We start from the raw sequence: 452,443 nt of genomic DNA, 5'->3' as shown, positions 1-452,443 counted from the left end.
TTTGTTTGTTTTGTTTTTTGTTAGTATCAGCATAATAATTGCATTAGATTGTACTTAGTATAGTGTCACACACTACTTTCTGGTATTAACAGCTCTAAATCTCTCAGTTGTCATAGAATCTGTAGAAAAGAATTGTAGAATCATTTGGGTTGGAAAAGACCTCTAAAGATCAAGTCCAGCCATTAACCTACCTTTGCCAAGTCTTCCGCTAAACAATGTCACTAAACACCACTATACATCTTCTAAATACCTCCAGGGATGGTGACTCAAGTACTTCCCCCGAATGGCCTGTTCCAATGCTTCACAATCCTTTGAGTGAAGACTTTTTTTTTTTTTTTCCCCTAGTAACCAACCTAAACCTCCCTTGCACAACTTGAGGTTATTTCTGTTGCTTGTGAGAAGAGGCTGACCCCCACCTCAGTACAACTTCCTTTAAGGTAGATGTGAGCAATAGTCTCTCCCCTGAGCCTCCTTTTCTCTAGGCTAAATAACCCTAGTTTACATCAGCCGCTCCTCATACGACTTGTTCTCCAGACCCCTCACCAGCTTCGTTGCCCTTCTTTGGACACGCTCGAGCACCTGGATGTCTTTCTTCTAGTGAGGGGCCCAAAGCTGAACACGGTACTCGAGGTGTGGCCTCAGCAGACTTGAGTACAGAGGGACAATCACTTTCCTGGTCCTGCTGGCTAGACTGTTATACAAGCCAGGATGCTGTTTTTCTTAGCTGCCTGGGCTGGCTCATATTCAGCCAGCTGTCAACCAAAACCCTCAGGTCCTTTTCTGCCAGGCAGCTTTCCAGACACTCTTCCCCAAATCCTGTAGCATTGCATGGGGTTGTGACCCAAGTGCAGGGCCCAGTGATTGAATTAGGTTTTCCTGTCCCTGTTACAGAAGACAAGCAACGTCTTCCCCATGGTTTACAGGTCAGGAGCTGGGAGTTTGTGCAAAGTCTTGTGAAACTCAACTACGGACAGACTCCTTCTCTGACAGAGACAAGAATCTCATCTTCTCTGCTGTAATGTCAAACTGTTGTAAGTAACTGCAGTGCTGCACTATTACAGCTGAAATTCAGAACTAAGAAAGAAACTAAAGTATTCTAGGGCCAAGCGATTGGCCCACTGTATAATTATGAAGATCAGTAGAAGAGCAACTGTGGTGTGAGGGCTTCCTTACTAACAGGAAAAAGGGCTTGCTACAACTATGAAGTGGTAAGAATCAAAAACCCTGCCATGAAAGATCCCTCTACTCACTGTTACCTCTTGTATCTTTTGAACTGTACAGTCTTGCTTAATTGAATCGAGCCCATTATTAAAGTAATACTATTTTATTGTGAAAAGTGACTATTTTAAAAGCTGGATATCAAAATCATTAAGACAGAGTGAAGGGTTGGGGAATTAGGTCTGATCAAGTTGTCCAGCTCCCTCTGCTTTGTGTTCTAGGCAGAATAGTTTGCTTCCACATTACCATCAGTAATATAACAAAACAAAAAATACTCTCTTTTCCTGAGTGAGTTTCCATATGTGATTGACTGGAGTCCTGCAAACAATTTGTGTGATGATTCACAGGAAGGAATAGGCTTCAATTCTTTCTCTTTGAGCTGTGTTGATTCGGCAGGGAAATGTGAGCAAAACTGTGTGCTGGTCACATAATTGTGAGACCGGGCCTAGGAATCGTAGTCAGATGTTATGAGAAATGAGCTACCTTTAATATAAAAAGAAAGGTTTTCATAAAATTACATGTTTTAAAATACGGTTTAATAGAAACCGTGGCTAAATGTGATAATTACAGGGCTTTATATAACAACAACAAAATAATAATTTCATTAAATGTTATATTTTTGTCTTATACTGTATATACTTTTGATTCCTACAGTTTTGCCAGAAAACATTTTCCTTATGTATTCATAAAATAAAACGCTTATTGCATTTTGCTACAAAGAAAAGTAATTACAAGAGTACTAAAAAGCATTTCTGATATCAGTTATCTTCATCACTGCTAAACTTAAAAACAAAACAAAACAAAAAACCAATTAAAATAAAGTGGAGCTGGCCTTCCAAATCACAAGAGTACATTTTTGAAGGTGTTTTTTTGCCACCTGGTTTCTGATGCTCTAAGATGTGTTTAGGTCCTGTTTACAGTCTTCTCTCTGCAACAGAGAGTTATGAACTTCTTTCTGTTCTTCCAAAAGCTTAACATATTTCTTTTTGCATTTCTTCATTATATTGAAGTTTTAAACAAAGCCAGCTTTATCATAATTCTGCCACAGGTAGCTATGTATACATGAGGCATCTGTGACAAAGTCACTTGCTGAAGACATGAAAATGTTTGATTATTTTGCTGATGTAACTGCACTGCCCAGAGCCCCTAATAGGATGTAGTTACATATACTAAGCTTGCTGTTTTACCAGGATGATCTGCTTGTTTTGGAAATGTGGCTTTCCAACCCAAGTACAGCAAACAGTCTCTTTGTATCATCATTTTCTAGTGCAGGTCAAATTTTCTAGTATATGTATACCTTTGAAAAGAGATGATTTTTGCTACTTTTTCTGCAGTGGTTAAACTGCAGTTTGTACACACTTGAAACAATGCAATAGGCTTATATCAATTTGCTTCTTTTTCAAGTCATTATTGTTACTTGCCTGGTATTTCTTTGGCCTGGACCCCTTGTGCTATGTGGCACAAAATGCTGACTTCTCACTCAAAATTTTCTGAATAGGTTTAGGACAAGAGATAGCAGAGGCAGACAAGCAGGGACGTTAGGAAAGAGTGGGGCAATGCTGATTAATATGATACTCTGCATTTTAGCGCAATAGCCTAAAGATAAAGTTTTCTCTGGGTCTCATGATACACAAAACAGATTTTAAAGCTGGGGAGATTTTTGTGCAGATAAATAATTTTCATTTAAATGAAATAAATAGTAGAATAAATATTTTGTTGAAGTAATTAGAACTAAAAGGGGGATAAAGGTACACAACCAAAGAAAAAAAGGTACACGGGCAAAAAAAAAAAAAGAAGTGTTCTCATGCTTACAGTGCTCCAAACAGAAATAGTTGAATTCGCTTGGCATGTTTTTGACCATGGTCCTGCTTTCTCGGGTGTTAATGGTGGTCGATTTCCAAATGTAACAACAGGAAAGGAGAAAGAAGGGAAATGGAAATCAAACAGGACCACCGTGGGACAGGAACACAGTGGGAGACTGATCATTGATCAGAAGAGACCACCAAGAAAGAAACATAATAAAAGACCCCAAAGGACCCTTAGGACTTAATGGTGAAGATGTACTGTTACTTGTTGCTATGAGGAAGAGCCAGGCAGTGTCAGCAAAGCATGGAGATGCATGGTAAAACAGGCATTCAGCAAAATAGCTCGGTGGCCGCCTTCTAGATTGCTGTGAGCACAGCAGGCCAGCAAGAAGTTCAGAAGGCTGGGAGTTCAGAAATAGATGTGTTACAGGGAAGGAAGGGTAGCTGAAGCTGATTGAATGGATAGGAAAAGAGCAGCTATGTAGTGAACCAGACCAGCCAAAGGGTATGGTTCAAACTGACCTGCCCCAAGGCAAGTCTGGCAGGTGTAAGCAAATAAAGGCCTGGTACCAAGATGGGACTGCCTACTTTGGTGGCTGTGCCAGAGCATGCGTGGGGCCACAGCGTGTTGTCCGTGTACTGATGGGTCATGGAGCGTGCTTTGCAAATGAGGGAGGACTGTGAAGGGAAGGCAGAAAAGGGATGCATAGAGCCCCACAGAAAAATGGAAGCCATTTTAAAGTCAACTACCTGCGAGAGCGACTGAGAAAAAGCTGCAGAGGACGTCCCATTGCTGTTAAGCGAGTAATTTCCTTTCTGGGATGCTCTCTGGACAGTCAAACTGCTGTAAGCACTCCTGCGGTGCTGGGGCCGGCTCGTTCTGCAGCGGCTCAGCTACGCGGGGTGGAAGTCAAGTCCCCGAGGGGCTCCGAAGCGGCGTTTCCTGCGGGTCACGCCTGGCTGCGAGGGGCTGGCCGCGGGACCAGCGCCTCTCCCCCGGGCTGCGGCGCTGCAGGGCGGCTCCGACGGGGGCCACGGGGCACGGCGGGCGGGCGGCCGCTCCTCGGGGCTCCGCACCCCCGGCGCTGGGAAGGCGCCGGGCAAGCGGCTGCGGTCCCGGGGATGAGGCTGGCTGCTTCCAGGGGACGAGCCCGTCCCGTCCCGGACGGCGTCTACAAGTTCCCAGCCCGCCCTCGGAGCCGCACTGATTGCTGGCGGCCGGCCCTCCGCCTCCCCCCGCCTCCGCTTTTCCCTGGCGGCCGCCTGGAGTTTCCTTCCTCCGCTCCTCTGTTCAGGGGGCAGCCCGCCCCCGCCCCCGCAGGTCTTTTCTTCCGGCCATTGCCCCGCGTTCCCTCCTCCCCGGGCACGCACGGCCCGGAGCCAGAGACCGCCGATCCCTGCTGTGTTTTGTTCCCAACTCCGCCTCGGCCTTTCTCTCGCCTTCCTCTCCTTCCCCCCCCCACCCCCCGGCCAGCCCCCTCTCTAGCCCTGCTCCAGCCTCTACGTTAGACGGGAGTCCCCTCCCTCGGCCGCGTTCATTTCATACCAGCTCTCATTCCTCGCATTCCTCACTTCCTCGTTTCGAACTCCAGGGGAAATAAAAACCCTCCCTTTTCCTCCCAAACTCCTGCCCAGCCGCCGCACGGGCTTGCCGTCCCGCCAGCCGCTCCGAGCTCTCGAGGTGAGTTGGCAGCGCCGGCCCGGGCTGCGCCTGGGGCCGCTTCCCCCTCGCCCCCTGCTCGCCCCCCGGTCGCCCCCTGCCCGCCCCCGGTCGCCCCCCGGCAGCCCGCCCGGCGGCAGCGCCCAGCCCGGCTTTGTTCGCTCCGTCCCCGCTGTCGGGATGGGAAGGGGGAAGGGCCGGGAGCCCATCCCGGAGCCGCCCCGAGGGCAGCCGCGGCTCCCGGCAACTTTTTTCGCTCCGACTTGGCGGCGGCGGCACCGAGCGCGAAGCGGTTCCTCCCGCTCCGCCTTCCCCAGCCCCTGCCCTGAGCCCCGCGGGCTCGGGGGTGGGGATCAGGCGGGGGAGAGGGACGGACACATCCCGAATAACTCTCATCTGCTCTCTTGGCAGAAAGTCCTGGAGCAGAAGGAGGATTTGAAGCCGGTCCTCTCTGCCTTTGCGGAACAGCAGCTGCTCTTGCCTCGCTCAGGTCAGGACACGCTCTTTCGCGGTCGCTTTCCCGCGGGGTAAAGGGGACCGGGTGCCTGCCGGAGGAAGAGTGAAAGGAGGGATTGGAAGCTAGTCATGTGCGACGGAGGAGACACGGACGTACAAAGGAAGCGATCAGAAAATTCTCAATGGAGGCTGCTGGCGGCTTCCCCCGCTCCGTGCCTGCGCCGAGACTCTGGGGTCTCGGTGGCGTGGTGCCATCAGCAGAAAACTGCTAGCGCTTTTCATCGAAAAAATAGGTTTCTGTGCCTTTAGGAAAGATGTTTAGGGTATGGGGGGTAGAGAGGAGGATCAGCACTTTCTGTATTAAGGATATAAATTCTGGTGTAAATTACAAAAAATGTTTTTGGAAAAAAAAAAAAAGATAAGCAAAAACAACCGTGAGAAAGTATTTGGGCTGTTATAGGGCATTTAACAAAAGATGAGGGAATACTGTTTTCCTAGATGAGTTTCTCTGAAGTTGGAAGAGCGGAGTTTGGGTGGCGTGCCTCTGGAAATGACTTAAAAAAAAAAAGGGCAAATGAACATCCCTAAGTAATTTTTTGTCTTATGTATATAAATCCTTTTAAACAACTCCTTGTGTGGGATACTAAAGATATATATATATATATTTTTTTTTTTGTGGAAAGGGGGAAAACATGCAACTCCTTAAGATATTTTAAGGACTAATGCCGCCAAGTTTGTTCCGTTTTTATTTAACCTGAAGTTACACACATGTTACTTTCTAACCTTAAGAGCAGAGCTTTGCAGATCACCTATAAATAAACAACACAAAATACTTTTTAAAGACGGGAGGTAGGTAGCAAGGCAGTTTGTTTTTCTTCTTGCTTCTCTTTACTTGGAACAGATTGGTTTCCCTTAGACTTGATTCCACTGTCTGTGTGCAAACTGAGCGGAGCACTCATTCACCTGTCTGTCCATCTGCCCGTGTAGATGGAAAAGATCTTATTTTTCCTTTTACAGAAGGAGGTGGGCAGTACGATGGGGAATAAAGTAATGGGGAGGGAGGAGTAAGACGAACAGAACAAGGGGGAAAACAGACAGGGTTTCTCCAGGCTAGGGCCCTGTTGCAGCTGCTATACTATCACCGGTACGATTGAAAACTTTTGCTCGCGATAGATTTTTCTCACTACAGCAAAGAGGTTGAACTGTGCTGCAATGAACATAGAGGGGCTTCTTTATTAAGGCTGTTGGACGTGAGAGGCTCTTTGGCACTTTAATTCACAGACCAAAAGGCAGCCAGTCAGTGCGGTCACCTCGCAGGGTTTTCCTAAAACCTGGTCTGGATTTTTCAAACTCGAGCATGTGGCAAATTTATCATCTCTAAACTGGAGCATCAGCTCACTCTTCTTACCCCTCAGAGGTGATCTGGGAATGATGTAGTGTGCACAAGGGTTACTATTGAGAATGGGGGTTAGCATCTTCCCCACTCTCTTGGTTCCCACTGCATCTTTTAGATTTATTTTAAGTAAATTTTATTGACAGCTTTAAAGTATTTTAGGTTATTACTGTGGTAAGTGTTTTAACATTCCTATACTACGAAAATTTTTGTGGGAAAACTATATGAGAACAGCACTGCCAGGCTCTGAAGAGAAGGGCTCCATGGCACAGAATCTTCCCGTGGTTTAAAATAAAATAAGAGTTACTGGTGGTTCTTTTACTCGGATATTTGTTTCACAGAACTCAAAAACAGTAAGTACAGTTTTGAGGAGGTTGCTGAAAAGCACAATTTCCGATAGCTGCTGCTTGAGATTATCTCTGGAGTGGCGTTATACTCAATCACAGCTTTCCGTAGTACTGTTATTTTTTTTTTTCCTCCTCTGAATGTATCTTTTAACTCTTGGTTTCATCACAATAGAATTCAAGGTGCAGACCAACAAATTCTTTAGGCTGGCACTGCTGAAGACAGAACTTGTCTGCACAGACTGTCCCTTCCTGTACTTGTCTTACCTCTTTCCTTTGTCGATTCCATGGATATTTGTGCAGCCGTTTAGTGACTTGGGCCAGGGGAGGCTAACCAAAATGAAAAGTAACACTGTTCTATCAACTTGCTTTTCAGCCAGATGTGTTCCCCAGTCCAGTTAATTATATATTCATGCAAATAGTGCTGTGTTTGGAGAAGAGGGTGCAATGAGTAGGGGGTGGGGAGTAGGGGAAGAAGCAACATTGCCATCTTAGCAGCATTGCCATCTTATCCTGCCTTAAGTAGTTCTTTGGACCATGTTTACAGTTACAACTGTGGTAGTCAAAACAATTTGTCTTATCTGGCCACAAAACTGTATCTTAAGGAAGCAAAAATCAGTGTTACTTTTTTTTTTTTTAAAAAAAATACACCTTCCATATACCTCATATTCATCCTTTGTTGATTTATTTTTTTTTTCCTAAGTGCCATGCAGCATATCTTTTAGCAATTCTCTTGGGCAGCTTTTCCATAGCCCAGTGTTTTTTTTTAACATCAGTAGGGATTTCCAGAAATTTAGACTGATTTTTCTTAGTCTACCGCAACAGGTTTTGCCTTGGCATGTTTCAGTGAAATGATTGGTTTTCTTTCTCTTTTGCATTTACACCTAAGTTCTTACAGACTAGCAATGAGACTATTTTTTTTGTTGTTGTTTCTGCAAGATGTTGGAGGTAATTCATCTCTCTCTGTTGCCTGAAGTAATAACTGAGCATAGGCAGACAAAAGCTACAGTGGTCTTACAAAATTTTAGAAGTATTTGCTTTTTTCTTCTTTGAGGTTTCTTCAGTTTCTTGGCATTACTTTTTCCAGATACTCTAATCTGTGTCCCCTTAATCCCCTTCTCTTGTTTATTTATCAGCCATCCCTTTGAGTTGCCTATATCCACTGGTGTTTGTAAACTTCATTCTGTATTATCTGCAAGTTTCATTAACATTTCCTTTATTCATTTTTACATCATTAATTAAGATGTCAAAGAAAACTGGACTACCAAAGATCCCTGCAGCAAAACAGCAGGTGCCCCCTGTACCTGTTTGTCCCATTAGTATATACCATTACACTTAATTTTGAAGTGTTAGTTAATTTTCTAATAATATGAGCAGTGCTATACAAGCCAGTTTGATTTTTTTTTTCAATCTTTATTTCCTGAACTGAGTAGTAAATGCTTTTCTAAATCTTAACCTATCACATTGTGCACTTGTATTCTTTTCATTCTCTAGCTTCATGGTAATTCTGTCCTCCTTTGAAGAGCAATCAAGTTTATCAAGATTTACAGTAGTGTTTATGAAGCCATGGTCTTTGATTATGGTATGCTTCTTTCTCTGCTCCAACTTCTCCGTTATGCCCATCACCATGTTAAACGCCCAACACCTTACTTTGTGGAGCTGTGATCTAGTGAAGAGCCTTGTAAAAAGTTTGGAATTTGCATGCTTGGAGCTCATTACAAGGTCTGAGACTAGATTACTGGAGTTCTTTGGTTTTTGTTGGTGGTGAGTTTTTTTTGTTTTGCCCTGCCCGTTAGGTCCTCCTTTTTCTGGAGATGATGCAGTCACTCCCCTTTGTTTTTAACACCATATGAATTAGACGTTTTCCTGCTAGGGAGGGGCAGGTTTTCCAGTTCCCTGTGCCACTGACTGAGTCACTGGGTCTGTTTTTCTGTTCCATTGTAGGCTTATAATTACTGAGTCCTACTTTCATTAGAGTATGTTTGCTAAAAGGGAGGTGTTTTATTCTGCTGTACTGAGACATGAGTGCCAGTGGCTGGATGCAAGGCTTTGAAACATCTGCTTTGCTATTGCCAATGACAAAATAAATTAGCATGGTCCTCACTGTGCCTTCCTTGATACAATGGTAAACATTAATGATAGACCTCCAGTCAAAATCTAATCTCTTGTAACCAGGACTGCTGTGCTTTAACTAAAGGAAGAAAAGTCAAAAGAGCACTGAGCATGTGTATGCTGAAATGGAAGGGGAGGAAAGATTTGCTGGTATTCTTCTTACCTGATCATACATCAGTATAGCAGGTCCTTGAATCCAGCTCACTGATACTGAACTAGCAGGATTTAGACAGGTTCTCTTTGTGTGAAAATGTTGTCAGCTTAGGGGAAAAGAAGAGAGAGGTATTGAAGAGAGGGTTGCATAAGATGATTTTCTCCAAGTACACTTACTGCTTTAGTTTATTTTTTTTAACTAAATAATAGTATTTATTTCCCCTTCCCATTTCTTTGTGAAAGATCTACACAAACAGAAGAAAATTACTGTACAGGGGAAACAAAGTAATTTTGTTTTTTTCCCCACACGGTAAAATAACTGAGAAAGAGAGAAGAAGCATGGTCTTCCACACTGTTTTTGGTCACAAGTTTAATTTGTAAGAATGTGCTTTAAAAACTGGAGTTAAGTCTGTGGTTGTCTGTGTCCCTTTAAGAGTCTAGTTTTGCTTGGCTGGCTGCCCCTGTTCCTCCTGTAGATTAATCCAACAGAAGGTATATAACCTGTTGACCTTCCTGGGAAGAAGGGTCTGGAAGGGCGAAGAGATCAATCAAAAGGTTTGTGCTTTCCTGTAATATCCTGAAGCAAACTTAACCTGTGTTTTTCAGTTTTGCTCTTTCTGTTTCATCTTTCTATGCTTAGTGATTCCAGTTTGACTGTTGGACTTGTACTTACAGGTTCTCATGGTTTCACTTGCTTTCTATGAAATCACTGTATTTTCAACAGCTTGGAAATGACTGTTTACTGTCACAACTGAGAGAGAAGAGTTCTGACTAGTCTGAGTTGTGGACAGCTTTCTGCATTTTGTATCAAGCCAATGGGAGAACTGGAATCAGTCCAAAATGGCTGGAATCTCCTTGTCTGTTGGGAATTTTCAGACTTTTTTTTACAAAAAAACAGATCTGGTGAACTTTCCTGAGCGTTAGCCCTCAAGAAACAATCATCTTATCTGTAAGTAGGCAATATTCACCTGCTTCATGTTTCAGGTGGACTATGTACTACAAAACTGAGCTGTGATGGTTTCTGAATCCATGAAGAGAATGTGGTTTTGGTTCGCAGTGGTGAGCAGGGCTTATTCCTATGATTGCAGAATCATAGAAAGGTTTGTGTTGGAAGGTATCTTAAAGATCACCTAATCCCACAACCCCCTTGCCATGGGCAGAAATGCTACCTACTAGATTAGATTGCTCAAAGCCCCATCTAACCTGGCCTTGAACGCTTCCAGGGATGGGTCATCCACAACTTCTCTGGGCAACTTGTTCCAGTGCCTCACCACCCTCCGAGTAAAGAATTCCTTCCTAATATATCTAATCTAAATCTACTCTCTTTTAGTTTAAGACCACTACCCCTTGTCCTGTCAACACACTCACTTGATAAAGAGTCCTTCCCTGGTCTCTCTAGCAGCCCCCCTTTAAGCACTGGAATGTCGTTATAAGGTTTCCCCATAGCCTTCTTTTCTCCAAGCTAAATAACTCCAATTTAGCCTGTTTTCATAGGACAGGTGCTCCAGCCCTCTGAACATCCTTTGGACCTGCTCTAACAGATGGTGCAGATATTTCATGTTTGATCTTTACTTTGGCATTGGTGTATCAAAACACTTTTAAGCTCCTGTCTGACTCCTACTAAAATCAGGGCACATGCTTAAATAATTAATTAATGTTGACCGAACCGAGATCCCATTTAATATACCTGTTCTGCCTGTTTGTGGTTTGCTACTGTCTTAAGGATTTAGTAAAGGCCTTCTTTAGCCCTGACTGGAGAGGGAGACACACAGATGATGCCTGCAACACAGGACGCCTGAAAGCAACGAAAATGTGGAAATCTGACTGCTTGTGCATTGTGGTTAGTGCTTGTGTTTATTCTGTTCTAAGACTCTTAGCTCTGGTTCAGCTATTGCTTTCGTTAAAGACTGGCCATAGTTTTGGAGCTAAACACTTTCAGAGCTTTAGATGAGATTTGCAAACATTTGTTTCCTGTCTAAGTTCAAGTGAAATTCTGCCACTGGTGTTATGGGAACCGAAGTATGTAACAGTTGTGCTGTTTTGGGACATGTACCCCTGACTCCTAGAAAAGAATCATAGAATCATGAAAGATCCTGAGTTGAAAGGGACCCATGAGGATCATCAAGTCCAGCTCCTGACTCTAAATGAGGCAACTGAAGAGTTAAACCACATTTTTAAGAGTGTTGTCCAAACACTTCTTGAACACTGATAGGATTGGGGCCATGATCAGTTCCCTGGCCAGCCTTTCAGTGAAGAACTTTTTCCTAACATCCAATCCGAGTTTATATTGTCAGACCTTTAAGCAATTCCCTCATATCCTATCACCAGTTGAAAGAGGTGAGGCTGAGAGACATCCTTAACAGGAGGCAGGATTGAGAAATAAGAATTTAATTTGGATATCATAAAAAGACAGGACGCTATGAGTCCATCATTTTTATGGTACTTGACAGGAGACTCAAAAGATGCTCAATTTCCAGAAAATGTTAAACATCAGTCCTGAGAAAAGTGAGCCCCTCTGAAGTTAAAGCACCTGCGTTCACAAATCACTTTTAAAGTTCACCTTTCCTTGTGTTGACATTCTTGGCTGGATTTTGCCCTCAGTCTGATTTTCATCATTGGGTGATTCACTTAGGTAAGTCTTTGTGCTACATTTCTTTTCCATAGGTAAAATAGGGGCTTTTTTAGCCTGATGGTGAGATTTCTCAGAACAGTGAGTTTAGGAGTAAATATTTTTTAGGTTCCTCCTAAAGGTTCCATTTCATTTAATAATTAGGTGAAGAATACTCTGGGAAAATGGTAAGCACGACTTTCTTCTCCCTCAAATTTGATTTGGTAAAATCAAAGTCATTTTAATCAGTAAACCCTCTACATTTCTGTATACTCAAAGAGGCAGTTGTGTTAAATAACACTACTAAAAATTCTGTGATAGGAGGGGAACACAATTATTGGAGCTCTTCCTGGTTAATTCTTCTCTAATTAGCTTGGTGACTGTTGAAAGAAGGGCTATGGGTGACCACTGCTGCTAGTATAAGGGTGGCTAACCACCTTCACCCTACCACAACTTTTTTTTTTTTTTCCTGACTCCCCAGGAATTGTATAGTTCCGTTGAAGGCTGGAGTCCACCCAGTGTATGGCTCAATCCCAGGGCAACCTGGCAGTGTCAATCTCAGCTACCATTGCTGGCTCATTTTCTCTCCCAGCTGACATGTAAATGGTGTAGTTGTCACTTTCTCAGCCCAAAGTGCAGCCTGTGTTGCCATGTAGCCTGTGTTGGGGCTGTGAATGGGTTGCCTGTGGCTAGGGATTGAGCCACAAGTTGGCCACCCCTGGAACAGTGGGAGCACACCAAACCTTTGAGCCTGCATATGTTTTGTTGCTGTTGTTTGTTTTTGTTTGATATGGGTGGTTTTGTTTTTCTTCTTCCTCCTTTTAGGGCAGCAAGACTCTGTTCTGTTTTCTTTATCACAAATGTACCTGACTGGATAGCGTGCAAGGCCACACAAAGTCTTTTGTCATCACACCCTATCTGACTGCGTTATCCAGTGCTGCACTGATAGAAGTTCTCCTTTCTCCTTGTTTTGATTTATATCACTACATTGGACACTACATCCTCACTCTGTTTCAGCCAGAGGTCAGCTACTGCAATAATTTAAAAACATTGCTTTGCTTTGGTCATGAAGTCAGGTGCCTTTTGTACAGTAGTTGCTGCGGACAATTTCAGTGTAGCAAGCAAACCAAGCTTGATTTTGTGCCTAGCATGTAAGCATTCAGCTGGAGTTCAGTCTTATATGTTGAATATGATCCAAGGCCAGAAGTGCTTGTTCCTTTGTAAACCAGTCTTGCTCAGTGGAAGACAAAAGATGGAGACAAAAGTCTCACAGTGCAGTTTGTAGGTGTAATAATTATATTACCTCACACGACACACAGAGGGAAATCTCGATTCTCTTTTCTTCCTTGCCTGGTGCTGCTGCCTATTAAGAGCTTTTGCTTCACCTACTGCCTGTAACACCTATTTTAACTGGTTTTACTCTCAGGATTAGTCAGCAATACTCTGGTGTCCTGGGTGAATAGGGGCATTCAGAGGGGATAGCCAGCATTGCCCCAGGTTTGCAGAAGTCCAAGGGCAAAAGCCGAGGTTGTAGCCCATCTCAACAGTTGGATAAGTTGTAGAGTGAGTGGAGACCCTTCAAAGGCTCCGTGAACTGTTCTCACTTGCTTCCACCACTGCTGGACCTTCTGATGGAACTTAAAGTAGCACTGGCTCCAGGCCAATTTAATGACTAGATTGTAACACCTTTGGGAGCCTGAATAACTGGTGGCTAGGGTGCTGTGGAAGCGTTATACCCTACCAGTTAGTTTAGAGCTAGTTGGTAATGCTACAGTTGTATCTTTTTTTTTTCCTCTGTAGAGTCCTTGTAAACACATGTTAATGATTTCTGTCCTCGTTTGCCTGTAAACTTCAGACATCATTCAGTTATTGTTGTGTAACTGTTTTTCCACCTTTTCCCCTTCTAGTACTTTTTTTTTTTTTTCCCCCCCCTGCAGTCTCCAAGTTGTACTCACTTGGAGCTAGTCATCCACTGATTGCACTCATTCTTCTCTTTCAGAGGATCTGAGCTATTGTTATAGTAAGCTATAAAATTTCCCCACCATTTTCCTCTGGTAAGTTTCAATACTACGCTCCGTTATACCCTATGCAATACATTTCACAGTATTCCAAACTGTTACTTTTCTAAACCCAAATCTTGTATGACTGCATTGGCTAAGTTCATTTTTTAACATGTTCTGGGTGGAAGTAATCGGTCGTTGCTGTTTCCAGGTTTTCTTATTATACACTACTCCTATGAAGTTATAGCTTGAGTAGCAGGACATACTCCCTTCTGGCTGAACTCATTCTCATTTGAAGCCCTTTATTTTGCTGTTTCTGTGAATGAGACATGAAAATGAAGGAAGTAAGCCTTTCCTATGAAGAAAAGCTGAGAGAGCTGAGGATGTTCAGCCTGAAGAAGAGAAGGCTCTGGGGTGACTTTACTGGAGCTTTTCAATACTTAAAAGGGGCTTATTAAAAAGATGAAGAGGAACTTTTTGCTCAGGCAGACAATGACAGAACAAGGGGGAATGGTTTTAAACTAAAAGAGGGGAGATTTAAATTAGATGTCAGGAAGAAATTCTTCACTCAGAGGGTGGTGAGGCACTGGAACAAGTTGCCCAGGGAGGCTGTGGATGCCTCATCCCTGGAGGTGTTAGATCAGGTTGGATGAGGCCCTGGACAACCTAATCTAGTGGGTGGTGTCTGTGCCCATGGCAGGGGGTTTGGAATTAGATGATCTTAAAGTCCCTTCCAACTCGAGCCATTGTAAGGTTCTCTGAAAATGTTGTGGTTCAGATCCTTGATAGTAGCAGTATTTGACTCCTGTAACTTTGAAGAGAATGCCAGAGTTGCTCATTTTTTTTGCAATAACATCAAAGAAAACCTGTAATGAGAAACAGTCCCTGCCCCAACAGCTTGCGGTTCCATTGAACAAGACAAAGGTTGAAGAGACTTCCATGGTAAAGTGAATAGCTCAGAGCTCAGCCAGCTCAGAAGCAAGACTGGAACCACACTGTCAGATTTCACAAGGCTTTGCTGGCAAGCACTGCTGCCTGGGAGGAGTGAACAGGGACGTCTCTGGTTAGTGTGTTGTGCCTGATAATGATTTCAGCAGGGAAAGGGGGCAGATATATAGTAGGGGAAGTCTTACGGAAAGAGCAGCTCTAAGAAAACAGAATAACTGGAGATAGCTGGCAGCAATTTTTCATATAGAATCATAGAATGGTCTGGATTAGAAGGGACCTTAAAGATCCTCTAGTTCCAACCCCCCTGCCGTGGGCAGGGACACCTCCCACTAGACCAGGTTGCTCAAAACTCCATCCAACCTGGTCTTAAACACTTCCGGGGATGTGGCATCCACAACTTCTCTGGGCAGCCTGTTCCAGTGCCTCACCACCCTCACAGTAAAGAATTTGTTCCTTATATTTAGGCTAAATCTACCCACTTTGAGTTCAAAGCCATTACTCCATGTCTTATCAACATAATCCCTCTCCTGCCTTCTTGTAAGTCCCTTTAGGTACTGGAAGGTCACTATAAGGTCTCCCAAGAATCTTCTCCAGGCTGAACAACCCCAGCTCCCTCAGCCTGTCCTCATAGGAGAGGTATCCCAGCCCTTTGATCATCCTCATGTCCCTCCTCTGGACTCACTCTAATAGATCCATGTACTTCTTGTGCTGGGGTCCCCAGAGCTGAACGCATTACTTCTGGTATGGTCTCACAAGAGCAGAGCAGAGGGGGAGGTTCACCTTCCTCAGCCTGCTGGCCATGCTCCTTTTGATGCAGCCCAGGATATGGTTGGCTTTCTGGGCTGCAAGCACACATTGCTGGCTCATGTTGAGCTTGTTGTCAACGAACATCCCCCAGTCCTTCTTACCAGTGCTGCTCTCAATCCATTCTCCACCCAGCCTGTTTTTGTGCTTTGGATTGCCCTGGCCTCGTTGCAGGACCTTGCAGTTGGCCTTGTTGAACGTCATGAGGTTCTCACAGGCCCACCTCCCAAGCCTGTCCAGGTCCCTCTGGATGACATCCATTCTCTCCAGCATGTGAACCACACCATTAAGCTTGGTGTCATCTGAAAACTTCTCAAATATGATGAACAGTGACTTAGCAACTACATCTGCCAGTTCCCTCAGGATCCACAGATGCATCTCATCAATTCCCGTGGACTTGTATATCTTTAGCTTCCTTAGATGGTCTTGAACCTGATCTTCTCCTACAGTGTGTGGTTCTTCATTCTCCCAGTCCCTGCCTTTGCCTCTGGGGCTTGGGCTATGTGCTTGTAGCTCTCGATGGTGTAGACTGAGGCAAAAAAAAGTCATTGTCTTCTCCATATCTAGGTTTCCCATCTCCTTCTGGAGAAGGCCCACAATTTCTCAAGTTTTCATTTTATCACAGATGTACTTATAGATATCCTCAGTAAAGTGTTTTGTGTTGAACAGCTGCCAGAAACACTTGAAAGGGAACCGTTACCGACAGTAATGACTGCGGGACTGATATTAGAAAGTATATGTGTCAGACTATGGAGTTGGTAAAAGATGCACTCCCTGTCAATGAGACCTCACTGAAGGTTTCTTGGCAGTGCTCTGGCCTTGCAGGATCTCTGAATCTCAATGAGACGCCATGTGTGAAAGGAGAGAGTTAGCACTGAAATTGCCAACATCAGAACAATTAAACTGAAACTGCTGGAGGTGAAATATTTATGTGCTTTTTTCATGGCTTGGCTTTCCACTGACCCCAAAGCCTGTCTTTGTGATTTGTGTTAAGAGATGGGTCATGACAGAAATAAGAACAGAGACCAAGAGTGAATAAGAAACGGTGTTTGAACAGAGGGAAATGTAACAACGAAATAGAGATACTGTGGTGAGGAGGTGGAGGTGCTGTGAGGAGCCTGTGTGTCTTTTATCCTGGTGGAGAACGCATCACTGGAGACCACAAAGGAACGTAGTTAATCTCTCAGTAAAAGAATGGGTTCAGAATAAGAACAACTGTAAGGTACAAGACCAGAGATGTGAGAGTGGAGGAGTATAAGGTTCAAATTGGCGGAAACTGAAGAGAAAAAATGCCAAGCCTGGAACCTCTGGCAAAACTTGCTCTAATGAGAAAGGGTTAAAGTCAGATGTCCAAAATACATGTGCCTATCCAGGGGATTCAAAAGGGGAAGGAACAGGTTGAGCAGGCTTTGTTTCTCACCAATGTGAGCTAAAGCTGACAGATTCTGTCTCTGGTTTTGTGGACTTCCCTGAATACACAAGTGACATCTGCTGAAGTTAGTGCAACTCTTCTTTAGGGCTGAGAGAAGAGAGTCTTGGGAGTTGACACACAACTGAACAGAGTGTATTTTTTCTCCTCCACTTAATTCTGGAGCTTGGATCAGACTGGACTCAGAGCTTCCTCTGTCACTGAAAGTGCTTGGCGTAGATATGAAGCCTTGAACTGAATTCAAAATGCTTTTTGTGTTTATGTTGGCCATACATTCTTCAGGAGATGGCATTGTCTTACTTGTATGCATTGCTACGGAGGGGATTTGTCTTGAGCAAAGTGACTGGCTTTGGAAGTCATACAGCTGAGCAGTTAAGTGCATCTTTTCACTTGGTGTGGAGCCTGATGTCTGTTTGGAGACCTGCAGCTCCAAATGCAGGTTGTTCTATGAATACATTTACTATGTCAAACTTTTTTTTTTTTCCCTGAACCCTTCCATTTCTCAGTCTACCAGACTAAGTTAAAACTAGTCTGTGTCCTGTGTTTGTGGAGATTTTAATGTGCTTTAAATATGGAAAGTGTCAACAGCTACCAGGGAATGGGGATGACTGGGAAAATGTCAAAAGAACAGCTGAAAAAGATAGCTTTTGTTTCTATGTCAAGTCCCCATGTAGAAAGCTTACCTCTCTCCTCTGATTCCCCTGCAAGAGGTTCTCTTGAATTAACCACATATTTATTTATTTTTTTATTGAGCATCTGCCAATGAAAGGAGTTGTATTGGCAATAGTTGCTTGGTGAGGGAACCCACTATTACCTTTCATTTCAGGGCAACTTAAAGTCACACTGCCTGATTTAGTGCCATTCACAGTCTGCTCCTGATGTCTGTCCTACAGTTAGAGGCCAAATGTGAACTCTGTTTTTGCCCCCCTCACAGTTTTTTCTTCCTTCCCATGTTTATTACAGCTCTGAAAATCTGTAGTATGGGTTGAGAGAATTCAAGTAATCTAATGTAAGGATTGAAATGGATGGATGGAAAATGGTACACCATACCCGTGGTTCATATATTCCAAACATTCTAACAAAAATTAAATCTTATACTGGGTTTTCTAAACTTCCCTGTGAACCAGCAATGCTGTGACATGATGTAAGGAGTATACTGTGTCTAGAAATTATTCAAATGCCCAGTATTATATTTTTCCTGAGCTTTTGGTGGGCTATAGAGATGTAAACTAGGTATCTGCTGCTGTCCAATGACATTTAGGAGCACCAAAACCATCTGAGAGCTAGTGTTGTCAACTCTTTTTACAGCTTTACCTTTTGAAATGATAACATTGTCAAGAATTTCATCTTCTAGCTAAAAATAAAAAATAAAAAATCTAGTTATCATGGTTGTGGAGAAGATTTTTTAATCATGAAATCCAAAGAAAACAACAACAAAAAAAGGCTAAAAAGGAGTGTATCATGTAATGTTTTGGTAAGCTGATGTCAGGAAAGTTTCTGGAGACCTCAACCCTTACTTTTTGAACTTCTGAATTTGAATGAATAGGTCTGCTTTATGTTTGTTTTTTTTGGTTTGTTTATGTAATATATACATCATATGTATTTAGCCAACTAGGGCATGGCATATCCACACCTTCTTTTCTTCTTTTTTGTCTAGCTAGTTTTTGACATAGACTACATAGGCCATGCTCAAGTTTATCTTCAGTCCTCCTTTACTGTGGTATTTCTGAGCTTGTCTGACTTGGTGTGTCAGAGCGCTCTCCTCGTTCTCTGGTTTATTGTGGGTTTGATGATTGTTGCTTTTGATTAATTAAAAAAAAAAAAAGCCTTACTGTTATTTTCTTGCTACCCAGCTGAACATGACAGTACACAAAAATTTTGAACACTGTCATTTAACTGGGGAATCTCAGATGGCGGCTTGTGAACATTCTTTGTGGCTCAGATAATGAAACTATTAAAAAGGTAAACAGCTTTGGAATTAAGGCAGAGGAATGATCTTGTGTCCTTAGAAGACATTTGTCTTCTATATGGCTGACTGGAAGTGGCTGTATGATTTGAATTTGCTTTCTGAATGAAAGCTTTTACAGCTCCACTTAATTACTTCAGTCTCCACCGCTGGGGTTATAAGTAGACTGCAATTTATTGTAGTTTTCAAGAGCTAGCAGCTGTCTGTTTAGGTTCAATTGAAAAAATTTCTGCTCCTACCTAGTGGCAGTTTAATAGCCCAAGAATGGTTAAGGATGAAGGGGACAGAAAGGCACAGAGAACTGAAGGGATTTGCCCAAGGTTGTCCTGATGATCAGGAGTAGAAACTGTCCAAGCAACTGGGATTCATAACCTGCAACCTAGTGCCTTTATCCTTTTACTTTATCCTTTTACTCATGGTGCCTTTGGCTCCTGCCAGGATATAATTGCTGAGATTTGAGAGACATTGCATTAAACTGCCTGGCTTCAGGAACTGGTTTTTAGAAGTGCAGTTGATCCTTGAGAAGAAATGTCAGTGTTAAAAGTGGCACCAACTACTAACTCCAAAGCAATGAAACAGCATCTGAGAAAATTTCAGCTCCAATGCTCAGTAATGAATAGATAATGCATCACTGCTTTGCTTTGTGTAGTCTTTCATACAGACTGAATCACTGTATGCATGCTTCAGAAAGTTAAATAACGCTTTCAAAATTAATGACATCAGCAGGAGAAGGAAATTAGGAGATGAAGACACAGGCAAGAGGACAGTTTCTGAGGAGAATTGGAAAGTGATAGAGAGTTAATGAACCAAACAGAAACTGGAGCAGGCTATTGTTTCAGAAGCATTTGTAGAAAAGGTTTCTATCTCCAGCATTAGTAGAAATCAAGCACACGATCGATTCACCTTTTAAGATAAACTTGAAGTAAAACCCCTCCTCACTGGGTATTTTTTTTGTTTCTTTAGTATAGCCTCAGTTTTCTAGAGAGGAGGATTTCTAACTCATGGATGGGATATGTTTGTCAACACAGGTTCTGAGTCTGCTTCTCCACGTGGCACCTTGGAGCTTCTAGCTGGCACCATTACCTCCAACGAGTGGAGCTCTCCCACCTCCCCTGAGGGGAGCAACGACTCAGGGGGCAGCGAGGCCTTGGACAAACCAATTGACAATGATGCTGAGGGTGTATGGAGTCCGGACATTGAGCAGAGCTTCCAGGAAGCGCTAGCCATCTACCCACCATGCGGACGGCGGAAGATTATCTTGTCAGACGAAGGCAAGATGTATGGTAAGGAGAAAGAAAGGACACATCACAGCATTTCAGACAGCCTACCCCGTGCAAGTCAGTTCTACCACTCTATGTTCTGAATGAATTCTTTCTTCTCAATCTACCCCAAGTTGATGCAGTTGGTCACTTCAAGGTGTATTTAGGAAAATCCACAAAGATTTTAATTAGCGTAAGTTTTTAACATCCTGTACACATGTACATGTGCAAATCAGAAAGAATTAGAGGTTGGATGTCTTTTTCAGGGGAAAGTCAATAAGATAGGTCCCAGAGTTGGGCATGCTGCTGAACTAAATTTTGGGAAGATATGGCTCCATGATGTGACTAAGTCTATCTTTTAAGGTATCTCTCACTGCTGTCCCCAACATTCTTGTTATCCTAACAGGTAAAGGCTTGTGTGTCTGTTGCTATGAGACAGAAATTCAGCTCCTGAACCTCCCACTGACCCTGTTGGTGGTGTGCAAGCAGCTACAGTTAGTTTTTCTAGTTATACTTCTGAGATCTTAAGGACAGAAAACAGACTCTTTTGGATGCTCCCTTTCATTGCAGTTAGTCGTCTTTCAGTTCTGGCACGAATGTCTTTCACCTGTGAGTTGTTCTCAGCCAGCTAGCTAGTTACCCAGTCCTGAACACAGAAGCGCTGGCTTGCAGTTGCAGCGGAAGTCAACTTCTTAGGTAGTAGACGTGATTTTGAATCCATTTTTTTTCGACCTATTCCACAGTTAAACAATATTTCTTGATTTTTCTCCACAAAAAAGAAAGTCCAAGCTGCATTCTCTACCTCAGAGTTTTGGAAGGAGCCACCCGGTACTTCTATGACTAAAAAGCAATACTCGGGTTGAGAGTGCGTGGTTGTTTTTAGTTAAAAGTCCAAGGTTAAAACTGTGCGTTAGCAAGGATCTTATGTAAGACAGACCTCTCTCTGCCCAGTCAGTGTTTTCTTTTTTCCTTTACAATTGAATCTGTGTCTCTTTGCAGACACCACCATGGGAGTGCCCTGCCCTGAAGTTTCATATGGAACACTTCACAAGTCATTCTGCAGATTTCTGTCCACCCATCAGGCCATTGTTCTTTGAATTAGGGATTAGATTACCCTCATTAAGAGGGCATGGGTGGGATTTTGTTTACACAGCCTTATCTGCAATTTGTGTTTTTAGTGGTTACATGCATCATTGTATCTGTAACAGAGCAATGTATGTTGAGTAAGACTGATCACCCTAAATTGCAATGTGTCAATATTCTGATGTAGACATCCATTCCTGACCTAGGTTGGCACTACTACTGTTATGGTTATGCCATGGAACTGCCCAAGGAACTGATCCATAATAATAACACAAAGAAAAAGGGAGAAGAAGTGAACTTCAATTTGCATAGGACTGCTGATATGTTTCATTGCCCAGCCACACAATTGCTTGTGATGATATTTAGAGAAAGAATGAGGATCTATAATTAAGGTGAGGACAGGACTGCTGCTTTCAGAAGCAATGCCTCCTTAAAATGTTATTCAAACTAAAGTCTTACTTGAAAATCCATCCCATGGTGCTTTATGGTAATGAAACATAGATTAGAGACGTGTTCCTTGCTGCTGTAAGTCTGTGCTGCTTTTCATGACAGATGACTTTTAAAATTACTGGTGAAACAGTTGTGTTAAAAGACTGTCTTCATTCACTAATCATTCTGTGCATAGCCTTTGAACTACTTCAGCTTTGGGGTTAATATGTCAGAGCAGGGAGTGAAATGGACTGGAAAAGAAATGAGAGAGCAAAAGTAAAAGTGAAGTAGAATGAACTACAGAAGCAAATGAGAATAAGCTGGGGTTTGATCTAGCATGGACTGGCATTTTGTGGAAAGTCTCTAACTGCAGTTGTGAGTTGGAGAAGGTAAATAACCTACTTGCAGGGTAAAAAGTTTAGGCTCAGCTCTGGGAGATGAAATGAACAAATTTTCTCCAACCCCTCGCTCATTACTCCAAATAGGACAGTGTCCCTGCTTGCCTTCAGTGCACCTGTTCCCAGCATGGATAGTTAGTTCAATGAACTCCTGACAGACGCCTAGGCTCGGATTTATGCCCTCCTTTGCTTACTAGTCTCTAGGATCCATGCCAAGGAAGCAGGGCACAGCCTGGGATCTATAGAAAGATATGACCGGGCAGGGAGAACAAATATAGTCCCTGATTTCATCTTCTCAATGCTTGTGAGCCAGGTCACAGAACAGGACAAGCTGTAGGTGGAGAGGGACCTGCCTCCAAGGGAAGGTTGTTTAGCTGTCCCATGACTGATTTGCACATAACACTTCTCCCGTCTCATTCAGTGCGTTACAGAAAACTGCATATATGCGTTCTCCTTGAAAAATGGGAACAACAGGGTGATGGGATATCCCAAGTTGGAAGGATCTTAAAGTCCAAGTTCTGGCTCCACACAGACAAATCTTTTCATTGTTTCCCAGCAAGGACTGGCTTGTGTGGTACTATTCTGCATGACATTTCATTTCCAAGGATCACTTCTGTGTGTGATTTATATAGTTTTCACCTGGTGGGAGGCAATTTGTTATCAGTTTAAAATTAGTAGCTTTTACCAGTAAACACGTTGAGCAAGCTAAAGTGCACCAGGCCATTATGAAGAACTTGCACTGTTTTGTCTGAATACGTTTAAAATTGCACCAAAATGTGCATTTCAGCTTATACACTGGCCTTGTGGTCATGTTCCCTACCCTCTTCAGAGTTCACATGCTTTTTGTAGCTTTTCAGGTAACATTCCACTTATTGCTGCTGTATGGAATGCATCAAGTGGACATGACTCCTGCTTCACCTGCAAGTCAGTCAAGTTCTTGATGCTTTTGCCTTTTTCTTTTTCTTTCATTATTTTTTTTACCTCCTAGACATGTTGTATTATTATAGGCAGCATCCTGATTGGATAATCCTATACCACAGCAGTGCTCACAATGCAAGCACTCACTGTCTCTACCAATAGGCTCTGCTTACCACCTGCTTGAGGCATGAAAAGCTGCTTTGTCCTGTTTTGTCGTATATGGGATCCTGATATGTTGATCTTTCTATTGACATTAATACCAGTGAGGCCAAGACACCATTAACTGACTGATCTGGTGCCTTCTGGTACCACTAAGGTCTTGCAAAGACGATTCTCATATTAGTGTTTCCTACAAGAATAACATGGGAGTACAGTATTACAAATCTGGCTTTTACATTGTCCATCTATGTTTTTATGTGGGAGAAATAATACCTATATCATTTATACCAAATAAACAATCACATAGTTCAGTGTTAAGAGTCAGTATTTCCTGGTATCTTCAGTAAGGTCTCGAGAAAGAGGAGAGAAAAACCTTAGTACCTTTGTGTGATTGCATGGAGATCCTTAAGAGCGAAACTCTCCCAACACTAATGAGCATGGAGAAATAAAAAGTAACTAGCAAAGTGAGATTTAGTTTAACAAAACACTGCTGAGCTGGCTTAGCCAAACAAACTTCTGAACACTGAACAAACATCTGGCTTAGAGCACCTTTCTGTAACATGAGCTGGAATCGGTGGCTGTTCTGAAGGAAGCAGTAGTTCAGCAGATAGCTTTCAAATGGCTCAGTAACTTCTGTGCTGAGCAGGGTGGAGCAGATAGCTGAGGGCACTCATCTCTGTCTTGTGTCATCTGTTTGTTTGTTAAAGTCCTGATGTGGCAAAGAGAAAATACCTAAAGATGTCCAAAACTCAGAGTCTGCATGACAGGAGAAACATAGTTAACTGTGTTAATAGTTAAAACCTGTAAGAGGCGGTGAACTGCAAAGATTTGAACTTGCAATATGAAATAAGCTGCTATAAAAGGTCATTCTGATGCTGAAAACTACCATATCTCAGGTAGTTCTTCCTACCCCTGTTCTGAAGTGTCTAGGTAAAATTGTAGAATATAGTCTTCATTTCAAAGGAATATGTTATGAGTTAATATTTTTCCCAACCTCAAAAATTAAGCTAGTAAATCTGAAAAACAAACAAACACAAAGAAACATAAAACATATGCTGCCTGTCCCAGTTCATAAACACTTTTCCTCCATGAGTGGAAGGAGGAACATTACAGCAATTACAATTAATAAAATCTTCAAGACTTTTCATACTTTTGAGGTCTTAATACTTTCTTCTGTAGCTAGTTCAGCGTCTTGCTTGGTATTGTTTCAGTCAAAGCAATTGGAATATGCTGAGGATACACTCAGTTGCCACTGAACTGGCTGGCACAGGTAACCGCAAAATTTGGACTTGGTCTGTGATATCTCTCAGAGAAAGAAACTTCTGCAGTTCCTATTCCTACTGTGATTTTGACCTAATGAACCACAGAACGGTCCTTTATCCCACAGTTCTGGTAACAAAATGGAATCTCCCATTTTAAACACTAGAAGGTAAACAAAACGTAGATTCTGTCAGGATGCAGACTTTTCCATCTTGTTTTTTCTGGGGATAGATAGGTATGATGTTTTTGGGGTTGCTTAATAACAAAGCTTAGTTTCACTGAGTCAGTTTTCAACTTTGCTTATGTGTAGTTCTAGTTCTTTGTTGTTAACTAGGTGGAACCAGATTTCTGGAGACTTTTGCAACAAATTAAACTTCTGCTGGAGTTTGTCAAGTTTCTACTTCCATCTCCTTTCTAAGCAGAATTGTGTTTTCTTAATATTAAATTATATGTCAGTTTAACTGTTCATTTTTCCATGTGAACATAAAAACAACTATTTTTTTTCTATGAGTTCCAAGCGTTTCCTGAGTATTGAGATATTTACCACTTTTGAAATGCCTACCAACTAGGAAACTGCTTGCAATTGCAATTAAGAGAACTGATAACACCGTCTGTGGCATTTTTCCTTAACATGTTTGGTGAACAGAAATAAATTAGCAGTTTTATTGTGCCCTACATGTTGTCTGAATGACTGTGACTACTTTCTTTTTCTTCATTCTGCTGTTTAAACAATGGGCACATACCTTTTCATGTCCCTTTATGATTTTAGCAATTTTGTAGTCCTGTTTTTATATGTCAGGCCTAAAACTGAGTATGCTGTGTGGAATCAAGATTTTCTCAATATATCTGTCTGCAGCCACAGAGCTTTTCTCATGTTGATGTAACTTCCTTCATTAGCAACAGTGCACTGCTTTTTTTGGCTCTTCCTTTGGCTTTTTCATTTCTAAATTTCAAATGTTTAGTAATTTTCCAAGATAGAGCTGATCTGTAGCAGTTTACTGTCAACAGTGTAATTCTTCATGTTGTAAATTGCACAGAGTTTAATTCATTTCTAGTTTAGTAAGCCAGTCATATGCTTTGTAGTTGCATCCAATCCTTCTGTCTTGTTACCTGAGAGATGGTTTCAATTTCATTTGTCAGCCTTTTCCCTTGTTTCAAGTCATCATTTTATTTCTGCTGTACTTCTGGATAACTACATGTTTCCAGTTGTTTTCTGAAAAGTTTGGTAGAAAGCCCTAGTGTTTCATTCCATTTTTAAAAACACTATTCCTTCACAATTGAATCCAAATATTTGCTAGTATGCTCTTAAATAAATCTGCTTTTAAATAAAGAAAATATTTGTTTATAACTTCAGGTTGAATCCAAAACCTGGGAACAAAATCAGCCGTGGAAAATGAAAATTAATCAAGTCCAGTGGCTTGGGTTTCTTTTTGCCTGAAAACAAGAACATGTAAATCTCTTCTGGCCAGGCTTTTGCAAACACATTACCAGAAGGATCTCAAAAACATGGACTGAGTTCTAAGAAGAGCAATAAGCATACCAGACTTAACATTGAACTCTGGGAGTTGAAGGGACTGATTTAGGAGGAAAGATTAAAGTAGCTAAATATACATAGCTTGGCTAAGTGATGACTGAATGGTGGGGGGTGGGGTGGACACATAATAACAGTCTAAAAATATTTGAAGGGTGTTAACATTTAGGGGGGAGAGAGGGATTTTATGTGGAACATGTGAGCATGACTAGGATTAATGGTAGAGAAAGAAGGAATATAGGATGGATATCAGAAGAAGCTTCATGATAGCACGGTGCTCAGTACTGAGAGATCTCTTCCATGAGGAGTTAGAATAGAAAAGCTGTTATTTGAGATTTTTTAAATTGTATCAGATAAAACTAGTAAGGAATGTATTTGTAAAACTAGTGCTAAAGTATGCCCTGGTGTAGCAGAGTTTTGTATAAATGAGGCTTGGATTATAGATTGGATATAATTTTATACAGCATTTTAATGCAGGAAGTAGAAAACAGTGGCCATTAATTGGTGATGAAATATTGCTTTCCACTTTGAATATCTGTGGATTTTTTTCAAAATTGTTAGTACTATGTTACATACTGTTCGTGGCTTCATTTGAACCAAAAAAGTTAGTTAGACCAATGAAGGCACAGACTTCTCAAGTCTGCAACAGGAAAAGCAAGCTTCAAGATAAATACAAGGAATGCTTTCTCTGAATTTGTCTTAATTCTGTTGATTATTGAGGAGGATGATGGCATTTCTCAAGCAAGGGTTTGCATCTACAGAGAGCTGATGAGCATCAATGCACAGATTGCACGTGAAAAAATTAGCCTTTTTTCTTTTACAGTGCAAGTAAAGAAAATCTGTCACATGAATGAAGTCTCTCTTATAGGTGTGTCTTAGAGCTGGAGGGCAGGTGTGATGTAAAACTTAGCAAAGCCTTATGTCATATTGCATATCAAAACATCCCTGTACATTTGTTAAGCAAAATGAAGACAAGTCAACATAGACTTTCGAGGTTCCAGCGCCTTAAGGGGTGGCCCCAAAAGGAAGGAAAGATACTTGATCAGAAAAAGACTATTACAGCTATAAAATGAGGAAGCATTCTCATTTGTATAGGATCCAGATAATGAACACAGGAGAACTAGGACCGTGTGTTGGTTTTAACAGTTGCTCATTAGCTAATCCATAACAAACCCTGTATTGTCTGTGTACAGCAAAGATCTGGGCAGCAAAACTGTGAAGGCTGTGTGTAATTTGTACCCAAACAGATGGTCTCACAAGTCTATTGGTCACTGGCAGAGCAGACTTAAACCTCTGGCCTGGGTGCACCTGCTGCTGAAGGGTACGTAGCAGCTGTTCCTCATTTTTGTCACCTTGAACTTCTGACCCATCCTCTGGGTACTCCTTCAAATTCTCTGGAGCTCATTGCATGCACGCATGCAGACACAGTCTTGCTTTATCCCTAGCTTTTTGAACAGGAAATAATGCTGTTTTCATTGAAAACCTTCCACCTAAAATGTCTTTAAGAATCACTCTCTTCCCCAGAGCATGATTTGCACAGTAATCACAAATCCCTTTTCAGGAACTTGGTGTCTACAGACTGGAATGCCAGTCGTGTAACCAGCTCCTGATGAAAGAACACAATAGGAGTAACCCAAACTGTTGATTGCAAGTGCAGGGGGCATAGGCCTACTTCTAATCACAATGGTGTTACAGGGAAACACACGTATGAGTGTGTTATTTAGCACAATGGTATCTGGAACCTTCACTGGGGTTTCTAAGATTTTCTTCAATACGAACAGTGTGTCATCATCTTTACTTGCAGAACTATAAAAAACCTTCAAAGGTTATCTCCTCTGTTCCTGGGCACAGAGGCAGAGCCAGCTCTACTTAAGCTGTTCTTGTGTAGCCCAATATTTTTATGGCTAAAATTGGAGGAAAGTGATTCTAGGTACGGCAACCTTTGTCTACAAAATAAATGAAGCACCTAGATATTTGTGAATTTCCTTCTGGATCCACGTGCATTTTTGGGTATTCCTTGCAGGTTAAATAGATTTGTCAGCCTCCTGTTCCTGCTTTTGTGCCAGTGCCTGAATCCTGGTTGCCCAGCTATCAGGTTACATTATAAACTGTAAGAGAACATGTGTTTAAATAATGTAGAACAGAACTGCTCCAGTGTTAGGTGCAAAAAGAAAGAGGGGGAAAAATCACAAGCCACTGTAAAGAAATGTTATGAGCTTGGCAGAATTCAGCTATTATCCAGACAAGATCCTGGGTAGCTACCCAGAACAAAGCCTTCATTTCTGTGAAGCTTTTCTGTCCATGTTCTCTTATAACCAGCAATGATCAGTACTTAATTTTCACTTCTTAGAGAATGTATTGACCTGATCTATGGAATAATCTGGTGAGAGGGAGTTAAGGAAAAAGGCAAATGCTTTTTCAGCAGTAGTCAGCCATTCAGTTAAGCTCGGCTTCCCAAAACCTATAAACTGATGTCTTAAAGTAATCTTCCACGTACAAAGAACTGGATCCTGGTGTTCAGGTTAGTGAAGCAGCCAAAACATAAGAGCTAAGCTAGACCAGACCAAATGCCTTGAGAACTGAATAGTCCTGTGTTGGTCATGCAGCAACTGGCTGAACAGATCTCACAGATCCCTTTTAGCTCTGATTTCTGTCATGGCTGGAACTCTGAATATTTGATTAGCTTGCCATCTGGGCACATGCGCAAGATTAGCACTTGGGCAGAAATCTGCAAGAAACAGTGTACTGTTGGTGCCAACAAAGGCAGCTGAGTGCAAAAGGAGGAGGACGGGAGGTGCTGAAGTTTTGGTATCCTTTGAGGCAGTATCACCGAGGACTATTGAGAGTTGCTTTCAGATGCCCTTCAGCTATTGGAAGTTACTGAAACAGGCGGACAAAACGTTAATTGACCTAAAAGAGAGTTTAGCTGATGTCTGATTGTGTAATGTAGAACTTGGATTCATGGGAACTAGAGGATGTTGTTATAGTTAAGCATAGGTTTCAGTGCTACCCTCAATGGTAATGTTTTTCTAACAACATGGGCCTTAGTGAGGAAAATATTCTTGTGCCTGTACAACATTGTCATTCTCAGGTGGCCTATGAGACTGAAAGTTTGACATACCTTTCCATGCATGACTCTTATTGGCTCTTTCCTGTGTTACCTGATGCCACACTTTGTGGCATATTAAAGACTCATTACTGTATGTAGCTGCTTTGGTGTGATTTTGGGATTTCCCAGATAAAATCAGTCTAAACGATTTCTTTAAGGTTCTCATCAATCTTAGTTCCTGCCAACTTACTGGATTAGCTTACGTTTCTATGACCTGAGGTGATAATGTGGGAAAACAAAGCTGATGAGGCTGTTCAGCTGATGCACTGAAAAACACCGTACTCAAGGCTGACGGTTGGTACTGAACTGCATAGCCTGGAGCTTCCCATTAGGGTAATGGTGAGGGATTGCTACGTGCATGCATTGCTGCACTCCTTTCCAAGGAATAACCTCCTGTACCTTTGGGGTTTTAATTAGGAGGTACTTTAATTCTGTCTTTAAACAAATAAATAAAGTACAGGAAGAACATTACCCATTCTCTTACCAGTCTATGTTCTACATTTAGGTGGAATACAATTCCAAGCTAGTTTCTCTGCTGGCCAAAATTGTTTTAAGAAGTTCTACCCTGATGCTTACTCTATTCTCTCTGCTGTGCCAGCACGACTGGAAGGAAAAAACAAACAGACAAACAAAAAAAAAACAGCCCACAAAACCCATCCCCACCCCACCCCCCAAAAAAAAAACAACCCAACCCAAACAAACAAATAAAAAACAAACCTCACACACCTAATAAACAAAAACAACAAAATCCAAGGGGGGTGCTTATTTTTTAATTTTGGCAATTAGAGTAGTATACGTCTGCTCCCCCCTTCCATCCTCCTTATTCCAGAAATTTAGTTGGATTCACTGCACACAGGAGATAATGAAATATTTTATGGGCAGAAATGACCAGCTGAGGAAAGGGGAAGCTCTTCAAGTTGAATGAAGAATTTGTTGCTGTAACTACTCACGAGGTGACTGATTTTTCACCTATCTCCACTCATTGTTTGGAACCAATAAGAAGAACTCTGTAATTATTAACCCTCATTCATGTATCTTGCTTGAAACATCTTAAACTGGCCATCAAGGAAGAGCATTTTCTGAATGCAGTTAGCCGTTTTTGTGTTTCTAGGTGCGGATTTAATTTATACAGTGAAAAAGAGAATTGCATTCTCAGCAAAAAGACTTTTGATGTGACGCAGTTTCGTTTTTTAGATTGGTTATTAAATGAAACACTTGAGTTTTATGACCACAAGCAAATTTTCCCTTATATGAGGGGAAGAAATCATATTTTGTCATCTTTGCAAAGTACATTTAGATTCAGAGTTGAAAAGTGCAGCATCTTCTTTCTAAAAGAGTGTATGTCTAATGAAGAGATGATGGTCTAGCTTAACTAACATGTTCTGCCCCAGCAAATAAAGCTTTAACTTCTTTAAAAGTCTTCTTAACGGCTTTAAAAGTTCTTTAACCGGGTTGTTGCACTCAAAGAGTCAACAACTCAGTGTCTAGGTGGAGACAAGTGACAAACCTCAGGAGACAGTATTGGGAATGGCACTATTTAACATCTTTGTCAGTGATATGGACAATGAGATTGAGTGCACCCTCAAAAAGTTTGCCAATGTCACCATGCTGTGTGGTGTGGTTCACATGCTGGAGAGAATGGATGTCATCCAGAGGGACCTGGACAGGCTTGGGAGGTGGGCCTGTGAGAACCTCATGACGTTCAACAAGGCCAACTGCAAGGTCCTGCAACGAGGCCAGGGCAATCCAAAGCACAAAAACAGGCTGGGTGGAGAATGGATTGAGAGCAGCACTGATAAGAAGGACTTGGGGGGTGTTGGTTGACAACAAGATCAGCATGAGCCAGCAATGTGTGCTTGCAGCCCAGAAAGCCAACCATATCCTGGGCTGCATCAAAAGGAGCATGGCCAGCAGGTTGAGGAAGGTGAATTTCTTCCCCCTCTGCTCTGCTCTCGCGAGACCCTACCTGGAGTAATGCGTTCAGCTCTGGGGACCCCAACAAAAGAAGAATATGGACCTATTAGAGTGAGTCCAGAGGAGGGACATGAGGATGTTCAAAGGGCTAGAATACCTCTCCTTATTGAGACAGGCTGAGGGATTTGGGGTTGTTCAGCGTGGAGAAGAGAAGATTCTGGGAAGACGTTATAGTGACCTTCCAGTACCTAAAGAAGACCTACAAGAAGGCAGGAGAGGGACTTTATCAGGGAATGTTTTGCTATGACAAAGGGTAATGGCTTTGAACTAAAAGAAGGTAGATTTTGATTAGATCTAAGGAACAAATTCTTTACTGTGAGGGTGGTGAGGCACTGGAACAGGTTGCCCAGAGAAGCTGTGGATGCCACATTCCCGTAAGTGTTTAAGACCAGATTGGATGGAGTTTTGAGCAACCTGGTCTAGTGGGAGGTGTCCCTGCCCACAGTAGGGGGGGTTGGAACTGGATGGTCTTTAAGGTCCCTTCCAGCCCAAACCATTCAAAAATTCTATGATTCTGCTTCATTTCGGAGGACGAAGGAGCTGAGCAATTTGCACAGTCAAATAATGAAAACAGATACGTCAAGACAGAGCTGAAGATGTGGTAGTACTAAGCACTTCATAATCATGCTTGCATTGATATGATTGCTTTGATTTTTTTTTTCAGAAGGACTAGCTCAGCTTTTTTTCTTGAGTCTTCATCTCAAAATTTTATTGTAGGAACTGCAATGATCTCAGAGATTTTTCTCATGGAAGGTTAAAACAGAAAATTCAAGAATGGTAAGAGTGATGAAACTCCCATCTCACCGCTGAATATAAAGTTCTGTGGTATGTGTAACTGTGCTACAGGAACTCAAACTTGACTGCTAAGCACTGTAATTCTGCAGTGGCAGGGGAGAGATGTCTTCATAGTATAGACCAGTGCACTGCAGTAAGCTACTATGTGTTTTTCTATGGTCTGTTTCATGCAAAGGGATCCCAGTATGATGATCATAACTATATATTAAGTTTTTTTATTGCTTCCTGAGTATGTCTGGATTTAGTATAGAAGTTAGGAAGAAAAATACAGGTTGTTAAAAATTGTGAAAGAAATCTGATCAGAGTTAAGTTTGTTAATATATCATTTAAAGAGTTGTCTGCAACTCCTGTCTCAAAATGAATATGCCACTCTTGAGACTGTACACTGTTGTTGGGGCCAGTTGCCATATGGATTTGCCACAGTTGCAGTCCAGATTAATGGGAAGAACAAGACACCATGCTGCATTACTTGCTCAGTATATTTAATTTATAGTTACTGTTGAAGACTACAGAACAGTGACGAGCAAACATCAGAGTTTAGAGATTAATGGTTGGGAAGTGGAGGATGAAGGGTCCCAGGGAGGGGTGAATAGAGAGATGGTCATTGCATTTTTCTTTTTTTATTGACTTTGGGGATAGCCTCAACTCTGGTATTGAAAGTATGAGTAGAAGCGAGAGCGGAAGCAAAGGGGTGGTGGTGGTGAGGAATTGAGCCTTTCAAAGAGTCTGGGTGCTGAACGTCATCACTGTATTATATATGCGAAATACAAAGACAAAATTCAGAAAGAGGGTGAGAAGCAACTGCAGAAGAGATAGAGTTCAAAGTCTAAAACTTCATAGACAAGCTCACTAATTAGGAGATCTTAAGGTTGAAAACAAGCAAGCTAAGGAATCAAGAAAGATGCGACATTAATGATTGCCAGCAGTCAAGAAAGATAGGAAGGGTTGAAGGGAACCCAGGTCAGAAAAGGAAAGGTCACATACTGCATTTTGTCTAGCTTTGGACAAGTTAGGCTGGGAAACTGGGAAGCTAACAGAAGATTCTCACCAAGTCTTGGGTACGAAAAAATGATTTGTGTCAGAGGGATCTAATAAAGCCAGCATAAAAACTAATGTTAAGGATGATATCAGTAAGAATTGAGTGTTTGTGCATCTTGCTGAGAAGATGGTATTAGCCAACAGAAAGGTAAAAATGTGGTTTTAAAATATGCAGCCCTGTTTGTGTAAAGGCGATGCCCAGGAAGGCATTTAGTGTAGCTGGGAGGAGGAAGCAACGCACTGAGTGGCAGAAAATAAGGCTGTGCAAGGAGGTAGGGACCAGGGCAGAGGCCAGTGGCAGTTAATCCCATATTGTACATGCTCTCATGAACATAATATGATTTTGTCTTAAGTGTCATTCTGGAGTAACTTAAGACTTGCTGGGTGGTTAGTTTTGCTTCATATACATAGAATCACGGAATCATTGAATAGGCTGGGTTGGAAGGGACCTTAAAGTTCATCTAGTTCCAGCCCCGCCACCCCCCCCGCCTCCCCCCCCCCCCCAAGTCATGGGCAGGGATGCCACCCACTAGATCACGTTGCCCTGGGCCTCATCCAACCTGGTCTCGAACACCTCCAGGGATGGGGCATCCACAGCTTCTCTTGGCAAGCTGTTCCAGTGCCTCACCACCCCGAGAGAAGAATTTCCTCCTAACCTCTAATCTAAATCTCCCCTCTTTTAGTTTAAAGCCATTCCTTTTTGTCCTGTCATTGTCTGCCTGAGTAAAAAGTTGCTCTCCATCTTTTTTATAAGCCTCCTTTAAGTAATGAAAAGCTGCAATAAGGTTACCCAGAGCCTTCTCTTCTTCAGGCTGAACATCCCCAACTCTCTCAGCCTTTCTTCATAGGAGAGGCTCTCCAGCCCCTTGATCATCTTTGTGGCCTTACTCTGGACCTGTTCTAACAGATCCACATCCTTCTTGTGAAGTCTGAAATGATAGTTGAGGTGGTTTTCTTGACCTTGCTTTGATTAACCTTTCACTGGATACACCTGGATAGTTGCTTTTTTAGATCTCTTGTCTTTGCTCCACTTCACAGGTAGGTAGGTGTACACAGTAGCTTTGGGATCAGAATAGATATTGCTACCAAGAAGCAGATACTTTCATGCAGTTTCCTTCTGGAAGGATTTTGCAGAAATCATGATGGGTTCTTTGTTCTCATCCATCACAGAAGAGTGCTTTTAGTTCTTCTACCTGTCTTTGACAACAGATGTGCAACAAATATCAAAGCTTAAAGAGAAACATTTTCTGTCTCTTGTACAAGTGGTAATATACCAGTACTAGCAGAAAGCCAGCATGAAGCTTTGAGGGGGTTTGGAAGTGCTTTCTATCTGTGGAATTTCAGTGATTTTTTCCCCCTCTCCCTTGTAATTAGGCACTTCTCTCCTCTTACACTGAAAGGATCACAGGTGTAGAATGGAGAATCAAAAAGTCACTTTACTCACTTCTGTTAGCAGTGTCTTCCTGGTAGCTGCTGAAATGCAATTTCAGCAATTTTGCAATTCAGTGTGAGAGGGAGCGTGAGTTAAATTGATGCCATTAGAAATTTATTTGTGAGGAGTGTGAAATAAAGAACACGACAGAGTATCTCTTTACTTCTCTCTCTCTCTCTCTCTCTCTCTCTCTCTCTCTCTTTTTCATGTCATGCTTCCACGGGGAAGGCTTCGGGGAGGATAAAGAGCTTTTGGGTCCTGGGCTGCAGTTGGTATGTTGGCTAGAGCTTCATGAAACCCAATGCGTGGTTTCGACAGAGGAGGCACAACTGTTGGCAGGTTCTGGTGACCATGGCAGGCCTCAGCAAGAGTTATTCTAAGAACACAACATATGATCAGATTACTGAGGGACACTTTACACAGCTCTAAAAAATGAACCATCCAATGTTTTATGACAGCTCTGCCTGTTGTGGCCAAGTGAGGAGTGCTAGCCTTTGCTTACCCAACAGCCAGAGCTGTGAAACAAATAAAATGCTTGCCATAGGCTATGAGCCTTCAGACTTTCAGTAGAGTAGCACCTGCTTACATCTAACTTCTGATAAACAAAGGACACTTAGGACTTGTTTCTCTTGCAGTTTTGGTTCATGGTAATTTAATACATTCTTGCTGCAGAGATTACTGAGCTTGGCAATTTGCATAATTCCATCTTTAATAATCCCTGTGTTGCTAATGTCTTTGGGGGGGGTTGGTCTGTTCTTTTGCTACCAGTATCTTTATTTTCTTTACATACTTTGCCACCCTTCTTTTTTTCCTGGTTTTGTAGGGACACAATTCTGGAAGAGGAAGTCTTGTATGTTTATATGAAAGGTGGCAAGCAGGAAAGTGAATTCTAAATCTGGAAACTGGGGGATGCATATTTAAATGCTCTCTCTGTAAAGAATTTCTACACCAGCTTCTAATACGTATAATTTTTATAATAATTTCCCTTCCTCTCAATGTTCTCCAATGTAATGACATTGCCTGCTTTGCAATATTTGCTGATTTTGTCAAAGACAAAGAGTTAAATATACACTTTAGGAAACAATTTCCACTTCCAAAGGCTCAACTTCAATTTATTGCCTCTCCAACCCACTTTTCAGTCTCAGCTTCCCTAGTTTTATTCTCTGTATTTATTCACTTAGTCCCTCCTAGTTCCTTTGGTGATGTGGCAGATGGTGCAATTTTTTTCCTCCAGTGCTCCTTATTTCTTACTGTGCCTCTGCTCTTACATGGTTTCTCCTTGGCCTGCAGTTGTTTCAGAGTTGTCCCTGCTCTGGCATGAGTCCTCCATGGGCTGCAGTTGCCTCTGTAACCTCTCTGCCATGGAGCACCTCTTTCCAAAATTACTTTGCCAGCCTTATCCCCAAGAATATCTCCTTCTACATCTCATCCTTTTCTTCTTTTTTTTTTTTTTCTTTTTTTTCTTTCCTCCAAAAGTATCTTTTCACACGTCTCATTTTGCACATCCTCACACCTCCTTTTTGTGGTTCCTTTTGTCTGTCTCCTCTTGTGTCTCCTGCCTCTAGAGGCTATTGCCCTTTCTGAAATGTTTGAGCAAAGGTGGCATGTGGTTCTCTGACTGGTTGAGGTTTTGGCACATAAAGGGATGTTTTCATCCGTTTTGGAGATGGCTAGAATCAACTGTGACTGGCAGAGGGCTGTTGATGGCATTTTCTCACACAAATATAGCCTTGCAGCTCTCTACTATTGAAGCAGAGTAGTGCTCTGACAGACTGGTCAGTTTGTATAATTTATTGACTTCCATGGAATCACAACAAATCTAATCTTATTCTGTACCATCTATTATACCTGTCTGATAATCCGTTAAAATTTAGTTATGCAAGGATGACCCATACTTCAGTAGTGTCTGTAGTGTTTCTATGTGTTCAAATTGTAGTATAACCCAATGTGCATCCTTTTGAATTTGTCTGCATGAAATTCTTCACATCCACTTCTTCTCAAGGCTAGTTTTTCCTCTATCTTCCATTAAATCATTTTCCCTTGTCCCACAACAGGCCATCTTGATGTATATATTTTCCTTCTTGTTTCTTTGTAGATAATGTGTTTTGAGCACCTTGTTCTGCCTATTTCCCACATTTGAATTGTACCAAACCGTCCTGAAATTTTAGATATTCCAATATCTATGGGAGCAGCACCTCTTAACATCACTTCAGTAGTTACTTACCTTGCAACTTGGATCCATGTCCAACACATGGAGACTTTGAAGAACTATAAATATTATTCCGGGCACTAGAGAAAGATGGTCTGGATATTTGTCACTAGTAATGGGTATTAGCTTTGTAAAAATGGTTACATTGGTTGAAAAAACAGCCAGGTGAAATGTAGCAACAATAGCATCTCTTCCCATAAAACTCTCTTGGGCATGTCACTATGCTATGCTGAAACTGGGAACTGAAGAGGTCAGTGATTATATGCTGCGCATTGTGTATCTGGCATAAAAGCAGTTCTTAATTTGTGTATAGAGGAGCTTGAGCTGGTTTCTTGTCTCAGCTACAGACCTGATCCTTCCACAAGGAGAATAAGGAGAACTTTGGTGATAATACCATTAGAAAAAGATTAACTCTGTAAATGTAAAACACTTTCCCATCCCTACCTGTACTTCGGTGAACATGGCCTAAATGCAATCATGGAAATTTGCATTCTTTCTCTGAAATAGACGGAATTAGTAACATTTCCAGTCCTTCCCTAAAGTTTTGGCTGATGAATCTGTAGCACAGAATCCGTCCTTACATTCTTTTTTTTTTTTTTTTCTGTCTTGAGTTACACAAGGATTTAGAGTAAAACCAATGTTTTCAAGGAAGAGTAAACTCTCTGAATAAAAATCACATTTCTTATCACTGCTTGCTTTCTTGATGTCTGTGATGTCCTAATGTACAAGTTTTTCCCATACATTTTCCATAGAAAATAAAATCTTTTTAACAGTTATAAATAAGCTTCACAAGAGCTGTGGCTTTGCATCCCAGTTTATTCTTGTTCCATTCCTCAAACAGTTGCAGCCATATAAGACATTGCAGCCATATACCTCCCACTCCAAATTTTAACTGAGGTACTCTATCACTACTAGTGTGGTCACCACAGCTGTGTTATTTTGCAGAGCCTGCTCTTTCTGTCGTGTTTCCTGCCTTGAATCAGCCTAGAGTTCAGATGTGTAGCTACTGCTTTTCTATTTCTGCTTTTTATTCCTCCATCACACTCCTGCTCAAAAAAGAAAAAAAATAAAAGACAAAAAAATATGGATATTTGTTAAGAGCTGATACATGTGAGCCAGTTTATGGAACTGCATAGTCTGCCTTGTATCTTGGTGTCCATTCAGTTCTGTGGTGATAGCTGTGAATCAAGTCTAAACCTTATTCTCCTGTTCACTCCTGAAGTTGTCAGTAGCGCATCCTTCTGTTTCTCTTCCTGATTTTTAAATTCTGGATCTCATTCTTCTGCAGTTTCTTGCTGTCATTCCAAGCAATTTCAAATTCTGTACTTGTAACTCTGTAGCTTCATGTTTCATTGTGTTTTTCATTCATGTTGCTGATAATAAATACCATTTTCCTCATTTATCACTGTGACTGTCTTTTCTTTGTATCCCTGCACTGGCCTCTCATTTTCCTACACTGCTCATTCCCTTGGCCCTGAAGGACCTATTCTGCCTGTCTCAGCCTGCAATGGCTGTTTGTTCTATATTCAGACAAGGATTTCTTCACATCTTTCAGACAGTGCCCCACATTCCTGCTTATTGGAACTCCCCATAATCTTCCACAAAACTAAGCTTGCCTGTCTCTGTCTTCTCTGAAGAATTTACTGTATCATTTCACACTCCAAAATCCCATGTAACCATTTTCATATATTTACCTATTGTTTGTTTTCTTAGTCTTAGTTTCACAGAATGGCAGAATCATTTAGGTTGGAAGGGTTCTCTTGAGAGATTCCTCATTTACTACAGCAAATTGCCCAAGACTGTGTCCAGTTGGGTTTTGAGTATCTCCGAGGATGGATACTACACAACCTCCCTGGGCAACCTGTTCCAGTATTTGACCACCCTCACAGTAAATAACTGTTTTTTGTTGGTGTCCCCCCCCCCCCCCCCCCCCTTTTTTTCTTGTGTTCAGGTGGAATTTCATGTGTTTCATTTTGTGATCATTGTCTCTTGTCCTGTGCACTACTGAGAAGAGAGTGGGCCCTTCTTCATTCACTCCCATCAGGCATTTATAATCATTGGTAAAACTATCCAAGAGTCTTCTCTAGGCAGAGAACAAGCCCAGCACTCTCAGTCTTATGTGAAAGATGTTTTAGTCCATTAATCTTCTTTCTATCTATCTATCTATCTATCTATCTATCTATTTATTTATTTTTGATGGACCTTTGCTGGACTTAATCCAGTATGTCCATATCTTTCTTGTGCTGAGGAGCCTCAAACTGGACACAGTACTCCAGATATCTCCTCAGCAGCACTGAGAAGAGGGGAAGGATCACCTCCCTTGACCTGCTGGCAATGCTCTTCCTAATGCAGCCTGGGATGCTGTTGCCCTTCTTAGCTGTAGGGGCACATTCCTGCCTCACATTCAGTTTGTTTTCAGCCCAGGTCCTTTCCTTCAAAGCAACTTTCCAAATTGTCAGTTCCCAGAATATACTGATACTTAGAGTTATGCAGAATTTTGCATTTCCCTTTGTTGGACTCCATGAGATTCCTGTTGGCCCATTTCTCCAGTCAAGGTCCTTCTCCTGTCAAACTCTTTCTGAATAGCAGTGCTGCCAATCTGGTCTATCAGCAACTCCTCCCAGTTTTGTGTGAACTTTCTGTGGTATGTTATGTCCCATTGTCTAGGTCATTAATGAAGGTGCTGAACTGTATTGGCCCAGTACACCACTACAGACTTGCCTCTAACTGAACTTTGTGCCATTGATCAAAATCCTCTGGGTCTGGCTGTTCAGCCAGTTTTCAGCCCACCTTGTCTGCTTACCCAGCTCATGCTTCTTCAGCTTGTCAATGAGGATTTATGGGAGATAGTTTCAAATGCCATACTAAAGTTGAGGTACTCAATGTGTAGCGGTCTCCACTCATCCACCAAGTTAGTCATCTCATTGAAGAAGCTGTGTTGGGTAAGAATGATTTCCCGTTTGTAAATCCATGTGGACTACTTCCAATCACCTTCTTGTCCTTTGTGTGTCTGGAAATGCAGTATAAGGTGCCCCATCACTTCCAGGTATGGAGGTGTGGCTGTCTGGCCTGCTGTTTCCTGGTTCTTCCTCCTTGCCTTTCTGAATGATGGAGGGTGAATGGATTTTTTTTTTGGTTGGTTGGTTGGTTTTGTTTGTTTGTTTGTTTTTTCTGTTCATAGTGGCTATCTTGATCCATGCCTACAGAGTTTACACACTGTGGTAGTAAAATTATTAAGCAAAGTGTTTGATTCTCCTTTTTATCGATAAACTGTATTTTTATTGGTAAGCTATACAGATGCAAGCTGAGAAATAGCATTAGTAGCCCAAAGTTCTGCTTATACTCCTACCGTGTGAACTAATCAGTACCTTCCTAAAATCCCTGCACTAGCAATCTCTATAGAAATAAAAAGAAAAAAGGGGAAAAAAAAAACACAAAACAGTTTCTCTAAATTTTATTTGCATTATTTCTCTGTTTCAGGCCGAAATGAGCTGATTGCCCGCTATATTAAGCTGAGAACAGGGAAAACACGCACAAGGAAACAGGTAGGTGTAAAGTTTTGGGGTTCTTTTGGACCACTACACATATTGTAGGCTTATGAGAACAAATTCCTTGCTACTCGCTTGCTGTTAGTTTCTAGCTTTTGTGGAAATAGATGGTTGTGCTGAGCTGGTTAGTAACAATGGTGGTAAGAGTCAGCTCAGGCATTTGATAATAGGACTGTAGCACTCCCACCACCCATCCACATCCTGACCCACAATTCTCACCTCCCACCCACATTGTGACCCACAATTATTTCTGCTGTTAAACAGTGTGGGATTTTATTCGTTCATTCGTTCATTTCAGTGAACATCAGTGGAGGATTCTTTGTTCAGGAAGATTCTTTGTCACAAATAGACAGCAATGGTGATTTTGAAAACACATGGCACATGGGATGAAAAAGGCACCTCTGTGTTTTAGGAATGACAGTACAGGCTATGCTGGACAAAGCACAGAGCAACATGGACCTCCTTTGGGTAGGGGGTTTATAGCTGATCTCCAGAAGTTCCTTCTAACCTAAACTATTCTATGATGTGTTTCAGCCCAGATTCTGAGAGTCATTATATAGTAGCCAAGGGTATGTAACATGGGTTTCCCTTCTCCCAAGAGGACGCCAGGATGGGGAGTAAAGAGATTAGAACTCTTAATCCCCAGATTTATGGTTGGGTTGGGTTGTTCGGTTTTAGAAGAGGTCTCTGGTTTAATAAAGACATTTGAATTGGAAAAGGCTTTATATGGCTTGTCTCTGTTGATAACCCACCTTACTTCATGACAATTATGCTCAGAAAAACATTTCATTACTACCTCAACCCCCCCTTCCTCCACAAACCTAAATAACTCCCTATTGCATAAGATGCATAAAGTAAACTGTTTACTTCTGCAAGCAGCTACCAAATGCTCCTCTGGAATGAAGATGGATTTTGTCTTTCAATGCAGGTATCTAGTCACATCCAGGTCCTGGCAAGGCGGAAAGCCAGAGAGATCCAAGCCAAGCTCAAGGTATTATGGGTATCCTTTTAACATATCATACAAGCCCCCTGAGTCAGCCATTCCCTCATCCGTTCCCTCTTTGAATAGCCTCAGAAAAGGCTGAGATTAGGCACTGAATTGTGGTAAGCTGGAGAGGAAAAGGTACTTCCCAGGAAGTGTTGTGCAAACACTTGTATTGTTGGAGCTCTGTGACGTCTGAAGCAATTCTATTTAAAGAATAAAGAAACAATAACTTTAATTTTGATGTGTCTGATTTCTACCTCCGGTTTACGCTGCTGTCCTTCAAGTCTGAATGTCCCTTGGACTTGGGAGCATGGGAAGAGTGTTTACCTGAGAAGGAGGGTGTTATGGTCACAAATGTTGACCAGTAATCACTTCATAGTGTTTTGTGGGCCTTGGGAATGGGTAGCTTTACCGTTAGTGCTGTACTAGTTCTACCTTTACTAGTGGTAGTGACATGGAGTTGTCCCTGGGAAAGTATTCTGAGTTGGCAGAACTTGGGAGGAAGTTACAAAGCCACCTGGGATCTTCTCATGTAAAATGGTACCAGCTGAAGAGACTTTGCCCTTTGATTAATTCAGACCTGATTTGAAGAGGCCTGGGCCAATAAGGAAAATGGTTGACTTCTGTCTACTTGCCTGAGTAAATCTGTGTTTTCCTTTCTGTAGGAAGAGCTCTGAGATCAAGCTAATGAACTGATACCTCTTGATGTTTATTTCCACTCACATTTGAAGCAGGGAAATGGCTCAGACTGAATTGCCAGAAATATCAAGAAGGTCATGTTTATGGGTGACAATTGCACAAGAGCATGCCCGCATTAGAATGGGGCCTGCCCATTTTAGCCCATCCAGAAAGGGCCTGCTGAGCAGGATGTGAGGTCCAGTCCTTATTATAAATCATTCAGAAAGTCAGGAAAGGAAGGCCTTCCTGACTTGTTATGGCATGCTTTAGGTGATGATGACGGTCTTGATATCTCAGTCCAGCCCAGACTTTTAAGTGGAAATCTGTCATGTTATTTCTCTTGGCTGGCTGGGTAGCTCCTTCCTGAGCCACACAAGGTGTAGATTTTCTGTGAATGAAATGTTAGCACCTAGTCTTGACCAGTGCTGAAGTGCATGCATCTCTAGTGTGAGCAGTGATTGCCTCTAATGGTCGTGACTGTGCACCTCCCTCACCCCATTCCCAGGTCCATTTTAGAAACTGTGTTGTCTCTGTAATTTGCCTGTTGTGTTTCCAGCTGCTCTGATAAAGAGAAGGAGCCGCAAATTGCGACTATCTAATTCAGTGCTTCTAAGTAGGGCTGCCAAAGTTTGAAGCCTGTGGTGCTGTTAAGCAGTCAATTCAGGTGGAGGCCTGGTTGAGAGGCAAGTTAGAGCTAGTAGGAAACAGCAACTGCCTGGGGTGTTAAAAGATATACTGCTGCTTATATCTGTGACCTTGATTCTGTTCCTTGCATGTCACAGCTCTGGGATTTGGCGTGATTGAAAAGTCCGTCAGCCGAGCCTGTTTCTACTTAGTACACAAGAGCTGTCCGTTTTTGTTCTCAGGGAACGAAGGTGTCTTGGGGAGCTCCATGAAGCCATTGGTTGTTCTCCTTTTACACTAGCTCTGGCCATGCTGTGAGCTCTACCCGCTGCCTGCAGTGAACCATTCCCCACTACCAGACAGTTCCTTTCTGCCTGCAGAGGCGATTCTGTATCACTGATTCAATTCATTTACTGCTTTGCTTTCCCTAGTCATTTTCACAGAGCAAGGAAATGAAATCACATAAGTTACTGCCCTTCCTCTAAGTTCTTGCTGATAGCTGCGTGTTCTTCTATCGCTGTTCATTTTCCACACTGTGTATATGTTTTCGTATTTATATAGTAGAGTTCCAAGCAGCTACATGCTGACTTTTCAGAACATGTACTCTAATACTATTTTCTCCCACACAAACTGAGGTCTCTTCCTTAAGCTTGCACTGTTCCTATAGTAGACAGAGGTGAGGGCAGTAGAGTAAAGCTTGAAGAAAAGTCTGTCACCAGAAGGCAGTAGTTTTCTGTCTTGGGTGGCTAATTGTTACTATACTAAGGAAAAGAGGGACATTTTGTTTTTATTATTATTTATTCCAGTGTGTTTTGAAAATATAAAAAACAAAAGACAAAAATTGCTAATGTTTGGTAAAAGTTTTTGATGTCTTTTTTTTTTTTTTTTTTTGGAAGCACAAATATAAATGACTAGAGAATTGTTAGCTGAAAGAGCTGACAAATGTTTTTTCTAGAGAGAAAATGAAGAAAAAAAACACTCTTCTGCACTGACAACTTGAAATGTCATGGGAAAAATAAAGGAAAAAGGAATTCTTACCTTTATAATGTTGCATGTAATCCTTAAAGAATTACCCAAAGCATCATTTAAACTGCATTCTGAAAAATGTAATCTTCACTTTGGAGATACTTAGGAACTTCCTCCGTAATTAAAATACTTCCATACATTTTAATGGTACTAACTAGAGTCATAGATAACATAAAAAATGTTGTGCCCATTCGGATTATTTCACTTAAAAGTTATCATTTATTCTTGAGCTTTTGTTACACTTCCTCCAAATGTTTTTGCATTACACACATCAGTATCCCTGGGATTTGACCTTCAGAAAACCCTAGGAAGGGGGAGAGAGAATGGAGACCCAAGGGTGAGAACTTACTGCAGTTACTAAAATTAACGAATATCATAGTTTTGAGAATTCCTGAGGAGGACAAGAGCTTACCTCTTTCAGCAACTTCTCCAAGCCATCAATTCATCTGTGGCATTCCCATTATAATTATAATGCCACAGATAAATATGGCGTGTCTAAACAGTAAAGATAACTTTTTGGAGGGGTGTAGGAAGAATGTGGCAAAGTACTTTTGCTTGTCCATTATTTCTTGGTAGAAGAAATGAAGAATGCCCTTAGTTTTAACCATACTTTAGACCCCCTGTTTGTTGCACTGTTATTGCCTGTAAAGATGTGTACAATTCTACCGTGCTGCTAAAATACAAAACAGAATGTTCTTGTGTATGTGCCCTGGGAGGTTATTAAGATTTCCTGTTTCCCCAAGAATGGTAATAAAACGTTCAGTTCTACCTGGGAGTAATGCAGTCCTGAACTGAGATAGTCTTTTCGCAGTGATGAAGACAAACTCCTTTTGTGTTAACAATTAGCTTTTTTTTTTTTTTTAAAATTAAGGTTGTATTTTCTGTAACAAAACATTTTAACTGTGGGGCTTAAAAACCTTCAGACAGAAAGTACAAATGCTTAATAGTGTCTAAAACAGTTATCCCAATATTCCAGAAAGAAAGATTAGTCACATTGAAAATATAGTAATGGATAAGGGACTCAAGCTTTGAAGAGTTCTTAGGATAGTTATTGGCAAATCTGCTGCCCAGTTTCTTAGAGATACTTATTCCCTACGAAGAAGCTGGTGATAATCCTGTTTATGCAGCATTAGGCCAGGCAACAGGTTTATCATTATAATCATTCTGTTTTTTCTTTTTCTACTCTTGCCCTTAGGATCAGGCAGCTAAAGATAAAGCCATGCAGAGTATGGCTACAATGTCATCTGCCCAGATTATCTCTGCAACTGCCTTCCATAGTAAAATGGCTTTGCCTGGTCTCCCACGACCAGCCTACCCTGCTGTTTCTGGGGTGAGTGAATCATTGTCTTGGAGGAGTTGGATTGAAGACACTTGAATATTTGAAAGGGTGTTGGGACCTGCTCAGGAATATCCTGAGAACATTGGAAAGAATGGGCCAAAAGTCATTTTTTTTGTAGAGTAAATCTATTATATAGCTTCAAAAGTTTGAATCTGATTCTTTGCTCACACTGACGCAAAGTAATGGTGTTTTTATTTTATTTATTTTATTTTATTTTATTCTATTTTATGACACAAGTGAAAGAACAACCAAAGATCCTCTGGGTATTCACCTTCCTGAAATATTTTTAGGTGTCTGTACCCCTTTCTTAGTCCAGGATCTTGGATAAAACAATTTGGGCTACCCCAACCCTTTCCCAATCCCATCATTCCCAACCTAATTCTGAGTGCTTACATCACAAATTGATGGCCCTTACATAAAACCTTTAACAGAGGAGGCCTGTCTGCATCCCACATTTTTTTGTGTTGGACCTAGTGAGATTTGCTGAGCATTGATTTCTGCCAAAATACTTCTGTAAAGTTTTCCTGAAGAAAATGGTCCATCCAAGAGGGGGATCCCTCTGAAGATGGAGGTACAAGAATGCGTACATAGCATTTAACATTAAAAAACACCATTGTGTCAGTTTCTTGCATGTCACTACTGGAACATATAGAAAGAAAACCAAGACCAGTGAGCACCTCCACAAGTATTAAATCAAGAAAGTAGAATGAGTAAATCAAGAAGTGAATGAACGTAGCAAAGTCACATCTTTAAGTCTGTGAGCTTGCAGTTTCTTTCTTTAGACACTGGCAAGTCTGGCTTTTTAACTCTGTCCTAAGAGTGATGACCGTTGCCTGTATGTTGTTCTTTTGCAGTTTTGGCAAGGACCTTTGCCAGGCCAAGCTGGATCTTCTCAAGAGTGAGTATTCCTTCATCTGAGTGTCTAAAGCAGGTGCTTCCTTTATGCTCCTTGAGGAACACCATTAGCTATTTCAAGATTTATGAAATGCTAAGATAATGCTTTGTTCTCAGACAGATTCCATGACAGTGGATCTGAGACTTAAATTAAGGCCCATGGTTGAAGACAAACTGAGGGTCACAAGAGAGTCTTAAACAGATAAAACCCTATGTCTTCATAAACAAACAACACAGACAGACTCTCAGCATTTGTAGAAATACAAACAGCACCAACGGCCTCATCCTTTACCCATCTCTGGCTGATCAAGATAAAGGTGTTTGTAGGAAATAAACAAACGACATGGATCCATCCAGTAGCTGGGTGTATGCACTCTATCCAGAAGCTATCCGTGGATCCCTTGTCTGCCTTTTTGCTGGCACCCAAGCAAGTGAACCCCTGAGGCTGCAGCTCCACTCCATTTGCTGTTGCAGGCGCCTCACTCACACACACAAACACATGCATGTGCAAAAACACACACAGTGAATGTCTTTGGTAGCAGTGTTTAGATGCACAGTCCGCCCAGTAGCTGGGTCTGGGTCTTCGCTCTCCCTAGTTTGCCTCCCACAAAAATAAACACACACAGACGAACTAGACTTACAGTCACCCTCCAGGCTCCATAATTCATAATTCAGGTTGTTCTGCCTGCCATTGTTCTGTGCTACTTTTGAGTGTGTGGAGACAAATTTTTTATCACATAACTTAACAGGATAGGTTTCTGTGAGCAATTTAAGCCACCTTAAGGACAAGTGGCTGGAAGGTTCTATGTTCTTCGCCCTGGCTATGTGTTCTTGCTCTCTTCTGGTGCTGTTGTTGATGTTTGTGGGAACAGACAGACATAGAGAACAGATAGGAATAGATAGGCTATTAGTATCAGATACTAATAGGCTATTAATATGGGGAAAGGAGTTTGTAAAAGAATAGAAGCCATTCTGGGAGAAATGAAAAGTGTTTGATTTAATCATCTAATCTGTGTAAAAAGTTGATCAAGTGTCTTTTCCTTTTTTTTTCTTCTTTCTTTTTTTTTTGTTATTTTCTTGTTATTTTTAACCATCTCTCTGTGTATGTCTGTAGTGTGAAACCTTTTTCTCAACAACCATATGCTGTACAGCCTCCGCTGCCACTACCAGGTAGGTAAGAAAATACAGTCCTTGCTTTGAAATTGTGCTAACTTCAAAAATAGCTAACACTTAAAAAATGATGCAGTTATTTTTTTTAAAGTCTTTTTACCTACTGAAACATTTTAGTGAGTCCAATATTAATTTTATATGATTTCCCCTTATCACCATTTTCCATCCTTTTATTGAGAGAGCTGAAGCACTTTAATTTTGGTTTATTTAAATAAACACACACACACATTTTTTCCTGTTTTGGTTAGTTGTTTGGGTGTTTCTTTTCCTCCTAGCTAAACATAAAACGAAAGCTAATGTATCTCTGTTGTTCTTCCACCATGTTGGATGTACTAGAACAGTGTTTTCTGTCATAACATGATTGCCTTTCCAATTCCTTATTGAATTGAACAATAAATGTCTTTTTCTTCTCAACTTCCTCTGTTTGAGAAGTTAATAATCATGCTAATTGTATTGCTCCATTCTCTGATACTAAAGCAGCCTATTCCTCTGCTCATTTAAGGCCCAGTCCAGGTCCTGTTAAAGTTGCTGAACATGTTTTCTCTGGTGTCAAAACCAGGCAGATTGTCTTTTACAGTCATGACAACCCTGACATTACTGTCTTAGCAGAGGGTGACTGAAAAGCCGTTTAGAGCACATGTGGAGCGAGAAACCTGTGAATGATATTTCTGCATAATGAAGTTAGATGAAAATGTAATTAGTCAGCTTTGACAACAGGTGCTTTTCTGGAAAGTTATTACCAACTTGTCTATTTCTAAATTTTGATACATAAATCTTGTGTACTCAGGGTTTGAGTCTCCTGCTGGTCTCTCCCCTTCACCATCAGTACCAGCTTGGCAAGGACGAAGGGTTGCTAGCTCCAAACTTTGGATGTTAGAATTCTCTGCATTCTTGGAACAGCAGCAAGATCAAGATACAGTAAGATACACACCTGACTTCCACCCCTCATTTAATTTTGATATTCAGGTAGCTTCTGATCATTGTGGATGTGTTATACTACTATATGTACATGGAAATACTTGCTTCATTGCTCTACTGAGAATACACCTTCGGGAAACAACCCAGTTAAAATAGATCTTTCTCTTAGAGGACAGAATCGCTTATAGCAATATAGCCAGCTCTGTGCCATGTGCTTTTGGCCTTCCTTTACAGGGTCATGGTGATTCACATACCAGATCTCAAGGCACTGACATCATAAGCCGGTGGAACAGCCCCTGCAGGGCTATTCTAGTTATCCTTTTCAGACTTGGAGTACAGATCCAACACCAGATGATGCTAAGATAACATGGAGCCACATAGTCTCTCTGGTGTGCTGAGAACTTAAATCTGGGGGGCAACTGGGATTAACGTGAATCAGAGTGTTTCTGTGTTACCACCTATAAAATGGGAATAATAAGACTTGCTTGTCTCACTAAAGTCTTGTGATATTGCATATTGAGACACATTGGTGATGGGCCAGTTATACTTCCTGTCTCTGAGACAGGATAACTGCAGTTCAGAAACGATGGTAGTATTTGGCTGGCATCTTGCTGTGGGAATTTAGGCAGTTCTTCACAGGATAAGGAGCTTTGATGTTTATTGACTGAATGATTTGTGACAGGTAGCATTCTGCATCTCAAGTTATTTCATACTATATAACAGTGGCATGAGGCAACGGTTTAGGACTGAATATAAGAAAAAAAAGCACACAATGTTTCAGAAGAAGCGAGAAGCATGGATGTATTGATAAGAAAGAAATAACAACATGAGCTGGTATTAGCAGATATCTTTCTGCTAATTTTTCTGCTTTTTTAGAAAGTGCTATCAAATTTTCAGTGATTCCAGTAGTCAGGCTGTGTTTGCCTGTTACTTCTGGATAAAGATGAAAGAACAATTATTGTCACAGTTCTGGAGTGATGGTTTAGTGTGTAGTGTGGGGGTACAGAGCTTTCTGTGTAATCACTCATACAATTTTAGGCAGCACCCCCCTCTGTATACTGTTCCTACACCCTGAATAGATTGATAAGTGAACTGCGTGCTTGCTGAGCATGAGGATATTTTAAAATGATCTCATGAGCTTTTTGGTTTTCTGTGGTGGGATGGACTCTACCAGTTTGCTAAAGTGTCAGTTTTTCTCGCATGAAGAAATGTATGCTCAGAATGTACTGAACAATTTCCTAATTCCATATTTTTCCTCTTCTTGCAGTATAACAAACACCTGTTCGTGCACATTGGGCAATCAAGTCCCAGCTACAATGATCCCTATCTTGAGGCAGTGGATATCCGGCAGATCTATGACAAGTTCCCTGAGAAAAAAGGGGGCCTGAAGGAGCTGTTTGAAAGGGGGCCAGCTAATGCCTTCTTCCTTGTCAAGTTCTGGGTAAGGGAAGGGCCCTTTGTAGGGTACCCATTTACTCTGAAGTTCTTACTTTAAAGGTCACTAGCTCTTAGAAGACTATCAGCTCCCAACAAATTTACACTGTTCAGAAGACTTAATAGAGTCACAGCTGTCTTTGGGGATCTTTCCTTGATTGCACAAGGCCCTCTTTCCAGCCTGGAGCAGGACATATCTTTCACAGTGTCATTTGCAGAGTTCTTCTTAACTAGTGTCCATGGAGTTTGGTAATTTGAATTTATTTATTTATTATGTTTTGGAAAAAATTATTTATGTATAAGAGAAAAATTCAGAGAAAATTCTTTGTGTATTCATATGCATTCACTTCCCTCAGTGCTGAGTAAATTCTCAGTCAGAGACAACATTTTTCCTTCTCTTCTCTCATCTCATTAGCTGGATTTTGTGTTATCCAAGTACTAATGATTTACAGATATGTATTGACTGCAGGCATGAGGATAGACAAAAGATAAGAGAGACATACTATGAAATTGGATTATGTTGCTAATATACTACTGAATTTACTTATGGTAAGTTGGCAGAAATCAGCCTGGCAAAAAACTATGCACTCAATTTGGCCTGGATAGAATTTTCACGAGTTAGCTTAAATTTGCAAAAAGCTGTGCCATTGTGCTTCAGGATACAAATAAAATAGTTTTGATTATCAATATTATTACAGATATTACACAATTAAAAATAATAGGAGCTTGGGGCAGTTGCAAGCTAGATGGCTGAGGGAACGTGTAATGAGATTTGGAGCTTTTCATCTTGAACTTACCACTTATGATTCAACCCCAGGTCAGGAGTAAGATGATGAGAAATGATCTTCATATCTCATACTCTTCAAACAAACTGGAATAAGAAAGCCTGTTAACTAGTGCTTTCAGGAGAAAGAGGAGTTAATTTAAGTGCCTTGAGATGTGTATTCCCAGCTATTCCAAGCCTGGCCTTTCCAGAAATGAATTGGAGAACCGCTGGCTAGGAGTCTGCTGTTCAAGTGTCTGGTATTTTTCCTTGGAGACACATCATTTTACTGCCCTAGATTGTGTACTACTGAGCTGTATTGGTAATGGGATTAGCCTCGGTCAAAATACAACAAAGCCTGCTTGAGAAAGTTGAAATAAAAAGTAAAATACCAACCCTATTTCCCTGTGGATGGCAGATACCTGGGAGAGACAGCAGCATCTTGCTGGAAAGGGTCTCCTTTGACAAACGTCTGGGTAGTAAATGCCCTACTAAGAATCGTCTGAGAAAGGAAACAGAAGTCTGATGTGACAAAAGAAAGGAAAAGCTAAGATGGAATGGCTTCTAAGAAGAGGTCCTTGCAGAAGTAGGAGCAGCAACAAACAGCTGCTTAGGTGCTTTGTTCTGTAGGGATCCCATATAAGTGCTTGTGCCAAGGTGAATAGGACTGGCTCCTTTATGGTATCACTTGGAAGTGCTGTGGAAGTTTTCCAAGAACAATACAAAACAGGGAATCATAGAATCATAGAATAGGAGCTTAGAGGGAGGTGTTAACTAGACAGAATAAAACACTCTGAATTCCTTGACTTAAGGGGAGAAAAATCACAATGAACTTGTGATCTTGTGCAACTGCTATTTTATTTATCTAAACAGTTAGCATACTTTCGTGCTTGTGGGGTTGGCTTTGGAGATCTTGCTTCTTTTTAATAACAAGGGTAAATGTGGCCTACATACCATGTCAGACCAATTAGAATCAGGCTTTTAAGGATTTACATGTTGCAATGTCATTGAGTTGGCCCTCAGTGGGCCCACATGGGGTGTCTGGTGTTCAGAGGGTATCAACTCATTGAAACTTGGTTTGCATAAAGAGATGTGACATAGGATTTGAAGAATCTTTACTCCACTGTCAGTGGTACTATACATGGTCTCTGTATTTGTCTGCATTTAAACATGCATGGTCTCTGCATGGGTCTCTGCATTTGTACTCTTCACAACAGTGATGTTTCTGGATTTCTGGCTTAATATTTTGGCTTTCTCACTTGTTTTTTCGTACTTTTGCATTGTTGAGTCCTCTCTGGAGGTGACATCAGGTTTTATTGGTGGAAACACTGAAGGATGTTGCTTACAAGTAAGCTTACGAGAAAAGTCAGTGATTGAATAAAATCAAATAAGGTTTGTAAGGAGTAAATAATTCTGTCTTGTATTTGTTTCTCAGAGTAGACAGTAGTAGGGGATGAAAGCATGACGCCTGCTGCCATTATTCTGGATGAAAGAGGGTTGGGGAACTTTTATGATTTGTATTGTGTTTTACAGGTATGTTTACTTACGTTAATTCTGTTGTAAGATTTCAGCTAGGATCTCTAAGGTCAGAAGAAATTAAAAAAATTTTTGAAGTAATTTTGTTCTTTTTTTTTTTTTTTTAATCCAAAGCTTTTTATTGGAAAACTTTGAATTCAGTATTCCAATGTGCTTCATATGTTGTGGTAGTTCAGTCTTATACTTAATCAAAGCACATGAGCCATGACTGTAATGCACTGTGCCACATTTATAATGGGAATTTGTGAGTTTTATGTATTGCAATAGATGGTGCAACTCCAGCCCACAGGAGAGACCAGCTCATATAAAGTAGCAAAACCTGCAAATTCTGCATGATATTATGTTGGTATTTCCAAATATGGAAGTGTGGGCTTGACCAAATATTTTACAGGCTCTGGGTAAGAGCAAAAAGTGTTTGTGTTTTCAAAAGTTCTTTTTTGCCACACCTCACCCTCCCTAAACAAACACTTTTCGTGGATAAGGCAATGTAATTAAAAAAAAAAGTTTTTCAGAAAAGATGAGATTTCAGCTGAGATTTTTATATATCTCTGCATTTTTGTACCTCTGTAAACAGTATACAATAGAGTGTTTTTTCATTTTATTCCCTGATTACTCTGAAAAGCTGTATGAGTACACTGATGTCCCAAGGTGCTAGATAAAGCAATTGCTATACTATTGAATTCATAGTTTTGTTTGTTTGTTTGTTTGTTTGCTTTGTTAAGTTAAAAGTCTTATCTAAAAGCAACTTACTGATAATCTAAAATTGGATGGGTAATTAAATGTGTATTAAGGTATGTTTTGAGACATGAAGATAATGAATGTTTTTTTCAGAGGTTCTGAACTGAAGTGGTGGTTGCAGGTGGCAAAGATTTCCAAAAAAATATCAAGACATTGAATAAGTTGTTTTTGTATTTATGCAGTTTTACACCTGAAGAACCTGAGTCAGGAAACTGTCAGTACTGCACTATGAAGTGAATATATCCAATGATCTGTTGTGCACTGAAAGCCTAACTCCAAACACCGGGTCTGGGGTTTCTTGACATTTCACAGGAAACAGTAGAACTGAGAAATAGAGTTCACATTTATTCAGTGGTGCTTTAAATTATTTATACAATAGCTAAGTGTTAAAAGTTGACTAATTTGAAAGATAAGCAGTGTTTGCAATTCTTCCTTGATTTTGGCTTTGAAAGTCTGGTACAATGAACTAACTCTTTGACTTGGATTGGCAGGTTGTGTATGATATCTCAGTGACATTTCTCCGTGCTCCAACTGCATTCTAGCACACAACAATGAATGTGAGACATTTGCCTTCCAACACATAGGCAGTGGCAGCTCTGCTCTTTTCCAGCGTAATATTATCTCTACCACCTGTTACTTGTTTCTCCCCATGAACTCCTCCTAAATTCATCGTTATTAATAGTTTGGGGAAGAGGAGTTTTCAGGGCTTTGCACATTAGTAGAATGGTGCACTTGCATCTTAAAGCTTTCAGAAGTTGTGAAAATTACTAAAAGATAGAAGGAAGATGAGGAAAAAAAAAAAAGGAAGGAAGGAAGGAAGGAAGGAAGGAAGGAAGGAAGGAAGGAAGGAAGGAAGGAAGGAAGGAAGGAAGGAAGGAAGGAAAGAAAGAAAGAAAGAAAGAAAGAAAGAAAGAAAGAAAGAAAGAAAGAAAGAAAGAAAGAAAGAAAGAAAGAAAAAAATTCAGGGTAGGCAGTACTTTGTCCAGAGCAGACATCTGCATAGGGGTGTTATCAAGGGAATTGCTTAGGAGACCTTTCCTGTCAATGATGAAAACATGTAATAGTTTTCTCATCAGTGATAGGCAAGTTGAATCAGTCAAATCACTGTGTTGTTTCTTTCCATTAAATGAATTATACTTTAGTGGAAGGGGCTGGAGGGGTGGGCTAGAGTGCATGTCCTGCACTTGGCTTCTCTCCTCTCCCAGGCAAATCCAGTCAGGTCAGCAGCAGTGCAAATTCCCTTTGTCACCTTGTCCTGTCTGCTGTATGCCTTCCACCCTGATTTTTAAGATCTTTGCCTTTTTTTTTTTTTTTTTTGAGAACGGATCTGGATCTGACAGCACATTAATTTCACCTGCAGTCAACAGCAACACCTCCTAACAGTTGCTAGCTTATGTAAGGGATCTCTATGTCAATCAATGACACTTTTTTCACCAAAGTTATTCCCCAGAGTGTTCAACAGAATAGATATTGTTGGCAGCAAAAAGCAGATTGAATTGCTGAGGCAATCTGTCCGCTGGATGTTAAAATTACACAATCCTTGGTGGCTAGCTAAGTCGCAGCTAACCTTATTGTTGGTAAGACCTGCAATTTTTGTCTAGCTCTGGAACTGCCATCTTGCACCTTTCTTGGAGGTAGTGGCACACATTTTGAAACATTCTTAAAGAATTGCTTACCATATGCCTTTCCATTGACCGTGGGACATGCGTGCAAGCTATTGTCAAGCTATGGTTTCTCACAAGATTTACTACAACTTGGACTCTTGTCCAGTTACTGCTTTTCAAAGCCTCAGATAAGCTGAAGACTGATTCTCAAAGGTCACATTTCCCTTTGTGAACAGTTTCTGAGAAATTTTGATTCACGGTCTTATCCTAGCAGGAATGAGGCCTTTCTCAGTAATCAGTTGTGAAGCTCACTCCCACCAAAGATCTGACAAAAAACTTAGTGTTGTTAGGATACTGCACAATGCCAACTTTTCTGTAAGTGTTTCTTTCCTGGGGTTGCAGTTATTGAGTAATAAACACAGGCTCATCCAAGGCGTTTGCAGCAGAGCTGCTAAGAACTCAGACCACCAAGATGATTTTAAAAAAGAAAAAGAAAAAGTAATACTAGCCTTGTTCAGGATTACTATGCCTTTCCCCAAACAAATCCATTTTCTTCTGTCTAGATTTTTTTTGTTGTTGTTTTGCATTTAAGAAAATTTGCTTACTTCTCCTTAAAGGAGGAAATCTCAGATGTTAGCACCGAAACAGGCAGATCAACTCTCTTGAATGCAATCTGTAGATCTCTGAGACCTATTTCCACAGACACCTCAGTGACTGTAATTTCAGCATGTTTGAAACTCAACAGGCAAGCTGAAGACAAGTATGTCATCTGTGCTGAGCTTGCACAGTAAGTTGAATGCATTCCAGACACATCAGATTGTTGTTATGAGCTGGCTAAAGTGTGCACACCTTTTTGCATCTGGAGTTTCTTGGACAGAAGGCAAAAGCCCTGACATTGTCAGATAAAGTAGTATGGCCCTGTCAGTGGCTCATCAATCACCTTCAGCTTGTAATATGTCTCTTGTATTTATTCTTCTTCTTTGCCCTTGAAGAAAAGTGAACAGCTGTTTGAATGCTGACAGCATCCAACCAGCTTAAATGTTGCTTCTGCTCCTGCTGCAATGATTCCCTATTGCTAGCAGTGGCTGCTAGGAGCCTGGGGGACAAGGCAACTCATCCCATTGGGTGGGGGCTTTCCTAAATCCTGACTGTCTTTCCTTTGGCTGCCTAGGATGGGGTAAGGAATGTATTCAAGAGTTATCTCACTACTTGTTGGATATGCTAGTGTGTTTGCCACTGAGGAGCTCAGAGACCTAGGTTCTAGCCTCCAAGTCTGAATCACATTTAGTGTTACGTCTTCAAGAAGTCCGTGCATTCCCAGACTACAAAGTGAGGACTGGCCTTCCTACTTGATGAAGTGATGGGAAAATTAATTCACTCTAAGTTACAATTAATATTATTGCCTTGTATCTTTGAGGCATGGAATGTACTGGACAGAATAAAACAGACCTTCCTCTGCTTGGTTTCATACCTGGTACATTCTGGGCAGAGAGAAATGTAAGCAGGCACAGGATGAGGTGTGATTTGGCACAAACTTTTGTTTAGAGGAAGAAACACTGGAAGTGAAGAGAAAGGAAGAATCCTTTCCCCAAAGTGACAATATGGTTTTGAGTCCTGTTGATGAGGAGCTCATAAGAATCTAGGCATGGAGTCTGTATCATTTTCAGATGTTAAGTTAAAAGCAATATCTCTTTTGGTCATTAGAGATTCTATTATATGCAAAAAGATTTTGTCCTTGTGCAATCATGGGAAGTGTAACTGCATCCAATAGGGATTTACCTGACTGTCCAGTTGATACTTGGAGGTTAATTGGCTATGGCACATATCATTGTTTTATTTTTTCCCTCAATTGTCTCCCTTTGGAAGTAATAATCTCCATAGGAGGGAAAACTAGTGTATCGGGGTTCGACTCCTGAGCTGCTGCGGTTCTTTGGCCTTATATTTACATATAGCATCACAGAATGATTGAGGTTGGAAGGGACCTCCAGAGATCATCTAGTCCAACCCCCCTGCCAAGCAGGGTCACTTAGAACACATTGCACAGGATTGCGTCCAGGTGAGTTTTGAATATCTCCAGAGAAGGAGACTCCGCAGCCTCTATGGGCAACCTGTTCCAGTGCTCCCTCACCCTCACAGTAAAGAAGGTTTTCCTCATATGCAGATAGAACTTCCTGGCTTTCAGTTTGTACTCATTGCTTCTCATCCTATCGCTGGGCACTGCCAAAAGGAGTCTGTCCCCACTGTCTCGACACCCCTCTGTACAGGTATTTATACACATTGATAAAATCCCCTCTCAGCCTTCTCTTCTATAGGCTAAGCAGGCCCAGCTCTCTCATCCTTTCCTTATAAGAGAGTTGCTCCAGTCCCCTCATGATCTTAGTAGCCCTCTGCTGGACTTGCTCCAGTAGCTCCATGTCCCTCTTGTACCGGGGAGCCCAGAACTGGACGCAGAACTCCAGGTGTGGCCTCACCAGTGTTGAGCAGAGGGGGAGGGTCACCTCTCTCAACCTGCTGTCCACAGTCCTCTTGATGCAGGCTAGGATCCCATTGGCCTTCTTTGCCACAAGGGCACACTGCTGGCTTATGGTTAACTTGTTGTCCATGACGACCCCCAGGTCCCTGGCCACAGAGCTGCCAGTAGTATCCGTCTGAGGTGCTGCAGCTCCATTCTGCTACAAACATGAACCAAAGTCCTCAGCCAGCTGCTGCCCTCCTTCCCTGGAGATGCTGAGATTTCATGTATGGGTTTTTTCATTGTGTTTATCCCCCCCACCCTGAGATATAGCTGAACACTATTGTGAAGGACTCCTAGTCTGGTTCCTCTTTTGAGAAGAAAAAGAATTAATCTTTATTCAGACAGCTGGAGTATGGGTCAAATAAACCAAATAAGCAATACAGTTAGCTGCCTTGACATCTGGCCTGAAGGCCACACCCAGAGAGTGGTGGTCAATGGCCTATGTTCAGGTGGATGCTGGTCATGACTGGTGTCCCTCAGAGGTTCATCTTGGGACCAGTACTGTTTAATATCTTTATCAATTACACAGACGGTGGGATCGAGTACACCCTCAACAAGTTCACAGATGACACCAAGCTGAGTGGTGCAGTCAGTACAACCAAAGGAAGGGATGCCATCCAAAGGGACCTGGACAACCTTGAGAAGTGGGCCCATGTGAATCTAAGGAGGTTCAACAAGTCCAAGTGCAAGGTGCTGCACCTCAGTCGGGGCAATCCCAGACATGAGGACAGACTGGGAGAAGATCTCATTGAAAGCAGCCCTGCAGAGAAGGACTTGGGGGTTCTGGTCGATGGAAAGCTTGGCATGAACCGGCAGTGTTCACTTGCAGCCCAGAAGGCCAACAGCATCCTGGGCTGCATCAACAGAGGAGTGGTCAGCAGGTCGAGGGAGGTGATTGTCCCCCTCTGTTCTGCCGTTTTGAGGCCCCACCTGGAGTGCTGCATCGAGATTTGAGGCCCCCAGCACAAGGAAGATGTGGACCTGTTAGAGTGAGTCTGGAAGAGGGCCACAAAGCTGATTAGAGGGGTGGAGCACCTCTCCTATGAAGAAAGGCTGAGAGAGCTGGGGATGTTCAGCATGGAGAAGAGAAGGCTCTGGGATGACCTTATTGCAGCTTTTCAATATTTAAAGGAAGCTTATAAAAAAAATAGAGAGCAACTTTTTGCTTAGATAATGACAGGATGAGGGGCAATGGTTTTAAATTAAAGAGGGGAGATTTAGATTAGAGGTTAGGAGGAAATTCTTCTCTCAGAGGGTGGTGAGGCACTGGAACAGGTTGCCCAGAGAGGCTGTGGATGCCCAATTCCTGGAGGTGTTCAAGAGAAGGTTGGATGAGGCCCTGGGCAACGTGATTTAGTGGGTGGCATCCCTGCCCTTGACAGGGTCAGGGGGGAGGGAGGGTGCATTCTATGATTCTACAATAAATTAACATTGTGGTAACTCAATAAAAACCCAAGCCCGAAAAAAGTAACATTGCTTCTCTCTAATACATGTGTATTTGTAGTGCAAATGAGGTATCTGCATAAATACGGTGGGGAAAATTGGATAGCAATCACTTCTTTCTGAACTTAACAATTCACTAGGCAACCTGAATTATGATCAAGCCTGTAATGCTTGTGCCTTGCTCCTGTTAACACCTGTTCTACCAGGTAAAATTTAGCCTGGAATTGTCTACATATGCTGCTCAAGTTTTGACAGATCATGGAAGTGTAACACTGCATAAAATATTTGCTGGCTTTGTACAGCTATCACCTGGTAAATTAGAGGGTGTTCTTGGTATATGTGGCATGTAGGAGATGATGAGTTTAGGAAAACATAGAGGGTTGAGTGCATAGCTGGTGCAAACTGGTGTGAATGTGTTATATACAGGGCCAAGCAGGTTTACAATGGTTGAAGATTTGTCACTATTTCAGAGGGAGACATTCTGCTTAAAAGAGGGGGTTGGAGAGAGGGGGGGATTATAGAAAAAAAGCAAACCATTTTGACAAATGGATTTTCTTTCATCATAGTCTGTGGTGTGAATGACACAACTATTAAGGATAGTTGTATAAAACTGTGGACAACACCTTGTATTTTGAAGAGTGATTTGTGATCATGTATTTAAATACTGTGCTGTTATGCTCTCAATTAAGAAAACAAGCAGATTGAAAACTGTGTGTCCATCCCTAATGTTTCCAGCATTGACTCTAGAACATTAGACTATCCCGTCATCTTGCCTAGATTGAATCTTTGTATTGCTAGAATTATCTGGATGCTACAGCTGCTTTTCTATGAGATATTCCAGGAGATGCACTGCTCACTGTACTTTATGAAAAACCTGTCCAAAATCTGTCTTTCTGAGTTTGTACTTTACCAAAAATTCATGATAATTGGATTTTATTGGATTGTTGGCTTGGATTTTCTGTGATATCATTATCAAATTGAGATAGTAGTTCTTCTCTAGGTGGAAATATTCATGCACAAATGCAGAGTGGCAGCAATGTCCCAGTGTTGTGCTAAGTGGTAAATGGAACTGGATTTTCTGAAATAAATGAGGAGATGGTTTATTTTATTTCTTTTGCCGTCATCTCTTCGTCCTTCATATGCCTGAGGTGGTAAGTTAACAGCCAGGGGAATTGGACTGAAAGGAAATACTGCACGTTACTACAGGGCTGCTCTTCCTGTTAGTGCTTTTGTCATCACTACTGGCAATACTTCTGTGAGGTGGGAGCTGCTGGTGAGTGTTGTGGTACAGGAAAGTTTCAGCCTGATTGTGCAGAGCCAAAACTTAACTTGAAAGGAGTGGCAACAGAAAGGCTTCTAGCAGGTTTCTCGTTCCCGCTATAGTTGCTCAAACCCAGCATTTACCAGTAGAAGAAGACGTGCCTTCTGCTTTCCCCATTGCAGCCCATCCTCCCAACACGCATTGTCTGAATACGTACAAGTGCTTTTGAAACAGGTCAAGGAAGTGATCGATCCCATGAAGAGCTAGCTGAGTAATTCCTCAATGACTTTTGTACTACAACTACACAAACGTTTGTGCCAGTAAAAGAGGAACGAGAGGGCATGAGGTACTGAAGTACAGTTTCCCAAGAAGCAACCTGCATGTGTGTTGCTATCAAAATAGGCAGCCCTTAGTTTTCATGTACGCACACCTCTTCCAGACCCTATAGCTTTGTGAGGATCCAAATGAGCTTTCTTGTCTGACTGAAAACTATCCTACCAAAACCACAACAAAATTAAAAAACTGTTTTGGCTGGGATTAGCTTTCTCATCTGGCTTAATCACAGAGTCGTACAATTGCTAATGGTAGCACAATGGCAGCAGCAGGCTTGTGTTGCTGCAGATGGGGAGAAAGCTGGATTGGCAGTTTCTATCAGCAGCACAGATGTAGATTGACTTAAATCTTTTTTGAAATTACTACTTCAGAGAAATAAGTTAACAGAATTATCTCATAATAGAGAAGAAACAGGTATTGTTTATGGCACAGAAAAAGGACATTCGTTACTGAGATTCTCCGGTTCCAATGTTAGTGTTGCTTGTCCTAAGTCCTGCTCTAGCTCAGGTGAAAACAATCACCAATGACATCAGCTAAGAAAACCACACTAGAATCACATCAAATACAATCCTATTCATGCTGTATCCACTGTAGCAGGAATACAATTTCTACAGTTTCCTGTTTCCCTCAGTTCAGCAGGAAGAATAGAATAGGCTGAAATAGCCCATGGGGACTGATCATTGCTTTTCTGCTGAAGTAAGCTAGCACCTGGGCTCATAGAGTATAGAGGAGCTCTACCCTCTTAGTTTTGAAATGGAGGAAGCTGAACTGGATATTCCCACACACCCTTTGTGTTTTCAAAGTGTAAGTGAATGTCACTTCTTCTTTTCTTAAATGTAGTTTGAATGACCCCCAGTGGACTCTTCAGAGAACCATGATTTTAATGAGCTAGGTCCCAACATGAGGCTTCAGTTGGCCAAACTTAGGCACCCACATTTCAAAACTGTGGCTGCTAATAAAGATGGGTTTGTATTCAGGTGGAACTGGGCTGGATCCTTGAGCCACCTACATTCTTTATGTTGCATCCTATCTGATTACATTCTTCATATCACTGTACCTGAGCACAGCATGTGTGTGTGTACTCACACATTCCTTCTCCCCGTTCTGTCTCTTTCCATGCTTCTGTAGAGTGGAAGAACTTTATTCCAGTTCCTGTACCCTTATTTTTCCTCCTAAGTGAAGCAGCCCAGTCTAGCCAATCTGTTGCATTGCTCTGACTCTACAATGTCCTCCTGTCTGCTCTCCAAATGCTTTGTGTACCTCCATGTTGTTCTCTCACTGCCTTGTTATGGTAAATATCAGCTAAAGCAAGATGTCATGCCATATATTTTTGATGTTCAAATTTTAATGTTCATATTTCCCCAAACATGTACAAATTCCCACCAAGTTTTTCTGAAGAAGTTTTTGAAGTTCCCAACTGGATTTTACTGCATACTCTTCAAATTTCTCCTGCTTGCTTGATGCACATTGATCTGCTTTGGAGCTTTGGACAATCCTGGCTAAGCAAAATCTGTTCAGGTAATGGTAAAAAAACACCACAACAGGTACTTGATAATAATCTATTTTTCCTTTGTTTTTATTTTTTTTATTTTTGGCAGGCTGATTTGAACACCAACATTGAAGATGAATCCAGATCTTTCTATGGTGTTTCCAGCCAATATGAGAGCCCGGAAAACATGGTCATTACCTGTTCCACTAAAGTGTGTTCCTTTGGAAAGCAGGTGGTGGAGAAAGTGGAGGTAGGGAGCAGACCCCTGTGTGCAAGGTCCTCTGGCTGCTGTTCTGTCACTTCTAGTGTTTGCATGCTGCATATATCTAAAGGTGAAATATATCCCATGCTTCCCACCAGGGAGATGGATGCCATAGATTATTATTTCTGAGACATGCAGTTGTAAAATAGCTCCAGCCTGCAACACGGCATTTTCAGGACTTTATGGAAGGCCTCATAGCGCTTGATGCTTTTTCTTTAAATCTCAGTTTCTGAAGACTTGTGGATGTGTAAGACTTTCAGCTTTGGTGATTATCTGGATTTTCTGGAGACCAAAGAAAAGCTAGGAAACCTGGACTTTTGTTTTGTAGTCCTGAAAGGTGAAAACAGATCATAGACTACAGTAATTAGTAAATAGACTGTAATCATTTACAGACTATAGTCTTATGATTTTTTGAGGCTTATCTCAGTGCTTGCATACTTACAGCTCTAGCAACAGTGAAGCTGCATAATTATGTGTATAACTGCTGTCAAAGAAACGTTTTCTGACACCACTTTCAGCTGCTAAGAGAGCTGCTCTGACCTGCTTCCTGCTGCTGTCTTTCTCAAAGCAGCAGCCATGTGCAAAACACCAGATGTTCTGGTGTCAGCAGTCAGTTCAAGCTATGTTCTTTCCCAAGACTCATCTCTAGTCATATGATAGACATGCCTAGAGTCTGGTTGTAGATTTGCATGTTGGGGTATTTAGGTCAGGGAAAGGTTTTGTGGTGTATGGGAAAGGAAATCAAGCTCTTGAGGTGAAAGGAGGTAAAGGGCATCTAAGAGTCTGCTATGAAATTATACAAACAAGCATCAGTTTCTGTTCAAAGGAAGATGAAATATACAGGAGCTAAGATGTGTATGTAAACCAAAAAAATCCCTCTGTGTAAGGCTGTCCAGAAACTCTCATAAGGAGGAACCTTGAAAAAGTCATTGTGTTTTTTTCTGTTCTGAGTCCTTTTATGTGATTGTTATTGATGTGACATATGCCCCTTTTCTATTTTACATTGCAGACAGAGTATGCACGGTATGAAAATGGACACTATTCCTATCGCATTCACCGTTCCCCTCTTTGTGAATACATGATAAACTTCATTCATAAACTCAAGCACCTTCCTGAGAAGTATATGATGAACAGTGTGCTGGAGAACTTTACTATCTTACAGGTGGGACTTTGAACTGTTTTCGTTGGAGCTTGGAAACATGTAAGCCCCATGCAAGAGTTCACTGTTGTGAGTCAAAGCAGATTCCTTTTACAGCTCAGCATCTAATTGTAGTTAGTGTTTCTCATGTGTATTGCACCTCAAGACAGGAGCTCTAGAGATTGTAGCTCATGCAGAGAAGCAGTAGAATTTGAGAGGCCTGCATAACAGGGAAAAGAAAAGAAAGATAAAGGGAAAATTGATGAGGTAGAGACATACAGGAAGGAGAAAGATGTGAAGTCATAGTGAAGAAAGTACTCATTCCACTATTAGATGGACATTGAGGTCCTGTCTGTGCCCTGGTACTTTTTGCAAGTTAATAAAGCAAGAACACTGTTAAATGACCATATAATTTTGTCATGGGGAGAGTTCTTCACCCAGACCTGGTAGGAAAAAAAAAAAAATTGTTTCCTCAGTACCATCCTGAACCTTGAAAGAATATCAAGGCAAGTAAAGGAAGAGACATGTTAGGGGAAGCTCTATGACACATTCATGAATCGCTGCAACCTCTAGGTAGTGCAGTACTACAAGGCTACAGTAACTAGATTGCATTAGTGTCTGTATTATACCAGGAGTCTTTCCTGGCTCGGATGCAGCCTAAATTTGGGAAGAGGGCAAAGTCATCTTAGAAGGTGGATTATCCTAGTGGACTGTGAGTTCTGTGCTCGCCTCTACAAGATGTGTCGCAGATCTTTGCCCAGAAAACCTGAAGATGGGTAAGTGGAAGAGATTCTAGAGGCTGTAAAGAAGGGAAATCAAGTGGTGTTCATTCCATTCTCTGGAGGTGCTGTGGGACTTCAGGCAACTCATTGCTCTGATTTGTAGCTCATGTATCTTGGCTATAAAACAAAGTTAATAATATCATTATACATCCGAGGGTATGAGGTAAAGGAGGCCTTACTTTTCTATGTTTCTACTAAGCTCTTTAGCATCTGGAAGAAAAGATAAGTATAAATGCTAAAGGTTTTTTTAGATGAGCAAAGGCATGAAGTGGGCAGGGACAGAGAGACTGAAAGCATGTATGCTGTCATTCATACTGAGAAATGCTGTAACTGCTTTCTGCATGTGTCATTCCACATTTAGGCCAGTGCTTGCTGTAAATTTAATGAACAAAATTGTCATATATTTATACTTCATCTGGAGCTTTATGTTTTCAGTAATCTCATGTCCTTTTCTCACCTCCTGTCACAGAGAGGCATATCTCATGTGGGTGCTAGCACAGCCTTTTATATATTACCCTTATAGTCTTGCAGTCCTGCTTCCTGAACAGCATGCTGAGAATTTTCTACCCCTGACTGGGGAGCTGAAAAATGGTCACTCGTAATATCTCCTGTAAAATGAGATATACTCTCTAATTCTCATGTTCTGTGCCTACCACTGACAAGCAGGATCAGATGGTGGGAAAGAACTGTTCATGGCTGTGGTATACCATCACATGAGCAGGAGTGGATGTGCAACAGGAGATGGCCTCTCTAAACCCAACAAACAGAGCAAAAATACTTTTCTGCAGATCCCTTCTCTAATGAAATCTGTAACACCAGGGGGTGGGGAGTAGAGTGGACCTGCTTCCACTTGTGTGGTTGCTGCTTGGTCATAGCCTTCTATTCTCCTCAGTAGACTCTGCTCACCTCCCTGTCTCTTCACTGCATTGTAGTCCTGCTGCTGCAAAAGTGCTTTCCTTGGGGGTGTGTGCACATAGATTAGGGCATGTGGCGGCTGAGTTGTGCATCATTCCTATGGTTCTGTTCTTTGCTTATTAATGACTTTTTGCTCTATGTGTTGGAATATGTAAGCAGAGAAACAGCAGATGCCATCTCAGCTTCTGTCTTCTTCCTTTTCTGTCTAGGTTGTGACAAACAGGGACACACAGGAGACCCTGCTGTGCATAGCATATGTTTTTGAGGTGTCAGCTAGTGACCATGGTGCCCAGCATCACATCTACCGGCTGGTGAAGGACTAGAGACTTATCTGCCCTGAGTCATCCATGGGATGCATGCCTGAGGAAAAAGCCCATGCTTGAAAATCCCTTGTTCCCTCATACCAAACTGAAAAATAAACTGCAGATACTGTGTATTTTCAGAAAAGCACCTCTGAGCAGTTTTATGATTCGCAGTGTCAAATAAGTTTGTATCTCCAGGTTTGTGCAAATAGGAAAAAGGCTTGGAGTCAAAGAAGCAGGCAAATAACTTAATTTCACCCAAACAGTGTCCTCTGGAATGTATTCCTCACACTGGAAACCAGCCCTTAGAGCACACAGTAGGTGTGACTGAGCATATAGAAAGAGCAGTGTGCATGTTACACCTGGTCTGAGTGTGTGCACGCATGCATTCATTTGTAGATCAACACATGCACAGACATGCTTACCAAGCATTTGCATAGATGCATGTTCATTTAGACATGCATGGGAACATGCATGTGTGTTGAGATTTCACATAAAAACTACACATCTGCCTGGATAGCTGTCCACCTCAGTAGATGAACAGTTACAGGCTTATTCAGCCTTCCTCCTGTTAGAGGCTAGACATGGTTTCTATCTCTTCTGTGCATGATGATGAGAGACCAACCATTCTTTTGCCTTTAAAGCTGGCCTTTAAAATGCTGTTATGTTTAGAAAACTGTGTGTGTTAAACCACGTTGTCTTGCCCAGCAGATTTCCTCCATGCGTCAAGTCTCTTGTCTTGACTGACTAAAATAATTCTTGATGATTTTGCTTCAGTTTTCCCCATGTAGTTAGCACTGCTCAGTGAGCTAGAATCTGCTCTTTTCTTGTGCACCAGCAAAATAATTGTTTACAAAGATCAACTTGTTACACCTGTTGGTTGCAGACAGTAAGGTGCACAAGTATTACCAAGAATGCCATTTGGCCAGCAAATCACAGGAAAATTATGAGAGAGAACAGTGAAAAGAGGTTATCTTTCCACGTTTCAAAGGCAATCAAACCCACTCTCTCTACTTTATTTGTAAACAGAGATTGTTTACTCAGGAGGCACTGAAAGGCAATAGCCGTAGTCCCCACAATGCTGCTGATGGTGGGGAAGAGGCAGCCATTCGTGTTACTTTGAGGGAGGAGGTGGATGGTGTGATGATCTCTGGCAGACACTGAACAGGCAATTTATTGGGTGGCCAGGCACAGTCCCTTGGTACAGATTTGAATAGATAGTGTTACATCTGCTCTTTCCATAGTGCATCACAACACCACAGAAAACACCTCACATTTGTTTCAGATGTTTCCATCCTTGGATTTTTGGTATAGAGAAAAAGACTCACTGGTACTTGAGGCATTTGAGATACTGTCTGAAATAAAATGTTTTATTGGAATTCCAGAAGGTAAGGACTTCAGATACACACATATGAAATCTGACTTGCTTAAAGAACCCATAAGCTTATTGATACTCCTTTCTACAGCTCTCAGTGTGCTTGTTAAAAGGCTCTGTGGACTCCATGAAGATACTGTACAAATTTTCCCATAGCAAATGTAGATGCCTGCAGACCTGCATCTCCACTCCAGCTTCCAATCTGTCTTCCTGTCCTTTACAATGTTTAATTTGTGCATTTGAATTGTAAGTTGTAATCAGTTATGAGATAGTCCAGAAGTCTTCTCACACTTTGACAATTTTGTTTCCTGCACACTTAAATCTCAACTCCCTTCAGAGTTTAAATCTTTCACTGCTAGAGAATGTTCTTCTCATGCTTTACAGAGTATTTCAAAGTCTACGTCTTCACTGTTTTTTTCATAAGTGTTGCTGAATATTCCCCATCCTGTTGTTGAAATTCATGAGAAATGCTAGCCAGCCACCTTCCAGTGTGTCGTTAGCATCACTGCTACTTGGTATATTAGATTGGAGGTGGTGTGGAAGACTGCCATCCTTTAAAAAATATTATTATATTTTATAAACATAATCTGCTATTGTACTCAAATACCTCCTCAAAAATTTTCACTAAGCTCAGAGAAACCATGAGCATGTTGTAAGAACAGGTACTTTCATCACATCCTCTTCTTGTTTTTGATGGATACTTCTTTCACATCAACTCTCAGCTCTTTCACTTTCCAGGGGTTCTCAGGTTTTCCCCACAAGGTACTTTCAGGCAATCCGCTGCTCTAGATGTTTGTTTCAACAACCTATTTTTTCATCAGTTCTTCTTGTTTTTTCTCCTCGACTGTTTTACTAGTTGTGCATTCTCTTACACTACTTTAAACAAGGATAATGGTAGCTTCAGCCACTCCCTGCAATGTCTCTAAGGAGGAGCCTGTTGATGCCTTGGTATCAACATGGTTTTATTTTGAAGCTGCTACTAAGAGCAATTGCTACCTCATAAGAGTAGAGAAACATGTGGTGTTTTCTTCACTGACTCAAATCTTCACTATTCCTCTGTCTCTTTGCTGCCAATACTATAGAATTTCTTTCTCTGAACTGTTTTCTAAAGCCTGTGTAAAACTGATTCAAGACTATAATGCTGCCCCTAGGTTTGTAATACTTAGTTTATGAATTCAAATTGAAATGACAAATAATGAATTGAAATAATTGAATGCAATAATTTCTTACTCTCTGTTGAAGCTGAATGAGTTGATTCCTCCCAAAGAATTCATATCCAATCAACAGTAAGGAACAAACTACTAAAATTTAACTTATAAGTCAAATTATATAGACAAGTTACTCAACATTTTTTTTGTCTCAGTCTTCACCAACAATTGCCCCTTCTACACATCCCAAGTAAAAACATTTCAAGTCCGGGACTGGTGGAATGAAGTCTCACCCACTGTAAGAGAAGATCAGGTTCAAGTCTATCTGAAGAACTTGGATGTGCATAAGTCCATAGGATGCAATGAGATACACCCCAGGGTCCTGAGGGAACTAGTGGTCGAAGTTGCTAAGCCACTATCCAGGATACATCATAGGCTGGAAAAGACCTCCAAGATCATCTATTTCCAACCATCCACCTGCCACCAATATTACCCACTAAACTGTGTCCCCAAGTACAACATCCAACCTTTCCTTAAACACCCTCAGGGACGGTGGCTCCACCACATCTCCAGGCAACCCATTCCAATGCCTACTACTCTTTCTAAGAACAAATGTCACCTCATTTCTAACCTAAACCTCCCTTGGCACAACTTGAGGCCATTCCCTCTTGTCCTATCACTAGTCGTCTGCGAAAAGAGGCTGACCCTCAGCTCCCCACAACTTCCTTTCAGGTAACTGTAGAGAGCAATAAGGTCTCCCCTGAGTCTCCTCTTCTCCAGACTAAACAACCCCAGTTCCCTCAGTTGCTCCTCACAGGACTTGTGTTCCAGGCCCTTCACCAGCTTTCTAGCCCTTCTCTGGACACAGTCCAGGGCCTTGATGTCCTTCTTGTACTGAGGGCCCCAAACTGAACAAAGTACTTGACGTGTGACCTCATCAGAGCTGACTACAGGGGGACGATCACCTCCCTGGTCCTGCTGGCTACACTGTTCCTGATACAAGCCAGGATGCCATTGGCCTTCTTGGCCACCTGGGCACGCTGCTGGCTCATGCTCAGACAAGCATCGACCAGCACCCCCAGATCCTTTTCCTCTGCACAGCTTTCCAGCCACTCTGCCCCAAGCCTGTAGCCGTGTTAAACCTCATCCCATTGCCCTCTGCCCATCGATCCAACCTGTCCAGGTCCCTCTGCAGGGCCTTCTATCCTCCAGCAGATTGACACTTCCCCCCAACATCGTGTCATCTGCAAATGGCTTTGTTGCCCATTCTGCGTGCATTAGTGTAAATGCACTTCAGTTGCACCTTTTGCTCTCACTGCCAACCCTGGCATTTCTCCCCCAGGTTTATCTCTAATGACCCTCATTTCATCCATGTCCCCCTTTATAGCTAGTTTAAAGCCCTCTCAAAGAGCCACGCCATCTCCTGGTTTAGGATATTTGAGAAGTCATAGCAGTCTGGTGAAGTTCCAACTGACTGGAAAAGGGGAAATATACACATTTTCAAAAAGGGTTAAAAAGAAAAATCTGGGGAACTACAAACCAGCTAGCCTCACCTCTCTGCCTGGTAAGATCATGGCACAGATCCTCCTGGAAACCACGTTAAGGCATACAGAAGACAGAGTTGGTTGGAAACAGCCAATATAGATCCCCAAGCGTAAATTATGCCTGACTAGTCTGGTGACATTCTATGACAGAGTTACAGCATTGTTGGACAAGGGAAGAGCAACAGAAGTCATCTACCTTGAATTGTGTAAAGCTTTAGATACAGTCCCCCTCAACATCCTTGTCTCTAAATTGGAGGGACATGGATTTGATGGATGGATTGTTCAGCGGATAAAGAATTGGCTGGATGGCTGCATCCAAAACGTCATAGTCAATGGCTCAATGTCCAGGTGGAGACCACTGATGAGTGGTGTACCTCAGGGTTCTGTACTGGGAATTTTATTGTTTAATATCTTTATTAATGACATGGTGGGATTGTGTGCACCCTTAGCAAGTTTGTGGATGACACGAAGCTCAATGGTGAAGTTGAAACTTCAAAGTGAAGGAATGCCATCCAGAAGAATTGTGGCAGGCTTAAGGAGTGGTCCTATGTGAACCTTAGCAAGTTCAGCAAGGCCAAGTAAAAGGTCCAGCACCTGTGTTGAGACAATCCCCAATATCAACACAGACTGGGTGATGAATTGATGGAGAGCAGCCCTGCAGAGAAGGTCTTGAGTGTACTGGTGGATTAAGAATTGGACATGAGCCAGCAATGTGTGCCTGCAGCCCAGAAAGTCAATTGTATCCTTGACTACCTCAAAAGGGAGAGAGACTCTTTATCAGGGTGTGTAGTGACAGGAGATGGGGCAGTAGTTTTAAACTCAAAGAAGGTAGATTTAGTTTAGATATAAGGAAGGAATTATTTAGTATGAGGGTGGTTAGATGCTGGAAGAGGTTGCCCAGAGAAGTAGCAGATGTCCCATCATTGGAAGTGTTCAAACTTGTGTGGATGGGACTTTGAGCAACCTGGTCTTGTAGAAGGTATCCGTGCCCATGGCAGGGGGTTTGAATTAGATGATCTTTAAAGGCTCCTTCCAGCTCAAGCCATTCTGTGAATCTATGGTTCTAAGTTTAGCATGGGAAAATTTTGATATGGGTCCTCCTCCTCTCCCCCCCCCCCAATAAATAAATAAATATCTGAAGTATGTTTTCATGTTGATTTAGCTATGCACACTGGGCTTGAACTGGGAGAATGTACACTAGGCTTGAACTGGGATAATAAAATGGTAAGAATTATTTGAAATATAATTCAAAATGTCCTTGAGAAATAACAACAAACAAACAACAAGAGACAGATGGCAAGTGGAAGGTAAATTATCAGAAAGGTAATCAGTACCTGAGAGGGACTGAGAAATAAGAAGCTTTGTACACATGGCATGATCCAAAACTGGATAGCACAGAACACTGGAACTGCAAAAGGTCAGATGTACAAATACAAAACTTCAGTGACAGAACTGAATGCAGGAGCCAGAGTTGGATGAAAGTCTCACAGTGGTACTCACTCAGCAATATGGAGACATTCACTGGGGGATGAAGATTTCACTGCCTGTAGAAGAAGTGATGCAAGGTCCTACAAAGGGTCTTTTATTTGGCCTGGCACATGACTGGTCCTGAGGATTTTCATCTTCAGTTTTCAAACAGAAGACCAGAATATAGTTATGTGCAAAGTTCTACTGGGTATGCTTCATATGCAGATGCAATTTCTGTATTCAGGTAAGCACAAGCTGCACCAGGACTACCCTTACAACACACAGCTCTGCAGTCCCAGTGGGTGTGGACAATCATTTTGATGTGGAAGAGGGACTAATTGTTAACTAATGTTAACCCCATTAAATTATCGCATGCCAGTTACTCTGTTGTAACTGTCTTAAGTGCAGGTTCTTATCTGCATGAGAGAGGTCCGTCACAGAATGAGTCTTTACTAGACGTTACTGGGGAGCTGCTGACTTGATACCTCCTCCACTTTGGGGCTCGTGACCTGCATTTAAGACAGAATCATGCAAAAAAATGAAGAGGTGTGAATAAAGAGAATAGCAAAGATGATGCCATGAAGTCACAGCTGGGGAAAGATGGGTTTGTTCTCATTCTGGTAAGAGGGGTCCATTTTATTTATTTATTAATATAATGAAGATTTTCCCTCCTAATCTTGCAGACCCGGTACCCAGAAGAGACTGTTCCTAAGTACTGTGCAGGGCTAGTGCAGTTAATCTTCTCTATGCAAGTGGCTAGTAAAGGACAGCATCACTTTTTACACCCATTAAGCAACATCTGTACCTTTTTTCTGTGCATGAATTTCCTGCTGTGGCTACTGTCTCCAACAGAAATAATGCCTTCAATATGTGACTTCCAAACAGCAACAGAGCAAGCAGACTATTTTTTGGATCTAGTTGCAGTTGTCAAAATAACAGTATTCTCCATTGGACACTGCCAATACCTTTTCATAAGGTCTGGTGTGGCTGGTAATCAGAGTCAGTCAAGCCTGGATAAAGTCAAGCCAAGTCCTTTAAAGATCTAGAAAACAGAGTATCTCAAAATGTTTGCTGTTCTCTGCTGTACAGGAGAAATTCATGCAGACGCAGTCCCGCTCATTCTCATCAAGTGTTATTTCTAACCACAGAATGGTGGGAAATCAGCCAGGACCGAATTAATTACTTTTCTGCAACCCAAGAAGTTCCCATATTTGGCCAAATAGGTATGAACGGCACCAACTGACTATAGCTCACTACTGATGCATGCACCTGCCTATGCCAGCTCCATCTAGTTCCTTCCTGATTTTTGAACCAGGTGTGGGGCAGAAAACAAATCAAACCAACCTATCTAATGATAAAATGACTGACTCTGGGGAAAAGTATTTTTGGCAAACATAGACAATAAATATGTTTTGAAATTGAAACCTGTCCAGAGAAAGGGCAGTGCTTAGTTCCAAGCAAAGGAAAATTGCTTATGTGTATTAGAGCTCTTCTGCAAATATGAGCCTGGTGTCTTGCATGCATCCAGTGCAGTTTTATACCAGCACAACAGATGCCATGAAGGATTCCCAAAAGGAGATGAGGACTCTGCTTAGCCCCTTGTTTGATCATGAATAAAATCAAGTCAGAACATCTATAAGATGTTATCAAAGCAATGAATACAACTGAAGTGCATCTACACTAACGCATACAGCATGGGCAACAAAGAGGAGGAGCTGGAAGCCATTGTGCAGCAGGCAAACTACAACCTAGTCACCATCACTGAAAGGTGGTGGGACCTCTTCCATGACTGCAGTGCTGAAATGAATGACCGTAAGCTCTTCAGAAGGGATGGGCAACTAAGGAGGGGAGGTGGCATCGCTCTCTGTATTAGAGAGTGTTTTGAACAGCTCACCTCGAATGCAATCACACAGCATGTGCAAGACAACCAGGGGATCAAACCCAGCCAGCATGGGTTCATGAAAGGCAAGTCCTGCCTGACAAACCTCATCTCTTTCTATGACTGGGTGAGCTGCCTGGTGGATGAGGGAAAGGCTGTTGACGTAGTCTACCTAGACTTCAGCAAAGCCTCTGACATGGTCTCCCACAGTATTCTCCTGGACAAGCTGGAAGCTGGAAGCCCATGGCTTGGACAGGTACACTCTTTGTTGGATTAAAAACTGGCTGGACAGCCGGGCCCAGAGAGCAGTGGTGAACAGAGTGAAGCCCAGCTGGTGACCGGTCACGAGTAGTGTTCCCCAGGGGCTGGTGTTGGAGCCCATCCTCTTTAATATTTTTATTGATGATTTGGACAAAGGAATTGATGCACCCTCAGTGAATTTGAAGATGACACCAAGTTGGGGGGAAGTGTCGATCTGCCAGAGGGTAGGAAGGCCCTGCAGAGGGACCTGGACAGGTTGGGTCGATGGGCAGAGGCCAATGGGTTGACGTTCAACATGGCTAAATGCCGGGCCTTGCACTTTGGCCACAGACAGCCCCATGCAAACACTACAGGCTTGGGGCAGAGTGGCTGGAAAGCTGTGCAGAGGAAAAGGATCTGGGGGTGTTGATCAATGCTCGTCTGAACATGAGCCAGCAGTGTGCCCAGGAGGCCAAGAAGGCCAATGGCATCCTGTCTTGTATCAGGAACAGTGTAGCCAGCAGGACCAGGGAGGTGATCGTCCCCCTGTACTCAGCTCTGGTGAGGTCACACGTCAAGTACTTTGTTCAGTTTGGGGCCCTCAGTACAAGAAGGACATCGAGGCCCTGGACTGTGTCCAGAGAAGGGCTCTGAAGGTGGTGAAGGGCCTGGAACACAAGTCCTGTGAGGAGCAACTGAGGGAACTGGGGTTGTTTAGTCTGGAGAAGAGAAGGCTCAGGGGAGACCTTATTGCTCTCTACAGCTACCTGAAAGGAAGATGTGGGGAGCTGGGGGTTGGCCTCTTCTCACAGATAGCTAGTGATAGGACTAGAGGGAATGGCCTCAAGTTGCACCAGGGGAGGTTTAGATTGGAAATGAGGTGACATTTGTTCTTAGAAAGAGTAGTAGGCATTGGAATGGTTTGCCCAGGGAGATGTGGTGGAGCCACCGTCCCTGAGGGTGTTTAAGGAGAGGTTGGGCTTAATGCTTAGGGACACAGTTTTGTGAGTGACATTGGTAGTAGGGTGATGGTTGGACCAGATGATCTTGGAGGTCTTTTCCAACCTTGATAATTCTATGATTCTGTGATTCTATGATCTCCACTTCCAAGGCTCCCTTTCTTAGAAACTCACCAGAAGAAACCAGATAGTGTATCAGACTAAAAGCCAGCTGCAATTTTGCTGAAAACAGTGGAAAGTTGTGAGAATTAAAGTTGTGTTTTTGCAGTGGAAAATTCCACTAACCTTTTGTATTCAGAAGTGATTTTTCAGGCATAACAGTGGCGTAACAGTGGGGAGTATGTTAAGCAGATCAAGAGACAGTGGAAGGTCCCACTGTTCCAAAATAAGGAGGATGGCTAAGAAAAACAAGATAAGCAGTTGTGGAATCAGCAAAAAGAAAAAAACCACGGGCCCTTCCAGCCAAGAGAGAAGAAGAAAAAAGGGGAAAAGGAGATATTAAAGGTTGGTCAAATAAAATTGTGCATATATGGTATAGTAACAAGCATTGAGTAGGTTGTGAACAGCTAGTATTAAGCCAATAAGGAAACAGGGGAGGAATCAAGTGTCAGGTAATAGGGGATATAAGTTTATGATACACTTCTGCTGTGTGTTCCTGCTTGCAGGACTCCCACCATTGCAATCATGAATAAAAGTACTACTTCACTGATATCCTTGCCTGAACCTGTGTTATTTATTGGTTGTGGATTGTTCCTCACAAAGTAAACACCAAAAAGCAGCACATGTTAAAAATGAACTAGCCTAGTTTCAAAAGGAAAGTCTAAACTGAACTCTAACCAACCAAAAATAAATGAGGATATCAGTGTCTTACAAGTGTAATTTCTTTTGGGGCAGAAATAATAGAAAACACCACTAAACCTGTAACAACTTGCTGTAAAATCAAAGGGCAAGACAGCAAAAGCTGATTCCACTAATCACTGTACATCCACAACACTAGAGCATTAGATGATTAAGTGAAAACACAGGGATCTAAATGTCCATGGTGCAAAGCAGTTCAAAATTTTTCATTCAGCTATGGCTCCTTTCTTTTCTGACCCATATGCTTCCATTTACCAGCTTTCATTTCTGCAGCTACAACTGCTTGTGGAGTCATGTCAAACTCAATTACTGAACTGATTCCACTTAGAGATAGCCTTCTGAGATAAGATAAAATAAACCATGGGTCTGAGCAACACAGAACTCGGCAAGATAGGAGCCCCTCCCTTCAACTTCACTTCAAAGCAAAAAGAAACATTTCAGGTAAGATGAGTTCATTTGAATTCTTTCATTTATCTGTGATGAGGGGGTGGGAACTTCTTAAGTGGACATTGTCAATAAAGAAAACATGTAAGTAGGCTTAGAGACAGAGGTAGGGATTGAATTAAATCTCTTCCTACTTCTGTATCTAGACCCAATGATCATTTGTTCCTTGAGTATTACATACCAGCTTTAGCCTTTGGCATAATGGCTTCCCATTGACTTTTTCTTCTCTATTATTCAGCTCATTTTTCATTGGTTCTTGGACTAGATGAAGGGGATGAAGAACTTGAGTGGTGATGGCAAAGAATAAGAACTGATTCAGACAGAAGAGAATGCCCTCAAACTTGTGTGAAAGATATAGTAGAGGCAAAGAGAACATGTCCAGTGCTGCTAAGGAGTAATGCTGCTTCATCAGTCCTGCATCACCAGTCTGCAGCAATACCAATGGCAGCATCAACACCAAGATAACCAGGCTGATCACGTACCACCCCACTTCCCTCACTTCTCAGCACTATGGTAAGAACATTTGCTCATGAATATTGTCAAAGACCAGGTGCTGGGTTGCCAGGATGTAGTGAAACCCATTGTGGAACAGGGAAGCTTAACCATATATGAAATATTGCATGTCAAATCAAGCAGCTGCAAGTCCTCAGTGGGACTTCAGACTGGAATTGCTGCTGGATGGCAAACTCCCTGATCCTCAGGAATGCCTCCACCACTGTCTTCTTCCTCTGAGGACTGAGAGATTGACTTGCATTTTTGAGTTCCGAGTCTAGATTACGGTTATAGTATTGTGCACTGATTATTCAGAATTTGACCTGTTATGCAGAGGGTCCAGGTGACTAACAATCCTAGATGACTAAAAACTGCAGATAATAATAAAACCATGCTAATTACTAAAATTTATGTGTATAAATAACCTGCATTATTTACTAAAGAAAAAGTATAACAAGTTATGCTGATTGTTAATATTTTTATGGAATAATAAAGCTCTAGTTATAACCACAACCCTGTGGCCAGTCCTCTTTCTACCAAGGATCCCTAAAAAAACCTGCCTGTCCCTGTAGTGTTGCATGACAGACATTTTGCCTGTATTTCCATAATCTGATATAATGTTTCAGCAAGTAATCAAGACTCCAGATCCATGATCCAAGCCAGTTTGGGCCACCTAAATGAGTCACAAAGTACTGGTGCTCATTCTGAGGAAAACAAGCAGTGCCTCATCATGTCCTTCAAATGGGCAATATAGCAATAATGAGGGAAGAACCTGCTCTGAATATAACAATTCTAGAGGGTCTAGATGGATGATCTCTTTCTGCTAAAGACAAGACATTTTTATTTTCATCCTCCCTAATTTCCCCAGAGTATTCAGTACTGTTGCCATGCCAAAGGGGATATACCCTGTGAATCACGTCGGAAAGCTGTGTGTCCATGTCTAGATGCCTCAAATACAGCTACTCAAAGCTGCTTTCAAAAGCTGTATGCAATCTTTAGATTTCCTGGTCAGATGTCATAGATTCAAGTATATTGCTGATGAAGTGCAATTCTTTCTATTCCTCATTGTGTGCAAAATGTGTGAACACAACTAGAGAGCCCCAATGTTAGATTTGCTCACATTGGAAAGACAGCTAGTTGAAAATGAAACAAAAGTATAAAGAGATTATTTTACTAAATTTACTAGCATATCAAGAAGAGATCTGCAGCCTAGTGCAGTATCCTTGGTAGAATGTGATTCTGCAGTATCAGTCACTCCAGTCCCCAGTTTCAGTGATCCTCAAGTTCTTACAAAGTTCTGAAATAGCATCATTTTTTACCTTCTTTCCGTGATAGAGTTTTGAATGTTGACTTGTTCTCACCTATTCCTTTTTCACTTTAACTAGAACTATAGATATCCAGTACCTTTGGGTATAAAGCTGCTTGTACTAGCTGTCTCTGCTAAAGCAAAGAAATGAACAAAACAACAACAAAGAGCAAACAAAACCAAACTCAAACTTGTTCTCCCTTGCCAGTATTGGCTTCTTGTATTGTTCATTTTTGAGGAAGTGGTTCTTTATCTCCAAGGTACACCCTTATTTAAGCCTGAGTTATTTAAAGATTGAGAATAATTCTGGAATGAAGATCCTTCAGTTCTCAGGTATATTGGGAGTTAGTGCATTAGAGCTACAGCAGAAAGGAGATGGAGCTTTTCTGGAGCCTAGAAATAAAGAGCCAAATCAAATCCCCTTCACGGCTCTCTATCACATGTTGCATTGCAAAACAGATATCCTTCATTGCTTGCTGTAAGGCAAACACATAGAAACATTTGTGTACATTTGCACATAAATAAAGAACAGAACACTGCTGCACATGCCTCTCTCCTGGAGACAGGAGCAAACTTGGTAGTTGTATTGCTGGCAATATGATGACCAGGATGCTCAGAGACTGCTGCAACAAGCAGTGTGTAAAAATACGCAAAGAACAGAATGGAAAGTATGAGAGAATATATTGTGGTGAACATATCCTTGAACTGAGAAACATGACAACAATAGTGCCATCACGGAAGAAAGTAAGAGTACACAAGGGATTTAGGAATGTGAAACAGCTTTCTTCTGTGGTAGTACTTATAGAAGAGCCTTGAGTTGCTCTACACACACTGTAAAATATAGTACCCTTCAACAGCTTATCCTCTGTGCTAGAAGTCACAGCAATATTGACTGACACAGGCTTGGAGCAGCTAGCAGCTTAACTGTTCACGGCTTAGCATGGTTACTACCCCTGCCCTGCAGAAGGCAGTAGATGTTCAACTGCAGGCCCCTCAGGACAGTAGAGGCAGCTGAGGGAGGGAGACGGTAGGTGCCCCCCCAGCCTTCGAATGGGCAGACCTTGGTGCAGCCCCCTAAATCTGTGAGGGTCCAAAAGGGTGCTGCCCCTGGCATCCATTTTGGGGATGCCCCAGGGGTCTCCCGTGCCGGGCACCTCGGGCCAAGGGTGAGCAGATTCCAGGCAGAGCTCTCAGAAAGGGGATGTGGTGCGGGATAGCACCGAATTCAGCCAGGTCGGCTCCAGATGCGCGGCGCTGGCGGACCGAGCCCCGCTGGGGGACGGGGCCGGCGGAGCTCCCTCCCTTCCGCGGGGCTGGAGCCGGCCCCTGGGCAGCGCCCCCAGCTCCTCCCCGCTCTGTAGGGCCGGTCCGAGCCCCTCCTCCCGTTTCCGCTGGCAGGAGCTGGAGCCGTGTCCTGCCGTGCCTGTGCAGCTCCCTCAGGACTCGGCCCTATCCGGCTCGGCTCGGCCCGGCCCGGCCCGGCCCAGCCCAGCCCGGCCCAGCCCAGCCCAACGCGGTCCAGGGACGTGCGGGTGAGCCCCGGCGGCGCGGGGTGCAGGGAGCCGGAGGGAAAAGTTGCGGGCGCTTCCCGGCCTTGGGGGTGGGAAGAAGCGGGGCGGCGGGGGAGAAGCCGGTCGCGGGGGGTGCTGTGCGGTGCCGGAGTTCCGGCCTGGCGTTTAGAGGCGCTGGGGAGCGGCAGGGACGCAGCGGGCGGGTGGGGGCCGCCAGAGGGGTGAGGGTGGTTCGCAGGGGTAGGGAGCTGCGTGCTGAAAACAGTGACACCGACCCACCTCCCAGCGTCTGTGTGATTTCTTTTGCGGAAGCAGGAAAGTTAATGTAGAGGGACAAGACGAGCCCAGTGGCTTCTGTGTACACGGTCCTGATCTTAGCCAGGGAACTTGTAGTGCCCATCTTTCACCGGAGCAGATGGCTTCAGCCAGAGAGTTCTCCCTGCCACGGGGGGAAATATGCCTACAGCAGTGCTGCCCTGTATGAGGAGGGGAGGCGTGCTTTCTCTTCCCCTTGTACAGCCCCTAAGGCTGCAGCACGATGTGAAGATGCCGACCCGAGCTGAGCCTTGGGTCGGTGGGAGCAGGGAGAAGTCCCTGCAGGAGGCAGAGCACAGGTGAGATTGCCCGAGAGGTGAGATAGCACGGGGGGGGAAGCCCATGTTGCTGGAGGGAGAATACAGTTCAGGGAGAAAGCCGTGGCTGCTGGATGAGCTGACAGCTCTCAGAAGCTGCCATTGAGGTGCTTCCTGCCTCCCCCCTTTGTATGCAGAACTTGGCTCTAGCTTTGTCTTTTCCTGTTCAAGCTTTTGGAAACTTTTCTCCATGAACCTTGGGTGTTTACCTGTCACCCTGCTTCTGATGTGGGCTGGGAGCTCCGTGACCTCTGCCTCTCTTGAAAAGACCGTCAGATCAGGAGATTTCAGATGGGCAGAGAGGAGGACCTGTGGTATGGAGATGCTTTGTTGGGGAAAAACTAGAGTGCAAGGGTAAATAAAGCTGTATTTCCTTACTTAGTACTACTATCAACTCTTGTTCTGCTTTTACACTGTATAGTTTTGTGGTTTGAACAACAGAGCTGGGAATGTGAACATCTGAATTTCTTGCCTGACTGCACTGAACTTATTTTAAGACTTTTGGTGGGTCACTTGGGATTTGACTGGAAAAAGTTAGGTATTCTCCAGAAGAACCATGAAAGACAAATTGTGCAGCTTGTTTGTGCTGTAATTCCGATGGACTTAAACTTTACCTTCGCCATGTAGATGCAAACATTTGGCATATTATTGTAGCCAGTTCTACTATTGTTAGTAGCAGGTGCTATAGGTAGTTTTAAAGTATAATAATTACTGAAGAAGTGAATTAATATGACTTATGTCAGCACAGAATATGGGCCAATCTTAGAACTTAAAGTATTTAAAATGATTTCAAAAGATAATTTATCAATGTGGTATGTGTGTGGCTGATAACATCAAGGAAGTCACTTTTCATGCTTCTATGCCATTCGTTTCCATTTTGCATTTTACTGAGCTCCAGAAATGAAAACTGATGAAGCTAATATAGCTTCTGTCTCCAGATCTTTTCCTTTCCTTCTTTATTTTTAGACCGGTGCTGTTCATGTTGCAAATCCTCCAGACAAGGCCTTTTTTTCTAATGGGGCTGGAGAACTTTTGGCAAATTTCGTTTGGGGCACCTCTACTTTCTTTAAAACTGAATAATTCTAATTAATAAAATTGCATGAGAAGACTTCAGGGTCAGAATATAACTAAGGTAGCATCACTTGCATTATTCAGACAAAGCTCAGATGTGCAAGCGATCCTATTAATATCTCTTGAGGAGGGTAAAAGGGTAATTGTGAATGTTGATGTTATCTTAGATATCATGATTATTTTACCAGAAGATATTGATTAGAGATGTGTATTTCCAGTTCATAGTACTCAATGAGACAGATGCTGGGGATGGGATGGCAGACACTGCCAACCAAGAGTCTTGATTACCAGGCATGGTTGTGGTAATGAGGTAGGTCCGAGGTCAAGTTGGGAAGTGAATTTGCAGGTCAGGTTAAGGCCCAGTGATAGTAACCAGGGTCAGACACAGTCCAGTTATCATGGGGCAGGTCCATAGTGATGCGGCAGGTCTGAGGTCAAGCTAGGAAGTCGGTCTGTGGGTCAGAGTGTGGATCAAGTGGGTCCATGGCCAGACAAAGGCACAGCTGTGACAAAGCTGGATACAGACACACCTACAACATAGCTCAGGCAGGGCTATGAAGACCCAGAGGCTGAGCTGAAATGGATCCCATAGACCATTTGGCATAGCGGTTGTGGAGGCACTAGGTAAGGCTGATTCAGGTCTTTAAAGGCCTTTCAGTACTCTCAGGGCCCTAATACAGTACGAGGACCTGAGACTGAGAAATGGGCTTGTTCAGCCTTGAGAAGAGAATGCTTTGATGAAACCTAATAGTAGCCTTCCAGTACTTAAGAGAGAGTACTTATCAAGAAGACAGAACTACAGTCTTCTCAGCAGTGCATGATGGTATGATGAGAGACAACAAACATGTTGAAACAAGTCGTACAAGACAGATATAACAAAAAACTTTTCCGCTGTGAAGACAGTCAAGTGTTAGAACAAGTTGTGCAATGTCTGTCCTCACAGGCTTTTAAGACCTGAGTGGATAAAGCCCTGTACTGACTTATAGCGGACCATGTGTTGAGCATCATTTGGACTAGATGACCTCCTCATGTTTTCTCCAACGTGAGTTTCTGATCTTAACATAAAGCAGCTGTTAGTTCTGGGAAGGAAGGAGGTATTTGTATGTGAGACTATGGCAGTATTTGTAAGCACCAAAGATAAAGAATCATAGAACGGTTTGGGTTGGAAAGGACCTTAAAGATCATCTAATTTGACCCCCCCATGCCACACCTCCCACTAGACCAGGTTGCTCAAAGCCCCATCCAACCTGGCCTTGAACACTTCCAGGGATGGGACATCCACAGCTTCTCTGGGCAACCTGTCCCAGTGCCTCACCATCCTCACAGAAAAGAGTTTCTTCCTTAGATCTAATCAAAATCTACCTTCTTTTAGTTCAAAGCCTTGTCCTCAAAGCCTCCACGTCCTGTCAAAATACTCCCTGTTCCTCTCCTACCTTCTTGTAGGTATTGGAAGGCTGCTATAAGGTCTCCCCAGAACCTTCATTTCTCTACACTGAACAACCCCAACTCCCTTAGCCTGTCTTCATAGGAGAGGTATTCTAGCCCTTTGATCATCCTCATGTCCCTCCTCTGGACTCACTCTAATAGGTCCATATCCTTCTTTTGTTGGGGTCCCCAGAGCTGAACGCATGACTCCTGGTAGGGTCTCACGACAGCAGAGGGGGAGATTCACCTTCCTCAACCTGCTGGCCGTGCTTCTTTTGATGCAGCCCAGGATACGGTTTGCTTTCTGGGCTGCAAGCACACATTGCTGGCTCACGCTGAGCTTCTCGTCAACCAATACCCCCCAGTCCTTCTTATCAGTGCTGCTTTCAATCCAGCCTGTTTTTGTGCTTTGGATTGCCCTGGTTTCAGTGCAGGACCTTGCAGTTGGCCTTGTTGAATGTCATGAGGTTCTCACAGGCCCGCCTCTCAAGTCTGTCCAGGTCCCTCTGGATGACATCCATTCTCTCCAGCATGTAGACCACACCATGCAGCTTGGTGTCATCTGCAGACTTATCAAATACGATGAATAGTGATCCTTGAATAGTTGATGAATAGTGATCCCAGCTTCCCTGGGCCCCTCTTCCCTCCAGGGCTTTGTCCCATGGTACTCTACCAAGCAGATCACCAAAGAGACCAAAGTCTGCTCTCCCAAAGTCCAGTGTCGCAAGTTCCCTGTGCACCCTCCTTGCTGCTGTCAGGATCCTAAACTGCACCATTTCATGGTCACTGCAGCCAAGGCTGCCCTTGAGTTTCACATTCCTCACCAGCCCCTCCTTTTTGGTGAGAATGAGGTCCAGCATAGCCACTCTCCTCGTTGGCTTCTCTATGAGGAGAAAGAGAAAAAGCTTTTAGGATGGTGATATGTTGCTAAAAAACTTAATAAAGGAATTAAAAAAAAAAGTTAAACATTTTCCTCACTATGCTGAAGGCTTATGCTGGAAAGGTGTGTGTGTAATAGGGTTAAAGAATCTTTCTCTTTGAAAAAATTGCTTTCCTTTTGTGATTCCCAATGTCCAAAATGGCTTCTTTGCTTGTCATTACTTTAAGATACCTTTGGGAGATGGTCAAGCCCTGTTCTTTCAGAGTTCATGTAGGAAGTGTGATGACAGTACATCATGCTGCCAAGATTGGGAAAAGACAGCGCATGATCAGGGAAAATTTCCTGTCTGAGGACTGCCTTCTTTGACTCTAGAAAATGGAATAAATATGTCAGGATCAGCAGAGAACTTCCCCATTTGTGGGGTGGTTGTTATGGATCTTAGGGCAGAATCAGTCCTGGCAGGGCCAGCTTAGTGATACCCAGAGAATGTGAATGGGTCAGAGATGGGTCTTTGCCATTTCCACTCTGTGTAGTGGTGCAATTCTGATAAAGTAGGGAAGTGCCAATGGACTGCCTTCTCTTTCCTTACTATAATGCATGCTAGAACTTCATTGTGAATACAAATGATCACTGGGAAGCTGTAAAATTCTGTGTACTTTTGCTCACGTGTAACAAGATCCTCTGTTGGAGACGAACTATCACTCATGCATTCTGTCCTACCTCTCCCTCTCTCCAAGTCTCTTAAAATTGTCTTCCAGAAGCTGTTTCTGCTGCTTCTTGCAGTCTATCTCAGGTGAATCTTTCATTGCTGGATATAAATGCTATGTTTCCTGGGGAAAAAAAAAAAAAAAACAAAAAACCAAACATCACCTCAGTTGCATGGCTTACTTTCTTTGATTGAATAACATGCTTTCTGTCCTGTGTTTGTAATGATGCAGGAGACTATTCTTTGTTAAAGATGTTAGATGCTTTCCTTACTGCACAGGTGTTTGTGAGAAAGTCATGATGTATTTCTTGAGAAGTTGTCTATTAGTTATCTATTGCTACATTTGAAGGCATTGTTCTTAAACTGGCTTTTAACCCCTTTCTCACTTTTCCATCTCAGCCTGCTTTCAAAAACACTTCCTCTTCACGCTCTATTAAACTGCTTGTTACATTATTCCAAGCACTTCCAGTCCTTGCTGTCCAAAATAAACCTTTAGAGATAGAGTTGGCAGCATAGGGCATGGTCATGGGGCAAACCCCGCTGCCTTTGCCCTGACTGCGAAGTTAACCAGGATGCATCTAACCTCTATGCTTCGTACAGAAGAAAGGATAGTTAGGAAATAAGGCATCCCCAGGAGGCAAAGAACTGCATTTTCATGGCTGTTAAACTGCCTGCTGAGGACGTGTAAAAAATCGTATTGTTAAAGAGCTTTTAAGATTGAGAGTATAAAACAGGTAAGCATATTCTAGGGATAGCTCCAAGGAGATGAGGCAGACTAAATCATAAGCATATGCTCCAATAAATACTTAAATGGACAAAGGTATTCATTAAGCGTAGTGTTTCTTTGCAGTGATATGAATATGATTTTGTGATAACACTGAAGTGATAACATTATTTTAAAAGATTTGAAGTTTGAATCATAGAACCATAGAATATCCCGAGTTGGAGGGGACCCACAAGGATCATCCAGTCCAACTCTGGTACCACACAGGTCTACCCAAAAATTCAGACCATATGACTAAGAGCACAGTCCAAATACTTCTTAAACTCTGACAGGATTGGTGCCGTGACTACTTCCCTGGGGAGCCTGTTCCAGTGCATGACGACCCACTCAGTGAAGAACCTCTTCCTGAGATTCAGCCTGAACCTCCCCTGCTGCAGCTTGACTCCATTCCCTCGGGTCCTATCACTGATCACTAAAGAGAATAGAGCGGCGCCTTTCCCTCCACTCCCCGTTGTGAGGAAGCTGTAGACCGCGATGAGGTCTCCTCTCAGCCTCCTCTTTTCCAGGCTGAACAGGCCAAGTGACCTCAGCCGCTCCTCATACGTCTTTCCCTCTAGGCCCTTCACCATCTTAGTAGCTCTAAGTTTGCATTGATCTTTATTTCAAAATGTACAACGGGAAAGTTTTTAAGTTCTTTTGAAGGTTTTTCCCTTTGCTGTCAGAGTTCTCCATTATAATACAAACTCCGTTGTGCTACTCTAATGCCTGATATTTCTGAAGGTGGAAGTGACTAATAGCTAGGGTGTTTATTTCCATGATCCCTGTTGTAAAAAAAAGGAAGCACATCACATTAACTAGTGAAAAGCTGTTTGTATTTCTGAGGCCAAGTTACTGCATGTCTCTAGAATCCGCTGAACTGCATGAACTGATCTTTAGTTTCTATACTGATGTTAAAACGGAACTGTCTTTGCCGTGGACAGTCTTTACTGATTTGCGATTGCTTGGACTGATCTGTGTATTCTCATAAAAAGGATATGATGGCTTCCGTGAACCTCATGCAGTCATAGGACCATGAGAGTGGTGTTATCCTTATGTGGTGTGTCTGGGGAGAAAACAGAACTAGACTGGAGAAGAAACCCAAGGGGGGGAGTAAGTAAGAAGTCAGTAGGCTAAGGGAGAGGAAATCTGCAGCTGTCCATGGGGAGGAAGGACTGAAAAGAAAGGATGAGGTGGTACTGAAAAGAGAGGAACAGAAGAAAAGCTGAAATACCACACCCAGTGGGTTTGAAAGGGCTTTAGCTCAAAAGCTTGTAACTCTGTGCTAGAAAGCTGCTGATCAACTCAAATCATAGAGAGTAGAGGTCTTTGTGGATCTTGTGGTGTCATTCAGGTTTACTCCTAATTAAAGTCATTTGACCTGAAAGACTGAGGGAGGAAGCGCTTGAAGCTGAAGGAATCCTGAATTTAGGAGACTGGTGGGAAGGACTCAGGAAAAATAACGTGACAAAGCTAGGTAAGTATTTTCTGATTGGTAGAATTTTCATAGAATCACAGAATGGTTAAGGCTGGAAGGGACCTCTGGAGATCATCTAATCCAGCCCCCTTGCTTAAGCAGGATCACATAGAGCACATTGCACAGGATTACGAGCAGGTGAGTTTTGAATATCTTCAGAGAAGGAGACTCCACAACATCTCTGGGCAGCCTGTTCCAGTGATCTGTCACACCCACAGTAAAAAATATATTTTACTATATATTACCTCATATTCAGATGCAGTCTGTCCCTTCATCCAGGTCATAAACGAATAAATTGAATAGTACTGGACCCAGTACTGACCCCTGAGAGACACTGCTAGCCACAGGCCTCCAACTAGACTCCATGCCACTGATCACAACTCTCTGAGATCTGCCATCCAGCCAGTTCTCAATTCACCTCACTGTTCACTCATCTATCCCATGCTTCCTGAGCTTACCTATGAGGATGTTGTGGGAGACAGTGTCAGAAGCCTTGCTGAAGTCAAGGTTGACAACATCCATTGCTTTCCCCCCATCTACCCAACCAGTCATTCCATCACAGAAGGCTATCAGATTGGTTAAGCATGATTTTGCGTTGGTGAATCCATGCTGGCTAAGTCTGATCACCTTCTTCTCCTCCACATGCTTGGAGATGACCTCCAGGATGAGTTATTCCATCACCTTTCTATGGGTGGAGGTGAGGCTGACTGGCCTGCAGTTTCCTGGGTCCTCCTTCTTGACCTTTTTGAAGACCGGAGTGACACTTGTCGTTCTTCCAGTCCTCAGGCCCCTTCCTCCTGATCTCCATGACCTTTCAAAGATGATGGAGAGTGGTCTAGCAGTAACATCCTCCAGCTCTCTCAGCACTCATGGTGCATCCCATCTGGGCCCATGGATTTGTGGGTTTCAGGTTTGCCTAAATGATCTCTAACCTGATCCTCCTCGACCAAGGGAAAGTCTTCCTTTCTCCAGGTTTTCTCTCTTTTCTCTAGGGTCTGGGATTCCTGTGGGACTGGTCTTAGCAGTGAAGACTGAAGCAAAGAAGGCTTTCGGTAGCTCTTCCTTCTCTGTATCCTTTGTCACAAGGGCACCTACCCCATTCAGCAGTGGACCCACATTTTTCCTAGTCCTCCTTTTGCTACTGATGAGTTTGAAGAAGCCCTTCATGTTGTTCTTGATATCCCTTCCTAGATTTAAATCGAATTGGGCAATAGCCTTCCTTGTTGCATCCCTGCATGTTCTGACGACGTTCCTATATTCCTCCCATGTGGCTTGTCCCTTTTTCCACATTCCGTATACTTCCTTCTTCTGTTTGAGTTTTGCCAGGAACTGCTTGCTCATCCATGCAGGTCTCCTGCCCCCTTTGCTTTTATCTGTTTTCAGGGATTGCACTGCTCTGTATAACTTCTACACAATCATAATGAATTTCTAAATGAATATATCTACAGAGGGGCAAAGACTGAGGGACAGCCTTGTATACTATTACTAATCCAAATTCCTAGTCTTTTGCAATTTGGTAGTGAATGTGGCTTATGACAGTATGGTGATGAACAGTGTTTTCTGTGGTGATTGCAGCTGTACTCAGAATGCATGTTAAGCATAGGCAAGGAGATTTTCTATTTGGGTTTGCTCATTACTATAGGTTTAATAATTCACAAAAGTTTCTGAAAGCTTATTTTCTTTTCTCTGTGTCTGTTGCTGTTTTTTTATCCATTAACTCCAGTTGCAGTTCAGTGGGAGGTGGTTCTTCACAGTGTTCAGCTTTGTTTTGAATCATTCTATAATTTCTCAAATGTGTACTTATCCCCAAATCAGCTTTGGATTGCACTTTATGTTAAGAATCTAGCCTTATGTGAACGAAGGTTGTTGCCTTGCTTTGTTTGAAGAAAGCGCAGCTGAGGTTATGAAGGATCAAAGGCAACATCCTAAGAATGTATAGCATAGTTTCCTCATTGATTTGAGGATGATGTACAGACTATTGTTTGTATATATTTATATACACACGGGGAAAATACTGTCATTGAAATGGAATAATGGCTCTGATAATAGAAAAGACCTGTACTAACAAGCTGTCCAGAGCTTGTCTTCTTGTCAAGTAAAACTAAATGGTTGGCTTAAATGCCTGTAAAAGAAACTTTCCAAATATAAATTGCTTAAAGTAATTCTTTCTTACAGCAGAATACTTGGTATTCTGTACAGTGCTGCTGTACAAAGTTTTGCCAGGTAATGGTGTCTCTGAGTGCTAAAAAGTCTCTTGCTGATCTGTTTCCCAGCAGTGGAGAATGTGACAGAACAGGTGAGAATCCTGCGTTTCATAGTACTTGTGATGCTTGATAGCAGCAGAGGCAGCTAGAGAGAGCATATAAATTGCATAGATACCTATTGCCTAGCTATTTGGTATTGTAAAAGATGAACGGCAAAGGGGAAGAATTGCAGCTCTGGAAAAATTTGCAACTTACTCCCCTCAGAACCACTTGAGATGGAAGAGAGGCTGGATCTTATACTGTGAAGCTCTTCCTGTTTTAGGCGGTTAACAGGGAAGGAAAAGGACAGTATTTAGAATCATAGAATCGTAGAATATCTCGAGTTAGAAGGGACCCATAATGATCATCAAGTCCAACTCCTGGCTCCACACAGGTCTACCCAAAAATTCAGACCATATGACTAAGTACACGGTCCAAACGCTTCTTAAACTCCAGCAGGCTTGGTGCCATGACTATGTCCTTGGGGAGCCTGTTCCAGTGTGTGACAACCCTCTCAGAATTTAGGTGAATGTGGTCATAGATTAGGATAAGAAAGCCATGGTAAAAGTAATTGCTAGGACCGGTGTTCCACAGAGATGTGAAAGAGAGGAAGAGACTTCATTGTGAATAGGAGTTGTTTGGGAGAATTCTCTATTCTAAATATAAAAGGCCAAGTGAAAAGGACAGTGAAGCAGAAGGGATCTTCTGAGGAGAACCAGGAGGAGGAAATGAGAACAGATTCTTAAGTTCCCTCACCAACGGCACTTCATCTATGTGGCTTTCAGTTTTCCACATTCCTTATTGTTCCACCCTTTCTTGATGGGATGGTCACCACAGAATATCTCCTGAGAGTTCTTATAGCAATTGTCCCCTTTTCAGTCTCTTTTTTTTCTTTAAAAAAAGTTCTCAGGACATTATTTTTTAAGGCAGTAAGTTTTCCCTTATCACCTTCACTAGGTTCTTTCACTTTCTTGCTCTTAGGCTTTTATTTTCTTACTCTACTAGTTGCCAGGTATCTCCAGGCAATACCCATTATGCCTTGCTTTCTCTATTGTAAGCAGAAATCCTGTTACAGTCTCATTGTAACCTGGTTCTCCCAGCTAGCTTCCTAGTTCTCTCTATGTAGTTTTCATCTTCAGCTTCTTCTCATTCTCTAATTCATCAATTCCTCTTTGAAGAGCTGAGGAAGTTCATTCTGCGTAAGAACTGTGCATTCCGTTTTGGTGTGTGTAGTCTGTTTGTTCCCCCCTCTTCTTTTTACATTAAACCATATCAGGGGAAACAAAACTAGTTCAAGTCATTTAGATATCCAGCTGTTTTTTCTAAACTGCTTTTTTTAAGAACTTCAACTAAAGAGAAATGTTGCTGCATGTGGGAATCTCCACCTTTCTTCCTGCTTTAGTAAATAGTGTTTCTTTCCTTTGTTTTATAGACTTTTTTTAAGGCACTTGTCCTCTTTGGAGTTGCTAAGATATCCCTCTCCTTAACTCTTAAGATGGACTGACCTATTAAATTCTTTGATCCATGTTTCTCTGAAGTCAGTAGAAGATAGCTGTCAGACTTTCTGCTTGAATTACTACACAGCCCTGTTACTGTTTCAGAGATATTCAAGTTGTTAGTAATGTAGCCTTTATTTCAATTAATTAAACGAACTCATCCAGTGCTTCAGGTACAAAATGTCGCCACAGCAAACTTGAAACTGTCAGTGACAGCCAAAGTTGGTACTTACCCAATGGCAGTAGTCCAAGGCATTCATTAAAAAAGCAAACAGACTTTGCTTGCCCATGGGACACAATTTGAGGAACTGAAAGGCACATATGCTTTATTTCAGAGGACTGAGTATTGTGATATAGCAACGGTTATGAGGAGATAAATACCTACCAATCATTGAGCTTTCTAGAAGAGGAAGTTCTGTGTTTTCTTTTGTGGTTTGCTAACCCTCGTGTTTTAGGACATGAGGGTTAGTAAGGCAGCCCTGTCTCTTGGCCTCCTGCTGGGAACAATGGGTTGTACAGGTTGCCTGGCTGTTGAGTAGAGTTCCCCACACGTGTATGCAACCGGATGAAACATGCAAGTTTTTGAGGGACTCAGAATTTATCCATTCCTTGCATCATCATTTGTTGTAATAACCTGTACCTACGTGAGTCCTGTAGTAACTATTGGAGGGCGTGAATGAACTTTTCAGTTGCATGTGCCTGTGAATTGTCTTCTCACCAGTTCTGCTCTGTCAGAAGATTCATATTTCTTTGTTTGTTACCAACATTTATTTTGATCCACACCAAGAGCTCTTTCGTCTAATATTTTTATTGTAAGGTTTTTATTTTTCTTTCTTAATTTTACTGTAGAGACCTGGCTTACATCAAACCAAGCAGTGTACCTCTGATGTGGCTAGGACTGCTACCTGGCGCTGGATTACATGGCTCAAAGGACTCCTTTCAGACCATCTCTGACTTTGCTGCAGATCATGCTGCATTTGTAGCAGGCTTGATTCAGTAGTGAATAAAGTTCATCTTTTAAGATGTAGATGATAGTCTACTACTGCATGTGGCATGAGTTTGACTAGTCAGCTAATGTCTATGTCGTGGAACTGTGGGAAATGTGCATTGTTTCATTCTTTTTAAAATTAATTTTAAGTTTTGCTAAGCCAGATTTGACTTCAACAGGATTAATTCAGTTGCTGAAGTCTCTTTTGTCTCTAGAGAATTAACTGCATGTGCTTGACATACAATCTTAATGTCAGGGGTGAGCTTTATTTTCATATAGTATTAGTTGACATTATGGAAGGTATGTGTAACTGATGTGTATGATAAGTAGAGGTGCCCATGTGCTAGAGAAGGTATAGTAAATAGACTGTGTGAACTGTGAAGTCAATAAGACTTTCTCTTAGCATTGGGTGCAATGGTTAATTTGAGATAAATTAATTCTTAAACTTGAACGTGCAAAGATTTGAAGGTGAAGGCAACTAATCATGTCCATGTTCACTATTCTGAAAAGGGCAGTAGTCAGTTTTGAAAACACTGTTCACAAAATCAGATTTTTTTACTTTCAAAAATGCCTTATATTAGAGATCTGGAAACATTTAGAAATTAACTATTTTCTTATAGATATGCTTGAATACTTTTTGTGACTTCTAGTCTTTGGAAATAGTATTTCAGAATCATACATGATAAAGTGATGCAGGTTGAGGGAAAGCATTCATTTAAAAACAACAACAGCTATGTTATAATGGAGAAGTTTCTGTTGAGCTATTGAGTATTCTGTTGAGCAGTTTCCTATTTCTGCAGCACTCTTCTACCATTGCTGTGGTGCTGTTACAGCCATGATAGTACCAGTATGAATTGTAGAAAGTGGGGTGCTTTGTGTTGTTTTTTGTGTAATTTTTCATTACAGCAGTGGTCTATCATACTACAAGCAAAGATGGGACCAATCAGAAAGTGGGACTAGTACAGGAGACCTCAGCAGAAGTCTTGCTTAATCAGTTCTTGCTGTTGTAAACATGTATGTCATCGGGTATCTTGGTGGTGATGGGGGACCTAACTACAAAGGGGAAGGAGCACTGAATTTTTCTGACCAGTAGTTCTGATTTAACTTGACACACAAGGGTTTGCTTTTTCCCTTAATTTCTGCTTTCCCTTTGGTTTGTGTGAGTTTTCTTAATATTTTGTCTATTGCCAATATTTAAATTAATGTCTGGATGAAATCAGTGTGTTATAATATAGATACCAATGTTTAGACTTCTTTTGTTCAGAAGCAGATGGGATTTGATGTTCTGTTTGTTTTCTGTTTTTTCCTCAAGTCTTCTTTTCTGTCCTCTTGAGGAAATATGTTTGTGATATGAGGTGAGTCCACAAGGCAACAAGATTCACTTTGGTTTTCTTCATCTCTCCAGGTTTGTTTGGGGACCTTTCCATTGGCATACATCCAGTTGCCTCAAGTAAGAAAGATCTCTGGTGATGGATACTCAGAATCAGACAATGCAATCTTTAGTGCTGTTTAAGTTAATATTGAAGTTCTTCGTGAACTGCCCAAGTTAATATTGAAGGGAGATAAGTTGGGCCAACATTAAGCCCTTATGAAACTTTGTTGTAATCTGTTATTTTCTTTCCACAAATGCTGAGGGAGTTCAGAGTAAAGTGGTTGCTGGTGCAGTTGCTTCCGAGTGCTACTTTAGATACCAAATCAAGTGTAGTGGAGGAGGTCAGTAATTCTACTAATTATCTGCACACATTGGTTTTCATCACTTTTCTTACCTGTCTCTGCCATTTGGAGGGAAAGGAAGCAGGGAAGACCCTGGATTGCTACTGATACTAAGTCTACGGTCCACTTTCATAAATCCATATAAGCTTTGTCCTTTTGTACAAGTGTACATTTATAAACAGACTTGGAAAAATAATCTTATCTTTAAAGGACCTACTGTTACCCTTATGTTAGCTGTCCTATGGCAGCTGCAGGGTGAGCTGCAGAGCTATTGCTTTGTGTTTTTGTACTTTCTTCTTCAGGGATTTAGCCTTGGCTAACAAGTGAGAGGACAATGTAGTACTGCCTGCCTTTCATTGCATTTCTGACATAGTGAGCTCAGTGAAAGGCAGGCAGACAGACACTTCCTTTGTCAAATGGTCATGGGATCTGCCGAAGGCTGCAAGGGGTGCAGACCTAGCAATGGGACCAGCAGAAAGATAATACTTTGATTATACACTTGGCCTCCTAAGAATTATTGCATACCTTTGTGCTGCTCCACGGCTTCCCATAAAATGCGGTTCTTCACGAACTGCCCAGTATGGGTCCGTACCATGGGTGTCCATTCTTGAGGAATGGACTGCTTCAGCATGGGTCACCCAGGGGAACAGCAGCTCCCCCCAGACCTCCTTCTCCTGCGTGGGCTCCTCTCCACGGGCTGCAGCTCCGGCCCGGGGCCTGCTCCTGCGGGGGCTCTCCATGGGCCGCAGCCTCCTCCAGGCCACATCCACCTGCTCCACCGGGGGCTCCTCCACGGGCTGCAGCGTGGAGATCTGCTCCATGTGGGACCCATGGGCTGCAGGGGGACAGCCTGCTCCACCAGGGGCTCCTCCATGAGTTGCAGGGAAGCTTCTGCTATGGTGCCTGGAGCAAATCCTCCTGCTCCTCACTGACTTTAGTGTCTGCAGGATTCTTTCTCTCTGTTTCTCACTCCTCACTCCCAGCTGCTGTTGTGCAGCAGTTTTTTTTTTGTTTGTTTGTTTTTTTGCCTTTTTTCAGTGTGCTCTCCCACAGGCACAACCAGTGTCTCTCATTGTCTTGGCTGTAGCCAGTGGTGGGTCCCTTTGGAGCCGGATGGAACTGGCCCTTATCTAACATGGGGCAGCTTCTGGACTCTTCTCACAGAGGCCACTCCTGCAGTCCCCCCACTACCAAAACCTTGCTATGTAAACCCAATGCATTCCACCCCTCGCCTCAGTGAAAAATATATTTAAGAATTATCATTAAAATATATTTTCATCACATTCATCACAATGTTTACAAAGTTCATTTAAATCAGAAAAAGAATTCCCGAATTGATGTTTATGTTACCAAAGTCGACATAACATTATCACAACACTGGCAAAGTGGACAGTTTACACTGTCATGGGGCAGCTTCTGGACTCTTTTCACAGAGGCCAGTCTGGCGGCCCACCTGCTACCTAACCCTTGCCACGTAAACCCAGTATAGATGCTTGTATAAAACTAGTGAAGGCAACTGTAGGCAAACAACATGTGTTGTTGTACCTTTTGGGATGAGTGATTGGAGATTATGGTCTGTGAAGGAAAAACATCCCCTTCCTGCAATTGGAAAATGCAAATAATATGTTAGGTGAGGCTAAGAAAAAGAAATGCTGAAGCTTTCCTTACTCTTGTGTAAATCATCATTACAGGTGATGCCACACAATGGCTAGTGTTCTGTTCTTGAGGATATGGCACAGGTGCATTGACCTTGGGAAACTGTTTATATAAGGGAGAACTAAGAAGGATAATGTGTGGGATTTTTCTGTGTCAAAGCAGTAGTTGTGTTATTTAACTGCATGGAAAATCTCACTTGCGGGTTCTGTATGTTTCTGAGAAAAAATAATTAGTGTATTAATGAAGTGCACAACTAGTTTAAAATCTGTACTTTTACTGGGCAGGAATAGCTTCAGGAACTTTCTGTTGCAAGACAAAGAGCAAAGAGATAATTGGGCAGTTTTAGATGTTGATATAGGTAACATCTGTGTTTGTAGTAGATAAGACAGAATATTATAGTATATCAGATAAAGAACCTATGAATCTTTATGCTATAGCATTTAAGCCATTTGTAAAAAGCATTGATTTAGGCATAAAATATCTTTCCTGTAAGGCTACTGTGTGTTTACACCTTGTAATGATTCTTTGGTTTACTTTTTGTATGTGTGTCATGCTCTGAATGGTGTTCTGTTAATTCCTTTGTAGGGCTCTACTCTTGGGTGGTGGAGCACACCAGTGAAAACCTAGCTGGGGAAGACTGAAATGCTTGATTCTTGGCCCAGGAGTTTTCATTTTGTTTCTCCTTGTGCCACTTGACATGACTACAGTTTTGTGATCTTTCTTTTGCCTTGTTTCCACCCCTTTAAAATTTGATACTATGGAAATTAATGTACCATTAACTATTTTGCTTAAACTAGTTTATATTATGAAGATGAGAATTCCCACAGCAGCTTTAACTCTGACCCCAGAAAAGAAAGCACACCAAGTGAGTGTCCTAAGTTAGACAATTATGTATCAGTGGGCACTAGGATATACACTATATGTGGGAAATATTTCCATTGCAAATCTGTTCCAAGTCCGTAACAGTGTTGAAATGCTAACTATGCTAAATGATTGTATTACACTGGTAAATCAGTATAGACTTGATTCACAGAATGCTAATCTGTGAGTCATATCAAGGAGTGCAAAAGAATGCACACCCATCAAGAGAAAGAGAAGATAAATAAAGTTATTGAAACATTTTTCTTGCATGCACAGGAATATGCAGTTTTCTACCCTTTCCATTATGTTACTGAAATTATTTTCTCTGCATATTGAATATTTAGTATCCCTTGTCTAAAGCAGGCCTTGAAATTACATTAATTTCATTACTTTGATGATCAGTGTTAGCTGTGTTAGCTACGGGATTTCAAATACTCCCTTACTGTAATTCAAGGATTTTATTTTCAAAGATGTCCATTTCTGTTAAGAAGATAGGATTTTGTCAGAACGGGAAATGTGCTTTTTACTTTTTATGAAACATGCTTATATTTATGCATATTAAAAAGTTGAATTTCTAGTAACTGATCAATAAAGTTGTTGGTAACGTAACTGAATTTCTTGTTAGTGTGTGGTGTTAAAGTTGAATGAAATAGTTTGCATTTGAAATTAAATGCAGTGTATAGCAAAAGCTGTGGTAGGGAACTGTTCAATAAAGGAGTCAGACTTAGGCTGATTTTTTATTACGAAGAGGCTACCAAGAATGGTTGGTCCCAAAGACTACCACCCCTTCCTACTTTTTCAAGTAGGATCAAATGATGCTGTAACAAGGAAACAATATCAGAAAGGATTTTATGTCCCTTGGAAACATGTTGAAGGGATTGGGAGCACAAGTAGTGTTCTCCTCTGTCCTCCCAGTTGGTGACTGGGACCCAGGAAGAAGGAGATGAACGGGCCGAGTGAATGATTGGCTATGAGGCTGGTTTCATGCCAAAGGTTTTGGGTTCTACGACCTTGGATGCACTTTTGAGGGACTGGGCATGCTGATGCCAGATGGGTCACATCTGGCCAGGTGGGACAAGAATATTCTGGGCAGTAAGCTGGCTGGGCTTATCAGAAGGGCTTTAAACTAGATGCGGTGGGGGAAGGGGATGCAGCTCTGAGTGAAGAAAGCATACCTGAGAACACTATCACTCTAAGTACCAGCAGGGAAATACTTGTGAACTATCCCAATGCAGTCAGGAAGGGTTCTGGAAACGTGATATGACCGATTGCCCAGCTGAAGTGTCTCTACACCAAGGCACACAGCATGGGAAACAAGCAAGAGGAATTGGAAACCATGGTGCAATTAGACAAATATGACCTGATTGCTATCACAGAAACGTGGGATGGATCACATAACTGGAGCATTGGATTAGAGGGCTGCAAACTCTTCGGAAGGGGTAGACAGGGAAGAAAGGGAGGCGTTGTTGCCCTCTACATTAGGGAAGGGATTGATTGTGAAGAGTTGCCTTTGAGAAAAAGCCACAGACAAGTTGAGAGCTTGTGGGAGAGAGCTAAAGACAATGCCAATAAAGGACAGGTTGTAGTTGGGGCCTACTATAGGCTGCCCGATCAAGGGGAGCCAGTGGATGAGGCATTCAGGCTTCAACTACAAGAAGCGTGGTGCTCGCATGCTCTCATCCTGATGGGGGACTTCAACCTGCCAGATGTCTTCTGGGAAAACTAGACAGCAGGCTGTAAGCAATCCAGAAGATTCCTAGAGTACGCTGAGGACAACTTCCTGGTCCAGGTATTAGACAAACCAACCAGAGGGGAAGCATTACTTGACCTGGTGCTCACCAATGGAGAAGAGCTCATTAAAAAGGTCAAGATTGGAGGCAGTCTGGGCTGCAGTGACCCCACCCTGGTTGAGTTTGTGATCTCAAGGAATTAGGGCATGGCAAAGAGCAAAGTCAGGACCAGGAACTTCTGAAGAGCAAACTTCAAAGTATTTAAAGACCTAGCAGATGAGATCCCCTGGAACACCGTCCTTAGGGACAAAGGAGCTGAGCAGATCTGGCAACTCTTTAAGGATGTTTTCCTTAGAGCGCAAGAACTCTCCATCCCCTTGCGTAAAAAAATGGGCAGGAAGGGAAGACAACAGGGATGGCTGAGCAAGGCAGGAATTCTATAGGTACATTGCTCAGAGAAGAAAGGTCAAGGAGAGTGTTCCTCTTCTGATATCTCTTCTGATAAATGAGAAGGGTGAACTGGTACCGAAAGACATGGAGAAGGCTGAGGTACTCAGCAACTTTTTTGCCTCAGTCTTCGCTGCCAGTCAGGCTTCCCCAGTCTTTTGTTTCCCTGAACCCATAGATGGAGGCTGGGGGAGCAAAGTCCCTCCGACTGTAAGTGAAGAGCAGGTTCGAAACCACCTGATGAAACTAAAAAGTACAAGTAGGGCCTGATCTCATGCATTCCAGGGTCCTGAGGGAATTGGCTGATGTAGTTTCCAAGGCTCTCTCCATCATATTTGAAAAGTCCTGGCAGTCAGGTGAGATCCGTGGTGACTGGAAAAAAGGAAACATCACTCCCATTTTGAAAAAGAGTAGAAAGGAGGACCCGACCCAGGGAACTACAGACTGGTGAGCCTCACCTCTGTGCCTGGCAAGGTCATGGAAAAGGTCCTCCTGGAAGCAATGTCAAGGCACATTCAAGACAAAGAGGTGATCCAAGATAGCCAGCATGGCTTTCACTAAGGGTAAATCATGCCTGACCAATCTGGTGGCTTTCTATGACAAAGTGACTGCATCAGTTGACAAAGGAAGACTGACAAATGTCATCTACCTGGATTTCTGCAAGGCCTTTGACACAGTACCACATGACATCCTGATATCCAAATTGGAGAGATATGGATTTGGTGGGTGGACCATTCGGTGGATAAGGAGTTGGCTTGAAGGTCACACCCAGAGAGTGGTAGTCAATGGTGCTATGTCCAAGTGGAGACTGGTGGCAAGTCGTGTCCCTCAGGGGTCTGTCCTGGGACCAGTACTGTTTAATATATTGATGACATAGACAGTGGAATCGAGTGCACCCTCAGCAAGTTCACAGATGACACCAAGCTGAGTGGTGCAGTCAGTACAACCGAAGGAAGGGATGCCATCCAAAGGGACCTGGACAACCTTGAGAAGTGGGCCCATGTGAATCTAAGGAGGTTCAACAAGTCCAAGTGCAAGGTGCTGCACCTGGGTTGGAGCAATCCCAGACACGAGGACAGACTGGTAGAAGATCTCATTGAGAGCAGCCCTACAGAGAAGGACTTGGGGATTCTGGGGGATGGAAAGCTCGACGTGAGCCGGCAGTGTTCACTTGCAGCCAGAAGGCCAACAGCATCCTGGGCTGCATCAACAGAGGAGTGGCCAGCAGGTCGAGGGAGGTGATTGTCCCTCTCTGTTCTGCCCTTTTGAGGCCCCACCTGGAGTGCTGCATCGAGATTTGAGGCCCCCAGCACAAGGAAGATGTGGACCTGTTAGAGTGGGACCAGAGGAGGCCTACACAGATGATCAAGGGGCCGGAGTACCTCTCCTATGAAGAAAGGCTGAGAGAGCTGGGGATGTTCAGCATGGAGAAGAGAAGGCTCTGGGGTGACCTCGTTACGACCTTTCAGTACTTAAAGAGGACTTATAAAAAAAGATGGAGAGCAACTCTTCGCTCAGTCAGATAACGTCAGGACGAGGGGGAATGTTTTTAAACTAACAGAGGGGAGATTTAGATTAGATGTTAGGGGGAATTTCTTCACTCAGAGGGTGGTGAGGCACTGGAACAGGTTGCCCAGGCAGACTGTGGATGCCCCATCCCTGGAGGTGTTCAAGAGCAGGTTTGATGAGGCCCTGAGCAACCTGATCTAGTGGGTGGTGTCTCTCCCTATGGCAGGGGGGGTTGGAACTAGATGATCTTTCAAGGTCCCTTCCAATCCCTAGCATTCTGTGATCTTTGAGTTCCCTTCCAACCCAAGCCATTCTATGATTAGTCAAGATGGTCTTCTGTGAGATCTTAAACCCAACAATTCTTGTGTTCTGATTTTTTGAAATGCCTGTAAGGCACTGAGCACCCTGATTGTTCTCACTTGTGGAATGAAATCCAAATGGGTATAAGAGATGCTTTGTGATGGTATGTTTTTGGCGAGTAGCTATTTCAAATGAGATGGACATTTTAACATGTAGGATGTATTGAATAATGGGTTTTAATTGTTTGAGTTGCTGTTGTAAAGAGGTGAAGTGGCGCTATGCCTGACCAGTGTGGACTGTGGGTTCTCCTAGGGTAACCTTGGGTAACTGTTCAGGGCAGGCCTGTTTTTCATTTGTCTAGGGTTATTGCCCCCAAATTCTTTGTTCTGCGTCAAACAGAGTGAGATACCAGGAGGAACGCCTGAGAAATACTCTACAATTACAGGCTGTGGAGTTTAATACAATGAGAGCAGACAAGGAAGGTGGCAGACGTATGAGAGCAGATTCGTTAACTTATTTGACTGTTACAGAAATAACTTGATTACCTGGTTGTATAAGAGGTGTGTATTTATTAAAATGTATGTAAAGCACCTGGGTGTTCCACAGTCTAGCTAACATTTTGTTCATGTCTGATTTAAGTGAGTTCTTGACATAGGTCTGTATTCTTTGTCATATAAATAGCTTGTTCAATTAAATGGGTAATGGAATATCAGGTCTTCAGGCATGTTATTAAAAGTCCTGTTAAGGTAGTTTGAGGAAAAGAAAATTCCATTTGGCAACCGCCTTGGGATTGGCTTTTTGCAAGGTGATAGTAATTTCGCTTACAGGGGTCTCTGTTTCAAAATGCATTCTAAGGCCTCGAGGCAGAATTGTAAATGATCCCATCATGTAAGTTGCTAAGTAATACAATACAGTTAAGCTATAATATGCCATAATCTTGAATCTCCATGTAAGAGCACCCCACTGGCAAAAGGTAAATTAGTTATGGGGAAAGGAAAATGGTTTGTCCCAGAGGTATTGTTAATCACTGGTTCTCAGGTTGCTCGAACCTGGGATTTTTACTCCCATCATTAATTAACTTAGGAGGTGCTCTCTGGTGTCACCAAAGAAAACTATTTCACCAAGAAAACATGTTTTCTTATTACTTCTGATCCATTAGAATATCAGATTTGTGGCTCTCTACTACAGGTAGATTTTTTTTAAGCTTTTTGATGTGGAGAAACATTTTCACATGAGTCTTTAGTGACATACAAAACCAAATCTCCCGCTTAGGAAAGACTAAGTGAGACTCTCGCTCTTTGAGTAAGGCACAGAGGAAAGTGATTACTGATGGAGCATCATTCTCTGGTCTTCCTTAGTTTGTTTTCCTTGTTCCTTGTCACAAAGCTCCTGCAGAGCTGTGGTTCTTGGCTGCCTTCCATACAGCAGTTCTAAAGCACGTCTATCTTTGAAAACAATTGGGTGCTTCTCTCTGGTTTGAGCTTGTCTCTGCTATGTAGGTATTTTGCTAATTAACTCTTTCAGAAGGATCATAACAAATTTGTAAACTCACAGGTAACACTAAGCTGAGATGAAAGGGAACATGAACACTCAGAAGACCACTGAGATAACAAAAATGAACTGGGATACGAAAATTGGAACCTGAACTTACAATTTTAAGTCCATAATGAGAGACTGAAATAAACACTTCGAGTTACAGAAATGTCAAGTATTCAAGAAGGACTTTTTACTTCAGTGTGAGTTTCTGTAAGCGTCTCATGTTTTCAAAAGAGACATCACAAAGGATTCAAAAAACTACACTAAGCTACTCAAATCTTCTAGTTTTAATTACTTAGCCCAAGTGATCTCATCATCAGTTCAGGAGAATGCTCTTATTCCAAATATATTTAGTTTTAGATATGTGTATATATAATTATTATTTTCTTAAAAAACAGTTATAATTTAAAATAGGATAGAGAAAAAAATGAAGTTAAATACTGTTCACATTTGTGAGATGAAATGGGAAAGCCTCGTTTTTATCTGTGATGTGTATTGGTGTTCATCTGCTAGCTTATTGGACAGCTGTGAACTAAATATAATTTGTTAAAGCAGTAGTTTTCAGTCTTTCTATTTTCAGACAATAAACATATTCTACTGGAAGCTTTCTATATGGTCAATTCAAGCACACTTTGAACTCTGATTTTGAGCCGCTGTATTGAAGTTCCTGTCCCAGCTACTCATGTCTACTTGCACATCACTCTCATGCTGCTCAGCTCCAGAGGTACTTTGTATGGCTATATGTATTTATTTTAAGGAACCAATAAAATGAATTTATTAGAGTACCAAAAGTTTCATAATCAGTGGATTCTTTCTTTCTTTTTATTTTTATTTGTTTTCGTGTAAAACTATTGCTCTTATTATTCCTGAACATTTTCATTCAGTACAGGAGAGAAATTAGGTCATATAGCTGTGTCTTCATGTGGGCATAGGTGCATGTGTTTATTTTTTCCTTCTCTTCCAGGAATGAGCTTTAAAAGTCAGGTTTGATTATACATTGCTAGCAGTGGTAAGAATGATGGGAGGCACTGTGGGCATGGAGAATGAATTTAGCAAGGCTAAGAACAGAAATGGAATTCGGTGCCTGTGACTGTTGGCAGGACAGATGACACAGATTTGTGGGAAGCAGTTGAAAAAGCAGGACATCCCACCCTTACAGGAAAGTTAGTTTGAATTGTGGTAGAAAGTGAACTTGAAGCAGAACCAGACGTTGCAGGGGCTCTGCCTCTGTCATGGGAATGCACACAGTGTTGACAGTAGTTATTTTGCAATTGTTTCCAGCTCAAATAATCTATAAGTAATAGACTGGTCACAGTGCTGCTGAATGAAAATAAGCTAATACCAGTTACTTTGCAAATCTCATATCATGATGTTTATCTTTTTGTCCTCTTAATTTCTGTAATCTTTTAGAAGTTTTTGTGCAATATAAGGTGAAACTAGGTAGTTACAGATGCATTTTTTTTCAAGTGGCTTATATTTTAGAATGTATTTGCTTTTTTTTTTATATAAGAATACTTTTAAAATGGTAGCATACAACAATTAATTTATATTGTCTCCAGGGATTAATTTTTAGCTTTTGTCTTGTTTATCTATCTAAAGTACAGTTAAGTGACACATATTTCTCTGACACGATTTCCTACTTTTTTTCTTACATGCCTCATATATATTGCAAAGTTTAAAAAACAGTAAGGAAGAATTTAATGAAGACTGCTTGTTGTGATGTGTACATTTCATTCACTCTTTTGATGTTTATTTTTAATGGGTGCAACAGGATTTGAACATAAGGCATTATGTGTGTTTTTTTTTTTTTCCTCCTCCCATGGTTCTAACTCCTGTTCATCTACTAAAAAGTAAAAATTGTGCTAAGAGCTGATTTTTGTAGGGAGGCCTCACAGAAAACCTGTCAAACATGCTCTTTGTCCAGCCACACCTTTGATTCTTGCTGCTGTTAGAGTCTTTCCAGAGACATGCAAGACGGGAAGAGAATGCCAGGATTGAACTGAATATTGGTATTTTGCAGTCTTGAATAAGAAAATTAGTAGGCTAGCAAAGTTGGTATCCTTCCTTGTATTTTATTACTATAAACTTGTTACTTTAAAAAAAAAAAAAAGAATTTGTGTAAAGCTAATGAGCATGGCTGTATTCAAATATAAGCATGCTATTTATTACCTTTGGTGTGTATTGATATGTGTATTTGGTTTTAAAAGCTAATGGCTGAAATAAAAATCTTGGGAGCAGTGTTAAGTTTATTGTTAAGATTTCTTACAAGTCAAAAGTGTTGTCTGCTTTAGTCTACAGTTTGCCTTTTTTTTTTTTTTTCTTTAAGGCTGTGTACAGTGTCTTTATTTATTGGCATAATGCCGTATGCAATGGAGATCTCAGCAGGGAAAGAGCTGGTGCTAAGGGATGTACATTTTTTGTGTTTCCTGCTTTTGTATTTTCATGCAACTGCTTCCTTTGATAGCAGAATATAATAATGCATAGACTGAACTCTAAGTTTTGTTGTTGTTGTTGTTGCTTTTTTGTGTTGTTGTTTTTGTTTTATTTTTTAAACAGTTGTTACTTGTTCAGGAACAATGGATTACAGTTGACTAGTACCAGCCATCTACAAGTAGTGTATGAGGGTGCAGTTGAGAGAATCCAGCCACGCTCAGACAAATTTCTGTTTGTTAAAACATCCAGAGCTACCCAATTTGAAATGTATCAAATGAGGCTGATGAAGCTTAGGTGAATGAGGGGGATAATAGCACAATGTGGAAGTAAAGAGTAGAATGGACATGGGAATTCTTTCTTTTAAAGGTAGGGTATGTAAAGAGAGAAACAAAAAACTCACCTTCAACATTTTCATAGGTTTAGATACTGAAATTGTTCAGTGACTTTGTCCATTTTTAGTTCTCTGCTCTCAGTTTACAGAAAGTTGCAGATAAATGTATGTACCCGTGTTTCAAAATGTCTGTTAATTTACCTTATGCATTTTTATTTGCATAATTTCATGGACACCCAATCAGAACAAATGTGAAGTAAGTACTTAAAATTCAAAATATATACTATGACTATATGATTATATATGTTCTCTTATCTTACAGTTTAGTAGTCTTCCGAGGTTCTTAAAAGAAAGGTTTTGGTTTCTTTCTGTCATGGTACAAGAAGGGGAGGTTCACTGACGTGAAAAGGTGGGAAAAGCAATTAAAAAAGACTGTATGTATTACTTTTCATAGAGCATATCATCATTATAGATTGTAGAAGTCGTCATCAGGGTTTATGGTGGGGCTTTGAGATCAATGCATTTAAAAGAGTTCTGGAAGAATAGTTAGATAATGAATAGCCAAGTGTTATACTCAAGAAATCTTACTTGGAGAAGGATTTCAAATGTTTGGGTTTAGCTTTTCAATCTATACCCTACTAACTATGTTTAATTAAGGATTTTCAAGTGGGAACAACTTGCATGCGAGTCACTAGTAGACAACTAACATCTATTAAATTCTTGTCAGTTCCTGTGAGAATACAGCACTCAGCATTTCAAGACTGCACACAATCCCACCTTTTAAGTGAAGAGGCAGGCTGTGCACCACAGTGTGTTTGTTCTGATCTGACCAAGATGCCTGCACAATTCCTCTTGATGGACCAGTGAACTTCTGGTGTTGTAAGAGCATAGCACATGTGTGCTGCACCATGTGAAGGGAAGGTTGATGCATGTTTCCTATTCAGCAGAAATGGAGGCATTTTCCTCCTGTTTCAATAACTTTTGTTGTTATCTGTTCTAAACCATACTTATCTTTTCTCCTCCTAAATATTTAACTGTGCTTCAGAGAGCCAGGCTGCCTACTGTGATGCAATGCCTACTGCTGATAATGGTGTGAATAGTACTGATTTTTTTGACAGATTTCACAAAAATTCTGAACAATACTAGCTATGTAATGTGGGTGATTGTTTCTGTACGTGTAACTGAGAGTCATGGGTTCAAATCGAAGCCAAGTATTACATCAGACTGTGTTCCAGGCAGTGATTTGTGTTGGCCCTGCTGGGTTACTGCTATTCTGAGTTTGTGTCAGCAGCTCCATTCATGATTGACATGAAGTCTTCATCTAGATAATGACATTAAAGGTGGGCCCCTTCATTGACTGGTGTTGGCAGACACTTGACACTATTCAACTGGTAGCCTTCATGCTAATGATGGCTCTTATGGAGCAGATATGGAAGGATAATGGTACTATAGGGGGGATACAAAGGTCAAGGGTGACCATCTGCATCAAGGAACCTTTCAAAATATTTGCTTCCCAGACTGATTAACAGCTTGTGTATATATGACCTTATGTATCTTTGTACCCATATCAGTGCATTTGCATTAAAGGAAGCATAAGGAGGGAGTGGGGACACTGAATTAAATTTTCCTGAAACAAATGCTGCTAAGTAAAGTGCAAAAGCTGTGGTTGAGCAGCCCAAACATGCCTCAGTACTAAAAACATGTGGCAGCACTCCATGTAAATGCAGAACAGGAAACCCTGGTACAGGCATGTGTCAGCTGTAATGCCTTTTCAAGTACAATCTTAACAGCTTTTATGCATACTGTTGCTTCAAGGTGATAGCACCCAAAAATAAATAAATACTGATGTTCATAATGTTACTATTAGAAAGGGTATTGACTCCCTTGTGGTTAGGGTTATTGGGTGAGATGATATCTCCAGCTAATAGTTGGCACACTGACTATAACAGATTGATAACAAAATTGATAATAAATTGATAACAAGAGGGCAAATTGTGCCTGACCAATCCAGTGGCCTTCTAAGATGGAGTGACTGCATCAGTCGACAAAGGAAGATAGACCAATGTCATCTACCTGGACTTCTGTAAGGCCTTTGACACAGTCCCACGTGACATCCTAATCTCCAAATCAGTGAGAGTTGGATTTGAAGGGTGGACCATTCAGTGGATATGGAATTGGCTTGAAGGCCACATCCAGAGAGTAGTGGTCAATGGCTCTATGTCCAAGTGGAGGCTGGTGATAAGTGGTATCCCTCAGGGGTTCAGCTTGGGACTGGTACTGTTTAATATCTTTATCAATGATGTAGACAATGGTATCTCCAGCTAATAGTTGGCACATTGATTATAACAGATTGATAACAAAATTGATAATAAATTGATAACAAGAGGGCAAAATGTGCCCTTTTTTTACTGTGAGGGTTGTCAAACACTGGAGTGGGTTGCTCATAGAAGTGGAGTCTCCATCTTGGGAGATGCACAAAACCCAACTGGACACAGTCCTTTGCAACCTGCTGCAGCTGACCCTGCATGAGTAGGGTGGCTGGACTAGATGATCTCAAGAGGCTGCTTCCAAACACTATGATTCTGTGATTTCATTTTTTTTTTTCCAGGTACCGAAGTGAAGTAGACCAACTTATATTAGCCTGGATTTTCCTTTTTCCCTTTCTGAAGACACATGAATCATTTGCCATTCTCCAGTCATGACAGACCTACCATGTGATCTCTACAAGCTTTCAAACATGATAGTGAGCAGTCTTGCTATTATGTCAGCCTATTCTTTCAGCACCCTAGAATGCATCCCGTCTAGTCTCAGATACTTCTATAGGTTGAGTTTTTTTTAAGAGATCCCTGACTCAATCCTCTTGTGCTACTGACGTTTCTTTAGCACCTTGAGCTCTGTCTCTGTACATAGGGGCCTGAGGCCTTCCTCATGAAGACTGAGGCAAAGAAGACATTAAGAACCTCACCTTTATCTGTATCTGATGACAGTACACCATTTGCTCCCCAGCAGGCCTATGTTTATTCTTTTCCTGCTGAGGTAGCTTTTATTTTCACCTCTGATGTCCCTTGCCAGTTTCAAATTTAGTTGAGCTTTGGCTTTACTAGCAGCACTCTACATACTGGACAGGGTTTCTATATTCCTCCTTTCTACTCTGTCCTCATTTCTGTTTCTTGTGAATGTCCTCTTTGCATTAGAACTCAGTCCTAAGTTCCTTGATTTAGCCAAGCCATTTGCTTGTATATATAACTTTTCCTGAGTGGTAGAACAGACTGTTGTTGTGTTTTCTTATTTGTCATTTCTTATTCGTAATACGAAAATCCTCAGCTAATGCTCACTAAAGAAGTACACCTATGGTATCATGTACAGATGTTAACTAAGCCTGGAAAGCAGAGTGGCAATGTTAGTATTGTTACAACTGACCTAATCAGTCTTATCTGTCAGCCGGGTTAATCAGGTCAGGAACAGCACTGTCCTGATGCAATTACACTTCCACTGGTTCTACAGCAAACCTGGTTAGTACTTGTTCATAGATCTACATTTCGTGCTACAAACATACCTGTGAATAATGATTTCCAGGAAACATAGTGCATTATTATATCCAACTTCAGACTGGGCCCTGACTCCTCAGTCATAATGCTAGATGAATTTCATGTAGCAATCCAGATGTGGTGGTGATTTTTTTCCCTAGTAACTAAAACCTGATTTTTATTTTCCTTTCTTAGCCCACTAGATAGCTTATCTTGATAGCTTACCTGTTAAAAGTATTTCTCTTTCTTCTGTCAGCATCTAATATTCTCAGGTGTCTCACTTTTTGGAATGGTAACTTTATTCTTTATTTTGTTATTGGTGCACAGGAGTTCATTTAATTTGCTGATAAAGGACTTTATCCCCTTCAGAGAATGTTTCCCTCTGAGTTTTTCTGGTTCTGCATGCCAGCATGCTAGTTAAACTCAAGTTAAAATTCATATGTAGGGCTTGAGGAGGAAAATAAGATTTTTTCAGCAATGTTTTTATATAAAAAGGTTATTTTAAATATAGTGAATTTTAAAAGCTATAAAGTCTCAATAGTTCTTTAGTTTTAATGTTTGTTTATCTTACAGCTTGGGCTATGGAAATATATGATTAATTCTTTTCTCTTTTAAAATTCTAATAATTTCGTTCTTCAGCATCAAGCAGAGCTTTTCATTTGGCACTCTTTCAGTTTTCATAGAAAAATAGGGCTGAAGCTGAGAAAAAAAAACACAGAAAACTATCCATCATGACTTCGTTTAGTCAGCTGCTGCAGCACACAATCATACCTTACAGAGATGTGTTTGAAAACCTTCATTTTAAAGACAAAATTGGCCCAACACTTGTTTAAAAATTGAATTTTAATTTTTTTACCTTTAAAGTGGTTAATAATACACAATAATAAATAATTTCCTAATTCATGTGTCATTTCAGTCTTCATCTTGGCTAGTCTTTACATTAGTTTTAACACTAGATGGCAGTTGAAACACTTCAGTTCTGCCAGAAAGCGCACTTCAGGAGGGTAGCCTTCATTTTTCATTACCAGAAGAATGGAGGTTTGTTAACTGCCTACTATATAATGCTTATTTTTAGCAAATAATTTGCTTGTTTTCTTTCATTCCTTTTAAAATCTAAACAGCTAGCTTGTAACAGCACTTATGTATGTTTTTATAGCACTATCATGCAGTCTGTTTAGCAGTTAAGGAGGGAGAATAGTTTTTCATTTTAGCAGCTATGAAAACATACTGCTTGTATTTCCTGTATGATTACATGGATGTTTGAACACTCTTGTTTAAGAAACAAGGAGAGGTGTCAGAGATTGGAATGTATTAAAGGTCTATACTGTTAATTTTTTCCTCAAGCAGGCAAAAGCACTTCTGATTCTTTTTTTTTTTTTTGTATGTAATTCTAAATTTAATTCTAAAACACTTGAGTTAATCTTTCCTTATTCTGTGCATTGCTTCAAGGTTATTTTTTCCCAGTTGAACTTCAAAATGGCAACTTGTACTTCCAGATATTATTTTATCCTTTCAGCAATCAGAAAACATAGTCCAATATGAAGGCTTTAGAAAAGAAAGTTCTGAAAAGAAAAGAAGAAAAGAAGGCTTTTAGAGAAGAAAGTTCCAAATAAACTTGAGTTATTAAAATCCAAGTTAAACTTGATTATTTTCAAAGTTTGCATGAAAATTGCCACAAGATCTCTTCTTGTCTTAAACTTAATATTGGAAACATTACATATTCATATTATGAATGTGTGGTGAAAAACATGGTACTCTTTCCAAGTTGCTTCAATGGTGTATTGTCAGAGGTGTGATACTCATCTGTTCTGACTATCAAGTAAAAACCTGTTATAATTTACAAGTGAGTTGGTTGCTCATGTATATGTTCAGCTTTTACCTCGTCTCTTCTTTTTTTGAATCCATTAGACTTACTGAAATGTTGAACAATATTTGAATGAGTGAATATTTATTTGCACTTGAACTTTGAATGGTATTTGCAACAACAACAAAATACTATCAGTAAGACTTAAGGTAAGGAACTCTGTTTCTTATGATTAGTTTAAGAAAATGATCTCCTTTTTCCTTGTATTGATGTCAGATGATTTACTTCCATCTCTACAAATAATGTATTCTGAAAAGTAACCCATGCCTGTTTTAGGGATGTACTGTACCCTAGCAAATTTTTAGTGACAATCAGGGCATAGTATTTTCTCTTTCCAGCTAAGCTTCTGGAATTGTATAGTTATAAGGAAATACTGGCTTTCTCTATTTTTATCAAAAGCTTCTCTTTAGTTTCCAGAAAATACCTAAGCTATAGACACAAGCAGCAAAAGAAAAATAAATTGTATTATTAAAAACAAACAACAACAAAACAAACAAAAACAACAAAAAAAACTAAGCCTGGTTTCAGACAGCAGACTGCATGGTTTTGCTAGGGATGCTGAGACTGATGAAAAACTATAGATTGCAGTTTTGCAGGGTTTTAGATTGGTTTGGACTGTAATCATTGAGGATGGAATGGCTGTATTTCTTTTTGCTGTGATATCTTTAAATTGATGCAGGTTTTGTGTCCTTGGTTGTTTTCTGCTATAATTTTCTTTTTATATTGCAGAGAATACCTGTCAGTACACACTCAAATGGTGAGGCTGATGTAAAATAATAAGTTTCTGAAATACAAGTAAGTGAATCCTAATAAAAAGGTTTACCATGCACCTGGGTAGGTCCTGGACATCATTCAGGTGTAATTCATTAAGACTTCTAAGAGATGTGACAATAAGTCATTGTAGCAAGGAGGTATGTTTACTGTTGTAGAACAGGAAGATAATTTACGTCAGAGTAAAGCTGAAGTAAAAAGCCACTCCCATGGGAACTGAAGAGGCTAAGTGACATAGAGAAGAGGAGGAATGGCTACATGTTCTGAACTTTTTTTCATTGGAGCCAAGATTTTGACTGAAGTGACAATCTACTGTTCTTTCATTTGGTTAGGCCCAGTTAGAGACCCAGGAGAGAGACTTATGCAACTTTTCCCCCTCTCTAGTGTTATTCAGTATCTTTCAGCTAGTGGCTCTGTTGTGCAGCTGTGTAGACACTATGCTGCACGCTCATAAGCTTAGCAGCGCAGAATTTGCATCATCAGCCGGTAGAGCAATGGCCTACTGTGCCACCTGGTTTTAGTCAGTCAGGCCGCGTCTGCCGCCTTGCAGTCCCTCTAGGCATTAGTGCAACAGAGAGCCACGGGTCAGGGGTGGTGGTGATGGTGGCAGCAGCTGCTAGTCAGAATTAAGGTTAATGGGAGAGCAGAGTGAGTCGCTCTTTCTCCTTGTAAAACGTGGCAGGATGGATGCAGATGTCTTCTTCAGTCTCTTGCAATATGCCTTCCTGTCTCAGGCTTCTTTGGGTGTGTCTGCAGTTCTCCTTATAGATAGCACCCAGCAGTTAGCTGTGACCATTTTGTGGTTTTGCTGTGAGTTTGAACACTTTTGCTTGGTTGTGGCTCCCATAAGCCCTCTCTCCCTCCTTCTCATTGTATTTCAAATGCATGGATTCAGGCTCTTATTCTTCCCATGCCAGTTTTAATTGCATAGAGGAGAACATGAAGGCAAAATAGGTAACTTGCTCATTCTCACTGGAGTTATCACATGTGAAGCTGCCAGAAAGTTGGCAACTCTGTGTATTGCATATCCTAAGAGAGTTTGTAATTGAAGTGCCCAGTGTGTTTATTTTTTTAGGCATTTTAATACTCTTATCTCTTAGTGAACCAAACGAGATGCAAAAAAAAGGTGTATCAAAATGTTCCATGCTCTCTAGAGATGAGTACAAAATTATATGTGGATTTTTGCATAGTCAAGTTTCACAGATACAGAGTCATGTACTTGCTCATGCCTTCACACATGTGCATCCTCTGACACTTCCTTGGCCGCTTTGGACATAACACGATCATTCTCACCAGTCTGTGATGATTGATAGACAGATTTTTAAAATGGCTGATTCTGGCTTAATTTTTTTCATATGTGGTTCTATGAAGTACAGGGCTGCTTGGCTTTTAGGAAAAAAAAAAAAGCAGTATTAGAGCACTTTTTTTTATTCTTTTACTAGTTCTGGATTGCAAAAAGCAACCAATTAAAAATGAGTAAAGCGATAGGACTTTTGTCCTATTTTGTTCCTAACTGCCATCCTTGCAAGTTGATTGATTGTAGTAGGCTTTATTTATACTCATTACAAGAGACATTGCTGAGGTCCAAATTTTCTTCAAGTGATACTTAAGTGTTGGGTTGTGACAATGGCCTGAATTGTCATTGTGTGATCTCATTGTTTCTATTTGGATGGAAATGAAACCAGCAGAAATTTATTAAGTGATTTTTTGCTTACAGTCAATGGTAAACTTCTGCTTTCTCTCTCTGAACTGTGTTGTCTCCATGGGATAAAGAGGAGAGATAAACTTTCATTGTTATTTTTATCTATCCTTAATAGATGAAACTGGCTGTAAGTGAGGAATAGACCTAGAGAAATGTTCTGATGACATTTTCAAGGAGAGTGCATTTGAGCTTGACTGCTTATTAGGCCATCCCTCTTTGAATATGGCTCTTGTAAAATAAATCCCTTTGTAGTAGGCACACTATTTTAATATTAAAGTTTCATATTTAGAGACCCTGATAGGTAAATAAGGTTTGGTTCAATGTTTTCCCCTTACTCATCTTTTCTATTTATAACATGAGCGACTAGAAAACTTCCTTCTTTTAGTAGCTTGCCTCATTTTTTGCTGGGTTATGCAATGTCCTGGCAGCAGTTCTGTTGTGCTATCAGGAGAATAGTTCTTACAGAAGCTTTAGATTTTGATATTCCATTATAGCTTCCTCTAGTATGCAAGAATTTAAAGGAAATGGTGCTTTTCAAATAATAAAGTTTTGATGTTTTTGACATAGAAAACTGTGTTATCATTCTTTGCTTACACTATGGGCTTCTATTTTGATCTTGTTTGAGCTCTGCTCACAGAAGACCTTTATGTCACATGGCAGAAAGCAGACTAGACCAGAACAGCCAGAAGGAATGAAACATGTCAAGCTGATGAAAAGTCCTAAGGTGGCCATGAGTTTGTTCTTATCCACCTCACATCTCTTCTCTATTCATTATAAGGTAGATACTGGATATCTTCTGTGCTCCACTTCAGTCTGTCTGTGTGGTGTAGGGAGAAGCTGAGCGATAGCCATTTTCTACTACGTAGCACAGTGTGGTGTGGTTGTGTGTGAGGGAGACATAAAAGTGGAATACGTAGATTTTCCTCCATAATCCCACTATCTCTGGCAGATCAGCAGTTGAGAAACAGCTCTTGCTGGAAGAGTTTTGCAGCAGCAAAAAGGTACTGCTTGTTTACCTCTGTTCCTCTTTCTGTATAGAATGCATTGGACCGTCACCTGTAATAGCACCGCTCCATTGGTTTGACTGGTGATCAGAACAGATTAAATTTGTCTTGTACATTGGTTAAGTCTGTGAGGAACTAGCATAATGGTGTCTTCCTCCCTAGGAGTGTTAAATGCCTGAGAACAAACACGGAAGCATTATAAATAACAAAAGCCTCCTGTCTTGCTCCAGTTTCTTACAGCTTTCTGATAAAGAAGCATCTAGTACAGCCTTTAGTTGTCCTTTTACAGACAGGAAAACCTGATACATTATGAAGTGGCATAATATTACATTTCATTTTTAAAGAAGATTTTTGGGTGAGAAGAGGGCAATGCACAATAGGTTTATTTGTTGTACAGTAAAGTCATTCTCTAAAACTGAAGCAGAACTACAGTCATTTTCAAGCAGCTTTGACTTGTAGTTAGTTACTGCTTCCCACAACCAACCCTGTCATAATATCTTTTTTACGGTGGGTCAGATACAATGATTGTAACACACAGTAAAAACAAAAGCAAAAGCACAACACTAACAAAAAGAAATCTGTTTGCAGGAAGACTTCTTTTTGACATGAGTCATACAGCGCTTGAATTTCTTACAGATGAACTCAGTTGTGGTTGCTTAGTATACTTCCTGATCTAACACTGTGGGAATTGACAGTAACAATGTTGGTATCTAAACCACTCAGATATTACTTGTTTCTTGGTGACACAGAACACTGGATTACCACTTCTGCACTATGAGGTTCTGATCCTAAAAAAAAAATCCTATGGCTGCTTCCTTCTGTATAAGGCCACTTTTATGTTCTCGTTTGCTTAAAATCTGATCTGCATGTCTTATTTGTAGGAAAGACATTTGACTTTTAGAAATATCTGGGATATTTTTAGTTTCAGGTTATAAAACCAGAAGGAAATGGTGGGAAATGTTTTGAATTAGAAGAAAATAATTCATTTTTTAATACAGAAAGTTGTTTTCAATGGTTTCTAAATAGATGGTTTTAGAAGCTTTGAGTGTAGAAGCATTTGAAGATATTTTAAGAGATAGGTCATTGCACTTTGATAATGCACTTTAATTACATGTTTTTTAAAGAAACAAAACAGGGTTGGTGGTGGCACCTCTCTTTTTTAACAGGGTATGTAAGCTATATTTTATGTTGAAAGGTGACATCATGTTTTTATGTATAAACCAACAGATGTGTAAACAGTTTTGTGATTATTGGCATGTGTAGTGTATGATTTATTTGACTGGAGAAAAGGGAATATTGTACTGACTTTTAAAAAGAGAAATAAGGAGGACCCATGGAACTACTGACTAGTCAGCCACACCTCAGTGCCTGGTAAGATCATGGAACAGATCCTTCTGGAAGCTATATCATGCCTAATTCATCTAGTTGCATTTCACGATGGAGCGATTACAATAGTGGACAAGGGAAGAGCTATTGATATAATATACCTGGACTTCTGTAAGGCCTTTGATACAGTCCCTCAGAACATTCTTGCTGCTAAATCGGAGGGCTTTGAGTTTGGTGGATGGGCTGGCTGTTAGATGGCTAAAGAATTGGCTGGATATCTGTGTCCAAAGAGTTACAGTTAATGGCTCAAGTGGACAGTTAGTGTCCAAGTGGAAACCAGTAGAGAGTGATGTCCTTCAAGGGTCTGTGCTGGGAGCAATACTATTAAATATCTTCATCAGTGACACAGGGAGTGGGATTGATTTAGCAAATTTGTGGATGACACCAAGCTCAATGGTGAAGTTGAAACTTCAAAGGGATGCCATCCAGAAGGACCTTGGCAGGCTTGAGAAGTGGTCCTCTGTGAACCTTAGCAAGTTCAGCAAGGCCAAGTACAATGTCCAGCACCTGGGTTGAGACAATGGCCAATATCAACACAGACTGGGTGATGAGGTAACGGAGGGCAGCCCTGCAGAGAAAGACTTGGGGCTACTGGTGGATGTTAAATTGGACATGAGCCAGCAACATGCGCCTGCAGCCCAGAAAGTTAATTGCATCCTTGACTACCTCAAAAGAAATGTAACCAGCAGTTTGAGGGAGGTGATTCTCCCTCAGTATTCTCATGAGACCCCACCAGGAGTACTGCATCCAGTTCTGGGGTCCCCAGTACGAGAAAGTCATCGGCCTGTTAGAGCAGGTCCAGAGGAGGGCCATGAAAATGATCAGTGGGCTAGAGCACCTCTCCTATGAAGAAAGGTTGGAAGAGTTGTGTTTTTATTGTAGCCTGGAGAAGAGAAGGCTCTGGGGGGATCTTATTGTGGCCTTCTAATACATGAAGTGGGCCTACAAGAAAGATGGTGAGAGACTCTTTATCAGGGTGTGTAGTGACAGGAGATGGGGCAGTGGTTTTAAACTCAAAGAAGGTAGATTTAGGTTAGATATAAGGAGGGAATTATTTAGTACGAGGGTGGTTGGATGCTGGAAGAGGTTGCCCAGAGAAGTAGCAGATGTCTCATCATTGGAAGTGTTCAAAGTTGTCCTGGATGGGGCTTTGAGCAGCCTGGTCTTGTAGAAGGTGTCAGTGCCCATGGCAGAGAGGTTGGACTAGATGATCTTTAAAGGTCCTTTCCCACCCAAACTATTCTATGATTGTCAGGGAGGAACTACTAGGAGAAAACCTGTGCTCTCAGTTACTTAAGTGGTAAAGTGAGATGGTTAGAATGTCCACATGAATAAAAGTTTGTGGTTTTTTGTATTTTTTTTTTTGAACAGCAAAGTTGTATCTGTTGAAATGAAAGTCTGTAAGAGCATATTTTGTGATACAACAATAGAGCCAAATCTGAAATGTTTTATGAACAGATAGACCAAACCTTTACTATGTTTAGTTAGATGGAAGGAAGTTTAGAAACTTTGTATGTGTAAATGATGACCCAGGCCTGGAGGTGATAAGATAAGGTGAGGAACTCATGGTATGTATATGTCCTTAGACATGTAAATGACTTAGCTTAGCTTTGTATGCATGCCTAAATTGACTATCGACCTATTGAGGAACTCGACAAGCATAGGAAGAACAGGAAAGACAACCAGTAGAAACAAATGCGCATACTTACTTTAACGAGTTCCAGGAAACAATGTGGATATGTTGTTTTTCGTTTAATTTTTTTTTTTGAAAGCGAATGAATATATGTGTTTTGATTATATATAACCCCTGTAGCCTGGACAATTCAGCATGCACACTAGGTGGAGTAATCCCCTGCGCATCTGGCACAAAGAGAGTTTCTTTGACCAGCTTTTACGGTAACATAGATGTACAGCAGTAAGCTTCCTGCTGGAGTTGCAGTTTAAATCAATTCTTTAAATGGAAAGATGATACTGTGGCAAGTAGAATTTTGCTGATGTAATGATACAGTATAAATGTCCAGTCTAAGCAAATTTAAGGATGGGATTGAGGTGAATAGCACAGCTATACTAGTGAAATTGAAGCATAGAGAAATGACCCCAAGCCTTCACTGGCCTTCTGGTGGCAGTACTTGCTAAAGTAGTTGTGGTCAGTGTTGTACTCTGCCCATTCAGTCAGTTGTGGTTCTTAGAGCTCTAAGCCTTGCTTTAAACTTCTTTCATTTCCTTGTTTCTGTTCACATGCAGTAGACTGGATCTGCTATGCAGAATACAGCAGTAAGTGGTGATCCTTGAGGTGATAACAGAGATTGTAGCTGTTCAGACTGTTATGGGATGTGGCTTGGTTAAGTCCCTTTGGCACATACCAGCTACAGCCCACACAGCATCTCAATCCTGTGTTAAAATACACAGAGCTGTGTGGAAAAAGAAAAAGAAAAAAAAAAAACAACAAAAAAAAGTGCGTTGATACCAAGGGGTTCAAGATAGGCTTTATAAATGAGTTTTCTTTTGAACTGAAATCAGAAACCAGAACGGGACTGAGGCTCAATGGAGTTGAAGTAACACAAAAGAGTAGCCGCAGGATATATAAAAGTGGAGAAAGTGAAAATAAACACTCCAGCAGTCAACTGGGGGTGCTGTTAAAGCATATTAAATTTAAACTACACTGTTTCTCTTGCTTCTGCAAATCCTGTCCTCTGGACAAAAGGCTCAAATTTTCATAATCACTATGTGACTGGTTCTCCAACATATAGTGAACTTGTACGTCTCTGTTTTCATTGGCTCAAAATTTCCAACTGTTTGTCAGCAACAAAGATGTTGCTTTAGCTTCAGCTAAAGCTACAGCTGGAATATAGAATTGCCAAAACGTTCTTGAAGGAAAAAAGAATAAAGGCAATGAAAATATGGTGGTCAAACAGCTGAGAAGGATAATGAGCTTAAACCCTCATTTTTTTTCCTCCCCATTTTCAACTCTTTATTTACTCTTCCGTGTAAGCCCTAGACAGCTGAAGGATAGAAGCTTTAATGAACTGAAGATCCCAAAGTGTGTTATAAAGATGGATGTTTATTACTATTCCCCTTCCACATATGGTATCCTGAAGCATTGGTAGCACTAAGTGACCTGGCATAGCCTACTATGTGACAGCTGAGAGGAGAACCTGCAAATCTCCATCAGGCAATATGCCGTGCTTTTTTGCTTGAGCCATTAAACTATGTGCCTTCGTTTGAAGGTACAGCTTTTACATAAAAGCTTATTCACTATTCGCCTACCTACTGCTTGGCTTCCTTTTTTTTTGTTTGTTTGTTTGTTTTGTTTTTTTAGTAATAAAGTATGTGCAAGGCCTAGGCTATTGCTGCTTCCACCAAGAACTTTTCTAACACATAAGTACTAAATATTTGAAAGACAAGGCATTATTGTTGATGGATATTTCCTTTTATTGAATGTGCTTCACTGCATTTATTTGTCTGCTGTTGAGTGTCATCACATATTCCATAACTCAATGTTACTAGAATCAGAGCAAAACAGTGCATGCTGGGATGTTTTATCTGTTTGCAACAGCTCCATAAGACCACAGAGTAATGCTGCATCTCCATTTCAGGTAGGAAGGCAGTGGGGTTGAGAGAAAGTATTGCAGTCCTCTTATTTAATCCAATTCCCAGAAATGACAAAAGGCAGTATGCTATCTGATATATTTTATGCACAGTGGCCCTAACCACCAAGAACCTGGCCAATTGCCAGTGAGGATTTCAATATGTGCTTGTGGTGGTCATGAAGGTCAAGTTTCTGATGCCTCTTTGAAATGAGATTTAGTAACAGCTGCGCATTCCTATCCCGCTGCAGAACAGGAGTGGGATTCACGTTTTGATTTTGATTCATATTCATGTGCTAGAACGTGTTTCTGATTGCCTTCCAAATGGTGGTCAACTGACTCTCACTTTGGTGTCTTAAAAGCACCTCTTACCTCAGAACACTCCAGGAACTGGGAGTGAAGAAACAGGAAGAATAATGGTCAGCAGTCTTCAAAGAGCATTTTAGTAGGAGCCTGGGCTGATGAGGAGTGTCTTGGCTATATAAAGCATCTGTGACCCAGTGCAAAAGGATGTAACCAATGGAATGGGAAATTCTATTCCTGATTCTTTGACCTACTTCTTGATGTTGGTCCAGTAGTTTTATCAGTGTATGCTTCAGTATTTCCATCTGCCCAATGCAATGCTGCTTATAATGAACTCGACAAACTGAAATTCTCTCTCATGCAGCCAATAAGTATGGATGGTATTTTCTACTATAATTTGATGTAGCATGTACGCGGAAAAAGGATGTCCATACAAGACATAGAAGTACAAGAGTAACTTCAACATATTTTACTTTTGTTTCGTATAATTACATCATCACTACTATTTGTTTAACAAATTTTGATCAAGCTTCTGTTCCTACAAAAAAAAGATGCTGACTTGTGAGAATTCTTGTGAGAATTACTCTGTTTTATTCCCCCCACTTCTAAAACTTGTAATAACCTGCTGATTCAGAAAGAACTCTGTTTTTCTTTGCCTTGTGTTCTTTCTCTGTTCTATCAGACAACACCAAGTTGAGGGGAAGTGTCAATCTGCCAGAGGGTAGGAAGGCCCTGCAGAGGGACCTGGACAGGTTGGATCGATGGGCAGAGGCCAATGGGATGACGTTCAACGTGGCTACAGGCCGGGTCCTGCACTTTGGTCACAACAACCCCATGCAATGCTACAGGCTTGGGGCAGAGTGGCTGGAAAGCTGCGCAGAGGAAAAGGATCTGGGGGTGTTGATCAATGCTCGTCTGAACATGAGCCAGCAGTGTGCCCAGGAGGCCAAGAAGGCCAATGGCATCCTGGCTTGTATCAGGAATAGTGTAGCCAGCAGGACCAGGGAGGTGATCGTCCCCCTGTACTCGGCTCTGGTGAGGCCATACCTCGAGTACTTTGTTCAGTTTTGGACCCCTCACTACAAGAAGGACATTGAGGCCCTAGAGTGTGTCCAGAGAAGGGCTCTGAAGGTGGTGAAGGGTCTGGAACACAAGTCTTATGAGGAGTGGCTGAGGGAACTGGGGTTGTTTAGTCTGGAAAAGAGAAAGCTCAGGGGAGACCTCATTGCTCTGTACAACTACGTGAAAGGAAGTTGTGGGGAGCTGGGGGTTGGCCTCTTCTTGCAGATAACTAGTGATAGAATCACAGAATCCCAGAATGGTTGAGGTTGGAAGGAACATCCAGAGATCATCTACTCCAACCCCCCTACTCAAGCAGGGTCACCTAGAGCATGTTACACAGGATCGCATCCAGGTGGGTTTTGAATATCTCCAAAGAAGGAGACTCCACAACCTCTCTGGGCAGCCTGTTCCAGTGCTCTGTCACCCAAACTGTAAAGAGGTTCTTTCTCATATGGAGATGAAAGCTCCAGTTGTTCAATTTATACCCATTACACTTTGTCCTATCATGCCACCAATGAGAAGAGTTTGGCCCCATCGACTTTACATTGTCCCCTCAGGTATTTGTAGGTATTGATAAGATCGCCTCTCAATCTCCTCTTCTCTAGGCTAATCAGGCCCAGCTCGCTTAGTCTTTCCTCATAGGACAGGTGCTCCAGTCCCTTAATCATCTTTGTGGCTCTACGCTGGACCCTCTCTAGGTGTTCCACATCCCTCTTGTACTGGGGAGCCCAGAACTGGACACAGCATTCCAGGTGTGGCCTCACCAGTGATGAGTAGAGGGAGAGGACCACCTCTCTCAACATGCTGTCCACAGTCCTCTTGATGCAGGCTAAGATCTCATTGGCCTTCTTGGCCACAAGGGCACACTGCTGGCTCACGGTTAACTTGTTGTCCACCATGACCCCCAGGTCCCTTTCCGCAGAGCTGCTCTCCAGCAGGTCAGTCCCCAACCTGTACTGGTGCCTGGGGTTGTACCTCCCCAGGTGCAGGATCCTGCACTTGCCCTTGTTGAACCTCATGAGGTTCCTCTCATGTTCCTATATTCCTATAGTTCCTGTATTCCACCCAAGTGGTCTGTCCCTTCTTCCACATCATGTATGCTTTCTTCTTTTGTTTAAGGTTTTCCAAGAGCTCCTTGCCCATCCACACAGGTCTCCTGCCCCCCTTGCTTGACTTCTTTCTCATAGGGATGCACCGATCCTGAGCTTGGACGAAGTGGTGCTTGAATATTAGCCAACTCTCCAGGGCCACCTTTCTCTCTAGGGCCCTGGCCCAGGGGATTCCTCCAATTAGGTTCCTGAAGAGGTCAAAGTTAGCTCTCTTGAAATCCAGGGTTGCAGTCCTACTTTTTGCCCTGATTCCTCCTCGCAGGATCTTGAACTCCAACATCTCGTGATCACTGCAGCCGAGACTTCCCTCAACCTTCACTAGACCATCTCTTTGTGCCAGCCGCTGCTGGACCCCTCTCCTTGTTGGCTCACCTACCACCTGCGTCAAGACGTTACCTGCAGTGTTCTGCAGCAAGCTCCTGGACTGTTTGTTCTGAGCTATGTTGTCTTCATAGCAAATATCGGGGTGGTTAAAGTCCCCCATAAGAACTCAACCACCTCACCTTCCTGGTGTGTCTTTCCTAAGAAGCACAAAGCTGTCCATGGCCATATTCCAGTCATGAGAGTGTTGTCTGTAGGTTCATGCATGATGAGCCGCACCAATAAGCACACAGAGTCGGAATCCACATGAGGGTCTTTTAATAAAATATTTAATTATATAACTCTGCAGAATCAGGTGCTTTCACAAAGCAATCACATCTCTGACTCGAATCACTGTCATTTATACACATCAAATTTGTGAAAACTATCTCTTTGGCTACTTCTGATTGGCTGTTACAGCTCACCTAATTTATCTCAATTGAGTTTACACATGACAGAGGAACCGCGGGGGGGGAGGGGGGAGCACCACAGCACGACGGGACCAAATCCCACATTAGCATATGTTATCATTTTGATGGGTGTGATTTTTAATATGTTAATGACCCTTAATGAGCAGAAGGTTACTATAGGTCAGTCTGGAGCTGTTTTTCTCCTTCTTGTCTTTTTACCTTTTATCCCTTGTCTTCCTTGCTTCTGCTAGCTCAAGGCTATCTGTCTCTCTCTTTCCTTATTTTCTCAGCTAAAAGACTACACAAGCTATAGAAAAACTACACTAGTTACAGACCTCCCTATTTTCTTCAAGGTTTCCTTGTTTTTTTCCCAGCTTTGGGACTACAAGAGCTGTCCCACCATGTCTCAGTAATTGCAATGAGATCATAACCGTGCAACTGCATGCACATCTCCAGTTCCCCTTGTTTATTCCCCATGCTGTGTGCGTTTACATAGAGGCATTGGAGGTGGGCTCCCATTGTGTCTGCCTTTCTGGATGGCCAACTATAACTCGTCCATGTGGGCCTACGGTAGCTCTCCTGTTAAGCTCTGCTCCCTCTCTAGGCTCTGGGCATCCTTTGCTGGCTCTGGTGTTCAGCTGGTGTGAACGGGACGACGTGTCATCCTGTTACCTTATTGTCAGCATCCCTGATGGTATCCACATCCCCCATTGAATCAGTGAGATCATAGCTTTGTGATCGCATGCAGATCTCCAGTTCTTCCTGTTTGTTTCCCGTACGATGTGCATTAGTATACAAGCATTACAGGGAGCTGAAAGGCTTATTTCTCATGCTGCCTGTGTATGTATAGAAACATTTCAGATGCCTTTCATTCAACTCAGCCCCTCATGGGGCGGACTGAAGGGCCTCACCAGCATGCAGTTCCTCAATAATTGGCGTGCAGTCCCATAGCTTATCACTGGTGGGCCTGGTTTTGTCCCTTTCTCCCTTGAAATCTAGTTTAAAGCCTTGTCGATCAGCCCTGCTAATTCCTGGGCAAAAATCTGTTTCCCCCTCATAGAAAGGTGCTCCCCCTCAGGAGTCAGTAGGTTCGGTGTCATGTAAACCTTCCCATGATCAAGAAACCTGAAACTGTGTCGGTGGCACCAGCCTCAGAGCCACATATTGATCAGCTGGGTTCGCCTGTTCCTTTCAATATTAATCACCACTACTGGAAGGATGGAGGAAAACACTACCTGTGCACCTGATCCTTCAACCAATTGCCCCAAAGCCCTAAAGTCCCTTTTGATTGCTCTGGGGCTTCTCTTTGCCACCTCATCACTGCCAACTTGAAAAACCAATAAAGGGTAATAATCAGAGGGGGGAGTACCAGATGAGTGACTCTCTGAGTGACATCTCTTACCCGTGCCCCAGGGAGACAGAAGACTTCCCTATGGGTTGGGTCTGGATGGCAAATCGGGCCCTCCGTTCCCTTCAGAAGGGAGTCCCCTATGACTATAACCCTTCTTTTTTTCTTGGTGGGAGTTGTTGTGATGTGGGGCATAGGTTGACTTGCCCTGGGCAACTCCCCCAATGTGGATGGACCTTTGTCTATATCGTCATTGGCTTGCCCATTCAGTTCCAGAGCCTCATACCTGTTGTGTAGGGGCACCTGGGAAGGTGATGTAGGCAGTAGGGGTTTCGCCTGCTGCGCCAAATGGAAACCTGCTTCTACTCCCTCCTGTCTCTTAGATCCCCTCCCTCTGCCTTGTTTCGAGGGGGTAGGGGAACCTTCGTTTCTTGTGTAGTGGCTGTGGCTGGCTGAGGAGCCTGCCTCAGGGATGGCAGAGCTCTACCCCACCAGCTAATCTCCTTCTCTGATTCCCTGATGCTCCTCAGCCTGCCCACCTCCTCCTGAAGCTCTGCTACCTGGTGAAGCAGTTCTTCAACCTGGACACACCTCCCACAGCTGTGCTTGCTACTGCCGTCCTGTGCTGGTTTAAGAGTAGGGCACATCTGGCAACCCGACACCTCGGTGGCAGCATGTTCCTGCCGGAACTCTGTCTGGGTGGCTGCATCAGCTGTGGTGGGTGCCGAACTCCATGAGGCCACAGCTTTCTGCTGTGTGGTCATCATCGCTCCCAGGATGAGTTGGCCAACCTTCAGTGCTCTCTCTGCTTGCCTTGCCTGCGCAAACTGCTGTGCCACACCCTGACTGATGTCCCACACCCTGTTTGCCTGTTCTGTTCACTGTACTTGTGGTTGCTTGTGCTCCCCAGGGGCTGCCTTTTTACGGCACAGGAGGGGCTTCTGGCTCTGCCCGTGCCTCATCAGCCGCCCTCATGAAGGCTGCCGGGTCCCAGCGGCTTCCTCGGCTGTCTCAAGTGGCTTTGATGCAGGAAACCCTCTGCATGCTGCTATCCCCCGCTCCACTGCAGAATGCATCTACCGCGGAGCTGATCACCTTGGCGAGTGGACTAGGACTAGAGGGAATGGCCTCAAGTCGATAGTCCATTCCATAGGGACTGGACTAGTGGATAGGACTAGAGGAAATGACCTCAAGTTGCACCAGGGGAGGTTCAGGTTGGAAATCAGGAGACATTTCTTCTCAGAAAGAGCAGTCAGGCATTGGGACAGGTTGCCCAGGGAGGTGGTGGCGTCACCGTCCCTGGGGGTGTTCAAGGAAAGTTTGGACCTGGTGCTTAGGGGCCTGGTTTGGTGGATAATATTTGTGGTAGGGGTATGGTTGGACCAGATGATCTCTGAGGTCTTTTCCAACCTTAATGATTCTGTAATTTGCCTTCCTCAGGTCCTCAGCCCAGTCTAATAACTGTCAGTGCAACAGCTGCAGCTTCTGCACTGCAGAAATCCTCAATTACTTCTCTGTATCTGTCCATCTGAGTGAATTCCCCTCTCATATCCTGGCTCAGCCATTCCCTCATGCCTCTTGCTGTTGTCTTCGTTTATCTAATGACTTAAAGCATTTTGATGTACAGTTTGCATTAAAAAGAAAACAAAAACTGTCCCACCAAAAAAAAAAAACCAACCACCACCACCACCAGAAAAAACACAACCAAACAGGCACTGAACAAAACTGTATTGTGTGAGCCAATGTCTCATTGAAAACCTTATTTTGAGATTCTTAGACTGGGAAAACGAAATCACACTGTGCATCTTCATGTCTCACTGAACTCATTCCAGTGAGTTAGGCTCAGCTCTCTTTTCCTCCAACTCATTGTTTGATCAGGACCATGCAAGTGTCTGAGATGTATACAACACAAAGGGATGTTGTGTCTGTTCATGTAGCGTTAAAATGTACATGACAAGAGAGCATAGTCTGAAAATATAATTAAAAAAAAAAGTGATAAAAACAAACAATAAAAAACATGTATGCTTTACTCAAATAATGGTCCTTTCAGAACAAAGAAGTGTGGCTGCTAGTGTGGTTTGACTACACTGCTACTCCAATAGGTGCATTTTTTTCTTAGTCTAAAAGCATGTACGAGAAGAATCAATTCAATAAATAAATGTAATGTGTTTAAGGATGGCCTTCTTTAAGCTTGCTTTCTTTGCTCTTTCTTGATGCAGTGTAAAGCTCATGTCATAAACATAACGTGCAAATAAGGGATGGAGAAAAAAAACAAATATATATTTTTTTCTCTTGTACCATGTGAAGAATGTTTTTAAACATGTTTATTTCTTTTGTATATATTTTTTACTTTGGTTCATTCTTATACACTAGAAATTCAGGTGCACCAACAGTATGATGGAAGCAAGACTGGTGTTAGTTTGAAGTGAGGGAACTAGAGATGGGACATAAGGGGGAAAGGGGCATATTAAGGCTTTGTCCCATCCCTGTGACACTCATTTTATTTTAAAGCTGTTTTGTGTTTGTGTTATTTGCCATTAAACTTTTTCAAACTTATTTTTCACATGCCTATAGACCAGAAAATGTCTTCTCAGACCCCCCCCCCCCCCAGCTTCACAAGTATACACTGGAATTTAACAAAATATCTGCAATTCCAAAACATGCAGTACAATCGTAAAGGAAATAACCCTGGACATATGTACTGGTGTATCTAAGGAATTACACTCATTCCTTGTCACTACCTAGTGTTACGCACTTGACTTTATAGTAATAGCCATGCAGTTAATTCTTTAATCTTCTAACCTTTCCTAATTTCCTGCCGATAGATAGTGGCTTCCTCTGTTTGTACTTAAATACATTGTCAACTTGGCATGCTAGAAACACTTTGGAATTTGCAGCTGATGTGAGCATTTGAATTGTCTCCTTGTCAAAGTAAGAGCTGTTTTGTGGCTTTTGTTTTGACAAGGCAGGAAAAATAGAAACTTGCCACTTGCCTATGAGTTTGTAATGTCCGTGTCAGAACTGTAGGAATTTTCTGAACCCATAATAGTGCATGCTGTGCAGTGCATGTATTTGGGCTTCTTTTCGCTGCTTTCTGTATGCTATTCCTTTGCATCCCACAACGTGTTGCATACTCCTGGGCAGTAACTTCTGTAAGGTGACCCTGAGAGCCTCTTCAGTTGACTCATCTGATGGGCGTCACACCTGGGCAATGGTGTTGGTGGGACAGCCTGGGATGGGGAGAGGGAGACTCCACTTGCTGACGATTGATGGGGTACCCCTGCCTGCTGTTGTGCTCTGTGCATACGTTTGCATGCGTGTACATGCATGTAGATAAAAGCCTTTGAGGGGCTGATTGATCTCCTTTCATGGCCCTGGGAGTAACTTTTCAGTGTGTTACTGGTGTTCCCCCACTTGTCCTTGTCTTTCTGTGCTCTGTGTGTCAGAGTCACAGTCACCATCTACAGGAATGTGAATAAGTAGACCTCAACCTTTGGTACCAATTATTCCCCTAAAGAACTGATGACTTTTTTTTTTATCATTTCTGTTTTTGTATGACTCTTATTCTCTTATTCAAGAATTTTCAAATACTGGGTGGCTACAGAACTTCTTTGTGTAGGACGTGGTAGTGATTGATGCTTGGCTTTGTTTCTGGTCATTTTTGCATTTATTTTTTCTATTAAGAAATTTTCTGTACTGTTCATCATCAGTGTGTTTATATGAAGGAGATTCATGATGTGATGCATGATGACCTGACAGGGTTGATGAGAACAAGTGTAGGTCATTTATGCACTACTACTTTCTTTCCTATAGCTGGTAAAATATAATAGGTATGAAAATGGTGTGGGAGTTCCCAAGATATCTCTCATCTTGAGCTGTCGTGATCCAGCTGTTAGCTTGGCTCCAGACCTCCAATATCCCCACTCCTGTCTCTTTTCTCTCTTATTTTTTCCCACCCTCTAGTCTGCTGCAGCTGTTGGAATTTCATCACTGTCTCCAAATACCACATTTTACATTAATGTCACAGCCCCTTCTGTACTAAGGGGAATGACAGTCATGTGCCTTGCATATGTATTATTGTTAGATGATCTGTATCCAAAATGATCCTTATACCTTTGAATGTTGGAAAGCTGGATTCCTTGGTAAGAGGCACATACAACATGCGGAAATGTTGAATGGTGTGACTTGCAGACTAGCTGTCAGAAAGTTGTTAAGCTTTTTTGTTGCTATGATCTACTGATCAAATGCCTTTGCACTGTAGTTAGCCTTATCAATATTTGATTTAACACTGGATGTCAGCATACTTATTCCATTTGGCAGTTTTAGTGTGATGTCACTCATTGACTGCCATAGGTGTATCAGATATTGGATGTGTTATCCTAAAAAAATGGTTTTCAGGAATTCAGCCCCTGCCCATTTTAATGTTCTTGCTCATCTCTCCCTCCCCCCAGCTGATTTTAGGTTAGTGTAAATGTGTGTGTTGAATCAACTGCTTTTGTGAAGTTCCTTCTGCCTGATGTCTTCTTTTCTGCCTTGTCCCTGATGTACTTGCCTTCATGTGGTTCTTTTATATGGTTCTGCACTTTGCGTTCTACATTTTTCTCATTACTTGTTCAGCTCCTCTGCATGTCTTCCCATTTCCCATCCTGTAGCAAGTGCTTAAGTGCCTTTGATTGTCTCTCTGTGGGAGCACAGGTGGCAAGTCTAGAACAAGCACCTAACTTTTAGAACAAGTCTAGAACAAGCACCTAACTATTATGTGTGTATGTATGTGCCAAAAGAAATGATGTGGCCTTGGATGTATAAAATAAAGTGATGGAATGTATGTGATCCGTGATGCAGAACTTCTATGCTCTTCACACGCCTGATCATTGCAAATGTATGCTCAGTGTTACATGCCATTGTTTATTGGCTTATTTCAAGAATGGATGCACATTATGAATTCTGTTGTGCAAACATGACCTTACTTTGTGCAGTCTAAGACAGTTTAAAGTAAACTACTTCTCACTGGACTTGTCATCTTTTATTTTTCTCTCTCAGAAAGTAGCAACGGTATTTGCACAACTCTTGGATAGTTCTGGATCCTCCTTTACCAAAGTCACACTTGCTCTGTATTTTCTCACTGGTCACAGGGACCTGAGATTCCATGAGGTGAGTTTTACCAGTAAAGACCAAGGTGAAGAAAGCCCTGAATACCTTGGGTTTTTCTGTGTAACTTGTTTCCAGGTCCCCAGCACTAATCAGTAGTGGGCTCACATTTTCCCTACTTGTCTTTTTGCTGCTGCTATATTTTATTAATGTTGATTGTCACACTCCTACTGGCATATTCTTAGTGGTATTTATTCTTGCTGTGTATCCTTGATATAGTATTCTCTGACAAAGCAAGGGCCTAGCATGTTTTGGTGCCTTGAAAAAACAAAGAAAGTGAGCACAATGCCAGCAGTGCTGTTATAAACACAGAAGAGTAGTACTGTGAGTTGTACAGAATCCAACACAGTCAGAGGAATACTGCAGTGAAGCATTGGAAGCTGTATTACTTAATTGAGTAGATCAAGTCATGTGAATATCTCATTTGGCTGTCTTTAGGGTTAATGCATTATGATGGACAGATTGGAGAAGGGGTAGGTAATGACTGTTTGAAACGATGTAACTAAAGTCTTTGGAAAGAGGAGATCCTGTTTAGTATTAGGATAAAAGGAATTTTTCTGTGAATGACTGTTCAATCTTCACTAATGTGATAACTTCAGTTCTGGATAATTGTTGATTCTCAGCTGTGGATAGGCATTTATTCAGAAACTTCTCAGCATCACTGAAATAATTTTCTACTTTGTATCTTGCCACTGTTCTGCTTGCAGGTGCTAGTTCTCTCCTTGCTGCTGCTATAGATAACTAAGGTACTCCTGCCTTTTGCTTGGAAGACACAAGGAGACCAACACCCATATATTAATGAAGGCAAAAATTAGAAGTTGAGCAATATATGTGGAGAGATTTGAACCTTTGGGGGTTCCACAGAGATAGTCTGCAAGAAGCACAACAATCACCTCTGTTGCACATCTTTCTGAAAAAAGATGTTAATGAAGTGAATGTATTGTGGTGTCACTCAGTCTATAGGTTTAGTTACTTGTGTTGGTTAACAGCTGCTGGTCATTGGTTGAGAAGTCCATAGATACGTTAGCAGGTGTTGGCATGAATGCATGTCCCCTAACTGTGAGTTCTTTGCCAGAAAAGCTGGTACACATTCATGTCTCATCCTGTCTAGTAGTAATATCTAGTGTGAGATGCTGAAGGAGAGGTGAAGGAGAGGAAGTCATGATGGCAAATACAGCTTCATGAAATTCTTAATAACTTTGGTAGCTCAGAGTAAAAGCAGTATCTTGCTGGGTGACTTAAGCAGGATGAGTGTTTGTTGAATGCAGTATGGCTCCACTGCATGAAGCTTAAGCGAGTGCTCCTCTACTACACGGAGCTTGGAATTCCCCAGTGACGAGGACTGTATGTGTACATTCTGTGTATTAGTGCTTCAGAAAGGATGCACTGCACTACAGAGTGTTTGGTGATATGAAGGCAGAAGTGAATAATTGTGATGCTTACCTTTGATTCTTTAAGTCAAAGACATCCTAAATGGAAATCCTCATGAGACTCTAAGAAGTCCTGAGGACTGCAGGTGGTGTCTCCTAGTACACGAGTAATACTCAGCACATTTTGAGTTAAGGGGAATGCAATGACTTTGTGACCATCTTGGATGGATCTTTCTGTTTCTGACTTTTACTAGTCAGGAGAGATTTGCTTTCTTAAGCTGCCTGTGACTTATTGGCCTCATGATTTTGATGTGCTCCATTCAGGAGAGAATGCTCAGCCTTCTTCCACTTGGTGTTGAATGCCAGTGGTTGAAAGCTGCATCTGGTATGGCTGACATTCACGGAAAGCAATGCCAAAAGTGTGTTTTTACTTTGTGTTCCTTTTCACAGAGGCTATGATTGTTTAAATGCACTTTAAACAATGCATTTAAACTCTGCAAGTACTGATCTTCTGAAAACAAGTGTTGAAAACTGATTGCCAACTTGTGCAGGGGATGTGGAACACTTACCTGGTTTGTTCTGTTAACAGCTTTTTATGGACTTTTACAAGTCTTATCAAGTCCTGTCTGCTTTTTCCGGCTGACCAGTAATTTCCAAATCTGTTCCTTCAGTTTTATTATTTATAAATATATATTTATTTATTTTTTTCCCCCAGGAAGCCTAGACTGACTTACACGTGAGCTGCTTCCTGGCAGAAGCTCATTGCAGCTTCTGTATAGTGTGCTGTATTTGGCAGTGTTCCTTGAATAACCACTGGTACTCTGGAAAATCAACACTGAATAGTGATGTTCCTGACAGGTGTATAGGTTTCTTAAGAGAATAAAATAAAATAGCATGTCTTTGCTATGCACCAAGGAAGTAAGTTAATTCTGGACTTTACTGTACATTTCATTCTTAAACTGAACAATTAAATTTTTGGTTATTTGCAGGTTATGAAATGGATCTTCTGTAGAACCCCTTTGCATGTACCTTCCTAGTTGACGTTAGTAACTAGTAGTAAGTTCAACATTTAGACTTGCCTAAACATTCTGAATAATTGTTCATAAACAAACTGAATAAACATTTTGAATAATTTTATTTTAAAATTTGTTTGTTCTCATTTGTTTACCATGCATGTGTCTTTAACTTCTGCTCTGTTAACATCCTAATGGTAGAATTGCACACACAATCAGCAGCACCATTCCCAAAGAAGAAAAAGGAAGGAAATGCAGATCTTGTCCATGTCATTCACTTATGATTAGGTTTCTGCAGAATAATAAGGGGCTTCAGTGTTGCTGGCTTTTTTTTTTTTTCCCCTTGCCATGTAGTCATAGACTTCACACAAGTATAAGATCCCTCTAGCTGGGTATCTTTCTAGGAGAGGGCTGGATTATATTACATGTTTCTAGCTGCTGGCTCAAATTTCTGAAGTAGGATTTTTCTGATTACAAGCTAAAGTTTGAATTTCCAGCCCCACTGTATACCCTTCCAAATCTGCTGACTATAACAGGCGGACCGATATTCTAGTGGATTTGTCAATGTTCAAGCTGCATTCTTACCATTCTTTTCTCACAGGAAAATATCTGTAAATAACTGTCTAAAATTTCTTACTCTGCTGGGTTTCCTGTCACCCTCAGGAACTTCAGTGCCTTCTTTATTTTGAACGTTAGTGTACCTCTAAGAATAACCAACTCAGGGTATGATGATGGATCATTGCCATTTGGTTGAAGGAACATATGTTGACGTATTTCTTTCCTACCTCATTTTGTGTTCAGGAAATATTTTATTTCTAGTTTTTAATTTTAAGACAGCATTATTGCAGCCCTAGCTTCCTTTCTTTGTTTAATGCAAGAATCGTTAGTTCTATTAAGGTTTAGTGCTTGAATCTCACACAAAAGATTTTTTCCTCATTCCTAGTGTTTTCATCCGTTAAAGTTGGTGTCAAAATTTGTGTTACGTTTAGTGTACCTTGAAAAAAAAAGTTCAGCTTAAGTGGGAAAAAAATGCGGAACTGTTTATGAGTATTTAAGCTAGTTGTAAACTTTAGATTGAATTTAAAATTTGCTTTCACTTCAAGACAAATTGACAAATCTGTTTAGTCTTCAACTTTTTTTTTTTCTTATTCCAAAAGCTAATCCTCATAGTTCCTTTTGATTCAAAACAGGTGAGATAAGGGCCACCATCAATATAGTTATGTTTAGGCCAGCATTTTCAAACTTTTGTGCTTTTAAAATACAGACTTGAATATGTTTCCATCTTTTTTTATTAAAAGATTTTTTTAACAAGATTGTGGATAATTGACAGTTTTACAAATTGAGCTTAAATTTGTATTTCAGAACTTGAAGCAAACAAATTTCAAAAGTTAGTATTCTTAGCTTGGACCAGTAAGAATTAATCCAAGACCAGTAAGAATTAATCCAATCCTTGTTATGTTTGGGGTGTGAGGTTTCTATGTTTATCTGAAGAGTTCCTGCTTGACATTCTTAATGGTTGATTTCTTTCAAAAAATCACCCAAATAATCTGTTTGTTATTCAGTTTTGATAACTTCATAGAACACCTGAGAAATGCCAGATAGTTCACATTCATCATAGATACTATGATGATACTATACTGAATCTGATGTCTTTTTTCTTTTCTTTTCTTTTTTTTTTTTGGTGATCTCAGAGTTTTGAAAACAAGCAGCTAATTTACTATTCAGACTTTTCTCTGTAAGTAGATGACATCAAAACAGTTCCTGGAAGTTTTATCCTCTGCTACTTTGACTGTTATCTGCTTCCTCTTAATGGTTACCCTTGTAGGTTTTACAGGAATCCCGTCAGCAAAACAGCTAAGGTGAAATTTGGGCCCTGTTAAGGTTATTGTTGTCATTCACAAGATCACAGAGTCACAGAATGGTTGAGGTTGGAAGGGACCTCAGGAGGTTGTCTGGTACAACCCCCCTGCTCAAGCAGTTACCCAGGAATGTGTCCAGGTGGCTTTTGAAGATCTCTCTGGCCAACCTGTTCTAGTGCTCAGTCACTTGCACAGTTAAGAAATTCTCCCTGATATTTAGATGGAACCTCTCCTGTTGCAAGTTTCCAAGTAACTATTTCCCTAGTTAGTACAATGCTTGTAAGGATTGCTGTGTGAGACGGTCAGCAAATTAGCAAGGACCTGCTAGCACTGGGCTGGGGCAAGAACAAAATGGGATTATGTCTTGGTTTGACAGAGTGCTCTTGATGTGTCAGCTTTTAGCTATGTTGTAGCTGCATACTAAATTGTCTTAGGAGTGTAGCTGGAGTTTGGGTGTAGAAAGAGTTACATTATTTGTACTCTAAGGATATGAGGGTTCTTGTCTTTCTACACAGTTGAGTGCCTGAGTTGGATGAAAGCGTTTGCTCATGCCTCAGCCCTTGAGAGTGGAACTTTCTTCACTGAAAGGGTGGGATATCTGTAGCTGATGGGAAGTCCTAAGTCTGGAAATTCATGATGTTCTTATAAGCACCACCCTGGGAATTTCAGGATTTTTAGGTTTTCTAGTCTCTATATCAACCTTGAGGGTTAGATGCTTTATATGTAAAGATGAATGTATTGTAATTGTAAACTTATTGGAAGTGAGACTATAACACATAGGCAGGCATATTCAAGAAATATGACACAATATTAAGAGCTATGAGTGGTAGCTGTTTAATGCAAGATCCTTTTGCTCTGATTGGCTAGCAGTTTGGACTTAATTGGATCTTTTTTTTTATTATGATAATTTATATTGAATTTGATTGCATAGTGCTGGGTGATAGGAATCTTATAAATGTAATAAATCTTCTGCTGGGTACTTTATAATACAATACATTTTCTAGAGCTGTCAGGTTTTGTACAAGCTGCATTATCATGCAAAATATCTAGGAGCATATGAATTATGCCAAAGGTGTTGGAACATTGCATAAATTTAAGACTTTTATTCTGACTACCACATTTGCACACTAAAATGATTATAGGTTGCTGATGATGTAGCACCATTTAATAAAATGAATGACTGAATGTTACTTAAGTCTATTGTTTGAAGTGAAACTCTGCTACCATATTAAAAAAAAAAGACAAAACCTCGTACAAGTGGTTTAAATGCTGTCAAGTCACAGATCATAACACTGGAAATGGGAGTGGCCACATATGTGGGAAAATTCTATTGTTTTTACCAGCTTTTATTAACATATTCATCCATGATGGGAGAGGTCCATACAAATGCTGATATTTGGTGAGATCTCTGTTGCTGTTGACTTTTCATATTGACTATCTAAGGCTACGGGCAGTAGTTTAATATGAACTGACAGACTGTGAAAAACTTACTATAATTATTTGTACTCAATGTCAATGTATTCTTTATTTGGGGAAAAGAAATCATCAAAAAATAAATAAAAAGTCATGGTGCAGTGGCACTCAGAAGTACCAAAGCACTAGATCTTGTGTATATACATAGTACCATAAGTAGTATGCCTGATGGTTAGTGCGTCAGCGTGAGTACCCACCTACACCTTGCATTTGAACCCAAGACTGTTTGACTGCATCCTACTAACTACTCTTTCTGAGAAGAAATGTCTTCTGATTTCCAACCTAAACCTCCCTTGGCACAACTCGAGGCCATTCCCTCTCGTCCTGTTACTAGTTATCTATGAGAAGAGGCTGACCAAAGCAGTAGCCTCTGGAAAATATTGCTGCTATCAAAGAGGACATCCGTCAGTTAGACTCCCCACTTCATTTAACAGCAAAACTGGAATGCTTAAATATGTTTATATAATTGAAGATATTTTGTTAGCTTGGATTTTTTTAGATGTTAGAACTTGTCATAATTTGAATTTTTAGTAATTTACTTTTATATGAAAAATATGTCTTATACTAGCAGGTATATATGATTTATTTTTTTACTCACCTTGTTTACTGTGTGAAAAATGGCATAGCTTGTATTTAAAATGAAGCAATCACCCTCCAAGTTGTTCGCCCTATTTTAAGAATTCGTTTTCTTTCAGTTGCTTTGCACACCTTAGCTTTTTAATTTTTACATTAAAAAAATGTCTATATAAAGTCAATTATAATATTGATGTAGGTTTTTGCATTTGAAAGATGAATAAAGATTTGGGATACTGTTAATTTCTGCAAGATCGGTTGTGAAAATGCTGAACTATATTTTTAGCTGCTATGCAAGGCTTTTGGAGAGGCTAGTTTCCCATCAGGGTTTCAGTTTCAGAATGAAAAAGACACATGGAGCAAGCAGTCACTACATTGCCATGTTGCAGCAGAATCCCATGAAGTGAAGTATCTGTAATTCAAAACTTCAAGAGGGATCCAGCTGAAGCAATGAAGGTCCCTCTTTTGGCATTCTTACAGCAGCTGCCTGGGCATTGAGCCATTCATCAGATGCAACATACATTCCTTCTCAATCGTGCTGTGATTCCCTTCCCTCCCTCCTGTTTCAAATGCTTTAGGAGAACTATAAGCTGTGTGAACTTTCATCAGAGGAGGTGAAAGTGGTGTTGTTCATTCTGAACATACCGGGATTATTCTTCCAAGTTCATATCCCACTGAAGGTTTGTTACTGTGTTTCTCCTCGTGGTTGCTCCCTCATAGCCCTAAAGTTGGCTTGCATTTTGTTGTAATTACAAGAAAAAGAACCTTTTCCAAGCAAAGAAAATTAATGTCGTTTTACTCTGAACTGTACTGTTTTACCACTAATCCAGTTATATTCAATCCTTTGCAAATGTAGACCATAAAAAACAAGCAGCTTTGATCTGTCTCAGTTCCAATAGCCATGAGATCCCATCCTTGGAGTCAGTGCGGAATTTTTCACCGACAGGTGGTACAGCTGCTAAATGTGGAACTTAATTTTCATTGTTATATGTTAAAAAATGATGGTTGAGGAGATTTTTGTTACCTCATTTTGTGAGGAGCTATAGCTAAAAGCATATATGGCTCCTATCTGTCTTCTGGAAAAATAGAAATTAAAAAAAAAATTGTTATAATGAAATAAACCTCGGATCTCTGCACAGGAGCAGCTGTGAGAGGGAATACCTGATGGGTGGTCTCTCCATCATGGACTGTTTGTTGCTTTCTAATAAAAGCTTTGCTGATGTAAGAAGGCTGATGAACATTTAGATAAGGCCCTAAGGGATAAGAAGACCTTCCATTTTAATATATATTGTGATGCATTCATTTTGTTTAAAAGTTAATCCATTTGTGTCCTAAGTGGTCTTAGTGTCTATGTATTGAAGTAAGAAACTCTTGTGCTAAAATAGATGGAGAAGTAATGCTGACTAAGAGTAACCATAAATCTTAATGAATGAAAGAGCCTTTGTGGGTCACTTCTGCACAAGATGAGTTTCTATATACGGAAACTTGAAGGTAGTTCTCTGAATTGCTCTTAAACCTTTCAAGTTGTAGAGCATTGCAGCTTGATCTATCTTGCTAGCTGTGCTCCTTTGGCCTTTTCCCTTAAATCCATCCTTCCACTTTTTTTAAGGAAAAAATCAAGGAGGACAGATTACATGTATTTAATGATTTATAATAGTCTCTGTATATCTGTATTATTGGTTTGCACCCAGCCCAGGTTGGTAAGGTGTGAAATTGGTTGCCAACAGATAGTTTTCTGTGAAGCTGTGAGAAATGAGCTTCTGTCCAGTCTTTAGTGGGTAGGGGTTTCTGGTACAGAAAAGCAGTTTTGCTGCTTACTCCCTATTTGCAGTGTCAGCACAGATGCTGAGGCAGAGAAGTCCCAGGAGACTGAATTCCTTTGGATTTATGTTGCCATGATCATTTTGTCTTGGTGCAGAGAAAATGACTGCTGGTGTTGCAGGACAGACTGTATGGAAGAGATAGGCTACAAACAGACTCTGTACAAACACAACAAAATTGTTTTCACTTAACATGGTATTGGAACCAACAAAAAATAAAACGAGTAACAGGAATCCACTATACTGATTTTATATGCTAATGAGGAAACAAAGAGCACTACTGAGGTTGCAGAAGTTAAGCACAGACAAGAAGTAAGAAGCAAAGGAGGCTCATGGTAAGTGTTCTTAACACTGAGGAAAGGACAGACATTTAACTGTTTGACTGAAGAAGGTGCAGAATTTCCAGCCTTGGAGGCTTTTAGGAACATGTATTTTGCAAGCTACTCAGATGGAGAGTACAGCCCTGGACAGTAAGTAGATTTTTCTGCAATTTTTGTGAGGCTTGGCAGACATAAAATACTTCCCACAGTGCTGTGAGAAATAGTGTATTACTTCTGCTGGTCTGCTGGGGAGTAGTTACACGGCATCTCTCCTGTTTCCCAGCTGTGAATGTGGCATGCAACATCTGTCAGGGTTGGAACTGATATGCAGATTCCTGCTGAGCAGCTGTCTCTATCTGTTGATACTGCTTTCGGAGACAATTCATACTACATGAATTCTTGAGCCCTTTTCCTTGAGTCCGATTCTGTGAAAGTTAGGTCACTAATGGGCTTAGGGTAATCTGCATGACTTTGGTTCAGTTGCCTTATGTGGATGCATGGTGGTGTAACTTTTTAGTGGAATCACACCCAGCTGTTTACCTGCCTTCAGTGTAGTATTTTAACAGGCCGTTGTATTGATTGATTTTTCCAGAGGCTGGTGCATGATATGGGATGTGATATACCCACTCAATACCGTGCTCTTTGGCCCAAGTGTCTGTGAGGTTGTTTCGGAAATGAGTCCCATTGTCTGACTCAGTTCTCTCTGGGGTGCCATGTCTCCATAGGACTTGCTTTTCAAGGCCCAGGATAGTGTTCTGGGCAGTGTCATGGGGCACAGGCTATGTTTCTAAGCATGTGGTGGTTGCTTCTACTACTGTAAGCACGTGGTGCTTGCCACTGCGTGTTTGAGGGAGTGTGATATAATCAATCTGCCAGGCTTCCCCATATTTATATTTCAGCAATTGTCTTCCATACCAGAAAGGCTTTAACTGCTTGGCTTTCTTGATTGCAGCACGTTTCACAATCATGAATAACCTGTGCAGTAGTGTCCATGGTCAGGCCCACCCCTTGATCGTGAGCCCATCTTTATGTTGCATCTCTGCCTTGATGGCCTGAGGTGTCAAGGTCCCATTGAGCTATAAAAAATTCACCTTTATGTTGCCAGTCCAGATCCACCTGAGCCACTTCAATCTTAGCAGCCTGATTCACCTGCTGGTTGTTTTGATGTTCTTCAGTGGCCTGACTCTTGGGTATGTGAGCATCTACATAATGTACTTTTACAACCAGGTTCTCTCCCTAGACAGCAATAACTTGGGGTGCCCCAAGTGTGGCACCCCAGATGGGTTTGCCTCTGTGCTGCCAGTTGCTCTGCTTCCACTGTTGTAACCACCACCCCAGGGCATTTACTACCACCCATGAGTCAGTCTAGAGTTAGAGCACTGGCCACTTTTCCCATTCAGTAGTATCTAAAGCCAACTGGATGGCCTTCACTTCTGCAAATTGGCTTGGTTCACCTTCTCCTTCAGCAGTTTCTGCAAATTGTTTTGTAGTGCTCCATACAGCAGTTTTCCACTTCCAGTGCTTTCTCTTGATGCAACAGTACCCATTGGTGAAGAAGGCATATTCTCATTTTCTGGTATGTTATTATGCATCGGTGCTTCTTCAGCACGTGTCACCTCCTCCTCCTCTGGTGATATTCAAAAATCTTTGCCTTCTGGACAGTCCACAATCACTTCCAAGATTCCTGGGTAGCTGGGGTTTCCTATTTGAGCCTGCTGTGCAACGCGCTTACTCCGTGTAACATCAGTTGCATGATGTGTAGAGGGGACCCTCCCTTTGAACATCCAGCCCAGCACCATTAGTCAGGATGCCAGGAGGAGCTGTGTTTCAGTATCAACCACTTCTGAATCAGCTCAAACCCCTTCATACACTGTAACATCTTTTCAGTTGGAGTGTAGCAGGCTTTGGATCCTCTGTATTCCCAACTGTAAAACTCTAGGGGTTGACCTTGAGTCTCCCCTAGCTCTTTCTGCCAGAGGCTCCAGGTGGAGCCATTCTCCCCAGCTGTGGTGTAAAGCACATTTTTTACATCTTGTCCTGCTCAGATGGCCCAAGGGCTAGTGCACAAACTATCTCCCATTTAATTTGTTCAAAGGCTTTGTTCAAAGGCCACCAGTACCTTTTTGGATCTTTGAAGTACCCTCTCCTGAGGTAGTCTATGCCAAAGATGCACAGAGCCTCAGGGTCAGTCACAATGGGGTGCTTTTGACACTCATTCCCAGTTAGACTCACCTCAACCTCCAATACTGTTAACTGTTGGGATCCCCCTGGCACTCCAGAAATATAAATGAGTTTTGCCCCTTTATAGCTTGATGACATTACAGTACACTGTGCACCAGTGTCCACTAGAGCCTTATGCTTCTGTGTGATGTTCCCGGCCATTGAATCCACCCAGTCCAATTAACAGAGTTGTCCCTTTCCTCCCACTGGCTGGAGGCAGGGCCCTTCTAGTCCTGGTCACTGTTCCTTACTCTGCCTGTGGCTCTGCCTGCTGGAAACTGGAGCAGCAATTTTCTTATAAGCACCCCCTTTTGTGATTGCTTTTCCTTGCAACTCAGGTACCGGTGCCTCCAGGGTCAAGGTAGATTTTCCATCCCATTTTTGCATGTCCTCTCCATGGTCTTGCAGGTAAAACCACAGGGTGGCATGTGGTGTGTATCCACTATATCCCCTTTCTTGAGCAGAGGGATGCTTGTTCCTGATCACTTAGATACTGGTTTGTACAGGTGAGGAAGAAGATACATTCTCTTTAAGTTGGTGGACCTCTTGAGAAAGTTTCTCCATACCCAAGACGCAGGCCCGAAGGGAAGAAGAGAGGCTTTCATTACATTGTAATTTTTTGAGAGGTAGTTACAGGGCTTGATACCACTCTATTTACTTCTTGATCTCAAAGAGCTCCCCTCTCAGTAGTCAGTGTATTTCTGTTTCTCCTGGAGCTAAAACTTTGTATTCTGCCTGGTTCCCCGAACAACTTTCCTAAACAGATGGCCTCCTGTGAGAAGGAACTTCTTTATACTCGTGGCTTGTGTAGCAGATAGGCCTTTGCCTCATAACAGCCCTCAGACATTTGCAAATAAACAGTTTTTTTTTTTTAAAGCCATTCTGTTTCCTTACTGTTTGTTTTCCTTTTTCAACATCCCTGATAAGTTAGACCAATACATGACTGCTATAAATGTCCCGAGAGTAAAATTAGTCTTTGTTATTCCTAAACAAAAACAGGACTATTCTGGGTCCATCAGGCCATTGCTACTAATGCAGATAGAAAAGTAGGGACTGATGTATGCATCCTAACACAAATCTGTGAACTGAAATTCAGAACAAAAGCAATTGTTCAATGCACATTTCCTTCCTCTCTTTATGGCCAGGAGGCCAACACTGCTCTTTTATTTTTTATTTTCTGTTGCTATGGGAGTCACTGGCTTGTGCTGTGTACCAAAAAAGCATGACTTTTGAAATGTCCCCCAAACTCCTTTTCTTGTGCTCCATGAGGTCTGCTATTCATCTGTTTTATTAGCTACTGCCAAGTTTGTGCTTTAAACCTTTTCTGTGTGTGGTTCCACTGTTTAAATCATTACTGCTGCCAGTTCAATTGTTAATTTTTATCGATATGATGTGACACGTACTGTGCAGTTTGTTCTTAACTATTTTTGGCACTTTGTCTGACCTCCTGTTATGTGCCTTGGTCCTACCTTTCTTCTCTCTTGTTCTTCATGCTTTCACTGTGTACATTTTCTGCTCCTACTTTCAGTGCATGCAAACCTGTAGTTAACTAATACATGCCTCTTAAAATCCTTGCCATAATTTAGCCTCACTTTGTCTTGGTTTGTGATAGTGTGTGCATGTGAAAAAACAGACCATCTTCTCCGCTCTCCATTTCGCTTGCAGTATGGCCATTACTGAGAAATCTCTTTCCCAATGAAATATAAATAGTAACACAGTGTTTAAAAGCTCAGGCAAGGTAGGGTTTTATCTTGCTAGGCTTTTGCATACATATGAGAAGGTCTTCATTTTTGCATGTATTTACATACCCCTTTCTGACTTACTAAAATCTAAATCTTTTGAACTGACTGAAGTGCTACAACTGCTTGATCCTGTCTGCTATTGCCCTTTCTTCCTTTCTCTGCTGCTTTCCCTCAGGCATAGCAACAGTGTTTGTACCCTACTCTCTCACATTTCCTTCTTCTTTTCCCTCTGTTCTGTTGTTGCTTATTGACCAAGAGAAACTGGTTAAAAGCATGCAGAGGTTTATACAGATCTAGTGCAAATATAATGATTTGGTGTGTTAACATCAGCTTTTGCTGAATGTATCAGTTAAAAATCTGAATTTTCAGAGTGATTAGAAATCACAGAGTGGTTGAGGTTGAGAGGGACCTCTGGAAGCCATCTGGTCCAACCCCACTGCTCAAGCAGGAACACAGAGAGCACAGTGCCCAGCAGCGTGTCCATGTGGCTTTTGAAGAACTTGTAGGAAGGAGACTCCACAACCTCTCTGGGCAGCCTGTGCTAATGCTCTGTCACCTGCACAGTAAAGAAGTGTTCCCTGATGTTTAGACGGAACCTCCTGTGTTCCGGTTTGTGCTCATTGACTCTTGACTTGGCACTGGGCACCACCGGAAAGAGCATGGCTCCATCTTCATTGCACCCTTCCATCAGGTATTTACACACATTGCTGAGATCCGCTCTCAGGCTTCTCTTCTCCAGGATGAACAGTCCCAGCTCCCTCTACCTCTCCTCACAGGAGAGCTGCTCCAGTCCCCTCTTGGTGGCCCTCATCTGGACTCCTTCCGGTATGTCTAGGTCTCTCTTGTACTGGGGGGCCCAGAACTGGACAAAATACTCCAGGTGTAGCCTCACCAATTCTGAGTAGAGGGGAAGGATCACCTCCCTTGACCTGCTGGCAATACTTTGCCTAATGCAGCCCAGGATGCTGTTAGCCTTGTTTGGGTGGCCTCTAGCATGTATTTATTGGTGCCTTGAATTGTTCTTCCCCAGGTGCAGGACTTTGCACTTCCCCTTGTTGAACTTTGAGGTTCCTATCCTTGTTCCCTGGTGAGAGGACAAATAAGCTACATGGAAAAGGAGTGAAAAGGGTATAAAGTATGCCAGTGTGCTCTTGATGACCAGGATAAATAAATGTCTTTGCAGCAATTAAGAATAAATTCATACTATGCTTTAATGACAAATATGTAGCCAGAAATTCAAGGCAAGTGATTATTTCTGTTTCCTACTGCTCAGTTCTTGAGGGCACATCTGGAATGTTACATCCAGTGTTAGGTCTCCCAATACAAGAGAGCAAGAGAGATGCTGACAAGCAAATCCAGTTAAGGGTCACAAGGAAATTTTTAAGGAGCACATGATGTTTAGAAGTCCTAGGTAGCTGGATTTCATCCCTGAAAAAAAAGGCTAATTTACATAATCTTTATCTGCCTAGAGGACATTGTAGAGAAGACACACAGGTTCTTCTCAGAGATGCACAGAAAGGACAAGAGGCAGTGGTCACCGTGTGTTGCAGAGTAAGTCCCAAATGGAGACAAAGAAAAAAATATTGCCTGAGAGTGCTGCTGTGGGAAGAGATTATAGTAAGAAGCAGTGGAATCACCAGCCTTGAAAATTTTCCAAATGCAGTTGGACAAGGTCTTAAGTAACATGATACAGCTTTGAAGTTAGTCCTGCTTTGAGCATAGGGTTGGAAAAGGTGATCTCTCAAGGTCCCCTCCAACCTGAGTTATTCTGTGAGTCTAGGTAGTATTACTAACTGTTTTCTTGTAGAAAAAGCTTGACTTAAAATTTCTTTTAATATTAGTGATTAAGGCAGATGTGAGAAACAAGATTTTTTTTTCTCAACTCCACCACAAACTTTCCAGTTTAGTTTTAGCAAGCCTTTTTAGTGCTGCTATTGCATGACTATTGCTTTTATGAGATGGTAGCTAAAATGAAGTGTCAGTGTGAATGAAAAGTAGCAAGTATGGTGTTTACCTCTGAAAGGAAGGCAAGGTTTTCATATGAATTACTGTCCTAAAAGTATAATTGCTAGTAAAATAATGGACCTGATATTAAAAGGGATGCTAACTAAGTCTGCAAGGTGACAGAATTGTAAGCAGTAACATAAAAATAACATAAAATAAATCTCACCAGGCAATACGATTGCTTTTTTGGCAGAATTACAAAATTAATTGTTTTAGGGAATGAAAAGAGAAGTAGGTATACATGTTAGTTTTCTAACACAAAGATTAATTGAAATTGGTTTAGGTAGGAAGAGTATCAGATGGATTGAAAATTTGGTGAAAGATATTAAAAATTCGTTATCAACAGCAATGCATTAGTTATATGGGTTGTGATTTTGTTATATCAACAGCAGTGCATTAGTTGTGTGTTTGGTGTTATGTAACATCGTTAATGTTGTGGCAGAATTAGAGGAAAAGTACTCTTAACAAGCTTTGAAGATAAAGTGGGAATTATGAGCCTCAGAGCAGAAAATAACACAAAGGGAAGCAATGAAGTTAGATACATAAGGAGAAAATGAAATTTAATTTGTAGAACTGTTAAATAAGGAGCACATATGCTAAAAAGAAGTGAGGAGAGGGGTGTTCAGAAGAGGCATACAGATTTGTGGTGTTGAAGATGGTAGTTAGTGTCCTATAACCCTTTCTGAGCAGCGGACATGGTCTTGCTAATGCCACTGGGCAGGGCCACTTTAAAACAGTTTCCTATGCCATTGGGCTAGGACAATAGAGTAAACTGTTCTTAGGAAGTGGCTTAGAATAAATTTAGTCCTATCTGCATGAGTTAGTACACTCTCTATGAGCATTTTGGAGCTACAAAGATGAACTGTTGATAAAATTTGTTGTTTGGAAGTGCCTGTATTGCTTAGAATGAGATGGACTTGAAAATGACTGATGGGAAATGGTTGCACCCAGAACTGTTCAGATCATGGACTAAATGAACTTTTCCACACAGTTTGGGGACTATGGGGCTTAATATCATACTTTATTATGGAAGGCATGATAGAAAAAGGATACACAAGTGACTGTTTTGGTGGTAGGTCTTCTGAACTCCGCTTCTAAAGTAGTGTTCTTGGCATGTGTATTTTGTATGATGCATTGTGCTTTTTTCAGAAAGCTCTATTTGATCTCTGCAGTCCTCCACATCTCTGCAGACTCCACATAACTAACAAGGGACTGGATAACTTTTTTTGCCATTGTTACTTCAGCTTCGCTTTTATGAGCAATGGTGTAAGAGTAATGTAGAAGTACCAGATGCAAGGCTCGCTTTTTTTCAGTATGAATCGTGTACACCTGCTATGAATATGTTTGGACAATACCAGTTTAATTGATTATTTCTGGTATTTCAACCTTGGCTTAGAAACTACTTTGATGGGCTAAACTTAAGAGCTGTAAACCAAAGCAGATGAGGATCCCTGGCTCAAAGTTTAGTATAACTGTTACGGTAGCCCTCAAATTCTTTATCTCTATTCACAACTTTCCTTAGCCCTCTAGGATGCAGCGTGATTCAGTTCTACCATGCTAGATGTGAGCTGAGAGCTGGTAGTGAACTCTGTGAATTATTCTTGTTTCCATGAAAGGATGTAATCTGTACATTTGATCTCACTGCACTATCGGGGGTGGGGGGGGGAGGGGGGTGTAAAGATATGTGATAGTAAGCAAACCTCACATTCCTAATCTGAAAAGCTCATTTAACTCAAAATGTCTTAATTATTTATTTAGAGATAGTTAAGGATCAGGACAATACATAGACTTTTTTTTGGGGGTGGCAGAAGGGGAGGGAGGTGGTTGGGAGGTAAGGTATGATTTAGGTAAGAGTGATTTTTATGCTTGGAGGAGAAATTTTGGGGCTAATGTGCTGGTTAAATTAGCAATCACAGGGTTTTCAGGGAGGTAAGTTTCAATCAGAACATAAGTCTATGGAGAGATGCTTGTACGAATGTATTGCATGAGTACTGGATCCTAGTTGCAAGTCTGTGGTACATTCTTGAAGGCTTATTTTCTAGTTGAAATACAGAAGTAAGTTTACATGGGTGGATATTAATATGATTGTTTTTCTTCATAAATTTAATAGCTCGAACTATTACTAGTATTTCAGTCTTCAGTTTCATCTTAGCATTTATCTTGTGTTCTGGATGACTTCAAAACATTTTTCTCAGGCCTACAGTGACATTAGGGTATTGTTTATATTTCTTACTTGTTTTATGCCTATTGTAGAAAATGACTGTTGTAGTTAAAAATAACAATAACAACAAACCACCATTAAAAAAAAAGGACTATGAACATTGGAATGTTGTTGGTACTGGTCTATTTGAGCATTGCCTGAGAACTGCAAGAGCCCTTCATGAAACGTCTAAAATGTTTGAGTATTTTGGAATCTTTTTTCAATGATTACATGAGGACAGCCTTTAAAGTGATCTTCTGCCTAATCTTCTCCTAGCTATACTGCTTTGATTATTGCATTCATGTTGACGGCTGCTCAGATGATAACTTCAATCAAACTCCCTCTACTGTCATTAGTGACACACGCTGCTTCAGCTTCAGAGGTCTGACTCTCATATAAGGCCTCCCATTTCTTTTAGCTCCTGCTCCGGGTTATGATTCCATTCAGCAATGTGCCCTTGCTGCAATGAAGGCTAATGGTTTTCTGGGCTGCATTAGGCGAAGTATCGCCAGCAGATCTAGAGAGGTGATCCTTCCCCTCTACTCAGAATTGGTGAGGCTACACCTGGAGTATTTTGTCCAGTTCTGGGCCCCCCAGTACAAGAGAGACCTAGACATACCGGAAGGAGTCCAGATGAGGGCCACCAAGAGGGGACTGGAGCAGCTCTCCTGTGAGGAGAGGTAGAGGGAGCTGGGACTGTTCATCCTGGAGAAGAGAAGCCTGAGAGCGGATCTCAGCAATGTGTGTAAATACCTGATGGAAGGGTGCAATGAAGATGGAGCCGTGCTCTTTCCAGTGGTGCCCAGTGCCAAGTCAAGAGTCAATGAGCACAAACCGGAACACAGGAGGTTCCATCTAAACATCAGGGAACACTTCTTTACTGTGCAGGTGACAGAGCATTAGCACAGGCTGCCCAGAGAGGTTGTGGAGTCTCCTTCCTACAAGTTCTTCAAAAGCCACATGGACACGCTGCTGGGCACTGTGCTCTCTGTGTTCCTGCTTGAGCAGTGGGGTTGGACCAGATGGCTTCCAGAGGTCCCTTCCAACCTTAACTATTCAGTGATTCTGTGATAACTGCTCATAAGCATCAGGATCAGTTATTTGCAAAAAAAAGCAAAAAGTTTTTTCTTATTCCTGATAGGTGGAGAAATAAATTGTTCAGGTTAATACATGGAGATTCTGCCATCCAATCAAGTCATGGGCCCTTTATGGTGAGAGTCCCTAAATTCCCTTCCAGAATACCCTGCTCTCGGAAAGTCTTTTGCACATACCTATGATTCATGGATACAGGTATCAAACTACCATGACCTTACTCGTGAATATTCATTTTCTGTTTCTTTTCTGATGTGTACGTAAGGATACTACACACACTGTTAGTTTAGAGTGTGACCACACAACTGCAATTCTGTCTTATACCTTTCAAGATTCTGATGAAGCAGAATGAACGAGTCCTGATTTTGGACTTACGGCTGACGTCATTACAGTCTTATCCCTTTCTTCCTCACCTTCCAGCCACCCAGACTTAAGCTCTCCAGCTGTCTTGACATCCCCTATTTACTTCTAATTCAGCTCTTCAGGCCAATGGCACAGTGTAGAGTGCTAGTCTGGAGTCATGTGCATGCTCCTTTGTTGTGCAGACTCTGGGTGAGCCTTGCAGGCTATTCTGCCTTGCCCGAATAGCCTGATACGCCAGACACATGGTCTGATATGCCACTGATATGCAAGACACATGGTGCTGTGTATTGTGTTGTGTTGGGTTTCTAGGACTTCTATTACATTCTGCTTTCTCCCTTCTTTCAGATCTGATTTAGGATGTTAAAGCATTTAAAAATTACTGAAAATTCATGATAGATGGTCCTGTTGCATAAATCTTATTTCCCTAGAAATCCAGAATGAAAATAAGTCATGTGGTTTGAGTAAGAAACAGTGGTTAGAATCTGTTGCTAATGCCCTGCTGCAAACTTTGTTTGTAAGAAAGACATAGGTTTTGTGTTTGTTTGCTTGTTTTGTATGCTTTTTTTATGAAGTGCAGAGGAAAAGAGGCCACCAGAATAAACTAGAATTGGAGGTGCAGTCCCAGCTGATTTTCTGAAATGTGTCATGGACAAGTACCCTAGTAAGTTCTGGGGCCAGGTACAGCTTGAGATGGGCAGTAACTCTCAAGGCTTTGGAAGAGGGTAAAGAAACTTTCCAGAGAAATGTACAACAGTTTAGGCCACTCTACTAGAAAGCATGTAAACCAAAATAGTGCTATTACTTTATCACTGGGTGTATTTCTTTCAGAATTTACAAAGGAAGTTCAGCTAATCTGCATGTTCATCCCTTTCTTTGATTCTTATAACATGTTTAGATGTGTGCTTAGTTATACTGGAATGTTGAAATGAGCATTTTAAAATTCTTAGGGAGACATAATCCTGTTAGGAACAGAAGAATTGATAATTACTTTTTATATCTCTAGGATCTGTGCCATGGGTTTTTATTTTGGACTGTAATGAGTTGTTTTTCCTCCAAGTTATAGCAGGCAATGCTAGATTATCATAGAATATGATCACTTGCTAGGAGAAGAAACTGTTCTCAATTTGTGTGGCTACCCAGATTATCCTTAAAAAGACAAATCACATCAGGGAATGAAAAACCATTAGATTCTTTAACAATGAAAGGAACGTACAGCACTTTGAAGGTATGTGAGCAGGATTCTTTAGCTTGATCATCAAAATTGATTGTATTTTGTAGTGTGGAAGTTACGAAGTTAAAAAGACTTAAATTCTTTCAACAATTTCTTCACAATATTTCTTTATTATTATTAGCACCCAGGGAACTGTAGTGGGTTTATGTGGGTAGCAGGGGGCTGTGGGGGTGGCTTCTGTGAGAAGAATCCAGAAGCTGCCCCATGTTAGATAAGGGGCCTGCTGCTGGCCAGAGCTGAGCCAATAAGCGATGTCGTTTGCACATCTGTGAGAACATATTTAAGAAAGGGAAAAGAAGAAAAATCACTGCTGCACAACAGCAGCTGGGAGAGGAGTGAGAAACAGCCTTGCAGACCCCAAGGTCAGTGCAGCAGGAGGGCAGGAGGTGCTCTACGCATGCAGCAGAGGTTCCCCTGCAGCCTGTGGAGAGAGGCCCCTGGTGGAGCAGGCTGTCCCCCTGCAGCCCATGGGTCCCACACGGAGCAGATCTCCACGCTGCAGCCCGTGGAGGAGCCCCCGGTGGAGCAGGTGGATGTGGCCTGGAGGAGGCTGCGGCCCATGGAGAGCCCCCGCAGGAGCAGGCCCCGGGCCGGAGCTGCAGCCCGTGGAGAGGAGCCCACGCAGGAGCAGGGGGCCTGGGGGGAGCTGCCGCCCGTGGGGGACCCGTGCTGGAGCAGTTTGCTTCTTGGGGGATGGACCCCATGGTACAGAGCCATGTGGGAGTAAAACCACCACAGGAACAAAGTCAAGTTTACTTGTTTTCTGAATATTTTATGCTGCTTGTAATATAGGACAGTAAGCACAGAAAAAACTGCAGATAAATACTAAGTATTTATCTATCATAGATATATCTATGATATATCTATATCTATCATTTATCTATCATAGATAAATACTCAGTATTTATCTATGTATTTATACATATGTAATTATAGCTGTATGCTGGACATTTTGTCCAGAAGTATACTGTGAGAAACAGTATCGAAAGTTTTGCTGTAATCCAACAAGATTACATCAATTGACTTCCCTTGGTCAACTACCTGGGTGACCTTGTCATAAAAGGAAATTAAGTGTGTTAAACAGGACCTTCCCCTCGTGGACCCTTGTTGGCTGTGACCAATGACTGCATTGTCTTTCAGATGTTTTTCGGTAACTCCTAGAATAATCTTCTCCATAATTTTACCAGGCACTGAAGTGAGACTGACAGGCCTATAATTACCAGAGTCCTCCTTCTTGCCCTGCTTGAAAACTGGAAAGAAGTTTTCCAGCTTCCGGTCAAATGGGACCTCCCAAGCTTCCCAAGACCATTGAAAAATAGTTGAGAGAGGTCTTGTGATGACATCAGCCACCTCTCTGAGTCCCCTGGGATGAATCCCACAAGGCCCCCATAGGCTTGTAGGCATCCAGCTGGGGTAGCAAATCCCACACAAGTTACAGGTTGGCTGGAATTTTATTGTTACCACAGTCACAGTCCTCCAGCTCAGGGCTCTGACAGTCCCAGGGCCCATCATCAGTGTTGAAGACAGAGACGAAGAAGGCATTAAGCATCTCTGCTTCGTCTGCGTCCCTGTTTGTGAGGTGACCATCCTCAGCAAGTAACAGACCAATGTTTTCTCTGAGCTTCCTTTTGTTGTTAACATATTTTGAAAAGCCCTTTTTATTGTCCCCCGCAGTGCTGAGCAGATTCAACTCTAATTGAATTTTGGCCACACAATTTTTCTCTCTACAATGGCAAACAGCATCTTTATAGTCGTCCCACGTTGCCTGACCTTGCTTCTGGTGGCCGTACACTCTTCTTTTTCTGATTAAGCTCTAGAAGAAGATCCCTGGTCAGACAAGCTGGTCTTCTGCCTCTCCTGCTTGTCTTCCAACATTTTGGAATTGCCTGTTCCTGTGCTCTTAAGAGGTGGTACTTAAAAAGTGACTAGCACTGAAGGACCCCAATGCCTTCCAAGGCAGAAAGAAAGAAAAGAAAGAATTTTTCCAAGAAAGAAAAATGCTTGCAAGAAGAGAACAGTATGATAGGAAAGCTACAGCTACAGGGGGATTTGGAATAGAAGGCATATCTGAAGAAACTTTCAAGGCTGTTTGCAAAAACTGACATTTGTTTATGTTGGTAATACCCATTTAAGGCGTTGGGTGAACCTAAAACTGTATCGGCTTCTCAAATCAAAGTGTTTAAATAGCTTTCCACTGTCATGACATAGTGGTAACACTGAAAAAAATTCCAGCATCTCTGTGCTCAAATATCAAGGTTTCTTCTCCCATAAAAATAACTTCTGTTTGGAGTCTTTCAGAAAATTATAATTGAGGACAATAAAACAGCACTTCATCTGTGCAGCTGGTACATCTCTAAGGGCAGTTATATTTCCTTGACTGAAGCTTTTAAATAATTACTTATCTCTGTTTTTGCAGATGTTACATTACTTTCTTTGGGGAAGTTTCTGGATTCTATCAAATAAACTCTTGTATGGGCTTCACACTCTAGTGGGGTGGAAAAGATGCAGAATGTGGTGATGGGAAGGACTGGGATTTGTTGTGTCGTATCTTCTGTTAAATGTAGATTTCAACAACATGATAGTTACCAGATTAGAAAGGATAATTACCAAATTAATTCACACAAATCAGAGAGGAATTATGCTCTGCAAATACCTAGTTGATAGGATAAGGATGTTACTAATTTGTCAAATCTAGATACTTATGTTTCTCCTCATCAGAATGATAGTAATTTCAGTTTGCCAGTTTTTCAGTGCCTCCGATTTTACTTACACTGTAAGTAAGTGAATACTACTCTGTCCTTAGAGAGCTCTGAACCATGGAATTCAGTCTCAGTCTTTTACATCCTGGGGAGATTAGCTGTGGTAGGGAATCACACAGAGACTAACTCAAGTTTTTAATATTAGGGCAAAATGTTAAAATCATAGAAAATTTGGGTTGAAAGGACAAACTGGAGACTGTGTAGTCCAACCTTCTGTTGAAAGCAGAACCTTAGTTTAGGTTATCCAAGGGCCCTGACAAGCAGTCTTGAAATTCATTTCCAGTAAGGGAGATTCCACCATCTCTCCACACAATCTGTTACAATGGTTAATTGTTCTAACATTGAAGATTATTTTTTCCTTATATCCAGAACAAATTCTCCCCTGAAGCAACTTGTTTCTCTTGCTTGTCTTGTCACCTTACATCCTTGTGAACAAAGTAGTGTCATTTTCTGTAACTGCCTATTGGAAGACACTGATTATCCTTCCGGAAAGTGAGAGTATTTTAGGTATTATGCAGAACATCTGATCATGACCTTAGTGCCTACCTAAAGCCCTAATATTAATGTTCTGTGATCTGAAAGTTTTATTTCAAAATAGTGTATATCACCTCTTGAGGGCATCTTCATTTGGCATTCTCCCCTAAGCATGCATCTATCCTCTTCTAGAATAGAGGTCAAGACTTCAACGTTTCTCTGTATTGAGATGTGTGTGTCAATAATGTATATCTGGCTTTTCTTTTTGAATGGTCCTTGGTTACTTACAAAATGTGGTTTACAGAATGTGTGTACTGTCCGCCAGTGACTAGTTTGTGAGAGATTGTCTTGTTGACAGAACATTGCAGTAATAGTGTAGTGTACCATGCCCCGTTTTTTTCTTCTTTTTGTTGTTGTTGTTGTTTTCTTTTTGTTTTTGTTTGTTTGTTTGTTTTCCACTGCTTGAGAATGCAGGACACTATGTAGCAATCTGTTTTGGATTCTTTGAATTTTAAGTATTTATTCTTTATATTAAAAGAAAAAATAACTGAATGTTAAATATGGAGATAGATAGTTGAAAATGTATGAAGATAGTTCTGTGATAGACATTTAGAAGGCTTTGGTGCCTATGAACAATTAATTAAGGAGCAATTCATAGTGAAGAATTCATTAAACCCTTCCTCCTACACACCCATCCACCTACAGCTTTGACATAATCTTCCAGACTCAGAGATCACTGATATCTGAGAGAGCCATATAGGCTCTCTATGTAGAGAAGTATTACATCTGTACTGTACAGCAGATGTATTAGGTAGGGACAAAACTGAGAAATCAGTATAAATGAAGCTAAAAGCTCTGTTGCAAAATTGCGATAGATGCTCTTTGGGAGGCACTGAACTGGAATAAATATATATATATTTTGAAATGATCAAGATACTTTCTTAGTCTTTTTTACAGCATAATACAAAAAACTGGCATTGAATTATACGACAGGTGCAAAGCATCATTCTGTTTGGAAAAGTATTCTGTATAGAAAAAGAAATTACACTTTCCAATGCATCATTTTTGTTCTCTTTGTATGTCCATAGATCCATAGATCCCAATCTATTGATTAAACTTATACTGTTTTTTGTTTTCTTTTAACCTTCAGAGCTTCAGTGGTACATCTGTCAGGGAGTGAGAAGATTTTTATTTTCGTTTTAGGCCAGATTACTTAATATAGTTACAATTTCTGAATCTTTCTATTCTGTGTACAGGGTAGAAAGTATTCAAGTTGATTTAAAAGAAAAAATATTTGTATATAGGGAACTGATCTGACTTGATTTAGCTGTTCTTGGAATACAAGACACATGAGTTTTCAGAGTGCAATTTATACAATCAGTTTTTGGTTAGAATCATGTTTAAAGCTATGAGTATAATATTTCTTCAAAAGAAGAGATAGATATACAGAATCTTTTCCTAATTGTATCTGCCAAATTATCTTGCTGAGATTTCAGTAGGAGGGAGTAGACTCCTTACTGATAAATATCTAATATGATAGTTTCCATGCTGTTGGAATAGAAATATTAAGTACTATAAAAGTGTCCTATAATAAACCAACAGCACAGAAGGAGGTGGGGGAGGAGAAAATCAAGATACGGGCAATTTAGAACAGTTGGATTTCAGAAATGAGATAGAATGATGAGTTCTTAAAACTCTTACGAAAAATGTCTGGGTGGTCAAAAATAATTTTATGTTTCTTCTGGCCAGATGCTTGGCAGGAAAAGGACCTGAAAATATGAGAAAAATAACACAGAAGGATCCCATAGTCTGGATGAAATTCAGGGAGCAAAGCATCTCTTATATTAGCGTTCATGTCCAAACCTACATAGATCTGTTTTATAGACATTGAGATTAGAGGGTTGAAACAACAAAAGCAAGCATAACATTATCATGTGGATTACATCATTGCAGATTTACTGTTACAGATTACTATTAACTTGTTCCTCTGAAGGGAAGAGGTCTGGAAAGCCTTTTCAGTCAGGTTAGGCTTGAAACTGGGCTAGACTTGGACACTGAGGAGAGAAGAGAGAAAGGTTATATACATATTGACATTATGAGCATGAAATTTGGGTCCTGAAAGGCATACTTGTATCAAATTTAGCACCGTCTACCCTTATCTGATATTGCAGTTTGGAAGCTTTTAGTTTAATTCATGTTCTTTAAAGATCTGTTGTGATACACACCAGTAACACACATAAGCATTTACAGCCATTTATTTGATAGATTCCTGTGAACCAATGTGCAGAGCATATGCAGAGGGACCTGGACAGGTTGGATCGATGGGCAGAGGCCAATGGGATGACGTTCAACGTGGCTAAGTGCCAGGTCCTGCACTTTGGTCACAACAACCCCATGCAATGCTACAGGCTTAGGGCAGAGTGGCTGGAAAGCTGTGCAAAGGATAAGGACCTGGGGGAGTTGGTCGATGCTTGCCTGAACACGAGCCAGCAGTGTGCCCAGGAGGCCAAGAAGGCCAACAGCATCCTGGCTTGTATCAGGAATAGTGTAGCCAGCAGGACCAGGGAGGTGATCGTCCCCCTGTCCTCAGCTCTGGTGAGGCCACACCTCAAGTACTGTCTTCAGTTTTGGGCCCCTCACTACAAGAAAGACATTGAGGCCCTGGAGCATGTCCAGAGAAGGGCTACTAAGCTGGTGAAAGGCCTAGATCACAAGTCCTGTGAGGAGCGGCTGAGGGAACTGGGGTTGATGAATCTGAAGAAGAGGAGACTCAGGGGAGACCTTATTGCTCTCTACAACTACCTGAAAGGAAGTTGTGGGGAGCTGGGGGTCGGCCTCTTCTCAGAGATAACTAGTGATAGGACAAGAGGGAATGGCCTCAAGTTGCACCAGGGGAGGTTTAGATTGGAAATTAGGTGACATTTTTTCTCAGAAAGAGTAGCCAGGCATTGGAACGGGTTGCCTAGGGAGATTGTGGAGTCACCGTCCCTGAGGGTGTTTAAGGAAAGGTTGGAGGTGGTGCTTAGGGACATGGTTTAGTGGGTGACATTGGTGAAAGGGGGATGGTTGGACCGGATGATCTTGGAGGTCTTTTCCAACCTTAGTGATTCTATGATTCTATTAAGTGTCATGCCTGTATCCGAATTTATTTGTAAATAAAAAAAAAAATCTGCCTGTGATGAATTAACATAATATTTGCTTTTAAAGGCCAATTAATATTTCATACCATAACTGTTACATACTTGTTGCTCACTTAGGTAGATCAGAGCAGGTTGAATTGCACAAGTAGTTTTCCCCTCCACAGTATACTTTTTTTTTTGTCTTTCCGATGTCACTGTGAGGAACTTTTGCAATGTTGATAGTTGCTGGATGCTGATAAGGGGTGTTTTGGTTTTCTCATCTTTGGTAGACTCTGATGGTATAAATAAACTTCTCAAAACTCAAGGGAATGTGGGCTTGGCTTCTGGGAAGGAGTCAAACATCCTTGCATCCATTCTTTACACCTCATATTAGGCTTTGCATGCCTGGTATTGTAGCTAGCACAAGGCATTTTCACCAACTGTAAATAAAACTATAGATCATATTCAGCAGTAATAGTTCTGCCTTTAAAATGGATCATTAATGTGCTGTAAGAAGTTAAATAACTCATACTGTAAATCAGGTAATTGAACTGCTGCATGATTGTGTCTTGACAGATAGGGTCATGTCAAATTGTACCCTGTTATTTCCACTTTTTCCTCTCCCCTTTTCCCCCTTTTTTTCCATTCCCCTTTCCTTTCTCTCCTTTCCCCTTTCCTAAAACCCTCACATCCTTGTAATAAGAGCTGACATTGATCATAAAGCTCATGAACAGCTGTACCTAAACCTGCTGGATTACAGCAAGAGATTTACCTTGGTTTCATTTTTACATCCTTTCTTGTATCTCATGCAGAATAGATGAGAACCGTGTAGCCTCATTTTTGTGACATGAGTAAAGAGGATAAAGTATCTCTTTCCTCTTGGCATTTAAATCTGACTTTATTGTTGTTGGCAAAGCAAAAACATTAATTGTATGACTGTTACATTACAGGCGCATCCTATTTTTTTGTCAAAGTTGACAATATCCCATAGTGTTACCACAAAATATGCAAGAAGCTTTGTTGTGAGGGTAGATGCAGTTTCTCAAATAAGATGACTTCTATAAATCTAAAGGGCTTCGAGTGAGGGAGGAGTCTGTGGACTTTGCTCTGGCTATATTTTTGCATAAGCTTTCTGGAAGCCACAGGAGAGTCCAACCCAAACTTGCAGGATGAAATAAAACTGTTATCCAGTAGTTTGACCATAACTCAGAAGGTGCTGTTAATGCCACTTCAGATATTTGCAAGTTATACTGAATTATTCAAAAAAAAAAAACAAAACATTTCACATGATTTCAATAATGTTTCTCTTGAATGACAAAAGGAGGTGTGTGAGAGGAATTGTTAGGCAATGTAGCTTGTTACTGCAGTTGGTAAACCTCAGGGAGGGCAGGGAGCAGGCTAAGGATTTAATGTCTGTAGAGGCTAGATTGCACTCTTGTTTCCAGACATTTCTGCTCTGGGTCACATTGAGGGCCCAGCAGAGGGGAACTTTGTACTGTGGCTTGAACTCAGCCTATTCTGCTGACAACTTTTAGCTCTGAGGTTACTGGCTCTGGGCCCTTAGCAGATAGATAATTCATCTGGCATTTTGACTCCCTTATGAAAGCTGTAGACCTGTGCCTCTTTGACCTGAACACTGAACCTGGGATCAGGTTTTGCTTGGAAATGCTGCTGGTAAACAGTCTTTTGATGACTCACGCATCTCTGAGGTGACTGCTCTCCAGTTAGGCAATCGGTCAGTCACTTTCAGGGATGTCTTAAAGTGGAGGCTGGGGCTGCTGATGAGTTAATGGGAGAAGGAGCCTAAAATAATGATGTAAGTTTTTGACAATTGTAGACATCTGGGACTCTGCCAGCCCTGATGCGGTGGTTTTAAATATCCTCATTCATGCAATCACAAGTGTGATGCAGATGGATATTAGGAAAAGGTTCTTCACTGAGAGGGGCACTGGAACTGGTTCCCCAGGGAAATAGTCACAGCACCAAGCCTGCCAGAGTTCAAGAAGTGTTGGGACAATACTCTCAGACATAGGGTCTGATTTTTGGGTGGTCCTGTGTAGTGCCAAGAGTTGGACTTAAGGATCCTTGTGGGTCCCTTCCAACTCAGGATAGTCTATGATTCTATGAAATGCCAAAATATGAATATTTTAGCAATGACGGAATTCACTTAATTATGAAAGGAACATGGCTAAAAAAGTTCTTTCATGGCATTGTTGACCAGGGTTGGGAAATGTGTGTTGCCTTTTAAAAGTGAATGATGTCATTTTCATTTCTTTATGTGGAGCCATTTGTGTGAGTTTTTCTTTTTTTTTATGTTTTTTGTTCATTTTTAAGTTTAGTAGTTACGTTGATACATAGATGCCAGCTGTCCACCAATTCAGAACAGCAGGCTGCTGGTGAAAGACAGTCTCTTTAGAATAGAGGATAAAGAATAACAATCTGATTTTGTTCAAGGGATAGCTACACATTGGACAGGGTTAGAAAAGTTCCTGTATTAACAAAGTGCTCCTGCACTGACCAAGGGTAAGAAGAGATATCACCTCTCATGATAGAAGAAAGTCTTCTGCTGTTTGATTTCTTCTGCTTTCTTTAATCTGTAGTGCAATTGGGATCATGAAAAATCTAAACTGTCATTGAAATTGGAAGTGGAAGAGAAGTGCTTGGATTTTGTGCCTTCTACAAAAAATAGATAATAAATAAGAAGAACCCTTCCCCTTTCCCTTCCCTTTCCTTTCCTTTCCTTGGAGATGGTGATGGGAGCATATTTTTTAAAGCATGATTTTGGAGATCTGATTTCTGGTGTTTCATACCATGGGGATATCAGGGAAATAATATTGCTGCTTTCTGGCATGTGGCTGACAGTTTTCTACTACCTTGATCTTTGTTTTCTGTGTGTGCATGGTAAAAAACACTTATCTCCATAAGCTTTTTGGTGTTCTGGGAGGAGGCATCAGTTGATGTCACACATTTATTTTCATCATTGCTGGCCAAGGCTTGGTTCAGTTTATGCTAGATTCTTTGCAAGGAGTCCCTGACTTGCAGATGGACATTCTGATGATTTTATAAGTATCAGGTATTAAACTATTGCTGTTATAGTGAGAACTTCCTTTCTTCCTACAGGTAAAATACAGAATTTAAATTATAAGGGTTTTCGTGTTTGTCTCTGAGGTGTTGGACTTTTCAGAGACCAAATTTATAATCTGAAATAGAAAAGCAGAATAGGAGTGATGAATAAAAGTGTTTTGAATCTAAACGACTTCAACTTTCATGAGGGTAAATTGTTGGTAGAGACAGAATTGATCAATTAAACTTTGCATTTAAATGTCAACTTTTGTCCTTTAAAAATAAAATGATCTTGTCATCAACAGATCTGAAAAGATTATGGTATAAACACAACTCAAATAGAAAGAAAGCATAAGATGGCTGACTGAAGTTATTAGGGAGTCAGAGAGCTTTCAATAACAGGAGGCACTGAAAAGATTATACGTGCTTTGATTAATGTAGAACAAATGACATGGGATGTAATAGGGGATTACAAAATAATGAATTGTGTGATAAGGGCAAATGCCAGAATGGGACAAATAATTAAACTGGAAGGCTGACAGCAAATGAGAGGAAGATGTTTTTTTAACATAATGCCTACCTATGGAACTTGATGCTGGAAGATATTGAGGCTAAAATCGCAGCAGAATTCAAGAAGGATTAACTGTTAATGGAGATGGAACAATGTATTTGCCCCAGTAGAAGATTAGTTAAAACCCCCATAATTAGAAGGGATACAGATTCTTATGTTGAAGGGTTAAAGGGCATAATCAAAATGTTTCAAAGATCTGGTACTCTCTGGTGCGTGGCAGAATAGGCTCATCTGCTTGGGCATGTGGTATTTTTTTGCCTCGCATATTTTCTGTGTTCTCCCACCTGCTAGTGGAAGTATTGGTAAGGTAGTTTTGAGACTCTTTCTTAAAATGTCCAATATAGTTGCTATATTCAGAGTCAGCTATTAATGTCTTGCTTTCTGTCTGGATGGTAGGTTCTATGTTGTATGGGTTGACTTGATCTTGGTACATACACTGCAAAGCCCCAGAAAGTTCAAACTACTAGGGCTTCTCAGAAACAAGCACTAAATAGACTTTCCAGGTTTCAGTTCTTAAAGGTGAAAATAGCAATGGTGAATTGCATACTAACAATCTTTAGAAGACTAAATCTTTAGTTTAGCAGAGTTCATGATGTTGTTTATAAAGTGAAGACAAAACTCTAGAAGACCCTTGTGCTAGTACACGTTTCGATTTAGAAGCTTAAATGTAGGTAGCTGTATTTCTACTTTTAATAAAGTTATGTTTTTTCTGTAACTTTGGAAACTCAGGCATTCTTTCTGCTCAGTCTGAGGGACAGCTGGTAGAAAGGTGTGACATAATCACAATTTCTTAGCTTTGGGACCCCACATTGCACTTTGACCTTCATCTCCCATGTCTCCTCTGCATCAGCATGTCATGTTATCATCTGCAGCTGATCACGGTGGGTTAAGGTCCCTGACACGGTCTACAACTAATTCCTTTGTACAATTTTGAGACAGAATGTCATGCTGTCACGGTTTTTAATGGATATCTCACGGATTGTGCCACAGAATATTTGATGCAGTGGGAAGTCTTATAACAAGGTCTTATTTTCTTGATTGTCCATCCAGTGGGGACACCATGTTAGAAGGATAAACTGTTCTTTTAGGTATATAAACAAGATAAGTGTTAGTTTAGACAACTCAAAGAGAGTTTACCTCTTTGCCTTGGGTAGGCAAGGAGAGTTACTGTGTTGCTGATAAGGCGGGTATTTTGACTTGCTGGAGTTTATAAGCTCTTTGTTGCGAAGACAGGGGCATGGGAGTCCAGAGAACTCCATGTTTTTGTCTTTCAGATGATATTTATTTCAGCTCTGATTATTTGAACATTCTTTTCACTTTAAGATTATTCCAAAATTAATTGTATATTTTTTTTAAGCCGAGCTTTCATCTCTATATGACTTTTTATGCCAGAGTCATAAGCTACTCTTTCCAAATCTTGTTACATGTCTCCCTCTCATGGTCTTCTAGGATTCGGAGCAGTGACTTGAACTGCTGACTGGGAAGATATAGTTATTCAGTTTATGCTCAGCTATCTAGCTCTTTTGTCTACCTAGTGTAATCTAGGTAGTGGTACCTAATCTTCCTGCCTGAGGAAGGAGTGTGTAACTGAGGCTTTGGTCAATAACATTCAAAAGAAAAGTGTGAATTTAAGAACTGTGTTCCTGGAACATTTGATAGCATATACGTTAGTGCATCTCTCTACAAGGTTCCATATTGTTCTGAAGTCATGCAACAGGATTACTGAAGCTCATGATTTCTAAAATAATGGTAATGGTGCAATGGTTAGTATACTAGCCTGGGACCATGTAAGGCCTAGATTCAGTATGATCCTTTGCCAGTGATTTCCTATTCATCCTCAGCAAACTACTTGATCCTCAAGTTCCCCATGTTTAAAATGGCAACAGTACCACTAGCGTACATGACGGATTGCATATCATGGTGACTGGAGTTTTTATTTCCCCTTTTCAAAAACTCCTGGTGTTTTATATTTTCAAGTCTGGAATCATGGGAGATCATAAGAGAAGCTTAAGAAATTTTTGCTCAGCCTTTGACATTTATTCCTGTTCTCACCTATTGTAGTCCCTGTCCCCTTCACTGCATCAACAAGGTGGGCTGTTTTGTAAAATAAATTGGGATCTTTTACAAGGGAAAAGGTAAGATTTATTTTCATATGTTGCTTAAATACACTTGTATCTGTATTATGTCTTTATAAATACATGGTTATAAATATGTGTCTAAACTTGGTCAGCTTTTGTTCTGTTTTTCATCATGGTTCCACAAGGCGGTTGTGTTAAAACAGCTGAAGAGGGCAGAAACAAACAGAAGTGTTCAGGAGCACTGTAGCTGTGTGTAATTGGCACTGAAGTTCTGGTGAGATAAAACTAAAGGCTTAGGAAAAGTACAAATAAAAAATGAAGTTGTTGGGATCTTTGTTTTGAGGACAATGGTGTGCTGTTCCCAGAAGGGACCTAGGCAAATTGGTATCAATAGGAGACCCAGCCTATGTTGTTAGGGCGTTGTTACTAATAACCTCCCTTTCCATTCTTTCTGCTACACCGGTTGTGACATTCGCTTTTGTACATTATTTCTGAAAGTGGCCTAAATTCTTACCATTGATACTGGACCGAGCTATTCAGATGTCAGAGACTGATATTTGTTCTTTGTCCCAGGCATTTGTGTGGGGGACTGAGATTATGTTTTTGACGTGGAGGCTTTTTTTGGCATCAAAATTCTCTGATTCAGTAATTGAAGAATAATGAAGTGCAGAGCGAGCTTTTGAATGTTCTTCATGCCCTAATTACTCATCAGAGATGAGAGCTGCAGTGAAGCCAAATGTGCTCTTTCCTGTGCTGAGGTCCCAGTGTCAAGTGGGACAACTGTAGTGTTGAATGGCCGTGCAGCAACACCTGCCAATAAAGTCTCGATCAGAGAAAGTTATGTGTAATGGCTAATCAAAACACAGTTGGAGGAACTGAGTACAGATTTTTCATTGGTTATTTTTTCAGCAAATAAGTAGTTCTGGGTGATTTATTAACTGAGCTACATAAGCACTGAGTTAGTGTTTCTAGCAGGAGGAAGTGGCATCTAATCTGTAAAGCTGCTCTGGGACCTTAGATTCAAGTGTCAGAAGGTTACTGAAGCTTGTAGAGTCTCCCTAGCAGCATAACCATAGAAGAATCATATGTTTTCTTTGTACAGCACTGGAGGGGAAGCTACTCTGGTTCATTTTGCCCTAGTGCTAGTTACTCAAAATTGGATTTCGAAAGTGGGTATTGGCTACACTCCTTTGTTTGGTTGTGCATTCTAAGGTATAAATGGTGATGTAGACCGGTCATGGATAGCTCTGAATGAAAGGTGCTTTACAAGTAATTTTAGAAAAAGCAAATCTTTTGTAGTATTTGAAGGCAAAAATAGAAAACTGGAAAACTTAAAGATTGTCTACTAATAAAAGCTTGAAAAAAGCATGTGTTACTTTTTTTTAAGCATTAGTTTTCACAAATGCACAATCTTTTTTTCTGACGATCTAATTCCTTTCTTTCTATTTTATGTAAGTGTAAAATTTATAACAAACCAATGAGTAAACAGAAAAAAATGTTATAGACTACTTGTGCGTTCTCATATTCTTTTTGTCTGAGAGCTCAGTTTTGTAAATTCTGAAAGTACCTAGCTGCAGTACAGGATTGAAATGGCACAACTTCACAACCAGTAAACAAATTTTCAAACTGAAGAGCCTTTTGAGACTTCTAAAACCATACTCGGGCATTTGCCTTGTGCTTTGACTGCTACTTATGCTGCAAGTTCCAGTGTCTCAGGCAGAGATACCTGGTCATGGCCTGCAAGTTTCTCCCATGTATTTTTCTGAGACTGCTGGTCCTTACAAACTTCAAAGTGAGCAGTTGTTATGCACATCATAGACATGTAAAGAAATGCTCCACTTTGGTCACTGTAATTTATCTTTTTTTTTTTTTTGCTTGGGTGTTTTGTGTGTAACCTTTTCTGCTGCACTGTGTGATGTGGACTACTTAGTCATTATCTTGTAGTCACATTTATGATGGAGAAGTTTTATGCAGGTAGTTCTGAAATTGCTTTTAAAAATCAAAGTGAATAAATATGCTTGACACAGGCTTGGGCCTGCCTGTTAAAATCTTGTTCTAACAAGAAGCAGAAGAGGAGAGAGAAGGTTATTACATTTACAAATACTATGTATTTCATGGCATGAAGTACTTCATGGTAGAAAGATCTCTTCACAGAAAAGGCTTATCAAGAAAGGTGCTGCATTGTTTTAGAATGTTGATTCTAATGTTGCAATATAAAAATAATAGAATTTTAAGGTGCTGTTGGGCATAAAAGACTGAAGAAATGTGAGAGGGTCAGTTAAAATTGGGAATAACTTTTGTTTTTACTGGTAGCTGTATTTCTTTTGTAGTGGCCTCCTGACATGGTTTCTTTCTTTAAAAAAAAAAAAAAGAAAAAAAGGATAACCAGCAATTTAAATGTTTTCCCGCTTTGCACCATCAACGTGCTGTTTTTATGGTTGTGACAAAATGACAAATTTGGAAGCACCAGGTGTGACCTGAAGTTTTTCTCTCCCTCCACACCAAGCACTCGCACACATAGGCACCAACACATCTGCACACTCCTGCCCACTTTGTTTCAGCATTCTGCCAGACATATTGTATTACTATCCAGAAAAGTAATGTGGCATTTGGGTCAGAGTTTCTAGTTCACAGTCTATGTGCAATGTAGGATGATTTATTAGCATACACAAGAATAATCTCTGACTTACTAGTTAAACAGACTGTAAATAGCTGCAGGTTCAGATATCCTTGCATTTCAAGTCTTAAGAATTGATTGATCATCCTGTAAGAGACAGCAGCTCTGCTTTTCTTATTATGGTTAATTATATCATAGGTGATGGCGTTGTGCTATGTGCATGTATAGATATGTGCCTATTCAGTTTATGTCAGCTGCTAGTCTGTACCAGTTCCTTGTCCCATGACATTTAAGCCAGAAAAAAAATGTAAGTACGTGCAGTCACTGTTAATTTTGTGAGCAGGGAGAGGCTAGCTCTCGTCTATCTAATCCATACTTTTTAGCAGAATTTTATTGCATAAAAGGAGTATCATTACCTCACAGTTCAAGCTCATAAACAGCTAAACAGTACTTGACATTTAAAGAGATTTTCTGTTGTGCACTTGTATAGTCAAGAGTAATTCTAATCCTATTAAAGATACTATGTCATGGAGGTGTGCCCTAGGGGAGAAGGCTTCTTCTAACTGGTCAGATGGGAAGCAGAGAGGAGGGGCAAGCAAGAGGGTGGATTTATTACTTGATAGTTAGGTCAGGGATTTCTGTGGGAAATGCCCAGTGGTTGCAGCTGCTGATGATTTCACATCAACAGCAGTGAAACACAGAGCGTGCTGTTACAGCTGGTTACTGAATGAGATACTGCAAACGGGTGGCAAAAAAAAAAAAAAAAAAAAAAGACAGCGTGTGTGAAACGGTCACAGAGGCACAGAGAAGGAAGCTGAGAGCAAGAAAAGTGATCAGGCTACAGGAAAGTCGCCCAGGTGTACTGCAGAAGCTTTTTGGAAATGGATGCAAGGACCATCTGCTGCCTATAGATTAGAGGGCTGTAGACTAAGGGCAGAGAGAAGGAGCTTATGGCTTTTCTGAATAAAAATTGAAGTTCTGCATAACTGATTCATCAAGATAAATCATGAGTATTCTCCTGAATGGGATGTTAATATATAAATCTATGGTACAGATAGAGTACAGTCTGCATTGCTATAAAAAATAGATAAAAACAACAACAATGCAGTGAATAAATTCTGCAGTGATTATCTGATTTACGTATGAAGAAAAAAAGAAGCAAAATACAGACAGCCCTTATTGTACTGTGCGTTTGCAAGGCACTGCGTTTAATGGTGAGAGATGCTATACATTAAATCTGACAACTGTGGAAAGAGAGATCATGGAGAAGTCAAGTAGCGAGGATTCTTCAATTCACCGGAGTCCATCTTTGGATAGCAAAGACTCAGATTTTGCTAAACCTTCCGCCTCAGGGAGGCAATTTGGTCGAGGTTTTACTGCTGGAGCTTTCTATGGTACAGCTGGATCACGCACACAGAACCACACCGGGGTTGGAACCGGGACCGGTGTTGGAACTGGGACTGGCATAAAAAGTGACAAATACAGTGCACCCAAAGGCAGCAAATATGTGGTCTTTTATCTGGATCTGTCCTTTGTTTTCCTTTTAGAATTTAAGAAGTGCAACATGGCAAGAGGCTGCCTGTGTTGTTTGAAATATATGATGTTCCTTTTCAATTTGATATTTTGGGTGAGTACTGCCTTTTCAGTTGCCTTCATTTATTAGCGTATCCTGTACTGCTGCATTACGTGAATAGTGCATCTTTGAAGTACTACAGTAAGTCACCCCCCCCATGTTTCCCTCCCCTCCCCCTCCACCTGCATAGAATATTTTCCATGTTAAACCTGTGCCTAATGGGAAAATGCACATGCTTTCTATATCTTTATTATCACCTGATTACTGTGGTTTAACTACTAATTCTTGAAACTCAGTATTCTAATATGTGTTTTGAACTGTATTATTTAAGAAAGGGCAAAATTGTTGTCCTTTAGGAAGAGCAGAATTATTGTAGCATTAAAATCCTGTGGTTGGAAGGATTTTTGCATTCTTTTGTAATACCTCATATTTTATTAAGCTGTAGGTTAGTTTAATTTAGAAGTACATTCTCATTGTTGCCATAAATCTCATGTATTTTGTGTAAACTTCATTTGACAAATGGCTTTTTCATTTGAACGAAGTTCTGTTCCATTTGTCCAATTAAAAACAGTAAATTACATATGTTCTAACCTATTATGGTATCAGCATAAATGCGAAATTACTGGAATAATAAATTAGTCTGGATTCAGTTTCAGCTACAGTTGTCCATGTTGGTGTGTGAAGTTGGAGACTTGCATTTGCTTCTCAGGGGTCTAAATTCTTCCATCGGCCAAGACACATGAAGAGTTGTAGCAATGCCTCAGCAAGCAAATTAAAAGCATAGTGCCTACTTTGAGCAAAACGGTGTCACATACAAGGGAGGGAGGAAAAGTTCAAGTCAACTGGCAGCTAGGCATTCTTAAGTGAACAGTACTTTTGAGGAAATCACAGGCTGATTGAAATATTGTGTATGCATGAACAGAGCTCAATATGAAATAGTTTGCTTCATTTAAAATCAAAGCACACTGCTTTCTTGATAGTTGCAACTTTTGGACAAATGAACAAAATCATTAATGGTTGTGATCCAGAAATATACAATATGCCTCATACATAAATGAATACACCTCTTTCTGGATTTATTTTGGAAGAATGACCACTTATAGTCCAGTTCAGATAGCTATCTCTGATGTAGGGCTCATCAGTGTACAAATGGATGTCTTACTAGGAGTTTCTCTGTTTGTGTTGACCCTGTTACTGAAATAACATTAAGAGTAAGTATTAATGGGAGATTTGGTATAGTGTTGAACCACACAAACAACAGTGATCTTTTAGCAGTAATAGATTGAAATGTTTCAGTCACTGAAGTTGTGGGAATCTTACTTAAACAGAAAGATAGGAGTGGTAGATGAAGAACATTTGATCAAAATTCACTTGTGATTGTTTTTATTTTTTATTTTATGTATATAAACTCTACCAGAATGTTGCCTTAACTATTACTGGAATAAATCATTTCTATTTGACTCAAAGATTTTATTACTTTGACACCTTAGAAGTATGCATATATATATATATATATGTATTTATTTTCATGTGCTATATGTTGCCATTATTTTTTGTATAGCTCTTCTGATACCATTGTTCATGTCCTCTTAACCCTCACCTACTTAAATACGGAATCTTTTTATTTTTATTTTATCTCCTTTCCAAGCAGCAACATTGGCTGGGTATAAGACCCTCAGTGCCCATTTTTCCATTTCTTGACCTTGCAAACAATATTTTAGACCTCTTCTGTGTGCTCATCTATGACTATTCAGCTCCCGCTGGACTTTGTACAAATACATTGCTTCTTGACTAAGTCTAACCTACTATCTGAAACAGCTCTCTAGTACCCTGTACTTCCTTAACTCTTACCTCTGAATCCCCTTTGCCCCCTCCCCTATATGTCTTTTCTAATTAGGCTTATACTGCTTTTCTTTCACTTATTAGACTTTGTCACATCTCTGTCTGATCTAATTTTTTTTTTTTATGAGCCAGGCTAAACAGAATGAATATGGTACTGTAATGACAATTACGGAAAAATGCTAAAATGCAAGATGTCAAGTAGTTTACAACAGAAATGTGATCCATTGTCCTGGTTCAGAAGTCCCCCATTCTTGACTTTATCTGTCTTAAGACTGGCTGGCAAAATTGATTTTGACAGTTCTGTGTATTCTTCCAGAGGACTGCAGTCTTGCTAGATTCTTATTCTCTATAACCGGGCTATGTTATTGTCCTGTGTCTTAAGCCATTTGAATAAATAAAATTATCTTCTCTTTTTATTCACGGCAATGTGAGCTAGAATGAATCATGCTATTGGCAGATGTTCTTGTAGTTTGACATCTCTGGCTTTGCACCTGGAACCTATGTTTGTCCTACTGTGGCTGTCTGACAGGTTTTGGTTGTTTGGCTCTACACGTGCTCCTTGCTGACACTGAAATTGTCAGTGCCTCCTGCTAGCCCAGCCCTGTCCTTCCCTCACAGCTCTGCCACTGCCCCCAACTCCCTGTACTGAAGCACTCCATGTTATTTCAGTCCTGTCTGTCCTCTCAACCTTTTTTTCCCCATTCACAGGTTTGCTTGTTCTCGTCTGTCCTGGTTTTCAGCATACTGGGCTATTAAGTACAAAATGTGTCTCCAAGCATCGCTGTCAGGGCCGTGTTTGAGACTGTAGCACCCCACTGCAGTTTGAACCTTGCTTCCTTCTGAATTTCTGTTAAGAAATCCAAGTCCAAAACCATGAAGTTGTGTCTGCTCTTGAGCAGTGGCTCTCATCTTTTCTAATGCAAGGTGATTTCTTTTATATATAAAAAAGAAAGAAGAGTCCTGTTTGAGCATGAAACCTCTCTGAACTTCGTATTTAAAACCAAGTGAGACTCCTGTCCTTAGAGGTGAAGAGACCATTGCAACACATTTATCTTCTGACAAAGGCAAGAATTGTATTTTTCATACAGGAACTGGTTTAGGCAACTGGAAACATAGGTGGAAAAACTGTGTTTCAAGGAATTTTTATAGACACAGTCTAGCAGCTGTGTGGTGAATGATGCAGTTAATGGGCCTTCCAGTCTGCTTGTCACAAAGCTACATTGTTCTGAATCGGTAGTAGCAGAAGGCTTGGCTGTGGGAAGTGATGTTTTTCTCCAGTAAAAAGGTGGTTCTTCAATACTTCCACTGGCAAATGAGGAAGAGGGGTAACTTTTAGGGTCCCAGAATGCTGGTCACTGTTAGCTTGAACAATTCTCAGTGTTGGCCCAAAGAAGGATGCTCTTCTGTTGAAGAAGAGGAATCTTTGTTCATTATTTGCTTCTTGACACAGAGAAAAAGACATAATCTGTCCCTTGTGCAGCACTGAGCTGTGCTACACCTTCAGTCTGGCAACCAGCCCATACATATTTGAAGACCAATTATGTATGTGTGTATACATACGTATATAGTGTACACATTGTTATATATATATAATATTTTGTATATGTTATTTTTTATATGTACCTATATATATATACACATATGCATATGCTTGAAGGTGATGGAGAAGTGCAGTGGTTAGTGGATTGTCTTTATCTTCACGTAACAAACATACTGCTACTGTGATAACTATGACAAAGAGGTAGTACACTGTTTCTGCCAGACAGGAATTAAGTGTTGGTAAATTAGATTCATGACAATAAAATACAGGTTTTGAAAATTCCTAGCAGATGTATGAGTTAATGTGGAAGGACTGCATGCGAGTTCCACAAGGCAATTTGATCTAAGTGTGGCCCAGCAGTAAGTCGAAACAGAAGGTGTTTCTCCACCGTATCACTAAGGGCTTCAGGTGTTTCTCTGTGGCCCTCTGATTCTTAGCAGTTGTTCATGGCCATCTGGCATTGCTTTCTTTTAGAGATTAGGGAAGTCTGAGCTGAGGGTTAAGGAAGCTTATAGTATTTAAATGTGTGGCTAGGATGATGATTTACACCGAATTTATCCTAAGTGCATAATATGTTTTGCATATTATGGATGGGGCAACTAGAAATGTTGGTTGATTTTATTTGCCTTCAGAATATTTATGTACAAACACATGGAGATTGCAAAGCAGCCAATATAGCACTGCAGAAGAAATCAAATTTTGATTTTTGCCTCCGTAGATTGCAGCTTAGTTTTCAAGAAAGGTAATCACCAAATGTAAAGATTAGGGTACAAGTATTTAATGGGTACATTTCACTTCATTATTTTTTTAATTAGAAAAACGATTTACAAGTTTTTTTTTTTTCACAGACTATATCAGAAAATCTTATTGCCTGTAAAATGGAAATTTTATAATCCAAAAATTTTGAAAAGAAATTTTACTCATGAAATGAGAATTTCATAATGAGAATTAAAAGGTAAGGTTTATAGTGTCAGGAATAAATTATTAAAGCTTCAGTAGAGAACTTTACAAGTAGACAGTCTTCCAAAGTATAATTTGTTCTATTAAATTGAGGTTATGACTCCACATACAGTGAAACATTCATAATACACATCTTGTTAGATTTCAGTGTTGCTTTCGTTTTAATATAAAATGCATTTTATTAGGGGTAACATCTAGCAAGATGATTAAATTTCTGATCTTCTGTATTTCAATGGGTAGGAAGGCTAAGTATAGTCAGGAAGGAAGATTCTTAATGTGGCTTCTTTTATAAGTTGTTTATATTTAAACTACTATAAATTCTCATAGGAATAGTACCTATTAATTAATAGTATAATTATGAGCAGAAGTTAACATTTATCTAAGTTAAATGCAGTCAAATTTCCAAATCCAGATATTTATTATTCAGTTTTGAAATAATTTTTTTTAGTAGTTTGTGAACATCTTGCTAAAACGTGGCTAGAAGAGAAAAATATGCTTTGGAAAGTTGCTGGTCCAGAAGTATCAGTGAAAAGTCAAATATAGCAAATTTTTCATTGATGGTGTTATGAAAATTATACTGCATTGATTATTTGCCTTATTTAATCTAACAGCAGGAGTGATTCATGTTTTTTCTTATAGATGAAAAACAATGTTGTATGATAATCAGTGAGCATAAAGTAGCACAGCAGCCATGAAAGTCACTTTTTATTAAGTCTCAGACCAAACTAAAACAAAGGGAGTGTGTCCCTTCTCTGTTTGGGTGAGCAGCTAAAAATTTTAGAATGGTTTATATAGGGTAATCCATTCTTAAATGTGTATCTGTCCCTATCTGGAATAACTACTATAGCACACTAGTCTGAACTACAAAGCTTTAATGCTCATCTGAGCCTGCTGGTCAAACAGATAAATCTTGTGAGCAGACTTTGTCCCTATGCATAACCGAAAGTTAATCTCTGAGGTTTAAGAGAGGCACGGCAGAGGGTTTGTTCCTGAAATGAGAACAAAATTGCACATTACAGACTGCTTAGAACACAAAGCATTTTCAAATTCTCTCATTTGTTGTCCTGCCCTGAATGCATTATCTGATAGCACCCATTTTTTGACACAGGGAATAATGACAAGGAGAGACAGTGAGTGACCCCGAGATGCTTTTTTTCTTGACATAATAACGATATTTACTTCTGGCATATTTTTACTGTGATGACATAGGACAGCAGTGAGGTGACAATTGTAGTACAATTCCGTGAGAGTAAGGCTACCAAAAAGAAAAATAATAATCTTAAAAGTTATTCAGGGCAATACAGTGAAATCTGGAAAAGCAGAGGTCTTAATTTTCTAAAGGCTAATATGTTCAGTCACATTAGCAGGAGGAACTCAGTTTTTAATAGGGATTTGAAAAGCTGTGAAAAGAGTCCAGCATTTAGTTTGTTTCCCCTCCAGATGGTATACCACTCTTTAGTTTGCCTATGTAAACATGCACATCAGTGTTGGAGTACAATTAGACAAATATTTTTGCATGTCAGCATTTTGGCTGAGAGAAAAAAATGCAATATGTAGTTCAAAAGCTGTGGTGTCCTAATGAATATGGTGTAAATAAACTCCATTAAGAAAACCGTAATGTGACATTATAGCTTAATAATCAAACTTGATTTGAGGCCTGAGACTATTTTTATTTTAAAATAGCAAGGATTGCTTCAGAACTGAGTTAGACTGGTTAATCCAGGTGGTGGGGGCCCCATAACTGTTTTTAGGGGAGCGAGTCTAAGCAGTTGAAACTTGACAAGGGAGACATCCGATATGGCGCTTTTCATGGTGTTCCTCTCACTTACTGCTCTTTACTAACACCATATTTAATCAGTTGGTGCTTTTTTTTTTTTTTAAATAATTAATTTTGTTTTCCTTCAGTGCAGAGGAGTTTACTCCAGACGTAGGTAGGTGTGAGGGCCATTTGTATCTGTTATTTTGGATAAATGATGAGTTGATTCATAACTCAAAAAGCAGATCTGTTTTATACATCAGTTATAATGTAGTCTGCTGTATATAGTTTCCTCATTTGTATATGCAGAGGTATATAGTCTTTGAAAGTGAGAAGCAGAATAAGAATTTCAAAATAGAAAGCATGTGACAACCCCCAGCCTTCCTGGGGGTTAAACCTCTTGAAGAATATTCAAGTTCTATTCTTCGTATCCTCCGGCTGTGTGACCTTAAGCAAATCTCTTCAGCTTCTGTGTCTCAAGTCCCCAGTTTTTAAAAATAACCAAAATACCAACTTTTATAAGGCTATGGTTGTAATCATGGTGTAGAATTATTAACTTTGAATAATCTTAATAACTGCAATGTATCTTACTTACCTCTGGACTCACAAGCTCCTGTAGAACATATCAGTAAGCTGCTTGACTTGGCCTTTGTCAGCATGCTCCCTTTATGTCTCTTTGTGCTGCCTTCCTGGTTAGTATGTCTGCAAGAGGCTGATCCAAAGGGGTATAATCTTCCTCACGCAAGTAGAATAGGATAAGCTTGTAACTCCATTGTCTGGCTGTCTGAGAGGGCATCTGATTTGCTTATTTAAATGTTGCTGATGAAGAACACAACCTGAGTAGAAAAGATGAGGGAATGTAGTTCAGTTTTTGGAAAGTGATGTTCAGTTAATTGGGGTTTTGCTGTACATAAAGTTAAGACATTCCAAGGGGGCAGCCAAGTTGTTGCAGATAATTTGGTATAGCATAGTTAGTAGTTCCTCTGTGTTCATAACACATCACTGGTAAGGTTACCCAGTCTTTCAGCAACTCACTGGAACTTGGAATTAAAGGAGGAATTCTGATGAATATTTCGGACTCTGCTTTAAATACCTTGAAGGTATAAATAAATTACACCTTCCAAGAAAAGTAAAGGGACCTTATGTGGCTGGAGGTGTGTTATTAAACAGTGAATATTTGCAGAGCTTTTTGTGGCGATGACATAAAATTTAATCATTTTAATATCAATTTAGAGAAAAGGCTGCAGACATTGAACCCAAAGCAATTTCAGAACTTTCTGAAACAAATTAGATCTAATTCTATTCAGATCTATTCAGCTCAGTCCCTTGCTGCTTAGGAGCAACTTAAATTGCTGCATGTATTCAGCAGCCATAGCTAAACTTCCAAGTGTTTGGAAATTTGGGGTGATTGTTCTTTCCTCCATCTTTTCCTGAACCGGGCAAAAGTTCACATTGCTGTCCAAGCCTCTTTCATTGAGCTACACCATCCAGCTTAGCAGGGATATTGAATATTCTTGGAGCTTGCTGCTGGTTTGAAGTTCAAAAGTCATCTGTCATTTATCTCCATTAGTGTCTGTCAAAATTTGGCACCATGGCAAACAGGTTTATCACTGCTGAGGTAGTGCAGGTGGTGCTAGGTTTGCCACAGCATTACTATTCGTCTAGCTCGTGTTTGTGGTTGTCCTTTAACAAGTCACAGTCAAGTCCCTATAGCATTAGTAACCAGTCTGAACCCACCTGTAAATGTTTAGTGTCACAGTTGCCACATGGGCTTTCATCTGGTTTCTCACCCAGTGCCTCTATACTCTCTAGCTGTTGGTTGTCCTTGCATCCCTTGGAAGAGAATGGAAGCTGAAGCACAGCGTGTCTAGCTAGCAATATCTTTGATTGTTTCCTTGAGTTTTCTATGTTTGTTGTTAAATGCAGTATATGAGAATTAATTTTTCAGAGTCAAAAGTATTAATAATTTAAAAGAAAATTGTTGCTTCCATTTTAGTGGGAAGGAATTGTGCACCCATGGATTCTTGTTGAGTCTGCTTGGTCCTCATTGCAAGCTGAATTTGCTACTCCTGTCTTTTTGCCTGTCTTCTGACTCTCCTAAATGTAAACCCTTGTGCACCAGAGAGACACTCTAATCAGTGCACCAGAGAGGCATACATTTGAAAATACATTGAACTACTGTCTATATGTCTTTCTTCCAATATAATACTGGTCATGAAATGTCAGAGACTGAATTTGTATCTTTTTGATTTCTTTTGTATACTTCTTCATATTTCTTTCTCAAGTGCATTCAGGTACAATTTCAAGGGCTGTAGGTACAAACTGTAGAAAGTCACTGCATGACTGTTGATTCTTAAAAGCAGCATCTTGAAACATCCCTGTGTGACTGGGAAGTATATAACATGCATTGAGAGTCATTGCAAGGATTTAAAATCAATAGAAATGGGTGTGCTAATCTCTTGCTGCTTACAGAACTATTAATTTCAAAATTATAAGGAGCTGTGATTTACAGTTTTTTGAACTAAAATAAGCATTTTTTCTTTTTTTTTTTTTTGATTTTTGTGTGGTTAAGAGGACTGAAGCAAGAATACAATGAGCTTTCAAAGAAAAGAAGGTTATGAACAGACAACTGTAAGCTGTAGGGTTTCATCAGCTTAACGAATTACTAGTAGTTAGCAGAGATGTATTAGTTGCTTGTGCGCATGTTTCTGCTATGCTGCACATGCAATGAAAAGCATGTTAAGTTAAACCAAACAGCTTACTCTGCAAATACTGTGTGTAATAGTTAACAATGGAAGCAGTTAACTCAGAGTAATTCTGTCATATGTAATAATCTCTGTATGCCGTAATGTGCAATCACTGTAATGGTGTACATTCTGAAATGGTGCAAAAATGAGAGGGGGTAAAAATTGGCACTGTACAATAAGATTCACTTAATTTGGTAGCTCAGAGAACTAAAATCCACATAAGATTTGCAAATCTAACATGAACAGTTTTGCAGCTGATCACTTCTGATTCATTAGATTTTTGCACCTGAGCCTGTAGCAGGTCCTCTGATTTTTCCTTTTAGATGGTTTGACTTATATCGGTATCTAGTAACTGAAAGTTGTTCTGCTGGTAACTTGAGGTAACTTTCAGTTACCAGGAAGGCTGCTTCTGAGTCAGAGGTTTGTTCTTCTTTTAGGGTTCTCGATTGATTTATTAAGCACATCTTTAAGTAATGTTGCTGGATGTTATATTTTGTTAGTAGCTGTGTCATTGCTGGGTAGCTTGCATTCTTCACAAGCCTCATTTCTTCTGTGTTGTCTTGGAGAACTTCCAACCAATTATGTTCTTAAGCAGGTAAAAGAGCTGCCTGTCAATGGATTGTAGTTCAGAAATGTAAACATCTCATTTCACGTCATTTCAAAGCAGTTTTAAACTAAATTGCTGGTTAAGAATCTTGCTGTCCTATATACTCGTTCACCATCCATTCCGGTTATTCTAGCTATCGCCATGTTCCCAAAGAGTGCCTTTTCTGCGGTGTCCTTTGGCTGCAAAAAAAGCCAGTTCAACCTGGGGGGAGGTTGTGAAGAAAGGACAACTTTCTCATCTTAATTGCTCTTTCCTCAGAGTTCTGATTGCCCTGTCATCTCCACTTCTGCTGTTTTAAGGAATTGACATTACATCTTTTGCCGTAAAACTTAGTCCCATAAGACCATTCGATGTGTTTATCCTCTTGACACCTTGTAAGTACCGGCAGTGCTTTTATCCTCATAAAACAGGTGGAAAGCCACCAAAACAAAGAGAATACCTACAGTGGAGCACAGTCTAGAGAGCTGAAAGCTATTGGAGACCAGAACTAGCAAGTCCACATGTAGTACAGATATGCTCGTATGGAGTTCTGTTTGGCTGTGTGTGCATGGCATTGTACGTGAGCTTAGAAATCCTGCCTGTTACATACCATGAGCTTGGGTGTCTTTTGCTGCGGTCTTCCCTGCACTTTCATTTCCAGATTAGTTTGGGCAGAGAGCTTACGTCTGTCTATATCCATGGTGTAGATGTGCCCTACTAAATGTTTTGTACAAAGTTAAACTGAATCTGGACCTCTCAAGTCTTTCATAAGTGTCGTAAGCAACAGGCTATCTGTTATGCCCAGTGCCTTGTGGGAGACTTGGCGCAGGCAAGACACCTCTGAACTCTGCATGCTTGTACAGCATGGTCCACAGGCATAAAACTCCTTTCATGTTCAGTACCTTAAAACGATCCAGGCTGTGCTCTCCAGAAGTCTAGCATGTCACTGGCTTCCAGAATTACCTAGAAGAGTGGAAGTTTTCTCATGTCATGTAACAAAAATCCTAAAACTCCCCACTACCTGTAACGTGTCCCTAAGAAAATTAAAGCTGTCGTCTTGAGACTGTCAACCAATGGACTTGAGCCAAGGTGAAGAGATATCTCTCTTTGTGGTGTCCATTAAAATAAGTTATTTTGTGACTCCAAACTAGCTAATACAATAATTTCATGAATGGTAAATAAATAAACCAAAATAAACACTTAAAAAAGGTAGAAGAATTAAGATGAAAAAGCTTCCTGTTGCATATCTGGCAATAACGGTTCTTTCTGCTTTTCCGAGCCTTTGAAGCCGTCTGTATGTGTGTCTTCAATTGTCAAACTTTTGCTTTAATGACCTTTTCAGTGGGTAAAATGTAGAAAGAACTCTTTGGTAGGTAGGATCTTTTTATTCCACAGCCAGGATGTTGGGTTTATGTCTTTCAGTGCTACATTGGTTTTGTGTCTTATGGGGTGTACTTTGTTGTGTTTGTTTGGTTTTTAGGTGTTATCTACTTTGCTCATAGACCTGTGGAGGTGGCTGTGATATATGACCTTGGTGTGATAGAGCTATCTGTTACTCTGGCAGGTTGGAAGCTATTTTCTTGGGAATTTTCACTGTCTGCCTTTTGGTAGATATGGAAACTGTCACTATTATTGGATTTTGTCCTTTTTTTTTTTTTCTCAGCCTGTTCTCCCTTTTATATCTCAGTTGGAATAAAGCATTATTGTGTTTCATGATTTATTAAATCGTAGTGCTAAGGCTTCTATCGTTCTTCTGTGAGCATCTAAACTGATGACCCAAATAAACCGTAGTAGTAGGGTTACACACTGAGACTACTGTGTTTGATTTATATTGGTTTGATTTGTCTTCTTGTAATGAGGCTTGAATAAAAAAATGGATATATTAGATGAAACCAGAAGTTCAAATATCCTGAGTGTAGATGAAGAAGATTGCAACTCTAAGCAGTTACAAAATGGTGTAAATAATATTTTCCTGACTTACTTTCCCAGCTTCCAGTGGGTGCTAGGGATTTCTTAAACTAGAGGTGACAGGTCTATCCTTCCTGCTTAAAAGGCACTAAAGGAATTGAACAAAATCATGTAATGCCTTTTAAGTCATTTATCCTTTTGGCCTTCTGAAATTCTGTGGCAGTAAGTTCAGTAGCCTAATTATGCATTGTGTGAAAGAGAACCTGCTTTTAACCCTACTGCTTGATGATAAGTTCAAGAGATGCTGACAGTCGTTCTGAAAAACAGTGAACTGTCCTTTCTGCTTGTCATTATTGTTTTTATTTATTTTATTTCATTAGTGGAATGTGAAGGAAAATCAGAGAAATTCTAATGTAAAAATGAAGTTACAGTAGATATTACAGTATATAGCAGATGTTTAGATCATAGTATATATTTCATAGAATCATAGAATATCCCGAGTTGGAAGGGACCCATAAGGATCATCAAGTCCAACTCCTGGCACCGCAGAGGTCTGCCCAAAAGTTTAGACCATGTGACTAAGTGCACAGCCCAATCGCTTCTTAAATTCAGACAGGCTCGGTGCAGTGACTGCTTCACTGGGGAGCCTGTTCCAGTGTGCAACCACCCTCTCTGTGAAGAACCTCTTCCTGATGTCCAGCCTAAACTTCCCCTGCCTCAGCTTAACACCATTCCCACGGGTCCTGTCACTGGTGATAACGGAGAATAGGTCACCTGCCTCTCCACTCCCCCTCGCGAGGAAGTTGTAGACTGCGATGAGGTTCCCCCTCAGCCTCCTCTTCTCCAGGCTGACCTCAGTTGCTCCTCATATGTCTTCCCCTCTAGGCCCTTCACCATCTTCGTCGCCCTCCTCTGGACACTCTCCAACAGTTTAATGTCCTTTTTGTGCTGTGGTGCCCAGAACTGCACACAGTACTCGAGGTGAGTTTAGATTAGTGTTTAGATTATAGAATCATAGAAAGTTTAGGTTGATAGGGACCTCTGTAGACCATCTTGTCCAACCTTCTACTGAAAGCAAGGCCTTAGATTATAATACCCAGCCTTGAGTGTTTACTGAAAGAGAGATTCCATCATTTCTTTTGGTAATTTATTTCACTATTTATCAATTCATTCCATTTGTTTTCAGTTTTTCTCATATGCACACAAAAATTCCCTCAGCAACTTGTGCCTATTGCTTGTCTTAGTGGCACTCTGCTGGATGGTCTCCAAGTTTTTAATGTCTTCTGGGAGGACCAAACCTGGACACAGCATTCCAAGTGTGGTGTAACAAGTACTGAGAAGAGTAAAATAATTGTATCCCTTGATGTGCTGAATACAATCTTGCCAATGCAGCCTGGGACATGATTTAGATGCTTACACTAATATTCATGCTGTTGTGGTGCAGGGTGGTGTAGCTTTTAACGTAGAATTTAAAATATTGGCACGCACAGCACTCCATATGAGTTCAGTTAGATGAAGTTTTACTCCAATGACAGAAAACTTTTCATCCTCACTTTTGAGCATTTACATTCCTACTATATTGCTGCAATTTAACACTTTCATTCTTTTATTATTTATTCCCTGAAAGAATGGATCTGACTGCTTTCCCTTGCAGTCTCTTCTGAAGAACACTTCAGCTAAATACTTCTGCTTCTTTGAGCCATTCAGCACTTTTTGTAGCCTATCCTGCAGCTGTGTCACTAAGTCACATTTAAACTCCATCCAGCTTGAATGTACAGATGGCACAAGTGCTGACAAGAACAAAGACACCGATCTTTTCCCTCCTGCATCCAAGCAGCAGCAATGTGTGACTGTATTCTCTGGTATAGTATATTGATTTTATGCATTGCTATATGTGTTATACTGCTTCACAGTATTTATCTGAACTGCTTACTAATTTTTTTTGCTTCTACAGCAGTTGTATTTCTGGTCTGATCTGAGCTCCTGCAGTCCACAAAGTGCTTGTTTTGTCTGTTATGTTTAGTCTCACTAACAAAGTGAGATTCTCTTTATATCAGAATCTCAGTCAAAGATTATCTTTATATCAGAATCAAGAGATTTCAGGAGTTCATGATTTCATGTTTTTTACTGGGGCTGGGGAAGTGTGAGTACTTTTTTTTTGAAAAAAAACTTAATTTTTAGTGTGTTTTGCTCAAGTGTTTTTAAACGTTGCTTTGTATTTTGGATTTACCTTGGGTTAAGACAGGAAACATCTAAAATTGGAAAAAAAAAAAAAAAAAGTGTATGTATGAAAAATCATCTGTAGAAATATAGTTGTTGGTTGTTTTTGTTTTGTTTTGTTTTTTAAAGTGCTTTATTGAAGTGACTCCATGACAACTCTGTGTGTTTCCCAGAGGTGTATCTGTTTTGGTGTGTCCTAGTTTTAGCCACTTCTTCATGTTCTTAAATATGTTTTCTTCAGAGGGCTATGTTGGATCCCAAACATATTTTTTTCAGGATACTTCGTCTTGCTTGTCCTCACAGAAAATTGCTGGAATCAGGCTTGTTTCCACAACACACACATTTCTAGAGGGTCCAGGAATGCAGGTTTCTCACTTAAAAGCTTCTACAACTGTGTGTGAGCAGTAATAAAGGGTTGACACAAGCCTTTGGGGACAACTTTAAATGACTGAACTGTTGCCTATTTCAGCAGTCTCGGGGATTTTTTTCCCAACTGCTTGGATGCGGTGTTATGAGCCTGACCCAATCCTTAGTGACATCTTGTCAGGCTGATTAATGTAGACTCCAGAGAATATCTGGAGCTTTTGCTGTATGATTGATTCATTTTGCCAATATAATTCACATTCCTGTGGTCTGAATAACAAACAAGTGATTTAATGAACCCCTCCCCAGCTTATTCTAAATGGCTTATCCTGATTGGAGCAAGGCATGCTTTTGGAAAGCTTAAATACTTGCTGTATTTTACATGCTGAAAATCCACTGAATTATACACTTCTCCCATAAATTCAAATTAGAAACACAAGGATGAATTTCCTTCTTTGTCCTACAAATAGACATCAGAAATTTTACTGGTATTACAGTTGTCACTTACTCCTAATTTTGCTGGCCACTGCTTTTATTTTCTCACTGTGCTTCTTACCCTGGAATGTGTTTCTCCTGAAACCTATTTCTTTGCAGCATTTCCTATTTGTTATCTCAAAAGGTGACCTGCAAAAGGTGGGAAAAGATTTGTTATTCCTCAAGGTTGTTTTTATCTCCTGTACCCCTGATGTTGATATTTTTGGGTGACGTCGCACCTTGTTTTGTGTTTGTGTTTATAACTCGTCCATAGGTGTTGCCTATCTTAATACCTGTGTCTTGGGAAATTCTCAGGAGAGCGAAAGAATCTATATCAGGAGGGTAGTACTCTACTAAAACAATGAGCCAAAACAACAGAAAGGAGAAATAAGCCATCCAGATACAAGCAGAAATTGTGTTTGCCTATTATTCAAGAAGTCTTACAATCCCGGTTGCGAGATCCTGATTCTGGATCTATAAAGAGCTCTTCAACAACCGTATTCAAGGAGGATGTGCATAAAAATGAATATGAAAGGAGGAAAACAACACTATTTATTTTTATATGTGTGAAACCATACTCAGCTTTTAGAGCTGTGCTATATCTGCATCATAAAGAAATATCAAAGATAATGGAGAGGATAAAAGCTTCCTCCATTTCTTCTTCTCTGTTGGCCCCTAGTCTCTTCTTCCTTCTTTTTGTCAGGATCCATGTCATGCAGTTTGCTGGTGTCCCAAGCCTAGCTATACACTTGCCTATCTCTAGTCCACTCTTAGTTTTGTTCGTACTAATATCCTACCTGCCCTGCTATCATTCAAAACTTGGTAACTGAGTAGGGGAAGCAAAGATCCTGATCAGGTTATGATCAGGTTTCTGAGGAATAACAGCTGCTTGCTTATTTGCTTTCTTTCCCAGCCCCCATCAGAGAAAGCTGAGAGAGGGTTCATTTGCACTTGTGTGAGACATTGCTTTTAAAAATCAGATAGCAGCATGCTAGCATGCACGCAGTTTGTCTGACATGACTTCAAACTATTGAGTGGATAATAGGTAGATTTTTTTTCTCTTAGGTTTTAAAGAAGAGCTCAGCACTTTATAAAGAGCCTTGTTTCTGATTTCAAATTATTGCTAAAGGTTTCTAGAAATGATAATTGCAGTACCATCTCAGTAATGACCTCCAGAATAATTTCTTGCTTCATTGCAGTTTAGGAGAGAGGAAGGCTTCTTCCTTCATTGCTGCTGCCCTGTGGTGTCTCCTACCTCTCTTCTTACAAGACTGCAATCAGATGTGACATTCGTTTCAGCAGTGGTTCTTTTTGCCTCTGTATCAGTGCAGATTTATGGCTGGTCGTTGATGCAATGTATTTTCTGACTAGTCAGCTTAAGGTTATCTGTGTTATGGGCAGTGTTGTGGGCAGGCCTAGCAAAGGAAATTTTCAAATCCAATAGCATGAAGGGGGAAAAAAAAGGCTTACTGAATTACAGCTGCTTAGGATTATATAGATTTAAGACCTGTCTTAGTGCTGTATAAGCACAGCAGTGAGGAAACAAAAGGCAGCGTACAGAATCAGGAAGGCATGCCTGAAAGGAAAAACCTTGGGACCATAGAGCTTTCCACAGAGACATGACATGTCATCACTGTTCTGGATGGGCCCTGAGTTATTTTTCCTCTGAAAGATTAAGTAGTATTTGTGGTGCTTATTTTGGTTAAGTTTAACTAAGTAAGTTAAGTTCCTTAGTTTAATTTAAAAGTGGTTTAAGAAACACAGCTGGAGAACATGACATTATACATAATGGAGTTTGGAATTGTTCTGATGGTATGGCATGGCTCAACTCTTTGAGACTCAGCAGGGGCAGCCTTTTGCCTAGCAAAAGGGAGGAGAAAGAAAAGGGTACAAACGTATTTGGTTCTCCAGGGTGAAACAGTGGACACTGGAGAAAGACTGGATACGCTAGACCATGAATATGCCTAACGTATTCTTTGAGTATTTGGCAATAGTTGAGCCCATTTTAATATACCTTTTAAATAGACTGTATGGCTTTCAGTGAAGTTGTTTTATAACACAATGGTTGTGCAAATAGTTGGAAAATCAAGTCTTGTACTGTGGTTCTAGATTTTTTTTAATGGTTTTGCTGTTGTTGGTCCTCTCCCTCTCTCCCTCTTTTTGGCATGACTCGTTGTGATTTAGTTGCTGTGTAAGTTACTACTTAGGAAGGGACCTTTTAAAATTGTTTTCAGAGCATAGTCATTCAAATATAACAATACAGAGAAAATACATTTCAGCTGACAAATGACATGAGCTTTTATTTAACATTTTTTATTCAAAGGTAGTGAATTGGGAAGACCTGCTTAAATGAATCCATTCTTCTAACTTATAATAGTGTGGTTTCATAAAAGAGATTCGTGTTCATTCTGGACTAATGTGTACCCATGTGAGCCTATGGCAAGAGCATAAAGAGCTCCATTTATGACTTCATGTGGACTTGCCACAGCATAGGGTGTACAAGCTGATGGCACTGCCATAGCTGCCACTGAGCTGCAACCTCGACACTATTTCTTTACAGAGGTTTCCTTTAATATATTTGCTCACAAAAAAATGTCTTGTGATGTTTCCAAATTGATTTAGGAGACACTGGCAGAGGGAAATATGAGGGTGTTTTATATTGAGGTTACCTGTGTTGTAGATGAGTGATCTTCTATTTTTCCCATTTGCTAAGCAAAAACTAGAGGTTAAAAATCAGAAGAGCACAGGGACTTGGGAGAATCCAGGTTTGCTTTGGAGTTGTGTGCACCTTGTTTTTTACTGCTGCCTTTAATGAGCATAAATAAAATAAATCAATAAAGTCAGGGCTCAGGAGGAGCCTTATACTTTTCTTGTGCTAATCCCACTGAAATGAAAACTAACAAAAAATTAAGATGAAGATCTTGAAGGCACAAGGAAAGTTAATACAGCTTTCTTCTTCAAATTTCGAAGTACTTCACTAGGGACTTTGCTTACCTTTCTGTTGGGTTACAAGGTGGGCATCTGAGATACAAAGTAAATACCTTTCCTGACCAGAGTCTTGCAGTATGACATGTATGTAGGGAAGTATACTTCACTTTTAGTCAGGTCAGCTGTCTGCTAGAGGTCTTTCTAGAGACCATCTTTCTGTGGTTTTTTTTTTTGTTTCCTTTTTTTTTTTTTTTTTCTCTGTAGTTGTAACCGCCTCTGGATTAGCAAGCCAGGAAGCTGACATTTTATTAGCTATGCTGCTCGCAATCTGAGAGCTGAATGAAAGTGTTACTTAATACATCCATTTGTATCTCGTTGGTGCCTAGCTCTTCCAACCCTATTAGATTTGAATTAGACTTCTCAGCAGTGGAATGTTCCAAGGTTACATACCTCATATCTAGGAGTTCTTTGAGGAAGGTGTTCAATGTGTAACTTGTGTGAGATGACAACGGCTTCTTGTAGGTCCTTTTGCCCTGTTGCTACATCAGGCTAGCCTGGGTATGTAGTCAGCTAGGACTGACCCATTGTCGTCATCTGCGTTCAGAATATTCTATCCATACATGGTTCAAGTCCTATACAATGGCCAATTGGCCAGTTGGGATTGGCCAGTTTTGGCTGTTGATTTTCGTGTCTGAGATAACCTGGAGGTCTTTCCACTCCTCCTACTTTTATCACTATCAAGCCCAGGAGTGTATCTACATGATTGACAGAAATAGTTGCTTCATTGAATCTGTGATACCTTGTACAAGAGTGTCGCAACAACTTCTCAAAGAGCAGAACTTGCCTGGCAAATGCTTTGCTATGAGTCAAAATGTGGCAGAAGAAAATAGCTCAATTTGTCTCTAAATGGGAAGGTGGATATTTCAGATTTCAGAGTCAGCAGAAAAAAGTCTGTATGAAAACAAACATGACTGATGGGGAAAAAAAAAATATAACACTGGTTACAGTGAGATAGTCGTGCCTGATACAAAACACAGGGTAGTAAGGTTTAAATTTTTGTTGCTCAGGGCAGAAAATATCTTTTTCTAGAATGGAAAATGCAGCTCCTTGCAAGAGGGATTGTGTGTCATCATTGTCACATAAAATAATATTGTCCTAATAATTATAATCTTTCTCTCAAAGAGTTGGAGCTGGAAATAGAAAAGAGTTGTTTTTTGCTGATTTGCTTATTGGTCACAAATAGTTTCAGAATGATCTGACAGGCTGTTGCAGTCACGTTTTGCTAGGCTTATGGGAAGATTGAAGGAAGTAAAGAGCTGATAGGTGAGCTCCAAAGAGAGGCCTAAAATTGACATGCCCTGGTACGTGGTATGTACCTGCTAGCCAAGAAGTTAGTCCTGGGAGGAGGCTTTAACTTCGATTATCTTATCTGCATATGCAAGTCTACCATTCCTTCTGGGACCCTGCAGGTAACCTGGAGTGGAGCACAGTGTGGACATATGCTTATGTTGATATTTGCCTAAAGTGCCGTATCAGGGTAATTCTCAGCGACCGAGGTTGTGTGTGATGAGATTCTGAATGAAGAGAGAGTAAAAGATGCTCCCAACAGCTGAGAGATGGATCTGAAATGGGTTAGGCAAACCCAGGAAATACTTCTCCATATATTTTATAGATGGTGAGTTGGAATATGTAAATATATAATACAGTTAATGAATGATTTATGGAACAGCTGAGAATTGAACCCATGTCTCCTGAGGTATGATTAAAGTTCTCAACTGCAATATTGTTCTTACTTCTCTTAGGACCTCTAGATGATGATGGTCTTTGCAGGGTGTTAGAGATTTTTGAATTCAGTAATTCTGCAGACAGTTTTGAAGTGATGCTGAATCCCGAATGTACAGAATGTTTGTAGACTCTGCAGGAGTTAAATGACTCTTGAAAAAGGTGATTTATCTCTGTTATCCTTTTTCTGTTGTGTAAATGACAATGAACACAGAAAGGGGAGTAGTACTTTGTTCCAGAGCTTACATTTAAGATGCCGTGAAGAATACATATGGTCCCAGCTCATACTCTTCTTTCATTTTCCACTGAATGTTTCACGTACTCTTGGGGAGGTTTGTACTGGGATGGAGAATCTCACATAACTGGTGATTGCTGTGGTTAGTGCAGCTACTAGGGGGCTTATAAGTAAGATAGAAAGAGACTTTTTACAAGGGCATGTAGTGATAGAACAAGGGTTAATGGTTTTAAACTGAAATAGGGTAGTTTTAGATTAGACAGTAGGAAGAAATACTTTACTGTGAGGGCGGTGAGGCACTGAAACAGGTTGTCCAGGAAAGTTGTGGGTGCCCCATTCCTGTTAGTACTCAAGGTCAGGTTGGATGGGGCTTTGGGAACTTGCTGTAGTGGAAGGTGTCCCTGTCCATGGCAGGAGGGTTGAAACTAGATGATCTTTAGTCCCTTCCAACCCAAGCCATTCTATACTTTGTCACTAATGAAAATGTTGCATAGCTTTTTAAGCAGCTTAGGTGGTCCAGCTTTCTGTGCTTTGTCCTCTGTCTTTGATAGCAAGGAGAAAAGGACACTTAGTGTCAGATTAATGTTGCTGCTTTAAGAAGAGTATTCTCTGATCAGAAAAATCTTGAGGAGAGAATCTTGGACTCTTCTCCAAACCACCTGCTTGCAAAATGGCTCTCTTAGAGCTACTGTTGAAATCTTGCTATTTGCATGCGATTTGGGGAACACCATAAACACATCTGCTCTTTATGTTAGTGCCCTAGAGTATAGTTACTTTTTATGATCCTAGTTTATGTAAAAATTAGCCCTGGAAAAGTGGAGTTTTCATTCAGTCATTCCCTGAAGAACTTGCTGTTCGTTTGCCTTTAAGGAACCAAATATAAAAAGTGGTTTGGCAAGTCAGTTTGTGTAAACCACAGCAACTGAGCTGCACGTGTCCCAGCAGTGAGGTAAGTGTAAGATCTCTTCCCTATTGGCTTGTCATGGCCCCGACACTTCCCCCTGTACCCCCTCACCTCTGCATACTTTTGAATGGCACTTCTGAGCACAAGTGATTTTAGAAACAGCCCAGCCTGAGGAACAGAATAATTCTTTACATTGCACTACTTGTGCTAGACTGGGAGATCTCAAAACATTTTTCTTTCTGTTCTTTTTATTGTTGAAAACCAATCCCCTGACAGAATGCACAGATATTTTTTGACTGCTTAATGGAAGTAAGTTTTAATTTTTTTTTTCATCTGTATTCTCCTTGAGGTGTTATCACTGCCTCTTAGCAGCTGAACATGACCACCCAGGAGCGTAATGCTTGTGGTGTGTCTTGGTATAGTGAGCAGGAATGCAGAGAATGGAAAAGAGAGATGGGTTCTTACAATTATGGGTTTGGGGATGTGTTTGTCGTTGTTTTTTGTTCCTTCTCACTATGTTTTGACTAAATTAAGCAATGAAGAGTCTCTTAAACTTATGAAAGAATTATCCAGCTCTATTAAACCCTTGCAGTACTGCGTATTCCTTTTGAGATGCTTGTTCCATCAACATTGGCCAGATTTGGTTTTGCTATGATGCCTTCTTGATCCAAACAAAATTCCTTCTCTTTGTATAGTACCCATTTTTTTGTTTTTAATTATGAAGTGAGTGTGCAAGCACTGAATGGATAGATAGATACAGGACACCTAATGGTGATGCCCTCCTTGACTGAATTAAAGTTCCATTTGAAACCAGTATAGGTGAATGGGAAAACTTTAACAGCAAATGATGATAGCGATGTAGCAATTAGTATTGGAAAGATTTCAATATTGTCAAATATCATGATTTTTGTATCTCCAATAATTGAAGAATTATCTTAAACTCTTGATCACAGAGCCATGTGATTATTCAAAATACTAGCTGAAAAGAAAACAATCCAGAAAACTAGGCAAAGCATAAGCCCTGGCAGTTTGTGAGAAAAGCTCTAAAACATGAGTCAAAAGGCATAAGCGGAAAAAGAAAGAAAAATAATCTAGAATATATTACTGACAAAAAATACCTGCCTTTTTAATAGGAAAAAAAAAAAAGCTCTTAAACATGGATTTTGAGGGACCAGACTTGTTAATTGTTACCATCAACAAAGGAAGTGAGGAAAAGAAAGGGCAAGGGTGCATCTGGAAAGCAAGTAGTCAAGCAGTTGTAATAGAAGGAATTGGAATGAAGTTAGCTGGAAGTGAAAAAAGAGATAGTCAGTCAATGGAAGGAATTACTGTTATGCTCAGCTCTTTGTATTTTCAGTGGGAGTTGAGTGATGACTCAGCACCTTGCTGTCTTATGCTCGAATGGACCCATTTATTGAGGGAGCTGAAAGGGATGTTCAGAGTGAGGGAGTTAATTCAAAAATGTGAGTTAAGAACTCTAGAGAACAGTGAAGTTGTTCCTGGCTGTAATGGTGAGGAGTGAGTTTTAGATATGGAATAGTTAGCAAAGCAATATTTTCTAAAGCAAATTTTGTCAAGGTACTATAGCAGTCTCCTGAAAAACTTCCTAAGAGACTCCCTACTGAAGGGAACAAAAAGCCCAATAAGCAGACCAGACCCACTTCACAGGGAGGCCTGCTGCCTCCATGGGGCCCAGGTTAGGTATGTGAAGAGAAAGCATCCTGCCCTGGTTCTGCCCTTGGATTTCTACTGCTGTTGATTTTCCAGGTAGGCGGTATTGAAGCTCCAAGAAGAAGTCCAAGGGCAATCAAAAGAGCCTTCAGAGCCTTGGAACAACTAGATCAAGAGCACAAATAGTGTTTTCCCCTATCCCTCTAGTTACAGGGAATGACAAGGTGAAGAACAGGAAGAGCCAGTAAATCAGGCTCTGAGCCCAGTGTAACTGGCAGAACTTCGGGTTTTTTGGTCAAGGTGTGGTGGTTTTACCAAGCTGAGCAGCTGAGCTCCATCACAACTGCTCTCTCACTCCCCCTACTCAAAAGGAAAGGGGGAGAAAATATTATGAAAAGGGCTTAAGGGTTGAGATAAGGACAGGAAGATCACTCAACAATGATCATCATGGGCAAAACAGACTCAGCATAGTAAGATTAGAGCAATTTATTACCTATTACTAACAAGCTAGAGAAGTGAGAAACACACACACACAAAAAAAAAAACCCACTCTAAAAATGCCTTCCCCTCATCCACCCTCTTCCACCTCCTCCTCCCAAGTTGTGCAGGGGAATGGGGGTTGTGGTAACACTTCATCTCTGCTGCTCCTTCACAGTCACTCTCTTCCCCTGCTCCAACATGGGGTCCCTCCCACTGGATGCCGTCCTTCCTGAACTGATCCTGCAGGGGCTTCCCACAGGCAGCAGCTCTTCAAGAACTGCTCCAATATGGGTCTGTACCACAGGGTCTATCCATCAGGAGCAAACTGCTCCAGCACGGGTCCCCCATGGGTGGCAGCTCTTGCCAGGTCACCTGCTCCTGCATGGTCTCCTCTCCACAGCCTACAGGTCTGGCCTGTAACCTGCTCTGGTGGGGGCTCCCCACAAGCTGCAGCCTCCTCCAGGCCACATCTATCTGCTCATGGAGATCTGCTCCACAGTGGTAAACCATGGGCTTCAGGGGGACAGCCTGCTCCACCATGGTCCTCTCCACAGGCTCCAGGGGAACTTTAGCTCTGGTGCCTGAAACATCTCCTTCTCCTCCTTCTTCACTGACCTTGGTGTCTGCAGGGCTGGTTCTCACTTTTTGCTCTCCCACCTCCTGTTGCGCAGCAGATTTATTTTCCCTTTCTTAAATCTGCTCTCTCAGAGGTCTTTTCCAACCTAAATGATTCTATGATTCTAATTCTTATTAGTTCTTCTGTGAGTTGAAATTCCAGTGCTGGTTTCATGTGGAGCTTTTGGAGGGAAAAATTTTGCCTTCTTATCCATTAGAACAACGTTTTGCCTATCACATGTACTACTGGTCACGAATAAACAGTAATGCCATTACAAGTAGAATTGATTTTCTCCTCTGCCCTGTACAACAAAATGTCTTAGAGAAAAGCAGCATAGACTGGGTTTGATTTTTAAACATCTACTGTGCTGTTTTACTTTTGAGATTTGTTTCACAAAAAGAGCAAATGCATAGTTGGCACCTCCCATGCTGTTGGAGAGGTAGTACTTATCTGTCATGTACGTTAGCTTCTTGAAGTCTCTAAACAGATTGAATTTTAAATACTTTCTGAATATTTTTGTGGGGTTTTATGTTCAGCTGTATCATAAGCTTTTTTAACAGCTGTCTCTGTATTCACCTTTGAGTACAGCTGAATTGACAGGGAGATAAAATTTATTGCAAGCCACAGCTGCTCATTGTATACTTTCCTAAATAAGATGTACCTGTTACTGCTCTCTCTGGAAGACACTTTCTATCATAAGGAAAGAGGCCAATTGCCCAGTATCTAAGTCTTATACTTTAGGATAGCTGTTTTGTTGTTCTGAATACTGTAAGGTTATCCAGTACATGGGGGTTTAATCCTGTGGCTAGAAGGAGGCTGCTGGGTAATCCAGTCACCAGCTGCAGAAGGGAGCAAGCCAGCACATTTGGGGGACTGCTGAATCTGACATCTGGAAGTTACAGGATACCGCTACACACAAAGCCACACGTATTGTGCATTAGAGTAGTGGGCTCTGGAAAGCTGCTGTTGTTTTGTTTTGTGTTCTTCTACCTGTGAGATGGGTCTCAGTCTCTGTTTCATGCCCTCATCTCGCCCCCCCCACCCCCCTTTTGTAAGACACTTGTAAGTCTTCTGTGTTCCAATAAGGTCAGAAGATGTAATTTTGCTGGTAGTAGGGCTGCAAAACTTGGTCACTGGCTTTTCTGCAGCAAGGGGTGTTGTTTCAAAGCTAATAGTGAACTAGGGAAGGAATGAACTTTTCCCTAAGTGTTTTAGGAATTTATTCCTATAGAATTTGCTTTTGTTTATGCTCATTTATGAGAGCTATGATATAAGACCAGAGAAGGCTTTTTTTAATCATATGGTTTTATAACAACTATTGTGTAACCCCCCCTGCTGTTCGTGATGTATGCCCCTGCTGTGTGTGATGTATGCACAGAGAAGAGTCAAACCCATGTATGTGCTGGAATTCAAATGTTTGATGGTCCCTCAGCTAACATTTCACATGGGTAAAAGTAATGTTTCCTGGTGTTTAAACAACTTCAGAGGAGGAATGGCTTTTAGACAATTTCAGTTTCTTATTTTTCAGTCAAAATAAGAACTGACTTGAGTCAGTCTATTCATCTATCTCAGGGGCTTGTGCACTAGAGTTTGGAAAACTGTTGAGTAACAAGGTGTTGCCGGGGAAAGAAATGCCAATTCCCTTCTGTTAGTCTGTATTTAAGCCTTCAGCATCAATGAAAAGTTAACTGTCTGCTAGCCTTAGGGTTGGCAGATTGTGGCTGCAGAACAGAGGAGTTAGGGTTCTTTAAAGCAAGCCTCCTGCACTTATCTATCCAACTCTACACTCTGACAGTGAGAACTGCTTGAGTTGGTCTCCGTGTCTGTTCATATAATCAACACTGTCAGGGGATGTTGAAAAAGCTGTCGGTTGCTGTAAATAACATGAAGAGTAGGATGGGCACATAGATCCTTTCCTTTCTGCTAGTAATTTTTTCAGTCTGTTTCAAATTGTTGACCTAGATAAAGTGAAAGATGGAATTATCTCTTGACCAGCCTGTGATCCCTGGATCCATCTGGTTCTTTCTGGTCCTACATGTTTGGATTGATAGTTTAAATCCTGAAAGAATGGATAGTGCCTTGGTTTTACAGCTACATGCATTATACAGTCTATTGACTATCTTTTGATAACTATATCGCTCAATTGAAGGGTTTGTGAGTAGTTTCATTTGCAATGCCTCATTTTCTAGTGAGTTTGCAACTTTCCAGACAACATTTTAAAAGACTAGTCAGTTTCCTACCGAGAGCTAGGAATAGATAGATGAAAAAATTAGAGCTAGCATTACAAAAATGCTTATAACAATTTTTGATAGTGCTTGCTAACTCTGTGTGTGTGTGCATGTACACACATTTGTATGTGAGTGATGTTTGCGGAAGAAAGAAGACAGGGAAGAAGGGCTCTGAAGTTACATAAGTTTCCCAGCTAGCACCTGCTTTAACTTTCCTATAACTGTCTCTTACAGGTTTATTACTTAAGTAAAGCTTAACACACCCCAGAAAATCTCCCATTGTATTAGTCACTAGCAATGAATGCAAAGAAGAGAGCCCTTGCCCCGTGAAGACTGTAGTGAAAAAATTTTATTTAGTGCAATCATTGATACCCAGCTAAAAAGTAAAATTAAGGGCAAGTAGTATTAAGTAGCAAGTTCACTAGTATGTGTTAGGTTCTCAGTGCTCCAAGTCTTGGTTGGTGACAGTCAATCTACCTCGAGGAAGTTGGCTGCCACTTTTGTGAGAGCTTTTAAAAGAGGACTGAGCATCTATCTTTACATTTTAAGTTGATCCCATGGTAGTTTGGCTGGCAAAGAAGAAAGCTATGTTTGGGAGATAAAGCTGTCAATGAATTCTTAGGTAAACCATGCATATTCAAAACTTGGCAAAGGAGTTTTTGTAGCTGAAGCGGTGCAATGGTGTATTTGGTAGGGATGCGTTGCAGGTGAGTGTGGAAAGACGGGAAGCACCTTTTTAAAGAAATGTGTCACCAAATGGCTGCTGAGCTGTTGTGGCATTGATTCTTCCAGAAACAATTCTTTACAAAAAATTGTAACCATCATCCAATACTGAGGGGTAGAAGTAACTTTCTTGCTTTTGTATTTAGAGTTGTTTTATTTGCCCATGTTGACACACCAGTTACTTCTACATTGAGAGTTAGGTTTTAATTAATGGGAAAATTAAGTATCTTGCAGTCATTGTGTGGTTAGAGTGCAGCAGCAGCAACTCCTTATTCTGGTATAAAAGGATAGTCATATGAAATGTGGTTTGGGGGTGGGAGGGAGAGGAGGAGGAAGGGGTAAGGACGGGTCTTGACTCCTTCATTTCTGGGGGACAGCAAAGGCTACCAAAAGCTTTCCGTGGCACTTTGCCAGGCCTATTGAAGAAGATAGTCCCTCTCTCTCCAGAATACCTGATAACATTTCAAGACTCCCCTTTTGGGAATCAGAAAGCAACTCTATGTATTCCCTCAGAGCAGGGGTTTGGCTGATCAGATTCATCTGCCTCAGGCCATGGCTATGCTGCTGGCAGCCTGCACTGCCCAGAGCATTTCTGCAAGCTTTCAGTGCCTGTGAAGTCCAGAAAGATCCAGTGTGGTGCTCGGGTTCTGTTCAGCAGTGTATCTCAGGAACAAGGCAATTGTTGACGCCTGTTGTGGATAAGGCAAGATCATCTCTGTGGTGGTTCTACCAAGCTGGGCAGCTGAGCTTCATCACAACTGCTCTCTCACTCCCCCTGCTCAAAAGGAAAGGGGAAGAAAATATGATGAGAAGGGCTCAAGAGTTGAGATAAGGACAGGAAGATCACTCAACAATGATCATCATGGGCAAAACAGACTCAGCATAGTGAGATTAGAGCAATTTATTACCTATTACTAACAAGCTAGAGAAGTGAGAAACAAAAACAAAACAAAAAAACTAAAAACACCTTTCCCCCCATCCACAGAGGAATGCAGGTTGTCTCCACTGCTTCGAATGCTTTGTCTCCACTGCTTCGTCTCCACTGCTCCTTCACAGTCACTCTCTTCCCCTGCTCCAATGTGTGGTCCCCCCCATGGGATGCCGTCCTTCCTGAACTGGTCATGTGTGGGCTTCCCACAGGCAGCAGCTCTTCAAGAACTGCTCTAATGTGGGTCTGTACCATGGGGTCCATCCCCCAAGAAGCAAACTGCTCCAGCACGGGTCCCCCACAGGCGGCAGCTCCCCCCAGACCCCCTGCTCCTGCATGGTCTCCTCTCCACGGGCTGCAGCGCCGGCCCGGGGCCTGCTCCTGCGGGGGCTCTCCATGGGCCGCAGCCTCCTCCAGGCCACATCCACCTGCTCCACCGGGGGCTCCTCCACGGGCTGCAGCGTGGAGATCTGCTCCATGTGGGACCCATGGGCTGCAGGGGGACAGCCTGCTCCACCAGGGGCCTCTCCACAGGCCGCAGGGGAACTGCTGCTGCGTGCCTGCAGCACCTCCTGCCCTCCTTCTTCACTGACCTTGGTGTCTGAAAGGGCTGGTTCTCACTTCTTGCTCTCCCAGCTGCTGTTGCATAGCAGATTTATTTCTTCTTTCTTCAGTCTGCTCTCTCAGAGGCACAACCAACATTGCTCATTGCCTTGGCTCTGGCCAGGAGTGGGTTCCTTCCAGAGTCGGCTTAAACTGGCCCTCATCTAACATGGGGCAGCTTCTGGATTCTTCTCACAGAGGTCACCCATGCAGCTCCCTGCTTCCTAAACCTTGACACATAAACCCAATACAATCTCTTAGAGCTGTCATCAGGGAGGTGATTTTCCCCTTTACTCTGCTCTTGTGAGAACCCACCTGGAGTACTGCATTCACCTCTGGGACCACCAGCACAAGAAAGACATGGACCTGTTGGAGCAAGTCCAGAGGAGGGCCACAAGGATGATCAGAGGACTGGAGCACCTCTCCTGCGAAGAGCAAATGAGACAGCTCGGGGTTGTTTAGTCTAGAGAAGAGAGGGCTCTGGGGAAACTTTACAGCAGCCTTCCAGTACTTAAAGGGAGCCTACACAAAAGATGGGGAGAGACTCTTTATCAAGGATGTAGTGATAGGACAAACAGTATGGTTTTAAACTGAAAGACGGTAGGTTTAGATTACATATTAGGAAGAAACTCAGCCTAAAGAAGAGAAGGCTCTGGGGTGACCTCGTTGCGGCTTTTCAGTACTTAAAGGGGGCTTATAAAAAAGACGGAGAGTAACTTTTTTTTTACCAATCAGATAATGTCAGGATGAGGGGGAATGGTTTTAAACTAAAAGAGGGGAGTTTTCGATTAGAGGTTAGGAGGAAATTCTTCACTCAGAGGGTGGTGAGGCACTGGAACATGTTGCCCAGAGAGGTTGTGGATGCCCCATTCCTGGAGGTGTTCAAGACCTGCTTAGATGAGGCCCTGAGCAACCTGATCTAGTGGTGGCATCCCTGTCTATGGCAGGGGGGTTGGAACTAGATGATCTTTGATGTCCCTTCCAACCCAAAACATTCTATGATTTTGGAAGCTGGCAGGTCTAAAAATAAGCCTTTCATTTGTGTGCTGGACATGTTTGCTCTGGTATAGATAAAACGTGACAGTGTGTGATTTTAACCTGTCTTTTTTTTTTACTTTGTTGCCTATTTCTCACTTGTATGTAAGCCATACATTTAGCCATAAAATCTCTCCTGTCTTCTGAGCAAGAAACCATCAAATATAATGTATTTCTCTCATTTCATTAGTTTGACAGTGCACCAGAGACTTAATATGTGCTGTTAAAGTGTTTCATTACGTTATACAGAGAGATTCATCTTATCAAATCTGCTTTCATGTGTTTATCACTTGCTCCTTCAACATTCTGCTCTTATGTCATATTTTCATGGCACAGTGTTGGGAAGTTTTAATACCATTTCCACTGTAAAGCCATATGTGAAAGCCTTGTAATGTCAAGCAAATGTCTTTCCTGTGTTTGTACTTCTTAATGTTGCAGAAGGACGAACATTAAAGTCATTTTCAGTTCTGTGTATATTGATTAACAGTGAGGAACTAGGCAATAGTTACATCACTCAGCGATTTTCTTCCTATGTGACTGGCATGATACACAGTGTAATGGGTGCTAAAGTCTGCAGTTATAACACATAGAAATCTGAAGACAGATCTCCATACTTATTCTCTATTAATTTTCATGTTTGGGTTAAGTAGTGACTTTAACTATTAGTTTTATAATGCTGCTGTATTGCTTGCAAATTGGAGATGTTGTTGGGCTAAGTCTGCTTTTAAATCAATGCAGAGTAATTTCAGTATGCTCATAGTTTAAAGATGTTATCAAGAGAAATGTATAGTAGTAGTACTTGGCACAAACAGGCAATTACAGCTGAATTCCATGTCTTTTGCAAGCTAATTTGAACATATTTTTACAGTATCGGTCCTTAGACTTTTAAAGCTGGTTACTATGGGAAAAAAAAGAATTAAAAATCTCAGACGACTATCTTGAATAACTATGTTGCACCAGCATTCTGTTTGGAAAGGGTATGCTGCTTATCTGTCCTCTGGATGAAGTTTTTCAGATGCCTGTCTCCAAGTATCTCATGTCTCATTTTCTTGAAAGTATAAAACCTTTGGTCATGGTGAAACTTCTTGGTATATTATGTTTTTTTATTCTGTATTTGTATTTTGTGGTGACTTTACTGTTTATCCCTGTCTTTCTCATATCAGCCACTTTTACAATAATATTATGGACAAGTATGGACATATATATCTACATTAACATATTCACAAACTCTCCTGAGAATTGGCATGTTGGTTACTAACATAGCAAGTTTCTCAGTCTAACAGAGAGTGTATGCTCCTCCTGTAATAAACAAAGTAATTGCAGTTTGTTTTTTGTGATTCTCCGCAATGATCGGTAAATTGATTTGATATATGTACTTCAAATATTTTCCATTAAAGGGCTTTTTGATTGTATAATTTGCATGTTTGAGAAAGTGTCAAGTAACAAGCAATGAGAATGTTCTATTTCCTTTTTTTCTTAAGATACTTACAGATCTTCTGCAGGTAGAGAAGAATAGTAAGTAATGGTAATTACAAATCCCCAGAGACAGTTGAAGGTGCTGAGTGGTTGGAGATTGCATCTGAATTGTATTGTTGCATCTACCTGGCAAGGCTTAAAGTTGACTAAGTCCCTAAGACAATTTGTATTTCTTGTCATATTTCTGATAGGAAAGAACAGACAAAGAAGTGGTGCAAGTGGAATTTCACTTGTAATCTCCTGCCAGATATTAATTAAAGGTATAAGGGATGTGTTTGAGAGTAGTCATGAAAGCATTAAGTAGACCACAGCTTAGACAAAAAGATCCATGTTCACAGTTGATGTCATATAATGGCCTGACATTCTCTGATGCATGACAGACAAATAGTGACAGCTGTCATACAGCATTTAATTTTAGGTTTGGCCTGATTCCAAAATCAAATTGCCCAGCTACACTCCTCGGCTTTGCTGAAATGCTAAAAACTGAATTTACTCTGTGAATTATTTTCTCGGTTTGGCTGTACAGAAGTGTGTGCGTGTATGTGTATGATGACTTTAATATTAGATTGAAGTTACACACACAATGTATATTGTTTTGCTATAAAGATAAAGGAATATTCTCTGTAGGTGAATAGAAAGTTAAGAATATGAATGCGAAATGTATAGGGATAGAGCTAGGTCAGGATGTCACCATTTTGCTACTTTTTCATTTTGTTTTTCCTGTATTAGAATTTCTCTCTCCAGTCTCATGCAGTCAGAGTAGCTTGTTACTACCAGTGTTGAATGATGCCAGAAAGTGTAAAAATGTCATTAATGTTGTGTGTTAATGCTTGACAGGAAAAAAAAAAAAAAAAAGGTTCTGTCTTAATCTGAGAAAAAAAAAAATCCATTATTGCTATTTTACACTTCAAGTAATTGCCACTTTTCTTGCAGCACTGTTTCTTGGCTCTGATGTTCTCTCCAGGGGTGAAAAGCTGCTCAGAAGTTCAGGTTGACAATATCTTCAATTCAGATGCACATTAATAATGATAATTTACTATAATTTTGCAGTTCTCTAGAGCCTTTCATCATAGAATTTCAGCAAGCTTACTTTAAGAATATTTGGGATTTAGAATGAGTGGCTTCTTCTGTTTGAGGATTACAAGCTCTTTAGATATAAGAAAGATAGGGTGCAGAATTGAAATGATGTGGCCAGGGTCACACAGAAAGTTGATGACCATCAAATATCAACACCAGAGATGGGTGCTAGAGTTGGCAGTTAGTGGTAGGCATTAGAACTAAATCCAGAAGCTGAGAATGTAAGTACCAAATTGAAGCTAACTTGCTGTAAGTTTTATATAATTTTGATAAAGTTATGATACTTTTGATAAAGTAAATTTCAATTATTTTAATAAGGAAACACAATGAGTCTGTCACTGTAGAAGAGGAAGATGGAGGATATATCAAGTTCATGTGAGTATGCAGTGAGTGCAGGCAGTCATCTTTGTGAAGGAAGGAACTATAGCACTCTACCTACATCACAAGCATAGTATTTTTCTGTTTTGCAGCCTTTCAAGGTTTGCTGGGGAGTGTCAGTAAAGTGGTAGTAGTGATCCACCTGTGCATCAAAGATGATGTGTGGAGTTCCATGAGAAATTAAAGGATTATGCACATTCTTTAGTTAAAAGATGCACGTAGGGAAAAGAAAGTGCTTTTATCATTTAGGTGAGTTCATGTTTGAGAAAGTAGGTAGAAAAAGGATGCAAATACTGGTGAAAACTCATTTCATCCTAACTGTTACCATTTAAGATATGGCAGGAAGGCTTGTACAGCTTGGATTGTAAAGACATTTTATAGACTGAGGGAGGAAATAAAGAATTGCATGCAGACATATGCTTTGACCTTGACTACAGGGATATGTGGATTAAATGCTTTATGTAGAAAAATTGGAGAGAAAAATTGGAGATCCTTTATGACTCGTGTCTGTTCTAGATGCTTAAAAAAGGGAAGGCAAAGGTGAATAGTTGCTACAGTTGGAATGAATAACCTGGGGACCCTTGGGAGACTAACAATCCAGAGATTTTGTGGGGGAAAATACGCAATGAAGCAAATGCCCTCAATAAATTTCAAAAAAATCTGTGAAGAATAACTTCTTGTCATACCAGGTGGTGGAATCTGACAGTCTCATATCACACCATGGTAGGCTGAGCTGATCTTGCAATCTGTGCTGGAGCTGGGTGATTCAAGGACTAGACTGGGTGATCCTACAGGGAGACTGTTGCAGGATATGATGCTGGCAATCAGCAGATGGTGCTCTGGGTTTTCATTCAGAAATGGATAAATTTGCTGTACTTCAAAAAGGTACAAGCTTCTGCCAAAAGGTTTGCTGGAACAATGTATTGGTTTTGTGTACAGCTGCCATATTTTCAAGCTAAATCTTTACTGTCATCTCCACATCATGAAGTCTTTTTTTTTTTTTTTTTATCTGTGTAGCTTTCGCTCAGGGGATTTGTGTATGTTCATAGCCTTTAAGCCCTGTCTGGCACACAAAAGACTCAAAGAATAATACCAGGTTCTAATCTCAGCTCTCCCAGTTGTCACCAGTTTTCTCAACCATAGATATTTTAATTGTGATGCTGATTTATAATGTATTAGGAAGGGTTGTCTGTTTGACTTACTGGCTGGTTATGTTACTGTCAAGGGTATGAAAGGATCTCATGTTGATTCTGCTATGATGTAGCTTCTGCATATGCTGATTTTTGTTTGGTATGAAATGGCTGTCCTGATGGTTTTCTGACATTAGGCATTAATATTTTTAGCAAGATGGTCTGTCTGATGGGGGAAAGGAGGAGACATTTAGCTACTGATTGGTTGTGTCTTCCTTGGGGTAGCCTGAACTACATCATTCCCAACCCTGATGCTTCTTCAAACTCATTAAATGTGCTTCTGATCATTAATAAACTACCTTGAGAGAAATGATGCACTGAGGAAGTACTGCTTACAGCTAGCCTTTCTGTACGAAGCCAAAAGCTTTCAGATTTTTAAATCTCATTCTGATCTCTTCATCTTCCAATTTATATTAGGCAGTTTGCTTGGTGCTGTTTCTGCAGTCTTTTGATGACAGATGTGGTATGGACGGGGTGAGCCTACTTCAGGCACGTTCTCAGGCTGATGGGATAAGAACTCAGGACAGAAAAACACCGCGCTTGTTCAGGCAGGCAACATTTGATATTTGCTTGGTGCAGAAAACTCTCATCCAGTGCCCTGCCCTCCACAAGTCTAAGTCACAAAACACTCCGGTAGATTGAAGCAAACTAAATTTCTGTTGTACAAAAGATGAAAGGCATAAAAAAGCTGTCATAAGCTGCAGGAAAGCACTAGAGTCCCACACATGTTCAGTAGTATGGACATTATCTTTGGTTAGAAGTGACCATATGGTCCTTGGGAGCAGACAGTGTCACAGAAAGTAAGTGAGCTATCCCTGTGGGTCTTAGAATTCCTGCTTCAGGGAAACTCTGAGCTTCTTTACTTTGCTTTCATAATCAGGTCATATCAGTCAGCTTCCTGGTAGTTTCTTCGTGCTAGGAGCATCGTGAAATATGAAGTCGGTGGTTTATATTCCCAAGGAGACAAAAAGCTTATCAAAACCAAGCTATAAATACTCTTGCTTACTAGTGTCATTCGTGGCGTTATAAGCTTTTCTGTGTGTGTGTGTGGGGGTGGTGGATTTCAAATGTGATCATTGAGATTCTTCCTAGCGGCCTAGGATGAAAATCAAGAAAGATTAGTGTTATGGTAATGGGAAGGTCCAAGGCAAGCAAGCAATAGTTTGTGGGGAAGCATATTGCTTTTATTATACCAAGTGATACAAAAAAAAAAAAAAAAGAGTATGATTTCAGGCATACAAGCTTTTTGTTAGGTTTGAACCTAACAAGCTTTTGTTAGGTTTGAACATCTCATCCATGTGCTGCTGTAAATCTAAATCACCTCCATCGGTTTTATTAGGAAGCAGCTAGGTTTGACACACACCCATCTTGGAGTTAAATTTAATGATGATTGGAATTCAGGAGAAGAATTCTGAAAAAATCCTGAGTATTAGTTTGATGTTGGTTTTGTTCCTGAATGATGTAACCATACCATGAGCTGCTGCAGAGTTATTTCTGCATGAGGAAAGTAGATATTGTCATTCAACCCTGACACAGCTACTACTAGCAGCAGTAGAGATTGGTGGAAAAACTATGACATAAGCATTTTGTTAAGAATGTTAGAGATAAATTACATATGCATACTAAGTATTTGCTGTGGCACAATACAGAAAATATTAGAGTTTTTAGCATTTTATTTCAGTCAAATGTAGTAATTTTGTTTCAAACCTGAGATGCAAAAAGGTCATGTTAGTGATTTTTTTTTTGATACTTTGTTTGGCCAAAACAGTATGGGAGGAAGGACAGCATGGGAGAAGTAACGGCTTCCTCCCATGCAACACTCCCTGTCTTCCTCATGTTTCAAAGGGAGATGATCGTGCTTATTTTGAAAGAGTATTGCCTGGAGAAATTCATTACTGCCTGTGAAATGCCTCAGTAACACAGTGAAGGGAACCATATAAATATATACATAGATTAAAAAAAAATGCAAACTATACTATCTGCAGATGAGTTTTTCTGCATGCTCAGAACATTAGTCTATGGTTAACTCATTGAAATATATTTGTAAAGTCTCAGCATGCCTAGGTGTTGGTGCTGGGTGAGCTGTAAGGTACAAATTGTGTTGTGTGCATCTTACTATATTATTCTAAGGATCAAGTATTTTACTTTATGTGATGTTAGGGATTTATGCTGTAGAAAATGAAAGTAAGGGGTTTGAACAACAGTCACAGTTTTCATGTAGGGATTATTACAATAGTATCAAACTGCATATTTACCCCTTGGGGCAGGGGAAGGAAGCAAAGGAAGATGGTGAGACTTCCCCCTCACTTTGTCATATTGACAATAAATGTTTACAGCTGCATAATGGAGAATTCAATTCACTTGATTTCCATTTGCTTTGAGTATGTAAGAGGTCAAAATGATCCACATTTGTATGTGGTTAATAGCAAAATAGAGTCTGTTCAAAAATTTTACTGAAAGCTTCTGAGTGTGAAGCATTTTATAATGTAATGCTCTGTAATGAAGAACTGGTGGCCTGAATTCTGTTCCTGTAGCTGTGAAAGTTTGGTAGATGATCCAGTGCTTATTTTCAGGATATTTTGGTTGTGTTTTTGCCAACTTCTTAGAAATAACAGAGGAACAAATAATGTTAAAATAAAATTTAAAAGGTAATGGTAATGCTGTGACCTGCCTCAGATCCTGCAAACACTATTTTAAAGAAAATAGATTTCTTTGGTGAACTACCAAATAAGTAACCTATTTCCCGTGCAAACGTATGAAGCTCCACTGATTGTAAAAGCAGTACTTGAGTGTTTGACAACTAACTCATTTTCATTGTCCTGTGCCAAACAAGAAAAAAATAAATCTGAAGTTATTGTTACACGTTAATATAGTCTGTCTAGCTTCCATTGTTCAAAATATATTTCTGTGTATTCTGTGCATTAGTATCCAAGTGCATAACTGATGCACACAAATTAGATTTTTTGTTGTCAGAGAAAGCCTTCTGAATTATAAGCAAAAGATGCAATAGTAAGTAGTCCTGTGTACTGTTTTGAAATGTGTACTATCTCCTATATTTGTCATCTCAAATTTTGTTCTTGTGACATCTTGTTTACTGCCAGGGAGGGAAAAGTCTTGTGTCACCTTTAGATGTATTTGTTTTCCTTTGGAAGTAACAGTACTGCACGTGTGCACGGAATTTACTTTCTACTGATAGCTTTCCAGGTATTCCTAGTTTTAGCAGCTTCTTTTTTGTGCTGTGGACAAAGTAAGGCTGGACTCATTGTTGAGTTTCAGGAAAAGGAATTTCCAGTTGTTTCAAAATCCATTGTATAGTAATAATAAACCTACTTTTCCTTATTTAACACTCATAATAAATTCAGCTCCTACTCCATAAGAAGAAAAAGACTGCAGATTAATATTAAAATTTCAGAGAAATTTCACCAGATTCTAAAATTACAGACATTGTTAACATTGGAGATTATTGTGAATACATCAAAACACTTGATGTTCTCTTATGCATTTTTGGAGAAGAATTACTGTTATGAAGAAAGCTCGTGTCATGTAGAATGAAAGCTCACTGCAAAAAAGCCATTAGTTACATAGCTGAGACTTCTAAATGAAACCTTAATTATGCAAGCTTAATATTAAAATTTCAGAGAAATTTCACCAGATTCTAAAATTACAGACATTGTTTTGATGTTCTCTTAGGCATTTTTGGAGAAGAATTACTGTTATGAAGAAAGCTCATGTGTCATGTAGAATGAAAGCTCACTGCAAAAAAGCCATTAGTTACATAGCTGAGACTTCTAAATGAAACCTTAATTATGCAAGCTTAATATTAAAATTTCAGAGAAATTTCACCAGATTCTAAAATTACAGACATTGTTTTGATGTTCTCTTAGGCATTTTTGGAGAAGAATTACTGTTATGAAGAAAGCTCATGTGTCATGTAGAATGAAAGCTCACTGCAAAAAAGCCATTAGTTACATAGCTGAGACTTCTAAATGAAACCTTAATTATGCAAGCTCTTATCAGTTATATATAGAAGAGAGTCCATGCATAGAGCAATCTAGCATGTCTTGTGACAGCTATGACTGTATTAAATTGCATACTCTGGTGGCATTCTGCCAGCCAAACAGGTATGTAAAATTGAAAGAATATGGTTATTTAAAAAAAAAAAATCTGTCCTTTTAAACCCACTGATACTTTATCCTTTTAGGTATGGAGCTTGATAAGGAGTGCAGGTGTGCAGGTAGTTTTTTCAATTCATTGGGACTGGATCATCTTTAAGGTCCCTTCCAACCCAAACCATTCTATGATAAGTTGTTTTTTTAAAACTTACAGAAAGCAGATTTTGCATCCCAGATTAGCAGTTGCAATATTGCTCTTATGCTACGAACTATGATGTTCCCTTGATATGTTGTATGTGCCTGTTAGAATTATATAATCACAGAACATCCTGAGTTAGAAAGGACCTGTGACGATCATCGCTCCTGACTCCATACAGGGCAACCTAGGAGTTAAACCATTAAGTCTATAAGCATCGTGCAAACACTTCTAACTTATCGCCAGAGAGAAGAGATCAGCACATCCCTTTCCACTCCCTGTCATGAGAAAGTTATATACAGCAGTGAGGTCACCCCTTGGTCTGTTAAATTATCAGTGTAAACATTCCTTCAGTGAACAATGTGAACTGATAATGTACAGTGACAAACAGAAAAGTCGCTTAAAAATGTCAAGTCACTCAGGGATATTAAAAAAGCCTTGAAAGCAAGGTAACGATGGTGTGAAAATATGTATGTGCAAAGAGACACAGCTCATCACACTGTGCTGGGGGTCTGGTCTATGCCTATTAAGCAATAGTCAACACTATTCTGCACCCTCAAGGAGAAGAGATGACAAGATAAAAGATTCTGTGGTTAAATCAGAGATACAGCTTTTGAAGATACCAGTCTCCCTTATAGTCAAGAAGAGAAAATGGAAGTGGAAAATCAACTTCTTTAGTAAGAGAAGAAGAAGCTCCTAAGAGGGAGCAGGAGGAACATTCAGAAGAGGCAGTCTGTTCTGCAGCAGTACAGTCACAAGAACAGCAGGAGGAAGACAAAGAAATCATAAACAAGTCAGAAACCACCTGATTCCTGTCCCTGAGCGAGCTGCAAGATGCATGAAAAGATTTCAGCCATTGTTCAGAAGATTACCATTGTTCAGCACATTATCTATCACCTGGTTGCTCCAACACTGGCGTACTGGGGCCAGGAATTAGAAGTCAAGGAAACCCAGCAGCTGGGATTCCTTTCCAGGGATAAGGCCACTGACAAAGTAATAGGAAAAGTGACACAAGTCCTCAGCTTCTGGAAGCAAATCCTGTTGATTATGAAGGAAAGATACTGTAAATTACTGAAGCAAGTGTATCACCATGGAGGGGGGTATCCAGTACCTGAGGGAATTAGCTATGCTGAATGTGATCTATAGCAACCTGGACGACAACAGGGCATACAAAGACCTGGATGAAGTCCAGTGCACGTGGGCCATGTGGCAGAAGTTTGTATGGACCACACCATAGTCATACTCCAGCACCCAGGCAATAATGAAGTGGAAAGATACAGAGGCAACAACAGTGAATGGGTTGGCCAACCAACTATGGCAATACGAAGAGAATATCTGTTTCTATCTATGGGCCTGTGTCTTGCCTGTGATGAACCTGTCTCAAGAATTCCATCAGTTCAAAGACGCAATGTGTTCCTCCCCATCCATACCAACCAAGATCAGTTATTAGGAGTCAGTGTTTCTCTGTGCCACCCTATAGTTTTATCTGTGTGACCACAGGGAGAACATCAGGAAGTGGAATGGTAAATGTACCTCAAACCTAGATTGTGAGTTGCAAGAAAAAACAGCAGCCAAAAGGGGTTCTTTCAGGAAAATTACTGCTGCAGTAATTGGGCAGTCTACCAGAGTAGAAGACTTCATTCTAATCCTAATGAAGGGACTTCTGGTTTGCATCTACAAGTTTTAAGTGATTGATACTTTGACGAGAACTAGAGAGGCCCTGCCTCTGGCCAGGTAGAGGAAAAGGACAGATGGGTTTACTGAGGGCAGACTTTGAACTGTTCAGGACGCTGGCAGGGGTGGTCCCTTGGGAGTCAGTCCTGAAGGATAGAAGTCCAGGACGGTTGGATGCTCCTCAAGAAAGAAGTCTTAAAGGCGCAGGAGCAGGCTGTCCCTGTGTGCCATAAGGTGAGCTGGTGGGGGAGAAGACTGGCACAGCTCAACATGGAACCTTTCCTGTGTCTCCGGGGGAAAAAGAGAGTCTGTGTCCAGTGGAAGAAGAGACAGGCAACTTGAGGAGAGTACAAGGAAGTTGCCAGCATATGCAGAGAAAAAATCAGAAAGGCTAAAGCTCAGCATGAGCTCAACCTGGCCGCTATGGTTAAGGATAAAAAAAAAATATTTTTACAAATATATTAACAGCAAGAGGATGGCCAAGGAGAATCTCCATCCTTTACTGGATGCAGTGGGAAATATGACTAGTTAGGATAAGGAAAAGGCTGAGGTTCTTAATGCTTTCTTTACGTCTCTCTTTACTAGTCAGACCACTTATCCTTGGGATACTCAGCCTCCTGACCTGGAAGTCTGGGATGGGAAAGAGAATAAACCCCCAACAGTTCAGGTGGAAACAGAGACCTGCTGCTCCACCTGGACTGTCACAAATCCATGGGGCCAGATGGTGCTGAGGGAGCTGATGGATGTGATTGCTGGGCCACTTTCCATCATCTATCAGTGGTCATGGTCATCTGGAGAGGTCCCATGTGACTGGAGCCTTGCTAATATGACGCCTATCTATAAGAAGGGTTGTAAGGAGGACCCAGGGAACCACAGGCCTGTCAGCCTGACCTCGATGCCAGGAAAGGTGGTGTAACGGGTCATGTTGAATGCAATCATACAGCATGTGCAAGACAACCAGGGAATCAGACCCAGCCAGCATGGGTTCATGAAAGGCAAGTCCTGTCTGACCAACCTCATCTCTTTCTATGACTGGGTGAGCTGCCTGATGGATGAGGGAAAGGCTGTTGAGGTAGTCTACCTAGACTTCAGCAAGGCCTTTGACACAGTCTCCCACAGTATTCTCCTGGAGAAGATGGAAGCCCATGGCTTGGACAGGTACACGCTTTGCTGGGTTTAAAAACTGTGTGGACGGCCAGGCCCAGTGGTGAATGGAGTGAAATCCAGCTGGTGACTGGTCACCAGTGGTGTTCCCCAGAGTTCAGTGTTGAGGCCCATCCTCTTTAATATCTTTATTGATGCTTTGGATGAGGGAATTGAATGCACCCTTAGTAAGTTTGCAGACGACACCAAGTTGGGTGGAAGTTGGGGGGAAGTGTCTATCTGCCGGAGGATAGGAAGGCCCTGCAGAGGGACCTGGACAGGTTGGGTCGATGGTCAGAGGCCGATGGGATGAGGTTCAACATGGCTAAATGCTGGATCCTGCACTTTGGTCATAACAACCTCATGCAACGCTACAGGCTTAGGGCAGAGTGGCTGGAAAGCTGTGCAGAGGTAAAAGACCTGGGGAAGTTGGTCGATGCTTGCCTGAACACGAGCCGGCAGTGTACCCAGGTGGCCAAGAAGGCCAATGGCATCCTGTCTTGTATCAGGAACAGTGTAGCCAGCAGGACCAGGGAGGTGATCGTCCCCCTGTCCTCTGCTCACGTGAGGCCGCACCTTGAGTACTATGTTCAGTTTTGAGCCCTTCTCTACAGAAAATACATTGAGGCCCTGGACTGTGTCCAGAGAAGGGCTAGAAAGCTGGTGCAGGGCCTGGAACACAAGTCCTGTGAGGAGCAACTGAGGGAACTGGGGTTGTTTAGTCTGGAGAAGAGGAGACTCAGGGGAGACCTTATTGCTCTCTACAGTTACCTGAAAGGAAGTTGTGGGGAGCTGGGGGTTGGCCTCTTCTCAGAGAAAACTAGTGATAGGACAAGAGGGAATGGCCTCAAGTTGCACCAGGGGAGGTTTAGTTTGGATATTTCAAGACATTTGTTCTCAGAAAGAGTAGATAGGCATTGGTACGGTTTGCCCAGGGAGGTGGTGGAGTCACTGTCCCTGGGGGTCTTCAAAGAAAGGCTGGACCTGGTGCTTCGGGACATGGTTTAGTGGGTGATATTGGTGGTAGGGGTATGGTTGGACCAGATGATCTTGGAGGTCTTTTCTAACCCTAGAATCAGAGAATCATAGAATCATTATGATCACACAACTGATGCTACATGGGGTAAGTGGGTCACACTGATCACACAACGGGCTCAAATAGGAAACCCTAGTCATACAGGAATCTTGGAAGTTATCATGGACTTTCCAGAAGGCAAAGAATGTACCAGAGGAGGAGGTAATGCATGCTGAGGAGGCCTGATGTGTAATAAGCTACCAAAAAACGAGAAGAAATATGCCTTCTCCACTGATGGGTCCTGTTGTATTGTAGGAAAGCTTTGCAAGTGGAAAACTGCTGTATGGAGCACTATGAAACAATTTGCAGAAACTACTGAAGGAGGTGAACCAAGCCAAACTGCAGAAATGAAAGCCAGCCAGCTCGCTTTAGATATCGCTGAATGGGAAAAGTGACCAGTGCTCTAACTCTAGACTGATGCCCTGGGGGTGGTGGTTACAGCAATGGAAGCAGAGCAACTGGCGGCAGAGAGGCAAACCCATCTGGGTTGCCGCACTGGGGCAAGATATTGCTGTCTGGGTAGAGAACCTGGTTGTAAAAGTACATTATGTAGATGCTCACATACCCAAGAGTTGGGCCACTGAAGAACATCAAAACAACCAGCAGGTGAATCAGGCTGTTAAGATTCAAGGGGCTCAGGTGGACCTGGACTGGCAATAAAAGGGTTGCGTTTATTGCTTGCTGTACCAATGACACCTCAGGCCATCAAGGCAGAGATGCAACATAAAGATGGGCTCATGATCGAGTGATGGACGTGACCACAGACACCATTGCACAGTTTATCCGTGATTTCAAAACATGTACTACAGTCAAGCAAGTCAAGCAGCTGAAGCCTCTCTGGCATGCTGGATGATGGTTGAAAAATCAGTATGGGGAGGCCTGACAGATTGATTATAAACAAACTCACAAACCTGACAGATTGATTATAAACTCACAAACCCACCAAGGCAAGTGCCATGTGCTTACAATGGTGAAAGCAACCACTGGATGGTTGGAAACATATCCTGTGCTCCATGGCACTGCCTGAAACACTACCCTGGGCCTTGAAAAGCAGGTCCGATGGTGACATGGCACCCTAGAAAGAACTAAGTCAGAAAATGGGACTTATTTCTGAAACAACCTTATAGACACCTGGGCCGAAGAGAATGGCATTGAGTGGGTATCATGCATTGTCAACCTCACTATCAAGTGACCTGGAAGAATGATTTCAAATGGGGCCCTAAGCAACAACAGGCCTTTGAACAAATTAAGTGCACACCCCCTATCATACATCAACCTCCAGGAAAATCAAACAATACAATGGACTGTTAAAGACTACACTGAGAGCAAGAGGTGCTGGGACATTCAAGCACTGGGATACACATTTAGCAAAGGATGCTTGGTTAGTTAGCGCTAGAGGATCTGCCAATCAGGCTGGCCTTGCCCAATCAAAACCACACATACTATAGAAGGAGTTTAAGTCCCTATAGTGTACATAAAAAGCATTCTGGGGAAGATGGTCTGGGTTATTCATGCCTTGGGAGAAGGCAAACCCATTCATGGACTCAATATGCGAACCAGACCCACTTCTCAGGGAAGCTTGCTGCCTCCCTGGGGCCCGAGAGGTGAGTAGAAGGGAGATTTCGAAATGAGGAATGGAACACAAATGATTGGTACAAATGGGAAAAGAAGCAGGCTTAGGAGTCTATTATTGTATCATCTGCAATTCTGCTTATCCTGATTTTGGAACAGATTGTTTCTGTCATGCGAGGATATACCTGTATAAAGAGTAGAGCTAAGGTAGCTTTTAATGTTGGTTCAGAATTCAGTGATCCAAAGGTAACAGTAATGTTAGAGGCATAGACTGAACAGGCAACTCCTCTACCGATAAATTTCTGCAAATGCGTGATTGCTGTGGGGAGAGTACCTGCATTAGCATCTCCCTGTGATTTGTGCCTTGTCCTGGATGCATGATAGAGCAGCACGAAAGCACAGTCTTTGTTTACTGTTTCTCATGATGCAATTGCATCATTGCTAGTTCTACTCATGATCATAGAATCATAGAATGGTTCAGGTTGGAAGGGACCGCAAAGATCACCTAGTTCCAACCCTCCTGCCATGGGCAGTTATGCCACCACTAGATCAGGTTGCTCAGGGCCTCATCCAGCCTGGTCTCAAACACCTCCAGGGATGGGGCATCCACAGCTTCTCTGGGCAACCTGTTCCATTGCCTCACTACCCTCTGAGTGAAGAATTTCCTCCTAGCCTCTAATCTAAATCTCCCCTCTTTTAGTTTAAAATCATTCCCCCTTGTCCTGACATTATCTGATTGGTCAAAAAGTTACTCTCCATCTTTTTTATAAGCCCCCTTTAAGTACTGAAAAGCTGCAATGTGGTCACCCCAGAGCCTTCTGTTCTTTAGGCTGAACATTGCTAGCTTTCTTAGCCTTTCTTCTTAGGAGAGATGCTCCGGCCCTTTGATCATCTTTGTGGCCCTCCTCTGAACTTATTTTAACAGATCCACATCCTCCTTGTTCTGGGGGCCCCAGACCTGTATGCAGTACTGCAAGTGGGGCCTTACAAGGGCAGAGTAGAGGAGATACAGATCAAAATGATACTCACATTTGTGGTTGCTGAGCAGGAGGCTCACACTTAATACACCACTCCTTTGTTTCCAAATGACAGTTACTTCACTAGGTTTATTTATTTTGTTCCTTACCTGTATAGTTGGCTGGCTGATGAAATTGTCTTTTATAAATTTATTTCTGCTGCAGGTTAAAAAGAAATTACAGTTACTCCAACAGGCATATAAGTTTTAAACTGAAGCTAAATACAATTTTAATGGTTCATGGAAGTTTTCAAAGAGTGGTGTGTGTTTATATCATCATGTATCATCGTCATTTATTCTATCACCAGAATGCAAAGAGCTTAGGTGCTTGCACTATGTGTATTTTACTCTTTCTTTCTATCTGCAAATATGCCTTCTCACTGTTATGTATGAAAGGACAAGCATTTTGTAGGCACATTGCAGTCCGTCTTGCTGAGGTTCAACCTATGGAGGTAGGCAAGTACAATAGAAATCCTTTTCAGGCAAAGAATTCTGGGATCTAACAATTGTGAAAGCAGTCTGCATTGCAAGGGAGACAAATAGAGTAACTATTGCCTCTTTTTAATACAGGAAGTAGGCATCCACCTAATAGCTTGCACTACAGTAATGTTGTCCAGAGTTGATAGCTGGTGTGATCCTGGCATTCTGGCAATCCACCTATCTGCAGACGTAGTGAGGTGGGTTTTTCTGTTTTTGTTTGTTTTGTTTTGTTTTGTTTATTTGGTTTGTTTGTTTGTTTGCTTTTTACTTTCTTGTGAAATTCACTCATGAGTGTGTAAGAAAATGAAGAGTTCTGAGATGGAGGATTATTCTAGTATTTAAGGAGTCTTTATTTGCAGAAGTGGTACAACTGAAATCAAAGGCTTTATTTACCATGAATAAGGATGTACGGGATGACATTTCTTCTTTTGGCTCAGACACACCAGACACTATCTTTCTTTGATAAAAGGAATCATCTTATGAAATTTATTAATGAACATCCTTCAAAGTTAAAGGAGTTCAGTGTTGTCTTGTTAAATACATGTTTTCTAAATACTCTGCTTTCAGCTGGGGCTGTTTTTCCACAGTAAAGGATTTCCTTATCTTACTTACGTCTTCTTATTTTCCTGATCACTTACTTCTATGGGGCCTGATAGGATTCATCCCAGGGGACTCAGATAGGTGGCTGATGTCATCACAAGACCTCTCTCAACTATTATTCAATGGTCTTGGGAATCTGGAGAGGTCCCAGTTGACTGGAAGCTGGAAAACTTCTTTCCAGTTTTCAAGCAGGGCAAGAAGGAGGACTGTGGTAATTATAGGCCTGTCAGTCTCACTTCAGTGCCTGGTAAAATTATGGAGAAGATTATTCTAGGAGTTACCGAAAAACACCTGAAAGACAATGCAGTCATTGGTCACAGCCAAAAAGGGTTCACGAGGGGAAGGTCCTGTTTAACAAACTTAATTTCCTTTTATGACAAAGTCACCCAGGTAGTTGACCAAGGGAAGTCAGTTAATGTAATCTTGTTGGATTACAGCAAAGCTTTCAATACTGTTTCTCACAGTATCCTTCTGGACAAAATGTCCAGCATAGAGCTAGATAAATACGAGGGGAGAAAAACTGGCTGACGGATTGAGCTCAAAGGGTTCTAGTAAATGGGGTTACATCAGGCTGGCAGCCAGTCACTGGTGGGGTTCCACGGGGCTCTGTTTTAGACCTATTTCTCTTTAATGTTTTCATAAATGACTTGTATGCTGGACTTGAAGGTATAGTAAGTATGTTTGCGGATGACACTAAATTGAAGGAGCTGTTGACTCCCTCAAGGACAGAGAAGTCTTGCAGAGAGATCTTGACAAATTAAAGGGCTGAGAAGTCACCAACAGTATGAAATTCAAAAAGAGTAAGTGCTGGATTCTGTGCCTGGGACAGGGCAACGCTGGCTATACAGACTGACTGGACGAGAGGCTGGACAGCAGTCCCATGGAAAGGGATGTGGAAGTTCTGGTCCACAGCAAGTTGAATGTGAGTCAACAGTGTGTCCTGCTAGCCAAAAGGCCAACTGTATCCTGTGGTTCATCAGGCACAGCATTGCTAGCTGGTTGAGGGAAGTGATTGTTCTGCTGTATTCTGTGTTGGTGCAGCCTCACCGTGTCTACAGTTTGCAGGTTTGGGTTCCACAATGTAAGAAAGACATGAAGCTATTAGAGGAGATCCAAAGGAGGGCTATAAAGATGGTGAAGGGTCTAAAGTGCAAGATGTATGAGGAACAGCTGAAGTCAATACATTTGTTCAGCCTAGAGAAGAGGAGACGGAGGGGAGACGTGCCTCATGGTAGCCTACAGCTTCCTCACGAAGGGGAGCAGAGGGCAGTTGCTGATCTCTCTCTGGTGACCAGTGATAGGTCCTGAGGGAGTGTCATGAAGCTGCATTAGGGGAAGTTCAGGTTGGATATTAGGAAAAAGTTCTTCAGTGAGAGGATGGTCAGGCACTGGAACAGGCTCCCTAAGGAAGTGGTCGCAGCAGCAAGCTTTTCAGAGTTCAAGAAGCATTTGGAAAATGCACTCAGACATGTCGTTTGATTTTAGGGTGGTCCTGTGTGGGGCCAGGAGTTGGACTTGGTATCCCTGTGGGTACCTTTCAAGTCAGGATATTCCATGGTTCTATGAATTGGATGGCCTAATAATCTGGTAATTTACAATCAATCCTGCATAAAATGGAAGTAGAGGCATGTGAGGAATGTATACACACGTTTCAGAGCACAAAACAAGGTCCATTGCATTTTAAGTGATTTATTTATTTATTATTTAAATGAAGTGTTTAGGAAACAGTACAGAAAATCTGAGTGTCAAGAAGGTACATGATAAATACCCATTCATCTGTCTTCTTACCTTATGACTGCAGTACTTGCAGAGGATGTGGTCATATGAGATGTGTGACAAACTAATAACCTGATGAATGTGCTTTTGTTGTGTGGTGTAATGAGTGTGTGTGTTTTTTTTTTTCCGTTCATGACTAAAGAAATATTTGAAGTTCTAATATTAATGCCCAGATTGAATATGTTAGTGTCCATATTCTTAGACGTTTGGACAGGAGCCAAATACATTAAAATAATATAATTAATTGTAACATATGTATCTTTTTAAAGTAAGATGAAATCTTGGAGAGCTCTGCTACTCTTGCTGAGTGTGATGGACCAAGATAAACTTTATTCTGACTGATCTTACTCCGAGGTACATAACTGTACCTCCCAGGTAGATAACTGAATACACTAGTGCTGTATGTACAGCACAAGCATGTTTGTCTCTTCTCCTGCATGGTAAATTTTTAAGATGATAGACTAAAGCTCTTTAGATAGTGGATGTTGAATTAGTTCCATTTTGTTATGTTCAGATATATGTTTTTCTCCACATTTTTTTGATTCACAGATTTGAAAGCAGTAGTAGTACAGTTCTACTAACAGTAGGTAGTACAGATCTCTGTCGATTTTAATGCTTGCTTGAAAGTAAATTCCATCTAGTAAATTCCATCTAGTTGCTTTTAGTTCACACAGTCAGCTGTTGCAGTTGTGTTGAAAGGTATAATCATTTCCATCTGTGGCATCTATGACTCTTATAAAAATCTTTTAAATTGTGTTTATGAATTGTAAATGTGTTCTTTGCAGGTTGAAATTCCAAAGCTGAGAAAGGAATTAGCTGTATAGAAATTACAGGTTCCATGTGGACCTTTTATTCCTTTTTGATAACTTTCACTAGACCGTTTTTGTTTGGTTTGGTCTTTTTGTTTTTGTTTTGTTTTTCCACAGCTTTTTTTCAGCTTTTGGTGCCATAGACTGGTGATAGCAAAGACTGACGAGAGAGAAGCATATCAAATATATTTATATAGCATTGGAAATGAACTTAGTTAAGTTTTGATGTTTGTGGCAGATGTTAAGTGACTCATGACAATATGCAATAGCTTTTTAGGTATTTGAGCCCTTTCCTCCTATTGGTATGGAAGCTTGTTTTAACATCATTTGTGTGTGAAAGACTGTTCACAGAGGTAAGGTTTCAGACTTTTTATGGATCTGAGGCTTTTTGCTAGTTAATTTATCTATTCCAATGAAACTTCAATATAGAAAAACAACCTAAAAAATTCTGCCTCTGCAAAAGTGGTTTCTACTGAGTATTTACATAGTGAAAATACAGAATAATTTTGGCAAAAGTAGATTTTGGCAAAAGAACCTTATACTAAATATAACTGAGCAAGTTAGGTAGGACTTTCCATTTCACACATTTGTGTAATTACAATTATATAATAAGGTTGTCATAGACTAGTGAATTCCTAATGCTAGTTCCAGTTGATTTCCAGTGAGTCCATAGTAGCTAAAGTGGGTAATGCAAATAGATATAGTTGCCTTAGGGTTGTTAATCCTTTTCTGTTCAGTAGAAACAAGTTCATTTTATGTATTTAAAAAAGGTCCTAAGTTTTAGAGTCCCGCTTAATGATACCTTTAAAATAATATTACTTAAGAATTTGTGGAGTGTAATTAAACATTTTAATTCTGCCTCTAGCAACTACAGGAAGTAACACACTGCTTTTGCTTACAGTAGTTATTTCTAGACCTCATTATTGCGATATGTTTTGACTTCAGCATCTCAAAATGTTCCCATGAAAGAAAACATGAAGAATCATTTAGTTCTTTCCAGGATGAGGATAGGATTCTGATTAGAGGGAAGACAATGGAGGGTGTGGGAACAGCTGGGGAGCACAGTATTTTTCAGTCCCATTTGGCTGCTTCTGAAAACAAAACAAAACAAAACAAAAAAAACTATTTGGGGGAAAAGTCATTGCTACTTTGTCCTATATAGAATGTAAACTATAAGATAAAAGTATCCTCCTGTGCTCTGCAACACTTCAGAAGTAAATAGTTTTCATGAGTCAGTGTTTGTGTGTGTATGTGTACAACTCTATGGCTCTGGTAGAGTCCAAGATATTTTAATTTCAGCCTTGCCTAAACAGTGACAATATTTATGATCTGTTTATTCTACGAGTGCAGATGTTGTGATACATTTGCCTAACTCCACTGCATAAATGCAGCTGATGAGCATTCACTGTAACTGGCAAGAGGACTAGTGTATTCAGTAGCTGCCAAAAGGAATTTCAGGTCTGAGATGAGGGGAATCTTTCACTGTTCCTTGTACTGTAGAAGGATTATCTTGCCACAGACTACCCTTATGTCAAGCATAGAGTTCTGGCAGAAGTTCCCTTGCCTTGCCTTGTCCAGATACTTGGGATCTCCTCTTCATTGTGTGAGAATTGTTGACAATTCACGTTTCTGTATGCTAGATAGTAACTTTATTAAAAGACAGGCAGTTTCATTCTCCATTATGCAGACCAGTCATACAGTGTGAGGGGACAAAGGAATGAAGCAAAAGTAATATATTTGTACTGTAATGTAGTAGAAGGGAAATGGAAAAAGTTGATCGCTACAGACCAGTAAAAAGCAGAGAAATAGGGCAGTAGAAAGCCTGTGGGTGGAAACAGAAGATTTGGGTGGTTTAAAAGAAAAGAGGAAGAAGAATATTTTGAAGAAGAGGATTGGAAAGAGGCTGAGAACATGGAAGAAGGGAAGGAGCCAACAAATATCTGTTTCCCATTGTTTCCTGGGGGTTGCTTCTCCAAGAAATGATACAGATGTCAGACCTTTAGCTTGTATTTGATATGCCTTTAGATTACATTTTCTACCTGGAAGCATCAAATAGCACATCAATTTTTCCCCTGCCATAAAATTTGAAAATAAACAAATTCCACCATACACTGTAGGCCTAGCTAAAGACCTGGGTGCTGAATCCAACAGCCTAAGTAGTACTAGATTCATTGGTTTGATGGATTAAATACACTGATTATATTCATTTCAGCCTCTGGTTGTCTTTTGATTTGAATATCTGGAAGAGGAGGGGCAATTGCTGGGTTGTGACTGAGGTTAGCTTCACAATTCTGGTGTCTCACAGCTCTGCTACAAGACCCCAGACTCCTTCACCATTTTGTCAGTTGGTTCTTCCCTTCAGTTGCTGAGCTGTGTGTTTTCCAGTGACCCTGTTTCCCTGTACATCTATTTGTATGCTGTCATCTGTACTTAACCACTTTGTTCACAACTTAGTACATTTACTGCCATGAAGCCGCCACATTTGCTTGTTTTTTTCTGTGATAAGACCATTGCATCTTCAGAGAAGAGCCTTGTCCATTACAGTCTTTCCTTCGGTTGCTCTCTCCCTCCTTCTTTTTTCAATTTTGAAAAGTGGACATCCTGTTTCCTTTCACAGATAGTCCAGTCAGCCATGATATAAGTGCTGACCACTGTTATTTATACTTACTGTGCCAATGCTGTTGATATATACATGAAGAGGAAGACAGCATTTCTGCCATAGTCCAAGTCAGACACACAGATGGGAGTCAGTGCACTTAACATTTTATTCTCTTTCGAAGTTGCACATAAGTTTACTGCTTATGAAATTCTTAGTACTACGTTTTATTCAAAATAAAAGGAAAAATAACCAGGTAGCAAATTAGCAAATCAAATGTATAACCCCCTCTTTTCTTTCTCTCTCTCTCTCTCTCTCTCTCTCTCTCTCTCTCTCTTTCTCTCTTTCTCTCCTCTTTCTTTTTTTCTTTTTTTTAAAGAAAGCAGAGATGCTTGCATAAAAGAAAGGGCTTTGTGCACTGGGAGTATGCATTCATATGTCTAATATCATTTTAAGTGAATTATGAATATAAATGTATTTATAAATTCTGTTTTATGCACAAACTATATTCTATATTGCATGCAAAGTCTGAACATGTGAATATTTCAGGAGAGGAGAGCAGCAGTTGTCTTGCTTTACATTTTCTTGTTGGCTGGACAGTGCTGTAATTCCATTTCCCTACAGGAGTGATTCTCCATTTATTGGTGACAATCTGCATGTGTAATCTAATGTACCTACATATCTGAGAAGAGCATTAGACTGAGAAGAGCAGGAATTTCTCTGGGAAAGCCTTCTTTATTAAGCTGTGTCCATCATAATTCACGGAAGAAAAACTGTCTGCAAGGGATTTGTGTGCTTTCTTAGCTTGTGTGTACACACTTGGGGATGAACAAAGAATCAGATGGAGTGTGGTCTCTGGTTGTTGGGCAGCATTATAACCCAAACAGGAAACTTCAGGTGAAGCGCTTCAGTAGAGTGTTTTCCAGCTTACCCTGCCAAGCCCCAACTGTAATTGTTAAATGGGGCAGTCGTGCAGGTGGCCTTGTTCCAACAGCTGAGAGAAAAGAGCTGAAATTTTACATTCATCCTGTAGCATTTCACATGTGAGACGGTGCAGCCACAAACCCAGTAAAACGTCAACACTAATCTCAAGACCATCATACGTGGACTTTGGTAAGTGAAAGACAATCCTGTGACAAAGTTGAAAGGAATGGCTCGCATAGGCTGTTTATAGAAAGGTTGAAAGCTGCTTTCCCCCGCCCCCCTTCTCTCTCCTTCCTCCCCCCACCTCCCCTTGATTTAGCAGTGTCTACCATGATGAGATGATGGTGAGGCACCCGTAGAGTGAGGAGGTAAGACAGTCTGATACAGTAATATCTGCCACTGTGTCTTCCTCCTCTCTTTCCACCCTGACGATCAGAGCAGGCAGTGGGAATAGTGAAGAATTTGGCTGCTTGCTTGGGAAGACGCATAGAAAGAGGATGTGAATTTAGGCTAAAATGTAACTCTGTGCCATGGTGCACAGGGGGTGCAAGAAAGATAAGATCAAAAGGCCCCGTGTTCCCAGTCCTTTTCCAATATGTTGGGTTGTTTGTTTTTCTTTTTTTCCATCCTCAATTCTCATCTTAGTTTTTTTTTTTCTTTGCCTTTTTTTTTTTTTAATCTATCATCTATGAAAAAATACTGCTGTCATTCTAAGAAGAAACAGAAAACTCAAAACGTGCCCAGCATACAGGCTTAATTGTTAACTGATTATCCACAATATCACCCTCCATTTTATGGAATGACGGGATTCCTTCACCCGCAGGTCACCAAGGTGATACCTCTCTCTGCAGTTTTCTGGCATTCATTTTCTACCACTTCTATGATAGAAATTGCAGTTACTTCCATTTTCATCACTTCCATTAAACAAAAGATGCCTCAAATTTAACTTCCCTGCATCAAATCAAACTGGTTTCCAATTTTGTTTATATTGACTAATGGGTAGATGAGATTTTCCTTTCCCTTTTTTAGTAAGCCTTCCATGTTCTGAGTAGACCTCTCAGCTGTGCATGTCATCTCTCCTGTCTAAATTTGTTGTGTTATTGTGACCCCACATTCATTGGCATTACTCAGCGCAAAGTATACAGTTAGTTTAATTTAAAGAACGAGAGGCTTGCTTAAGGAAAAAAAATAAAAAACTATAATTTTCTTAATGCCAGGGATTTTGCCACCTTTCATTAAGAAAAGTAAAATGTCAAGACTAGAGTATAAATAATGTATGACTAGCTAATAACGGTCAGGGAGAAAGCAATATAGACTTGTGCAATAACTATGTATAAGTTTAGTTGTACTGCTGCATTGATTTTCACATCTAGGAATTTTTGAAGCAAAAAATGTTGGCTGATGTTTCCAGGCCATGGCATTTGGGAAGCCAAACTGCCAGCCTGCATCCACAGCTTATGTTAGTGAGCAGTACCTCAGAAACAAGTCATCTACCTTTAGATGGGTAAGAGGGAATGAAAAAACATTAGCCACACATTTGCCTTAAGCTTTAAAGAAGCAGTCCACAATAATGGGTTTGGTTATGTTAAAATAAATAAGTAAATAAACAAACTTTCAGTGAATGTCATCAGCTGAGATTGCTGTGCCATATGCCACTTTCCATTTTGGGGAGATTATCATCTTGACATCCAAATTAAGTATTCAATTTACTGCCCAGTCTGACCAATCTGTCAATGAGATCTGTCCATGTGGAACAGCTGCCAAAACAGTTAACTATTGTTTTGTTCTTGTGCATTAGAAAGGAATAATCACTGTGAATCACTTCCTATTTGTCTTTATTGAATTTTAGCTTAATACATTTCTGTTCTCTCCTTCAATCTGACAGTTGTATTACTAGATTGAATGTTAAGTCTAAGCTCCTTGGCAGTATCCCAATTTTAAAACTATATTTTTATGAGATGATTCTAATTTTATAAATAAATGATGAGGACCAAAACCACTTTTCTTTGAAAAAAAACATATTCCTGCTTTGAGTGTACGCTGCTGTCTCTGGAAAGCTTTGTATTATTCTTTCTGCAGCATATTTATTTATTGATTATTGATTTATTTATTTTTCCTCTTGCTCATGCCAGTTTAGTATTGAGAAGGATTTTTTTAAGTCTTTCTAAAAGTTCATAGCTCAGACAGGTAGAATTCTTGATCAGTAGTGTGTTAGCACAGAGTAGTATTTCTGAGTATGTCATTTTGAAATATGTAGTGCTGCAGAGGCTTATTTCTTCTTTGATCAGTTTAGCCTCTCCATGGTTCCTGTGAATATAATTTATGAGCATTTAATTTCAGTTAATAATAAAGCTGAGCTTAGCCTTTTCTTATTGGAGTAAAGGACCAAGAAAGACAGAGAGAATGCTTGTTCAGCATATGCTTCTCTGACAAAGGGCAGATTTCATTTTCCTGGCATTTTGCCTCTGGGTGAAGGGAGGAAGAGAGAAGGGAGGGAGGGGGAGGAGAAGGTGGGGGCAGTGAAAGGGGAGAGAGACTCAGCTTCCAGGGTTTCATTGCTTTAATTTATGTCACCCACTTAATATAGAACAGAATTCTGCCAAGAGACACAGTTAAGTCCTGTGTGAAAATAGATGCTGTACTCTGCTCTCAGGCTAGCGGCTGCCTGCTTTGAAATGTAGGCTTCGTCAGGGAAGTGGTCACATGACCTTGATATAAAACTGTCCAATTTTTTTTGAAAGTTCTATGTAGTTTCAGTGAGTGTCAGCTCTAGAGTATGTCAGCAAATGAAACCTAACAGCTTTACTGCGTGAGAAGAGCAGGGAATTGTCTGTGATACCATTTTGGTTTAGATTAACCTAACAGTTAGATTTTCAGTTTTGTTTTTTAAGCTGCTTAAAAATTTTAAAAATGCATTTAAAATTTGATGGCGATCACTTGTTTATGCTCAAAACAAATGTATTAGCTTTGACTCTTTTGGAATGGTAAATTGCAGAGGCTGATGCTGTTGCAGTTGTAACCACTCATGGTTGACAGACAGTGTGTCACAGTGAGGGGATATGTTGATGTTTGCGCTGTGCTGTCTTAATGCTTGAGCTTTATCTGTACTGGGAGCAGGGTGGATAAAAGATTCATACTTCACAGACAAAGGGAGTATCCTGCTTCTACTTTTGGCACTGAATGGGAAAGTCTGCTCTATTCTGTGCTTCAAAGAGGTAGAACAAGTATGAAGAACCTGAGGAGACTGATACTGTTTTTCCTAGGAAGGAGTTAAGCAATTAAATTGAGTTCAACAAATAAGACTGTAACTGAGTGCAAATAATGAAACTGTAGAGAGAAGCAAATCTGTAGTTTCTCTTCATCTTGTTTCACAGCACGCGGTAAATCAATATGCAAACACACTTGTGACCCCAAAAGTTTTCAAAATGCTATTATCATGGTGTACACTTTGGCAGTGGAATTCACTGCTATAAGATGATATCAAAACTAAAGAGGTTCTAAGAGAACTTGGGCTTCTGTGTAATAAGACTACACACTGGTCAAATATCAGACAAAAGAAAGTCTCACTTTCTATGTGATTTAATCTGATCTTTGTCTCCAGGCAGTCACTTGACATTCTTTAATTAACTTTCATGGGGGTGTTTAGGTTTTGGGGCTATCTTTGGGTGCATCTGGTTTTGGCTGGTTGTCAAAAGCAAGCTACTGGAGTGGTGGGGAATTAACATTTGATCATGCGTGACAGTTCTTCTGTAGTACAATCCTAGAAGTTATTATACTGAACTTCGAATAAGAAATATGATCGACACCTTACCCCTTGCCTCAATGTGTCCATGCACAGTATGTGTATGGTATCACTTCGTGTCCTGGTACCTTCTGATCCTACCTGGAAGTGCCCACTCTCAAATGCCCACTCTTCAAAATATTCCAGTCATTTATCAGGCCCAATTCTTGTGCTGATAGTATCAATAACGGAAAGGCTCTTTATTTTTTAGGCACAAGCAATTGCTGTTAGGAGCAATCTAGACTAAACCTGTTTCCATTAACCTTCTTACAAGTGGTGGTAGTGCAGCTTCAGTGCATAGAATTATCTAACAAAGGAATAATTTCCCAATTGATTGAAGTAGTCTCACACTACAACATTGCTTTTCTTTAACTAAAGAAAGGAGAAGGTGAAATTTGGAGCAGAATTCTACTAGCTATGAAGCAATGCTTCATGGTTACCATGCCCTTGCCTCATGATGTCTTCTTGCAGTTACAAATTAGTCCTGTGTTTATATTTTAAGATAACACTCATTAAGAGGGATCTTAGTAGAACATGAGGGAATAAATATAATTGGAATACCTTTGTGAGAGAGCATGGCCCAGAGGTTTTTACTACTAAAGTACAAAGAAAAATAATACTGAATAAAGTATAGGGTTTTTTTGAGGATCCCTCTTGATCTTCCTATCGAAAAGCAGAGAATACAGTCTCAGTAATTATTCTTTCTTGCTCTTCATTTCTTTTGACATTTTTATCTGTCACCTTTTCTTTATTAAATAATAAAAAAGAAGGACTTATTCATATGTTTGTCTTTCATTCTTTCTAGATTTCTTAGGTTCTTATGTAGTCACTTCACTCAGACCTGAATGTTCCTAGCTACACAGGACCCAAAGATATTGCAAATAATATCAAAAATATCTTTCAACGTAATTGCAGGAGTGCATAGTTAACAGAACTTGGGCTCCCCAGTCTCACTGCAAATCATTTGGAGCTTTCATCTCTTTTATAGGACACTCTTGTGGGACTTACACATTACAGGGAACAGTAAGAATGATTTGTTCCACAAGGGGAGGTGAGCTAGAAGCTGAGGGTGACAGCAAAATAGGCAGGGGCAGTGATGTTGTTGGCAGGGGATGCAGTATGGCAGTGCTGAACAGGGATAGCGAAAAGGGTCTGGTGGCAGTATTCAAGTTCAGCCAGCAAGCAGTCAAGTGATCACCCGACGCATCTGTAATGATGAAGTAGGTCCAAGGTCAAGCCAGGAAGACAAGTCAGGGTCAGGGTTCAGATCAGCAAGATATATGGCCAGACAAGTTGCAGTGTAGTCCAGGCAAGGACAATGGTGAAGAGTCTTAATTCAAATGCAGTTATTGAGGGAAGGAGGAACGGCTTCTGACAGGCTTTTCTGAAACAGGTCTTTTCACAGCAGTTTCATTCAAGGCCACACAACTGTACAATGTCAAAGCTGGCCATGAGCACAGACAGCTATATCCATGGGTGAAGTACTCAAGGCCAAGACAGTGTATAAATTGTAATACATCCTTTGAGGGTAACATTGGTTTAGCTTTAGTGGCAGGACTAGCCCAACCTAAACATTTGAGAAACAGAACTAACAACATACTAATGCTTAGTCTTTGAGATGTTCTTATTCCTTCTCTGCAGCTAAGAATTTTGTTGACCTTTGTAATGGCAGTCTCCTGTCATCCCTATGAATCTACTGAATAGAAATAGAAAATGTAATCTTCTCTTTTTATTTATGTTCACACACACTGCTCTTGCACATGCAAAACAGATGCAAAGAGAAATTATTTTTTCGTTATTTTTATTTACTTATTTATTTGAGGAAAAGCATGTGGCTCACTCTTTACATATACATGTGCCTGTGTGGACAGAGGGGTGAAAACAGAGGATAAAAAAGACACCAGCTGGTTATTTTTTCCTGACCCAGTTTGTACTATCCTGTTGCAATAACATTTCTGTTCTAACTCACAGACATTTCTGCACTTTCCTAAATTTTACGGAGAAGATTGAGGGAGTACGCTTCAATCACCTGCCACTGCAAAAAGACTGAAAAAATACTTTGCTAATTATTGTACAGGAATATCTTGTGAATGAAATAAGGAAGCTTAAAATTAGGACTGATTATCAGCTTCTGTGACACGCTGTACTTGGCCTGGTTTAGAATTGAGAAATCACTATAGTTAGTAAATTACATTATTGAATCTGGTTCACATACTATTTAGTCTAAGTCTATACTGAAAAATCTTCCTTGGTCTGTCTGTATGCAACATTTTCCAGAATATATATATTTCCAGGTCTATATTAAAATATATATATATTTCCAGGTCTATATTAACACTAAGCTTAACTGGAAATTGAGAGATTTGGCCCTGAATTTTCATTTATATTTTCCAAAGGTTCTCCAGAACCTTCTTCTTGCATTTTCTAGGAGATATCCCACGTTGTCCTGAAGGGATCTGTGCTCTGGTGTGTTGTGGGTATGGACTTTGACTGTATTAATTTTTGGGTTGTAGTCCCTAAGGGGTAGGGTTTCATTTATAATTTCCTCGTATATTGGTTGTATAGCATGCATGAATTTGCAGGGGTCTTCTACTCCAACAAAAACTAATTTGTGGATCTGCAGAGATTCTTAAGATAACCACTGTTATACAGAGTACAGTAAGTATACTTGATTAAGGGGATGCAGCATCTGCAACAGTGTGCTTTAAGGGCTTTTCATCCAGTAAAGCAAAATGCAGACTGATAATAAGGAGGTATGGCAACTTGTTAGTCCTCTGCTAGTATTTAGAGACTTAAAGGTAACCACATACTACTTAGTTGTAGGTGTTTCCCTTTAATCTGCTCTTGATTATGCACATACAAATAATCCATTATTGATATGTGTCTTGGCTAGATGCCATCTCCACAGCACTTTTATAGAGACATCCATCTTGCTGAGGGTATGGTAGTAGTGGGTATATAATGAGATCAGATTCAAGAAAAAAAATACAAAGATGAAGGAATACCACTTTTACATCTGAGACACAGGATAAAGTAAACTGATAATCTGACTGAGATATAAAATATTGTACAGCAGGTCACAGTTTCATATCCAGCCCAGGTTATTTACTAACAGACTTGTTGGTATCAAATTTTTATCTGCCTTATGTCTGGAACACAAGTCTTGTGATTCTATGATTCTAAAGAACTGGTGAGGAGTCAGCCCAGTGGCCATTGAAAAACAGGATTTTTGAACAACATGGAACAGCTAAGCAGGTTTGGTTGGACAGGATGACAGACCACCTAAAAGGTCTTTGCTACTATAAGGAGAGGATGGATCAATTCTGTAAAGAGTTTTTTCACTTTTACAGACTACTAGATTTCTGATTTTTGGGATTTGCTTTTATGTCATATTTTCGATGATCAATTAGCAATGACTGTCCTGATGAAATCTCTTCCTGGTGATACTGTCATCATACTCGTTTTTCATTGCTATAGAACCTTTGAGTCCTAGCTAGATCGTTATTATACAAACGCAGAATCAGGAGGTGTGCATGACTGATTTTTGTAATGGTTTCCAACAGCACATAGAAAAGTGTTTTTAAAAAGAGCTGAATACCCTTTAGGCCCATTTTATTAATGGAGAAACCAAATCATAGTCAATGAAATCACTCACAGAATCACAGAATATTAGGGATTGGAAGGAACCTTGAAAGATCATCTAGTCCAATCCCCCTGCCAGAGCAGGAACACCTAAAACAAGTCAGACAGAAACGTGTCCAGGTGGGTTTCGAAAGTCTCCAGAGGAGGAGACTCCACGACCAACCTTGGCAGCCTGTTCCAGTGTTCTGTCACCCTTACCGTAAAAAAGTTTTGTCTCATATTTAAGCGGAACCTCCTGTGTTCCAGCTTGCACCCATTGCCCCTTGTCCTATCATTGGGTGTCACCAAGAAGAGCCTGCCTCTGTCCTCCTGACGCTCGCCCTTTACATATTTATAAACATTAATAAGGTCACCCCTCAGTTTCCTCTCCTCCAAGCTAAAGAGACCCAGCTCCCTCAGCCTTTCCTCGTAAGGGAGATGCTTCACTGCATTAATCATCCTTGTGGCTCTGCGCTGGACTCTCTCAAGCAGTTCCCTGTCCTTCTTGAACTGAGGGACCCAGAACTGGACGTAATATTCTAGATGTGGTCTCATTAGGGCAGAGTAGAGGGGGAGGAGAACCTCTCTCATACCCCTTCTGATACACCAGGATGCCATTGGCCTTCTTGGCCACAAGGGCACAGTGCTGGCTCATGGTCATCCCGCTGTCCACCCGGACCCCCAGTTCCCTCTCCCCTTCACTGCTTTCCAGCAGGGAAGTCCCCAACTTATACTGATGTCTGGGGTTGTTCTTGCCTAGATGCAGGACTCTATACTTGCCCTTGTTATATTTCATTCACTCCTTATATTTCACTTCGCTCCTTGAAGACTCTCCAGCAGGCCAGTGTCATGCTGAGGATAGAATCTAGGTCATAAGAGTCATGCTATTCTCTCGGTCATACATCTGCTAACATTTCAGGCCTGAGTTACTGTAGTGATTTGCCTTCAGTTTCTTATGACTTCAACCCAAATTCTGAATGCTCAATATTTCAAAAAACGAAGCCCAGCTTAGCAAAAATGCCTGCAGAAACCTGTAGTTTGACATGGAAAGCCATGTTGCCCTTATGAAGCTATTGTGTTTTTTCTGTAAAAAATGTTAAGTGTTCACACTAGTGATGAAAGGAATTTGCATGCAAATGCTGTAACTCCTATTGTTAGGAACAGGAAAGTAAGAAGTGGTGAAGATTCCATACTGGAAAATTGAATATTATAATAGATATGGTAGTAGCATTTTGTATAAGTTGTGGTTTATGGGTGTTGATAACATGGAAATCTCAGAGGGTATACTCCGTCATTTTTCTTTTTGTATAAGTAAGTCATTCTTCAACTTTAAGTGAGAAGAAAGTTGATGTAATTTGCCTGAATGCAATCTGTAATGCTTGCTACATAAACAAGAGGCTGTTCATTCTGGGTTCTCATCACTCATGGATTCTTCATGTAGATATTAGGTTGTAATTAAAAATTCATTTGGACATAGAAATAACGTTGGAACTTTTTGTTAATAGCTGTGTAGAATGTATTCATTTCCATAGCTAGCTGGCAGGAAAAAAAAATAAAAAAAATGCTTTTCTGTTTTTTTCAGGGTCTGCTTTGCACAATTTTGTCCATGTGAAAGAGCCGTTGGTTCAAGTCACTTAGAAGTTCAGCACACATAGGGCATGGCCAAAGAAAGTCTACTTCTCTCTCAGTTCTTGGCTGCTTGTACAGTTCGCAGGGAAGATCTAAAATTAGGAAATGGCAAATAAGGTCCTCTCAAATCTTGTACCAATCTTAGCACCTCTAGGCAGGGGCTAGCATTTAGGGCTAGGAAATCCAAATTATAAATGTGAGTACCTATTTTAATTTGATATCCTGCATGTTCCAAACAACTACAGTGGGAATTGGGAGGTATTAGCTGCCCTGTGAGGAAGAAGTCATGCAAGCGAAAAGGCCTTTTTTTTTCTTTTGAGCATGATGAAATTAAGTAAGACATACACACAGCAGTTGAGAACAGACTGAAATTCCTTTTTGCTCTTTGTTCCTTGGTTAGTCTTAAACAGTCGTGTAACTCAGGCCAGTTAATTTTTCTGGCAAAATTCTGATATCCTGAATACTTTTGATCCCAGTGGAGTTTATGAAAAGTATACCAGAGTACTTGAGGATAGAACACTGTGTGTTATCTTTTTGAAAACAAACAAACAAACAAACAAAAAAAAAGCACAACAACAATGGGGAATATAACTAAAAACTGTAAAAACTGTTGATTTTGGGGGATGTCTTTGTTCCTGTAATAGGGAAACAGTCTCTTTTCCTTCTACTTAAAAGGCTCATTGAAAGTCATTCATGCCTTGATGCCTAGAAACACCGGTCTGTAGATGAATGGCTGGTGCAGGTAAGATTCCACTAACTCAGGTTTAAGTCAGACAGCTCTCCTTTATAAAGCAGTATATAAGAATTTCCAGCTTCCCTTCATTTTAATCAGCTATTTCTTTAATATTTTTCATGGGTTGTTAGCATGCTGAGATGCAAAAGTTGTGGTGTGCATGGTTCCCCAGTTTGTTGCTACCTGCAATAATGAGATAATAAATAACTTCTCAGGAAGGTATATCAGTGATCTACTTGAGTTTGATTGTTTTCTTGTTCTTTTTCTTAATCTGCACATGTCAGTGACTTCCAGGGTCTTAAATGTTCTCATACAGTTCTGGGCAATAACACATTTAAATATTTTCTTTCTTAGCAAGAAAGCAAACATCTTATTTAAATTGACTCTTGGGGAAACTAAAGTTCATTCTCACTAGAACGTTATTCCATTATTTTCTTTGCCTGCACTAAGCATGGTAAAACAACTCTGCACCTGCAAAACGAGCTAACTTACATCTCTACCAACAAAATACTGTCACTGGGAATCCCAATGTCATTAGTAAGGGCCGAGCACTCTTTCAATGTCCTTGCGTATAACAGAATAGGTTTCTGCATTACTTAAAGTAGCCTTTAATTCTACTGCAAGTTCTGAAAGGAACTGAGATCAGATAGGCATTTCTGTGCTTTCAGCTAAGTGGAACAGCTGATAGCCTCCTCTAACTGTCAGCTGTGTAGCATAAAGTTCATTCTTGTTACATTCTTGTTGCACTGCTATGTCCTGTAGGAATATGCCGGTATTCTTTCATATTTATATATTTAACACACCTGGGCTAGTATTTGGCAATGCTTGACACTTCAAAAGTATTGAAATTCTCTGAGTGTTATCAAGCACCTGTATCACTGCAAGCCAGAGGTATGTAGATCAACAGGTCTTTTCTTTGGGCTGTGTTTTCAAAACGCCTGTTTTTAGCTGATTTTACTTTTGGGGAGCTTTTAGTTGTTGGACTGAAAAGATAGTGAAAACCCTAAGGAAAAGAGAAGACCAGGAACTTAGGACCCATCATTCTATTTACAGCTTAGTCTTACGTATAAAAAACAAACAAAAACCAAAACCAAAACCAACCAAACAAAAACAAACAAAAACTTCCAAAAGGCAAGGTCTTTCAGCTCACCATGTCTAAAATATGAAAGAATATAGTTAGCTATATTTTTGAAGCATGGGTGCATAAGAGTGATTTCCTGTGTCTTTAAGGTTCCCCAAAAGTGTTTTCCCAAAAGGGTGAGAAGCTGCAGAGCTATTAATCTAGTTTTTTGAAAAACATCAGTTCAGCTAATGTGGTGAGAACTGGAATTTCACATATGTTTTTAGTCATTCATCAAGCTGTATTTCAACACCTGAGATGTACAGAATGATCCAAGTTTGAAAAAAAATTGTTGCCATTGTCACCAGTATTCAGTCTTTGAACAGAGCTAAGATTGTTTGCATTAGAATGACTCACCAAGGCAGTATCTTCAAGTAACTTTAACTTTTTCATTATCCACTTTCATTTGGTTGGGAATAGATAAGATAACCAGAGAAACTTAGATCTAAATCACAGAATTCCAGAATGGTTGAGGTTGGAAGGGACCTCCAGAGATCATCTAGTCCAACCCCCCCCTACTCAAGCAGGGTCACCTAGAGCACGTTGCACCATATCGCATCCAGGCAAGTTTTGAATATCTCCAAAGAAGGAGACTCCACAACCTCTCTGGGCAGCCTGTTCCAGTGCTCTGTCACCCAAACTATAAAGAGGTTCTTCCTCATATGGAGATGAAAGCTCCTGTTGTTCAATTTATACCCATTACACTTTGTCCTATCACTGGCCACCACTGAGAAGAGTTTGCCCCCATCGACTTTACATTGTCCCCTCAGGTACTTGTAGAGGTTGATAAGATCCCCTCCCAATCTCCTCTTCTCTAGGCTAATCAGGCCCAGCTCGCTTAGTCTTTCCTCATAGGACAGGTGCTCCAGTCCCTTAATCATCTTTGTGGCTCTACGCTGGACCCTCCCTAGGTGTTCTACATCCCTCTTGTACTGGGGAGCCCAGAACTGGACACAGCATTCCAGGTGTGGCCTCACCAGTGTTGAGTAGAGGGAGAGGACCACCTCTCTCAACATGCTGTCCACAGTCCTCTTGATGCAGGCTAGGATCTCATTGGCCTTCTTGGCCACAAGGGCACACTGGTGGCTCACGGTTAACTTGTTGTCCACCATGACCCCCAGGTCCCTCTCCGCAGAGCTGCTCTCCAGCAGGTCAGCCCCCAGCCTGTACTGGTGCCTGGGGTTGTACCTCCCCAGGTGTAGGACCCTGTCACTGTCTTGTTCTTTATGAGGAAATAAAGATAAATATGAATGGAATATTTTGAAGTCTTTGTCTTCTGTATATCATATTCTCCAGGCCTAGATATTTCAGATGCATATGACAGCTATTGTTTTCATTTACATGCATATATGATAATGACAATGAGATCAAAAAGACTGGTTCTGAAATAAGTTTTGAGTAATAGATTAGAATGGAGCACCTTCTTAAAATGAACTTCTGCCAGCTTTCTCTGCACAAAACCCATCTTATCTGTAGATTAGGTGAGTCAAGCCTTAATTTAATCTGAAAACTTAACCTAACTGTTTGTAAAGTGATTTACAGTATGTATTCATTAAGGGCAGTAGTCTTTTCTTAAGAATAATATTCCTCAAGGATTTTAGCCTTTCTCAAAATCAATGAAATGACTGCATTGCCAATAAGTGGGAGCCACTAACACCTTTGTCAAGGGAATGTTTAAGGTTCTTCAAGTATTTTGTCTTCTTACAAGGACTGTTAGAAAATGAAGTAAGAAGCCATCATGCCCTAGAGACTTCTCTAGAATTTATGGAGGAAATAGCCTTTGAAAATTTTTACTGCAGCAGAAGAATCATCGTATACAGCTTTCTTGTCAGTAAGAAAGAATTCATTTAGCAGAAATGAATCTTGAGAAATGTACCTGGACAGAGCCAATTCTTGTCAGACACAAAGCAACTGATGTACAAATAAATGATCCCAACACATTTCACTTATGCAAACTGCTTCATTTCTGACCTCCATGTTTCTTCAATGTTTTATGTAGTGTGAGAAACAATCTGTAGCCAATAACACAGGCTCAGGCGAGGACTATCTGGTCCACTGTAAAGACTGTTAGCTTCGCTCTCTGCTTTTCCTTCTCATCTTCCCTCCTGACATACACCTTCCGGGCCTCTTGCAGGAGGGCATCCAGTGACTGTTTGCTCCATCCTTCTACCTTCTGGAGCTTTTTCTGTATATCCGGCCAGGCTTTAGTCACAAAATGAACTTTCAAGAACCCTTGGGCTACTGGGTTCTCAGGATTCATCCCCGAGTACTTTCTCATAATGTACCTAAGTCTCTCATATGATTTCCGTGTTGTGGGTTGTTATTATCCCAGTTGGATAAGCAAATATTTCTGCTATATTGGAATTACTCCCAGTTGGGGGGGAGGAAGGGGGAGGGGTTGGTTCTTTCCCATTCTTTCATAGCTGCCTGCCTAATCATTCCCCTCCTAAACATTCTTCTCCAGTGAATACCATACTCAAGATTGACATTCCCCCCCAACTCTCCCACCCCTCGGAATATAAATTAGGCCTTAGAAACTGATCTAACTGTTCTGCTAGTCCTATGGGGTCCTCAGTTAAAGACTTTGTTTCCTTTTTAAAACTCCTAACCTCTCTGCTGGTAAGGGGCAGGGGGAGTTCACATAACCTATTTGTCCTTGCCTCACTGGGACCTCCCTAAGAAGATACATAGGAGTGTTAGTACTGTTAGTATCAGGGAAGGGGAAATTCTCAATATCTCTTCTACGTTGTTCTAAGTCTTGCCAGAGCCTAGAGTGTGCTCCTTCTCTAGGGACAGGGTTAATTGCAATCCTTGGCTTCCTTCCTGGAGCAGCTGCTGCTGCTACTGGTGCAATATTAGGATTATAGGGAGGGGGTGAATTATCCAATGTTTCCTGTCCTTCTCTCTGTCTTCTCTTTCTCCTGGTCCTGATCCTTTTTCAATAAAAACTGACTTACCCCCTGCACCCATCATAACTTGACTACTCTTCCAAAAAAGGAGTCTTACTGTTTACATATAAATTTAAAGCCTGAATTTTCATCAGACCTGTATTTTGGCCAAAATACTGCTGTTTCCTTAATTGGTTCATTTGTCCAGATTAATATATAGTATTTAATCATTTTCTTTTTATCATTTCCTCTAATTTTGGGATTATTTTTCCAATTTCTTATTATTCTTCCTCAAAGACTGTTGGTAGGCACTGCCCCAGGGATATTTCCCTGTCCTCTGGAACACTTACTTGCCATCAGAAATTTTTCCTTCTGTAGGGTACCACACACTAACATTCCAGTTCTAGAAAATGGGGGCGTACTGCAGAGCACTTTACCGTGCATGGGGTACCGTACACTTATGGGTTTACCAGATTCCCTGGCATACTGCCAAGTACTTTACCGTGAAAGGGGGTATCATACACCAGATTTCCCCAAGACTCTTCCTTTTTTCCTTCTAACTCTCTCTTCATCTGTCTCTGGCCGCACCCCTTGTGGAGCTACGGAACTGCAGATCGGGACTCCACACTCACTTCTTAGAAAAGTATGTCTCAATCACACTTTACAAAAGAGTCTTACCCAACCCCCAAGGTAATATTTAATATTTCTTACCTTGGTCTGTGCACAGAGTTACTGGGTCAATTCTTGAAACCAGAGTGCCTACCTTCCTTTCTTCCCTAAATCTTCACCGATCCTGCCTTCTTAATCAGTCTCAGTTCCTTTGTCAGCTCTCTGCAGAACCACCGTCACCAAGGCACAGGACTGCTGAAATCAGCGGGGCATGCCTTCCTGCTGCAGTGGTAACGGGGCTCCCCAGAAGGTGGCCGGATCCCAGACAAGCCCCCAGATTGTGAGAAACAGTCTGTAGCCAATAACACAGGCTCAGGCGAGGATCTCAGTGAAGTAGCGTTTTTATTCACAATTGCAGTGGCAGGCATCCTGCAAGCAGAACGCAAAAAAAGCAAAAGCGTATCATAACCTTATATTTCCTATTACCTGACATTTGATTCCTCCCCTGTTTCCTCATTGGCTGAGTATTACAGGTTCACAAACTACTTGATGCTTATTACTATACAATGTATGTATAATTTTATTTGACCAACCTTTAATCTCTCCTTTTTTTTTTCCTTCTTCTCTCATGACTAGAGGGCCCATGAGTTTTTGCTTTTACTGATTTTGCACTGCTTGTCTTGTTTTTCTTAGCTATCCTCCTTATTTTGGGATAGTGGGATCTTTCCCTTATCTGCTTAACATACTCCCCACTGTTATGCCACTGTTATGCTTGCACAATCACTTTTGAATATGCAAGGTTAGTGGAATTTTCTACTTCAAAAACTCAACTTTATTTCTCATTATAGTATAAGCTGTTCATTTTGAATTCAGTGGTCATTTTTAGTTTCTGCCTTTTTACAGAGATTACAGAAAAAGTGAGAGACGCTGGTGGTTCAGTTTAAACTTGGTTGTAATCTTCTGGCAAGTGATTTATTATGTGCACAATACTGTGCTGAAAATGAATGAAGAAATCTAAAATGGATTTCAGAAATAGCATAGAAAATGTTTGGTTGAAAAGAGTAAGGCATAAAAGAGGTTATTACTGCACCAAAAAAAAAAAAAGTTCTCTGTTCATCAAGTTATCCTTCTTAAGGATTTTCCAGCAGCAGGTTTACTATTCTGGTCAATAAAACAGAATCAAAAGATTTCTGAACTGGTGTTGGCCTGAGCCACTAAGCCTACTTGTAACATAGGACAGTCCTCCTGGCTCTTGTCTAGAGTCATTCTAGCTTTTCTGCTGCCTCTTCTGAATCTAGGACATAGATAGGTGACCCACATGCCTAGTTCCAAATTGGCTTGCCTACACTGTGCTTTCGTTGTACAACCAGTATACTAAAAAGTATCTTGAATTTTCTTCTTGAACAGGACTAAGGGGAGAGGAATAAGGAATAAACTGAAGTCTGTTGTACTTGGCTGGATGGTCTGCCACACATAGAATCATAGAATCATTTAGGTTGGAAAAGACCTTTAAGAGCATCAAGTCCAACCATCCACCTAACACTACAAGTCCACCACTAAACCATGTCCCGAAGCACCACATTCACGTCTTGTAAATACTTCTGGGAATGGTGAATCTGCCATTTCCCTGGTGATCCCGTTCCAATGCCCAACCATCCTTTCTGTGAAGAATTTCTTCCTGATAGCCAATCTAAACTTCTAAAACTCTCCTGGTGCAACTTGAGGCCATTGCCTCACATCCTATCACTTGTCACCTGAGAAGGGAGACCAACACCCTCCTCACTGCAGCCTCCTTTCAGGTAGTTATAGATGAGGTCTCCCATCAGCCTCCTTTTCTCCAGACTAAAGAACCCCAATTCCCTCAGTCACTCTTCATATGTCTTGTTTTCTAGTCCCTTCGTTGCTCTTCTCTGCACGTACTTGAGCAACTCAATATGCTTCTTGTAGTGAGGGAACTGGAGGTACTCAAGGTGTGGTATCACCAGTGCTAAGTAGAGAGGGACAATCACTTCCCTAGCCCTGCTGGCCGCCTGTTTCTGATGCAGACCAGGATGTCATTGTCCTTCTTGGCCACCTGAGCACACTGCTGGCTCGTGTTCGACCAGCTGTCAACCAGTACCCCTAGGTCCTTTTCTTCCAGGCAACTTTCCAACCACTCTTCCCTGAGCCTACATTATTGCATGGTGTTGTTATGATCCAAGTGCAGCACCTGGCATTTAGCCTTGTTGAATTTCCATACAATTGGATGTGTCACATCGAGCTAACCTATCCAGATCCTTCTGCAAAGCCTTCCTACCCTGAAGCAGATCAATACTCCCACCCAACTTGGTGTTGTCTGCAAACTTACTGAGGGTGCACTCAATCCCCTCATCAATATAATCGATAAATATATTAAAACTGGCTCCAGTACTGAGCCTTGAGGAACACCATTTGTGACCAGCTGTCAACTGGATTTAGCTCCATTCACAACACTTTGGGCCTGGCCATCCAGTCATTTTTTTACCTATTGAACAATCTGTCCAAGCCATGAACAGTCAGTTTCTCCAGGAGAAGGCTGTGGGAAACAGCATCAAATGCCTTGCTAAAGTCCAAGTAAACAATATCTACAGATACATGTGTACCCACATCCGTGCTTTTTTTTTCTTTTTTTTTTTTTTTTACAACCTTTGAGCAATAGATTAAGTGTTTGAGGAAGTAAATATGCTTATGGAGTGATAACAAAGATGCCTTCCCAGTTGAAAGATCTTCTAGCATTACAGGTCAAAGAAGGCAATACATCTAGCTCAAATTGTGAACTGACTAGTCTGAGGTCACATGATATGTCAGGAGACAGATTACGAGTTGAGCCTAAGAATGCCATGTGCCTGACATAGTTGCTATATAGCCTCTACCATGACATTTGGGTTGAATTTCTTTGCAGCAATTATGTTGTCTTTTTTGTGTTACTTAAAAGTAGTCAGAGCAAGAATGACAGCATGACTAACAGAGGCCTCAGTAGTTAAAGTGGCAGTTTGCACAGATGAAGATGCAAAGAGCACTAACAACTATGGTCAAGACATCTTGAGACTCCCTAGAATTGTGCAGAAATGTACCTTGTGCAACAGGACATATTCAGTGATGTTGCTTGGAAAAACTACCCTGGCATATTGCAGTCTTTAGACTAGACAAAGCCTCTGAAAGAGGATAAAATCCAGGCTTTGGACAACAGAATGTACCTGACACCTGTCTATGAGGCTGGATGCAACAGTGATGTTGCATGTTGGCAATAGAGTCACAGCTGAGTCACCAGAAAAGGAGCTGTGAGGGATGATGCACAGACTGACATATGGGAAGACAAACAGGAGACCGTCGGGATCTTTTCTGAGATCCTACAGAGGATAGAGACTGAGACCTGCAATGCAAGAAAGGAGGGACAGCTCAGAGCCTGCATTTGAATGACCAGTTGCTGAATACAACTTCAAGGGATGTATTGTAGCCAGTTGAATCTGAACTACATCTGAAACAGCACCAAGAGCAAGTGTAGTGCAACATGGGTTGGAGACTTCCTTCTACAGGGTACAGAGGCAGTCATCTATTGACCTTACTTGTTACCTCATGTGATCTGTGACAGTAAGTCCAGACTCTAAGGCATGTTACCCCTGGCTGCTCATCCATGTGTACACCGATGATACTGTTAAGTGGGACTATAAAAAAACAAGAGTGACTAGAGGGATCTGGAGCCCAAGTGCTGTTCTCCTTGGTCCAGCTAATGGAAACAAAAGGCTTGGGTAGGAGGGCATCCAACCAACTGTCTTGCACAGCCAGTGTTACAGGCAGAGCTTTGGCTTTTATGACCATGGTCCCCCATCTTTGAGGAATGAGGAGTGCTGGAAAGGCTCAGGATATCATGCAGGCATTGGGGAGGAGCGTCTTTGCCAAGCAGCTTTACAGTGTAGCTAGGAGGGCTTCAGCCTAGGTTCATCAGAGCGTGTTGACCAAAGCCTGAAGAGAAGGGAAGGCACAGGGAGTAGGAAGGAAGTTCCTGGTGAAAGAAAGGTTCCTTGGAGTAGGCTGAGGTACTCAATAAATTCTTTGCCTCAGTCTTCACTGGCAGTCAGTATTCCCATGTCTCTTGAGTCTCTGAACCTCTAGGCAGGGACTGGGGGAGCAACTGCTACCACTGTAAGTGAAGACCAAGTTTGAGGCTACGTGATGAAACTGAAGAGGTACAAGTCTATGGGGCCCAATGACATGTATCCCAGGGTCCTGAGGGAACTCTGGTACAAACTTCCTATTTTAGGACTATATCATGTTGTACAAAAATGCTTTTTCTTCATGCAGCTGGAATCAGCGTTCTTCTAGGCTTTGTTTCTAAAATATTCCCAGAGGAAAAAAAAAACAACAAGGGACTGTTTGAGTGAAGGCTAAATGGTGGCTTCTTTGCAGTATTTTTGCTGGGAAAGAGAGTTAACAGCAACATGGTATTTTCAAGGCTGAAATCATTCTGGGATTATTCTGACCACAAAGATGATCAGAGGGTTGGAGCACCTCTCCTCTGAAGACAGGCTGAGAGAGATGGGGTTTTTTAGCCTAGTGAAGAGAAGGCTATGGGGAGACCATACAGCAGCCTTCCAGTGGCTGAAGGGGGCCTACAAGAAAGCTGGAAAGGGACTTTTTAGAAGGGCATGTAGTGATAGTCTTTAAACTAAAAGAGGGTAGATTTAGATCAGATACTAGGAAGAAATTCTTTACTGCGAGGGTGGTAAGGCACAGGAACAGGTTGCCCAGAGAAGCTATGGATGTTCCAGCCCTGGCAATGTTCAAGGCCAGGTTGGATGGGGCTTTGGGAAACCTGATCTAGTGGGAGGTGTCCCTGCCAGGGGGGTTGGAAGTAAATTATCTTTAAGGTCCCTTCCAACCCAAAGCATTCTATGATTCTACTCTGTTTCAGCTGTCTAAACTAAAACTGGGTTAGTGATCCCAGAAGTGAAGCCACACATGTGGCAGGGACCCAAGCAATAAGAATGCGGTTTAGAATCATCCTGCTGCTTTTCTTCAGCATTTTTCAAAGTCATTTACAGCATCAGGTGAACACAATTTTCCAAATAGCAAACCAAAACATAACAAAGAAAAGCAAAAATAACAAAACCGGTGACAGAGCCTAGTCTAGGTCTTTTCAGCAAAGAGGAAACTTAATGATAAACTTTCTCATCATGATAATAAAGGACACACTTTCAATGGCTACAATACTGTAACTTTACTATGGAAATTGGTATTCCTTTGAACCTGGGAAGTGAAGACCATGCTGAACTATGTGTCTTAATTCAGCCTAAGTTCTCTCAGTTCAGCCTCTGAAAGTGTTATTCCTTTCACAGAGGCGTCCTCCTGGAAATGAAGTTTACTGGCTTCCATGTGATCTGCTCTTGTCTTTGACATATCTGTAGGGAAATTTCAGTTTCAGAATGGAGAGGCTATCGGACAGACTCCGTAAAGCACATGCTCCATTATCATTCTGCTCATTGCCTTCTCAAGGTAATGTACTCAATTTCGGTGTATCACAAAGTTTTCAGCTCAAAGAACTTCCCACCTTTTTCATTAAAAAACAAAACAAAAACAAACAAACAAACAAACAAACAAACAAAACCAAGTAAATAGTAATGAATTCAATGGAAGTCAGTGTATATTCTTTCCACACTTACTTTTTCTGATGCTTTGGCATGTGGATGTTCATTTTAACCAGAGAGGCACACAGACCTCATCTGTGTGGAGTGCCTCTGGAGTTTTGATCACAATGTAGTCTGGGCATTTCCTGCTCTTTTGGTCAATACCCATGTTTTGGCAAAGAGCTCTCATCCTATAGCTGAATCTTTGTTTTTTACTGTTACCTCTTCTCCTTCTGGAAATGGAAGATAGACACTTCTTTGTGATATGTAAGTAGTCTGTGAAAATACGAGGGCAATAATAACTGGTTTATCAGTGGCAGAAATCTGTCTCCTGTGCCCTCCTGTTGTGCATGAAAGTTTTCTTTTTAATTTCGATTCCCAATGCAGCGTTAATTTTTAATAAGCCAGTGGCCCAGGACCATGTTGAGATGGCTTTCTAGTATTTCCAAAGAGGGAGGCTCCACAACCTCTCTGGGCAACCTGTTCCATTTCTTGATCACTTGCACAGTAAAGAAGTGTTTCCTGAAGTTCAAACAAAACTTCCTGTGCTTCAGTGTGTGCCCATTGCCTCTTGTGCTGTCACTGGGCACCAGCAAGAAGAACCTGGCCCCCTCTCCTTTACAAACTCCCTTTGGGTATGTATATACACTGAAGATCCCCCTAGAGCCTTCTCTTCTCCAGTCTGAAGAGTCCCACATGGAATAGAGAGCATGTGAACTCAAATACACTGTCATATAATTGAATGTAATTCTAAGTTAAAAAAAAAAAATCTATTGATAGAGCTGGATAAATTTTCAGAGTAAGAGGAAGATGAGTGATCCCATAGTAGCAGTCCATTTTTTGCTGGTTTTCAAAACAGGTTCCATCTGTAGCTTTGGAAAGTGAGAACAGTACTGCATATTATCCATGTTCATGTACAAAAAGGATGGCAGTGATTATGCTTTGTGGCCTTCCTCATACCAGGACATTATCATTCAAGTAAGTATGCTTGTTTATGGCCTAATCAAAAGCCAATAGAACTGGTACAGGGCCTTTTTGCTGACATCATTGGCCTGTGAAGATTGTATCAATCCATTTCTATTAACTTGCCTGTTTCAGTAAGCTGCTGTTAGAAGTACACGAGTTTATGGAGTTGTGGAGGTGCTCACAGAATTTGACATGTAATTGAATGTGCTGGATCATGTCAAACCAGGAGGTCCATTGGAGGACAGCAAAAATCCCACCCCGGTTATGTGTTGCTCAAAGAATCTCAAAGTCAATGGCTGGCTAGGAGCTTCTGCTTCCTGAAGGGAAATTGAGTCTGTGCTGCTGCCTCCCACCTGTTTTTTGATGACTGAGGATGGAATTAGCATGGAAGTGAAGGGAAAACATCAGATTCAAGCCAGTCATCTTAATGTTGTTGAGAATGGCTGCTGTCCCATGTCTGATGAGATGGATGTCACCCTCTGATAACTGCACAGTCTTTGGCCCATATATAGTAGCTGTTTGCAGTCAGATGGTCACTTGGCTGGATCAAATTGGTCTTTTTTGTAGGCATGGAACAGAACAGTTACATTACTGACTGTATGATCAGTTTAGCAGACAGAGGTGAACTCCTTAATGAAAGGAATATTGCAAAGGCTCAGTTATGGTGCTTGTTTGGCAAGGAAGATGTAATTAATAATGTCACTGCAGTAAAAGTCAGCTGTTCAGTAGTCATGCTAGCTGCCAAATGTTACACGATGCAGATCCAGAAATATTTCATCCATCTGCCAATACTTTCAAATCATTCTGGCAAGGTTTCTATTTCTATTTTAAACTGTGAAAAGGGAAATTGCTCTCATTCTCTCAGTGCTGAGGATGGTGCAAGCCTCACCTTACCTACTTTTAGAGAAATAGGCAAGGGGAAAAAAAGTATTAGAGGTCATCACAGAGGTTTAATTTAGTGTCTGAAATATAACAGACATATGCCAGAGTGATTTTGATGGTCTTTACTTTGGGAAAGGAGTGGTGCATATCAGGATAAAATCATGTGCACCATCAGGAAATACTCCACAGAAACTTTTGAACTAAAATTATTGCTTCACATTGATAAACCATAGGAACTTTCATTTTAGACATTGCACTAATGCTGTGAAAGAAATGGCTGCCATTTTCAATTATGTATGGTAACTAGATATTGAAGTCAGATTTATTTATGCAACTGATTTATTTTAATTTAAAAAACAAACAAAACAAACAACAACAACAAAACAAGGTCTATCATCTATGTGCCCCTCTTTTTCCTTCTCACGCATGCTGAGCCGGTGCAATCTGCAGTGTTCTCTTGGTTAGTAGTAGCATAATAGAATCATCAATAGGAGTCTTGTAGTTTCTTCCCATTTTGTTTCCAACCATACCAGTAATCACAGCTTTTTTACTACTTCCTATGGCCAGACATGTAGATGAAGCTACTGATATACCTTAGCTAATAAAATGGTATGAATAATAATGGTAACTTGTGCCCAAATATAAGAATTCCACAAGGGCAAAAAAATATTAATCCCATTATTTTTGTCCTCATTATGAAGTACAAGCTTTATATTGTCCCTTATAAAATCTCATGAAAGTAGTCCCTACTACTAGATTTTTGAGGTTCAGAGGCTGTGTGAGCCAAATGAGTGAGGTTCTTGCATGTAAAATACAATATTTAATGCTCTTGTTGTATTTGTGTAAGGGGAGCAACTCTCCCTGGTTATTTCAGGATCTGTAATGATTTTATTAAATATAATATATTAATAAAATGAAAATAATAATATTTCTGGTATGGGGAAGAAGAAAGGAATGTCACTTGACTGGTAAATGAACTTAATGTAAATTTCTGGAAATGCTACAGTGTTTCTAGTGCACTTGACTTGGCTAAAGTTTTGAGGGATAGTGACATGCAAGGTTAGACTGCAAAAACATCACATTTATGTATGAGACAAGAACACCTGAGTAAGCTAAAATAGTGCTATTCTAACAGTGATAGAGGAGCCTAATAGACAAAAGTGTCTAGGCCTAGTAGACCGGCATGAACCAGTATCATTATTCTTATTCCCAGGTCACTGCTTTTTATGGAAATACTCTTTCCTGTTTGTTATAGCTGAATGAATTTGTATGTAATATTCATTGCATGCCACTGTTTTGACCATGGTATGAAGAAATAGTTTTCCATTCCTACTGTAGTTTGAATCACAAGAGCAAGTGCCAGGTCCTGCACCTGGGAAGGGGCAACCCTGTCCATATGTACAGACTGGAGATGAGATGCTGGAGAGCAGTCCTGCAGAGAGAGATCTGGGGGTTGTGGTTGATAGCAAGCTGAATATGAGCCAGCAGTGTGCCCTGGCAGACAGAAGGGCCAACTGTATCCTGGGGTGCATCAGGCACGGCATTGCTAGCCAGTCAAGAGAAGTGATTGTCCCGCTCTACTCTGTGCTGTTGTGACCTCACCTTGAGTACTGTGTGCAGTTTTGGGCACCACAGTACAAAAAGAACATTAAACTGTTGGAGAGTGTCCAGAGAAGGGCCACAAAGATGGTGAAGGGCCTAGAGGGGAAGACATAGAAGGAGCAACTGAGGTCACTTCGTTTGTTCAGCCTGGAAAAGAGGAGGCTGAGGGGAGATCTCATCGCTGTCTACAGCTTCCTCACAAGGGGAAGCAGAGGGGCAGGCATTGATCTCTTCTCTTTTGGGGACCAGTGATAGGACCTGAGGAAATGGAGTCAAGCTTCGACAGGGGAAGTTCAAGTTGGATATCGGGAAAAGGTTCTTCACTGAGAGGGTGGTTGCACACTGGAACAGGCTTCCCAGGGATGTAGACACAGCACCAAGCCTGTCGGAGTTCAAGAGCATTTGGACTGTGCTCTTAGTCATATGGTCTGAATTTTTGGGTAGACCTGTGTGGTGCCAGGAGTTGGACTCGATGATCCTTGTGGGTCCCTTCCAACTTGGGATATTCTACGATTCTATGAATCCTTGTAGCATCTGATCTGTTATCTTCCTGCTTTTCTAGTACAACTATTACTAGAGATAGGTTTTAAAAGAAAAAGAGGAAAGTGAAAACAATTCTTATTCTTTGAAAAGGAGAAGACCTTGAAATAATATAGACAACATGAGAAATGCAACATTAGAAAAGTGTTCCCAGACAAAGACAGAGGCAGAATCTGGAAGTCTTTTGTATAGGAAAGAAAAACTGCTATAAGGGAGAAAATTGAGCATATGGAGAAGGTGAATTAAGGACTGGAGGATGTTGGGGAGAGGAAGGCTTACACAAAAACTGGAAACTTCATGGTTGATTCAGTGATTTTAAACATAAATGTGCAAAGGCTAGAGTGAGGAAAGTAGACTAAAAAGTACAAGTAGCATTCTAATGGAGGAAAAACATAGAATCATTGTAGAATGGCTTGAGTTGGAAGGGACCTCAAAGATCATCTAGTTCCAATGCCCCTGCCATAGGCAGGGATACCACCCACTAGATTAGGTTGCTCAGAGCCTCATCTAGCATGGTCTTGAACACCTCCAGGGATGGGGCATCCACAACCTCTCTGGGCAACTTATTGCAGTGCCTCACCACCCTCTGAGTGAAGAATTTCCTCCTAACCTCTAATCGAAAACTCCCCTCTTTTAGCATAAAACCATTCCCCCTTTTTCTGTCATTACCTGATGGAGCAGTCGCTCTCCATCTTTTTATAAGTCCCCTTTAAGTACTGAAAGGTCGCAATGAGGTCACCCCGGAACATCCCTGCACATCCGGACTGCATCCCTGTACTCTTCCCAGGCCATGTGTCCCTGCTTCCACTGCGTGTGCATTTCCTTCTTGTGCCTCAGTTTGACCAACAGGTCCTTGCTCAGCCATCCCTGTTGTCTTCCCTCCCTGCCCACTTTTTTATGCAAGGGGATGGAGAGTTCTTGCGCTCTAAGGAAAACATCCTTAAAGAGTTGCCAGATCTGCTCAGCTCCTTTGTCCCTAAGGACGGTGTTCCAGGGGATCTCATCTGCTAGGTCTTTAAATACTTTGAAGTTTGCTCTTCAGAAGTTCCTGGTCCTGACTTTGCTCTTTGCCACGCCCTAATTCCTCGAGATTACAAACTCAACCAGGGCAGGGTCACTGCAGCCCAGACTGCCTCCAATCTTGACCTTTTTAATGAGCTCTTCTCCATTGGTGAGCACCAGGTCAAGTAATGCTTCTCCTCTGGTTGGTTTGTCTAATACCTGGACCAGGAAGTTGTCCTCAGCGTACTCTAGGAATCTTCTGGATTGCTTACAGCCTGCTGTCTAGTTTTCCCAGAAGACATCTGGCAGGTTGAAGTCCCCCATCAGGATGAGAGCATGTGAGCACCACGCTTCTTGTAGTTGAAGCCTGAATGCCTCATCCACTGGCTCCCCTTGATCGGGCAGCCTATAGTAGGCCCCAACTACAACCTGTCCTTTATTGGCATTGTCTTTAGCTCTCTCCCACAAGCTCTTGACCTGTCTGTGGCTGTTTCTCAGAGGCAACTCTTCACAATCAATCCATTCCCTAATGTAGAGGGCAACAACGCCTCCCTTTCTTCCCTGTCTACCCCTTCCGAAGAGTTTGCAGCCCTCTAATCCAATGCTCCAGTTATGTGATCCATGCCACGTTTCTGTGATAGCAATCAGGTCATATTTGTCTAATTGCACTATGGTTTCCAATTCCTCTTGCTTGTTTCCCATGCTGTGTCCCTTGGTGTAGAGACACTTCAGCTGGGCAATCGGTCATATCACGTTTCCAGAACCCTTCCTGACTGCATTGGGATAGTTCACAAGTATTTCCCTGCTGGTACTTAGAGTGATAGTGTTCTCAGGTATGCTTTCTTCACTCAGAGCTGCATCCCCTTCCCCCACCGCATCTAGTTTAAAGCCCTTCTGATAAGCCCAGCCAGCTTACTGCCCAGAACACTCTTGTCCCACCTGGTCAGATGTGACCCATCTGGCATCAGCATGCCCGGTCCCTCAGAAGTGCCCGGTCCCTCAAAAGTGCATCCAAGGTCACAGAACCCAAAACTTTTGGCACGAAACCAGCCTCGCATCCAATCATTCACTTGGCCCATTCATCTCCTTCTTCTTGGGTCCCAGTCACCAGCTGGGAGGACAGAGGAGAACACTACTTGTGCTCCTAATCCCTTCAACATCTTTCCAAGGGACATAAAAACCTTTCTGATATTTCGGAGTTTCCTTGTAACAGCGTCAACTGATCCTACTTGAAAAAGTAGAAAGGGGTAGTAGTTTTGGGGACCCACCAGACTTGGTAGCCTCTTTGTAATATCAGGAATACAGGCCCCAGCAGGCAGCAAACCTCTCTGGAGAGATTGTCTGGATGGCAAATGGGAGCCTCAGTGCCTCTCAGAGAGGAGTCTCCAGTGACTAACACCCTTCGTGCCTTCTTTGTGGCCTCTCAAGGCAGGGTGCTATGCAAATTAAACTAATTGAATAGGAGTGGGTAACAAAAAAGAGGTGGCAAGGGATGTCACAGAATCACAAAATGGTTGAGGTTGGAAGGGACCACTGGAGGTCTGGTCCAACTTCCCTGCTCAAGCAGGACCAACTTGATAGAGCCAGTGGCCCAGGACCATGTTGAGATGGCTCTCTAGTATATCCAAGGAGGGAGACTTCACAACCTCTCTGGGCAACCTGTTCCACTGCTCAGTTACCTGCACTGTAAAGTGTTTCCTGAAGTTCAGACAAAACCTCCTGTGTTTCAGTGTGTGCCCATTGCCTCTTGTGCTGTCACTGGGCTTCATTGAAAAAGCCAGGCTCTTCTTTGCAGCCTCCCTTCAGGTGTTTATATACATTGAAGAGATCTCCCCCTCAGAGCCTTCTCTTTTCTAGGCTAAGACTCAGGTCTCTCAGCCTTTCCTCATAGGTGAGGTGCTGCAGTCTCATAATATCTTTCTGGCCCTTCTTTGGACTCTCTCTAGTACATCCATGTCTCTCTTCTACTGGAGTCCAAAACTGGACACAGTGCTCCGGCTTTGGCCTCACCAGTACTGAGCAGACAGGAAGGATCACCCCCCTCGACCTGCAGGCAATACTTTGTCTAATGCAGCCAGGGATACAATAAGCCTTATATGTTTACATTTATATATATACATAATGCAGTACAGAAGACTATACATACATAGTCATCTAATATATATATACAGTCATCTTTTATATATATACTTATATATACTACAGAAAAGGAAAGAGTGTGAGACAACATCATGTAGGAAAGAAGAATGATGTAGGATGATGTTTAATGAGTAAAACTGAAGAGAAAAAGGAGAGAGAGAAAGAGCTGCTGTTTGTCAGAAAGGAGAGAATCACTAACACAGAATCTTCTGCAGAAATGTAAGGAGAAAGATAAGAATGAAATGGCTGGAATTAGCCTGCAACTGAAATAAGGAAAAAGCACAGTAATAGCTCAAAGGCCAGGAAAGTTTGATTTAGCAAATTTCTTTATGATACTAAGTGTACTACTTGAGAAAACAAACAAACAGCTCACTAAGCTCTGAGTTTAAGGTTAACGTATGCTAGTTTTGAGCCATTGAGATACTATTTCTGAGCTGTGAATAGCAACAGGAAAAAGAAAGGAAGAATTTGTTGATTATTAGAATTCATTCATGCTTTGGCAGGAGAGTCCTTCCAGTTTTTGCTAATTGGTAACAGTCCATGTTTTTAAGCTGGAGGAAGAAAAAAGAGATTTACATTGTACCTTTTAATTTAACTCAATTTTTCTTTTGAAAAGTTCAGCCTTTTTGAAATCTCGGCAGCCCATTTTATAACTATAATATCTGAAAATTAAATTTAAATAAAAATTTTCAAGGAGTGCATACTTGCTGTCAATTTCTGCAAAGAAGGCAAGCAAAACAAACAAACAAACAAAAACAGGTAGAAGTCTTAACAGCTGGAAGCAAAGCTGATTGAAAGCCAAAACCAATTTTTGACATCAATAGCTTTTATTTCAGATTCTTCGTTTAGTTCTTTTCAATGTCAAGTTCATTCAGTACTGAAAACATGGAAGCTGAAAAAGCAGACAAATTCTTTCTCTCTTTGAACATGTGAAGACAATGACATATTAGTTTATTCAGTTACCATGAAAGAAAAATATATGTATATATTAAAACAAAATATGTATCATTCACTGCTTCCTAACATAGTAACAATAAAAAGAATTTGACTAAGAATACAAACAAAGATTCTCTTCTTGTTGACAAAAAGTTTCATTAAATAACTACTGAAGAAATCTGACTGAAGAATACAAAAGTTAGACAGAGTTTAAATCCATGATTTATTCCGTTTCTTGCTTTTGATTTAAATTATGAAGTTGATGGTTGGTGAAAATCACTGATCAGCCAGCCATTCCTGTCACTTTTCCTTAGGTGTCAGGGACATCAGGTGTTATGTTCTGCTTGCAGAGTCCCTTTAGAATCATAGAATTATAGAATGGCTCAGGTTGGAAGGGACCTTAAAGATCATCTAGTTCCAAACCCCTGCCTTCCAACCCCCCCTGCCATAGGCAGGGATGCCACCCACTAGATCAGGTTGGCCAAGGCCCCATCCAGCCTGGCTCTGAACACCTCCAGGGATGGGGCATCCACAACTTCTCTTGGCAAGCTGTTCCAGTGTCTCACTACCCTTACAGTGAAGAATTTCCTCCTAATGTCTAGTCTAAATCTATCCTCTTTTAGTTTAAGACCATTCACCCTTGTCCTGTCATTACCTACCTGAGTAAAGAGTCCCTCTCCACCTTTTTTATAAGAACCCTTTTAAGTATTGAAAGGTCTCAATGAGGTCTCCCTGGAGTCTTCTCTTCTCCAGGCTGAACATCCCCAGCTCTCTCAGCCTTTCTTCATAGGAGAGGTGCTCCAGCCCTCTGATTATCTTTGTAGACATCCTCCGGACTTGCTCTAACAGGTCCACATCTTTCTTGTGCTGGGAGCCCCAAGCCTGGATGCAGTCCTCCAGGTGGGGCCTCATGAGGACAGAGCAGAGGACGACAATCATCTCCCTCGACCTGCTGGTCACACCTCTTTTGATGCAGCCTAGGAGGCAGTTGAATAGAATCATAAAATGTTTTTTATAGAATCATAAAATGTTCTTTATAGAATCATAAAAAATTCTTTATAGAACCATAAAATGGTTTGGGTTGGAAGGGACCTTAAAGATCATCTAATTCCAACCCCCTTGCAGTGGGCAGGGACACCTTCCACTAGACCTGACCAGGTTGCCCAAAGCTCCATCTGGTCAGGCTTTGAACGCTTCCAGGGATGGGGCATCCACAGCTTCTCTAGGCAACCTGTTCCTCATAGTAAATTTCTTCCTTATATCTAATCTAAATCTAACTTCTTTTCGTTTAAATCCATTACCCCTTGTCCTATCACTGCACTCCCTGATAAACAGTCCCTCTCCACTTGTGATAGTATTCAAAGTTATTTTTCAGTTATGAATCCTTAAGGTCCTGGATATTTCTTTGCTGACCCAATTCCTCTTTAGTCTGGCATGTGGAAAAGAGAGATACATGAGCTTCAACTTGCCATATGCCCTTGTTTGTCTTCCTGTTCTATTAGCGTTCTCTCACCTTTTCTGGGGCTGACCCTTTTAGGTCCACCTCTTTCTGTTCTTCTGAAATTACTTCATCACAAACTCTGCTGTCTCTGATTTATTGGCAGTGCCTGTCTAAATACTAAATATATACACGTCACGAATACTTGCATGTTAGTGTAAAGTAATTGCAAGACCTGTTAATCTTTGCTGAGATTTAGAGTTAGGTGGCTAGGCATTCTCTTGTCCCAGTTTCTTCTTCCAGTGTTACAGATTCCAAAATAACATTGCATCTCTTATCTGGGAACAGTGATTCCTTGTCTAGCTTGTCTGATACAAAGATTGTTTTGTCACGGTATATGAAAAAAAGTTGTATAATGGTGATGAAGCAGCCCCATGTCTTTCTCATCCTTTTTTTTATACTCTTCTTTGCTTCAGTTCTGTCTATGTCAATGTGAGGGGACCTTGGTATTTGAAAAAGTCCAATAACACAGTTCTTGTATAAGCTATTTCTGAAATGTTTTAATGTTGATGTTTGCTGATTCTTTGTTTCTTACAAAGGCTCTATGAATGAAAGTTCCAGGAATACTAATACATATCATATAGAACCAGGTACAATAGGAATATGTGTGCTTTTTGATTTGCTCTGATGGTAGCTGGATCATGGAAGTTGCTCAACACTGAGCAGATCAGACCTGGCCTCAGTAGTGCCTTAACTAAACCATACTGGCATCTGTTTCTCTGCTGGTTCCTTGTTGTTGTAGTGGGTTTTGCAGGCACATATTTTTAGAGCATTCTACATAAAATTGGAGCATTTCCTTTTCTTCTTAATTCCATAATAAGTAGTCTTCAACCTCCTTTCAGACAAGACAATGAAAGACTTTTCTGCTGTTTTTTCTTGGAAGGAATGAAGGACTGGAAGACAGTTTGTAGCATGAATCTGTATTTAAGCAGTCTAATGCCACTGTCATTTATTTGTTTTGAGATAGCAAAGGTATTTATCTACCTGGACTTGGCTGATTCTTTGTACTGAATTTTCACGTTTCTTCCTGAGCCGGTGTGATTGCCTGTCTTTCATTTTCCCAACACAGATCTGTGGACAGAAAAGTGAGATTCAGTTCACTGACAAGTCATCTGTCTACTTTGATGGATATAACTCTTCTCACTGTAGCATATGGCTGCCCTCCCACCCCCTCTTATTTATTTGCCCCCTTTCTAATGTCAGTTCTTGTTAGCAGGCTCTCTGAAGGGAAATTTGGTTGAGCCTTTTAATATTGCCAGCAGGCTAGAGGTGGAAGGTTTAATTTGCCTCTACTTTTTTAAGTCTGTGAAAATAACAAGATAGACATGATCCAGGCAATGGGTGGATAACAAGTAACATCTTTTTAATTGAAGATCTCTTGCCAGAGTACTTAAGAATATTTCAGAGGTGTTCCCAGTTCATTTGGGTGATGTTATTTGCCAGGCAGAAGATTCAAATTAGAACATACTACTGAAGAGAGAGAGGATAAGCTTTGAATACTACTAAAGAAAAATTAAATCTGCACTGAACTAGCCAGTTGTAATACAATTTCTTCTTTTGTATATCCAATATAGTTCCTGCTTATCTCATTCCCAATGAATGTTGAGCGAAGCTATTCACCTTTTATTATCATCACTTTTTTAACACAAAATTGTAATTTAATACCAAGAAGAACAGATAATGCTCAGGGTAAACAACTCTTTTTTTTTTCCTGCCTTCATTCCCGTTGCGTCTTATATTTTAGTATTGACATGCTGATTTTACTAAAAGCTTAAAAAATACAGGTTCATTGGGGACCAGAAGACATGCTGACTTCCAGTTTTACTTATTTTTACTCCTTAGTCAGTTATCAGTGGTGCCAGAAGATGTCATGAATCAGAAGGGAGAATGAATATCCTATAGTTTTGTGTTGTTTTAGCATACTAACTGACCAAGAGAAAAATGCTCATAGTGGTCCAACTTAGTACAGGACTTACTTATACAGATACTGTGACTGCTTCACAAACCACTCCTGTAGGCGTTTCTTCAGACTGATTCCTTGCATCTTGTCTCAGAAGTACCTCCAACTGCTGAAAGCAAAGGGTACAAGTGGATTTGCAAAATATAGTTTAAGCACCTGTTGGCATCTTTTGCGCTGATGGAGATCTCTCAGCGTTTGAACACTTTTCTTGTGCCCTGTGGTACATCTTCAAGAGAGCATCTTAAATCATGTTAACTTCTTTGGGGCTCGAAAGTTCCTCAGTACTTTCTAAACAAATTTGGATGAGTGTTGCTGACTGTTGTCCCAACAAGTCCTTGAAACATCTGTTTGTTTGCTTGGTTTGGGTTTTGGGTGGTTTGTTTTGTTTTGTTTATTTTTTGTAACTACTACTTTTACTTGGTATTAAAGCACACGAGAGGATAAACAGGCTTCAGGAAGATTGGCTTGGGAAGAAATAGGCAGACTAATAACACGTAATGAATACAGCTGCCTCGATTTCTTGAAGTCATGCCAGTGAATGCTGAACATATAAATGTATGTTTGACAGTGAACTGACCACAAGGTTGTGGTGCAGAAAGTGCCCATGAATAAATAGGTGGGGACATCCAACTCAGAAGAAAGTACCACAGACACATTCCCTTGCATTTGTGCAAATACATAGTATATAAATTTGGCCTATAGTTTTAAACAACCATACAGTTATGTTTTCAGAAGGCTCTAATGCAGCTGCTCTAAAGCTACAACACTGGAGGAACTCAATAGATCATGGCTCCCTTTGCTTTTCTCCCATTGGAATAAAGAAGGATTTTTTTGTCGTCTGATACTTTTCTCTTTGGGCTTTCATATACTGGAATTTGGAGTGTAATTTACGTGTGCTGTTTGTCCTCACAGATACATTTTTATTCTGAAAACCACATTAGTAAAAATATCTCTTCCTGATCCTATCTAAATAAGGAGTTGAGAAGTCTACTTAACATGTCCAAACACTTGAGTTCTGTTTTTCAATCTGTGTATCAAATGTTCTTGGAAAGAGGCTTTATTAAAGAGATGAATCAAAATATCTTTATTAGCAAATCATTCTTTCTAACATCTACAAACCTTGTACTTTTTTATGCTGGGATAGTGATTAAGGATTGCAGTAGAATATTCTGCTAATTATTCAAAGACCAGGAAAGACAAAATTCAGTTCTTTTTCTGTTTTGCAGCTCTAATGGGGTTAAGCAGCATTGCCTATTTGCTCTTGCTATCAAATTTAGCTCTGAATGTTTCTGTGGAGCAGGTGAATTCAGCAGATCTTCCTGTCCAGCTGATTTTCATATTGGATTCTCATTTCAGGCAAAATTAATTTTATGGAAATAATTAGTACAATAAAAACATCTTAAAATAATGTTCAATTTCCATTTTTGAAATAATTTACATAGGGAAAAACTCTAAACTCGCGTCTTTTAACAAGTATCTTCAAAAAGTTGTGCAGTTACAGAGAACATTGCAATTTGCTTCCTGGTTTCAATTTCAAGTCTGCATAGATAGGCTCATTTGCATGATTTAAAGAGACTGAGCCTAATCCCCAAACTCTACATTACAGAAAGGTATCTTGACAGTTATATGGTTTTAGGAAACAGGGCTTAATGCTGAAAACTACGTTGTTAGGCTGATGGATTTTCATTCATTATGATGAACTGCTTAGAGTCTTGTTCTGCTACTAAACCTTTGCTTACTATTGAGAAAAAAAAATGGTTTAATACAAGGAATATGTAAAAAGCTTTGTTATTGTGTCCTTAAAGAACTATTGTTGTCATATCTATTATCAAGGACACGTTTAATAATGGCACATTCTACCTGGGCATGATTTCCCCTTAGTAAATTCATGTGGACTAATTACAACCACCTTCTTGTCCTTCATGTGTTTTGAAAGGGGCTCCAGGCTTAGTCGCTCCATCACCTTCCCAGGGTTGAAGTGTGACTGGCCAGTGTGTTCTCTGGTTCTTCACTCTTGGATAGGAGAGAGATTTGTTTTTTCATAGTCTTTTTAGTAACCTCTCCCAACTGCCGTGACATATTAAAAGTAATCAAGAGTGGCCTTGCAATGACATCAGCTATGTCACTTAGCACTTCTGGGTGCTTCCTGTCAGGCCCTGTGGAGTTATGTATGTCCAATTTGTTAAAACTGCTCCCTCACCCAATCCTTCTCCAGACTTTCACTCTGGCCTCAGGACCCTGCTTTTAACAGTGAAGACTGAGGCAAAGAAACCATCAAGCACCCTGGCATTTTTAGTGTCCTTTGGCATCAGTGCCCCTGTCACATTTACAAGTGGTCCCACATTTTCCTTAAGCCTCCCTTTTATTCTTCATGTTATTGGAGAATCCTTTCTTGTTGTCCTCGACATCCCTTGCCAGATTCAACTCTAAATAGGCTTTGGCTTTTCTAGTCTTTTTCCTGCATGTCTGGACAGTGTCTCTTTATACCTTCTGTCTCACCTTCTTTATACCTTCCTTTATACCTTCCTCTTTATACCTTCCTCTTTATACCTTCTTTATACCTTCTGTCTCACCTGTCCCAACATCCACCCTGCCCTGTCGGGCAGAGGAAGGGGACCTAGGAGTTAAGGTCCCTGCTCGATCTTGCAGGAGATGCCCCCCCCATACAGCCCCCACCTTCCCAGGTGCGAGTACACAACAGGTTTGAGGCCCTAGATCTTGAGAGACCGGTGGGTGAAGATGAGGTAGAAAGTCTACCCAGGAGGATACCTAGGGCGAGGAGGTCGACTCCACGCCTCAAGACTGCCTCCACCAAGAAAGACAGAAGGGTAATTGTTGTAGGCGACTCCCTTTTCCGGGGGACAGAGGGCCCTATTTGTCAGCCTGATCCTACCCATAGGGAAGTCTGCTGCCTCCCTGGGGCCAGGGTCAGGGATGTTGCCAGAAAGCTTCCCAACCTGGTTTGCCCCTCTGACTACTATCTGCTTTTGATAGTCCAGGCTGGCAGTGATAATATTGATGAGAGAAGCCTGAAGGCTATCAAACGGGACTTTAGGGGACTGGGACGGTTAGTGGATGGAGCGGGAGTACAGGTGGTGTTTTCGTCCGTCCATACAATAACAGGGAGGGGTACAGAGTGGACACGGAAAGCCCACCTGATTAACACATGGCTCAGAGGCTGGTGCCAACACAGAAATTCTGTTTTTTTTGACCATGGGGTGCTTTACTCGGCACCCGGCCTGATGGCCGCAGACGGGTCCCTATCTCTAAGGGGAAAACGGATCCTAGCCCAGGAGCTGGCAGGGCTCGTTGAGAGGGCTTTAAACTAGGAAAGAAGGGGGATGGGGCTGAAATAAGGCTTGTTGGAGCTGTGCCAGGGGGAACAATGGCAAGGCCGGGGGAGAAGGCAATGGCCCGACTGAAGTGCATCTACACTAATGCACGCAGCATGGGTAACAAACAGGAGGAGCTGGAAGCCATTGTGCAGCAGGCAGGCTATGACTTGGTTGCTATCACGGAAACGTGGTGGGACCACTCTCATGACTGGAGTGCTGCAATGTCTGGCTATAGGCTCTTCAGAAGGGACAGGCAGCACAGAAGGGGTGATGGTGTGGCTCTCTATATTAGAGAGTGTTTTGATGTTGTGGAACTTGAGGCTGGGACTGATAAGGTTGAGTCTCTGTGGGTTAGGATCAGTGGGAAGGCCAACAAGGCAAGCATCCTGGTGGGGGTCTGTTATAGACCGCCGAACCAGGATGAGGAGACGGATGAGGAGTTCTACAGGCAGCTGGCAGAAGTTGCAAAATCGTCAGCACTTGTTCTCGTGGGGGACTTCAACTTCCCAGACATATCCTGGAAGCACAACACAGCCCAGAGAAAGCAGTCTAGGAGATTTCTGGAGAGCGTGGAAGATAGCTTCCTGACGCAGCTGGTTAGAGAGCCTACCAGGGGAGGTGCCCCGCTAGACCTTCTGTTCAGAAACAGTGACAGACTGGTGGGAGATGTGGTGGTCAGGAGCTGTGTTGGGCAGAGTGACCAGGAAATGGTAGAATTCTCTATTCTTGGCGAAGCCAGGAAGAGGACCAGTAAAACTGCTATCTTGGACTTCCGGAGGGCTGACTTTGAGCTGTTCAGGACACTGGTTGGCAGAGTCCCTTGGGAGGTGGTTCTGAAGGGCAGAGGAGTCCAGGAAGGCTGGGCACTCTTCAAGAAGGAAATCTTAATGGCTCAGGAGCGGTCTGTCCCCACGTGCCCAAAGACAAGCCGGCGTGGAAGAAGACCGGCCTGGCTGAACGGAGAGTTGTGGTTTGAGCTTAGGAGAAAAAAAGAGGGTTTATAATCTTTGGAAAAGAGGGTGGGCCACTCATGAGGACTATAAGGCTGTTGCGAGGCTGTGCAGGGACAAAATTAGAAGGGCCAAAGCTCATCTGGAGCTCAATCTGGCTACTGCGGTTAAAGACAACAAAAAATGTTTTTACAAATACATCAACACCAAAAGGAGGACTAAGGAGAATCTCCATCCTTTACTGGATGCGGGGGGAAACTTAGTGACAAGGGATGAGGAAAAGGCTGAGGTGCTTAATGCCTTCTTTGCCTCAGTATTTAGCGGCAAAACCAGTTGTTCTCTGGATACCCAGTACCCTGAGTTGGTGGAAGGGGATGGGGAGCAGGATGTGGCCCTCACTATCCACGAGGAAATGGTTGGCGACCTGCTACAGCACTTGGATGTATGCAAGTCGATGGGGCCAGATGGGATCCACCCGAGGGTACTGAGAGAACTGGCGGAGGAGCTGTCCAAGTCGCTTTCCATCATTTATCGGCAGTCCTGGCTATCAGGAGAGGTCCCAGTCGACTGGCAGCTAGCAAATGTGACACCCATCTACAAGAAGGGTCGGAGGGTAGACCCGGGGAACTATAGGCCTGTTAGTTTGACATCAGTGCCAGGGAAGCTCATGGAGCAGATTATCTTGAGTGGCATCACGCGGCACTTACAGGGCAACCAGGTGATCAGGCCCAGTCAGCATGGGTTTATGAAGGGCAGGTCCTGCTTGACGAACCTGATCTCCTTCTACGACAAAGTGACACGCTTAGTGGATGAGGGAAAGGCTGTGGATGTGGTCTACCTTGACTTCAGTAAGGCTTTTGACACCGTTTCCCACAACATTCTCCTCAAAAAACTGGCTGCTCGTGGCTTGGACTGGCGTACGCTTCGTTGGGTTAAAAACTGGCTTGATAGCCAGGCCCAAAGAGTTGTGGTGAATGGAGTCAAATCCAGTTGGAGGCCGGTCACTAGTGGAGTCCCCCAGGGCTCAGTATTAGGGCCAGTTCACTTTATTATCTTTATCGATGATCTGGATGAGGGGATCGAGTGCACCCTCAGTGAGTTTGCAGATGACACCAAGTTAGGTGCGTGTGTCGATCTGCTCGAGGGTAGGAAGGCTCTGCAGGAGGATCTGGATAGGCTGGACCGATGGGCTGAGGTAAACTGTATGAAGTTCAACAAGGCCAAGTGCCGGGTCCTGCACCTGGGGCATAACAACCCCAAGCAGCGCTACAGGCTGGGAGATGAGTGGTTGGAAAGCTGCCTGGCAGAGAAGGACCTGGGAGTACTGGTTGATAGGCAGCTGAATATGAGCCAGCAGTGTGCTCAGGTGGCCACAAAGGCCAACAGCATCCTGGCTTGTATAAGAAGCAGTGTGGCCAGCAGGTCTAGGGAAGTGATTGTCCCCCTGTACTCGACTCTGGTGAGGCCGCACCTCAAGTACTGTGTTCAGTTTTGGGCCTCTTGCTACAAGAAGGACGTTGAGGTGCTTGAGAGTCCAGAGAAGGGCAACGAAGCTGGTGAGAGGTCTGGAGAACAAGTCTTACGAGGAGCAGCTGAGGGAGCTGGGATTGTTCAGCCTGGAGAAGAGGAGGCTCAGGGGCGACCTTATCACTCTCTATAGGTACCTTAAAGGAGGCTGTAGAGAGGTGGGGGTTGGTCTATTCTCCCACATGCCTGGTGACAGGACGAAGGGGAATGGGCTAAAGTTGTGCCAGGGGAGGTTTAGGTTGGATATTAGGAGGAACTTCTTTACTGAAAGGGTTGTTGGGCATTGGAATAGGCTCCCCAGGGAAGTGGTTGAGTCACCATCCCTGGAGGTCTTTAAGAGATGTTTAGATGTAGAGCTTAGTGGTATGGTTTAGTGGAGGACTTGTTAGTATTAGGTAAGAGGTTGGACTGAGTGATCTTGGAGGTCTCTTCCAACCTAGACGATTCTGTGATTCTGTGATCTTGTACACTTCCCTTTTATGATTGAGTTTAGTCAGGAATTTCTTGTTCATTTGTGTGTACTTTCTGTAGCCTTTGCTCAATTTCCTGCTTGTTGGGCTGGACCATTCTTAAGCATGAAGAAGGTGATCCTTGAATATCAGCAGTTCTCTTGGAACTCTCTTCTCTTCAGGGCTGTATCCCATTGGAGTCTTACAAACAGATCAGTAGTACAGCTACCACTGATATGCAGGATATATCACTTCAGTATGACTTCAACAGATTCGTTTTAAACAACACTTCTATGATAATTTCCTCATCTACTGTGTTCTTCCTAATTTGTGAAAAATCCATCAGTCATACCATTTATAATGAGCACAACAAATTTATTAGCTTTAGTAGCCTTATGGGGAAAGCTCTTTTGCCCTTTGTGAGGAACCAGCATACCTCTGTGTGCGTCTCTCAAAGGAGAAGGACAACACAGCAGGGCACAAGCAATCTAAGAGATTTCTGAAAAGAGAAAAAGAGACACAGGTGATTGAGCAGTCAACAAGCAAAGGTACTCTTTTGGACATGTTGCTTATAAACAAGGAAGAACTGGTTTGGGATAGCCTTGTGGAGTTCAGGATCCCATGATGAGGGAGCAGGGCAAAAAGCAGGATAACAAGCAGGACTGAAGACTTTCATCTCTTCAGAGATTGAATAGTATAGGTACCGCTGATTCACAAGTTAGCCAGTGGCAGCTGCCCCACCTTCTGGCAAAGTCCCTGTGCCCTCTCCCAGCAGCCTTGGCAGCCATTTGACATGGCAGTCGCTCCCCTCTTACAGTCATGTGGTCTATTCTGATAGGCGGGCAGGGCCAGCCTCCCCTGTAGGTTTACCTACAAGTACATCAGACTGAGAAGGCCCTGCCACTGCGTGCATGGAAGCTTCTTGGAGAGCACTGGCTGGCAATTTTCATCACCGATCAGAACCATGCAGTTTTTCTTTTCACCTGTATGGCTACTGTCCAAACAGCACTCTCTTTCCTGAAAATATCATGTTCTTAAAACACAGCACTTCAGGTATTGCTTTCCAGATGGAGCAACTGCAGCATGCCCTCTCCACAGCTTATGGATACCATTGTGTCTTTTTGTACATAACCTTTGAACAGCTTTTTAAACTGTATGCTAGTGATATAGTACAAAATGACCAGATAGTATGTGCTTTGTAAAATATGAATATGAAGCTTTCCATACAACAGAAAATATGTTTCAGAACAAACAGACCTACATCTTTTGAAACTTTTTTCATAAATACATGCTTTAAATAAAACTTTCAACCCAACCACAAGGATATTTGTGTTCTTTAACCCCACCCCATTCCAACATATTTCTTTAAATGGACACCACAGACAGCAAAGGTTTAAGATTTTATGAATATTTTCTTTTTAACAGTAAACTTCACAGGGTGAACCACTGGGCTTTAGGTATCTCTCTTTTTAGGTTGTGTGTGTAGTGCATCTTGGTCCTCCTCAGTCACTTTTAGTTGTTCCAAGATATCTGTATGACTCATGGAAGAAAATGGCTCATTCACCACAGCTGTGGCATTCTAACCTTCAGGTGTTCTCAGGATTACAAGGTACACAAATCTAGAGGACACATCCAACCCAAACAAGTAAGCTGGACTCCTTGAGGACATCTCCTTTGTATGCAAAACTTCCCTGATTGTCCCAAGAAGAGATATGCTTATGTTGGCCGTAGTTTACCTAGGAGCACATGTGCGTTCTTGCAATACCAGGGATGCACATTATCCAGCATTTCCTGAACTACAAAGATTGGGGTCTTCAGGAGTCTGCAGAGGTTTTTCCACTTCTGTCTTGTTTTCTTCCAGAAAAAAGTGAGTTATTTTCCCCCCTTTCCTGATTGCTGCTTCACATATGCCAAGTACTTTTGAAAAACAGCTGTATAAACCTTAGCTTTCTTGTTGGCCATTAAGCGTACTTTCTGGAGAATATCCCTCATTCTAGCATCCAGAGTGGATAGTGTCAGCCCTCTTGTCTTCCTGGGACGATGGTAGCACCCTTAACTGTTCCAGCTGATCTGCAGGCACCAGATACATTTTCTCCACGTATTCTATCACTGCTTTACCAAAAGCCCTGTGATAAGTAGAAGAACAAAACTTGGAAAACTAATAAACCTACTTGTTTGCTTCACCAGACACTTCTTTCTTTTGAAGGACACATTTTTGATACTCAGGCTTTTAATCGACATATGGCCCTTTTTCAGTATGTGTATCTGGTGAGGTGTTAATGAACGTTCCCCTTCAAGGCATTCAGAGCAATTACAGAAATGGCCTTTATCAGGCCATCAGAAGCTGTGCAGATATTACTTTTCTCTGGAAAGGACTGTATCAACAGCTCCAGGAGTGACAGGTTACTCTTCAGACATAGGAGCATCACATTCCCAAGCCCATACCAATAGCAACACAAGGTGTTAGTCCAACTATTTTCTGTATATTACCAAATATTAGGTATATTTCTTTTTTCTATTTTTTCTTTACTTTTGTTTCCTCTTTTTTCTCTTTTGTCCTTCCTTTATTTTCTTTTTCTTTCTGTAACTCATGTAAGAAAACTGCAAAGGCAAAATCTGAGCCCCTCTGAGTAAATGAATGGAATTGCTGAGCTTTGAATCTTCCCTTTCCTCCTTTAACTCATTTGCTTAATAGAGTATCTTGTGGTCTCAACAGAGCAGTTAATGCATTGTAATATTTTGAAAAATCTCTTTATTTGTTTTTCCGGACAATCAAGTTAATATCTTACAAAACTTCAGTTAGTGTGCACTGAAACAAGATTAGGGACATCTGTGTATGGTGAGATAGAAAAAGTGAAAGGGAATTAATAAAATGACTTAAAATATTTTTGCTTCTTTCATCATCCAGGATTCATTTGTATCAGAGGGAAAGAGGTGGATCCAGTGAGAATAAATAGCTGTGAGACCATTTTCACAGTGATCACCTTGTATCAGAAATGAGACTGGTAGAGAATAAAGTGTCAGAGAAAGCTATTTTACTGCTAGAATTTTTGCAAGCTTGGGGTGGTATGGCTATATGCAATTCAGTCCCAAGACAGTGAAATTATTTGGGATATTTTTAAAGAGCATGAATGATAATTTGGTCTGGGACCTAAGGTCAAAGGATAAATTTTAGCATCAAGAGTACAGCTACTCAGTAGGTTGGTAAAGGAGGTACAAACAGAGAAGAAAGCACAAAAACTGAGGAGTTCCTCTGGAGAGAAGAAAAATAAAATGTGATGTATGCTAAGAGTATGTTGGCACTGTTTGGAAAGGGATGCCTCCTTGTGGAAGTTTTTAGGATCTTTCATCAACTCGCAAATCTTCCTGACTACTTACTCTCTTCTGTCATTGTAGATCATCCTGTTGGCATAGATGAGCCTTAGTGTTTAATATTGCCACCATCAACTGATTTTATTATATAATCTGAACTTTCAATGTAATTTTGGTATGGACAAATCTTACTTTGGGAAGTTAAATGTCTGTGAAATGGAGAACTTGCCTTAGCTTGCCCAGTGGATCTGTGAAATCAGCCATAGTGAGAACGTAGTCAGTGCAGACACTGGAGTACAACTGAATAATGCACTAACATTCATAGTGAAAAATCTCTAAAGGGAACTGTAATCACATTGTGTAGTTTGGCATGTTGACCCAATAACTACAGCAGTTTGAAAGGAGTTATTCCATGGTTGTCTTCAGCAGAACTTTAGAATTGCAGGAGTAAAGAGCAGTGTCAAACAGCAGGAAAGGTATAAGAACTAATCCTAAAACACAACCAGGCTACTGGGACTGGCCAATGGAAAGTTATGACAAATATTTATTGAAATGATGTTGATCATATTTATCTCCATGACTTCCTTGCCTGTCCTAGGATGAGGAACTATGGGGCTGGTACTCAGAGATTGTGGATGACTGCGCAAATATGTGTGATGAGGCATTCTTTCAAGTAATGTTTTTTCCTTCCTACAGAAAAATTGTATTGGGCTGTGTTGCTGGGAGATAAATTGTTAGCCCTGGCTTCGTGTGCTGAGTCTTTAAAAATAGGGTTCTGCCATCCAGTGGCTTTTGAACAGATTTATCAGTATAAGTTACATGACCAAGTCTAGGTAAAAACATTTAGTTTCATGTTGTTTCAGTACCAAGCCAGTGAGAGCATTATTGCAGAGCAGTTACCTGGGAAATTACTTGAGAAATTCCTTCCTTTTTGAGAGTGGGTGAAGGAGTCAGTGCCATTTATTTTAATGGTGAAATCTTTCTTTTGTTTATCTCTTTGCAGTTATGTGGCTGTGGGCTCCTGGGCGTGGGCATCTGGCTGTCAGTGTCACAAGGAAACTTCGCCACATTTTCTCCTAGCTTTCCATCTCTTTCAGCTGCCAACCTAGTCATTGCCTTTGGCACAGTCATCATGGTGACCGGCTTTCTGGGCTGCCTGGGTGCTATCAAGGAAAACAAGTGCCTACTTCTGAGTGTAAGACATCGATATTTCTTTTCACTAAGACCAGTTACTGTTGTTTTGCGATTATTTTCTTTAAAAACATTTTCACCGGTGCAAAATAGTCCTGTGGATCACTGTAACATATTCCTTAACCTTCAGTCTTCTGTATGATTACAATATGACATTCCACAGGTTTGGTCACAGTGATATTGGTGCATTAGCAAATGTAGCCTTGTTACTGTGTAAACTTATGTATTAGATAACAAAGCAAATTACTATCAGTTACCTCTGAATGGTTAAACATGAACTGTGGGTTCAACTGGATAGCCTTTCTGGAAATGTCTTTTAGAAGGATTGACTGGAAAATCTTAAGCACAGCTGTTTTTGGATGCCACTCACAGTTGCTCATGGCTATTTTCTACTTTGCCTTACTTTAGATAAGGCCTGTGTCAGAGGCTAGTGGAAAGCATATGACCTGAAGTCAGCATCTCTGCTTGGTATTACCAGTTTAAAAAAAAAAAAAAAAAAAAAGATCCTTGGCAGCCTTTGTCCAGCACAGAAACACAGAGTTTGGGGACCCCTCTCAGAAAACACACTGTGGGTCACTCCTCTTGCATAAATCCAGGGGGTTTCATCATGATCCTCTTCACCCTGAGGAGAAGGTGAGAGGAGTGCTTCCAAAGCAGACAGGTTCCAACTCAGTTGCAGTTTTCAATCAGAGGTGCTGTGACATTAAGGAGCATATAAGTTTTTCTTGTGTAAATATCTCCCTTTTATGGTATTGGGGAACAGCTGAGCAGTGTTCCCTAGACCACTTCAGAAAATTAAACTGGAGAAGAAATGTGCACTTGTTGCCTATCTGCTGCTTGTTTTTGTCATTCGGCTAGGAAAGGAAATAGAGAATAATAATGGTATCTATGTTGTTCATGCACATGAACTACAACACCAACAGAAACTTTTTGTTCTTCTTTTAAGAGTGTGTTTATATTCTTACAAGGCTCTGCAGAAGTCTTTTGATACAGATTACCATGAGTTACTGATTAGAGAGCTTGCTGCATCTCATACTCCCATCTCCCCCAGTGCCTATATAGGTATGCTGTGGCTATGTGTCATACCACTAGTACCTACAAGGCTGCTACTGGGCATGAAAATTAATTAGAAACTGCTGAAGCTCATCTCTCTCTGCCCCCTGCAGAGAGAGATTTGAACTACAGACAGTTGGAAAGAAGTGCTGAGTAATGAGCATACAAATAGGTAGTCAGATCTGTTCCCACCTAACAGGGAACCACTGCCATGCCATATCACATTGATCTCTGTGGCAATAGGCTTAGCATCTGTTTTGTAGATTGTATGAAGGAAAGAGACTGGGCTAAGTGCATTGCTGAAACAAGAAAACTGATAGTAGGGGAAAAAAAATTTAGAGACCACTACACAGTGAGTTTCCTCATTGATAGTGAGACCTACGGAAGCTTTAGTGACAATATAGTATTAATATGTCTGACCTGTTTGAAATCAAGCTTGCATATTTTTGGCAGTAGAGGAAAGGTTTGAAGGACAAGGCCAATAATATTCAGTTTCCAGCTCTCTATTTGGCAAGTGTGTATACACAGTCTCTTTTTCTTTGTTCTAGTTTTTCATCGTTTTGCTGATAATTCTCCTGGCAGAGCTGATATTACTCATTTTGTTCTTTGTTTATATGGACAAGGTAAGCAAATATGCCACAGATTAATTATCTGTACTAACAGGTAAACCAGGTTGCGTTTGCTTGTGTTAGATGAAGGTATGTGGGTTTTCCTTGCTCTTCACTTTGGTGAAGGTTTAACCTTGAGACCTTGGCTGTTTTCTGTAAGCTGCTTCTGGGGGAGGAAGGAAGTGATGAGAAGGGCAAACAGGAGAGAAGAACATACTGAGATTTGCAGTTTCCTCCCTGAAATAAAACCATGGTCCAGAGCCTGCTTTTTAGTCCTCTCCTAAAGCTAAGATACCCATGAATATAGCTGGTTTATGTCTCTGCAAAAAGCTGATAATCTCATGGACCTGGGTAGTGGAAGGTCTTGGTTTGGACCTGGTTATCCTCTTAGGACCAACCCTTCAACAGCACTGGAGGAGCAGGGAGCAAGGCCTGGGGTATTCTCAAGTGATTCCAGATGCCACCAACTGAATAACTTGACTGGGCTGTCCCAGAGAGTTTGACAAGGCTGGGGAGAGGATCAATAGACAGCTTTTCATAAAGCCCATTTGTAAGAAGTTAGCCTGCTATCTAGTAAAGATTAAGAGGAGCAGGTACAGCTCACTGGCTTGGCAGATAGATAAGAATGGAAAACCCTTGGGGAATCAGAGGGCTCTACTAAACACAGGACAGAGCCTTACGCTATGAGCATATCCAGACATTTTAAAACTGAGCTCTTACCAGATTGTATCTCTTCCCACGTTGTCATTATGATATCTGCCACTTCCAGGGAGTTGGGGTGAACTTCTTGAGGGTGGTGAGGTACTGGAACAGATTGCCCAGAGAAGTTGTGGATGCCCCATCTCTGGAACTATTTAAGGCCAGGTTGGATGGGGCTTTGAGCAACTTGCTCTAGTGGAAGGTGGCCCTGCCCATGGTAGGGGGGTTGGCACTAGTCAAAGATCCCTTCCAACCCGAACCATTTTATGGTTCTATGATTCTGTGATTCTGATTTTGAATGGGATGTGAAAGAGAGATGAAACAGATCTTTAAAAATAGTTGTACTTCATGCCGGGATCTATAGGTTAATCCTTTCTCTGTTGCCAGCTCACTGCTGAGTTGGCAAACTGAGCTGGCAAAACGGCAAGCTGGTTTTTAGCTTTTTTCCAGATCTTCATTGGATTTGGCTGTCAGAGCTAAGGTACATTCCTACCTGCATCTAGGATTTGACTGAAATTTATGAGAAATGGGACCCCTCAGATCTCTTGTTAAGCATTCCAACTTCCACCTCTGAAGCAAGAAGAACACTTTTGAAAATTTTAAATCCTGCAAGCCTGTCCCCACAAGCAGAACAATGATAATGCCCTTTTGCAATTGATTTTATATTGGCCATTGATTACAGACTGCCTGAACCTGTGCAAGGGACAACTAAGTTAAGTTTGAGAGATTGGGACTCTTGTTTTGTGATATTAGCAAATTAAAGTAGACCACAGGTTAGAGGCAGGAGAGGCTGCTGTGGGGTATTGCCAACATCTGTATGTTACAAAGTTAACATAAGTTCAGCATATTTCTGCTGATCCCTCTTCAGTTATTTTGGTTCAGATAATTATATGATGGATTCTAACTAGAGGGAAAGCTGTTTGGTCTCCATTCTCATGAAAATTAATCCAAGATTTTGCAATCTGAGGATCAGACTAGGCCTCGGAGGTGCTGAAAGTCTTTGCTGAAAGAGACCTTGTGAGAGTCTTGAAGCTAAGAGAGATCTTTTTTATCCATGTTAAGTTTGTGGTGAGAAAATGTAAGAGAGATGTGTTCTGTATTCAAGTCTGTACCATTTGGTCCTTTCCAATAAATAGCAGTGCATTGAATTTTTGTGTTTATATGATGTAGGTCAGTGAGAGCGCAAAGAAGGATTTGAAGGAAGGTATGAAGCTGTACAATTCAGAAAATAATGTTGGACTGAAAAATGCGTGGAATATCATTCAAGCAGAGGTAACACTTTTTCTCATTAGAAAAGAAATCGCAGTTTGGCCACAAAGGCTGCCACAGTCTGTTAAATGTAGCATCCATGCCCAGTCTAAAAGGTGGCTAATGCAGGCTGTCAGAGAGCATTCTGAAATGCATAATCGAAGTGTACTTTGTAAGGTGAAAGATACTCTCTGTCTGAGATTCTCTATTCCTCTCATTTAGAAGTACAATCTGAAACATGGAAAAGCAGCAAAAACTGCATAGGTTGAACTGCAGCTCTGACAGCTAGCATTTCACCACAATTCAGGACTTAAAAAACTAACACACCTTGAATATAGGACTGCTTTTTCTTCCCCCCCCCCCCCCCCCCCCCCCCTTTTTTTGAATGTCATTAAGTATTTGCTTTTAGAGATCATGGGGCACAAAGAACTTTAAAAACACAGAATTGCTGTGGCATCCTTTTTGAAAACATACAGTAGTAAGATCATGGAATAAATCCTCCTGGAAGCTACATCAAAACATATGGAAGACAAGGATGTGACTAGAGACAGCCAAAGTGGCTTCACCAAGGGCAAATCATGCCATCTAGTGGCTTTCTCTTGTGGAGTGACTGCATCAGTGGACAAGGGAAGAGCTACTAATATCATCTACCTGGACTTCTGTAAGGCCTTTGATACAGTCCCCAACAATATTCTTGCCACTGAATTGGAGGGCTATGGGTTTGATGAATGAGCAGTTAGATAGCTAAAGAATTAGCTGGAAGGCTGCATCCAAAGAGTTATATTCAATACAAGTGAAAACTAGTAATGAGCGATGTCCCTCAAGGGTCTGTGCTGGAAGCAATACTATTAAATATCTTCATCAGTGACATAGGGATTGGGATTGAGTGCACCCTCAGCAAGTCTGTGGATGACACCAAGCTGTGCAGTTAATATACTAGAGGGAAGGGGTGTTATCCAGTAGGACCGTGGCAGGCTTGAGGAGTGGTCCCATGTGGAACCTTTGAAGTTCAGTGGGGCCAAGTACAATCCCCAATATCATCACAGACTGAGTGATTAATTAATCACAGACAGGGTGATTAGAGAGCAGCCCAACAGAGAAGGACTTGGGGGTACTGGGGTTGAAAAATTGGGCACGAGCCAGTAATGTGCCCTTGCAGCCCAGAAAGTCAATAGTATCCTGGGCTGCATCAAAAGAAGTGTGGCCAGAAGGTTGAGGGATGTTATTCTTTCTCTGCTTTCATGAGACCCTACCAGGAGTACTGCACCCAGTTCTGGGGTCCCAGTACAAGACAGACATTGGCCTGTTAGAGCAGATCCCAAGGAAGGCCATGAAAATGATCAGTGCACTAGAGCACCTCTCCTATGAAGAAAGCTTGAGAGAGTTGGGGGGTGGGGGAGGAGGCGGGGTTGGCCTGGAGAAGAAAAGACATTGAGGAGACCTTATTGTGGCCTTCTAATATATAAAGTCGGCTTATCTGAATGACTGAAAAAGATTTTTACCAGGGTGTGTAGTGGCAGGACAAGAGGTAATAGTTTTAAACTGAAAGAAGGTAGATTTAGGTTGGATATAAGGAAGAAATTCTTTACTATCAGGGTAGTAAGAAACTTGAAGATGTTGCCCAGAGAAGTAGTGGATGCCCAATCTTTGGAAGTGTTCAAAGTCAGGTTAGATGGGGCTTTGAGCAACATGATCTAGTGGAAGATGTCCCTACCTATGGCAGGGAAGTTGGAATTAGATGATCTTTAAGGGTTCTTTCCAACCCAAACCATTCTATGGTTCTGTGATTCTAAGTAAAAGTTTGTGATAGTGTACATTTGACAAATTGTGTAGTGAAGTTCATTTATTAATCGTTTACTTTTCCCATAGATGAAATGCTGTGGTGTAAATGACTTTACGGATTGGTACCCAGTGCTGGGAGAAAACACTGTCCCAGACCGATGTTGTACAGAAAACTCCCAAGACTGTGGACGGAATTCTACTGAATTAGTGTGGAAAACGGTAAGGCTTACTTTGCTCGGGTCAAGTCTTAGGGAGGGGTGGAAGGTACAAAATAGAGGGAATGCACGTGAAAGAAATGTAACCTTGGGAATTCAATTTTCATCTTTCAGGGATGTTATGAGAGAGTTATGACTTGGTTTGATGAGAATAAGCATGTCCTTGGTTCGATTGGGATGTGCATCCTTATAATGCAGGTAATGCTGGTATGATGTATGTCAACATAACTTTGATTTGCTGTCAGCATTCTTGTTTCTGCTGTGTGAAAAGCAGTTCTTTGAGTTTGGGTTTGGCTGTATTTTCAAAAATATCAGATTTGTTTTATGAGCTCATTTGATGCCATCTCCTTGGAAAGAAAGCAAGTCAGTAGTCAGTTCCTCAAAGGAAACATGCTACAGTGAGGTTTCACTTATCTGCATTTTCGCTTCAGAGCACTGCTTTAGAGTTACCAGGTTTAGATGTTTGCTACCTTGTCTCTTAAGGAACTGTTATTTTTTAAATTTTACGGGGAAGTTCTGTCTGGAAATTGCCAAAACAAGTTAAATCATGGCTGCTGAAGTGAGTAGGTTAACGTGCTTAAAAAAGAAAATGCAGAAGTATCATAATCTGCTATAGTTTTGGGGCTCCTGCATAACAGCTATAGTTTTGGGACAAAATGTCAGAATCTGATGGTTAAGTCACAGGTATCTGGCTAATCAAGCACAAACTTTTGGGCAAAAAGGAAGAGTGACTTGCATGCATTGTTTCAGAAAAATTTTTGCATGTGACAAGGAGCCCTGAGAACTTTTTGCCTTCATCTGTGCTTTGACATGTCTTAAGACATTGCTGTGTGCCTGAACAATATACATCCTGGTTTACTGATCAGTGTTGAAGCTTGAGAAAGCTGACTAGTGTAGAATGTCTTTAAAAACTACATTTGGACCGTGAACACGGGTAGTTCAGTTTTGGTAGCCTTCCTGTACTGAAGCCTTCATTGTTTGCTTTCCTTCAGATTCTTGGCATGGCCTTCTCCATGACACTCTTCCAGCAGATTCACAGGACTGGCAAAAAATATGATGCCTAAAGCCTCTGAGACATTATCACATCAACCCTTCTGTCTGATCATAAAAATGAACAAAAGGAATGACCACAAAGAGTATCGGCCGAGCCCCGCTAAGAGAATCCGTCCCACTGACCGATCTACTTTGTTGTTACTTGTATAGTTATTATCACAGCTTGTTATTTGACTCATGTTTCTGTCTGTTTCACATTTGCCATTTATTTGCCAAAGAAAGGGGAAAGATCCCCAAACAAATGGATTTTCTACACAAAATCATAGATCTGTTCTAAGAATGTTTCCTTAATTTAAGAAAATGTTTCACTCTACTAATCTGTGCTATATGTGCAAAAATGATGTGTGTTCAACTCTAAGGGAGAAATCTTCAAAGTCTTCCATTAAGTTTTTAACCCTCATGTCCAATTCACTGTAAGACTCGGAAAAGCCACTCTAACAGAGAGTCCTAAGAATTGGAGCTGCTTTGCTTTGCAGCTTCTTGTACCAGATGGTGTATAGTTTTTTATTATGATAATGATGATGATGACTATTACGATGAATATAGCTTAGAATTTAGTTGCCTGATTTATAGCTTCTTACTGTTTTTGTTTTTACACATTTATTGTACATTAGTTTAGGAACCACTGTGCAATCTCCAGAGGACATGTTTTTCAAAGTTGGCAGTTGGTGGAGGCAAATAAAGACATAACTTTTCTCAAGTCTGTGGGGAGCTCGCTAGTCCTGTGAGCCTAAATTTCAATGTCTTTATCCACCCAAAGCAATCTTTGGCTCTGTAATTGATTGCCCTCAGTGGCTTGCTTTGATGTCACGCTACTTTGAAAGCTAAAAATACTGACTAAGCAAGTGAATGCTCCCTGGCACGAAGGAGAAAGATTGCAGTCTGACCTGCTGGCCAGTTGGCAGCAGCCTTCACAAATTGTATTGTGTATTGAAACCGTCTGTTTCAAAACGTTTGCCCAAGGCATAGCGTTCTACTGGATATTAGAAAGGGGGATGGCAATTTGATTGCAGTATTGTCATGTCATGTCCTTCATTGAAGGGGTTCCCTCAGGTACAGCTGTCTCCCTGAGCTGAACAGGGTGTCTCTGGATAGCAAGGAACATGAGTTTGATTAAAGATGATCAGATGATACAGGAAAGGGGCGGTTTCCAAAACAGCAGTCAGAGACAGTATGCATTGTCACATTGTCACACCTTCAGCACAGAATTGGTTCACACTGGGACATTGCCAATTCCATCCAACAGGGTGTGGTTTGGAGTTCACTGCAATGCATATTTTTACCAACATTTTCTGGCTAGAAAAATCAAATGTATATTTTTCTAGTTTGAGCTCTGCTTTATTGCAGGCCAACCCCATTTACACTTTGTTCCAGTTTTTTGCACATGTTTTTCCTCAGTTTTACAGTTTTGTGAAGGAAGAAGGAAAGGATCAGCTATTGGAAGATGCTGTGATTTAACTCCAGTCAGGGCTCAACTTAGGTCTGAAAGGAATATTGATTTTTTTATTAGCAGCAGTTAGAAGGGACCTTAATAGGTTATTTCATCCAATGTCACTCTCGAAAGGGGACTGTGACCTATGTGAGGTGGGTATGACTGTGACTTTATTGGACTGAGTCTCAGAAACTGTTGAGGATGGAGCTTTTTTGCCCCTCTGGTACCCCTTTCAGAGCCGTGCTTTATCAAACTCTGATAAATACATTTCTCCTAATGTCCAGTCTGAATATTTATACTTTAAACTCTTAAAATATATTAGTTTCATTGTATCAATCAGCCAGTCTTCTCATGGTGGGCTGAAATAACTGTTGGGCCACTTCCTGTCTGGGAGGTATTAGTCCCCTGTTTATCTTCCCAGTAGGTCCTGCTTACATCTGTAAGTATGGCAGCAATAGCATTTTTTGTGGACAATGTGACACTTTTTAGACTTCATATGAGATTGGTATGACAGGAAGGAGTGTGAATGTGTGGGATACGGAGACAAATTTGGGTGTTGCAGTGATGAAGGAGGCTACTGTTCTTAGAGCCTGGTTCTTGCCCACATGAGCATTACGCCCAAAGTTTCACAGGGCTCTTGTTTCCCCCTAAAGCAGACAATACCACATGGGCTCAGCTGTTTAATTTGGATTGCCTTCGAAAGTCCGGGAAGGAGCAGAGGAAAAGCACAGAAACAGAATCCAGTTTTACTTCCATTTCTAATGAAAATTGGGACCAGGAGCATCTGAGCCCCGCTGGAGATGGATGTTCCACATGGAAGAAGGGGCTCTGATTCCCAGTGTACGTGCTGCTACATGTAAGACTGTATACAAAGTTGCTAAAATGTGTTCCCATTTTTGCAAGAAAAGACAGGACAATTTTCATCTGATGGCTATACTGCACTCTCCTTTTGAGCAGAGGTACTTTGTTTTCTCTAGCAAAAAAAGTGCTTTTTTTTCTCTAGTTTTCTCTGGGGTTCAAAAAGAGCAGTGTACATCACATATGTCCTTTTTGGTCACACAGTGGTACCTACCACAACTTAAATTTCAATCTGCATTCAGTTTTTATACAAAAAAAAATAAAAAATAAAATATATTAGTGAAAGTAGTAGGAAAGTAAAAAAATGTTTATGAGTAACTCTTGAGAAGAAATGTGTAGTTGCAAACTCAGCTATTTTGCCTTTCATCCAAACTTATTTTTGTAGAATGCTTCATTCCATTTCATGATCTGATAGTGGCATAGATCCTGAAATCTTTTTTTAATGACTACTTTTGGCATTCTAGGCACAGTATTAAGTGAGGTAGTTACACAAGCTTCATGTATTCATTTCCATGAAGCCACCCTACAGGAAGGTAGTCAAGAGCAGGGCTGATTTGTGTCTCTAGCTGACTCATTGATGTGGGAGGAGATGACAGATATCCTGAAAGGAGAAGAAAAGTAATGCCACTTTCCAGGCAACAAAAACAGCCTTGGAAAGCATGAGGCTGTATCCATTAGTTTGTCAGAGAAGGCACTGACTTTCCTGTAACTGGTCAAAGGGAGCTTTGTCTCATGTATTGTATGCACTTTTTTATGCTTGTGCTGGTGGGTGGCTGTCTATGTGTTTTCCCCAAACAACATTCTGGTTATTTAGCTACAAGTTTTTCGCATGTTTTTAAATAAAAACTGATACTGGGTAAAAATATCTTTAGTATACACAAATATTGATTTGTATAAGTGCATACCTCTCTGTATCTATAATTCATGAAAGCACAGTTCATGTGTGAAAGTACTGTTTCTCTGAGTGTTTCTTTAGATTGTAGTGTACCTGCTGTCTCACTGTGCTTCATGTTTGGAAGCTGCATCAGCACTTAAGCAGAGACATATTGGGAGAACTGCTTAAAGAGCCTCTCCTTGAAAGCTGTGGAAGTGAATTCTGTTCCCTCTTGGGTACCAAGGCTTTTAGTTATGGGAAGCCCAGGTGGAAGGCATTCAAAAAACCACACTCTCTGCCCATAGTGAAGTAACATGTGAGATGATAAAAACAATTGTATAAATATCTCAGAGATTACAGGAGATGACTTGTGTATGTGATTCATTGAGTTCTTGGACTATGGTCAAGTTAGGCCAGCTCTCTTATCCTGTATCCCCCTGTGTCCCTCCCCCACACTTCCATTAATACATGAACTACAAACTCACACACAGGAAGGGTGCAAGCAGAGTAAAGCAGAACTGATCTTCATGGTCTTTCTTGGGCAATGTGTTGGTCAGGCATAGAAAAGGCAAGAAAGGAAAGTGTGTTTTCCCAGCAGATGGTTCTTGGGAGCAGCATAGAATAGGACACACATAATTCTGGTATAACTTCCTTCCATAGAGCTAAACAGCTTCATCCTGTATCTCATGTGGGAAACCTGGAGATATTTGCCTAAAGGCTAGCCATCTGTTGTGCAGTAGATAGCAGACACTAAGAAACAACATGCCATTCCCCTCAGGTAATGTTTGCACCTGTATTTCTTCTATGCAATACCTACTTTTGCCTTTATATGAAAGATTTTTACTAGGATGATATCAAAATAAAGGATATTTTAAAAGGTGCCTCTTGAAGCTCATTTCTCTCCCACCCCCAAAAAACACTAAAATTAAAAGGGTACCAAAAAAAAAATCCGAAAGATGACTCACAAAGATCCATCCCAACATAAATTTTTCTGTGATTCTATAGTAGGTGCTTGAACGGGTGGGTTAACAGTGAGGCATTCAGGCAGGGGCTTAGAAGGAAGAAAGAAAGGACAGATAGAAGTTTGGGTGACTGGATGGATAGTCACTGAGATAAAGGGTTGGAGCTGGACAGTATGTGCATTGAAGTGGAGATGTAGGGGGTCACGAGAGGGCTAGATTTTGAAGCCACATAGGAACAGAGAGGGAGTGAATGGTTTAGAGCATCTGTATGTTAAGTGAATGGAAGATAGTAGAATAGAAGCTAGTAGAATGGAAGCTTTGAGAGAAAAAATGATTGTGTCTTGCAATTCAAGGATTGGAAGGGAGCCAGAGCTTCCAGCTCTAGTCTTCTTCCACTCAACTTACATGCTAGACTTCATAGTTGGCTAGAGTTGGGGAAAATATGTGAGGTGAAAGGGAGGGTTGAGAACCCTGGAGCTGGAAAGTATATGCAGTCCGAATGAGAGGATTAAAACTGGATGGAGAAAGAGGAAGTTGTATGGAATCCATGTGTGCTGAGAGGAGGAGAAATGGACTTTCAAGTAGAAAAGGCTCTGTATGTGGAGAGTGTGAGACCAGGAGAAAGTGGGCGTGTGTCTAGGACAGAGACAAGGCTGGCATTGGAGGGTATATGCTCAGAGGGAAAGAGAGATAAAAGGTACAAAATAGTGTAAGATAAGAGGAAGAAGACTAATAAAGCAAGAGGATATCTGTGTTGAGGGCAGCTCTATCCCTTCAGAGACAACAGTCTGCAGAGAAAGACTCTCTTTGCAGCTTTCACTTGGTTTTAGCAGCCCCTTCCCAACTCCACTCCAGCCATCCTGTGCTTTCTCTTTCTGTCAACCCTAACCAGAATCCAAACTGGCCCACAGTCCAAAGACCCCATACCTTGAATAGACTCAAGAGCTCTTCATAGATGAGTTCCAATTATAGTCTGTATCATCTTGTACAGTCCCTTGCTAGCCCCACTGCACATGTAGCACTCCATATTCTCTTAAACCTTAAGTGCCTTAGGGGCCAGGGACCCCTCTCTCCAAATCCTGTCTTTCTTCATTAGCAGGCCTTTTTCAGTCCCACTCTAACTATAGCTTTGTGCTTTCCTCTTTCTGTCAACACTAACCTGTAGGCTCTAGTAAGACCCCAATTGTGCCAGAAACTCGGTTTCCCTCCGAGTATTTTTATTTGTAGCTATTGCTTTTCTTTTGGCAGTCCTGTTTGAGTCACTATTGCGGTCTTCTTTGTCTGACTTTCAATTCTAACCTAACTCCATGGATTCCATAATCATCAGAAAAGATTTCCTTTGCAGCCCTGACTTTCCTTTGACAGGTTACTGCAACTTCAATGCTGTACTTGCAGATAACTCAACCATAACCCAAACCTTATGCTGACCCAGAGATCAAGGACCAGGTTGGATGGGGCTTTGAGCAACCTGATTTAGTGGGAGGTGTCCCTGCCCATGGCAAAGGGGTTGGAACTAGATGTTGCATGATAAAAGTTCATGATAATGATGCAAGTCTGAGGCTAAACTAGACCTCAGTCAATCAATAGGTCAGGGTTAGAATGAAGTCCAGTGATTGCCAGGCTTGTTCGTATTGATAAGACAGGGCTAAGGTCAAGCCAGGAAGTCAGTCCACAAGTTGATGTCAAGAGGTTTCATTTCCTGCTCATTGGAATGGACCACTCTTGAGCTTGGAGAAGGTGATACCTGAATATTGACCAGCTTTACTGGACCACTCCTCAGATCCATATCCCATGAGATTCCTCCAAAGATATCCCTGAACAGGTAAAAATTTACTCTCCTGAAGTCCAGGGTTATGATTTTGCTTTTTGCCTTGCAGTACCCTGTCAGGATCCTGGAGTCCTCCATCTCGTGATCATTACAGACTTTAATCTTCAAACTCCCTTCCTTTTTGATGAGTATGAGGCTCAGTAGAGCACATCTCCTTATTGGTTCCTCTATCATTTGGGCAGAGCTCCATGCACTCCAGCTGCTCTCTCACCCAGGCAACTCCTGGTTTTCTTGTCCTGTCCTTCCTAAAGAGCCTGTATCCTTCCCTTGCAATGGTCCAGTCATATGAGCTATCCCACCAGCTCTCTGTGAACCCTGTGTTAATTGTAGACTTACAACTGCACACACAACTCTAATTCCTCATGTTTATTTTCTATACAGCATGCATTAGTGTGCAGGCACTTCAGAAAGGCACATCAGGGTGTTGATGTGCCAGAACAAGTCTGTGGTTTTGTTTTGTTTTGTTTTGTTTGCATGTTTGTTTTCCCATAATGGTGCCTTGTAGCCACTTCCTTGCCTACGTGCAGATACTTGAGGTGACCCCGCTTAAGCCTCGATTTGTTGATTTTGTATTCCCTTACATTCACATCACCCCATGCCCTTTGCTCATCAGCCCTGTCCACCATTCCCTCATAGGGCTGCTGGTGACTCTCTCCCTCCACCATCATTCCTAGTTTAAAGCTTTTCTTATCAGCTCAGTTATCCTACTGGTAAAGATACCTTTTTTCCACTTAGTGAGGTGGATCCCATCTCTCCTAAGCAGATACTGATTCCCCAACAGGCTCCGGTGGTCACAGAAATCAAAATCTTGTTGCTGACACCAGCTCCCCAAACAACTGTTGACACACAGTATCAGTGCCTTCTTCCTTACATTCTTTTTCCCCTCAAGAGCAGGTTTGAGGAGAACAATGCCTGGGCCCCCCATGCCCTTGACTCTGCCCATGACTCATGCCCCAGCACTCTGTAATCACTTTTAGTACTGTCCACGTTGCCCCTGACAATATCACTGGTGCCCACAAGGAAGAATAGGAGGGTGTAATAGCCACAGGGTTGGACAAATTCTCCCAATAGTGTCCCAGATCCAGGCTCCAAACAATCAGTAAACTTCTCTAGATGACAGGCCAGGTCAGCAGATGGGTATCTGTCCATCGCAGAAAGGGGTTGCCCACTGCTATTACTTGCCACTTCTTCCTGGTGGTTCAGAGTGAGCTGGTCCAGATGCTTTACTTGAAAGCACAACCAGCTCCTCCTCAATTTTGAGGGCAGTGAACCTATTTTGCAGTTGTAAGCCTTTAGGTGGAGCAGAACCTTCCTCTTGGTGCCAGCGGCCACCAGCTTCCATTCTTTGTCTTCTACAGAGGTTGCAGTTACCATTCTATTATGGACAGACTTTGCCTACATCTCCACTGAGGTCCAGAGCTCTTCAAGCTGTTGCATCTCTGAGAATATAATGTCTCTCTCTCTTGTCTTCTCTCATCTTCCTTCAATAGAATGTTCTAATAAAAGAAAAATAGGTCTGAAAGATCCACAAAGATAAGAGAATTGTTTTTGAGAGCCTTGCAATATAGAAAAGAATGTGTAAGTAAGTGTCCCAGAGGATACAGAATAGCCTAAGAGAGGACAAAGTAGTAGAAAGATTTAAAGACATTTGTAAGACACTGAGAAAACTCAAAGGATCCATGAAAACTGATGAAATACTAGGACAGATGAAGAGCACAGAATAGTCCTCCAAATGTCTACTGCAAAATAGAAGATGGTGTTGAAGATCCCCGGACAAAACAGTGGAACCAAGCAGAAGCCAACAAAGGAACAAAGAGTGCAAGAAATTCAGAGAAAATAAAGTAGCCTAAAGGAAAGGAAGAAAGCCTGTCAGTGCCAGAGGGAATAAATTGTTGCAGTGTCAGAGAGGCCAAGAAAGAAATCAACAAACCAAAGGACACCTCCCCTCACCTCCCATCCCCGAGAATAAAGAAGAGCCTCAGAGACAGTAAAGTATCAGAGAGATTAAAGGACCCTCAAAGCACCTTGCAGTGCCAAAGGTGACCTCAGAAAAGAAACACACACAAAAAAAAAGTAAAAAGGCAGAAAGTTTGATAGTACCCCAAAAGAGTAGCATCAAAGAAGAATAAAATGAGTCAAGTTCTGTAAAAGTCTCAGAGCGTACAGAGTAGCCTCAAAGAAGCAGAAAAAAATAGTTGAACGCTTGAAAGAACTATGGGGAATATACCACAGACCTCAGATATAACAAGAAAGCAGCAGAGATTATGAAAGTGCACTAGGGGAACACATAGTACCGCTACAGCTGCTAAGAAAGAACAGAGGCTAAAAGAGTGACAGAGAATAATAACCTTGGAGTAGAGAAGAAAGAAGCTGGCTTTCTTCCTGGAGAATGAAGAGTAGTTGCAGAGATTCCAAGAACCTTGAAGACAGCCTGAAGCAGCCCCAGAAAACCCAGATTAACCTCATGAAAGTGGAAAAAAGAAAAAAAAAAAAAAGAAACTGCAGTAAGACTGAAAGTGCTCCAGTCATCTTACAGAGAGGAAAGAACAAGACCAAAAGCCTGAAATGGAGCCATAGCAAGTCTGAAAAGACAGGGAAGAAATGGAAAGGTTGAAAGAGTCGCAGAGAACACAGAGTAGCCTTGCAGACGCTGAGAGTCTAAAAGAAAGCCTGAAAGAACTTCAGTGAAGTCTCAGAAAAGGTAAGAAAATAGCATAAAGCCTGTAAATGTTAAGGACAACAGAAAGTAGATTCAGAAAGGTGGATAAAAGTAGCCAAGGAAGAGACACAGCATACAGTGTCCTTGGAGAGGTGAAAAAACAGAACGAAAACAGAAAGAATGCAAACAGAGCAGATAGTAAACTCAAAGAGACCAAGAAAAAAAGCATAGGTGTTAAAAGAACCCTAGGAGAACATACACTATCATTGGAGGACAAAGAATGTAGGAGACAGAGTAGAAGAACGCTGGTGAATGCAGAGTACACTTACGTTTATAGGCATTGGAGCAATGTTTTTTTCTCACTAGACAATATGCTCTTCCTTATCTTCAGAGGAGCAAAAATAAATGTGCCTTCAGGTCTTTGTCTTCTGATACTTGTTCAAGTGCATCAATTTATATTTATTCACTCTCGATATATACTGTAGATTAAGGTACTTCCTAGACCCCTCAAGAGGGACAGAGATGGATCATCAGAGACCAAGTCTACAACTCAGTGAAGCCAGGAAAACACTGGTGCACATTTGCATATGATAATAATAATAAATAATAATAATAATAATTTTAAGGTGGAAGGGACCTCTGGAAATCACCTTAGTAAAACTTTCCAACTTACATCAGGCTGCTCAGGGCCTTAGCCAGTCAAGCTAGGACTAATATCACAGACAGTCTACAACCTCTTTGGGCAACCTGTTCTAGCCTTTGTCAACATTAATAACAAACATTCTTTTCCTTATAGCTAACTGGAAATTTCCATGCTCTGACTTAGTCCAATGCCTCTCATCCTTTCACTGTACACATGTGATAAAAGCCTGGCTCTGACTTATCTATACTTTCTTCTTAGTTAACTGAAGACTGCAAGTGAGATTTCCCCCTTTTCTTCCTAAGACCAAATTCAGCTTTCACAAATGTCGCAGCCCCCAAATTATCTTGAGGGCATGCCATTGGACTTGCACTGGCATGTCATTTTCTTTCTTCTGCTGGGAAGCCCAAAACTGGGAACAGTAGTCCACTTCCAGATGCAGTCTCACAAACACCTAATGGAGTAGAATACTTTATGTTCCTTGATTCACTCGCTACACTTTTGTTAATACCAGCTCAAGTCCAGGACACTCACTGCTCTCCACTCATACAAGTGAAACAGCTCACTGTAGAAAGCTATCAGACTGGTTAGACGTGACTTTTTTTTTTTTTTTTTTTGTCCTTCATATAGCTGGAAGTAGCTTTCAGAAGGATTTGCTGTATGTTATTCCAAGGGGGTGAGATTAGGCTGATAGTTATCTGGATGTTCTTTCTTGGTTTTTGGGGAGATGAAGGATGTACTATATGGCTCTTCAAATCATAAGGAATCTCCCCAGATCAGTATGACTACTCAAGGATGACAGCAGCTTCACAATGACTTTGATCAGCCCCCTCAGCACCTTTGGACACATACCAGGTGGACCCATGGACTTGTGTATATCTAGCTTGCCTTTTGGTCTCCAATGTAGTCTTGCTCTACTGTGGGTAATCCTCCACGTTGCCAGATTTTGTGACTAAATTCAGGGACAGGCTTAAGGACAGCTTCTAAGGCTTAAGGACAGACCTTACAGGAGTAAATACCAAGGCAAGGAAGGCACTGCCTATTTCAGAAAGTCCTCTGTGTCTTTTGTCACTAGGCCCCCTACCCCATTTAGGAGAGGTCCGCTTTTTCTTAGTCTCCCTTGTACTGCTAACGTATTCACAGAAAGCCTTGATGTTGTGGTTTAACCCAGCATGTAGCTAAGCATCATACAGCTATTTACTCACCTGCACATCCCTCTCTCCTCCCCACAGTGGGGCAGGGGAGAGAATAATAATAATAATAATAATAAAAAAGGTAAAAGTGCAAGAACTCACAGGTTGAGATAAGGATGGCTTAGTAAGAAAGAAAATAAATAAAGATAAGAAGAACAACAAAAATAATAATAAAGTGATGCACAATTTAATTACTTACCACCAGCCAACTGATGCCCAGGAAGTCCCCAGGCAATGGCACTCCCCCCAGCCAGCTCTCCTCAGTTTTATTAAGCATGATGTCATATGGCATGGAATACCCTTTGGTTAGTTTGGGTCAGCTGTCCTGGTTCTATCCCCTCCCAATTTGTTGTGCACCCCCAGCCTCCTTGCAGACAGGGCAGCATGAGAAGCAGAAGAGTCCCTGACTCTCTGTAAGCACTGCTCAGCAGCAGCTAGAACATTGGTGTGTTATCAACATTATTTTTCTCCTAAATCAAAAACACATCACCATATCAACTACTACGAAGAAAATTAACTCTATTCCAGCCAAAACCAGGATAATATTGCTTTCTACATTCCTCACTAGCTTCAACTCCAGCTGGGCTTTGGGCTTTCGAGATTCCACCCCACCATACTCAGGCAATGGCTCTATTCCTTCAGAGTAGCCCCAGTTCTACCTTCTGTGCACTTCCTTGGTGCTATCAATCTCAGACAGTTCTCTGCTTCTGCCAGGCCTAGTAGGCTTCCTACACATCACAATGGATCCTGCTTGTTCTTTGAGGAGGTTGTATTTGAAGACAGGTGCTGAACAGGAAAAGGCAGGATTCTTGATGGCATAGCCCAGCAAGAGTGAGCTGGGGTGCCCTCAAATGGTATGTCACAGCTTGAATAACTGCATTGTGCAGGTTGACCAAAGTCTGACCATGACCATGGTGGTCTTCCCCATGGTTCTCCAGTGACACACAGACTCACACAGACAGAGATAAAGGGAAGCAAAGAATGCAAGTATTGAATAACAACAACCTATGAATCAGCAGGAATGCCCCTGATGCTAACTGCCAGGGAAGACATGATTCAACCCCACACAGCTCATCATGAGTGGTGAGGGCATTTGGGGAAAAACTGATACTGGAGGGGTGGCTCATAGGACATAGGTGAGAGCAATACTTCATGCATCTGCATTATTTGGAGAAAGGCCTTATTGAGTCAACAGACTGTAACTACTATCTAGCTGCAGGAAAGAACATTTTTTCTCTCTTTTTAACTTTTTTTTTTTTTTCCTTGATTGACATTTCTTGTGAACAATTGCTTGATTAGTCTCAGAATAAAAAAGAAATCCTGAACACCCCTTTACTGGTGTGTCACACACAGTTACCACTAGTCTGGATTCAATGGTGCTGAAAGTCACACTGAACCTGAGGGCTTGCAGAACCCCCAGGATAGGAGGGGAAGAAATAACATGGATTAACAATAACCATATGCCCAGGATACTGTCCATGATTATGGCCAACCTCAGGTTGAACCATTTCCTATGAGGAAAGGAAAGCGAAGAAGCTGACAATGGTGAGTATGCCCAGTCACGTTATTCACTGGTGTGGCCACACAGTGCTGAGCAATAATATTCCAAGCCATGGTGGATCAAACCCTCACATCCAACAACCAGCCAGTGCATCTGTACTAGGTGTATCAGCTGAAGCCAGCTCCACCAGCTGCTCCAGTTTTCTCCGGTTTCCCCAGGTGGACATGAACTAAAATGGCTTCTGTTCCTCCCTGCAAGACTCAGAGCTACAAAACAGGATCTTGGAGGAGGTAGACTCTTGGTGCAGCCTAGAGGGGTCTTGCGGGGAGGAAGGTGTTTCTGAATGAGTCCACTGAGTAGGAGCAGTGAAGGGGTGTGTAAAGAAGTGCTTAATGTGCACTGATTTGTGCCAGAGGTTCTGACAAGACTCTTGGAAGAGGGATCACTAGGTGGTAGTTTAAGGTACCTTGAGCATATTCCACTGCACAAATGGAACCAAGAGCAAAGGCACCAAAGCCTTCTACAACAAGGGAAGCTGGAGAGCAGGGGAGAGGCTGCAGTCCTTATTATGTGGAAATACCAAAGAGAAAGTTGGGCTGCAGGATGTGATAATACCAACTCCGGAACACCTACTCCTTAGTACACATGTAAAGGACAGGGACAGCAAAAGAAGAGGAAGAATTCGGGGGTAGTTTCAAGAATGTGCTGAGCAGTTTTCACAGAATTACTGAGGTTAGAAGAGATATCTGGAAATCATCTTGTCCAACTCCATTTCTCAAAGCAAAAGCCTTGTCCAGTAAGATTTTGAATAGCTCTAAGGATGAAGACTGCACATCCTCCCTGGGCAACCTGTTCCAGTGCTTGATCATATGTAAAGCAAGGGTTCTTAAGTTTTTTTTATGTTTAATTGGAATTTCCTGTATTTTCATGTGTGCCCACCACCTCTTGTACTTTCAATAGATGCTACTAAGAGTCTACTTCTGTCTTCTTTATTCTGTCCCCACCATCAGGTATTTATACAAATTGGTGTGCTTTACCCTTGCAAACTTTCAGTTCTTACAGCTAAACAATCCCAGCTTTCTCAGCCTCTCTTTATAATGTCAGATGTTCTAATCCCTTAATCATATGCATGACCCTTGTGCCACTGGTCACAACCCTTGAGCTCAGCAGTTCAGCCAGTTTTCAGTCCACCTCACTGCATTTATCTAGCTAGTGTTTCATCAGCTTGAGGATGTTACGGGAGACGGTGTCGGAAGCCTTACTAAAGTCAAGATAAACAACATCTACTGCTCCTCCTTCATTTACCAAGCAAATTATCTCACTGCAGAAAGCTGGTCAGGCATGATGTACCCTTTGCAAATCCATGTGGACAACTACCAATTGCCTTAATAACTTTAGAAATATCTATGGTTCATGGGAGGGTTTTTTCCATCACGTTTCCGAAGATCGATGTGAGGCAGATTGGTCTGCTGTTCCTTGGATCCTCTTTCTTGCCTTTTTTCTCAGATGGGTATGAGATTGCTGTCAACTGCAAGCTTGCTGAGGATGCACCCAATCTCACTGTCCATGTCACTGACAAAGATATTAAACATCACCAGTCCCAATACTGATCCCTAAGGAATGCCACTTTCCTAACCTCATCCCTGGCTGCTTGGACAATTTCTCTGTATTCTTCCCAGGCAACCTGTCCTTGCTTCCTTCCTCTGTGTGCTTTCTTTTTTGAGTTTGAGTTTGTCCAGAAGCTCCTTGTTCATCCACCTGGTGTTTTTGCCTGGCTTTGTCTTTGTTGGGATGCATTGTTCCTGAGCTCAGAGGAGGTGATCCTTGAATATTAACCAGCTTTCCTGGGCCCCTCTTCCCTCCAGGGCTTTGTCCCATGGTACTCTACCAAGCAGATCCCTGAAGAGGCCGAAGCCTGCTTTCCTGAAGTCTAGAATAGTGAATTTGCTGTCCTAAGGATCTTGACCTCCAACATTTCATAGTCACTGCAGCCAAGGCTGCCCTTGAGCTTCCAGAGGAAAAAGAGTTTCCCCTTTCAAGTACAAGACCGTGCTGTGGACATAGATCCTGTTTGCATGGGAGGTTTTTGATCATCACTTTATCACCTGACTCACAGTGTACCTTGACACAGTGTACTGAAAACATGTAGCTGAGTCACATGGCTTCTTGTTAGTTGCCTTGCCACTTCCAGTTAATAAACCACTGAATCCTACTTGGCTTCCTTCACCCCAGGTAACTTGTACCAGTACATGGGGAAGTAAGAAGTCACTCTCAGGGAAAAGTTTGTTGAGGGCTATGTATTCTCCCATTCTGATGTTTCTGTCTGTTAGTTTAAGAAGGATGGAATAACCATGAGGAGTGGGGGTATTGTGATAAAAGGCCTTCCAGGGAGTACCTGTGGCATCAGCAGCACATAATACAGGCAGAGATGTGTGACAGAATAATGGACAAATCATGTTGGGGATGGGCAAGGTAGGTAAAGAGTGTGAAATATGACGGGGTAGAGTGGCAGGGAACAGTAAGGAATGATAGTCCTGTGCAATTTCAAAAGACATGAATCCTCCATAGCTGGCAGGCAGGGTCTATGCATTTGTACGAGCACACACTTGAGTACTGGAACATGTAAGAGCTGTGCGAAAGCCAGACTGTGTGAACAGCAGAGGGACTTTGGAGGTTTTTCTTTCTCACTTTGTGGTGGGTTGACCCCAGCTGGCAGCTAAGCACCACAGTCACTTACTCACTTACCCCCAACCTAGCATGATGGGGAGAGAATAGGAAAAGCAAAAGTGAAGAAAACTCATGGGTTGATAAAGATAGTTGAATAAGCAAAGGAAAGAGGAAGGGGAAAAGAAAGCAAAAAATAATGTAAAAGCATCACTCACCACTTCCCACAAAGAGACCAACTACCAGCCAGTCTGAGCTACCTTCCTAAAGTCCCCTTCCCCTTAGTTTTTGTTGCTGAGGATGACTTTATATGGCATTTAATATTCATATGGTAAGTTCGAGTCAGGTGTTCTGCTTGTGTTCCCTCTCAACTTCTTCAACCTATTTATTGCAGGGCGTGAGCAGTAAAAAGAGAAAGCCTTAACACTGTCCAAGGACTGCTGAGCGACAGCCAAAACGCTGGTGTGTTATCAACACTATTTTAGTCACAAAACCAAAACACAGCACCTTACAAGCTGCTACAAAGAAAACTAACTCCATCTCAGCCAGACCCAGTACACACTTCTATGTCACTTGAGTGTTGGAGGAAAGAGATTCCATGAGGACATACATAGACATGGGATGTAATTTTGCCTCTTCTTATGGATGGTGCTCCTTTCCTGACTTCCCAGACAACCACAGGCTCCCAATCCCACAGTTTGTAGTGTATGATTTTCTCTGGTCATCTCAGTCTCGCTCACTTCATTCCCCAGGCTGGGAAGTAACTACTGACAGTTGCTTCTGCTGCCTAGTCTATTGGGACACAAAAGATTTTTTCTCCTCAGAAAAATCTTTGCTCAGCATTGTGAACAGAGACAGAGAGGCTGCACAAATAGGCCACTTCCTACAAGAACACTAAGAGCTGAGCTGGACAGGTCATTGAACAAGTTGATAGTAATTACTGTATCCTTTTCCTAGGGTACTGCAATGAACAGTAGGAAAGAAGTGCACCAGGCTGTAGAAAAGCCTCTTTCCCCCTATATATGGAACTAATCTTTGTATTGAAATCTCAGGTTGATGAATGTATTGGGTCTGTCTGGGATGAAGTTAACTTTCCCTGCAGTGGCCCATACAGTGCTGTGCTCTGCACTTGTAGCTAGAACAACATTGGTATTTTACCAGTGTTGTGTCTACTGCTGAGCAATACTGGCACAGCATCAGGACTTCCTCTAACCCCCCCCAGAGCCAGCAGGCTGGGGTTGGGCAAGAGGTGAGGAAGTAACATCACCAGGGCAGCTGACCTAAACCAACTGAAGGGATACTCCATACCATATGAAGTCACACTCAGCAATAAAAGGTGGAAAAAGGAAGAAGAGGGGAGGGGTGGGCTGTCGTTGTGAAAACGTCTGTACTCCCAAACAACGGCTACGTGCATTGAGGCCCTGCTTCAACGATGTGGTCAAGCATCACTTGTCGGTGGGAAGTAGAGATTAATTTCTTTACTCTGCACTTCCACATGGCCTTTGCTTTTTTGTTGTTATTGTTTTGTTTTGTTTTTCCTTTTCCTCTTTTCCTTTTCCCTTTAGTTAAATTACTTAATGTTACTTAATATTATTAATATTAATTATTAATATTAATAATATTTTCCCCTTCATAATTATTTTTCCTTTAATTAAATTATTCTTATCTCAACCTGTGAGTTGTTTCTTTCCTTTTCTTCTTTCCCTCCTCTTCTAAGGAGGGGGAGTGAGAGAGTGGTTGTGGTAGAGTTCAGCTGCCTAGCAAGGTAAAACCACCACAATGGAGTTCAGTGCAGACATGATATGCACACTGGAGCACAGAAAAACTCTAGTACACACACTGTAAGGAAAACAGGTTGAGGAGCAAAGTTTAGTCATTAAAACAGGCAGCAGCCCCATTCAGCTGTTTGTGTCATACTTGAGAAACTGCACTGGTGCTGGCAGCCTCTCTGTTCTTGATGTTATCTCATTTCCTGGCTCTGTCTCACCGTGTTTCAGCTGTTTGACTCTAACTTTAATGTCATTATGCTGGGCTGCACTTAATGGTACATGGCTTTGTTAACCTAGAAAAGGTCTGTATACATAGAAAAGGTATATATTTTAGACATAAAATAATTGACAGCATCTTTTCAAGGAAAAAAAAATGCATTCTGCAACAGCTAAGGTGGTCATCTTCCCTTACTTCTATCCATGTACAGATTAATAAAGCTAGGCCACGCAGACAGGACATGTCCCCACAATCATTATGGCTGTTGAACCATGTCAACATGAATATCACGTCTGGAAAAAGATGTCCCTACTTCTGGAAAATTGCTTCATGCCTGAAGCATCATGTTGATGGTAGTGAAATACCCTCAGCAATTCACTGGATGCTGTTCTACTTTTTAACTCAGAAAAATAACCTTTTCTACCTATGCACTGAGAGGTAAAGTAAACTCAGCCAGAATCTATACTTGTCCTGCGTGACACTCCCTCAGAATATGAGAAGCTCATCATTTTAAATCCACCTGTTTTGTTGTTGTTGCAGTTGTTTTATTTTTGTTTTTAGCTTTCTCTTGTACTGGTTTTGGCTGGGATAGAGTGAATTTTCTTCATCATAGCTTCTATAGTGCTACGTTTTGGATTTGTGAACAAAACAGTGTTGAAGTTTCAGCTATTGCTGAACAATGCTTACACAACACCAAGGACTTTTCTGTTTCTTATACTGCCCCATCAGTGAGCAGGCTGGGAGTGGACAAGAGACTAGGAGTAGGCACAGCCAGACAGCTGAACCAAACTGACCAAAGGGATATTCCATACCATATGACATCATAGTCAGCAGTAAAAAATGGGTAAAAGAAGAAGAGGGTGGTGGGGTGGTGGTAGTGGAGTTACGGCATTTTCTTCCCAAAGTAAACGTTATGTATGATGAAAACTTGCTTTCCTGGAAACATCTGAACATTTGCCTGCCAATAGGAAATAGTAAATGAAGTAATCTTACTTTGCTTCTGTACACACTTTTTGCTTTACCTGTCAAAATGTCTTTTAGACATTTTATCTCAACCTGCTAGTTCTCAAACTTTTACCTTTCCAGTTCTCTTCCCCACCCCACTACAGGGAAGTAAGTGGCTGTGTGGTGCTTGGATGACTGCCAGGGTTAAACCACAACAGCTGCTCAATGAAGATCCTTCATAGCAGGATGTACTTTACTGGCTTTGCATAACTTTATGATGATGGCCTATCTGGAAGTTTCCAGCTCAATCTCAAGTGACTGCAGCCTGATTTAGCAGGCCGCTATGGATTGGCCACTGCCTGCTTTTCTAGCCAGCAGCTCTCATTTTAGAGTCTCTCCACTGAAAGGCTGGGATGGGCTACATTCATGACTACATACTCTTACCATGAAGTCTTTCCTATGGCTGCTGCTGCTTCTAGATTTCAACTATAGTGTAAAGCTGCCCACCGAGTGCTCATTTTTTAAGCCCTGAAGGTCTATTTAATGAATGCCTGCAATAGACTGGAGTTTTTATTGATATTTGCACTAGATAAATCTCTTAAAACTGTTAATTTTGCAGCCTGACCTGGTGCTAATATGGTACAAATTCTTTAAAATGCTATGTATAAAGACCTAAATACATGTACTGGTTCATGTGGCCCGTGAGGAAAACCATAGACTATGAAAATCTTTTGTAGAGAGGAAGCCCACTGACTACCCACAAACGCAGCCAATAATTAAGAGAACAAATTTGTGAGGTACAGAGAAATGACCCCAGACGGACACTTAAAAAGACTGCCAGACCCCACAGAACCGACAGGTGACTGTCACACGGCTTCCTCGGGGAGGTCAACAGATTGCCACACAGCCAGCCAGCCCAGCCACGGCCCAAGGCAGAGGCACGCTGTGCATCTTCACTGTTCTTTCTCGGGCACGACACATCATCACCATCACCATCCCTCGTAATCAACCTCCTCCTCCAGCTACCTCGCCAGCCCCGCCTACCCCCGCTGGAAATTTGCATGCCAGGCCTCACCCCCCCCACACCCCCCCGTGACGAACCGATACAGTGCTACCCCTAGCGGCTGCTGCCCCTCCCCTTTCCCTGCCGTCGGTAACGGAAGCGCCCGGACGCTGAGCAGTGCCGTGACCCGAGCTGCGGCGCCTGGCTCGCTTCCTCCCCGCCCTCCATCCCCCCCGCCCCACAACACACACGCTCCTCCCCGTCCTCCAACCAACATGTGGGGAGCGAGCCCGGGGTGGGCGGCGGATGCGGTGAGTGCGCGCGGGAGGGGGACGGGGGAAACGGCCCCTCCGTTCGCCTTGCTGCTGCCTCCGCCCGCCTCCCGGCGCCGCGGGCCGCACGCCGTTTCCCGGGCCGCCCCGCCCCGCCTCGCCCCGCCCCTGGCAGTCGGGGGGGCGACCGTGTTGCTACGTTGGGGAGGAGGAAGTGGCGGCGCAGGCCGCACCATCTTTGGGGGAAGCGTGGAAGGCAGGTTGGGGGGAGGCGGGGTGGTGGTGGTGGGGGTGGCGATAGGGGTGCTGTGGTTGGATTACTACCCCCGCCTCCCGTGCCCTGGAGCTATAAAGGAGTCGTCTCTGGGGGGAGCTGGTAAAGCGGGGTGACTGCAGCAGTGGTCCTCTGTAGTGTAAAGGGGGAAGTGTTGGTATAGCTGTGGAGGATATCATCTGCTCTGTCCTGTGTGTGCTTGTGCTAATGTAATTTTCCCTCTCACTTCCCCTTTCCAGCCCTGAATTATTTCACGTCTCCTGATCAGGTACCCTGTTTGCTAAGGAAGGGCCAGAGAGTCCTTTAACACTGCTTGTGTTCCCATCAGGACCCTAGATAACGTTATTTATAGGCAAAACAGCCTTCAGCAGTAAAGCACAATCCACCAAATGGAGAGTATAAGAAAGCAACGCATCAGGATGCACCTTAATGCATGCTTATTCAAGCTTAAAATTGCAGCTAGGTAAATGAGACCATGCATTAACAGTAATTAAGAAACAACCACAAACACGTGTAGTCATAGCACAACACACAAATGAGCATTCATTCTCTTTAGAAGGGTGTTTTTGCTGTCAAAAGTAATTGTGTTGGCTTTAAAAGGTTCCTGGTCAATATGGGACCATTAAAAACAGTGGTATTAGTGGAAGTTGAGAGGACTTCTGTTAGCAATAGCATTGCTAATAAAATTCTCATTGCTGTGTCTTTAATATTTGACATCCTGTCATCCAGAAAACCCACTGAGTACTTTCTGCTCACTGTGCGTACGTTCAGAGTTTCTGGACAAAAAGCTACCTGTTCCTTATAAGTGGTGTGAATATGTTTTTAAATCCATCAGTAAATTGAATAATTTTCTTCAAGCATTTTGGCTTTGTATCACTTTTGAGAACAGCTCTTTTGTTGTTTTTTTGGCTTTGGGTCGTTCTTCCATACTACCATACATACCATCCTGGAATCTACCTATTTACCTTAGATTTCGTGGCTTACTGTAGCTTCAAAAGCTATGGGTATAACTGTCTCATTGATAAATTATTCTGGAGGTTGTGTTGCTCCCAAAGGCATACAGATGTGTTGATAGGGCATAGATGGATATGCCTTCTCTGTTTGTAACTTGTTGGAAAGCCATTACTGATTTGAATGATCAGATTCAAAGCCCTGAACTAGCATTGGCATGGAGTTGTAGTGTCTGGCCATTTTGGCAGAAACATGAGGAAACTAAAGTTTACTAAAAAAGCCTGAATTGCTTTCATCTTAGCTGTTTAAAAAAAAAAAAAAAAAAGTGTAGACTACTGTATGTCAGCCTGTAGGAGAGAACATGGCCAAATACTAATGTAAGCAGAAGAATCAAGTTGAAGGTGGAAGTTTATCATCAAAAGATCTTGGTCAGTTGTGCTTTAACACCAAGTGAATACAGGCTCTATGATTTTGTATTGGTGTGAAGAATGAAAGAGGTGTTGGTAGATGCCCTCTGTAATAAAGGACATTTTGCTTACTCTTGAAAAATATTTTTGTCATGCAGCTGATGTACCTGTGGTATAATTTTGCTGGAACTTGAGGCAGCTATCTATGTAGTTAGTCTTGCAGGCTCTCATTTCTACTAAAGTACGTTTGCCCTCAAATTCTGTATTTTAGAGATGTTGTATAGGTCTATCACCAATTCTCCTTTTTTTCCATTTATGTCTTTATAGCCTTCTAGAGCTTTTGATGATAAGGGATCGTTCCTTTTTTGAAATATGGTCTTTAGCTGTTGCCATGAAGAGGTTTCTAAAAAAATAAGGCAGAACAATAGCCCTAGGGTAAGTTTTCTGCTCAACTCCTGTCCCAGTAGTACTGGCCAGTTGTTACCTACTTCTAGTTTCTCATATATGCCTTCTTCAGGCCTCTCTACCTTTTTGTGGGTTGAAGTGCCCAGGAAACAACTGAAACATCTAGGAGATTAAGTGAACTCTATTTGACTTATTTGTGCTAAGTGTTCTGCTTCTTGAAAGAAAAAGTTTAGTTTAGGAAATTGTTGGGAAGAGTGCCTGTCATGATTAAGCAGTTAGATAAGATGAATTGCTAACCCTTTTTGGGAGGAGGTCATGCCTCTTTCTCTGAAAGATTACCCCGTGCCCCCTTAGCATTTTTGCTGTTTGGTGGGGAGGTGCCATGTTAGGCAATATCATAGAATCATAGACTTGCTTGGGTTGCATATATGTAGTAGAGTCAAGTACTTTAAGAGTTTTCAAGATTTTATTGTTGAAAAAGAAAGAACAATCCCAGACAGCTCCTAAAGGTGTTCAGGCATAGCAAGGTCTGGGAAAAGTCTTTTTCATGATACTATGTATGTCAATGTTTCAGGAAGTGCTTCAAAGAACATCTGAAGAACTCTTTCGAAAGATGGAAAGTTCAGTTGAAGAGATGGATACCTCTGATACCCAGTGGGGCTGGTTTTATTTGGCTGAGTGTGGTAAATGGCATATGTTTCAGGTAACTACATAAGAAGTTATATTAGTTATGATTTCTGTATGTCAAACTACCAGTTGTTGAATTTGTCTAAATGTGCTTTTTCATTTATTTTGAAGACTGATTCAAACAGTCATTGCTCAGTTAGCAGTGAAGATATTGAAAGGAGCTTCAGAACAAATCCACATGGTTCTCTTTCTTTTACTACTGCAAAATTTAACTACATGCTAGATTTTTCAGGTATGTATCTTCATTGAGTAAATTTAAATAACAGAGGTGTCAGATAGATGAGTTCATTTGTTAATTGAGGAAATAATTGTCCTCATCTCTACTGCACTTGTGATAGGAAGTGTCTTTATGGGAAAGTACACAGGCATTTTTAGAGGTCCCTGCCTTGTTACATTTTCTAGTGTAGTTCACAAATAAAGTAGAACATTGTGTTTACTAGGAGTCAGTGGTGTTACTATTGATTACCTTATTGGGACTGTGAAATTTGAACTTTTTTTTAACACACAACAGAGCTTGTAGGCTTGAAAAACCTCTCCCGTTTAGAGGAATAATAAACAATGATATGAAGGAAGCTTTCTGCAAAATATTTGTAATAAAGTGATTTTTTAATGTGGCATGTATTTTAAGTCAATTCTGTTGTTGAAATAACAAGGAGATAGCCAAAAGGATCTTATAGTAGGCTGTAGTAGATCTTACTAATGTCATGTTTGTAAAGTACAGAAAATTACTGAATTCTAATATATATATCTAATTATTGTGTTCTTTATTTAAAAATGTGTTCTAATGACTTTTTTAGCTTTTTCATCAGTACATTATTTATCTTCTGAATAAGTTCTGAAACAGCTGTGTGCTTAAATAGGAGCCTCTTCCAAATCAAAGAAAATAACAGTATTTCAAATACGGATAAAAGGGAGTGGGTAAAACAGTGATGTACTTGGAATAAAGTAGCATGTAACAGTACAAGGAGTTTGATGTTTATTTATGTTGAAATGTCTGTTAAAGAAAAAAAAGTTTCACATCTGGAATAAAAGCAACATTAAATGCAAATATTAAATGACATTTTCTATTGTACTGTTTGTAGATCATGAAATTTTGCATTAAGAACAATCTTAAGTCATCCTAGTAGTGTTAAAGTCAGTCTAACTTTTGCCATTGATTTAATGGGTCTGAATAGTGGCTGTTAGAACAGTGTTCTAACAATAAACATTTGGTTTGTATAGTATTTGCAAGTTTTGTCAACTCATAAATGACAGAGATTCTGAGGCCAGTATTTCGAGTTTATCTAAAATGCATATTTGTTAATTGCTGAAATAGGAATTCCTGTCAAGCAACTTTTGGTGTAGTAGTGTTATTTAAAAAAAAAAAAAAAAAAAAGTAAATGCTTTATATGCATTCCCTATGAATCCCAGAAACATTCATCCTAACTCTTGTTTTATTCTCAGTGATGAAACAAACCAACCTAACTACCCTTAAACAACGTCCAATAAAGCGAGCTCCCTTTTCTATCAGTGCTTTCAGGTAAGGAAATAAAGTGAAGCCTCCTTATTTTGATTTTAGTCCAGATTTTTCTAAGTAAAATTAAAGAAAAATGTTTTATATGTATTGTTTATATTTATTTACTTTTTGCATCAGTGTGAGAGGCGGACTAAAGTGGGAGAGCAAGTCAAGTGAAAAGAAATTTTAGAGGGAGAGTAACAATTTTTTTTTTAATTTCTTTTATATATATGTATATATTTTATTTTTTTTTTTAGAAAGTAAGGAACTTGTAGTAGGAGAGGCAAGGCATACTGAATACTGATATCATTTGGCAAGATTCTTAAATCTATATCACACTTTAGCTACTGGAGGCACTTGCTGTCGAATGTACCTGTTGCTGTTGAATGTACCTGTTGAATCAGAATTGCTGATTAGAGAACTGGAGAAACAGCAGCAAAAAGTGGAGTAGCTTGGTCCATTGTAACATGACTTCATAAATTATTTAGAAGGAATATTGTAACAGTAAAAAGTTATATTTTCTTGCCTACATGTTTTAATCATTTACTCTAAAATGTTTTGAAATGACCAGAAATTGCATCCTAATGACAAGATTTTTTAATGAATCTAATTGCTTTAGATTGCAAGTTTCTTACTTTTTGATCAGTGATTGGATGTAAAGCTCTGGTGATGTAAATCTGATATTCAATAAATGGTAAATATGCAGTGATACTATTGCAGATAAAATTGACTATCTGGATTGTGGGTTATTTTTTTCCAAAACAGTACTTAGAAATAACTTTAATTCTGAATGTTGTCTCATTATTCTTTCAAAAAGAAAATTGGCATTTATAGTAAGAAATGTTCTTAGCAAACATTTTAAACTGACATTCAGGAGAGGGCTGTTTTTTTTTTTTGAAGTATCAGCTGTTTTTCAGTGGATGTTCCCAGAAGTGTACATCCAATAATGAGGCAATTCTGTTTCACTTTTTGTTTATTGAATAATTGCATCCAATACTTTATCAAAATATTCTTTTTTCACATGCTGACACCATTCTTTAGTTTCTGATTGCTTCCTTTTGTCCCTGTTTTTGGGCTTAAAAGATACTACATATGTGGTGTACATGCCTAAAATACATTTTTATTGATGTTGTGAGACCAAATTCAATCAAACTTTTCAAGTGTGTATTTCTACCATGATGATTTTAAATACTTCAAATGAGGGCTTGATTTTCAGAGGTTTGGACTAGTTTTATTTCCTGATTCGTTGGAACATTTGGGCTGTATGTGCACTCTCACATTTCTAAATCAGTGTTGCTCTCCAGATGTTGCAGACCTTTATGATCGTTTCTTTTGATTTAAATTTCTATCTTTTATTGGATAGACGGTGTAATAAAATTGTTCATTACCATGGTTTGTTTATAATAAGCTAAAGCAGAATTTGAATACGAAGTAAGACCTTTGTGTTTGACCTTACTTGTTGACAACAGGCTTTGTTTGAATTAAAACCCTAAGTAATTTTGTGTAAGGTTTTTTTTTTTTTTGCTTACTGTATTGTTTGAAGCAGGAGATTGACTGGAGGAAGAAAATAACTCTTTTCCTTGATGTGATGTGTTTTTATCTTTTTTTGTTTGGTTGTTTGAAGCGTCATTTGTGACAATGAAGCTATCCCTGTTCCTTCACACTGGGAGAATGTAAATCCTGAGGAGCCATATCAGGTAAGAGTTGGTATACAAGTTGGACAAAACCACATGATAATGAAATAATACTTCATATTGAAAATGTACTAACCTCTTTTTTTTCCCCAGCTTATTCCTTTGCAAAAGAAAACAAATGAATATATTGAAGTTTCTGGTCTCTTTGGAAAAACAATGGATAGCCACCGAATTAAAAGGATTAAGAGAATACAGAATCTAGACTTGTGGGAGTTTTTTTGCAGGTGAGATTATTTTTAAAGCCAACAGGTTTACAGTTGTTAACAGAGCAAATCTTGAAGGCTTTCAGTAGGAAAATGTTTAGCTGCTTTTATTGTTATTTAATTAAAATGTGTTAGTTTTAACAATTTTTTCTTCATTTGCTCATTTGTCATTCTTCTGCGTGTGTTCTGTTTTCAAGACTCTTAACTTCTACAGGTGCAGAACTGTAATACTTGTTTAAATGCATTAGATATAAATGTAGCACAGATGAAACATGCATTGAAAGATGCTGGAATTTATCTTAAAGTATTGTTCTAATCCAAGAAGTTGCATATAAATTGATATGTAATATCTTGCTGTCACAGTTGTTTGTGAAGTATACATTACTTTTGAACAGTAAAACAAAATAAACATATCTTTCTAAATACTAATAGCTAAATGCTGCAAGGTTTTCAATCCTGTGAAATGTATTTATTTATAAATCCAGAATAATTGAAATATAGCGCCATTAATACAATGAAGAATCTTCGAATCTTCGCTGCCTGTCTCTTTCCCTGGACTTGGTTGATAGAACTGACTGAATTCTCCAAACTGTAGTCCCTGAGAATGCTTCCCCAGTTCAAGTCTGTACTACAGACTTGAAGCAGATTTATAAGCAGATTACTTAATTTGATAAACCTAAATATGTGCCTTCTCTTGCACCAGGCACTGTGGTTTTTATGGGAAGAAAATTCAGGTACATAAGCAAGGACAAAGCTATGATATACTTCAGCTTATCCTTGTCTGGACAGTCAAGGGATCATAGCTATAAACAGCTTAGTGATTTAGATGTGGCTCCACAGTCCAGTTCTTCAGGGATCTTAGGAAAATGCAGTTGATAGAAAGTCGCTTGAAAAAAGGTTGATGAAAAATACATTTGTTCTTTAATTGTAGGTGTTATATGGCTTTCTGCCCATAAATCTGTAATACAGGTTCACCTGTAGTATAAAAGTTTAGTGTTTTTTTTTCCACCAAAATTCTAGAATGATAGAACACAAGACATAGCTCTTTAGAAAGTATATGAACCATAAATTCAAAAAACCATGATCATGTTGAAGAAATTCTACCTGAACACTAAGGTAATTTTATTTTTAAGGTTTTTGCTATTTTACCAGGATAATTACTCTTAATAATCTACTAACATTGCTATCCCTCCAACCATACTATTTAAGCAGATGAAGAGAACGAAAAACACAAAATAGGAGAACAGCACTTTTTATTTTCAAAATGTATGTTCAGGAAATGACTGTATTGAAACTAACGTCACGTGAACAAAGTTGATAAAATTTTTTAAATACCTTTTTTCCTAAACGTAGATTACTTCTGAAAATAGTCTACAACATACAGATGTGCAATATCTAAATATGTACCTAAACAATTCTGATCTCTTTTAAAAGCTGTAATCATCTAGACACTTGCAAAAGTGGAATTTATGAAGTGTTTTAGGTCTGTTCTCCCTGCAGTGTTTTCAGCGTAGAAACTTGATTTGTTTGTGTGAATGTTTGTAATACTGTATTGTGTGTTCTCTTTAGGAAAAAAGCTCAACTGAAGAAGAAAAGAGGTGTCCCAACTATTAACGAGCAGATGTTATTTCATGGCACCAGTAATGAATTTGTAGAAGCAATATGTATTCATAATTTTGACTGGAGAATAAATGGGATACATGCTGCTGTATATGGAAAAGGTAAGTGTTTTTGTCACACACAGCAGTTTGGCAATCCAAACAGTTAGTTCAACGTTGTTACATGTTCCCTATAGAATGTTCTTTGCACTCTTTGTTTTTCTGGGAGCTGTTTAATGTAGCTTTGCTTTTACATCAAGTATAATTAAGAAAGTTAGGATACAATAAAGAACGTAATCGGTGCAAGTGGCTGTTAGGGCTGGGGTGGGGGACAGATGAACAGCAAAGCAATGTTGGTTACAAGGTCAGTGTCCCTATTAAAAAAGTTCACACTAAATATTTGTTCATGTTACTGTAGTTTTAACAATTTAGGGAAAAAAGTGATTGCTGCTGAACATAAATGGACAGACATCTTTCATTATTCTGATACCTATATCCATGCATTACCTGAATCAGTTAAGTTGTCACAATAAGAATGTCATCAGATAATTATTTTTTCTTTTTTTTTTTTTTTTAATTTTCAAGGGACCTATTTTGCAAGAGATGCATCATATTCCAGTCGTTTCTGCAAAGAGGACATGAATCATGGAAATACCTTTCAGATTCATGGTGTGAATCTGCAGCCTCATCCACATAGACCAGATAAAGTCATGTTTCTTGCTCGCGTATTGACTGGTGACTATATTAATGGTGATTCAAAATACATGAGACCTCCTTCAAAAGATGGAAGTTTTGTGAACTTGTATGACAGCTGTGTGGATAATACCTGGAACCCAAAGATCTTTGTTATCTTTGATGCCAACCAAATCTACCCTGAGTACTTAATAGAATTTTGTTAAGTCCAAAAGGAGCTGAACTGAATATTTGTTTGTCTTCTTGATACTTTTGTTCCTTTTTCAAAGACGACAATATAAAAACATGAAGTGTAAAAGGAGGGAGGTGAAAGAAAAGCTAGCATATGTTTATGGAGGAGGGAAGCTATTGAAAGTTTGAGAGGTTGTCCACCTGTTAAGATCTGTGAAACAAACTTTACTAATGCCTTTTTCAGATGTAGCAACTACTACAAATCTGAAACTGCTTAGTGAGCCTTAGATACATTGTGCATTGGTAAGTTTTCAAAGACAAGATTTATGTATAAAAATATATTACAAGTATTTATTCATGTGGTAGAACTATGTTTCCTATACAGTATGTATATGATGAAACTAACCTTTTATAAAGATCGTCTGTAGAACTTAAAGCAAAACTCAGGTGACTTTTCCTATGTGTATGTATGTCTGTGTTCTGTAGTACACATTGCTTTGCATTTGGAGGTCTCTTGGTTTGAATTCTAAACCTGCAAAAGAAATCCATCTGGAGAAAACAGATAAAGGACCTACAGTTCACCAAAGCTGCTATGTTTGACTTGAAGGTAAGCTTCAACTATATACTTGCTAGATTATAGAATTGCACTACAATTTCAACTTTTAGTTTTAGGTTGGATATTAGGAAAAATTTCTTCACTGTAAGGGTTTTGAAGCATTGGAACAGGCTGCCCAGGGAAGTAGCTGAGTCATCAACCCTGGAGGTATTTAGAAGATGTGTAGATGTGGTGCTAAGAGACATGGTTTAGTGGTAGGCTTTGCAGTGCTAGGTTAATTGTTGGACTTGATCTCAGAGGTCTCTTCTAGCCTAAATGATTCTATGATCTCTGATCACAGTTGAAATCTCTAAGTCCTACTGTTCCAAGCATGATTCACATTTGATTCACTAATATGGTAGCTATGCCAAGGGCACACTGTTTCCCACATTGTGCGAAATAGCAAATCGTGGGGAGCTTCTGCATTACTGACTCCTTTTTATTCTTAACCAGTAGTCTACAGAACACACATTTCGTGAAACTAACAAATACACATGCTGTTACTTTGATTTGTTCTTTTATTTCTTCAGAGGTCTCAACTGACCTTTCTAGCTAAGGAAACTGAATGGGTTTTTAATGTCTCATGGACACAAAATATTATCAACTATACTGATCTTAGTATCTTTTCTAATAGTTTGTATTCTGTTCTCTTGTTTACTACTTAAAGAAATTGAATTGCTGAATCTTAATCTCACTTATCACTGCACAATTGTAGTTTTCAGCTCTTCTTTTAATGTACTGTTCTCTTCCTTGTGATCTTTTTGCTGATGAATCTTGATACTGCACATATCCACAAAGCAGCCATCTTCTTGCTGGCAAGGAGAGAGATAATTAGTGCAAGCAAAGTCCAGAATGGTAATGGTAACCAATACAAAAAATAGTTGGACTTAATAAAAAGGACAGAGGAAAAGGAAGAAAGGAGAATAATTTTTGGATTAAGGAACATTAAAGAAATGAAAAGGGGTTTGGTCAGATTATGGGGAACAAAAGCTGCTGTGTTCAGTTACTATTGTGTGTTCTTTTATGTGCCTTAAACTGAGGTAAAATTTTCTTATTAAATTATTTTTGTGGCAGAATGTTTTCATGTGGGCATAACATTTTAATTTGAGCTGATCTTATTTCTATATCATATTGGGCTTCCCCTTCCAGTTTTGCTTTTTAGAATGGATGTGTACTCAGTTATGCTGAATTGCCTCATTTCATCCAAGGCAGTTTAGGCGTTGATCTTCATTCCAGTTCATTTACAGAGGCAGTTTGTGCAAACTTTTAAGTTAAAATCTGCAAAACGAAAAGAATTTAGCTTTTTTGTATAGAAGCTGTCCCAGTACCAAGTGCCTTGTACACTCACATCTAACCTAGATGTGAGATGCGTAATATACTAACTATATTTAATGACTTAAATTCCAGAGTACATTGGATGCTAGTTTAGCTGGTGGTTTGAGGACAGGGCTGATCCATCTTAAACTGTCATCAGCAAACAAGATCCTAGCGGAAAGGCTAAAGTGACCTTATGCAGTCTGCACAGGTAGAGATTATTACTTTCAGGAAGAAGATTTGTCAGTAATTAGTGTGCTTTTAATTGGCTACCTATACAGACTACATCTGATAAACATGCGTTAGTCTTAAAATTCCTTTGATTGGTATGTTGATCAGTGCTGTAATTGTAATGGTTGTTAGGTACTGTCCAAAATAGCATACTCACCAAAATCAGGTCTATTCCAGTTTCCAGTTTTACCCTGCTGGGCAGCTCAACTCAACCACAACTGTTCTCTGACTCCCCCTCCCCATCCTCAAAGGAAAAGGGGGAGGAAATAAGATGGAAAGGGCTCAAGGGTGGAGATAAGGACAGGGACATCACTCAACAATTACTGTCATGAGCAAAACAGACTCAGCATAGGGATATTAATATAATTTATCACTAGCAGACTAGTACAGTAAGAAACTAAAAGCAGACTGAAAACACCCGCTGTCTCATCCACCCTCTTATAAATTCTTCCCCAAGTGGCGTAGGGAACAGGGAATGGTGGTTGTGGTCAGTCCGTAAAACTTTGTCTCTGCCACTCTTTCATGGTCACTCTCTGCCCCTGCTCCAATGTCGGGTCCCTCCCATGTGATGTAGTCCTTTGCAAACTGATCCTACGTTGGTTTCCCACAGACAGCAGCTCTTCAAGAACTGCCCCTATATGGGTCTGTACCACAAGGTCCATCTGTCAGGAGCATACTGCTCCTGCATGGGTCCCCCACAGATGGCAGCTCTCCCCAGACCCCCTGCTCCTGCGTGGTCTCTTCTCCACAAGCTACAGGTCCATCCTGTAGTCTGCTCCAGAGAGGACTCTATAGGCTGCAGCCTCCTGCAGGCCCAGTCCACCTGCTCCACCATGGGCTCCTCCATGGGCTGCAGCATGGAGGTCTGCTCTGCCACAGTACACCATGGGCTGCAGGGGTACAGCCTGCTCCACCATGGGCCTCTCTACAGGCCGCAGGGGAACTTCTGCTCTAGCACCTGGAGCACCTCTTTCACCTCCTTCTTCACTCACCTTGGTATCTGCAGGGCTGTTTCTCACTCCTCTCTCCCAGCTGCTACTGTGCAACAGTTTTTTTCTGTTTCTTAAATATACTCTCACAGATGCACAACTAACATCGCTTATTGGCTTGGCTCCGGCCAGTGAGTCCCTTTTGGAGCTGTCTGAATCTGGCTTTTATCTAGCATGGGGCAGCTTCTGGACTCTTCTCACAGAGGCCACCCCTGCAGCCCCCTTGCTACCAAGCCCTTGCCACATAAACCCAATACATCCACTATACTCTTCTACTGTTAGAAGACACCAAAAAATTGTGGGAACTGAGGGAGACTTTGTAAAGTGTTTTGTGTTTCCTCCATGCTTCTCTTGCCTTTTTTGCAGTGTCACAACCCTGGAGAGTTAGTGATGGAATTTAGAGAGAGGCATGATCTCTGAGCAGCCAAAATAATATTTTTGTTGCTTGATTGTATTTCTTTTGTCTTTGTTTAACAAAGACAGAATCCACTGACATTGCTCATGAATTCACTGATTTGATTTCTATCATTTATAGGGTAGAAAAGTTTGTCAGCAAGCTACATTAGAGGTGAATGCTTTTTGTGAAAAACACAATTCATAGCAAATAGCTTGGTCACAGGGGATGGTATCCTTGTGCATTTTTTGCTTTTTCTAGGCTTAGTTCTGGAGAATGATACTCAAACCTTTCCAAATAAAATGAATATAGGGCAAGAGAGAATGAAATTCATGGCCAGTGCAAGGTGATGACAAGAAAGAAAACCACTGACTCTAAATTAAGAAGCAGTGCTAAAGGATGTTGTGTGGCTACCTCTCCTAGCCTCTCCAGCCAAGGACTCCCTCCTCCCTGGCTGCTGGAGCTCATCCCAGGAACCTGGGGTCTCTGTCCAGATTTAGGGCTGTAACTGATGATTTTTCCTTTGTAGGTTCAGCCAGTAGTGAAGCCAAGTATGTATGCCACAGGCCCACACAGCGTACTGCCAGAAAGTAGTGCCTTCATTAGCACCTGCACGTAGGACTTGCCTAAAACAAAAGCTGGTAGGGATGCTAGAAGGGTGTTAATGCAGCCATTATATATTTAGGTTCGCAAGCACACACACATTAATAGATCCCTTGAGTACTGGCGCAATCCTTCTGTCTGTCTGGCACCCCTGCTTGGATCCTGGGCCCTGTTACCTGTCCCCTGGATCTCCTACTTGCCAACTGGTCCAGCTTGATGCTTACTGAAAAAGCGCAGCACTCACACACTCATCCCACAGGTGCCACTCACTCATGTCCCTCCTGAATACCAGCATGTGCCCTTGCGCACTTGATACTCTGGCCTGGACCTGAGGCACCCCTACTCACCAGCTCATCTAGCTTGAAGTTTGCTAGTGTATACATACACATGACCTATGTACACCAGATTTTATGAAGATACAGATGCTTGGCCTACCCTCAGCAGCTGGTACCAAGCACGTGGGCTGTGACATGTGACCCTGCACCAGGCACCAGTGCTGAGCCCCTCATTCACCCCAGTCCTCCGAAGCAGCCAGTTTTGGGGGCACACACTGTTGTTGCACCAGTGGCTGAAAGTTAAAGACCTTCACTCACTCCGATAGCTGATGCTAAGACTGCCACTCGCTCTAGTAGCTGGCACCACAGGCTGGGTGTGCTTAGATCCTCAGTCTGACTCCAGTAGCCGGCACCTAGTCCACTCCACTCCAGTAGCTGGCAGTCTGGGTTCAAAGTCTGTAGGACCCGTCCTGGATCCAGAGAGCTATGGTCCCTCCAACTACTGAGGCTAGGACACTCAGTCACTCCAGTAGCTGGCACCAGCGACCAGATATGCCCACTCTCCCAATCCAGTAGCTGGAGACACACACATACAGGTCTTGCCGGTAGCTGGCACTTAGCCCTTGTGGCATGCATACACATGGGATAGAAGGTGAGATTGCGCACAGGGATAGTTAAGGAAAGGTTTAATAAGATATAATGAGATTGGACTGTCTGCAGCAATCAAGTGCAGGGCTCAGCCAGACAAACATACTGACCATCTCTGTTTTACACATGACCAGCCACTTTTGTACCTTTTTTTGTCTAAACCCGCTCTGTTCCTTCATCTTACCGACGCCACAGTCCATGCTGATCTTCCTGGAAGCAGCACTTGTAGTTTCTTAATCAATTTACGTGACTAGTGAGATTTCTTTCTTGTCATTGTCTCCATGTTTGTTTTGTTAGGTCTGTGTCTCTGTATACTTTGTTTCCAGTTTTCTCATTTTCCCTTAGTTTTCCAACTGACAGGATCCCTGTTCAGGTAACCTGACTGGGATAAGCAGTCTCACACTCTCATGTGCCAGTTAGTGCAACTGACCAGATTTGTTTTCATCGCGGCCTCCCTTACTGTGTCAGTCAGGTTTGGTCCCTGTATGTTTTTTTGTTTATGGCTTCCTCCCTTTCTTACTATCCCTTGTTACATTGGAAAAGTCTTTGATCAGATATCCTTAAAGGTGCAAACACTGCTTCCATGTATTCTTACAGATTATTGTTTAAAGAACCCACTTGAATGTGTAGGTATAGGAGAGCATTTGCTGTGCAGTGAAATAAGAAAGAATTTGCAGTGTAATGAAGAGAGTGTGTACAGTATAGGAAAAGGACTATCTGATGCAACATTCAAACAAAATGTGTCTGCTGATGCAGACATTAATCAATTCCATAGAATACTATAAAATGAGTTTCTCTTCCTGGTGTGCTTTGAGTTGTTATGAGTTTGATATTGTCATATTAAGTACAGTAAACCAGCTGGTCCTGGCATTTTGCAGACTTGTTATCACATTTAAAGTTTTCTTTCACACCTACTACATTTAGAGTCTTTTGTGGAAGAGATTGTAACTGGCTAGACGAAGAACTCCACTCCTAGAAACGACTGCCTAAAGTTATGCCCTTTTCAGCTATTGACTTTGTTAACTGGAAATATCATTAAATTCTGGTTTTATACTTTAGCTGCATTGGGATGCTTTTGAGGTCTTTTTGTTTCAGTATTTTCTTTTTAGAAGAGTGTAATTTGTAGATAGAAAGGGATGAAAGAACAATCAGAGGAGGGCCACGAAGTTGATCAGAGGGCTGGAGCACCTCTCCTATGAAGAAAGGCTGAGAGAGCTGGGGATGTTCAGCCTGGAGAAGAGGAGGCTCCGGGGAGACCTCATTGAGGCTTTTCAATACTTGAAGGGGTCTTAAAAAAAAAAAAAAAGATAAAGATTCTTTACACAGGTAGATAATGTTAGGACAAGGGGGAATAAACAAAAAGTAGATAGATTTAGATCTAGATAGATTTGGATCATTAGGAAGAAATTCTTCACTGTAAGGGTAGTGGCGCACTGGAACAGCTTGCCAAGAGAAGTTGTGGATGCCCCATCCCTGGAGGTGTTCAAGGCCAGGCTGGATGGGGCCTTGGTCAACCTGATCTAGTGAGTGACATTCCTGCCTATGGCAGGGGGGTTGGAGTTAGATGATCTTTAAGGTCCCTTCCAACCTGAGACATTCTATGATCGATAAGAAAACAGAAATCTGACAACATTTCAGCATTTAGGAAAACTGCTTAGTCCATGGGCTGAAAGGGTGCCAGTCAGAAGGCAGAGAATGGAAATTACATTGTTTCTTGTTAGAAACCAAGAAGGTTTAGACAATTTCCTGTTTCAGTCTGCTAGCCAATAAGTAACAAAATTTTACTTAAAGGGAATGAAATCATATTGACACTAAAAGGAACAACCCTATACGTTTCTTTTCTTTTCTCAGGTTGTCCTCAGATTTGTTTTTCTTCCTTTTGACTAATAAAGAAATCTAATATGTAAACAAATTATAGGTGGTGATTACCTTACCCATGTCCTGGTTTCATGAACAATATAAGGCAACAGAAGGCCTTAGCCTGCTCGCATCTCTCTGTTCCCCATGCTCTGTTTGCATTCATTTAGTCATAAAGTGAACTAGATGAAACACCTGAATATTTGTTTAAAACTAATTTGGCATGGGAAAGATGGTTCAGCTTAGTTATAGTGCCATTCAGTTCTCTTTTCTGGTCTATCACACTAATGCATAAATAAAGTAATGCTCAAATATAGACATCTATTTTTGACAAAACACAGAGGTGAATGGGAGCAGAAGGTCAAGAAAAAAATGTGGCAGGAACGAGAGATGTGTGGCTTTGGAAGTAGATTCAATATATGGTGCACTGCATGTGACACAATGTCAGCTTTAATGAAAAACTGTCCCCTCAAACTTTGTCAGAAGGCCATCAGGCTAAAGCAGGAAGACTTGAAGGGCTACAGCTGTACTCATCTGATGACAATGACTGTTGTTGTAGTCACAGTAGTTTTTTTTGTTTGTTTTTTAATTTAAAGATTTAGTCCTTAGAAGAAGGATTACATAATTACAGTTTTAGGTAATTATATATGTTTTAATATATAGAATCCCTCTATCCAGAGGGACTGCAACAAGCTGGAGAAATGGGCTGACAGGAACCTCTTGAAGCTCAACAATGAGAAGTGCAAATTCCTGTGCCTGGAGAAAAACAACCCCAGGCACCCGTACATGCTGGGGGCTGCCTGGCTGGACATTAGGATGGCTGAAAAGGACCTGTGGATCCTGCTGAACACCAAATTGAACATGAGCCAGCAATGTGCCTTTAGAGCAGCAAATAAGGCTAATGGTATCCTGAGCTGCACTAGACAAAGTATCATCGGCAGTTCAAGAGAGGTGATCCTTCCCCTCTGTTCAGCACTGGTGAGGCCATACCTGGAGTACTGTGTCAAGTTCTGGGCTCCACAGTACAAGAGAGGCATGGACAAACTGGTAAGAGTCCAAAGAGGGGACACAAAGATGATTATAGAACTGGAGCATCTCTCCTATGAGAAAAGACTAAGAGAGTTAGGACTGTTTAGCCTAGAGAAGAAAAGGCTTAGGAGGATCTTTTCAGTGTCTATAAACAGCTGGAAAGAAGCTGCAAAGAGAGCAGAGCCAGGCTCTGTTCGGTGGTGTCCAGTGCCAGGATAAGAGGCAATGGGCGCAAACTGAAAGATAGGAGGTTCTGTCTGGACATCAGGAAACACTTTTTTAATGTGTGGAAGACTGAGCAACGGAAGAGGTTGCCCAGAGAGGTTGTGGAGTCACCCTCCTTGGAGATCTTCAGAAACCATCTGGACTTGGTTCTGGGCAACCAACTCTCAGTGGCCTTGCTTTAGGAGTGGGTTTGGACTAGATAACCTCCAGAGGTTCCTTCCAACCTCAAACATTCTGTGAAAAAGCCAACTTTGACCACATTAGTAGCCTTGTATAGGGCTTAAGGTATAGGAGTTGGAGCAGTAGTTTTAAAAAGCATTTGTGCTTCAAGCTAATTATTCACCTTTCTATGCCTCACTTCCCCATTTCATCCCTTCTTTTATGTTCATAACACATATGGAGTGCAGCTTGCAGCTGAGCTTGGCTAGCACCTCCAAATGCCCATTATAATAAACTGAGGCAGGTTACACACCCAGTGGTGACCAAGCAGCTAGTACATGTAAGTGTTTTATCAGTCAGTATCTAGCTTTTGGAAGGTGAGAGTTGTCCTAGAAAGTAATTCTGCCTGAGAAAGGTTGGTGAAAATTAGGCTTTCAAGGGATGATTGTGCTATAAACCAGTGGGATTACTTTTTAAAGATTTTTTTTCATGAAATGGCTGGCTGACCCAAATACTTGCATCATACGTGTTGTGTTAACAAAACTATTAAGAATACTGTATCTCTGTCAAAAAACATCAAGTAACTGTTGGATGTGTATGAGAGTGACTTAAGTAGCAGCTCCAGACTGATTCTTTTTATGTTTTTGATTTTTTTTTTTAGTATAAGGAATATGACCCAAAGCTATGGAATAAGACAGGGACAAGAAAAGAAAAATCTGCAAAAAAATATAAATGTAAGAAAAATGGTTATGTAAGTGAAATGGTGCATTTGTCTGTATGTATTCAGGAGCTGGGAGATGGAAGCAAGAATAGGAGAGAATGTAAAAATATTACTGCTTTACATCTGTCAGTTACAAATCTTAAACTCAGTTTTCATGCTTATCATCTTCTTGAATGTTCAGCAACCTTATGTATTCCCAGTGGGACAGAGCATGGGATGGAGAGTCCGTTAAATTTTCATCTCTCTTGTCACTTTGTGATAAGGGTGGACTTACAGAACTGGTATGTAAATGATACAGAGCCAGAAATGAAAGACATCCCATTCGGTATAGTATCTCTTCTAAGGACTGTTGTGAGAAGTGTGGGGAGGGGATAGCAAAGTATTGCTGTCACTGGTCAACTATACCGAGCTGCTATAAGCATGACTGGCTTCTCACAGGGCCAGCATGCCTCCTAGAATATCCCCAAACCAGTGATATTGCATACATCTTGTCTTTGTATCTCTTGCTATGACAAGTGTGTGAAATCAGTATTACTATACTTAACTGAACACTCCTGTGCGACAGGAGAAAAAAAATGTTCTTTATTATAGTAATATATGAGAAGAAAATGTTACTCTAAATCTTTCTGTTCTATGAAGCATGGACAGCTGTTGTGTTCATATACTACTTATTGCAATAGATCTCATTTTTTCTTGGCATTTAGCTAGTATGGTGGAATGACTGATCTCACAATATGATCTTTCTCTGTCTCTTTGCATAAAACAGGTTTATATCAAACATTCTACGTAAGAGTTAGTTCCTACAAGTTTTCCTCTGATGCATAAAGTCCTTCACTGAACAGTATTCTACACTGTTTATGAAGTGTGCATTATGGAAGACAATATTCATTTAAATTTAACCTTGTTAAAAGCTTTGGGTGGAAGAGATGTGACTAAAATAGAGCTTTTAGCTATTAGTGCACTTCAGCAGTTCCTGGGATGGAATCTATAGAACACTTCTTCAAAGATTGCCAGGTTGTGGATAAAAATACACAATTTACCTCCTCTGTATAACTGCAGGGGTATTTGGTTAGTTAGTATATAATTAAGCCATAATTAAGTATATAATAATTATTAATAATTAATAATTAAGTATATAATTAAGTACATAATTAAGTATATAATATCAGCCAGGATATTTTTTCTTTGGGAAAGTAGGTCAAGATCCTTAATGGCAGTATGTTTTTAAGTCTGGTTGTTTATGGTTCAGCAAACTGGAGTCTTGAGTATAATTAAAGCAGTATCATGGGGATACTTCACAGACTTGGAGAGAATTTCATCTTCTGTACAGGTGGCTCCAGCTATTGCCAGCTACTGGAGCAAGTAGGGGTCCTAGTATCAGTAGCTGGAGGGGCTGTAGCTGCCTGGATCTGAAAGGGATCCTACAAACTCTGAGCCCAGGGCACCAACTGCTGGGGAGACCAGTGTGAACAAACCAAGTGCCAGCTACTGGAGTCAGACTTGGGGTGCAGTAGTCCCTGGCCTGTGGTGCCAGCTACTGGAGCGAGTGGGGTCTTCTACTCCCAGCCATGGGGTTGGAGTGGTATATTTTCCCAAACCAGCTTCTGAGGGGGGACCGGAGTGAGTGAGGCGGGTGAGGGCTCTGCACCATCAGCTGGAGCAGGGCCATGGCTTGCAGTCTGTGTGCCTGTTGCCAGCTGCTCAAGGGACTGAGTGGCTGTATCATCCCCAGACCTATTGTGTATGTCTGTTCAATAGCAAACTTTAAGCTGGACTAGCTGGCAAGTAGCAGGAGCCTCAGATCCAGGCAGGGGCTCCATGCTGGTGCGCCCAAGGGGCCTGTGAATGTGGTATGCCTGAGGGACAAGTGTGTGAGTGCATGTGAACTTCAAGCTGGACTAGCTGGTGAATAGGTGGGTAAGGGGCCCAGTATCCTGGCAGGGGTGCTAGGTGGACCTCTGTGGGCTGCACTGGTACTCGAGGATCTGAGTGGGGGGTGCTAGACAAACAGAGAGGCCATGCCTGGTACTCAGAGGATCTGTGAATATGCTGTGTGCATGTCTTCAACAGTGAACTTGTATCTCTACCAGCTGGAGAGGAAGAAGGCTGTCTATGTCTGTTTTATGTCAGTCCTGTGTGTAACTGCTGTTGAAGGCAGTCCTTCACTGGGGCAGCCTGTGTGACCAGTCATGTCAGTGTCCTCTCTCTCTGTCTGTATGTCTGTCTGTCTCTCTCTCTCTCTCTCTCTGTCTGTGTGTTTCTGGGATACTTGCTCAGTTTTGCTACTGGCTAAACCAGCAAAAGGGAAAGTGGCAGCTGCAACCCCCAGCCTGGGCTGGGGGATGTCCCCAGGCATTGGTCTGGGCCCCAGCAGCCCAACAGGAGCAGTCTTGGGCCAGAGCAGATGGTAGAGGCAGCCACATGCTTATTGCTCTCTACCTCACTTAACAGAAAAAAATCCACATGAAGAGCTGATTTGAAGGTCCCCCTGGGAATGTTGTGGTTTTTGATATTTCAGAAGTGGGCTTGCTTTGTCCTGAGGGAAAGGGACTGTTAGACAGACTTGAGAATGCACTGTACTTCCAGTGTTAAAGCAGAAGAAATATGTCACTGTAGATTAGATAGCTAATATGGTTTGCTTTGAAAGCCACATAAGGTAGAATATACTGAACTACAATGGGTGATGAATAATGAGAGGAGAATATTGGATACTGTCTCCTCAGGGACACGAAAATAACTGATGTAGATCTTTCGTCTTCTTTTGGACTGCTGATTTTCAAGCTTTTCAACGTGTTAATTCACACTTTATTACTGAGTTGATATTGCCTTACTGGAAGAAGTGCCAGTTTATGCAACAGCTTTGATTACAAACAATAAAATGTGCCAATGCTGAGCTATCTATGATTTAAGAAAAACATTTCTAATGCAAGTTATATGGAAAGAAATATTTATAAGTTCTTTTATTTTCATACATTTATGCTCAAGAATGGTCCATCCCAGAGCCCAAAAATTCAAGCAAAAGTGGCAGCAAGCCTGCAGGGATGAATGAAGAGCTGACTAAACTCCAACATAAAAAGGAAACATACATGAGGTAGAAGCATGGTCAGGTGACCAGGGAGGAATAAAGAGACACTGTCTTGACTATGCACATGTAGGTTTAGGAAAGCAAAAACCAACCAGGTATTGAATCTGGCAAGACATGCAAAAAATGGGCATCTACAAAGAACAATAACAAAGATTAGGGAAACTGTGAACCCTTTTGCTGAATGTGCCAGGGGAACTGGTGACAAAGGGCACAGAAAAGGCTTAAGTAATCAATGCTTTGTTATTGGTAAGATCTGCCATAAGGATTCCCAAGCCCCTGAGGCAAGTGGCAAAGTTTGGTGCAGTGAAGACTTACTCTCAGTAGAGTAGGATAGGGTTAGGAAACATTTAAACAAACTGGATATAAACAAGATTTTGGAACCTGATGGGATACATCCATGAGAGGTGAGGGAGCTAGCTAATGTCATAGCTAAGTGACTCACAATCAGGAGCAATACTGCCAGCAGGTTGAGGAAGGTCATTCTTCCCCTCCACCTCAGTGCTGGTGAGATCACATTTGGAGTGATGTGTTGAGTTCTAGGGTTCACAGTAAAAGAGAGACTTATAGAGTGAATCCAGCAAACAGTCACTAAAATGATTAAGGGACTGAAACATCTGACATATAACAAAAGTCTGAGAGAGCTAGGACTATTTAGCCTCAAGAACAGAAAGCTGGGGGGATTGTGGGGGTAATGTTATCAATGTGCATAAATACGTGGTTGCGAGGTAATAAATACAAAGCAAGACTCCTCAGTACTGCCCAGTGAAAGGACAAGAGGCAACAGACGCATATTGAAATACAGGAAATTCCATCTAAACATAAGGAAAAGCTTTTTTACTGTGAGAACAGTCAAACAACAGAACAGGTTGCTCAGAGAGGTTTTAGAGTCTCCATCCTTGGAGATTTTCAAAACCCAATTGCACAAGGCCTTGAGCAATCTGTTCTAGCTGACCTTGCTTTGAGCAGTAGGTTGAAACAGATGACAGACAGATCTGTTCTATGATTAAATTTTTGAAAAAAAATTTTTGAAAAAGTTTTACTTTATATATATTGGAGATTTATTTATTTATTTATATAGCACAATCGAATTTATACTAGTGCAGATCACAATAGCATAAAGTCAAACATGTATTTCCTTTATTTTGGCAAGTGAGATGACTCAAGAGCAGGTCAAGCTAGAAGACCTGTAGTTTCCTACCTGTCAGTTACTATGATTTGTTTTATAGTCAATCTGTAAATTTATTGCATTGTGTTTATGATTCCAATTTCGGCAACCAATTTGAATATTACTATCAAGTTCCCCCAGGGTGGTGCAATTAAAGGCTGTATCAGTGTGGAAAGATCAAATAGGCCTGTTAATGACAGCATAAATGTAGAAGAAAACTACTCCTTGCAACTGAACAGTATGATGGCTCTCCAGACTGAAATAAAAACCCATCACCACAAATAAACTGTGAAGTGCAGTTTGTTTTATTTCAAGGGTGGGGGTTTTATTTTTATATTGCTCTTGACATTTCCTGACTTAAAGCTGCAAGCTGTTTGTAGTTCTGGCATTTGCATAACCCAGTGATTGAGACTGTCATCCAGTTTCTAACTCATTTTACTTTAAGCATAGACTCAGAAGGATCCCAGATCTGGATAATGTGTTTTGCACCCTGGGACTTTTCAAAAGATCTTAGTATTGTTTTAGTCCTTAAAGAAAATCAAATGAGTGTGTACCTAGACTTCAGTGAGGACAATTTTGGACTTGTACAAATGGTGGAATAGTTTAAAGCATTCTGCTTACTACCGTAATTTTAAGCCTATGCCAAGAAGCCTATACCGGGATCCACCCAAGGGTGCTGAGGTTGCTGGCAGATGTGATTGTAGGGCCACTATTTGCTGGGAAGACAACACATCCCAGAACAAACAGTCCAGGAGATTACTGCAGAACATTGCGGATAATTTCTTGACACAGGTGGTAGGTGAGCCAACAAGGAGAGGGGCGCTGCTGGACCTGGTACTAACAAGCAGATATGCTCTAGTTGGAAACATGAAGGTTAATATAGTATTTTTTGTGATCTGTGATTTGTTATTAGCAATAGTAGTACCGTTGCTACTTGGCCACTGTGAAACAGTCATTCCTTCTGATAGTTTCCTTGTTGGGGTGCTGGAATAAAGTTTAATGGTTTTTAGTTAGACTTTCCAGTGCAAGTGGAATTTTGTCCAATATCCTGCCATACTTATTTTCTCAGATTACTATACCAAGAAATCAGAGAGTTAGAGGTACTGAATTACTGAGAGAATATTATTGCTGCTTCTTGCGCCCTGCCCTTCTTAATTCTCCACATAAGCAGAACTTCCAGGCTCCCAGCATGATAACAAACACTTTTTAAATCAGTTAAGAATAAAGCATTCAAAGCCATGATGTAAGAGGAAAAGGTGCATTTTCACTAAAAACCTAACTACTTACAGTAGCTTTATTTCTCAAGGAGCTTAACAGCACTGGGTAGTTTCATTTAACTTCACTCTGCCTTTTCAGTATGGATCCCTAAGAACTATTAATATTTAGGGAACAAAAATCAGAGAAGGTAGTGCTGGAAAGGAAATAGGAAGTTCTGTGATTATTATTGCCTGCACATTAGTTGTTTTTCATTAGTGTTTCTATATTGAAGGATCAGACTGGGAAGTAAATGAATCTATCTGCTTCCCTTGCTTACTTCTGTTACCTTTGAGCATCTCAATTTTAATCCACAAACGATTTTGCTTATTGCTTCCACAGAGACCATCAGGAAGCAAGGCAGGCAACTTTCTTCTCCATCTATGTAGGAAGCTATCATTTGGGAGAGGAAAATTAAGATGGTTATTATGCCCTCTTTGGCTTAACGGTCCCACTCTTCTTTCATTCTCTGTAGGACCTGTTTTTTCACTTTTAGATTTTGCTTTGATGTATTTCCCCAATGGGCCACTTGGCCTTAGCAGAGCTAGATAAAATATGAGTTTGCAAATTAAACTGAAAGGATTCTACAACAGAGTTCGTTTCCTGGGCTGAGCCAGGAGCGACCCACCCCCCCTCCTTCTCCCCCCCCCTCCATCGTACACAGGCATCCCCTGGGGAGCACGAGCAACCAGGACCGTGGCAAACAGGGTAGGCAAACATGGTGTGGCACAGCAGTCAGGGTGTGGCGTGGCAGTTTGTGCGGCAGTGCACGCAGGCAGGGTGCAGCAGCAAGTTCATGGCAAACAAGTCATGGCAAACAGTTGGCAGAAGGCCACATCCACGCTTAGCAAAAAGGAGGTGGGGACCCAAACTGAGCTTCTGAAAAAGCATGTAGCCATCCAGAGGTCAGGCTGCAGGGAGTGCCAAAGCTTCACACCATCTTTGGGCAGCTGCAGAGATAACAATTACGTGAGATGTGAGCAGGTGGAAGACCTGCTCAGCATGGTAGCTGAGCTACAAGAAGAAGTGGAAAAACTGAGGGGCATCTGGGATTCAGAGGGTGGTGCCAAGCTCTGGCCTCTGTCAAACAAGAACAGGCACCAGAAATTCCCCAACAAGAAGGGAATGCAGTATCCATTCCCCAGCAGACACAAGGCAGAAGTTTCAAGGATGTGAACAGATGGAAACAAATCCAGGCTCGAGGTGGCAGGAGAAATTTGTCTTCACCTGTCTCATGCTATCAGGTAGCCCTGAGCAATAGGTGTGAGACCCTGGAGGCTGAAAGGCAATAGATGGATGGAGAAGGTGACGATTCCTCTCCACCAGAGATATTGCCAGGGTCAGAAAGGCCATCCCCCAGTATCGCAACCACTGGGAGGAGGAAAAAAAGTCATGTTTTAGTTGTGGGTGATTCCACAATAGGGGGAACAGAGGGCTGCTTGGCCTTAGCAAAGCTAGATAAAATATGAGTTTGCAGATTAAACTGAAAAGACTTCAGTACATAGAAGGGACCCTCCTCTAAGGGAAGTCTGATGCCTTCCTTGGGCCTGGGTTAAAGACATCAGCAGGAGACTTCCCACTTTGGTTCAACCCTCAGACTATTACCCTTTGCTGGTCCTACATCTGGGAGGAGAAGAAGTGGCAATGCTTAGCCCGAAGATTGTTCGGGGGGAATTTAACCACCCTGATACTTGCTGGGAAGACCACACAGCCCAGAACAAACAGTCCAGGAAGTTACTGCAGAACATTGCAGATAACTTCTTTACACAGGAGGTAGGTGAACCACCAAGGAGAGGGGCAATGCTGTACCTGGTACTAACAAGCAGAGACGGTCTAGTTGGAAACATGAAGGTTGAGGGCAGTCTCGACTGCAGTGATCACGAGATGTTGGAGTTCAAGATCTTGCGAGGAGGAAGCAGGGCAAAAAGTAGGACTGCAACCCTGGATTTCAAGAGAGCTAACTTTGACCTCTTCAGGAACCTAATTGGAGGAATCCCCTGGGCCAGGGCCCTAGAGGGAAAGGGGGCCCTGGAGAGTTGGCTAATATTCAAGCAGCACTTCCTTCAAGCTCAGGATCGGTGCATCCTTACGAGAAAGAAGTCAAGCAAGGGGGGCAGGAGACCTGCGTGGATGGGCAAGGAGGTCTTGGGAAAACTTAAACAGAAGAAGAAAGCATACATGTTGTGGAAGAAGGGACAGACCACTTGGGTGGAATATAGGAACATTTTCAGAGAATGCAAGGATGCAATGAGGAAGGCCAAGGTCCGGTTAGAATTAAATTTAGCAAGAGAGATCGAGGATAACAAGAAGGGCTTCTTCAAATACATAGCAGCAAAAGGAAGACTAAAGAAAATGTGGGTGCGCTGCTAAATGAGGTGGGTGCCTTGGTGATGGCAGATACAGAGAAGGCAGAGTTACAAAACACCTTCTTTGCTTCAGTCTTCACTGCTAAGGCTAGCCCCCATGCACTACCAAGCCAAACAATAGAGAAAACCTGGAGAGAGGGAGACTTTTTCTTGGTTGAAGAGGATTATGTTAGAGGTTATTTAGGCAAGCTAGACACCCACAGATCTATGGGCTCCGATGGGATGCACCCGAGGGTGCTGAGGGAGTTAGCGGATGTGATTGCTGGGCTGCTTTCCATCATCTATCAGTGGTCATGGTGTGGTGGTTTTACTCACGTGGGAGGCCGAGCTCCACCACAACCGCTCTCTCACTCCCCCTCCTCAAAGAGGAACAGGGAGAAAATATGATGAAAAGGGCTCAAGGGTTGAGATAAGGACGAGGAGATCACACAGTAATTATCGTGACAGGCAAAACAGACTCACCGTAGGGAGATAGTAAGATTTATTACCTATTACTAACAAGCTAGAGAAGCGAGAAACAAAGGAAAGAAACCAAAAGCACCTTCCCCCCCATCCACCCTCTTCCACCTCCTCCCCCCGAGCGGCGCAGGGGAACAGGGGAATGGGGGCTATGGTCAGTCTATAGCGCTTCTTCTCTGCCGCTCCTTCTTGGTCACTCTCATCCCCTGTGCTGTGGGGTCCCTCCCATGGGATGCAGTCCTTGCTGAACTGATCCGGCGTGGGCTGCCCACAGGCAGCAGCTCTTCAAGAACTGCTCCAGATATGGGTCCGTACCACGGGGTCCATCCCTCAGGAGCAAACTGCTCCAACCTGGATCCCCCATGGGCAGCAGCTCCTGCCAGGTCACCTGCTCCTGCGTGGTCTCCTCTCCACGGGCTACAGGTCTGGCTCAGAATCTGCTCTGGTGGGGGTCTTCCACAGGCCGCAGCTTCCATCGGTGCAGGTCTACCTGCTCCACCGTGGTCTCCATGGGCTGCAGGGTGGAACCCTGCTCCACCGTGGTACTCCATGGGCTGCAGGGGGACAGCCTGCTTCACCATGGTCCTCACCACAAGCTGCAGGGGACTTCTGCTCCAGCACCTGAAGCACCTCTCCCCCTCCTTCTTCACTGACCTTGGTGCCTGCAAGACTGTTCTTCACTCCTCTCACTCTCTCAGCTGCTGTGTGGTGCAGCGTTTTTTTTCCCGTCTTAAATATGCTCTCACAGAGGTGCAAAACAACATCACTTATTGGCTCAGCTCTGGTCAGCAGTGGGGCCCTTACCTAATATGGGGCAGCTTCTAGATTCTTCTCACAGAAGCCACCCCTATGGCCCCCTGCTACCAAAACTTTGCCACGTAAACCCACTACACATGGTCATCCGGAGAGGTCCCAGATGATTGGAGACTTGCTAGTGTGACACCCATCTACAAGAAGGGTTGTAAGGAGGACCCAGGAAACTACAGGCTTGTCAGCCTGCCCTTGGTGCCAGGAAAGGTGATGGAACAGGTCATGTTGAATGCAATCACACAACATGTGCAAGACAACCAGGGGATCAGACCCAGCCAGCATGGGTTCATGAAAGGCAACTCTTTCCTGACCAACTTTATCTCCTTCTATGACTGGGTGAGCTGCCTGGTGGATGAGGGAAAGGCTGTTGAGGTAGTCTACCTAGACTTCAGCAAGGCCTTTGACACAGTCTCCCACAGTATTCTCCTGGAGAAGCTGGCAGCCCATGGCTTGGACAGGTATACTCTTTGCTGGGTTAAAAACAGGCTGGACCGCTGGGCCCAATGGTGAATGGAGTGAAGTCCAGCTGGAGACCGATCACCAGTGGTGTTCCCCTAGGGTCGGTGTTGAGGCCCATCCTCTTTAATATCTTTATTGATGATTTGCATGAGTGCACCCTCAGTAAGTTTGCAAACAACACCAAGTTGGGGGGAAGCGTCGATTTGCCAGGGGGCATGAAGGCCCTGCAGAGGGACCTGGACAGCATGAGTCGATGGGCAGAGGCCAATGGGATGAGGTTCAACATGGCTAAGTGCCGGATCCTGACTAAACCTGGCAACACTACAGGCTTGGGACAGAGTGGCTGGAAAGCTGTGCAGAGGAAAGGGATCTGGATGTGTTGGTTGACATTTGCCTGAACATGAGCCGGCAATGTGCCCAGGTGGCCAAGAAGGCCAACAGCATCCTGTCTTGTATCAGGAATAGTGTAGCACGCAGGACCAGGGAGGTGATTGTTCTCCTGTCCTCTGCTCAGGTGAGGCTGCACCTTGAGTACTGTGTTCAGTTTTGGGCCCCTCACTTCAAGAAAGACACTGAGACCCTGGAGCATGTCCAGAGAAGGGCTACGAAGCTGGTGCAGGGCCTGGAACACAAGTCCTGTGAGGAGTGGCTGAGGGAACTGGGGTTGTTTAGTCTGGAGAAGAGGAGGCTCAAGAGAGACCTTATTGCTCTCTACAACTACCTGAAAGGAGGTTGCAGTGAGGAGGGTGTCGGTCTCTCTTCTCAGGTGACAAGTGACATCCCTCAGGTTGTACCAGCGGAGGTTTAGATTGGCTATCAGAAAAGATTATTTTTAGATTGGCTATCAGAAAGGCTATCAGGCCTTTCTTCACAGAAAGGGTGGCTGGGCATTGGAATGGGCTGCCCAGTGTCATGGTGGAGGTGCCATCCCTGGAGGTATGTAAGAGATGTGTGGATGTGATGCTTAGGGACACGGTTAAGTGGTGGACTTGTAGCATTAGGTGGATGGTTGTACTTCGTGATCTTAAAGGCTTTTTCCGACCTAATTGATTCTATGATCCTGTGGTCTTTATACCACCTCCTATTGTATTGCTATTTCAGCTGTCCCTTTGATTATTTTTTTTATAATTATTTCTCATCTCAAGAAGCTATCCATTCTGGGGTCAAACACAATGGTATGAATTGCACCATTATCATTTTTTGTTTGTTTGGGGGGGGGGGTTGTTTTGTTTGTTTCTTTGTTTTTGCTTTAGGAAGTATGCTGAATTGAAATACATTATGAACACCATGTACAAAGTACTCTTCTACAGTTGTGACATGCTGCAGTGATGAGAACAAAGTATATTTATTTTCTAGAGGGTTACTCAGAGAACCTGTTCCCAAAGGTAGACATTAACATACCCTAGCACGACGTTTTTCAAAATGTACTTTGGGCTATTTGAAATTTCTGAATCAAATGAATGTGAAATCAATTCTGTCTCCTGTTACCATCTTCTGTGCAAGTGTAACGGCACTTGGGACAATTTGAAATCACAAGCTTGGAAGATCCTAGTTGGTCCATTTAGATTAGTCATCACCTTAAGTTTTTGTTTTGGATGAGTTGTCCTGCACCCTTCCAAACCCTTCTGCCTTGTATCATTCAGGTTACAGAGATTTCAAGTCAGTGGCCTTACCCCAGAAAGCAAGCCATCACATACTTAGTCCTAGCTGCAGTAGGGATCAAGGAGGGTATTGCAAATTTGAATTCCCCTGGCTCTCCGAATTGACTTACTGCTGGTTCGGAATTTGACCTGCCAGAGGCGAGGTGTGATCTGTACTCTGTCTGCACAGCCCCCTTTGTGTGGGCAAGGGCCGGCTGTGGGCGGAGGGAGGCCGGACTGGCTCACTGTCCCGCCCCCGGGGCGCAGCCTGCTCGTCACCGGGTTATGCTATTCGTACCTGAACAAAGTTTAGAAAGTTGTTTAAATCTTCCTGCACTTTTACTTCCACCCTGAGGCGTGTGTGGAACTTCATCAGTCAGTGCGCAGGGCTCGTGTTGCACCTTCGCCTGGGGGCCTGCAGGAAGTTGCGGGAGGTGAGTTGGGGGAAGGTATCCTGGGCCTAAAGTGTCAGGAGAGGAAAGACAAGAAGAGCGTGCAGAGCCAGATCATCCCCCTAGCAATGCTGCTGGAGGAAATGCACAAAGTGACAGCTGCTTCTCCTTTCTCTCCCTGATGTCTCAACAGTGCTCTGCTCTTCCTCTGTGCTCCTCCTGTTGCAAGCTCTGCTTCCTGTGAGGGAGGTCTGCATGAGAACACTGCTTTTGCAATTTTGTCGGGCCTGGGCAGGGTTTTAGGAGGTTCAGGGCAGCCCGCAAGTGATATCCGTTATTAGTACATTTCCTGTCCCCAAGTGCCAATCAACATTTCTGCCCATTCTCTCGGAGCTATGAGCTGCACACCTTGATGGTATAGACTCCTGCAACATGTGTGGGAGGCACCTACTGGGAAGGAACTTGGAAAAGCTCTTGTGGGAGGAGAAGCACCTCCACCTGTTTGCTTGGTGTGTGGCTGCCCTGCTGACAGTGGAACAGAGGTGGCACACGGATGTTTCTGGAGCCGCTGTGAGTGTTGCATACAGCACTTGCAGCCCCTCACCCTTTTGTTAACACTCATGCTGGAAGGCAGCAGGATTAGAACCACAGTAGTTGTCAAAAATGCTTCATTTGCTACTGCACTGTCTGCTGTCGTGAACTTGAGCAAGTTGCTTTAGCTCATTTTGCCTTGCTTTACATCTCTGTGTAATACTGGTACCAGTACTAAGGCAAAAAGGGGTGAGACGCTTGCAATTGGATTGACAGCTGAGTGTACTGGACTGCCAGGTGTTGTAACTCCTTCTACATAAAGAATATTTCATAAATGTGGTGCCCAAAAGTGCTGTAACTGATACTATTTGTAGTGGCTCTTCTACAGTCTTCATGTACTAGGGCAAGAAAAACAGTGTCACAGCAAAATCACTTTATGTCCTGCATACTTCTAGAGCTGCCTAGTTGATTTTCATTGTATGCTTCCCTGCAAATACAAAAGATAATTGAAGTTGTGACTGGTGACTGCCTTCAGGGTCTTCACACTGAATGCCTATGATGACAGTAAATTATAGTTAAAAAGGATATTTACTGCTACCAAGATACTTTTATATATACTGATACAACAGATTTTGACTAAATGTAATGTATACCAAGGTCTTTTCCAACCTTAATGATTCTAAGGCCAGGGCATGGTGATAGGGAAGAGAATGTCTTCTTTTAGCAGGCTTATGTCAGCTTAAAATAATTATGGTGTTACATTTTATCAGCTTTAGAAAAATTTCAACATAATGCTAAAAGATAACTCTGACACTAAGTCAGTTCTGAAGATCTCCCTGTTCATATGTCAATCAGGTTACAGAAGCTGACAAAATAGCAAAGGTTATTTTGAAAATGATAGTTTGGTTGTAGGGAAAGTTGTTTTTATCTTCCAATATCTGTAAAACATAAATGTTGCCTCTCATAAGAATATTTTTTGTATAAATCTATGGTAACCGTGGTATTAAGTAAACTTACTACACTTTTTTTCTGATGATTTGTGTTTTGAAGTGTGCTGCTAAAGGCCAAAGAGAGACATTCTGTTTCTCTCGTGTTTAGCACAGACCTGAATACAAGGGGTATAGGTTAAAGAAAAATATATGAAGAGTTTCCTGAATGTTGTATTTGATTTTTTTCTTGCCATACACTAGCAGCCATTTGTGTCAATGTTTGCAGAACTGACAGGGTGTGGCTGTGACTTATAAAGTAGATCTTAACAGGGAAATTCCTTCAAAAATAAGAGTCTGAAAAATTAGGCACAGTGACTGTAAAAGGCGCTGCCACCTTTTTTTTTTTAAAGGAGGCTAAAGCAGGGCTAGTCGATCTGTATGCAGGCATGTGAGTAAATGATCTAATTTCAGAGAATCTGTAGAATTTAACTGTTTTCATTAGCTTCAAGATGTGCAGGGCTGGGTGTTACATCTATCAGCTGAAGGATGCTTTCCTCAGTCAAGCTCTGTGCAGCAAATACATATATATATAAATGTCCTAAGTATATATATGGGTGTGGGTGTGTGCAAGTATGTGTGTGTGTATATATATACATATATATATATATATGGAGTTATGACTGCAATAAACTATCAGCTTGTAAATTGTATCCCTGGATGATATTGGTGTTTTAATTTTTTTTTTATTGTGAGACATATAATATTTCATAATCATTTATTTATTTCTTTGTATGAGTGTGGAAAAAGTCTTCTAAACTTAAAAGATAGGGCAAAAAGTTTTTACCTGTAGACAAATGCTAAAAAATATTTTACTGAAACCTAGAAACTCAGAGACATAAATGCAGGTAAAACAGCTTGGTAAGTTTTTAACTGTCACAGTTAGGGAGAATGAGGTTGTCACACCTCATGACTTGTGAAATCTGTGCATCAGCACTGCTGTGCAATTCAAGAGCCTGGTGATTTACAGTATACCAGATTGAAAAATCATGATCAAAATACCAGCAATGACCTACCTTTTGAAGACCAGTCCCAAAATACCTCATGGTTAATAACCTGTAAAAATCTCGTAAAGCCCACATCCTTGGTTAGTATCATTTGGAGCTATGCTCATTTTCATCAGCTTGTGATATGATGTGTTTTTACATGGTGAAATTTTTTTTTGTAGCTAAAGGAATGGACATGGGGTTTCTTAGCAGAATTTTGAATTTGTAAACCATTGAGTTTCTGAAGGGGACGGATGAGTGAAAGGAACCACCTATTTTATTTAAAACCAGCCTTGGAACAATTGCATTGCTGATCTAGTAACATAGGGTAAATTGCAGTTTTAATTTTGCATGTTATTACCAGCATTTGTAAAGTATCAGGACACTTTAGGAATTAAGAAAAACTACTTGCTGTGTAAGCTGCCTTGATGGTTAAGAATATTAATTCATTCTCTATTATTTTTTTCTGTACTATGTACTGTTGCTATGTAATTTTTTATGTCGTGTATGAAAGGCGGGGCAACTTACAAGAAAGTGAGGCTCCCATGATGTATTGTTTCATTTTGTAGTATTTAGAAAACATGGTGATATTTTCTGAATCATATCTGAGCTGTTTACTAAATCTAAATAACTTTATCAAGCAGCGCATAGTGCCTTTTTATTCCACTTTTTTTTTTTTTTAATCTGGTTTCATATTTCTATTCTTTCATATGCAATTGGCTATCTATTATTTGGATAGTTTTCCTTTTTCTTAAGAAAATCTAATAATGGACAGTACTAGCAGCATATACTGTTATGATTAGTCTGGCCTGTTCCTGCAGTTGTGGTCTTTTGTGAAATTGCTGAAATTTGAAAAAGAAAAGTTTGATTTTATCTAGTACCCTTGAAATTTGAGACAGATCTTGTCAAGATCATTTTTGGGCTTCACTTGTTCCAGTGAATTTTGATATAATTAAACTCGATTTTATATTACTGTCACTGAGAAGTTGAAACTGATGGCTTGATTTTAGTTACCTCATACCCTGGTTTCAGCCAAGAATGAGCTTTATTGAATTAAATGAAGTTTAGGTGTGTAAAAGCAGTGTCAAAGCAGAATCTTATCTACTGTTACACCATCGTAGTCTAAGTCTGGCTTGCTGGGGAATTTCCATGTAATTCATTTGTGAGAGTGGCTATGTAGACTCAGAGCAAAGATTCACCTACCTTATATTGTATTTTTGAGACTGGCTAATACTAGAAATTTCAAGAAAGGGATAAAGAGAGAGAGCAATTCGGGAGTGATCTTTCCCTTAGTGTATATTCCCACAGTGGTTGGTCACTCTTCCTAAGCTAGAAATTTTCGTAATAAGAGAAGGAGTATAGCTGACCAGGCAGGTGTAACAGCCAAATGCCCGTGACAACATTTACTAACCTTGTTCATTTTCCAGGGCCTGCTGGAACGTCGCAGGCGCAATGACAAGCTTTGGTGACTTTTGGGGTGTAGAGTGCCGTGAGCCCACCAGAGGGCTCACACGCTACGGAAATGAGTAGGTCAGTCTGCTGTGCGCATGCTTTGTATAAGCATCTGATTTCTGTGCTTTGTAAAGCACCCTTGTATGTCGTGTGTTATAACTGAAGTCAGGCCCATTACAAGAAGTTTCCTAAAACAGGCTGGTAGTGTATATAGCCAACTGTTGCCTGCTCTCAGGAAGTTTTTTGTTCTGCTGCTCCATCACGTGAGGACTGTCTTGGGAAATGTCTAAGTTTATAACTGCTTAGGAAAGATTTTGACAGCTAAGTTCTTTGGTCATTAAAACATTTTCAGCTTTGGAGAGTATTTGAACTGCAGTACTGGGATGCTCAGAGTTGTAGGAGAGCATGAGGAAAAAAGTTCTGAGAACTGCATGCTCAGCTCCATTGGGAAGAGGCCTGAAGCTAAATCAGAATGTGCTAGATTTACCAAGGTGATACCATGAAAGTTGGTCAAAGAAACTCTCTAATACTCAGTTAGGAGTTTTAGAAAGCAGGTGTTCTTTAATTGTGGTGCTGGATACCCAGGGGATCTCTCCACCTAGTGTGCGTGCCGAACTGTCCAAACTACAGGGGTTATATGCAACCAGAACATACATATTCATTATATTTCATAGAAATAATCAACATATTCATACTATTTCCCATAATTCATTACAATATGTAAATGTTCCTGACACATGCACATTTGTTTGACCACATTTGATTGTGGTCTTCCGGGGGGTCTGTGGTGGTTGTCAGTAGTCTTCCTCACTATGTTCGCTGCTTGAACCCAGTTCTTGCATTTGCTCAGACCATCTTGTTCTTTCTTGTTTTGTTGTTCCAACTTAGACATGCATACTAAACTAAGTGATTTACATGTCAAAAGACATGTGCAGACCATGAATTCCTCACCTATTTTTTACAGGCACATCTTTCAGGCCTAGGTTATCTTGCCCCCCTTTCCCCTGTCTTGGGATACAATTCTGTGTGGTCTTACAGATAAGACTGACTAATTAGTCAACTATATGTTCTTCTGACTCAGTATCAAAGGTTTGCAGATTTTTGCCAAATGGAGTTAGAGTGTGAGAGTGATTTGCTCATCAAAATCCGAAAATGGATGGAAGTCCAAGGCTAGTTTACAGTGCTTTTTTACTTACCTGCAGCATGCAAAGTCTAGTAGCCTGGTCCATAGCCAATATAGATAAATCACTTTGAAAAGGGACAGAATTTAATGGAAAGCCGTTGCAAGCCACAGGTGTGAGGAACTGTACATCTAAGAATGTCTTGAAAGATGGTATGTTTAAAGATGGATAAAGCACTGCCTGTTAGAACTCAAGCACAGAATTGAGTAGACTCTGGCTGACCTACTCTGTGTGATCAGAGCCTTTTCTACCTAATAAACAGAGTAGAAAAGCAGAAGTTCTATTTTTCTTAGATTCTACCTTCACATCCATGCAATGCCCAGGCCTGCAGTCTGGAGACTACAGACATACATTTCAGATTCAAATAATTCTCACTGGCCTCTGTTGGAGTTATTCCAGATTGTGCCAGTCAGGCTTTGTTCCTTCATATGAAAAGCTTCTCAAAATATATTTCTCTCTTAAAAATCATCAGACAAATTTTTGGCTACTTTAGATAGACCTATTTAGAAAAATAGAAAGACAAATCCAAGATACAGATATAAAGTCAAGTTGCTGCATGTCATCTGAGCATTGGTAACTGTATACATTCTTAGGCTGTCACAATTACACAGTACTCCAGCGAAGGAGACTTTTTATAAACTTGATTTACCCACATGATAATGAGTTAGGGTCATACAGAGTGTCTTACCAAACATAAGGTGAGCCATGGAAAAAGATGGATATTCAATAGTGCCTTTGAACCTATTTGAAGTTTGGAAAAGCCTGCTTCTTTTGTATTGTTACTGCATGTTGTACAATTTAGAATAAGTTTGGAGAGGGAAAAATATTTCCATCAGAATTCCCAGAATGAATTTAAGATAAAATTATACGCAAACATGAGTTACACACAAGTATTTTCATGAAGGGGGTCTAACAAATTTTCACAGAGACTCTGGAATGTGTTTAATTTATGAAGTCTTTCCACCAAGCTCACTAGCAATTAGATGTTTCACAGGTGAAAGTCAAACGCCTAAGTTATGTTTCAGAATTCCATAATACATTAGCTTTCTCTTAATTTTAGTGATTTAAAATATAAGTTCAAACAAGTGATCCATCAGATTCCATCAGTCATCAATCATTTTTCATTCATTAGCTATCATGTGCACATACTATACTCCAAAGCACTGGATACAAATTGTGATAATGTGGTGTTAAGATGATCAGTCACAAGCATATCAATTGAATAACTGTAGTAACTTTAAATATTTTTTAATATGTTTTTCTTGTGTTTTCTTTTTGTTCCAGTTAATTGATTGTCTGTATTTCTTATTAAACTGTCTGATTTTGCTTTGAGATTCTTTTTCAGAACTAGAATACTTTTTGTCTTGTCCTTCACTCAGACTGTCCCCTCCTCATTCACCATCCTATTTGCAGTATGCTTAGTGCAGTCTTAGTGCAAGCATGCATTTTCAAAAAGCTATTTCTTCTTCTAAGATTTTGTGCCTAATTAAAGAGATGGTTGCTAAGAGATTGTTGAAAGTATAATTAAGAGAGCCTAATTTGCTCTTTTTCTTATCTTCCATGCACAGAGTTCAGACCAGAATTTGTAAGTAAATGGGATAGCAGCATCCCAAAATATTCAGTGACAAGATTCTGACAATGGACAGAATGCAAGGAGACTGTGCCAGTCCTGTGCCCTCAGGTGATGCAGAGAAGAGCAGGACTGGAGAAGAGGACCCAGGACCAACTGTGTTGGGAAAAGCACATGAGTTCTTTCAGATTTGTGATGTGGAAGGCAAAGGCTTCATCACTTGCCAAGACATGCAGGTAAAACAAAATTGGCTATGTGGAATGTACAATGAGAGAAACTCCCAATGCCTTTAATGAGTTGAGACCAATTAATTTAGAGTTAGAAAATGTGATACTCTCCTGATAAGTTAAAGAGATGCATAGGATTTAAAGTAATCTCTTTGAAGTCTTACGTGCTGTTCTGTGATTCTATGGTTCTATGATAATCCTTGCAATTGTTTCCACAGAAAAAATAACAAATAAATGGAAAGCTGAAGTAAGTGCAGTTTAAAAAATTGTCCCAGGAATTCCATTCTTGGGAAAGTTGAAAGTCCAGCAAATTCATTGCTTTGCAGTTTGCCCCCATATCAACAATATATTCTGTCCACTAATTTTACCTTTCTGTTTGTTGTTGTTGTTGTTTGTTTTCAGCCAAATTCTGTAAATAGGGTCTTTCACTTTGGTTTCACATTTCAGACAAGTGAAACTCTCAGCTGAATCACATATACATGCAGGAAATGTAGAGAAATAGCGTTTTAGCATTATTCAGTGTTCAAAATAAACTAATCAAGTTGTTCTTAAAATAATTGTAGAATCTGAGGGGCCAAATGAAGATTTTCTAAAGTTGTTGTTGAAAAGAAGCAACCACACAACAAAATCTTTTTAAAACACACTGCAAAAATGATAAGAAGACTTGAAAAAAAGACTTGAAAGCAGGGAAGGTAGAAACAATGAAAAAAATATGGTAAAAAGCATGAATGTACTCATGCATGACATGCAAAGCATAATTTCATTGTGGTAATCCATTTTTACTTTAGTACTAATAGATGAAATAGAAATGAGGAGCGGTAGCAAAATAAATTCACTACAAACTACAACGAACTGAAGTATCTGAAATGAGGTAAAGAAGCTTTCCATATTCTCAGAAACAAAAACATGTCTGAGTATATGCAAGTGAGAGACTTTTAACTGCCTGTGTTGAAAAAGCAAAAACCTCACAGTAGACTGCTCAATAGTACCTGTCAATAACTTTCTGTCCAGTTGTGTTGCTGAATTTTGTGAAGACTTGTGCTAATTCTGTGAAGCTGAGCAAGATAAGAGTGCAGATGCTTGCTGTGCTATAGGGTTTTCCAATATATATTATCTCATTGAAGTAACTGAATGCAAAGTAATAACTATGTTTTTAGCGGTAATTTTGGTAAATCCCAATCCACAGAGAACATCCTTTATTTTATTCTCATTTTATTGTCTTTCCAAAACTGAATGGCATATATTTTCACCTAGTAATATATATATATAAATTTATATATATATAAAGTTTTAATGTCTGTTTTTGCAAGGACTGTGAAGACATTTCTTTCTTTGATTCTGGGTTTTATGCTTGGATTGTAGGTAAATTTGTACTTGCAGGTTCTAAAACAGATGTTGCGAAAGGTGCAACAGAAAAAGAGTTGAAAAGAACAGATACAGTGTATTTCTTTTATTTCACCCTGATTTTTTGTTTACTCTATATCTGACAACCTCTGTGCGTATGTGTCTGGTTCATTTAAATACAGGAATACGGATGCTCAGAACATTTGAGATGATTTCTCTTCGTTTGTTTTTATTTTCTGATGATTCAATTAAATATAAAGCTACAAGTACAGACCTTTTGAAGATACTGGGATTATCATTGTACCAGTCAACACCTTAGTAAATCAGGAGTAAATCAGCTGAAATCAATGCAATTCCATTGACAAAAAGCTGCATTGAGACCCATCTCTGTTTGACTTTACAGTGATACAGTAACAGTGAATAAAAAATATAAGCCAAAGTTTTATACATTAGTTCCAGTAATTTAAAAAAAAAATGATTATTTGGAGATTTGGACAGCTTTCTCATTGTGGCATCTTTCTTGTAGTTAACAGTAGAGGCCAGACAGCTCTCAAGAAGCACTCATTTATCAGGTCCTTAGGAGGTAATAGGTACCAAATCTGGTAATAGGAGCTGAGTTTCTGTTCTTTCTGAGAGTTAAAAGAGTAATTAGTCTGAAACACCACCCTCATCAGTGCCAAGTAGGCTGTTAGGATTTTACAGAAGAAGCTAAGTTTTAATTTTCCATTTAGACCTAAGTGATAAAAGTCTAAAGCTTTGTGAAGATGAGTGTGTTTATACAATAAACTGTTGAGAAGTCAGGTGTATCTTTGATTAAGTTCTGTGCTTTAGAAGATCTGTTGCTTTACCTTCTCAGAATCACTTTGGAATTCCTTTTACTGCTCTTTACTTCAGCTTGTACAGGTTTATAATCTATACCATAAACCCTTCATTGCAAGCAGGGAAGACCTAGTTAAAGAACACAATCATCCCTTACCTTGACTGCATGGCCTGCTACCTTGGATAACAGTTTCTGTTGTTCTTGGATTAAAGGAGACACTTTCTTTGTGCCTAAAGCCCTTTCCACAGTGGAACAGAGTAGGACTTTTGCTCTGATTAATTTTATCAACTTGCAATTTTAATATATTGTATATACTATAGGAGTTCAGGGAAGAAATTAAAATACTAACAAAGTAGATGACTTCACCAGATAATATTGCTTTCGAAGCTAAGGAAAGTTTTTATTCTTCCTAGTGCTGCCTTCCAGTGCAAATCCTTGCTATTGTAGTTATAGGGATTGTAGTTGTATGCCACTCCAATTTCCTCCTATTTCTGTCAGTCTATTTGTCTGTGCTTTTAAAAGATGTACAGTAGAACCATTATGTTAGCCCTAAGATAGACCAGTTGGGCCAAATTTAAAGTAAAAAGTGTTTTTTGTGTGTTTGTTTTGTTTTGGTTTTGGTTTTGTTTTCTTCCTGTCTTTAGATTCTCAGGAAAAATAGGTGATTTTTTGAAGGTGGTTTAATGAAGTTTTATCTTCTTTGGTATGAGCATGCTCTATTGAAGGAATAGACAGATGATAAACAAAGTGATTACAGGAGCAGCAGGTTTTTTCCTTCTGTAGCTTTTTTGCTTTTTTTTTTTTTTATTTATACTTTTTAAAGCAGCTTTAATTAGGACACTATTCTTTCTCTAATGTTTTTGGTCAGAGAGTCTCTTGCCTGACACCGTGACATGCAAACAGGCATTCAGCTCTTCTGGCAGGTTTGCCCAGATGCATGATAATCAGGGCATTTCATGAGGTTGCTGGGACTCCACTTTAAGTCCTAATTCTTCCCTGTGAGATAGGAATACGCTTCGCAAGGAGAGTCACAGAATCACAGAATCATCTAGGTTGGAAGAGACCTCCAAGATCATCTAGTTCAACCTCTGCCCTAACACTAACAAGTCCTCCACTAAACCATATCACTAAGCTTTAAATCTAAACGCCTTTTAAAGACCTCCAGGGATGGTGGGTGACTCAACCACTTCCCTGGGCAGCCCATTCCAATGCCTAACAACCCATTCAGTAAAGAAGTTCTTCCTAACATCCAGCCTAAACCTGGCACAACTTTAGCCCATTCCCCCTCGTCCTGTCACCAGGCACGTGGGAGGACAGACCAATCCCCACCTCGCTACAGCCTCCTTTAAGGTACCTGTAGAGAGCGATAAGGTCGCCCCTGAGCCTCCCCTTCTCCAGGCTGAACAACCTCAGCTCCCTCAGCCGCTCCTCATAAGACTTGTTCTCCAGACCCCTCACCAGCTTCGTTGCCCTTCTCTGGACTTGCTTGTTCTCACTTTTTTGTTGTAAAGAATTCATAAAGGCAAATCGTGAAGTCGTAAGAGCATACTTTCCAAAGTTAATGTTGTTTCAGCCTTTGAGAAGTATTTGAATTTTCCTTCTGGGTAAAAAAAAAAAAAAAGGCCTATATGGCCTATATTACAGGGATTTTTGTCTTGTTTATAGCTTCCATTCTTATCCTGTGGTAGTGAGTGAAGTCGCAGCATGTTTTGTCATTTCAGAGACTGTATCCTGAGTTACCTCTTAGCCTGGAAGAGCTTGAAAAAGTTTTTGTTATGTTGGATGCGGATGGCAATGGCTCACTTACCCCAAAGGAGTTCACCACAGGATTCAGTGAGTTTGGAAAGCATGTCTCCTATATAGATTCTTATTCGGGTTCTTTACTCTCCACCTGAATCTTTTATCCTAACAGTACACTTACGATGCGCACAGGGAAACTGTTCCCCAGATACAGCAGATATATGAGGAAGTGGTCAAACGATGTCTATAAGATGTCTACAAAAGTTCATTCTCATCAAAGGGCTCCAGGGTGTTTCTCTCCTGTGTGAGATGGGAAGTCATGGCACAGTGACACAGTGAAAACTCAATAAGCAAAGTTATTAAGCAGGTATTCTTTGTTACGGCGCTGGGTGCGTGTGGGATCTTTCCACTTAACACGCGCACTAAGGGTTACTGGCAGTGTGCTTATATTAGTGGGATATATGCATATTCATTTCCTGTAACTCTTTTGCATATTCATCAGATATGTGAATAATCATTAACATAGGTTCATCAGGTCTCCGAAGAATCATTAACATAGGTTCCCACCCCTATTTGCATGCGTACTGGAGTCCTTGGGTGGATGAACATCATATAATATAACATAACACATGATGCTTGATGAACAGCTACTATACCTCTTGTCTTCCTAGTTTTCTTTTTATGAATGTAGCAGAAGGTACAAAACAAAAAGCTACAAAAGAAAAAACCCTTTTCCTTTTCTTTCTTTCTTTCTTTTTTTTTAGCAGTCTTTGCAGTTCTTAAGATTTTTCACTCTCTTGTTTTTATATCTACCCTCTTTATCTCCGAGATGTGGCTAGCATTTTTGTTTAATGTATTCATTGTAGGGTCTCAGTTTCCCTACTTTTTGAGATCGATACGCTGGATCTAGAGTACTTTTCTACATACTATCCCCTCCACACCCTCCCACTTTGAGAAGAGAATTTAGACTGTTTCACAGTTTGTTAATTTACTTGAGGCTTTCAACCCAGCTGACTTCAGTAATATGTATTCTTGCTTAAACTCATGTTTAATTTAAACTGAAACAACTCATTTGTCAAACCATGGTTATTTCTTGTAATCAACTCTTCTATAGTGTTCTTCTCTAGTATTTGCCCTTACTAGAGCAAATCCAAGGTAACATTGATGCAGTGAAAACTCAATAACCAAAGTTATTAAGCAGGTATTCTTTATTATGGCACCAAATGTGTGTAGGATTGCTCCACCCAACCCACACACACACCAAGGCTTACTGGCAGCGTGTTTATATTAGTGGGATATATGCATATTCATTTCATTTCCTGTAAGTCTCTTGCATATTCATCAGGTATGCGAATAATCATTAACATAGCTTCCCACACCTTTTCGCATACGTACTGGAGTCCTTGGGTGGTCATCTGGCATACTCCGGTGGTCTTTTAATGAAGGCCAGAAGTCTTCCTTGCTGCTAAACTTCTGACCTTTCCTTTCTTTGAAAGACTTCAGCAGTCAAGCCAGTTCTTGCTGGTTCCATTATCTTATGCATACAGTCTTTTACTCCCTTATCTTTGGTGTCATTAACATACAATTGTGTTAGCTAAGACCTATATATTCAACATCCTTTATCTTGTTCCTTGTCTCAACATGATGTGTTGCTGGATGGTGAATAATTGATGAGAAAGTCTCATGACTTTCATACAAGTCCCTTGTGATTATGATGTGGTGCCAATAGTCAGGAATACCTGAATCTTGCTATTATTAATAGAAATATCCTGAATAGGTGGAAGAAAAGAATGTAGGGGTGAAGTCTAGAGGAATTAAAATACATGTGAGTCAAATGGGGGAAAAATGAGTATGAAAAAAAATCTAGCTTTGATATGCAGTTACAAGCAGGAATTTGAAGCATATTAAGAAATTTTAAGCATATCTAGGAGACCAGAACATCTATAAAGTGGTTGTTGCCACAGTTTATGTCTTTTGTTTATGGAAGTCTGAACTTTTTCAGTGTGTTTGTGAATTTTGAGGACAAAACCAGGCACAGACCTCAGGTATCCTCTTGTCAGGCCTCATGATTTAGTTGTTTCATGATACTCCCTTTGCTCGTAAACAAGTGGGTTTTCCTTCCTCAAAAATTATATTTACTGTTTAATTTGATCTTTGTTATGTTCTTCAATGACATTACTTCTTATAGTGATTTCTGAAAATGCTAAACTTATAACCTATGTAATTTTTAAATCTTAGGCCAGTTTCTTTTGGGGCAGATTGCTTTAAATAAAGAAATGCAACAATCAGAAGCTGAAACAGCCTGCCTACCTAAAAGTAAAGAGACTGTGAGAGATGATGATGATGAGGAATTCCAGTTCTCAAATCTGATGGATCGGCTTGGAGCAAAAAAGGTCTTGGAGGAGTGAGTTTTCCCAGCAATAGTAATAGATTACACAATCTTTTATGATTCAACTCTGTGGTTTGATTTTAATGGAACTCAAGAGAAATGATGAGAAATAAGGCCTTTCATTAACATGGTGACTCTTTAAAAATTAATTTTCTTAGCTGTTAGAAAGGATAAAATGACATTCAGCCCAAAATTTCCAAGAGCAAAGCTATTGCATTGTAGTCATGTGAAACATGTCTGTTCCATATGAAAACTATACTGACATACCATGGATTTTGAAAATAGATAATTACTAGTATGTTGTTTGAGAATTCACAGGTGCTACTGATTTCAAAAACAAAACCAGTACATGGTGACTGCTTTGTTGTTGTTGTTTTTTTGATAAGGAATGTGTTTAAAGTGCACCAGTTAACCATAAGAAAGAATGTTTGCTCTGCTCTGCATTTATTTGTAAATTGTGATTGCTATGATGACACTTACCTCTTCCAGGACCAGGATGATGTCCTCTGAAACAAAGAATCCAAAAACATCCACTGCTGAAAGAGTTTCTTGTGCATTGGTCTGATGTTCATTGGTTAATCACAATCAATGTACTATATCAAAGAAAGCACAGGGACAAAAATTGGAGAGAATCTGGACAGATAATAAAAATCTCTAAGAGATGTATCAGTGATCCTTATCATGAAATAGAAATGCTTATCAGTGTTTTTGTTCACCTGACTGCCTGTTATAGGAAAGAGCTGATTGGCAGTCATCCCGAAAGGCTTTCAATATGAAGAGATTGTTATGTACTTTTTCTATCCTCATCCTCATTTTGTCCTTTAAATATAGCACTCATAGCTGTCTAGGTTCAGCCTAACAGTGCATGTGGAAGAGAACGACTCAGGAAGAAACAATCAAAAGAAGTTATTCAGGGAAATTTCAGCAAAGTGTTTAAAAAAATGTATCATTCACAGTAGAACATTCCCCCCCCGCCCCTTATCTCGAGAATGGTTACAGAAGGAAAACATTCTGTTTCAAAATCTTTAATTCAAATTTTTTAAGATGTGTCCTGATTTTATTTTTATTTTTATTATTATTTTTTTTAGCAGACTACCATGGAATTAAAATGAAGTAAAAATGAAAGAAGACACTACAAATGCAATTTATAGTACCTTAGTAACTTAGGAGCCTGAGTTTCATTCATTTGTCATGAGAAAATTTTTTTGATTAGCTTTTCCACTGTCCCTTGCCTACTGGATTGGTGGAAAATTCTCTGCTTCTAATAAAAGTGATAGGATGGTACTAATCACAGGAGACAGATGAGATATTTATCTCCTTTCTTCTCAATTTCTGGTTAGATGAAGTGTCTAACAAGGCACCCAACAAACAAGCAATTTCTGTGATTCCTTGCAGTCATGCATGACCTGATGTTATGATCAATATTTTGGAATAAAAGTGATTGCTATCATTACCCACCTACCTCATCCTTTTCCATTCTGAGTCTGCTTAAACAGCCCTTGTTTTTAATTAGCCTTGTGTTCTGACTAGTAATGCCTTGAAGCTGCCCTTCCGTTACTAGGATGCGGCAAACATTTACTGTAGACTGAGGAATGTTCTCTTATAGCAGTCTTTTATTATCTTTTGTTTCAGTGAAAGTGATGTGAAGCAGCTTTGGTTGCAGCTGAGAAAAGATGAATCTCACTTACTTTCCAGTTTTGAAGAGTTCCTGGCCAGAATTTTTTCCCAGCTCCAGGATGCAGATAATGAAAAGAATGAGTTGGAATGGGCTCTAAAAAAGTTAGTGCTTTTCTTTCTTGGTCAGTTTGTGTAGTATTACATCTAGCCTACCTACATTTAAGCCTTTGAAATAAGTGAAGTATTTCAGAGGAGAACTGACGGCTATAATTACAAGAGATCCTGTAACATGATGTTTTGTTAGTTGTGAAGAGTAAAATTATACATACTGCAGAACTATCTGAAATTAGCTTTTCTTTTCCTGTTAACAGATTGTATTGACTGAAATTCTTTTGCAGATGTCTTTTACTTCATTGCAGTTCTAAGACAATACTAAGCAATTCTCATCTAGTTAATAAGCTTGACTCCAGAGGGCAGTCAGATTTATACTTACGCAGATTATAGTTGAAGTTCACCTATAATTTTTATTTATATCAATTTTATAATTTTATATGTATATGATTTACATATATATTAATAACTCACGGTTTTCAGATCAGATCTGGAAGCTCTTACACTTTCTGAATTGTTTTAATACTTTTGTGGGATATGGTATGAACCAGAGCAGTATAGGCTGTGCTTCCAGTAGCTTTTCTGTCTGCTCTGTTAAATTTCAGTGCACTAATATTTTAGATTCATAGAGAGAGCAATCTTCGGACCAGCAGATATTGTACACAGTATCTTTTTTCATTCACGGTATCATTGTTTGAAAAATATGTTGAGATAAAGTTGTCTGACATTTGTATATTAGTGGTATTAGAACATAATATATTTATAAGCATTGAGCAATACAGGCAAATATACTTGTTGAAAATTTCATCACTATTTTTGTTATATTGGGAATGTGACAAGGCTTCTGAAGGAAGAAAAAGGAAGAACACACGGCCATTGAAGACAAACTAGTTGATACTGATTGCAGAATTTTCAAGCGTGATTTTTAAGCCTTGAGACACCTTGTCTGTTGGAAACAGCATAATGAGAGTTATGTTGTCTGTTTTAGCCTACAGATTGTTAATGATCAAGTGTGGTAGTTTTTGTTTCTTTTTTTTTGTTTGTTTTTGTTTTCTAGAATCTTGTCTGTGTTTGTTTGGGAGCTGAATAAATCAATATTTCTATCTAGTATCAGCAACCATCACAGAGGTGCAGTGCATGGAGCATTAGCATCACATGACTTTTCTGACTTACATGAAATCTCTACCTTAAAAATGCATTGGATCTTTATGTCTTTGTAGTAAAAACAGTTTTGCATTAATTTCTTCTTCCTATTGCTCCTGATAACACCTCTGATGTCAGCACATAAATCCTTGCTTTGTTTGTAATGAATAGCTGGAAGGAGTCAGATCTGTCACAGTAGTAGTGCTGCCTTAGATAACAGTGGGTATGAATAACCTCTCTTGGGGGAAAAAAAAAAAAGCACAAATAAGAGCAAAGCTCAAGATAAGACCATACAGAAGGGGATTTTTTTTTATACCCACATATTTCTAAGCACAAAGTCTGCATAGAATGGTCAGGATTTACTATGGGGACACAGAAGATAAGAGATGCTGGTTATTGAGGTCTCATCATCTCTCTTGTGTTGTGCTTGATGACAATAAGCACCCTTTGGAAGTTGAGAATGAATATGGACTTTCATTTTTCCTACCTGCCTCAGCTCTGTGTGTCATTAAGCAATACTGTAGTTTACTCTCAGCCTTTTGTCTTCTCTCCTAGATGTAGGCTGTGCTTTTGTCTTAGATTTATTTCTTTTTTTCTGAGCTGGATTTCCTGAGAACCTTCACGTGCATGTACTGGGATCTTTATGCACTGTCAATCTATGCTATCAACATATGCCATTCTTTTGTCCTTGGATTTTGTCTTTTCTTCTGGAGCTTTCACACGTGCATATTTCTATTCATGTTATGGGGACCTGAATCTAAGAGACCCAGGTTATTTACCCTGTCCTGGTCAAACAGATAAAGTACACTGCTGCTGTTCCCATTTGTAGGTCCAGCCAGTAGTGAGGCTGAGTATATATGTCCTCAATAAACATATGTGCGGATACACACATGGGGGCTACACAGACTAATACTGATTGGAGAGCAGTGCCTCTACTGGCACCCCCGTAAACACAAGCAGCATTCACATAAACATGAAGGATGTTTCTCCCCTCCTGATCAGGAGTAAATTTTACTAGGGACAATATACACACATGCTGCCCTCCCCCACACTGATTTTATTCAGAAACAAGCCTGCATCCACATATCCTTTCAATAGTAGCATGGGCCTTAGGTCCACCTAATGTCCATGCCTGCATCCTGGGCCCCTTACCCATTGCTCAGCCCGTGGGTCTTTCCAGATGTGAGTCTCCTACTCACTGCCCTGTTCGCGTTGACTGATGTTTGCTACCACAACGTGTTAATTTGCTCACTCATGATTACAATCATTGTAACAACCACAGATCCTTGAAACAAAGGGCTTTTCACGTCCATCTAATGCCCATGTCAGGACCCTAGTCCCTGTACCTCCAGTCATCAGCTCAGACCTTGAGTCTTTCCAGATGCAGATCTCCTCCTCCTTGCTGGTTAGTTTAGCTTTAGGTGTGCTAATGATTAACGCCCACATGGAATAGATATTGAGTTCCCACAGAGAATGTTTAGAAATAGGATGTAATAAGATGATAGGATAGTCTATGATAAACAGACACAGGGCTTGACCAGATAAATATAATGACCATCATATTGCTCCCTCTTGACTTAGCCATTTATCCACCCTACTTTCCTTTTTCACATCCACCTTTGTCCCTTTCTCTATCCTTGCCTTCTCATAAATAAAAACATCTTGTTCCTAAATACTTTTGTGACTTCGGTTTTCATGGTGCTGCCAAAAACTATGCTTCAAAACACGAGAGGATTTCAGCAGTTTATTAATATGGGACTAAAGTTATTCTCCCTGTCACACAGAAGCAAAGAAAGTATTTATTGCTGTCATGGAAATACTGACTTCTAAGCAGTATGTTCTGCCTGTGCAAAGTTACAGGGTTTTTCATTACATAGTCAATCTAGTTCTGATCAAAGTGATTGCATGAATATGATCTTTTAAATTATGATCTTAGCATGTCTACCATACCTTTCTAAATAATTTTTATGAATATGTGTAATTTTATGTCATTGAAAAATGCTATTATGAAGCATTTTCTTATTTTAAAGAAAATAAAATTTGAGATCAGAACATGATCAGAACAGGGAAGTAAAACAATAAATTGTCTGGATTTTCCAGCACTCCCTGTTTGGAGCATTGCAGTCACATGAAGAGGCCGTCATCTGGGCTGCTTTTCTCATCTAGTCTGAGTTTACACAAATGTAGATGACAGCAAATTTTCTCTTTTTCTTTTTTCAAATTGGTATGGGTTAATATACGTTTATTGCTGCTGTAAATCCTGAGAAAACACCTTCCACCCTCATTTCTATCTGTTACTAAAAATTGCAAGCTGGCAATGTCAAGTGTTGTGATATTTGAAAGGGGGAAAGAAAGACTTGTTTATGAAGTTTCTCACTTCTTTTAGCCTAGGTAAGTTTTTTCCAGTTTGCTTTGAATTTTTTCAGCTTTATGTGAGAAGTGAGTCAAGCTTTTTATAATTGAAAATACAGACTTTGTAAAGCGTTAGGTACGAAAAGTATAGTAGGTTCCCCAAAGTAAAAAATTAATGTTTTATTTTTTTTTCCTACTGTATATTCTTTGTATTGCTCTTGTTAATGTGAATGCCCTAGAAGGTTCTTTTCTTTATTTGTAATGGATGCATTCTCCAGATTGCTGAAGGAACACCTCTAGCAAGAGGGATAAGGGGGAACTATGTAGTAATGTCATGTAAAGATCCTATTAGTCTCTATTAAAAATCACTCTTGGGTGTGCCCTGAATTTGATGCAAAGTGATTTATGGTTTTCAGTTTCTGGATTAATGAAAATAACATAGCATAGCATAGCAGCAGAACAAAGGAACAGCCCTTTCAGTAGTTATTTATTTAATTCTTTTGGTCCAAACTGAAGCATCTACTTGATGTAATTCTTCATCTATCAAACTGCAGTGAGATTGTTATATTATATGGTGAAAAGTGAGCTCTGTCCTTCCTTCCTTTTTCCTACTGTCAGATACATATTTGCATAGCATATTTATGTCTGTTCTTTAGCTGAGCTTTAAAAATTGTTTCTGCAAAGCTCTTAGAAAGGAAGTAAGGCATCTTTCAAGAAGGACTTTCAGGAAGTCCATTCTAGCCAAGACTTCTTAGTCATGATAGAAGTACCTCATTTAATGCTCTTGAATGGTGAACAACGCAGTCCTACAGTAAAAAGTGATGTTGCATTGGAAACGCTTTTAACTGGCAAACTTAGACTCCGGTATAGTTATTAGTGTCACTAGGGAGTTCTATTCCTTAAATCTTAGATTTAGTAGTCATTAAAACTGCATAATGAACAGCTGCTTTATATGGAAACATCAGATGTGTAGCTTTACGTAGTTTTTTTGTGTAACTTTTTTATTTTATGTAACCTTTGAGCTGTTGAAGCTTTTTTTTCCTCATGATTTTGGTCATTGCTGTTGTTGTTTGTTTGTTTGATTGTTATTTTTTTTAGATCTGTGATCTTTCCTGCACGTGAACACCACACTATATTCTTACCCTCAGTACATTCTCTGGGGACTTATGTTAAGGCAAAAATGTGTAGGGCTTATTTGGTAGTTGTGAGACGTAACCTGAAGTAATGCTACAAAAGTAAAAAAAATAAAAGTAAAAGGTAAAAGTAATGCTACATACATTCGGTATACTTTTATCTCTTATTAGAAAAACTGCAGCTTTTGATGAAGAAATTCAAAATCTCTATGAAGAAATGGAACAGCAAATCAAAAAGGAGAAAGAGGAGTTTCTCTTGAAAGTGAGTGTCTGTTGTTACTGTTGGCCTGAATTCTGCTCCTATTTCCAGTGGTTTAATACTCATTCTGGGTGTGGAATAAGAGCCCACAAAATGTGTTTCACAACAGAGTTATAAAAAACAGCATTTGCCTCACTGATGCTTTTGATCTGATCCAGGCTCTACAGCTTCCAACTGAATGACTTTGATGAAAGGAACATCAGTGTACTGTGCTCAGTGGTTGGCATACAGTAGCAGCTGATTTTCTTTTGAAAGTCCATGGAACTACTGCTTCATTGTATTATCGATGCTTCTACAGATCCAACTGCTGGATACAGTTAGCAAAAATGTTTTCTGAGGTTGTTCACAGCAGCACTAATCTTGTTGAGTTCTGCAAGCTCTCCTTTTGTGGAGGGGATAAGTTCTCACTGAACTGCAACAACAGCTATTCAAGTAATGGTAATTTCTGAAACCAGTACACCTGTTTGCATGATAATCTTATGTCAGATTCTTTTGTCAGTGCCATAATTCCTCCAGAACACTTAACATCGAATTCCCTTTTCTTCTGAAAAGTCTACTTTAAATCTCACCTATTGCTTTTAATAATCTGTTCTTTTGATTTTTCTTCCCCGTCTCTCTCCCCCCACCCCCCACCCTCCCCCCCCGAACAAGGAAACTAACAAGAAGTCCCAATACGCTGCAGGAAACAGTCACCTAAGAATCATTTGGGTGGGCACCTCAGCTGCTCTTTCACACTAGATCAGGTTGCTCAGGGCCTTGTCTAGTTGAGTTTCGAGTATGCCAACGATGAAGATTCCACAGCAGCTCTGGGACAACCAATCGTAAGCCAGTGTTTCATGCCTTTTTGTTTTTTTGAAAGCACTCGTATCAATGAAAACAATATATGTTTTCATATAACCTATGGTACTCAAAATGTTGCCCAAACTAGTGGATATTCATCAAAGATCACCTCAGTTCTCAATCAGATATGATATCTAAAGAAATCCTTTTGTGGTCCAAATGTATAAAGTGTTTTTTTTTTTTCTTTTTTTTTAGCTAAAGGTGTCTTAATCAGTTGTCTAAAGGATCTTCTAAGTCTTCTAAGTCTTTATTTGCCTCAAAGGCAAGAACATGATTCATAAACTTCAGTTTTTACATTCCAAGTTGAGAGCAGTTTTCAGTGGTGGATGAGATGAAACCTTTATATAAAGTTTGCATATCAATTGAAGAATAACAAGTATTTGCAACTTTGCAAAAGAATTGGTTTATACCCTATTAACACCCCATAACTGAAGTTGCGTTGAAAATTCTAAAACATAAAAACCAACAACCCTCCAACCCCACCCAAAAAAAAAAACCCAACCAAAAAAAAAAATATGACTTTTTCTGTAAGCAATGATCGTTGGATCTCCTAATTAGTTGTATTTTTGAGCCAAAGCCATTTATTTCAAGCTGTTCCATTAAAGCTTCCCACTGAAGCTATTTACAGTTTAGTCAATGTTCACGCTAGTGGCTTAGTCAGCTTTCACACTAGTGGTTGTCCTGATACTGTAAAAGTTGGTCAAAGAAACTCTCTAATACTCAGTTTGGAGTTTTAGAAAGCAGGCATTCTTTGATTGTGGCACTGGGCACACAGGAGATCGCTCCATCCTGTGTGCATGCCGAATCGTCCAAGCTACAAGGGTTATATACAGTTAGAACGTGCATATTAATTAGATGTCAGAGAAATAATCAACATATTCATACTATTTCCCATAATTTGTTAAAATATGTAAATGTTCCTGAGACATGCACATTTGTTTGCACTGGTGATCTTTGGTGGTTGTCGGTAGTCTTCCTCACTATGTTTGCTGCTTGAACCTAGTTGTTGCATATGCTCAGGCCATCTTGTTCTTTCTTATCTTGTTGTTCCAGCTTAGACATGCATACTAAACTAAGTGATTTACACATCAAAAGACTCGTGCACACCATGAGTTCCTCACCTATTTTTTATAGGCACATCTTTCAGGCCTAGGTTATCTTGCCCCGCTTTCCCCTGTCTTGGGATACAATTCTGTATGGTCTTACAGATAAGATTGATTCTTTAGAGAGTAAGGTAACATTAGACATATAAAGTTTCTAGTCTACCTTATATCTAACTAAACATAGTGAAATATTTCAAATTTGGTTCTATTATTCTATAAGGGAGAGAACTATATGTTCTTCTGACTTGATATCAGTATGATACTCAAGAAGTATTGTTTTTTGACATGACTAATGTGGGGAGATCTGATTGTTAAGTTATTTCTCTAATGCAAAGTCTCACAAAGACTGTACTGCCAGGAGAGATGCATTGATGCCATATAAAAAGGGAATTATGGCTTGAATATAGAATATCTCTTGAAGAATACGTTTAAAGAAATTGTTAGGATAACAAATAAGCACAAATTGTAGCTATTTAAGATACTTAGTACCCTGCTGACTGAAATCTGTATCAAGATCTGTTAGTCTGTCTTTTTCACTTGGGTATATATTCTTCCACATAAGAAGCCAGTTACATGCATTTGATTACCCTTTTATATGTACTGCTAAAGGGCAAAATAAAGCAGCATGTTGGAACCACTCTTGTGCTTACTGTCTTCTTGTGGGAATTTTTATTTGGAGGCATCTTCCTGAGGAGTTTAGGGAGTAGAAGCATGCTGTAGAGGAATAGGATAGATTCTGAGCTAATATGAACTGCCTGGGACCCCATTTTACTCAGGGGTGGCCTGATGATTTGTCTCAGCTAAGAAGTGTCTGAAGGAGTAATCTTGATTGGCACTTGGAGTTGACAGTGATTGCAAGATGATTAGATAGCAGAACAGTTGACAGATTCATATAATTGCTAAATATGTTGCAGAGCTTGAGTCCCAGATCACTTGCTTATATCAGTGGAATATTGGCAAAAGAAATTGTTAGTGATAGATTTTAAAGGTAGCAGTTAATGTTTCTTTTACTTCAACCTGTGTTGCTGTGCAGCAATAGCCTTTATCTCCTGTATCAGTCCTGATTCCTTGTATTTGACCTACAATATGGCTCCATAACAATTTAAATAGGTCCATCTTGGTTCTGTATCTGTTGGTTCTATTCTCATCCCTTCATCACTCTCCTGTATCAGCAGTTGTCTGGTTCAGGAAACCAAAAATACAGAAAGCTACTCACTTTTGTTTGTTTGTATGTTTTTAAATCTCCTGTTTGGTTAGCTCTCTGAAACAGCTCACTGTTGTAAGGAATGAGCATGAATGTTACTGTGGGAGAGGAAGAAGTGTTGTTGGAGATGGGAAGCTATATTGTAACTTCATTGGTTTAGGTTGGCTAAGCTCCTAAGTCTCATGGATATATGCTCTGAGTGTCCAAGACAGAAGAGTTCTGCTTCCACTTTGTAGTGGCTTGAGGCCGATTCATGTGCCGTCAGTGCTTGCTCTAGTAACTGCAGACATTAAAGTTGTTGAACACCACCAGTTTGCAGAAGCTCAGAGTCTAGTTTTATGTATGATACCATCCGTAAATTGAGTTATATCAGTAGCTAGTCATGTTCACTGCTAAAAGCTTTTCTGTTATTTTCACAGCTGATTCCTTATGTTTCTTCCTGCTGATGAAATTGTGCTGTTCTATTAATTTGTTTCCTCTTTGAATTTTGCAGGACACAGAGAGGTTTCAGTCCTACAGCCAAGAGCTGGAGTGCAAGCTTCTGTCGAAAGAACAAGAACTGGAACAATTGGTTCAAAACCAGAAAAGGGTATTAACAGATATCCTCAATTTTTATCTTATCTTTTTTTTTTTTTTAAGATGATTTTTTTTAAAATTTATTAATATGATTTTTCTTTAGGTGCCATTTTAGGTACCAAAAATATAAGTTGGTGTGATGTGGTTCTGTCTAACTGTAACCTTCTGTTGCTTTTATGTCATGAGTGTAGCTACCTGAGTGCATTTAAAAAATGGAGTTATGGCTGCTAGATTTCTATGTGTATGCTTAGGAAAATGTTACCCTATATATGTAGAGCAGTTTTCCTTTTATATAATAAAATGGAAAAAAAAATGATCCAGGTATTCTCCTCAGGTACTAGGTTAGTTTTATGAAATGTAACATAATTCTTCTGCCTGCAATGTGCTAATGCCCAGACAGCTCAGAAATAGGCTCTTATAGCTTGTATCTTTACTCAAAGCTTGTACCAGCTGTTTCTTTGCTTGTTTGGGAGGATTCAGCACTACAAACTTGAAATGCTCTCTTCTAAACAAATGGGCCTGATACACCTCTCTCTAATAGTTACAGGAGTGCATCTTCTTGAATGCCACTGGCATGCCTGCTTGTGGATGTGTTTAAGAAAATAAAATCAAGCCCACTGCTCTTGTCATTAGTTCTCTTGTATGACAACAGCTTGTCAAGTTCCCCTATTAAAAGCATGCTGTGTTTTATTTCTTAAAGTGCATGGCCTGCTTGGGGAAAGCAGACTATTTCTTCATGTGTAAACTTGCTGTAAAGTCCCTTCAACCCCTTCAAGGGCAGTAAATTAGAAAAGGGAAAAGGAGGTAGCACTGGAATTTAAATGAGCAAACATTTAAACATTTGCCACATTGCAGCACTAGAGCAGAATAACCTGTCCTTTGAAGATGTATGTGGGGACAGATCAGGCATTTTCAGTCTGAAGCTAACTGAAAAACTATAAGAAAATATTTATTGTAATTTTGTAATGATTTTAATATTCTCCTTTTTTTTTTTCTTTTAAATGTTTAAAGCTCAATTATCAACCAGCAGCTCTGTAAAAGCCTTTTCCTGTGGTTGTCTAATATGTTTGTGTTCTTAATTGGTATAAAAACACAGAAACTCTTCAAATGTTTACACTCAGTTTTAAGCCTGGTCTGATCACATAACACTGGATGAAACATCAAAAAGTTTTATCTTATATATACCTTATATATCTTGGAAAACAAAACAATTCTGCGTTATTTTCTTTATTATTATTAATCTAATTTTATGGTTTCTTTTTTTCTATATATTGCATTGTTATTGATAGTATTACAGTTTGTAAATTTTATTTGTATTTTCTATTATTTATAATATCCTCTGCACCCTTATGAATTTGCTTAAGTCTCAGCAAAAGTGCTTTGGAAGGACAGGATCTTCCTATTACTATAAAAATTACATTTTTATGGAAGGGAGTCTATGTTGTACAAATGGAATTCTCTGCTTCTTATTGTATGATCAGTATTTGATTATTTTCTGTTATAGCTGCCTACTCTGAATGCTTAACTCAGTGTTATAGACAGTGTTTTTTACATGTATTTTTCTAATTCCTAATAATCACCTCTGAGATGGACTCTCATCCTTCCTCAGATCTGCTTTTGTAATACTATAACCCCACCATTTTCTGATATTACTCTTCATTCATCTAGATATCAATGTGTGCTAGGTTAGCTTCTGCCTGTCTAATGTTTGCCTAATACAGAAAGCACTGTGTCACTTTCACCTCCTCCTCTTGCATGGAAATATACTTTGACAATTAAATCTATTCTTGGTAATGGTAGCATGGTTTAATTAAAATTGCCACACCTGATTATATGAAAGAACCTCTTGGGAATATACTTTTTTTTTTTTTTCAAACTACATTAATAAATCTCTCTTTTTTTTTTTTTAATCTCCCAATATATTTAAATTATTCCTGTGGTGGAAATGATTATCAAAAGTGTGAAAGGAAACTTACAGATGAATTCAGTGTTGTTTCTGCTGACTTAGCCAGAGGGAGGCTCCCTTTGAGGGTCATCTGCCTGACATGACTGAAATACTGATCTGATTCCATATCGACTGGTCTTCTGGAGGCCAAGGTTCCTTTCCCTAGGCCTTTTTGCTGGCTACCATGATCCTGAATTGTCAGCTTGCTCCCATACTGCGTAACTTAGACACAGCACAAGGTATTCTCATCAGTGTTCCCAAATGTGACACAGAAGGAAGCACTGGAGACAGAGCATGTCCAGCATAGCATCCAGGGTAATGAGACTTGTATTAGGTAAAGAAGGTAGGTGGGAGCCAAGGAAAGTGCAGGAGAGTTACTTTGCTTCTCACTTAAAATGATGAATTCTGTGCTGATGGGAGTTCGATCTTGGAAATCTGAGTGAGAGGTCCATAAGAACACATCAGCATTCAGAAGCATTCAGAAATGCAAATCAAATGATAGGATTGTTAAGAAAGGCATAAAGAACAAAACAACCCCGAACTGTATAATACTGTATAAATGCTTCATTGTTCATTTGCACCTAAAATAAATAGGGGGTGGGGAGGGATTTGCAGCTCTGATAAGCAGCTAATTACACCTTTTTGCAGTTTGATCTGGTGCATTTTTGAAATGGATGAAGTTCAAGGATAGAGTAGAAAGGTTTTGTTTTAGTATGGCATAACTATGTCTCTATGGAGAGCACCATATGTACTACATTCACATGATGGTTTTGGCAGAAATAGCTTCCCTATTCAGCTAACTTCTAAGACTTGAATTGAAAAGCCTCAGTTAGTTATAATACTTTCTCTTCTCTTTTCTTCCACCCCAGTTGGAGCAACAATGTACAGAACTTCTCAGTGGCAAACAAGAAACCAAAGTAGAGAACACCAAGCTGAAGCTGACTAACCAGGAGCTGCTGGATGACCTAGTGAGAACTTCTCATGATCTGCACTTGGCTCAACAACAGTTACAGGTTCTTCAGGAGGAAGCATCAAGGCTACACGAGGAAAAGGAAATGTAAGTCATCAACTGCTGTGGTTCTAGTGCTTTTGCTTGGCATGCCGGTGAGTTTCTTTCTCAGGGTGCTCAGTGTTGTGATTTGAACTTGTGTTATAAGCAGAAACCATCAACGAAGCCAGTTCTAGTCACATCTCCCCATGTAACTCAGCATGTTTTTTGTTGTAGCATGCTGACTTCTGCAGAATCTTTTGCTGCTTCTTCAAAATGTGAATGTTCTCCTCATTCCCCCATTTTTTGAGGTTGCTTAGAATAATAAAAAAAATCACCTAAACTAGTTTTAAAAGTATGTTTTAGTTTTGAAATACCAGTGAAATTAAAATTAGTTGTGGCACATTAATCCATACTCCTCAAAGCTCTATCCGTCTGAAGTTCACTTCTCCAAACATATTGTGACTATGAGACAACTAGGACGTACTTCTTCTGTCCATCAAAAGCAAGTCTAGTACATCATTTTTGACCAAGGAGCTTGGCCAGCAAGATAAAAGGCAGCTTATGCTGCTAAATTAAAGCTCACACAAGGCTTTGTGGTGATCCAGAACCATCGTTCTGTTGAAATGTTTTGGATCTCAGATGCTGAATGTAAAAATATTTTTCAAGAAGAAATACTTATGATTAATATTTTGAAGGGTGAAAATGGCCTTTAAGTGACAGATCAACCTGTCTTGTTCCAGCCTTCTGCAGAAAGGGAAATATACATTACATTGAAGTTATAATTTGCAGAAGGGTTCATTGGAGGCCTTCTAATAGAAAATGTTTTTTCAAAAATGATCAGGGATCTGTAAAACTCTCTTGTTGCCAGTGGAGAGCATATGGATGACGTACAGTGGTGTGCATATCTTGCTAGAAGAAATAAATTTCATCAGTCAAGTATGTAACTCAGAGTTGTGGCTATTTGGCACATTTCAAATGTCATATTCTTTTTCTGTTAAGCATCGTGCCAAACTCTAGTTAGTTATCACTAATTTATTTTTTCTTGAAGGTATAAATGATGAACATTGTTGATAAATGATTGTTTAAAAACTGGCACTGTTTTTAGAAGCCTATTTTTAGGTTTGCATATTTGATGTGTGATTTGGCAGTAGAAATATTCCTCCTCAAGGCGGTTTGTTTCCTCTTTGAGGCCTCTATTTTCAGATCCAGAGCAAAGACTATGATATGATCTGGTTTTAAAACTACAGAGAAAATCAGCCCAGTGGTCAGACTGCTGAATACTACTACAACATTTGCAAAGTACTTTGGACTCAATAGTAGTTTATGGAACCAGATCTCAGCCCTACTCAACTGTACCCGCAGTGTTGTTTTAAACATATGTATCAGTCTGGTAAGACCTGAGTTGTTGAAGCAGGTGTAATATTCAGACTGCACACAGGAAGAACTTCACAGAACAGCAGAACACATTTAAGGCCAGACACCGTTGCATGAAGTTAAAGCAAATGGTGTAAATATAGTACAAATATCTGATACTCTGCATTCAATGTTTAAGGTTGTACAACTATTTAAGTCATGAACTGAAAATAACTTTTAGGGATTGGAGATGTGAGCATGACCTGTGGTCCAAGCAGGAAGATAAACTCTAATTTTGGATAAAATGTAAAACGTTGCATGGTCTTCAGCGGCCATGAATAAGGATTTCAGCTGTATGTCTTCTCTGAATGATGTGTCAGTATCAACATATATTAAGGTCCTTGGATGAAGAAATTATAAACCCTCTATCTTTTTTAAAAAGAACCCCTACTTCTACCTTTGCTAACTTAAGCAGCTGTGATTCTGTGTGCCTTATGCTAAATAAACTTCTTTTCTTAAATTAGTAACCAGTCATACAGAAAAAAGTCTACAGGTTTGGAGAAGCTGAAGTCTGAAATGTGGATACTCCCCGAGGGAAGCAATAGGTGTTTTTAGCCATTTTGCTACCATGGTTAGAAAAATTTTCCATATTTCTTTACATTACAGGGAAGTATACCGTGTGACAGAAACCTTACAGAGAGAGAAGTCAGGACTTCTGAAACAGCTGGATTTCTTAAGGTAATGCAAACCTTACTTTCAAGAACTTCTTACATCATTCTAAAGACGTACATTAAGGGATGAAATGATAGTAGGTTATGTATTCAGTTTATGTGTCTCAATGGGATCTACAGAGTGGCCTCTGTAAGAATAGGCCAGGGCCTTCCCTTTGATGGACACAGCTGTTTTTAGCCAGTTCTAGTGGACCTACTGCAGGACACAGCTGAGCCCAGTAGCCAAGCTGATGGTACCCCTTGGAAAGCATATTTAATAAAGGGCACAAAACACTGTGCAGCAGTAGAGAGAGGAATGAGAAAAAAGATGTGTGAGAAACAATCCTGCAGACAAAATGTCAGTGAAGAAAGAGGGGGAGGAGGTGCTCTAGGCCTCAGAACAGAGATTCCCCTACAGTCCATGTAGAGCCTATACAGGAGCAGGCTGCTTGCAGAATCAGTGACTAATGGAGAGGAGCCCCATGCAGGAGCAGATTTTCCAGCAGGAGCTGCAGCTGATGGAGAACCCATGCTGGAGCAATCTTTTCTTGAAGGACCATAGCCCATAGACAGGACCCACAGTGGAGGAGTTTGTGAAGGACTAGCCTGTGAGAAGGACCCCACCTTGCAAGGGAAAAGTGTGAGGAGGAAGGAGCAGCAGAGAGGAACTGGTGTAGATTGACCACATTATCCTGCTATCATTCCCTGTGCAGTGCTTGGGAAGAAGTAGAAGAGTCATGAATGGAGGTGTGAGTTTCAACCTGAGAAGAAGGGGGAGTGTGGGACTGTGTTTTTATTTTTTTCTTCATTTCTTACCATCCTACTCTATTTTTAAGTGGCAATAAATTTGATTAGTTTTCCCAAAGTTGAGTCTCTTTTGCCTGTGACAGTAATTGGTAAGTGCTCTGCCTGCCTTTATCTCTACCAATGAGCTTTTCCATCGTATTCTGTCCTCCTCCTGTCCTGTTGAGGAAGGAGCGTGAGATACTGCCTAGGTGGGCAGCCGGCAACCAGCCAAGGTCATCTCACCATAAGATAATGAAACAAAAGGTAGTAAGATGGGTACAAAAGGCAATCTAGCTTTTAAACCCTATTCTTAGGGCAGTAGAAGACAGTAAATGTGAGAGATGTTCTTTGTTTTGGCAATTTGGTAACTGGGACAAGCTCCTTCCATAAGTAAAATGTAAAACAAAACAAGACTATGAACTGTTCTAAGCTGGCTTTGTGGCAGGAGCCTGGCCACTGGAGACTTGAAGCTTGATAAAAATTTCTGTTATTTCTAAAGTGATGGAAATACTGCCAAAATGAAGACTCTTACCCAAATATGTTTATCTGTAAAATTACATGAAAATATAGCCAGCTAATTTTCTCTGTAACATTTGTGTATTGAAAGACTTCAAAGTTTGGAGTTGTGTTCAGACAATTGTAACCCTTTTTTTAATAAGCAGCAATTTTAGTTTTGTTTGTTCACTGTCTATAGATTGTACTTGCCTGTAGGCCTTCATTCACTACGTTTAGTTCAGGAGCTCTGATTTAAAATTTACCTAAAATGCTCCCATGGTAAAGTTTGAGGAATTTGCAGCCTGTTTCCTGTAGGCTGCTCCATGTGGGATGGTGTTGCCTGTTACTAGTAAAGGGGCAATAGACAGAAACATTCTATCAGTTCACCAAGGCTGCAATGGCACCTCAGTCTCTTCTCTGGCCAGGACAGCAATAGATGGAGACAAAGAGTGATGTACTGAGCAGGTGTATTGTCAGATTTCATCAGAGCTGGCTGAATGCCTGGAGTCTACATTTCTTGATGTTTTCATGTCTTCTGCATAATGAATGAAGCTGGATGTTCTTCTAGAAGGACTTTTCCATGGCTGTGTGATGATTAAAAAGCTTATGGGCAGCTAAGCTCCACCAAACCGCTCTCTCACTCCCCCTCTTAGAAGAACATGGAGAGAAAATATGATGAACAAAAGAAAAGCCCATGGATTGAGATAAGAGTAGTTTAATGACAGAAAAAGAGAAAGTGAAGGCCATGCAGAAGCAAGAGACGAAAATTTTTCTCTACTTCCCGTCAGCAAGTGATATTCATCCATGTTTTGAGAAGCAGGGCCTCAATATGCACAGCAGTTGCTCGGGAAGACAAGCACTTTCATAACTAGAACCCCAGATTCTGCTTCCCCTTCTCCAGCTTTTATTACTAAACATGACGTCATACAAAATATACCTTTTGTCAGTTTAGGCCAGCTGTCCTGGCTATGTCCCCTCTCCACCTCTTGCCCATCCTGAGTCTACTGGCTTTTGTGCGTTGGGAGGAGTTGGAGAGGCAGCCTTCATGCTGTGCCAGCATAGTTCAGCAGTAGACAAAATATAGGTGCACTACCAGTGCTGTTCTGGCTACAAGTGCAAAGCTCAGCACTATATGGCCTGCTGTGGAGAAAGTTTCATCCCAGGCAGACACAACTATAACTTTCAGAGGGATGTAACTGACCTTCAGAGATCTCACCAGATGAACAGAGGTGGTGTTCATTACACCCTCTCCTCATTAAGAAGTCATGTATACTGTGAAAAGCTTTAAATATTCTAATTGAGAGTAAGTAAAAGCATATTGACTAGAACTGATTTTGATGTATTAAAGCATTTGTTTTGATACAGTACAGAATGAGGGCCAGATGCCAGCTGGCTTTGATTGGTATAGCCCCACCGAAGACTCAGTAGCCCAGACAGGGAGCTGACTGTGGTACGAATATAAATAGAGCATGATTAAGGGTGGAGATATGCCAAATTAAAGTGCATTTTTCTTGCTTTTTACACAGTCAGCTGTTCAGTCTGTCTGTTGATGTTGAGTAGAAAATCCAGAAGTTTTATATACTTGGCCTCAGTGTTTTGTGTTCCTTCTTTGCAGGGAGAGGAACAAACATCTCAAAGATGAACGTGACATATTTTTACAGGTAAATACTATTATTTTCAATCCCAGTGTTGAACAAATACATATAAAAACAGCCTTGAAATATGGGTATCAAAAGGCTGTGAAGGAGATAGACTTGTGCTACTCCTTTTTTTGCTCCATTCTTAATTTATATTGTGTTCCCTCTTATGTGAGCATATAATTTTTAAATGTACTGAACAATTTTTAAGAGCTACATTTTTGGAATTATAAAGGTGGAGCTATCTTAAGGAAGATGAACCTATTTTATAAGAAGCTAGGGTTGCAATCATGAGAGGATGAAATAAACTAAAAATGGAACAATTACATTGAGGTAATTATTCAGTCAAGAGTAGCTGATCTGAAGCATTCACAGAACAGTACAACATCTGAGTACTTGAATCGGTACCTGAATATCTGTCAGTATTGGAAAAGAGCAGATCATATTAGCTTGTCATCCAGCAGCAGAGAATGATCCCCTAAGAAGTTCCAGAAGTACCGTGGCTTCAGGAGACTAAGACCACTTAGTTTACAGTTATTTGTGTTCTTATCCCTACAAGAATGTGCTAGGGTAAATTGCCATAGATCTACTGATATTTTTCATGTCATTTTGCGGCTTTATTGTGGTTCACTTTGTTTGCAGAGATGATTAATTCTTGCAGGGTCTGGCATTTCCATGTTCTGATTATCTATCAGTCAGAATTTTAAAGCATTTATGCCTCTAGGATGTTTTTTCTACATTTTTTCTGTCATATTCATTGCATTATTTCAGCATAAGTAATGAAGACAGCTAACCATAATGAGCAGGAGTAAATTAGTAAAAGTATTCTATATTTGTGCAGCAATGCAAAACAAGTGCTCGAAAAGCCAGCTGGAAGCAAAGAACAGGGTCTGTCATTGGGAAATACATAGAAGGCAATGTGCTGCCTAATAGGTAAGAACTTTTTCATTTATTCCCTAATTCTTATTTAAGTATATTAGGCTTATATAATGGTGTAGGATAATTTTTTCCAGTATTATTTCCTTCCGATATTACTAAGCATTTGGACTTTTCAAAGCATGTATTTTTAAAGTGTCTTATTTTAAGATTGATGTGCTCTCTAAGAAATTTGGAAATAAAGAGACAATTTTTCATCTAAAACAAGTGTCCAGTCTCCAAAGGCAAGAGACTTCTGCAGTTGTGGGTGATGGGAAGCACAGAAGCATACCCATTACCCAGTGCTGATGTGGTACAATGTCCTTAGGAGGTCCTTGAAAGTGTATGCTTCCTCCCTTCTCATTGTAAGCGACCAGTAAGTAGTCCAGTTGTAAAGTATGGGAAGTTGAACTAGTGAAAAATGGGGAATCAGCTCTCATCTGTGTGACTGTGAACTTGAAATCAAGAGGAACAAGAGGGTGATCTCAGTGAAATACTATCATATTTCTTTTGAGGCAAAAGGAGCTAAAAAGAAGACTGCTGTGTCACTTGGAAATAGCAGCTAAGACAATATCCTCACAAGCCCAAGGTCATGAAACATAGGGAGAAACAGGATGCAGAAATTAACTTTTGTAAGTTCAGTACTAAGAAGTGGAGTGTGATTGGCAAAAGCAATCATGGCCCAAAAATCATGTAAAAATTTAGATGGGGAGGGACCTTTGGATGTCTGTAGTCCAACCTCCCTCTCAAAGCAGGAATAACTCCAGAACTAGATGAGGTTGCCTAGGACCTTATCCAGTTGAGTTTTGAACATCTGCATGGAGTTCCAGAAGCCTTTTGGGGAACTTGTTCCCTTGCTGCACCAGTCTCATGAGGAAATGTCATCCCCCTTATCCGATCAGCATTTTACTTACTGCAGCTTGCTTCTGTAGTCATTACACATACCTGAGAAGACTCTTTTTCACTACCCTTCTGCTTTTGTAAAATCCCCACTTAGCCTTTTTTTTTCTCCTCCCTTTTAAACAAACCCAGCTCCCTCCTACCTGCAAAGAGAGAATTAAATCACACGTAGAAAGTGTCTGGACTGACTGGTTGTTTTATTTTTCCAGAATAGGCAGATGTTTGTGTGTGTGAATGAGGAAATCGCAATAGAGAAATTTACTGTAGCTATTCCATGAGGTTAGAAATGAGGCTAAACTTATGTTTCTTATTCTGGTTCAGGTTTCCCCTGGAAGTTATTAGCTTTCCCCGTGATACTTGTACTTATTAAGCACACTATATACATGCACTTTGTGTGATGAACTGACTTTTCAGTAGATGCTAGACTGAAATAAGTATGCCTGCTGCGAGTAGTAACAACATGGGAAATTAAATTCAGTTATACTAGGAAAAAAACAATAGGAATCTAGGCCCGGTATATTTTTTGTAATCTACTTACTTTTTCTCTCTGTCTAGCTATTCATTTGAAGATGATGTTTTCAATAACTCATCAAAAAGAATGAATTCTGCTGGATTGAATGGATTTCCCTCTGTTGAGCCTGATGCTGGAGCCACTGGAGGAATGTCTAAAGCATCCCATCTCCAAAGAATAATATCAATTGAGGAAGATCACTTACCCCAGCTTCTTGATAAGTCGTTTGATAAGCAGCTGAGCAAACAGACAGAAGATGAGAGTACTTCTTTTGAGATGGAATTAGATAAGAAAAACACAGAACCATCAATGGAACACTCACCACCATCTTCTAGAGGGCAGCCAGCAGGGAAGGAAGCACTTTCAAATGTAAGGGAGCAAAGGACCTTGGAAAACATGAAATGAAATGGTGTTGAAGGGGTTACCATAACATATTACTCCTAGAATCTAAAATTGTTTAGTTTTCTCTTTGTAAGTAAAGTCCAAAAGATTAGGCCATTGCATGAACAGGGAGATGGAAATGTACTGAGGATTAATTTTGAATGTGCAAAGAAGGGAACCTTGGCCTAAAGAAATGGTAACTGTAGGCAATATCTTTTTATGCCTGTAAAAGCAAAAGCCAGCAAACTAGTAACATATTTCTGGACAGATTTGTTGAGTATTAGAAAACAAATTATGAAGGACTGTTTAGGAAAAGTGAAGTTAAGCCTTCTAATTAATGACAGAAGAAATCCACTGAAGGGTAGCAGTTGTCCAAAAATGAAGCAACTGTCTTTTAGACATTTAAATAGAGAAGTTGCTCTTTTTTTTTTTTTTTTGGTCAAAAAGTGGTGTTTCTTATAATCTGATAATTTTCAGTCAGCTTTGGTAGCTGTTACATTACCAGAGAAATGATGAGATAAATATCCTTACTTTTTATTTATTATTTGAGAAGACTTTTAATTGGCAAATTGAAATCCAGATTTTTTCCAACTCTAGATTTTATGTGCATGTTAACAATGAATTTGCCATGCAATAACAATCTGTAAAACAATATGCTTGAAGGTACTTTTCTTTGTATTCTAAAACCCTGTTGCACTCCTATTGCTTCAGAGCTAGCTGTGCTTGTGATCTAAGTTTAGTATCATTGTTAAGTATTACTCATTGTTAGATTCTTGAAGCACATATTAAAAAGATTAAGGCATAGGAAAAATAGGTATGTTTGGTCATAATTATATAGTTCTTTTAGAAAAAGCAAGTGTATCTCAAAAACTATGATAGAATTATGCCATGGTTGCATAATAACTTCTAAGTGGTACATTTTAATAATAATAATAATAAAATAGGGCACAGAACAGGGCTCCAACCTTTGAAATGATTAATGCAACGCATACTTTTTGCTTGCTTTATGATTTATTTTGTATTGCATTTTCAAAGTATGGGATCATGGGACTTTGGTATAGCAAAAGCCAGGTAGATCATCAAGTCCAGCTAGAACAAACCTGTCATTTTGCTCTGTTTTAGCAGTCATGCCTTTTGAAAGCATGGGTATGAAATGGGCCTTCCCTCAGATCTTGTTTCTTTATTTAAAAAATAAAATAAAAATCCCACAAATGGATGAGAACAAGTAGGGGGGGAGAGAAAATAAGAAACCAGAAAATGTCTCCTGCCTGGTTGTTGAAAACATTTAATTTCAGTTTCTAAAGAAGCAATGTGAGGGTAAACAGGAAGGCTATTTCCAAAGATCACTTAGAACTGGGCATTATAGCTTTGTTTCTATGAAATGTCAACACATTACACCAATACTTAATTTGATTGTGGGGTTTTTTTTTTGGCTGCTCTTTTAAAAAAAAATAGTTAAAAGAAAAACACATCAGGGTATTCCTTTCTGATAAACTCTTTTTCTGTATGGCACTGAAATATGTGCATGGTCCTCTTGTCCTGCTGACAAGGCTGAAAGAATCAATCCTGAAACATTGCTTGTCTCCAGATACAGTGGAAGAGGAAAGGCTGCCAGCAACTATTCAATTGACAACATTCCATTGCTTGGAGCAGTTTGCAGGCTGTGTGTCTGCATGTCACAACTTTTAGTCTAATTAATTTTTGTACAGGTTTGCATTTCCTAAATGATGGCTCTTGGGACCCACTACTCTTTGACAGTGGGATTTAGACATCAGAAGTGATCTTTCTACATCCAGTGCTAGCACACTGATTTCCTCTCCTGACAGAGTGAGTGGGCTGGGAGGAGCAGTATTACTTTTTTCAGGTTAGCTCTGTGTATAATTTTCATCTGGAGCTCAAGAAAACTTCAGAAAGGTAAATCCCCACTTGCTGCATCATGACTTATGAGGTGTGAGTCTCGGGGACATATTTAAACTAGACTGGCTCCTTCCTTCTGCATCCAGTCCTTCTCTCCCCTCATGTCTTGCTGTTCAGGAGGATTTGCAGTTTAAAGTCCTGTAGGATATAGAAATACTTGTGCAGTGGTGGTGAAATGATTCCATAAAATTATTTTGTATGTAGTTCGCTCAGATATGAAGTCCAGTTCTTCTCTGTTTTGCACTAGGAAGAGGAAGGACCTGAGACGACCTTTATTTTTCAATTCATCGCCATCTGTTCTTGTAGTCTACATGGCTTTGTATTATTGCATTCCATGATCTCATTCTTTACTATACTGAACTCAGGCTCCTAGCTGCTGGCATTAAACTTCCTATTCACCAAACATTCACATTCACTTAGCTTATATTCCTTTATGATCTACTGCATCTTAAGGGAGAATAGAACCAATGTAAACTTTTTTTCTTCTTTCAAAAATGTCCAATTGAACAAGTCCAATTCTATCCTATGGAAAGTGGTTTCTGAAAATGTCTAAGAACTTGCAGCAACAGCTCTTTTATTTTGGGAGATAACAGTCAGGTAGAGCATGTTTCTAATGGAAGACTGTGAAAAAGAAGCTACAGTTAGCATAAGCAGAAATGTGGAAGAATCATGATGGAAATTAAAATAAGACCTTCTGTCCAAAGCCTCTCTCTGAGATGCAATTCCTCTCCCTCTGCTCTTTCAATATGGAATATGAACCACTGTGTTTATATGTACTGTCTTCCACAATCGTATTAAATTGCACAAAGCCAGGTATGTTGCTTGACCTGGCTACACTTTATATGAAGGCCACTTGAAGACACAGCTAGGGAAGCTGTTTTCAGACTGCATTGTAATCTGAAGAAAATTTACATTCTATTGCTCTTCCATTTTCCCATCAGCACTTTGTTGAAGTAGACTATAATCTATCTCATCTCTTTGTACGCAGTGTTCAGGTCTTTGAATCTTAATGCTACTGAGGAGTGTATGACCACACAAGTGACCATACAACAGACAAGTTATTTCAGGTCATATAGTACATTTATTTAGTTATTGTTCTCAGAAGTACCGTGAAAAGGGTGCTAAGCTGATGGTTGTATGTTAACTTGTTCTATCTCCCAGAGCACAAAGACTTACAAGCTATGAATGTTTTTCAGCAGAGCTGAAAATGTGCTTTAAATAGCACATTTATATAGTGTATTACCAGCAGCCTACAGTTGCAGTGGAGTTTGGCATTTTAATATAAAAGAAGTGGATAAAGAATCTCTGTATAAATTTCCCAAAATTTACAGCAGTGAATTAATTTTTTCATATAAAGGAGGACAGCAGCTCTTTTTTTTTTTTTTTCCATGTATTGCTTCTGCTTCTTTTTTGTAAGGCTTCAGTATATTTGTAGAAAAAATTTGCAATGCAAGGCTTTCAATTGTCTTGTTTGAAAGGACTGTCAGGCAAGGAATCCAGTTCTGATGTGTTCTTCAAATCAGCAGACTCAGGGATTCTACCTGTCAAATACCTGGCAGACCTCTCCTTTCCCCTTTTCTCCCAATCAAGCCAAAACCCAGAAGCACCCAAGGCCTTTCTCCTCTTTAGCAGCATTAAGAACATACTCATTATCTCCCTCCCATCTTTGCGCATATTAGGGCAAGAGGCCAGCTAGGGCACTCCCTGCAAACCAGTTGGTGTTACAGTTCTTTTTTAAGCAACTCCTGATCTATGTACAAAAAGAATGGACTTGAGAGTAATGACCTACTTGCCAGAGAACAACTAGTCACTGGATTCACTTAGCTTAGCCTGCAGTAAACAGCACATGGATAGGTAGAACAAATTGTTTTTCCTCCTGCTTAAAAAACTAAATGACAGAAACATAGCTGAATGTTAACAACCTGTTTAACTGGGCCTAGTTATCTTCCTGTCTATCTCTTTCCCCCCATGCCCCACCTGTAATTTTAAACAGATGTAGAAGTACAGTAATTCTGCAGAAGCTCTTGGCTCCATAATAGAGCAGGGAGAAGAGTCTGGTGGTAGATGACACATGCAGAAATTATGACTTTGCTTCTTTTATGTAGGTGAAGATATGCTGTTTCCTCTGTGTCATTGGTATAGGATGAAACTACTGAGCAGAGTTCTGTGAAGTTTATGGGTTTTGATTTGCAGGGGCAAACATAAATTATTTTGTTTTGGCTAATGTTGAGCCAATGTGATTTCATGCATTTTTCAATGCAGTTTCATGTGAAGGTATATATTCACTATACCCCCAGATCTCGGTCCAAATCACTGTGCTTCAAGTGATCTGGAATAATGCATAGCAAACAACCAAAACCCTGAATTATTTTAGGAAACAGAATATTGCTTTATAAGTTAAAGAGAACATGACAGGATAAAAATCTCTTCTTTTCCCATCCCAGTTAGCCTTTAAAACAAGGCAAACTGGAGACAACAGTATTTATAGTAAGAGCAGTTGAAGACTAATTTTTGCTCTTATTTGAAGGAGGAGGGAATAAAATCTGTCCCTGACCGCTTATTCAAGATAATTTTTGTCGGCAATTCAAGCGTCGGAAAGACTTCATTCTTAAGGCGATTTTGTGAAGATCGTTTTTTCCCAGGCACAGCTGCCACTATAGGTAAGTCTAAGAAACATTATTACTGTTATTAGAGTAAAATAATAAATAAATACTATAAATACTATAAATAATAAAAATAAATATGTGAAATAAATAGTTATAAAAGTATTATATTACTGTTAAAGATCATCTAGTTCCAACCCCCTGGCTGTGGGCAAGGACACCTCCCACTAAATCAGGTTGCTTAAAGCCCCATCTAACCTGGCCTTAAACACTTCCAGGGATGGGGCATTCACAACTTCTCTTGGCAACCTGTTCCAGTGCCTCACCACCCTCACAGTAAAAGAATTTCTTCCTTATATCTAATCTAAACCTACCTTCTTTTAGTTTAAAGCTATTACTCCTCCTCCTATCACTACACCTGCTGACAAAGAGTACCTCTCCTGCTTTCCTGTAGGCGTACTTTTAGGCACTGCAAGGCCATTTTAAGGTCTCCCTGGAGCCTTCTCTTCTCCAGGCCAAACAGCCCCAACTCTCTCAGCCTGCCTTTGTAGGATAATCCTATTGACTTCAGCGAAGCTAGAATTTCATTGTAGATGTCATTGTTTTGAAAGTGATATCCTGTCCTGTGGACTGCGGTGTACTGTACTATCCCACCTCCATATCCCATCTCTATCAATCCAAATAATATGACTTTCTTTTAAAGTGAAAGTAAAATATCTGAATTATCCTTAAAGATTTAGCATTATACAAAGCCCCAAAGACATATAGTAGACCAATATTTTCAAAGCTAAATGCTTACGTTGTACTTGTATTGCCTGAAGTTTTAAAACAAACTTTCAAAAGTCCAACACAGAATCAAGGTACAAAAACTAGTGGGTTTTGCAATGCAGCTGACTTACTGTAAATGAGCGGTTCATTATATTTAGCCTGTATTTATGCCTTACTTATCCTGCAGGATATAGAAAATGAAACTTTTTAGCAATAAAATATATTTAAATTAATGTATTTATCTTGCATTTGTGACAAGCTACGAAAATTCAGGTGACCAGTTCCTGTAGTTCCCTTGACTTATGGGGCAGATAAAGGCATCTGAGTTTAAATTTCTATTGGTATGTTAAATGTCTAAGTTCACATTACTGTCAGTGAAGATCTAAGACGTTAGTATGGGGATTTTAACTCATTTTGACACTACAGAATATCACCCAAAAGGGTAATACTGATATGCTTTCCTAGACTCTGAGGTCTTACACCGTGTGCACTTGCCTGGACCTTTCAGAGAAAAAGCATAGGGATGTACCTGACATTTTCATCTTTTGGCTTGCCATACAGTGATCATGCAAATGCAATGACAAGCAAGTATAGCTTTGATTTAGTTTTCACGTCAAGCAGTTTCACAGCTGTAGATTGTTATCTGGCTTTGAAAATACAGTTAAAAAGCAAACCACCTGGATAGAAGTTTGTTGTTGTTGTTGTTGTTTGTTCGTTTTTGTTTTTATGACATTTCTACAGAATAGTTCAAATTTCTTCCCTTGGGATACAAGCAATGAATATATCCTCCATCCATATTTCTTGATTACGCACTGAACAAACTCAGGCTTGGATGCTTCTTCATTAATGGCAGTGGTAAAGAATCCCATGGATATGGAAGATGAACACAAAGAAATTGTTGAACCTAGTGTGGTCCTTTTCAACCTGAATTATTCTATGATTCTGTGATACAGTACGGTGGGATACAATAGAGTGCACATTGTCATTAGGAGGAGGCAGTGACTGATTAAGATTATAGTTATTGTTATAAATATCGAGAAGGTACTTAGATCATCAGATGATGGAGGAACTGGTAGAAGATTCATTAAAACTTCAGATATTTTTATCTCACATCCATTTATCCACATTAAAATTAGGGGACAAAACCTAACTTAGTAAGTTCATCTCCTTCTCTATTCTGCGGAGAACCTCCTCTCTTCATATTCAGTCCATCTATCTTCAGCATTTAGCTTAAGTTCCACTGTCCCCTCAGTGTGGTACCTTGTGTTTTTCCACTAACTGTAAAAGATGTCTACATGGCTAGATGCAGACTAAATGATGAAATTTCAGACTACTGAAGTTATAAAGCATGAATTCCAGCTCAGACTGGAGTTGGAATAAAATAGCTCAGACTGCTTTGGACTATCAGGGGAACCTTTGACTCATGTACCCTGATTTGGAAAGTTACCTTATAGTTTTTATAAAATTAAATTACTCTGCTAACATTCAGTATTTTATTACTGAAGAAATTCCAGCAAATAAAAGCTCTTGCCTGATAGTTGTAGTTCATGGACGTAAGTTTTAATGTGATATTTATGTTGTTACCTTTCTGGAATTGTTGCTATTTCCTGGAATGTGTTCTCAAAGGTCATACTGAATATTTAAAGAGACAACTTATTGTGTATTTCTGTCACAGGTGTGGATTACAGTGTGAAAACCATCACAGTAGATAATACCCAGGTAGCACTACAACTCTGGGACACTGCTGGCCAGGAACGGTGAGAAACAGAATGTTTTGCTTCCTTGAAACGTCTGTTTAAAGATCAGTAAGCATGGACATAATTCTGCTTTTCATGAAAGGATCAAATATAGAAATTATTCCTAACAAAGCCAGTGAATTCACAGTTTAGATCCTTCCCTGGCAACAATAATGTGCTAATTTGGTGCTGAGTTATCCATTCAAACACTGTCAGTCTGTAAAAGAAATTCTTACTATAGCTCTTGAAAATGTAGTATGGTACGACTTCTTCAGGAGGAAGGCTGAATTTAAAATGTATCTGGAATTATTTCTATAGCAGAAATTGCCTAGATAGTTTAAATAAATAATATATATATATATATATTTTTCTCACTCAAGTAATCCCTTTCTGGTTCAAGATCTCCAAGGTTTTGTAAATTTTCAGTGGTATCTCCTCATGCATTCTGTGGTTTTCTATTACTAAAAGCAAGGATGATGATAACGTTTTGAGTTTCCTACGGAAAATGTGGGAAAACAAACAAACAGAAATCTGTCTACTTTAAGGCAGAACACTTTGTGATAGAGAAATTTCTTCTCCATGCTTAAAATGAAAGAGGGTAAGGAAAGTTAAGATGTGTAGCTGATTATCCAGACTAACCCAGAATTGATTAAAGAAGGCAGAGGGTACTTTTCCAAGCTCCTTCTCTCCGAAATATTTTTTGCAAAGAACTTATTTGCTGTTGCAGTCATTTCTGGTAGTAGTAGCCTCTGTAAATCTTCTGCTGAATGTGAAAAGGGGGCTGATTGAGTCAGGAAGATAGTATTGCTTACTATAGTTCATGATATGCGTCACCTTTCAAATAGTATCTTCAGTGAAGAATGGTATCACAGCTCCTTGCTTCTCAAGTTTAAGGAATTTTAGAATTAATATGTAAACAAAATTGATGTCATTTTAACCCATATTAAGACTAAATGATTAGAAGAAACTGTATGGCAACATCCCCCTTTTGTGGTGGGTGGGGGTGAATTACCGTACAATTTTACTAACATTGTCACATTGCTACTTCTGCTGAAGAGATGTATAAACAGATTCATACTTGCAGGTACCGAAGTATTACCAAGCAGTTTTTCAGAAAAGCTGATGGTGTCATTGTAATGTATGATATTACAGCAAAAGACACATTCACAGCTGTCAAGCAGTGGCTGATAAGCATTGAGGTAACGTGACATAACATTAATTCTAAACTTTGGTGTCACTATTCTCTTCCTTCTTTCAGACAGGGAAGATTAGCAGGGCAAAGCACAGAGAAGTCTGTTTCTTGCACTGTAACAATTACATTTTTGTTAGTGATTTTGGTCTGTACAATTGCCAATAAAGCTGTTTTAGAAACTCTGTATATATAACAATAATCACAGTTCCAAGATTTTAAGGACTTAAAATGAGGGCTGGGGAAAGTCCAAAACGGACTCCTTTACTTTTTCATAAAGGTTATTTAGCTGATGATGCACATCACTAACACTAGGAGGTGCTTTGATTCAATGATGATGGTCTGATCACTAACAGTTTAATAAACAAACTATAAACTTATAGTTTACAAACTTTATAGTTACTATATAAACCCATAGTTTATATAGTATCTACATTCAGTACTATAAAACTGGTTCTTAGTAGACAGTTCAGTTTCCTGGGGATCATCCTTTCAACTGCATGAGTAAAAATCATAGCCCATATGCCAGAGTGGCTTCTGTTAATTTTCTTTCTTTTCTCTCGGTATATTTCTGTGGCTCACAGAAAACATATGGAGAATGTGAGCAGCTGAATTTGCTTAGGGCCAAAGGAAAATAAAAATAAAACCTAGGCTGCTGCCATTAAGGACTGTGTTGCTAGAGAGAACAAAATGTGACTATCATTGTAAAGTGTTGCTTCTGAAAAAACAGGGAACAAATTGGCCTGCCAAGATCATTTAGACCTGTGTTCTAGTATAATGTACTGTTTTCTTTAAAAGCCAGTAGGTGCTTTTGCAAGTTAAGGACTTAATTTTTCAAATCTTTCCTAATGGGCATAGTTAATCCCCATTTGAGGAGCTCTACTGAGGTAAGAGTAGTAGCATGCATTTTGTAAGAGCTAGCCTTTGTTAATATCTGATCTTAACAAATCAATGGCTGTTATGGTTCAGTATGATAAAAGCTAGAGGAGTACTCCCATTTTTGATTAAGAAAAATTAAAGTTTATGGTCAAAATCTTAGTGGTTTTTTTTTCCTAGTTGTACTAGTTCACTCACCTTTACTGACTAATTTTGTTTTATACAAATTGGTGCTAAGTTGAAGACACACAGCCAAGTCCATTTCCTGCTGTGGCATTTGGACCACTATATGAATGTATTTGTTGTGGTAATTCTAATAATTTTCATTTTGAGTTTTAATTTGTGCCTATTCCAGGTATTTTTGTGCCTATTCTGTGTACCTCTCTACTATTTTCTGTAATTTATTTGGGGTAGCTGTACCCAGTTGTCATTAGTTTCCCATCCATGTAATTAGAAAAGCAGTGGCTATTAACAATGTCAAAGCCTGTGTAACATGATAGTTTTCTCTATCTCATTTTCCTATAGAGACTGATAGGCTTCTATGATGGCCTGTTTTAAAAAATGCAAAATTGGTGCAATCTCTAGCAGTCTGTCTTATTTGTGCCTTTTATCTGAATCTAATTCCTGATATGTTTGTATGTAAAGCACCACGCTACTATGTGATGTCTTAAATTTTTTCTTGCACTGTGACATTTGTCTCTTCTTATGCTCTTGGTCTGCATTTTTTTTTAAAGGAAAATGCTTCATTTGATATTTATTCTTCAATCTGCAGGAGGGAACAGGGGAGAATGTACCTGTGCTTTTGCTGGGTAATAAAACTGATAATGAAAAGGAACGGGAGGTCCCTAATGGAATGGGAGAGCATCTTGCTAAGGTACTATACTTAGAAGTAAAGTCCTTACAAAACTTGAAGGTGAAGGCTTTTAAATGGAGTCTGAAGGTATCTAAATTCATACAAGCACAGATTATTTTTAATCAGACAGGTATTTTTAAGGATGAGGAACCTGATAATACTTGTCAATTTAGGTGTCAGTAATGTTAGTACTGATAATTATAGTAGTTATAAAATCATCTAGATGAAAAAACAAAAGGTGAGTGGTGCCAAAGATATTTAAGAATTCATTCCCTCTCCTCTCTCCTCTCCCCTCTCTTTTTTCTTTGTGCTTTCTTTTTCTCTATTTTTCCCCCTTCTATTTTTCTCTCTTTTTTTTTTTCTCTCTTTCCTCTGTGGATTGATTCCTAACAGAAAGATAATCTGGGGACCTTTTCTCCCTCCTACCTCATGTAATACCACAGTAGACCATCTGTTATTCCCATGGATAGTAGGAGTAGAAAATGTGTTTACTTTTAGTATCTTTCCATCCAGTAGAGAGAGAAAATTAGTAGAGTTAACAGTCTGCATCTATGAGAGCACTGGTTTATCCATAGGCCACATGGATAGCATCGAGGGACTGCAAAGATACCTGTTTATAATTCCTGTATACTATGCCCATCAGTTTTTCTTTTGAATTTCTGTATACAATGCATGTAATTTGGATGCCAATGCCTCCAGAGTAGTCATTTATTTAGAAATAAGTCAGATCAGTGTTCATAAGAATTTAACTGAAGTGGTAGGAATATAGCTAAATTAAACAATCTGTTGGGTTTGGGTTTCATGTATGTACTTGTTTCTCCTTTGAAAACAGATTTACAGCTCTACTTGCTGGTGGTCAAGAGAGTTATTTAAAAAGTTCTGAAATGCAGTTGAATTGTTCTATAGGAAAGAATGCTGCCAGGCACCTCTGTACAATTGACAGATTGAGAGCCAGATCTTTTTTTATCCCATGTTGATTATTCATACAGCCATTTACAAGCATACCTCTTAAGTTCACGCCCATTATTTTGTTTATATAGGAGAGCAATATCAGCCTTGAACTTAATTTATCAAATTTTCTTCCATTAAGAAAGCTCTTTTCTTCTCTTGTCAGCATAGAAATGCAGTTAATATTGAGACCTTGTAGGCTAGGAGGGATTCCGGAGTGTAACACGGAGTACTTCTGTGAAAAAACAAGTGACACATAAATGCTAAATGGACAGAGTAGGTGTCTTACATGTCATTTAACTCTCTTAAAATATTGCACAAGTGAAACTAAGATGAATCATTCCAACATACAGAATGCGCAGCCCACCAGGCCATTAATTGTAACGTGTTACGCAAGAAAATAGAATATTTTACTGGAGTAAAATAAAATAGTTTTCAATTGAAATATGTTTATAATCAAATGAGTGGATTTGAATGACTCATCTGAATGTTTGAATGTGCTGTTTGAGGGAACTAAGGCAAGGAATAATTAATGACAATTGATTAATTTAAAAGCAGCATAGACATAATTAAATTATAACAATGTGCTCACTGAACTAATAATAACCACATATTTTAATGAAATATTAATTCTTGATAAATGGCAGTGTGATTCTTGTGAAACCACATAAAAATATCTCTATTAGTGAATGCAATTAAGTTGTTTATTTTATGAATAATTCCATGAATTGCTCACAAATATTTGCCCAAAATACAGGGGGCTAGATGCTGAGCTGATACAAATATGCATAACCATATTATGTGAAAATGATCATGATATTATGTGAACCTGGTCATGCAGGAAAAGAATCAGATGAGCTTGTCCACCCAGAAATCCATCAGTTTCCATGGACTTTTTCCAAGGTTTCACAGGGTGTGATCATTTTTACCTAACTTTTTCTGAAGTCAGAGTAATGTGTACTTTCAAAGGCCATTCCTGCCCAGCTGTTTTAGCTCAAGCTTTGCTTTAGTCCCAGATCTTACAAGTCAGTGTACTATAAATTCGGGCAGGACCCCAAGGGCTCCCATTACAATTTATGTCACAAACCTTCTTTGCAAGGCAGGTGTCACAGTTCATTACTAAAAGGAAGAATGGCATCGTGAAGGGGAGAACTGTCTATTCCTCATCATTTGAGAAGACTGGTAGGTGCAGCATGATACCCCAGGAAAAGGAGAATAGAATGAGAATGGGGATTCTGGACAGTATCGTAGGGAACAACAAGGCTGTGATGAAGCTGATCTGTAGTTAGATGAATTAAAGATAGGTATCATGATGGTAAGGAGAAATAACTTTGCAGGGAAAAGACACAGACACAAAACAAAATGTTTACATGTAGTTCAAGACTGACCTGATGGAAAACACCTGAAACTCTCTTGATAGAGCTAATGCAAGTATAAAGAAAAATAGACAGAAAACGGCCAGTCTATTTGATTTTATTTATTTTTTAATAGAAGATCCAGAATGAAATCTCCATTTAATAAATCTCTCTTTAGCTTGATTCACTGATCAAGAAAGAGTTCATATGAGGACAACAACAATACAGAGTGTGTTCAGATCATAATATGGATAATCCCAGAACAGCCAATCCTCTATTTGAGTGGATTGGTGTAATCATTGCTAATTATTCAAATAAAATGGCTTATGATACAGGCATTCAGGCAGCATGATTTTATTTTGGCCCCGCACAGTCTTCCTGAATTATCTTAAATGGGCCAATAAGTCCTTCTGTATCTCTATTCCGCAGCTATAAAACAATATGATAATGCCTTTGCCAGTCTTGTCTGTGCAGACTGTGTAAGCTTCATAGGATGAGGACTATTCTCAGAATCACGGAATGTTAGGGATTGGAAGGGAGCCTGAAAGGTCATCTAGTCCAATCCCCCTGCTGGAGCAGGAACACCTAAATCATGTCACACAGGAACGCGTCCTGTTGGGTTTTGAAAGTCTCCAGAGAAAGAGACTCCACAACCCCCCTGGGCAGCCAGATCCAGTGTTCTGTCACCCTCACTGTAAAAATTTTGTATGTTTTCATACAGTGTTTCCTTTATTAACCTGGCAGTACCATTGGTATACAAATATTGCTAATGAAGGGCATATTCTTCTTGGAAATATATTAATTTACAGCACAGAAATTTCCCAGCTCCCACTGATAATCATTCCTTTTCTTCCTTGTTCATTGGATATTTTCTGATTTATGTATAGCTCTTTAATTAATTGCCAGTGGTCTGCCAGGTTCAACGGCTAACTCCCTAGATGGAGATGGAAGACATTTCTGCAGTGGTTAATTATATGTCCTGCCTTTTGCTACATTCTGAGTGATGACACTTAGCATTTCCAGGCTGACTTCTCCTCCAGAGAAGGATCTGTTTGACAGACTGACAGAAATAGCCAATTAATATCTATTAAGTTTAAATTGTTATCTCTGAAAAAAATTGCTCTGCCACACAGCAGTTGTCAAAAACTCCATTCAGATTCATGCCAGCATAAGGTGTGTCATCACTGAGAGTTCTCCTCATGTGAAATCTGTTGTTTGCAGGGAAGAAAGATGTAGGAATAGCATCACTTTCTACATCATTGACTTAAATTAGTTAGATACTGACCACAGTGATTTTTCTATTTGAGTTCTTATCAGTTGAGCAGGAAAAAAAAAAAGGAAAGAAAGTTTACAGAAAAAAAAAAAGAGTGTAAATTTGATTTCAAGCTTCTGCTTGTGTTTCCAGTAAGAAATTTGAGCAGGTCAACATTCAGAACTAACATTTCTTCATTTCTCTCCTCTCCTGGTTTGTGCTTTTCTGACCACCCAGAAATGACTATAAGTGGTTAAACGCGCTTGTAGTCATTAGTTTGGTTTATGTGTCATAGGTTTGGTTCATGAGATTAAACCATATATATATTTACAACATATTGGAAACTGACATTTGGTAACACTGAATCCTTTTTTACACCTGCTAAAATAAGATACCATATTTATTGTTATGGAAATTACGCAAGTCAATCACCATAATAGCATTCAACTTAATGTTTCCACAATGTTAGAAAGCCAAAAAAAAAAAAAAAGTGCATAAAATATGCATACATGATTTTTGTTTCCTGAGCTACTGACTTACTACTTTGAATTTTAAGTCACTGTCATAAATAGCAAGAAGACGCACAGAAAAGTGGAAAGTGAATAGAAGGTGGAAATACAGATACATAAAAAGGGCATGTAATAATACCATTGAAGGTAGGTGAGCTTCAGAATAATATCTTGTGCAAGAAGTCAGATACCTGCTTTGAAGTGGATAATCTGTCATTCCCTCCCAAATCAGTTGCCATCACTGATTGCAGGTCAGGCTTTTGTGCAGATGACCTCTTGATTTTATTGTGATAAGTCTTCACCCGAAGCACGGATAATGTTGCTAGGGTTTGATCCTTTTATCCGCTGATCTTAATGGCAACGCTCCCCGAGCTGCAAAACCAAAAGTGCAGGCTGTCTGGGAAAGAAGGTGCAGAAAAATTTCACAAGTACAAAAAATGAAATAGAATTAATTAGTTGTTATTTTTTGCTGAGGTTTTTAGCTTGTCATTTGACTGCTGGAAAATATTAGTCTCAAACTGTTGAGTGCAGAAACGCTACTGATGAAGCTTTCTGAGATTAAAAAAATAAAATTGCTGGAGTTATTTTCACCTGAATTTTCAGGCACTCAGTGATGATTTAATTGCCTCATCATCACAAGGAAAAGTTTCAAAACTTCATTACCTTGCAATGTGTGTTTGCATTTCAGCTTTTGAGAGATCAGGTTCTTACAGTGAAGGATACAGTACAGAACAAATATCTGTTAAAAGACACATATAGTTGGAGTGGGGGCACACTTAGACTTGTTTTCTTTTGTTATTCTTTACTGTTAGATGTATAATAAAAATGATGTTTCTTTTTTCCTAAAATGATGTATTTTGGTTTATTTGAATATTTCAGTGTATTTGTGTGGCTTTTTTTAAAGTGAGTGAGAAGTTGTGCAAAATTAATTGAAAGAGTCTTTCTCTTTGATCCTAGGACTACAATTTAATTTTCTATGAATGCAGTGCATATTCTGGGCACAATACCAAAAAGTCTGTGCTTCACTTAGCTAGGTAAGAAGAAAATACAATCTAGGAATTCTAAACATGCCTGACTGTTCCTTGTCACTGAGTGAATTTTCTTTGCTAAATTAGTTTGATAGGAACTTATGGTGATGAATTCTTTGTTCCTTTTAAATTGTTCTGTAGCCTGACCCTGTTGTGTTCCAACTGAGCAGTCACTCAGGTTCACACAGATTTTCATGTAAACTAATGAGGCTTTACATGGACCCAGAAACACCTGAGGTGACGCTAGGAAAACTGAGGGTCTTGGGTGTTGTGATAGCTCTTGCAGGAAGTTCTTGGAGGTTTGGAGAAATGAAAGCTGCTGAGTCCCTGAAGTAGAGCACTGGATGTACTTTTTTCTTTCCTCTGCTCATTGCAGTTGTCTGCCTCAGGGCTTGAAGAGATTGAGAGGTGGATTTTTGAAGTTATATTGTCCCACTCTACTTTGTGTTGGTGCAGCCTCACCTCGAGCACTGTATGCAGTTTTGAGCACCACAATATAAGAAGGATGTAAAACTATTAGAGTTTTATGTCTAGGGTAACAAATATGGTGAATGGTCTAAAGGGGAAAGATGTAAAAGAAGCAGCTGTGGTAACTTGGTTTGTTCGTCTTAGAGAAGAGAAAGTTGAAGGCTCACCTCACTGCAGTATTACAATGTCCTTACAAGGGGGAGCTGAGAGGGAAGACACTGATCTCTTCTCTCTGGTGACCAGTGATATGACTCAGGAAATAGCATAGTCAGGGGAAGTTCAGATTGGATATTAGGAAGAGGCTCCTCATTGAGAGGGTGGTCAGGCACTGGAACAAATTCCCTGGCAAAGTGATTATGGCACCATGCCTACTGGAGTTCGAGAAGTTGCCTTACAAGTCTGGTGGCCTTCTACAATGGGGTTAAAGCATCGGTGGATAAGGAAAGAGCAACTGACATCATCTGCCTGGACTTGTGCAAAGCATTTGATACTGTCCCCCATGATATCCTTGTCTCTAAACTGGAGAGGCATGGATTTGACAGATGGACCACTTGGTGGATTAGGAATTGGCTGGATAGTCACGTTCAAAAAGAGTTGCGGTCAACGGCTCAATGTCCCCGTGGAGATCAGTAACAAGTGGAATTTCTAAGGGGTCAGTCTTGGGACTGGCACTATTTAACTTCTACGTTGGTGGCATGGACAGTGGGATTGAGTGCACCCTCAGCAAGTTTGCTGATGACATTAAGCTGCATGGTGCAGTCGACATACTGGAGAGAAGGGATGCCAACCAGAGGGACCTTGACAGGCTTGAGAGGTGGGCTTGTACAAACCTTGTGAAGTTCAACAAGGCAAAGTACAAGGTCCTGCATCTGAGCTGGAGCAATCATAGAATCATTAAGGTTGGAAGAGACCTTCAAGGTCATCTGATCCAACCATTACCCTACTACCAATGTCACCCAGTAAACCATGTCCCTAAGCACCAGGTCCAACCTCTCCTTAAACACCCCCAGGGATGGTGATGCCACCACTTCCCTGGGCAACCCGTTCCAATGCCTGACTACTCTTTCTGAGAAAAAATGTCTCCTAATTTCCAACCTAAGCCTCCTCTGGTGCAACTTGAGGCCGTTCTCTCTAGTCCTGTCACTGGTTATCTGCAAGAAGAGGCTGACACCCAGCTCCCCACAACTTCCTTTCAGGTAGTATATTCTTTCTAATACTACTCTCTATTTTTCCTTCCATATTTTTCCAAATAGCTCATTGGATTATCTTTGCAGATACTGTATTATAATATACAGCATCTTCTAGATCCCCTTTATTCCCTTTTAAAGATAGCCATTATTTTCACCTCTGCAACCTTACACTTTACAAGTTCTCTGAGATCATAGAATAATAGAATGTCCTGAGTTGGAAGGGACCGATAAGGATCTTTGAGTCCAGCTCCTGGCACCACACAGGTCTACCCAAAAATTCAGACCATATGACTAAGAGCACAGTTGAAACGCTTCTTAAACTCCAACAGGCTTGGTGCAGTGACTATTTCTCTGAGGAGCCTGTTCCAGTGTGCAACAACCCTCTCAGTGAAGAACCTCTTCCTGATATCCAGCCTAAACCTCCCCTGCCTCAGCTTGACACCATTCCCTTGGGTCCTATTGCTGGTCACTAAAGAGAACAGATTGGCGCCTTCCCCTCCACTCTCCCTCGTGAGGAAGCTGTAGAGCGCGATGAAGTCTTCCCTCAGCCTCCTCTTTTCCAGGCTGAACAGGCCAAGTGACTTCAGCCTCTCCTCATATGTCTTCCCCTCTAGGCCCCTCACCACCATTGTAGCCAATTTCTGGACACTCTCCAACAGTTTAATGTCCTTTTTGTACTGTGGTGCCCAGAACTGCACACAGTACTTGAGGTGAGGCCGCACCAGCGCAGAGTAGAGCCGGACAATCACTTCTCTCGATTGACAAGCAATGCCATGCTTGATGCACCCCAGGATACAATTGGCCCTCCTGGCTGCCAGGGCACACTGCTGACTCATATTCAACTTGCTGTCAACCACAACCCCCAGATCCCTCTCTGCGGGGCTGCTCTCCAGCGTCTCGTCCCCAGCCTGTACATATGGCCAGGGTTGCCCCGTCCCAGGTGCAGGACCCGGCACTTGCTCTTGTTAAGCTCCATGCGGTTGGTGATTGCCCAGCTCTCCAATCTGTGCAGATCTCTCTGCAAGGCCTTTCCACCCTCAACAGAGTCAACAACTCTTCCAAGTTTAGTGTCATCGGCAAATTTGCTCAAAACAATCCCAAGCACAAATACAGGGTGGGCGGAGAATGGATTGAAAGCAACCTGATGAGGACCTGGGGGTGTTGCTTGACAAGAAGCTCAACATGAATCAGCAATGTGTGCTTGCAGCCCAGAAAGTCAACTGTATCCTGGGCTGCATCAAAAGAAGTGTGGCCAGCAGACTGAGGAAGGTGATTCTCCCTCTCTACTCTGCTCTCATTGAAACCCCACCTGGAGTACTATGTTCAGCTCTGGGGCCCCTGGCACAAGAAGTACATGGATGTATAAGAATGAGTCCAGAGGAGGGCCACAAAGATGATCAAGGGGCTGGAACACTTCTCCTCTGAAGAAAGGATGAAACAGATGGGTTTGTTCAGCCTGGAGAAGAGAAGGCTCCAGGGAGACCTTATACTGGCCTTCCAATACCTAAGGGGGGTGGGGGTGGGGAGCTGGGGGGTGGGGGGGCTACAGGAGAGGAGGAGAGGGACTATTTATCAGGGAGTGCAGTGATAGCAGAAGGAGTAATAACTTTAAACTAAAAGAACGTAGGTTTAGATTAGATATAAGGAAGAAATTCTTCTGCTGTGAGGGTGGTGAGGCACTGGAACAAGTTGCCAAGAGCAGTTGTGGGCGCCCCATCCCTGGAAGTGTTTAAGGCCAGGTTAGATGGGGCTTTGAGCAACCTGATTTCGTGGGAGGTGTCCTTGCCCACGGCAGGAGGGGGTTCAAATTAAATGATCTTTAAGGTTTCTTCCAAAGCAAACCATTCTATGATTCTGTGAAAGGTTTGGACAATGTTCTTAGACATATGGTTTAATTTTTAGGTAGTCCTGTGTGGAGCTAGGAGCCGGACTCAATGATCCTTGTGTGTTCCTTTTAACTCAGGATATTCTGTGATTCTGTGATATAAAGGCTGGGGGTAAAACTACTGTTAAATCTGTCCCTGTTGAACTATTTATACAGGTGAAAACGCTATTAACGAAGGGGCATATCTTTAACATTGTTGAAGTTAGTGAAATTTTGGCAATGAGTCAGGTAATTGATGAACATCTAGATAGCCAGTTGTGTTTTTGTTTTGCTCCAGCCTCAAAAATAACAAATGAAAGTTACTGCTTTGAATCTATCTAATATAGCAAATGCTAACAATCAGCACCAAATACATTTTTCTAGCTAAATGAAAAAATAAGTTTTTCATGGAGCCACCATAATTATACTTTGTTTGTTTATTAGTTCATATAAATATGCCATTCTGTTAAGCTTTGGACAATTTTATATATTTTTTTGTACTTCGGGGAGATGTTCTTGTTTTGATCTCTTCTGGGTTTTATTGAATTTTTCTCAAAAGTACTGTTTCTTTCTCCCAGGATTTTAAAGGAACACGAAGATAAAATGAAAGAGAAAACCATTGAACTTCAACCTGATGTGAATAAGAAGTCTTGCTGTATTAGGCCATAATATGCTGGGGGTATGTTTAGACAAAAGGCTTACATTTATAACACTACATGGCACCATCAGATTTGCCTTATCTTCCAAAAATTTATTCAGTTGTTTTTGGAAAGTAGGTGTAAGTGATCCCCAAAATCCTTGTATGTTCTTATCTTCACATTTACACTGATTGTCTTCAGTTAGTTGCAACGTGTTTGGGGCATAACAGTCTTTTATTCTGTTTCATGCCTAACACCACTGAATCCTGCTTTGTGATCAGGCTTATAGAAGCTGCTGCAATATTAATAATAAATAACTTTTATAGGAAGAAAACCACTTTGAATGTGAAGTAGATTTTTACTGGTGTGGATGACATCTGAATAGTTCTGTTTGCTTCACTGCAGGATCAGGTTCTTCAGATCCTGATTTTGTGCTGACGTTTGTTACTTTTTTTTTTTTTGTGGTGGTGGTGCTTTTTTAAAAATCAAAATAGTCAGCTGCTTAGTTACTTAAAACCAGCACACCAGCAGTTGTGAATTTCAGATGATATTTCAAAACTTAGTGTGAAATATACATGAACTGAAGCTGAAGAACTTTGAAGATTACCATAAGTGGCATTAACTTATTCACACTACAAATTGTTTCATATATGTACTTGATGAGAAGCCCTTCCTCCAACCTAGATGTGCTGAATTAGGTATGTCCATACAGGCCACTGAGATACCGTGGAGCCTTGCCTGAGTTATTACCAAATAATCTGTGATGTTTGCAGGGTGAAGGGGTGCCATGGAAAGATCTAGCTTAGTTTCCAGAAACAAAAAAGTCATGGTGATACACTGGCTAATTAGCATTGCACTTGGACCAAATCAGCCCGGGCTTTTTACCATATTTGCCATGGCTGTATTACATTGTGTTCCAGAGCTTGATGTGAACCTCTATTGGGCTAATAGTTGCATGGTGTCCTGTAGAAGTTCCAAAGCAATCAGGGGCTAGCTTGAACATTCAAATAAATTCACTGCCATAGTTGAAAACATAGAAGTACATAGGAAGCCCATTTCACTGTTATACATGGTTATAGCACAAAACATATTATGGTCAATGGAGCAGCTTTTTGTCTCCAAAAGTCTACCACAGGTTTCATGCCAAATATTCCTGAGGCAGAATTTTCAGAAATGGATCTTCTGAGGAAGATTTTGAAAAACATTGTAGCATTTGAGGAGTACATAACAAAAATCTCACTAATCTTGTCTGGTGGGGTTTAACAGTGTTAAGAAAAAATCCCTCCTCATGTACCAAAATACATGACTGATTTTTTTTCTAAAGCATCTGCCATACAGCAGTTTCATTTTGTTTAACTAGAGCCTGCTAACACTGAAATACAGTGCTTGAGAAATCAAACCCATAGGGATTTGTTTTAGAAAGCCATGGTCCACCCTGGATCATAAAAAACCTGAATGTCATAATCACTTTTGGAACCATTTATAGAATACAAATGAAAACGAGAAACTTGAGAGTGGGTCACCCAGCCAGCGCATGATCAGGAGTCATTCGTGCTGTCATTTGACTTCAGTGAATCCAGCTATTGTGATAAGCATTCAAGAATGATTGTTCATGATGGTGAGTTTGTTAGCAAAACAGAACCCATGGCATAATTTATTTCTTTAAAATATGAAGCAAAACTGTAAATATTTTATATGAGAATGTTAGACATTACATTTTCAATCCATTTTCTAAAAGTTTTTAAAAAGTTATTTTTCATTTGAGTAACGAATTTGAAACTAAATGGTAAAATTAAGCAACAGTTCAATAAGTAGAATTTTTCAAATAAAAACTTTGTCAGTACGTAATTGTACTCTTTGGATTTCAGTCTGATCAAAGGTATTTATCTAGTGGCTACAATTATAAGGTAAAGTTTGGAAACTTCCACTTATAACAATTCCTATTCCACACCAGCACTTAAATGTTCTTTCTCATGAGTTGGGATCCAGCTATGACCTCTTTCCCTGTCAAGTAGAATAACCAAGATTTTTCCTCACTTTATCAATGTCAGATGTACCAAGTAGTCCTAGATGAGCTTAGTTGTTGCTTTTTCCTAGATGATTCCCGGGAATCTGCTCACCCAAATGAAATATCCCTCCCCTTGCCTTCACTGAAATGCATACAAACCCCCAAAGAACAAAAAGAGCATTCATTTCTGAATAGGAACAGGTTTTCTGTTGGCTTCCCAAGACCAATTCTTGATGTCTGTTACTTATTGTGAAGGGATGTGTCGCGTTATCAACTGTTACACTTTATACATCATGGGAATCTAGCCAGACTTGAATTGCTTGTGTCCAGTTTTGGCTGAAGGTGAACTAATGTAACCCCCTAATTTAAACCTCAATAAAAACAACTATTTATCCCAATTTCAATCAGGGAAGAAGCATCATTGATTTAAATATTGGCTTTGCTAATTGACTGCAAATGTTCTTTTCCCATGCAGTAGGGTGTTTCCTACCCCATCAATGTCAGAATTAGCAATGTTTCTTCCAACCTCTATCAGCCTCAGGAAGACAGTTTCAAGGCTTAATACCAGCTTTAATACAATACCGCTATATTTCAAATTTGGGTCCTTAATTGTTAATTCCCTGAAGACCATACTGTTTTTGCAAGACAATGACATGTGAGTTGGATCTTCCTCATGTGACTTTTACAGGAGTGCTTTTATTTGGATGTATTTTAGTGTGCACGGGAAGTCTGCAAGCGGGATAATACAGAACCTGAGGGCAGGCAATGGTAAGGAGTGGCAGAATCCTGGGACCAAGTGGATTTCTTTTTCTTTGTTCACCAGAGGCAAATTTGGTGCAGTCTAATATCCATGAGGTATCTTTCATCCCAGCCTAATAAATACGTCTGCGGTTGTTCTTTTTCTCAAGTCCAACAAAACCCAATCTGAATACATACTGCAAAGATACAGATACACAACACTAACATCATCAGCTGCACAGATAACAGAGAGCTGTGTCTTCACTGCTCATCACAAGCAGCGAAGCTTGTGAGCTACAAAATTTACAGGAGAGACAGGCAGTGAAGGAAGGGTAGGGGTGTTACCCTCTATGTTAAGAAACTGATAGATTGTGAAGAGTTCCCTTTAAAAAACAACCAAGACCAGGTTGAGAGCCTGTGGGTAAAAATTAAGAACCAGACCAACAAAGTGTGTTGTGGCTGGGGTCTACTACAGGCCGCCTGACCAAGAAGAGTCTTTTGAAGAGGCCTTGCTCCAACTACAGGAAGCATTGCGCTCACAGGCTCTCATCCTCCTGGGGGATTTCAACCACCCGGATATTTACTGGGAAAGCCACATGGCAGAAAAAAAGCAATCCAGGAGATTCCTGGAGTCCATTGAAGACAAATTCCTCGTCCAGGTATTAGACAAAACAACCACAGGAGAGGCATTACTTGACCTGGTAATCACCAAAGCAGCAGAGCTCATTAAAGAAGTCAAGATTGGAGGAAGCCTAGGTTGCAGTGACCACGCCTTGGTTGAGTTTGTGATCTCGAGGAATATGGGCTTAGCTAAGAGCAAGGTCAGGACCCTGAACTTCAGAAGAGCCAACTTGCAACTGTTCAAAGAATTAGTGGATGAGATCCATCCCATGGGACAGAGGATCTGATCAGAGCTGGCAACTGTTCAAGGATATTTTCCTTGCAGCGCAATAGCTCTCTATTCCCATATGTAATAAATCAAGCAGGGAAGGTAGGAAACCAGTGTGGCTGAATAAGGACCTGCTGGTCAAACTTAGGCAAAAGTAAGAAATGCACAGATGGTGAAAACAGAGCCTTGTGCACTAGAAAGAGTACAGAAATGCTGTCTAGATGTGCAGGGATGGGATCAGGAAAGCCAAGGCACTGACAGAACAAAACTTGCCGAGGGATGCAAAGAATAACAAGAACAACCAGTTCTACAGGTACACTGGCAGCAAAAGAAAGACTAAAGAGAACCTATCGCTTCTGCAAATGAAGATGGAGAACTGGTAATGACAGATGTGGAGAAGGCAGAGATACTTGACAAATTCTTTGCCTCGGTCTTAACTAGTGAGAAGGCTTCCCACATCTCTGGAGTCCCTGAACCTCTAGGTGGGGGCTGGGGGAGCAAAGTCCCTCCCACTGTAAGTAAAGAGCAAAGTTTGGGACCTCCTGACGCAACTTAAAAACTACAAGTCTATGGGCCCTGAAGACATGCATCCCAGGGTCCTGAAGGAATTGGCTGATGTAGTTGCCAAGCCACTCTCCATCATATTTGAAAAATCATGTCTGTCAGGTGAAGTCCCTGGTGACTGGAAAAAGGGAAACATCACTCCCAGTTTTAAAAAGGGTAGAAAGGAAGACCCGGGGAACTACAGAGCAGTGAGCCTCAACTCTGCCTGGCAAGATCATGGAACGAATCCTCCTGGAGGCAATGTTAAGGCATGTGCAGGGCAAGGGGGTGATCAGGGGCAGCCAGCATGGCTTCACCAAAGGCAAATTGTGCCTAACCAAACTGGTGGCCTTCTATGATTGAGTAACTGCATCAGTTGACAAGGGGAGACCAACTGATGTCATCTACTTGGACTTCTGTAAGGTCTTTGACACGGTCCCACATGACATCCTAATCTCTAAATTGGCAAGATATGGATTTGAAGGGTGGACCATCTGGTGGATAAGGAATTGGCTTGATGGCCGCAACCAGAGCATAGTGGTCAATGTTTCTATGTCCAGGTGGAGGTTGGTGACAAGTAGTGTCCCTCAGGCGTCTCTTAGGACTGGTGTTTTCCATTATCTTAATCAGTAATGCCCCATCCCTGGAGGTGTTCAAGGCCAGGCTGGATGGGGCCTTAGCCAACCTGATCTAGTGGGTGGCATCCCTGCCTATTGGAAAAGACTTACTCCACAAGAATACAAGCCAAAGGAGTCAAGAGAGGTTTTAACCAGTGCCATTGTGTAATGATTTTCAAGAAGACATTGTAGAAGTAAGCCTCAGTTTTGGGACGAGGATACCAAACACCTCTTATATGTACCTATATCTGCAGCAGGAAGAAGTTGTATTGTTGGAACTGCTAAGGTGGTTGCATATCAGGTGATAATCTTTTGCATGTTAAAGGAGTAGATTATTACATTCAGACTGATGAAAATGGAGCTAGGCATAATTTATTCTAGTAGTTCTGACATAGAAAGCTATCTGGCCCAGCAAATAATTATACTTTCAGATATCATGAAACTATTTGTTTAAAAATAAAAGAGAATGCTGAAAGTTATTCATATTAAGCTGTAACACCATTCTTAATGAGTGTTGTTTCTTAATGAAAGGATAGGCATTAATGAAAGGGTAGACAGAAGATATTGTTAACCTCTTCAATGCCATTAGAATGCCATAAAAAATTAAGAATTTGACAAGCAGAAAACACTGCGGCTTGAACAACAGTTTTATAAGTATTTGGATTTTAACTGCGAGACCTGCGTCTCCCAAGCAATGTCAAGAAACTGGCATTGAAATGCAGGTTTATTTTTACTCCATACACCTCAGCTTTCGTCACAAACCTCCTAAAAAGAAGTAGTGCGTATTTCCCTTTCTCAGCCCCATCTTACCTCTTTGTAGGTAGACCAATTTACCTAAAAGACTTAGATTTTCAAAACAGGTTGACTACCAAGGTTCTTGAATACCCAGTTCTCTTTTGTATTGTGGGAATTGTACATCTAGGTAGCCTCCTCAGCCCATGTTGACCTAGATACCTAAGTTTTCAAGAAAAAAGAATTTCAACACTTCCCATTGATGAAAATGGACAACTCCACATATCTAAATTTTAGATTTTAATTTTAGATTTTTAATTTTTAGATTTTAATATTATTTTTTTGATTTTTTTTTAATTTTACTGATGTCAAGGTATACAAATGTGAGATTTTGAGAAATGAATGACAGTTATGAATCTTGCCCTCTGTAAGAACACAAAGCTTTTAAAAAAGTGGTCCTGTACTAATATCTTTAATGCAGCTGTAGTCTGCCAACTTTGTCCACAAATAAAAAAAAAAAAAAAAAAAAAAAGAGGAATTAAACTGTCTTTAATTTTAAAATACAGGAAAATACTTAGCTAATTTCCTCTGACTTAAGTGTTGAAATGACATAGAGTACCAGGTTCCCATAGTGATGGTAGAAAAAGATTCCTTCTGAGATCCTTCAGATCCTCCAACTGCAACAAATGGGAGACGGAAAACTACAGGGATGCAAGTTTATCACAGTGATGAATGCATTCTGAAGCAGCTGCTTGCATTCTTTCAAACTGTATTGGCAATGGCATTGGCCAGTGTTCTGGAATTCTGTGCAGCTGGCTGGAATCCATCTTTTTAATAAAAATGATTTACCCAGATCTAATTTATTAGATCACTTAATTGATGTGAGGTTCACATCTTGCCCAGATGCTTTCCCTTTCCAGGAGTTATTCAAAAGATATGTTTTTAACAGGTACGGTATATGTGTGCTAGGCTTGTAAATCGTATCATGGATTTTTTTCAATTCTGGAAGGGATACAGGAAGGTATCAGTGATCACCTACATACACACAAACATCACTCAATAAACACAGATAACAACATCCTTCTTTTCCTTTCCAGCTGATCAGGTTCATGCAGAAATAAGATTAGAAATAAGTTAGAAATAAGATTTAAATAGTCTGCAGTTTGGGTGCAGGGCTCAGTCAGATGAGCTCTCTGACCAACACCTTGTTTGCATAAAACTAGCCCTTTTACTACACCTAATTTTGATTTTACCATGCTTGTTCTTCCCCCATCCACCTTGGCCCCACCCTTTCTCTACCCTTCATCTCTCAAGAAAAAAAATCCTTTATATTTCTGATACCATTACATAAGTAACTTTGACTTTACATGGTATTATTGATGCAGTTACGTAGATGCTGCTGGGCTTGCAATTCCTACTCACAAAAAAGATCCTTGTTGTTCCCCTCCAATTATCCGTGAATTTAGCCATCATGTAACCATATAACTCCTCCTTAATCACCTGTGAAGTCCAGACATCACTCATCTTGATATCTGTAAATATTAGCTTCTCACTTTCTTATTTGTTATATTTAGACTGTCTCATGTCATGTCCAATAGCTACTCAGTCTGTTTGGTTAGCTAAACCTCAAACCAGGGTCCTAATCATCTCTCTGAACACCTTAAAAAACAATTATTTGTTGATTAATGCTCACAGAAGACAGGTATGACTAACATGCTACAAGGCTTTACTTTTAGAAAGCTTCATCTGGCCAGCTGGTCATCAAACAGATGTGGGAATTGTAAGCCTCCAGTATTTCTTGGTATTAGTTGATCCTCTGTCTTGCTGGATTGCTGTTTTCTGACTCTTCACCAGGGTTTTATACCTCCTGTCAGTATTTTTCTCAAATCCATCAGAAACCTAGTACTGTCTTAATAGTAATGATGCTTTATTCATCTTTTTTTCCATCTTTCTTTTTTTTTGTTTTTGTTTTTCCTTTTCCTTATGAATTTAGCTTGTTCACAGCACCCCCATAAAAGCTTGTTGGTAAAGATAAGCCAAGGTCATAATGCATTTGTTCATCATGATACTGGACTCTGCTTCATGAAGCCTTCTCTGGTGGGTTACACAGATTTTTGGAAACACAGATGATGGCTTTGTACTGGAACAGATAGGAATCAAAAGCCAGTAGGAAGGGGCATACAGAGCACAAGTGTATTGTGCATATTCCTACTATGCTGTGAGAGCACAAAACCAGTTTAGAAGCAACTAAAATGCTGATACAGAAAATTTCAATACAAGAATTGGCAAAGCTACAGGACATTTTAGCTACAGAATATTGTTTTGTCTCATGTCAGACTCTTCCTAACAGTCTTTGGACAAAATTGGTAGCTTGTGTAATTTCAGTGATGGTAGTATCTTCCTTCAGGGATGTAAACTACTCTTGCAAATTTCTCTTACCGGAAAACTGCCAACAAGAGTGAATACATAGTTCTGCTGAAAGATTGCTTCTTACACTCGGCCAAATTCATCCCTCTTTTAAGTTCACAAATGTAAGTCCTTGACTTAGTAATCTTTCTTCTAATGCAACTTTGTGTATAGTTAAGTTCACAAGTAGTGCTCACCCATGTGAACCTTCTGAGAGGATGATCAGCTGGTAGGAGAAAGTGGAAGAAATGAATCTTCTCCAACTTGTCAGGTACCCTTTATTGACTCATCTTTGTGTATCACACATGATGCAAATACTATCACAACAGAGCACCAGCTCAACACGAGCTGGCAATGCGCACTTGGAGCCCAGAAAGCCAGCTGTATCCTGGGCTGCATCAAAAAAAAGCATGGCCAGCAGGTCAAGGGAGGTGATTCTCCCTCTCTACTCTGCTCTCAGGAAATCCCACCTGGAGTACTGCGTTCAGCTCTGGGGCCCCTGGCACAAGAAGTACATGGACATATGAGTCCAGAGGAGGGCCACAAAGATGACCAAAAGGCTGGAACACTTCTCTGAAGAAAGGCTGAGAGATCTGGGGAAGTTCAGCCTGGAGTAGAGAGAGCACCAGGGAGACTTTACAGTGGCCTTTCAGTACTTAAAGGGGGAAGGGGGGCTACAGGAAAGCAAGAGAGGGACTATTTATCAGGGAGTGCAGTGATAGGAGAAGGAGTAATAACTTTATACTAAAAGAAGGTGGGTTTAGATTAGATATAAGGAAGAAATTCTTCTACTGTGAGGGTGGCGAGGCACTGGAACAGGTTGCCCAGAGAAGTGGTGGATGCCCCATCCCTGGAAGTGTTTAAGGCCAGGTTGGATGGGGCTTTGAGCAACCTGATTTAGTGGGAGGTGTCCTTGCCCACAGCTGGGGGTTTGGAACTAGATGATCTTTATGGTCCCTTCCTCCCCAAACCATACTATGAATCTATGACCAATAAAATAACATCTGTGTCTCCACCAACTAGCACAAAAGAAATACAAACTTTCTTAGTGCTTTTTGTTTGGTTGGTTGGTTTGGTTTGTTTTTCTGAGGATGTATTTAACAAATTGGAGACATTTGAGAATATATATCACAAATTACAGTCTGATTGTAAGCCGTGGATCCAGTGACACAGAAGAATTTAAAGAATTTGAAGAATTTCAAATGGGGCCCTGAGCAATGAGAAGCCTTTGAAAAAAAGAACAGTATCCCTTTGGCCAGGCTGGACAGGACAAGGTGAAAAAAAAGTGTTTTACACCACAGCAGGGGAGCAAGGCCCCACCAAGAGCCTTTGGCAGCAAGCACCCCTTTGGAATTTTGGAGTCAGGGATACAGATAATCTGTGGCCTGCTGCACTCCAACTGAAAAAGAGATACTAGCAGCATATGAAGGGGTTTGAGCTGCTTCAGAAGTAGTTGGTAGTGATGCACAGCTCCTCTTGGAACCTCGATTAACTGTGCTAAGCTGAATGTTCAAAGGCAGGATTCCCTCTACCCATCATGCAACCGATGCTACATGAAGTAAGTGGGTCACACTGATAACACAACAGCGTTGGATAGGAAAACCCAACCAGACACAAATCTGGGAGGTGATCATGGACTGGCAGAGATTTCAGACTATCACCAGAGGAGGAGGTGATGTCTGATGAAGAGATCCCATTGTGTAATAAACTACCAGAAAATGACAAGCAATATCGCCTCTTCACTGATGGGTCTCCTGTAGTATTGTAGGAAAGCATCAGAGATGGAAAGCTGCTGTATGGAGCCCTAAACAAGAAGTCGCAGAAACTGCTGAAGGAGAAGGTGAATTAAGCCAGTTCACAGAAGTGAAGGCCAGCCAGTTGGCTTTAGATACTGCTGAATGGGAAAAGTGGCCAGTGCTTTAACACTACGCTGACTCATGGATGGTGGCAAGTGCCCTGTGGGGGTGGTTACAACAATGGAAACAGAGCGATTGGCAGCACAGAGACAAACCTATCCAGGCTGCCGCACTGGGGCAAGAGATTGCTGCCTGGGTAGAGAACCTGGTTGTAAAGGTACATCATGTAGATGCTCACATACCCAAGAGCTATGTCACTGAAGAACATCAGAACAACTAGCAGGTGGATCAGGCTGCTAGAATTGAAGTGACTTAGGTGGATCTAGACTAGCAACATAAGAGTGAATTATTTATATCTTGTTGGAACCATGGCACCTCAGACCATCAAGGAAGAGATGCAACATATAGATGGGCTCATGAATGAGAAATGGACTTGACCGTGGACATCGCTGCATGGGTTATCCATGAGTGCAAACATGTACCACGATCAAGCAAGCCAAGTGGTTAAATCCTCTCTGGTATGGACTTCAATATGAGGAGACCTGGCAGACTGATTATATCCCACTACCACCAACCTGTCAAGGCAAACACTATGTACTAACAGTTGTGGAAGGAAATACTCGATGGTAGGAAAAATATCCTGTGCCCCATGACACCACCCAAAATGCTGTCCTAGGCCTTGAATAGCAAGTCTTATGGTGACATGGCACCCCAGACAGAAATGAATCAGACAGTGAGACTCATTTCTGAAACAACTTAATATACACCTGGGTCAAAGAGCATAGTATTGGCCAGGTATATCATATCCCTTATCATGCACCAGCCTCCAGAAAGTTGAACAATACAGTGGACTATTAAAGACTACACTGAGAACAGTGGATGCTGGGACACTCAAGCACTGGGATACACATTTAGCAAAGGCCACTTGGTAAGTTAGCACTAGAGGATCTGCCAGACAATCTGACCCTGCCCAATCAAAACCTCTACATACTGTAGAAGGGGTTAAAGTACAGGTAGTGCACATAAAAAACTGTCTGAGAAACACAGTCTGGGTTACTCTTGCCTTGGAAAAAGTCAAACTTGTCTATGGGAAGGGTCAAACTCTCCTGCAGCTGCTATATATCATGTCAATTCTATTACAGTATGAGCCACCTGAACTAGTGAAGAATCTTGTAAGGAACCAGGCAAATGCAGTGGTGATAGAACCAGAGCTGGCTTCAGCATGCAACAATTCAGTGCCACACACCATCTCTTTGTCCTGAAGGACCATTATGATAGATGGAGCCAAAAGTCACGGACTGAATGAAGTCAACAGGCATTTTAAAGATATGACCAATAGACTAAGGGAATGAGATCTGTGTGTATATATAAAAGGTTAGGAAAGGTGGTGGTGATCAATGAGGATGCCCTGGAAAGTGTAGGCGTGAGCATGATGTAAATGGTATGGAATAAGGGGTGGAATTTGTCCTGGTTTGGTTGGGATAGAGTTAATTTTCTTCACAGTATCTGGTATGGTGCTGTGCTTTGGATTTAGGGTGAAAATAATGTTGATAACATACTAATATTTTATTTGTTGCTGATCAGTGCTGTTCAGTGAGAGAGTCAAGGTGTTTTCTGTTTCTAAAGTTGCCTGCTAGCAAGTAGGCTGAGTGTGCACAATATTCTGGGAAGGGACACAACCAGGACAGCTGATCCAAACAGACCAAAGGAATATTCCATACCATATGACATCATGCTCAACAATAAAACTGGGGAGAGTTGCCTGGTGGCTGCTGCCATTGCTTGGAGACTGGCTGTGTGCTGGTTGGCTGGTAGTAAGCAATTATGTTTTGTATCACTTGTTTTTGATTTTGGTTTTGTGTTTTTGTTTCTTACTGAACTGTCTTTATCTCAAACTATGAGTTTTCTGACTTTTGATCTTCTGATTCCCCCATCCAGTTGAGTGCTGGGGAGAGTGAGTGAAAAGCTGTGTGGTAATTAGCTGCTTCCTGGGGTTAAACCACAACATCCTATCAGCCTATCAACTGATTGCACCTGGCTCTCAAGCTCCTTGCAATTATGTTTCACTGATGTTGAGCTAAGAGACCCTATGTATGCTAAACTCATTGGTGCTTTCAGAATATTAGTGGTAGGTAACACGTGTAAAGGCCTTGGAAGCCTAAATTTTCCTTTTGATCACTGTGATTTGATTAGTTCTTTATGTGATGGAGAAGTATGTGCTATGCTTTTGATGTGAAGAAAAGCACAAGTCAGTTTCCCAGAGCTGAAAGTGACTGATCCGGCTGTTGTTTTAAAGTCAAGAGTATCTTTATATAAATGGAGGGGGCAGAGAAAAAAATCTAGAATTCCTTACCTTGGAGTACCGGAATCACAGAAGTGTTGACAGAAAGAGATTTCTGGAGGTTTTTCTGTTCTAAGCCATTACTCACTGTGTGGATCTCTTGAAAATTACAGCAACATTTGACAGAAATAATGCCAGTAATTTTGTGAGGAAAGTTATTTACCCCATTCCAAGAATATGAAATAAAGTACTTTAAAAGAACTGTGATGAACTACACTGCAAACAGTAATCTTTACTGCTGAATTACAGTTTAATTTCATTCTACATAGATACCATGTAATACAATCCCTAGACCATAATCTTTAGACTATAAGAAAATGGAAGTACTGTACAGTTTTCATGAAGAGAAAAGCAATATTTCAGGTTTCTAAAACGTGAAAAGCTGACAATCCTATGCTGGCAAAACAAGAACCTGCAAACAGCTTACTGATCAGCAGCATTCTTAGCTCACATATTCAAGTAAGCTTTATTTACAGGTGATTAAAAAGACTTTTCAGGCAAAAAAAAAAAAAAAGGCAATCTCATCCAATAAATAATGGAATGTGATTTAGTGCCTAATGCTATAGTGACTGGAAGATTTATAGTTAGGAATAATGATGCAGTTTTTGACAAATTACTTGTGATTAAATGGTCAATATTCATATATTAAAAATACTCAATGCATACGTATGAAAAACTATCAGCAGTAAATATATTACCTATAACCATAAGGTATTGTAACAAAAACAAGGAATGTAAGGGGATGGGAAAGATACAGACATCTTAGTAATATCAGAAGCCATAGATACTTTTTTAAAGACATCAACTTGTTCCAGCAAATCACTGCACTCTTGAGACTAGTATTTGCATATTAAAACTCATCTAAAACATCAACAAAAGGAAACACTAATTTCCTATTTTTGAAAATGGTTTTATATTAAGAATCTTGCAGAGAACAGAAATGGGCAAAAAAACTACAAGGCCAAAAAACATGAACTGCCCACCATTTCAGAGACTTTGCATTCAGCACATTTAAATACCAGCTGTCTGATTTCAGAAGGTCTCATGCAAAATCCAGCTATAAAAACTCACCACAGAATATATTCAAGAATAAAACGCTAATGTTCTTTAAAGCTCTGACAGAGGTCCAGTTGTGGAGGTGAATTTTAAAAATCATGGTCCATATTTTCCAGATGGATATTGTAAGAGATACTTGTTGATCCTTCTATAAAGTCCCAGCTCTTACCTACATTTTGCATGGAATATTTCCCGAAGCTCTAATTTTGGACAGTTAATGACACCTGGAATATAACACTGCCTAGAGTAGTGCTATTATCTTTCCATAACTGCATAATGAAAATTAAGTAATCACAAAACAAATTCCAATTATGAAGCAACATTTTTTTCTCATGTACAATATATATATAATATTATTTTATATTTTATTATATATAATATTTATACTATATTTAATATTTAATTAATATTCAATACTATCATGGTGATGTGTTTTAGTGGTCTTCTATATTGAAGACACTGCTCTAATCACCTGTAACATGCAAAGCTTGGAAGAACCAGAAATTCACAGTAAGTAGTACAATTTTTATATGCATCCTCTGCCATCCTAAAGTTAACCAGAACACTCAATACTGTTGTTTGTTTTTCCTATATGTTTGACAAAAGCCGTGGTTCTGTACACTGTACATTCACAGAGGGATCCCAGCCCTCTGTACTATCTGCAGGAGGGATCAGGTTACCACTTTCCATTGGAGTAAACGTTCTAATGCTTAATATAATAATCTTGTGATCACTTGTTCCTAGCTTGAAGTTCAGCAGTTCAGGACTTGATACAATTCTTTTCATCTCACGGAGAGGTTTCTTGCTAGCGCATTTTGTAGTCATTAGATACTGATGTTTCACATAGCTGTCCTTTGAAATCCAAATCTACTGTGAAATCCAGGTCACGCTGTAAAAAGATTTAAATGTAACATGTAAGCAAGACCATTAATTTTTTATGAATTCAGTTATCATCTCTGAGTTTGAAAAGACCTGAAGATTCAGGAGATGCATACTGTGGTTTCAAACTTCTTTTCTTTTTAAATGTTGCTAACACTGAAAAAGCAGGATGTAAGATGTGTAATAGCATTATGTTTAGGGCATATTTGTGTATTCTGCTCAAGGCTGCTTTAGTGTCCTGGTTACAACCTGAAATGCTGTGCTATCATAAGTATTCTATAATAATTTTTTAAGGCATACCTGATTGAGATGATCTTAATTTAGCGTAAAGGGCTTTAAAACTAGGAGTTATTCCAAAATAGATCTGGTAAACTTCCCATTGTAGACAAACCCTCAGCCATTCTTTGTCTTATAATCACATGTTTTTTGGAAAGCTGCACTACATAGACCTACGTAATGAAGGTGTCTTTCTACAGGCTTCATGTTTCAGAAGAGCAAAGAATTAAGAAAGCCTTTCAAAACAAAGAGAATCAAAATAGTCTGTCTTAAGATAACTATCAAGAACACCATTTGTTTTAGCACCTAAATCTGCATTCAGATTCTGTGCGAACAAATTTGAAATATTTTATTTTACCCTCTAGAGAAAAGGGCGATGAATTGATACATTCATAGAATCATTTATGTTTGGAAGACCTAAGATCATCAAGACCAACTGTTAACCTGTCAAGTCTACCACTAAATCACAGAATCACAGAATTGAAGGGGTTGGAAGGGACCTCGAAAGATCATCAGGTCCAACCCCCTGCTAAAGCAGGTTCCTTAGAACAGGCTGCCCAGGTAGGCGTCCAGATGGGCCTTGAATATCTCCAGAGAAGGAGACTCCACAACCTCCCTGGGCAGCCTGTTCCAGTGCTCCATCACCCTCACTGTGAAGAAGTTCTTTCGCATGTTTGTGCGGAACTTCCTGTGCTCTATCTTGTGGCCATTACCCCTTGTCCTGTCCCCACAAACCACTGAAAAGAGGTTGGCCAAATCCCTCTGTCTCCCACACCTCAGGTATTTATACACATGGATGAGATCCCCCCTCAGTCTTCTTTTCTCCAGGCTGAACAGACCCAGGTCTCTCAGCCTTTCCTCATAGGGGAGATGCTCCAGGCCCTGTATCATCTTTGTGGTCCTCCGCTGGACTCTTTCCAGGAGATCCCTGTCTTTTTTGTACTGGGGACATGTCCCTAAGCATCACGTCTACACAGCTTTTAAATACCTCCGAGGATGATGGCTCAAACACTTTCCTGGGCAGCCTGTTTCAATACTTCTTAACCCTGCCAGTGAAAGAAATGTTCCTAATATCCAATCTAAACCTCCCCTGGCACAAGTTGAGGCCATTTCCTCTTGTCCTAACATTTGTTGCTTGGGAGAAGTGACTGAGACCCCCATCTCACTACAGTCCAAAAGAAAACATTTCAGTCTGTCCAAGGACATCAAGGTGGGAACACACTGTTCTCCTCTACTCTCACAGCAAGCAGTAAGCTTCAGGAGTGAATGTGATTGTTTTAATGACAAGGTTATTTTCTGTTTATTTCTTCCCCTGTATCAACACTACTGTGAAAACCATATCCAATCTGTTTTTAGTACAAAAAAAAAGGAAAAGTAATGCAAAAAAAAAAAAAAAAAAGGAAGGTAAAGATATGTTAAGACTTGCCACAGTCACCAAATACAATATTCCGAGAACTGTAACTGCATGGATGGATTATTATCAGGTTATATTAATGGCCGTATGTGGTATTAAAAAGTGAGGAGATTCCGCTCAAGGGTTTTGGCTGAAAATGGTACCACTGTTTCTCACAGAAGCCATACTTCTCTTCGTCTGTACAGGCAGGGGTTGCTCATCACACCATGTCTCACAGTCTCCTTACAAGTTTAAAGAAGCTCTGAATCACTGGCATCAGCCCATAGCAGAGAAACTGAGGAAGTTCTCAGTCATTATAGTGTGATATCCATCGTGTTTTGGCTTTAGTTTTAAACAAAACATCAGTATGTGCACAGTCACGACTTTGAAACAACCATAGTGAGTTCAAGTACATTTGGTTAGTGAGTTCAAACAGAGAATCACTGAAAACTGTTACTTAATTTCCTGAAGGGTGAATTCTTGGGCACTGAGTGGAAAATGTGGGCATAGGTGTGGAGTTTACTCTTGATCATCCTATGTTTGGCAGGGGGGTCTTACCATTGATTTTAGTGACAATATGAAAAGATCCTTGCCTGCTTGTGTCACAAAATATGAGCCAAACTGATTGCAGAGGGCAGCTGACTTAGTGATGTATCTGGACCATTTCTTCCTCCCCTTGCTAGCTTGTTTGCAAGCTGTCTTCTGCAATGTTAACAGTGCATTATCATTGCTGTCATGAGCTTTGACGAAGCTATGACTACAGCTCTTACTAATAAACATGAATTTAGAGCCTTTAGCACGCTCATTGTTTTACTTACATGCATTTTATTTACTATTGATTAACATTTGTCATCAGTAGAGTTGGAATTAGAAGCAGTGGTGCTGACTTACCACATTTTTTGCATTTGGTTTCATGGATATCGTTCCATAGATTTCTTCTCCTCGTCTCACAGTTAGATAGTCCTCTAAGTAGAAGACAGTTTGCTTCCAGTGAGTATAGGGAGCATCAGGTGCTAAAAATATATATATGGGCATTACTATTGACCTTTAAATTGGACTTTTACCTTATAAACCAAATTAAGATTTGTAAACAATTGAAAAAAGGCCCTTCTTCTCATAGAATGATCTAACTCATATAATATATTAACAGTCATGCTTTACAACACCATTCTATTGACTGTCAATGGGTTGTCATACGATTTTTACTGAAATATGTCAGATGTGGATTCACCCAACAAGAAGGAGTCTATGAAGAAGCTTACTGATCATGACAGGGACTTTTTTGATTCTTTCCTTTCAACTTACACATATTCAAGTTGAGGAAATCTTTACCACTAAGTTATTTGAATGTCAAGAGGTGAAAATTAGTTCAAAAACAATTACACAAAACCATGGAAGAAAGCTTCATAAAAAACTGCTAATCACAGTGACACAGATGAAATCTTTGACTCATGATCCTGAAACAGCACAAAATAGATGTTTCAAGAACACAGCTGGGGATAGGGTTCTTGCACCTTGACCTGCTTTTAGTTTTTTTTTAATGCTATGTGCTATAGGTGATTGCCAGAGATGGATACTGATCTAAATGAACTCCCAGTCTTGCTTAGTAGATTCACTTTGATGCCCTGTAAGTTTATAATTAAAAGATAAATTCTGCCAAGTGTCCATCTTGGTTAAATCTGGGGTACCTTTGCTCAAGTATTTCAGTTAATTAGTTTAATTGTGTCATTAGAAATCAATACTCACTTTGGGTGTGTCTTCATTTTATATCTGTCTTCAGGCATGAACTAGACAACTATTTTGTATTTATATTTCTTTTCCCTCAAAATCCCAGTACTGCTCCTTATCTTTGGGAGAAAACTAAATATGTTATAGATCCTGAGGACAACAGCACACACTTTGCAATCCTACTTCAAACCTGGACCTCCAGTATTGCCCTACTTGCTGGTTGGAAAAGCTTGCCTTTTCAAGATAGAAAGAGCTGAGGCAGAGGATTATCCAAAATTTAGAACTCTCACCTGTTCTCAGAATGCTACACTGCAGAAATGACGTTCTTCTCAAAGAGAGGTGACAGCTAAACCATCATCTCAGCTAATGGAAAGAGATAGCCACTTCCAAAGAAAGGTCATCTTCTCCTAAAACAGGTGAGATAAACTGCCTTTTCTCTTGTTTGAGAATAGGAGAATCTAGATGATACTGCATATAGTTGGCCCCAATATCAATTCCATTCCAACAAAATTTATGTAAAGCTGCACTCAACACCTGCTTGTGACAGGGCTCCTTTTGGAACGATTATTGCAAGTGCATTTTAAATGATGTATCCAATGTTTCCTTTTTGCTTGTTAATGGATTATTCTAGAGTAGTATATTCTCAGGAGATATTTTTATTCTGCCTTGGGCGTTAGTCTTTTAGATACTTATCTCAGAGACTTTTTCCTGTTGTGTAAGACTGGCTGGTCAGGAATTAATTTGTTTATTTCTGTACATGCTATACCTGTAAACTTTAATTTAATGGTGCCAATTTCCTTTGCCCCTCTTTCAGGTTTTCATTTTACTTATTTTGATTTACTTATTTGTTTTAATTTCTGATTTAAATTCAGATGTTTGAGTAGTCCCTAGTGAACTTGCACTGTAATTTCTGCCTGTCATTGGTTACTGACACCTATCATGGTGTGGGAAGTACTGTAGTGTAAAACCTTTACAGACCAGGGAAATGTATTTACTGAAAAAACATAAGAATATGAGGTATCAAATAATATCATCCATAAGGTTATACTTCTAGAATAAAATATAAGTAAACATTTTATCAAAGTACTTCAAGTTTTGATTCTCAGTGAAGAGCTAAGAGCTGTGAGGGGGAAAAAAAGATATTTCCCAAAATATTTAACTTACATCAGGTTCCATTTACACTACTTTGAGTTGCGTAATGATGGCAGGAACAACCAGCAGCAACAATATTTTGTTGTTCTTGTCATTAAACCAGTTATGAGTTTTTTACATTTCTTGAAACACTGGCTGGTTTATTTGGTCTAGCAAACCATTCCTCATAGGAATGGAGTTATTCTTTTAAGTATCTGTTCACCAAGGTAAGTTAGAGTTTTGCAGATGGGTTGTTAGAGACGGTTTACATAAGCAGTATGAGTGCGGTTATATTTTGGGAAAAAAAAAAAAGGTATTGTTCTAGACTCAGAAAAGCAAGAAACATTTGTTGAGTTTATAGTTACATGGAAACTGAGCTCCGTCTCTTACAGAGGCAACAATCCCATGTTTAATCTGAGAAACTTGACACAGTATTAAGATAGAACTGGTAATGGGCACAAACTCCTGGCTGATTCCTTCTGAGCTCTAAGCTTGGTAGCCATTGTGGAATCCTGCCACTGCTTTTGCAGAGTTCTTATATGCAGTTGCCTTTCCGCATCCTGCTGACCTCCTCCAAAGTGACAAGAATTTTTATCACTGAAATGAAAACTTAGTGGTATAATAAACCGTCATGTACCATCTGACCAGCAGTACTGACACACCAATATAGAAATGAAACAAAAAGAAGCACAGAATACCTGTAGAAAATCCCATCTTCTTGTGACACTTTGTAAATTCGATATTAAAATAGGTGACCAAGGCATGAATGTAATCATTACGCTGAATTTGGAGGCAGAATGCAGAAGTAAATGCCAGTTCTTCAGTCTTCACCGTATAGATGTCTACTTCCTGAAGAGAATGAAAAAAAAAACACATTTATATGCAGATGTCTGCGACTTTAAGTGTTAAATATGTATTTAATCATTTCATTTAATAATTAGTAACAAAGACAACTGTCAGCCCTTTACACTGTAAGAAATCTGCAGTACATTTGAATATATGAAATCATCAGCAAATGATCCAGTTACCTGACTGAGTTGACAGTATGAGGTCAGTCACAGAAGAGTGTGCCCTTGGGAATGGCAGGAAGGAGCTGCAAGAGCTGGAGGAAATCAAGGTACAAGTGTGCTTTGGCAAATAGAGGCATAGTGGATGTTGAAATGGATATATATGTCCCAGCTCTAAGACTTTTCATCGTCAGGGACTGTCAGCATGAGGAAAGACGGCAGAATTGTTTTTATTTTTGTTTTTCATAAGAATAAACTTCTGATTTGTTTGAGCAGCTCTGGAAGGGAATATGCTTTGACTAGGTGATGTTAAGCAGTCAAAACATTTGAGGCAAAACAGGGGTCTGCTTTTTGCTGATTATGCTTTCTAATCCTGTGTCAGGTAGTGGATGCTAAATAGCAGGCACAGGGATGTTACCCTTCAACTATACAGATGGAAATCATGTAAATTATATTATGGCTTGATTGCAGTAGTTGGGAGCAACGAGTCTACAAGATGGCTTATTTTTATTGATATTCAAATCTCACTGTTCAAGGCTTAAACTGAGTTTATTTAGACTGATCTGATTTTCTCAGCTAGGTATTGCTTTTGTCTGCAATACTAACAAGACTGGTACTCAAGACAGGGAGGATACTACATCTGAAATACTATCAATTATATTTGAATGCTATGGGAAATCTTTCCTATCAGCATACTTTGTGGTATTCTAAGTGTATCTGGCTTCACTATCCTTACTGTACTTGTCAGGACTTATTTGGCAGGAGACCCTCAAACTGTTTTGCTCTCTATTATCAGGAGAATCAGTTTTAACAACAAAACTGTCCATGCTGACAGAGAAATAAAAGTTTTGTAAGCAGAAATCCAAATTTCCTCTGTTCCACCAACATGAGGACCAACACTATGAATCATATCATTGATCTCACCAGCATTACTTCAGACATACACTGCAATAATGCAGAGTAGGAACTGGAATGTCCATGCAGAATAGAGGGATCTTTTGGTGATTACATTCTATAATCTAAGAGAAGTCTGCAAAAACAGACATCAGAAGATTCAACCACATCTCAGTTACTGAGCCCTTTGCATGGGTCACGTATCATGCATTTCTGACAATCTGAAAACTTATAGTGAGATGATTTAAGCAAGCTATAGTTTCGGTCTATCTAATTCACAATACTGCTGAAGAATAACTGTAATAAAAGTGATTCTATTATATTGCATTGGCACTGTGAGTCACTACAGCTTATAACTGATCCACGCTTGTAAGTGGTCATTTAGAGCTGGGCTAGCCTTCAAATGTTCTTCCTCACACACACACAAGAAGATAAATATAAAAAAAGCATAACAGGAATAAGAATTTCAGTTCTGAACCTGGTCTGATCCCTGGTTTGGTGATCCCTTTGAATCTTACTCTGTCAACTATATATTCTGATATTAAATGTCACTGTTCATTGAATGTTGCTTGATTACAGTTAACAGTCTAGAGAATAAATCTACCTTTGCATAAAATAAGTAGAAAAGTCATGATTTACCACATTTCTTTTTAAATAACTTACTGAAAAAAAAACGAAACAAACAACAAAATGGTCATAGTTAAGCAGGGATCTCATCAAAATATAGCTCCTAATTATATTATAAAATCAAAATGTGTTAAGCTGAGCAATGACAAAAGTGTCAGAAACATCAGCTAAATAAGGATGTCCATGCTGTGGCTGATGCTGCATGAAAGACCGTGAGGCATCCTGTGGTACAGTGTTGCAGAGGGACTGATAGAGACTAAGTTTTTATAAAATGCACAAATTTAATTCTTGGGCTGTGTGAGAAGAATTGCTTTAGGACTGAGCAAATGATGTATAGAATATAATTTAGTATCACAGGGGTGATTACAGTGAAGTTCAGATGAGGTGTAGCCAGCTATGATGTTTGAATGGTATAATTTCTAGCTGAACGAAACATAATTGATGGGAGAAATGGCTCTGAATTGTGTCTACTGGTGGGAAAAATGCTGACTTGCTGATTGACCCATTTTCTCACTTAATTAAGGTTGTTTCTAGGGTGCGCTACACTTACATACTCAGCTAGGATTGGGTGGGCAAGAAGATCAGATAAACATTCAAATCTCAGTGCCTCTTTTTCTACTTCTATAAGGACTATGATTGGGGAAGGGTGAAAGAGGTTGATTGCTTTTTGTTTTGTTTTTTCTTCCTCTCCTTTCTTTTTCCTTCCACTGATTTGGACAATGAGGGTCAAATGATCACCCACACATAGGGTGTGACAGTGAAGACAGTGCTATTCATGTACTGATGTAGACTTGGGGGACAGGCAGCACTGGTAGAAACAATATTGTCAGCTTCAGAAATGGATTGATTTGAAGGCTGAGAAATAAAATCAGTAAAATTAGTTGCTAGAGAAATGAGAAAGGTCTTTTTTTTTTTCTTTTTTTAAGGAGTGCAGTATTAATGTGGGAAGAGAACAAACAACATTAACTTCTGTGTGTTTTGGATGGGCAACGAAAGGAAGAACTGATTATCAGAGATTGTTTTGTTTTCACTAGGTATCATAGCATATGCTAGTTTCTATTAAACAAAATAATGGGGGAGCAAGTGTAGCTGGGGTTTTTAAGACAGCAGAGGCCTTGGACTGCTGCTTTCTGATGGCTTTTCCTGTTTGTACAGGACGAAATCCCAAAGTTATTAGGTTGGATTTTTTTTTTTTTTTTTTTTGGCGGGGCAGGGAGGCAGGGGGATGAAGGGAGGCATAGGCAGAGTTAAATCTGAAGATGCTGAAAGACTGTGGGGAGGATAGTTGGAGAGGAAAGAGTGACAGGGAAAGTTATTTAGTGGAGGCAAGAGAGATTTTCATGTGGAGAAAAGAATGGAGAAGAAAAAAAGTGTTTGAAGACTAGGAACTAGTCAAAATAACCTAGAAAGAAAGGTGAGAAGTGGATGGCATAGGTGCTTATTGCTTTACTTCAGGAGAAGCTGGAAGAAAGGAATGTGATAAGGGAGCTCTCTCAAGTTGCAGTGAAGCAAGAGGAAAGTCTCAGAGTGTGAAGAGGAAAATGTCTTATTCTAAACTCATGGGTCAAGATTATGATGGGAGAAGGACATAAGAGTCATTGGAGTTCACAGACAAGTGCCTCACCTGTGTGGCTGGATGTCTCTCTGAGCAAAGGTAGATTTTTGCAGAAAATACTGCAGGTCCTTTGAAATTAGGCTCCATATAGGTGAATCAAGATATTTCCAAAATAGTGGAAATGTCTCAATGTATTGGATATTTGAGCATATAGGTTGGTTTTGCTTTGCAATTATGCATTTTTTTTCTCTGATAAACAAGAATGTGTATTAAAAATCATTACTTTTTTCCACCTTTCTCCCCCATTCTTTCTCCCCCCCTTTTCACCTCCCACCTTTCACCCCCCCCAAAAAACCTTTCTCCCCCCCGACAACTTTCCTCCCCACACACTTCCCCCTCCCCCTTACACCTTTCTCCCTCCCACACACGCCTTTCTCCCCCCCTTTCTCCTTCCACACAGTTTTCTTCCCCCCGCCCCCCCTTCTCCCTCTCTCTTTTTTCTTTTCTTTTCTTTTCTTTTCTTTTCTTTTCTTTTCTTTTCTTTTCTTTTCTTTTCTTTTCTTTTCTTTTCTTTTCTTTTCTTTTCTTTTCTTTTCTTTTCTTTTCTTTTCTTTTCTTTTCTTTTCTTTTCTTTTCTTTTCTTTTCTTTTCTTTTCTTTTCTTTTCTTTTCTTTTCTTTTCTCTTCTCTTCTCTTCTCTTCTCTTCTCTTCTCTTCTCTTCTCTTCTCTTCTCTTCTCTTCTCTTTTCTTTTCTTTTCGAAAGAAAGGTGGTTCATGCTTTAAATAACATTAAACTATGTAATCTCAAATTGCTATTGTGACCTGCAGGGGCTTTAAACTATTCCTGGAATGTGTGGGACAAATGGGAGAATAGAGGAAGATTGTTTTTTGTTCTTTGTGGCTAGACAGTGGAGGAGATTCAGAAGTGTTTTCCAACAGTATTTTTTATTATAAACTGGATGTGGCATATCTTTCGTTCTTGTATGGTTCTGAGTTTTTGTCACTCAAATTGCAGGTTTTTCTACAGCTCTGTGGCCAATTGATTTATTGTTATTGTAGTCTCTGATGCTGACATCAAATCAAAATTAATGAAGAGAAAAAAGTTTTGAGTCAACACAAAGGTGTATTTCTGTAATGTACGAAGGGATCAGAGAAGAGAACGTAACTGTTATACTGAATTTGAAACAAACTACTTAATTTTTTCAAGCAATGTTACTGAAAATAGTAGACCATAAGAAGGTCATTTATACACTTTTCCTGAGATATGTTTATTGACTCTGGTTACCTGTCACTGAAGATGCTTTGATCCCACTGCCCTCCCTGCCAGATTCCCTGTCCGGAATTCAGAGGCCTCCAGGAAAATTCCTATGCCCCTGGGATATATTTAAGAGATCATTCAAAGCAGAAGTGTTTCCATATCAGAGAAGTTGCTTGTATTCCTTGCACACACTGCACCAGTGCACCTGCAGTTAGAGAGTTCCTTGAGGGGTTCAAGACTTGGGTTACACCCCATTCCTGAAGAGTACAAACAAGGAAATTTTACTCATGTCCAGCATTCTAGGTTAGTGTCATGGCTACATAGCACACAGAGGTTGTTTTCTTTTGCTGGTTTTGTATAACAATTCAGAGCATCTAAACTGAGAACTGAAATAACTGCAGAACAGGGCTCCGGCTAGTCCATTAAGAATGCATCTAGCGACTAGTCCATCTGCTGACTGATGTACAGGGAACCTAGATTCATCTGGTAGGCACCCTAAGTTAGCTGTTAAAGCAGGCAGGTTGAATTGACCCCTAAAAAAACCCTTTGTGAATCAGCCATACAATCTTGAAATGCCATAATAAAACATTTGAACAATTAAACATTATTGCTTTGTTTATTCTCAAATTAGCATGCATCTTTTAAAACTGTTTATTACCAAAGAAACCAGTCCATTTTGCCACCTGATCTCTCGCTCTCCAGAGATATTTTATGGAATCTAAACAATTACTTATTTTCTGGCTTGGGCTGTTTTTAGACACAACTATCTTGTATTCCCTTTAGCACATATGTGTGCACAAAGAGTTTCTATCTTCTATTCCTTTTTGCTGTTTTCAGTAAAGGTTCTACAGACAACAGGTATGTCTTTATTTCTTGTGTATAGGAAAACTTAATATTGTGTTTATTATTGGCAAAAAAATTAAAAGAACAAAATGGAACTAAATCTTTGGGATAAATGAGCAAACTTTGGGCTTCATGTAACTGATCGTGCCACTGCTATTGAAGCAGACAGCCTTATTCATGTGAGTAGTCCCACATAACATGGGAGGAATATTAGAGCTTTGCATTCCTGTAGGCCACAGTTTCTTAACATGGTCTTGTGAACAGAGAGTAGTGACCATTCTGTCTTATACGTAGAACAGGGGACAAGTTAATCCCTGGCTGCAGGTGTTGGGGCTGAAAGAGCACAGTAACATTCTCGATAAGGCTAAAAATTAGAAATTTGCACAAAAACTAGGTTCCAATTCTGATCTCATGTTCTGGAATAAACTAGTGTTATTTCCCCAGAGCTGACCAATTCAGAAATCAATGCTTCAGTCTTTTTTACTCCAAACAATTAAAATAGCCTTTTTCAGCAGCTTGCTATCAGTAATTTTCAACCTCTATTTACAAGGTAAGGCAATTAAAATTCATATCTAAAAATACCATGTATCTATTTATCCAGTATTTGGACATGTATTATTATAAAAGTCTTAAGTTACAGCTTGACATCCACTTATAGAAGTAGCCAGATAAGTACAGAGTCAAAAGAAGCATCTCACTTTTGGGTATTCCATAAGGAGTCAAGATATTAATATTCTTGTTCTGCTCAGTGGACAGCTATGCATGTACAACATACCAGTACTAATTTAAAACTTTGTACAGTTTTCCTTCTTACTGTGATAGAATTCTATGATGATTGCTTCTGTAGCTGGTTAAAAGCATACAAAAATATTAGTAAAGCAAAAGCAGAAGGTCTCCAAAGAATTATACAGTTAGATATAAACATTCATAATTAGGTGTATTTGGAATTACCAAACCTTTATTAAACAGGCATTGGTCACCACTTGCTTTGGATCTACTATGTCCACCAGAGGCTCCTTCATGGCAACATCCCTAATACAGGTCATGTCAAAGCCGTACACATTCTCCCACCCTGTCAATGCAAATAGATGTGTCAAAGATCAGCAGTAATAATAAAAATATTTTTTTGTTTCTCAAAGCGTATTTCCTTTGAAATTATTTGTACGATCAGCTAAATTTCAGTTTTCCTCATTAACTCTTTGCTTGCTGCCACAGTAGTCTATATCATATTTTATGGATAAAGCAGTCACAGCAAAATAACTGTCGATGTATATCTTTCAATAAGTGGCCTTTGGTTTTGGGTATCCTCCCTATGCTATGTTATATGAGATTTGTTGTAGATTTTCAGAGTTTTGGATATCTGAGAGTTTTGCCCCAAATCACATAATATAGCATGTCAGGTTGAGACTTGGGAATAGCCTTCAGAAGTATTTCCTATTCCTTCTGGGTTGTATTTCCTTATTTTTGTAGTTTGTTATTTGGTCAGCACTTTGTATACATACTTTTTTAATTATCTAAGTAATTTTTAGTTTTATGAAGCAAATTACTGACAGGAGTAGAATTACATGTGTATTTCAATATTTGGAGGATCCAAGCTTTAATCTGCATGTACACTATGACTAAAAGCAAAAATATCCTCCTTCTAAACTATTTAAAAGCCATGCCGATCTTCTGTGTTTGAACTTTTCTGATTGTCCCAACAAATGCCTCTTGCGTGTTTTTTTGTTTGTTTGTTTGTTTTTTGAACAAACAGTACCCTAGGAAACAGTACAGTGGATCTGCTTATAAATCTCTTCACAAAATGAAAACAAAAGCCTGAAAAAAGTGAAATGCTGGTCTTATGAATCATCTGAATCAAGTTCCATTCAGCAATCCATTTGAAAGACTGAAAAGAAAGCCACAAAGTTGTTGTGGGCTACAGCCTGTACTGAGTAGAAGGCCAGCTAGAAAAATTCAGTGAACATTTAAAAAAATGTTTGAAAACAAGTAAAGTATGCAAGTTTGAAATGTCTTTTTTTTTTTTTCTTTTCTCCTCTGAACATAGCATTTATGCTACCAGTGTTCCTAGTGGGCTATGAGTAAAAATGAAGTATGAGCAAAAAAAATCTCTGTGGTTCTAAATGGGAGCTAAACTGGACACGAATAGTTCTCTGATATGTTACCTTTTTGTTGGGCTGTTAGTTTCTCAACATTTCAGGGGGGTTGGTGATCAAAATGTTAGTTTCTGGTACTGTGACTATATGGGAACTTCAGATTACATTTATAGAAGCCGTTTGTTTTTATGTGTTTACTTAGAAAAGATTAACAAGGAACGCCTGAAGAAAAAGTTCATTAACAGAGTTGAGGTCTCCATCACTTGATGTACTTCAGCCTAGATAGGATGCCTTTGAATATATACCACAGTCTATATTAGAAATATATCAAAGGAGTTACAAGATAAAATTCTGTTTTACATTTTGCAGGAAATCAAATTGACTACAGTAGCCTTCTGTGGCATTAAGTGTTTGGGAAATCAGAATTAATTTGAAGTTTTCTGAGTGCACTTTGAAATACTCAGCCCTGCCTCTCTTGTGAATACAAGACTCTGTCTCCCATCTTAAGAGAGGAAAAAATGAAATGTAAGGAGACACCATCAAGGAGTTATAAACCAAAAAGAGAAACAAAAACAAGGCAGCAATGCATATAGGTAGAGAGACAGAAATAATTGAATACAGAGTAAACAATGGAGGTATAAAAAGAGAGGACCAATCAGGTGAAACCAGAAAAGAATGTGTCTTAAAAGAAAATAAAATTTTAGAAAAAAAAAAAAAGCCTGAAGCTTTTTTAAATTATGGTTAAAAAAAAAGAGTTAAAAACAGGTGCATTGTCTGTGAGAAAAGAAAAAGGCTCAAGGCCTAGAAAGGAATGAGTTCAAAATAGAGATGAAAAAAGGGAATTTTTAATCCTGTGGCTTTGATTCTTTTACAGAATGAATGCCATAAGCATCCTTCTGAATCTATAAATTTTGTAATGAATTTAGCTGTCAAGGTCACCACAAAAGTGAAGAGAAAAAATCTAGGCTGTACTTGAGGAGTTGATATAATTTTCCCTTGCACTTACAGAGACCTTTTTTTTACCACCCCACTACACTGGGATTCCTTTGGCCCAAGGTAGCTTTGGCATATGCATTGGCAATTCTAACTATCGCAACTGAATTTGATTAGAGAAACAGTAAACTTCTTTTTCTGAGAGGCTCTTGAGTAGAAAAGAATGCAGAGTTAGCATTTTTATCTGCAGGTTGGCTGGACCCACAAATGTTACAGAAGCTTATATTCTTAATAGAGCTGTTTAGGCATTTTTGTGTTTTTTTTTTTCCATAACAGAAAATACCTTTATGTGAAATTGACCCACTCTAAAAAGTAAATTAATATGAGCCAAATTAAAAAGGAAAACTGAAACAATGTAGAATTTGCTCATACTATCAAAACCATTTTTTAGGAAGGACCTCTCTGAAAGGCGATGCAGCCCATAGCCCATCTGAAGTGCCTCTACACCAATGCACACAGTATGGGAAAACAAGCAGGAAGAGTTGGAAGCCACGGTGCAATTAGAAAACTGTGATTGGATTGCTATCACGGAAATGTGGTAGGACAAATCACACTGATGGAACATATCACCTCTGCAAATGAGGATGGAGAACTGGTAATGACAGATGTGGAGAAGGCAGAGGTACTTGACAAATTCTTTGCCTCAGTCTTAGTGGTCAGGCTTCCCACATCTCTGGAGTCCCTGAACCTCTAGGTGGGGGCTGGGGGAACAGAGTTCCTCCCACTGTAAGCAAAGAGCAAGTTTGGGACCTCCTGACGCAACTTAACAACTACAAGCCTATTGGCATGCAGTTCTTAAGACATGCAGTTCAGAAAGTCCAAGGTGCTGCACCTGGGTCGGAGCAATCCCAGACAGTAGTATAGACTGGGAGAAGCACTCACTAAGAGCAGCCCTGCGGAGAAAGACTTGGGGGGTTCTGGTGGACAAAAGTCTCAATGTGAGCCAGCAGTGCATCCTTGCAGCCCAGAAGACCAACTGCATCCTGGGCTGCATCAAAAGAGGTGTGACCAGCAGGTCGAGGGAGGTGATTGTCCCCCTCTGCTCTGCCCTTTGTGAGGCCCCACTTGGAGTGCTGCATCCAGGTTTGGGGCTCCAAGCACAAGAAACATGTGGACCTGTTCGAGCGAGTCCAGAGGAGGTCTACAAAGATGATCAGAGGACTGGAGCACCTCTCCTATGGAGAAAGGATGAGAGAGCTGGGGATGTTCAGTCTGGAGAAGAAAGGGCTCCAGGGAGACCTCATTGCAGCCTTTCAGTACTTAAAGGGGTCTTACAAAAAAGATGGAGAAGGACTCCTTACTCAGGTAGATAATGATAGGACAAGGGGAATGGTCTTAAACTAAAAGTGGATAGATTTAGCCCAGACATGAGGAGGAAATTCTTCACTGTAAGGGTGGTGAAGCAGTGGAACAGCTTGCCAAGGGAAGCTGTGAATGCCCCCATCCCTGGAGGTGTTCAAGGTCAGGATGGACGAAGCCTTGGCCAACCTGATCTACTGAGGGTTGGAGTTAGATGATCTTTAAGGTCCCTTCCAACCTGAGCCATTCTATGATTCTATTATGACGAAATAGATTCAAAACTTGAGAGAGCTAGGGGAGAACAAGTTGAACCTGAGCCCAGTGTATGGCACTATAGTGATAAAAGTGAACCACATACTGAGGAGATATGAGACATTTCCAGGAAAAATGGGTTTTCTTAGCCTGGCACAGTGAAGTTTAATGAAGGGATCTAATTGCTCTCTGCTACCATAGAAAGATAGAAAAAAATCAGATTCATTTCAGGTAAAGAGGAATAATAAAGTTTCAGCAAGGAAAATTCTGACTAGACATTCACAATGTTTGCTCCTGAATGTGCTTCAGCATTAGCACAAGTGCCCAGAGAAGTTACGGAAGCCTTATCACTGGATTCTGCAGGACAGGCTTTGGAGTGACCTGACTTGAATTTGAAATCTGGTGTGCTTTGAGCAGAAGGCTGGACTAGATGACCTCTACAGGTCAATTAACGCATGAGTTATTCAATGAAACTTAAAGGGAAAAGAAAAAAACAAAACAAAACAAAAACAACAACAAAAAACACATTTTAAATGTAAATGAAATGTGAATTTTATGCTTTTGTGAATTAAAAGCAAAAAACTTTATAATTTTTTTTTCACATCAAAGTGAATGGAATATTCTGACCCTTATTTTTCATTTTAAAATTCTCACGTATTGTGTTTTAAAAACCATTACATGTTTTTTCTTCTTGACAAGCTTATTATTGAGATATAATTTATTCTAAGGTTATTTCATAACCTTTACAATTTAATTGCATCTTATTAATTATTCTGTTGTTCTTGTTATTTTAAATACAAAAAATTCAGCACCTGAATGGCAAGAATTCTCTTTTTGATAGTGTTCACTACCAAAGGGGTGATAGTTTTAAACTAAAAGATGGTAGATTTACTTCCATCCCTGGAGGTATTCAAGGTCAGGCTGGATGGGGCCTTGGCCAACCTGATCTAGTGGGAGGTGTCCCTGCCCATGGCCTGGGCAGTAGGAATTAGATGATCTTTAAGGTCTCTTCCAACACAAATCATTCTATGACTCTAACTTTAATGGCTATTATGTGGGATGATATATTTACTAAAACAACAACAAAACTAAACCTCCTAAAATACACATTGTAAAATACATGTAGAGGTATCAGTATAACTCTAAATAAGGTCTACATCATTTATTCACATATCTTCCGTTTGTGTGCTTTAAATTACTGAAAGTTTCCCAGATTTATCACAAGGTTAGAGTTTTCTTAGTTTTTATGTTTATATTGGGATTCTGGCCCAGTTAGTATGATTTCTTGGCTTTTGCAAAACTTTGTCATTGAAGAGATTAAATCAGGCCACTGTAAGTCAAATATTTCAGTGAAATAACAATAGAAAGTGTTTATTGTTAGGCATGTACTCACAGTGAATTTTGAAGTCCTTGTACTGTCTGTCTTCAATTGCTACCACGTACAAAGCAGCTCGGTCTGGAAACATTAGCCCTCCTGGTTTCTGTTGATGAATTGTGGGGAAATGGATCTCGTAATCTATTCACCTGACAAAGACATCACATTTTGAACTGCACATACGAAAAACAGACAAGCACCCCTTGCATGCCTTTACTGTTTTCCTTCAGATTGTCACATCAGCTTTAATCTCAGCAATTCTTGCAGCCTGTGGCAATGTCATTAGATAGTGTCTATATGAATTACATCAGCAGTCAATCAAAACCAAATCTCTTTTACTGAGATTCCCTTTGTTAATCTCTTTGTTAAAGCCTAGGAAATTGCATTTGGAGATGTAATTGTCTCTTGTTATGGGGACAGTAGCAGAGGAAGGCTTGTAGTCAGAAAATAAGTGCTGATTGTTCCAGAAAGGAGCATAACATGCAAAGCACCTACCAGCCACTTGTCTCGTGCGAAGATGACTGTGTTTAACATTGACTCATAGAAAAGACAGTAACCCATCCACTCGCTGATGATGATGTCTACTTTATCCACAGGTAATTCAACTTCTTCCACTTTACCTTTAAATATTGTGATTACTGAAAAAAGAATCCAAAGAAATATGTTTCACATAATAAAACACCTGACTTTCTTGCTGGTGAATGACAGGTTGACCTTTTCAAAATCATTCTGTTCTTGAATGCCTGTAGATTAGGGGTGACCTCATGTGACTCAAAGGATTTATACACTAAAGCTCTCTGCAGTAAGTACAATAAACACAAGTTTTAGCATCAGTATAAGAGGAAAAAAAAAAAAAAAGCCCATAGATCAAAAACAACAGAAACAACAGAAAAATGAGGCCTTACCTGGTTTACCTGCATGATCTCATTTTACATGCCCTATGGAATTTAGTAGATTTCTAGATTACTAACTATTTAATGCAAAAATTCCACCTAGAATCCTTTAAACATTCTTGTAGGGTTACACATTCATGATCTCATTGTTGAGATATTAGAGATTTATGGAACTAGAACGTAATTATCATCTGCTTTTCAAATGTTATACTGGCTTCATAATGAGAGAACTGAGGCTTATTACATGAATTCTGGGGGCTGACTCAACTGAGAAAAGTCAAATTCAGCCTGACAGTATGCAATCAAGAAAACTTGTACAAACATGTTTCTGTAATTAAAAATGATTTTACTTTCTCTCTGCTTCATTATTTCATCTTTTATAACATACTGGTGTTCTCAGTCTGAATCTTCTCTCCAGTTTAGACATGGATGGCTTTCCACAGTTACCTAATGGGACTTCTAGAAAACATTGCTGCCAAATGTTCTGTCAACATATGAGTTTCAAGGAATTCAAAAAGCTTGACAGAAGTTTGATGTAACATAGTATCAGATTCTCAGAAACAATATATAACACAGCTCATTAAATTAATGGCAATACTGTAAACTACTTACATTAGAGTGGGGATGTTGCAAAAGTAGATCGACAGTCTATTAGCAGAACTAGTTTATAATAGTAGATATTTTACTTAAAGGAAAATTAAATACCAGTCTATATGTAGTTCACGTATAACAAATAATTTCCTGATAGGATCACTACACAATTCACCATTCTTGAAATTTTTGGATATATTTCAAAATATTTTCAAAATTATTCCAAATTCTCTAGAAAAAAATAATTTTCAGCTTATGTTCATCTGCTATTTATGTTGTTTGTTGCAGTGGACAAAATCTCATGGTGTTGTATTCTTCCTTCACAAAGTAACTGATGTGCTTTAAGTCTAGAAATAAAAATGCGAAGTGAAAATTTTACTTTCACTTACTATTGGACAGAATGACTGTATAACTCTTAATAACTGGTAATTTTTATTGATGGCAATTTTTATTGCTGAAAGTGCTCAACATTCAATTTGGGGTATATGAAGATACTTTCATTTAGCTAGAACTAGGTTAGCTGTTTGACCGTGGGAGTGTAGGCTGAGTGATTTTTAGAACATAACTGAGGAAAAAATGAGGTTTCATTTTGCCAAAATACATGCAGTATTGGTATTACTCTAACCATATGTGACTACTTTATTTGCAAACAAACTTTTAATCCAAAATAGCCCTCTAAGAAGTTGGGAAGTTCTGATTCAGACTGGTAACACAAAGTATCAGCTGATGAGAGGACTCTTTTTTCTGTTCTTTTTCAGACTGGAAAAGAACACAGTTCTCATTTCCATTCTCTAAACTCCTTCCTTTTGCAATTAGTAGTTCAATAGTTCATCTGTTGTATTGCAGACTCTTCATGTTTATAAGGTTCAGTCATTCTCTTTAGTTCTCTTTTCTCCTGAAAGAATTATTCTGGAGTCAATTTTAGCACTGTTAACAGCTGCCAGTGTAACACACCTGCAGACTTTGAAGCCATCTGTTAATACCTAGAACAGCCACAGTGTGAGCAGCAGCAAGACCAGTTCCTTCCACCTCCCTTTACTTCAAGGAATCATCACAAAACACCATGTGGGAACAAATTGTGCTGTCCCCAGCTGTATTGCATCTGTTCTGGAAACAGCAGTTTTTTTCTTGTTTCAACCCCTTTTCCTGAATCTGCATTTTTTATCAACAAATAGGTGGAAAAAAGGAAAAATTGCCATGAGCAATAATATCCTTTGGGTCAGTACTGCTAACATTAATATGAATGTGAATGTGTGTCAGTGTAAAATGTGTAAATTAGCCAGTGTCCTGCCACAGGAGAGTAGTCTCTGCTTCTTTATTCACACTTTCAAGGACTTGCTGCTGTTTAAATGAGGAAGAATGCCTGGAAAAAGTATGGACAAAGAAGCAGAGATAAATGCCATGTGAAACTTCTGGAGCACACTGGACCCTTCTTGGAACAAATTAAACTCACTAAACCAGAATTAAACTCACTAAACCAGAGAGCTGAATCTGACAATGGAGCGGTCTACTAGACGACAGTGCCAGCACAATGTAAACCACAAGTAAGCGTAGGAAGGAAAGGGGAGTAGGAGACAGAGGACTTCTTCCTTTAAGCACAGGTGAGCTGAGGTGTTTCTCATTTCATTATAGCCTTACAACTTTGGACTGTATAGAAACGGTTACATCAGCAAAGATTCAGCTGTTTTATAATAGTTTCAGACTACTGATTCTTGGGATCAGTCTATCCATACTATAGAAAATCAAACCAAATACTTTGTAAGGGAGAATTACAGAGTCACAGATTATATTAGGTCTGGATCTATCACTAAATTTCAGATGTGTCTGCTTGTGAATTGGAACGTTGTCCATTCATGCTTTTCCCACAGAGGAAATTTATGTTGGTCATCTGTTCTTCAGAAATAAAACTAAAAATATATTTGACCCAATCTTCTGAAGTCAGAATTAAATAACTGAAGTGATCTGAAAAGTCAATTGTACCATAGGTTAGATTTTCTAAAATTCCATTTCTTTTCATAATGAATTTACCCTAAGGTCCTGCTCCAAGCATCAAGAAACTTTTTTTTTTTTTTGAAAACTCACTGTTTGAATATATGCACAATTCTTGTAGAGAATCAGCAAAACAAGAATGCTTTATGAATATATATGTTTATGTGCACATTGAGATCAATTCTTTCTAGACTGACAATTCTGTCTGAATTGTTAACAATTCAAAACTGTCATGGTCAAGTTCTATACAATGTATTCTGTTACTATGTCCCTTCACGTGCAATTCCTGGTGCTGGAAATCTAAACTAACACAAATTAATTTATGGTATGCTGGTTTATGTGGCAAGGGTTTGATAGCAAGGGGACTACAAAGGTGGCCTCTTTGAAAAGAGTCCAGAAGCTGCCCCATGTTAGATAAGAGCCAGTTCCAGCCAGCTCCAAAAGGGACCTGCTGCTGGCCAGAGCCAAGCCAATGAGAGACACCAGTTACACCTCTGTGAGAGCAGATTTAAGAAAGGGAAAAAGCTGCTGCAGGACAGCAGCTGGGAGAGAGGAGTGAGAAATAACCCTGCAGACACCAAGGTCAGTGCAGAAGGAGATCGAGGAGGTGCTCCAGGTGACAGAGCAGAAGTTCCCGTGGCCTGTGGAGAGGCCCATGGTGAAGCAGGCTGTCCCCCTGCAGCCCATGGAGTACCATGGCGGAGCAGATTTCCATGCTGCAGTCCATGTGTGGAGCAGGTGGATCAGGCCTGAAGGAGTCTGCAGCCCATGGACAGCCTCTGCAGCAGCAGACTCCTGGTTGGAACTGATGCCTATGGTGAGAAGCCCATGCAGGAGCAGGTGATCTGGTGGGAACTGCTGCCCATGGGTAACCCATAGCCTGCTCCTGAAAGACTGCACCCCATGGTATGGACTTATATTGGAGCAGTTCTTGAAGAGCTGCTCTTTGTGGGAAGCCCATGCAGGATCAGTTTAGGAAGGACTGCATCCTGTGGAAGGGTCCCCATGCTGGAGCAAGGGCAGAGAGTGACTGTGAAGGAGTGGTGGAGGCAAAGCATTAGGGACAGATTGCAGCCTCCATTCCAGCCCCCAACTGGAATCTGCTCTGCACTACAGGTGCAGACTAATCAAGCTGAGGTTTGACATTGTTTCAGTGCCTTCTCCCTATTGTGGAGGAGAACATTTTCCAGACCTTTGCATCCTTCTTTTTGTGAGCCAGCTCTTATATACACTGTCTGCCTTATTATGTACCATGTCACTGTGATGTTCTTTGTGTGTTTTTTTTTTTTCCACACCATTTGAATACACATGATGTATGAGAAACTCTCTTCCCAAACAGCTACTTGTTAGTCAGAAACTGGCAGTGATAGCAATAAAAATTAGGGCAGATCTAAAACAGAACAGGAAACTAGTCCTGAACGAGCACTTGCACAGTACCAGCATGGACACAGCTAAGAGGAGAGGAAAATGATACAGCCCAGCTAGTTGTAACCTGCTTTGCTCTGAAGAAAAGACAAGCTTCTCTAAAAAAATCCTTTAAACAAGAACTGTGTCACAACCTCAGTTAAAAAAGCCAGATTTCTTCAGGTTCTTACAAAGAGATCTTGTGTGTTGTGATTTGAAGAACTGAAGATATGAAATAGAGCTGGTTGGAGATTTTTTTTTTTTGTTCAGAGTTTTCAATAGGTTGGGGGAGATTTTAATATTTTTAAAAACTTGAAATATTTCCACATCTCTGGGAAATTCAACAGGTTCCTTTCAAGAAAGAAAAAAAATTCAATGATATCATTAATGTGAGAATTGATTATTTTGATTTGTGTTTGTGCATTTCAATAAGTTTTTTTCTTTTCTTTTAAATATCTATTTTGTAAGTCAGAAGTAACTCTGGTAAATCTGTATTGATTTGGAATACTTTTTGTTCATAACATCATTTAAATTTCAGTTTATGAAAGTGCATGTGTGTATGCATCTTGATTCCATTTATGAAATAAGGTGGAATTGAAATGGCAGATTTCATTTGAAAAGGGAATTCTGATGCTTGTTCAGCTCTAGTATGCAATCTTCTGACTGCTTTGCTAAATCAAACAGCTGGTAAGTCCCACTTACATCTGTTGTCTGTGAGCCTAGAAGTAAATGTAGAAGTAACTCCTCCTGTGAGGATTTGTTATAGTGCCTAGAATGAGTTTGTTTTCTTTTGTATTTATATAAATACATAATACAAAACTACCATTTATATATTAAGCATACAACATAAACAAGACAGAAAAAGTGAAAAACATTATCTCTTTTTTCTCCTAAAAAAATTATTTTTATATGTTCCTTACTGTTGTCCAAGTGGTTGGCCTTGATAATTTTTTCTGAGTAGTCAGATATACTTGAACATTCAATCTAGAAAAGAAAGAAGAAAAGCAAGAGAAAAGGTAATTGTGTTACAGACATCAGATATATGAATAGAATCAAAATCTACTGAAGGCAGCAGAGCCTGTACAGAGTGTGCAACTACTGATAAAGAGTAAATCAGATCTGTGTGTGCAGTATCATGATCAATTATACCTTAATATTTAAACAAAAGCTTGTATATGAGTTAAATTGACTCACATAGAAAGGATTGTTTTTAAAACTTGAAATGTGGAAAAAAGAGCTCCTAACTACAAGATTATATAACTTATAAATAACATTGTTTAACTTATTCCCAGTACCTCACAATATTATCCCCCCTTCAAAATCTGCTGAATCAATTAGCATGGTCATCTATTTCCTCATATATTTGAAAACAAAATGCATTCAAACGTTGTGAATAATGTTAAAAAACAAACCATGACAATAATGGTCTGTTTCAAAAAGAACTTCTTTCAACCATGAAAATCTGTATTTGTCAACGCATGCTATCAAAAAAGAAGTCAGAAATTTTACACAGAAGAAATTATGGATATTATTGTATTTACAAAACCATCCAGATCTACGTCTTTTCTTATGACCAATTTTGTGCTTTTAGTAGGAAAGGAATTACAAAGTACCTCCCAGTTAAAGATTTGCCCTTAAATTTGAGCCCTAGCAAAAGAGCCCATGTTTGCAAAGACTTTTGGTATCTTAGAGAAATGTTGCATTCCTTGAATCTCACTTTTATTTTTTTTTTTGTCTGTTTTGGGTCAAAATTGCTGATAGTTGCCTAATCAATTCCTAATTTAGCTCTTTCAAATTTGACCTTCACCTTAAACTATTAATAACACTTCGTATAATCTTTGTCTATCATTTCCCTATGGCAATATCAGATAGAATTCTGTTATCTCATGGAAGTGTTTTTTATGTTCAGGGATTTTCAGTTATCTTCTAAAAGTCAAACTGTGCTTGACCTCTTTGCTGGCACTCATGAATGGCATGACAGCAAATGGAAGGACACACAAATCCCCTATTCTTTTTATATAGCCCAGGAAACAGATAGTCATAATATCAATCCTTGTCCCCATGGGAACATGATCATTATTTTTGCTTAGTTTGCTTGTGGATGTAAACCACTCCTTAAGTTGTCTGACTCAATAGCCTGAACATAAACTAAAGTTGGCATATAGAAGGGACCGTCAGAAGGCCAGTCCAGGAAGAAGTCTGTCAGGAAGGGAAGAAACCCCTTCGGGAGAACCCTGTCCTTTTCCTACATCCAGCTTCTTCTTCCCATACAGTAAACTGTATGTTAAATGAAGAATGTAGCCACCTTCTCCAGCTGCTCCAGGCCAAGACCACTCCTGCCCTGCTGTCTGGGGGCCTAGAGACTCTGCCCAGACTGAAGCACGTGTCTGCTGCTTTCTCCTTGCAGGTTCAACCTGAGCACATACCCCAGTAGCACAGCTGAGTACATAGACAGAGACACACAGCCATGTAGATAGAGACAGGTCATGGACATGACTCGTCTCACAGGCTGCCCCTGCCAAGTGCTGCCTTCAACAACACTTACACACAGTACTCACATAAAGCACAGACAGCTAAGTCCCCTTCTTTCTCTTTGGCTGTTAGAATAGAATTTCATTACTGCAGGCACACACACAAGCCCACGCTACCCACTAGTTAGTCCAGCTTAAAGTTTGGTAGTTAATACACACAAAGCCCACATATACCAGGTCTGGGCAAGATACAAGCTTTCAACTCCCTGCTCAGCAGCAGGCTTCAGGCACAAGGGCGGTGACCACTATTCCACCCTGCACTCACTTTGCTCATGTTCCAGTAGTTGGTCTTGGGAACAGTCAATGCTCCTGCTCCAAGGGCTGGGAGTAAAAGACCCCCACTTGCTCCTGTAGCTGATGCTAGGACCCCGCTTGCTCCAGTAGCAGACACCACAGGCTGAGGGCACCTACACCCCTGGTCAGACTCCAGTAGCTGGCACTAACTTCCACTCACCCACACACAGGTCTCACCAGGAACTGGTACTGAGGCCCCTGCACTTGGTCCAGCAGCTGGCACCACTGGCCAGGGGTGCCTGTTCCCCCAGTCTGACTGCAGTAGCAGGCACCAGTCATCACTAACACAGACACAAAGGTCTTGCCTGTAGCTGGCACATAGTTCTTGCAGCAAACATACACACAGGAGAGACAATGGGAATATTCAGAGAGAGAGTTAAGAAAAGATTTAATGAGAAAATATAAGAAGGACAGGCTGCAGTGATCAGGTGCAGGGCTGACGCAAACAAATATACTGACGAATTCTGTTTTACCTATGACTTGTCCTTACATACCCTTTTCTACCTATCCCCCTTCTTTGTCCCTTTGGCCCCACCTTCCTCTGCACACCTCAAGTGGTTTGCAAAGTTCTGCAGCTTCCCACTCCGCTCCCAGGCTGACCCCTTCCTGGTTCCCACTTTTATCAGTTGCAAAATGTAGGTTGAACTTCCTGGAAGTGGTGCCTGGACATTGATAGCTCATCAGCCAGTGTGATGGGGAGCTTTGTTTATTGTCATTATCTCCATTTTGCTTTGTTAGGTCAGCAATTTTCGTTATTGTTCCCCCTTCTTTTTCTTATTATTATCCTGCTTTAGAGGTCCTCGGTCCAAAACCTTGCTTGCATCAACATTCCCACGTTTGGTCTCTTTCCTCATCAATCAGTACTACTGACCAGGTTTGTTTCTGGTTGTTGTCTCCCAGCTTATAAATCCTCAAACAGATAACCCTGAGGGAATAAATAGTCTCACATGCCCTCATCAATTAGTGTGACTGAACAGACTTTGCTCCCACCACTGCTTCCCTTTCTTATTAACCATAATTGCATCAGAAAAGGCCCTTGACCAGACCCCTTGAAGGAACACTCTCCTTCTACATACCCTTACACTGTATAGACTAAAAGCTTTGTCCATACCTACTGCCACTATAACACACTCACTTTTCCTATCTGTGTTCACATCTGTCCATTGACCATTCTTTTGGCTTTTTTTTGGGATGATTCTTAAATAACACGTGGGTATGTATGGGTTTGGGGTTGGCTTTCCAAACTTTCAAGAGAAAAGGTTGCAAAGGAATCAAAAATTCTATTTCATCAGTGGTTGCAAGATTCAGAAAATTAGCATAATTCCCAAAGAAGCAAAATCATCCCGCCGCCCCACCCCAAAAAAGGTCAAAAAACAAGGCTCAAATGCTCCAGGAAGGCAGATACATTTCAGAAAATAAACTTGCTTTAGGATGGTCAAAGATGTTAATCTGTATTTTGACTTGGGCTTTATACTGTGGTACTTTTTTTTTTTTTTTAAGGAACTCAGAACAAGAAAATACTTAATTCTGTAGGTGAAAAAATAGGAAAATAGCTCAGCTTTTTCAGCTTTTTCCCTGGTTCTCTTTCAACTCAATGATCTGCTTAAGTCTGTCAAATTTTGCAGAGCATTTGGATTTTATGAATGCTGTGTGTTCCAATAAAACATCTGTTTCTACAACTGTGTCTAGTTCATTGTGTGTATATTCACTCCTACTTTCAGTTTATTTTTCAGACATTAGTATAATGCTGTGACTATCTCCTCCTACTGAATCTTCTTCTGATACAGTTACCACATTGCCAGATTTCTTTTTCCCCTGGGTTGTGTCCTCACCACCACCTTTTTATCTAAATCAGTTAACGTCCACTGTGTACCTTGGTTTCATGTATCATTTTAACTCCTTATTACCAATACCGTCTTGTTTGTCTGAAAGTAACATAGAATTTGGATAGTTCTACTGCAGTGACTGGTCTGAATTTTGTATGACTAAATGCAGAAGATGAGCTAGGGTTTCAAGGGATAATTGAACTTATTTTTTCATCCATCGCTTCCCATTCCCAACCATGAACAGACATGCCAATCATATCTCTACATGTCCTACAACAGCTCCCCAGTTAGATGAACATCATCGTAGGTTCTGCTTTTATCACAGAATCATAGAATCATTCACATTGGAAAAGACCTCTAGGATCATCTAGTCCAACCTTTAACTTAGTACTAAAGGTCACACACCACGAAACCATGCTACTAATTTCTAAATCTACACGTTTCTTGAAGACCTTCAGGGATAGAGATAGGAACCACTTCCCTGGGCAGGGTGGCATGGGTGATACTGTTGTGGGTGTCTATTACAGGCCACCAGACCAGGATGAGGAAGTTGATGAGGCCTTCTACGGGCCACTGATAGCAGCCTCGCAATCACAGGCCCTGGTTATTGTGGGAGATTTTAACTGCCCTGATGTTTGCTGGAAGGCCTACTCAGCCAGCCATTCACAGTCCAGGAGGTTCCTCCAGTGCACTGATAACTTCTTGATGCAAATGGTGGATGAGCCAACTACGAGAGGAGTGTTGTTGGATCTTATTCTCACCACCACCCCCTCCTCTACCACCTCCTCTTCCTCCACCACCTCCTCCTCCTCCACCACCACCTCCTCCTCCTCCACCACCTCCTCCTCCTCCACAACCTCCTCCTCCTCCACTACCTCCTCCTCCTCCACCACCTCCTTCTCCTCCACAATTCTCCTTCTGTCACCAGCATTGCACACCGGTGTCTGCTGTGTTCTCACCTCTGCAGTTGAACAGCAGATACCCTCACTCCTTTCAGAGCATACAGGGAGCTTTATAAAGACCTAAAGGCATAACATTGTACTGAAAAGACCTCTATGTAACAAAAACAAACAAACAAACAAACAAACAAACAAACAAAAACCCACAGCCCACAGAGTCAGTGAGATTGCAAGGACAATCAGTACAAGAAGGACATCGAGGCCCTGGAGTGTGTCCAGAGAAGGGCTACAAAGCTGGTGAACGGCCTTGAACACAAGTCCTGTGAGGAGCAGCTCAGAGAACTGGAGTTGTTTAGTCTGGAGAAGAAGAGGCTCAGCGGAGGCCTGGTTGCTCTCTCCAACGACCTGAAAGGAAGGTGTGGAGAGCTGGGGGTCGGTCTCTTCTCCCAGGTAACTAGTGAAAGGATTAGAGGGAATGGCCTCACGTTGCATCTGGGGAGGTTTAGGTTAGAAATTAGGAGACATTTCTTCTCAGAAAGAGTAGTCAGGCACTGGAACGGCTTGCCCAGAGAGCTGGTGGAGTCAATATTCCTGGGGGAGTTCAAGGAAAGGTTGGGCCTGGCACTTACAGACACGGTTTAGTGGGTGACATTGGTAATAGGGTGACAGTTATACCGGATGAACTTGGAGGTCTCTTCCAACCTTAATGATTCTATGATTCCTCCACCTCCTCTACCACCACCTCCTCCTCCACCACCATCTTCTCCTCCTCCACCACCACCTCCTTCTCCACCACCACCTCCTCCTCCACCACCACCTCCTCCACCACCATCTTCTCCTCCACCTCCACCTCCGCCACCACCACCACCACCATCACCTCATCCTCCTCCACCATCACCATCACCACCACCGCCGCCACCGCCACCACCACCACCACCACCACCTCCTCCTCTGCCACTGCCTCTGCCACCAGCTGCAGCACCATCTGCCATCTCCCCTCTGCAACACTCTGTCCCACTGCCCCCCTTTGGCCCTTATATAGGGAGGAGAAGCCGTACCCACTATTGATGACAAGCCAGTTGCAAAACAGCTGACAATCGCTAGCCAGCCAATCAGGGGACAGGCAACGCATCACACAGGGTCAGGAAGATGCTAGAACCAGCCAGCTGCTGCCTTACAGGGCCACAGTGCCATGGTCCTGCTGGGTGACAAATGGAACTAGAACTATGTGAGTTGGTTGTAGCTGGGTTTTGCACCAGTGGGGCAGCGCAATAGCAGTGGTGAAGATCGGGAGACCTCCCACCCCCTTAGTGAAATCGATGTGCTCCTCTCTCTCCCTTAAGTGCCTGTACACCAATGCATGTCGCTTGGGGAATAAGCAGGAGGAATTAGAAATCCGTGTTCAGTCAGGAAATTATGACCTACCGGCAATTACAGAGACATGGTGGGACAGCTCACATGACTGGAATGTGGTCATGGTTGGCTATGTCCTTCTCAGGAAAGACAGACCAGCAAGGTGAGGTGGCGGAATAGCTTTTTGCGTGAAAGAGCATCTACGTTGTAATGAGTACTGTCCAGGAGTGGATGAGTAGTGAGTTGAGAGTCTGTGGGTGAGAATTAAGGGACAGCCTGGCATGGGGGATACTGTTGTAGGTGTCTATTACAGGCCACCAGATCAGGATGAGGAAGTTGATGAGGCCTTCTACAGACAGCTGACAACAGCCTCACGAACACAGGCACTGGTTATTGTGGGGGATTATAACTACCCTGACATTTGCTGGAAGGCCTACTCAGCCAGCCATCCACAGCCCAGGAGGTTCCCTCAGTGTATTGATGATAACTTCCTGATGCAAATGGTGGAAGTGCCAACTAGGAGAGGAGCGATGCTGGATCTTATTCTTCACTAACAAGGAGGGACTGGTTGAAGTGGTGAAGGTTGACGGCAGCCTTGGTTGCACCGACCATGAGATGGTGGAGTTTAGTATCTCATGTGGCAGGGACAGAGTACCAAGCAGAATTGCAACCCTGGACTTCAGTAGGTCTGACTTTGGCCTCTTCAAGCATTTGCTAGGGGAAATCCCATGGGACAAGGTACTTGAAGGAAAAGGAGCCCAAGATAGCTGGTTAGCGTTCAAGGACTGCTTCTTCCGAGCTCAAGAACAGGGCATCCCAGCAGGTGGGAAGTCAGGAAAGAGAGCCAGGAGACCTGCATGGTTAAACAGGGAACTTCTGGGCAAACTCAAGTGGAAGAGGGGAGTTTACAGATCATGGAAGGAGGGGCTGGCTACTTGGGAGGAATATAAGACTTGTCAGAGGATGTAGGGAGGCAACTAGGAAAGCTAAGGACTCCTTAGAATTAAACCTTGCAAGAGAGGTCAAGGACAACATAAAGGGCTTTTTCAAATACACTGCAGATAAAACTGACATTAGAGGCAATGTAGGCCCACTGATGAATGAGGTGGGTGCCCTGGTGACAGAAGATACAGGAAAGGCAGAGTTATTGAATGACTTCTTTGTCTCTGTCTATACTGCTGGAGGCTTTCCTGAGGAGCCCTGTACCCCTGAGGCCCCAGAGAAAGTCAGGATAAAGGAGGAGTTTGCCTCAGTTGATGAGGAATGGGTTAAGGACCAATTAAGCAATCTGGACATCCATAAATCCATGGATCCTGATGAGATGCACCCAAGGGTGCTGAGGGAGCTGGTGGAAGTCATTGCTAGGCCACTCTCCATCATCTTTAGTAAGTTGTGGGGAAAAGGAGAGGTGCCTGAAGAATGGAGGAAAGCAAATATCAACCCGGTCTTCAAAAAGGGCAAGAAGGAAGACCCAGGTAACTATAGACCGGTCAGCCTCATCTCCATCCCTGGAAAGGTGATGGAACAACTTATCCTGGGTGCTGTCTCTAGGCATATCAAGGATAAAAGGGTCATTAGGGGCAGTCAACATGGCTTCACCAAGGGGATGTCGTGCTTGACCAATCTGATAGCCTTTTATGAGGATATAACCAGGTGGATAGATGATGGTAAAGCAGTGGATATGGTATATCTTGATTTCAGTAAAGCCTTTGACACTGTCTCCCACAGCATCCTCGCAGCTAATCTGAGGAAGTGTGGTCTGGATGATTGGGTAGTGATGTGGACTATGAACTGGCTGAAGAGAAGAAACCAGAGCATTGTGGTCAATGGGATGGAGTCTAGTTGGAGGCCTGTATCTAGTGGAGTCCCTCAAGGGTCAGTACTGGGACCAGTGTTTTTCAAGATATTCATCAACGACTTGGATGAGGGAATAGAGTGTGCTATCAGCAAGTTTGCAGATGGCACAAAACTGGGAGGAGTGGCTGACATGCCAGAAGGCTGTGCTGCCATCCAGTGAGACCTAGACAGGCTGGAGAGTTGGGCGGGGAGATATTTAATGAAATATAATGAGGGCAATTCTAGAGCCTTGCATCTGGGCAAGAACAACTCCAGTTACCAGTATAAACTGGGGACTGCCCTGCTGGAGAGCAGTGAAGGGGAACGCGACCTGGGAGTCCTGCATGAGCCAGTACTGTGCCCTTGTGGCCAAGAAGGCCAATGGCATCCTGGGATGTATTAAGAGTGTAGTTAGTAGGTCGAGAGTTCTCCTCCCCCTCTACTCTGCTCTGGTGAGAACACATCTGGAATATTATATCCAGTTCTGTGCCCCTCAGTTCAAGAAGGACAGGGAACTGCTTGAGAGAGTCCAGCGCAGAGCCACGAGGATGATTAAGGGAGTGGATCATCTCCCTTACGAGGAAAGGCTGAGGGAGCTGGGTCTCTTTAGCTTGGAGAAGAGGAAACTGAGGGGTGACCTTATTAATGTTTATAAACATGTAAAGGGTGAGTGTCAGGAGGATGGAGCCAGGCTCTTCTTGGTGACATCCAATGATAAGACAAGGGACACTGGGAGCAAGCTGGAACATAGGAGTTTCCGCTTCAATATGAGAAAAAACTTTTTTACGGTGAGGGTGACAGAACACTGGAACAAGCTGCCCAGGGAGGTTGTGGAGTCTCCGTCTCTGGAGACTTTCAAAACCCACCTGGATGTGTTCCTGTGTGATGTGATTTAGGTGTTCCTGCTCTGGCAGGGGGATTGGACTAGATAATATTTCAAGGTCCCGTCCAATCCCTAACATTTTGTGATTCTGTGGGCTGCCTGTTCCAATGCTGCACAACCCTTTCAGTAAAGAATTTTCTCTTAATATTCAACCTAAACCTCCCCTGTTGCAACTTGAAGCCATTTTCCCTCGTCTTATCACTTGGTACTTGGGAGAAGAGCCTGATCCCCACCTTGCTACAACCTCCATTAAGGTAATTGTAAAGTACAACAAGGTCTCCCCTGAGCCTTCAAGCTAAACAACCCCAGCTCTCCCAGAAGCTCCTCATAAGACTTGTTTTCGAGACCCTTCACCAGCTTCGTTGCCACTGTCTTCCCATGATGGGTGTGAGAAGGCATGAAGAAAAGAAGAACTGAGGGGACTGGTTCTGTCTAGTTTGTAGAAGACAAAGCCTAGGAGGAAATCCAATAGCTATCTTAAACTATCCAGAAAGGGATTGCAGAGAAAAAAAAAAGTCAATCTCTTTTCAGAATTGCACAGTAACAGGACAAAAGACTGTAGTCATGGCCTGCAGCAAGGGAAATTTCTGCTGATTGTAGCATTGAAATTGGTGCTTAGAGAGAATTTAGTCTCCATCCTTGGAGGTTCTCAGAACTGAGCTGCACAAGGACTTGAGCAACCTGATATAGTTTTAAATTTAACTGCTTTGAGCATGAGTTTGGATTAGAGGCTTCCAGAGGTCTTCCAGACTAAATCTTTCTGAGTCAGTGATTCTATACTTTGCACCTCCTGGAGACCCTGAGATGATTCTAGCAGTTGGCTGACTGTCATTGACTAAGTTCCAACAGTGAATGAGAACAGGTAAGAAGAACTAGGCAGGACAATGGATGAATTTGAACCTTAAGAAGGAAAAGAGTGAGAAAAGGACTGATTTCAGTGTCACGGTAGCCAGAAAACCAACACTCTGCATTTGTCAACAGTTCCCCTAACATGCTATTTGAAAAACTAACTGCAGAGAAGAAACTGAAACATCTCAGCTCTGTGTAATAACTCCTGTCAAATGTTTGCTTTTTAATAAGAACAATCACAGTTTCCACTGGGACTCTTTGCTAAAAGGATCATAGAGTTAATTTTGAATTTGAATGTGATTGCCGCTTCCTTATCTCTGCAATGTCTGTTTTTCCAGCACAAACACAACTCTGCAGCCTGATAGGTGACAGGGTTTATGGTGAGGTAGCTCATGTGTCAAGAATGCTGAAACTCTTAGGCTGTCGCAGAGAAGTTTCCCACCTAAATAAATTCCTTGAATGCTAAGTTTTCCTGTGTTTCTAGCTTCAGTGTTGGACAGTCCATGGATGAGCTGACACTCGTGTCCCACTGAGCTTTATAAATGCCTGAGGTAGAGCCTGAACTGTAAAGAAATCCAAAGCAAACAATGACAATAACAACAAACTCATGGAAAAGTATTTACTTTTCTTTTACTGGGTGAATTCTCTACCAGTGAGTTGACTCACTCTAGAATTAGAGGAGGGAGGAAGACCATATGGCCAGGGATCTGGGAGACAACCAGGAGGAAATGTGGATATGTATCAGAACACCAAAGACCCTCCCCTCTCCTCCAGACCCCCTTTTCCACCAAAAAGCAGGCAGTATGTCTTGATTTGGAAAGGGTGCCCTACTGAAGATCATAGAAAGCTTCAGACCTCCACTGAAGGCACTGTAACTCAAGTCATACAAAAGCTTGGAGGGAAGAATTTCAAACCAAGACAAGTAAGAAACGTAAATCAATGTAAATCCATTTTCCTTGTTTTCTTCTCAGGCAAAATATGCAAACAAACCCAAAACATGATGGGAAGTCTTCTTACCCCATATACTTTCTTGGCTCCTGCCTTTGCAGCAAACATGGAGAGGATTCCTGTGCCACTTCCAACATCAAGGACAATCTTATCTTTAAAAACATGTTTATTGTGATACATTGAGTTTCTATAGGTTAATGTACGTACTTCATCCTTTAACATTTCCTGTGGTGAAAAAAAAAACAAACCACCAAACAACAAAACATTGTCTTATTATTTGAAGTGCTTATATATATTCAACATTGCTGCTGAATTTATTTCCTTCTTGTAATTCAAGCATTATTAACAACCTGAAGAGTTTTTCAAGTACTTTGGGATGCACACATCAAAGCAACTTTAAAAGGCAAGCTACTTAGAAGTGAATTGTTAAGAATAAGCATGATGCCCTTCATACAATTTTATTTCTCTAAATATTACTTCACTGTTACAAATAGACAAATGGCAATCAGAACTTAATCTGACCACAGCACTGCTCTGGGCATAGACAGAAGCCATGCAGAAATGCAAACTTTCCTTCTTTCTCCTAAATCATGAACAACCTAGAGCCTCAGCCTATAGACTTTCTGAGGTTCCTCTTTGAACACAAGAGAAATAATTCCTTAAAGCATTTTAAAAAGGCAATCTTGTCAGCCTTGCAGAAAGAGATGTAGTTAGTCCACAGCTGAGCTTGGAAATCATGTGCTCTATTTGGCAATCTCCTTCTGTTCTTTTGTTCACTCATTCATAGGACCAATTTTAAGAAGATATTTATGTATAACCTAGACCACTACTTCACTATTTTAAGGTGTCATTGTTAGGAGCTGATTTTTACTTCATTGACTGCAGCAGTACATGAATTTCATTCAATTGACAACTTGCTCTCAACTGTGTATATATTAATCAAACTATATCAATGAAAACCACTCAAATTTCTCCTCCCTTCAGTACATTTAGGGACTGACTAGGTCTTCTCCAAGGTACAAGAGCCAGGTTCAGGCTCTTCTCCTGAACCTGGCTCTTGTACCTCGGAGAAGACCTAGTCAGTCTCTTTCTCCCATCCTTGATGTCGCAAAGTCTGCCAGCCTCCTCTAGCAGCTCCTTTACTTGTTGATGCAGATCAGTGCAGACCAGAGCAGACCTCCTGCAGGCAAAGAGGCTGTTTCCCACCTCTCAAGCCTCAGCAAGAGGCACTCCCTGCACTCCATGAAACCTACAGAGCTGTATCGTTCCATCAGGAACTCAACCTGAATTGAGGTCTCCAATGTATCTTTTAGTAGTTCTCTTTAGTCTCCTTCCCACACAACTGTTCCTCTGTCTTCTTCCATATCTGAATATCATATTTTTGAATATCTGAATGGTACACTGACAAGGTGCAACTGGCAGACAGAAACCTGTTTATATAAAAGCTCCAGAAACAATTACTAGACTAGTGGAAATAGTTCATTATGTGGTTTGTGAAAAGTTCCCCTGATTTCACATTGTTGGCCTTTTTGCTGCCATGTCTTTAAAATTCCATACTCTTGGGTCATGCAAATGTAAGATGTTATTGGCATCTTTAGAGTGGGTCCACAGACAACTTTTTCTAGTAAATATGGTCCCCTGTGTATAGTGAATTCTTTCCAGGAATGGATTTCCTGGATGATATTGAGATATATGTTCCCATTAGTGCAGCTTGTACATTCAAATAACATGCCAGGAGTCAAAAAACTACTTGGCTTCCTTTGTCAGTTGGGTAACTTTTCTGTTAGCATGTGCTCAAATATGCAAGAGAACAAAAGACTAAATTAACAATGAGGTAGTTTCCATGTGTGATTGGGTTAGTTTGCAGTCCTCACCAACGCCCTAAACTGTACTCAGATGAAGATCACCAGTGTACAGATAGCTAATATAAGTGCTGTGGCAAATTCATATATCTAAGGATTTAAGTGGGACAGAGGTTTTGAACACAGATCTCTGGAGAAGTGGATGATATCTTTGGTACTTGATCAGATAATCCAGTGTTCTGAGGAAAGGCAGAATATAATCATTAGGAAGTGTGAGGGGGATAAATAACTCATACATCACAGAAAGCTTTTATTTATTTTTTATTCTGCAATAATTACTGAGATAAAAATAAATATTACCTCATGAATTCCAAAGTGAGCATAGGAATCAAAATAATAATCCCTGGATGTCATCTCTTCTGGATTGAGGAGCTTTGCCATCTTGCCTCGGCCCGGGCAGCTTGGTTGCAATGGGACATGTATGACAGATTGAACTGGCTTCGGAACAACAGTAGGCTGTGGAGACTGGGATGGGACAGGGCAAACCTAGGAGAATACAGAGTATTGTTAAGAGGCATCATTAAAAAAGAACCTTTCTCTCTATGACTGGCATAGTAATATTGTAAAGAGCTAACAGGTAGTAACACCAAAGACACGCGGGTTATCATAAGTGAAATCTGGGAAAATAGCTGCTAACTATTCCTGTCTCTTTAACTTATTTGCTCTGTCTTAGAAAATTTCCTTAATGGCTTTTTCCTTGATGTCCCTCTGCAGATACTGTCATCAGTGCAAAGTAATTGGAAAACACTGGTGTTGGCTTAACTGGGTGACTCCAAACATGCACTGACTAGCATTAACATTGACACATGGCAGTTAAGAGCTAGGTTTTCTGCTTTAGTAACAAATTTCTCTGTCAAACTGCCACAGCTTTGTAAAAGGCAAGTTGTAATAATTTAATATTTCTCCTGCAAATAAGGGCCGACAGTCAAAGGATTTTGAACACTGTGTTGCCAATATGAAAGACATGACCCATAATAGATTCTTAATTGTCAGGTGATATATCTGGCTCTATTGATGAGGTAGGCCTGAGAAAGCTCACAATATCTGAAAGTCCCTTACACTACCTGAAAATCTGTTAGCACGTTCAGTAAGCGGTGTACGAAGCTGTGTGGGATATGTTACTGTACTGGGCCAGCATTGGATGGAATTAACTTTCCCCACAGAAGCCCACATACCGCTGTGCTTTTCACTTGTAGCTAGAACAGAACTGATATTGTACCAATGTTTTGGCTATTGCTTAACAATGGTGGCACAGCAACAAGGCTGTCTCTCCAATTCCAGTAGGCTCAGGGTGGGCAAGAGGTGATGAGGGGACATAGTAAGGACAGCTGACCTAAACTGACTAAGGGGATATTCCATACTGTATGACATTATGCTCAGCAATAAAAACTGAGGGGGAAAGAAGGGGAAATAGAGACACTTTTTGTGAAAGTTTTTGACTTCCCGAGCAACCACTATTGAGGCCCTGCTTCCCAATGCATGGCTGAACATAACTTGCTGATAGGAAGTAGGGAATAATTTTTTTCCTTCACTTCTGCGTGGCCTTTCTTTTTCTTCCCTTTCATTAAACTGCTCCTTTTCTCAACCTGCAGGTTTTTCTTTTATGTATTATTTTTTGTCCCCATGTCCTTCTGAGGAGGGGGAGTGAGAGAGCAGTGTGTTGGAATTTAGCTGCCCATCAGTTGTTAAACCACAACAGTTATCTCTTAATTTAATTTACTGTTCTGGGGAGTCATGTGGTGCCAACACATCCTGGCCCACTGTGCTTTGTTTTTCCTTGGTATTTCACCTTCAGTAGCAAAATTTCAATAGAGCCAGAATTCTTATAATCCCTTGACTCAGATTTTACATCTGTAGCCTCTAAGACAGAATATAGAATGTTTCAGAACCAGTTTAAGTGGAAAGAGATACAGACCATGGTCTGGCTAGGGGTATATCTCCGTCTTTCATCCTTAACATAAAGCAAAATGCTGAAAACTGAGAAAGACTGAAGAAGACATTACAGTGTCACGTGTGCTAAGTGACCTGCAAATTATGGGTCAACAACTTCAGGTACTGCGAAAGTCTTAAAGTCTTACCACTTAAACTATGTCAACTCCTCTTCTACCTTCTTCTGACTTTCAAATTCAGTGATTTCCCAGTGGGGACAGGATGTGCCTCTCCTAAATACTTTTATAGACTTTGCCCTATATTCTATACTGTGACACTGCAAAACATTCCCTTGTACTCTCTATGTATAGCATCAATTAGCCTAGTTCAGTTTACTTCAATATAAAAAAAATACATTTTTCCCCAGATCATTTGAAGATTTAAATGCGTCACCTTTTGACGGTTTCTTTGGTCACTCTGGGAAAAGGAATACAAGTAGTTTATGTACCTGTAAAGCCTTTTGTCCCAAATGATCCAGAAGTGCTTTATTTTCTGACTTTTTTGACTCTATTGCCTCATCCAGTTCACCTCTCATCCAGAATATAATTGTTCCCAACTGGTATTTGTATTTTTGTCCTGTCCAGTTCTGTCAAGGTATTGATTGTGATATTCAACTCTTCTAAATTCAATCCTGATAGTTTTAATTATATACTTGAGTTTACAACCTAACATTTTTCTCCAGTGGTGCACACATTATTAAATCTTTGCAGTTAACTTGCCCTGCAGTCCTTTCTATATTGTTCCACTAGATTACAAGGATTTAGACTGTAGATGTTCAGCACTGCATTTTCACAGAATCACAAAATTGTAGGGGTTAGAAGGGACCTCAAGGGATCATTGGGTCCAAACACCCTGCCAAAGCAGGTTCCCTAGAGCAGGTTGCCCAGGTAGGCATCCAGATGGGTCTTGAGTATCTCCAGAGAAAGAGACTCCACAACCTCCCTGGGCAGCCTGTTCCAGTGCTCTCTCCCCCTCACCATGAAGAAGTTCTTTCGCATGTTTGTGCGGAACTTCCTGTGCTCCATTTCATGGCCATTGCCCTTTGTCCTGTCCCCACAGACCACTGAAAAGAGATGGGCCATGGGCTCTTTGTCTCCCACACTTAAGATATTTGTAAACATTGATAAGATCCCCCCTCAGTCTTCTTTTCTCCAGGCTGAACAGACCCAGGTCTCTCAGCCTTTCCTCATAGGGGAGATGCTCCAGGCCCGGTATCATCTTTGTGGCCCTCTGCTGGACTCTTTCCAGGAGGTCCCTGTCGTTTTTGTACTGGGGAGCCCAGAACTGGACACTACTCCAGGTGAGGCCTGACCAGGGCAGAGTAGAGGGGGAGGATCACCTCCCTTGATCTGCTGGCCACGCTTCTTTTAATGAACCCCAGGTTCCTATTGGCCTTCTTGGCCACCAGGGCACACTGCTGGCTCATTGCCAACCTGTCGTCCACCAGGACCCCCAGGTCCTTCTCCACAGAGCTCCTCTCCAGCAGGTCATCCCCCAGCCTGTACTGATACATGCAGTTGTTCCTTCCCAAGTGCAGGACTCTACACATGCTTTTGTTAAACCTCATATGGTTTCCTCCTGCCCATCTCTCCAGCCTGTCCAGGTATTGCTGAATGGCAGCACAGCCTTCTGGTGTGTTGGCCACTCCTCCCAGCTTTGTATCATCGGTGTACTTGCTGAGGGTGAACACTATTCCCTCATCAAGGTCGTTGATGAAGATGCTGAACAAAATTTTAATTTACTTTTAATTTAATATGAAATTTAATATAATTTTAATTTAATATGAACTCTATGAGGTCTTACATTTTTCTCCCAAATCTTGTCCTGCATCATTTTGTAAGCAAAAAAAACCCATAAACTTAACATCCAGTGAACTCTCCATTCTCTTCCTGTCTTAGGTGAGAAGTGAGAAGGTAGAGAAGTTTCTCACTTCTCTAGCTTGTTAGTATTAGGTAATAAAATCTCCCTATGCTGAGTCTGTCTTGCCCATGACAATAAATATTGAGTGATCTCCCTGTCCTTGTCTCAACCCTTGAGCCCTTTTCATCAAATTTTCTCCCAATTTCCCTTTAAGGAAGGGGAGTGAGAGAGAGGTTGTTGTGGAGCTCGGATGCCCACCTGAGTAAAACCACCACAGTGTAACACTGTAATTCTGAAACTCTAAGGCAAAGTTGGTACCTACAAGAATAATTTTGTGAGTAGGGCTCAGGAAACCCCTCTGTCATAGGTTTGATATAGGTACTGCAAACAATTTCTGCCAGTGTCCTCTGACAGCAAATATCTGGGAAAAACCTTAAATGTAGCGGACGGTTTCAAAGCAAAGAATGTGATGAAAGCTGTTATTTTTATCAGAAACAATAAAGTCTTCAGGTACACATATTTATGTATAAAATATGTATGACATATTTATATGTCACTCAGTGCACTCCATACCAGAGTGGCTTTAACCATTTGGCTTGCTTGATTGTGGTGCATGTTTTGCATTCATGGATAACCCATGCAGCGATGTCCACGGTCAAGTCCATCTCTCATTCATGAGCCCATCTATATGTTGCATCTCCTCCTTGATGGTCTGAGGTGCCATGGTTCCAACAAGATATAAATAATTCACTCTTATGTTTCTAGCCTAGATCCACCTAAGTCACTTCAATTCTAGCAGCCTGATCCACCTGCTAGTTGTTCTGATGTTCTTCAGTGACACAGCTCTTGGGTATGTGAGCATCTACATGATGTACCTTTACAACCAGGTTCTCTACCCAGGCAGCAATCTCTTGCCCCAGTGCAGCAGCCTGGATAGGTTTGTCTCTGTGCTGCCAATCGCTCTGTTTCCATTGTTGTAACCACCCCCACAGGGCACTTGCCACCATCCATGAGTCAGCGTAGTGTTAAAGCACTGGCCACTTTTCCCATTCAGCAGTATCTAAAGCCAACTGGCTGGCCTTCACTTCTGCGAACTGGCTTAATTCACCTTCTCCTTCAGCAGTTTCTGCGACTTCTTGTTTAGGGCTCCATACAGCAGCTTTCCATCTCTGATGCTTTCCTACAATACTACAGGAGACCCATCAGTGAAGAGGCGATATTGCTTGTCATTTTCTGGTAGTTTATTACACAATGGGATCTCTTCATCAGACATCACCTCCTCCTCTGGTGATAGTCTGAAATCTCTGCCAGTCCATGATCACCTCCCAGATTTGTGTGTGGTTGGGTTTTCCTATCCAACGCTGTTGTGTTATCAGTGTGACCCACTTACTTCATGTAGCATCGGTTGCATGATGGGTAGAGGGAATCCTGCCTTTGAACATTCAGCTTAGCACAGTTAATCGAGGTTCCAAGAGGAGCTGTGCATCACTACCAACTACTTCTGAAGCAGCTCAAACCCCTTCATATGCTGCTAGTATCTCTTTCTCAGTTGGAGTGCAGCAGGCCACAGATTATCTGTATCCCTGACTCCAAAATTCCAAAGGGGTGCTTGCTGCCAAAGGCTCTTGGTGGGGCCTTGCTCCCCTGCTGTGGTGTAAAACACTGTTTTTTCACCTTGTCCTGTCCAGCCTGGCCAAAGGGATACTGTACTTTTTTTCAAAGGCTTCTCATTGCTCAGGGCCCCATTTGAAATTCTTCAAATTCTTTAAATTCTTCTGTGTCACTGGATCCAGGGCTTACAATCAGACTGTAATTTGTGATATATATTCTCAAATGTCTCCAATTTGTTAAATACATCCTCAGAAAAACAAACCAAACCAACCAACCAAACAAAAAGCACTAAGAAAGTTTGTATTTCTTTTGTGCTAGTTGGTGGAGACACAGATGTTATTTTATTGGTCATAGATTCATAGTATGGTTTGGGGAGGAAGGGACCATAAAGATCATCTAGTTCCAAACCCCCAGCTGTGGGCAAGGACACCTCCCACTAAATCAGGTTGCTCAAAGCCCCATCCAACCTGGCCTTAAACACTTCCAGGGATGGGGCATCCACCACTTCTCTGGGCAACCTGTTCCAGTGCCTCGCCACCCTCACAGTAGAAGAATTTCTTACTTATATCTAATCTAAACCCACCTTCTTTTAGTATAAAGTTATTACTCCTTCTCCTATCACTGCACTCCCTGATAAATAGTCCCTCTCTTGCTTTCCTGTAGCCCCCCTTCCCCCTTTAAGTACTGAAAGGCCACTGTAAAGTCTCCCTGGTGCTCTCTCTACTCCAGGCTGAACTTCCCCAGATCTCTCAGCCTTTCTTCAGAGAAGTGTTCCAGCCTTTTGGTCATCTTTGTGGCCCTCCTCTGGACTCATATGTCCATGTACTTCTTGTGCCGGGGGCCCCAGAGCTGAACGCAGTACTCCAGGTGGGATTTCCTGAGAGCAGAGTAGAGAGGGAGAATCACCTCCCTTGACCTGCTGGCCATGCTTTTTTTTGATGCAGCCCAGGATACAGCTGGCTTTCTGGGCTCCAAGTGTGCATTGCCAGCTCGCGTTGAGCTGGTGCTCTGTTGTGATAGTATTTGCATCATGTGTGATACACAAAGATGAGTCAATAAAGGGTACCTGACAAGTTGGAGAAGATTCATTTCTTCCACTTATTCCTACCAGCTGATCATCCTCTCAGAAGGTTCACATGGGTGAGCACTACTTGTGAACTTAACTATACACAAAGTTGCATTAGAAGAAAGATTACTAAGTCAAGGACTTACATTTGTGAACTTAAAAGAGGGATGAATTTCTTCCTGTATATATAGAGTATATATATATATGTATATATATATATATATGTATATATACCTTCCTGTATCCCTTCCAGAACTGAAGAAAATCCATGATACGATTTACAAGCCTAGCACACATATACCGTACCTGTTAAAAACATATCTTTTGAATAACTCCTGAAAAACTGAAAAACTCCTGGAAAGGGAAAGCATCTGGGCAAGATGTGAACCTCACATCAATTAAGTGATCTAATAAATTAGATCTGGGTAAATCATTTTTATTAAAAAGATGGATTCCAGCCAGCTGCACAGAGTTCCAGAACACTGGCCAATGCCATTGCCAATACAGTTTGAAAGAATGCAAGCAGCTGCTTCAGAATGCATTCATCACTGTGATAAACTTGCATCCCTGTAGTTTTCCATCTCCCATTTGTTGCAGTTGGAGGATCTGAAGGATCTCAGAAGGAATCTTTTTCTACCATCACTATGGGAACCTGGTACTTTATGTCATTTCAACACTTAAGTCAGAGGAAATTAGCTAAGTATTTTCCTGTATTTTAAAATTAAAGACAGTTTAATTCCTCTTTTTTTTTTTTTTTTTAATTTGTGGACAAAGTTGGCAGACTACAGCTGCATTAAAGATATTAGTACAGGACCACTTTTTTAAAAGCTTTGTGTTCTTACAGAGGGCAAGATTCATAACTGTCATTCATTTCTCAAAATCTCACATTTGTATACCTTGACATCAGTAAAATTAAAAAAAAAAATAAAAAAAAATATTAAAATCTAAAAAATTAAAAATCTAAAATTAAAATCTAAAATTTAGATATGTGGAGTTGTCCATTTTCATCAATGGGAAGTGTTGAAATTCTTTTTTCTTGAAAACTTAGGTACCTAGGTCAACATGGGCTGAGGAGGCTACCTAGCTGTACAATTCCCATAATACAATGTCTACCCTTTCATTAATGCCTATTCTTTCATTAAGAAACAACACTCATTAAGAATGGTGTTACAGCTTAATATGAATAACTTTCAGCATTCTCTTTTATTTTTAAACAAATAGTTTCATGATATCTGAAAGTATAATTATTTGCTGGGCCAGATAGCTTTCTATGTCAGAACTACTAGAATAAATTATGCCTAGCTCCATTTTCATCAGTCTGAATGTAATAATCTACTCCTTTAACATGCAAAAGATTATCACCTGATATGCAACCACCTTAGCAGTTCCAACAATACAAATTCTTCCTGCTGCAGATATAAGAGCGTAGGTATATATAAGAGGTGTTTGGTATCCTCCTCCCAAAACTGAGGCTTACTTCTACAATGTCTTCTTGAAAATCGTTACACAATGGCACTGATTAAAACCTCTCTTGACTCCTTTGGCTTGTATTCTTGTGGAATAAATCTTTTCCCAGGTTAGTGGGAGCATATCTTGTGTGATCTTTGGATTGAGCAAAAAATTTGGTTCATTATCTGTGGAAGGGCAGTTTTCACCTGATTTTCTAAGGAAATGAAGCTGTCACAATACCTTGTCTGTGTACCCCAGTGAAAACTTTTGAGCTTGACTGCTTTTTGAGCAGTTTCATTTGAAAGAACTGCCTTTTCAACAGTTTAAATTGAAAGAACAGTGGAAATATCAAACACATTTGCATTCATAGAATCATAGAATGGCTTGGGTTGGAAGGGACCTTAAAGATCATCTAACTCCAACCCCCCTGCCATAGGCGGGGATGCCACCCACTACATCAGATTGGCCAAGGCTTCATCCATCCTGACCTTGAACACCTCCAGGGATGGGGCATCCACAACTCAGAATCATAGAATCATAGAATATCCTGAGTTGGAGAGGACCCATAAGGATCATCGAGTCCAACTCCTGGCACCACACAGGTCTGCCCAAAAATTCAGACCATATGACTAAGAGCACAGTCAAAACTCTTCTTAAACTCCATCAAGCTTGGTGCCATGACTACGTCCCTGAGGATCCTGTTCCAGTGCACGACAACCCTCTCAGTGAAGAAACTCTTCCTGATATCCAGCCTGAACCTCCCCTGTCACAGCTTGACACCATTCCCTTGGGTCCTATCACTGTTCACTAAAGAGAATAGATCGGCACCTGCCCCTTCACTCCTCGTTGTGAGAAAGCTGTAGACCGCGATGAGGTCTCCTCTCAGCCTCCTCTTTTCCAGGCTGAACAGGCCAAGTGACCTCAGCCTCTCCTCATATATCTTACCCTCTACGACCTTCACCATCTTTGTAGCCCTTCTCTGGACACTCTCCAATAGTTTCACATCCTTTTTGTACTGTGATGCCCAGAGCTGCACACAGTACTTGAAGTGAGGCTGCACCAGCACACAGTAGAGCGGGACAATCACTTCTCTTGACCGACTAACAAGGTCTCTTGGCAAGCTGTTCCACTGCTTCACCACCCTTACAGTGAAGAATTTCCTCCTCATGTCTGGGCTAAATCTATCCACTTTTAGTTTAAGACCATTCACCCTTGTCCTATCATTATCTACCCGAATAAAGAGTCCTGCTCCATCTTTTTTATAAGGCCCCTTTAAATACTGAAAGGCTGCAATGAGGTCTCCCTGGAGCCCTTTCTTCTCCAGACTGAACATCCCCAGATCCCTCATCCTTTCTTCGTAGGAGAGGTGCTCCAGTCCTCTGATCATCTTTGTAGACCTCCTCTGGACTCGCTCGAACAGGTCCACATGTTTCTTGTGCTTGGAGCCCCAAACCTGGATGCAGCACTCCAAGTGGGGCCTCACAAAGGGCAGAGCAGAGGGGGACAATCACCTCCCTCGACCTGCTGGTCACACCTCTTTTGATGCAGCCCAGGATGCAGTTGGTCTTCTGGGCTGCAAGGATGCACTGCTGGCTCACATTGAGCCTTTCACCCACCAGAACCCCCCAAGTCTTTCTCCGCAGGGCTGCTCTCAATGAGTGCTTCTCCCAGTCTATACTCCTGTTTGGGACTGCTCTGACCCAGGTGCAGCACCTTGGACTTTTGGAACCTCATGAAGTTCACATGGGCCAACTTCTCCAGCCTGTCCAGCTCCCTTTGAAAGGCATCTCTTCCTTCTTCGGTATCAACTGCACCACTCAGACTCGTGGCATCTGTAAACTTGCTGAGGGTGCACTCAGTCCCATCATCTATGTCACTGATGAAGAAACTGAAAAACACAGGTCCCAAGAAAGACCCCTGAGGGACATCACCTGTCACCAACCTCCACCTGGACATAGAAACATTGACCACTATGCTCTGGGTGCAGCCATCGAGCTAATTCCTTATCCACCAGATGGTCCACCCTTCAAATCCATATCTTGCCAGTTTAGAGTTTAGGATGTCATGTGGGACCGTGTCAAAGGCCTTACAGAAGTCCAAGTAGATGACATCTGTTGGTCTCCTCTTGTCAACTGATGCAGTTACTCAATCATAGAAGGCCACTAGATTGGTCAGGCACGATTTACCGTTGGTGAAGCCATGCTGGCTGTCCCTGATCACCCCCTTGTCCTGCATGTGCCTTAACATTACCTCCAGGAGGATTCGTTCCATGATCTTGCCAGGCACAGAGTTGAGGCTCACTGCTCTGTAGTTCCCCGGGTCTTCCTTTCTACCCTTTTTAAAACTGGGAGTGATGTTTCCCCAGTCACCAGGGACTTCACCTGACAGACATGATTTTTCAAATATGATGGAGAGTGGCTTGGCAACTACATCAGCCAATTCCTTCAGGACCCTGGGATGCATGTCTTCAGGGCCCATAGACTTGTAAAGTTGTGTCAGGAGGTCCCAAACTTTGCTCTTCGCTTACAGTGGGAGGGACTTTGCTCCCCCAGCCCCCACCTAGAGGTTCAGGGACTCGAGAGATGTGGGAAGCCTGATCACTAGTTAAGACCGAGGCAAAGAATTTGTCAAGTGCCTCTGCCTTCTCCACATCTGTCATTACCAGTTCTCTGTCTTCATCTGCAGAGGCGATAGGTTCTCTTTAGTCTTTCTTTTGCCGCCAGTGTACCTGTAGAACTTGTTATTCTTGTTATTCTTTGCATCCCTCGGCAAGTTTTGTTCTGTCAGTGCCTTGGCTTTCCTGATCCCATCCCTGCACATCCGGACAGCATTTCTGTACTTGAATGTATTCCTACACATTTTTTTAAAATCAGAAATTTGGTAGAAGAACTGACAATTTAATGATCCACTGAAGGTGAAGCAGCCAGATTTTAGTTGTCATTGTTTCTACTTGCTAGCAACTTATTAAGCTAACTGGTTTGTGTTACATGTGTACTGTGTAGTCTCCAGACTAACCATACTGTTTGATCATTAATAAAAATCTAGGAAAAATTCTAGTCAGAGCTCAGAACTAAGATGGCAGATGAGGGGATAAAGAGTACCTACTTGAAGGAAACAAGGTTTCATTAGCGTCCCTACTCATGAAAAAACCTTTTTATGTAAAGGATGTGAAGCTTACAAGGAACGCAATGCAATGTGGACAGAGACCAAAGGATTCCTTCAGAGACCAGGTAAGACAAACATTGAACTGCAGACAGACATTACTATTTGGAAACAAGGACCTTAGTTATGTCTGTCTTACGTAAATGTTTTCAAGAAGTGAGGCTTTGAAAGACCAGTAAAGAATATTTGCCTTTCCTTGTGGATTTTCTTTTTCTTAGTGGAGTCTTTATGTTGTGATGTTTCTCACAATCAGGCTGAAATAGCCATTTCCTCAGCAGCTATAAATCTATTTTCTCCTTGATTAAAATTAAGCTCTGTTTTTTTGCTGTAAGTAAATCAGCTTCATCAAGGACCCAACTTAAATGTCTCTATGCAAATGCACGTAGCATGGGGAATAAACAAAAGGAGATAAGAGGTGTGCACACACCTGCAGGGCTATAATCTTATTGGTATCATGGAGACATGGTGGGATGTCTCCCATAACTGGAGTGTTTGAATTGAAGCATACAGGCTCTTTAGGTAGGACAGGCAGGGGAGACAAGGAGGGGGCATCGCACTCTATGCCAATGAGCAGCTGGAGTGCATGGAGCTCTGCTTGGGGATGGATGAGGAGCTGATAGAGAACTTATGGGTCAGGATTAAAGGGAGGGAAGAGACAGGTGACATTATAGTGGGGGTCTGCTACAGGCCACTCAACCAGGAAGATGGAGAAGGCAAATATGCTACTACTACTGCATTTAGCTCTGGAGCCCCCAACACAAAAAGGACATGGGACTGTTGGAATGAATCCTGAGGGCCACAAAGATAAGCACAGAGGTGAAGCACCTCTCCTCTGAAGACGGGTGAGAAAGTTGGGGTTGTATAGCCTGGAGAAGAGAAGGCTCCAGGAAGACCTTGTAGCAGACTTCTGGTACCTAAAGGGAGCCTACAAAAATGCTGGACAGCGACTCTACAGGGAATGTAGTGATAGGGCAAGGGGCTTTAAACTAAAAGAGGGTAGATTTAGATCAGGTATAAGGAAGAAATTCTTTACTATAAGGGCAGTGAGGCACTGGGACAGGTTGCCCACGGAAGCTGTGTATGTCCCATCACTGGAAGTGTTCAAGGCCAGGTTGAATGGTTCTTTGAGCAACCCGGTGTAGTGGAGGGTGTCCCTGCCCATGGCTGGGCGGGGTGGAACTGCCCATGGCAGCTGGGTTTTAAGGTCCCTTCCAACCCAAACCATTCTATGGAAGAGCCTCATATGTATTCTAAATTGCAGATAACTGTGAGTTAAATGCAGCTGTAAATCTGTCCTCTGCATGGAAATTCTGAGTTTCTCAGTAGTTAGACTCTAAGAAAATAGGGATAGAGATCTGATTCTGAAAACTGCTTGCTTTGAAGATACTACTTTTTCAGCCACTTCAAGGTCATGCACTTCTCTAAACTTTTCAAATGGTGTATCTAAAATGTACAATGTCAGATCAACCCATCATAGACAAACCTGTCCACTTACTATCAGGAAATTCATGGTCCATTACTGAAAAGTATAGCTTAGAGCACATTATAATTGCTACCTGTTATCCCTATGGTGATAACAAAAATACTGTGGAAACACAGAGGCAGGTTCTGAAATATGAGGTTCTATTGCTTGCTTTGGAATAAAGCTTTTGTCCAGAACAACTGAGACTGAGCAATCATACAAGTAACTTGATTATACACTGAGTGGTCAAATCCCCCAAAAGTCAAAGTATAAGATGCTAGCAACAATTGGCATATCTAGGCTGCAGCAGAAATAACACCAAGTAGCAAAAAGAATGCAAAGATCACAAAGGTGTGCAAATCTGTTACTTACTCTTTGAAAGTTAAAAAGTAATTTTGGTATCCAAAGCCAAATATGAGACAGGAACTGTGATACTTTTGTGGATCTCACCCAGGATATTAGATACTGTCAAGATTCTTAATGGGGAAAAGAGGTCCCTTCACAGGTTCCTTCCACCTATATTATATGATATCAAGACATGGACAGTTAGTACTATGCAGGAGATACAGTGGCAATGGCAGGATAAACTTATAAACCTGATATCTCTGTGCAAATTATGGAGTTGGTTATAAATATGGATTTAAAAATTTACATATGCAATAGAAACAGAACCTGTCTACACGAGATTAAGGAATGCACACTGTCAGAAGAACAAGACATAAAACTCTGGAAGGAAAAGATTTTGAAGCTACATATAACAGCAGGTCTATGGATATATGTAAGGATGGGAGTGATGTTAAGTAGCTGTAGCTAAAAGCTTAAGCAGTTTTAGTCCATGTCTAGTACAGATAATAATAATGCTATGCATCTGGTCTGCCCTCTTGACTGATTACTACATATTACAGTGCAGTTCCGGTGCAGCAGCTAAAAACAGGTTCAGGTGACAAACTGCAGTTATGGACATTGAAGTTTAATGGAAGTTGTGTTCCCTTTTATAAAGAGAATTTGCAACATATGTAAAGTAGAAGGTCCAGTGTACAGCATGAACAGTATATATTACGACAGTCCGTTTCAGCATAGAGCAGAAGGAAATATGAGAGAATCGTACTCCTATTAACTGAAATTTACTCTTTGCAAACTACCTCATGAAAGGATAGCAAAGCATTATTTACAATGTGCTGAGATGTGCCTTTCCTTAGGACAAGGTTGTGTTTTGATTATCTTTGGCATGTGATAGAGCTATTGTTTTAGACTTAATGTCACAGACTTTACTGCAACATCTTAATTTACATGATCACTGTTAAAAGAAACAGCTGGAGAAATGCCTTGTGCTTTCATCTACACAGTATTGTGTAGAGCAGATGGTCTATCGTGCATCCCTGTTTTTTTTGTGTGTATGCATGCTCTTTTCTAATGGCATTAGCTATGGAATTTGTGAGATGCAAGTGAATCTTAATGATGTCATGTGATTCATTTTCTGCTCAATAGTAGGATGCCATTTTTGGACAGAAAAGCTCAACTCAAGAATGAGTCTACAAAGGTTTGAAGGGATTGTAATTATAGCTGTCCTGGTTAGCTAGACCTTATTTACTTGCTTCATAATACTAAATAAATTAAATTTAAAAGGCAAACTAATTAAAATTTTATTAGCATAAATATTCTTCAAGTGTATAATTAACATTTGGAAAAAGATAATGTTGATGTGGCACTTAGTAGGTTTTGGCCAAGTATTAAATGTTTATCTATGAATAAAAAAGACCTGAAAAAGAATTTGGGAAAAAAAAATGTAAAGGACTAGAAGCTTGGTGGCACAACACAGATGAGACTAAATCTGAAAGAATTTGTTGCACAGAAATGTATTTCTCTCTCCATTCTGAACTTTTTTCTTCATTTTTGTCTGAACCTTCTGTTCTAATAATTATGTTAGTTTTGCAGGGAGGGTACTGGAGTAGAATTAGAAGCATACACACACTTTGAATCTGGTATGGCAATTTCTACGAAGGTATCAATAAATTCTGATGATCCTGTGAGCCTCTCACAGTACAGGGCCCACTTCAAATATAAATAATTACATAAAAGTATCCATCTTTATTTTGTGTTCTGTGAATATTTTTGCAAATCAAATGCAAAAGCTCAATGTCCATGAGCACAAGTATGAGCAAATGAAAATGCTCAGCTGAATTTTACAGTAAATTATCAGGAATTACTCTTTTTTATGTTCACCTTGTTTTTGCCCCAGTCCCTTTCTTCTCTAACCTTACTAACAGTATTCTCCAGAAAAAAAAATAATAAAATACTTCATTAGACTCTGTTGTCCATCTGTTTAAAGTGCCTCAAGACTGATGACAAGTGAGTTACGTTCCATTGTGAAGGGTTTCAAGTACTGGCTAGTCTCAAACCTCTTTCTATTGAAGTCATAGCAAGTCTTGTATGCTTCAACTCAGTGGTAAATCAAGAACCATCTGGAAGACAGTGTTAAAGCGGAATACAGATGGCAGATTGCTAAACTCATTCTCCATTTCAAGCAGCAAAGTCTAAATCACTGCAATCAATTGTATGGGTGTGAATCTCCACAGATAGCCATGTTGTTCCCTCCCAATAAATATACAATGTACAGACTTGTTACAGTGTAATGGTCTCTCTTTACATGACTAAAGAATTGAAAAGTAGAGAATTAATATAGGTGAATTTTAAAGCTCATGAAGGAGACAAGCTGTGATGTTCTGTGGATAGATGTTCTGAGGTTTTGTTTCCATTCTTCAGTGTGATCAAGAATGGAACAGGTGAACTCACTCAAGTACACTGGTTATTTTGATGCAAGCTTAACACCCATAAGCAAATCCAGCAGGCTGAGAAACAAAGGTTAGATAATAAGGGCTACTGTGTTTATGAGAGATATGCAAGACTTTTCAACCTTTTTGTGGCTCAGATATAGCATGCTTTCTAATAGAGCTCTTCTGAATTTGGTGCCTTGCTAAGAAGTGTAGGCTCTTCGGTTTTTGCAGGTTAGAGCAGCCCAGTCCTTCTCCTGTTCCAGAATCCAGTCTGAAGAGTTGAATTTGGTGTGCAGATCACAGAGCAGCATAAACTGCAATCAGTAGACTCACAGGAGTCTGGTAGGTTGTGGCTTCTGGTTTCATACAGTTTTACAGCTAGGTGTGACATGGTAACACTGCAAGTCAACAATTTCCACCAAGAGACCATTTTTAAGGATTCATTAGAGGCAAATAAGAGCAAATGAAGAAAAAAAATCCTTCTTATTTTAGTAGAGTATTAAGCCTCTCTTCTTCTGACAAAAGAAGGTGAGAATTTCATATAATTTCATCATTCTTCATTCATTTGGGAAGAGATGAGACCTTACAGTAGTGAAAAATAGGAAGGTGCCCTAATAAGGGGTGGTGACTGGTTGAACTGATATAATCATGGGAATTTAAAATAAAAACTGAGATCATCTGTGAGAGATAAGAATGTAATTGCCAGCCATAGTTTACAGAATAAGATATTATTGCTACCAAAATTGGAAGCACACCTAATATCTAAAGTAGCTTTTAAAGGCCCAGGGGCACTTAAATTGTTCGATCACCATGAAATGTCTTTCTTTTTCTTCCGTTCAATTATCCAGGAAGAAAAGCAGCAGGTACAAACTATATGTTTTCAGGTAACAGATTTTTGTTCTGAGGTTTCTAGTTCTTAGGAGTTTTGACAGGACCAGAAATACCAGATCTCTTCTCTTGCAGTACTACATCCAAAACTCTGTGGAACAAAGGTAATCAAGATGCACAAGTGTAAGAAGAGGAAATAGCCTGCTGTTCTGACAAGGCTATTAGAGGCTTTTGTGTTAGTTGAGAGGGAAGGTCTGGGGTATACCTATTGCCTGTTTGTTGAAAGTGGGGAAAGATGAAAAGGTGATTGCAGAATTTTCCTTTTGAACTAAGCTACAGCTTTTGGGAAATAATGATCTTTTACAAGTTTAGCATCAGTTCATCTCTTACCTGCATTTCTGAGAGCTGTACAAGGGGAAGAAATATCCCTGTATTATTAAAGTGCTTCAATTCTTACAGCTGATTTTGAAATGTTGGTCATGGACTCAAAGAATCTAAAAATAAACCATACCAATTAAACTCCTGGCTATTCATTGCAGAGTCCGCTCTAAATCTAGTAGAGGCAATTGTTAACATTAAGTGCTTACTAATTGCACTGATATTTGAATGTCCTGTCTGGCCTGATCAGACAAGAACTTCTATACCAACAACAAGCAACACCCAACTATGTCATGCTGTTCAGGGGCCAAACTCACACTACCACTTCCAAATCCTGTGATCAGGTTTGGCATAGCAGAGTGAGAATATCATGAAAGTGTCTTACTGCTGGAACAGTACTGGCTTAAACTAGAGCTATCAGCGTTCTCCTTCCCTTCAGGTCTTGCAGCCTCAGCTGTCCAACTTGTGTCAATGCACTAGTTCTGCAATAGCAGGTGCATTTGTTATCAACAATCAAATAGCACCAGTCTTGACTCATTTTTTGAGATGGGATGGGAAACCTCAGATTTATGTGTCTATATGGGTGGTGTCTTCAAGTCCTGTCAATCCAGCACTTGTTCTAGGGCACCTGAGTAGCTGGTCTAAGAGTAACAGTTCCTCCTGTGTGCACACGGACACATAGTTTAAGGTCTCCATTGATAGTTCAAGAGATGTTCCCTACTACCTATTGTCTAGATTTGGCATTTTGCAGTCAAATATGTTGAAGAAATTGTTTAATGTTACATTTCCCTAAGGGTAGCTCAAAGTCTATATTGTTATTTAGGAAGTAATGATAGTCATGATTCAGCTCCTTTTCCTCCTGTACTGTAGGGTTCAGTAAATAATAAAGCAGTTTTTTAGGACTGCCTTTGTTTCTACTTTACTCAGACCTAGCTGGACTAGCTTGGAGGGTGATACAGGTTTCTAGCTGTTCTGCCCTTGATGGCCCTTTCCTTTCTATGTGCATCAGAGAGGACTCATCGGTGTCACCTTACTTATTTTCTTTGGTATAGCTCACAGTGTAGATAGACTGCACTTTAGAATAAATACTGTCCTCTCACTTCTCTGCAGAGTCCAACATTCAGTGTGCCAGGCCCTTTAAAAGAAGCCTCTGTAGTCTGTGGTGGGTCACCCAGGTCAACTAACGTAATTCCATGTAAATTCTGAATTACAGACTACTTATTATTATGGCTATGAAGCTATGAATGGTGCACGGGGATCTATTGTCAGAATATTAAAGGATGGTTAACAAATGGTAGTTTACTTGTAACTGAAGGATGCAATTCACCTCTTTCTGTTAGAAAATTGTTTTTTGTGGCAAGGTCATTTCCTGAGTCATGAAACCCTAGCTTTGTTAACGTTTGTTTTCACTTTGTGATCACCTATAAGCTAGGGAAGACATGCTACTGTTATCTGTGAGCAGTGACAAGAAATTTAAATAGGACTGGTGGTGTTTGTTCACCTACAAGTGAAGAAAAATATTCATGAGCCAGATTACTTTACATCTCGCATCTCAAGGCACAGAAGTTCTAGGAACTTGTACTGAAAATATCAAAGTTGAACACAGTGCAGTGAGTTTGTTGCAGCTCTTTGCATAACGAACTATGAAGCTACAAAACCTGAGATGTTTGAACTTTTGTTTAGATCCACCATTATGACTTTCTAATTGGTTGCTGTTATCATTGCTGCTACAAAGGTGCCTGCCTTGCTGAACAGAATCAGGGTTCCAGTGACATGCAAATAAATAAAAAGTAATATACCCTCTTCAAAGAAATTCCTCCAGATGGACACAAAGGGAAAGGAAACAAAAATAGCCTGGTTATGCTACATCATGTTACATCATGTTACAATGTTACATCACCCTATAGGCCCCATTATCAATGCTCATGATGTGTTTCTTGTAATGAGGGAGCAGCTGTACCACTGGACAGCCTCTTTGGCATCCCATCGTCATCTTGACTGAGTGTCTTGTGACATGGAGAACAAGAATCAGAAAATGATAATAAGCTATGAGAACAGTTATTATGAGGTCTTTTCCCAGTATCAGAGAATAAGCTGAAATCTGCAAGAAAAAATAGAACTCTAATATCTTTAGAGGGTAATTATTAATAAAAATAGCCAGAATAGTACAGAATCTGTACAAATTATTTTCTTAAGATAGCAGAAAGGTCAGTTAAATTTAATGGAAGCCTTTCTATCGCTACAGTAGAAGGCTTAAGTAACCAAACTCAAAAAGACAGCTTTCACCCAAAATGAAGAAACAGGTTAGGGCTGGTTTAGAATAAAATGATAGGCAACATCAGTGAGATGGTGTAATTTTCATCCAGAGTTCTATTTTATGAAGTCTGGGTGAAGAATTCATCAAATTTGTTCATCAAAAAGTTCATCAAATTTTGAGGTTTGTTCTGAGGTACAAGCCTCAGAACAAGAAATAGAAAATAAGTTTTCAGACTTTATTTAGCCAATTACTTTAATGGTTACTTGAAAGAACTGTTGACTTCAGCTAGCAAGTGGAGTGGTGGCTTGCAGGTGTTAAGACTGAATCCAACACTTGTAGCAGGTTTTGGATCCCCCCTCCAATGGTTTTAATCTTGTCAGCTGCCTAGTTGCCTTTTTTTTTTTTTTAAAGTCTGAAATATTTACTGTTCATGAAAGGCAGCAGATTGGCAGTACTAAAGAATAAAATCCTCATTTTATCTACATAACAGATGTTTACCATCTGCTCTGCCAAAGTACCTCAATCTGGCTTGAATTCCATGTGAGGAGAGCCCAGACTAGTGCTCATCCCCTTGCCTGCATTGAGACGACCAAAACTATAAGGTTGTTGCTCATAGAAACTCCATATCAGAGGACCAAGATCTATAGCTCTTACTCCAGAGAGCAGTCTTTACTCTGGAAAATGTGCTCTTGACTTTTGTTTCTTGATATTACATTTTAAGGGATGAAAAATCAGATGTGTAAGGGAATAGTGCTAGTGATGAATTACATTTCTAATAGCAGCCTAAAGGTTGGAGACTAGAACAAACATACTGCAAGACCTGGATAACCCAGGTAGAGCAAACACAGTTAGTCCTCTTGGACATCTGCAGCACCTCTTGCCTCCACAAAATAAAGTAAGGTTCAGGTTGAGAGCATAATAATCATTTTTTTTTCTCTCCTTGTGGACACTGAGACTGAATCCAAAGTCCCTCTGTGGGTTTTATCTTCATCTACTTCCTTATTACTTTAAAATAAACACTTGTAATTCAGCATAGGTACTGTCCAGGATGGCTCATTGAGTTATTACACAGTAAGTATTCCCAGCTCTTTTTCCAAGACAAAGCATGGCTGAGATTCTGCTAGGAAAAGTAAATGGCAGAGAGGAATGGGACTCCTGACAAAAAGATCACCTTGTGTAAAGACCTATAGTATAATGAGACTGACAGACAACGTGCATGGTAATTTCTGCCTACAGAGAACACTGCCTTTCAGCTTAATAGAAATATGTGTTTCCTCATAACTGTTAAATTATTTACCTGTAGAAAAATCTTTTCAGAAAGGTAAACAATTATGTTTACAAAAAAAAAAAAGTCATTTAGACTTTTAGGATAGAGGAGTTGCATCCTAAATTAATCCTTGTGAATGTGGTTATGATGTAATTAGTACTCAGGCTTGACTATATTTTGAGAGTCTACTTTCTTTACTGGAGTTGTTATAGAACCACTGAGAGTATTAAATTCCCCATATTTCCATTTCCCATTCTTGATGTAACTGTACTATTTTTAACAAGGGAGTCAAGCAACTCGTTTCATTTTTAATAGGCTTTGTGCATATAGTCCGTTGTGTGCTTAGCAAATTTTTAATGCACTGACCCCTGAAAGTCACTTTGCATCCTGTGTCCCAGACATTCTCCTCCTCATCACTGAACTTCAGATATTTCAGAACAACAGTTCTAGGAAGACAGTATATCCTGTAGACTTTGCTACAAAAATACCAGCAATTGATCACCTACTCTATGCCCTAGCCAAGCTTTAGATGAGCACTTCAGGGTAGTTTCTGATGTTTCTAAACTCTAGAAGAGGTCTTAGCTTAAGGAGCATCCAGATTTATCCATTATTACTTTTTAACCTCTGCAGGATAAATGAGGACAGGAAGGAGAAAAAGGTTGAGAAATGACAGTTGCTGAGCTGAAGTGCCAGAGAAAATGAGTACACGGAGTTACACAGTTCAATGCAGCTTCAGAACTAAGAGCTAACAGAGACCAATATTGAATAAGGTCCAACACTTGGCACTTTCTTTTGTCAATTAGTTGAAAAATAGTGTTTCCCTGCACAGAGTAAAGACATCTTCCCGCTTTTTCTGAAGCTGTAACTCACTGTGTCTTAGAATCTTATAGCACAAATTTTCTCTTAATCTCTTGTTGTAACCCAACTGGCTATCTTTTGTCCTTCATGTTGATTCTAAGTCCATCTCACTGTGTGACTTTGAAGGAGTTAGCCATCTCTTAATGTGGGTTATCAGAGTATTTCTTCCTCTCCACAACTAATATTTTAATTTGGAAACATTAGAATAAAACGCCTGTGAGGAGAGTCAAAGTGTAACTTTATCAAATGTACAGGCTCCAACCGCAAACAAATCCTTGAGAAGAAAATTGGCAGAAAGCCTTTACCTTGTGCTCAGCAGCCACAGCTGCTAAAACAAAAATAGTAGCTTTTCTGCCTCACAAGACTGGTAAGTGTGCAGTGGGAGGATAGTTCTGCCTCCGACCTCTCTTTGGCACTTGGAAGTTCAGGAAGATACCCAGCATAAGGGATTGGGTCACAGCATTTTCATTGATGCTAATTCAGAAAGCAGCATATATTATTGTGTGCTAAGGGAGGGCACACACTTGGATAGGACTGGATGGAAATCCTTGCCTCATTTATGGACACAGTACAGATTGCTTTGTCCACAAACTCAAACCTGTGATTGTCCTGACAGTAGTCAGCCCCTCCTTGCAACAAGAAACTGCAACTTGAACCTCACACTCTGCTGAAGCTGAATCCTTCCTGCAGGTCTCAGGCAAGAAAATGCAGCCTGTATTCTGGTACCCCATTTCTGTTGCTGCTGCACACCCTCTCATGCTTTTCTGCTGACATCCTGTGTGGTGCTTCATTCTTCCTTCTTGCAGGGAAAAGCCTTGGCTCTGCTTAATGCATGCACAACAACCCATGGACACTACGACTTGCATATATGAGAACAAATGTTTTGTCTTTACTTGTGCAATAATAGAGGAATAAATCAAATAATTGCTGTAGAATCCCTACAGGCTCAAGAAGTTCTTCTGAAATGTCTTCACTGAGAAGAAATGTAGAGCAAAAAGGAAATGATTAGAAACAACATGAGCAGAAAGTGTAACTGACAGTAGAACTATCTGTATAACTAGGCTTCTGTTCAAAATAATCTTGCATTGATGCATATGTAAATAAGTTGATTAGCATGAAGACTGATATTCTCTGATTAAAGTGCTTCTGACCTGTGATTTTCACAGATTCATGTGACTTTTCTTGCCCTGAAAATCTTAGACTGTGAATTTCAGCTTTAGAAAGGTTATCACCATTCACAGTTATGAAGAAACCTTGAAAACACCAAGTGAAAGTTTCCTGGTACTGAAGGGTCTATAAAAAGAACTCAATGACGCAAATTCAGTATCTTTTTTTAGCCAGTCTCATCACCTTTCCACATATGATGTTGGCATTATTGCTCTTTAGCCGCAATATGGGCACAGCATGATGTGCAGCAATGTAAATTTCCTTATTGCACCAACCCCTTCTGTGTTCTGATGGCGGGACAGGCCTTCAGTTTCTTTTGCCTTCTGACATGTTGATGATGGGCCAAAAAATAATAATAATAATAATTTTAAAAGTCCAGCAAAATCTGTGCATTATATAAGATAACTGTGAGTCAAAGGATAGGACTGAAAGTTTCACTTGCTACTTTTCTGAACATTAATCTGATTTAAGGAACAGAAATAAATAAAAACAAAACAAAAAAAACCCCTGAAAGCAACCACAAGTGAGCAAAATAATATAAGCAAAAAGTTTCTGCCTAGAGCCTGCTGCTAGACTTGTCATTGTATTCAGATCTGCTACAGTTGATTTATCTTTTTTATGAATCTCAGAGCCACAAGAACAGCATTTGTTGCAATCCAGTACTACTCATGCCTCATTCCCAAGAAAGAAACCTCTTTCCCAGCCTGCCTAGTGGTGATTGTTACATGGTGTTGGAAAGTACAGTAGATTAACGTGGGGAATAGGAGAAGATTCGAGATTTTATTGACACTAATGGGTACTTTTTTTTTTCTTTCTTTCTTTTTCTCTTTCTTTTTGGAACATATCAAGCTTATTGGAATCCTGTTTCTTCAAATATTTTTTTTGTTCCTGGAATTACTGTCATCTCAGCGGGATAGGAAGAGAATCATCAGTTCTCACATCTGATCTGGCTGTACATTCAGAATTAATGGAGAGGGAGAGCTTTATGATAGGAAAAAGAATCTGAAAGATAGTGTGAGAAACACAGAAGAAATGGGATTTTCAACATGACTGAATCAAGGGAATATTTTTAAGAGCTGCTATACAAATGAAAATACCTGTGGTTTGTCTGCTGTCATTACTGCAGGGACCACGGCAGTGAAGTGGCACATCTGCACAGTTACAATATCACAAAAACTAGATGTGCTGTACCCAATGATTCTATTAGCAAGGTTCCAGCACATGACCTTGAATCAGTTTGTTTATACAAAAGTACTTGTAGGCACAGAACCATACTATTAACTCTAGACAGTTAAGCGAAGCCTCTAGGTTGGCAGCCTAGCCACCCTAGGCTCTATCTGGGAGCCACATAAAGAAAGAAGCTCCTTTAAAGTATGATTCAGGTTTGAGATGGGCAGAGTTGCAATTCAGAGGTGTTTGTCTCTGTTGATGAGACAGGACAAGTAGGCCACCAACTCAGACATCTTGTTAAGTCATTTGAAGTTCTGTGAGCAAACGCCAGATCCTAGTTCACTGATTTAAAATATAATAATAGAAAATAATTGATGATGGATCTCTTGATAGACAATATTAGGACCCTAACAAAAGCACGATAAGATTCAGAGGAATGCACCTGTTCTGTCACCAGTAGCACAACTGACACAAATTGAGTATGAGAAGCAGTAAGGTTTCTTTTGAACACCATGCTACCTTTTAAAGACCGTATCATAAAGATAAGTCTAAATGATTGAAAGAAGAACATGAGAAGAACAGCATCTTCTCTACCTCCTTAAAAATGTCCATCCAAACTAAGTCCATCTCAATTCCACCTAAGATTTCTCACTAAAAACAGATGATTAAGTAGGATCTTGATTAAGTAGGATTTTGATTTTAAGTTGGTGTTAGAGATATTGAAGCTGTATCCAACAGCTAAGAGACTTAAACTATGCAACTAGATAAAAGCTAAATATAGAATTGCTGACAAATACATTATGCAATTAATCGTCCTGATTTCCATTGTTCTGAATTGCATACTCTGTACAGTCCAGCAATTGTAAGAAATAATTTTTGTTGCTATTGTTGTTGTTGTTTTGGGGAAAAAAATAGAAAAAAAAACACACCATAAAAACTCATTTTATTGAGACCTTCAGATTGTCAGGTGGAATAGAAAAATAGGCAACAGAGATGATAGAGATGTGAATACACTCAGCATTTCACAGGTCTAAATGCTTAAGGAGACCCAGGGACTGTGTTTTTTTGTTACAAATTCCTTAATTTACTGTTTTTTTTTTTTTTAATCAGACAAGTGAAGAAAATTAATACAATGTATAAAATTTTTAGTTTCCCAGTGTTCTTATATCTTGTGTTTTATTTGCTTATTCAGATTTATTTGGATGTAAAATTGGTGTTTGGGCTATTTTATGTTTGTATTTTTCCCCGTCATTTGAGATCACCAAAACAAGGAAACGGGTAGAAACAGGAATTGTTTACCAGATTTCCTTTTTTTTGGTCAAAATAGTAGTCCTCTGTTGTTATTCACTCTTCCTATACATTCATAACTTCCAGTCCTTTAGCAGAGATGTGAGAGGTAATGGCTTTTAAGAGAAACTTAAAAGTGGCCCTGTGGCCTGTGTGTTTTAAACACAGGCTTAGACCTTCACACCTCTGAAAAGTCTTCAAGTAATGAAAAACATCTGATGCAGTCAAGAGGCCCTAAATAGCAAATATGTCATGGAAAATATAAATGGTGCTTTATAGAATATGATTAATGTTGATGTTCATTATGATAACATCTTATAGGAAAAATGTACTGCCAATAACTTATGAAACATAAGCTGCTAGAGAGCTGTTCTCATCTTTATATGCAAGATACTGTGTGCATGCAGTACAATCTCTATATAATTTGAAATTGTTAAATCCTGTTAAAAATTGTCACCATAACTAGGTAATTGTTGCATTTATGTCTGTCTTTGTAAAACTGTATTGGTCATGGGTTTATGCATGTATATAACCAGTTTTCAAGGAAGAACATTGTAACAGGTTTTGATCATACATTAAGACTTTATTGATTTAATACATGATCTGTATTTGGCACAGTTAATCTAATCTATTTGTACCTAATCTACAGGTACAATTGACTTTTCCATGTCATTCTCCTAGTGGATCTATAGTCATTTATAGCTATTTATAACTGGTGGATCTACTAGTATTTCAGTAAGGCTTGGAGTCTTAAGCCAGTTAAAATAAGTTTATTATATTTGTCTATGATTTAATGGACAGAAATATGTGTATGTTTCAGGAAATGTCTGATCACCTGCACAGACAATTGTGGTTCATATACACTACATTCAGCACATTTGTGTGGCATTGAATTTACTGCACAAAACGTCACAGACTTGGTTTATTTGTGGTGTGCAGAGTAATCATCATTCAAAACACACTGGGTTTACTTGGCCATTCCAACTGCAGTATAATTGTACGTAAACTTTTGAAGATCCTTATATTTAACCTATACAACATTTCCATGCAAAACTAGAATAAAGGTCTAAGTAAGTACAGGCATACAGCTAAGATGACGGCCAGGATTTCAAAGGTATGTAGGCAGAGAAATATTCAGAAATGTACATCTGTTACTTTCAGAAGTACCCACTGAGCTCAGTATCTTCCTAGGTGCTGCATCCCACTCTCTCTGTATCTTCCAGCCTCTCTTCTTAGGGGTTCAGCAGTCTGGAATTCAAGGCCTAGCAATGACCAACAGCCCAGATGTGTAACCTTGGCTCAGACTGGCGAGAAAATTCCTGAATTGTCAGAGAGTTTGAAAAAGCCTGTAGCATAGATCCATGAAAGATAAAAATGAGGTGAAACACAAATGTAAAATTCAAGGGACTCAGGAAGAAAAATTGTAACACAAAGAGGTATAACCTTCTAAAGGAGTCTAAAGATGGCAACAGGAACATGAAACATGAAGCATGAACATGAATATAAAGCACAAAGGAAAACACGAACACTCCTGGGAGCAACAGAAGCTGACCTACCCTCCCTGCTTCATGATTACATGGTTAGCAAAAAATCTTTGTACATCCTATGTTGGGAATGACAAGCATATTAGTGCTCATCCCAGTAGCTTGTTAATAGCTGCCTCTGGTATGTTAGGCAACAAATAATTCCTATGTATTTCTGAGTTGTACATATTCTGCATAAAAGAGATTCTGTAGGCATGGTGAAAGATGCCTGAACAGAGCGATTCAGTGAATTGAAAAAGAAAGAAGCCACTGGTATGTAAGGAACTCAGGTGGCTATCGCATGACATTAGTAGCTTGACATTAATAGAGTAAATTTGGTGAAGCCTTAGGCTGCAGCATGAACTCTGCGTAACCTGAACATGGTATATTGGTTGATTGAGCAACGGTGAGTGACATTGTGTGTGGGTCTGGGTGGATGCCAATGAGTGAAGGGGGGGATGTGCTGACTAAGGATGGTGCCAGATAGGAGCCTGACACCAGAGATAACAGAAACCATCCTGCCCTGAAACAAAGAACAGCCAATCTGAAGGAACATAACATATATGTGTCAAGAATTGATTGACTACGGCAAATGAAACAAAGATTGCACAGATCTCAGGGAAAGACTCAAGTGAGGTCCCTCCCTGGAGGCACCCAGCTTGAGCTGATATACAGGTACCATTAAATTCTTGCTGCTTTAAATAAGAGTTGACTCTTAGAATGAATTTCAGATGCCTGGGGAGATCCATTCTGCTAGGGTAAACAACGGGATCCCCTAACAATGATAACAACAATGCCTAAATTACTGAAGAGGTATTGAAGAAAAAATATTTTTGAGAATTGAACTTCTACAAATTTCTGAATGTATTTTACCTGGAAAAAAATGTTAAAATCAATGTCCTTTGTGAGAGTAATTAAACTGCATATCATCTGACTTGCAAGTATGCTAAGTGTCTTCTTCTCAGACCTCTGTGAGATGTGTAGGTGTTTCAGAATTTAAGAACACAAGACCAATTATATTTAACGGATGAATCAAAGGTATAAATACTTGGAAGTGATCTATACTGACAGTCAAATATTTTCAAATGTTCCTTTTCTGAATTGGGAGTTTGTATTCCTAACAGATCACCAAGTTAACTGGTCTGAAACTGACTTTAGAGCTTTCCTAGTATTGTACCTGAAATGTGAGCTTGTTATTTCAATTTGAAGTGGAAGGCTTCCTGTATTGTCCACAACTAAACTGAATTTTGTCAGAATATATTTACAAAGGAAGATAGTGAATATAAAAGATGTTATTGAATGAAAAGCTAGGACTCTTCTGAGAGACTGCCTTTTTAAACACAGAGTTACAGTTTTTAATTTACTTAATCACAATATCAACAGAGAAATATATAAATGTTTGATGTGATATCAGACTTTAAACAGGATGTTATTCTTCAGTATATCAGTCCACATCAGCTCAGTATTGTCTTCTCTGACATAGTTCTATAACTCTTACAACTTTGTGCAAAGAAATGAAAGTTATGGCATAACATGCAGTTTGAATTTATGTAAATATGTAACTTTGTGTGTGCATTTCTATATATATATGCATACATAAAGACATACATGCAATAAGTAATTTTGTAAGCAAACATATTGAAGTGTGGCTGAAATGACAAATGATCTCAATGCTAAGACAGTTATTCAATTATTAATAGCGTAGCCTTGATGATCCTGAACTAGCATTGTGTATTGTATTTGCATTTTAGTCTTTATATGATGAGTAAAGTAACTTTCTTATTTTGAAATATTGTTAGAGTAGAAACTGTTGTGTCAATGTGATTGGATATCTTGGCAGTTCATTAATAGTCAGAGTCTGAAATGATACTCCTACAGCAGATTGCCCAGGACCATATCCAGATGGATTCTGAAGATCTCCAAGTAAGGAGATTCCACTACTTCTCTGGGCAACCATTCTGGTGTCTTGTCACCCACTCAGTAAATAAGCGCTTCCCAATGTTAAGACCAAACCTCTTATGTTCCAGTTTGTGCCTATTGCCTCTTGTCCTACCACTGGGCACCACTGGCTCCATCCTCTTTGCACCCTCCCTTTAGGTATTTATAGACATTGACAAGATCCCTTCTAAGGCTCCTCTTCTCCATGCTGAACAATCCCAACACTCTCAGCCTCTCTTCATAGGATTCTACAATAAATTATCATGCTGAGAGCTGCTTTCACACAGAAGCATAGCAGGGTGTTCAGTATTTCTTTCATTATTAATAGAACACTTGTTACAGAATCACAGAATCACAGAATCGTCTAGGTTGGAAGAGACCTCCAAGATCATCTAGTCCAACCTCTGCCCTAACACTAACAAGTCCTCCACTAAACCATATCACTAAGGGCTACATCTAAACGTCTTTTAAAGACCTCCAGGGATGGCGACTCAACCACCTCCCTGGGCAGCCCATTCCAATGCCTAACAACCCTTTCAGTAAAGAAGTTCTTCCTAACATCCAACCTAAACATCCCCTGGTGCAACTTTAGCCCATTCCCCCTCGTCCTGTCACCAGGCACGTGGGAGAATAGACCAACCCCCACCTCGCTACAGCCTCCTTTAAGGTACCTATAGAGAGCGATGAGGTCTCCCCTGAGCCTCCTCTTCTCCAGGCTAAACAACCCCAGCTCCCTCAGCCGCTCCTCGTAAGACTTGTTCTCCAGACCCCTCACCAGCTTCGTTGCCCTTCTCTGGACTCTCTCGAGCACCTCCATGTCCTTCTTGTAGCGAGGGGCCCAAAACTGAACACAGTACTTGAGGTGAGGTCTCACCAGAGCCGAGTACAGGGGGACAATCACCTCCTTAGACCTGCTGGCCACACTGCTTCTTATGCAAGCCAGGATGCTGTTGGCCTTCTTGGCCACCTGAGCACACTGCTGGCTCATATTCAGCCGACTACCAACCAGTACTCCCAGGTCCTTCTCTGCCAGGCAGCTTTCCAGCCACTCATCTCCCAGCCTGTAGCGCTGCTTGGGGTTGTTACGCCCCAGGTGCAGGACCCGGCACTTGGCCTTGTTGAACTTCATACAGTTGACCTCAGCCCATCGCTCCAGCCTATCCAGATCCTCCTGCAGAGCCTTCCTGCCCTCGAGCAGATCGACACACGCACCTAACTTGGTGTCATCTGCAAACTTACTGAGGGTGCACTCGATCCCCTCATCCAGGTCATCGATAAGGATATTAAAGAGGACCGGCCCCAGCACTGAGCCCTGGGGGACTCCGCTAGTAACCGGCCTCCAACTGGATTTGGCTCCATTCACCACAACTCTTTGGGCCCGGCCATCCAGCCAGTTTTTAACCCAACAAAGTGTACGCCAGTCCAAGCCACGAGCAGCCAGTTTCTCGAGGAGAATGTTGTGGGAAACGGTGTCAAAAGCCTTACTGAAGTCAAGGTAGACCACATCCACAGCCTTCCCCTCATCCACCAAGCGCGTCACTTGGTCATAGAAGGAGATCAGGTTCGTCAAGCAGGACCTGCCTTTCATAAATCCATGCTGACTGGGCCTGATCTCCTGGTTGCCCTGCAAGTGCCGCGTGATGACCCTCAAGATAATCTGCTCCATGAGCTTCCCTGGCACTGAGGTCAAACTAACAGGCCTATAGTTCCCCGGGTCTACCCTCTGGCCCTTCTTGTAGATGGGCGTCACGTTTGCTAGCCGCCAGTCGACTGGAACCTCCCCTGATAGCCAGGACTGCCGATAAATAATGGAAAGCGGCTTGGCCAGCTCCTCCGCCAGTTCGCTCAGTACCCTTGGGTGGATCCCATCCGGCCCCATCGACTTGCGTACATCCAAGTGTCGTAGCAGGTCGCCAACCATTTCCTCATGGATAGCGAGGGCCACATCCTGCTCCCCATCCCCTTCCACCAGCTCAGGGTACCAGGTATCCAGAGAACAACCAGTCTTGCCGCTAAAGACTGAGGCAAAGAAAGCACTGAGCACCTCAGCCTTTTCCTCATCTTTTGTAACTAAGTGTTAAAGTGTTCAAAAATCTTCATCAATATATGTTCAACTCCAGTAGGATCTGAACTGCACCTGTTAAAAAGGTAGCTACATATTTTATTTCAAAAGCAGTTGGTGATAACCATGATGATAAAAACTAAGCTTGTACGGCTTTGTGAATAAGCTTTTGTTATTCCACACCCATCTTTTAAACATAGTTAAGAAAGGGATAAGAGAAAATATGCTCCTAACATTTCATACAATCATGTAATGATCAACCCTCAATTCTTGAGCAAAATCACTTGACATTCATCTTTTTTAATACAGTCATTATATACAAATATGAGCTGTTTTTGACTGTATGAATCACAGAATTGTAGAATATCCTGAGTTGGAAGGGACCCACAAGGATCGAGCCCAACTCCGAGCTCCACAGAGGACCATCCAAAAAAACAAACTATATTTTCGAGAGTGTTGTCCAAGTGCTTCTTGAATTCCAGTAGGCCTAGTGCTGTGACCACTTTGCTGGGGAGCCTGTTCCATTGCTCAACCACCTTCTCAGTGAAGAACCTTTTCCTAACATCTAGCCTGAACCTCCCCTGATGCAGCTTCATGCCATTTCCTGGTATCCTATTGCTGGTCACCAGACAGGAGATCAGCGCCTGTACCTCTGCTTCCCCTAATGAGGAAGCTGTAGGTCCCCATGAGGTGTCCCCTCAGTCTCCTCTTCTCTAGGCTGGTGAAAAACCAAGTGAATTTAGTCATTCTTCATACGTCTAGCCCTCTAGACCCTCACCATCTTTGTAGCCTACCTTTGGACACTCTCTAATAGTTTTAAGTTCTTCTTATATTGTGACACCCAAACCTGAACACAGTACTCAATGTGAGGCCACACCAGTGCAGTGTAGAGCAGAACAATTGTGTCCCTTGACTGGCTATCAATGCTGTGCCTGATGCACCCCCAGATACGGTAGGCCCTTCTGGCTGCCAGGGCCCACTGTTGACTCATAATCAGCTTGCCATCAACCAAAAGCCCCAGAGCCCTTTCCACAGGTTTCCACAGGGGCTTTCTCCAGCCCCTTGTCACCCAGTCTGCACATATATCCAGGGACGTCCCCTCCCTGTTGCTCTTGTAAAACTTCATGTAGTTGGTGATTGCCCAGCCCTCTAATTTGTCAAGATCTCTCTCTGCTGAAACAGGTGCACTTACATCAGGGTAAACCTGTTTTGAGGTCTTAGAATACTCAACTCTATCTGCTGAAAAAATGTCTTGCAAGCAAAAACACTGCTGCCTTCCAACTTACAAGGGAACAAAGACATGTTTTATGAGTTTAATGAGAAGCACTGTTGGCTCTCTTTTGAGAAAAGAACAGACCTATCATATAGGAAGATGGCACAGAGATTTTTTTTTTCTTTAACAAAATAATTAACTTGAGGCTACATGACAGCACACCTTCTGTTTAAAAAAAAAATTAGAAGAAAAGTTTCACATTTTTGTGAAAATCAGATAGTAATAAATAATAGCACCTTCTTTGCTTGAAATCCTTATCTATACTTATCTCCTTTAGGGTTCATCTGCTTAAATAAAAATTCTCTTAATAGAATAGTAATGTAGTTTAAAAAAGCTAGGAAAATGATCTTCACAGTAATATTCAGAGTAGATGACAGAATCAAGATTATATGCATCAGGTTCAGCAAGGACAATTTGACTGTGATCAAATATGAAGGTGAGAAGGTGCATGAGGTGGAACTGTGGTGAGTTGATGCTGAGCTGCTGCTCAAGATCCTGATACTGAGACTGATGGGAAGTAGTGTTCCATTTCCTCTGGTTCTACTCATTGGAGAGGTGATTGGGATGGATCTTAGAAAACAATATGTGTGTGTGCAAGGCAACGAGAGTGCATGAAAAGTTTTCACTATCAGAGTCTCTCTCTTTTTATAAAGTAAACCTAGCAGTGTCTGGATGATACTTCTCCACTTGTGTCAATAAAACTAACGTGGTTTCAAAATGAACACCCTTAAAGAGATCTGATTTGAATGCAATGCATATACCAAAGGCCTGTTAGGCAGAAGAAATGTATTGTCCATCGTGATCACAAAAAGAGGAAACAGGAAGGGCTTGAGAAAAAAAGTTATATTTTTAAATCTAAGTTAAAGCTAAGATGATGGCTAAATATTGCCACATAAAAGTCAGAAACAGACACCTAAATTTTAGTTGGAGCCACTATAAATCAACACCAATGAGGTGGTGACTGATTTTTTGTTATGAAGAAGAGGAGGCATTTATGAAATATAAATTAGGAGTAAGTATTGCCCAGTCCATGAACTGGATCCATTTCCTGCTGCCCTTTCCTCTGCGAGTTTTTAAACATGGAAAGGACTATGCTGATTCCAGATAAATTGCTTCTGAAGCATTGTCATAACTATGTGGCAGGTGATGGTGCCACGTCATGTTTTATAGTCAGATATACACACTGTCAGATGGCTAAACTACAGACATTCCCTTTTCCAGATGCTTACTTATCACATGTTGTGGAAGGGCATCTGTTTTGAACAGATGTACTTCCAGTCAGGTCTATGAAATACTTCCAAGCTTCTGTGAGAGATTAGCCCATCCTGACCTTCTGCTAATAGAGAATGAAAAGAGATGAGAACTGAATACAGGGTACTTAAGAATTCCCCATAAAAAATGGGAAAAGCATGAGGAAAGCATCCATTGGTGCACACTGAAAAACAGGGAAGGAAGCCATTCAAGAGCTGAACCTTGAGGTAAAAGCAGAAACTCTCCAAAATACATAAGGTGTGTTATGTTTTCTGACTCAATTGGCTTTGCTGGATAATGATCAATGAAATATCATTCTCATTACACAATATGTTGAGTCAATCATTTCTGAGCTTAACCATTGATTAACCATTTGTGAGACAGTGCTGGAGTTGGTAAAAACAAATTTCAATGGAGAATTTCAAGGAAGCTATAATACACTAAATGAGGAAGCAGCCCTGGTGACAAAGGACATGGGAAAGACCAAGGTACTCAGTGTGTTCTTCACCACGGTCATTTCTAGTAAGATCAGCCTTCAGGAATCCCATGTCACAGAGAACACAGGAGCCTGGATCAAGGAAGCTTCATTCTCACTTGGAGAAGGATCAGATTGGGGAACGTTTTAGACTGATCAGACATACATACATCCCAGAAGTCTAACAGGATGTATTCGCATGTGCTGAGGGTGCCAGTCAATGTCATTGCAGAGCCACTCTATAATCTTTGATCATGCTGACCAGGAGAGATTCCTGAAGATTGGAAAAAAAAGAAATGTCTTTTCATTGTTCAAAAAGAGCAAGGAGGATTGAGGAAACTACAGGCCAGTCAGCCCCACCTCAATTCCTGGGAAGCTTATGGAGCAAATAATCTTGGAAACCACTTCCAGGATTATGTCCACATGAAAGACATGAAGGTGACCATGAGTAGTCAGCATGGAATTACAAAGGGGAAATTGAGCTTAAGAAAACTGATCTAGTTTTCTACATCTGATGAGGTAACTGGCTTGGTGGATAAGGGAAGAGCACTGGATGTTGTCTTGACTTTTGACACTGTCTCCCATATACAAGCTGATGAACTATGGGTTAAATAACTGGATAAAGAGGTGGACTGAAAACTGTCTAACAGCCATGCCCAGTGGGTAGTGATCAGCAGAAAAGAGTCCAGCTGGAGGTCAGTCACTAGTGATGTACCTCCAGGGGTCAATACTGGGTCATATACAGCTTAACGTATTTGCTGGTGACCTGGATGATGGGGCAGAGTGTACCCTCAACAAATTTGCAGATGACACAGAATTGTGAAGAGTGTCTAATAAAACCACTTCAGATGTGTTGCCATTCAGGGGGACCTGGACTGGCTGGAGAAATGTGCATAAACAATCTCACGATACTGTAACAGTTACACTCATATGTATGGGGAAGCATGTCCATTATGTCTGTTAACTCAAATCTTCAAAAGATTTTTTTTTCTAACCAGAACCTAAGGTTTATATAATAGGACCTGCAAGGAGGAGTCTATTTTTTTACCATTGATAAATTGCCTAATCTCTCTTTTCTCTGCAGTACAACAGACTTCTTTTCTATCAACACTGCAAAGTCTTCAGCATGAGAATTGCATCTTATGAAGTCACTGTGCATTCTACAAAATGATCCCAGTTTCAGGTCCTAGAATTTAAGTTTTGCCACTTTTAAATTAATGTTTGCCACTTTGAAGTGAATAACTAACCTATTACATGTAGATGCGTATATTTTTTGGATGTGTACATAAACCTTGGCACTTTTTGCTATTCCTTTCACCTGGCACAAGTTCACCAGACACACTCATGCACACATCTCCTTTGGAAATCTCACTTCTTTTAATTTCTTTCCCACCACTGATATCAGGCCTACTATTAATATGGCTTCCATGAATATCCACTTACATTTAATATAAAAAGCTCCACAAACTGACATCCATGGCAGGTCAGCACTGTGACATTTGAGAAATCTTCATGTGTATGTTCTACAAAGAACAATTTATCTTTTATTTTGTTTTCTGTCTGAATGCATTTGATTATCTGTAGAGAACCCAATTCTGGACCTTTATTTATGCAAACAGACCTGATTTATGTATACAAGCCTTCTTTCTTGACTAAAGATACATAGATTAATTTTTTATATTGTTTTTCTGAGAGATTCTACAGCTTTTGTTCCAATGAACAATGTTCTCTTGAAGTTCATGGGATGGCCTAGGGGAATAAAAACTTTCTAAGTAATTGTTTTCATTTTGCAGTCTTTGAAATCTGAAAAACATTATCTGAAACCATTTTAGCAAGTTTTATATTAGTGGGACCCCTATTGCCTTCATTGAGGCTCTAAACACAAAGGACTTTTGAAGGTTTTATTTCCATTGACATTTACTATTCCACAAAGCACTTAGACTCCTATAAACACAAGAAAAAAAGCAAAAACTGTTCCAGTTAAAACTCTGGCAGACAGACTGATAGACTGATATCTGGCTGTTATCAGCACACTTACATAATTGTTGAATAAAATTACAGAACTATTTTTAGCTTGATCCAATATCCATCTGCACTTGTGGGAAGACTTCTATTCACTTAACTAGGCTTTGGATCAAGATACAAAGCTGTGGGTATACTTATAATGTAGATGTTTGTACAATCTGGTAGCAAGGTAAACTTACTCTAGTAAGTTTATTGTTGAGATATTGCTTTTTTACTACCTTGTGTCCTTGTTTGCAGAATATCGTGAGTATTGACATAGTGTAGCTTTGGTTTTCGTTTGTCTATATTTGCTGTCATCACCTCTTAAAGGTTTTGGGGCTAAGAAGATAGCATGATGGTTATCAGAGGGGAATCAAAAGAGTAAAATGTTTCTCATACAGGGTCCATGTTCTCTGTTTTAACATATTTTTTGTAAACTGTTCTACTACTGAAACAGTATACTTGCCATATTCGACCTTGAAAAGATTAACATTCTTTTAGTTGTGGTAGATTTCAACAAAACAATATATTTTACTGTGACTTTGTATCATATGTTCACTAGGAACTTCAAATCAATCTGAATAAGAACTATAATGTTTTTTGGAATGATTTGCCAGTGGGACGTTTTGACCATTTGTTAAGTGTTTTAACTGTTCATCTCTCTCTGGATGACATTTTTCAAATCATGCCTGTCACCATGGCAACAAAATACTTCAGAAATTCAATGAGTATCAGAACCTGAACATTAGGGAAAACCAACTGGTTTCAAATGAAGCAAATTTATACCAATTCCTAATTTTCTCCTACACCACGACAACTCCAAAAGTGAGGTGCTTTGATCTGCATTCCTTCTGTCACAGAACATTTGATAACCTCAAAAGAAAGTTAGAGAAATATAGGTTTGAAGGTCAAACTGGTATCATATGACTTTGCTAAATATAGATGCTTGACTAGTGAAAGAGCTTCAAAGGTCCTGGCATATTTTATCTGGAGCATTTCTAAGACCTCTCAGAACAAAACAGAGCTTAACATCACTAAGCTGAAAATTAATAAAATAGGAAATATCTTGGCACGTGTTATAACACTTCTGGTTTTAAGGCACATTAGAAGATGCCTAATCTACAACATTTTCACTCTCATTTCACAAATCTGTCACTGGTGGATACTCTGAGGAGAGGAAGCACAGCATTTTAATATAGTCCTGTATGCAGCATTGTAATGAAACTTATCGCTAAGAAAGCCTTCTCCATAACAGCACATTGCAGTGTGTACAGCATTGCACAAACAGAAAAACAAAGCTGTTTAAACAACAAAAATGTACTAATACAGAGCTGAAATAGAAGAGGAATATTTAAAAAGCTTCTCTCACCTATTTGTCTGCTACTATCTAAAGATGATTTCCACTGAATAGGGGCTTTAAAATGAACTGGTTATGCTTGTATATTTCTCCCTGCAATACGGTCCAGTATCCTGGGTCATTTCATGTAATACATTCTGTCAGTACTATGACAGTTTACAGATGTGCAGCTAGACTTCTTGCTACATAGATGTTTCTTCTGCAAACGGTACTCTATGGAGTTGTAATGCAGTAACAGGCATGTTCTTTGATTTACTGCTTACATTAAACTACTTTAAGATAATTCTGGTCTTCATCTGGCATGGCAAAGCAGGCATATTTATAAACATCAAGCACATCTTTCTTAGCAGAGGGAGCACTATTGCCCTATTAGGAGGAGTAACATGGGATTCATGAGGGAGCAGGATACCTACTGTGAGGACTAATTGAAAGCAGGAGGCATTTGGCAGAGACATGGAAAGAAGCATGAGGGGGAAGTCATGTTCTCACTAATACTGAAGCGGTGCTTTTGTTCTTTATTATCTGCAGGGCAATGGGAAGGAGGGTCAGTGTTGCCTGTGGATGTAATGGCAAAGCCGTTGAAGTTGATTGGGGTGCAATATCCTCGGGGGCCTGCACATGGCTGTGCTGTATGTCGCGTAACCATACGTTAAATGTTCAGTGGGAGTCTTAGGCACAGTCTATTAATAGAAACGGGGAGTTTGGCACGCATTAGCACATTTGCCTGCCTCCTTCTCACATGCTCCCAGAGAAACTGGGATTGCATCCTGCATCCTTCTGCTTTCCCAGAGCTGAGACACTGCATACCGCTGTATCATTTGAGAAGACTCAGTCAGGTCAAGACAACCCTAGGGAAGCAAATGAGGGCTGTTGCTGAGATGGGAAAGGTTGAGGGAACCAAACGTTATTTGGGGGAGGGGGGCAGCTGATTTCTTGAAGAAAAAATGGAGAGCTCGCAGGATATCCCCTTGGCCCGAATGAAATGCAAAGCTCAGATGAGCCGGGCACAAGGGGAAATGCTCTTCCTGCCCTCCGCTCTTTGCTCAGGCAGTTGCACTTGGTGATATCTGGGGTGCTGCAGAGATATATTTTCCTTAACTCCCCCAAGTAGTCCTGCCCCACCGCTGCATTCTCTCGGGCGAAAGAAACACTAGGAGCTGGCCAGGGTGCTGTAGAAAAAGACCTTCTTTGTCCACGACAGCCTCCTCAAACACACAGTAACAGCCCCCTTTCCCTTACCGCCGCCCCCCCTCCTTCTCCGTTCCCCATAGCGACGCAAAGCCTCTCCTCTAACCAGCCCGCTCTCGCTCACTGAGCCTCCCGGCAAGAAGCCGTAGAGCAGCTGCTTCCGGGAAGCCGCCTGAGCGACGAGACAGTCCAGCCGGGCGCAAAGTTCTCTGCCAGGGGGGAACGGAGCGGGAGGGTGGGAGCACATGCAGAAAACCACAGAACAGCGGAGGCAGGGACATGCCGAACGATCCAGGAAAGTTTATCTGCGCTTACTGCTGTTTCTGCTAAGGGAGCCCGGGGGGTGGGGGAGTTGGGGTGCAGGGCTTTGCCTCGCGTCCTTACCTCAGTGCTCTCGGCAGCGTTCTCCGCCATTTTCCTCCTCAGGAGCAGGCAGCGGGAGGAGTGTTTCATTCCCATAAGAGCTAGCCAAGGGGTTGGGGCTTCGGGGTTGGTGTTTTGTTTTATGTTTTCAAAGATTTCCGGACACTTGTGTGTGCCAAAGGACAGGGAGAAAAATATTACGGAAAGCAGCAATAAATCAGTCTTCTCTGTTCTTTCCGCTTCGTCCACAGGAATGTTTGTCTTCTTTTGGCATCAGGAGCTCCTTGGGCACTTGCAAGTTCTCCTCTTTTCCTCTCACTTGCACTTCTAGTAGGCTCTTAAGATGATCAGAGAGGCGGCACACACTCTTCAGGTTAAACTAAAGGGCTGTCGGGTTGCGAATCCTCCCTTCAGAGAAAGCAGTCAGGCTAAACAGGAGAGAAGCACCAGCTAAACCGAACTTGGGCGTGCAGTGACCAGCTGGGCATCTTTGTGTCCTGTGGGTATTCTTCCAGAGGCAGAGGGAGCCAGAGACAAAGCAACAGGACAAGGAAATCATAGCCCTTTAGTTTCCTTCTTTGGGCTTCTTTTTCTCTAGGTCTCCAGGAAACTTCCTTTAAAGACGATCACAGTATTTGCCACTGTCTTTCCATTAATGTCTTCTGAAACAGCAGTCTTTCTCCTCCCTTTCCACTTTTGTTAAATGCTCAGTGCCCTTCTCTGGGAATTGCACTCACGTGACTTTTGTAGAAAAGCATTATCTCAAGCTCCCCCCACTCGTTGCCTACGCCCTCTCATACACAGGCACGCACCCACGCACACCCACGTTGTCTCCCTCTCACACAGGCATGCAACATTTTCCATCCTGTCTCATCTTTCAAATCAGCAATACTTTTCTTTGCAAAGACACTCATCAAGGATCTTATAGGGCTGTTGAAGAAGCCTACTTCAGCTTCTTTCCTCCGAGTTCTTTGCTCCAAGGAGCAAACCTGGTTTCTTAATTTATCTTAATCTCCTGTATGTGCACCCATCTTCTGTTTCACTTGAATTTTTCAGCAAGATCCACACCATCGGATAACCATGAATTGTAAAAATACAGTTTCAGGTTGGATGCAGCTACCGCTGAAAAAGGTGGGTGGGAGGGAGGGTGAGAGGGGGGTGGGGAAGAAGAGGTCTCGCTGGGGCTAAGGATGTTTTGTAAGCTTGGATTATTTATTTATTCATTTATTAGATGTCTTTACCTAATGCCATCTTCCTCCGTGACAATGCATCACAACGTTCCACTCATTTTGTTGACATGTTTATCGAGCTGTCGTTCCTCCATCCCCTCCATCGCTTTCTCCTTTTTAGTTCGGAGTTTCCAGTTGGGAGAATTAGGTTCACCTCACTCGTATTGCTGTGGGTATGGGTGGGAGAGGGGGTGTGTTACATAATTAATCCTTCCAACTTCACGTTCTGCAGCTCCATTTCCAGCCCACTGTTCTCACGTTTTTGTTTTGTTTTTATACGGAGGAGGTGAGGAAATAATGCAGGTGTGTGGGTGTGTGTAGCTTGTAGGATTTCAAGGACTAGAGCAGGATTGCTTTTCTCTGAATAGTTTGAAATCATTTCTTCTGGGGGTGTCAGTAGAGACCTGAAGAAAAGGTTTGAAAGATTATTTTCTGTGTGTTATTTTAAGCATGTATCCTGCTCAGATGCTACATCAGTGAGAGATTGTGATAGATTTTGCTTTTTTGTCCCCTACACACTATTTTAATGTCTTTTAATTACAGCTTATCCTCAGCTGAGCTCTACAATACTGACATGTCATCAGCTACTGCCAGAACCACAGGAGGCACCTGTGCACAGGAGGCTGAAATATTCCAGGGGTGGAGGAATGGGGATAGAGAACATAAATTAAGGAGCAGAGAGCAAAAATATTCTCCCACCCCATGGAGATAAGGAACTAGGTGCAAAGAAATTAAATAAGCTAATTTCTCCCTTTTACTTGAATGACTTCGATAAATTTGTGTTCAGAGTAAACACAGATCAGCAGGTGTGCAACAGATTTCATGGATGTGCAATAAATCACATAGAAGTAAGCAACCCAGGGAAGCTGAAGGTATGTGACATGCTGATATGTCAAATGGCAATGAGAACATGCCATGTAGGGGACAATGGTACTATATGGAAATGTTTCCGAATATGAGAATATGTTTTAGAGACACATGCCATACAGTTTCATACTGGGCCTCTGTAAGATATTTTACAAAGCCATTTGATTATTCAGTTGTTCAGAAGCCTGCTTTTCCTTTCAGATCAAATTTATCCTAACATCTCAAGAGCTTTCATTAGGTACATACTGTTGCTAAATTTTTTCAGTAATCACCCACTACTCTTTTATTTATAAAGTGGAATTTATTTCACACTCTTTCTGTATGAGGTTCAAATGGCAACAGAAGTGGAAGCAGGGCATTTTCCCTGTTTTTGAGGGGACGTTCGTAGAGCTCTTGAAGGTCTTAAAACTTTCAAAACATGAAAATTCATAGGTAGCTATTTTAGAGTATTCCAAAGTTGCCCTTAGTCTTGGGCTATGGAACATTTTCTCATTAATTAACTTTGATTTGTAGATGGAGGGATAAGAAAAAAAAAAGTGCAAATAAAAAATGAAAGTCTCTGCAATCCTTTTTTTCATATTGTTTTTTTCTGGTATGTCATGAATATCTGGTAATTAGCAAGTGCATGAAATTTTAGTCAGCATGCATTTTGGCTGACCTACATAGTTTTCATGTATCTTCTCTATTTTCAGGTAGTACACATAGCTAAGGTTAGTTTAATAAAACCTTTTAGAGTGTCTTCTTTATTTTCAGGTAATACACATAGCTAAGATTAGTTTAATAAAACCTTTTAGAGTAAACCTGTGTTCTATATAGAGAACAAGAACTAGATTACTCAAAACAACTCTAGGACATGTTTTCAATTTTTCTTTGACAGCTGAGTCTATATTTCTAGTTTCAGCTCAATCGCTCTTTAGTCAATTAAATGAAGCATCAGATTTTCAAAAGCACTCAGCAACTAGCAAAACTAGCAGGCAGAGATTTGATATAGATCCTTCCTTCTTCCACTTCAGATATTATGTGACTTGACCTGGCATTTGTTCTCATCTTCTTCTACTTCTTCCTTAACACACGATACTTGACTGCTCATCCTTGAACCTAGTGCTTTACAGAAGGAAAAAGCACTTTACAGGAAAACCTTCCAGTCTCAGGGTTTCCAGCATAAGGATGAGTATTTCGGCCCTGAACTCATTTGAAAATCTTCCAGATGGTTCGTGTCCTCACTCCTCCAGTCCTCCTTTTATGCTCTGTGTGTGATTGAGGAAACTGCCTTGAAAACACACCATTTGCTGTAAGCTGTTTTATTTCAAAGGGAAAATTATTTGTCCTTCAGAACTTTATTATTTTTTTTTTACTCAGTTTGTGTGTTGAAGTTATTCCTTGCAAGAGTCAATTAGAAATATCTTTTCAAAGACTGAAACCACTGTGTTTAAATATACAAATATGTATGTGTACACACATATACTTGGCCAGACCTTCATACAGGCCTCAGTGCAATTTCCTGTTGATACTGAAATTCACAGGAACACCAAAACTGAGAATACTTAAGAATGAAAGTAGGCCATTGAGACTGAGTTTTGGAACATATTTCTGACCCCTTGTTTTGTTAGATCTCAAAGAAAACAGCACTGTCACATATATAATAGTTTTATAATAGTAAAAGTGTGTTTGTAACAAAGCTAA

At 40.7% G+C, this 452,443-nt stretch overlaps 5 protein-coding genes and 1 long non-coding RNA gene across 27 annotated transcripts; 5 read left to right on the top strand and 1 right to left on the bottom strand.

Moving 5' to 3' along the window:
* Positions 1-4,556: 4,556 nt before the first annotated feature.
* TEAD4 (TEA domain transcription factor 4) lies at positions 4,557-64,332 on the top strand. Of its 3 annotated transcripts, none has more exons than XM_083825087.1 (13): positions 4,571-4,704; positions 5,095-5,173; positions 19,925-20,179; positions 39,971-40,035; positions 40,967-41,029; positions 44,547-44,681; positions 45,545-45,588; positions 46,699-46,754; positions 47,542-47,672; positions 48,940-49,113; positions 60,898-61,038; positions 62,060-62,212; positions 64,095-64,332. In XM_083825087.1, the coding sequence occupies exons 3-13, from the start codon at positions 20,173-20,175 to the stop codon at positions 64,206-64,208; spliced, it is 1,083 nt and encodes a 360-aa protein (XP_083681213.1). In that variant the 5' UTR covers positions 4,571-4,704; positions 5,095-5,173; positions 19,925-20,172; the 3' UTR covers positions 64,209-64,332. The 3 variants fall into 3 exon arrangements, with proteins under 3 accessions (XP_083681215.1, XP_083681213.1, XP_083681214.1); XM_083825088.1 differs by having other exon boundaries at positions 4,636-4,704; positions 62,060-62,251; XM_083825089.1 differs by lacking the exon at positions 19,925-20,179 and having other exon boundaries at positions 4,557-4,704.
* Positions 64,333-77,263: 12,931 nt separating this feature from the next.
* Positions 77,264-264,356, top strand: TSPAN9 (tetraspanin 9). 3 transcript variants are annotated; one of them, XM_083825057.1, is made up of 9 exons: positions 77,264-77,431; positions 90,494-90,538; positions 160,694-160,773; positions 253,466-253,657; positions 255,255-255,329; positions 257,184-257,285; positions 259,131-259,262; positions 259,373-259,456; positions 260,251-264,356. In XM_083825057.1, exons 3-9 carry the CDS (start codon positions 160,711-160,713, stop codon positions 260,320-260,322), a joined length of 720 nt encoding a protein of 239 aa, XP_083681183.1. In that variant the 5' UTR covers positions 77,264-77,431; positions 90,494-90,538; positions 160,694-160,710; the 3' UTR covers positions 260,323-264,356. The 3 variants fall into 3 exon arrangements, with proteins under 3 accessions (XP_083681183.1, XP_083681184.1, XP_083681185.1); XM_083825058.1 differs by lacking the exon at positions 90,494-90,538 and having other exon boundaries at positions 77,265-77,431; XM_083825059.1 differs by lacking the exons at positions 77,264-77,431; positions 90,494-90,538 and having other exon boundaries at positions 159,252-160,773.
* On the top strand, positions 167,958-182,051 carry LOC310894747. Its single transcript, XR_014580133.1, has 2 exons — positions 167,958-173,039; positions 173,686-182,051. It is a non-coding gene; the product is annotated as an uncharacterized lncRNA (long non-coding RNA).
* Positions 264,357-268,316: 3,960 nt separating the features above from the next.
* PARP11 (poly(ADP-ribose) polymerase family member 11) lies at positions 268,317-287,754 on the top strand. 7 transcript variants are annotated; one of them, XM_083825106.1, is made up of 9 exons: positions 279,008-279,167; positions 281,088-281,195; positions 281,740-281,868; positions 281,964-282,084; positions 283,296-283,371; positions 284,972-285,044; positions 285,135-285,265; positions 286,814-286,965; positions 287,428-287,754. In XM_083825106.1, exons 2-9 carry the CDS (start codon positions 281,133-281,135, stop codon positions 287,739-287,741), a joined length of 1,059 nt encoding a protein of 352 aa, XP_083681232.1. In that variant the 5' UTR covers positions 279,008-279,167; positions 281,088-281,132; the 3' UTR covers positions 287,742-287,754. The 7 variants fall into 7 exon arrangements, with proteins under 7 accessions (XP_083681237.1, XP_083681238.1, XP_083681232.1 ...); XM_083825108.1 differs by lacking the exon at positions 279,008-279,167 and adding an exon at positions 279,261-279,384; XM_083825109.1 differs by lacking the exon at positions 279,008-279,167 and adding an exon at positions 279,415-279,670.
* A 443-nt stretch (positions 287,755-288,197) lies between these two features.
* Positions 288,198-367,771, top strand: CRACR2A (calcium release activated channel regulator 2A). Of its 10 annotated transcripts, none has more exons than XM_083824881.1 (19): positions 288,202-288,313; positions 312,307-312,409; positions 315,081-315,318; positions 319,195-319,306; positions 321,452-321,617; positions 323,235-323,381; positions 328,130-328,220; positions 331,858-331,953; positions 334,755-334,942; positions 336,896-336,967; positions 339,836-339,881; positions 340,699-340,790; positions 342,228-342,552; positions 347,009-347,141; positions 349,528-349,609; positions 350,673-350,787; positions 352,426-352,527; positions 357,528-357,604; positions 361,699-367,767. In XM_083824881.1, exons 3-19 carry the CDS (start codon positions 315,151-315,153, stop codon positions 361,787-361,789), a joined length of 2,103 nt encoding a protein of 700 aa, XP_083681007.1. In that variant the 5' UTR covers positions 288,202-288,313; positions 312,307-312,409; positions 315,081-315,150; the 3' UTR covers positions 361,790-367,767. The 10 variants fall into 10 exon arrangements, with proteins under 10 accessions (XP_083681009.1, XP_083681007.1, XP_083681002.1 ...); XM_083824875.1 differs by lacking the exon at positions 288,202-288,313 and adding an exon at positions 308,010-308,418; XM_083824879.1 differs by lacking the exon at positions 288,202-288,313 and adding an exon at positions 308,429-308,946.
* Positions 367,772-374,119: 6,348 nt separating this feature from the next.
* Positions 374,120-449,678, bottom strand: PRMT8 (protein arginine methyltransferase 8). 3 transcript variants are annotated; one of them, XM_083825045.1, is made up of 10 exons: positions 448,686-449,526; positions 411,006-411,191; positions 408,913-409,068; positions 398,345-398,408; positions 393,043-393,185; positions 392,566-392,653; positions 387,492-387,607; positions 381,050-381,200; positions 378,384-378,505; positions 374,120-375,833 (listed from the first exon to the last, which is right to left on the bottom strand). In XM_083825045.1, the coding sequence occupies exons 1-10, from the start codon at positions 448,758-448,760 to the stop codon at positions 375,750-375,752; spliced, it is 1,185 nt and encodes a 394-aa protein (XP_083681171.1). In that variant the 5' UTR covers positions 448,761-449,526; the 3' UTR covers positions 374,120-375,749. The 3 variants fall into 3 exon arrangements, 2 of the variants coding, with proteins under 2 accessions (XP_083681171.1, XP_083681172.1); XR_014580050.1 differs by lacking the exon at positions 374,120-375,833 and adding an exon at positions 379,511-379,627 and having other exon boundaries at positions 448,686-449,678; XM_083825046.1 differs by lacking the exons at positions 374,120-375,833; positions 378,384-378,505; positions 381,050-381,200 and adding an exon at positions 385,153-385,949 and having other exon boundaries at positions 448,686-449,620.
* Between the last annotated feature and the right edge of the window lie 2,765 nt (positions 449,679-452,443).

This window comes from Anser anser (assembly GCF_964211835.1).
Source record: "Anser anser genome assembly, chromosome: 1".
Classification (NCBI taxonomy): domain Eukaryota; kingdom Metazoa; phylum Chordata; class Aves; order Anseriformes; family Anatidae; genus Anser; species Anser anser.
The sequence above is the reverse complement of the archived record's forward strand: the minus strand, read 5'-3'. Positions and strand labels throughout refer to the sequence as shown.

Bases quoted from the DNA above. Each gene is read 5' to 3' on its own strand.
- TEAD4 (XM_083825087.1), top strand. The intron at 40,036-40,966 runs GTAGGTGTAAAG...CTTTCAATGCAG, and splicing joins AAACACGCACAAGGAAACAG to GTATCTAGTCACATCCAGGT. The intron at 61,039-62,059 runs GTAGGGAGCAGA...TTTACATTGCAG, and splicing joins AGGTGGTGGAGAAAGTGGAG to ACAGAGTATGCACGGTATGA.
- TSPAN9 (XM_083825059.1), top strand. From the start codon at position 160,408: ATGGAGAAGTCAAGTAGCGAGGATTCTTCAATTCACCGGAGTCCATCT. The intron at 255,330-257,183 runs GTAAGCAAATAT...TATATGATGTAG, and splicing joins TCTTTGTTTATATGGACAAG to GTCAGTGAGAGCGCAAAGAA. The intron at 257,286-259,130 runs GTAACACTTTTT...CTTTTCCCATAG, and splicing joins GGAATATCATTCAAGCAGAG to ATGAAATGCTGTGGTGTAAA.
- PARP11 (XM_083825106.1), top strand. From the start codon at position 281,133: ATGGTCTTTAGCTGTTGCCATGAAGAGGTTTCTAAAAAAATAAGGCAG. The intron at 281,196-281,739 runs GTAAGTTTTCTG...TCAATGTTTCAG, and splicing joins GGCAGAACAATAGCCCTAGG to GAAGTGCTTCAAAGAACATC. The intron at 285,266-286,813 runs GTGAGATTATTT...TGTTCTCTTTAG, and splicing joins TTGTGGGAGTTTTTTTGCAG to GAAAAAAGCTCAACTGAAGA.
- CRACR2A (XM_083824883.1), top strand. From the start codon at position 315,151: ATGGACAGAATGCAAGGAGACTGTGCCAGTCCTGTGCCCTCAGGTGAT. The intron at 315,319-319,194 runs GTAAAACAAAAT...TTGTCATTTCAG, and splicing joins TCACTTGCCAAGACATGCAG to AGACTGTATCCTGAGTTACC. The intron at 352,528-357,527 runs GTACTATACTTA...CTTTGATCCTAG, and splicing joins TGGGAGAGCATCTTGCTAAG to GACTACAATTTAATTTTCTA.
- PRMT8 (XM_083825045.1), bottom strand. From the start codon at position 448,760: ATGGGAATGAAACACTCCTCCCGCTGCCTGCTCCTGAGGAGGAAAATG. The intron at 398,409-408,912 runs GTAAGAAGACTT...TTTCTTTTCTAG, and splicing joins GAGCCAAGAAAGTATATGGG to ATTGAATGTTCAAGTATATC. The intron at 392,654-393,042 runs GTAGGTGCTTTG...ATTCATCAACAG, and splicing joins TCGCACGAGACAAGTGGCTG to AAACCAGGAGGGCTAATGTT.